Raw genomic sequence first — 576,716 nt, 5'->3', positions numbered from 1 at the left:
AAACTGAGATTGGGACACCATTGTGCTACAGTCCTTGCCTTAAAGAGTTTACACTTTAAATAGATGAGACCAAAAAGAAGAAGACGAAAAGAAAAGCATTATTATTCACATTTTCCAGATGGGAAAATGAGGCACAAAGTGATAAAATGACTTGAGTGAAGTCTGGGAATTAAATCCACTGTCATTTCTCAATTTGGGTGGCTTCCCTTGTCATCTGTTAAATGCTGAACTGTTAATGACTCTGTAGTTGATTAATAGCTTTTCCTTGGTTGCTTAGATTGGTGTAACTGGATGAAAATGCTGTCTAATTGGTGCTTCTGTCCTCAGACAACTAAGATTTCCCAGCAATCCTGCATGTATGGTAAGAAAGTGCTACCTTTTGATATAAGAATAAGTTGGGTTGTTCAGACTTAACCAACTATGCACTGGCCACATGAGTAAATGAAATCTGAGTCCAGACTGCTCTGGGCTGCAGAAATTAAGTTTTACTTTAGTAGTCTGTTGCTAAATTGTGGATTCTTCCTGTGCTTTGCTGACATTCATATAACATCGATAAACTTCAGTTCTTGGTAGGTTCCCTTGCTTCCTATGGAGTTGGTAATGGCAAAATTTGCAGTGAGGTTTGAGATAATTTTGCATATTCATTAGGCGGCAGCAGATTAATGTGTCAGCAGAGCTGAGCCCTACACCTGAAAGTAGTCCCAGAATGTGTAGCACTTGTATCATGGGATTGTGATGCCCGATCCTGATCAATGTCTCCATTAAATCCTTCCCTATGGATGGGGGCATGGGCAAGCACCTATCTGGCTCACTGTAGGACATCTGATGTATATCCAATCTCCTTGCATATTCACATTGTACTTTTATCAACCAACACTCCCATTGAGAGTTACAATAAAGCCAGAGAGACTGGATTTTTTAGTCCAGTACAAAATAAGGTTAACATTACATGGAGACAAATGAACTAAATCACATGAGTACATATACTTAACAAATTTGTTTAATTCTAATCTTTAATACATCCTCTGTTTGGTCGGTGTGTTCTTTATTGATAGGTTAATGATCTAGATGATGTAATTGGACTTTTCCTTTTCTGATTTAAGAGAATTCATTTTAATACTTTCTACCCTATTGTCCATGCAAGTTCCCACTAATTTTCAGTGTCCCTTGAGGACTGTATACCTCCACACAGCCCAACTGTTCAAGCTTCTGAAGACTATAATACATTGGACTTGAAGACAAAGAGGGCGATGCAGGCTGGATAGTACCATTAGAGTGGTCAGGTAGTGTTATAAAGGCAGGGGATCTATAGTCAGCTTTGAAAAGACAAGATACGCTGTCAGTTTCGCTAAACAGCTTCTTTGGTACCAGCCCTTTCTCTGATTGTTTTGCTAACAGCAGCAGACAGGTTGATAAGAGAAGCACTAATAAGTCTCCTTGGGACTTATTGTGACATTCCAACCACCTGACCAGCCTCAAACATCTGCCATTTAAAAAAAAAATCTTGTCTGCCTCCCAAGTGCAGGATTCCCCTTTACAAGCTTCTCCCATGAAAAAAATAAACAAAATAAAATGAGCCCTGTTTAGGGCCAGGATGGGGAAGATTCCGTCCTGCACCAGTAACATCTTTTCTATACACACGCATATCTAAATTTCAAAGTCCGATACCACATGCCCTGCAGGACTAGAAATTAGGGCTTTTACTACTGAAGAGGGGAAGTGAAACGTCCATGCAGTCTACAGTGCCTAAGGTGTTAGGTGAGTTTTCTGAATGTCTTAAGGTTTCTCTGTCATAAGTTTCCTTGAGTAACAATTTTTTTTGCTCTTTAGGAGTGAAGCCTATTGAACTTACAGAGAAACTGTTGGCTAGAAAGAAGCACTAGGGCAATAGTAGTACAGTTTGCCCTCTCTACTCCCACCCCCCCCTCCCCGCCAACCTCTTTGCTATGGTGTCTCTGCTGGCTGAAATACCATTATCAGGGGGCATCATTCTATCCTCATTTATAGAGTCAGTCAGTATCTACCAAGTCACCTCACTGCTGGATTCCTGCATCATGGCTTCAGAGGTTAGTATTTTTGTTCTTGATGTAGACCTTTTTACTCCCTTAAAAGCTTTTGTTTGTTGTCTTTTGGTTTATAGAGGCTAATTTGCTTCAAAGATTTCTAAACTGAGTAAAAATAATATCTTTTAACATACTATGTACAGTGCATCTTTTGATGAGTGCATGCTTGATTTAGAATTTCTTTAAAATCTCATTTTCACTTGATGATGTGACCAGGTCATCAGCCACACCTCCCTCCCCGCTCTTTTGATTGCTCGTCCCTTACTCCAAGGGGAAACAATCTGCTTCCCCATACCACATGCAGATTACTTCATCTCTCCTTCCCTCATGCTCGTTCAGCTCACTGACTGAGTTTGGATGGGTGAGTGGAGTCAACACAACACTCTCCACCTACTCATTGCCCATCTGCATGGGGAAAAGTAGTGGCCTAGCAAAACCTGCTCTCTCCCCTCATGCAGAGTAATGGTTTGAGGAAGCCATGCAAGAGTGTGTGTGTGTCTTATTCCCCTTCCATCCCTTCACTGCTGCAGAAGGCAGAGCCACAAAATGGTCCTGAGAGAAAGAGGACATGACATGGTGCAGACAGGTGATAGGAGGGTGATGGAGAGATGGCTATTCTCTCAGTTGGCATATTGAGTGTCTGATTCAGTTTGTGTATAGCAGCTCTCTGAGGAAACAACTAGCAATTCTCTCTAGTATGTGCAACCAAAAGAATGTCATGATTGATGGGGCTCTTGTATGATTTGTCAGCTTTTCAGTCCACCTGGGAAGTTATACATTGCTGCTGCTTTTTTTTTCTTCTTTTTTTTTTTTTACCAGCTGGTTTTCCTGGGGCTCATCCTCATTAATGTTTATTTTCAATTGTTCAGAATGATGCAGAAGGGTATCCTAGACTAAAGTACCAGCAGGAACCATGGAACTGGCTAGAACTGAGTTCTTGTTTCATTGTAAAGCTGTAAAATACAGCTAAGAACGACCTTCCAACTGCATTTCAAATCATATTGCCACATTCTGCCCTCAAATGCCCATTGACTTCAATGTCAGATAGGCACCCATATCCAGAGAAGCAATGTAGTTAACAAGGTGGACAATACTCTCTCTTGTAAAAATAAATCAATTCTCTTTCTGCAATCACCAGCGCAGTATGGGTTTCTCTCTAGAAGGTTCTGTAGTGGGCTAACCTGAAAACAGGAGAACACTTGTTTCTTCCTTTTTGTTGTTTTCATTCTTCAGGATCAGAAAGTGAGAGCAAAGTATGGTGCGGTGATTGGGGCAATAGCCTAGGACTCTGGTTCAATTGCCTGCTCCACCAGAGGCTTCCTGTAGGACCATAGGCAATTCACTTAGCCTCTCTGTGCCTCAGTTCCCCATCTGTAAAGTGGGGATAACAATACTTCCCTGCCTCACAGGTGTGGGGTGAGGATAAATACATTCAAGATTGAAGTGCTTAGATACTATGGTGATTGGGCCATAGAAGTAGCTAAGATGGATAGAAGTGTTCCATGAACTATGCATTGGTAATATCATTGAAATGCAACCACTTCTGGTATGCCATACTCACCACACTGAACAACAGTCAAGAGATGGGAAATTTGTCTAAGGCACCACACAACCCCTTCATATAACAGTTCCATGGGATCGTTAACAAATTCATCTGCAGTTCCCTTGCAACAGTAATCTGCAGGGTATTCAATGGGCTCTGATCCTGCAGTGCTGAAGTTCTCCTGGGAGCTGCTGACCCATTTCAAATCCTTTTGAAGGCAATGGGGAGTGACTGGGCTTAATACAGCTGGTCGAAATTTTTCTGATAGAACTTTTTTCCATCGGAAAATGCTGATTTGGCAAAATGGAAATGTTCTGCTGAAAAGTATTGATTTTGTTGAAATTTCCAATGAAAAATTATTGAAATGTTCCATTACAGTAAAAAAAAAATTGAAAAACATATCAACATAAAACTAAAATTAAACATATGAAAATATTCTAAAAGTGAAAATGTTTCTGCTACCACGTAATGTAATAATATGAAATACTTTGAGAAGGTTGAAATGAAATTTCATGTTAACTTTTCCATACAAACATTTCAGAATTTCATTTGGAAAATTTTGATTTTTTTCATTCCAATTCTGAATGAAAAAATACAAGTTTCAGAATTTCTCACAGAATGAAAATGTTAGGGTACCATCCAGCTCCCAAGAGAAGCTCCCTTTAATCTATCAACCTTTTGTTTCAAATACATTTTAAAATTGCACCTGGCAGAGTCCTTACAAAAAAGGAAAAAATAACTTTTTATTTTATTTTACAGTTCTCTGTAGTTGGACTTTTTTTCTACTACATAGTCTACATTTATCATTTTGTTCTTGTTGTGGAGATGATTGATCAGTTTCATAAGGAATTTTTCTTCATGTATTTCTAGATCCAGTTTTATCTCCCCTAAGAATCAGGTAAAAAATGCAGTGCAAAACTACAAGACCAAGTAGCTGTGTAATATGGTATGGTATGCACTGATGCATCTCTTTGTGACATGCTCATCAGTGTAATATGTGAGGTACTTGTGTTATGGTAACTTTGTAAATGCCCTGTGCATCCTGAGAATAAGACTCCCTAAAATGCAAGACATGATTCCTAGATAAACTAAAATCAGGGTTATAATAGGATCTCTCTTAAATAAATAAAATATCCTTCAGCTTGAAATTCAGTATGAATGAGCTCCCTCTTAAAAACTCCCCATAACATCTTAAACGGTTGGGTTGGCTTTTTTCCTTGTTTAGGGGCAAGTCTTTCTCCTTTGATTTCAGTTCAAATAATGTGTTTTATTGATTGAAGTAGATATCAAGAAATATAAAAACCTAGCGAGTGATTTTTCTAGTTAAAAGTAGGGGTGGTCAAATTTTTCTGTTGAAACTGCTTTTTGACCAAAAATTGGGTTTTTGAATAAATGAAATTTTTCACAAACATTTTCTCATTTGGAAATGTAATACAACTAGGCAGCCTGATCTGCAAAGGAGAATGGGAGTGTGAGGCACTGCAGCCATAATTTGGAATAGAAATATTTCAGTTTTCATTTTTTTTTTTTCTGAAAAAGTGACAGGGAGAAAAAAAACATTTTCTGACCTGTTCTAGTGAAAACTATTTTCGGTGCAATACAAAGTCTGTGTACCATGTGAATGGAACAATGGTTTGTGTTAATCAATGTGAAATACAGCAGACTGAAGCAAACATTTTTATGTCACATAGGGCTCACTGTTTGCGTGGGATAATTTTATTCCTCTTGTTGATAAAGTGCATTTGTCTTCTCCAGGTTCACAAAACACTAGACCCTTGTGTGATGATGTTACAACTTTGCTGCTCCAGTGTAAACAGAACATTGGTGAGGATCTCTCATCATAAATACATTCTCTTTGGTAGAATTTCTGTTCAGCAGAGTGGTTCCAATTTGATAACTCTATGTTCTGTTCTATTAGTATGGGCCAGCTTAGGGTTTGCCTTCAGCTAATGAGCTAGCAGGCAGCACCTCCCACACAGAAAGCAACTGTGAAGTGACTACCTGCACTCCACAAATACAGGGCAGGGAGTGGCTGCCTGTGCTCACCCCCCTGAGAGGACGCATGTCTGAGCTGGAAGGCTACAGTGGATGTAGCTGCACCTGCCAGTGAACACATCCCCACACAAGTCTCTGGCTGTTCCTGGCTACCAGGAGTACTGTCTGCTGCTTAGGTGGTGCCCATCTTTTCCTTTGCTCACTCTGTCTCTTTAGCTATAATAGAGCCCTACAGTGGTGGGAAACACAATGAATGTTGTCTGCATTGGACCCTTGCTTACTTTTCCTTGATATCTTCATTCTTATTTATTTATTTATTTATTATTGAGGATTAAAATGCTTTATGTGAATCAGGAATGAGATTAGGAACGGAAATGTGGATTTCCCAAAACCCAGCAATGTCCACCCTAATATATAGGCCAGTGATACTCCGACATCAGTGGTTCAGGAGCCAAACTAGTGATCAACATTACCCAAAAGAACCACAGTAGTGTGAATTGATTGTTTCATTTACTACAGTACTATTCATATTTAAACTGTATAATGGGAAATATTGTGTGTGTGTGTGTATTATTCCCACAGCAAATAAGTTAATAACTTAGTGCACATTGGTAACTTCACTGGGTAATAACATACTAAAAGCATCCTGATTGGTTAATAACTTAGATTGCTTAATAATTAAATATCACAGTGTTTTAATATCATGTGCTGCAAAGAGCTGCAGGAGACACATTAAAGAGCCACTTGAAAGCCGCCATCGGAGTATCGCTGCTGTAGGCCCTTTAAAGCAGCCACCATGTCTTACCAGATGAAATACTGATGGAAGTGATACTTTTGGAAATGTGTGAAATGGGTAGGCCACAGAAAAAATTACAGCCTATGCTCCAGCCTCTGAAATATAACCCTGTATTTTGCGGTGTCCATTTTTCAATCCAGCCAACCTCATTCAAACCAGCATAACTAAATCAGTTACTGAACTCTTCATCTGTCTTTAATTTTCAGTCTGAAAAGCAGAATGCGGCCTGGTTTGTGTTTTTTCTTAATGAGAAATTCCCCATTGGTTTCTGGCAGCTGGCAGATACTGTGTTTATGGTGGCCTACTCCTATCTTGGAAGGTTGCTCCTGCCCATTTAGCAGCATGACATGTTCCTTTCAGACGTTGCTCTAGCATTTCCTGGGAACTGGTGAGATGAAAACCATGTCCTCTCTGTGCGAGTCCAACCAGTTCTTTGAAGTTTGTTGTTATGGAACTTTTTGCATGATCGTGGCAACGTTGTGGTCTGGAATGGTAAGTATTTTATGTTTTAAAAGTGAACTTTTCTGAAAAGCACTAGACAGCCACTTAAGGTTAAACTTTTCTCTGATTTTTCACTCTGGTTTTGCACTCATTAATAGTTGCAGTATGCTATTTTTTACAGTATCATTTAAACTATCCAAAAATAATTCACTAGAGGTGAGCTGAAGAGGCAGGATTGGGATCCAGACTCTATCAGACCAAACAACCAAACCAAGAAAAGACACTATCCACTTGCTTAAAACCCTGAAATGTTAAGGTATATGATTGATGAATTTATATAAGTATTACATTTCTGTAGTTTAATAAATAAAAGGGATCTCTTAATTATTTTTTCAAATCTATCTTCCTCTGGAAAGCAGTTTCATAAATCCCCTCTCTTCAGTTGAGTCCAGCTCTTTTTTAATCTTCCGGTTAGAAATATACCAACCTTTCAGTGTTAAGATAACTATTGAAAGGTTGGGAAGAGGAAATATATCTGAAAATTGTCATTTTTTGAATATTAGAATTTAGAACATGGTTGCAAGAAAACATGTTTGAAGTAGAAGATTTAAAATTGATATTTTGTTGTGGAAATAATCTTTTAAAATCGATTCATATTTTGATTAAGAGTTCGAGCTTCCAGTTTGGCTGGGTTGGTACAAGGGCCTAAGAGGAATCTCAACCCATAGGTACATTGAGCATTCATTTATGCTTTGTTTCTCTTCGCCAGTTGAAGGGGGTACTCATCATTTTTGCACAAGATGCAAAGAAATCCTTTCAAAATTAGCTCTTGGTGACATTGAGGGAAGTCACTGTCTACACTTAGGGAAGATGTTGTCCTTCATTGGTCAACAGAAGCAAAAATCAGCTGATGGCAACTCTGTGCAGCCTGGCAGTGTAAGTAAATCTAATACTGTGAACTTCTCATTCCAAAACTCCAGGTATCTCAAAAGCCCTATATTAATTATAAAGAGGCCAAATTCTTTGCAAGTATAAGTTAGGAGAGTTACGCTAGCAAAGAATTTGACCCAAGATCTTTCTCCTTACCATTTCTTCATCCTCCATCTGTGTTTATGCAGCAGAAACACAAAAATACTATGTGATAGCAGTATGCTGTGATAGACATCATCATCAGAGTTAACAGATCAAGTTTAATAGGATGCTACTGAAGCTATTAGGAAAAAACTCAGTTACAACATCTCAGCTACATTTTCCAGTACATACGATATAGCATCTATGTAAAATTTGATGCTTCACTGTAATAAAAAGTGAAGCTTAGTGTGACAGGTTTTCCCCCCAGGGTACCACCTGGAACTAGGGTACCACTGAGCCCCCCCGACTCGCCAGCCTGGGCTCTCTCTTTTACTGTACTGCTATGACAAGCTGTGAAGCTCTCTTCAGGCTCCAGCCTACACTTTTACCAGCACACATACCGGTAGAGAGACACCCATCTGCAGTTACATGCAGATGCTCTGATCAGCTACTGCATGGGAAGGCCTCCGCTAGGGTACTTCCCAGCGACTCCGGGACACCCTCCCCCTGGAGTGTAACCCCAAAATGATACTGTCTTGCGCTGCCCAGGGAACTGTACAGCCTAAGCTCATGACATTCACCCCCTCCCTCAATGTGGAGAGGAATATACCACAGCTTTCTGCCCTGAGTTATGACTCCCCCACACACTTGTTTTTGGTTTATCTAAAACCAGTATTAACTACAAAAGATAGATTTAAAATGACTATAAGGGATAGCACACAGATCAAAGCAGATTACCTAGCAAATAAAAAGCACAAACTAAGCTTAATATACTACATAGATCGGATATGAGTAGCAAATTCTCACCCTAAGTGATGATACAATCAGGCTGCAGATTCTTAGGGGACAAGCTGCACTTGCTTACAGTTTGGAATCCCCAAGAGTTCCATTCAAAGGCTAAAAATCCCTTTAGCCTGGGTCCAACACTTCCCCCAGTTCAGTTTTTGTTCCTCAGGTGTTTCCCAGGAGTCTGGGTGGGGAGTCAGTGAAGAACCTGGATGATGTCACTCCCCTGCCTTATATAGATTTGCATATGGCAGGAACCCTTTGTTTCAAAGCTTGGCACCCAAGACAGTCAGTGGAAAAATACTGACATCCCAAGATGGAGTCCATCACCAGGTGATCTGATCGCATGTCCCTGTAATGTCACAGCAGCCATTATTCGGAGGATGTCTGTAGCATCCTCAGGAAGGCTCCCTAGGTGGGAGATAAGTTTCTCCTATGGCCTATTGTTTCTTCCTAGTGGCTTATTAACCTGAATGCGCCATTCGTAGTCAGCCATCTAGACCAGGGATCTCAAACTCAAATCACCAGGAGGGCCACATGAGGACTAGTACATTGGCCTGAGGGCCGCATCACTGAAACCTTCCATGAGGCCCTGCTTCTGCCCCGCCTCTTCCCACCCCTTCCCCAAAGTCCCTGCCCCAACTCCACCCCCTCCCTGCCCCTATTCTAACCCCTTCCCCAAATCCTGGCCCCGGCCCCACCTTTTCTCCGCCTCCTCCCCTGAGCGTGCCGCATCCCCGCTCCTCCCCTTCCCTCCTGGAAAGTCCTAAGCGCTGCTAAACAGCTGTTTGGTGGCAGGAAACCACTGGGAGGTAGGTGGAGGAGCTGGGACGCGGCACCACTGAGGGGGAGGGGAGCTTGGCGGGCTGCAGGAAATAACTCCGGTTGGGGGGGAAAAGTGGTGCAGGGGAGCTTGGTGGGCTGCAGGAAATAACTCTCCAGGCCCCTGATTTAGACTGAGAGCCTTTTGCCTAGTTGGCGTTGCCCAGGAATAACTACATGTGAAATAGATACATAGTCAATATTCATCACTTGGGATAAAAAATGATACATGCATACAAATAGGATAATCATATTCAGAAAATCATAACCTTTCCAATGACATCTCACGTGACTTATCTTGCATAAAATACATCATAACTATGTCAAAATCATATCCTAATAATCACTGTGAAAAATATGGGGTGCAGTGTCACACTCAGATAGCTGTCTCAGCTGCCACAGTGCAGCAAATGTTGGTAGATATGGACTTCTAAATGGTGGCCATTTGGTTTCTTTGCTTTTCCCTTCAGAATTTCTATCTGGAAGAGTTTGAAAATCTGATCGATGAGCTACTGTTCAGACTTAATTCATTTCTCCTCCAACAGCCTTCACCGCTCCTTCCCTGCCAACCCCCCCCACACACACACATTTACAAAGAGGAGGGGGGATGAGGAGCATCAATCTGATTACTACTATAGCCAGGCATCGGAGGTAGGCCAAAGGCAGTCTGAATTTAGGTTACTCAATTGAACACATTGAAATTGAGATGAGTCACTTAACATATTGGATAATTCTCCCCAAGGAAAGTACTCTGGGAAGTGAAATCCTTAATGTTCACAGTCCAGCTGTCAAGTGTGTGCACCCTTGTTTGCACAAAGCTATTTTTAAAGTAACACTGTGGCTAAACATTAATCAGTTGGCCCCTGGAATCAATTTAGAGCAACCCAAAGCTCCTCTAATTTATGCCTGGCTGGTTATGGCCCAGACATTTCAGCAACTGAAAATCAGCAAGATGCAGCGGCATCCTGAGTATATTTCCTCTCCTTTAGTTATGTCCTCTCTGCCAGGGCCAGGGATAACTACACAAGAGGAATTCTCCATTGTCCAGATTCATTGGGCTTACAGCCGCTTTGCCTCCGGGAGCTGATGCCAAATGGTTGCAGTGCAGCCACGCATCTCCCCTTTTCCAGGGGTTAGTGTGTGTAATGTTGCAGCTGATGACCTCCACCATAGAAGTGTGTGAAGGGTTTGGTCTCTAAGCTCCAGTTAGTGCATGGGTTTACAGGCCAGGATATAGAGGTTTATTCAGAAAAGTGAAGTTCCTGGCCCATAACTGAACTGCTAATTAGCAATTTTCTCTTTATGTCTACATTTTAAAGGATCTGCCACTTGATGAAGATCACAGAATACGGAAAGCTGCTAAGGTTGACAGGAACTGTTCAGAAATCCCTGATCTGTTTCAAGGAGGGCAAGATTCTCTACTGAACAAAGACTACAGAACTATGAAACTGCTGAGGTAAAACACACAACACTGCTCCTGACCTCTTCTGAGTAGTTAAGCATGAAGCTAGGCCTGCCTCATCAGTTCTGAATCATCTCTTAACAAAGAAGTTGTAACTACCCAAGTATGCCTATGGTGATTTAATCAATAACATAAACTGTTAAAATATGATTTAAGCTTGACACACAACTAACACAAGCAACAAAATCTAGTATTTCAGCTGTGTGCATGTCCTAGGTCACCCCACTGTATTTTGTCACCATTTCTGCTGTAGGGTAAGTTCACACAGGCCCTGATTCAGGAAAACACATATTTAAGTCACTTGAAATGAACAGGATTTAAGCATGTACATGATTTCAAGGGACTTAAATATGTGCTTAAGTGCTTTCTTGAATTGGGGCACAAGATTTGAGAACTGAAATTGTCCCCTGTTGGAAAAATCTTTTAGAACTTAACAAGAATGAAATCAACAGGGCTTAATAGAAATTCCTTTACAGCAGGGGTGACCAACCTGAGCCCGAGAAGGAGCTAGAATTTACCAATGTATGTTGCCAAAGAACCACAGTAATACGAAAGCAGTCCCTCACCAGCTCCCCAGCTCCCAACGCCTCCTGCCCATCAGCAGCCCCACCTGTCAGCGCCTCCCGCTCCCTCCCTGCACCTCCCGATCACCTGTTTCGTGGCATGCAGGAGGCTCTGGGGGGGGGGAGGAGTGAGGGCACAGCAGGCTCAGGGGAGGGGGCAGGGCCTGTGGCAGAGTCAGGGGTTGAGCAGTGAGCACCCCCCGACACATTGGAAAGTTGGTGCCTGTAGTTCCAGCCCCGGAGTTGGTGCCTATACAAGGAGCCGCATATTAACTTCTGAAGAGCCGCATGTGGCTCCAGAACCATAGGTTGGCCACCCCTGCTTTACAGCCATTAGAATTCCATTGAACTTTGTTCTTATTTGGTAGCATTTCACACCCACTTTGCATAGCTGTAAAGGGTGCAAGGCACATAGGGTGCAAAAATCAGTGGCAAATCAAACAGGAGAAAATTGAATTATTCTTAGTACATTTGCTTTTCGCTCACGCATATTGCAAAACTGGTTCAAACTTGTATATTACAGCAAAGACAAGGAAAGTGTGCTTTGTGGAGTGAATGCAATGAATTATTTTAAATGTGTACATTTGTTTATTATGGGACAAGCAGTGGCCCATTGAAGTCAGTGGCAAAACACCCATCAATTAAAATGGGATTAAGTTTTACTTTACCAAGTAAATACTAAGGTGTTTTATAAGCTTTTGACTCCAGCTGGACTCTCTCTTAATTCTCAGAAAGCGCTCTTGCATGGTATTATAGATAAAAGTTTTGTGAGGGTACATGTTTGTATATGTAATTGCAGGAAAAACACTTATTAAAGAAAATATTGACTAATAACAAGATTAAATGACTCCAAAGCATGAATCAGTCACCATTTCCAGCACTGTCTGTAGGCTCACTCACAGGAATACCAACTTCCAGGATTGTGTTTCCTGGAATTTATGCAAAAAACACAGTGGCTGTAGACAAGGAGTAGCCTTATTACATAACCCAGCTGTCCTAATCAATAACTGTCATGCTTCAGGACATAAAATGACAAGCAGCTAGTCTGAGGGAATTTTCCACCCTGGTACCACATATTGTTACACATTTATTTCATTATGCAGCGTGTACTCCTTCTACTGAAGTATCCAGCATTGGTCAATATCAGATACAGGCTATTGCACTAAATACCATTTCATGGATTTAGATGAACCTGTAAGTCTGTTCTGAACATGGCAATTCTTATTAGCATCCTCTGGTCCTGATAGTGGTCTCAGGTACTCCAATGTAAATCCATCTATTTGTGTAAATATATCTATTTTTTGCAGTTCCCTTTCAAACAGTCCAAGAACTTGTGAGGTTTTGCTAGTTAATTTAGTGGTATGTCTAGCACATACTATTTTGATAGCCACAATATCAGGTAATGCTTGAATGAAAACAATTAGGTATGAGAGTGCAGGATAAACTTGCAACATAGAAACTTAGCAAAAAGAGGAAAAATTCTTTGTTTCCTGAATGGTATGTGAATCAGTTTATTAGCTGTTCAGCCATTTTCAGTACTAATAGCATGACAATTGCTTGGTCATTTCTAATTTAATAGGCTTTTATCTACATCTTGCCTTCGCCTTGAAACAGTCCAACAATGTCAGCTACAATGTAAAGGTAGCTCACAAGGGGATTCATTCCGGGTTTCTGAGGAATACAGTTCAAATTGGTAACCATCAACCAGTAATGTCTGCCCATCAGACCATAACCATGAAGCATCCCACTTCAGCAAGAGAGGATTTCAAGTGGAGCTTTTCTGTAGAGCAACTCAAGCAAAAGTGTCAGTGACCTCCATGTCAGATGCCATTAGAGTGTCACAACAGAACTCATGGAATCAAGGAGACGTGAATCCAGATTGCTATCACCTGACAAAAATGAGAGACACTTTGCCTCTTGCGTTATCTGGGACTCGATATCCAAAAAAGCAATCTTCATGGGTCTGGTGCATGGAGAGTGGAATGACCAGCCAGCCTTCTTGTGCACCGGCTAGTGCATCTGCTAAAAGTTGCAAGCTGCTCAGACATTCCTAAACCACAGTCACTGAGCCTTTGGAGACCACTAATGCAGGGCTGCGCTCTAAAGCTGACCTCTAACTCTGTGCTTGAGAGCCTGAAAACTGCTAAGGGACCAGCATCTCAGTAAGTCAAAAGTATAAATCAAGTGTCAAATTCTACACGTTGAGACAAGGTCAAGAGAAATCAAAGGGAAGGTAAGTGTGTTGGAGGAGAAACCAGGGAAAACGGAGGGACCGAAAAGAAAAGAAAAAAATGGCTCAGAAATTTCCATGCTGCCCAGTGGAGAAAGTGTGCCACATCAGTCAAAGTCATTGAGAACAATGGGAGTAGTTGGGTGCCCTGATTTTTTTTTTGACCCCCTACCATATAGTCATGAGAAATAAAAATAAACACATGTTCATAACTGGTGAATGGTGCTGAATTTAATAGCCTTGACAGACAACAATTCTCTATCTATTCGTGGAACAGGCAATCCTCCCAGCACTCCCCCATCAATGTGTCTCAGTTATCACCTACTCCAATCTTCTTATCAATAGCATTTTTTTTTCTAGTAACGGTGCCAATTAATGCCTGTTGTGCTGAAAGTTTCTATGATCTGGATGTCTTTCACTGGGAATTGGACTGAGATCACGAACTCCATTCACAATGGCCACTGAATAATCACTAGATTATAACTATTGTTTTCTACCAACCTTATTTCAATTAGGACAGCTCACACTGATGTAAAAAGTTTGACATTGCATGGGGGGCTAATGTTTAGTCCATTTCTTAAATTGTTGTTTATCTTTCTTGACTTCATTGTTACAATCTCATTGTCCATCTTGTCTAGCAAAATTAAACAATCTAAAATAAGCAGATTAAATTAACTCTCCTTTTTAAATAATTACTCTTGGTTAGTATGATAGAAATCAACTAAATGCAATAACCTGGGCCTTAAGAGACCTGTATTTTATTGAATTTGTGTTTTTAAAGAAAGTCTCCCAACCACAGTGATTCTGTTTTGTTCAGTGAATAACCTGCACTCGTTTTCATTAGTATCCACTTTTATTATGCTTCTTGAACATGGATTTGTTAACCCTTTGGAGACTGCTGACCTACATACCTTCCTAAGTGCTCATTCAGCCTGGAGAATGCCAGTATCCTCAGGTTTACAATAACAAATCAAAAGGAATTTACTTTAAGTGTCTGTTTGATTAAAAAGCAAAAGATCACAAAATACTGAGTTGCTGTATGATACTGGAGTCTTGAAAGATAATCCTACAGATAGTGTTTTATTGCAAGTTATTCTTACAGTTCATAAGTCTAGCATAGTTTGGCTTTTTCTCTCAAGACTTATAGGATGAGACATTCTATAAGATTCCAGGTTGCTCTGCTTTGATGTGAGTTTTTTATGGAGTTTCTAAGGCATTGTGATTTGTTTTTTAAATGAATTGAAAGATATTCTGTTTAACTTAATCAGTGACTTCTCTGTATTTATGAACATCTAATAAAAATAAGTTTAATTGAAACATGATATTGTAATCTAGAAGACTGAGCACAAGACCGGGTGCCAGAACACAGCTGGGTTCTATCGCTTAGTCTGCTTGATGACCTTGGGTAAGTAACTTGCACTCCTGATTTGCTGGTTCTCTATCTGTAAGATGGGCATAGTTGTATTTACCCATTGTTGTAAAGCACTGTATAAGTGCTTGTTATTATTATGAGTCACACTATAGCAGGTACTCTGCATAGAACAGTGGTGTCCAAATTTTTGTGGTCATGCTCCCCCTTTCCAGTAACGTCTGCACCCCTTCTCTATTACTGCACAGTTGGCTCAGCATGGGAGCTGGGGACAGAACTGGAGCTGCCAGGCTGAGAGGGAATGAAGGCAGAGCTGGCCTGGGGGCAGACCAGGGAACGGAGCTGTGACAGGGGCTGGAGTGGGGGCTGGGGCCAGGAGTGAAGCCAGGGGTAGGTTCCGAGCTGGGGCCGGGGATGGAGTGGGACTGGGTGGCGCTCCCTCCCCAGGCCCTGCTGCCCTCCCAAACATTCTTCTGTGCCCTCCTAGGGCATGCCCCACAGTTTGGGTATCACTGGCATAGAAACACCTCCACTATATAGATGGCAAGTGTCTTTGCTCTGCCAAGGGCCCAATAACAAAAATAACAAAATAACAAAATGGATATACTATATCCATGTAGTATACTGTATAGTACACTATATAGATGGCAAGTGTCTTTGCTCTGCCAAGGGCCCAATCCATTTCAAACTCTTTCTAGCACATAGATCCTTTTTTACGGAGAAAGTTAGTATGTAATCAGACAGAGCCCAATATTCAAAATGTGGCCTTGATCTGTGTATATGCACAAAAACTAGTTTGGGCACTTTCCAAGCACTCATCAAAATGCTATACATTGATATCAAATTCTACACTGTATATTTTGTGACAGTGTGATCATAAGCTAAATCACAGTAGCAAATTAACAGTGTGCACTCTTTATGACAAGCAATGGGACATAAATGTATGTCAGCCTACTCAGAGTTTTGGTTAAATCAGGTATATTTTAAAGGCTTTATTTATATTCAGATTGTTGTACAGTAATTACAAGTACCTGAAAGTCTGATGGTCAATATTTAAGGTCCAGATAGCTCAAGGTCACTTTTAGGCATTGGCTTTTGTTTGTTTATTAATCTTGCTTTGAAGGTGCTCCCCACATTGGCCCTGAGAGGGTTGAATTAGGCCAGGTGCGCCCAGTCAGCCAATTAAGCTGCAAAGGGGGAGATGTAGGCTGAGTGGAGGTGCTAATTAGGAGGAAGCTCACCTGTGAGGGAATAGGCAGAGCTTCTATAAAGCTAGATGGCTGGCAACAGGGTGGGAGGTAGTTTGCAGTGTCTCTCCCAGAGGTAAGGGAGAAGAAAGGGGTGATAGAAATACCTCAAGAGGATTTTCTTAGTAGGCTAGAGAGAGAAGGGTCTGACTAGGAAGACTGGGGGGAAAAGAAGCTTAAGAAAGCATGGTAGGAAATAGTTCAAGGAAGAGAGCGATAAGGGTGATGAAGTCCCAGAATGTAACTGCTCACTGTAGGTCCCTGAACTGGAACCCCAAGTAGAGAGCAGATGTGGGTTCCCCTGTCATCCATTGCAGAGTGGTATTGCTATGGGCAGTGAATTGGAAGACAGCCTGTGTCATTGTGAGAGTGATATAGTCAGGGCAGGACTGCCTGACGTTGCTTGTGCAAAGGGCCTTGGAAGGACTTCACCAAAAGAGGGAATCAGAGTGAACCCTCCAGAGGGCTGAGTCATAAAACAGCCATACTGCAACTCTGTGAGAGGGAGGAGAGCTGCAATGGTGGAGAAGAAGAAAGTGGATGCTAGGTGGACTTAGTCAGACCCCTTTCTGGCAACTAAGTGGTAAGTAAAGCAACCTGAGACACTTACCAGACTTTCTCAGTTCTTCTTAGAGTCCTGAGCATCCCTCCTTTTTTTTCCTACTTACTCTCACAGACTGGGCATCATAGTGACCCATGAGGTTGGCTACTTCATAAAGAGCTTTTCACTGCTGTAATAGCAAAAGGGTCTTCCACTACAGGGATCAGAGTTTGGCTTTCAGTCTCCTAGGGCAGCTGGTGCTGTAGAGGGAGCAGCTTGTAGAGGAGCAGAACAGGGGTTCCCATGATGGGATGCTGGGAGTTTTGAGGGCAAGGGGGACTAACTGGAAAAGGGATGGGAGATTTCTTGACTACCTCAGAAGAAAATAACGAATTCTCAGACATTGGCAATAACAAAACCAGAGTGATGACAGGCTTGCTGGCCCAGCCAGCTCCTTAGTTTTAGTTCAGCCATAATCAAGAGAGAGGTAAACTTCTTCTTTTAAAATCAAAGAGTTTCATGTCAGCTCTTTTTTCCCCAAGGAAATCTTTGGAGCTGAAAAGTGCCCCCACTCCTGTGAATGGTGTTGGATGCTGAGCACATTTACCTGTGGTACATGTTGTGTTGTGGTGGTCCTCCATTAAAGAAGTTAAAATGAGGCTTTGTTGTGTTTTGTAAACAGATTTAAAGAACCAAACAACTCCTATTTTTCCAGAACTGGCTGCATCAGTGGTGCTTTTGTGGTGGTCTTCCTGCATGTGCCCCCCCCCCCGCAGCAGCTGCTTCGCTTAATGTACAATTTATAGTGACTTTTCACAGTGATTAGTCTTGTCACTGATTCCCAAGAGTGCAGAATTGTTAGCTTCCCCAGACACGTAACATGTGTCCTCTGTGTAATTATGGGAAACCTGAAAGCATGGCAATCTCATTACTGAATAACATCAGCACTCAGAAATCCAGGGAGAAAAGTAGAACCAAATACTCTGTGTTCTCCAACTCATGGGAGGTATTATTCCCAGAAGCTTTGTGTCTTCTGAGCTGAAAAGGAGTTTTTTTTAAACACTCTTTCATTTTGTGCTATCATGTAAAATATTTAAATTCCCTTCCCTGCTGTCTGTACTTCAGCACAGACTTTGCTTGAGTTGCTCTTTCTTTCTCTTTGTGGTGAAAATAAATTCCTATGTAGTGTCTTTTTAAGGAAAATATCAAGTATTATTTAGTATTTTCATAGTTCCAGCAATAGATTGATAATGCTTTGTTTAGGGGAGTGGCATGGTCACCATTTTAAGATGGGTGGACGGGGGAATAAAACACAAAAAATGCTAATTGATTTGCCTGAGTTCACAGGGTGTGAGAGTGGCAGAATAGGAGCTAGAATTTAAGTATTTTGTCACTGTGCGATTAGAGAAGGGCCCAACCTACCTTAAAGCATGGGAATATATTAAGATCCATCTCTAATTTAAAGTTTCAACCTCCCATTGAATTTCTCTTTGATTTAACTTGTTGCTGAAAATTTTGTTTGGCATTTAAAAAAATACAATTCCCTCCTACTTTGGGACATGTAAAACATCACCCTCAGGCAGGTCCCAAGGATAGATGCTTTCAGAATGTGACTATTTCATGAAGTTGACTTGCTTCGCATTTTACCATCAACTGCTATCTAAGGTACTTGTCTGATAGTGCATTACCATATTATGTGAGCACCACACGATCTTTAATATATTCTCATGGCATCCCATCAGGTAAGACGCTATAATTATCCCCATTTAACAGATGAGGATTGAGGTACAAAGGGACTAAGGATAGGATCCATAAAGGGACTTAAGCATTGTAGTACTGAGCATTATGATACATACATCTAGACACCTAGAAAATCTCAGGATCCATGCTGATCCACAAAGCTTGAATTAGGTGCCAAGGCTCTGATGCCATGAATGGGGAGAGATAGGAGCCTTGGAGGATGCTTCACAAAGGCAGCATGCTGGATTGGGAACTGCCTATGCTAAACAGTGTGAGATGTGGATGACAGGGGTATGTCCAAAGCCCCACCCCTCTCTTGGAGCTAGGTGGAAGATAGGTACTCCTCTACCTAAGGGGTGGGTGAGGCCCAAAATAAAACAGCAGGGTGGAGGGGAACTCCCTTTCCACCTTTAGAGCAGTGGATGTGGGAGACCCCCAGTTCAAGTCTTCCCTCCACCTGATGAGAAGGGATTTGACCAGTGATATGCCACCTCTCAGGTAAGTGCTCTAACCACTAGGCCATAGGATAGTCTGAGGTAGATCTCCCTCCGTCTCTCCTGTTGAAATTGTTCCACTTTAATTCTGTCCTGATCTGCTTATATTAGGTTAATTAATCTATAGGCTCAAAATTAAGACACTCACCTCAGAGGTGGCCCTGAGTATAAATCCTTTCTCTCTTTGTCACAAGGAGGAGAGACTTGAACTAGGGGTCTCCTACACCCTGGGTGACTTCCTTATCCAGTAAGCTAAAGGCTATAAGGGAGGTGCTCACCCTCCCTGCCCATTTCATGTCAATTTACCTGAGGGGCCCAGTTCTGAGCATGCCTACTGGATTGGGCTCTGCATGTCAGGTAGGTGGCTGAATGCCTGTCTTCCTCAGGATTGTGAATCGCTCTGGGGCTTAGGAGCAGAGCACACATGCATGAGAGAGAGTAGAGGGGGGCAACAGTGCACATGCCCAGAGGTGCTTAGGGAACTTTTACTGCAAACACTTACTCAATGAGTTGGACAGCAGCTGAGCAGGAGTTTGTGGATCACAGAGGTGCCTAAAAATGGGACTTAGTACCTAAGTGGATCATACCCTAAATTACTTGCCCAAATTCCTCAGAACATCTGTAAAGGCTACTGACCTCACTATTGGACCAGCCTTCTTGTCTATTTGCTAGGGAAGGAAGTGACTTCTAGACAGAAACAATAATTTAGATGAGCAGTTGTTCTGTTTATAGAGGTGGGTCACTGGCCCAATGCCTGGGATAGGGTAGGTTTTCTGGAAGGTGGCTCAACTGTTTCATGAAAGTGCATAAAATAAGATTGGGAAGGTGTAATATGTTACACTTTCTTCTGGCTCCTGAACATGTCAGTTACACTATGTTAGACTCAGACTCCTTTATACATTGCTAACATACAGCCCTTTATATATCACCTCTGATTCTGAGCCATCCACACTAGCTGTGCTCAGAACTTAGAAAAAGTGAAGGTAAAATAAGTAAGGTTAGAGACTACTTATCTCATAACCTCCTGGAAGTTGATTTTCTTGTTATGTCCCTCTCAGTAATGTCACATCGATTTAGATCCCTTATTCCCACTTATCAATATCTCATTTACATATCTCCTCTGAATTTGGCTCTATGATTTCTGCTCCTGAGTCTATAATTAAGTTGGACAGTCTTCCTCCCCTGGAGCACCAAGTCACAGTGAACACCAGCTGTGGCTTCAGTTTTTGTATACAGTAGAATTACTCTTTCTGCCTTAGCTTCTATTGACTGCTTATAACAGCACCCTGCTGGGATGGATGGTATCTGCTGGCATTGACTTTAAGTAGCTTGTCTCTGGTTCAGGCTGGGCACCGGAATATACTTCTGTTTCTCCATTGGGTAAAGCAGCGTGTACATATAGGGCAAATGAACTACCGTATTTTCCGGCGTATAAGACTACTTTCTATACTAAAAAACAACCCCCTAAAATCGGGGGTTGTCTTATACGCCGGGTATAAACAGCGGACAGCCCAGAGCCCTCTGACTCCCTGCCGCGGCTGGGATTTAAAAGGCTCTGGGCTCCCCGCTGCAGCAGGCAGCCCAGAGCCCTCTGACTCCCCGCCGTGGCTGGGATTTAAAAGGCTCTGGGCTCCCCGCTGCAGTGGGCAGCCCAGAGCCCTCTGATTCCCAGCCGCGGCTGGGATTTAAAAGGCTCTGGGCTCCCCTCCTCGGAAGGGGGGGGTCGTCTTATAGGGCGAGTATAGGCCAAAACCTATGTGTTATCTGTAAAATTAGGGGGTCGTCTTATACGCCCAGTCGCCTTATACGCCGGAAAATACGGTACACTTAGGGCTATTCCCTTTAAGTGGGAACTCTAGCTTCTATGTTCAACGTGAGCTGAGCTGCAACCCCCTGCATCAGTCAACTAACTAATTAATCTAGAGCGGTAGTAAGTGCTGTACAAATATAATGGAGTCCTGGATCATGACTAGAGCTCCTACGGTGATGCTGATAATAATAATAATAATAAAAAAATGAAGGGAATGCTTTGGAGGAGTTTTAGGAACACAACATGCTGTAGTGCTTGTGAGATTAGGAGAGAAGAAGAGGTAAGCACCATTCGTTCCTTGTTTGTATCACTCAAACATGCATGTACTAGAAAGGGCTCCCTACAGCAGAAGTAGTAAGACAGAAAAACTTCAATGTCAATGGAAAACCTGCAAGATCTTGGAAAGGAAAATGGAATAGATCTTTTAGAGATCACAGAAACAAAACAACAGGTCACAAGAAATCCCATTCTCAGCAGTATAAATTCATAGGTTCTTTTTTTAGGCCAGACAACCTACTTTGGCCTGCTGTTTAACACAGGCCATTGAAACACACTGAGGGATTCCTGCATCAAGCCCATAATTTCTGCTCTGAGTTATAGCATCTTTGAGAAAGATCCAGTTTTGAACTGAATTCCTTGAAAACTACCTCCCTTCCCTGTCCCCCATCACAGGCTAAAGCAGAAATAAAACCCCATATTTACTGCACAATCTATAACATGGCAAACAGAGAAAATATATAGATCGGGGTCGGCAACCTAGGGCACACAAGCCAATTTTGAGTGGCACGCTGCCGCGGTCCCAGCTCCCAGCTGCAGGATCCGCTTCTTCCCCCAGTGTGGTGCTTTCCTGCCCCTCCCCCTCTCCATCCCTGCGCCAATCAGCTGATGTCCCTGTGGAGGGGGAGGAGGAAGAGCGGCAGTGTGCTCGCAGCACCATAGAGGCAGAGAGAGGTAGGGACGGAACCTGGGGAAGGGGGTGGAACAGGGCATATCCCTTCCAGCCCCCTGCCATGAGCCGCTCAGGGCAGGGGGCTGGGAGCACCCCTACGAGCTGAGCACCCCAGCCCTCTGCCCTGACCCCTGAACCTCCCCATCCCCCCACTGCCCTCTGTCCTGCCCCGTGACCCACCCCACACCCCCAGCCGGCTGTCCTACACCCCCACTGCCCTCTGCCTTGACCCCTTAGCCCCCCCCCACACCCAGCCTTCTGCCCTGAATCCCCACCCTCACCCCCAGCCCTCTTCCCTGACCCCTGAATCCCCCTCCCACCCAGGTCTGGGGTCCCAGCCGCAGGACCCGCTCAGCCCACTGCCAGCCTAGGCAAACAGAACCCCAGGCTGGTAGTGATCCAGGGCCGCCCAGGGGGGGCAAGTGGGGCAATTTGCCTGGGGCCCTGCAGGGGCCCCCATGAGAGTTTTTTGGGGGCCCTGGAGCAGGGTCCTTCACCCGCTCCAGGGGCCCCGGAAAACTCTTGTGGGGCCTGGGCCCCAGGAGCTTTTTCCGCTCCGGGTCTTCGGCGGCGGGGGGTCCTCCTGCCCTGGGCGGAAGGACCCCCCCCGCCACCGAATTACTGCTGAAGACCCAGCACTTCGGCGGCGGGTCCCACTTCAGCGGTAATTCGGCAGCGGGTCCCGGAGCGGAAGGACCCCCCTCTGCCAAATTACCACCGAAGCGGTATTGTTTACTTTACATACAACAATAGTTTAGTTATATAATATAGACTTATAGAAAGAGCCCTTCTAAAAATGTTAAAATGTATTACAGGCATGCAAAACCTTAAATTAGAGTGAATAAATGAAGACTCAGCACACCACGTCTGAAAGGTTGCCGACCCCTGATATAGAGGTTAGTTGGTGTCACAATTGAAGTATATCTATTCTGTATAGGGGGAAGTTTACTGTCTCATTTACAATGATGTAAATCAAAGGTAATGCCGTTGAAGCCAGTGGAGTTACATCTGTGTAAATTCAGGGTAATGGAGGTCAGAAGCTGGCCAATAATCTACAGTATGGTGATAATTGAGTTTCACTGTGATGTGCAGTTCTTCTTATTCTTTCATTAGCTGCACTACCTATGAGCCTAACCACACTGGAACATTTATGCTACTGAAATTAAGTTACTTGTTCTTTTTTCCCCCATTTAAATATTTCCTGTTTCCATGGGGAAATTAAATATCCTCATTCATTTATCTTCATTATATAAAAACTAATTACTGGGTGGTGGATTGTTTTGTTTTGAACGGTGTTAGCAAATTACCTAGTGAAGCAGAAATGGCTTGTATGTTCAGTTCAAGGTTTAGGCACTAGTTTTATGCTGCTGCTTTGTTCATCCAGATGGGTGTGTCTTTTCTTGAAATGTACACGGTCTTTGAAGCAAGTGGCAATTCCGATGGGAATGGTAACCTGTGCACAGTGCTTTCCTGGTTATGAGTCTTTGTTTAGGCTCTCCTTTATTGCTAGTCTGTTTTCTTTTCCTATATAGTTTTCCAGTGCCCTATACCAGGAACAAGTAGTCAGAAACATCCATCTACTGATCACTTAGACATTTTAACAAACATTGTACAGGGTCAATCAAATGAGATACTTGGTCTATTAAGGGCAATTCTAACAAATATGCAATCCATAAAGAGTTCAGTAGTAATAGTCCTGTATTCTCTTCAAGCAGAGAAAGAATAGTGACCATTTCCCTGAAAACTCAGCACATTGATGGTACTTAAGATGGTTTTGTCCCTGTGTTTGAAGACTGCTACAGACTGGCTGCAACTGGTTGTTGGTTACACTAAAGGCTTTTCAGGTAGATCTGGCAGTGTGATGATACCTTTAAAGTCAATGTAAATGGCCCCCTTGTGCAGAGGGCCTTGCTGGTCAGAGCAAACCGGATGTAATGATTCTGCACTGACCCTGCTCCAACCCCATGGTATAGGGGGTGAGTTAGGGGTTGTGACCCAAGTGTATTGCACTATTGTCCGCTTCCCAGGGACCATAGGGAGCTCTGCAGGTAGGAGGAATCAGTAGCTGTTGGTGACTTTGCACATTTTTAAGCTGCCTTGAGATGGGATCATAATGTCTTGTGTGTCTTTATCACTTTATCGTACACTCAGCTAATGTTGTCTATCATCAAAATTTCTGTCATCCATGATATGTATTTTCCTCTCTCCCTTGCAACAGACTCTGTTCTTCATTAGGCATAGGCAAATTACTGTAAACTTTACAGGCCACAGATGAGAGTAGTAAACCTCTTCAGAATAATGACAGGTTTCAGAGTAGCAGCCGTGTTAGTCTGTATCCGCAAAAAGAACAGGAGTACTTGTGGCACCTTAGAGACCAACACCTTAGATGCATCCGAAGAAGTGAGCTGTAGCTCACGAAAGCTCATGCTGAAATAAATTTGTTAGTCTCTAAGGTGCCACAAGTTCTCCTGTTCTCTTCAGAATACTATCCTGCCCATGAGTCTGTATACAGCATCAGTATATTTTGCAAAACAATCTGTTCTGTCTTTTGGTACTGTTTTCACTGCAGTAGCATGGAAAGTAGAGAGAAGTGAAAATTTTCCAATGGAACCTTTTTCTGTAGGAAAATGTGGATTTGAACATGTTGGTTTTATTAAAATTTATGTAGGGGAAAAAACTAAATGAAGCATTTTGACCTTATCAGAATATTGATTTTTCATTTTGAAATTACATTTACTATACCATTACAATAGTAATTGCCTGTGAGCAAACAAGGTGTCAATTACCAAACCAATAGCCATTTACAATACCAACTGTTAGCAGTTACCAATTATATTTTAGAATGTAACAATTAAAATAAAATATCTAAAGCATGGGTCTCCAGCCTCCTTTCTTCTTTAGGATTCAGAAATAGTGGTAATAAAATCACTTGCTTCTGAAGTCCAAGGGCAGTTCCTTTCCGACCCCTGCTACCAGTTGTAAGAAGAAATCTACCTCCTGCCTCAAATCTCTTGAGTAGTCCCTAGAAAGAGACACAAACTGCATGGGAAACCTCTTATGATCTGAAGGACCCACTGGTCCTAGGTAATCCCAGGCCAAGCTTCTTGAAAATAGGTGGTTACCAAAGGGGGAGAGGGTAAAATAGATCTTGTGGTGGTACAAGCAGGCTCCCAGTGATGGCATTAGACCTGCTGCCCATTCAAAGCCCCAGACTTTAGGGCAGCTGAGTAGGAGCCAATGGGTTGCCACCAATAAAATCTCTGCCTCTTCCTTGGAGGCTCAGGCAATCATGGAGATTGGCGATAATACTGCATTGAGAAACACTTCCTGAGCTATGTCTGTTGCTTGCATTGCTTTCTTTTAGGGCAGTGGTTCTCAACTGGGGTACATGTACTTGCCTCGTTTTACAATAGGCTACATAAAAAGCACTAGCGAAGTCAGTACAAACTAACATTTCATACAGACAGTGATGTTATGCTGCTGTATATACTATACACTGAAATGGAAGTACAATATTTATATCTCAACTGATTTATTTGATAACAAATGGTAAAAATGAGTGAACAATTTTTCAGTAACAGTGTGCTGTGACACTTTTGTATTTTTATGTCCGATATTGTAAGCAAGTAGTATTTAAGAGAAGTGAAATCAGACTCCTGAAAGGGGTACAGTAGTCTGGAAATTTTGAGAGCCACTGCCTTTTATATTATGATATATACGCTTATCTTAAGATACAGACTTTAGAGTAGGCATCTCACATTTTAAGCAATAAAGATGTAATGTTTAGTACTACTATGTGGTTGCCATTCAAACCAAGTATGCACATCTGTATTTACAGTACCAAACCAATTTCAGATTATCCTGCTTCTTCAGATATCTTAAATGTATTGCTTATGTAGATGAAGCATTTTAAAACCTGGAAGTAAGCTTCATTTCTTCCCACATAGTAATCCTTTGATTTAAAAGGCACAATATTTGTCACAGCTGTTCAAAGATTTCAGGAAAATAGCGATTTCAACTATGGTGTCTGAGACATCCATACAACCACCCAAGAATGATTGTCTTAGCAGGAATGAAAATAATGAAGTTACAATCTGGTTTTGAATGGCCATTACATCATTTCCAAACAATTCCAGCAATCTCTTTTAATGTAATTTCAACAGCATAAATTGGATGGAAAGTTATAGGACTGTACTGCCCTTTTGCATCTGGTTTCTGTTACTGCCAAGCTGACAAACACCACTTACTCAGACCGTTTTCAGAGAAATAACTTTTTTTTAATGCAACCTCTTGCTTTCACAGCACAATGTCAAAATAGCATGATGCATATGTCATTTCCATAGGGAAATATGATGATTGTAGTTGAGTAGTTTAAAACTTTTCTGCATTCTCTTACATACTTGACACATACGCAAGATGGGCTTATGAGAGATCAAACTGTTTTTGTTTCAAATATTTGTTGCAAATTAAGAGCCAGATCCAAAATTCATGTAAATCAATGGAGACTCCCACTTCAGTGGACTTTGGATCAGGCCCTCAGCCCCCTTTTTTTTAATTTGTTTTGTGAATGGGTCCTGATTTCTCTTAATGTATCAGCCATTAGTAGACATTAACCAAATAGTTCAGTGAATAATTTTCTGCCTGTGCTTTTGTCCCTAGAAGGCACAGCTTAATTCAGGTCAAAACATACTTCAGCTCAAAACAACTGTCTTCTATCATAGTTCTTTTTATGGCCTCTACTTTCTTACCTGCAATGTCTTAACTGTCTTCCCTTCTTTTGGAAATCAGGCCACCTTTAAGCTATCTCACTTTGGACACTCAAAAATGGAGGCACCCAAAATTACTAGTCAATTTTTTGAAAATTTTGACCTAGAAATTTTCTGAACAACGTGCTAGAGATGTTCACTTCATCAAAATAAGATAACCAAGACTTTATTATCTTAAGACTTCAACATTGATCCAGATAACACTTCTGCTAGAAGGCTTTGGGCCATTGTCAGATTCAGGCCTGCAGTAGGTAATACTGTTTTTGCTACAGACATAGCCAGGTATACGCTAGACGTTTGGAGTGGATGGGGCAATTTAACCTCTTTCCCTCCCCCCCCCCACCCCCACACCTTGGGCTTCCTTCTTTGTCTATCTTGGACTAAATATTACAATTTACCACCTGTAAACAGAGGTAAGAGCCTGGTGCCCAAATGCAGTGACAGTCCCCACAAACTCATGGGTCCAGTTAAGTTTGAGAACAGATTCAGAGAGAACAACATCCACTCAATGGGCTATAGAGTGGATATGCTGAAACATCAGGATCATGCAGTGAGCACAGCTGTAAACATAGTGGCACCAACTCACTACCACCACTACCCCCACTGACAAAAATACAAAGCAGAAGGTGATAAGCCTCGAAGAATTTAATACAATCCTACTTAAGAGTTGAGGTAAGAGGGGGGAGTGGGAAATCATTTTTCACCTCAGCCATTGTAACTGTTATATCATGACCAGCAGAACATTTCAGGACAGTGAATCATATCATCAGCTCAAGCTACTTCAAACCAGTCTGGAAGCCAGTATCACATGCTGTGAAGACTTGTTATAGAGAAGACCATTTAAATCTAGATGATGTCTCCAGATAACATGATCCATACACTGATTTCAGGACCAGAAACATTCCTCACCCTTTTTCAGTCTTCAGCCCACTTACACAAGAGACACTTGAGGCAATGTGAGAAATCAAACCAACACAGATAACTCAGACCCATGCTCCTGGTAGACAGTGAGACAGCTGGAATGACCTAAATCTCCTCCCAATACAGATAGCTGAAGTTACTGCTAAAACATGGAAACCTACCACTCTAAAAGGTTCAGCCAGTACTCAAGAAGCCAATGTTAGGCCCTATGGATCTATTAAATTACCATCTAATATCCAACTTTAGAAAACCAATTGAAAGGCTAGTAGAAATCCATCTTCAGACAGACATATCCATGGCCAAGTCCCCAGACCTCTCCCAATCACTTCTAGGCAAGACATGGACCAGAAACAGCATGAGTTCTACTGATAGACTAGCTCCTCTTGTGTATTAACAGGGGAAGGATGTCTGTTTTCATATTTGTAAATCTTTCAGCAATAACGGATACTCTTCACCACAGTGTACTAATATCCCACTTTTAAAGAAGGAATCAAGGTAATGGGAAGGAGATTACTTAGATGGGATCCTTCCTTTTAGGTTGTATTCAGAATGATGAGTGATTACTTCTGAGTGACACCACAACTCATTAGGTTATCACTCATCTGATCTAACATACAGTTTTTGGAGATGCGTGGGCATGGATACCTAAAAATTGTCCATGGAGATTGCTCTATTTATTATTTTATTTAGTATTTGTGGATGGGGCTGGGTTGAATAGGCTTGAAGACTGAAGATCCTCTGCTTATCCACAGAGCTGATGAGAGCAGGCAGTTACCGGTAGCTTGTAGTTCTCTCCACCGAACAGTCACACCATAAGTGATGCCAGTGGTTCTCAGCCTGCGAGCTGCTTGTGGCCCAATCAGCACATAGTTGCAGCCCATGTGACATCCTTAGGGTTATACAGGTAGAGTGTGTGTTATATATAAAAAATGTGTGGGCTACATCCACACAACACACACAAAGCTGCATATGTGGTCCACGGTGGTAAATAGGTTGAGAACCATTGGGCGATGGTAAAGCAAGCTTCCCCTAAATGCTGCACCATTGTGCTTCAAACATAACCCGGAAGGACCATCTACTTCAGAGGCCATGTCTTGCCTTTTCGGCTGCAACTGCCTATAATGTCAATTGTAACAGTAATTCTTCTGCAGCGGTTTTGTATCCATTAGGATCTGAACTTTCCTAATATAGTTAAAGATTATAAGCAGCCTGACCACTTAGGGTGAGAACTATAGAAACCCATTCCAGGCAGGAGGAATGCTAGTCAAAGAAATACAGCACTGCTTCTGTGGCTTCTAGGGCAAATTAAGAGAGGAATCAGTAAGGTGGAGATAAGTAAAATTGGCTTTTATTAAATTAGGGAAATTATTTTAAAATAGTTAGCAACCGCACCCGCTTCTGTTCTCTAAGAGCAGCAGGAATGGCCAAAACACACCAGTTGCTAAAACAGTTACATAGCTAGACATAGTACTGCAATACACTATCCCCTGATCAGCAACGTGTACTGCTGACCATTGGCAATACAACTGGTATCTCAAAAAAGATGTATTGAAATTGGAGAAAGCATAGAAAAGGGCAACAAAACTTATTAGGGGTATGAAATAGCTTCTGTTTAAGGAGAGAGGGGGCAGGGGAAAACAAGACTGGGACCATTCAGCTTGGAAAAGAGGAGACTGAGGGGGAATCTGATAGAAGTTTATAAAATCATGAAATGTGTGGAGAAATAGAATAAGGAACTATTATTTAGCTATTGATAGAGGTGATGGAAGAGAAGATCTGAGACTTGGTTCAGTTTCAAAGGGAGTTCGAGCAGATGATGGAGCAAAGGCAAGAAGAGGCTGAAAGCAAAAGTCCAGACTTGCAGATGCAAGCTGGACTGAAGAACTTGGACGAAAGACTGCTGGGTGAGGACAGTGGTCAGTGGAAGCATGTGACTACGAGGCAGAAGAAAAGACAAGCTAGTGAAGGAGAAATAGAGTTCATGAGAAGGTTTGCTGAGCTGGAAAATGAGGAAGGGGCAGAGCAGGCTGCAACTGAAGGAGCGAGGGCAAGGAAGAAGAGAAGAGCAGCTAGTCTTGTAAGACGAGTAAAAGAGCCAATGGAAATACCCAGAGTTCAGAGCCCCAGGGGGATACAGGATAACTTGCAGAAGATTGCAAAAGACAATGAAAGACAAATGGACTTGCAGCCAGAAAGAACAGGAGGAAGGCCAGAGAATCGCACCATCACTAGGAAAAGGCAGGTCTATGCGATAGGGAATCCCTAATAAAAACAGACGTCCCTATCACCAGAGCTGATCCGGAGAACAGAAGGGTGTGCTGTGTGCCAGGAGCTAAGATATGGGAAGTGGACTTGAGGCTGAAGAGGATCCTAATGGAAGCAGGGAAAAAAATCCACTGATTATCCTTTGTGTGGGAACAAATAATCCAGTGAGAATCTATCTGGAACATATCAACAAAGACTATGCCAGGCTGGGGACGACACTTAAGGAACTGCAGGCTCATCTGATCTTTAGTGGGATTCTGTCTGTCCCTAGAAGAGGAGAATGAAGGCAAAACAAGATTATGATGATCAACAGATGGCCCTGGCAGTGGTGCCATAAAGAGGGTTTGGGGATGGTTGACCACTGAGAGGCAGTCATGGACAGACAGTTCTCCTGGGATGGACTCCACCTGAGAAGAGAGGGAAATAGACATCTGGGATGGAGGTTGACACAACTCATTAAAAGAGATTTGAACTAGGAACTCAGGGGAAATACTTGGGAGATGCTCATGTAATCTCCACACCTGATTTTAACACTGAGAGGGAGGAAAATTAAGTAAGAATGGAGAAAGGAACAGCAGTGGGTAGGAGAATGGACATTAAGAGGAAGGATAGTGCTAATACCAATTAGATAGGTGACACTGGCAGTAGATGTCTGTACCCAATCAGGCAAGGAATCAAGCAGCAACAGTCAAGATGTGTGCTTTGGTGTACAGGGAGCCTGGGTAACAAAAGGGAGGAACTAGAACTACTGGTGCAGGAAGTGAAACCAGATATTATACAGATAACAAACACGGTGGAATTGTAGTCATGACTGGTGTACAGGTATTGAAGGCAAATAAAGGTGGTGGAGTAGCATTGAATATTAATGAGGTAGACTGTAAAGAAATTAGAAGTGATAGAATGGATGAGTTCTGTTTGGGTCAAAATCACTCTTGGGAAGAAAGCTACTTGATACAGTGCTTGGGGTGTGTTACAGACCACCAGGATCCAATTTGGATATGGATAGAGATCTCTTTAATGTTTTTAATAAAATAAATACTAATGGGAATTGTGTGATTATGGGAGACTTTATCTTCCCTGATATAGATTGGAGGACAAGTGCTACTACTAACAGTAGGGCCCAGATTTTCTTGCATGTGATAGCTGACCGATTTCTTCACCAAATAGCTGCTGAATCAACAAGAGGTGGTGCTATTTTAGATTTGGTTTTGGTAAGTAGTAAGGACTTCATAGAAGAACTGGTTGTAGAGGACACCCTTGGTTCAAATGATCATGAGTTAACCCAGTTTAAACTAAATGGAAGGATAAACAAACATAGATTTGCAACAAGAGTCCTTGATTTCAAAAAAGTTAACTTTAATAAATTAAGGGAATGTAAGCAAATCAACTGGACCGAAGATCTCAAGGATCTAAATGTGGAGGAGGCTTGGAATTACTTTAAGTAAAAGTTTCAGAATCTATCTGAAGCCTGCATCCCAAGCAAGGTGGGGGGCAGGAATCATAGGGAAGAGTTGCAGACCAAGCTGGATGAGCAAGCATCTGAAACGGATAATTAAAAGAAAGCAGAAAGCCTACAAGGCATGGAAGATGGGAGGGATCAGCGTGAAAATGTACCTTCTTGGAGGTCAGACAGTGTAGGGATAGAGTGAGAACTGTGAAAAGCCAAGCAGAGTTGGACATTGAAAAGGGAATTAAAACCAATAATAAAAGGTTCCACAAACGTATAAATAATAAAAGAAGTGGGACTGCTAAGCACTGAGGATGGGGTGGAGATTAAAGATTACCTAGGCATGGCCCAACACCTAAACAAATACTTTGCCTCAGTTTTAATGAGGCTAATGAAAAGCTTAGGAGTAGTGGCAGGGTGGCTAATAACAAGGATATGGAGGTAGAAATTACCACTTCCAAGGCGGAAATCAAACTCAAACTGCTTAATGGGACAAAATCGGGGGGGGGGAGGGGGAATGTATAATCTCCTTCCAAGGAACTGGCACATGAAATTATAAGACCAGTAGCAAGGATTTTTAATGAATCTGTTAACTCAGGTCATACTGTATGACTGGAGAATTGCTATTTTTAAGAAAGAAGAATAAAAGTGATCCAGGAAACTACAGACCTGTTAGTTTGACCTCAATTGTATGAAAGGTCTGGGAACAAATTTTAAAAGGGAAAGTAGTTAAGGACATAGAAGTAAATGGTAATTGGGATAAAAGACAACATGGTTTTACAAAATGTAGATCATGCCAGACCAACCTGATCACCTTCTTTGAGAAGATAACTTATTTTTTTAAACAAAGGAAATGCAGTAGATCTAATCTACCTGGATTTCAGTAAGGCATTTGATACAGTTCCACATGGGAAATTATTAGTTAAATTGGAGAAGATGGGGAATAATGTGAGAATTGAAAGGTGGATAAGGAACTGGTTAAAGGAGAGACTACAGTGGGTCATACTGAAACGTGAACTGTCATGCTGGAGGGAGCTCCTAGTGGAGTTCATCCGTGATCGGGCTTGGGACCACTCTTCTTTAATATTACTGACTTTAGCACAAAAAGTGGAAGTGGCCCTGGCCAATGTTGGAAGACAGGATGCTGGGCTAGATGGACAATTGGTCTGTCCCAATATGGCCATTCTTATGGTTTCTCTTTGCAAACAAACTCTTGCAGAAGATTGATTTAGGAAATAAAATAGCATTGATACAACATGGCACCAGCTCTTAGGCAGAAAGTCCTTTTCTAATTTGGTTTAATACAGGAAAATCTGCGCTTCTTGTTAAATAAAGAGAACAAGTTACTTTATCATAGTCTTGTTTGAATTACACTTCCTCTCCCAGAACTTTGCTACTCGCTTAAGAACCATCATGCAACTAGACCAGTTTGGGCTGCCATGATCTCACTAGCTCTAATAGCCCCGGTAATGATAGGCCTGCTATTATTTGGTTTGGAGACTTCCAAGGAAAATATAGGGTGTTGAAGGGGGTGGTATTTATGGTTTCAGTGTGTGACCACCTTCTGCATCTGTATTACAAGAATGTCCCAGCATGGGGCTAGAGGTGTCATCCTGTAAATGAGATGTAAAACTGAAGATTCCCACAACACGTTTTGTAAGAGAGTTATCAACTCTGGTGTCTTGGCCAACATTCCAAAGGGTCTTTTAAATTCAGATGACAGTATTTGACCTGTATTCTGGAGATCCTTATATGAAGAGTTTTGCTTTTTTAGTATCTGAGATCATGGGTGATGGGTGAAACTTCCCCTAGGGGTGGCTAGCTCCTTGTCCCATCTCTTCTGTCCACAGTCCTGCCCACACTCCACCCCTGCTCTGCCCCAGGCCCTGTCCCCGCCCACTGCTGACTCGCCGCTCACCTTTCCCCCCCAAGTCTCCTTCTCTGCTCACCTCCTCCCCCGCCTGCTGCTTGCCCACCTGCTGCTTGCCTCCTCACCCTCCCGCCACAAGACACCCCCCCACACCCACACCTGCTGTGCAGCTGGCTCACCCTTGCCTCCTCACCCTGCTGCTGCCCCCCGCCCCCTTTCAGCTTAAAGCTATAATAACATTCCCCAAGGGAACTGAACAGGCAACAGCTGTAGATCAATTGCCAGATGGATTCTCCTCTGAGTGGCAGGGTGTATACTGTATAGAGCTGGTGTAGACAACCTATGGCACACATGCCAAAGGCGGCACGCAAGCTGATTTTCAATGGCACTCACACTGCCCGGGTCCTGGCCACCAGTCTGGGGGGCTCTGCATTTTAATTTAATTTTAAATGAAGCTTCTTAAACTTTTAAAAACCTTATTTACTTTACATGCAACAATAGTTTAGTTATATATTATAGACTTATAGAAAGAGACCTTCTAAAAATGTTAAAATGTATTGCTGGCATGCGATACCTTAAATTAGAATGAATAAATGAGGACTTGGCACATCACTTCTGAAAGGTTACTGACCCCTGGTATAGAGAGACATAGGTACCGACTCTGTGGGTGCTCCAGGGCTGGAGCACCCAGGGGGAAAAATTGGTGGGTGCTCTGCACCCACCGGCAGCTCCTTGCCCCCCCCTCACCTCAGTTCACCTCTGGCTCCGCATCCTGCTTCTCCCCCCAAGCGCTGGGAGGGAGGGGGGAGGAATGCGGCACGCTCGGGGAAGAGGCGGGGCCGGGGAGGGATTTGGGGAGGGATCCAATTGGAATAGGGAGGGGGCAGGGGTGCGAGCACCCACTGGCGCCAAGGAAAATTGGCACCTGTGGAAAGAGATGAAAAGCCAGGCTACCTGTGCCAAACTGAAGCCTAATCTCTCCTTTTTGAAAAAGTGTTTGTCATGGACAGCCAGCATTAAGGCAGTAGTTTAATAACCTTTTTTACACAGAATTCCCTGCCAGACTCATTTACTTAAACTGGGTTAGAATAAAATGACTAGATCAAGAAATAAATTTACAGTCTATGTCAGCTTCTCCTTGAGCCTGGTTAGCAGTTACTTCTGCTGGGTACAGAGAATATAACTGACAGGTCATTTGGAAACTGTCTTTAACCCCTTAACACATTTTCCTATAATATAAAAGCCAGCTGAATGTGGCCAAAGGCTTCCTGGGCATTGGCAAATGCCTGTTAAAGAGCTTCATTACCACTTTAATGGCCCTTTAACAGTTTCTCTGATATGCTACTAGGTCTCTGGAATTTAAGGCTTTTTCACTTGTGTAAAGTTACTCAGGGAAGCCTTGTCCTCACCCCCCCTCCTGCCACTGGCTCCCTGCTTGCATTCTCTCTCTCTCTCTCTCACACACACACACACACACACACACACACACACACACACACACACACACACACACACACACGTTGCTTGTGCCCCATGGGGATGGGAGGCAAGGAGGGACTTGGCCAGCAGCTGCAGGGACCTTCAAAGGGGGTAGGGGGTGGAGTGGAGAAGAGGAGGAAGATTTACCAGGCAGCAGCAGCAGGTTCTCGGAGCCTCCAGGAAGGGTCAGAGCATGGAGGGGAAGAGGCGGGTGGGCGGCACCAAGGCCCAGGTGTCGGGCAACAGGGATGGCTGCACTAGAGGAGGTAAAGCCTCCCCTTACCTATTATACCCGCCACCCATGTGTGTGATGTATACGTGGCTCAACTTCATGAAGCTCTATCTCAGTTCTATAATCAATTGGCCAGTGATGTAGCTGCTCTGATGTAATTGTTTGAGATCAATCAATGGAACATTTACTTTGGATCAAAGGTGCTATATAGATAAAAATGTAGCCTTTATCTATGCAAAATGTATTTTTAAAATCTTTTTACAAAACTATGGAAATTCCAAGACCAAAAAAAAAAGTGTCTAAAGATTATGAAAAGATGTTAGTAACTTTGGCTAATTATTTAATAGTCGGAAAGTAGTTTGAAGATAAAATGCACTATACTGCATAAGTGCTAGGTATCATTACTTCAGCTGTGACAGTGACTTCCATGAGTAAGTAAGAGTCCGATCCTTCAAGATGCCAAGATCGCTTAGGGTGCTCAACATCATGAAGGACAGTCTGCAAGGTGGTTGTGACTCTGTCCATTGTAAATCCAATTTCTCATTGAAGATTCTATATCATCAGATTCTTTCCATCTGAAGTTCTGCAGAGGAGAATGAATTTGTTTCTAAAATTTTGAGGTCAATGGACAAGTTATTTTGATGACATGGATATTTGAAATATAAGCTGTACAGTAGAACCTCAGAATTACAAACAGCTCAGGAATGGAGCTTGTTCACTACTCTGAAATGTTTGTAACTCTGAACAAAATGTTGTGGTTGTTTGTTTTTTCAAAAGCTTACAACTGAACATTGACATAATACAGTTTTGAAACATTACTATGCAAAAGAAAAATTCTGCTTTCCCTTAGTTTTTTAGTAGTTTATGTTTAACACAGTACTGTACTTTACTGGGGTTTTTTTTCTTTCTTTCTTTCTTTTTTTTTTTTTTAACTCTGTTGCTGCCTGATTGTGTACTCCCAGTTGCAAAAGAAGTGTGTGGTTGACTGCTCAGTTCGTAACTCTGGTGTTCATAACTCTAGGGTTCTACTGTGTATAAATTTTGCAAAGTGCTAACTATTGTTTTTAAAGGCCTATCTCAAAGATATCTTTTCCTTGGAACTTTAGGTTTAATTATTGAGACAATAAGATGAAGTGAGTATAGTGAAATATTTTGGAAGTTTGGGTGTTAATTTTAGTAGTTTATATACTATATCAGGTCTCAGCAGACTTAATAAAGTCTTCAAAGGCCTGAAGTTTTTAAACTTTAGTAAAGGTCTTTCAGTGTTTAACTCTACCAGCAGAATTAGTTTGATTTTGAAGAACCTTAAAAAATGTCAGCACCTATGAAGCCTCTAAACTCTCATCAAGAGTTGAACTTTCTAACATTTGGGGTGTCTGAAACCAGGATTTAGTTAGGGCTCATCTCTATTATTTTTATTATTAAACATTTACAGTCTGATAGTGCCAATAGGCCCCAGTGAGAATTAGGGACTACTTGAATATCTCCTTTGAGGTGCATATCGTTAAGAGAGCATGCATGTATGCTACCATCTAATTCAACATACTGAATTCTGCTTTCTGAGAAGGGGGGGCAGAGATTCTGAGAGGGCCAAAATGAAGTCAAGAACTCTGGATCTCTTCTGGATGTGAATTTTGTACATTTACAGCTTTGGAAAATTTTAGTATTTGTTTCACTAAACGTTTTGTTCAGCCATTAACCTATCATAAACACCATAAATCTCTTATTATAGTAAGCTCTTTAATTGTTGGTACTTTTTTAGAAAAACAGAATTAATTTGCTCTAGCTCTCTAACCTTCATCTGTTTTGCACAGCAAATATTAGTTGAAAACACTCTGACACAGAGTGGTGATTTGGGGGTTGTCTTTTTTTTTTTTTTTTTTTTAACAAAGTTGGTGCCAAGACCAAATCAACTGATGTCACGTTCAGTGGAAATTTTCCACACTGACAGCACCATCCTTCTTGTCCAGGGTAAAGGTGCTAGCTGTTGTCAGTGCCACTAGAGGGAGTTCCCGACTCATCACTGAGGTTTCACACACTAGTAACTTCCATGTAACTTGCAGTCTCCCCTTCCTTCTTGCTCTCCCCCCTCCACCCCAATAGCTTGAAGGAATCTAGAAAAAGTGAGGGATTTATGCGTTTTTTCTGTTTTTTTTTAATTGTGCCTAGAGTTAACTTTTTTAACTTTTTTGGTTGGAAGCTTCATGAGCCCAGTGACAGCAATTAATTTCCCATGTGCCTTCGATATGAAACCAGGGATTTGTCAAATTGTTGCAACAACTGTTCCAGAGCAAAGCACCATCACTAACAAGTCTTCCATCCTAGCAAGCATTTGAAGTTTATTTTCTGACGGCAATTCAGTGTGACAGGCCTCTGAAAGGAAACCAGTAGAGAAATTCCTTTATGCTTGGGAAGCAGGGGGTCTAAGATAAACTTGTCCAGTGGTCCACAAATGTTAAATTAAAAACCAGGTGGCTACAGATAGCACTCTACCTGGCTGAGCAAATCATGGGATGGGGGGAAGCATTGACCATAACACCAAATGAAGCAATGAACATTAATAATTTGAAAAAGGGGCCTTTTTGCAGACATTAGTACACCCCACACACAACAATCCAATATTTTGAATTTACATCTCCCCTCCTTTCCCTTCCAGGGCCTCAACATAGACAAAATTCTTGGAGAGAAGATCAAATGAGAAGAGATGATTTGTACATGGTTTTTAAAATAACATCAGTGGGACTAAAATCCCATGCTGTCTTGTTAGTGGAGGGAAAGCACTCTGCAGTCCTGTCTTCTGGTGCTCTATTAATTGGCAAGCAATGTCTCCTTCTGGATTATAAATATCCAATGACCAGTGAATTCTGGCTGCAGTTATCACCTAGCTTGTCACCATAAGGAGGAAGAAGCACATTCTTTCTTCCATGCGGCATCACAGTTCCATAGTTTTATGTCCTCCTCTGTTAACTTGTGTTAGTTAGCGATCGTGTTAACTCAGATTGTGAATTCACGATGCATATTTGTTCTTATTTATGCTAACTTTTGTGTTGGGGCAATTCAGCTTTGTGTTAGAGCTGGATGGAAAAGGGCATTTCTGTCCCCAGGAAAATTGTGTGGTTTTAGAAAAAAATCATCTCAATGCAGGACAAAAAGTGAAAATCTTGACACTTTTCATAGGGCAGAATTTCCAAAAATTTCTTTTTTGGGAGAACTGAAATGTAAATTTTAGCTTGCCAGCTGCCCATGTGCAGTGCTCTTGTCAATTTTCCTTTTCCCTTGCAGCCAACAAATGAAATTCCCAGTCTTCCCAGTGGGCTCAGGGAGGAGTAGTGACCTGGCTTTCCAGGTCTCTGCTTCTCTACCTCTTCCAAGCCCAGTTGCTCAGTGACCCTCGTGCACTCCTGCTGGGCTGTGGGTCTCCATTGGTTTCCTGGCAGGGAGAAAGTGAAATGGAATGGCCCTCCCTGCCCTCCTGCATATTCCCTCCAACATAGGCTCAAAGTTGGGGTGTGTGGGTAGGGGGAAATTCAAGTATTGTCAACTCTCATGATTTTTATCACAACTTTCACAATATTTGGAGTTTTTCTTACAGCTTCAGTTCTTGAAACCATGTTTTATGAGAATCTCAGCTTTCATTTACACAGAAATTAAGTTTCCAGCCCTCCTTGTTTGGGGAGAAAAGCTTGAAAGTGTGACACAAGGGCACACTAATGGCTCACAAACTAGAAGGCAAAGAGACCACGCTCAATATTTATTACTGTCTCAAAAATCTCCTGATTTTTTTTTAAGCCAATCTTATGATTTTGGGGGACTGAATCATATTTCTTGAATGTGCTGGTGTGGCAATACTGGAAATATTTTTTTTTCACACAAACCCTTCCTGAAAGCTTAGGAAGGAATAATACAGTAGGATAGGAATAGAAAAGAGGGGAGGGGGAGTGTTTTAATATAAGTGACTCTTTTTAATTCTTTTAAAATTACAGATTGAATTATTTGTTACCTAATCAGACACTGACAACACGTGCATTAAAAATCTGCCCTACAACATATGCATTAAAAATCTAAATATTTCAAATATGTTTTGTTCTCTGAAATAATGTTTGATATAGTTAGCATTGCAGTAAAACACTCGAAGATGTGGCCTAGACAGAGATATTTCCACACTTCAAGTAGCAGCAACACTTCATCTTCAGCTTTTCATATAACATGCAAGAGGAATGGTGACTCCACATACTCTCTGCCATTCCTTATAGCTTCATTTTATTTTATACCCCAGGCTGCATTCACTGGTCTTTTGTTCCTTTGACAGCAGACTGAACCAAAGCTGCTAACTATGTGTCTCGGTTTCTCAGATGGCAGCAATCTTCTTCCTCTACTGTCTGGCTTCCACATCTGGTGAACCAAACTCAAGGGCATTTTAGCCTTGGCAGTGCTATAATTTTACATGACCTTTAATGCCCTGATGTCATAATTAATTAGGCTATTGCCAGCCTTTTATAATTCTGAAAGTTAATGCTTGTTTTCCTGCCCACCTAATTAAATCCATCTTTTAAGAGTTGCAAGGAAAATTGGCATTTCAACTTTAAAGCTGGTGGCTAAAATGTTGGATAGTGTCATATGGGTGGAAGTGCTCAGGACACACAGTGGCATGTGGATGGATCAGGAATTCTGGGATCATGAGATATTTGTCAAAATGCAAAGTGAAATGAAAGCCATCTTGGAAAACAGTTTCTATGATGCACATTTCCTCTTATGGTTGTAAAGCATAGTAGGTGTGAATACATCAGCGTGTTTGTTTCTCATGCAGTGTTGGCTTGTGGAAGCACACTGTTGGTTTTGAAAACTGTTCTTTAAGTAGCTAAGTGGGGCGGAGCTAAACACAGCTGCAAGTTGCCATAGAGATGGCGCCATACACTGTGCTTTTACAAGAGGCTGATATAAGTGTCACAAACTGGGGTGTGGGGAGTCAGGCCGGGTGGTAAGAGACTGAATCCAAGGCCAGGGACAGCACCGAAGGTCAGAGCGGCATCAGGAACCAAGAGTCACAGCCAAGGTTCAGCAACGGAGCAGTGTTGGCACAGAAATGACTGCAACTTCAGGCATAAGCACTGAGCAGCCACTGGCCTTGTGCTGCTGCTGGGTTTAAAAGCAGGTCTGGTGACACATCTCAATTGTCTGAATTGGTCAATCAGTGTGTTCAACCAGCTAGCTGGTCTCAGGTTCAGCTGTGGGTCCTGATTCTTGACAAGAAGCATCACTGGTTTCTCATGTGTTCTGCAGGAAATTCTCAGTATACAAGATGGAAACTATTTCCCACTCAGATTATTATTCTAATAATTTACTTGTATTACCAAGGCACTTAGGAGCCTTAGTCATGGTCTAGGACCTCCTGGTGCTAAGTGCTGCAGAAATTCAAAACAGAAAGCTGCCCCCCTGCTCCAAAGAGCTTATTATAGCGTCCAGCCTTCCACCAGATTTTGACTACATATTTTATTTTAAATTATGAAAGGAGTCAGTCCCTCCTTTTTGCTTTTCACCTAAGGGCAGAGCGAACAGACAAGATTCTTAGATTCCAAGGCCAGAAGGGACAATCATGATATGTAGTCTGATCTCTTGTATAACACAGGCCACAGAACTTCCCAAACATCATTCCTAGAGCAGTTCTTCTAGCATAAACATCCAATCGTGATTTAAAAATTGTCAGTGATGGAGGTAGCACCATTACCCTTGGTAAATTGTTTCAATGGTTAATTATTCTCATGGTTAAGAATGTACACCTTATTGCCAGGTTCTACTGGATCATGTTATTCCTTTCTCTGCTAAATTTGTTCCTCATTTAAATATAGACACTAATCAGCTTACTCCTTAACCATCTCTTTGCTAAACTAAATAGATTCAGCTCCTTGAGTCTATCACTATAAGCCATGTTGGCTAATCCTTCAATGGTTCTCATGGCTCTTCTCTGAACCATCTCCAATTTATCAACATTCTTCTTGAATTGTGAGCACCAGAACAGACACATCATTCCAGCAGTGGTCGCACCAGTGCCAAATAGCAGTAAAATTCAAACCACTGGAAGGGAAAATACTCTATGCAGTAAATAGTGAAGCTATGGAATTCACTGCCATAGCTTATTGAGTCAAACACTGTGACTGGATTTTAAAAAGGGCTGGTTTAATTTTATTATTATTATTATTATTATTATTATTATCTGAAGCTTTGCTAAGGGCCAGATTCTATTTCCCCGCCCTCCTCCCACCAGGAGGCATGCTGGAAGAAAGAGAAGGAAGACGTAGTATGCAGGTGAAGATGACTTGAGGCATTCTGCCTGGGTAGAGTAAGGCAGGCAGAATGTAGTGACCCCTGAGTCAAAGTACATGCTACATATCCTAGTACTTGTTACTTCCCTGAGTAAATGCAGCATATGCTTCCTCCTGTGCAGGTGCCAGGTTTTAGCAGGCATGTGAGGGTGCAGGGCTCTGACCACACTCCAACACAGCTTTTTGGGTGTGTTTTGTTATAGTGTTATAGTCTGTTAAAATATGTATATATGAAATCCAATATGTAGTTTGTAAGTATATTGCAGCAATCCAAGATGGAGTTTGAACTGCCATCTTGTGACCACCATCTTGTTGTTTACTGGTATCATGGCCCAGTCATAACTGGATCCAACTGTTTTTTCCTGCCACTGGCAACTCCAAAGACAATTTTACCTCAGACCATTTTCCGCCTTTGCTGGAACTGTACCATATTTTCCCACTACTAAAGGCATAAAGGGACTGAACTCACTGACAAGTGGCGCAGTGCATCCCAGTGACCATGCATGCGTGGTTCAGGCCTTCACAGCACCAGTGCATCGTTGAAGGGCACCACTGTTCCTGAGGTGAAGAGAAAGTGAAGAAGACATTCCATCTTACCTGCTCCTGTTCCTGGATACAACATCACCAGAGCGTTTCGGTCCACTTTTTCCACCCTGAGACATCAAGAGACTCTCCAGTGCTCTAATAATAATAATAGATATACCAATCTCCTAGAACTGGAAGGGACCTTGAAAGGTCATCAAGTCCAGCCCCCTGCCTTCACTAGCAGGACCAATTTTTGCCCCAGATCCCTAAGTGGCCCCCTCAAGGATTGAACTCACAACCTTGGGTTTAGCAGGCCAATGCTCAAACCACTGAGCTATCCCTCCCTCTGTCGCTGCAGCTTCCAATTACCCAACAAGTGTAGGTCCTGGACTTCGCCGCTGCCGCCGCCACAGACATGCTGACTCCATAGTGAGATAAATAGGGTTTTCTCAGTTGGGGGAGTTATGTGTTATTGCCAGGGTGATTTGTATTTTGGGCCTGAGCTTCATGCTCCTGTTTTAAAGCTGCGGTTTCACTGTTTTGTATTGTGTATCTAGTTTCTGTTTATTCACAATTACCCCTTCCCTGATTTGTAAATTTATCCCCCCATACACTTACTTGTTGTTTTTACCTTTATCTATTGCCAGTTTTAATTATTTGCACTACACATAGGGAAGAGGGAGGGAGACATGCATACCAATCCACCGGTGACAGACATGGCAGAGGGTGGGTCTGCTCTTCTGAGTAAAAGGGGCTTGTTTTACATCTCGATACCTACATCAATATACATTTAGAGTTACCTTGGCTCCCGTTTGCGGTAACAAGCTAGTCATGAGCTCTTGGAGCTGTGGCTTCCTCGGTACTCAGGGAGTAGCATTCTGCCTCAGATCAGTATGGCTGCACAAGCAACAGTGGGGTGAGTTGGCAAAAAGATTGAGTTCTGTGTGCTGGCTTTATCCTCCACTACCCAATAAACATAGACAATATGAGCAAGGATTGAGCTCTGTGATAGGATGACCAGTCAAAGTCTATGCTTCTGGGAGTAAGATGACTGCCTGCCAGGTCAGGAAGGAATTCCCCTGATGCAAGAACAGACAATAAAATATGGCCCAACTGGCTACATTGGCAGAGTAAAATGAGGGTTACCTTTCTCTGCAGCCTCCATAACTAGACTAGACTAGATGGAGAGACCTACTGTACAGCAATTTAGTAATTGTATCGGGCAGCAATTTCTGCCTGAATCTTGTATTTGATGTTATTGATCAATAAGTAATATTTGAAGTAATATCAGCAATACTTGTGCTTTGCATCCTGGGCTGGATTTGAGCCAGCAATTGAATGGTGAAGGCTTTATGTCCAATTACCATCAAGTTCCCTCTAAAGTAGACAGGGGTATCAAAAGCTGGTAACCCACCATGAAAAGAAGTTTGGTATCATTGCTTTTAAAGGTCAATTCTTAGTTTAATTGTTCTTTATAACCTGGAATGAAGCAGATGGTTCTTCCACTTAGGCAAAGATGGAAAACTTTCAGCTTTTATTATACCTGTGAATCAAATCTGGGGGATTTATTCTCAGGATAATAATTCCCACCAGGGGAAAGTCAGCAAAAAGTTTCAAGAGTCTCTTTGTATCCAGAAGAACAGTGGCACCAACCTCCTCAGATAATGCAACTTACTTCCCTTGGATTTCCTTGTCCTCCTGTGAGGAGAGTGGGTAAGAAAGTCTCTTTCTCCTCTGTATCTGAGAAACAAACCATTAGATCATAGAGCTCATTCCAATGCCTAGTTACTAGTTGATGTCCTGTAGGATTCAAGATGGAGGTTCACCTCTGTCTTTCACTGATGAGTTCAGCTTTCAGGGAGATCTACTCCCAGTTCATCATATCCAGCCTCAGCAAAATCACACACCTCCCATAAGGTTAAACTTGATTTAAAAAAAAAATTGTTGAGGAATTTACAGGGGAGAACTGTGGTGTATTAAAAGTGCAATCTAACACTTTACATTTCAGTGTGGGGAGAGGTTTTCTGGTCCTGCTTGCGGGCTATAGGGCCTGTCAGAAAGTGTGTGATCTGAACCTAGCAGCATTCATTCTACAGACACAGTCTAGAGTATTGTGAGATGAGTTGTGCCTCTTAGTTTTAAGGAGCTGTGACATTCCCCTGGTGTTATCTGGACCGGTGAGCTGCTAGGTCGCTCCAATCCTCGACTCTGGGAGCCAGCCTTACCCTGCTCTGCTGAGGGGAACTCCCACTCCCGGGCTGTTCACGCACAGCCTCTAACATATAAACTGTTCCCAACTACAAGAGTGAGCACTTTTGGCCAGCCACTGCTTGGATTGTGCAACTGAATGACACTAGCCAATATCTCCGGTCCCAGACACAACCCTCGGAACCTCCATTTCGCAATGTACAGTTATGCCCACTGTACGCTGCAAGTTTATAAGAGTTTGTCAGTTTAACAAAGAAATTGATATGTACCAGGCTTGTTATCTCAAGGGGAGCCTCTGACACGCTTCAAACCAAACGCACTGCTTCTGGTAGAATAAACAAACGAATTTATTAACTAAAAAGATAGATTTTAAGTGATTTTAAGTCAAAGCACAAGAAGTCAGATTTGGTCAAATGAAATAAAAACAAAACACATTCTAAGCTGATCTTAACACTTTCAATGCCCTTACAAACTTAGATGCTTCTCACAACAGGCTGGCTGATTCCCCTTCAGACAGGCTTTCCCCTTTGATCAGCGCCTTAGTCAGTTGATGGTGGTGTCTGTAGATGGAGGTTGAATAGAGAGAGCATGGCAAATGTCTCTCCCTTTTATCATGTACCTTTTCCCTCTTGGCTTTGTCTCCCCCCCATTTAGAGTCAGGTGAGCAGTACCTCAGTGTAGTTCCAAACTGACCAAGGGAAGGGGGGAGATTCACCTGAGAGTCCAACAGATCCTTTGTGGCTGCCAGTGTCCTTTGTTCCTGTGAGGCTGGGCTGGGTTTGTCCCCTACATGCCCTGATGAGGTGTGAACTGCGCCTCTGCTCCTGGAGAGTTTTTATGTGGGCTTGTTTTAAGCCATGAGGACACATTTTCAGCCTCATAACTATATACATGAAATTACAACCTATAACATTACTATAACAACAATGCTCAGTGGATCATGAGCCTTCCGAAGACTCCCGACATAACAAACTTTGCATTGGATACCACACAATCATATTATAAAGATGAACATGAGGGTGCAGGGTGTTCCCCTGAGGTACAGCGCATCACAGGAGCAGTCTGCTTTGTCTCTGTTTTGGGGTTCTTGTGTGTTCTCATTCTGAATTCTAAGAAATAAAGCAGTGTTACATTACCACTTTCTAGCAAGAGTATTTATTTTGTCTAACTACTCTGTGTATATACTCTGAGAATCACAATGTGATCTTAATTTCCAAGACTGTCTATTGAATTGGCTCTGGGTATTTCAAAGAATGAAAATCTCTGGAATAACTGCCTACCTCTGCAGCTCCGTTCCTCAGGATGATGCTTGTGGAATCAGAAGATAGGGCTTTTATAACAGGGTCAAGACTTTGGAACTGCTTACTACAGGTGATAAGAGTGACCACGCAGCTCACTACCTGCAGAATGAAATGTAAATCTCTATTTCCCTCTGCTTTTTCAGAACTGTAATTAAAGTGAGCACAGGAGGAGGAAAAAGAGATGAAGTCAAGGAGGTGGTGCAGGGGAAGGAGTGGTAGGAAAGGAGTGAGAAGAAAGTGAGAAAACTCAAATATAAAAATGTTTTTACTTGCTGATTGCCTCAGGGGAAGTAAGTAACAAAAATATGTCTTGGGCCATTTGTGGATGGTTTTTTAACTCTAAGAGTGGTGGTTGTATAAACTGATAGAACTGATGCTTACTCCCCATGTGCTGGTGATATATTTTGCAATCTCTAAGCACCCTTTTTACCTCCCCAGATGTAATTGTCCACTTATCACTCTAAAGCTGCCTTTGCCAGCTCAGTGACTCTGGTATTTAGCCATCTTCCTGTGTGGAAATGGAAGAGGTCATTATTACAGCAGACCTACAAAAGTGAAAAGGTTCAGGGCCCCTTTTGCATATTCTTATTGAAATAGATCTCTTTAAAAAAGCATGATCCCTAATCAGCTGGTGTGATAACTGAAGGGGGTGGGGGTAGCTCCCTTATGGACACTCAGCCAGCCAGTTAGCTGTAAAATTCCTGTTGGTGTCTGTTCTCTGCTTGATTTACCTGTAAAGGGTTAAGCCCACAGGTAAAAGAAAAGGAGTGGGCACCTGACCAAAAGAGCTAAGGGGAAGGTAGAACTTATTTAAATTGGAAAAGAAACTTTCCCTTTGTTGTTCTCTGGAGGGACATGGAGCAGCAATGCTATAAGCAGGAATGCTGTGTAAGGCTTGAACCAGGTATGAAAAAGTATCTTCCATACCTAGAAGAAATTATTTGGAGAGGGAAAGTTTAGTTAGTCACAATCAGGTTTTTTTACTTTATTTGGCTTGTGGACTCCTCTGTGCTAACCCCAGATGCTTTTGTCTGCTTGTAACCTTTAAACTGAACCCCCAAGAAAGCTATTTTGGGTGCTTAATTTTTGGAATTGCTCTTTTAAAATCTAGCAAAAGCCTAAGTTCCACATGTATTTTCTCCTTTTTTGTTTTTTAAAAAATGTACCTTTTTTTAGAACAGGATTGGATTTTTGGTATCCTAAGAGGTTGTTGGATTAGCTGGTAGCAACAGCTAATTTTCTTTGTTTTCTATATCAGCTCTTCCCCAGAGTTGTGGGGATGAAAGGGCTTGAGGGTACCTCACAGGGAGGAATTCCCAAATGATCCTTCCTGGGTCCAAAGGGGTTTTTTTGCATTTGGGTGGTGGCAGCATTTACCAAGCCAAGGTCAGAGAAAAGCTGTAACCTTGGCAGTTTAATAGAAGCCTGGAGTGGCAAGTATTAATTTTTAAAATACTTGTGGGCCCCCACCTTCTGCACTCAAAGTGACAGAGTGGAGATTCAGTCCTGACAGCTGGCCTCTTTTTGTGAGGACAGTGGGTGGATGGAGGGAGTAAACAATGGTCAGTCTAGGCTGATCATTTCTCTTCAGCATTGACCTATACTGGATTTTTCCAAGGAAGGTGGCTCTCCCACAATAACCTACTCTCCCTTGAGAGTTGCTCCTGACCAGGCATACAGTACTGTTCCATGGAGGAAAAAGTGTATGCTGACCTTATGCTCTAAAGCTGGGAGCTGATCTTCCTTGCGATGTTTTCCCCTCAGATAATAGCTAGTGTAAGTGCAAATGGTTTTTTATTTATATGCATCTTTGCTAAGCTATTTGCTTCCCTGGACTCTGCTGCTCCTTTTCCTTCTTGCAGTAACTACTGCCAGCCAGCACCAATCAGCAGAGCAGCTTTGAGGAAAAAATGGAGTGGACTCCAGGGTTCCCCATAAAGAAGAGATCAACCACTTACGCTGCTTCCCACAGGAAATAAAGGATGCCCCATGTGAATGATGAACCTACATAAAATGTAACCATCACATGGTGGCAGAACTATGTGATGTGTTGGGCACAGTGGGGCCACAACTATGAGTGAGCCAAGTAATTTAAAATAAGGCCATGCAAGCACTTTATGCCTGAGTGCTCATGGAGGTAACCTTATTGGGTGCACACAGTGCATAACAGAACACTTGTAATTGAAAAGCTTTCAGAGTTAATACAAACAGTGTTGTATTGGCAGCAGATTGTCCCTGGAATAACATCCTTCCCTTTTCTGGCTGTGTTTTCTCTCAAAATCCAAATCCATGCTGTTTGTTCTGTGCCTCCAGAAAGGCTTTGCAAACTGCAGAGTCAAGTGGAAGTGACAAAGCAGGATGTTTTCTTTGCAAGAAGGTATCCTATGTACACAGCCCATCATCACCATTCAACTTTCAAAACAGAGGTGACGTGGCGGGAGAGCTGCCAGTGAAAGGTCCAGGCATCATCATCCCTCCTGTCTCAACTGACAGCTGGAGAAAAACAAGATAGACACAACCTGTGCAGAAACTCTGAGTTGTTGATGCTTCTAGCTAACTTGGTGGGTGACTTGGGGTGTCTTGGTTGCCAGCCAAAGCCTTTCTTTGGTGATGCTACACAGACAGAACCTGGACTGATAAGCAATCTCCTACTTCAGAACATTATTTTATCCTTAACATCTAATTTTCTCTTTCAATTGTTGATTTATTAGGTACCTTGCTTTATTCATAAATTGGGTCAAATTCATCCATGTTGTAACTCCACCAAAGTCAATTCTATTGAAATAACTCCATAGTCAATGAAGATAAACCAGAGGTGAATCCAGAACTTGCCTGGAATGGAGAGGGAGTGCTCTATATGGGGAGAAGAGGGAGACAGGGGCAGCAGGGCAGAGGAGGAAGTTTGGGGTGTCAGGGAAAGAAGCGGGAATGGGGTGGATGCTCTGAATGGGGAATGAGATGAGCTACTGAGACTTGGGAGGGGAGGGGCACGCAGAGGTTTATGTGGGCCCTGAGCAAAATCTGAAACTGAGGCCCCCACCTTTCCAAAATATTACCATGGAGACAAAAAAAATACAATCAATTGTCTTTAAAGTTTTTAATAGTAACAAAAGACAAATCACATCCTTGCTTTTTTTAAAACAAAAGCATTTATGATACTATCAGAATAAGATCACGCTCTGTTGACGCCATCCCTAAGGCCAACATACAATTTTGACCCATGGCAGATCAAAGACAGCATTTTATTGAGGCTAACTTGCTAAAGAAGTGCTCTTCTTGGGAAAATGAAACTGATATTGAGATGAAATTCTTTAGTGACATAGGTCTGCGGGAAAACATACTGCAGTCCTTTTTTATAAATCTTATTTAACAACTTAAGTCACTTTTCCAAATAGAGTCTCTCTCTCTCTCAGCTTGTTTAAAAGTCAATTTTTTTCAACAAAATCCTCTTTGATCAAGTCTCTCGAGTAGCATTTTGATCTTGAGCTTTTGTGATACTGGAATTGGAATAATTTGGTCTGGTTCCAAATAAATTACTTTTTTTCCCCGGACCTTCTTGTAATGTCATGGACAAGCATGTCTAGAGCAACATAAAAATGTCAACTTGAACTTAGTTTCTGGTTTTCATAGCCCTACATGGTGACCTGTCTTCATCATGGAATGTTTTCCTCTCTGAATCTTTTCTTCTTGAAAGTTTGTTCAAGGCCCAGGCCAGTTGCTACAAGTTTTGATTCATCGAGAATCAGAGGACAAGATTCTTGAGGGTGCTATGGTTCATGTAGAAATGATTTTATCAGCCTTGATTCCTCATCAAGCATATGCTCAGAGTCTTGAAGTAAATGACTTACATTGTCAATGGCTTGTAGAGGTTTTTAACCAGAAAGTGGCCAGTAAAATGAATTCAAAATATTTTAGACAGTCTGCTTCATTGCATAAGTCCACAGGCAAGTAGAGTTCTTCCTTCAGTTTCACAAAAGCTTGTAGGATTTCCATCAGTCTCTTCACTAGCGGTTTCATTGCTTCAGTTCTTGCACTCTGAATCTGCTGAATATTATGCAATGAAATGTTTGCAGCTCTCTGTAGAATTTTCTGTTGGGCAGGACTATAACTGAACAAGATGTAGAAGTTTTTGAATGTTTCCAGAGAAACTCTTTACTTCCATACTAGACTCTGCTGCGTTCCCACGAGAAAGATTCAGACTGTGTGCACTATACCAGTGAATAGAGTGAGGAATCTTCTGTACAATTATAGCTTGCACTCCTAAATCCCAGCTATGTTTTACTATGTATCCTTGGGCCTGACAGTTTTGGAAGTCAATACCATTTTCTAATTACCTCTGCAACTTTCTTTCCAGATTTTTTCCATCAAAGTAGAGCAAAAAATAGATGGTTATGCTCATGGCTTTTAACCTGATCATACAGCTTCTTTCAGTTGTCTCTGAATCCAGCATCCAATCCACCAAGCATTTACTTCTTGCTCTTGCTCACTACATCCATCAAAAAGACAACAAAGAAAGCAGAACAGTCTTTCAATAGATTGATTTTGGTGTGGTAGCCGTGTTAGTCTATCACCAAAAAGAACGAGGAGTACTTGTGGCACCTTAGAGAATAACAAATTTATTTGGGCATAAGCTTTTGTGGGCTAAAACCCACTTCATCAGATGCATGCAGTGGAAAATACAGGAGGAAGATATACATACACACACACACACACAGAGATCATGAAAACATGGGTGTTTCCATACTAACTATAATGAGACTAATCAATTAAGGTGGGCTATTATCAGCAGGACAAAAAAAAGTGTGGGTAACAGTAGGGGAAAAATACTTTTTTACTTTGTGTAATGACCCATCCACTCCCAGTCTTTATTCAAGCCTAATTTAATGGTGTCCAGTTTGCAAATGAATTCCAATTCTGCAGTTTCTCATTGGAGTCTGTTTTTTGAAGTTTTTTTGTTGGAGAATTGCGACTTTTACGTCTGTAATTGAGTGACCAGGGAGGTTGAAGTGTTCTCCTACTAGTTTTTGAATGTTATAATTCTTGATGTCTGATTTGTGTCCATTTATTCTTTTGCATAGAGACTGTTCGGTTTGGCCAATGTACATGGCAGAGGGTCATTGTTGGCACATGATGGCATACATCACATTGGTAGATGTGCAGGTGAACAAGCCTCTGATGGTGTGGGTGATGTGATTAGGTCCTATGATGTCCCTTGAATAGATATGTGGACAGAGCTGGCAACAGGCTTTGTTGCAAGGATAGGTTCCTGGATTAGTGTTTTTGTTTTGTGGTGTGTGGTTGCTGGTGAGTATTTGCTTCAGGTTGGGGGGCTGTCTGTAAGCGAGGACTAGCCTGTCTCCCAAGATCTGTGAAAGTGGGGGATTGTCCTTCAGGATAGGTTGTGGATCCTTGCTGATGCTCTGGAGAGGTTTTAGTTGGGGGCTGAAGGTGACATTACTGTTCTGTTACTTTCTTTATTGGGCCTGTCCTGGAGTAGGTGACTTCTGGGTATTCTTCTGGCTCTGTCAATCTGTTTCTTCACTTCAGCAGGTGGGTATTGTAGTTTTAAGAATGCTTGATAGAGATCTTGTAGGTATTTGTCTCTTTCTGAGGGATTGGAGCAAATACGGTTGTATCTTACAGCTTGGCTGTAGACAATGGATTGTGTGATGTGGTCCACTCCCTGGACACTACTGTGCTAATAAGCGATGGTCACATAACCACCACCCTATACTGGAAACCTACTGACCGCTATACTTACCTATATGCCTCCAGCTTTCATCTTGAATCTTCTACTTCATTTATGTCATCATTGTTCTCAATCCAGATAATAATTTTTTCCTTGTGAGATCCTCCTTTATCTCTTGGGTGATGACATACACCTTTTGGCATTTTTTCTCCACTCCCCAGCCACCCAACCCTAAAGTTCACTTCCTCTTTACTTCATATTCGAGTTGTATTTTCTTTTTGCTTTCATTTAATTGCTCCTGGCACATAGTGCTGTATTCTTTACTAGCTGAGGGTCCTGCTCAGAAAGGCTTCACACAGTAACAACTAAAACAGGGCTACTCAAAATGTGGCTTGCATGATTTTCAAAACTATGTTTTAAATAAAAAGACACAAAATAAATATGTAAGAGAAAACATGGGCAATGAATTGTGTATTTATAAATAACCCTCTGCATGCACCATGTCTTTGCACAACAACAATTATACTGAACACACCAATGCAGGTCCAGGATGTTGCAAGGCACAGATCAGCACAAGACACTGAGAAACACAATGCAATCACTCAGCATACATGATGCTTTTTTTATTGCATAGAGCAAAAAGAAAGAAGGATTCCAATGCCGATGACTTGACATTTCATGTGTTTGTTTTCAACCAATAAGAAGGGCAAGAATCAAGATTCTTGATGTTGAAAGATGGTGATGGCTTGTAGGGGTTTTAAATCAGAAAGTGGCTAGTAAGATGAGTTCAAAAGATTTTAACCATTTAGACAAACAGTACACTTCATCGCATAAGTATGCAGGCAAGTCACATTCCTCCTCCAGTTTCACCAAAATGTGTAGGGTTTCCCTCGGCCTCTTTATTGGTGCTTTCATTTCTTCAGTCCTTGCACTCCACTGAGTCTGTGACATACTATGCTGCTAAATGTTTGTGGTTTTCTGTAGAATTTTCTGTTGGGCAGGACTGGAACTGAACAAGTCCACTGATGGCCTGGTCACAGAGACAAATCGCTTTGTGCCTTTTCTAATTCTATTTGTATGTAACTTCCCCTTTAATCTTATTTCCTGTTTGTTTATATTTAGAATTCTAGCACACACACACACACCCCTTTAGTAAAACAGCAAGAGTTTTATTTAATCTGGAAAATCTTCAAGATTCATCTTTATAGCGCTCAATAATAAAGATTCACACTATTCAAGGACTGTGACAGTCTTGTGAACAATCCACAAGAAAGTAATGCAGCAGGCCCTTCCATGTTTACGTGGAATCCATCACAGTAGTATAAGCATCTTCTGTCTTCATATATCTGCAGGTGCTGTGGAGGGCTATTTCAAGTGGGAGGGTCACACTGCCTCCCCCCACCAGCTGTGCAGCAGCTGCCCCTCCCGCCTCCCCTTCATCTCTCAGGCATTCCCCACCAGCAGCCTGACACCTCCACCCCCCAGGCTTATGCGCCCCTATACCCACCTCCTCCCAGGAGCCTCTGCCTCCCCCTCCCTCCTTATTTTACCACTCCCTGCTGGTGACCCTTTCCCTCAGGTAATAGGGCTGTCCCACTCCCCAGCCAATTCCCCTTCTTATCAGCTTTCAGATCAGTTTTTACTTTCTCAAATCTGGGGCTAAAGTATCAGCAGTTTATGATGATCAGATGGCCTCAGGAGATGTAAAATTAGATCCATTTAATGGTTTTGGATCACTCAGAATAACCCTAGCAAAATGAAAACTCATTTGGAAGCTTATGCTGATTTGAGAAATAGTGAAGCCAAAATTTTCAAACTAAGGGGCCAAATTTGGGCATCTAAATTCATATTCTGGCACCTACCACGATAAAATAATAGCTTGATTCTCAAAGGGGTAGGTCACTTACAGGCCTCAATAACCTCAGTGTGAGGTGGGAAAAATCAGGCCACGGGTATTTAGAAGTCTGAAATATTGGTTTAGGAACCTGATTTCAGGCCCTTGGGCTTAAAAATCCTGTCCCTAATCTCCCTCTGCTGGAAGGGTATTTCCCTAGTGTCTGATTCAAAGGGGGGCTTTACATGTGAGCACAGTAAAGAGATGCTCCCTGTGCTCTTCTTACTTCGATTGGTCTGTAGAAAATAGCAAGGACTTTAGTTAGTTATTTAGACCCCACAGATTCTACACTCAGGTCTTTAAAAATGTATAGCTCTACTGTCTCAGCAGCTGTTTGTGTCCTATATTTTTCATTTCTTGCAATTGCTTTTCCCGTTGAGATGTATTGGCTCCAGAGTAGATTACACCCAGCCATCCTTTCTCCCTAGGTCAGTCACAGTGCACTGGAATGGAAGTAATTTAAGAAACCAGCAGAGCTGCTCACGCTACAGTATTAGCCAAAATGCAGGCAAAAAAAGGGCTGAGATCTTGGAGCCTGTTAATTATTGAAGTTCTCAGTAATGAACTCAGATCCTTAGCAGGGTGTAGCTGCTGGCAGTTAGAACAGGATGCTTAGTATGTCTCTGCTGTAAGTGTATTGGAATAAAAGGCGCTTGTATGTAAAATGACCACCTAGTTTAGAATAATAGTAAATGGACCCAGCTTCAGTCACTTCTCACAGACAAATGGAAAGTGACATTCTTTAAATGTCAAGGTCCCCGTGCTGTGCGGAACTTGTCATATCTGATAAGCTGGGACACACAGGAAACTTGGCAGTTTCATATGTTTCAGCACAGTTTCTTCACTAGCTTATTTTTTTTCAAAAGTCAAAAGAGGGGCGAGGGTAAACTGTTGGAGGTTGTGGTAGGAATGGAAAGGCACAAAATTCTTCCTGTCTACGCCATTTCCTTTCTCTGTATCTTGCACAGAGTCCTGTGAGCAAAGCCAAATCCTAATGGCTGATTTTACAGTGAAATTGCAGTCAGTAGTTAAAATACATAAGGGCCCAATCCTGGGGGCGGTGTTGATGGAGCTCAGTCTGGGATTGTTCAGATCTGGGCCTTTGATTCTGGTCCCTCTCACACAGTTTTCCTATTAGCTCCACCACTGTTCAGTCTCTCTGCATAAATGTGAACAGCACTAGTTCCCCTCTCTGTGGGAGGTGGCATTTTCTATGGTGTTTGGTAGATAGGCTTGTTGGTCAATAGTTTTTTATTTATTTTGCATGATACAGTTGTGCTAAGTGAGCACATGAGAGTGCCATGAAGACAAGGTAACCTCTGAATTCAAACACTGACACGAAGGCCCATATCCTTAAAGGTATTTAGATGCCTAAGGCTAGGTCTACACTTGGGGGGGGGGGGGTTTGACCTAAGATACGCTATTCGCGTAGCTGAAGTTGCGTAGCTGAAGTCAGAGTATCTTAAGTTGATTTACCTGGCCGTGAGGATGGTGGCCAATTGATCACTGCTGCTCCCCCGTCGACTCCGCTTCCGCTTCTCGCCGCGGTGGAGTTCCGGAGTCGACGGCAGAGTGATCGGGGATCGATTTTATTGCGTCTACACTAGACATGATAAATCAATCGCTATCTACCCATCCAGTGGGTAGTGTAGACGTACCCTAAGTCCCTTTGAACTCAAGTACCACTGAAGTCAGTGGGAGTTAGATGTAAAAATACCTTTGAGGATCAGGGCCCTGGGTTAGTCACTTAACCTTTTATTCTTTTAATTAGAATGGAAAATATTATATATGCCATCATAAAGTCTAATAGCTCAGCATGGTACCATTTATCTGTATCATGGTCATGTCTAGAGATTCTGGCCATTAATCAGGGCCTTGTTCTGATAGGCACTACACAAACACATAACAAAGAAATCATCCCTGCCTCATTTTTGCTATTTGTAAATATTACAGGTAAAAATAATATTGACCTCTCTCACAGGGCTGTTGTGAGGCTGATGTAGATGAAAGTGTAAGGACTAATTTTTAGGCAGTGGATTAAGACACAGGCCAGTGCAGATCACCATTGAAAAGAGGAAGGAAAACAGATTTTTAAATTTGTTTTGATACAGTAGGTTTTCTTTTTTTGGTTCATGTATCAGTGGTTTTTAATCACTGTTGAATTAACCCATTTAAAAATACCATTAAGAAAAATTGAAAACTTTCTGCCATTCATTCCTATAATAAACTTAATTTCCTGCACACTAATCTGCACCATAACACTATCATGAATGGTGCTTTTCTATTTGATTGTTAGTTCTTCTTTTATACTTAGGGACATTTTGAATTTTAGGCCCTAATCCTGCAAACCTTTTCACAGGTGCTTAAAGCCTTCTAATCATGTGAGTAGACACTCAGACTGAAATTTTCAAAGTCAACTAAAGGATTTGGATATGACATTCCTAATCATTTTAATGGGAACTGAGCTTCCAAATCCCAAATTTGGATGCTCAATTCCCATTAAAATGAATAGGGAGCATTGGAAATCGTAATCATTGGCTTCAATAGGACTTGTGTGCTTAAAATTAAGCATCTTCATATGCAGAATCAGGGCCCCAGTGATTTCCATTCCTTTGTAATATATCACATCACATTTGAAGTAACTGTTTTTATAACACTATTTTTTCCTGCATACTGTGTTTGAAATAGCAGTTGTGTATTTTGAAATGCAAAGGGCAGAGAGAAGTTCCAATCAACATAGATTGTAAGCTCTTTGGGGGCAGGGACTGCTATTTTGTAATGTTTGTACAATGCCTAGCATAAGTGGCCCTGATTGCTGATTGGGCACTTACCCATATGCAAATAGTAATAAGTTACCATAGTCTGGAATTAGACTTTTACATGGTATCTGTGATATTTTCTATTTTAAGTATAAGAAATACCACAAATACTGTGGTTAAAATTAACTGAGTCGAGCTGGAGAAATAAGATCCGCTTTCAGGAGGAAATATATATTGCTTCAGAAGAAGAGGCTCAGGAATGTAAACTTGGGGTTTGCTTTGGGGTGTGGCCCAGAACAAAACAGCAGTGGCATCATAATACGTCTGATAAATCTGTGCTGCTTACAACTCTGTCTCCTTGCTTCATTGCATTTTGCTAATGAGTCGCACAGGAGTTCAGTAAAAGTATTGTTCCAAGAGGCGAACGCTATACTACTTTTTTCTTCCATTTTTCTTCCCATAATCCATTTCTTGTTGTTCAGTTAACTCCAACTGACTCTCAAACATTTGTTATGACATTTGTTGCAGGAAAGGTCCTCTAATGGATCAGTAATAGGGTAAAAGATAGGAACCAAAGGTGAGGAATACAAGATGAGTATTCACAGTGGAAATGAAATAGCAGCATCACCTAGGGATCTGTACTGGGTCCTGTACTGCTCAACATATTTATAAATGATCTGGAAAAGGGGGTAAACAGTGAGATGGCAAAGTTTGCAGACAATACAAAATTGCTTAAAATAGTCAAGGCCAAAGCAGACTGTGAAGAGTTACAAAGGGATCTCACAAAACTGAGTGACTGGGCAGCAAAATGGCAGATGAAATTCAAGGTTGATAAGTGCAAGTAATGCAGCGTGTAAAACAACCCAGCTGATGGGGTCTAATTTAGTTGTTACCACTCAAGAAAGAGATCTTGGGGTCATCATGGATAGTTCTTTGAAAACCACTCAATGTGCAGCAGCAGTCAAAAAACCTAAATGTTAGGAATCATTAGGAAAGTGAGTGAAATTAAGGAAGTAAATATCATAATGTCACTATATAAATCTATGGTACACCCACACCTTAAATACTGTCTGCAGTTCTGGTTGCTCAGTCTCAAAAAAGATGTATTAGAATTGGAAAAAATACAGAGAAGGGCAACAAAAATTATTAGGGGTATATAACAGCTTCCATATGAGGAGAGGTTAAAAAGACTGGGACTGTTCAGGTTGGAGAAAAGAAGACTGAAGGGGCACATGATAGAGGGCTATAAAATCATGAATGATGTGGAGAACGCGAACACATGAACAACAGGTCACCCTATTAAATTAATAAGCAGCTGGTTTAAAATAAACATAAGGAAGTACTTTTTTACACAATGCAGAGTCAATCTGTGGAACTTACCATGGATGTGAAGGCCAAAAGTATAAGTGGGTTCAAAAGAGAATTAGATACGTTTATAGAGGTTAGATCCATCAATGACTAATAGCTGAGATGGTCAGGGAGACAACCCCATGTTCTGGGTGTCCCTAAACCTCTGACTGATAGAACATGGGACTGGATGACAGGATGGACCACTTGATAAATTGCCCTGTTCTGTTTACTCCATTAGAAGCAGCAGCCACTGTCAAAAGATGGGGCTAGATAGACCTTTGGTGTGACCTGCTATGGCCATTCATATGTTCTTAGCCTCTATGTATCTCTTGCTATCCCTTGCATGTGCAATTACATCTCACAAGACATGCAGGTTAGGCTGAGGTATGACGCACCCTACGTCAAAATTACTATTCTATGTTGTTGGGTGTACATCATGTTTAGTTTTATGAAGGTTTCTTTTTTTAAAGGTCTAAACTAAATTTGGTGGGGATGAAATGGTAGTAATTTATTCAAGCTCGGTCCTTAGTACCAAACTCCTTCCACAATCCCAGAGTAGCTACATATTTCTACTGATGTGATAAACAGTGAAATAGTTAATGATGATTTTAAAATTGTTGTTATGGTTTTAGCCTGAATCAGAGCATTCATCAAAAGCCTAAGTAAATGGATTTTGACCCAAGGATCCAAAGAGGAATGGGTAAAAAGGAATCTTCTCCATCACAGTTTGGTGCAGAATGGCAGCATAATTATTCTATTGCAATCCACAAGCTTCTGTAGCAGCTGAAATCTCCGTACATGAAGGGAACAAGGTTAGACCTGGAGTGGATGTAGTGACCATGCCTCCATTCTATTTATTTTTAACGTAACATTTGTTTCAAAAACAGGAGGAGCAACTACACTCAGTGCATTGCTTCTTGGTATGTGTATAAATTAGATTGAATTATGCTACTAAAGGAGGGAAACATTTCAGTATTTTTATTATTTTTCTAATTCCAGTTTAATTTTAAAAGTCCTGAACAGCTTACTGGTGGATGGCGGGAGTTTGATAGGACAGGCAACTCAGTTAATTGTTAAGATTAGTAAGTGTGTAGGTCCCATCTGGCTTTTAATATTAACATACACTAATAGTACATAGATATTTAAGCCCTGCCTACACAAGAGCTCATAGAGCTATGTTTAAATGCTGTTCTTGCTAGCAGCATTGCTATTCTTTTTGGGTTGCTGGGGGTGTCGATTATGGCAAATAAATAGCAATCCTGCATCGAGACCTCAGGTGCTACACCCAGGGGCGGCTCTATGTATTTTGCCGCCTCAATCACGGCAGTCAGGCGGCTTTCGGCAGCGTTTCTGCAGGAGGTCCGCCGGTAATGCAGATTCAGAGTACCCGCTGCCGAATTACCACCAAAACCGCGGGACCGGCGGACCTCCCGCAGGCATGCCACTGAAGGCAGCCTAACTGCCGCCCTCACAGCAACCAGCAGGCCGCCCCCCACGGCTTGCTGCCCCAGGCACACGCTTGGTGCGCTGGTGCCTGGAGCCGCCCCTGGCTACACCCAGGACTTTGCAATTACCAATTATGGTTACAGCATGCAAGCAAGAGTGACTAAAAATAGCAAAGATGGATAATAGGGTAGACAATATGTCCCAACTCCTGCAATAAGCGCTGTGCAGGCACAGGGATCCAGTCACATAGAGCTCATTATAGGATCAGGGCCTATATTCACACACAAAAATAGCTTTGACTAACCAAAGAAAGCAGCCAGGGACTCTATTGTTCCTTCCTCCTAAGTGGCTAATTGTAATTATAAAGGCCAGAGTTCTACCATTGACTTGTGTGATCTTCAGCAAGTCACTTCATTTCTCTCTGCCTCTGTTTCCCCTCCCACCTTGTCTGCCTTGTTTATGTAGATCATAAACTCTTGAGGGTAGGGCGCATCTCTCACTATGTGCGTATGTACAGAGCCTAGCACAGTGGGCTCCCAATTATGGTTGAGCCCTTTTATATCCAGTTCCTGCTCCTTATTAGTACAATTCCACCATAAGGAAGGGGTGTCTTCTAGATATTATACCTGTAAATAAGTTTTGATTTGTAAACCGGCAAGGGCCACCTATCTTGTACTCTAGGCTCACCAGATAAAAGCCAACCAACAGCAAGCCCCCAAAACTTTACAGCACAAATAAAATACAGTCCCCAACCTCCCTAAACCTCACCCCTCAAACAGCATTTCCCTCCTTGAAAGCTCCCTTAAAAAGATGACCCTTGTAGCATGCCCTCAAATTCAACCAGGCTGGGCTATTTTGGATCAAGGGGGGATAGCACAGTCCAAAGGGGAAGCATGGAAAGCACCCTGCCAGCATCTCCCTGTTTATAGTTAGAGGGATTCACCTTTCAGTTGCGGCAGCAAGGCATCGGGGAGCCGGAGAGAGACTGTCTCTGAGATATGGTCCTCCTGGTGAACAGAGGAGCCAGAAACAGATCCGTTTTAAATAAGAACAAATAATAAAGATAGACAGACAAAGGTGGGTAGAAAGATTACAGGCTGGGACAAAGTATATGTCCTTGAATGTATTTTTAAGCAACAGCCTGATCCTGTTCCTATTGAAATCAGTGGGAATTTTACCACTGACAACAAAGAGTCTGCAGGAGTTTTCTATAAAAGCAAAACTTGGTCATGCTTCCTAATTTAGACAAAATAACCGAGGGTTTGTGTGAATGTTCAATCACACCAGATGGTCTCTAAAAGGGAATGTTTTACATTCTTGATGTAAAATTAAAAGATCAGTCACAGTTCAATGGTTTTAGTCAAATCTAGGAATTGCTGGGGTGGGGGAAGAAGCAAAATTGCATCTAACAGCTCAACTACACTTTGTAGGTGCTTGATCCCAGTTGTGGGTGTTTGATCCCAGTTTTGTATGTGGTCCCTATCCTCATATGGGGCTGAATAGCAATCACAGAACCTGGCACCATTTAACCCTGTGGCATCTGAAAGCATTTCCTGGATAGGAATTTTAGAATCTGAGCCTTTCTCTACCAAGAAGTGTTATGGGGCACTCAGTCTTGCACAGTTAAACGGCCCACCTGGATAATACAGATTAAAAGCAAATCCATTATTCCAGGGACTATCTATGTTTCCCTTTCTACAATGTACCTCCCCTCTATCTGGACTGCTTTTACTACTCCTGTCCCAGTTTGTGTTCCATTCTAGTGATTCCACAGCAGAATGGGGATAAATTAAGGCTAAATGGGAGTCAGAAATGTGCCAGACTCTGCTGATAAAACTCTCTCTCCCTTTCCCCTGCGACTATCCAGCTAACCACCTTTTCCCTTAACACTAATGGATCTTAACCTTCCATGTCTATTTCTCTCTGACTTCAGTCATGATCTTTGAAATGACCCTTTCTCAGTGACACCTCTCAAGGAATACAAAAATCACTGAGCTGTGAGCAGCCATGCAACTGCTAATCCCAAACAAGTATCCCATGTGCCAACAGCAGATGGTAATTTCCAACAGGCTGAAGGTTACTGTTTGTTGTTTTTCTCTTCTCCATGTGTGCAGCTGTTTCCCTCATTACTCAAAGAGAAAAAGTCCTCTCCCCTACCCTCCCCCTTTTTTTTTCTTTTTTTGCCATTGGGACACAGATATGTGTAAACTTGTCTTCACTAACCTCCAAGCATGTTCAAATTGTATGTCAGACTAGTACCACTCCCTGGCTCTTTTAAAAAGCTACTGCTGGCTACTGCATTTTCTGTGTTCTAGTGAGAGACATGTAATAAGCCTTTTTTGATATCTTTAAGATACTAATGACTGGTAACCTACTCAACTCAATATTAAATCCCATCCTAATTGGTGGCAGTCTTCAATTCCCTGAAGTTTTAATGCACTTAATATAATTTTATATAATCTTATTGAAAGACTTGATTTTGCTCATGGAGCTGTGGTTGGTAGAATCTGATTTTGTGCAGAGGCCCTGATCCTGCACATTCAAGGAAAAGTCTCAATTGAGTAAGCTAACATGAGTTCAATGGAGGTTTTGTCTGGGTAAGCACTATGCCTACACAAGTGCAGCCACTGGTTAAGCAAGATATTGTGATGCTCACCTCCTGGTGGAAGAGCTGGGTTGTTCCCTAGAATAGAGAAGCAAAGCCTTTATCACTTGGGAATTACATGTACATCATGGCTTAGGGTGGGATTTCAAAAACTCTCACCATTGACCTAACTCTCCCCCCATTAAAGTCAATGAGAGTTTTACCACTGACTTCAGTAGAAACAGGCCAGTGCTGAAAATTGTTGAAAATATCACTAAAAAGAGTAGCTGGATACAGTGTCCAGAAAAAACACCAGCTATTTCTCTCTCAAATTTACTCAGTTTAACAGTCAAAAGATTTTTCTAAGTACCAGCACTGCAACCTGGTACATCAAAATCAAGCAGTGTTCTTTGATGAACACACACATCTTCTACAGAACACATATATCTTCCTTTGCAATTACTGCTTTCTCCTAATTCTCGACAGTGCAGGATTGTCCAAAGTCACTTCAACAAAGATCCTGGAGTAAGAACTGAGGGGGTAGCTTGTTTTTGATACCATGCCCAGCAGAATAAAATGAAATGTGCTCTTGCACTATGTTTGCTTGGCAGTATTAACACCTGGGAAAACATTTGTATCAATAAACAAAGCAGATGTGACTTGATATGTATACAGATTGTGATAGACGTGAGTAACCCACTGGTGGATGTTGGTTACATGTCTCTATCTGTTTTTATGCTGTGCCTTTAGGGGTGTGCAGTGAATTTCAGTATTGTACTCAGGAAAGGAGCTCCATCACTAGCTCTGAGTGGAGATTGAATCCAGTGAACAGATACAGCAAGGACAGTAGCAGTTTAAGCTTCCCTGCCCTGCCAACATATTTCAGCCCTGCTCTAGTAAGGCCAACTCTAGATCTCAGGTGGAAATTCATTTTTCATGTCTATTCAATTCTTTGCCCCTCTGTTGGAATTGACAATACATAATTAGTGCAATATGGAATGCTATGCGATAAGGACAGCTGTCTGCTGGGAACTGAACAGAGATCTCTCCCAACTCATTTCACATAGACCACTGAAAAAATCTCGAGGTGACTTTCGGTCCAACCTTGTTGAGACTGGGACTCATGTCCTAAGCTGAATGATTGCACAAGACCAGAGTCTCAATCTCTCTGAGCTATTTAGATCTCCCATAATGTTGCATAAACACACATAAAAAAGAACCTGTGTTTTATGAGCAGTCTGCTACATGGCAAAACAAAAACCTTGAATAGTGTGCAGACCTTCTCTTTGACTGCACTGTAACTTCTTGGAAATATGAATGTGCCAGCAGTTTACAGCAGGAATGGAAAGATAACTCATAGGAGTACTAGAAAGACAAGGTGGGTGAGGGAATATCTTTTATTGGACCAAATTCTGTTGGTGAAAGAGAAAACTTTTGAACTACAGAGATCATCTTCAGGTCTGGAAAATGTACTCATTGTGTTTTGAAACAATCTGTTCCACCTTGTATTTGGTTGTGACACTCTGAGTACATTTCCCAGACATGAAGACGATCTCTGTGTAAGCTCAATTCTCTCACCAGCAAAAGTTGGTCCAATAAAATTACCTCACCTACTTTGTCTCCTGGAACCAACACTGCATACAATCAAAGGACTGCTGTCCTATAATGGGGGCTACAGAACACACACATCTTTCTTTGCAATTGCCGCTTTCTCCTAGTTCTCTTCAGTGCAGGATTGTTCTCTTATAAGCCCTTTTCTCCTGCATGCTTTTCTGGGATTAGCCTAGGGTTTCCAGGTGTCCAGTTTTTGACTGGAACTCCCAGTTGAAAAGGGACGCTGGCAGCTCCAGTCGGCACCACCGACTGGGGCATTAAAAGTCCGGTCGGCGGTGCAGTGGGGGCCTGGGGCTAAGGTAGGCTCCCTGCTTGCTGTAGCTTCCCACAGCTTCTGGAAGTGGCCGCCAGGTCATCAGAGCCCCTAGACACTTGGGTGGCGAGGGAGACTTTGTGTGCTACCCCTACCCCAAAGGCCGGCTCTGCAGCTCCCATTGACCAGGAACCGTGACCAACGGGAGCTGACGGGGTGGTGCCTGTGGGTGCAAGGGCAGAATGTGGAGCCTTCATGGCCGCCCATCCATCTAGGGGTTGCAGGGACCTGGCAGCCACTTCCTGGAAGCTGTGGTAAGCACCTCTGGAACCCTGCACCCCGAACCTTCTCCTGTACCCGAACCCCCTATCCCAGCCCAGAGCTATCTCCTTCACTCTGAACCTCTCATCCCTGGCCCCACCTCAGAGTGTGGACCCACAGCTGGAGCCCTCACCCCCCTCTCACACCTCAATCCCCTGCCTCAGCCCAGTGAAAGTGAGTGAGGGTGGGGGAGAGAGTGCGACAGAGGGAGGGGAGATGGAGCAAGCTGAGACGGGGCCTCAGAGAAGGGGCAGGGCAGACGATGGGGTGGGGGTGTTCGGTTTTGTGTAATTAGAAAGGTGGCAACCCTAGGTTAGCCCTTTAAATTTGGCAGACTCAAGCAGCTGTAAACCTAAAGAGGCCATTTTGCAACTGGCTAGTGCTTGCTTCAAACTCCTTCCTTACTAGCTAGTAGGTGTTGTTATCTACTGTTATGTTTACCTCTTATTCCTAAAGATATGAAATATGTTTTTTCTAGTCACTGTTCCACCACTGTTAAACCACATCTTTGGTTTGGTAAGTCAAGAAAAGTCTAGAAAGTATTTGTACTAGTCCTCAAAAATATTCTTAGCTCTGGTAGCTCCTGGGATTTTGAGCCTTAAAATCACAACAGGGCTTTAGCTGTGGACAAGACTGCTTCTTTTGTTAAAATGTTTAGTCCTTATCCTGTATTTGTTTGTATATGGTTGTATGAACGGCCAAATTTACTACAATCTCTGTCTGAATAGGAGAAGCATTTTAAGGGATGGCTCTTGAAGAAAATTATGTGATGAATCTGATTAGGATGAGTTACAAAGAATCCTGTGGCAGCTTAAAGACTAATAGATGTATTGGAGCATAAGCTTTCGTGGGTGAATACCCACTTCGTCAGACGCATATCTAACAGGCTATCCCTCTGATACTAGGATGAGTTAGGGTTTGTAGATATTGTATTTATTCTAGGAGCAGAGGTAAGGTTGCATAAGTACTGGTGACTGAGACTGTTCCAGTTGAATGGTCTCTATGTGAATGTACATACTCTCCAGTGTAAAAAACACAGAAGTGAAAGGACATCAACTTGACCGATGTCTTGGTTTTGCTTTTAGATTCCCCTCTTCTTGATGCATGAAATAAACCAATAATTCATTTTAGTAGGAAACAAACCACTTAATTTAAAGTGTAGAATTTAAAGCCTGGTGTTCTGCTACTCCCAAGTAGAAAGGAGAATTTATTGCATTCTGGGTGTAGCAAATGGGACTTCAAGTAATGTAAAATTGTTCTTCATTTTCCTGAGTTATAATACCATATGTAGAATGAACACATTGGGCTTTCATTTCCTCTTAATAGGAAGAGCTTTAAAAAGGCTTTAAGGGTGTTTAGATCTTAAAAGTTTCAACTCTCATAAAACTGGGAAATTACAGTTTAAAAGCCATCTCTTCTTGGGTGGGACATTCTATTTGCAGAACATTATACTTTTAAAGTGCTTGATTGCTGGCATCGGTGTGACTATGTGTTTACCTCAGTAAAGATTTTCAGGAAGAAACCTTAAATCCAGGACAATATATGGGGTCCAATCCTTGCTCCTTTGAAGTCAATGAGAGTTTTGCCATTGTCATCAGTGGAAGCAGGGTCAAGCCCACAGTGCAGATCCTGCACTTTGCCTTCCAGTGCAGATAGGATGCAGGAGTTCCATAAATGTGCCCCAAGCAGACTGATATGGCTGTTATGTGAAATAATCCTTCAAAGAGCAAGGTTCTTGTTTTAAGCGTGGTGTTTATATATGTTATATAATATAAATTGCTGCAACAGTAGTTTTAAATAATAAGCAGAGCAGTGAAAAATACAACACATTTTATGTGTTGAAAAAGTTGTGTTTCCAGAGACTGGCAGTGCTCTTCATTTAGCTGGTCATTTCTGTATAGTTAAAGTGGATAGTATTTTTCCTTGATCTTCAATTTACATTTTTTAAACCTCTGTTTTCTAAAGAGAAGTTAATTTTAGACTTGAGTTTAGCTAATGTCTGTTTGACATTAAAGTCAGAATGCAGCTAATACAAATATTCATGGGTGTTAATATAAACACTCACCACTGTAATGGAGATGTCCATCTGAGGAGCAACAGACTGAACTCTCACTTTGTGGCAGTATCTTACTACATGGAGTAGTGCCTTACTAATGCTTGCTTTAGTGAGACCCCCTGTGAGGTAAGAGATTGCTCAGTGGGAAAGAGAGTGACAGAATTGGGGCCCTTTATGTCAAATGCTGGATTTACAAAGGCATTTAGGTGCCTAAGGATGCAATTAGGTACCTACTGGGATTTTTTTCCCTAAAATATCTAGGTAGGTTAAGTGCCTAATTCCCACTGAAGTCAATGGAAGTTAGGCCCCTAACACACTTAGGTGCTTGTGTAATGCCTATGGAGGTGCCTATATGCACCTTTAAGCACCTAAATTCCTTTGAAATTCTGACCCCAAATTCCTACAATTTAAAAATTAGGGTCTGATTATTGTTATTTAGAGTGGCAGAGCCATAAGTGGAGCTAGATAACCTCCACAAAGTTTACAGTGAGTTCAAGGATTTGTTGCAAGGCCCTGGAAGACCCACTGCTGGTCAAAATAATATACTTAAGACTTCTGTAGGAAAACTCCAAGCTAGGCAAGAAAATGCTTTTCAGTGCTGCTGCTGCTGGCCTCTCCCAAGAAGTGACATCAGTTAGTACATGTGGCGCGTATGCTGCTGGGCTCTATGCAAGAGCATTATGCTGTCTTTACTGTATCCAATGTTTTTCTGCTGCTACAGGATTATTGGCAGAATTTTGTAAAAGGAAACACTTGTATAACTAATCATGCAAATAAAGCTGCATATATACACACACTGCATTTGTCAACTGCCAAACTGAAGTCCCATAATCCCACACCAAAAACTAACAGAAGCTCTCTTATTTCCAAGTTGGAAAGCAAATACAGGCAATAAGATTTCTTTTATTCAGCGAAAATAATGGAAACATATAGACTTCAGCTCCTTTCCCAAGGGACCCGATGTATGCCATCCCTACCCCAACACTGTCCCCACACCTTTGTCAACCTACACTGTACCTTGCAGTGTTCATGAACTCAAGTAGCGACATCCATGTGGGCAAGATTTAGTGCTGCTAGCTGGGATGCTAAACTGCTGAGATGAGAGCGTGTGTCGTTCCTTTGCTGAATGGATGTTCAGCTATGTGTTGGAAACGCATGTTGACATCTGAAATGCCCTGTGGAGTCTCTTGGGTCAGAGAGCCAACCAATCCCTAGACAGGAAGGATTAGGGGGTGGGGTGGGGAGGGGGGGTTGACATCACATTGTTAGCTAGCAGAAGGTGAATCCACTGCTTAATATCACACAGAATGGATTAGGGCATTTCACTAGAACGGGGGACTTTTCTTGAGCCCACAAAGTCTGGGCTGCACCTCCTGCCTGGGTGGGGTGGGGTTGGGGTGGGGTGGGGTGGGGGGGCAGCCAAAATGCGAGGTGTTAGTTTTCACTGCTGTAGGAAGACCAGCAACAAAAAACAGCTGGAATGTTCTCTGCCTTTGCTGGAGCACAATCCTAAACAGGTACAATGAAAAGATTCCTTCTCAGCCTCGTCTGCATGATTGTTTTCTTAATGTAGCAAAAGTTGTGGCTTAAGGGTTCGGGCTCTTTTTTTAACAGCAACAAATCATTAGCTCTTGGAAGCTTATTGAACTTATTTTGTTGGAGTCCAGCCGTGTGGGTTTCCCTTCACCCCCTTTGAATTATATATGCTGTAATAATCTCTCTCTTGCTTATATCACATCACACATAACCAGATCTTGCAATCTTGCATGCCTAGAGGGAATGATGTGGGCTCCTGCTGTCTATAACAGAGTGACCACTGAATGGAAGATTTTATTCATTTTGTTTTTCTTATGCCAAGAACAGCATTGGGTGTGCAAAATGGGAAAGGGGCTGTGTTTTGCTTTCAGCTAGTAACTGTTTTCTTAGAAGGCAATGTGTCTTGTTAGCAGGATTTTATTGAGAGATTAATGCTGGAGCAGCACTTGAAATCAAGGTACTCATGGAAAGGGCAATTTTACAGGCTGTTTGGATTTGAATTAGTAAATAAGCATTATAGCATACAGAGTCCCAGTAACAATCTGTGTCTTTTATACTGCTTTCTATTCCTGAGGAGAGAATTCAAGAACTGTTACTGGGGTAAAATCTTGGACCAACTTGCTTGCATATTTTTAAGGTATCATGTTTAACAGCCATTGCTGTAATTCATTTACAGCAGTTGTTACAATTACTGCTAATGCAAGAAATTCACTAATGCTGAAAGAAAAGGCTGCAATAATGATCACATACTGAATATATTCTGTGTGTGAATATATTTGTGTGTATGTATGTATATATGTGTGTGTGTATATGCGTATGTATATATATGTCTCTCATAAATATACATACACACAATCTCTTTATATGAAAGAGCATTTCATGTTCTCTGTATGTATAAATATCTCCTGTCTGTGTGTTCCATTCTATGCATCCGAAGAAGTGAGCTGTAGCTCACGAAAGCTCATGCTAAAATAAATTTGTTAGTGTTTAAGGTGCCACAAGTACTCCTGTTTTTTGCGGATACAGACTAACACGGCTGCTACTCTGAAACTCAGAGTAAGTTATCTTTACCTATTGTTAGGATTATGGTGTACTAGATTGATATTCCATCCTTAATTCACAACATTGGGGGAATCAATTGTCATATAGTAGTTCTTCTGTATCTTGTTTCCTTGTTCTTAATTTTTAAGGGTGAAAAATTATACAATATATTCGGGTCACTTAAAATACTGTACATATTTTTTTTTCAGAGCTTATGTTGAATACCCATTAGACTGTACTGGAAACTTAGAAGTCATTATTGCTAAGAATAAGTTTACAGTATTTGAAGTGTTTTAAAATCTCTCATAGCAATACAAACCTAGGGTGTATATGTAGTATCATGAGTTTTAGAAATGTTTTTATTTATGTAAAATAATACTTTTGCACAGCAGCTGCTTCTCAACTCTAATAACTTCACAGTTTAATGTAATGGTTAAAACAAATACAAATACGTGATTAAAATATAATATGGAATTTTCATTTGACTCACTTTGGTTTTGAAGTGGAAGCTAGTTTTGAGTTAGAAGAGCTCCCTAAACATGTGCACCTAGCATCACATCTGTGGCTTTTTTATGTGTACTAATGTGATTTTTGTTTAATTGCCTCACCTGCTGAGACTTTGAAAGCAAAGATTCTGCTCAGAGTGGGTTTTTGCAGTCTATTTAAATGCAACTTATCCATAGCTAACTTATATCTAGCTCAAACTTATCTGCACCTACAGTCAAGATATATGATGGTAATATGTATTGTTTGGCTGAGTTACTTTAACATTTAACTCCAGTGAATACATACAATCACAGGTAATATGAGAAAAATCAGGTATCTAACACATTTCCCACCTTTGAGTCTGGTGCTATATCAAAAGTATTCTTTCAAATAGGTAAGCTCTTGTGTCTTCCAAGGAGTAATACACAGGTATATGCCAAACTTGTGAAAACAGCTCTGGGGATGTAAAAAATGGCATTTGTGGGTTGAGGTAACTCTGTAAGATGATAGTAGTAGTAATATAACTGTAATGCTATATTATGGTACCTAGAAGCCAGACGAGAGTTTAAAAAATAATCTCAGCTTTTCATTTTTAAAATATATAAATTTCTTCAACCAATTAACAAAACACTATGATAAAACAAGTAATAAATCACCATCATAATAGAAATAATCCCATTGTATGAAGAAGAGGAAAAAACACCCTGTGGAATGACAGCAGCTGATGATGTACAGTAACTTTACCTTATTTAAAAATCACACACCAGTCTAATCAGGTTGTACATGGCATCTCAAATATCCTATATGATGTCTGATCTACCACCTTTATCCATTAGATGAAGGAAGGGTGTGGTCTAATGGTCTAGAGCACAGGAAGGGGAGCCAGGAACTACTGGGTTTGAATTTTAACACTGACATTGGCTCCTTGGGTGAAATCCATGCCCCACTGAAACCAGTGGGAGTTCGGCCATTCACTTAAATGGGGGCGGGGTCAGGATTTTACCCCTCCTATTGCCTGGATAAGTCACTTAATCTTTCTGTACCAATTTCCCCTTCTGGGAAATGGGGCTAATATTACAAACCTAAGGGTGTATTTAAAGGGCTAATATTTGTAAAGCAATAGTGAGCTTCTTAAGAATTTCCTACGTTCCATTTAAAGTATGTCTGTGTCTAGAACTTTCCAGTTCCTGAAAACAGTATCCATTCTCTGTCCCAAACCCTTGATGTGTTACTTAAATTGGGACAGGGATTACTCTCTTTGTTCTGTGTTTGTACAGCACCTCGCATGATGGAGCCCTGGTCCATGTTCAACATATTCATAAATGGTCAGGAAAAGAAGGTGAACAGTGAGGTGACAAAATTTGCAGATGATACAAAATTACTCAAGATAGTTAAGTCCAAAACTGTCAGCGAAGAGTTACAAGGAGATCTCACTAAACTGGGTGACTAGGTAACAAAATGGCAGGTGAAATTGAATGTCGATAAATGCAAAGTAATAGTTTTCTGAAAACATCTCAATGTACAGTGGCAGTCAAAAAAGCTAATAGAGTGTTAGGAACCATTTGGAAAGGGATAGATAATAAGACAGAAAATATCATAATGCCACTATATAAATGCATGGTAAGCCCATATTTTGAACACTACATGCAGTTCTGATTGCCCCATCTCGAAAAAGGTATATTAACTTGGAAAATGTACAGAGAAGGACAACAGAAATAGCTTTCATTCGTGGAGAGATTAAAAAGACTTGGACTGTTCATCCAAGAAAAGTGATGATAAAGGTGGGAGATACATTAGGCGTATAAAATCGTAAATGGTGAGGAGAAAGTGAATAGGGAAGTGTTATTTACCCCTTCACATAACACAAGAACAAGGGGTCACCCAATGAAATGAATAGGCAGCAGGTTTAAAACAAACATAAGGAAGTACCACTTTACACAATGCACAGTCAACCTGTGGAACTTGTTGCCATAGGATGTTGTGAAGGCCAAAATATAACTGGGTTAAAAAATAATTACATAAATTCATGGACGATAGGCCCATCAATGGCTAAGAGGCAAGATGGTCAGGGATGCAACCCGATGCTCTAGGTGTCCTTAAACCGCTGACTGCCTGAAGCTGAGATTGGAAAACAAGGGTTGGATCACTTGAAAGTGCCCCACTGTGTTCATTCCCTCTGAAGCATCTGGCACTGGCCACTGTCGGAAACAGGATGCTGGGCTAGATGGACCATTGGTCTGACCCAATATGGCTGTTCTTATGCCTTAAGGCTCCTAGGTGCTACGATAATAAAAATAATAAATAATTATCACCTCTGCATGCAAATAAAAAGGATGTTGCACTGACAATTGACTGCAGAAGTTTGAAGTAGAGACCATATCTTTCTGAGTGTTTGTACGCAGTTAACCTGGTACTGACTGTAACCTTTGAGTGCTAACACAACAGATCTAATAAATTGGCATCACTAATAATAGTAATAATGACTAATTTTATTTTTGAGTCCTTATGGTATTTGCCCCCCTAATTGCACTGTAAATGCCTTTTGGTTCAATTATATTTAAGTTCTGTAAATTTCTAAACAGCTAAATAGAGCCGTGTGAATGGATTTGTTGGTTTGCTGGCAGTTGCAAAAAAGACAGAAAAAAAATTGTTTCAGATTCAGTTAAAGGATTTGTTCAAACTGAAACTAAACATTTTATTTTGATTTCAAGCATTTTAATGTGTAACATTTTTGTAATACATTTGATGCAAATTTCAAAGTGAAAAGTCACTTTTTACTGAAATCTAAATGAAAATGTCAAAACGAAATAATTACTCTCTCAGATTTTTAGTTTTTCAACATGAGAAATTCAGCAAAACTGACATGTATTCACAAAAAATCTTGCTGACAGTGAATCTATATTTGTGACACCCCCCTCCCCCTCAAAAAAGGTTTTTGTCTGAAAACTTTCATCCGTATGGTTAAGGAGAGAGCAAGCTAAAATCCTAAAATGTAATAATGGTTAAACAAAAGGCTGAATTCCCCCGACCCCAAACCTAAAGCAAAGCTGCTCTACAGCACCACTGTACTATGAGACAGATACCTTAGGCTCAAACATCCAGAGCTTTTCCCACTCAATTTTTATTATTTATTTATTTAGCTTAATTAACTAGGAGACAACTGACCGCTCAGGATTTAATGAGTTATCACTTATATAGCATTTGTTTCATTCATGAAGTAAAATATCATAACACCAAACTGCCATGCATTCTTTGGGTATCCTATCTCTTATACGTCCATACTGCATAAATGGGTGCATACATACTGAGACATCACAAACCACAATTTTGGATTTTTATTCCAAGATCGAAGTATCTTGAATATAATTACATGAAGAGGCCTGAATAAGAAAAATAGATAACAATGTATTCTTATTGAGGGTATTGGGCGAAATTTTGCCACTCTTATGGCACTACTGCCACTTGTTCAGTCCAACAAAGCTGCATAGGTAAAAGTGCAACAGTGAGTTTATTTTGTAGGAATATTTTTTGTAGTTTTAAACACTACCAAAATAATTTTCTTGCAGTGTGTGAGGTAAGGGACAAAACTGTTTTGAGGCTCCTTATTTTTCTTTATTTAGCAGAGTGTACACTACAGTACATTCTAACTTGTCAGAGCACAACTGTTCCAGCAGGGGCTGGTGCCAGCTGAAAGTAGGTAGGTAGAATGGATATGTAAAGATGCATGCAGGGACAATTTACAACAGTAGCTAAATATCCTAATGTGTCTGATTCAAAACAGCATGGGCACAGCCTACCTAGAGGAGTCTTCACTTGGAAGTCTGTTCACCCTCACTCAGAGATTAACAAGGTTTATAATGCTGTTCTATTCTGAAAAGCAGTTTAAAATGGCCAACACAATTCAGAAAGTGTGAGCTGGATTCTGTTCCTTCTTTAGCGTCCTCAACAGAATCACTTCTCAAGGTTCAACCAGCTACACAAGTGCAAACCTATTGATCATGGGACTGGCTTTACTGAGGATGCAATTAGGCCTGCAGAACCTGTTACTGGTGGTGATACACAAAATGGTAGAGAACTTTGCTTTTCTGTTAGCCCCATGTTGAATTTGCAAGGCTGGCTGTTAAGAAACATCTTTTTTTACTTGTAAACTGAGCACATTTGATCTGGAAGCAGAGACCATAAACATGGAACTCCACAGCAATGTTTTCACAGAATTGATTTTCTGAGTTGAACTGCACTGCAGACAAGTCTCCCCTAATCTAGGCTCATGAGTTCTCTTTACCCTTTTGTTTCACCTCTGCTGCCACTCTTGAATTAGTCCCATTAGTCCTATTTAGTTTTAGGATCTAGGGAGGCAATATTAAAACCAGGATATTCTATAGTGTTACAAATATAGTATATTAGATTCCATTCTCAGATTACAGGTTCCTACATAGCTATGTCCCGTTGGGTTTTGTACTAGTGTTGATTTATTGCCTGGTATTAAACAAGCTTGTTAGGAGCTGGTCTAAGGAGGCTTCTTCTTAACTTGTTCCAAATGCAATGCCTTATTAAGGCCATAAAGAGAGAGCAGTGGGAGGCATAACTTATTTTCATTAGGGCATTCAGACAGCCACACAATGGTGAGTCTTTAATAATCCAGATTTTCAAGCTACAAGTAAAGAGATTTTAACGCCACATTCGCCTCATGGGTGAAATTCACTTTGTGCACAAGTCCCTCTGAATTGTGCCCTCATAATAGATCTGAAATGTGACTGAAATAGCCTTGTACTCACTTGTTTCACAGACCTGAATTTCACTTGGGGCCAGACAGCTTGCTCTTTAATGAAAATAACCATAATTAATATTAATAGAGCCTTAATTGGATGCTGCCATCAAATCAAAATGGACAGTTAATTTCTCAATAAAACAAATGACACTATGATGGGAGGGTCATTTCATTTCCCTCTCAGACAGACAATCTGTACCCCATTTATATCTTTGAATAAATACAACAGTTTTCCTCTCCCATTTCAGTGCCTGTTGCTGTTTAAAACCTCATCTATATCCTTTATAAAACTAAAGTTTCTTCCTATACCTCCTCTTCCCCAGGGTTGATTCCATAGTTAGACTTGTGATATTTGTTTTCTGGAATCCTCTGGCTTTGTGAATAATTAGTGTTAAGTTTTATTTTTTTAACAAAGTAATTTTCTAGCCCTCAGGGTTGTGGAGAAAATCTTGAAAATAAGCCTCAGTAACCTGAAGGCAAAAAAAAAAGAACCCTCAGTTTTTGTAACTCATCATTTTTAAGCCAGTCCCATGATTTCTGGGGTCTTGATTTGTTATTTTGGAACAGGGCCGGTGCAAGGATATTTCGTGCCCTAGGCAAAACTTCCACCTTGCGCCCCTCCTCCAGCCCGGGGATCCAGGGCCGTCCCTAGCTATTTTGGTGCCCTACACAGCTCCCCAGCCTCCACAGGGGGAGGGGGAGCTAGCCCCAGGCCTCTGCGGGGGGGCTGTGTGGGGCCCTGCCCCAGGCCTTCACGGGGTGGGGGGGGGTGTGACCCAAGACCTACATGGGAGACGGGAGGGGGACAGGCCACTTCCTGTGGGAAGTAGACTGACCTGGCCCCAGCCTGCTCTGCTCCCCTGGCTCCCAGGCTTGGGGGAGCGCAGCTGGAAGTCAGGGGAGCGGAAGGCTGGGGCCGGGTCACTTACCATGCGGTGAGTGCAGGGTCAGGCCTGGCTGCAGTCTTCAGGGAAGTGGGGGCGGGGCTGGGGCAGAGCAGGGGTGGGAAGAGGTGGGGAAGAGGCGAGGCGGGGCTGGGGCCATGGGGAAGGGCCGGGAAGCCCCCCTTTGGCAGCTCCCTGACCCCCCTCCGCCGAGGCAGCCCCCCCTGTGGCAGCTCCCCACTCCAGCTCACCTCTGCTCCATCTTCTCCTCTGAGCACGCCATCGCCGCTCCACTTCTCCTGCCTCTCAGGCTTCCAGTGCCAATCAGCTGTTTGGCGCAGCAAGCCTGGGAGGGGAGGAGAATTAGAGTGGGGGCGGCGTGCTCAGAGGAGAAGATGGAGCGGAGGTGAGCTGGGGTGGGGAGCGGTCCCCCCCGCTTGCTCCCCCCAGTTACATGCTGTGGGCTGGGGCAGCCCTCCCCGCGCCCCCCTGTCCCAGCTCACCTCCACTCCACCGCCTCCCCTAAGTGCACTTTTTGGCGCCCTCGACCACTTAGCGCCCTAGGCGGCCGCCTAGTTCGCCTAGTGGCTGCACCGGCCCTCTTTTGGAGTGCTTAAGGTTGGCAGTACTGGTTCCCAGTATTATCTATCCCACTTTTTATAGACAGTTTAACACTAAATCTTTCTCAGTCTTCTCCTTCTAAGGTATCTGCTTTTCTCCTCAATTGTGCACTTCAGTGTTTCTTGGCTCATTCCACATGCATGATAATGAACTGTTCTGTGCAACTCAGCACTGATGCTGATAAAATAAACTTTCCTCTAGGGATTGGCAGGAAAGCCAGAAACATGGTGGGATGAAAATCTAAGCATCTTTCAAAGTAACCCCTGTTAACATGGAGGGGGATACAACTGTGGGAATAAAAATTAAGATTTAAGGAGGTGAAGGACAATGTTGGGGGTAAAGATCAAGGTTTCAGTGGGACAAAGAACAAATGAGTTTTAAGAAGGGATTTGAAAGTGGAAAGGGAGCCAGCTTGGCTGGCAAGAAGAGAGGCTGATATGGGATAATCTCTTTGCCCAGGGGACCTGCATTGTTGCCTTGTAAAATGGAGCACCCTGGAGCATTCCAATTATCAATGAATTACAGATGAGAGTCAGTGGCAAGATAACCGAATAATGTTAATTATGCCACTGAGCCATGAGAGCAGGCTTGAATCTGACAGTCAAGCTATCAGATGTCAGGGTGTGTGGTGAAAATGATGTAATGATTTATTCAGTCTTTAGGCACAGGCGTGACAGTTTAGAAAATGGCTAATATTGCAAGATAAGTGTAGTCCTGTGGTCTGAGCAGAAATCTATGAGCAAAGGAGTTCCTGAATTCTAATCGTGCCTGTCACAGGGAATATTTCTGGCCCAAGCTATCCTCTCTTGTAGAGAAAACAATGGACAGGGACTCAGAGAAAAAGTCACTATGAAGATTCCCTTGCACCCCCACCACATTAACCTGATAAGGAAGCTGCCTCCCTCCCCCTGCCAAAAAATATCTGTCCCTTGCAAAATGGCAGAATGCTAGTATCTTCAGGAGGACAGGCTATCTGCATGGAGGGTTCTATGCCTCTGCTCTGGCCCTCAGCAAGGTCCCTCTAGCTGCCTAACAGTGCAGTTAACAGGGTAATTCTTCCCACTGGAGATTTCCTCCCTCTTGAGTCCCTGCCTGCTGGTTTCTGAGCCTCTGCCTCAGTTACCCTGTCTGTAAAACAGGTATAAGGAGTGCTATAAAAGTTACATAATATTTGTAAAAGTCTTGAACAATAAAGTGTTATAAATGCTAATTACAGTTACTCATCTGTGTTTACTACAAGAGTAATACAAGATAATTCTGATGCATCAAAACATGGAATAAATGGTCTGCTAACTTTCCACCGAAAGATCTGGAGAAGTAAGGAAAAAAGGTAGAAAAGGGTAATAGTGAGAGAAACGTTTGAAAAGGAAGGCTAGGACACTATTTGTGCTGTTAGCTCAAGCCACCATGTGGGTCAGTATGAAGGCCCAGGTTTTCCGAGTATCCTGAGTTAAATGCATAATCCTGTAGTATTTAATGTCTATTGATAAATTAATCATTCATTCTGAAGAGTCCCAGAACAGCATATAGATCAGTGGGAGCAAGGGAAAACGATAGGGTGACCAGATGTCCCGACTTTATAGGGACAGTCCCAATATTTGGGGCTTTGTCTTATCTAGGCGCCTATTACCCCCCCACCCCCGGTCCCAGTTTTTCATACTTGTTGTCTGGTCAGCCTAGAAAATTATAGTATATTTAAACAAGGTTTTTAATTTATTAATCCTGTAGCATGACTCTACGAGGGGGCATATAGTACCCAATGAGAATTAGAACCTTTAAAGGAATAAAATCCATGGCAGCTGATAACAGTCCTTGGACCTTATAAGTGTTGTAAAGAATTGGAGAGGATGATTTAGGGACACAAGCCATCCCCTCTTTGAAAATTCGTGTCCTCTTTCATGGTTCCACATTTGAAATCCCTGCAGTGTCTTTCTGACTGAGTGCCATACGCCTTCCTAGCAGGGCCGGCTCCAGACCCCAGCGCGCCAAGCGCACGCTTGGGGCGGCATTTTGCTGGCAGGGCGGCAGCCGGCTCCGGCGGACCTTCCGCAGTCATGCCTGCGGGAGGTCCACTGGAGCCGCGGGACCAGTGGACCTCCCGCAGGCATGACTGCGGAGGGTCCGCTGGTACCGCGGCTTCGGTGGACCTCCCGCAGGCATGACTGCGGAGGGTTCGCTGGTCCCGCGGTTCGGGTGGACCTCCCGCAGTCATGCCAGCGGATGCTCCGCCGGAGCCGCGGGACCAGCGGAACCTCCGCAGGCATGTCTGCAAGAGGTCCCCTGGAGCCGCGGGACCGGCGACCGCCAGAGCGCGCCCCGCAGCGCACCGCCCTGCTTGGGGCAGCGGGATTCCTAGAGCCGCCCCTGCTTCCTAGAACTAGTGGGGTTATTTAAGGGTTAATACTTCTATTAGTCAAAGTACAATTTCCAATAATTGTCTGTAATTTGTATGAATCCATTTATTTGGACTTGTTCAATGAATTCTTTGAGCAAATATCATTTATTTCATCAGATTTGACAGTAATAAAAAACACCTACACAAAACTTGTGTGTGCCTGGATGATAATTAGACATACAGTATCCTACCAGCAGCCTTATTACTAATATGCAGATAAACTAACTCTACCAGCCAGCAGCCTTAAATAACCAAATGGAGACAACAATTTACCTCAGGCAGCTAACAATAAAAATGTGAGCACTCCAGAAAATCCTCTCACCCCCAAATCATCCTTATTCTTCACCATCACCACCTGCCCCATGCTCTATCAAACTGCTTTTACAGCATGACCTGAAGGTCATCATATGAAGGCTATTTTGAGCCAAGAAAAGGAGTAAGTTTTGGAATCTTGGAGCTTTCCTAGAGAATAGCTGAGTGGCAGCTCCCTCTCTTATTAAGTTAGGGAATCCATCTTGAGTTTCTTCACTGACCCCAACTGTAGTAGTGTTTCTTCTTACAGATTTCTCTGAACTGCTTGCTTTGAGCATTCAGTCAATCATTCAATATTCAGAATTGAATTAATTAACTAGTGTCTTTCCCCTTTGCCAGGAGAAAGAGGTTTATGCTTTGGCTGCATATAGGGAACCCAGTTTTTAAGAGACCCTGGACTCTCCCTGAATGAGAAAGAGACAGAGTTATTAACCACTGAAAGTAAGATGTCCTGGAAGTTAGATTTTAAGGGTTGTTTGTTGTTGTTGCATTCAGACAAAGTCTTTCCACATGAATGTGTATAAGTTCCTAGTTGGGAATGCTGTAGCCAGGTTCTTATTTGGCTTATTTCATTGGATGTGTAGCAGGACTCTTACCAGAGGTGAAATTGGGCTTCACAATCTCTGCAGCAAAACTCCTCTTGACTTCAAGGAGCCAGGAATTCCACCGCAGGAGTTTTGTGCTGTATTACTTGTTAGATTAACTGCTGTTAAGTGCCAGGGTTCTGCAGTGGGCTTTCAGGAACACTGTCCACTACTGTTAAGTGTCCCATATGCAATAATGTTTCTCATATCATACTGGTGTCCATATTTGGGCGCTGTTCCTCACCATCACTGCTTTCCCCCACTTAGGGTGACCAGATGTCCCAATTTTATAGAGAGAGTCCCGATTTTGGGGTCTTTTTCTTATATAGGCTCCTATTACCCCCTGCCCCATCCCAATTTTTCACACTTGCTGTCTGGTCACCCTACCCCCACTCCAAATGTTCATGTGAATAGAAAACACTTGTACAACACAAACTTACTTAAATCGAACACAGAGTAAGGCATCAACTATGTTTTCATAGAGAATTTGTAGCACTATTCATTTACCTCTACTCTTCACTATGTGAGATTCTTTCAGTAGAGACCTTAAAAACCAAGGTACTATATGTTCTTCATGGACATTAGAGTAAGGGCTTAGCCATTGTAGGTCATACTATTTCAGCCCCTGCTGCTGTTTCACACTGGGTATGTCTACGCTGCACATTAAGCCTGGGTTCTGACTCAGGTTTGAGCCCAGCCCAGCTCCTCTCCCCTTCTTCCATCCATGAACAAAACAGTCAGGTCAGCAAGCACTCAGGACCCAGGTGCTGTAGGGGAGGTCAGTCAGAGCCAGAGTTCCACTGGGACTCCGGTCCAAGCCCTGTCATTTTGCAGCATGGATGCTGGTTAACGTGCAGACCCAAGTCGGAAGGTCTCTGTGGTGCAATATGGACGTGTTAGCATGGCTGTGAGTCGGGTACAGCAATTGTAAATTCAGGTTTGCAATGCAGTGTAGATGCTCAAACATGGGTTTGGAAACACCAAGCCCAGAAGCCTGGGTCCCAGGTACCTGGACCTAGCGTGCAGTGTTGACATATCCCCTGTGGTATGAAAGCGCCGGCCTTTCAGCAGTAGAGCATATGAAGAAGTGGGTTTTTTACCCACGAAAGCTTATGCCCAATTAAATCTGTTAGTCTTTAAGGTGCCACTGGACTTCTTGTTGTTTTTGTTATACTGCCCTAAATAGTTGCCATGACAATGATGTGTGCCCAAGCAAAGGCCAGCCTCCAAAAACAGATGCTTCTGCTGGCTTGAAAATGTGAAGAGCATTTGGGATATAATACTAGGTAATAATTATCAAATTTTAATGTGATGATACTAAATTGTCATTCTAGTTTCATAATTCATTTTTAGGGCTGAGTACTTATAGTTCTGGAACAGGGCAGCAAACTGACAAGCATGTAATTTAAAAAATGGTCTTTCTCTGTGTATTGCTTTTTTTTTTAAATTTCATTTTGACTGAAGGAAAACTGAACTAAATAGGGGTAAAATGAGAGACTGCCATGGTTTCTTTTTCTTGTTAATTCTCTGGGAGCCAGTTGGTGCACTTGGTGATGTGAGATGGCACTTTGCTAGTCAATCTGGCTTCCCTCTTCATGCCAGAACCTGGTGATCCTAATAATGGGAAAAGTAATGGGAAACTTAGGGCATCTCAAAGCGAGGGGCTATGTATGAGATGAGGGGCTGAGGGCAAGTGATGGAGAAATTCAGTATACCATTTTTTCTTTTGTACATGAAAAACAGGAATCTTTTAAAATTATTCCTGAAACTAGAGGAGGGTCCAATCCAAACCTAGATCCAGTGTCATGGTCTGACTCAAAATCTTGGGTGCAAACTCTCTTAAAATTGGTGGATTAATCTCCGGTTAGTGCCACAGGCCTGTGTGAAGCATCTAGTGCTGGTGAACAATGTAGTGATTTTACTACTATCATCACCGGCTGCCAGCTAGCCTTGTTTAGGTGAAGAGGAGGCTGAGTAATATAGCCTTTCCACAGGCTGCAGTACTGAGCGGTACTAACTGATCACTGGTCCTTGCATGCCCAGGCAAATTCTGCAAAGGATCTTGGAGTAGCATGAGGCCACAGAGGTGTAGTGAACAGGCCTACAGGTATGTGGAACACAACCTGGTGCTCACTAACCCATGCCCCTATCTATCAGGTAGGTTGCAAAGTTCTTAATGGTTTCTATGGTGGATGAGAATGTTATACTCTACAATGGCATAGCGAGCAGAAGCAAGCATAGTGGTTGGCTACTACTATAGAAGGCACACAGAATGATTCCACATTGATAGTCATAGACAGCACCCTATGCCATGACAGGCATCTTGTGAATGCATGCCATTGGAGCACAGGTGAAGGGTGAGAGAGTGTGGATGGTGCGATGCAAGAGATGATCACTGAAAACAATCCATGCAATGTGTTCTGATGATGGAGGAAAGTTTTACAGTGATGGGCAAATGGCAAAGCAACAGGTATGGTGGTGCTGGGAGTTGTAGTCTCAGATCTGCATGTAGGTAGCTCACAACATCAATCACAGATTGTAATGCCTTCTTTGGTATTGAGCTCCTTATGCTCTTCATGCAGAAAGGACTGCCACTCAAGCATCATTTATTTTTTTTAGCACAACCATACTCCCAAGATGTTAAACGGTCAGCGTCATCTTTGGTCATGAAGGACAACAACAACAGCAATCTCCAGATCCAAGTCCAGATATTGAAGTTTTCATGATATTCAGTTTAGGCTGAAAATAGAGGCCCTGATTCAGGAAAGCATGTAGGCATGTATCAATTTTAAGCATAGACTGAATTGGGATCCTTTCCTGAATTGAGGCCAAAGAGAGGGTCAAGCTACAAATTCACATCACAACCCAGATTTGGGTGCAAGGTTTTGGTTTAGGTCTAAATCTACCAGAATCTAAATATGTACTGTGGTTTACAAACTGTTATAATAGTAACAGGTAAATAACAAGATTTTAAGAGGGGTAGCCGTGTTAGTCTGAATCTGTAAAAGCAGCAAAGAGTCCTGTGGCACCTTATAGACTAACAGACATATTGGAGCATGAGCTTTTGTGGGTGAATACAAAACGGACATGCATCCGACGAAGTGGGTATTCACCCACAAAAGCTCATGCTCCAATACGTCTGTTAGTCTATAAGGTGCCACAGGACTCTTTGCTGCTTTTATAAAATTTGAGTGTTTCAATTTAGGCTCCTAAATCTTTTACCTGATTGTCCGAAGTGCTGGGCACCGAGATTTTAATGCGAACTGTTGAGTTCCCAGCAATTTTGAAAATCAGGCCACTTAAGCCTTCTCTACATGAGGAAGTTGCACTGGTTTAACAAATTTGTTTTTAAACCAAGTTAGTAAAATTGATGCAAAAGTTGACCCTTTTTAATTTTGGTTTAAAGAAGGTTGACTTTAGTTTAATTTAAGTGGATTAAGAATCAATTTAAACTGAATGTAGTAAACTTGGTGTAAACCAAAATAAGAGCTTCCACTCAACCTTTTGCTAAATCAGTTTAACTAAACAGTTTCAAAACTAATTTATGTTTACATCAGGGCAAGGTTTTTCTGTAGAAAAGGCCTTACGTAGGCATATAAACATGAATTTAGGAGCCTAATTTTCAGCTTCTCTTTTTGGAAAAACTTGGTTTTTTTAAAATAATTTGAGTAAGATTTGTGTTCTGTATGTGCTGTCACTTTGAGTGACAGAAGCAGGAGATTGGTTGTAACTGCTGAACACCTACACCACACATATGTGAACACACACATACAAATCACAAATCAAAGTAAAAAATGAAGTGGTTTTTTAAAAAATGCTGGGCCTCTCTCCCGCCCTTGGCGTCAGCCCTGAAATCTCCTGGGCTGTTCATTGTGGGGACAATTTGTTGAGACAGGTGGTATTGCCCCAGGATGACTGATTCCCTTTGGTAATTACAGATGCAATTCATCTTTTCTAGTTCACTTCTCCCTCTCTCCTCAGGGGGATAATCAGAGTCTAATTAATACAGGTTGGGGAAAAGGCAGAGCTTCAAAAAACCACAGGATGAACACTCAGACATTCTTTTCTTTCAAGGCATTAATGATCTGGCTTTCAAGTACAGATGAGCAGATCCCTGCAACATCATGCTCTTTCAGGTTTGTGACTAGTGTATGCAGAAGTATTTGTACCTATGGAGCAAGACTGATAACTCCCAGTCACCCTGTAATAAATGCATAGTGGAAGACCATTGTACAGCTTTTGGAGGTCGCAAAGGTGGAAACTCTTTCCACTGATACAGATGCTAAAGATGCTCTGTTGTACCTTAAATTACATCTCAAATAGTTGATCAATTTTTTTCTTCGTGGGTAATAAATATCAATCCAGTTTTGGGACCCGATCTTGAAATTACAAATTTAGCTTTGTGGTTTGGGAAACAAGAACTGATTTTCTTTGAATGTGGTTAGTGGATGGGATTCTGCACTTTGCCTCTACGAAGCACAGTACAGAACCTGCAACCCAGCTGAAAGGGAGCTCAGGTGGCTTTAAGATAGTTTTTGTGCCATCACAATTGTGGGCTACTCCAGAGGCTGGAGAGACCTCTGGGTAACTTTAAAAGTCCTGGGGTCCTGTCTAAGTTATGGACACTTCCCCAGCTTGTCCTATGCCCTGCAGTGCTATCTGGAATCTCAGCAGTGGTGTATGTTGTGACCAGTGATGAGCTGCCAAAATTTTAACAACTGGTTCCCTATAAAAAGTTCTGATTTAAGGGGGGGGAGCAGGGGAGGAGCCAGGGCAGGCGGAGACATACTTGTGGGGCCAGAGGCTCCTGCAGGGCCTGGGGCAAATTGCCGCACTTGCCCCCCCAGCAGCCCTAGAGCTTGCAGCCCTCTCCCCCCTTACCTTGCTGGCAGCTCAAAGCAACTCCAGAGCTCAGCTGAGCTGCCCAGCTGCAGCTGGGGGGAAGCGGGGGAAGGGCTGGGGGAGCCTCAGCCTCCCCAGCTGGGAATCCTGGGAGCAACAGGATGGTCCGGCCTGCGGACCGGAGTTCTTTGCCCACCCCCTGGCCCTTTAACAATCGGTTCTCCATGGAGGTCTAATTTTAGCAACCGGTTCTTGGGAACCTGTGGGAACCTGCTCCAGCTCACCACTGGTTGTGACTCTGCCCTGACATGCCTCTCCCACCCCAGCACACCCTCCATGCCAGGGCTAATGGGTATTTGGAAGGCAGCCTTACATCTGTTTTCTGCAGTGCCTGCACTGGGGGACATCTTCCCCTAGCCAGAATTCTGTATTTTAGGGCCCCTTAACCCAGCATGACTGGGCCAGTAGCTCACCTGTTGCATATAACTGTGTTTTGGCCAGTTTACACAAATAATTTTCAGCCCTTGGGTTGATTATGAGTGGTTTGCTTCAGCTATTCAGTATTTACTGTTAGTTATTTATGTTTTGTGATTGGTTGCCTAAATCACATGGTAGTGCTCCTGCCTGGATGTCTGTGAAATGGTTTAAACAGGAGAATTAGTAAATACCGAATAACATGCTTCCAGAGTCAGTGTTTAGAGAAATAATCATTGTGCTAAAATTCAAAAAAAGTTCCAGATTTCCAAACATTTTCAGAAATATTTGATTGTGCAAATATCCATGAATAATGGAAAATGTGTTTTTATTTCAGCTTATCTTCTGCCTGCTGTAAGCCCTAGGCACCTCGCATCACTTAAAACATACAGCTACAGCATGAAAAATACAGTTACAATAATTCAGTTCTTCAAGATGACCCTTAAAACATAGTATGATGAAATCAGCACTTGTATTGATTTTTATTTATATATCTATAATTTGACGAGGTCTAGTCACAAATAACATCTACTGAATTTAGATTCCATAAAAAGAATATTGGACACTAGCACAATTGCTATAAATTTCAGATTGTTATTAAAATATTTCTCAAGGTTTAACTACTCTGAAAAAACCACATACATTAATCACAGTAGCAATGTTTTAGTCTCCAATCCTACATTGATAGCATACATGTCTATATCCATCAAAGTTAATAGGACTCTGCAAAAGCTCAGAGGGTCTACATTTATAGATCTCTGGCAGGATCATGGTTGTAGGTGTTGAAGCATTTTTATTGTAAATGCTTATAATGTACTGAAAAAGAGTCCCCTTTTGCCCTGAAATAAAGTTTGAAAGCAGATTTTTTTAAAAAAAGTTTATGTTGTAGTTTTTAAATTTTGATTACTTTTAATGTATCTGAGTAGGGGTGGGCAATGGGGATGTGGTATAAGTGTCAGGGCTCTGTAGGAAAGGACTCTGGACAGAGATCTAATTTTGTTGGGGCAGAGATGGAGGGAATAGTGAGATGGAGGTAGGAAATTACTGAAAATACTGTCATGTTGACCCTCAACATTCGAAGGGAAGTGTTGAAATTAACACCAGATAATATACATGCAATTCTTTGTCATAGTCTAAGGACAAAGTTATATTTGCTGTGGGATTCATAACCTGAATTTCCTAACTTCAGTGCCTTTTAAATGTCATGATGCATGTTAATATAATCTGTGCATGAAATATGTAATTACCGTCTGTATCATCTGCGCATGGACGCTTTCTAGCTTCACATGCAAAGAACCATGTATCCTAAATCTTTAATGTTGTGGATTCATAACATACTCTTAATATGTAGAGAACAGCACACAACTGTGAATTACGAGCCAATAATTTAATGAAGCGTTTCAGGTGACTTCATGGAATAAATCGCGAGAGCAGTGCGTATATTGTTTCTGTAGTCACCAGAAACCTCAGGAAGAGATTGTAGAACTTAATTTAAAAAATGTCACTTGATTTTTTTTATTTTAATTGAGGGCTATAAGTTCTGGATCCATGCCCTATACAGTCTCCTGGTGTCCCAAAGCACTAGCTGCTGTCTTCCCCCTTTCCTTGCTTCTCCTCCCTGCTCCCCAGTTCTCTCTAATGATGGCTTTTCTGTAACCATGTGGCCTTGCCCACTGCTTCAGTGGCCTGACTGTTGTCACTGCCAGAATGTCTCTCTTAAGTATTCAGTGATTGGTCAATTTTCCTTAATTGATTGGCACAAAAGCATACCCAAGGTTATGACCGGTGGCATTTCATTCAGTACAGTGATGAATTCAGACCCATCAATTACAATTTTTTTTTCTTTAGAATAATATCTTGTACTTTGATGGCACCTTCCATCTCAAAGCATTTCACAAATGCTTGTGATTCAACCGTTTCAATACCCATGCTTTCAACACTGCCATCCATGTGCTATATACCTTGTGTGGTCTACATTTCTATACCTAGACTGTGGCTTTAAACGGCTGCTTGTGTTGGGTTTGGAGTCCATGGAAGAAATACACAGTGGCAGCAGCTTGTGGAGGGACTGGGCCTGCGGCAGACACAATGCCTCAGGGAGCGATAAGGAAGTACTCACACCAGCAGCATCTGTTAGACCCTTTTAAAGGATCATTATGTGCTCCCCTGTGCCAGCCCAACTCTGCTGGCTTGTCAGCTGCTCTTCCTCTCACCCTGTGAGGTTTCTGTGGCTGCTGTTGACTCAATCCTTGCGTGCTGGGAGTGCAAGGACAAAGGTTATGCCTGGCCTATGCACAGCATTTAAAGGAGAGAGAGAGGGGAAGCTCTTCTACATCTCCCCTCTTTGCTTCTTCCACTTTTCGGCCCACTGCTGTCCAGATCTATTTCTTCCACCACTCCTGCTGCCCCTACTTCCTTTCTCCTCCTCTCTCTGGTGATGTCTCACCATCCTCTTTTTCTACCCTTGCATTGTGCACTAGGCTGCTTCTTTTTTTCACCAAAGTGACTCCTTCTCCTAACTCCATAATCTCAGTCCTTCCCTGTTGTCCAGCTACGATATCTCACCCTTGCATTAAGATTTCTTTGCACAGGCCTAAGTGTGTTCATACATGTATTCTGTATAACAAATTAGTATTTACCTGGTATAGCTAGAGCAGAGCAAAACTTCCTGATTTCTGGTCACATTTTCTTTGGCTTTGTACTTTTTCTTTCATCCCCCTTGAGATTTGATTTGAGGAGATGTTGAACAAAAGCAAAGTGAAAGCAAAATATAAATGGAGCCTGTCCAGCATTATGAAGGTTTTCTTGCAGATGGTTTCACAAAACTTTGGCAAAATTTGATTCAGCCTTTATGGACAAGACTACAGAATTTAGTAGGACTGGAACCAATAAAATTGTATAAAAATTAGGCAATGAAGAGAGAGGGATGTCTCTTCTATCATACTTTTAAACCATTCTGTAGAATTTGATAGCAGGGATTAAATTCTCTATTATATTCTACAGCATGGTTCATAAAATCCGCAGAAAGATATAACTATATTAAATTCTAGTTCTTGCATAAGGGAGAACTGGTTATCCCAAGATTTATAACAAAACCAGCTGAAATCATGAACCCTAGTTTGCTTACCCCAAAGTTTCAGTGCTTCAGATTAGAGAGGGTACAACAGGTGCTTTTATTGTTTAAAATTTCTGCCTCTGGACTCGAAAGTCATTGATCATATATTGTTTGATGACCAATTGATTAAACATAGCAACCTCAGTGCTGTCATTCAATTCTTTTTTTAAAGTGTGCAGTGGAGAATGGATTATCAGCAGCCCAGCAGAATTTAGAATTTCTTTATCATTTCATCTCATTACCTTTTATTCCATCTCCCTGTCTGTCTGTCTGTCTGTCTCCACATGTCTTTGATCTTATTCTTAGACTGTAAACCCTTCAGGGTGGGACATTTGTATTTTATGTGTGTACTGTGCTTAACACAATGGGGCTCTGAATGCTGATTGGAGCTTCTGAGATGCTATTGCAATACCAATGATGAATATCACTAATTCATCGATTGATACTTAAGAGAGCAGAGAATCTCTTTGGGGGTATATTTGTGTGCTTTAATCTATTGAGACTTTATATTGTACAGTAAAGAAAGTGCTGGCTAATTTTTATTCAACATGTTACATTTGTTTTGAAACTCATTAGGACCTTGGACCATATGTGGGAACAGGTGGGATGTAGCAGACACAATTTGACAGCATTTAACAACCTTCAATTCACAACCCCTCTGGATACATTGAGATGGAAAGCTCAATTATCTCTCGAAGTGTGGGTTAGGATGCAATGGTGCAGCACCAGGAGGAGGGACAGCATGGGATGATAATTCCATATCCATTGTGAGATCTCATGCTGAGTAGGGTAATCCTCCACCACCACCCAAACTTTAGTTCTGTTGTGCATAGTGACTTGTGCTCATATTCCTAGAATGCAGCAAGATCTTAGAATTAGCTCAGCCCATGTCTCTACTGTGTTTTCAACCATGATGTTAAGAAGACTAGTGGTAAACAGAATGCTTTGCTTTGCAAAGTTAGGATGCCTGAGGGCATTAACAGTAGGCTTGCAACTCACCCCTTCCTCACCCTGCCATGTAAAATGTGTTGTACTCAGCCCCCTAAGGGTGCAAATTCTAGAAGAAAGTTATGTATCCAAACAGATCAGCAGCATGTATTTCTATGGCAGCACATTTGTTCCCATGAGGAAAGAAACCATGTTTACTCTGCTGCCACATTAAGGATTTCTTTCGGGGTGAAACGTGACCTGCACATATGTTCATGGTGACAGAAGGCCAAAAGGAGGACACCAGTTTGTTAAATTTCTAGGAAACTTCCTCAGATGTGCTGCTCTTAGTAAGTAACTGAGCCGCCATTACTGAAAATAATTTATAAAGAGACATGGAAATACAATCTCCAAGGAAAATTTGTCCTTTGTGATGATCCGAAACTGAAACAACTACATCCTACAGTCAATTCCCAATACCTCAGAATAGAACACCCCAGATCTTGGGATGTTCAGAATCTGGATCTGAACTCAAGAGTTATGTAAATGACTGCTAAAGATGCTGGGCAATGAGGAATCAGGCAGAGTTGGCCAAACTAATTATGATGAAACTTCTTTCCATCAAAAAAAAAAAAAAGCCAGTTTGTCAAAACCTAAATGTTTCATGGAAACATTATTTTTGACAAAAATTTAGTAGGTAACTTTTTCAGGTCAATAAAGGAATTTCTGATCACAGTGAGTCCCCAGAATGTCCTCTGAATCAGGCAGAGCAGGGACTTGAACTTGGGTTTCCTACATCACAGGTGAGAGCCTGAACCACAGGGATATTGGCTATTGTGGGGTGGTGATTCCTCTCTCGTGTTTTTTCATTAAAAATTTCAAAAGGTCTCATTTTCATTCATTCCACACTGGAATGAAAACAAATATTGTAACTGAGAATTTTTTTGCTAACTAGAAAGCTAATTTTTCAGCAGGTCCTTACGTGCACCCCATTAGCTTAATCATCACTAAATGCTGAAGACCTCTTCAACGTAAACAGAGAAACATCCCTCAGCAGAGATGCAAGTTAGAGAAATCATGTTCTACTACTACTTGTTTTTGATTTGTGATTTTAGTTCTGCACACTACAAAGATGGAACAGTCAACAGAGTTCAGCTCTGGATCAGAATCCAGACTTGCCAGAGTTTGGGATATTCAGACACAGGTTTTGGAGAGGACATATCTCTGATGTAATACCTCCGAAATGATGACTTTCTTGTTTTAAAATACTTTAGAAATACTATGAAAAGTGCTGAGTTGACAATCCTAGAGTTTTCTGTTTGTCCACGGAATGGTTATGTTGCAGACAGTGGGAATGCAACTTCTCATACAATGCCTTGCTGATGTTCCTTGGTGCTATTCTGAAGCAACAGTTTCTTTAGATGAGAGAATACAGTATTGCATTCTTCATGCCAATTCAGTCCCTAGCCTCTCTGTTAAGAGTGCCAACAAACGTACTAATCAGTGCCAGTTTTGTGAGGTGAACTCTTATTTATTAGGTATGGGACAGATAACACCAAACAGTCTTCAGATGGCAATATGTTTTGATCACCACTCACTTAGAAAAATCCACCTGGAGGTAGATGTTTCCATATTCTATTACTACCCCCTGAAGCTAACCACTTTTACTCACCCTTTTCCCATGTTTTCTAATTAGCAAAGCTGTTTGTGTTTGAACCTGTGGTTGCTACCTCATGATCTACCCTTCCTCTCCTGTTTGATCTTGCTGTTAAGTCACTGAGCCAAATTTTCCTCTGTAAAAGCAGCAAAGAATCCTGTGGCACTTTATAGACTAACAGACGTTTTGGAGCATGAGCTTTCGTGGGTGAATACCCACTTTGTCGGATGCAATTTTCCTCTGTTACACATCAATGGAATTAGACCAGAATAGCTAAGAGAAGAATTTGGCCCATAATGCTACATAATGTCTGTGGCTATAGGCTGTGATGTCATAAATGCAGGAGTTTGATTTCACTGCGGTGTGAGGAAAGAAAAATTGGGCTGGGTGGGGAAAGATTTAATTACTGTAAAGGGCACACCAGAAATAACTGCCATGCGCAGTTCTTTTGATATTAGGTTATTTCCTTCCAAATTTAGTCCAGTATGAAAGTCTCCATATACCTTTATAAGGGAAAACAAAGGAAAAATGTGTTTCTCGGAGTTTCCTAATGTCTTTAAATACTGTGTAATGCAGGGAATACTCTCACCCAAAACATCTGCTGTATCTGTCTTTGTTTCAGTACCTGGTTTCTCAGCACAGGCTAGGATTAAAGTCCTTGCTACGAAGGTTTGAACTGCATGCCAAAAAGGAAAGGAAAAGACACATAATGTACAGAATTTTTTTTCTCTCTCTCTGTTTATCATGACTAAAATTGTCTGGAATATTATTTATCCTCTAAGTAGCCATACACTATGGGAGTAGAATAATAGCACGTTAATATATGGCAACATCTGACCAATAAATATATGCCCAGTCCTTTGGAGAATGTCGTTTTTTTCTGCTGGCTGCTAACATAAACAGGTATAGTTTATGCTCCTCAGTTTTCCCCAAAGGTCACATGTAATGTCTCTAAGACATAAATTACAGGCCCCAGCTAATAAAGAGACTGTTTAGTTAAGGCAAAGTTTCAGCTTTTAGGGTTGAAAAATGCTTCCAGTTTCAAGGATTCCATTTAACATGAAAGTAATTTTTGGGATGTGGAGAGCCAGAGAAAGGTGGACAGTGACAGGGGTATATGGCAGAGAACACAGGAAGTGTTTGTATTTGGGAAGGGAAAATGAACTACTGGGGAAAAAAATGATCTCCTCATCTGCCTGTATCAAAATAGGTGAGGTGACACTGGGTCCCTCTGAATTAAGGACTAAGTCCCTGTCCTGCTCCTGTGAAAGTCAGTGGGAGTTGGATTGGGCCCTTATAAAGAACAATATTGCTGAAGATCTTGATTTGCAGTGTGAATGTGGTGGGAGAAATTAAAAGGACTTAATGTTGTCACCTCAGGCTATTTTTTAACTAGGTAGTCAATGCTAGAGCTGGAAAGGGAGGGAAAATGAGGTTTATGTAGAAACAAAGGACCTACTGAAGTTAATGGGAGTTTTGCCATCGACTTTGCTTGGGCCAGGAGTTCACCCAAGATTACCTATGATAGTGTTTGCTGTATCCAACAAGGCCTGGCCAATCATACAAGGAAAATAGGATTTGCTGCATTTTTATCAGATCCTTAGTCCACCTAATTCAGCATGTTGATTCCAGCAGAGTCTAATTTTCACTGTTACAGAAGAAGGAAAAAGCACCTAAAAAACTACCTAGTTTCTTCCTGATGCTTTCAAGTCATTAGAATGGGACTAACTTTATGAGGTCTGACCTAGTTGCTCTCATTGAATGAAAAACTCCCACTGACATAAGTTTGGGATCAGACTCAGGTTATGTCTACACTGTGATAAAATACCTGTGGCTGGTCCAGGTCAGCTAACTCAGGCTTGTGGGGCTCGGGCTGCGTGCTATAAAATTGCAGTATACTTTCATGCTTGAGCTGGAGTCTGATCTCTGAGAGCCCACAAAGGCTGGAGCTCAAGGGTGAACATCTAAATTGCAATTTTTAGCCCTGCAGCCGGAGTCCCACGAGCCTGAGTCAGCTGACTCAGGCTCTGAGACTTGGTATCATGGGTTTTTAATCACAGTGTGTCCCAATTCCAGCAAGCAGAAACAGCCACCAGTGTACAAACTTTTAATGTAGACAAGCAAAGCCTCTGCACATGCTAAAAAACCGGGTAGTGTTGCCTAGGTACAAATCATGTCTCATAGCAGTCTATGCTAGAGGGTTTGCACGGGTGCAGCTATACTGGTGGCTGGCCACCAACAGCTGAAATCGGAGCAAATCTCTAGCATATACAAGTCCATAGCTTGCATAGCTACAGATATTATTAATATCTTAGAAAAGTTGTTTGAAATAGTTTCACACCAAAACACCTCTAAAGGTCATTGATTTGTTGCTTTGAGGTGGTGTACTCGCATAATAAATGTATGAAATTTCCAAATATTTAATTTCATAATTTAAATACAAAATATTTAGTCCAAAGCTCTTTTTTTATGATAAGTCAAGGGAGGAGGGAAATCCTCATGGTTCACAGCCCATTTGACTTACAGTTCTTTTCTCTATTGAGTTAAAACAAACCAAATTGTTATGCAACCTGAAAAGTATCACGTTTTACTGAGAGTCTGGAGCTCTGGAAATGTTACCAAGCCATGGGGCTTTAAAGGGATTTAAATGCTGCTTAAGTATCTCCTTTTATGGAGATCAGGCAGCACAGGCTGTAGCAAAATTAAAAACTCTGCAAAGACCTGGTATCATAAACTTAGAGCAACAAATTCCATTCTTTGCACCCAGAGCTGGCTTACTTTTGCTACTTTCAGGTTGTTATAACCATTGCAGTAGCTGAGGTATGAATCAGCATGCATGATCTCATCATAGAAACTGTGTAAATACAGTGCAGTCTAAAAGATTCAGCTCTTATATTTAAAGATGCAACTGCAGGCAAAAATATCAGAAAACTGGAAATAAACTAAGCCACTAACGTGCCAAGGGAAATAAACTTTTATACACACCACCCTGATTTTAAACATGACATGTTGAGTCCCACTACTGGCTGACCTACAATGTTTGCAAATTTTCCCCCTTAGACCAAATGCGGTGTTCTAGATTGCTAAGAGCTGAGCCTCGCTTCAATCTTACACATTTATTTTTCAATTTGACCCACCTCAACGTCTCCCAAAAGAAACCAATCCTCCCCCGGATTTCACAGGGTGCACCTCATCCATGGACAGCGGGAATAACAGGCCAGGGGAAGCTCTGCTGCAGGACCCCAGTTACGGGTTTGGCGTATTATGCCCCATGCAGGTGCCGGAGCAGCTGAGGAAGCGCTATGTGCTATTCAGCTTCCTGGGTTCATTAGTAACCTCCCTGGACTCCAGGGAGATTACTGATGAACCTGGGATGCTGTCCAAGTAACACATACTGCTTTCTCGGCCGTCCCGGAACCTGCATGGGGCATAGAAAAGCTCAGGTTCTTTTTCCAGAAGAGAGAAGATGAGAAGTGCTTTTGAATTTTTGCAGGGCGGCTTGAGATCTGCGGAGGGGAGGCACGGCTGCGGGGTATCTGGCCACCCCAGACTCCTCTGAGCAGGTTGGGGGGACTCAGGGCTCCAGCTGCCCCGGGGTTTAGGCTGTGGAGGGGTGAGGGAGTCTTGGACTGCAAGGGGAGCAGGAGGTCTTGGGGCTCTGGCTGTGGAGGGGGGCTCAGACTGTGAGAGGAGGAAGGAGGTCTCTGGCTCCGGCCACGGGGGGGAGGTCCATGGGATCTCAGGGCTCTGGCCACGGAAGGAGGGGTAGGGGGTCTTGGTCTGTGAGAGGAACTTGGGCTGCGGCGGGTAGGAGGTCTTGGGGCTCAGAGTTTGGGCTGTGGAGGGGCAGCTGGGAGCTAGAGATCTGCACTGGCAGTGCAACCACAGGGCGGCCCACAGGTTGCGAAGGCCCTGTTAGGGTCTCTAGACACCAGAGGTGGATTGAGTGTGTTGAAAGTCAGAACTTCACACACTCTAGTTGCTGTGTTTGGGCGTATTATAATATCCCTGAGCCATTAATCCAACAGAATAACAGACCTCAAAAATCCAGCCCAACTCCATAGCCTCCAATAGGTGAAAAGCACAAAAGGGACTGCTTGACAAAAACACCAAGCAAGAGATCCATCGTCAACCTCATTGGACAATGACATCAGTCCCTCCACAAGACCCCATCATCATCAATACAGATGAAGTGAAAGAGAGTTTAGCTGCAATAAAGAAAGCAAAGGTGGCCAGCAGAGACAGTATCCCCACAGAATTTCATTAACTAGGGACTCCAATGGCTGGTGAAACTTTACACCAAAATCATGGAATCTGAATGCAACCCAAAAGCCTGGCAGGAGGTGATAGTAATTTCCATGCTCAAACTGGACAATCAGACTGACAGCCCAGGAAGTTATAGGCCAATATCACTCCTGTGCATTACATACAAACTTCTGGACTGTATCATTCTCAGGAGAATAATAGGAGATCTATCTATCTCTTAGAACTGGCCCACCTTGAAAGGTCATCAAGTCCAGCCCCCTTCCTTCACTAGTAGGACCAAGTACTGATTTTTGCCCCAGATTCTTAAGTGGCCCCCTCAAGGATTGAACTCATAATCCTGGGTTTAGCAGGTCAATGCTCAAACCGCTGAGCTATCCCTCCCCCTAGTTAGGCCTCTTCTTGAGTCAGTCATCCTTGAAGAACAAGCGGGATTTGGGCCTCAACACAGTTTTGTGACCAAGTTTTGGCCCTTGTAATGCACAGAGAGGCTGAATTCCAGAGGAAATTTAAGAGTGCCACAGCCTTTGTAGACCCATCATTGGTCTAGGATACAGACTGGATTAAAGGCTTAATGCTGAAGCTCTGAAGGATCATCCCCTGCCGCAAAACACTTCGCCTGCTATGCTGAAGAGTAGGTGGCTTTGTGTCCACTTGGGCAACTAAATTTGCCCAAGTTCCTCAACAACAGACTACCACAAAACTCAGTATTCACGCCAATACTTTTCAATGTTTACACACGCAACATGGCTCCAAGAAAGTCATACAAATTTGTATATATAGATGATCTTGCCCTGGCAACGCAGGAAGCCTCCTTCAGTGACATTGAGTCCACCGTAAACAGGGACCTAAACACACTGGAGGATTATTTCTGGAAATGGAGGCTCAAGCCAAATCCTCACAAAACAATAGTCACTGCATTCCATCTTGATAACAGGAACGCTAAGCGCACCCTGAAAGTGACCTTCTGCAACAACACTGTGTGACATGATCCCACTCCAACCTATCTCAGAGTGAAGCTGGATCACATGCTAACCTTTCATGACCATCTGAAGAAGGTAGCCACCAAGACCAAGACAAGGGTCAACCTGGTCCAGGAACTGGCAAGCACAAGCTGGGGAGCAAAAGCATCAGTGTTATGGACATCAGTGGTGGCCCCTATGTACTCTATAGCCAAGTAGTGTATGCCAGTATGGACCAAAAGTAGCTATACTCAACTTATTGCTGTCCAACTGAACATTGCAATGTGGTGCATCACTCAAACCCTCAAGTTCAACCCCAACACCTTGGCTGCCACGCTGTCGCACATTGCTCCCCCATCTATTCGCTGCAATGCCGCAACCTTTTGGGAATTCCAGAGGATTGTGGGAAATGAACGTCTTCTCATCCACCAGGACTGTAACAACATCCCTCACCACCACTTGAAGTTGTGTAAGCCTTTTTCGACCCACGCATTGAACCTTCAACAATGCAACTTCAACTTTGATGAAGTTTGGAGAGCCAAAATGGAGTTCACAAGAAGTCACAAATAAACACCTTATGAAAGACTCAATGCAGAAGATCCCTGGCTTCGATCTCCCACAAAGCTCCTGGGCAACCCTAAACCGTATCCACACAGTCCATTGCAGAAGCAGATACTTGCAGCACAAATGGAAAATTAAAGACTTTCCAGTGTGTGATTGTGGTCACCCAGAGCATACCATGGAACATATAACAACTCAGTGCCCGATTCACAAATACAAAGAAGGCATCACAGCAATACACTCTGCTACTCCAGATGCAATTATCTGGCCTAACCATCTAAATGGTTAGACCATGTAGCACCCTAACCTGATTTAAACCTATAATGCTTATTTCAAAAAACAGAGAAATTCTCAAGCAAAAAAATTTGTTTAAAAAGAGTGACCTGTTTGCAGTCATCTCATGAGCAAAATAAAAAATACAAAAATGAATCAAAACAATCTAGCATTTATGCATCTCTAGAATTTGGAAAGTAGTGCTAGTGTTTATGTAAGGAAGGTGTCAGTGAAAACTTTTCCTTTTCAGTTATGTTTCAGCCATTAATTTTTGTAATGAACAACATACATACTAAATAAATTATTTTGAGGTATGTGCATGACATAGGAATAAACCCACAGCTATTGCGTTGAATGATCATCTGACCTCTCTCCATCTAAATATCTCTTCACTGTGGAAGCACTGAATCTGTTGTCTCAAGAAGTCTACTCGTGGCACGCTCTGTGGTTATGTTGTTAGTAGCTGCATACCATTTCACTGGGAACATAGAGGCATATGGCTTATTGCTATAGGGGTCATAGTGTTGTAATTTTTCTTCCCATGTGCCAGATATCCCTAGGCCACTGAAACAGATAATATTAAGGGGCATTACACCCATAACATGGACAGGAGCATATATCACTTCCTGTATTAATGGCATTGTCAAAGGCGGTGACTTTGAAGTGTATATTTTAAACCTGATTAATCTCTAATTTCTGCTAGAATTCATTTGCTCATAGTGGGGCTACAAGGTCAATGTTATTATTTTACACCGTATGTAAAAGTTATGGCAGCTGTACTAAGGGACCGTGCTAAAGTTTTAAACGCAAAAAGGAATTTGCCCCTTTTGTTGAGTTTTTTCAAAAAAGAGGAGCAAATCCACTTCTGTTAATGTAGTTTTCCAAACACTGGCCATAAATGAAAGAAACTTTATTTTTAATATATGGAGAGGTATAAAGATTAGGAGGCTGATAATTTTAAAGAATGGTCAGAAGCTTGTAAACTAGGATGAATATCAAGAATTTTAAATAATAAATGATCATTTATCTTGAATGAGCTTTGTAAACATAAATGTAGAACTTCAAAAGTGTCAGGAAAATTATTAAAACAGTGATTAAGAGATGGATTCAAGAAACTTGAGTTATATTTGTTAACATATCTAATTACTTACTCTCCTTAAATATTTGAAGAGAATTAAGAATTAAGAAATCAAGCTGACTTCAGACTTGCACACTTTCAAAGATCTGCCAAACCAGAAACCCTCCTAGAATATCATATTAATTCTGGAGAATCTAAATAACTTTAAAATTCCACCCACAGTCTTAATATAGTCTTTGCAATCTAGGCGGATTTATGTGGAACGGCTAGGAATGGATTTAGCCACTGTCTGGTCTCCTGTTGTTCAAAGAGGGCATTCTTATTAATGGACCTGTGTCTTGCTGTGCATTCCTGCTTTCTCCATCTCCAGTATGCTTGATTAGTCCTGCCACTTATTAGTTACTGCTGCCTTATCTCTGAGAATGGGATAATCTCCATCATAATTAGCTACTTCAGTGTCTTGTCTTAAATGATCCCCTGCAGTGTTTTATCATCTGAAATTGGCAAAACGCTTTAGATCATCAGAAGAAAAGGAAACTGACACAGAGGAGTCTCAATCTGTCAGTGCAAGGGCAGCCAGGGCAATCTTCTGCACTGCATGACAGGACCCTAGAGCATTTTTCCTACAGACATGACACTTCTCCATGGAGAGAAGGCTTTTGTGTATGTGTGCTGGATTTTTTTCCACATACCTGTATTTAAAAAACCCAGATCCTATTTGTTTAAGCTCCAGGTAACAGAGCAAACATAGATATTGAAATCTGTTCTATCTAAGGAAATTGACTTGTTGTTTTTCCTGGGATACCTGGTGTTCAATTATCCTATTAGTTGCTTCTGTAATCATAGCAAATTACCTCTGATCTTTATTGTGATAAACACAGAAGAATTGTCCTGACTTGAATAAGACAACTACTAGAACTGTAGGGGTGTCTGATAGCTGTGATGCCTTTAAGGGCAAGAAGATACAAGATAAATGTTAATTGCTGTAGGGTTGATATTTGAATCTAGCCAAGAGACCAGAATTTACAGAAAATGCAAACAGAGGGGCTATCTTTGCAGATTCCTGTGTGCCCTCAACTGGCTTGAGTGAGAGTTGAGGTTACGCTGCACCTCCCAAAGGACACTCAGCTATATCCCTTGTACAGATCACAACACTTTCTAATAATCATACTATTCCAAAACAAGGTGCTTTGTTTTTAAATGGAGCTTTTCTCATAAGTATTTGTAGGGTATGTTGTATCACCCCCTTCTCAAATCCTTCCATTGCCTACGTGTATGTTACAACATCAAAATCACTTTTATGTACCTTTTCCTCATTCTCAAAAGCGCACAGAATCTTACCCCCATCTAAAAATCCATCTCATGTTTCTTCTGTACCTCCTCTTGGTCCCTAGACTCCTCCCAGTCATCCTCCCTTACTGTTGCCTTGATCTCCTTTGGCCACTGTATGCTTCATGCTTTAATCCATGCTTGGGCCCTTATGCTTGGAAGAGTCTCCCACCTTTCTCTGCCAAGCACTATGGTGTTCAGTGATCATGTGGGCCCAGACCCTAAAAGATGTCTGTCATTCATTTCAATGAGAGATAAGAGCCTAAATACCATTAAGGATCTGGACATCAGCACTAAAGGTGCTTCCGAGAGCTCTGTCTTATTCATTGTCTGGTTCCAACTGGGTGGGCAAAACCAGAGCTTCACAGCGCCCCTCCAAAGCTCTTTGTCTGGGGAGCTCAGCCCTTAAAGGCACAGTCCCCAATAACACACCTCTTCAGATCTCTCATCAAGACTCCAATGTGCTAGGCGCTGTACAAATACCCAACAAAAAATACAGTTCTTTGACACAGGGACTATCTTGACATTCTTTCCTTTTTCATAGAACCACAAATTCTCATGGTGTTTTAAATGCAAAAGATGCCGTTCCTTATTATTCATCAGTTTGTTTAGAAAGCACCATGTTTATCAGTGTGGCTAAATAAACTTACATATGAGTAATCCTATTTTTGTCCAAATATTCTTAGCACTAAAGAATGAATGGAAAGAAATTATTTTTTTGGTATATAATCATATGTTTGTAGTGAAGGTTCTAGATTTCTGGTAGTTTTTTCTTACCAACATCCTCCATTTTAAACACCCTTTGGCTATTTGGCTGTCTCCAGATTTAATCTTTTTTTAATTCACAGATTTTTATCGAGACTTTCCTCAGAGCATTTAGTCCCATTAACTAGTAGTGTAATTTTAAACTTTGCAGGGGGTAGGAGCTTATACTTGCTGCCTTTTTAAAAGTTTGGTGAATTGTTAAAGGCTAATTTCTATCCTGGGCTTTCGAGCTGTGTTTTGGACATAGTAAACATTGTTACCATTTGCTGCAGTGAGGACAAGTTTGGAGGGTTTTTTTTTTTAAACTGTTCTTTCAGTTATGGAACCATGTCTCTCTTTTCTCTTACCCAACACCTTAGTAGTCTTGGCATTAAAACAGTTTTGCATTGCTGGAATGGAAGAATTTGGCAGGCTCCCTGGATGTGTCTCAAGTACTTATTTAGTCATAGGCCTAGGCAGACTCTTCGAAATCAATCTGCTTTATACAAAGGATTTGTCAGCATCTGTACTTCCAAATTGGGTAATAGACCTTCCAAGCACATGACTGGGTTTTTTGAAGAGAGACAGCAACTATAACCAAAACGTAATAGAAAGTATTTGCTTAAGTAACTTCAAGACAGGGGATGTTTGCAACAGCCAAATGACACCTGCCAAAATTGATAGTTCCTTTCATGAAGCCCTTTGCATTTTATATAAGTACAGTGAACTCAGTATTAAAGGCTATCTTTAATTAACCATCACATGTCCTAAACAACCACCATTAGCTATCCCCAAGCATTTTACAATGCTGTACTAAGTGACTACACCTTCAGCACTTCACAAAATTAGTCCTGCTTTATAGCAGCAACTTCTCCTAGGGACGAGCTGAATAGTTTTGGATTTCAGTACACACAAAAGGCATACTCTGCCTACACAAAAGGCTCAATTCTGCAAGTGCGCACTACCTGTCCAGCCCCTTTTAAGTCATTACGGCTACTCAAAGTAGTAAATGCTATATATGATTGGTAGTAATACGCATTTATTGCTCCAAGCCCAAAGTCTGTGCACAGTAGATGCCTCACTTTTCTTGATTCTGTGTATTGTTTTATATGGTTACATGGAAAAACCAGTCAGCAGTTAAGCATCTCATACTTCACACTTTTGTTTCCTTTATACATAGGGTAACTAACAGACAAATGTTTTAACTACAAGTGGAACCATAAGGTGGCATCCAAACTTTTATTTTCCAATAGCTTCTTTTCAGTTGTGTTATAATTTTGTCAGACATTCACCTTTCAGAAAGAAATCTGATAGATCTTGTCTCAGCCTAAGGTGAATTCTTTTTGAAGTCTGAACTAAAAGGGGCTTGCTGTTTTTTGAGAATGAAAGTAATGGGGGAAAATATTTATCCATTATAAATCTCAACCTTTTCTGAACAGCTCTAAAATGCAAAAAAGAGGGGATAGTAAATTGAAATTTGGCATGGATGTAGTCCAAGGTTGGATATGTGCCTTTCAATAGTCCAATGGAAATCTGTTTGATTTGTCTGGATTATGAAAATCTAAACATTGTACCTTCTACAGTTACTCTGATTTTTGAATAAGAAAGGATTTTTGGCAGCTGTCTCCTTCCTTCTACAGATGCTGTGTCAAACTCTGTAGAATTTTAAATCCTTTTAAAAATGTGGAAACTGTCTCATTTCATGTGCAAGTGGTATAATAAAATACGATATTTTAAGGTGCATATGGACTGTGACAGATCTCCAGAAGAGACCTGTCATATTTCATATGATGGTTGAAGTTACATACAATATGGATCGAGGCAGGGTGCCTTGCCTTGTTTTATACAGTCTTTTACTGCCGAATATTTTCTGTCTTCCTCATATATTAGATGGGAAGAAAAGGCTGAGGGATTAATCTGAACTTGGTTTTGTGGCATCCTGGGATGTTTCACTCAGCACTGGGTTGAGTGTCTTTGGTTTAAAAGGTCTCCCTTCTGCAGTGGAGTCATAGTTATGGAGTTCAATTATATATATAAAATCTTGATTAGGACATTTATTTTTCCAGTTCATGCAACTCTTTCTGAGAGAGGAAACAATCATTACCAGTCAAGTCCAGCATAGCATGTGACCCTCTTCCTGCTATAAGTATATTACTTATGAGTGATAAGAAATGGCACCTCACAGCCTGCAATATCCATTATATATTATAGAGATTATTTTGACTGAGTGACCTGACAGGAACTTGCATAATGCAACCAGACAGAAAATATAATAATTGTGCAAAGGCACCAAATGGTGAGAACAAGCTGTTGTTCAGAGAGAGTCTGAGAGAAACCCTTGGAAAAAAAGCTGTTTTGAGTGTAATTTGGTTTGATATAACTTCAGTTAAATCTTAATATTGTTGAAAATGTAGAATATTTGGCTTGAGAACTCAAGATGTGCTGCTCATGTGGGAATCATTTTGATCCATTTCTGACCTACACTAACAGACAGTTCACCTGTTTTGCTGTGGGTACATTTTGTCCGGAAAGTGATAATTGAACAATTAAGTAGAGAGATTTTTTGCAGATGGACGGTCCTTTAAAACATCTAAAAGTCATGCTGTTGCTACTACTGCTAGGTGTTATTCTGCCCATCTCCAACCATGCTAAACACTACCTTATCTCAGTTCATCCGAATGTTCTGTTTCCATCGAATTTGATGCAGTGTCATGGGAGAAAGGAACCCTGACAGAGCCAGCAGTACAAATAGAATATACAAGCAGTAGTGGTATCCACTGTCCTGGCAAACTGCCACACCAGTGTGGCTCACCACTTGAAGCTATATTTAATGCTTAAGCAGAGAATAGACACGGTGCCTATTGACATTAAAATATAACAGAGAGGTAGGATTTTTAACAGCATTCAGCACTGGCCTACCTCTACGCTCATTGAAATCAATGGTAAAACTCCCATTGACTGCATTTGGGATTGGAGTTAGCCAGCACTGAGGGGTTGTTTTTTTTAAATCTTCCATAAAACTGGAGTTAATAAAAAAAAAGATGAAATCATGATACTTTGAGGACACGTTTTTATTGCAAGAAGCTTAGTAGTTCAGTGGTTTTGCTGAAGCATTAACTAGTGTACATGGAAAAACTCATTGATTTAAAGTTGCAGGAGACTGGTGAAATTTTCACTCTTTTTTAACTCCATCATTTGCTTTGCAAACACAAATGGAAAATCTCAGGGCTAAATTTGGGCAATCTGGCAAATTAGAAGGTTTTATTAAATCCGAGCAATAAAACTTGCTAGATTGGGGGTGAACCTAATGCTGAATCCTCTCTTTTTATATCTCTCTGTGAAACCAAGAGACTGCAAAAATGACTCTTTAATATGCAGTCCAGCCACGGAACTTGATTCATATGAGAGAATGAGGTCACTAGGCATCTGTGCTACAACTCATATTAGTGAATGCACCACCTAATGGAAAGGCAGTTTAATAATAGACTGAATTATGTTTGATTTTGAGTCAGATCAATGAACAGAAATATTTTGAATCAACCTGCACCTATTTTTTTTTCAGGATGATGGAAAATAAAAAAAATAAAAATAAAAAAAAATTGAGCAAAATCAAAATTTCCCTCCCCCCCCCCCCGAAAATTTCAATTTTGTGGAAACTGCGTTTCCTGTCAAAGAATCATTCAGATGAAAAACTACCAACCAGCTCTAGTTCTAGTGATCGTGTCCCTAGCCATGTGTATAATCTTATTTTATTATGCTGTGAAGCTGGTTACTCACAAGGAAGTTTTGCAACTACTCAAAGAACAGTTTTTAAATGATGCTTAACACAACAGAGACCCACGGTTTATAGGTATCAAAATCAGAGGGGTAGCCGTAGTCTGTTAGTTTGGATCTATAAAAAGCGACAAAGAGTCCTGTGGCACCTTATATACTAACAGAAGTATTATTATACCTGCCTCTGGAAATTTCCACCACATGTGTCTGATGAAGTGGGTATTGTGCTCCAATGCTTCTGTTAGTCTATAAGGTGCCACAGGACTCGTTGTTGCTTTTTAGGTATCAAAATAAATTCCATTTGAATCAGGACTGTTGCCCAATAACAATTGTTATAGATAATATAGATAATTGGGATAGATAATAAGACAGAAAATATCATATTGCCGCTATATAAATCCATGGTACACCCACACTTTGAATACTGCGTGCAGATGTGGTTGCCCCATCTCAAAAAAGATATATTGGAACTGGAAAAGGTTCAGAAAAGGGCAACAAAAATGATTAGGGGTATAGAATGGCTTCCATATGAGGAGAGATTAATAAGACTGGGACTTTTCAGCTTCGAAAAGATTAGGGGAGATTTGATAGAGTGGTATAGAGAAAGTAAATCATGAGTGGTATAGAGAAAGTAAATAAGGAAGTGTTATTTACTCCCTCTCATAATACAAGTACAAGAGGCCACCAAATGAAATTAATAGGTAGCAGGTTTAAAACAAACACAACAAAGTATTTTTTCATGCAACGCACTGTCAACCTCTGGAACTCCCTGCCAGAGGGTGTTGTGAAGGCCAATACTATAATGGGGTTCAAAAGGGAGCTAGATAGATTCATAGAGGATAGGTCCATCAATGGCTATTAGCCAGGATGCACAGGGATGGTGTCCCTAGCCCCTGTTTGCCAGAAGCTGAGATTGGGTGACAGGACATGGATCACTTGATGATAACCTGTCTGTTCATTCCCTTTGGGGCACCTGCCATTTGCCACTGTCAGAAGACAGGATACTGGGCTTGATGGACCTTTGGTCTGACCCAGTATGGCCATTCTGATTTTCTTATAGCCAATCAGAACTCTTTGGTGTTCCCTCCGACTCCAGTTTTCAAATAGGCACATTTAACCACTGCTGGGATCTTTGCCAAAGTTTGGGAGGCCTGGTCCCTGAAGACCATGTTTTCTCCTAATGTGTGACAGATGGCACGACTACAAAGCTTTACACATCTGTCATAGACACCACTGTTTGTACAATAAATACAGAAAACAGGATGTGGAAGCTTAGACTTCCCTGACTCCTTATGGCTGAGCTTTAACCTCTAAGTAGCATATGTTTTTACAGGTTTCTGAATAATACAACATTTCTTAGCTTATATAGTAGGAAAATAAAAACTGTGTTTATGATTGAGATTATATAACTGGGGGCGGGCTTCAGTTACAATCAACGTATAAAAGGATACAGGAGATTAACATTTATGATGGTGTTTTTGCCTTAATTTTATCTTTGACTTCAGTGGGATTACTCAGATGAGCAAAGTGAGCAGGATCTGATCCTGTTTCCATTGCACTCAGAGATGGTTTATAACTTACATCAATGGATAGGTCCTTAGTCCTTTTAATCTTCTTGTATGGAAGCCTAAACTGGTTTTTGATCATTTTTAATTATCCCTTTCTTAATTAGCTTTAATTTTCCTACTATTTATTTATTTTTGAAGAAACTACTCTGATTTTTTCAAGTTTTTATCTGTAGTCTGGATGGGTGGCTTTGCTTGTTGGTGTTTGGTTGTGTGTGTGTGTGTGTGTTTAAAGCAGAAGTGTTGAGAAAACCAGCCTGATGCTAATTTGCCATTGTCTTCTCATTAAGCAACAGATTGTCATAGGGGTTGTGACTGAGATTGTCTCAGTGTAGCAGATATGTCAGAAAGACCTTTAGTTTGAGTTGTGGAAGAGAAATGTCTCAGACTGCATGGTACTTAGTACCTTACACTTCCTGAAATCATTCCTTTTTTCAGACAGCTAGATGAAAGACTCTGGCTATACTTACTAACTAAAATTACCAAGATCCCTAATGAAGTTTGCAAGTCTTGTGATAGATAAGCAATATCAAAATTGTTTAATCTTTCAGTGGGTTAAAACCAAGACAATACAGCAATGAATGTTTCAGTAATAAAATCAGTACTCATTTACTGGTTGGATCAAACCAATCTATTTGACATAAACATTTAAATATGTTACTGAGAATATTAACTTTTAAATATAAAAAGCCCACGGTCTGATTCTGCTGTCAGTTTAATCTTTGTAAATCCAGAGTGACTCCATTAAAATCAATTGGATTTATTTCAGATGTATGCCAGTGTCAGAAAACAGTTTGGTCCAGAGTACCCATTACAAATATATATGAGCCTGGGCAAATTTCCAGGGACGATTACATGGCAATAATCTTGTAATAATATCTATGTAGATTCTATTATTATTTATTTGTTTTGTTTTTTGTTGTAATAGGGCATAGAGGCTCCCGTCAAGAATCAGAGACTCACTATGCTAGGTTCTGTATACACACAACAAAAAAAGCCCCTGCTCCAAAGAGTTTACAGTATAACTTCTAATAACAATTAATTGAAAAAATGAGTGATTTGATGGCAAGTCACTTAGCCTCTCTGTGACTCAGCTCCCTATCTGTAAAATTGGGATAATAGCACTGCTTTACCTCACAGGGATATATTGAGGATAAATGCATTGAAGCGTGTGAAGCACTCAAATACTACAGTGATGGAGGCTGTACAAGTACCACAGATAGCTAGAAAGATAATGTTACCCTCAAGTAGATGGTCCACAGTAAGGAAATGGGACTAACTACTAACTAGTAACTAAGGTGCTCTCTTGTAGCTCAAGTGGCAGCAGAGGCCTGCATTTTTGGACCTGGAGGAAAAAGGTTCTAGTCTTCTGCATCCTGGTGTGTTTGCATAGCTGTGGGAACTAGGCATGCAGGGGTGCTGCAGCACCCCCAGGTTTTACATGGGGCTTTGCTCCTGGCCCCGCACGCGGGGTCCTGGCTGCTGGCACTGTGCCCGGGACTCCATACATGCTCCCAGCTGTGGCCCCAGCCTCAGCCCCCTTGGCCCTTACCCTTGTCCATGTCCCCCGCTCCCAGAGCCACGGCTTTGCTCCCGGCCCCAGTTCTAAGGGGCGGGTGGGGAGGGTGTGGACAGACATAAGGGGGGGGACGAGGTAAAAAGTTTGGGGTCCACTGCTGTACAGTTTCTCTGGCTTTCAGCACCCCCACTATAAAAAGTGTTCCAACACCACTGTGTGTATGACAGTCTGCAGCATATGAATTTGTTGCATCTTTAAATTTGTGAACTAGGCTGAAAATTGAGTAAACCAGAATGTGTGACAGAAACAACCTTAATCATTAAATGAGATTCTGTGTTATCTTTGGACTTGTCTATACTACACAGCACAGCAATGGCACTGTAGCTATTGCGCCATAGTATAGGAAGGAGTTTTTCCATCACTGCACGTAATCTGCTTCCCTGGGGTCAACAGAAATATTTGTCCACCGAGTCATGTCTACACCGGGGGTTAGGTCAGCACAGCTATATAGCTATGCCAATCTACATTTTAAATGTCGATCAGGCCTTTGATTGTGTTAGCATTAAAGCATAGCTATCAAACACTGCCTCCTAAATACCTTGGTTCAGGCAATATCAGAAGGTAGTTTTTGGAAGTTTAGACTTGAAGTTAGATCAAGTTTTCTAACCATTAGAGGAGTAAAGTTCTGGAACAGCCTTCCAAGGGGAGTAGTGGGGGCAAAAGACATATCTGGCTTCAAGACTAAGCTTGATAAGTTTATGGAGGGGATGGTATGATGGGATAGCCTAATTTTGGCAATTAATTTATCTTTGATTATTAGCAGGTAAATATGCCCAATGGTCTGTGATGGGATGTTAGATGGGATGGGATCTGAGTTACGACAGAGAATTCTTTCCTGGCTGCTGGCTGGTGAGTCTTGCCCACATGCTCAGGGTTTAACTGATCACCATATTTGGGGTAGGAAGGAATTTTCCTCCAGGGAAGATTGGCAGAGGCCCTGGAGGTTTTTCGCCTTCCTCTGCAGCATAGGGCACAAGTTACTTGCTGGAGGAGTCGCTGCACCTTGAGGTCTTTAAACCACGATTTGTGGACTTCAATAACTCAGACATAGGTTAGGGGTTTGTTAAGGAGTGGGTGGGTGAGATTCTGTGGCCTGCCTTGTGCAGAGTAGATTATCATAATGGTCTCTTCTGACCTTAAGTCTATGAGTCTATGAATAATGAAATATATTTTGAAGTGTATTTTAATGTATTTGTTTAGTTACGCCAGTGCATATTTTTTGGTTATTTTCAAGTGGTAATTTCCAGGTGTTTGCCACAATTGATAGTGTGAATATAAGGCTTAATAGAAAGGATTATTGTCTTCCTGGTTATATAGATATTTATTTTTTTCCTGTTAAAAACCCATTTAACTGATCTCATTCATCTTACAATATCCCTCTGTCCTGTAATGTTTTCCACAGGCAATAACAAATCATAAAAATGGAGGCTACCAGCTATACTGACTTGCTGCCTCTTCAGTGACTTGGCTGGTTCCTAGATCATGAGCTTGTTTTGAGGTTTCTAGATTGGTTGGATTATTTTTCATTATAATAATACCTTGCAGAAAAGTCAGATCTTAAAGGGCAAAGTACATGAGTACAATAGCAGCGGGGAAAGGGGCACATAGGTTTGCCTGTCTGGCTAACTCAGTGTAAAATCCTAGTGGAGACAAGGCATAGGTATATTCTTAACCTCAACCCTATACTTCTTACCTGAGAATCACATTGGCTAGCTAGGTTACAGTAAAAACTGTAGTGCCTTATCTCCACTAGGATTTTATATTGAGATAGCTGTCTTGGTGTAAAATCTGTCTTGATGTGATGAAGTGAAGACATAACCTGACTGAAGACTTAAAGAAACCCCCCAGAAACAAAAAAAACCCAACCCTCTAATGAAGACAAGAACAGGTAACGGGGTGAGTGTAACAATAATAAATTAATGTGGTTACAATGGCTCATCTGATTACTCTAGATAATTTAAATATATAGTGGTGGTTTTTTTAAATGTTGGTTTATTTATATTAACATAGCACCTAGGAGCCCTAGTCATGGACCAAGACCCCATAGTGCTAGGTGTTGTACAAACACAGAACAAAAAAATGCTCCCTGCCCCAAGGAACTTACAATCTAAGTATAAGAGACAACATAAGCAGACAGACAGACAGGAGTACAAGGAAACAATGAGATGTCATTAGTCAGCTTGAGGGGCAATTGGTGTCGAGTTTGTTGTAGGCATTGCGGCAAAGTAGAGTTTTAAGGAGGATAATGAGGTAACTTTGGAAGTTTATGGGAAGCTCCTGCCAAGCATGAGAAACAGTATGAGAGAAAGCATGAAGGTGCTTGTTTGAGAATTTAACAATTGGGTGATTGAGGCTGGCGTCACTTGCTGATCAGAGATGGCAGATGACATCTCAATAGTAAATGAGAAATGACGGGTAGGGTTGGGATAAGTTGTGAAGTGCCTTGAAAATGATGACAAGCAGCTTTTGCTTGATGTGTTAGAGATGGGGGTGCCAGCTGAGGGACTGAAACAGAGGTGTGACATGGTCAGAGCAACAGACTAGGAAAATGATTTGCAGCTGCATTCAGAAAGGATATGAGTGGGGCAACCTTGCATTTGTCAAGACCAGAGAGAAGGATGTTGCAGCAATTGAGACACAAGATGATGAGAACCTAGACAAAGTTTTAGCTGTGTGGATGGATAGGAAAGGCCATATCTTAAAGATGTTATGCAAAAAATTATCTGCAAGATATAGACATTGCCTGGATGTGAGGACCTAGAGAGAGTTCTGAATTGAAGATGACTTCGAGGTTATGAGCCTGAGTGATGGGCAGGATGGTGGTGCTGTCCAGTGATTGAGAAAGGAGGTAGCAAAAGGGGGTTGCAGGTTGGAAGAGATGAAATGTTCTGTTTCAACCATGATGAGCTAAACCAGTAGAACTATTTCCCTACGCAACCTCACCATTATTAGTTGGGTGATTTCTTGTAGGCATCCTAGCGTCAATAGCAATGGATACAGCAGAAGAATATGTGTAAAGGAGTATTTTTTTAAAGAGGCATTTACTCTATTGCTTGAATTTTATTAAATGATTCCTTTGTGTCCTTTTCTTGTGTGAAATAGGGCCTAACCCTGTGGAATGCTGAGCAATCTCAATCCCTAATGACATCAGTGGGAGCTCAGGGCACTCATCATTTTGCAGAAATCAAAAAGGCATTTGAGGGATGGGGCTGTATCCCACTGCCATAAAGGAATTTTAAAATGTAATTTTCTCTTTTGGTTACAGTTCAAAGAAATCCTTTAGTAACCTAAGTTGATTCCCAAGATCTTTTCTTGCTACAGAGAACTGATGAAAGATCCTGACTAAAATTGCCTAGATCACTGAATATAACAGGGGTGATCTATGTGCACAACTCTTGCTTATTTCTTTTTTTCCCATTCCCTTTCTTGTACCAGAGCATTAGAGATGGCAAAATAGACTTGAGTTACTGACTGCTGATTATGGGGATGGAAAAACACCATTCTTCTTCCATTATCCCCCATAAAATATTTGCCAGGGAATCTTTATTTTTAAATATGAGCCACTGTGTTCAGTAATGCTTCTGATCCCATTTGAACACCCAAGGTCCCAGATCATTGACTGAGAGGGTTAATATTACTTTCAGACGTGTATGTGTCTTGCATTTTGTTCAAAAGAAGAATGTCTTTTGAAATGCAAGCTTTTCAAGAAAAGACGCAATCAAGCAAAACTACTAAAAGGCACAAAAGTATTATTTAACATAATTTTATTTTTTACATAACAGGATCAGATCTTCTATGCCATAGAGGCGATACAGATTGGAAAACAGTCTGTTTTAAAATGTTTAAAAGTTGAGTAAAGGTATTACATTTCCTGTTACAAACCTATTTTATCTGCTTTAATTTATCTGAGTATTTCTCTCTCTCTCTCTCTAGGTGTGTGTGTGCGTGTGCCCTCACACACACACTACCACCAATATCATGTATATTTCCTTTGCATATATTTTATGTATATATGGTTATAGGACAAATGTAAGTTGAATACATTATATTGTATTCCCATCATTTGTCCTGTGTGTACACACATATTGTATATTCCTCATCTAAAATGTGACATTAGGAAAGAATTACCCCCTGCAGCATGTGCTTCACCAACATTACAATGGTATCAAGACTTTTTCAAGAATTTTATGGTGTGAGAGGAGGACTGCACAGACTCTGTCTATTAAAGCAACTATGTGGAAGATTCATGCTTATATAGCATACGTTTTGCAAGAGCACCACAGGTACTGTCAGCTACTAATATTTTCTTTGGGGGAAAAATGCATGAAAATGTGAATTCCAAGTTCAACTTCAGGGGGAAAAATCAAAGGGGGGCGGAAGGAAGCAAAATTGAAATAACCTATCCGGGGCAGGGAAATTGCCTTTATTTTGGGGTATAGGACTGCACTGAGTGAACAAATAATGGTCCCGGTTATCTCCCCTCACAGCAGACAGGGAAGAAATCATTTGATTGGGATTCATTGTTTAGCTTTTTCTCCTGCCAACCGGGTGGAAAAAGCCACAGACATGGCAGATTTCCTGATAACTCTCTGCATCTGGTTGGTTGCACCGCTACATTGGAGCCATGCTGTGAAGGGTTCCATCTTGCTACAGCTGCCCCACGATGGCTCAGTGAAAGATATAAGACAATATTTTCTCCTGTATACATGCTTTCTTCTGGCTCATCCAGTCTTCATCCTTTCCCCCAGAATGGACCCCAAACTTTGCAGAGAGGCAGTGGCCTCTGTAGGAAAAAGCAGCAAAGAGTAGACTAACAGACATATTGGAGCATGAGCTTTCGTGGGTGGGTATTCACCCACGAAAGCTCATGCTTCAATACGTCTGTTAGTCTATAAGGTGCCACAGGACTCTTTGCTGTATCATGTCTTGAATTTCTGCTTCCTTGTTTTGCTCAGGAGGTTAGAAATTGCTTAGCCTAACTCCTTCTTGAAAAGAGGAGCAGCTGCTTATAAACATGAAGTGCTACCTCAGTCTTACAAAAAACCCTCAAGGCATCCAAAAGGGAACAATGGACTTTCCTAGCACAGGAAAATGCTTCAATTTGATGACCATTTTTCTAATATATCATGTTCATATTACGGTACACATTCTCTTGTTGCTTCCGTTGAGATATGATCTTGCGAAACTTTTATTTAGATAGACACAAATATGGCATTTATTGGTAAAACTTCATGCTGTTCAGCATTAAGCCTTTGGGATATCTGCTCTTTTGCCTATTGAAAAGGCAGAAGTGACAACTTTGGCTGAAGGGTCCTGAAGAGGATAGCTGTACTGTGTTTCATGGGGCTCTAAGGTATTCCTGCTAAAGTACGTCATTGTATTGTGAATCTTTTACAATGACCACCACCATCACACTTCAGCATGTGAATCTTGCTGTGCAAATTCTTGTCATTTTAGCCCTGGGGGGGGAGGGGAGTTCTCTATGCTGGCACTCTATGTGTGTGGTCTGGAGTTTGTATCTCTACATCTACGCTCCCATGTGTATACTGCACAACACAAAATGTCTGCAGCTAAATGTCATTGACAGTACCATTGCAACATAAGTTTGACATGTCCACATAACCCCCTCAACACTCTCTCGCCCCCGTGAGTTCTCCCTGTGACCTGCACAAAGAGCTTACAACAAAAGGACAGGTCCCTCTCCTGGCCAATGGGGTATACTGTTCCCAGAGCAGAAATGCCACCATATTAGATCTCTTCAAGTGCTGGTGGTTGGCTTTGCTCCTGCCACTTTTATCTGCTTTTGTCTTTATTATTTGTCTTGGAATTAAATTCACCCCTGTGCAGAAAGCCAGCGAGGCTTATTATTAATGGTTATTATTATTTGTTTGGCAGAAGCCCTAGCCAATGGTTGAAGCTCCTGGGTGCTAGACACCATATATGCTTATAACAAAAAGTCCCTGTCCGCAAGAGTTTACAATCTAAGTTCATGTATGTAAAGTGCTGGGTTTTCCCCAGTCCAGGAAGGACTCACTGCCACATCCACAGTCTCTTTCCAGGCGCAGTTTTATTTTCCAAAGATAGGCAAAACACAAATTTGGTTCCTCAGCACACCCTAGGCTACAACTCCCAGGGGATTTTCCCAGTTGCCTCTCTCCTGCTTCAGGGCCTCCTGCAGGATTCTTCCATGCTATTAACTGAGCATCGCCTCCCAGTCTTTCTCTCAGGAGGCCCTTTTCCCCCAGCAGTTTCCCACTGCCTCCCTTCCCAGAGTACTGTGGTAGCCTCTCCCAGGGAACTCGCTGTTGCTCTTGCTCCCTGCAGCCTCTGCCATCTCTTCCTTACTGACAGCTCAGCTTTTTCTAGGGAACAGCTGTCCCCTCCTCAACTGCACCTAAAGGGTCAGACCATCCTGTTACAATGTCACAAAAGGCCCCAGTGAAGCTTCAGTAGTATATATGCCTTATGCTGGCCCTCTGCATGGGGTCGAATGCCTCTCTCAATCCCTTTCTTGCTTTTACATGGAATAAAACTACCCTGTATCTGTGTGCGTACACTCTCTCTGTCTCCCTCCCTCACCTCATGTCATCTTCTATCTGTGCCCTAGGTTTTGTGTTTGTCTTCCTCTTGATGTCCTTGCTTGATATTGGTGTCATAATACTGTACACAGTATCTCCTTCAAACAACAAAATATACTCAGTTATGCATCAGAATGTAGCATGTATTCTTACCACCAGCATGCCTCCGGTCTCTCTCTCTCTCTCTCTCTCTCTTTCTTTTCATTCTTAAACTGTGGAGGCATGGAAGCCCAGCAAATTGTAACAGTTATTAAGAATAGTTTCCAGCAAGAGGATTGGGATGAGAATCCATCAGTGAGGCATCACTTGCCCGCCGAAGGAGAATCCAGATGTTGAGGTATTCTGATGATAGCATGCATGTATGCTGGAAACTGAGCTGCTATTACTTAAGTGCCATATAATTCACAAGGACTCCCAGTCATACCAAAGCTATAAACAAGCTGGAAATATTTCATGTCCATTTTTATCATGTTTTAACTGATGCTGCCTGGGGGAAGTGGGAGAATTGGGGTGATGCCAGTCTTGTGCAGGACAGAATGGCTCAGTGAGCTGGGGAGAGGGAATGCTCCTAGTAGCCCACCTTACCACTGTTCCCCAGAGGAGCACCATGAGTGCTTCATTAGCACGTGCTGACAACTGCAGCATGTGCAAAGACCACCACACAGTGGCAGACAGACCACACACTCTTAGGGCTATGGAGCATGGCTAACCATGCTTGCCAGGCTCCACGGGACAGAGCTCAACGGAATGCTAGGAAGAGATTCTGCCTTTCTGCTTTGGGCCCCGCTCTGGAGTAGGTCATGTGCGTAACGTTACATACGTCTGTGTTAGCAAGACTGGAGCCTTCATGTGGTAGGAGTGAAGTGAGCCTTTGAACTTTCTTTACCTCCCCTCCCTCCAGCTCAATCAGGCAAACAGGACTCCTTCCATGGTTAGAGAGTGCTTCAGGATCCACGGGGATGGAAGATCTTAGATGGATTGGAGAGAATCAATATCTTGCACTTCTGTTATACGTCTCATGTGAGGATTTCAAAACGCTGTACAAACATTCATTAATTAAACTTCACAGCCCTCACACTGTGCTAGGTACACGAGTGTTATGTCAACTTCAAAAGGGGGGGAAACAGGAGCAGACAGGTTAAGGCCAGTATGGGGGGGCCTAAAATTAGGCACCTAAGTGGCCCAATTTTCAGAGGTGCTGAGGATCTGCTGCTCCTGCTGAAGTCAACAATTCTCATCTCTGAAAATTTAGATCACTTATTTAGTTGCCTATGTATGGATTTAAGTGACGATCTCCAACTACCCACATCTGAAAATTCTGGCCATAGTAACTTGCCCTAGTGTGAGGGGGAGTCAATGGCAGTGCTAAGAATTGTGAAATACTCACTGCAAAGACACTTGTGCCTTGCTTCCTCCCTATTACAAAGCAACGTGGGCCACAAGCTGCTTTGATATAAGATGGTTAGAATTATGAGAGGTGTCTGGAACGCATTCTGGTTTCTCATGTCTCAGCTCTTCTGCAGTAGGATAATACAGCTAACCACCGACACAGATTCAACAAGTATTTAAATGCTTGTCCCTAAGTTTTCATAACTCATATTTCAATCCTTAGAATACTTTTTTCCAAAGCTACATTTTCAGAGAATACTGTGAACGGTGAATAACACGAGCTGCTAGATTATTACACACAATAGTTTTTATTTTACCATATTATCTACTCCTTTTTTAAAATAACTCCTAAATACAGACAAGTGAAATTGCAAGCAGAAAAAACAGTCTGTTTTAGAAACTGGAATGAATGTAAGTCTTAGGAGGTTGACCCCAATCTATCTTCAGTGACAACTGAACAAAGCATTACAAACTCACTCCCATATGGTGCTTACTATTTGCACTCAGCCGGATATCCAAACACTGAGACCTGATCACTCAGCATTGCAGGAAAACTTCAGTGAGAGTTCTGAGGGCACAAGGAATGCAGGATTGGACTCCCTAATGTGAAGCTTTCAATGTGACCAAAGAAAAAATAAATTGCATAAGGAATGCATTATGTATGGAGGAGGCTATGTAGATCTATCTATCTATCTATCTATCTAATCTTATTCTGACCTGTTACAAAGTCATAAATATGCACTGGCTCCTTCAGTGGAATTACTCCAAATTTATACATTATAACAGATAAAAATCTGGCCCATTTTATATATCTACATTTTTGGATCTGTCTTATATATCCATATCTGTCATATATTCAGCCTTGCAAAATTGTAAATGCCCTTTCACCTGGGTTGAGTGACATTTATTTCCAGGAGAGTAGAATATCTTTAGTTTCAATATGATCAATCACCATGATAAATGGCAAGCAAGAATGTTTTCTGGCTGGACTGGGGAATTTCATGGAAAATTTTACAAGGGTGTGGGTGTGTGTGTGTGTGTATATATATATATAATATAAATAACACACACATAATAGTTTCACAAGTTAGAACTATCAGAAATATATTAAAATGGACTTTGTGGAGAAATCTTTTGGTCAATTCTTACAAATGAGGCATTAACGTACACAATTGTCTCCTCCACCTGATCAAAAGCTGTCAAGCTTTTATTTTATTTATTTATTTTTGCTCTAAAGCCCCAACCCAGTAAGCACTTTATGTAAAGGGCTGGTGAGAGAAACATCAATGGAACTACATTATGTTGGACTATGTGGTTCCATTACAATCAAAACACATGAAATCGAGTCAATTTTGCTGGAATTTTGTTTTGAAAAATGGGGACTAAAATAATGTTGAAATGTTCTGTTTTGACATTTTCTAATGAAATATTTTGATTTTTCATTTTAAAAAAACTGTTGTTTTTTGTTTTTAATTTGACACTATCTTATAATGCAAAATAGAAAAAGGTGGCATTGAAATGAAACATTTTGATTTCAAAACAAAATGTTTTGAATGACCTGAAACAATTTTTTCCCCATAATTTTCCTTCACTAAGAATTTCAAAACTTTTGGTTTTCTGTTTCGATTTGGAATGAAGCCAAATTGTGAAGTCTCAAAATCCTTCATGAAACAGAATTTCTATCATACTGCCTAACTTTAAACATGTGAATAGTTAATTCTAATAGGGCCACTCATATGCTTATAGTTGAGCATGTATCAAAGTGCTTTGCTAGCTCAAAGACTTAGTGCGTAGAATCAAGATTTACTAAATATCAATCTTCTGTTTACAAAAATCCTGAAAATGTGACACAATAGACAGGACCAAATAGTTCAGGATCATGTTGGAGGTGTTCTTGTGGCAATGGCAATTAAATGCACCAGGCTGCAATCCCACACTCGGGTCTGCACTAGCAGATTCAGTTGCAGGATGAGGGCCATGGAGTGTGTTCTGGGTATGTTTCAAGGTCTCACAATTTGGTGTGGGAGGAGGAAACCTTGGAAAATGAGGCAAAGTATGACTATCATTTTCCCCATTTCTGCAAAACTTGGTCATGTACATATTGCTGCAAATAAAGTGTAAACAAACTAAAAAAAAATTAAATTACATGAATTGTTTTCGGGCCCAGCTTTTCTGATCTTACTCTAGTATGCTGGATCTCCTGTGTTACCAGAGAATCAGCTGGTGGCCAGTTTTGGGGGTCTGAAAGGGATTTTCCTCACTATGGCAAAACTGGCAAACTGCTGTGTGGGCTTTCTCATCTGGCACTTAACATCCAGGAGGTCTGTTTTGGAGGGAATTTAAGTCACTTTCATGGGTTCTTGTAGGGTTGGTAGATTAGGAAGGTCCAGCTGAGAACCCTAAACACAGGGAGTTTCTTGGGCATTGGTCCTGAGTGTTGGTTTCAGTGTAACTGCACCTCTGAGTCCACCCTCCATGGTCTGCTCAAGGTCCAAGGCCTCTAGGCATCACGTTTCTCTAGGCAGACACCCACGTCCCAGTGCCTGCTGATCAAGATTTTAGGCTGCAGTCCCCTTGATCTGACTATGGTGATTCTTTCTTCTCGCACATGTCTGACAAACCCAGCCCTGTGCTCTTTAGTTTCCCTCCAAGGACAATGACAGTGTTCTTACCAGTGACCAGACAGCCTTCCTAAACAAAGTACCTTTATTCAGGGATAAAAAAGCAGACAGAAAATATATAAAAACAATAAAAGGATCTGCATGTGTAGTAAATGTACCAGAAGTCACCCATCATTCCTATGGGGACCCTGGCAGATTCCAGTGTTTCCAAGCCTTCAATGGGTTGGCCTCTCCTTGGACAAAAGTCATGTCTGTTTGTTGAATCAAAATGAAGGGCCCCAAATCTATTTAAATCCGGACTTTATATACTTTTTTCTCCCAGTCTCCTGAAAATAGATTAAACCAATCCCTCTCCTATCCCCTCCCCAGGTGTTTAGGCGTCAAAGGCTGGTATTTGCATAGCTAACCTTGGGATTTTGCATTAATCACACAAATACACATCACCAATATTGGTACAAAGGGTGATGACTATTCTGTGACTCAGACCATCTGGCCTATCTCAAAATAATGACTTTTTGTGGTTCTCATGATTTTAGCATAGAATATAATAATCTCAGGGTAGGCCTGTGTTCATCATGTCTGCCACACTGAGCATGGCAGGTGAGGAGGTGTGCCTCTGGATCTGCTGGAGATATGACGTGTATCTGGTGCAGTTCACCCCACTCCTCGAGACTTGCCCCTTCTGCAAAATGAGGAAGAGCTTGGCCCGCATCTACCTCAAGTATGCCAGGTTGCTCCTCCAGAACCTTCTACTGCATTTCTCCCTGTACCTTCTGCACACCATATCTGTGGCCCCACAAAGTCATCCCCTCCTGGCTTTGGCCAAGGTGGCTGTCCACCACACCAGGAGGTGGATACTGGATGGGGAGGTGCTCTGCGACTGTGGGGGTCTATTTTCACTCCTCACTCAAATCATGTGACCCTCACTCCCATTCCTGTGTTATCATTTGTTGTCCCCCGTATTTACTTGGGATCTGGGTTCAGTAACTCCTCCCCTTAAGGCTGGGAGGACAGACCTTCAGATATGGGCAGGCTTGCACCCGCCCATCCCGAATTCTCAATAGATGGTACAGATATGGCTCTCTTCATCTCAACTCTCCTTCCTCTGGTGAGGAGGGGAGAGGAGGTCAGACTTGGCCACTAGTCAGGATCCCTTTGCAGCCTTGAAGGTGCAGCCATGGCATAGCCTTCACTGTTAGGCTCTCTTAGGCTTTTTAATGTCATGTACTCATCACCCATAGCTCCCCCATGCGTGAGGGTACTATGCAGCAAGGAAGCCTCATTTCCAGTGCCTCCTACTGGCTTGCTGCCTGTTGTGAGATTTGTCCCTCTGGCCCTACAGTCCCTGTCTGCAAAAAAATTCTTCCTGTTCCTACCCAGCTGGGCTTCATCATCAGTTAAGCCTGGCTCCCCAGCCTGGTATGTTGTCCTCTCAGGCCTACACTAGCCCATTCAAGGTCTGTGTGGGGAACACACCCCATCACAGGCTTATAGTACTTCAAGAGCCTTGGTTCAGACTGCATTGAGACAGTCTTGGGTGGTTTACCTCAGTTAGGTATTAATTGTTTAATTAAGTTGCAGCCTCCAGATTTAATCAAATTCTGGCATTTGCCTCTGATTGCTTCCATGACCATATCAAGCATCCAGTCACATAAACCTTAATCCTGCAAAAGACACACACACGTGTGACTTCGCTAACATTAGTAGTCTCACTTGAAGGCTATTCCTGAGAACATCTTTGCATATAGCATGAGTGTTTTTAGATTAGGGGCCCATATCATAACATGTGGACTTGTTTCTTGATTCCATGTGTGGCAACTTCTCTGTGCAGTGTTTTGTCTCTTCTCTCCACTGTCTAAGGCTGTACATATTCCCTAAGATTTGGTAACCATATTGGTGGTTTGCTTTATATGGTATGAGGATCCCTGAATTTTTGTCATTCACAAGATAATGGGGCCCATAAAGACTTCAACCCTTGAAAGCCCAATAAAGTGCCTTCATTGAAAAGTAGGGTGAGGGATCCTCCACAGGGCTTGACAATGATTTAAAGCAGGAAATGCTTCTGAAAAAGGGATGTTTTTAATCATCTTTTTAGCAGTGGGAAGGATGGGGTGAGGGATCAGAAAGAGGTTGTATGTGGTAGTGTTTCTTCTGTGGAGTTTATTGCATTCTCTGAGTGTGCAGCTCCTATAGACTGTTTCTCATTTGCCCCTGCAGACCAATTATTTGCACATCTCTTTCTGAAGGCAAGCTACAGAGACCCGCCAAGTTTGGTGGTGAGTAATGCAGACCTGGCAAAGATGAAAACTGAGTCACCTGCAAGTATTTGGAATGCTGAGAGCACAGTGGGGCTGCTTAACAGTTCAAAATCTCTAGCGCCTGTCAAATGAAAATGTTACAGCAGCTGGGGACCATTTCCTGGTATTTCATTGCTGTTTTTTTGCAGTGGGGGAAAGATGCCTGGAAAATATTAAATGGATCCCTGAGGGCATATTGGAAAAAAATCAGCAGTTTTGCAGACAATAGTCAGCTATTGAGTGGCTGTATATTTTTATTGGAAATCCACCATGGTTATGTAATGTTTTCTTTCTTTCTTTCTTTGGATTTAAGGTATTTCAAGAGGCATGTTTTCTGATGAATCCTTTCATCCTTATAACACGGTAATTTTTAGGTGTTTGTTCTTACTCTTTGTGAGTGGCTAAAATGATATTAAATCAAACAAACTAGTAAAGATCTAGGTTTACATATGCAGTTTGCTTTGCCCTTTCATGACTGAGTCCCACTTTAAGGTTGCCACAAATACAGGGTATGATTGTGAGTTTGTGTATTTTGATGGGGTTTGTGTGTGTGTCTGTCTTGGGGTATGAGAAGTACTCATACAAAGCAGTAATGAGGGCATAATTAGAAGTGGGGAGTAGTGAGTTTGAATTTTAAGAGAGCCTCTTTCCCTTCTAACCTTTCCATGCACGTTCACAGGGATTATAAAACACGTGTTTCTCTATGTCTGTTCATTTTGTTTTCCAGATGCAGCAAGACTGCCAAATTGGCCACATCTGGCTGTCCTTTCACGACCTCCCACATTTTCAGCCATGAGAAAGAGAATAGCACCCTTTTGTACAGCACAAGGGACTGTCTATAAATACATAGCAGTTTAGGGACACTATGACTAGAACTGGGCAAATAGATTTTTGGTTCTCTGGCAATTGCAAAAAAAATAGTTAGATGTTTGGGTTTTTTTTCTAACTTAAACAATTTGGCAAAATCAGCACAAGTTCACATGCTATCTGTGTTGCCAAATCTGCGCTTTTCACCAAAAAATAAGTTTTGATTAAAAAAATTCACATAGTTGTAACTGTGACTGTTTATCTTGCTAAAATAATGAGAAATCAGCCCCTTCGGAAAAAACTCAGGGCTGATAGTTAAGGCTTGTTTGGTGCAGGGGGAGAGGTTAAGAGAGGTGGTGGAGGGAGAGAAAAATCGGTCTGTGTTGAGGTTCCTCTTGAAGTTTAAAGTTTGTCTAACTCCATCTCCAAGCTAACCTGAAGAGATTGGGTTATGTCCTTTCCTTGGGTTCAGTTTGTGAACCAAATGCTGCAGGATTGCTATGATCCTGGCTAGGTGCAGTACTTAGCTCTGGGTTGGGTTGGTTGCTTTAGCTTCCCCCTTCTAGATGGAGATCAGCATGGTTTTGATAAGAACTTCCATGATGAGAGGGATGATCTGTGTTACTCCAGATATGAGTGGGAGAGGGGAGGCACATAATGAGTATTTGGGATGATTTCCTGTCTTCTTCTTCATCTTAAACAAAGAAGGAAAAGGGGAGGAATCAGTTGTATTTTCCACCCTATCCCCTGCTTGCTTTGTATATAGAACACCCCTGAGTAATATGTGTGAAAGTGTTGCTTGCTTGGGTGCCTGTGGAAAGGCAGGCTTAGAAAGAAAAAACAGGCCCAAATAAATGAGGAGTAAAAGTGTAATGACATCAGTGGAGATACACCAGTATAAAATTAGTGCAAGTGAGATTGGAATCAGACCTGCTGTACTGAGGTTGGAATACAGTTGGAGAAGATTGTGTGTAACAAACACTGTTGAGACAAAGTGGATATAATTTACCTGAGCTTCTGGAAAAGTATCAACACCAATACTGACCCTACACAGATGGTCAGTAAATATGATACATTTATTGGAGTGATTGCAGAAAATTTGTCGCTAGTTTATCTCCAACTGAAGTTATTGGGAACAGATAGGGCTCAGCATATCCAAGCCGGTGTTTAGCACCTTGAAGGATAGAGCTGTTGGTTTCTTCATTTGCCTTGCTACTTACCTCAATGGGGCTGAGATGTGGGTTAACTAATGTTTGTACTGGCTGTTGAAAAATGTGAACTGTGTTGAGCATTGCTGGTATTTCTGTCTAGTTAGTAGCTCTAACCATTACAGCCAATAATGCCCCATGCAAAACACTTTTGACTGAGCTTTGTTGGCTCATAATAAATCATAGCTTTATTTCTCACATTTAAGGTTCATTTTCTTCTGTGCCCTGCCAGAATGAATGACGTGCCATTCTTTTCCTCAAAAGGAGTAATTTCCCTCATGTTCAAAGAATTTGTAAAATAAAAAACAGCCTCAAATATTTATTGCTATGGTTAGTTGGCGTCTTTTGGCAACAGGACAGTAGAATAACAAGACTGCTTGATGCTGAGGGGAGTTCGGTAGATGAGGAACAGAAGGCTGAGAGTGGCACAACTCTGAGAAAATGTGAGGAATTTAGGACTTGTTCCTGCTCCCAGTGAAGGCAATGGCAAAAATTCCATTGGCTTCAATGAGAGCAGTAGGAAGCCATAAAAGAATTCTGAATTGCTGCCGTGCCACCCATTTTTCTCTCTAGATGCTCCAGCACAGAAGCAGGGCTATTAAATACATTTCATTCTTGAGATGCTTGGTAAGAATAATGGTACCGCAAAGGAAAAGTTTATTTTGTTGAATAATCTCTCCCCCACCAAACGATTTACTATAATTTCATTAACGACTCCAGTCCAGTGCATTTCCTGGAGAGTTAATGGCAGGCTCAGTGCTAATGACTCTCTGCTTTGCCTCAAGCCATTAGCTCTCTCAGCTGGTCATTATTCTTCAGGAAGTGACCTGGGCCTCGACCACAATTACTTAGTTAATTTGAATTCATTGTGCATTAGAGCTTTGGTGTTTAGTGTCTGACTTCCCCCACCCTCATTCTGTTTTTGGTAAGGACAAAGTTGGAACCCTTCCTAAACTGTATCAGCATTGGAGGAATATTGAATAGTTAAGTAAATGCATGAAAGCAAGAAACTCTGAACAGTTTTTTTTAAAGAAGCAACTCATCAGCAACATTGTCCAGCTGTCATATAAATATAAGTACTTTTGACTAATAATATTTCCTTTAAAATTTACACACCTGGCTACCTAGTTATAAGACCACGAGCCTGACACTGTACCCATGCTGAGCAACCTGAACTCCTGCTTTACAGGAGTTGAGGGCCTGCAGCGTCTCACAAGAGAGGCTCAGCACCTTGTAGGAGTGGGACCTAAATCTAGATCTCCTGCACTCTGTGTGCTTTGCTTTTTACATAATCATCTGTCTATATTTGGGCCCAGATGCCATAATTGTTCGCTGAGCTGCACACACAAGCCAGAGAGGGTAGAACTCACGTTTGCTGGCTCCTGAAACAACCTTTGTTGTTATCTCTGTTAGCTTCTGTTAGTTGTAGGAAGGCTTAAATGGCCTCTTTTTAGGGTATATGTTGGAAGGTGAGTTGCTCACAAACATTTGGGGAGTTTCCATCTAGCAAAGGGCAACTGTAGTATGTGGACATGTCAGTCAGTACTTTATAGCTATAGCTACGTGTAAGCAAGTGAAACCCATGCTTACACCTCATTGGTCTCTGTCCAACTTTAATGGCTGGAGTACGTAGGGGTTTATAAATCTGATAGTGCTTTGAGCTAAGATGAATGGCTCTTTTAGCACAGACAACAGAAGCTCATGGTTTTAGATCTGTGGGTTTCAGGTTTAATCCTTGCTGCAGACAGGGATGTGACATTATATTCAAGTGATGTCTGAAACTTTGGCATGGGTCACTGAGGTTTGCTAACCATTTGGCAAAGCTAAGCCATCTTTGGTTGGTGGCTGGGCCAATTTGTAGTGTTGCCAAAGTGGTAAAAAAAATGGAAGTGAAAACTTAATTGAAATAAGATGGTAGAAATTACTTCAGAGCGGGTCAGTACTACTTTAGCTGCACTATAAACCACATATCATTAGTTACTGGGTAGGGAATTTAAATTGCTACATTGTCAAACTAATTTTACTGAGTTTGATTCTTCTCTCACACAAGCTTCCCCCCACCCTTGTTCTTCTAACATATTAGGGCAGAGGTGGGCAAGCTCCGGCCCGCAGGACCCTCCTGCCTGGCGCCTGAGCTCCTGGTCCAGGAGGCTAGCCCTGGACCCTCCCCTGTTGCTCCCCGTCCCCCACAGCCTCAGCTCACTATGACACCAGCACAATGCTCTGGGCAGAGGGGCTGCAGAGCCCGGCCTGACCCAGTGCTCTGAGCTGTGCAGTGGCTTGACTGGCTCTGGGTGGGTGGTGCGGCTGTAGCACCGCCAGCCACTGGCGCTCCAGGCAGCATGGTAAGGGGGCAGGAGAAGGGGGGGTTGGATAGAGGACAGGGGAGTTTGGTGTGGTGGTCAGAGGGTGGGGGTGTGGATAGGGGTCGGAGCGGTCATAGGGTGGGTAACGGGGGGTTGAATGGAGATAGGGGTTCTGGGGGAAGTCAGAAATGGGGGGTGGGATGACGCAGCGGGGGGGAAGTCGAGGCAGGGGTTTAAGGGGCAATCAGGGGACAGGGAGAAGGGGTGGTTGGATAGGGTGGAGTCCCGGGGGGGCAGTCAGGAATGAGAGGATGGGAAAGTGGGGGGCAGTCAGGGTGGGGGTTCCAGGGACACAGAGTATCGGGGGTTGGATGAGGCAGGAGTCCGGGGAGGGGGCATCAGGGGGCGAGAAGGGGAAGGGAGCTGGGCCACTCCTGGCTGTTTGAGGAAGCACAGCCTCCCCTAACCAGCCCTCCATACAATTTCCTAAACCTGATGCGGCCCTCAGGCCAAAAAGTTTGCCTGCCCCTGCATTAGAGCCTTCTTCATTTATGGTAAATGAGACTGGATGTTCTTTGTCAGAATCCCAGCTGAATTGACTCCAGCTGACTTGATTGGACAGCTCAACAATTAGTTGAGGGGGTTGACTTGGAGTATCATATAAAAATGACCTCCACATATATATTCCTATAATTGCATTTCAATCAATTTGAGGATAAGGTTAACTAAAGATTTTTTGGGCCTAAAGAAGTTTCACAAGAAGTAATTTCATTACTATGGTACCATACAAGCAAGCGCCCCATGATCTGGGTCTTCCCATGGCTCAGTGTTCATGTCACACTCCCCGTCAGTACCCAGGATGGGCCAGGGAAACTAATGATCCAACCAGCAGACCAAATTCGGTGATGAGTCCTAGTCCCGTGCCACCTGAGGGGTGTTTCACATATGCTAAGAAAGAAGCGCTTACACAATAATATTTTTTTCCATATTCCTAGATTTGAATAATACTTTTACTTAAAAAAAAATTCCAAAAACAAACAGAAAAACAATCCACCCTTTTTGACCTTGCCTCCTTCAATCTATTCTTTGTCTGGTACTAATCCCCTTGGGGGATTCAGTCTGTGTGACCAGAACATGCAAGTTACAACAAGGGAGACTTTGAGCACCTATTTTCACTGTGTAAGTCATCACAGAAACTGCCCCAGTGTACTTTGCAACCCTCACCTTGACAAACAGTCAACACATAAATGAGTTCCGACATCAGGTGGAAAGTCAAAATTGCTGTTAGAAGGTTTCAAAGGGGCCCAAGTGCCCAACACATACAGTCATATTTATTTCTGTGGGGATGCTGGACTCACTTAAGCAGAACACATGACATTCAGAGAATGTCTAGGCAATTATATTATGCCTGGAGTCATTTTATGAGGTGTGAGGCTGAGTGACTTGAGCTACCTTACAGAAGCATACAGTGCCTAGGACAATGGAGCTCAGAACTCAGGGCTTCTAGGCACTATTGCAAGCCAAATAAATAGTAATCGTGATACAAAGCTGTTGAATAGGATTTTTTTAATGAATAAATGAAAGAAAAGTTATTTTGAGTTGAGCCCTTAAATGAAAAATTTCAGTTCAATTAAAATGTTTATAAATGATTAATTTATAACCTTTTCTGACAGAGGGCATTGTGGGAAGGGACGAAACTAATGGCCTGTTTTAAGACGGTGTTGTTTTGACATAGAGTCAAACATTATTAGTTTGGGAAATATATCACAAAGTCCCACCACCATTTAGTTACAATCATCTTTATGGTATCGGAATGTCTCAAAACTTGAATTAAACTTCACAACGCTCCAGAGAGGTGGGGAAGTATTGTATTGTATATTATCCTTATTTTACAGAGGAGGAAGCTGAGATACAGAGAGACTACAGACCAGATTTTCAAAATAACTTAATCAAGTTTGAGTGCTCAGTTTTAGACACCTATGTCCTGATTGATTTCAGTGGCAGCTGCCAGCACTCAGTGCCTCTGAAAATAGGCTTTGTTTTCTAAATCTAGGGATCCAAAAAATTAAGACCTCCAAAATTGCATTCCCTTTTGAAAATTTGATTGGCACATGATCATGCTTGTCTTTGGCAGAAATGGAAATCAAAGCCCTTTCTCTGGGCTCCCAGTACTTTGCCTGAACCACATGACTATCCTTCCTCCCCATTAGCAGCTAGAATCATTTTGCAGGCAGGAAAAGTAAGTTATGTTAAAAGCCAAGGGGAATTAATTAATGTACACAGGCAGAGAGACTACACAAAGAAGCAGGAAATTCCTCCCTTTCTAAAATTGTGCTTTCAAGGTCCTTCTTAGTGTCGACTTTAAATAACCATTATTTGCTCTCGAGTTACTTTGGTATTATCAGCTTGCCTTAGTGACAGATTGCTGGATAGCTCTCTTTTCTTCTTTCCAAAAGGAGCACACCCTTCAAAACAGACTGTTTTCCAAGTTATTAGTTTCCCTGTTATTGTATCCATACCATTCAGTGATCCAAAAACCCTCCCACCAGGATAGGAAAGGCTAAGTTTCCCCAGCTGGAGACACAGCTTTAGACACTAGCACTCCTATTTGTTGTCCCAGCCTCCGAGGGGGCACAATGTGGCCAGCACGGGATTCTGATAAGAAAAGGGAAAAGGCAGAAAGGCAAGGACTTTGAGAACAGCAGAACCGGTGAGGGCAAAAGGGCTTCAGCTTGCCTCAGCTCCAAGAAGCAAAAGGTCAAGTACAGGCAGATTTTGGCTCACATTTGATGTTGACTCTCAGCAAAGGGTCGCAGGCTCAAAGCAAATTTGGGGCTGCTTCTTTAGAAAGAGAGCAGAGAAGTGGAGTTGATGGGTCCCATTCACTGAACTGGATTAAAGAGGCTGAGGCTGCAGGTATATCAGGTGCCAACAGTGCCTGATGGGCTGTAGAGTAAGTGTGGCTTGCCTGGGGAATGAATTTTGCACAGTACCACTGGATCATCATTTGATACAAGACGAGGCCGAGATCATGATTCAGGTATGTAGAATCTGTATATAAATCCGAAGAATTAATATAGCCGAGGCTGGGGGTTGAGGGGAGAGAACAGGAGACTGCCAGATTACTTTGTGCTCCCAGCACGGTTTAAAGCTGCAATTGTCCTTTATTTCTAACTCAGAGATCCTATAGTCTGCACATGATTTATTATTATGTGGTTCTGTACAACAAGGTTGGGTGTGTGCAGCAAAAGTGTTTTAATTAAAGAAAACAGAGAAGTCCTGCTAAAGTCTGAGGTGCTGAAATCTATCCCGTTCCCTCCATTATGTCTGCACATAAAGAAAAAAAATCCATTTTAGTATCCAGTAGTCAGGGTCCAAACTCAAATACAAAATCTACAAGAGAACTTTTTTAATCCACAGTAACCACAGGAAGACACATTGTGGGTTACCAAATTCTGTGGTTTAGTGAGCAAACAAAAAGGCAATTAAAAGACCTCCAGGAATATTGCATAAAGCAACTGTACTGTTATACAAAGCAATACATTAATGAAACCATTGTATCTGTGACTGTGGTAACTTGAGCATTATGTGGTAGCATGTCATTCATTGTAACTATATGATCACCTACAAGGCAAAAGTTGCAAGCAGCAAATATGTGTATTCAGTTTGGCTGTGGGCCAGTTGCCTAGTTACGGAAAACAGCTTGTCAGTTGGCTGATGTATGAACACTAGAGAATATGTGGATAACAACCGTCATTTAATTTGTTCATAACATTTAATAAAGCAAAAGGTTTGGGCATGCTTGTGGGTCCTTTGATTTCTTTTCTGTGTGCTTTGTGACTATTATTGATGAATTCTTAGCATTGTAGAATAAAGCTGACATGGCTTCTAACTGAAGATGAAAGTTTCCTTCTAACTGATTTGTGGTCTGACCCACTTCAAAGCTTGAGTGTTCCATTCAGCAATAATAATGTTAATACATGTATATTATTCTCCTATTTACCATAATGTGCTGGTTTGAACGATACTTGTCATACTTTTTACAAGGCCTGATTCATCTACGCATCATGGTTTCACCAGTGCATCTGCCAGTTTCAGTGGAGTTCCACTGGCATAAAACTGAACCCAGTGGTACATTTGGCCCACTCTCTCTTCAGTTATTCAACATTATATTTTTTAATGAAATATGCATTTGAATTGCAATAGATTTGTGTGGAAACTATGGCAAGGATAACTGTAAATACAAATGGGTGGATCATTTTGGATTACATGACTTCACTTCACTTCAAACTTTTTTTGTGAAAAAGTTTGTTCAGCTTTTTTAAAAAAAAATAATTTTTGTGCTCCCCTTGACTTTCTGGATCTCGACAGGACTGGAAGGGAAAGCACCAATATTTCAGGAGACAGGGTTATTTCTTAGTAGTTCAGGCACAATCAGGTGCTGGAAATACCAGGAGTCTTAGTAGAAATCTTGTTCTTAGGAGAGTTTCAGCCCAACTTTGCAGATTCTAGAGGTTCAGAGAGCAAACCATATTTTTGGTTTGCTAACCACACTAACACTCTGAACCTTTGAGGATTGCAGAGTAGCAAATCTTCGTGTCTTCTTCCATGTCACTCTAGAGGGTATGTCTGCAGTGCAAGTGAAAGGTGTGATGGTAGCATGGGTTGGCATACCTGTGCAAGCTTTATTCTATCTAGCATGGATAACAATGGCAGTGTAGATATGGTGGATGGGCTGGTAACCAGGGGATATACCCAAGGTCCCTGGAGGTCTCTACGTCTCTCCTGTTAAAGCTGTGCTACGGTGTATAAATAATCAAATAGTCATTGGAGCAGGGACTTGAACTTTAGCCTGTCACTTCCTAGGTGAGTGCCCTAACCACTAGGTGATAGTCTTTCTCATTTGCTTTCCTTAGCCCAATGATCATTCATTGTCATTATGATTTGCCCCTATGAAAGATAATGAATAGTTTATTGAGCCAGGGAAAGAGCATTCTTGAGGCCAGGAAGGAATTTCCCTCCAGGTGGTATAACATTGGACAAATGACCATGTGTAGTATGGGCTGATTCTTCACATCAGCCCATGTCATAGGAGCTCTCTCATGTCATAGGAGCCGTCACCTGAAAATCACACTTTGATGCAATAGGAAAAAAATGAGACTAGGAAAAATTATGTTAAATATTTTTTACACATGAAATTATGTAAAAGGGGCTTTGTAACACAGGGGCTAAAATATCTCCAACAAGTCAGGACAGAATTTAGATGCCATGCCTTGAGATGGTTTCATCATAGTATCATGACATTTAGATCTCTTGCATGACACAATTGCTGCACTTGGGCTTCAGAGAACCCAATCTACTCCACCTAGACAGGAGGCAGAGCTGAACTCTAGCATGATCCAGTCTACTTTAATCCTTGTGGTCCTGAGCATATACTAAGTGTTTACTGTATGTTTAAAAATTTACAAATCTTCTGGTTGCACCTGCTCAGTAGTGACTTATGACTATGAGAGTTTATCAGCCAAGATTTACAAAGATTAGATCTGGACTGAGCATGCTTCATCCCCTCAACTCCTACTTGTGCCTGGACTGGTCATGTGACATCCCCATAAAACAACTGAGCATGCTCCATTGTGGAGCTGCAAGGACAGAGCAGGACTCCACCACACTAAAGAATCATTTAGACTTAAACAATTTATTAAGTTGTATGAAAAACTGGGCTTGATTCTCTTTTCATTTAGACCAGTATAAATCAAGAGTGACTTCACTGAAGTGAAATTACATAAGAGACAGGAATATCAGGGCCAATAATTCTTAAAATATTTGTTATAATATGAGTTTGAAGGAGGGAACAGTCTATGTAGCTCACAAAGGCTCCAACGCATACTGCTATTATGCAATGAAAAACGCACGAGTCAATGTGTTAACCTCATTAGCTTTTGTTCTATCCAAAAGACTAAAAAGAATGGATCAAAATGCAGAAAGTAAATATTTTTTAAGATTCTGTATTTGTGTAACGTATCAGAGGGGTAGCCGTGTTAGTCTGGATCTGCATATTTATACCTGCCTCTGGAAATTTCCATTACATGTGTCTGACGAAGCGGGTATTCACCCACGAAAGCTTATGCTCCAATACGTCTGTTAGTCTATAAAGTGCCACAGGACTCTTTGTATTTGTGTATTGATTTTAATCCTTCTCTTCCAACAGGATGATGTTCAATTAAATGACTACCTGAATTGACGCTACTTCTGGCCAACCTTATAAACATTCCAGTTATGACTGTAACTAATTAACATCACTACACTATTTGCAGTACACTTTAGGTATTTCCTATATGACTGTACAGAAGTGCCATGACTATTGCTGTAGCAGTATCTGATGGCAAAGTCACGATTTTAAAGTTTTGGGTTTTTTTAAGAATGGCCCGGTATTGTATATCAATTATGTATTGCCCAAGACTCTCCATGGTGGTTCTAGGTTCAACTTTGGCCACATTGTATGCTGGGCAAAGCCTTTTGATGTCTTTGTAGTTCAAGATGAATACCACTCATAGCAACTCAAGGGAGAAATTGTCTGATTGAAAAAAGCCTCAGAAACCTTCTAGTCTGCTCGTCACAGCTGAGCTGAAGTCAAAATTTGAGCTGCAAGGAGGTTACAAAGGTTTGTATTCAGCAGATATTGCCCTTGGCCCATGCACATGAGGTTGATAGTTATGACAGCCACAGGTCCTGGTACATGCTATTACTTACCTGTAAAATGTCATTGGAAAAATTCTGACTGGTGTTCAGGACCATAATGTTTAGTGAAACAGAACCATGCTACGGACCACTTGAATTCCATTTAATTAATATGCCCCTCACTTGCATGTTCAGATATAGGAGACTAATGGAACTATTTATTAAAACTTTTTTAAAGCAATTTCTTCTAAATCATTTTCCTTTCGTTTATGCATAGCTTTATTTCCTTCTATTGCTCTTGTCCATCTCACTTTCATTCCTTTTCTTCACAGTTCAGACAATATCAATATTAGCCATTTACATCCTTGTCTCAGAAAATGGTGAGAAAATGAGCCAGAAGCTAAGGAAGAAAAAATGTAGACTTGGCTTTAATGAAGAATTTTTAATACTGGGTCTGATTTTGATATTTTATAGTGTCTATTTAAGTCAGTGGAATTACACTGGTATAAAATCAGCTTGAATTAGATCAGGTTCAATATGAGATATTAGTTGGATTAAAGTAGTAGGTGCTGGTTGACAGTTTTCTGACAGAATATTTTTCAACTGGAAAATGCCAGTTCATTTAAAGCATAATGTTTTGCAGAAATGTTTCTGTTTTGACTAAAAATTTCCTTGAAAAATGGAAAAAATGTGTTACAGTAAGATCAAAATGTTCAGTTTTGACTTTTTTTAATTGAATGTTTTTCCCCATTTTGAAACAACTTTTCATTTCTTTTTTTTCTTCAAATTTTATATAATATAAAATAAAGTCCAAATCAGAATGAAACTTCTCAATTTAATCAAACTGGAACATTCTGATTAACTCAAAATGAGATCTTTCTTTCTTTTTCTTGAATAACATTTAATAGGACATTTTGAATTTTTCTTTTTATTCTATTTGAAACAGAATTTAAAAAAAATCACCGGTATTATGTGACGTAAAAGACCTGGTTTTCACCCAGCTCTAGAAGTAATAATAATGAATATTTTCAGTACATTTCACCCAGAGCTCTCCAAGTACTGTACCGAGGTGGAAGAGTATTGTTATGGCAGGACTCACCAGATGGCATTGTTTCATGTCTTTATAGGTTCTTTTTCTGAGCATGCAGACACAGTACAGTTCTTGAAGAAATTATGTATTTTAGAGATTTTTGTGTGATCCAGGTTCTTTTAAGGGAGTTGCGGCAAACAGCTACATCTCTCTCACTGGAGTCAATTCTTGGGGCAGAGCTGCTTCCTGGGAACTGGGCATTGGTGTTTGGACTGAGTTACTTGAAAGAGGGCTTTGCCTGCATGAAGTTTGTGAGCACGTAGTTTAAGCACTGGTGTGTATCGTGTTTTTTAAAAAAAAAAAAAGTTACAGTAAGAACATGCTCAGAGGCCATGTCACTGATTTTTTTTTTTTCCTCCAATGGCAAACTGACCTGCATGGTCCTAACATCTGCCATCAGTCAGCATAGGGTTGACAACATTATTCTAGTGTTATAGATGTGGAAACTGAAATGCAAAGAATGGTAGTTGGTGGTAGAAAAAGGAATAGAATCCAGGTTACCTAGCCCTAAGTCCAGTGCCTTCCAAAGTAATGGGTAGTCCTGCAAAATGTGGAGAAAGGGGTCAAGTTAGGGGTAGCCCATATCATTCACTTTACTGGGCCTGTTAATGTTGAGTATGGGCTCAGGCAGATTCATATTCAGCAAATGCAGTTATGTCTTATTGACTTCAATGGGACTTGAATATGAGTTTAAAACTGAGTACCTGCTTAAGTGCTTTGCTGAATTAGGGCCTTAGCGCAAGAGGTCCAGAGTTTAATCCCCACTGATGACCCACAGTGAGTGGTCGTCACACAAATACCCTCCTAATTAGCTCCCATTATAACTTCCTACTACTAGAAAAATACCTGATATTTCCCTTAGCTGCATTTCTGCCTCAGATACCCTAGTTGGGCAGCATTCCAACCTGCTGTGGCATCTCTTCTCACTGGTTTGATTTAATGACTCCCATAACGCCCATGTGTGAAATTGTACCTGTGATTTTTTGTTTTACATGAGTTCACTTGTGTTTAAACCTTCAGCCCATGACTTGATAAATAGATAAAGTTCTTTTACTTTACTCTTGTGCCCTTTACACTTCTCTTTTTTTTCTTTATCCTTGCAACTGTTAGGACACTTGTAGTCATCTTTCTTTTCCTTATGCTTCTCTGTCCCACTCAGCAATGTTTTTCTTGGTCTACATTCTCCAAACTGACAAATGATTTGGGGAGCCTAGGTTGATACATTTTGCAGTGGCCTTAGGCATTTGGGTGCTTAGCACTTACTGAAAACCAAGCCCCTTTTAAGGTTTGGGTGTAAGAGACCTACATTTTCATGAGCATTTGCACTTGCTGTGTTGAGAAGTGCAGGATCAATTTCCATAGAGGCAAAACTTTCACCTGCAAGATCACAGGATCAAACCCTCATTAGAAAATCTGCAAACCCAATTGTGGCATTAGAATAGAGGTGCTGGTTTCTGTGTAAAACTCACATTTATCTAAGAAAGGCCCAGTGCTCATTTGTAGCTCAATACAATGCAATACCGGGTGATAATGACTTTCCAAGTTGCAGGAGGTCTGAAGTGGGAGCTTCAGGATGATGATACTCTTATTCTGCTTCATAAATTCAGAAGCCCTGCAGAGAGCTGGACCTGTGCTCTAGTTTTGCTTTTCATATTTAGCAAGAGACTGTAGTTCACAACATGCTTGGTGGTCACCGCCCTATATGTAAATGGTTTTGGTTTTTTTTTTAAGTTTGAAGCCAGTTCAAAAGTATCCAAGAGATTGTGGGAGCCAGTGTGATGCCCTCTCTCTATTTATTTATTTGAATTTTTATTATCCAGGCTTGACAGTTGGTAGAGAGGAAGACTTGCTGTACAGTGAATCGGAACTACTTAATGACAAGCCTGAACCCCCACTGGCTGTAGGCTTGAACTGCCTTTATGTAATGAATTCATTTTTGTGACCTGTGACTTTCTGTAATTTATAACTTGTAGGAAAAAGCTTTCCCTGCCAAGTGAACAAAAAAAAATTGTTAAATGGGTTTTTCTAAAGACTGCTAAAGTGTAGCATCGTGTCTTGATTCCTGTCTCTTTCCTTCCTCTGCCCTGCCCCCCTTTTTAATGCAAAAAGCCAAAATAAACAGGATTAGATTTTCCCCAGTCTTTGTTAGACATTATTGTGCATTCCAGCTGTGTTTGCTCAGGTTACAGTGGTGAAAAGGAAGCATGAGCCTGCTAATGTGAAGTGTGTGCGGGACTGCGCTCAGTGTTTGCAAAGGGTAGGGATTCCCTTTGTCTTGCATTATGTATGGCTGTCCCTCATAGCTCCAAGGAAAGTGGCATGCGCTAGCAACCTCAAGAGATACCCAGAGTCCCCAATGAAAATTGTATTTTGGTTGCTACCCCGTGATGCTGTGTCTTCACTGCTATTGTTACCCATGTTAGCTAGATTAAAGCTAGCATGGGTATGCCTGCTTTGCTGTGAACACACCTTTTCTTGCAATGTAGACATACTTTATGAAGTGGCATTTGGAAGTTTATCCATTTTCAGCTTTAAGAGAAGGGCTTTTACACTAAAGCAAATTTAAATATTATAAGAATTCATTATCCATAGTCTCTGTTCTGTTATTTCAGATACTTCTGCTCAGATCAGAATTTTATTTCGCTCCCCCTCCTGACACACACACAATTTGTTTCTCCTTAATCCTGCAGACAAATCATTGTGATAGTATTTTGTGATACCACATGTATCATGATTTCACAGCTGCAGGATCAAGTAGTAAGAAAAGACTGGTTGAGAAGGTGCAAGTGTAAATACTTTCACTAGAGCAAGTGCAGCAAGAATAATTATGAAAAACAAGTCAAAAGCACCTGGGCTTGTTTATTCTTTGTCTGATAGGTTAAAAAACTTGCTGTGGCATGAAAGTCCTTCTTTGAAATCAACACCAACAATAATTAGTAATAGTTAATACTTTACACTACTGCATCTGAAATTAAACGTCACATCTGAAAGTCACAGCTGAATGCTTTTTATATAATGGACCAAACACTAATTGGATGTGAACACACTAAAAACTTTGGGGCCTTTGTCAGCATTCAGATTTTGCGATTTAGCCCTTTTCTTTACTGTGCTACAACTTTGCGGCTTTTCATCAAGCTGCCAACACTGAAAAAGTGCATTACAAAGGTGAGTAATTATTAATATTCCTTTTTTACAGATGAGGAATCTGTAGCACATAAATGTGAGTTGTCCAAAGACACAAGTCAGTGGTGCAGTCAGGAATTAAAATGCAGTTCTTCCAACTTCACTGTTCCCTGCTTTAACCGTCAGACTACTCTGCCTTGCAGGGTAATGCATGCCTGAATATTTGTTTTGACTCTTAGGACATGCATCCTGTTAAAAAAAGAGTATTGCCTTAGACTCGTAGACATTGACTTAGACACCAGAAGGGACCATTGTGATCATCTAGTCTGACCTCCTGCATATTGCAGGCCACAGAACCTCACCCACCCATACCTGTAATAGACCTCAAACCTCTGGCTGAGTTACTGAAGTCCTCAAATCAGTCTTTGTACTGTATCTGTCTGGATTAAGAGACACTAAGTCTCTGGCGGGCTTTCTGCCAAAGTGAGCTAAACTAATTCGAGGAAGAAGGTGCTATAAATATCTGCCTAGCCAGCTTCTGTTTTTAACCACAAAATGAAGTCCTCAGAGCGAAATGATAAAGTCAAGTTCACTTAGCCTCTCAAGACTCGCACTTCTGACTAGGCATCCAACACTTTCATGTAAGGACTCTTATCGAACTGACAAAGCTTGCCACAGGGCATCAGGAGCACTGGAAACAGTTCCTTTCAAGTTGTGGCCATTTCCGATGGTAAGCTGTGAATATTTTTTTTTAATTTTCTTTGGTCCTGGGCTCTGAAGGTAAAATTTTAAGACCTTCTAAGTCACTTAGGAGCCTAAGCCCCATGGAATGTCACCAGGCCTTAAGCTGCTAAGTCACATAGGTGATTTATTGCAGAGTAGCAGCCGTGTTAGTCTGTATCAGCAAAAACAATGAGGAGTCCTTGTGGCACCTGAGAGACTAACAAATTTATTTGGGCATAAGCTTTCATGGGCTATAACCCACTTCATTGGATGCATGGGGTGAAAAAACCAGTAGGAAGATATATATATATATATATATAAATAAACACAGAGAACATGAAAAAATGGGTGTTGCCATACCAACTATAACAAGACTAATCAATTAAGATGGGCTATTATTAGCTATTATAATAGCCCACCTTAATTGATTAGTCTCCTTATAGTTGGTATGGTGACACCCATTTTTTCATGTTCTCTGTGTGTGTGTGTGTGTGTGTGTGTATGTATGTATATATATGTATGTATATATATGTATGTATATATATGTATGTATATATATGTATGTATATATATCTTCCTACTGTTTTTTCCACTCCATGCATCCGATGAAGTGGGTTTTAGCCCACGAAAGCTTATGCCCGAATAAATGTTAGTCTCTCAGGTGCCACAAGAACTCCTCATTCTTTTTTATAGGTGATTTAGGAAATTTTGCCCCTAACTAGATCTCAGTCATGGGCATAGTAATAATATTCACTTTGAACCTTCACTCCCTAATTGTGACTATAAAAACACTTTTTAAAAAAATAGAGGAGAACGTTTGTCTTTTAAAAAGTGTGTCTGTGTCTCTGCCTGTGGTCATCTTAGGGGTCTTTCTACTGTGTCTTATACTCACTGCCTTGCATAGGGAGTAGTGTGCAACTGCACCATTCTAGCAGAAGCTCCAGGAAGTATTGGGTCAAATTTACCCATGTCCCAGTGCAGAGCCCAGCATAGCGATGGTGAGGAGGCAGTTTGTGCTTCCGCAGCCCTGGAGCTACCAGGATCCACTTAGCCCCTGGTGCTGGAGCTGCCCTAACTTCTGCCTAGCTGCTCAGGGTGCTTAAGTGCCTTGAGAAGTGAGCAATATTTGGGGTGTAGGACCACTCCAGAACAATCCTTCCTACCCCCAGAGGGTCCAAATATGAGGGGGATTGGTGGTGGGGCTGCAGAGCAATTGTAAATTGGATTCACTGTGCCTAAAGAAGGTACTTTGTCTCCAGGAGCTCTGTGTTGCATGGGAAAAGTGACTGTTCTGCCCTTTAAGGAGAGTACAGTGTGTGCTCTTTTCTGTGACCAAAGATTGTGAATTTTGCCTGGCCCCTGCCCAGGGGGCAGGGCTCTTTATTCCATCACAGGGAAAAGACACAAACTAACTCAGGAGAGGGCAAATTGGCTAGAACCCTGGCAATGTAGCAATATTCCATAATCTTCTTCCTCTTTTTTAAATGTTTCAGCACTGCCAGTAATGCATCAGAGCATGGTGCCATTAACAGCTTTTTGTTTATCACAAACTGTTCCAAGGGGGGGAAATACTGTTCAGGGTCTTGTTTCTATTGTTCCCCATCCTCTGTTGTCAAAGTACCAAACTCTAATGGAAATCCTACTCTTCATGCTTTTTGTCAGTCATCCAAGCAATCAGAGCAGCACAAAATGATTTTTAAAAGCGATTAAAGACTCACAGAAGCAGTGCAAGTTTGGTGCTCGAAAGAGCAAAAGGTTTTCATTATATTTTAAGGGAAATGTCAACTATAAACCCTTTTTCATGTCCATATAAACCCAACGGGCATGGAATGTCTGCTTCCTGCCAAATCTGGTATTAACTCTGGCTGTCACTTAAAGGGAAATTAAAACCATTTGAGCTTTCATCCTTGAAAGCTCTCCCCGGTGCAGGGGCGGCTCTAGAAATCAGGCTGCCCCAAGCAGCGCGGTGCGCTGCGCCGCCCTTCCCCGGTCCCGCGGCGGGTCCCCTCTTCCCGCGGCTCCGGTTGAGCTCCCGCCGGCATGCCTGTGGCAGGTCCACCGGAGCCCGGGACGAGCGGACCTGCCGCAGGCATGACTGCGGGAGCTCAACCGGAGCCGCGGGAACAGGGGACCCGCCGCAGTCATGCCTGCGGCAGATCCGCTAGTCCCGGGCTCCGGTGGACCTGCCGCCGGCACGCCTGCGGGAGCTCAACCGGAGCCAAATGCCGCCCCCCCGGGAAAGGGCCGCCTCACGCGCCTGCTTGGCGCGCTGGGGTCTAGAGCCGCCCCTGCCCCAGTGTTACAGTTTACTGTGTTGTCAGTTTATGGTGACTTGGTGCAACTGAGCATACATAGACCTTGATTCAGCAAGATATTAAGAACATAGCTAAGTTTAAGAATGAGTCATCCCATTGCCTTTAATAAAATTTAAGCATGTGCTAAAGTTTGTTGCTGAATTGGGGCCTATATCCGTTTTTTATATGGAGATATCAAAGATTGAGCTCAAGGTGTGGAATTTGAATCTGGATTTCAGGCACTATAAAGTTCAGTGGTGTTTCAATACATGGGTTTCCCTTTGAGCACATCTTGAAAAAAATTGAGCTTGATTGCTCCTGACCTCTACATGACCAGGGAAGGGGCACCTCATGCTGTTCACATGTGCTGGGCACAACAGCAATACTTGTGCTCCTTTGAGAGCAAGAACTGCAAGTATAACATTCACTAGATTTTGCTAGTGACATGACCCACCTCGCTGTACCAAGCAGAGGAATTGGTCCATGTGGAGGGGAGTATAAGAAGATCTGCTAGCTGTGTGCACTACTGTTGTATCCTCTTTGAAAGGGAGGAGAGGAGGTTCCACCGTTCTCCAATGGTAAAATGTAGGCAGTTCTATGAAGGGTTCATAAGATATTTAATATATGGCCTTTTGCTGATCTAGGACTGATAATTCCCATTGCACCTTCAAAGAGCTTAATTTTATAGAGATTAATTTTACTTTCTCTGTAAAATTAATCTCTTTGGAGGTGGAAAGGGAATGTTTGGGGCAAAGAAAAAAACACTGAATCATAGTAACAAGAACTCCCTGCTTTTATTCACACTAGTCACTTTTTTCAGTCTTCCGTCAGATATGAATCAGGGACCTAGGTATAGAAAGCATTACAGCTGTTCACCATTGAACCACTTCAAGATTGTATGTGGCTCATTTTCCCTGGAGCAGTTCTCACTATGGCTCTAATTCAGAAAAGCATCCTTATTTGGGACAGACCTTAAACCATGTGCTTAAGTACTTTCTTGAGTTGCATCTCAAAGCAGCAAGGTAGGCTGACAGAATAGTCAAACAAGCATTAAATATCATTGCCAACACTAAGCCATTACATTGTGCCATTTAACAGTTTTTCAAAGAAAAACAAATGTATTCTTCATGTATTTATGAGCAATGGATTGTGCCTCTAAAAGGAGCAATACCATTATTGCAACCCACACACTCCAAATACAAAGGATATTTGTTTTACTCTAATCTTGTTCTCCATTTGTAATCTGTCTGTCACAGGGAAAGAGGCCACTTGCACCAAATATTCATAAGCAATGTGGAATTCATCAGCCAGAACTAAAGCGGCCCGTTTTCACTGAAAACTACCTCCCATCTTGACAAGTACCAGAAATTCTTCTCAAATGACTAGAGTTCAGTTCTGGGTGGGCTATTATTCCACAGTGGCTTGTGAGCATATGTCTCAGTGCTTCATGTATTTGCTTTACATTTGATAGTTCTATGGAAGCTTTTAGTGTCGATATGAAAATTCCAAGATGTGGTTCTAAAGTCTTGAAAATCGAAACCAACCCTGATTTCAGCACTAGTATTGGAGGGCTTTAGATGAAAAGTGGAATAACTGGTGTAGCTCACTAGAGGACAGTCTTTCTACTTCAGATTTATTTAAATTCTTTCAGCTCCAACTCAAAGCAGTGCCAACTGCTTATACAAACAGAAAGACTGTTACACAAGACTGGAAAAGAAACATTAAATTTTCTGGGACCGTCCTATAGAATTTAATAGGAAATTTAATATCTCTGCTGTAGGATGGTTTACAAAACCCTTAAAAAGGATATTGTTCATTATTAAATTCTATGAGATTTTAGAGTAATTTCTGTAGGACCCTATTAAATTTCTGTGGAACCCTTTTTGTTTCATCTCTGATATATTCTATAGGACTCTTCCATAAGGGAAGTTCTCTATTAAACTTGATTACAAACAAATACAAATGCTACCTCTGTCTGGCTTTTTCAGAGTTGTCTATATGACCACTGATGTAGTATCAAAGCATTTCTCAGGGAAATTACAATGGCATAGCATTCTACTGCAGTGGTTACAAATGTTACATCTTATAATAACGATAAATGCAGTATCTTATGCAATGACTGCAGTCATTTTTAAATAAATGAAGACAGCTGTCAATTGAATTCCTGTCTTACCTCCTTTGTATCTCTAACATGGGTACAACCCTAACCAAGGATATGAACCCATCCAAACAGAACGGGGCAAATATCCAAATCAGCACTTACTCAAAAGTTTGAATGTTCAGATTGAGGAGAAAAATATGAAGTGGGAATTTTCAAGGCTTCAATATATGAAGCCAGAACTTTGATTTGGGCCTGTCCATAGTATTTAGAAGTTAGCGAGATAGTATCCAAGTCATGCATCGCTGTTCAGTCCTTTCTCTACTTGTCACGTCTGGCATGAAGGAGGGTGGTAGAAGTCAGCTTGTGCATCAAAAACAGAATTAGGAGTTGGAAAAAACTGGGGGGTGTCAACAAAAATCAGAAAGATTTTGACAAAAAAAGCATTTTTGAAGGATAGGGGGATTTCCATTTAGTTGAAAAGCTATTATCCGTTATGTTGTCTGTCTTTCTTTATGGGTAGCCTGTGGCCCTGAGTTCCTGCAGATCCCTTGGGGGCAAAACCACTGCTTGGTCCATGGTTGAGTGGGAGAGGCAAACCTTGCTTTTGTGTGAATAATTCAGAGAAAACTCTTCAGAAAACATTCTTCCCCTCAAATCATTTTCTGTGGGAAGGGGCAATATGGGCCATTGTTTTTAAGATGGGAGGCAAGATAAATAGTGAAACCTTGCCAACAAATTTTACAGGTAGAAAGCTGAAAAATATTACTCATGTCATTTTAAAGCTTGCCCAATTAATTATTTTCATATTGAAGCCTAAAGCTCTGTGAAAGCACAGAACACCCAGTTCATCTTAAACAGCTTAAAGTTGTGGCTAAGGCTGTGGATTCATACTCTGTAGGATCCTGAATAAACTTGTAAAAGCAGCAAAGAGTCCTGTGGCACCTTATAGACTAACAGACGTATTGGAGAATGAGCTTTCGTGGGTGAATACTCACTTCATCGGATGTATTTGGGTAAAAAAAATTTAAAAAATCAAATTTCCATTATGTATTTTTATCTCCTGTGTGTTTGTTTAACTGAAGGCAGAATTTGACTATGAAACTCAGATGATTTTTTTAAATTATAATTTAATCACTCTAGTATCCTTTAATGTTGTTTTGCATGTGTGTGTTGGGTTTTGCTTAAAATTAGTTTTTAAAAAAACCTCTATATTTGAAAAATAACTTGGATTATTAATAATTCTAATTGTGTTTTTAAAAGTTGTCTTTCAAAGCCATTTTTCTCCACATAAATTACTTTTGGTTGCTCCATACAAGCTGCTTTTGCATTTATGCCCTTTTCTTCATGATGAAATGTTTATCTAATGGACTACAGCTGCAGTAATGTTTCATATATGGAGCAGGACATGTTGCCACCACTCACTCCATCATGATCCTGTTGAACATGTGAATTGTATTTAATTACACACAACAAGTAAGTGAAAAAGTCCTCTGGGGAAAAGTTCATTAGTTTTGGAGCTTGCAAAACATGAGTTAGAATTTCTTTTCTTTTCATCAAAGTCTAAATAAATACAATAAAAATATTGTCATTCCGCAAGTGTGTATGGGGAGAAACAGGGAATGACCCAGTAACATTATAACAAGTAAGAGAAAGACACAGACTGTGTGGGCCTGTTTCAGGCTTAAACTGTGCCTTTTTCCCATGCTGCGTGGGAGTTGTAGAGAAAAGATGGCTTGGCTAATACACATGACTTATTGCTGCCTGGTAATGACAAATATGGGGCTCAGCAGTCCATCCAGAAGGACACTGCATGGGTGATTTAGATTTTATCTATAGATTTCTCAAGTCCTGCCCACATCTCCCAGTATAAGTGTGTATTGTAGTTTTGCTGCTGCTGCTATCACAATCTAACGAGTATCCTGAATAATTCCATGACCTTTTTGCTGAGCTATGGGCTGTGCCCTGTGCAGTCCATTCTAACTCTATTATGCCAAGAACTGCTGGAAGACAAAGCACTGTAGAAGACAAGGCTTCTTCTGCATCTTGGCAGGGGGTTAGACTTCACTGGATGACCCTTGTGGTTTCTTCTAACCCTATTTCATGACAGAATGGCCTGAGATGAAAGTCTAAACTACAAAAGACCCTCCACAGATGATTTCTTTGGTTTAGTAGAGGAGATTTTTATGCTCCCTTATTTAATAAACCTGTTATTTCCTGATGTGTATTAGTAAATGCAAATACATTATATCTCTATGTGTGTGTATATCTAATTACTAGGTACCAGAATTATGAATCTGAGTTACCCCCTCATGCAAAGATTTGGAGATGGTTGAATATCTGGACCTGAACTTTATGATCCCTCAGATCATAATCTACCACTGAACTTTGTTGGATGGTGGTAGGGAAATGTCTGAAATCTGAATACACCTGTAGTTTGTGGCTGAATTATATGTTAAAAAATATGTTTGGTCCCTTTAACTGGCCCATCTATCCCTCTTCTACCCCCTCCAAGAGAAAAATCCTTCTTGTAGTTACTGTAACTAGAATCACATCCCGCAGATCTTTGGCTACAGTCTCTATAGTGAACATTTCAGATATACTACACAGGGTCTCAGTATCAATTTAATAACTGAGATGCCCTCTACATACAGATTGCATCCTGCCCATTCGGGGGATGGAAATCACCTAGTGTAATGATTCTTGGCTTAATGCATGTCTGGCATTGGCAAGAGGCTTCTGTAGCATCCGCTGATCTGAGTGGAGCTTTTTGGATTCTGCCAAGGTTCTACCACACCTTTCCTCCCTCCCAGAAGCCAGAGCCGGGATGAGGAAGTAATAGAAAATGTATTGTAGGGAACAGAGTTGCTGAGACCACAGATAATTATGGTACTGTGTGTTCTGGATTTATACCACAATATCAGCATTGTAACATTGAATCAGGGTGCAACTTCATGATGTGATTGTTGTTATGCAGTCAGGGAGGTTTCTGCTCCCTGATTATTTGGCGGCTCTCCCAAGCTGACTTCCATTGATCTAAGTGTTCCTTATCTTCAACTGTTGTGATGCCCAGTAAAAACCTGCAGAAGGGAAGCAGATGTCTATGGGAGAGGGACAAGTTCTAAGCAGTAGTTTCATGTGGGATGAACAGGCAGCATTGTTGTTGTTGGTTTTTTTTTAATTGGCTATGAAAATGATTTGTTACAGGCCACACAGAGCCGGCTCCAGGCACCAGCTGAGCAAGCTCGTGCTTGGGGTGGCAGATTCTACGGGGCGGCTTCCGCTCAAACCTAGGGCGGCACAGACGCTTTTTTTTTTGTTCGCTGCTCTGGCTGCCCTGTAGGGGGCGGCGGCGGCACGGAGGAGGGGAGCGGAGCCATCCCGGCTGGCTGCGCGGCGGTCGGGGCCGCATGGTGAGTTCCCTGCTGAAGCACTGGCCACTCCCCTTCTCTTTCCCCCCCGCTCCCTCTCCTTCCCCCCATTAGACCGGGTGCGCACTCTGCAGCACAGGGAGTCCTCTGGCTCTGGCCGCCCTGTAGGGTTTTTTGTGTTGTTTTTCCCCTGCTTTGCCAGCTGCGCCGTTGTTTCTCCCCCTACCCACTCCCGCTTTGCTGCTCCAGCTGCGCCGTTTTTGTGTTGTTCCCGAGCCCCCGGCTTTGCCGCACCAGCCGTGTGGTGTTCCACACCCCCCCCCCGCTTTGCCGTTTTTTTCCCCGTTTTGCTGCTCTGGTGGCCCCGCCCCTCTTTTTTTTTTTTTTTTTTGCACTTGGGGCAGCAAAAAAGCCAGAGCCGGCCCTGAGGCCACAGAATCATTGTTAACCAGGTTCCCATCATTAAATGCAATGACTACATGGGAAAACGGAAAGCCTGCTTCAAATGGAGGTTTCTTTTGAGCCAGATGGATGACATTTGAGACCTCAGATTAAAGTGCCAAAGGGAAAAAAGGGTGATAATTACAGCATCAGCCATAATGTGAATTTAGAGAAAACAAATGAAATTGTAGGCCATAAATGCTGGTGGCAAAGTGCACCCAGCAGTCACCCCAAAGGACACATTTTCTTCCTATTCAAACAGTGGGATGCTAACCAGATTTGCCTGGAGTGCTTTCTCCACCCCCATCAGCAGGAAACAAGTTGAGGCTTTTTGAGGCCCAATACAGTGCCGTTGATTGATAGTAAAAGCTACACTGTACCTTGCTTTTCTGACAGATTTCAGAAAAACCCCACGTAGCAGTTTTAGATTGTCAACGATGCTGGTTTTACTGCACTCACTGCATCCTCCTTGAGAAACCATCCCTAGGAGTTTAGCAGTCAGAGTGTTAGAGAGAGATGTTCTGGTTAGTGGCTGCTGAGTTTCTGCTTGTGTGCATTTCACACAAATCCTGATATCCTGAGAGACAAGTCCTTTTGCAGGTGAAAAAACAGCTTTCGGGAGGTGAGGACTGTTTTATCTTTAGATCTTGTCAGAGCTACTGGGTGGATACTCCCTTGGGGTGAAATCCTGTCTCCTGAAGTTAATGGCAAAACTTCTGTTGACTTCAGTGGGGACAGAATTTATAAAACTTAAAGCCCCTGGCCCTTCTGATGAGGATTTTGCTCTTCAGGCAAGTGCTGACATAGTAGGATTAGAATTAATGAAAAGACCTTCAGTCATGCCTTTTGAGCTAGAATGGGTCAGAAAAAACATTCTCGCTGTGGTGGTCCAGCAGTCTCTACAGAAATTAAAGTTGGGAGGTTTCAAAGGGGCCTTATGGCCAGACTTTCAAAGGTCTTTAGGCATCTAAACATGCAGATAGGCACCTACTGGGAAATTTCAAAAGCAGGTTAGGCTCCTAACACCCAATATGATGAAATGATGAAGTAATGAAATATGATTGAAATGATGAAGTAATCAGCCACAGAAGTAGAAACACAGTCTTCTACACATTTCAAACAGGCCTGGCCAGCTAGCAGATGGACATGGATGTTTCATGAAGAACAACAAAACAGAACAATCCTCGCCACCTCCCACGCCCCTCCCCTCACATTTTTTCATAGGGATATTTGTTGTGATTTACTGATGAGTTGCTATGGGAAGTTAGAAAAATATACCTTCAAAAATATTAGAGAGAAGTTATGAGAAGTACTGATAGAAGTTATGCCCAAACTCTTGCCATTTACCCCAGAGCTTGCAGTTCCCATTTTAGAACAGGCAATGCAATACTATCTATTTCACAAAGGACTCTGAATCTACAGCATAGTCACAAACAAAAAGGAAAAAGCTGTCCATGTTCCCACTTTTTATTGATTTTGAGCCTCTCATTGGTATAGTCTTTTAAAAACATCCCTATCCTGCTGGCTTGAAATGTCCTAGTAGATAGAAACGATTTAATCATTTCCTTCTTTTTCTCAGCTGCTTTAACCACACCCTGAGTTAGACCAGGAAGATAATTTTACTGCAAGGTGACAGTGGTTGCACTCAGGAGCCATATGCACATTTTGATTATTGATCCCTGTAGCCGTATCTGGATTATACAAGCTTTGTTTATAGATCTAAATATGCTGGGTAGGGTGTCTGTCTTTATGTGCAATGCCTGATCCCCAAAAACAAGGACAGGGAACAAGTCTAGTACACAGAGAAATACAGAGTCTGTTGTATTGTATCTGCCTCAGGAGCAGTGGTGGATAACCTGTCAATGGTGAGAGGTGTGGGCGTCTTGTTCTTCATTAATCAATAGACTGGTTGGTAAGAGTAGTAGGTGTACAGATGGGAAAAGTCTATGAAATCAATTTTTTGTTTTATCCTAAACCTCTCCATTTTCACTTGCCTTGCTATGGGGAAGATTCTGCCAGGAAGCAAATCCATTATGCAAAGTGTTAACAAAAAGAAGGCATTTGTTGAAGTTACACAACTGTAACACAGTTATCGTTAGCTGTTTGCACAGTGCCTAGCACAATGGTGTCCTGGTACTTGGCAGGAGCGTCTCAGCACTATCGTATTAAAAATAATAATAAATAATACTGACTGAGGGGCTAGCAAGGCTGATAAATGAGCAGGGCCATCATTGCCGTGAGGCAGTAAGCAGCATTATCTCCCTACTTCTCACAGCCTCCTCAGATGGCTGGTCCTGGCTCCACCCTGAGAATCTTCAGTTATTTGGTTGTCACTTCTAGGATTTGAGCTTCAATGGATGCTGCCTCTATACAGTCTGAAGCTGCTGCTGCTTCTATACTTGTCTGCTTCTTCCTACCACCTCTGTGCAGAGATGCAGCTGCCTCATATTCACCTCTCACATGTTTAACCCTCCAGTGATTGGGGGAAAGGAGTGAAGGACAAGGAAGGAGTTTCAAGTGGCTAGAGGGGCAAGAGGAGCCAAGGAGGGGATCCCAGGGGATGGGAAGCTATGAAAAAATGAGGGATAGGTGAGTTGCCCTAAAGGGATCTCAGAGGAAGCTTTTAGGAGAGGGAGTGAAAGACACCCCCACTTACCCTACAGAGATAGGACTGTGGGGAGGAGAAGAAGAAATGTCAGAGGAGGACGGTTGGAGAGAGAGAGAGAGAGACTGGTTGGAAAAGGGGGACAGAAAAATGGAAAGACTTGAGGAAGTGGAGCGACGGTGTTGAGGGATCTGTGGATGGTAGGAAGGAGAGATGGTTAGTTGAGTGTGCAGGGGAAGGGAGATAATCCAGGCAGGAAGGGAAAGATGTGAAGTCTGGGTAAGAAGAGAAAGGGAAAAGTCGGCAGAGAGAAAGGGTAAAAGATTGGGGAGGAGCAGGAGATATCACTCCAGGTGTCAGGGAAATGATCTGAGTGAGTAGTAAATGCTTTGCTCTGATCCTTGTGGTAATAGAAACTTGTCATTCATTATCAGTTAATCCACTGATGCACTCAGGAGAGAAATATCTTTGAGTTTTTGTTCCAAGTATTGGCAACTTAAGATCCAAAAAACAAAATAGAATGAACTGCTCTGGGTGTAAACTTTGCTGCTGACCTGGGTTAATGATTACTTTCCCCACAAGAGGGCAGCACAATCTACCAATTTTGCAGGCATTTATGAATTAGCTATGTTGACATACATAATGAAGATATAGATAAATATTCTATACAAAAAGTAGCATCTGAATTTGAAAGGGACACTGTCCATCACTTTTGAAAACAGAAGAACAAAATTAAAACTAGGTTCATTCATTTCTTTTTGTGCCTATTTTTCTGTCTTTCTGGAAGAGTAAAGAATTCAATAAAAATTATAGACTACAGGTTTATTGAACTACCCTTTAGAGTTGAATTTGGAATTATAATATCCTTGTTACAGAATTCTATAGGATGGCTCAAAAATCCTTATAGAGCATAACAGAATGAAAACCTTTCTATAAGTTTTGAGAGTAATTCCTATAGAACCCCATTGGTTTCAATCCCTATTATGTTTTATAGGAATATTCTAAAACAAATGCTATAATCTTCAACTATTCTGGAGGATGTGCATGTGTACTCTCCTGACTGACACATGTCAGTGAAAATACATGCAACATATGCAGCGCTGTGCTGATGATCACTGTCGAAATATTTAGGATAGATGGTATGTCATGCCATAAAGGGAGGAGAAAAACTCACTAAGGAAACATTTAGATGTCAATTTTTATACATTTACAGTGAAATCTGTATATAGCAGAAGTTTATTGATCTGCCTTCTGTCTTAAGAGACCATCCCAAGTGTAATCTTCAGTTTTATTTGAAGACCACTTCTGTTAACCTGATTATGTTTGTTGGTCTCTTGAGTAGTCACTTAAGATGGGCTTCAATATATTAAAAAGAGAAGCATAAAAATGTATTTTAAATATTGTGGAAAAATACCATCAGTTTCCTTTTATTAAGATGGCTTGTACACATGTTCCACTGCGATAGAGAAATATAGGGGATTGCATCTTGTTTGAAAAAAGGATATCTTGTGAAAGTGACTTTCTTCTTTATTTCTGAAATGTGCTCTTGGCTCTGACCATCACTTCTGGGAAGGGTTTGAAGTTTCGAGATGAAGTGTTAAAAACTAACTTCTGCTTATTTGGAACAGACAAAACCCAAACGGCATTTCATCTATTCAGCTCATTTCACATTCCCTACTGCTGGTTTATTTGGCTGAAAGGTGGTTACTATGAAAGATTTGTAACTTTGCCTCCTTCCACTACTATCTGTCCCTGCAGTCCTCCTCCATTAACCCCCTACCTACTCCTCTTCCCACACTTACTCTATTGCTTTTTTAACCACTTATTTTTTTACAAATATGTCTTGTTTTACTAACTATTGCAGCAGAAAGAAAAAATAAAAGCATAATCCAATCCTGTGCAAAATGGCTGTGTTAAAGAATAAGGATGCAGTGTGGTGTATAGAAAAGTCAGGAACTGGCAATGTTAAGGTTGCACCTGTAAAGACCTTTCTTTAAAAAATCCTTGGAACTTTCACTAATAAATGTTTTTCACTAAATCACCAAAAGGCACATTTGTGATCTATGGACTGCTTCTGATAGATTTCAAACTTCCAAGGTGCTACAGCTATTATGAAGAAAGTCATAACTGGGAAAATGTATATTTATTTAATTCACTTATTTCTCAAAAACTGGGTGGAGAGGGATGGGTTCTCGGCTATGTATAAATCTACCAAATTATAGCCTTTTTTTTTAAGGCTGCAAGCAATTGAAAATAGCCCTAGGAATCAAAACACTTGTATTAGCTGTAGTTGTAGCTATGGACTCCGCTCTTGGTTTAGTGAGCATCTCTCTTACATGCAGTACTCATTCATAAGAGGCAGGTTGAAAACTGACTTCAGTAGGAAGCGAGGGCTCATGGTGTCAGGCCCTATTTCCATAAAGTGCTTCTAACGCATCATAGCATACTGGATTGATGATTAAAAAGTCTTAACAGTTGGACGTGGCTTGGATTGTGAGCTCCTCCAGCACAACGATCTATTGTATGATATTCCTATTTTGTTATTGCTTTCATCTGGTTTCCCTCATTTCTGACTCTGTGAACCCGGGATCACGCTTGAGTGGGATGGTGTCAGGTGTCAAGCATTACTCATTGCATATTTAGTACTGCATTACACAAGCTTCCAGTCTGCAGCCTGAGAGAGCCCCAGCTTGCTGGCATTACTCCCAAGGTTATCTCTACCATCTCTACTTCCCCTGTGTTACCAGGGCCAGCATTTAACCCCTGAACTGTGTGGGCTCCATTTGACACAGCAGGAAACAAAGGACTCAGAGGCTTCTCTACTCTGCTGTGCCTACTACTGAAAATCCCTTTCCCAAGTCAGCAAATTTACATGGTGCTATACAAACCTAGAATAAGAAGCCTCCCCTGTCCTAATGCTATAGAATTTCTAAGTGAGCACGTGCCTCAGTGGCATATAGACTCTCTTTGCCTCAAGTGCCAGAGCATCACTATAACCCAGAGACACTAGGTAAGACATAAGAGCTTCTTTCCTCTAGATGGCATGTGAGTTGATGCTTGGCTCAGCAAAAGCAAAAAAGGGTCAGCAAGGATTTCCTTCAAAGGTGAATGTTTATAACCAGAAATCAAAATAACGAAAAAGGGAGAAAGAGAAACTTTCCCCAGCAGAGGGTTCCGTCCTATGACCCTGTCTGCCTTGTCACAGATATTTTCCCTTCTCTGTCCCCCAAGCAGCCAATTTATAATTTCTCCCCCTGAGGAAGGAGGGGAGGGAGGAGCAGACTGAATTAAACCTTTTGTTTGTCCAGGGGCCAGGTGGTTCCCTGTACCCTGACACTGCACTGTTCCTTGAGTGTTGCAGGAGTGCCAGTGTTGTAGCTCAGGCAGCAAGGGACACACTTGAGCTCCTGTCCAACAAGTACATCATCTTTCCTGCTCTAGATGTCCTGTCCTAGATTCCCTTCTGTGTGGCTTGGACCGTGGGGAGGGTGATGAGGTGAATGCACTTGAGTTAGGGAAGAAGGAAGAGAGGTGAGTGATTATATTTTTTAAAAGTACAAAAAACAAAAGCCAAGAGTGTGTATCACCAGCCTGGAAGGCCACCAACACCTGCTTTCTTGTAGCTCGTATTGTCTTCCCTACAAGGATTGTTACGGTAAATCCCTTCATGATCAGCAGTGTTTCACATCAACATTTTGCTATGAACTGCTAGCTTGTCCCAGCACTATACAGGTGTGCCTTTTATAGTAAACTGCATTATGTCAGAGAATAAAAGAATGGCTGCAGCCAAAGCTGAGTCTGAATGCTCCGGCTGCTCTGCATGGGACGGTTTGTAACAGGCACATTAACAAACTTCAAACAAGTCAGGTGCCACTGAGCAGAATTTTAAAGAATGGATAACTGTCAATTCAACAGATTTGTGGCCTGTTTTCATAATGAATAACCATCCCTTGGTGATAAACGTATTCTAGCTTGGATGCCCTTAATGCAGGAAAAATGCTTTTTGGATCTTTGTCTTATTTTCAGAGTAAAAGCTTAGCTGCTTTGAAGGTCCCTTTAATTCTCTTATTCCCCACATGCTTTTCCCCCTCCCTTCATTCTCTCCTAGATGGGAATATGTCACAGAAAGTTTCTAGTCTGCTGCCAAAACTTATTGTCTCTTGCCTAGGCCTGGAAAGTGTCCTGTTTCTCTGCTAGGGTATTCCTGATGCAGGTAAGAAGAGCCATAGTCTATGTTTGTGCTGCATTCCACAGTGGATATGGGTGAAGAGAAAAATCAAGAAAAACTTACCTGGCATCCCATGCCCCACTTAATTTACCATGGGTTCAGTCATGTGGATATAGAGGGCAGCACAAACCTTGACTGTTTTAGGCCCAAGGTTTAATAACTCTCTCTCCCACTATGCACTAATTTATCATTTAGGTTGTCTCTAGTCAATGGCAAGATCTTCTTGCTTATGGGGCACTGTGGTGGGGTGATGACTCACCACTGCAGCACCTCCTGTTGGTCATCTCAGCACTTAGCTCTTTCCAGCCCACAGCACCCTCTGTAGGCCGGGGTCTCGCCGGCCGCTGGCCCTGTGTCCCTCCCGCACTCCAGTGTCCCTCTGTGTCAGGGTTCTGCCCTGGCAGAAACCCACACTCTGAGTCTTCCCACCCAGGGGAGCCCCCAACCCTCTATCCCCACCTGGCCTCAGTGGCTACTGCCGGTCACCATCTAAGCCCCCCACTCCCTGGGGCAGACTGCAGTCTATAAACCATTCATCATCAGCAAGGGGGTTTGGACCAGCTGCCTCTGCCTATCTCTGCGCTGCCTCTCTGCAGCCCCAGTACCCCTTTGTGGGCCCTTAACTAGGCCTGCAGCCTGGGGCTGGATCTCCCCAGCTCCCTCTGCCCTTCCTCAGCACTGTGCCACCTCAGGTACCCTGCTCAGCTCCCAGGCAGCCAGGTCCTCCTCTCTCAAAAGGCTAGAGAGAGAGTCCTCTTTCTGGCCCATAGCCCTCTTATAAGGGCCAGCTGGGCCCCGATTAAGCTGACCACCACTGTGGCTGCTTCTCCAATCAGCCTAGCTTTCCCCAAGACAGCCCTCTTCAGGGCTGCTTTATCTCCTTCAGGCGGGAGCGGGGTGACTACCCCGCTACAGGTACCATCTATAGACCAGCTTTCCTGATGACTGCCAACCCTCCCCCAGCTTTCTTTAAATATTAGTGTGAAATCTTTGTCCTGTAGAGGCCAGTCCCCACTTCATCATTGTCTTTTGACTATTATGGTTATTTCTGGCAGATAAGCTGCTTTTCCTGGGCCACTGGGACCAGTTTTGTTTTAATTCTTTGTAGTTTGTGCTAGTGTCCCACATACTTTGGAGCTATCAGGAGGAATCACTAAATAATGGAATAGATCACAGTGGCAGTTACTGAATTTCTGATGTTTTTCTTGCTACTATTTTATTTATAAAGCACTGGCAATATACTCCACAGTGTACACAACCCAAATAAGCACTATCCTAGAGAAGGCTTTACCCTAAGGAGCTTACAGGTTAGAACATAGACAAGACTTGAGGCCCTGGCAAGTGTTTTTTCCCCATTTATATGTAGGGGAGGAGAAGGCAGTTGACTGATAGGGTCTGGTGTTTGTGGACCATGCAGGAGTTTAAAATTTGTCAGGTCAAAATGTATAGCTCGGCTTTGCAGCTCTAGGATGATTTGAATAAGCATCCAAGCTGTCATTCTTCGTGTTTTGATTTGGCAAAGGAAAAAATAAAACACTTCATTCAGAGAGATTCTTCTCTCATGTCCGGGCAGTAATTATCTATATTTCCAGTGTACAGAATGCAGCTGTTGATTCTGTCTGATATCGCAGCCATGGGTCGTTTATCAGTGGTTTTTCCATTGAATTAACTGGGAAGTAGCTAGTATGGGTAACACCATATCACAGATGTTTCCAGGAGCTGGGACCATGTTACAAGTGGGCTTTTTTTTCTTCCTGGTTTTCCCAAGAGAGAAAAGTTTTTCCTTCTACTTTGCTGTGTTTAAGTAGAGTGAGATAACTGGTTATTAAGCAGCATTATCCTCTTGAGGGATCTTTAACTCAGGTTTTTTTCTCTTGTTTTCCTTTCTCTTACACATATCTGTGTTTCATTTGTGTTACTATGTGCCCAAGGCCCTCACGTGCTAGGCACTGTACACACATGTCCTGCCCTTTGAAGGGGCTGGAAAGTGTGTGTGTTGGGGGAATAGACAAATATGGTACATGGCCAAAGATGCAGCTTAGAGCAAATTCATGGAAACATTATAAAAAAGAATTAGGAAAGAATTTTTAACTTGATTCAAAAATGGAGAAGAAGGTGTCACAGGATATGTAATGGCAATGTGTGCCCAGTCTGAGGTGAGGCTATAGTCTATCTGCCATGGACCCTGAAGTCAAAAGAATAGGGGTATAAGAAGATAATTAAAGATGGAAGTGCAGTCATTCTGAAGGTAAACGATTAAGCCACAGAGAAGGACTTCAGCGGAAGAAAGGTCAGGTGAAAAATGAATTCTGGTATAACTCTGGAGATGGTGCTTTCTCTTCGTGGTAATTTGGGGTTCAAGGATGACTCTCCAGTTTCTGGCTTTTGGAACAAAGTAAAGGCTTGAGCTAAGGGGGTTTGGGGTAGTGACAGCAGAATAAGAGAGAGGATAGGAGTCATTCCAAAAGGAAGATTTCGGTCTCTGAAGTATCTAATAGAAGATATTATGATGCAGTCAGAAGCTGACAGTCAAGGCAAGTGCTACAGCCAGATGGATCAGAGAGTGACAGGGTGATGTAGAGGCAAGTGTCCGTCACATAGCTGATGGTCATTACTGAAGATAAGAGGGAGATGTCCCTGGGGAAGATAGCATAGTGGATGTAGATGAAACCAGGGATGGTAAGATATGGGTCTGTTATGATTAATATTATTATGGCAGGAAATACATTGAATGGAGTTGTGAGACCAGTCCATTATATTATTGGTCTTTTTATTGATGATAATGTGTATTTTTAATTATTGCGACAGCCCACAAAGCAATGGATGGGTGCTCTAATTATAAGCGGAAAGAAAGAATAAATTATTTCATTCCACCTCAAAGCACTGGCATTGTGATCAAATGCTTTCATTCTGAGTTCTAATGCAGCCTGGGATTGGTAGCAAACATGGTTGTTATATCAATACCATTCGCCAATCTGAAATTAGCTGTGGTCTTAGTTTCTCCTGAACAGGTGTCTCGGTCACAAACCCCAACTCAAATGGCCCTAATTTAGCACTTTCAGTAGAAAGGGCAAGCCGCTAAGTTTCTCCCTTCTCTCATCTACAGATAGCTCCCACTGAGAAGGGTTGAGACACCTGGGTAAGGCAGTGTGGGGAAGCTCGCGTTGCCATTGCCCATGCTCTATCTGGACCATAACCTTCCTTCCGACAAGAGAATTTCTTTACTTGGCTTCAGCTATATCATGACAAAATAATGTGCACGAGACCACATTGTTTCTTCATTCCGGTACATGTAAAGTGCAGAGCAGTGGTTAGCAGAACTCCTCAGGGTACAAGAATGGAGGTTGCAAGGAGTGGAAACAAGGGGTTTTCTTGGCCACAGTTGCAAACAATAATGCTTTGTATTGTTTTCCTTTGGGGTCACTTTTTTGCAATCTTGCTTAACAGTTCTGGATTGAATTTCTCTGTTAAGGCAGAAATATGAATGAATCATTAAAGGGCAAAAGCTGCCCTGCTGTAATTTACTGCATAAGCAACAGTGAGGTCCTACCTTGATGTGCCAAAAAGCTGTGATTTTTAGATGTGTTAGCTCAGTCAAGGTATCTGAACATGACTGAAAACCCCTCTAAACACTTATTATGATTTTGCACCTCTGAAGTCAATGGGAGTTTTACTTTTTACTTCAGTGGGTGCAAGGATTGAACCCTTAAGTCACATGATATATTTTCTGCTTCCTGACTGGATGACTGAATATTTTTTAAATTGAAGGTAACATCATCACAATGAATTAATTAACTAACTAACAGACATATAGGGATTACTCTTGTTTGCACACACACATTGAATTGCATGTGAATACCGGTTTAGTCAAAGAACAACCATTCCTCATTCATTCCTTCTAAACAAAAACCCATTCACAAGAGTGCTCATTACAGCAAAGCAGGTCAAACCAAATGACCATTTGGCATTTGAACACGTGAATGGGAATAATACTTTTTCAGCATCCAACCAGTTGTAGGTACTGATAAAACACCTAAGGGAGCTACCTGGCTTTGAATGTGAGCACATGTTTAAGTGCTTTGCTTGATGGGTGTCCTGATAATGATCCTGTGATTTCACAGCACATTGCATAGGACTAGATGCATTTCAAATTGCTTGAGTTTCAGTACCTAAGATTTCACTAACTTTTCCTACTCAAGACAAAAACCTGTGCAATATTAAGAGAGTTAAGGTAATCCTAAATGCAACTCATGGTATTAGCAACTCATGGTTTTATTCTGAGTCTCACCATAGTTAATGTTTTTTATGAAGCCCGATCTCCAAGAGTTAGATAAATGATATCAGTTTTCATTTAAATAAACAGCAAGTTTTTAGCTTTCACAGTTGTGCAGAAAAGCTTTAAAATATGACCTTTCCAGGCTCAGGCACTAGAAGACAAAGAAAATGAAATCAAAATTTATATTAAGAAACATGATTTGGGGGGGGCTGGCTCATGATTAGGGCCCTGCTAAATTCACGGCTGTGAAAAATGCATCACGAATCATAGAATCTGGTCTCCCCTGTGAAATTTGGTCTTTTGTGGACTTTTATATTATACTACAGGGTAAAAGTATATATAAAAGTACACAGCATTTCTCAAACTGGGGTTCCCAATCCAAAAGAGGGTCTCAGGGCTATTGTAGGGGGGGTCACAGTATTGCCACCCTTACTTCTGTGCTGCTTCTGGTGGTGGCATTGCCTTCAAAGCTGGGCACCCAGCCAGCACCCACTGCTCCCCAGTCACCGAGCTCTGAAGGCAATGCAGAAGTAAGGGTGGCAACCCCCCTACAATAGCCTTATGACTCCCTCTTGGGTTGGATCCCCCAATTTGAGAAACACTGAGTCTCAAGGGCTTTCTATGTTTATATTTTGCCATTTTTAAATATGTATTCATGTTTTGTTACAATACCATGAAATTTAAGATTTAAATATCTGAAACCGTGAAATTCAAGATTTTTAAAATGCTGTGGCTGTGAAATTTATGAAAATGGACCATGAATTTGGTAGGACCCTACTCATGATTTTGAATACATAAGGATGGAATGCTGGACTAGCTAGCATGTGTTAGCTAAGCCTGACCTAAGATCATCCATTCTTTCTGCTCAAGACAAAACCTGTGCAATGCAGAGAGTTGACATAACCCTAAAAGGCAGCTAGTTTGTTCCCCCTAAATCTTCTGAACAAATGAACATTACAATACTAAATGTGATACTGGGGAATATGACTTGGAAAAAAGAAAACCACAAATGTCTGAATCGTATAGTTAGCCCAGCATCGTACATCTGCCTGTAATGTCTGTAAGCAGAGGAACATCCAAAATAGCAACAAGCCCAGTATCTGAAATATTAAATACTTACTTTATAGCTCAAGGGATCTGAGAGTGGGTTAACTTCCCTACTTTTGGGGCCTTGATTCTGCCACCCTTACTCTCACAGAAAAGCACCTTACTATTCTGGTAATCCCATTGCTTTCAACAGGGCTAGTCATGGAGTAAGGTAATAATGTGAAGAGGGTAGCAGGCTCAGATCTTTTACAAGTTTTGATGTGCGTCAGCTGTGCTGTGTGGATTTTGCTACCAGGCAAACAGGACTGAACCACAATGACTTTTAGCTTTTGCTGTATTTTTGATGCCCTAGGCCAGTGGTTTTCAACCTGTGGTCTGTGGAGCCCTGGGGACCTGCAGACTATGTCTATGGGATCTGTGAAAGATTATCATTACTATAGAACAGTGGTTTTCAACCTGTGGTCCGTGGATCCCTCGGAGGTCTGTAGACCAAGTCTAAGTTTTCCAAAGGAAAAGGAATTTTTTTATGGTTCTGCAAATGAAAAAAGTTTGAAAACCACTGCCCTAGGCAACCATTTGCTGTGAGTAAGAAAAGTGGGTGAGTATTGGTTGGGTTTGCAGTGGTGCCAGCTCTTGTGATTTTACCATGAGTCTCACAATATTCAGTGTTTGTCATAAAGCCCCAGCTCCATGAGTTAAGTAAATACACAAAAACCTCAGCTGTCATTTAATTAAAAATTAAATTTCTAGCCTTCGTGGTTGTGGAGAAAAGCCTGAAAGTGTGACCAACCCGGGTTCCGAAACCAAAGGGCAAAGAAAAGGAACTCCAAATACATTTTAAAAACCTCTCATGATTGTTGACTCAATCGCGTTACTCTGTGGGGTTTGGCTCATGGTTTAGAAGCGTTGGGGATGGAGTGCTGGACTAGTTAGCATGTGTTAGCAAAGCCTAATCTAAACTCAATTACTTTTCCTCTACTACTGTGTAGTAGATCCAGGTTTGAACCATGGTCTGTCAACCTTTATGGCCTAGTGCATGGTCTATCTATCTCTTTTCTCAGGTGTTTATCCTGGCTGAGGCTAGCTGCAGGATGGGGTACGTCAGTTGCTTCAGAGGAGTCTTTCCTTTAGTTGGCTTTGTTCGTGACAAGTATATATTTTTAAACAAAATACGGTGCCTGCACCCTGTGATTCAGTAATTGTTCCCATTCTATAAATTAAAAGGCACGTGTGCCATATGTGCATAATATGCCATGTGCATATAGGGCAAGACTATGGGGTGGTGTAAGGCACTCCCTTCTAGCCCTGCATTGTCAGTTGCAGGTTGGGGGGGAACAGCACAGTCCTTGGGGCCCCTACTCTCCCCAGCACAGCTGAGCAAGGAATGGGCAGAGATGAGCAGGGAATGGGTGGAGCCAAGACTCCTCCCTCACCTCCAATTCACCAGCTCAGCACAGCTGAGTCAATGCAGAAGGGAGAGTAATTGGCATCTGTGATGATGGGCCTACCTGGAGCAATGGAGAAACCAGGGAAGGTATGGTGACTCTGAATTACGATTCTCTTCTCTGGGCTGCTCCTCGGGTGACACAGCTCCGCACCACCCCAGTTTGTGTATATATACCATTGAAGTTGGTGGAGCTGATTTACACGAGGTGAGAATCTGGCTCCAAGTCTCAATTCAACCCATAATGCGCAAGGGCAAGTTTTGTGTTAGATGCCACCATGCGTCCTCATTTTGAGCAGTAACTTAGCCCCACTGATATATCAGTGTGAGTGAGAAGCTAGCCCTCAGAGACAGCAAGCAGCAGAGCAGTATGTTAGAGCCTCCTGGTGGGGAATAATTAATCAGCGAGAAGAGAGTCTTTTCCCCCCTCCATTTAAATGCATTAATTAAGCTAGTTTTTGTGTAAGAAAAGTTATAGTAAAGTGACGTTAGAATGCTCCCTCCCCTAGCAGTAGAGAGAAAAATCTTTGTTTCTCTCTATAGATTCTGCTTGGCATGTTTCCCTCTATGAATTCAGTGGCATTATTGTATGCTGACTAAAACTCTTCCTTGTCATTTAAATCTTTCCTGGTTTTGGTTTGCCTTACAGATCTCTTTTGCAGGATCAAATAGCAGCCATGAAAAGACAGCACCATCATTGTTTTCTCCCTTGTTCATACGCACTTATGTTGTTCCTCTGTCCAGTTTTCTTACAGTTAATTGGTTTAGGGAATTTCCTGGCATTAAAAATATGAGGCCAAATTCCATCTTTTGTTATGCTGTTGTAACCCCACTGAAGTCACTGGGGTTGCAGCAGTGTAGTTGAGAACAGAATTCAGCCCCACAGAGTTGAGGGTAGTGTGGGCCTAGAGAAAAAAATGCTGGGGCGGGGAGGGATGGGAGGAAATATTTGATTTAGAAACTTTGATGCTCATAGGTGACAGAGAAGAAAACATTTCTGATTTTTCTCTGCATCAGCGTCGGTTCCTGAGCCCTGGAGGCTGACATGTGTCAACCAACAGGAAGAGATTTTGAAGTTCCTAACAATAAAAATAGTTTTAAAAAGGTCTTGCTGGATTTCCCTCTCATAATGTAGATTTAGAGGTTGGGCTTTCCCCTGAATCATGTCATCATGAATCAGAGCATAGACATCAGCTCCCCTGAGGAGAGAAACTACTAGCCCTGTAATCCAAATGAATGATAGATGAGGTCATCAGATCCTGAGCATCCTGGTACAATTTACACCGAAATGAAAACAGATAGTAAAAATAAATACCCTGTACAACTATGGAACAACGGGAGTATGATATAGACTCTTTGGGGCAGACACTATGGATCTATTCCTTCTGGAGAGCTCAGCACACAGTGATTTCACAAATAATATCTATCTAAAGCTAATAATACACCACAGATCAAACGGATTCTTCATTTATAGTATATAAATGCTGTGACCTTATTTAAAGGTTTTCATTTTATCTATCTATCTATCTATCTATCTATCTATCTATCTATCTATCTATCTATCTATCTATCTATCCTTTCTGGGCCAAGCAGGTTAAAAAACAAACACTCCCCTGGTTTTGCTCCTTCCGATGAATGTGATTAGGTTTGGCAGAATTTGATTTTTATTTTTTACCATTTCTATGGACAATATTGATGTTTATTTTAAGCATTTTTTCTATTTTTATTAATTTTCACAGTTGTACAAAATTATGAGGGGATCAGACAATTATTTAATGACACATTGACATTCAAAAATAATTAAAGCTTTTTAACTCAGGTTCTGAAGCAGAATTCTTCTTTGTCTATCTGTAAATTTCTATTATTATCAATGGGAAAAAATAATTTGTTTGTGTTTGCAGTGAAAACTACATTGAGTGACATTTTAACAATAAAAATCTGATCCTTCCAAGCGTAAAAATGATAGTATAGTACAGGGGTTGGCAACCTATGGCATGCGTGCCAAAGATGACACGTGAGCCGATTTTTAATGGCACGCTGCTGTCTGCCAGAGCAGTGTCCCATTAAAAATCCTGCTCAGCCTGGCCCAACCTTCTCTTCTCCGCTCCCCCCCCCCGCCCCGCGGGGTCAGGGGGCAGAAGCATAGGCGTGCGCACGGGGTGTGCCGGATGTGCCCAGGCACACCCTAATGCAGGGGTGGGCAAATGGCCCCACTCTCCCGGTGCAGCAAGACATCGGCCCCTCCCCGGCCTTCCCCTCTTCCCTGGAGCCATGTCACCGTGTGTGCAGCGCTCTGGGAGCCGGGGCTGCACGCTCCCTCAGGGCAGCGTTTGGCTCTGCGGGAAGGCAGACACGCTCCCCCGTTCCTTGGATCCATGCCAGTGCTCGCGCAGCGCTCTGAAGGGCGGGACTGCCCGCTCCCGTGGGGCAGCCTGTCTGGCTCTGCGTGGAGCAGAACATGCTGCTAGGAGCCTCATGGTAAAGGGTCCGGGGCCAGGAGGGCTGGATAAGGGGGGGCAGTCAGGGGACAGGGAGCAGGGTGAGTTGGATAGGGGGTGGGATCCCAAGCGGTGTGGTTAGGGGCGGGGGATGGGGATGGATGGGGCATGGGAGTCCCGGGGTCTGCAGAGAAGAAGCGGGGGCAGGGCCTTGGGGAAGAGGTGGGTGTGTGGAATAGGGGCATATCTCCTCCAGCCTCTGCCCTGAGCCCCCCTCACACACACCCAGCCCTCTGCCCTGAGCCCTGACTCCCCCCACCACACACACAGGCCTGTGCCCTGAGCCCTGTGCCCTGACTCTTGCACCCCCCACACACCTCATGCACCCCCCACATCCTGACTCTTGCACCCCCCACATCCCCACCCCCACCCTGAGCACCAAACGGGAGCTCCTGCAAGCTCCCCCACCACATTCCCACCTACACCCCTCGCACCAAATGGAAGCTGCCCAGCCCCAACCCTGAGCCCCTTCCCTCATTCTAGCTCCTGGCCAGACCCTTCACCCCCAGCCCTGTGCTCAGTGCACTCCCACCCTCAGCTCAGTGCAGAGAGAGGAAGAGAATGGGCCAGAACCAGGGAGAAGGTAGGTACCCGCTGTATGTGGGCAAGGCGGGGACCTCAGACTGGCAGCGGGCTGAGCAGATCCAGCAGCCGGGATCCTGGCTGGCAGGAGCCGGCAGATGGAACCCCTGAGCGACAACGGGCTGAGCGGGTCCAGCAGCCGTTCTGGGGTCCCAACTGCTGGCCCCGCACAGCCTGCTGACGCTCTGAGGTTCTGGCTGCCGGACCTTTGCCAGCCAGGGTCCCAGCCGCAGACCCTGCTCAGCCTGCAGGCCCCGCTCAGCCCGCTGCCACAGGCCCCGCTCAGCCCGCTGCCGGCTGAGGAGGCCGCGGAGTAAGATCAACATTTTAATTTAATTTTAAATGAAGCTTCTTAGACATTTTGAAAACCTTGTTTATTTTACAATACTAGTTGTTATATAATAACTAGTTTAGTTATATAGACTTAGAGAGCGAGACCTTCTAAAAAACATTAAAATGTATTAGTGGCACCCGAAACCTTAAATTAAAGTGAATAAATGAAGACTCGGCACACCACTTCTGAAAGGTTGCCGACACCTGGTATAGGATATAAAACAGTGGTATACTAAAGCTGACTAGTATCTGGATTTTTATTCTTCCTGGTCTTGATTCTCCCTTGCCTCGTACCTTGTGCAGCCATCTGTACCTGTTCAAAGTGAGTGTAAAACACTGCCAAATTGGAATGGTAGGTTTTTTTTACACTAATGTTGCACTGGTGTATGATGACAAGAAATGCAGAGGAGTGATGAATGTCGCTCCTTGAGTGCTGAGATCGTCTGGAATCATTCTGTGTATGGAGCTCCAGCTGAAGTCCTGTAGGAAACTCTCAGGATCTAGCCCAAATCTGGGAATGGGTGGTTAAGTTTGCACTCCTTTATACTTTTCTTTTAATTCTCCACCATCTCCTCCAGCCAGTCTCCTCACCAAGTCACTATATCCATTTGACTCATCCACTACTGCTAAACCACTGCTGAAAAAGCACTTGGGGAGGTGGGGGTTGTTAGCACTTGCCTTGTTTCTACGCTCGTCCGTGCCTCGGAGGCGAGTGGGCAGCTTTTAATTTTTAACTTTTAGTTTAACTTGGCAGGCGATTCCAAATTCCCCTATTTCCCAATGTACCTTTTTTTCTTTTTAATGTTGCTTTTACTGCATTCAAGATAAACAAAAAGAGGAATAGTTGCAGAGAGCTGAAGAGTACTAAAGTGTTTTCTAGATGACCGTAAACTGTATTGTATGGTACTAACAATTGTATTACACAAATACTTAGTTTTGTGTTTCTCCTTACAAATTAATAACTAACATTGTAAATTAAAAACCAGGAATAATAAACTTGCCCTCACATCCAAATAATCTTCATGATGAATTTAAATACGAAATAGTACTGAGAAACATTGATTGTCTTGAAGAAATTGCAGGGATATTGAAGGTGATAGTAGACAGATTTATCATCCTTGAAGGTCCCAAGATATTTATATGTACACCTAATGGTCTAGAGAATTTTCTTTTGCACTTTGCCAGTTGGTCATTTTTGGTAGGTTTTGATTTCATATTGCTGCATCCATAATTTGGTTTTGTTGATAGTCAGTGGATTTAATAAAAATAGACATTGGGTTCTGTATGATTAAGTTAATGCCAGAACATTGGTCTTGCGGGTAATTCCCAGAACGTATAATACAGAGATAAACACCAAATCAGTTACTAGTTTGGAACATATGAAATGATGGATTAATGCCCAAAACGGCATAGGCAATAGCAGCTCTGTAAACAGTGCAGGAGTGCAGTTGATTGATTATCACGTACTGTATGTGATATCATAAATGAGGATGTGGAGTCACTTTCTTCAAAACTGAAGAAAAAGCATAGAATCAGAGCAATGTAGGACTGACCTGGAGAGGGAATGTAGTTCAGCCCTGATAGCTGTTTATCTAACCTGCTCTTAAAACCCTCCAGTGATGAGGATTCCACAACCTCCCTTGGAAGCCTGTTCCAGAGCTTTACTCTCTTTAGAGTCAGAAAGTTTTTCATAGAATCTAACCTAAATCTCCCTTGCTGCAGATTAGGCCCATTAGTGGTTGTGCATCTCCTGCCAGATAAGGGGCTAACCATAGGGCCCATAATCCTTTATCCCACCCTGCACTAGGAGTGATTCTCTCCAAAATCAATAGGACCGTGTCAGGGTCCATTTTACAGAGTCCCAGATCCCCTGCAACTTCCATTCTGCCTAATGGGACTTGCCACATTTTGTAACAACTGATACTGTACCTGGATCGACTCCTTCATGAACTCCTGAAACAGTCACTATTGGTCCACCTGCCAGCCCAGTATAGTTTGTTGTTTGGTTTGCTAAGAGTGCCTTCAATGTCCTCTCTATCTCTCTCTGTTGGTCTACCAGCCACCACATTAGCTCCTCCATCTTTTCCAGATTCAGCCTGTTCTCTTACAGGCCACCTCTCAAGCCTTCTTGGTTCTGGCTGACAAATGGATCCCAGATAAGTCCACACTCATGAACGAGCTCTCCCCTTTTGCTCCAAGTTTTCCAAACCAAATAGATGCACCTTTTTTTCATCCTTTCCCCTCCTACCCCTTCACACACTTTTTTTTTTAAACCAGGAAAATTAAAGATAAAAACAACTTCATAATGCAAAATTTAGACTGAAATATTCAAATGTTACTTAATTTCTTTTTTGGCTTTCCTTGTTAAAGGGACACCACCAAGTTGAAATCTAGCCCAATGAGGGTGTGTGTGGAGGCAGTTAAAAGTAATTTTTTTTTAAGAAGCAACCCTAGTTTTTTAATTTCCTGATACTTGCTTATTTGAAGAATTATGCAGAAATTAACAAAAATGAACACTAGCTTTTTTGCATTTTCTGTATAAAAATGTGTATTTTGGTGGTGATATTTGCATATATGTAGTACTGCCAACCTCAAACATTCAAAAATCACGAGTCAGGCCCCTGCAAATCATTAGATTGACTTAAAATCATGAAATTTTTAAGAATAATAGATTTTGTGTTGCTTTATTTGCCTTCTGTTTTTTGTTCGAGTCCTTAGGGTTCATGTTTTCCAGCTTTTCTTTGCAATTGGGAGGTCTAGAAACTAACATTTTGGTTTTTTTAAATGAAAATCAAAATTCTCTCAATCATATGCTTCCAGGACTGTGTTAGAGTCAGCACCATCCTGAAGTGGCTGGTTGTGCCTCTGCATTGCTAATCAAAAGATTGATCCCATTCCCAGAGCGTCTTGGCTGATTTGAGGCTCTTCTGTGTTACTTAGGCCTAGTCCGTGTTGTGGGGTCTGACTGAACTGCACCATTCCAGAAGGAGCTGTAAGAGAAACTGTACACAATCTCCTAGAGCTCTGAGGTGCCCATGGGAGTATATATGCTACTCAGGGCCAGCACTAGCGCAGCAAGCAGGTGCTTAGGGATGGCCAATGGATAGGGGTGGCGCGTCCGGCTCTTCGGCGGCGGGTCCCTCAGTCCCTCTTGGAGGAAAGGACCTGCTGCCGAATTGCCGCCGTAGAATGAAGCGGTGGCGGTAGAGCTGCCGCCGAAGTACTGCCAATCGTAGCACTTTTTTTTTCCCCCGACGCTTGGGGCAGCAAAAACGCTGGAGCAGGCCCTGATACTACTACATCACTGAAGTGGTTGTAATATGTTATTTTCCTTCTCTTGGTGGAGAGAAGGGATAGAACAGGATGAACACAGTAATTGATTGTGTCTAGAGTCTGCACATGATGGGGCTCATTTGTACCTGTCCCTCCAGATCACCAACACAAAGGCCAGCTGCTGTCTTGCCCTTGTAAAATACAATCCTACAGTGTGTCAGGTGAGGTATTTCCAGTAGAGATAAAGATATATTAATGCCACCATATAAGACCCTGATAAGACCACATCTGGAATATTGACTACAGTTCTGGTCATCCATGTTCAAGAAAGATTAATTCAAACTGGAACAGGTGCAGAGAAGGGCTACTGGGATGACCAGGGCAATGTGAGGGCCTGTTTTAGGAGAGAGGGGATATAATTGCTCTCTATAAATACTTAAGAGGGGTAAACACTAGCGAGGGAGAAGAGTTTTCTAACTTAGAGGACAATGCTGGCACAAGAACAAATCGGTATAACAGGATTCAAAAAAGAACTAAGTAAGTTCATGGAGGATAGGTCCATCGATGGCTATTAGCCAGGATGGGCAGGGATGGTGTCCCCAGCCTCTGTTTGCCAGAAGCTGGAAATGGGTGACAGGGGAAAGATCACTTAATGATTACCTGTTCTGTTCATTCCCTCTGGGGCACCTGGTATTGGCCACTGTTGGAAGACAGGATACTGGGCTAGATGGACCTTTGGTCTGACCCAGTATGGCCGTTCTTATGTTCTTAAACTTGCCATGAATAAATTTAGGCTGGAAGTTAGAAGAAAGTTTCTAACCATCAGAGGAGTGACGTTCTGGAACAGCTTCCGAACAGAAGCAGTGGGGGCAAACAACCTAACTAGTTTAAAGGTGGAGCTTAATACATTTATGAATATGATTATAGGATGCTACAGCAATGGACTCAATGACCCAGAAGGCCATTCAAGTTTTATGTTCCTATGTGAATGTGACGACAATGTTCTTGGGACTCTATCTCCCTCCTTGTTGGTCTAGTACAAAACACACTGACATGTCTCGGGGTTTTCCATTCACTCGTCATAGCACCCATTTCCACATATCTGAGTTCATAATTCATATATATTATGGGTAAAATTTCAAAAGCACTAGAGCAATTTAGAAGCCTACGTTCCACTGAAAGTCTTTGGGACTGAGGATGCTAAATGACTCAGGTGCTTTTGAAAATGGCACATTTGCACTTTTGAAAATATTACCCGTTCTGTATAACAGTAGTAGTAGTTAATGAATGCAACAAGAACTAAAGCAACAAGAAACCAGGGAACACCTACAGTGCCTTTAATCCTGTCCTCTTCTATGGAATATTAAAATACATTCCACAGGTTTCCTTGGATATACAGAATTTGCGTTTACTAATGTGTGGTGTCCTCTAACCAAGTGCATAATGAAAGATAATATAATGTTAAGGAGAGAGTTTATCAGGAGCCGTCAAGGAAAGATTCAGGTAATAACTTAAAGAACTAACAACGTCACTTTGCAGTTTGTCTGATTTATGACATGCTTGTTTGCCTGTGTTATCTGGAGTGGCCCCTGTACTGGGAAAGCAATCAGAGAGGCCTAGGGGTGGGGTGGTGAGACCAGAGATTGTAACAGCTTCCTAGAGGGGGCTGCAGCTGCTGGATAGAAGTGCCATGCGATCAGAGCAAAGCCAGAGGGATTGTCTGATTGTGCCGTTGCTGCTTTCAGAATCAGACTTTTCCTAAAGACAATTGGAAAGTTATCGGAACTCTGTCCCAACCCCTGTTCCCTCTCAACTTTGCTTTGGAAAATCTGGAGATCCTTTCCCCACAGAGAGACTGTAGAAGATTTTTTTTTTAAGTTGGGTTTAATTCTGCTGGATTTCTTCTTCCTTTTGCCGAGTTGCTTTCCTGTAGCTGGTGTGCTTGGTGGATGAGGAAGCAGCGTGCATATTTGGGAGCTGTGCAGAAAGGTAAAATTCAGCAATACAGCTACTCCTGATTTGAAAACATTACTCTTGTTTAATGTGATAGCATTGTAGGTGGATATTGCACAGGGCTTTACTTATGGCTGGGCTTGTTGTAGGTAAAGTTGTGATCTCAGTGTTTTGAGAGTGATCTGTAGAACAATGCACTTTGAAATCTAATAGTTTTCATGCCTTCTCTGTCAACTCAAGACATTCGGCTGATTTACTCATGCAGTTGAACAATGTTTTTAAGAAGAGAAATCTTTTGTGGTCATGGGATTCAGCTTTCACATGTGCAGTAAGAGGGTCAGTCCCTTTTCTAGAGGATTAAGATAGTCCACCCCCCCACTTACCCTGCCTTTCAACTCCCCCTTTCCAGTGTAGTCATTAATACATTGACATAAGCATGGAGTGTGTTTATGTGTATGTGTGGGTTTTATATTCTAAATACCAAAGGTTAAGTCAGGGTTAAATCTTTTTTTTTTCCTGGCATTTCATCTGTTTTTATATGTTTGAGTCAACTTAAATCACAGTAAATCTACCCTCAAAAGGTGTGAGGAAATAAAAAAATGCATAGTCCAGAAGGATTTAATTGTAATCAGGACTAATAGTGCTCTTTCACTCTTTAAAGCAGTGGTTCTCAACCAGGGGTACGTGTATCCCTGGGGATATGCGGAGGTCTTCCAGGGAGTACAGCAACTCATCTAGATATTTGCTTAGTTTTACAACAGGCTAAATAAAAAGCACCAGCCAAGTCAGTACAAACTAACATTTCATATAGACAATGACTTGTTTATACTGCTCTATATACTATACACTGAAATGTAAGTACAATATTTATATTCCAGTTGATTTATTTTATAATTATATGGTAAAAATAAGTAAGCAATTGTTCAGTAACAGTGTGCTGTGACACTTTTGTATTTTATGTCTGATTTTGTAAGCAAGACATTTTCAAGAGAGGTGAAATCTGGTGGTAAGCAAGACAAATCAGACTCCTGAAAGGGGTATGATAGTCTGGAAAGGTTGAGAGCCACACTTTGAAGCATTTCTTATGAGCCAAGGCTTTACTTTTTCCTGCACATGTAGATCACTGGGAAAGGGGAGTACACAATGAATTTCAATGAAGTTAGGAGCCAGGGGATTATGATGAATGGCATAAGGTTCCCCTTATGAAGCACCTACTGATGAGATTTTGCTATACCGTTTTCCCTGCAATGGGAAAAAAAATAAGTTTGAGAAATAAACATGCTAGCTGCTGCTGTTTTATGTGAAAATCCAAGGTTTGTGGTTTTGTTTTGTTCTGTTTTGTGGGAGGGTGAGAGGAGGAGGGAACTTCCTTTAACATAATGGAAAATATTCAGTGGCTTCTATATGTGAACACAACCCTAGTGAAGTCAATGAAATTGTACAGGTGTAATAAAGGACAGACTTTGGTCCATGACATATTTTAAATATACATTGCTAACAATGCTGCTGGGTTGGGCAAATGAGATTTGACCCAGTCCATATTCAGGCTTCTATCAGGACAAACTTATGCATTTTGCATAAGAATGTATTCTCCAGGGGATAGCAACATATCAATTGAGGGAAATATGATTTTTGTTCCCCAGTTTCATTAATTTCAATGTGTATGTTGGTTAAGGAGAAAAATCAGCTTTCAAACAATTCATTCCCAGACTTCATAAATTGTGACGAAACTTTCGGTTTTGCTTTTCAAATGTTCAAACTGTAAATGAGTCTGCAATCTGTTAAACAGTTATGTGATACTTTATGCACTGTACTAAGCTATTGTTCTGTGTGGACACAGTTATAACTTATCGGTTGTCCAGTGCTTCACAGAAGTCACTGGGAGTCTTTGCCCATGAGCACTACAGGATCAGGCCCAGAATCTCTTTTCTGCCTCTTGAAAACTATCTAAAATGACAGACAGCTTTCAAAATATATGTTAAGCAAGAATGTACCTTAGACAGCCTTGGCTCTAGAGGAAGGATCTCTAGTTAACTGGAGTTTGTTTTGAGCTGTGAGAAATCATGACTCAACTCAAATATTTTATTTCAAAACCTAGGATCAGGTGATAATTACAGCGTTTTGTACCATTCAAAATACTTTTGTTTTTTTTAATACTGTTTATATGTTACGCAGTCTGTGATTTTTCTACTTTGAGCAGTGCCTGGAAGTGATCATTACATTGTAAAAGCTGTGTTTAGATTTTATATGGTATGAATTTTGAAACAAGAAGAGGTAAAAGAACTGTATATAAGGAAGCATACTTTACGTATTTATTTGAAATTTGGTAGGCTACTTCTGCATATTGCTAAATACTCAGTTGTCTATGTTTGTTATATTAAAAAAAAAAAGCTGTTGCTAGAAATTAATCATAGTTATTGTGTACGTCAATCTAACAGAGGGCCCATCCTGCTTCCATTGAAACCAATGAGTTTTTGCCATTGATTTCAACTAGAGCAGTAATAATCCCAGAATGTGGAGTCATAGAATATAGGAGTATTGGTAATTGTGTTTCTTAATATTACACAGCCAGAAAGGGGTTGTTTGTTTCAAACAGAATTAATTAAATTTAATAGCTAACGCTTAGTGGAATGTTTATTAACTCCTTGATAGCTTAGGAACAAGTGCTCAAGAATCAACATCTCATTTCCAAGGATTTCCCATAGGTCAAATTCTAGCACATTCAAGTTTCCTAATACACATGCATATGCCCCAAAGAACAATTATTTAAACATAGTGGCCTCAAAAATTTAGCCATTACAGTTTCCAAATTAATCTGAACTACCTACATGCAGTTCATACATTTCCTGTTATCTTTCACGACTAAATGTTAGGGATTTTTTTTTTTTTACTCAGAAGGTGGGTACTTGTAACGGACCTATTTTTTCGGTCATTTTGGTGAGGTGTATTGTTAGGACATGTATGAAACTCAAAGTTCTGGGTTCTTTTTCTGATGCTGTTTTACATGCTTGCTGGGTGATTTTGGGCAGTTCTTCAACCCTTGGGCTTTATATCATAATTGAATGCCTCTCTGAAAGATCTGCTCTAGTTCAGCCAACAGCGGTTGGGCTATGCAGCTATCACTTTGAGATTCTGTATTATGCAGGAGAATCATAATGGTCTCTCCTGGTTTTAAACATCTACGAAAGTCCCTTCATCTCTTTGTGTTCGAGTTTCCTCACCTGTAAAATGGGGCTAATAATAACCACCTCACAAGGTTGTTGTGAGATATTCATTATTATAGAATTCTTCTAAGATCATTGAATTTGCCAATGTATTTCTTTGTGGTTTTGAATCATAAACGCATACATGCTCTTTTAAAAACAAAAACAGTGACAATAACCAAATTGGTGAGCAATCCTACAATTATTTTTAAAAGTCTCAAAAAATGTATTAAAAGTTGAAAAACATATAATTGTATCCTTTTAAAGACTTTTACACAGATAGAGCTGGTGCTTTGTTTCAGGGCTCAGTAATCTATTTCTTACTCAGTCAAAACTGCTTTTGACTTCAGTGGGAGTTTTGCCCGAGCAACAATTGCAGAATCAAGATGTCAATCGACTGTGGGCTTGAAGAATCCTTTCATCCCCATTTACAGCCTTGAAAAGAGGGATGGGCCTGAACCAAAACATTTGGTCCATGCACTAGGATGTTAGGTGGACAGATGGAGACAGATCTTGATTTTATTGATTGCTCCATCTCTACTGGAGATTCTTGGAGTAGATCCCATCTTAAAGGTGATTGCAGGTGAGAGGATGAAGTAATTGACCACCTCAGCTTTGCAAATTCTACAGAAAATTTGGTATTGTTATTTGGAATCAGGACTGACACAGCTTCAGTATTGCTATTTTGGAGAATACCAGCTTTCCCTGTTCTGATGATGTGAAGAGTGTGATGTACTCCAGGGACAAGTTTTACATAGACGTAGCTTTGGTACATTTTTCCCCCCAAAGAGGAAGTAGACCTAAATCGTTATAGCAGTTGACTGGAATTCAGGGCCACTAGTTTCTGTCCCTAATTCTCACATTGACTCACAGGGTAACCTGGGGCAGGGCACTCTTACCCTTTCTGTGTAACTGTAAAATAACCTGTTAAGTGAGTATGATAATACTTACCTACCTCACAGGCAGGGCCGGCTCCAGACCCCAGCGCGCCAAGCGCGCGCTTGGGGTGGCATGCCGCGGGAGGGCGGCAGGCGGCTTTGGTGGACCTCCCGCAGGCGTGCCTGCGGAAGGTCCGTTGGTCCTGTGGCTTCGGTAGAGCATCCGCAGGCGTGCCTGCGGGAGGTCCACCGGAGCCGCGGGACCAGCAGACCCTCCACAGGCACATCTGCAGGAGGTCCACCGGAGCCGTGGGACCGGCGACCGCCAGAGCGCCCCCTGCGGCATGCCGCCCTGCTTGGGCCGGCGCACTTCCTAGAGCCGCCCCTGCTCACAGGGCTGCTGTGAGAATTAATTAACATTTATGAAGTGCTCTAAGATCCTTGGATGGCACTGTGATCCCACCCCTTTCACTTTGGGAACATCAGGCCTAAATGGCACTGGGGCCAATTGGCCTGAATGAAGGAATGAATAAGGCCTGCTTGGCAGCCGAGGAGGGAGGGCAAGAAGAGAGGAGCCTATACAAGTGAAGTTGCACCCTGCTCATATCACCCTGGAGTGTGTGTTATCCACTGTTCCAACAGCCCTGTGGAGGGAAGGGCACATGGTGCCCACAGTCTCTATTCTGTTGCCTATTGAGGGTCAGTTTATCTTCCTCAGAATTTGCCTTCATACAGCCTGTTGCGCTCAGGGATTAGGATTTGCTTTTAAGTAAATGCAGATGTTTAACAGTAAACTATTTTATTGAAGAAAGCAAGCACTGTGTCTTGGCCGTGTCGAGACTGTTAAAGAAAGCTTTGGCCAGCAGCCTTCCCTAAGTGAGGCCTGCACTTTGCTAAAAGAGTGAAAAGAGTTGCAAAAAGGCAGCCTGGAGGATGATTGTTCACAGCTGAGAATGAAGGACCTCATGCCCTGCTCCCTCTACCATTCCCCAGGAACACGCCAGGTGTGTACTTTACCTGTATCCATTTTGGCCTTTAAAATCTTTTAGTCTCTCTAGCGTGTGGACTTCCAAGGTAAACACAATGTCTTATGCTTGTTGAAGAAGGCTAAGTATGCTCAGATTATCTTTATGGCAGATTAGGAGAGTCCAAAATGATAGTAAGTGACATGGTAATGGATTTATATGTCTAAAGTGCATTTTCTTCCTGCTTGCTAATCCATCGCCTTTGTTTATATATTTCATAATGTAATTATGCTCTCAAGGTTGCTAATTTTGTGCATAGTTTAAAAATATGATCATAGCTGGGCTGGAACACTCAGGACTCTGGGTTTAGTGGTAGAGGCTTGCTTCTCTGTTCTTCATATAGTAAGACAGAATTTCCATAGCCTGCAGTGTCTACTGTAGTGATCTCTTGTTGATATGAAATTAGCATTGCCTTTCCTCACAGGGACCGTGTCTTCACCATTCTTTTCTGACCCTGCTGCTATCTGATTACCCATAGGGTACAGACCTATGTGATAACAGGACTGAGGTAATGAATTGCTTGAGGCTTGAGGTGACAGATTGATTTGCAGTGATAATCTAAAAGACAGGTGTGTTGACGCAGCCTGTTTCCAGTCCACCTCCACTGGAAAAGATCTGAGGAATTAAGTAGCATCAGAGACAGAGGAAGGGAGGATGCTATTAAGTTTGAGTGTTTGTCTTTCTAGTTCTTTAAGCTACATGGACACTCTGTTAGCTTGGGGGCAGCAGAAAGCGGAAGTGTAATCCATTTAGGAATGTATTTCTCTGCAGTCTTGGGGGCTTGCGCGGGGGAGCGAGAGAGAAACCAATATTGTTTGGAGAGCAGAACATTGCAGTGGGATCTCATTCTGGATACTTACTCTATGGCTCTGCCTTGCTGTTTAACCCATCATTGCTGCATTCAGATACTGGCAGACAAAGATGGGTGTGGTGCCCACTAACCCATGCTGAGGAAACCAAAAGAAGGAGTGTGATTGAGCATACGTTCTTTGCCACACCTGTTGAATGGATCTTGCATAATGAAAATGGAGGGAGTGGGACTTCCATAAAAACATGCCTGCAGGGTCATTTGGTTTTATTTTAATGTTAAAGGTTTGATTTTGTTTTGAGTGTGGTTTTAATTTGGATAAACAGTTCAGTCTGTAAATCACATGTTGGACCATTGATATAATGGAGCATTTAGCTCTTGCCACTCTTCTCTTGTATATGAAACGCCTTAAACTGTGTGTTAAATGTCCATCCGACACACCCCCAGGATATTTAAGCCTGTATGTTCGATGCACTAAAATTTTGTTGGCTGTACCCATGAGATAGTCCCACAGATTCGTGAAAGAGCAGTATTTGCAAATATATTGTTTGGGAAGATAAATTGTTTTGTTTTCCTCTCCCCTGCATCTTTTCACCCTACTCCATCCCAGCCAAATATAATAAAATACCTTAAAAAGTTAAAGTTAAATGTTCTGGCCAGATTCCAGTTTGGGTAATTATGTTCTCTGCACCAAGACACCCCCTGCAGTTTCTGTTGGATATGGTGGTATCCTCTTCCTGTCGTAAACTGTTGCACAGTATTGCTCTGTCCAATACTGTGTTTAAAAAAAACAAAAAAAAAAGCCAAATTTCACCCCAGAAGTGGCTGCCATTTCAGCTGTGCGCAAAGGCCGAGATCTTCAAAAGTATTTAGGCAACTAACAGCTTAACTCGACTTTGAAGATCTGGGCCAAAGTGACTACTGGGTCCAAACTTAGAGTCTTTATTCAACTCCTGTTGACTTAATTGGAAATTTTACCTAAATAAGGGCTGCTGGGTGAGTCCATAAAAATGTAGTCTGAAATATAATTTGTCATTACTTTGGATGAAATGTATTAGACAGATGGAACATCAATAATAAGAATAATAAATACATCCATAGAACCTTTAAATTGAAGGTATTAAATAATTTTGGTAAAAAGTATTGGTGTTCCATTTTACAGAGGGGGTACACAGCGATTAAGATCTTTGTAAAAGATCACACAGCAGGTCACTGGCAATCAAATCCAGCCATAAAACCTGGAAGTTGTGGCTCCATGTGCTCTATTGATTAGTCCAGGGAACATATCATTCAAATTCAGTTACGTTTGCAATCTCCAACACTATTATCACAATAAAATATTTTTGTTTAAATAGGGCGGGAAAATTACCGCTGTAGGCAAAACTCTGAGTATCATTATTGTCATTTCAGTAAATACCACACTAATTACAGTGCAATATTTTAAATAAAAATGTTATATTGAAAGATGGAAAGCCTTCCTTACTACAACAGTAAAACATGCAGCCGCATGTTGTTCCCTGTTGTGGTCCAAAAAGGTGAGGTTTACATGTCTTATGGGACTTCTTATTCATCAGTTGCAAAACCTCATTAAAAGATAACAACAATTTGATGTTGTCTACAGATGGACACCAGACATAGAAGTTGGTCTACATTCAGTACTTTCATAAATTCTAGGGCTAGGAGGCAGTATCATGATCACCTCTTCTGACCTCCTTCATGACATAGGCCATTGAAAATCACCCAGTAATTTCTGTATTAAGCCCATAATTTCTATAGCATATCTTTTAGAAAAATATCCCATCTCGATGTAAAGAATAATTATGGACCTAATCCAGTAAGGCACTCTTAAGTGTGCATGTAATTTTAAGAATGCAAGTAATTCTGCTGAAGTGGGAAATTTTTGTGCTTAAAAAATTTCATAAGTGCATAAGTATCATGCTGAATTGGGCCCATATTTATTTACAGGAAAGGGGCAATTTCTAGTAATATATTTAAAAACAAATTTGGGGGGGTTATGTTATAAATATACAGCAAACATGCTTGGTTGCAGAAAATTGTGAAAATTCCACTTATCTGCCCACTGCTTGAATATTTTCAGATCCCTTAAAGGTGCTCAGATTTGTTATTTGAGCACAGAACTTTATTGCTAGTTTTTTACTTGAATTATTTTTAACTATAATGAAACTATAATGTTTAGCAGGTGGAAAAAATCACTGGCTAGGCAGATGGCCAACAAGGATTACAAACACTAATGTTACTATTTATTTATGCTGCAATTTATACATAATATAAAGATTGGGAAATTTACTAAATGTCCCTGTTACTGCCACCTTCCTTTTCCCTCCCCTGTTCCCTCCATTGCTTTTATTTTTCGCTTGTTGCACTCGTTTGTAACTAGATCATAAGATTTTCCAGGAAGAAACTCTCTCCTGCTGTGTGTTTGTATAGAACTCTGTGTAAAGGGGACCCAATCTGGAGGATGCTACCATAATACTAATAACATAATGAATAATTTCTCACTGTGCTGGGTGCTGTACAAACGTAAAGAGCTAGACAGTTTGCAGCCCTTGCCTGGCCATGGAGGACTGGATGAGAAGCTTCCTATACATGCTTGCCTAAGGGTGATCAGCAGTAACAGATGCTGTGCTTTGCTACCCCTTGGCTGAAGGGGGCAGGAGGGTAGAAGCTGGTGGTGCAACTGATGGAGCAGAGTGTCAAGAGGGTTTGTGCCTACTAGAGAGAGAAACTCTTCAGTTGCCTTTTTTAGGGTTGTGCAGCTCTGCACTGTCCATATACAAGGCTGAACCTAAAAGCCACAGTCTAGCCCAAAGCAAGAAACAGTCTCCCCTTCTTCCCCGCCCCCCCCCCAAGATCTTAAAAACTAGATTATAAAGTGCAAAGCTGTGCATAATAACATAAGGTTAAATTCACCCCGATACAGAGGGACAACACGGGCTTATGCAGCAATTTAAATTCTCAAAATAGAGCATAAGTGTGAGTTAAGAGGCTGGGGCCTAGGCCGTATGCTTGTACCTGGATTTGAATCTCACCCTGGTAGCAGAGGCTGTTTGAGGGCAACACAAGGTTACAATAATCAGCTGTGTGTGTCCAGGTTACTGGTATGTTTCACACCCTTAAATAAACAATTAGGGGATAGCAGCGGTTTGTTACAGGACATTTACTTGATAGTTAAGATGCTGAATAGCTAATGAGAGCCCAAACCATATCTCAAACAGTGTGGGTACTGAACACCTACAACCATTGGGAACACAATTCCCGCCCCCCCCACACACTCACTCACATTATTTTTAATTTAACTGATACATCTCAGCCTCCCCAGGACTTCTGCAATCCCAATATAATTTGTTTCAAATTGTTGGCTTTTTTTGCCTGGTGTGAGTATGTTGCTCTACACTATCACATAATACAAGGCCACTATAGAACAGCTTCTGCCTAAACTTCAGTAACAGACTGTTCCTTTTGGGTTTGAAGAATGAGATGTTATCTAATTTTAATATATAAACACAAATCCAGATGCTATGGATAGGAAGTGTGACCTGGCTAGCTCCACAGTTATGTTTGTTGATTAATTGATTGATCAACAAACAAAAACCTGTTTGCTTGAAAAAACCTCCCAAAATGCTTCCTTTTAACACGAGTTACTTGCAGCTACTATTTTAAATGTAAGTATTTCATAGTATTTTAGGGCCACTTATGTGCATGTTATTTCTTCCTGGTAATTTTGTGAATTGTCATAGATCCTGTGCCTTCAGAATTGTTTTAATTTTCCTGATCATGTGACTTTACTGTGATTTGAGAAACCAAAGTTCAGGTGACTTCTGGCCTGATTCTGCAATCCTTACTTTGGCCAATCTCCCATTGACTCCAGTGGGAGTTTTGGCTGAGTAAGAACTGCAAGATCAAACTTTTGGGTCTTAAATAATAGACCAACATACTTTCAAGTAGTAGAGTTAGATTAGTATAAATAAATCAAAGCACTGAGACTGGAAAGCTTGAGTAGCTATGTGTGTGTCATTGAATTAGATTGCTATTTTTTAAGGCCCTGCTCTGCTCACTTCTTTCTTACTCAAGAAAAACTCTGAATAAATACTTCTAAAATTAGAAGCATGTAAACTTTGCTGATCTCGCTGAGCTGTTATTGCTTTTGATTGTGATCCCTGGAAACGTAATGCCATGTCTTTCAGGTGTTGATGACACACCTATTTATTATCTATACATGCTGCCTCCATCCCTAAATAAAACAGGTGAGCAAATATTGACAGATCACCCACACCCTCTGGGCACGCTATGCCTGTTGAAAGAAATGTCTGACTTTAATAAACACTATGATGTTCATTTTAAAAAGCTCTCTATTCTGTATTTGTTATAGGGCTGCAGGTGTTCCTTTTCAGCAGAAAATCCAGTGGCATCACTCCAGCCTTGTATCCAGCTGTTTCGCTTTAGTCTGAAGGCCCTCCTGTCTTCTATAATATTTCTACTGAAACTAATATCCCTCTTTTGTGTTAGGTCTTTTTCTCTCTCTCCTGTCTGTACCATAACTATTAAAATATTGCTGTGCAACCTTTCTTTCACTTCTTTGTGTATATGTTGTCTACCTGAAGCCTGATGGTGTGACAGCGTTTACTTGCATGATCTCACTCTTAGATTTAGATTAGTCTTTCTTGATTAAATGACACTTGCTGTTCAAAATACTTTTCAGTGGGAAACAATGGAATAGTTTGACTACTGAGCTTTCCAAGCCTTTGACATTTGTGATAGAAATTTAACTTCCAGCCTTTCTGAATGTTAATGTATTAACAAAGGCTGATTTTTAGAGGTGGAGGGGTACGGACTATACCACAGAAATACCATGAGTCCTAGGCGGTATTTATATTAGAGAATTGAACTGGTGGGATTGCGGTCGTGAAGGCTCCAACTGTGCAGTGTGCCCATACTAGTCATCCTGTTTCTTTGGGTCGCAGTTTTGCCCACACCCTTACTTGCACTGTAGAACATCATTACAGTTGCACCTTTATCAGACTGCCTTATCTTGCAGTTCCTATCAGTGCTCCTTGAAGCAGTGGCTTGTGGGAGATTTTGAAAGACCTTCTGGGAGCCCAGTTGAATTGTGTATGTGAAGAGATCAAGCTCATTAATTCCATGGGAAACTCTGATGGGTCCCCTATGGCCATTTACGCACAATTATCAGAAAACCTCAGACCCCTCACCCTCTCCCCAAACCTTCCCTGTAGGGTTACCAGATAGCAACTGTGAAAAATTCGAATGGGGGTGGGGGTGTAATTGGTGCCTATATAAGAAAAAGTCCTAAAAAATGGGATTGTCCCTTTAAAAATGGGACATCTAGTCACCCTACCTTCCCTGCAACATTCTGACAATGTATTTTCTCCAGAGTTCTCAAGTCACAGGAGCTTCAAGCACATTTATAAGCTTTGTAGCCATTTTAATTTTTTTTCCCCCAGTGGAGGCAGAGGCTCAACAAGTGGGCTGATGCCTTATTAGGGTCCCAAAATTCCCAAATGTAATGTGCTACTTGTGGAGTAATAACATTGCCTCCCCATGTGAGAATGCAATGCCTTCAGGAGCTGTTGAATTTTTGTCATTTCATATGCTGGAGTTGGGTAGAGTGGGTGTGAAGCGTGGCGAGCAGTGATTGCTGAAATACAGGCCCAGATTCTCAATCCTGCTGTCGTGCAAAAGCCTCAGGAGACTGGAGAGGACATGAACATGCCAGAAACCACATGGAGACTGGGAAAACCATAGAAGACTAGAGAGATGCTGGGAGCTAGCACATTGAGGGTCAGAGTAGCTGCAGATCTACAAGCAAGGTAAGGTTGGGAAAGTTTTGGGAGGCTGGAGAGAGAACATGGGCGATGGAGGCAGCAGTAAAGGCTAAAGAAGCCATGTAGACTAGCAGATGAACTGAGTTTGGAAAAGGATCAGAAGACTGGAGAAAAGCTAAGGCCAGAAGTGGATAAGACGATTTCTGATGAGGATAGCATAAAATGAGGGAGGCTATCAATTTAGTTTCAATGGTGCTAGATTAAGCAGGGATTTACAGAGCCATAGATTGTTGGTGGGAAAGATCGGTAACAGAAAACCGTGATTTTGGTTGTTGTTTTTCCCCAGGCTGCTTGAAACTCATAAGGAACCACATTTTCTGATGTGTCTTTATCCTGCAGTTCTGATAATAGTGTGATGTAACATGTCATTTTCTTGGGGAAAAACCTTTTAAAATGAACACCCTGCTTTTTGTAACAAGCTCTCTGAGGAGCAGAGAGCAGAATTCTGAGTGTATGAGCATGTTTGGCATCTTGGGAACACGCAGAAAGAGGAAAAACCTAAATGTGCTGATGGGCCTTATTTCTGTGAATCAGGATAATTCCGCTGAAGGCAAATGGAGTTATACTGGTGCAAAACTAATGCAAATGAGATCAGGAACAGCCCATAGTGGTATGTTTTTTTTCTACTTACTGATGAGGGTAAGAGTTCAAGGGCAAACTTGCTTGTTTAAAGATAACTGCATTTGGAAAAAGTTTGGATGCTGGAGTTTTGAGTCTTGTAGATTATTTTTCTTGGTGATGTGAGCAGGCATGATTATCAACCATTTATGGTCTGAAAATATCCTGAGGTTATAAATTATTTGATGATAGTTTGTGTAATATATATTAACTTTTACTTGTATCTGGCTTGCCTGTTCTGCAGATAGCTTTTCTACTACTCAGTTACCCTCTTCCCTGAACTTTAGCATTGATGCATGCCTGGTATCTGCTGCAGTTTTCCACATGAGATCATTTAGTTTTGCCTCTGTTTTGGTTATTACACCTGTGTCTCTTCAGTGCCATCCCTGCTGGACTGCTTCATTATCACTGTGTGTATGAAAACCATGTAAGTCCTCTGATAAGCTGAATGCTTCAAACGCTTCGTTCCACCCACCCGATTTATGCAGGGCCTTGGCACTACTACAGCCCTGCAGAGATGGCAGATTGTAGGTCACACACGGATTGCTTTTCCTGCAGCCCTTGCCCATTTGAGAACATGAGGCACAAAAGTAAGAGAAAGGAGGAGTGTTTCAGTGGAAATGGAGAGAAGGGTGAGAAGAGAAGCTACGTTCTCCCATTAAGAGAAAGAGAGAAACCAGAGTTCACCCTGTTTCCCAGAAGCAGGAGAGGGGCTTCTTTCCTTTCAGGTTTGAGACCAGCAAGTCATCCCTGTGAATCCTGCTGCTTGAATCCCTCGATTTCCTTCACCCTGCAACAGACTTCAAACACGTTATGCTCCTGCCAAGCCTCTGCCCAGCACAGCTGCTCATGCTGTCAACGTAGTCATCTGCAACTAAACACACGCCTCTGCTGTACTATTTGCCAACTCTAAATGAACCCTGTGACAAATCATTTCCTCCAAAAATGTGAAATATGTTGAATAAATTATGCATTTCATATTATTATCAAACGTTGATTTGCCGTATTGTCTAGAGGTGTTAGCTAGGTCTTGGCTCCATTGTGCAGTATCAATGTAGTAAATGACAGTCCCAGCACTAAATCTTACCATCTAAAAGACCAGAGTTTTTATGTCCAGTAATGACCTCTGGAGACTGTAAGTACTGAGCATTGGTTCCGAATGAAAATAGCTGAGATGTCTGTTCAGGTTCAAGTTTCAGATAATGGTTTGGAAGTAGTATGTGATATGAAGCTAAAGAAACACATTACCAGAAGGAAATAGCAGATAGTAGAAGGCATTTATGATTGTTGGCTTTGAATGGTTCATGCTTTCCTGGGGAATCATAACATTTCATATAAATGTTCAGGGGATTTATGTAACACTCGAAGCATACACTTCTAATGAAATTCTGTATTCCCACTGATGCAGGAATTTCTCAAGGTGTAATTATCCTGCTTGTTAGACACCTTTGTTAAATTAAGCTAATAGAACCTATATAGAGTGTGTTCTCTCAATGACCATACTTTCTTTTAAAGGATTGTAGTAGATTTTTAAAAGAAACTGTTGTAAAGCATATGTTTTTAATCCAATGTTTGAGGCAGTGTTAACTAGTGCTCAGAGCACAGGCCTGAAAGTCAAGAGAACTAGATTTTCTTCTTATTGATTCTGTATGTAACTATGAGCAAACCATTTAGATTCTCCATGCCTCAGTATTCCCTCTAGTAATATCCATCTTTGTAAAATGATTTCAGAAATTCAGATGAGAACAACACATTTTTGCAAATTATTTTATTATTGTATGATGTAGTATTTCATTATATTCCTATACATCCTGGAATACATTTATTTTCCTTAGCTGTCTCATTACTTCTTCAGTTACAGGTACTTTTCTCAATTATTTGCACAGGAGGGCTCTGCCTGATTAGCATTTAGAGTATAGTAGGTTTATTCTTCAGACATTAAACTCACTTTCTTTGTCTTTGACTCATTCATGTGGGTACCGTTACAGTTGTTTGAAGCAAATCCCTGATGACTAGCTGGTGTGTTGACCTGTACAGCTGCAGAAGAAAGAACTTTTAGAAAGAAATGATACTGTTTAAGCAGATAGAATGTCTTGCTTCATTGTACTTCAGCGGTAGGAGAAATGAAGGGCATGTGCTGAGCAAATCATGGTTTTCCTTTGTACTGTAAGTAGCGCTGACAACTCTCAGGGCAAAAGTAATGAAAGACTGAAACATTTGTTCCTTAATATTGTGATTTTTTTGTAGCACCTCTTTTTTTTTTAATTACATTAGTTACAGAATTTGAATCCAGATTTCATACACCCTAAAGTTCAGGTATTCAGATGTGAAGTTTTAATTCAGGCCTAACTCTAGTTGATATGTGCTTGTCCAAAATGTTCTTCTTCTGTGTGGTAGTTCTTCCATACTGCTGTGACTCCCATTGGGGATGGAGTAAAGTGGGAAAACTCCCTCACTCACTTGAATGAATTATCTGAACCCTCAGAGAACGCTTTAGTGGCCTAAAGGTGCAGAGAGTTTCCAGGTTGCTTTAACTATGTTTGAACAGCTTGCAGCAGGAGAAAAGGTATTCACTGGAAAAAAAATAGGAGAGGAAAAGTGAAAATACTAATTGACAAAAGCAACATAGAAGTTCTATGGAATCTGAGTGAAGGAAGGAGCGTGAACTTTTTTGTAATACTTTCAACCTGTATGAGAGCTTGAATATAAAATTCCAGGCAAATGTAGGTGTTGAGGCCCTTTGGGATCGTAGAACATCATGATGACTGCCTGTACTGCTGTGTTTGTGTTTCTTGGAGATTAAAAGTTGGCAAATATGAACATCATCTTTTTACGAGCATTTTATTTTGTGAGACCCCATCTTCCCTGAAGGGAAGCAAGCTTTTCTTACTTGTTTTAAATGTTTGCAAGTATTTTGCTTATTCCTATGTATAGAGATGGGTGAACTGTTTGTAAGAAGCTGTTTTGGTTGGGTCCTCATTAGTGAGGCTACTCTAAGAGTAAAGTGCTAATCAATGAGCATAAGAATATTTGGCTGATGATGACATTTTACCGTTAGTGACATAGGTACTGCTGAACTGGTCATGGTTTTCTTAAATATATTTGTTGTTCCTTATTTGTAATAAAAGATGATATTTGGATAGTAACACAGGCTGTTCCTGTGAGTCATTCCTTCTTACCTGGAACAAGTACAGCAGATTCCACTTAATAGCAACCCAGATATTAACAACTTCTGGTTAATAGCAACATTTATCTGGGAACCAATCCCGTCCCATTGATTTTAATGTTAATGGGATTTGGATATTGGCAACAGCATGCTGGTTATTAGCAATAATTTTTGGAAGAAAGGCTCTACCTGAGGGCAGGTTTGCAAGGCTGCAGCCCTAGAAGAAAGTGGCGAGACGTGCTGAGCACCCCGTGCAAGCAGGTTTGCGGGGCTGCACCCAGGGAAGAAAGTGCTGGGACCTGTTTGGTGTATGACCAAGTGCAGCCCTGCAAACCTGCCTGCAGCTGGTGGTCAGCCCATACCAGTGCTTCCTTCTGGGGCTGCAGCCCGGCAAACTGGCCTGTATGCAGGGACTGCACAGGAGGTAAGGGGTGGTGAGATGGGAGGGGAGGCTGTGGGCTGAGCAGTAGTGGGACAGGGGTAGGGGGAACTGCAGCCCAGATGCTGGAACTGCACCGTACCTCTTCTTGCGCTCTCTGGATTGTGCCCTCTCAGAGGACTGCACACAGGAAAGGAGCACTGGGATGTGCTGAGCCCTAATGCTTGGAGAGGGTAACGTGAGCCCCCAGCGCCCCTGCTCCCAGTGGCATCCAGGCTGCATCCTCCCTGCAGGCAGATTTGCAAGGCTGTAGCCAGGGAAGGCACGTCCCAGCACTTCCTTCCCTATGTGCTGCCTCTCAAACCTGCCTTCCTCGTACTAGCAACAGCCAGATAATAGCAACTTTTTGCTGGCAGCCGAGCTGAGGGGCTGCTAATAAGCAGAATCCACTGTAAACAGTCTATTACTTTTTTTTTACAACATTCAGATGTTTTAGATCTCGTGTGCTTCTTATTTTAACGTTTAGATCTAACTCTGATGTTTATGAATTATTCTGAATTATGGAACATACGACTCTGAAATGGACATAAAGCCCAAGTCATTACCATCTAATAGCTCTTCAGTGGCCTATGTGAAAGAAGTTCATGGCCTCCATCCAGTTCCTAATAAACTTTTGTCCCTCTTGCCAAAAGCTCTATGAAAATAGGCTCTAACTACTGCTCTTGATGGTGTTATCATATCAATATAAACAAAAGGCGATATCAGGGTTTAGTGGGGGAGGTTGGCACTCCTGCTATGGATGCGTTACCTGTATTGTGAACAAATAAAGGTCTCCAGAGTTGTTTAATTTGATGCCAAACATAGCAATTCTAAAATGGAATGATGATGATTGAAATAGTGTTTATCCTGAGCACTGTTGTTTTTAAGAATTTTATTTATTTACTGGGGGGGGGAGGGAAGGGGAAGGGAGGAAGGAAGAAATACTGGAAATGTAATAAGAGAACCTGAAAAGCCACAGTTTTTTGCAGTTCCTTCCAATTTTTCAAAATTAGTCCAATTGTATCAAAATTGTGTGACGTTTAGCCTATTTTCACTCAAAAATAAGCCAGTTGTTGAAACATAAAATTTTTTGAAAGCGGAAATATATTTTGGATAAGGATCAATTCATTTTTTAAAAAACCCTTGCATTTTAGTTGGTACAGTGCAGACCACATTGGGGGCCCAATCTCAGTTTGATCTCTGGACACTACTGTTACACAAATTATTATTATTAGTAGTAAAGATCATAAACAGAAGAAGACATTTCTCTCCTATGCAGTTCTCAGACTCTCAGTAGCATGCTGACACTGAAAGTAGAAGGGGTGCTGCTGCTGCTGCTGGCTCGCCACTGGTCTTAATGGTGAGTCATCACAGTGGCTGCCCTTAGTGTCAACATTTGGGGGATCCAAATCTTGATATTTTTGTTTTGTTTTGTTCATTTGCTTGTGCCTTTTGGGTGGGGAGGGAGCACCGAAAACTTTTTCCATCCCGGATTGGATAGTTTTGGCTGGACATATTCCTGGAGGTTTCATTGCATGACATAATCTTTAATTAAAGATTAATCTTTAATTTCTGGAGACTCCAGGACAATCCAGGAGGGCTGGCAACCCTAGTCCTGGAGACAAAACACCTAGGACTGGCCCTGTCATCACTAGTTACTAAAATGTATATTATGGGTTTTGTTCCTGCTTCAGTGCGAGGAGAATTGGGCAGTTTGTGGGAACAGTAAAAACTTGCCTACGCCTATTTTGAAGACTATTGCTTTTGGTCTATGGTTTAAAAGAACGGATACATCTTTCCAAGCCCCCTCCAAATCATAATTATTATTATATTATTTTCAGCTTGGCCACTGGGTGTGAAGTCCACCCCATTTGCAGAGAAAGCAGTGCAAGGCTTGTGCAACATTCTGGTTCTACTTAAACCCTCAACATGGAGCTTCAATGGTGTATACGTTTTAACCTGGTCTTCTCTGACCTGGAGTAAATTTCTCACTGACCATAGATATTAAGTCTACACATCATACTGGCTGGCTATTTTTTCTTTTTACCTCCTACATTTTTGCCCTCATCAAATTCACTCATTTTATTTACGTCTGTAAAAAGGATTCCATGTTTTGCATTTTGTGTTTTAAAGGTTGCAATACATTTTACTTGTCCATCTTCTCTGCACTCTGGAAGAATTTTCAAGTTGCAACCAGAGTGTGATCTGTCCTATGATGAAGAAAGCCTTTCTATCAAGGAAATGCCATTCCCAACAGAAACTTGCAATGAATCTTTTTCTGACAAAACATGGCTTCATGATTGATAGACAATAAATATGAAATCAGCTCTCTGCTGCATTGTGTGTTTGGGGATTGTGGGGGAGAAAAAACATATTATTTTACAGAAAGAAGAGGGTGTGGTGTATTAGGGAATATCATATTTGTATAAAAAAGCTGGGACATTCTTTGAGCTTGGCTTTCTGCTCTTGGGGGTGGGGGGGAACACAGTGAGAGAAAAACATTCCTGGAGGGGATTAATTTTGAGGTGACTCAAATAGACACTTTGATCCCTTCCATCTGCAGGTGGCATGTTTTAACTTGTTAATATATGGATAGCAAATTCCCTTTTGCCTTTTATGTTTGGAAAATTGCTCATAGCCCACACATGGCTATGTAATTGGGCAAGATTGTTCATTCTTGCCTGCAGGAAGACGTTTCTCTGTCTGCTGAGCTTGAGTTCCAAAGCAGAGAGGAAAATGCTGTCAGAGAAAGATCAGCAGAATTCCTGATCTGGCCATGGGTTCGCTATAAAATGGCCATTGAAAGATGTTCATTGCATTCAGAGTGCTATGTATTCTGTGGTATACTGTGGGACACTGATTCTGCAGTAAGCCCCTCCCCTCTAGCTCCCTATTGATACTGGCGCAGAATTCTGTCATTTTGAAAGCTTTGAGTAAATTCAGAAAGGCGTTTTTTCAATGAATTATATGCACGGAAAATAAAATTATTTACACCTTGTGTTATTTAGCTTGGTTTTAAACTCAGTGCGAATCTCAGTTTTGGAGTGTTTTTACTGCAGTACAAGTAATTAATCATGAGAATACATATTGCATTGAAAAGTGATGTAAGATTGCATGGGAGTTCCTGTGAGTTGCTTTGAAGTCACTGAATGCTAAGCATCTCTGAGAATCAGTCATTTTATTTAGATGCCTAACGTTAGGTACTTACATTTGAAATATTTAGCTTAAATCCACCTGTGTCTCAGTTTTTTCATCTACCTTTTTAAGGGTTTTGAAATTTGTGGATGACAAGCATATTATATTCCTCTTCCCCTAAATGGTTCATGTGTTAAGCAGGTGTTTGAACCAGAATTGACTAAAATTATCTGATGAAACAGGTAGAGCGCCTTGTATGCTGGAATTTCTTGGCTATGGAATTTACCACAGAGTTGTGCTTCAGAATTACTAGCTATCAGGTACTGCAGATTTTGATTCATATTTTTCCTTAGTGGTTCCTTCAGAAAGACATAGCTGTGTGCATTATTTTCTATACTTTGAAATACTGTTCATGTACAACATGCCACAATGGAAAATTGGTAAGCCTGTTTATTTACTGTATGTTAAGTTGTGGGCATTTGACGCTGAAGAATTAAATAGCAGAATTTAAAGACTGGCACTCCACATTTCTGTTACCCTAACTGATTCCAGAACAGGTTTATAAGCTTTCTTTTACTGTGGTCTCAGTTGAATAATTTCTGTGTTGCTTATAAATTTCAGCTGTAGTAGTTGAGGGGCTTTTGTTTTGAATGTTGTTGAACTATGTCTTTGGGTATTAAAGGTCCTTTAGAACTTTTAATGAGCATTGCTGTTCTAGGCCAAGTATCCTGGCCATATTCCAACATGAGTAATTGCATTCTATCTATCTCAACACCCCCTGTAATTTTAGTTAGATATGGCACTGTGCCCTTCCCCCTCTACTAAGAGCAGTTGTGTAGAGTTGCTGGCTCAATATGGCTGCCAGATTTGCACTTCATGCTATACATCTGTGGGTGGGATGAACTGATTTCTGTACAGCATTGGCTTTATTTGTGAAGAAAAAGAAGATAATGGTGCCAGGGCATGGTGCAAATGGGCACAAGGAAACATCCATCCTCCAAGCCATTTTAAGAGAGAGATTCACTACAGATGTTTAACCCATGCTACCACAGTGTGGCTCTTTGTCACCCTCTAGTGGCTGAACCTCTGATAGAGGTTTATAAGTCAGCTATTGCTTCTAAATATTAGACCTGGTTCTTTGACTCAAGTACTAGAGGCTCATGCTTTTAAATCTTGAGACGCTGGGTCATTCCCCACAGATGGCTTGCCATCATTATAAAATGTTGGGAACCACTGGTTTAATGAGTTACAAGGGATAATTATTATTTATTAAACTTGCATTAGTATGTTCTGTGGGGCTTGGTAATTGCTGCCCTGTACTCACACACGTGTTGACAGCTGAAGAAAGTCCAATGGGCTAAGAGAAGTCACACACACATTGCTTAACTATTCTATAAAATAGTTACCGACTGATATCAAGCTGAAATACAACTGTGTATTTTCAGCTTTTGTGGGGTTTTTTTAAAGGACACGTATAGGCTTTATTACATTCTTTGCAGGGAAAAGGACTTAGGTCCCAAAATTTCCCTTTCAGTGATGCTTGGGCTGCTGAAGATTCATATGAAGCAATTATTAAAAACAATAACAACAAAACCCTATTAGAGGGCTAGCTTATCAGCTGCTCCCTTTCAACTTGTGTCTGCAAAAATGCCTGTTTTCTCATACATGTTCTGCAGATTTTTAAAAGTACTTAGGCATTGCTGGGTTCAACATAGCAGCATCCTAAGTGAGTTAGGATCCTAAGTCTTATTTTCAAAAGTGGCATAGACATTTAGGAGCCTAAATCCCATTGACTGTCAAAATATGGGCCGTAATCACTTATATCTACAAAAGTGGGGTTCGTGAGAACAAATTTACAACTGATGTAAATATATGACCCTTATAATGCAAAGCCAAATACACATCCTCCTGAGATGACATATGTATGAGACTTACCTTTTCTTAGAAAAAGTAAATTGTTGGATTTAAACAGGTTGAGATTGTAGAAAATAAGAACATTAGGTTAGATAAGTAAACCTTGCCATAGGTTATACAACAAGATGCTGGCTGTAAAATTAGTTTTTAAAGGCATCCAGATATAGCATAAACTGTGGCTACAATAAATAACAGGAAATAGAAAGCCAGGAGCAAATTATAGGGTAATGTTTATAAAAGGAATAGTTCAGCTAAGGTGTAATTTCAGTGAAAAATTCATAAGGTATCTTGCTCACATAGGATCAGAAGTACTGAAGAAGATGGGTTCCAAGAGTCAAAGCCTTGTTCACATAAATAGTTCCATTGTAGTCAGTGGGACATCTTGTGTAAGAAAAATGAGCAGGATCTGACCCATTGCCATTTAAAAGACTCATAATTTCTGACCAAAGATATGGGTCAGATAAATACAGGCATGAGCTGATAAAGAGCAGAGTAAGGGTAATAGCAAATACCTCTTAATTCTCTGTAAGCTCCTTATTTAGGAATGATTGGTTTATATTGACTATGAGCCATGGTATGTCATAATGACACTTTAGCTTAATCTTAAAACAAGCCAAGAAGTGTTTGCACATGCACATGCAATGAGGATGAATATGCATGCAGAGCTTCAGTGCCTATGTTTGTAAATTTGGCTGTAAAGGGCATATGTAATATATGTTTGTAGAGTTGTAACCATGTTGGTTCCAGGATATTAGAGAGACAAAGTGGGGGAGGTAATATTTTTTTTATTGGACAAACTTCTGTTGGTGAGAGAGACAAGCATTCGGTCTAACACGGAGGTCTTCTCCAATGTGTAAGGATGTAGATGATTACATACAGGGTAGGAACAATTAATGAAACTGTAATAAAAACAGTATGAGGTTTCCAAAAAACCTCTTGTGTTTATTGCATTGCTCTGAAGCAACCCATTTTTGATCAAATGTATGAGGTCAAAATTTCTGTATAAATAAACCTGTATAAACACACCAAAATAAATCTGTAAAGAAAGAATTTTCTAGGAAGTTACACTTTGGTAAAGGAGCCCAAAATACAAATAAAAATAGAAACTGAAAACTGTAATTAATAATATCTGCAAGAAGCCTTTCTGATGCAGCAATGATTTTTCCACAGCACGGTAGCCAGCATTGTGAGAGACAGTTGGGAGAGACTGCATGGGCCTTACTAAAGGTATACCTATATGGCTGTCAAGGGGTTAAATATTATTTCTTAAATGCTGTGTAGTAATGAATAGAAGGAAAGCTTTCCTAATTGTAGTGAAGTATTTTTGGAATTTGCCCCATCAGTTGGTAATATTTCACTAATTAAAGCAACCCTTTGTTTGAACCAGGCTGACAAGAGTTCGTCTGGAGGATTGGCTGTTGGACAAGCTGAGGTATGTTCATTCTTCAGCAAATCAACCCATTTTATGAAATGACCTTTCTGAAGTAATGCTTTTAACTTAAAAGAAGGTAATCACATCTGTGAATTCATTATGGTTTCTGTGCTGCTGTGGGTTGCAGGCTGTAAAATGTTTCACTCTGTTTTAATGCCTGAGTTCTGTGTGTAATGAAAATGAACCAAATAAAAGAAATATATTATAGGCACAAGTATGACTGGAAGGCACGTAGAGTGATTGGATAACAAAATGCATGGATTGTAAATGTTTGCAGAGGGAATGTTTGCAAGTTAGATAGGCAGGGCATGTACTGGTTTCCTACTGAGACCAAAATTAATATGGCCATCTGGAACACTCGCGTGTACTGTATTGCTGTGGTTTGGCGACCAAAGGTCACCCCATGCCAGACTAGCTCCATGCTTGAGAACTGTGGATCTGTTCTGAGAGAGGGAACTACATTCATTTGGAGAGATAGTTTGAGGCAATGTAAATAAAATTAAAAATTGTAAAAGCCTTATACCCCTGATTAATGGTAATGTACAGAATTAAAGGCTGTTATATATTAATGCTATTTTCTAAACTTTAGATATAAAAATGCTTGAAGAAATACATGCAATACCATATATACCATTGATACAGTGTAGTATATTTGTTGAATTCAGTTGTTTACTTTGTTCAGTGGGTTCCTGCTTGTGAAGAATACCAGTTTGCAAGATCAAGGAAAGACTAAAACTGCTGACTGATTTCTCAGTTCTGTCTAAAATACTTTGTATACTTTTTTCCTGCCAATGCATACAGCTGACTCAGTGTTTCTCTTAACTTATTAGGCCATGACTTAGAAGCTTTCTTTTGAGGCCTTTTTTCTTCATTACAGACATAGGGTCAAGTATTGGAAAGGCTTTTTTTTTTATGGCCAGTAACAGCATTTTAACACTTATATATCAGTTTCCATCTCCAAAACATTTTTAAAATATCAGTTAATTAATCCTCAGCAGCCTTATGAGATGAGGAAGTACACTGGACACATTTCAAAAGTTCATTCTTGTTTTAGAGGTATTACTGATTCCAGCGATATTCCTGAGGTTTAACAAGGAATGCTGCGAGCAGGGCCGGTGCAACCATTTAGGCGACCTAGGCAGTCGCCTAGGGCACTAGGATTTGGGGGCGCCATTGTCTTCGGCAGCGACTGCGGTGGCTGGATCTCTGGCTGCCCCCGGCATTTAGGCGGAGGGAGCTGGGGCAGGGGTGCGTGGGGAGGGCTGCCTGCAGCAAGTAATGGGGGGGCGGCACGCAGGGGAACACCCCGCACCAGATCACTCCTGCCCTGCCTCCTCCCCGAGCACGCCGTGACTGCTTCACTTCTCCCACCTCCCAGTCTTGTGGTGCCTAAGCTGAGGCGGGGGGGGGGGGGGTGCCAAAGGGCGGAGGGTGGGGAGCTGCCGCGGGGGGGCTCCTCAGGGCGGAGGTGGGGGGCGGAGGGCACAAGATGGACGTTTCGCCTAGGGCGCGAAACATCCTTGCACCGGCCCTGGCTGCTAGAACAGTGACACCTCTGAAACTGATATGAAATTTGGAGTGCACCCATTCTAAGCGCATCAATGTTGCCAACTTTCGTGATTTTATTGTGACTCTCACATTATGTCCTTCTTTCTTTTTTCTTTCTTTTTTGAAGTAAGTTTCTAGCCTCAGGGTCATGACTCTTAACGATTCAAACCCAGAATGCAAATAAAAAGAACCCAAAGTGTAGCATTAGACTTGCTGGGGTCTGGGGCCAAAGCCTGAGCCCCAGGGCTGAAGCCAAAGCCCGAGCCCCACCACCTGGGGCAGCAGGACTCCGGTGGACTCTGGCTTCAGTCCCCCTTCCTGGGACTGTGTAGTAGTTTTTGTTGTTAGACAGGGGTCACGGTGCAATGAAGTTTGAGAACCCCTGCATTAGATTAAACCAGGCATTTAATCATTTAAGAAACTATTTGATTTGCAGCAATTTTGTTGCAAGTGTTTTGGGCTTCCTTCGAGTCAGAGAGGAGGCAATTATGCTGGGTTATCTTTGGCTTGAGAGAACCACAGAGCAAGTGAAATATGAATACAGATGCTACTCAATGCCCAAGAGGAAGAGTTCCAGAGCTGAGACCCTCTGTTTTCATACTGTGACCCCATCAAAGCCACCTACCTTTGATGAGGGAGAACAAGCAACAGTCTATGGAGCATGTTGGTAGGTATCATGAAAAAGTTGGCTTATCAAGTGGGGGGAGGGATAGCTCAGTGATTTGAGCATTGGCCTGCTAAACCCAGAGTTGTGAGTTCAATCCTTGAGGGGACCAGTTAGGGATCTCAGACAAAAATCAGTACTTGGTCCTGCTAGTGAAGGCAGGGGGCTGGACTCAATGACCTTTTGAGGTCTCTTCCAGTTCTAGGAGATTGGTATATCTCCAATTATTATTATTTAAGAGTTTTTTGGGGTTGAAAAAAGATGGAATTGGGGATCCTGTAGGAGAAGTACTGGTGTGTTGCACACAGAGGAGGAGCTGGAAGTCCAAGGAGTGAAAGGATGAAGTGAGGGGAAAACAGAAGGATCTGGTTGTGTTGGGAAGGAGGAAGGTGAGAGGAAGAAAGAGAAAGCAAAGAGACCTTGAACTTCCATAGTCCTATTGATCCTAGAATTTCAGTACTTAACAAACATTTATTCACCCTCACAGCAGTCCCTGTGAAGTAGCTAAGTATGATTATTCATTTGACAGAAGGGGAAACTGAGACAGTTTTAGGTTTTTTTTTTCCTTTTTAATGATCTGAAATAAAAGTTGCATTTCATGTTTGTGGCTTGATGTTTTTCACACCAAATATGTGCTCAATTGGTAAATGCATGGGTTTTGCCAGCCCTTTCAGATCCTGCCTTTCAGATCACAGGTAGAATCTGAAGTAAGATTTCAGGACAAAACCCTCAGAGATTTTCTTTCTGACTTGCTCATTATCACCAGCAAGCTGGGTGCAGCTGAGGTGTATGATAACTATAGTTAGAATGCAGTTAAGTTACACTACTCTGTAACCTGAGTTAAACCCATTGCATTTGAAAATGTGCAGCAAATATTGATCTGTTTCTTCAGTGTTGAGTTTAATGAAAAAACGAGGAGTACTTATGACACCTTAGAAATGAACATATTTATTTGGGCATAAGCTTTCGTGAGCTAAAACCTACTTCATCAGATGAATGGAGTGGAAAAAACAGTAGGCAGGTATATATACACAGTACATGAAAATATGGGGGGTCAGTGCTAATGAGACAATTCAATTATAGTGGAAGTGGGCTAGTCTTAACAGTAGAATACCAAGGGAGGAAAAATCACCTTTGTAGTGGTAATGAGGCCAGTGTAAACAGGGTGGCCCATTTCAAACAATTGACAAGAAGGTGTGAGTAACAGTATGGGGAAATTAGTTTTTGTAGTGACCCATCCACTCCCAGTCTTTATTCAGTCCTAATTTGATGGTGTCCCATTTGCAAATTAATTCCAGTTCCTCAGTTTCTTGTTGGAGTCTGTTTTTGAAGTTTTTTTGTTGAAGAATTGCCACTTTTAAGTCTGTTATTGAGTGACCGGGGAGGTTGAAGTGTTCTCCAACTGGTTTTTGAATGTTATAATTCTTGACGTCTGATTTGTGTCCATTTATTCTTTTGCGTAAAGACAGTCCAGTTTGACCCATGTACATGGCAGAGGGGCATTGCGGCACATGATGGCATATATCACATTTAATTAAGTTACTCTAGATTTACACTCATGGGAAGTGTGTGAACCGCTGGCTGGGGGAGGCTAGCTCTCAGTCTGGCCCCTTTGGCCCGAAGTACTGCTCTCCCCACTGGAGCCCAGAGCCCTTCCACCGCGGCCGCTGGCCCCCGCCCCAAGCTAGCACTCCTAGCCCCGGAGTCCAGAACAGAATCCAGCTCTCCTGTTGCTGTGTTGGCTTCATAGGATAATAGGAGCTAATTACGTATTTAAAATAATATTTTTTGTCATGAAGAGAGCAGGTGTGGTTGGCAACAAGCAGGGAGTAATTGGTTGAGTAAGAAGGTGCCATATTTATGTGATCTCTTTTCTGAAAATAATCACAGTTTAACACACTTGCCCAGGTCATACAGCAAAGCTTTGACAGAGCAAGGGATGTATAATCATTTTATAAATGTGTCCATCATATCTAATTTCTCTTTCTATAAATGCATTAGACTCTTAGCTTAAGTCTCTTGCGTTATCCTGGCTCATTCAGATAGCTGGCAGGGGAGGACTCAAGTGTGTAGGCCTCAGGCTAGTAGAAGCTGTTGCTTTCCTGGATGAGTTGGGGCAGACAGCCCCAATTATCAGCATTCTCTGCTAGTCAGCCAGAGAACAGATTTCATGTCATCTGTGAAGACAGCTGTTTTTCTGCCTCCTCTGCTAGAGAAAAGGGGCTGGAAGGGAGTGGCTAATAATAAGAGAGGTGGAGTTCATTAAGAGAGAAGAGGCATTATCCCATCTCCCCAATATACTTAGTGACTTTTGTAAATGGATATCGTTAAGGGTGGCAAGGAGGCAGCTGAGTTGTGATTCAAAACAACCTGTTTCAAACAATCCAAGGGCTTTGGCTATAAAAAGTTGTTGACGAATAGAAGTAAATACAATTTGATGGCTGTCCTGATGCAGACATGTTGTTTACTATAACTCGGCATGCTTCACCAATCAATTATCTAATCCCCTGGGAGTACAGAGAAGGGATTAGATCATACACTTCAGCTGAACATTATCTAATGCATTAAATTTAGTATGAGAGCCCTCTGCAGCTTGAAGGCAGAGGCTGAATTCTCGCATGACCAGAGCTCAGCCTTGCTCATGCTTCACTATAGTAATGTTCCACTGAAACAGCTTGGGCTACACTGCTCTGCCATGTGGATGCCACTGCCAGGGCCTGAACAGCTTGTGCGGTATAGCACTAATTCTGCCAGAGCTTAAACGGCAGGGATGCTAGACCTACTAATTTGAGAAAAGGAAGGAACGCGGAGCTCAGAATAAGAGGCTTAGTTTCCTGGTTGTTGCAGTGCCTGGCAAGTCCGCTTCCACCAAGCTAATACTGATGCCCTGTGAACATTTTAAAAATTGATGCAAGTTGTTGTAGCAATTTTGTTGGACAAACAATATTTTGAACCATAAACACTTGGTTTTGTTGTTTTGTTTGTTTATGGATTTCAGTAGAAACGTAACACGACCTGGTGCCCAGCTCCACCGTCCTTGCTTGTTCAAAATTCTCATCGATGTCACTGGGAGTGTTTTGTATAGCAAGGATTGTATAGCATGGAATTCGGTCCCTGGTTAATAACAGCAGGAGAACACAAATATGTATGTATGAATCCTCCCTGCTCCAATAAACCATGTCACTATTTAATAAATGCTTTGTGGTATATGTCCTCAGGGTGGAGGGATGGCTAATCTCATAATATGAGAGAAAAAGGAATAGGTGATACATTAAAAAAATTGTTGTTGGCAAAGTAAAATGTTATTCATCAACATGCTCTCACAGGTTCATTTTAAAAGACCACATAGAAAAAACGGGAAAAAATACAAAGATACCACAAATCCTCCAATGACCAGTGAGAAGAATGTAATTGTATTCTAGGATAGAATTGGTAACTCTGCACTTCAGAATTCAGAAGTAGCACTAAAGTTAACTTCTAAAGGAGACATGAATATATGATCTAAAGAATTTGTTTGTGGTAGTTAATGAAATAGTTTTGTTTAACCTGATTTATCTATAATGATTGTGGCTTGAAGTGACATTTGCAAGGGAGTAACAATGAAAACCCAGTTGCTAAATACACAATTTCTTGCTAGTGTATTATGAGATTAGAGATTTTTTGAGCCAAAATACAGCTTCATTTTCTCAGTGTAGAAAAAAATGCACACAATACAATATTTTTAATTGCCTAGTTTTTCCCAGTTAGTCTCGAAATAAACATTTAAATAGAGAATAATCCTGAGTACCCCTGTTTAGTGAGATTCAGTAAAGGAATTTAATTTATATCAATTAAAATAAAAAATATAGTAATACATTAGTTAAGGTTGCTTCCATTAGTATATGTCATAAAATACAAAACTTCAGAAACAAGGAAGTAAATAAGTTTAAGAACATATACTTCCTATCATATATTAATGCTGTAAAATTTCAGTCACACATTTTTCAATATAGTTTCATATGCAAATCACTATCACTAACAGCCTCCTAATCCATACAAAGAATGCACATTTAACTATAGCGGCTTATGTAGTGAATTCCATGCTTTTGAGGTGTAATATCTTTTTAACTCATATTTCTTCCAATCCCAGCCATACACAGGGGACTGGACTGGCAGAGAGACCAGCATGGTGAACAAGTTCAGATGGGACTTCTTGGGTCGCAGACATTGGTAGTCCTGAATTTATCTCTAGAAAGGAAGGACTTGTCTCTCTGATATAGACTATAGTTCACTTCCTAAATACAAAGGGGCAAACATTTAAAACACATTATTGTCCCCTTCAGATTACAATTCAGCCCCACCTCTGCGATTTCTGATAAAGAAGTCCTGTTCTCCACTATTTCTGTTGTGGATCACATGAAGGCATAGAAGTGTCACTGTCAGGTAGTATATCACTACTTCCATGGATTTTTAAAAGATCGACTGTTGCTCTCAAGAGAGATGAGGGAAAAGAGCCATCCAATGATTTGTATTGTCTTTGATGAGCTTTGAAAAGGACAAAATATTTTGTGAACCAAATTTAGAATCTAACATGCATCTCTTCACCATTGCTTTATCAGGGATACTAATGAACAACCTATTTCTATGGCAACCTTAGATTCACCATTTTCATTCAGCTGGTCACACACAAGTTTAAAAAGTCTGTAATATGTTCAGATTTAGTTATTTTCCCTCTCTTCCTTTGCAGAAGAATTGGAAGGTTTCTTTCTGTTCACTGAGACTATCCCAATGTAGGTCATATTACACTTTCTGATTAATTGATTTCTCTGCTATGTTTAGCTAGTTGTAAATATGATCACACAGGCTCTGAAAATGAAGAAAATCAAAGTTTTATTTTTATTTCCTTAAGAACAAAAGTGATCTGTATTTTTTATTGTCTCTCCTACCCTTGTAATGAAGCTCTGTTTAATGGAATGTTTTTTATCTTTAAAGAAAAAAAGTGGTCTTTGATCCTATAGGGTGGTGTTAGCTTCCTAGAACCGCCTTTAGGGAACGTTAACCCGGCAGACCCAGAGGATAAAAAGCTTTAACAAGCATGTAAAAAGCATTTTTAAACTGGGCCTATTCTGCAAGGGAGATGTACTTAAAGTATTTTGATGGCTTGATTAGTTTTGAAATTGACCAAAGATTTGCAGAAGCTTTTCAAGGTCATCCAGGAAGAAAAATAAAATCCTTTATCTACTGTTTGTGACTCAAAGAATATGTGAACAGTTTTGGTGAGGCTGTTAGCTAGGCCCTGGTCTACACAAGAATTAGGTTGACATAAAGCAGTTTATGTTGACCTAACTCTGCAAGTGTCTACACTAAAATGTCGCTCCTGCCGATATAACTCACCCACTACATGAAATTAATAACTCTACCTCCATGAGAGGTGTAGAGTTGACGTCTATGTAGTTAGGTCAACATAGTGTCAGTGTAGACACTGTGTTGTTTACATCGACTGTTGTTGCCTTCCAGAAGCAATCCCACAATAGCCACATTGACAGTTAAGTCTGTGCAAGTGCTCCTGGTGAGGATAAACACGGCCCACACGAGGAGCGTAATGTGGACATGCAAAAGTGATTTAATTCTGCAGCGGCTTTACGTTGATGTAACTTGGGTTGACATAATTTTGTACTGTAGACATACTCTAGGAATGTAGCATTTCCATGCAGGATACTTTTTGGCTACATATTTTGTCTAGTGGGCTTGAGCCCAGAGGCTGTAAGACTAATAATGGGAACTACCTGTGAATGTTGAAAGGAAAATCTTTCATTCCTCTTATAATGACTTTGGTGATTCTTTTCTCCAGTAAAATAGATTTCAGCAGGTTTGTGTGGAAGTCAAGTAGTAAAATGTTGCTAATCTAATAAAGTGGAACTTGGGAGCTAAAAACTTAGTTATATGAGAAATCAATGGGCTATCACATGAGTAAGGTGCAGTAACAGAATTAGAGCTGAAGGAATGCAATGTTTACTTGTTGGTTAAATTCTCAATTGTAGGAAGGGATCCCCAAACCAAACCAGGGATTTAATATCTATGAACCTTAGATACAATTTACATGTAATGTAAAATCTCAGGATTCAGGGTATAAACTAACCCACTAACTGATTTCTTTTGTGGAAAGATTATTTCCCCCTTTTTTTCTTAACACTTTCCTGTTAAGCCTCTGTATACTGGAATAGATGGACCATTGCTCTGAAGTAGTATGGCAATTTTTACATAAAAATCCTGTGGTGCACATTAAATTTTGGTGGTTAGCTAGAAGAACCAAACTCTTATGAATCAGTTAATTTGAAAGACAGGTAAGTTTGTTGTGGAAGTATGATATTAATCTTTTAAAAATAACAATCTACCTTTCCCATAATTGTTCGCTATTGAATCTTTAGCACCATACTCTATAATGTGCTGTAACAATATAGCTCTAGAAGCTTATAATGGTTTATTTTCACACATTTTTTAGTCTTGCAGTGTATAAATTATGAAGAAAATAAACTGTACATTCCCAGGAAACTCTAATGATTTCAATGTAATTATAGTTACAAAGAATAATGCTAATTTAAAAAGAGCTAACTCAGCCCATTGGAGAAGAAAGGTTCATGTTATTTCCCCTTAAAATCGAAGTGATTAATATTGTGAACTTTAGTTTAGATGATGAATCAAAATTCTCAGAAATACAGGACTATTTTAACACACACATGTCTTGATTACTGCTCTTAGCAGCAGCTGTTATGTAAGGTGAGATAAGGATAATGAAATATTCTTCAGGGCAGAAGCAGATTGCAGGCAGGTAAGAGGGGGAAATTTTCCCTTCTGTACTGCACTGAATAATTGGCTAGGTGAATTTTAGATTTCAGTTAGGTCCTTTTGACGCACCAGGCAGTGGCCCATATTGTAGATAGAATATCAGACGTGAAGAACGGATAGCACAACCTGCCACGAAACATGCTATATTGTTGTCATGTTTGTTTTTTCCACCAGGTTTTACTGCTAAACAGCTCTAACTCATACTGTTATTGAATACTGATGGTTTATGATTTTTCCAATTTATCAGTATAATTTTTACACTATTGAAATTAGATGACCATTTTTTCTTGTAAGCATCATGTTTGCATTTATAATTTAGGGAGAAAGAAGGGGCTAAGAATAACATCCAGTGTACAGATAGTTACTTCATAAAAGAACATAGTACCTGATTCTGCTTGACTAAAGCCTACAAAAGCTTTGCCATTGATTTCAGTGAAGCAGAATGTATGCTCACAAGCTCAGGGTCTAACTGATGGCCATATGTGGGATTGGGATAGGGTGACCAGATGTCCCAATTTTACAGGGACAGTCATGATTTTTGGATCTTTTCTTATATTGGGTCTTTTTCTTATCTATTACCCCCACCCCCCACCCCCTGTCCTGATTTTTCACATTTGCCGTCTGGTCACCCTAGATTGGGAAGGAAATATTTCCCTAGGTCAGATTGGCAGAGACCTGGGGGGATTATTCACCTTCCCCTGCACTTGCTGGGATTATCTGGGTATATCTCACTAACTCACTTCATCATTTCCCTGCCATTGCAGGGTCCTTGAGCACTGGTGCACTGTGGTCCTCGCTATTCTCTGGCACATAAGAGTCTAGTCTCCTTTGGTCTCATTTCATTTTTTGGGATAAATGTATAGACACTGAGTGGTGGTGGTGGCCTGTGATATATGGGAGGTCAGATTAGATCAGTGATATTTAGACTTCAGTGGTTCAGGAACCAAATTAGCAATCAACATTACCCAAAAGAGCCACAGTCATGAATTCATTGTTTCATTTACTACAGTACTATATATTCCTATTTAAACAGTATGATGGGGAAATATTTAGTTTATTCTCAAAGCAAAATGACTGTCCAACTATTATTATTTTATCAACACAATTGGTTAATAACAGTAAAAGCATCCTGATTGGTTAATAACTTAGGCTGGTTAATCATTAAATCACGCAGGGTTTCAATATCATGTGCTGCAAGGAGACACATTAAAGAGCCACTTGCGACTCTCAAGCCTCAGTATGAGTATCACTGAATTAGATGGTCTTGTGGTCCCTTCTGGCTTTAAACTCCATGAGAATGGGGCCTTACATTTGTAACTAGAAACTATAAAGCCTAGCCTGCCTGTCCCACACCCACAGAGGTACCTAGCTTTTAACTCACTGAAAGAGATGTGCAAGTGCAATTTTTTTAAAATACATTTAATAAGGTGAAATTAACAGACCATGTGCTTAACTTCATTCTTCAGTTGCACTGCCTTATATCACTGAACTTCCCCCATTTCATGCCATTACTTTGTACACTTCCTAGCCTGTAAGTTCTCTGTCTCTGTCTGCACAGCACCTAGCTGGTGAGCTACAAGCTGTTAACTAATAATAATTGCCCAGAGCCAGGAGCGACAGAAGCTCCCTAAAAGTGTGTGTGTGTGGGGGGGGCACTGGCACCTAAACCATGGCCCCACCCATTGCACTGCCCCTTCTCCCTGAGGCCCCACCCTAGCACCACCCCTGAGCCTCCACCCCCTGCCACCCCTTCTCCCTGAGACCCCCGCCCCCACACCACCCTTTCCCCGAGACCCTGCTCCTTAACAGTAAAGAATTCAGATATGGGGGCATCAAGAAAATAGGAAAATATTACCTAAAAATTGTTATCCTCCCAATACACTCAGACATTCTTTTTTATTTTACACAGACCTCACGGACTCAACTAACACCAAACTCACTGGAAATCACAGTTTTCAGAAAAAACAAAAAGACCTTAAACGATTTATATCCACCACAGTTGAAGTTCACCAGCACAAATTCTATGCACTGTCTCAAAGTAGAACTCAATGCATAGGTAGAGCTGCCAACTTTCTAATTCCAGAAAACCGAACATTATGGTCTCTGGAGTGATCACTTAAGACAGGTTTTCACTGGATAGGAAAAGCACTGAGAAAGTAGCATCTGATTCAAGGCAAATATTTCCATGATTTATGAACTTTCAATGTGTACTTTTCATTAGTCATAGAGCTGATGGGTGCACTTCCTGTACAGAGCACAGGACAACAGAGCAAATGCTATTTACTAAGCTTTTATGCCTATGCATTTTTTATATTTCTCCTCTATTTCATCCTTGGGGGGGAATGAGGCGAAAAGGTGGACTCAGAGAAACAAGATAGTAATAGTCAGAACCTCCTCCACAAACTTGTCCCAGAAAAATTAGTTTCATATGTAGTAAACATAGTGTGCTACATCTGTCCCAAGGAGGAATGCTGGATTGAATATGACTCCAGTTGTGAAAGCTGGGTGTTCCTGACCACCCTCCCCCCTTCCTTTTTCTTGTCTGGGTGTGTGGCTTAATATAAGAGGCATCCATTGGTGGCTTTGTTGTATTGAGCCACCTGAGTCGCTGCACAGGGTCATGGGAGCACAGAAGAGAAAGTTGGGCTGGAAGGTTTCTGTATGATCCTGACCCACCCCTGGCATCCCTGTCCCCCCACATTAGCTGCTTCCATGAGCAACTTCATTAAGGACTATCAATGGTTGAGGGAGGAAATATGCATGGATCTAAATACGGCCAGAGAAGCACATGCTTTGCCTGTTTGGTGTTTTAATGCAGCTGTGAGAATAAACCTACAGTGGTCAGAGGTGGATTAAAGATTCTGGATGCAGAAGGATTATAATAAAAGAAATTCTGACCATTTAAAGCGTAATTGTGTGTGCGTATGTGGATTTTGGCTTTCCAATGTTTATGTCAATACTTTTCTTAGAAAATTAAATTAAAGATGAAACTCACTCAGCTGTAATCAGACTCAATCTCATTTTTCCAATATTCAAAGGACCAAATTTTGTTATTTGGATGGGTGTATAGCATCTCACTAACTTTAAAAAAAATTAGTTTACTTCTTATACATGCAGGATTTCAGCCTTTGAGATGACAAAGCCAGTTCATTAAACAAAGAAATGGCAGCTTGTGACAACGAGTTTTGACTCTTTTCAGGCACTTCTTGTGCATCTGACTCACACAGAACAAGTGCTAGTTTGCCAATGGGATGATGATGAGATAGAGACAGAGAGATTTTTCCAATATCTGGAATTTTTTAATACAAGCCCATGTATTTTTTAAAACATGAGGATTTGTAGAATGAAAATCTGAAACAAAAGCTGTGGCCTAAAATATGAACAGCCAATAGTATTTGAGATTGACAAAGGGAAAAGTGAAACATATGAGACTATTCACTCATGCTAGCTTGGGGAAGAATAAATTACATCCCTCTGAGTCAGCTGTTTCCTGGGGGAGCTTCATCTCAAGTACAGAAGATGGTCCCTTATGACTTGGAAAGGGAGAGCAACTTGAATTTCCACAGAGGCACAAGGGGTTGCCCAGGGAATGCTCAAATCAACATGAATCTGGCTGTCCTGCTCACTGCCTCTGCTCAGACAATGCCACACCACCCACCCATATGTAGGGCAACCAGCTTTCATGGGAAGAAGGATTTGAAACTGGCTCAGGGTCCAGGAAGCCAGGGATAACTTAGATTATCATATGTGCTACATTTAAAACTCACTGTGTCCAAGCCTTTTCTGGTTGGAGATCAAAGTTTTTCACTCCCTTGTAAAAGAAGGCATTATTTCGGATACTGGAAAACAGAAAAGAGCACAAACTCTGGCAAATCAAGTGTAAAAGTCTAATTTAGGCAGGCCAAAAAAGAATTTGAAGAGCAACTTGCAACAGACACAAAAACTACGTACATCTGGACAATTGAGGGGCTAAAGGAGCACTCAAGGAAGACAAGCCATTGCAGAGAAGCTAAATGAATGGTAGGCATCAGCCTGCACCACAGATATGAAGGAAATTCCCAAAGATGAGCCATTCTTTTTAGGTGACAAATCAGAGGAACTGTCCCAGATTGAGGTGTCAGTAGAGAAAGCTTTGAAACAAACTGATACATTAAACAGTAATAAGTCACTAGGACCAGATGGTATTCACCCGAGTTCTGAAAGAACTCAAATATAAAATTGCAGAACTACTAACTGCTATGTAACTTATCCGATGAAATGAATAGACAGCAAGTTTAAAACAAAGAAAAAGAAATATTTCTTCACATAATGCATAGTCAGTATGTGGAACTCATTGCCAGGGGATGTTGTGAAGGCTAAAAGTATAACTGGGTTCAAAAAAGAATTATTTAAAAAAATAAAAATGCATCTTTTGAAAGATAAAAAGGCATCTTCACTGAGAAGTCTGAAGGAATGCCTAACATAGTGAATGCTTATGGGAAGGGGGTAGGTTTAGAAGACAAAATAAAAAAAGAACAAGTTAAAAATCACTTAGAAAAGTTAGATGCCTGCAAGTCACCGGGGCCTGATTAAATGCATCCTAGAATACTCAAGGAGCTAATAGAGGAGGTATCTGAGCCTCTAGCTATTATCTTTGGAAAATCATGGGAGATGGGAGAGATTCCAGAAGACTGGAAAAAGGCAAATACAGTGCCCATCTATAAAAAGGGAAATAAAAACAACCCAGGAAACTACAGACCAGTTAGTTTAACTTCTGTGCCAGGGAAGATAACGGAGCAAGTAATTAAGGAAATCATCTGCAAACACTTGGAAAGTGGTAAGGTGATAGGGAATAGCCAGCATGGATTTGTAAAGAACAAATCATGTCAAACCAATCTGATAGCTTTCTTTGATGGGATAACGAGTCTTGTGGATAAGGGAGAAGCGGTGGATGTGGTATACCTAGACTTTAGTAAGGCATTTGATACGGTCTCACATGATATTCTTATAGATAAACTAGGCAAATACAATTTAGATGGGGCTACTATAAGGTGGGTGCATAACTGGCTGGATAACTGTACTCAGAGAGTAGTTATTAATGGTTCCCAATCCTGCTGGAAAGGTATAACAAGTGGGGTTCCGCAGGGGTCTGTTTTGGGACCAGCTCTGTTCAATATCTTCATCAACGACTTAGACGCTGGCATAGGAAGTACACTTATTAAGTATGCAGATTATACCAAACTGGGAGAGATTGCAACTGCTTTGGAGGACAGGGTCATAATTCAAAATGATCTGGACAAATTGGAGAAATGGTCTGAGGTAAACCGGATGAAGTTTAATAAAGACAAATGCAAAGTGCTCCACTTAGGAAGGGACAATCAGTTTCACACATACAGAATGGGAAGAGACTGTCTAGGAAGGAGTACGGCAGAAAGGGATCTAGAGGTTATAGTGGACCACAAGCTAAATATGAGTCAACAGTGTGATGCTGTTGCAAAAAAAAGCAAACATGATTTTGGGATGCATTAACAGGTGTGTTGTGAGCAAGACACGAGAAGTCATTCTTCCACTCTACTCTGCGCTGGTTAGGCCTCAATTGGAGTATTGTGTCCAGTTCTGGGCATCGCATTTCAAGAAAGATGTGGAGAAATTGGAGAGGGTCCAGAGAAGAGCAACAAGAATGATTAAAGGTCTTGAGAACATGACCTATGAAGGAAGGCTGAAAGAATTGGGTTTGTTTAGTTTGGAAAAGAGAAGACTGAGAGGGGACATGAGAGCAGTTTTCAGGTATCTAAAACGGTGTCATCAGGAGGAGGGAGAAAACTTGTTCACCTTAGCCTCTAATGATAGAACAAGAAGCAATGGACTTAAACCGCAGCAAGGGAGATTTAGGTTGGACATTAGGAAAAAGTTCCTAACTGTCAGTGTGGTTAAACACTGGAATAAATTGCCTTGTGGAATCTCCATCTCTGGCGATATTTAAGAGTAGGTTAGATAAATGTCTATCCGGGATGGTCTAGACAGTATTTGGTCCTGCCATGAGGGCAGGGGCCTGGACTCGATGACCTCTCGAGGTCCCTTCCAGTCCTAGAGTCTATGAACCTATGAATCTATGAATCTTTTCAAAAGTGGAAGTCAAATCCTAGTGAGGTAAATAGAAAGGAGCATAAACAGTGCCAAATTAAGTGTAAAAATATAATAAGAAAAGCCAAAAAGGAGTTTGAAGAACAGCTAGCCAAAAACTCAGAAGGTAATAAAATGTTTTTAAGTGCATCAGAAGCAGGAAGCCTGCTAAACAACCAGTGGGGCCCCTGGACTATCAAAATACAAAAGGAGCACTTAAAGTCATTGCGAAGAAACTAAATGAATGCTTTGCTTCAGTCTTCACGGCTGAGGATGTTAGGGAGATTCCCAAACCTGAGCCGTCCTTTGTAGGTGACAAATCTGAGGAATTGTCACAGATTGAAGTGTCACTAGAGGAGGTTTTGGAATTAATTGATAAACTTAACAGTAACAAGTCACCAGGACCAGATGACATTCACCCAAGAGTTCTGAAAGAACTCAAATGTGAAATTGCGGAACTATTAACTATGGTTTGTAACCTGTCCTTTAAATCAGCTTCTGTACCCAATGACTGGAAGATAGCTAATGTAACGCCAATATTTAAAAAGGGCAATAGAGATGATCCTGGCAATTACAGACCAGTAAGTCTAACATCAGTACCAGGCAAATTAGTTGAAACAATAGTAAAGAATAAAATTTTCAGACACATAGAAGAACATAACTTGTTGGGCAAAAGTCAACATGGTTTCTGTAAAGGGAAATCATGTCTTACTAATCTATTAGAGTTCTTTGAAGAGGTCAAGAAACATGTGGACAAAGGGGAATCCAGTGGACATAGTGTACTTAGATTTCCAGAAAGCCTTTGACAAGGTCACTCCCCAAAGGCTCTTACGTAAATTTAAGTTGTCATGGGATAAGAGGGAAGATCCTTTCATGGATTGAGAACTGGTTAAAAGACAGGGAACAAAGGGTAGGAATAAATAGTAAATTTTCAGAATGGGGAGGGATAACTAGTGGTGTTCCCCAAGGGTCAATCCTATTCAACTTATTCATAAATGATCTGGAGAAAGGGGTAAACAGTGAGGTGGCAAAGTTTGCAGACTGTGAAGAACTTCAAAAAGATCTCACAATACTAAGTGATTGGGCAACAAAATGGCAAATGAAATGCACATTGGAAAAAATAACCCCAACTATACATAAAATATGACGGGGGCTAATTCTATGAATCATAGAATCATAGAAGATTAGGGTTGGAAGGGACCTCAGGAGGTCATCTAGTCCAATCCCCTGCTCAAAGCAGGACCAACACTAACTAAATCGTCTCAGCCAAGGCTTTGTCAAGCCAGACCTTAAAAACCTCTAAGGATGGAGATTCCACCACCTCCCTAGGTAACCCATTCCAGTGCTTCACCACCCTCCTAGTGAAATAGTGTTTCCTAATATCCAACCTAGACCTCCCCCACTGCAACTTGAGACCATTACTTCTTAGAGATCTTGGAGTCATCGTGGATAGTTTTCTGAAGATGTCCATGCAATGTGCAGCAGCAGTCAAAAAAGCAAACAGGATGTTAGGAATAATTCAAAAACGGATAGATAATAAGACGGAGAATATCTTATTGCCCTTATATAAATCCATGGTATGCCCACATCTTGAATACTGGGTACAGATGTGGTCTCCTCAGCTCAAAAAAGATATATTGGCATTAGAAAAGGTTCAGAGAATGGCAACTAAAATTATTAGGGGTTTGGAATGTGTCCCATATGAGGAGAGATTAAAGAAGCTAGGACTTTTCAGCTTGGAAAAGAGGATACTAAGGGGAGATATGATAGAGGTATATAAAATCATGAGTGGTGTGGAGAAAGTGAATAAGGAAAAGTTATTTACTTTTTCCCATAATATAAGAACTAGGGGCCGCCAAATGAAATTAATGGGCAGCAGGGTTAAAACAAATAAAAGGAAGTTCTTCACACAGCGCACAGTCAACCTGTGGAACTCCTTGCCTGAGGAGGTTGTGAAGGCTAGAACTATAACAGGGTTTAAAAGAGAACTAGATACATTCCTGGAGGTTAAATCCATTAATGGCTATTAGCCAGGATGGGTAAGGAATGATATCCTTAGCCTCTGTTTGTCAGAGGGTGGAGATAGATGGCAGGATAGAGAATACTTGCTCATTACCTGTTAGATTTACTCCCTCTGGGACACCTGGCATTCATCACTGTCGCTAGTCAGGATACTGGGCTGGAGGGACCTTTGGTCTGACCCAGTATGGCCATTCTTATAAGGTCATGGAGGATAGATCCATTATTGACTATTAGCTAAGATGGTCAGGGATGCAACCCCATGCTCTGGGTGTCCCTAAACCTCTGACTGCCAGATGCTGGGACTGGATGACAGGATGAATCACTTGATAAGTTGACCTCTTCTGTTCATTCCCTCTGAAGAATCTGGCCACTATCAGAAGATAGGATAGTGGGCTAGATGGACCATTAGTCTGACTCAGTATGGCCAACTCCTAAACTGTTAAGTAGACTTATTTGTAAGTTTCCAGAACATTTCAGCTTAGAGTAGTTTGGTGAGGATACACATTGGCTTTCATGCTCAACAAAGGGATTTAATTCTTAGTATAATTGAAAAGCTCAGTGTCAACCATAACACTTCAATTGGGAGGTAATGTATTTTCGTGAATAGGGTATTGGACTGGAAGTCAGGTGACCTGGGTTCTGTTCGTGGTTTGAGCAATGACCCGCCAATGTCTTTTCTACTTAGATTGTAAGCTCTTTCTGGCAGGGACTTTTTTGTTCTGTGTTTTGTACAGCACCCAGCATAGTGGGGTCTTGGTCCTTGACTAGGGCTCCTAGGTGTCATTGAAATAATTAATAATAATAATAATTAATAATAAAGAATGCTGATCCTCTATTATTTTTTTAAAAATTAAGATGTTTTCTCATGCTGTTTAAACAATAGCTTGTAAAAGCAACTTTTCACGGGACATACTTGCCTTTGTTTTTCCTTTTCTTTGCCTCCTTTGTTCTGTTGATGTCACCCAGTAGTATAGCTCCAACTTAAAATATCTTACAATTAGGGCTGTCAAGCGATTAAAAAAATTAATTGTGATTAATTGTGTTGGTAAACAATAATGGAATACCATTTATTTAAATATTTTTGGATGTTTTCTACATTTTCAAATATATTGATTTCAATTATAACACAGAATACAAAGTGTATAGTGCTCACTTTATATTTATTTCTTATTACAAATATTTGCACTGTAAAAAAACGTTTTTTCCAAATCACCTTATACAAGTACTGTAGTGCAATCTCTTTATCATGAAAATTGAATTTAAAAATGTAGAATTATGTAAGAAAAATAACTGCAATGAAAAATAAAACAATGTAAAACTTTAGATCCTACAAGTCCACTCAGTCCTACTTCAGCCAATCAGGCAAACAAACAAGTTTGGTTACAATTTGCAGGAGATAATGCTCCCACTTCTTGTTTACAATGTCACCTGAAAGTGAGAACAGGTATTTGCATGACACTGTTGTAGCCAGCGTTGCAAGATATTTACATGCCAGATGCGTTAAAGATTCATATGTCCCGTTATCTTCAACCACCATTGCATAGGACGTGTGTCCATGCTGGTGATGGGTTCTGCTAGAGAACGATCCAAAGCAGAGTGGACCAATGCATGTTCATTTTCATCATCTGCGTAGGATGCCACAAGCAGAAGGTTGATTTTCTTTTTTGGTGGTTCAGATTCTGTAGTTTCTGCATCGGAGTGTTGCTCTTTTAAGACTTCTGAAAGCATGCTCCAAACCTCATCCTTCTCAGATTTTGGAAGGCACTTCAGATTCTTAAACCTTGGATCAAGTGCTGTAGCTATTTTTATAAATCTCACATTGGTATCTTCTTTGCGTTTGGTCAAATTTGCTGTGAAAGTGTTCTTAAAACAAATGTGTGCTGGGTCATCATTCAAGACTGCTATAACATGAAATTTATAGCAGAATGTGTTTAAAACAGAGCCAAAGACATACAGTTCTTCCCCAGGGAGTTCAGTCACAAATTTAATGAATGCATTATTTTTTAACGAGCATCATCAGCATGGAAGCATATTCTCTGGAATGGTGGCTGAAGCATGAAGGGGCATACGAATGTTTAGCATATCTGGCACATAAATACGTTGCAACACTGGCTATAAAAGTGCCATGTGAATGCCTGTTCTCACTTTCAGGTGACGTTAATAAGAAGCAGGTGGCAGCATCTCCTGTAAATGTAAACAAATTTGTTTGTCTTAGCAATTGGCTAAACAAGTAGGACTGAGCGGACTTGTAGGCTCTAAAGTTTTATAGTGTATTGTTTTTGAGTACAGTTAAGTAACAAAAAAAATCTACATTTGTAAGTTGCACTTTCATGATAAACAGATTGCACTACAATACATAGATGAGTGAATTGAAAAATACAATTTTTTTATCATTTTTACAGTACAAACATTTGTAATAAAAATAATATAAAGTGATCACTGTACACTTTATATTCTGTGGTGTAATAGAAATCAATATATTTGAAAATGTAGAAAAATATCTGAATATATTTAATAAATTTCAATTGGTATTCAATTTTTTAACAGTTCGATTAATCGCAATTAATTTTTGAGTTAATCATGTGAGTTAAGTGTGATTAATTGACAGCCCTGCTTACAATGAGTGGCTTGCAAGCATAAAGGCTAAGCACACCTGCTGTTGTTTCAGTGGGATAGTGATTTCCCTTTGGCTCACCTGGTGGAGCAGCTCAAAATACTACACATGTCCCAGCCTGAGTCACAGACATCACAGTGGGGGAGCCACAGTATTCTGGCCACTAACTGGGAGCCAGCTGAGCTGGGTTCTGTTCCCAGCTCAGGCATTGACATGCAGTGTGACTTTCAGCCAAGTCTTTTCCCCATCTCAGATCACCTAGCTGCCATTGTAAAGTGCTTTTGTGGTTTATGGATATTAAGTGGTAAGTATTTACCATCCATCTTTCCAAAGTTAATTTGTAATAGTAGGCAACAATGATAAGTTATCAGCCAGTTACATCACAATTTATATTTATTTCACTGTTGAGATATATATTCCATACCAGTAGCTATGGGAATAATCAATGACACTAAGAAAGGGACTACCTTGACTTAAGTACACATAAAATTCTCTGGATTTCTATGCTGACTGCTATTATAGCAGGAGCAACTTCTGTCATATAGTGAGATTTACTCAGATTTATATATTTACTCATGTATGTATATACTTGGACATGCCTACCACCACGCTACATTAAAAAGGAAGTCAGTGAGATCAAATACTATATATAGTTTCAAATGTATGAGTCAGTAGCACATTTTCTAGCAGATTAGTCACATTAATATCATCATAAAAGAACTGCATGCTTGTAGGCATTTTTGGTGTGTTTGCTGTTTTTGGAAAATGCTTCCTAGTTTATTCACTCTATTTTGTTGTGAAGTGGTATTTTTGAGTAAGAATCTTGGTACAGTCACTCCATCCAGCTATTAAAAATGCCAGTCAAACCAGCTGCTGTTCTAAAAGCGATTTTAGATTATAGATAGATAATATTCCATTACTTGGCCTCTGTACAGAGGGTAATGTTAAGCAGTTTTCTGATCATGAAACCTGACACGAAGATGGTGTGCTGATTTAGAAAGCAAAATGTTGAAAACATTGTTTACGATTGGGGGAAAACTATCTGAAGTAGTTCAAGGCAGGAATAAAAGCAACTCTGATGCTTTGGGTTTGGCGGAGTAATTTCCAGTCATGGCTATACCAACATTTGGAAATTCCAGTCGGATAGAGCAAAAAGCACCTCGATTTTCTTCTTCCATGATTGTTTTGCTGTGGTTGTAAGTAACTGGCTGCTGTATGGAACTTTACGGCACAAAATTTAAATAATAGATACTGGGGTGGGAAATGGAAGGAAAGTGTCAAAAGCAAGCATGAATAGTTCATATCAGGCGAGGTGGTGGTGGTGGGAATATATTCTCTTGCATTTCCCTTGACTACTTTTTTCCCCTTAGCTGTTTGGTTTATTTGGTTGCCATCCCACAGAAATAGATATGTGGCTGCACTCTGCAAAGGTTTTGTAACCAGGAGCTCATCATAAAGAGCTCTTTCAGTCATCACTTAATTGAACTTTTCTTTTGGGCTTCCCATAAGAAGAGGTCAAAGTAGGGCATTTCCTTAGCCCATAAAAAAATAACTTGAAAGGGGGTCTGTGCTTCTGGAGCCATAATTACCAAGATTTTCAGTCTCTCCCACCTGACGGGTTGCTGCTGCAGCAGCAGGAGTGTGTGTGTGTGTGTGTACGTGTGTGCGTGCAGCGTGGGAGCAGCAACTTGAGAAACCCATTGCTCTTAGCTTCTTTTTTTCCAGTATTAAAAAAGAAAAAGAGAAATTCTTGCATTGGATAGTGGATTTAGAACTACCTTGGACAGTACAAGAATGATCAGGCAGAACCGCAGGAAACTGCAGGATTGGTCGGTAAGTTCTTTAAAGAAAACAGGGAGAGGGATTATATTTGCCTGACTTTAGGCAAGAAGTGAGCAAAAAAGTATCTTGGATTGATATGGTTCTATTGCTGTGCTAAGAGGTTTTCACTGTGCATGTAAAATTCAGTATAGGTCTGAATGGTTTGAAGTGCAGAATTTCTTACGGCACTATAGACCCCCTGCTTATAGTTTTCTATTAACTGGGAGCTATCCAGTGGATTGTTTTGTGGGGTAGCACTTGGATAGTCCTTATCCCAAAAGAGGAAAAAATAAAAATCATCTAATAGTTTGATACAAAATGTTGATTCTATAAACACACATGGATACATTTTCTTTACATCTTCCTAGGAATACTATAGAGTCATATAGCATCAGATTTACGCTATTGGGGTAGAGTGGGGAAAAATAATCAATTTAGAAGTAACATATGGCTTAGTTATATTCAAGCTAGATTGCATGTACGTGTGTGTGTGTATACACATTTATAACTAACATATATATATATATATTACTAAAATTTTGAAATTTTAGACTTTTTAGGATTTTGTCTTCAAGAAGATAATTATCTGTACTGAATTTTTTGAAAGTGTTTACTTAAATCCTTGATGCAAAGATCTAAAGCCCGTTGTACCCTTCAAAAAACACATGCTATATCACTGTTGCAGTTTGATAGTGGGAACATATTGTTACAATTAAAATGTACACAAGCTGTTTGGTTCTGTCCTTTAGTAAATAATGACGGTTACTCCCTGGCCTGGTATTTGAGTCTGTCTAGGTGATGTAATTGTCCATAGATGTAATTGTAATCATCCAGTTTAAGCCTCTGCCAAGGCTGAAATGCGGTGTCAGTGCTGCTGTCAACCAAGTCAGATACCCTGACTGGTTTGGTCCTCTCTTCTCAACTTAACTGAAATTACAGAGTGTTTCTTGTACTTGGATATAGCTATAAACTACTAAGATTTTAGGATTGAGATTCATAGACTCCAATGCCAGAAGTGCCCATTTTGAACATCTAGTCTGATCTCCTGTAATCAAGTCACCCCTCAGCCATCTGTTTAAGCTAAATAGATTTAGCTCCTTCATGCTATCACTATAAAGCATGTTTTTTATTCCTTTAATTATTCTTATGGCTCTTCTCAGAACCCTCTTCAATTTATGAGCATCCTTCCTGAATTGTGGGCACTAAAACTGGACACAATATTTTGACAGTCCTTGCACCAGTTCCAAACACAGGGCCGCCCAGAGGGTGGAGCAAGAGGGGCAATTTGCCCCGGGCCCCACAGGGGCCCCCACGAGAGTTTTTTCGGGGCCCCTGGAGCGAGGCCCTTCACTCGCTCCGGGGGGCCTGGAAAACTCTCGCAGGGCAGGGCGCAGGAGCTTCTTCCACTCCTGGTTTTCGCCGGCGGGGGGTCCTTCCGCTCCGGGGCGGAAGGACCCCCCACTGGCGAATTACCGCCGAAGCGGGACCCGCTGCCGACGTGCAGCCCGGTCTTCGGTGGTAATTCGGCGGCGGGGGGCCCTTCCGTTCCGGGACCCGCCGGCGAAGTGCCCCAAAGACCTGCGGCGGGGGGCCCCCCCCGCCGCTGAATTACCGCTGAAGAATGAGCTGAAATTCGGCGGCGGGTCCCGCTTTGGCGGTAATTCGGCGGCGGGGGGGGGCCCCGCCGCGGGTCTTCAGGGCACTTCGGCGGCAGGTCCCGGAACGGAAGGGCCCCCCCTGCTGCCGAAGACCCCAGGCCCCCGGAATCCTCTGGGCGGCCCTGTCCAAACATAGAGGTGAAATAATCTCTCTACTCCTACTCTGTTTATACATCCCAGGATCACATTAGCTCTTTGGGTCACAGCATCACATCAGAAGCTCATGTTCACCTGATTATCCATCCCCAATCCCAAATCTTTTTCAGATTCTTGCTTCCCAGAATAGAGTCTCCCATCCTGTAAGTATAGTCTACATTCTTTGCTCCTAAATGTATACCTTTACATATTGTTTGCTTATGCACAGTTTATCAAGTGATCCAGATTGCCCTGAATCAGTGACCTGTCTTCTTCATTATTTACCACTCCCCCGTTGTTTGTCATTTGCAAACTTTATCCATTATTATTTTATGCTTTCTTCCAGGTCATTGATAAAAATCTTACATAGCATAGGGCCAGGAACCATTTCCTATGGGGGAAGCCATTGGAAACACACCCACTCAGTGACAATTCTCCATTTACAATTACATTTTGAGACCTATTAGTTAACCAGTTTTTAATTCACTTAATATATGCCATGTTAATTTGATTTTGTGCTAGTTTTTTAAATCAAAATGTTGTTTAGTACCAAGTCAAATGCCTTAGAAAAGTCGAGGTATGTTATATCAATATGATTACCTTATCAACCTTGTCATCTCATTTTAAAAAATCAAGTTAGTTTGACAAGATTGATTTTCTATGTTGATTTGCATTAATTACATTACCCTCATTTAATTCTTTATTAATCCAGTCCCATCTCAGCCATTCCATTATTTTGCCCAAGATTGATATATATATATATTCTCTGCACCTTTTCCAATTCTGATATATATCAGAATTGGAAAAGGTGCAGAGAAGGGCAACAAAAATGGTTAGGGGTATGGCACAGCTTCCATATGAGAAGAGATTAAAAAGACTGGACTGTTCAGATTAGAAAAGAGATGACTAAGGGAGTATATGAGAGGTTAACAGAATCGTGAATGGAATAAGGAAGAGTTAATTACCCCTTCACATAACACAAGAACTAGGGGTCACCCACAGAAATGAATAGGCAGCAGGTTTAAAACAAACCAAATGATGTACTACTTCACACAATGAACAGTCAACCTCTGGAACTCCTTGCCAGGGGATGCAGTAAAGGCTAACAGTATAACTGGGTTCAAAAAAGACTTATAAGTTCATGGAGGATAGGTCTGTCAATGGCTATTAGCCAAGGTCAAGGACACAACCCCATGCTCTGGTTGTCCCTAAACCTCCAACTGCCACAAATATGTGGCACTGGCCATGGTCAGAGAGACACTACTGGGCAGAGAGACCCAGGATGGCCATTATTATATTCTTAGGATTGGCCTATAATTATCCTGGTCTTTCCATTTTTTAAAAATTGGCACACTAGCTTTTTTTCCAGTCTTCTGAAATTCTTTCATTGTTCAACATTTACTGAACATCGACATTAATGGTCCAGTGAGCCTTTCAGCCAGCTCTTTTTAAAGTCTTGGATGCAAGTTTTCTGGACACGTAGATTTTTCACATGTCTAATTTTAATAGTTTCTGTTTAACATTCTCCAGAGATATTACTGCAATGGAAAGAGTGTTATCACCATTTGATGAGACTATATTATCTATTTTCCCCAAATACAGAACAGAAATATTTATTGAACTCTTTTGCCTTTTCTACATTATTATTGATAATTTTACCATTTCCATCTAGTAATGGATCAGGATTATTTTTGTTCTTAATATATTTTAAAAACACCTCCTTATTGTCTTTAACTCTGCGGGCCATAGACTTCTCCTTTTGTGTCTTTGTTTCCTTTATCAATTTTCAACAGTTTCTCACTTCTGATTTATATTCATCACTATCAACTTCCCCTTTCTTCCATTTGTTATATCTATTTTTTCATAGCTGCTGCCTTCACTTCTGCTCTAAAGTAGGTTGTTATTTTAACCAGCACAGCCTTCTTCCTCAGTTGTGGGATTGTGGCTTTTGGGGCATCTGGAAAGTGTTCTTAAATTATTCCCAATTATCGTTCACATTTTTTGGATTAAATTCTCCCCCCCCATGATAATTTCATATGTCCCCAAAATCCCCTGGGCTGTTATTTGAATACTGATGTAAATTTACATCTGATGGCAGTATAGCTGTTTGTGCTGTCACTACATAGTAAAAATGGTGAGCTGTGAGGAATATTTGAAGTCAGCATAGCTGAGGATTCACTTCTGAATTTCCACACTGAGGCCCAGATTCTGCTCTCAGTTATTCTGGTGCAAATCTAGAATAACTCCACTGTGGCTCTGTTGGATTCATCACCCAGACTATTTCCTTGTGTGGTTTAAACAGAGAAAAAGAGAGAGAGAGAGAGAGAGAGAGAGATTGTTTTTTGAAAAAGAGAACTTGCATAATGCCAGCAATCAAGACCAGCACTAATTACAGCCTGTCCCTCAGGCAGGTAATCAGTCTGTAACCTGTGGTGCTGCACTCTCTCTTCCAATTTTGGCTCCTAACAATTAAATGCAATTTAGATTCCATCCCTGAACCTTATGAAAGTGGGAGTATTGTTGTTGCCTCCCCGTGTTTCCCTCTTGGCACCATCCCTATTTGAGAACTGAGAAAGCCATTCCAGGTGATAACAAAGGAAGCCTGATCCAGGCTCCCTCGCATTTCACAATGGAAGTGTTATGTACTGATAATGCATGGGTAAATATTATTACTCCAGCCGCTAAGTGAATTATTACATGAATTCCTTGGAGAGCTAACTGTAGAATAGGTATAAAATTGATCAGCAAAAGAAACAAATGAAAAAAAAAGTTGTGTGCCCTTCCATTACTTGATTAATAATACTGACCAAAAACTATCCTCAAACATCCTCTGCCACAAAAAAAAATTGATTTTTACATGACAAATAAAATATAATTGGTTAGTTAATGGATCAAGCCCTAGCCATGTTAAAGACTGAATTTTGCTCTGAAAACAACAGCAATATCTGTACTCCTCTGGGAAATGCAGATCACCACGCCCAGAGTAAAGCGCATGGGGATAAAACATTCTTGGTGGAGGGGATCTGGCTGTAGAGTAAACTTCCAGGAAGACCCGGCAAATCCACAGCCTGACTGTCTTTAGGAAATCTTACAAAAACGTCCTCTTCGAGAAGGCCTTTCAACCATAGGAATGACATTGACATGCTAACAACGCCTTCTACCTGTAAACGTCAACCAACCTCAAAAAAAGAGAAAATTAATAAAATCTAAAAAACCCCAAGCCAATAATACCTCCCCAACCAGAATTCTTGCCTGGAAAAGGGAGACTCCACAAAGTCCACTAGGAATTTTGTTTTTGCTATGGTGATTTTATGTGGAAGTTGCTTACACACTATGGTGATGTGCAACACTGTAGAACCCTAACATAGAACATCAGCTCTAAAATTCAATGGCCCCAATGCTCCCTCCATAACCGCACTGTGAATTAGAGGTAACTCCACTGAAATCAGTGAAGTTACAGTGATGTAACTGGGACTTATGCTCTTTAGGCCTTTTGAAAAGCTCCCTCCATATTTCTGATATTAAAAAAGGAAGCAGAGAAAAGATCTTTGAGCAGAAACTTGGTGTTATCATTTGTGCCAGTTCCTGTATCATGTAAGAATGGAAAAGGGCACAAATGCACTTATGTTCTTTACAGTTCATCTTTAATATGCATCATAACTATGGTCATGATTTTCAGCTAAAGGTAAAGTAGCCCTAAGCAAACATATACAAGGTGATTAGAAATACCTCAGACATATAGGAAGTTTTGTGACTCCAGCTTTTATAGGAATACACTTAGCAATCAGTCTGAATAATTAATAAGGCGTAATAATAATGCAATACAACTTTATTCACGACTGTTTTGTCTAGTATTAAATATTCCAAAGGAATAGGATCTTCCACCATTTCCCTAGGAAGAGTATTCCCACAGTTTAATACATCTCACTATCAGATGTTTTTTCCTGAAGTTCAGCCTAAATTTTATTTCTTCACTTCAGATAATTCCTTTTGGATATGTATAGTAATATTAGGAGTTGGCACTTTTGATCTCGAGATCCCACAGCATTTTGCAAAGTCAGGTTAATATCATGATCCCCATTTTACAGATGGGGAAAACAAGGCACAATGTCACACAATGAATAAACCATTTCAGAGCCATAAACAGAACCCAAATCTTGTCCATTGCAACATGCTGTCTCTCACATTTGAAAGTTTGCACCCTTCAGGGGTATGTAAATTGTTCTCATGAGCTCCTAGCTATACTTACAAGTTAGGTTATCTGTTATGGAGGGACAAGTTTCCAACTAGGGATTCTAGACAGCAGTAGTGCAGTGCAATTGCTCAAAAGTAAACATGTCCACTGTATTCTAATAGCTAAGGAGAGTGATTTGTGCGTGCATGAAGGAGGAGCTTATAGAAACTCTATTGAGATTTTCATTGTCCAAGGCATTGTTCCTTTTTTAAATACATACCAAATTTTGTTTCCCATTTCTAAAGTAGGACTTCAGCCAGCAACCATGCTATTTTGCAGCCAACATGGCATTATTGCTGCTTTGCCTTTCTGCAGTAGACATGCTTTGTCTAGTGATGAGAGAGGGGCGGAATTTTTACCTGCTAGTTCGTGGTGCAGTCTTTCTTGGTTTCTGAAAATATCCAGTATTGCAGAAGAAGAGACAGAAATAATTTTCCATTATTAAATTTTAAAAGGGGTTTAAGATAATTAAGAGATGCTTCCTAAAAGTTTGCTAATGGATTTGAATGTTAGGCTTTTGGAGAGGAACTGGGAGTTGTCTCTCTCTCTCTTTGCGTCTTGGGGTTTCAATAGCTTTCACTATTGTATTATCTATGCACTTCCCAGTCTGCATATTGAAGTTCCCAGTGGACTTCATGGATTGTCTACTCTTTTCCCTTCCCTGATTATTTATGTGTTTGTTTATTTGTTTAAATAAATTATTTCAGTAATTGTGGGACCAATCCAAGGAAAAACATGAAGGTCTTGCCTACACAAGAAAGTTGCACTCATTTAATTTAAGTGTGATTTTAAATGGATATAGTTAAACTGGTACAAAAGACAGAGTAGACACTTTTGATTTAAACCAAGCATACTTCAATTTAGCTAGTGAAAGAAGAATGTCCAAACATCTTTTGGCACCAATGAGTTAAATAGCCAATATGGCATTACTTACATTACATAAATTGACTTAAAACCAATTTAAGTTAAACCAGTGGAACTGTCTTGGGTAGAGAAGCATTAGGTTAGTAGACAGATGCTTAATCTCACTTAAATTACCTTTAGTGGCCCCTAATTCTTTAGTGTAATAAAGAATTCTACAGTAATTATTCAAAATACTACACCATAATGCAGCATTTGGGGAGATTGAGTGAGTACTGTTGAATAATGTAATAAGTGGCGGTTGTTTTGGCTATTTATAAATTTCATTTGTTTTGTTACATTTAAAGAGTAACATTCAAAAGTTGACAAGAGCTCTGACATTTTCTCCTCTATTCCAGCCTGAAAACCACGCTTCGAGTTCTCACACTTTCAAAAACAAGACCTTTAAAAAACCCAAAGACTGTAGTATCTGCAAACAAGCCATTGACAGCCAAGGCATTTCCTGCAGAGGTGAGTAATATGTTGTGGCCTATTTATTGTCTTGCTATTTAAAACACAGCATTTTAGACTAGTGCTGAAGAGCTAGGAATCAATAATTTTGGAATTCCCCCTGTGCTAAATGTCTATAGACTCTAACTTGTTTGCTCTGTGTGTTCAGCATTAGACTTAATTTTTATTTGGACTTGTATAGATATGTGCCTTTATTAGCTATGCTATTCAGGCAGGTTCCAGAATAAGACTGTCTGTGCAAGCTCTGTTAGGAGCATGTGTGTGTGAATGAGTGAGTTGATAGATGCCTATGGAATTTAGCCTGCAAATGAGGAAGTGACCCTGAGCTCACTGAGGCATGAAAGCTTTCTCTGCATGAATTCTTTCCTGAAATTCAGAAGAGCTGCCATTTTTTTTTTTACAGTTGCTTTATGGTCTTGTATTTCAAGCCTGTGATTCAGCCTAATCGTTCTCACAGACACTGAGGGGTCTCGTTCCACTGCTTCCACATGCAATGGAGAGGGGAGTCAGCCGCCTCTGACACTGTTTTCCCCCTCTCTCCTCTCCATTGTACAGAGGACCCTCCGTGGGTCCAGAGATCCTCCCGTGGGGAAAATGCAGGAAATGTAGCAGGGAGGGGAATGAAAGAAAGAGACCTTTTCCCCTTTCTGTATACAAGCAGTAAATATATTCAAAATGTGGATTCATGAGGCTTCATTCATTTATTCACAGTGCTCTGTCGGCACAGAGAATCATGCCTGAGGGAAGGTAGTTATTGGGACATCTGTCAGCCAAACAGGAGAGTAAAAGCACAGGGCCTTTTGCATAAAAGACCTTGAGATCTGCCTGGATCCCCGAGATCCACAAGTGCTACCTTCCTTCTGCCATGAAACAATTTGGGGAAAGCTCAAGATTTGCTTCCTTCTAGGGCCTCTCCCACAGGTTTCCCTATGAGCGGATTTGATCCCTCCATTGATTTCAGCTGGTTAATGTTTAACAATGTCTTGTTACTCCACCTTAATAAATCTGTCTCTCTAACAAATGCACATATAATCCACCCATTTAATATAAGCAAATGCTTCTTGCCCCTCACTTTAAATATACACAATAATTTCATTTTATGAAGTATCTGCTTGGTGCTAGTGGCATTTTTCTAATGAAATGGAGATTTCGTTCTTCCTTTCTTTCACCAAGAGGCCCAGCCTCTGTGTTCCTTGCACTTGCAAAACTCTCATTAGGGGTTAATGGGAGATTTGGGTATGTAAAGAATGCAGGATTAAGTGGTGTGCGTGTGTGTCTGTGTGTACGTACGTGCGTTCTTGAAAAGTATAAACATCACAAATGGACAGTTACATGAATAATATCCCATTTGTTCAGCATTAGTTCAAAGGCATTTTGTTATAATTGCAGGAATGTCAGAAAATGTACAAATAATATAGCTGCCGTCAGCTTTGAAGAGGTTTAATCCCTAATGAGGCATTCCCTAGAATTTCATTGTTTTCATTTCTGGAAAAAAAAAAGTAGAGGATTCTCCCTCTTGGGATCCAGCAGCATAAAAGAACCATGGATCTGGTTAGGGAACAGTTCCTCAAGCAGGAACTGAATAAGACAGCCACAGGCTATCTTACAAAGCCCACTCCATAAGCTCTAGTACAGGGACCAGTGGCTGGAGGGGGAATGCCAGTAGGGTTGTAGAGGACCATGGACAGTTTGGGTTGGGTGGTTGTAGCTTAGGCACTGTTTCAGCCCCTGTGGCAGCCCAGACTCAGGCCTAGTCTACACTAGGGGGCGGGGGTCGATGAGAGATACGCAACTTTAGCTACAGGAATAGCGTCGCTGAAGTCGAAGTATCTTATTCCGACTTACATCCCGTCCTCACGGCGCGGGATCGACGGCCACAGCTCCCCCTGTCGACACCACTACCACCGCTCGCCTTGGTGGTGTTCCGGAGTCGACGGGCGTGCGTTTGGGGATCGATAGATCGCGTCTAGATGAGATGCGATCTATCGAGCCCTGATAAACCGATCGCTACTCGCTGATCCAGCCAGTAGTGTAGACCTACCCTCAGAAAGGCACAATTGTGGTTACCGCCACCTTACCTTACCTCTCCTCTCCCTAGGTAGCAAGTGTTTTGTTGTACCTCCTTCAGGCCGATCACAAAATTACGCCTGATTATGTTTAAATAAAATTTCCTCCCACCTCCATATCATTAAGGCTACATCTACACTTCACACGTCTTGCAGCAGCATGTAGGGTATGTGTAGCTACATGTTGCAGTGAAAAGCAGGCTGTGTCCACACTGTGAACACAGTGAAAGGCTCTGGCAGGGGAGAGTCAGTGGGGAAAGGATCAGCAGCAGGGAGAGCCTTTCCCCACTGCTGGAGTCATTCCCTGTGCAGGGAAAGGCTCCAGCCATGTTGGGTACATACCCACAGCGTTCACGTGTGGTTTTTGCTCTACTTACCTAAGCAATGACTCATCATGTATACTGTTGGGGGCAGGGGTGGCGAGTTATATGAGTCCATGGTGCCTGGGATCCAGCAATATTCAGGGCCCCGGCTCCACCAGTGTTCGGGGCTGGGTCTCTCCCCTGGCCCTGCCTGCCATCCCTGCATGCCACCCCCCCAGAGCATCCCCTGGCCCCACCTGCTGCCCCCACACAGCTCCCTCGAGCATCCCTGCCTGCCCTGGGCAGTGGGTGGCTGCCTTCTCCAGCTCCGCACTGCGCTCCCTCACTAGCTGCTGCCGGCTACAAGGGAGCGGAGCCGGGGGCAGGCTGAGGTGGCTGCTGTGCCTGCGGAGGGAGGAGGGGAGGAGGTGCATGGCAGCCTCCCCCCTGCCCCCGGCAGACGACTCTGAGTCAACTCGGGGGGGGGGGGGGCTTATCTTGGCTGGACCTCCTGAGGAGCAGCCTGTGGGGGCTTGGGTGAGTGTCGTGCTGGGGGGGGGCACGTGTGGAGGGGTCCTCCCCTCCCCAGGAGCTTGCTGCTGCCATCAGGGAGAGGGCTGGGGCAAGTTCTCCTCTCTGGCCCCCAGCCCCGGGGTAGCCTGCCTGCTGCACCCCAAACTCCTCATCCCCGGCCAGCCTCATGCCCCGCAACCCCTCCTGCACCCCAACCCCGTCCCAGCCCAGAGCCCGCACCCCAACTCTCTCCCAGAGCCTGTACCCCAACTTCCTCCCAGAGCCCATACCCCCTCCTGAACCCCAACCCTCTGCCCCAGCCCAGATCCTGCACCAGCATCCAAACTTCATCCCAGACCCCACACCCAAACGTCCTCCTAGAGCCTTAGGCAGGTGTGCTTGTGTGTGTTGGGGGGGGACCGGGACCTGTTCTGGGCACCACCAAAAATTATACAAACCTGCTGCCCCTGGTTGAGAGAGGGGGGAATGTCAGTCATTTACTCTACATCAGGGGTTCCCAAACTTGGTTCATGGGTAAGCCCCTGGCAGGCCATGAGATGCTTTGTTTGCCTCAGTGTCCACAGGTATGGCCGCTCGCAGCTCCCAGTGGCTGCGGTTCGCCGTTCCCGGCCAGTGGGAGCTGCGAGCAGCCATACCTGTGGATGCTCAGGTAAACAGAGTGTCTCACAGCCTCCCAGGGGCTTACCCTGAACAAGCCGGGCACCAAGTTTGGGAACCCCTGCTCTACACGGTGCTTGTCCCATAATTAAGGTTCCACGAAAGGTGGAATTACCACACCAACCCTTGGGCACATTGCTGGGTGGCAGCATAGTCCCTCCCACCGCTATTATTCCACTATTGCCAAGCCCCGAATGCAAAAATCATAAATCAGACCCAAAACATTCATGAGATTGGTCCAATATCATGAGAGCTTAAAATAATGCTGTGTTTTGAGCTGTCTTCTGATTTTTGAACTCCCCCTACCCAACTTACAGATTGTCCATGACAAATAGTGTTGCCAATGCATAGTGACAAATATGATTCTGGCCACCTTACCCCTGCATCATCATTATTCTTATTCTTAGTGTGTCAATTAATTTTGTGCTCCAGCCTCTACTTCAACAGCATTGCCAACTCTCTAAATTTCTTTGCCAGGAAGGCTATTTTGGCTGGGGCTGCAGCTACTCTGGGTGCCAGAAGCTTGAGCCCTCTCTTAAATTTCAGTCCTGACTGGGGGGGAACCCTCTGATTGTTTGTCTTCCCCAATTCCCCATCTCCTGGGGAAGAGCAGCCAATCAAGGCTGCTGTAGGAGAACGACAGAGCTCTGCCCCCTCCCCTCAGTAGCCAAAGAGAGTTTTGGGGTAGAGTAGGCAGGAGAAGGAGCCCAGCAGTTCAGGGTATCCCTGCCTCCTCCACCCCACTCCCTTCCTTTGAACAGTGGGTTAGTCTGATGTCTGCCTATCTTTCTCCCTGCAACACCATACTGGGAAGAAGGAGAGGGGGTTGAAGAAGCCCTGGAGCTGCAGGAGAGGAGCAGTGGGGCTGGGGAAAATTGGCAGGATTGATGGCACTGGGGTCTGGCAGATGTGGAGACTCGGGGGGGGGGATGTCACAGAATTGATCTGGAGGCTGTGGGGGAGAGACAGAATTTATTAATTAGAATGTTGAGGTCTTGGGGAGAAGCTGGAAACTCCACCCCATTAGGCAACCAGTGAGAACTCTGGCAACAGGGGCCAAAATCATCTTGCTCCATAAATCTGGGAGCGTTGGGAACACTAATTGTCACACACACTGGGAGTGTGACCAAAAAACACAATTCATTGGGTTTTGGGTGCCAAGCTCATGAATTTTGAACTTTGGGGGTCGGCAGTGTTGCTTCAACTCTGCATCCTCAGGCCCCAATCAATTAATGTCCTGGCTTCCAGCCCCACATTTACTCCTCCTGAAGTTATGCAGGTTTTTCAACCCTCCAAGGTAGGGCAGCTCCAAGGGGTCCTCTCCTTCTTCCCAGGCCTGGTGTTGCAGAGTTAGAAATAGCCCGAGGGCGAGAGGAGCAGAGAAGAGCTGACCTGTTATTCACAGGAGGGGTGTGGGGAGCAGAGCAGCCCTGGTCTGCTGCTCCCTCATGGAAATGAAGATTTGAAGAGAGTCAATTTTTCTCTCAATTTATAATATGGAATTTATAAAACAGATAGATGCTTAGAATTATAGGTTAAACCAGCCATTCCCTCCTGACAAGTTAACTCAGAGATAGTGAAACTCCATTAATGGTGAAGTAAAAAAGAAAATCGGGGCCAAATCCTGGGTTTCTGACTCAGATCGGTTCCCTGTGAACTCACTAAGTAAAGGTGAACGAGGCCTCTTGTGAAGCTGGTGTGGGGGAAAAGCAATGGCTTCACTTATAAGATGGTGGCTTTGTGGATTGATGAGAAAATCTTACTTTCTTACTGTTTGTCTTGAGAAAATAATAGCTCTTTGTACAGATTGTAAGTTCTTTCCCGCCTGTAATATCTTATCAGCTGCAAGAAAGCTACGTGTCTGAAAAATGAGGGCAGGGGGAAAGCTCCAGATTGACTTGTGTGTAGTTTATTGTGCTTATCTAGCAATGAATCATCTGTTCTTTGTATGGAAACAGCCATAATTGGGTATTGTAATGATCAGATAACTTTTTCTTTGGTGCAAGGCACACTGCTTGCCAGGGTGCGTTTTTTGTCTTTTCTTAAAGGCACTGTGTCCTTCATTCGGATCCAGCTCTGAATGGAGTGTCTAAAAATTCTCTCTGAAAAGTGAATGATTGACTCACAAAGGGGCACATGAGTGATGATGTCACCTTGTCCTAGTAAACTTTAGCCCTCCTCAGACAAGCATGTTCAGTTCCAGTGATTTTAATGGCCTCTATTGAAAAAGTAATACAAAAGGAAGGAGGATCTGGGGCAATGGGGGAGTTAGATAACTAAGCTACTGTGTATTTGCATACCTGGTAAACTGAATCATGGCTCAAATATTTCTTTGATACCATATTTCAACATGAAGGAGCAATCAAGCTTTGAATTTTACAGTCATTGTACATTTCTTCAAAAAGCAGGGTGCTATTTTTTTCTCCTAGTCATAACAGAGGGGTCTCAAAGCTTGCAAATAATGGTTCTGCAATATGCAAGTCAGCCTTGTGAGTTCAGGTTTGAAACTTAAACCTTTCCCCCAAGATTCTTCAGTTTACTTCATTTCAAATCAGAGATCAGAGTCATTTAACCATTTATACTTTCTTAGGTACCAAAAGATCTGCCTAACTATGATCCATATGTCAAGCTGTCTGGAGTGGCTAATGACTATGAGTGCCTGCCTCAGGGCAGACTGTCAAAAACAGAGCAGATACCTCAAAATGGTGATATGTTCTATAATTAGATTTTACCACACCAGTAACAAATGTGAACTTGGTTTACCAGATTGTCAGCTGGAAATATCAAATATCAAAGGAATTTGGGCCTTGCCAGGGTCAGTGGCATTATAGTGATTTTCTCCAATAGTGATCTATTAATTTGAAGTCTTTCAGGGCAGATGCAGGAGGCAGCCACTGGGAATCTCTGGCTTCAGTTAGGTGTCTGTGGCCTTGTGAGAGTTCAGACAGCAAAGAGATGAAAAATCTTCACATCAGCTATTTTTATTTCCTTCTTCCAGCATTCAGAACGATGGGATGAGGCGTTCCGCACATACTTCTCCATGGGCACATGGGGCAATTAACAAAGCTTTTGTCTTATAATGGCCCACTTAAATTTTGACAGTTCTCCTGGGTGGGCCAGGGAGGATGATTCCCATGCCCGGGTTCACAAGTTCAGAGCGAACGTTTTCAAAGTTATTAAGCAAAACTTACATATTTTCTTATAGCATGGAATATAGACATTACAAGTGACATTAATGTCTGCAGCAAATAACAAGCATTTCATAGAGTCTAAACACCAAATACGATCTTATGAGACTAGTACCTGTTTTGCACAAAACTAACATACAGGTGAACAGGTCTAGTCTCCAGCTATGAGTTTGTCAGTTCTTAGCTAATGCCTGCAGACTGGGCAAGAGGTGGCATCTGGTCTGCCAGTGTCACACCCTCATCATAAAGTCAGTTCTATTTCTGTCTCTTTTTAAATTGTGTTTTTTATCTTTCTGGTGGCTGATTTTCATATTACTGAAAAGGCACATTAATTGTTTTTCCTTTGTAAATCAGTTACTACAGCCAGGTAGGTTTTTTAAAAACAATTATTGTTTGCTTTGGCTGTTATATTGTGGTCTTAATCTTTCATCAGTCAAATGATTGATTGCTGTAGAACAATACACCAAGGCACATTATATATTCTGATTTTTTCCAGCTGCTGCAAATTACTTCTATTGCAGATGCAAATCAAATTGGAGGCACTTTGGGAAGGCATGAATTTTTCTAAGCAATACTTAAAGCCATCCATTTTCAGCTCTTACATTTTTACTGAAAAATTCCTGGAATTTACAAAAGCTGCTATTTGTTTTTTTACTGATTTTTCACATAAAATTTAGATCACTCTAGTACATGAAAATACTGATTAAGTTAAGAAAACTTATGTATGTTACATTACATAGTGTGCTTATGTTAATCTAAGTGTAAATGCAAAGCCCTGTCTGTTTAAACTAAGGCAACACTGTGAAAGAAACACACACATGCAAGTGCACACATATATGTACTGTTAATGTATAGTTCATGAAATAAACCATAGCATTAAACTCCTTTTACTTTTAATATTCTTACATTTCTCCATTTGTTGCTTTGTTTCTATCCTCATGTCCCCAGTCTTAACCCCAATATTTTATCCAGAATATTGTGAAGTTAAATTTTGGCACCGGTTTTCATCCTTTTTTAAAAAAAATTGTTATAAAAACTGATAAATTCCTGGGAAATTTTAAACAAAATAATAGAAACAAAGGTCCGTAGTTTTACTGTGTTAATTCTCGTATATAGAGTATGGGTGTGTAAAGTAGTGGTTAACCAAGAATTCAAATCTCTTTTATTATTTGAAAAAAATGTTCTAAACTATTGAAAAATTAGTTTAAATTTACATTGTATGTACTTTGGATGCAAGAACTGTCATTTTCCATATGTTTGTACAGCACCTAGCACAAAGAAGCCCGGCCTGACTGGTGCCTCCAGGTGCTATTATGTTATAAATTGATTATTGTGGTGATGATTTATTATTACGTCAGTCTTCAATACACCAAATACCCGAAGCAAGACTGTTCTTACTGTATGACCATTAAAAAAATCTGGTTGTGTGAGATTTCCAGACCAAGGCAATTAATAACAGTTTAGATGAGCATAAAAATTGTGGTTCAAACCAAGCCAAACCTCCCTTTGTTAATCTAAATCAGTCATGAATACACCTGTACAAATAGACAAAAGTGCTCCATCTTATATTGGGCCAAATTCTGTGAGATGTACAACCTAAGTGACCCACTGGTGTTGCACCTGACTTGCAGTGTGCATTTAGGGTAGTATATGACCAGGACACGGTTAAGCATGGTAGGCCCCAATCTCATTTATCTGCTAAAAGTTGCATTTTGACTTTCCACATACCCTCAGGCAAAGGCAACCGGGCCTCCAAAGTAAGGGCTGCAGGTATTTTAAAATCCCTGTCTTAGACTGGGTGACCACAATGGAACAACCCAGGACTATCTCCTCTGGGCATAGGCGCCAACTTTTCCCGGCGCCGGTGGGTGCTTGTGCCCCCCCGCCCCCGGCCCTGCCCGGACTCCACCCCTGCCCGCCCCCATTCCAACCACTTCCCCAAAGTCCCTGCCCCAGCTCCGCTCCCTCTCTGCCCCTATTGGACCCTTCCCCAAATCCCCGCCCAGGCCCCGCCTCTTCCCCTGAGTGCGCCACGTTCCCCTTCCCTCCCAGTGCTTGCCACTGCAAAACAGCTGTTTCTCAGCACAAGCGCTGGGAGCCAGGGGAAAAAAGTGGGCACGTGGCACGCTCAGGGAGGAGGCAGAGCAGAAGTGGAGGTGAGCTGGGGCAGGGGAGCAGGGCAGGGAGCTACCGGTGGGTACAGAGCACCCACCAATTTTTCCCCGTGGGTGCCTATGCTTCTGGGTCTAGGGAACTATTAGAAGGTGGACTCAAGGGGACTATTAGACTACTAGAAAGTGCACCTCAAGTGCAAGTCTAGATCATAATGAATCCAGAGCCTTTGACCAATGAGACCACAAGATGGGATTTTTAAAACAACTGCTTTGTGTTCTAGAAGCCAGATAGTCTCTCTGTGAAATTCCTCTCTATGCCCAGAGCCTGCGCAAATCCTGTGATCCACTCTAGCCCTCTTTTATGAGTTTAAGTCAAACATCTATAGTGCATGGAGCTCTGTACGCAGTGATGAATTTTAGCCTTTGTTAGTAGCAAGCTAAAATGTATTTTTATAGTGGGTCTGATCTGGACTTGGCAAACTGTCGCTAGTGCTTTTTAAGAATACTATGTAATATAGTCGAATAGCAAGGGGTTTCAAATACTTTTATAGCTAAATTCCAGTGATATTAGCCTGGCATATAATCTGAAAAGCATGCTTGTGTCTGCTTTTGGATTTAGCAGGCGAGCACAGATTGTCAGCTGGAAATATCAAAGGAATTTAGGCCTTGCCAGGGACAGTGGCATTATAGTGATTTTTTTGTTGAATCTGAATGGTGAGCATGTGGTGTGTGAGTGTGTATGTTCATGAATATATAAATAAAAATTGTTGTAAATGAACATACTGTACATTTATCCTAATTTGTGAGCAAAAAGGGGTATAGGGCAGATCCAGAGTCTTTTAGAGACAATGGAAAAACTAACATTGACTTCAATGGACTTTTGGTCAGGCTCATAGTTATTACTTCCACTTCCACATGATATTTTATTCTCTCTCTCTCTCTCTCAAGCTCTGAACCAGCAAATCTCATTGACTTCAATAGCACTACTCAAATGCTTAAAGATAAGCATGTGGATAAGTGTTTTCAGGTTCTGGGTTTAATGGTGTTTACCAATGGCATAGCCGGACATGGCTCAGTTGCTGTTTTGCTGGTCTAAAGAACGCAAACGCTGATTACTGTTTAGATCACTCTTATAAACAAATACAGGGAAGTTGCTAATCAAATCCAGTTGGGAGTTCGGAAGGCTTGCGAGGGTATGGCTGGTGATTGCCCACTGCCCATGTTATACATTTTTGATTACCCATTGTTAATAAACATTTAATGATACTATAAACTATAGTTATGATGAAAGCAACTGCAGATACATATAGACCAAATGTACACATAATCAACATTGATTTCCACAGGTTTAATAAAAAGGCAACTAATTAGCACGACCATACAGATGACATAGTCCCTTTCTCAGAAATCCAACAAAGTTTATTTAAACTAATTAATCATCTGAGCAGTAATGTTTCAATCCAAAACTTGGCTTACAGAGTACTGCATACCTATGCATAATTAAAGGGGAGATGGAAAATGGAAAACTGAGCAAAGAATCACCAGAATGTACAGAGACCCACAAAGAGCCACTATGATTAGTAGAACAAAATAATAATGTTTTATATTTACCCTGCATACCTTTTCATACCAAAGGACCGCAGAGCACTTCACAAATGATATACAAACTTCAGCACTAAAGTGCAACCCTCTCTGGGGTTGAGGATAACAGAGGAGTAACCTTCACACAGCACTTTGGGAGGGAGGCAAGAAGGAGAGTTTTGGCCAGGCATACAGGGATACTTTCCTGTTCTTAAACATCCTATTAAATGTTTTTGAACATTCATATCAACCAACACAAACCTCAGATTTTATGATCACTTCAGAAAAGCTTCCAGGTGGTAAACACCATAAAACTCAAATTCATTTAACTCAGAATGGTAAGAGCTGAATCAGTCATGCCAGGATTTGTGCTTGTGATTATAAAGCGTGTAGGTATTTGCAAGCTGAAGTTCAGACCATTAAGATCTCTCCCTTAAGGTAATAGCCTCTGTTCTTTACTAATAACAAGTTCAGAAATGTAGGTAAAATGCACAATCTTCAGGTGTGAATGGACCCAAAATGCACAATCTTCAGGTGTGACTCATATGGGAAATAGGTGAACTCAGTGTAATCCTAAAGTATGCATTCACTGCATATTGTAGTACCTTGTATGACCAATGTGACACACCACTCTAGGTACCACATGTGAGAGAGAGACACAAAACAGGCTTCAGATGTCTTTGGTTAAAAGCCACATTTGCTTTTACAGATGGCTTTTAAAACAAAAATAGAAAGGGGCAATTTGTGGGAGAAAACAATAACCCAGAGGAAACAAAGCATAACAAAATGAACCTCCCAAAGCTCAAATAAGAGGTGTCACGTGAGAAAGCCTCCTGGAAGTGATGCTGCAGGGTCCATACCACACATCCCTGGGGGCTGAATGAAGCTTCAGAGACTAGGTTGAAACCACAAACTCAATTTCACTTATGACCCACACAGGATCTGAATTCAGGTTTAAAGAGGTGAAAGACTAGGGTGCTAGCTTAGCCTCTTGACATTGCAAATGACATTAAATAAGAGGGTTCTTGAAACATGGTCCAGATACCACATACCTCAGTAGGTCTTTGGAGGATCACGTTGTTTGCAACCTTTGCTTGGCTTACAAGGTTTTGTCCTTCTCAAAGAGAGTCCTGTATGTCACTAGTATGTTTGAAGAGCTAAAGGAGAAACTTACCTGAAACTGGACAAACTCACTTTATAGCAACATCAGGCCTGCTGAATTAGAGGAACAATATTTAAAAATAGCCCCCAGTTCTATGCTGGATTAAGATTGAATCGCCTCACACAAGACTGAAGTCATCACATCACAACCATTTCATATTTTTTATATTCAGCAGTTCTTATATTCAACCATACAATGAGAACATCATCATAATTCCAAAAAAAACCCACCAAACCCTAATATTCTGTTAAATCAACACCCAGAGGGAATACAAAATAAAACTGAATTTTCAAAGGAGCCTAAGGGAATTAAGTGCCCAAATCCCATTGCAAATTTAAAAAGAGGTGGAGCAGGGAAGAGGTTGCTAAGGGTATGTCTACACTATGAAATTAGGTCAAATTTATGGAAGTAGGTTTTTTAGAAATTGTTTTTATACAGTCAATTGTGCGTGTCCCCACACAAAATACTCTAAGTGCATTAAGTCGGCGGACTGCATCCACAGTACCGAGGCTAGCATTGACTTCTGGAGCGTTGAATTGTGGGTAGCTATCCCACAGTTCCTGCAGTCTCCACTGCCCATTGGAATTCTGGGTTGAGATCCCAATGCCTGATGGGGCAAAAACAGTGTAGTGGGTGGTTCTGGGTACATGTCAGGCCCCCCTCGCCTTCCTTCCCTCTCTCCCTCCATGAAAGCAACGGCAGACAATGGTTTCACACCTTTTTTCCTGAGTTACCTGAGCAGATGCCATACCACTGCAAGCATGGAGCCCGCTCATCTCACCGTCACTGTACGTCTCCTGGGTGCTGGCAGACGTGGGACTGCATTGCTACACAGCAGCAGCTCATTGCCTTTTGGCAGCAGACAGTGCATTACGATTGGTAGCCATCGTCGTCATATTCCTGGGTGCTCTTTTAGCCGACCTCGGTGAGAACGGTCAGGGGCGCCTGGGCAGACATGGGAGTGACTCAGCCAGGTCATTCCTATCTTCTGCCGAGCACCCAGGAGATGATGATGGCTAGCACTCATACTGCATCATCTTCTGGCAAGCAGCCAGGAGATGATGATGGCTACCAATTGTAATGCAGCATCTTCTGCCGAGCACCCAGGAGATGACGATGGCTAGCAGTCGTACTGCACCATCTGCTGCCAGCCTAAGATGTAAAAGATAGATGGATCAAAACAAGAAATTGACCCGATTTGTTTTGTGAAATCAACGGCCTGCTAAACCTAGGGTTATGAGTTCAGTCCTTGAGGGGGCCATTCTGTGTGACAGTTGTTTGTGTTTCTCCTTGATGCAAAGCCACTCCTTTTGTTGATTTTAATTCCCTGTAAGCCATGTCATCAGTCGCCCCTCCCTCCATCAGAACAATGGCAGACAAAACCAGGTGAGGAGGTGACGGCAGCTCGGTGACGAGAGTGATGAGGACATAGACATGGACATAGACTTCTCACAAAGTACGGGCTGGGCAATGTGCCCCGGCAATGTGCAAATCATGCTGATGAGCTCTGCATGGTCACCTGTGCTGATCAGCTTCCCACGCTGGCCAAACAGGAAATGAAATTCAAAAGTTCACGGGCCTTTTCCTGTCTACCTGGCCAGTGCATCTGAATTGAGAGTGCTGTCCAGAGCGGTCATAATGGAGCACTCTGGGATAGCTCCCAGAGGCCAATACCATCGAGTTGCATCCACACTACCCCAAATTCGACCCGGCAAGGCCGATTTCTGTGCTAATCCCCTCGTCTGAGGTGAAGTAAAGAAATCGATTTAAAGAGCCCTTTAAGTCAAAAAAAAGGGCTTCGTTGTGTGGATGGTTCCAGGCTTAAATTGAAGTAACGCTGCTAAATTCAACCTAAAATTGTAGTGTAGACCAGGCCTAAAACCTTTGGGCTCATTTGAAAGTCAATGCCTAAAACTCTACAAGCACTTTGTTCCCCTCACAGGAAGCAAGTGGATCTAGATGAGGAGAACAGATCTCTGCCCTTGCAATAATAATGTCACAATATTTTACTCTGAATTTAATTTTCTGAATGCTGTAGATATGGGGACACAGTTCTTACGTTTACCACAGTAGTAGCAAATAAAAAAATTACGCTAGCATCAAAGTCTACCCACAATAAAGCACAAATACTCTGTTATGGATGGAGTGCAGTGTTATGGACGGAGTGTCACGGGTGTGTGTTGGGAGGATAAAATCTACCCCCAACACAAGTCCAAGTTGCAGGGTAGCTGCATGGTCTCCCCACAGCTGCTATTCCAGAATGTGGGTTGAAATAGTGCCTATAGCCTCTCCACATCTTGTTATGGGATCACTGGATCATGGAAATGGTCCCTCTCTCCCTAGCAGCTCCCAAAGCGGCCTTCAGCACTTGCCAGCAGAGATCTGAATGGGATATACAGGCACTCCTGTCTGAGTGCTCTGTTAGAGCACCTCTCTACCCATTGTACTAGTCTTAAGTGTTGTGCAGGGCCTTATGCTGGCCCTGTGCATCTTGTTCAATAGTGTGTGATCCATCAAATACTATCTTTGTTTTTAAATTGGAGTTTAAAAATAGAAAGAGGTCTTGTGCTAAATGAAAAACAAAAAAACAAACAAAAATGATCTAGGGAGGCAGTTCTGGGGCACAGGAAATGAACAAGCTGATGTTGCTATTATAGTGGCTGTTGGTATTGCAACATCATCAGCATATGACTGATAATTTCTTAAAAATAGAATCCTCGTTTTCTGCTACCAAGGTCAAACTTCTGCTCTCTTTCATCACGAGGGGACTCTCTCTCATTTTAGACTCAAACATGCCTCTGGCGCACCCAAACTCATTTATCATCTTACTCTTATTGTAAATTATCGTTGTATGGTTCCTGCACAGTTATTTTTCGTGTCTTTCATTGTTGATCTTTATCTCATGTCACTGCTGCTGTTTAGTTGTAGAGCTGGTTGAAAAAACTCAACAAAATGAGAAAAACATGTTTTCTGATCATCTAGACAGAAGAAAAAGAAAAGGGAAAAAACACCCACACAAACTGTGCAGGGCTCCCCAGGCCCAGCCCCTTGCTTTAACCCCCTCCACCCCTCCATGTTAAATAAGTTTGTTTATCCTTGTGCCCAGGGGTTACAGTAGGCTAGAATCCATCAGAAATCATTTCTGCCTTCTACAATAACTGAGCAGGTACATTAGCTTTCCAGTAACTTAGGCCTTGGGAAGTGCAGCATATTGTCTCTGTGCCTCATGACACAAACGTGATGCAAAAATCATTACACTGGCACACTGACTTTATGGAGCTTCCTGCCCCCATTGACGTCAATGGCAAAAATCAGTGGAATCAGAATTAGGCTCTTGTATATCATGGAGTTGCTTTAAATCCTACCTGTGCTGAAATATTGCCAAAAGGTGTGTGTGCCTTTTGAGTTTATCTTGACAGTGGGGAGAAAAATTGTCACACATTCAGCTGGAAAAATAGTCAACTGGATTTTGTAAGTCCCATTTCTGCATTTGAAAGCTATAAATAGGGACATATGTAGGGAAAAACAGGGATACTCTTTTTTAACTCAGTTGAAGTGCTTGTGACTAAGAGAGGAACAGAGTGGAAAATGGACATATAAGGTGGATAGAATCATCGGGCTCAACGGGTGGTGATCAATGGCTCCATGTCTAGTTGGCAGCTGATATCAAGTGGCGTGCCCCAAGGGTCAGACCTGGGGCCAGTTTTGTTCAATATTTTCATTAGCAATCTGGAGGATGGCATGGACTGCACCTCAGCAAGTTTGCAGATGACACTAAACTGGGAGGAGTGGTAGATACGCTGGAAGGTAGGGATAGGATACAGAGGGACCTAGACAAATTAAAGAATTGGGCCAAAAGAAATCTGATGAGATTCAACAAGGACAAGTGTAGAGTCCTGCACTTAGGATGGAAGAATCCCATGCACTGCTACAGACTAGGGACCGAGTGGCTAGGCAGCAGTTCTGCAGAAAAGGACCTAGGGGTTCCAGTGGATGAGAAGCTGGATATGAGTCAACAGTGTGCCCTTGTTGCTAAGAAGGCTAATGGCATTTTGGGCTGTATAAGTAGGAGCATTGCCAGCTGATCGAAGGATGTGATCATTCCCCTCTATTCGGCATTGGTGAGGCCTCATCTGGAGTACTGTGTCCAGTTTTGGGCTCCACACTACAAGAAGGATGTGGAAAAATTGGACAGAGTCCAGCGAAGGGCAACAAAAATGATTAGGGGGCTGGAACACATGATTTATGAGGAGAGGCTGAGGGAACTGGGATTATTTAGTCTGCAGAAGAAAAGAATGAGGGAGGATTTGATAGCTGCTTTCAATTATCTGACAGGGGGTTCCAAAGAGGATGGATCTAGACTGTTCTCAGTGGTACCAGATGACAGAATAAGGAGTAATGGTCTCAAGTTGCAGTGGGGGAGGTTTAGGTTGGATATTAAGAAAAAAACTTTTTCACTAGGAGGGTGGTGAAGCACTGGAATGGGTTACCTAGGGAGGTGATGGAATCTCCTTTCTTAGGTCTGGCTTGACAAAGCCCTGGCTGGGATGATTTAGTTGGGGATTGGTCCTCCTTTGAGCAGGGGTTTGGACTAGATGACCTGCTGAGGTCCCTTCCAACCCTGATATTCTATGATTCTGTGACATATATATCCACCACAGCCTTATGTAACTCGACATATATCTTGTTGGCACTCAGACTTACTAGTTACTTATTTGGTTTTTTAGAGCTTGTCTTCCTGAAAGTCAGTGGGAAGTGGAAAGATTCAAAATTGTTTCATGTCCTTTTAGTCCATCTGTAGCTGAAAAGACTCTTTTAGTTGTTGTTTTGTTTTTGAATGGGAAATAACTGGGAAAACTTTTGTTTTTTCTGAAAGACCTACTTTGTTCTAGTTTCTAATTGCAGGCTTTATTTGCCTGTATGAATGCTTTAAGATTTAGCAATACATATATGCACGAATAAATTTTCATTGTGCTTTACAATCAATTTAAAACTAGCAATAACTCTCCAGTAATATTGAGTGGTATAACAGATAGTGCCATAAAATCATTCTAAACACAGTCCTGCTTTATAAGAACATAAGAATGGTTTGAGCCAGTACAGCCAATGGTCCATCTAGCCCAGTAGCCTGTCTCCTGGTAGTGGCTGGTGCCAGATGTCCTGATTTTACAGGGACAGTCTCGATATTCAGGGTTTTGTCTTATAGAGGCACCTCTTACCCCTCACACTTATCCTGATTTTTCACACTTGCTATCTGGTCACCCTACTTCAGAGGGAATGTACAGAACAGGACAGTTTTGTATGATTCATCCCCTGCTGTCCAGTCTTAGCTTCTGGCATTTGGAGATTTAGGGACACCCGGAGTATGGTGTTGCATCCCTGATCGTCTTGCTACTAGTCATAGATGGACCAATCCTCCATGAACTTACCTAATTCTTTTTAACCCTATTTTGAATTCTTATTTATTTATGTCCAAATAAATCCTGCAAAGGCTGACTGCTCATTGTGTGAAGAAGCACTTCCTTATGTTTGTTTTAAACTTGCTGTCTATTAATTTCAGTGGGTGACCCTTAGTTCATGTGTTATGTGAAAGGGTAAATAACACTTGTCTGTTCACTTTCTCCACACCATTCATGATTTTATAGACTTCTATTATTCCCCTCCCTCAGTTGTCTCTTTTCAAAGCTGAATAGTCCCAGTCTTTTAAACCTCTCCTGATATGGAAGCTGTTCCATACCCTTAACCATTTTTGTTGCCCTTCTCTATGCATTTTCCAATTCTAATATATCTTTTTTGAGATGGGCCAATCAGAATTGCACTCAGTATTCAAGGTGTGGGTGTACCATCAATGTATAGATTAGCATTGTGATATTATTTGTCTTATTATCTATCCCTTTCCTAATGGTTCCTATCATTCTGTTGGCTTTTCTGAGTGCTACTGCACACTGAGTGGATGATTTAAGAGAACTATCCACAATGACACTAAAATCTTTCTTGAGTGGTAACAGCTAATTTAGGCACCATCATTTTGTATATATGGTTGGGATTATGTTTTCCAATATGCATTACTTTGCATTTATCAACACTGAATTTCATCTGCCCTTTTGTTGCCCAGTCACCCAGTTTTGAGAGTAATTCAAAATAGTCCTCAGTGTCCCAGATGCGAGGTCCATCATAGTAAATCCCATAGTTCGTACCCATCTCCATCTCCATTGTTGTCCATAGAGACTTTATTCTGCTCATTAGAAGCACAGCCTTCTTGCTCAGGTTTTCTTTCTCTGTCCGTGTGCACACTGTTCTGAGAGGGAAGGCAGCATATATACTATCCTCCTCCTGAAAGCTTCCCCTGATTGGCTGGGAGAGAGTGAGGCTCTGCTCCACTCTACGCTACAGAACTCCCGATCCTGGACCCTTAAAGTGACAATGTCCTGAGATCTTCCCATGCCACTGCCAACTCCCTGGAACCACCTTCTCTCTTCCAGTTTCAGCCATTTTCTGACACCAATATCCTGTGCTCACATCAACATTCTTGGAATAGACTCTTGCGTGCCCCCCTCCCAGGCTTAATGGGCCAGTACACCCTGTTACAGGTGCCATCATACCCCATCTCTCTGGACTCCACAGATGGTACTCTGCACATCTAGGATCCACCCAGATCGATGGGGTGGAGACTGAGCAGGTCAGGAGAGTTCTCAGCCATTTTGACTTTACAAATTATACCCATGTGACAGCAAGGCATCTTTCCATGCCTAGAGTACTAGACCATTGTGATATCAAAAATAACATAGAGACTGCACAAATTCTCAATCACTTGGCCACTTGCTACCCACATGCCCACAACAACATGACAAACACACAGAGTAACCCCAAACACATGTAGCTCCCTCAGAACAGCATACTCCCTTCATGTGCCAGCCACAACTCCACACAACTCTCCCAGTACATAAAGTAACACTAAACACACACACATCCACTCACAGCAACACACAGCTCTCATTTGCCACACACACAGAGCAAGCAAAATCTACCAGCACAACACACACACACACACACACACACACACACACTCGCCTACCCTCGCTGGTAATTATCATAAAACCATAAACTGTCACATTGACTTTACAAATTACACCTGTTTGACACATGGGCTTTCAGTTTCTAATGTGTTGTAAATGACCGAGCTTTTGTTTAATAAGATTTATTGTTAGATTTTTTTTCATGACTTTTCCAAACTTTTATCATAAAGGTTTATACTGACTAAGCCTCATCGCAAAGTCCTCACTGTGGCAACACTCCTGTTAACTTCCAAAAAACACGTACCTGAACTGGGCCAAAAGAAATGTGATTGTATAGATTAGATGCTCAGAGCTATTGTTTAGGAGATTTTTTTGAAGTATAGTTACTAGACTAAATATGGCATGCCCTACACTTCAGTGTCAGCCAGCTAGAGACAATTGTTCTTGGAACTGATGCCAAAATTCTTAAATACAAATTTGGAAAGGCCTGTATTTGACAACAGAGCTGATGTGTGGAATGCAGACCTTCAGCTGTTGAGCTGAGGAACCAAAGCAGCCTTGCTGAGTGTGACATTGATTAAATCTGCTGGACTGCTTCAAACTGATTCATTCCTGCTGACAATTATCAACTGTGATAATACAAGGAAACAGACAGACCATAGTCTAGAGACGAGTTGGCTGGTATATCACCTGTAATTGGTTCTGAAGAATGTCATGGTTTGATAAAAACTGCTCGTTGAGTTCTTTTCACTGTAAGTCATGTAATGTTTTTTACTGTAAATCACAGTCATTTTTGTTTCCTTAACAGCTCATATGCTATGAATATGTTGTATTTGTCAAAGATTTTTTCATGTTTGTTGACCCCTTTACTGTGAGGCATTATTGGCTTTTTGCCACTGAAGTTGTCTAAAAGAAATACCCTCTAGGATTAAGTGGCTACTATAAAGTTAATGGAAAGTCGAGAGATGATTCATGTTATCTGATTGTCTGGTTTCTGAGGTATTCATTCTCTTGAAAAGTACTATATGTATCAGCTAGAACTGCATTGTGCATCTTTCTGTACAGATACTCAGAGGGTGTACGCATCAAGGAAAGGGGAATTCTAGAGGGTGCTGCAAAGGAAGGATCACTAAGCATGATGGGATGAAATTAAGAAAAGGATAATTTAGGATGAATATTAGGAAAGTGAAAGCGTCTTTTGGCTTGGGTTAGTCTCCCAAGGGCAGTGGTAGAACCCCCTATTGTTTATGGTGTTTATAGCCAGACTGGACAAAACACTGGAATTGCTTCATAAGGAACAATCTTGCCTTGTCTGGGAGATGGACTGGATAATGTTACAGATGTGGAGGAGGCGGGAGCAAATTGGTTTCCTCGCTGTCCCTGGCTTCTCCTACAGGTGCCAGGTCACAAAGTAACTGATTAGAGGCAGCACCCCATCACCCTGTGCTTCACATAGCCACCTACAACAAGGCTTTAAAGCCTCCAGCTCTCCCAGGAGTTTCCGCAGAGTTGCAGCAGCAAAAGAGGCAACACTCCCTCCTGTTTCAGAGCCCGCATTTATCCAAATCAGAGCCTGCATTTATCCAACTTTTTGATTCTGCCAGCTACAGTTTTTGTACGCTGTGTGGCTACAAACTCATGTTTACCTGTTCTACCCCCTGTTCTACCTCTACTCCCTCCCATTCCCCATTCCCCAGGCTTATGCTTTGTGTTCCAGTCCTTTTTCCTGTCTCATCACTAGCCCCCACTCCTAATGTTCCATGGCCCTTCACCCCCATAACAACAACAGAAACCTAAAAATAAACATCTTTGTTTTAGATTTTTGTTCTTTCCTTCTTTTTTTTTTTAGTTGAAAAAAATCACACCTTTTTTTTAACAAAGGAAAAATTTCCAAGAAAATTATTTATTTTGGAAAACGGCCATTTTTCATTGAATGCATTTTGAGCAAAATATTTTGACCAGCTCTACAACTTTTTTTTTTTTTTACTCTTGAGTTTATTTTTTTATGGTCTTCTTAAAATAGCAATTGAAATATTGGCATGAGGCACTTTCTTGGGTTGATAACTGGCTGTGAGTTTACAGTTCAAGGTGCAGTTTCTCCCAGCTATTTGCTAATTCCCAGGAAATGTCCCATGTGTGGAGCCGCCTTAGTTTTTTTTATACCTGCTCCAGCAAGTCTGTCAGCTCTGCACTGCTGGCAAAATGTTTGTGTTTTAGCAGAATACTTCCCCGGTGTATGAAATACTAATCTGTACAAGCGGCAATGTCAGCAGCATCAGAGAAATGCATAACGTGGTTGTGTGGCCAAGTGGTTAGCACACACGGCAGGTCCTATTCTAATCTCTTCTATTTATTCTTCTTCTACAAGTCCCTAAGTATCTTTGTGCTTCAGTTTATCCATCTGTAAAATGCATGTTGTGATTACCATATTACTTCACAAGGACGTAACTGTTTGGGGTTCCTTGAATGAACATTGCTATAGAAGTGTAGATGGTGGTTATTGTTCTTAGAGATGCCCTTAAACCATAAAATCCAGATCCGAATTTTGAATATTCCCAACTGTGTGTGTGTGAATTAAAAGCTTTTAGTCTCCCAGGGAATTAAATTCCAATTATGGATCTGGTTTGGAAATCTGGATCTTCAAAGGCTATGTGGTGTTTATATCTGCCCTTTTGCTGTGGGGTGTATATGTGCTACTATTACTGGGTCTTTCTGATATGCCATTTAGCACTGATATGTGCAACAGACATTTTGACTTTCATCCCAGAATGAAACAGAAAGCCTCCTTTCTACCTCAGAACACAAAGGAATGCTTGTTTTGCTCACAGCATCTGGACAGACAGTGATCTCATTCTCAATGTGTTTATTTTTATCTAGCTTTATTATTATTATTAGTGATATTATAGAGTGAGTAAGAGAAAGTAATGAATTACCTTGGGTCTACTGCTTAGCAGTACGGCAGTTCAGGTGGGAATGAGAGCATTTATGGACTCTGAGGAAAATGAAGCTGTCAGGGAAGCTAGACTAATACTTTACCGTGTTGTACATGTAGAATCCCAGTGTTTTACCAGTAAAATATGTGAAAAAAGAATCGAATGAATTTGAACTAAAAGGCTCCACTTGATTTGTAACATTTGCAAGTTACTTTGGATTGTTTATTCCCTGTTCTTAGTAAATCACATACTCATAGAGATAACAGTGATTTATCATGAAATCTTGACCTGTGTTCTGTGCAGAGTTGGAATGTTACTGGAATTATTCAGTTTGATGCAATGTTTGTCATAAGCATTTCTGATAGTGATGATGCAAGGCTCAGCCCTGCAGTCTTTACTCAAACTAAACTCCCAATTCACTTCAGTGGATGTTTATCCTTAGGCGTGGCTGAATTCTGTTTTTCGTTTATTGTTAATTTTGACAGATAATATCAGCGTTTATATTTAAACATTTTTCTTGATGTTTATTTAATTTTTCACAGTTGTGGGAAATTGTGGATGGTCAGATGGCAGGAGGGGAACAATTATTTAATGACAGTAGATATTGAGATTCAAAAAGTTAAAGCTTTATAAGTGTTCAGACATAAACTGTCAACACTGTACATGGAGATATACCTATCTCATAGTGCTGGAAGGGACCTTGAAAGATCATGGAGTCCAGTCCCCTGCCTTCACTAACAGGACCAAGTACTGTCCCTGATCGTTTCTTTTTTCCCTCCCCCAGCTAACTCCCTCAAGGATTGAACTCATAACCCTGAGTTTATCAGGCTAGCGTTCAAACCACTGAGCCTCAGTAAAAACTTTAGCGTTAAATCAAACTCTAATAAGTTCTCAAACAGCATTGTGCTTACTTTGTTTATCTGTAAATGTTGATGATCATCAATGGAAATATTTTTTGCTGGTTTGTGCTTGGTGAAATTGACATTTATCGATAAAAATCTAATCCTTCCAAGTCTATTTATCTTGCATAAGAACTGCAGGTTGTGCCCACAGCCATATATATTGCATGCTATGTAACCTTTGTAATTCGGTAGCACATGAACCAGCTGTGAAACAATTGTAATCATCCTAGAATGAAATATAATTTCATTCTTTACATTTCAAAATACCTTCCACCACTCGTGCTTATTCACAAGCAAAGCAGACAAATAGGCCTTTCTTTGTAACAGCAGGGTTTCCCGGTAGCTTTTTTTCCCTATTTAGTGTTTGTAATGATCATTTAATGATTGCAGACTTGCAGAGCCAGGGTATTGTTTGTATAACTGTGCCATATTTGATACTTCTCTCATTGAATGTCTTCAAATGGATTTTAAAAAGGACTGGATAATTTAGGGGAAAACAACTATGACTTTTAACCCCTTACAGTATCAACGGCATCAAAAGACTCCAAAATTTTAATTCTCGCAAATATTTATTCCTCGTACATGGAATTCAAGCTAATCAGTTTAGTCATCCCCAGTGTTAGCAGGCAAGAAAATCAAATTTCCCCTTGTCAAAATTCATCCTCCATTTGTTTTAGGACTGAATCATTTTTAATTACTCATATCATTATGTTTGCTCCCATACAAGTGTTGCTGGTAGTCAGGACTGTATATTTCTATGGCCTCTACCAAGAGAATAAAAGGTCTCACCTCTTGGGAATGAGGTGGGCACTTAGGCATCTGACAAGATCAGATAAGATAACGGATGATTAAGCCTCATACTACTGAATTTAATGAGATTGATTGATTGATTTATGACCTTGACAACCATTCAGTGTTGAGGGCATCCTGACAGAATTAGAAGATGGCTGACCATGTAAGGACCAGTCAAGATTTGGCACTGTATGTATTCTGAACTGATGGAAAATACAAGAGCAAGTGAAAACTGTAGAACCTCACTGACTTGCACTTACTAATGCCCATTTGTGATTAAAAACCTTTGGTGCTCAATTTAGGAAGTTTGTTTTTATACTACTGTGAAGGTAGGGGCAGGAGACACTAAGTAATTGGGTGCAGACTGCAGCAAACTGTATTACTCTGGGTGTATTACTCCTTCTGGCTGGATTTGCTGGGAAAGCAACATTAGCCTCAGAGTTAAGAAATGCAAGATTCTTGAACATTGACTTACTCTGTCTTGACAGTTATTGCAAATGGAACTGTGAGGTATTCAACAACATATTTAATTTACAAAGATATTCTTTTTTTAAAATTCAGTTGCAGCTTTCTCAAAGACTCTCAGTAAACAAAAGGCTGGACATATGAAAATAAATCAAAACTAAACAGTAAATGAAAAGGTACACACAATGCAAACCTCATTATCAGGCTATATCAGTGAATATTTCTGGATGCAATATTATTGCCTTTCAGTTATTTCAGTGTCTGTCTGGATGCTCTTCCAATTGTCCTTTAAGAAAAATAGTATTTTTATAAATCCCAAACCCACTGTTTTATCACCCAAGTCATCCTGATCTCATCTAGTCTAGTAATTTAAAGAGCTGTAAACTTTAACTTCTTACTTGGATGCACTTTTCATAGGATTGTGCAAAGGACTTTCAATTTTGGATTGTGAAACATATGATCTTACCCTGACTCTCAAGTGACCATGACTGGAAAGTTCTGACTCATTTTGTTCTCTAGACTTGCTGAAGTGATTCACAGATCTTGTAGTGCTTCAGACAATTCGTTAGAAACAAATTAGCATCATTATCCTTGCCGTTTATACCTACTATTTTCATAACACCTCTGGTGTGTGGAGAGCTGTAAAGGCAAGTATCAAGATGATTGGACCCTAACATTATACTAAACATATATAATTAAAATAAAAGGACAGAATACATGAAGGGTGCTAGGGGATTACTACAGTTAATCTTTCAGGGCAGGCTGCATAGTTGCACATAAGGATAAACAGACTAAAGCCTGGTGGCACTGTTGATACCTGGTTAGCAGTTTATTTGTTATTTGTTTATTGGAATTTTTATTGTAAAGAAATGAAGAACATGTTGGTGGAGAAACTGGGCTTTAACAGGCTGTGTGGTAGAAGGCAGCTTTAAAGAGATGTTGAGGGTGGAGGAATAACTGAGTATTTTGCTTATGTATTTTCTTTGCTTTTATTTTAGTTTGCAAGTATGCCTGCCACAAGAAATGTGAAGCAAAGGTAAGCACCTTCCAGATATTCATTTCTCTGCTTGATAATAGTCTCCATTTATTTGAACGTTGGTAGATACTAAGACTATATCAGCTAATCAAAATAAGAGGATTGCTTAACCAGATGCTCAGCTGTTAAGAAATAGTTAATCGCTTTCACTTCTAAAAATTCCTTCCTGTTATTTTGTCTTGTATTTGTTGCTTAACAGCTTGATCCCACACCACTGAAATTAGGAATTTTACCTTTGACCTCAATGGGAACAGGATAGTGATCTCACTTCATACATCTCCATTTAATTGTAGATGAACTTACATAATATCTTATGGTAGCTTTAGTTTGATCAGAGAGAGATCTTATTAATAATTCTTCTGCTGAAGCCAATGAGTGTTTTGCCATTTACTTCAATAGGGTACAGCATCTCATCCTTTACAGTCAAAGCGTCAGTGGTTTCAGTACCTTACTCCTCCCACAAGAGGGCATGGTTCAAGTAGAAAACTGCTTTCTAACCTGATTGATTATAAGCTACAGAGGAGGAAACATGCCCAGTAAACCAGTACATTCTGCTGTTCTGTGTCAAAATGCAGAAGTGATGGGTGCTTTAGAAATGTCAAAGATAGAAATACAGATGAAGAGACAAATAGAAGTTCCATTGGCAGCACAAAGATTTGAGTGTAGGAACAGTAATGAAGATGTTAAGCCCTAGTTTCCCCCCACCCCCAAGTCAAGTGGCAATATCCTGTTTCCATCACTGCCACTTAGTTTATCTCCAAATATACAATGTCACTAGCTTTAATTTTTCTTTCTGGCTTTAATCCTGTGCTCACCTTGAAGAGGGTTGTTGTTGTTTTTTTGTTAATTATTGGATTAAACTAAATATATTCACCCACACTGATGTTTCCAAAGCCCAGAGTGAGCTTTTTGTTTCATTGTTAAATCTGGCACTAAAAGCAGATGGTGAACGTCAACAGAACATCAAGACAGCATAATCCAACATGGTTGAAAAAGGGCTGTTTTTCATTTGTTTTGGATGGCAGGGGACTAATCTATTACATGTTGAGAAAATCTAACTTTGAAGGGCAAAAAGGGAAAAGAAAAAATGCACACCAAGGTGCCACATACTTACATAATCCTAAAATGTCTTTGTATGAGGAGCAAATTAATAATCAACACATTCACCCTTTGGGTTTTCATACAGAGAACACCTGTAAAGATCAAAAACATTATTATTATATTATTATTACTATGATTGTAGTATAAGGATTTTATGTGTACATAATTATACCTTTGCTCAAAAGTGTTTTTTTTTTTTTTACAATTTTGCTAAGGGCTAATACTTGGCATATTGTAAAGTACTATTAAGATTGTAAGAAACTGACATCTGGAAGGAAATTCAAATTTAAGGATGACACTCAGAACTTTCCTCCCCTTCCCCTCCCCCCCCCACCCCTCCATTCTTAAGTACATAGCAGGAAAAATTAGATTAAAAACCAAGGTGTTACACCATTCTATGTTATGTTCTGTCTTGATGTTTGTAAACAAGGATATTATTGAACATATAAAATGTGCTCCGCTATTTAGACAGGTCAACATAAGTGACAGATGAAGTTGCCATTTACTTATATTAATTTGGTTTAACATTACAGTACTTAAACTTTATAATTTTTTTATTATTTCATTGCTGAAGGATTTATGTCATATTAATGTAGTGTTTTCCTGAAGATGATTATTATTAATGAGAAGTGAATGAAACATCAAACATTTGACTTATTTCCCCTACAGCATGATTCTTAATATGAACTTCCATTTTGCACTTCTCTTTTGCTGCCTTTTTTTTTTTTGGCGTGATCTGGTTAGTTTTACGGAGTAAAATAATTCTGCAAATTAGCCCTGTTAAGGCATTTTCACATTTGCAGAGATGTCCTGTAAAATTAATTGCCATAAGGAAATACAAGATGTACTAAACCACAATTGAGTTAGTGTGATCCCATCAGATTAAGCTGAGGAGGGCTGGGTTAAGTTAGTGCTCGGATAGTAGACTTTCACGGAATTACAGTAAGTAGTAACAATGATTCAGTAGGTGGCATGTTCTCTTCTGAGTGCTGTGCTGCTGGAGGTGTCATCTTTCAAATGACATAGAAAATTGATGTTCTGAATATTAGGCATTTTTCAGATTAATAGGGGAAGTTTTCAAAGTTAGGTGCCCAGCTCCCATAGACTTTCAAAGGCCATTAGGTGTCCAACTGTTATTTGTGCCTTTGGAAATCTCTGCCAGTGTCACACATCACAGAAGTGCAAAGTGTGATTCCTGCTGCTGCTATTTCAAATGAAATAGAAAAGTACAAAAAATCAGTATTAATATAAGTCTGCAACTAAAGTATTATTTCTGAGCAACTACACTTGGTAACCTCAGAAGTAGTTGGGTTTCAGTGATGGATAAATGGATCCTTGTGTATAGCCTCTGATCCTGCAGATCCTTCCTCCTGAAGACCTCTGTAGGATTCCATTGACTTCAGTGGGATTCTGCATGAACGTAAGCTTTCACCCGTGAAGATATGATTACATGATCAGGGTAATAGCCTAGATGTCTGGGTTAAAATATATTATATAATGGTAATGGGCTTCGTAAATGCTGATGGATATGTAACTCCCTTGATGCTACCTTAGGTTATATGTTTTGGGAGTACCTCTCTAGCAACCTTCTTTTCAATAGAGAAACATGCCACAAGATTTAAAACATCAGCAATTAATCAGCTGTAAATTGCATGGGAAAGGAGTGCATGCGGGCAGACCCAGTTGTATTTTTGTTATGATTGAATCTGTTTTGAAGACAATAATGTATTCACACACCAAGGGCCTGATCCAAAGCCATTGAAGACAATGGAACCTGTGCGAAGTTACTGTTATAAATGGCTCAAGCTACACAGCATCTTACTGAACCAAATAATGTTTGGGAAAAAAAATCACTTAAAAACAACAGCACAAAGCATTCACCAGTAAATTAATGAAAATTGACATTGTGATGTTGTCTGAGAATTTCATTTCAATAGTGATATTTTTGGTATCTGAACAGTCAGAATCATCCCTTGAAGTGGAGTAGATGTAGTTGTGCCATACAGCCCACATTTGCTCAGACTGTAACTATCTGAGGAAAGGAGTAAGTGCCCAATCCTGATTCCACTTACATTACCCGCAGTTTTGACATTAGCTTCATTAGAAATATGATCTGGCTCTATCATTTTACCAAGGAGAGCGTAAAGTATAGGTGACAGGAAGGCACAGAAAATACCTTGGTATGGAAAACTAAGGTTTGAGAGCAACATTTTGGAATGGAACGTCTGGACTAGTCTCTTAGGTTGGGAGATCTCTCATTGAAGATCCATCTCCCATTGAAGACTTTGTGCAGATCATCAGCTGTTATAAATTGTCATAACTCTATGGAAATCAATGGTGTGATGACAGTTTACACTGTCCCCTCTACCCACTGCCCCTCTCCCCTCATAGACCAATGTCACTCTAAGTTGAGTTGCAATTTTTGCATGGTACAAAGTGTTGAACTTATGTGGGGCTTTAGTTTCACTATATCCAAATTAACTCTAAACAAGTTCCACAGTAGCTATAAAGTTATTAAGTACACAACACTGAGGACAAAATAACAAATGCAAGTAAGCACTGAAAAAAACGTACTAGAACATAAAGGACCAACTGAAGTAAATGACCCTGAAACTGCAAAAGATGTAAGTGAGCTGTGATTAGATTATCGTAATTTTAGCCTACCACATTCAGTGCATCTTACTTCATTCAAAAATAGATATTGTAACACATGAAATGATACACAATAAGGCAAGCACATGATGCTGATCTCAGTACTAAAATGTCTGAGCTGTAAATGCCAAGCTAAAAAAAATTCTTCTCTGTTTAATGTAGCAAAGAAAAACAAATGTAGGAGGGAGTTTAATGGCTGTCTGTATATAAAATCTTAAGTGATATATGCATATCTGTCAAGTTACTATTTTCAGTTCAGCTCTGAAGATAGGAGAGGAGGGCATTAATGGAAATTAAGTATCCACAAATTCAGAACAGATGTCAGGAAGCACTTTTTCATACAGAAAGCAGCAAATATGTGGATTGATCTCCCAGACAAGTTTGTTAAGACAAAAACCAGTGTGGTTACTCAGGACTCAAGCAATTTAATACTATCCTGGGGGGAAACGGAGCACCAAAAAGGACTCCTCCATGACTAGTCAAGTGGCTTGTTTTCAAAAATCGCATATGTTCCTGAAGTTACCCTTGTGGAAATCTATTATAACCTGTCGGTTTAGGGAAAAAAATTCTCTGCTATCTCTCCACAAATAGAGCATCTTTCAGCTGCAGATCTCAAAGTGAACACAGGCATGTGGGAACACTTGGCTTTAGACATAATACAGCTTGATTTGATAGGTCATATTGGTTCAGATCTTAGAGACCATTCTGATTGTCTCTTTAAATGAGTCTGCACAAGTGACCCACAAGGTATGTACAGCTTGGCCAACAAAACACATGGGAACAAGAATGCCCCTCTGTAGTACTCCTCAGGGACAGCAGTGCACACCAGTCACATAGCCAGCAAGATGTGGAACTGGTTTACAAGAAAGAAGGTGGTTCAAGGGAAGATCCATCTACATGGCATACTCTTGCCCTAGGATGCACGTTTGCACAAAAGTTAATGGTGCATGGGCGTTAGGCGAGAAAAGCTTAAAGCTTCCTCCGGCACCTTTAACTCAGACAATATAAGACATGGCCCATGGAGTTTGTACCATTATTGATTACATGTGCTGCAGCAGCTGTGATGGCTGCATGACATCTACTTGCATATCACTCAGGACATGCTGATTTTCCTCCTCCGGCCATTATTGTTCATTTGTGCTTTCGCCACTGCTCAGCTGGGTACTTGTGCTTTCGATCAAACTGTTTCTCTTTCCCATTTTCCTTACTACCAAGCAAGGAGGATCTGGTGAAAATCCTTTGCTACCTTAGAAACTTTTTGAATGGGGTTAGAGGGATGAGTTGGCTGACAAACAATGGTAGCACCATTTCTGATCAGCCCATGTACACATATGTGTGAAGTTACTTATGGCTCATCTCATGTAGAATTTAACATTCAGTTGTCTGCAACAGGATGTTTTTAGAACTAACCACAGCCTCCTAACTTGTTATTTTATCCTATAGTTTAACACTCTATTTTTTTTTTAATGAGAATAGCTCCTGCTATTTATATACTTTTAGGTATTTTCATGGGATTGGGTTATTTTTTGAGAGGGGGAGATGAGGGAAAGAATTAGCTCTATGAAGGAGTATCCACTACCAATATACATATACTGTGTATTAAAGCTGGCTCTATCAAAGTCCCTTTATTGTGTACAGTCTGAAAAAGAGCCTCATATTCAGTTCTTATCCAGAGAACATATTCTGCTGCTTTTACTGTACACATCCTGTTTAATTAGGATAATTAGATTCTTGTATTGCCTCAGTCTATACATGTTTAACTTGGAAGTGGTTCCAGATGGCTATCTATTCAGATATACATAGTGAATTAGTTTGCTGCAGATGCAGACGCTAGGCTCAGTAGTGTCCCCAAACTCTATTCTGGGTTTTTATTTTCAGTTCTTTGTTTCTCTTCAGTGTTGTATTGTTGGGAGCGTTTCTTCTCTCTGGCAGAGATATAGGAATATTCAGGGGCGGCTCCAGACCTCAGCACGCCAAGCGCGTGCTTGGGGCAACATGCCGCGGGGGGCGCTCTGACGGTCGCCGGGAGGGTGGCAGGTGGCTCCGGTGGACCTCCTGCAGGCTTCGGTGGAGCCGCGGGACCAGTGGACCCTCCGCAGGCACGCCAGCGGGAGGTCCACCGGAGCCGCGGGACCGGCAACCTGCAGAGCACCTCCCACGGCATGCCACCCTGCTTGGGGCAGCAAAATGTCTAGAGCCGCCCCTGGCATTATTTATCTGTCCCAGTGAGGTCAGGAGCCTTTCACCCAACCCTCCATTCTGGGACACCATTTTCTTTTCTCCCTCACACTCTCACTTGTGCATATATATGGTACAGAGCTGCAGATACTTGAAAGGCCTCATCTAGTAGCACTGAGTAGACAACCCTGTACCCTTTGGAGACAAAAAAATCTGTTTTCCAACTTCTGTTGTCCTATAAGTCGGAACTCCAAAATAACCATGAACCGTAGAAGGTGTGTTTGGTCCTGATTCGCTTAAGCATGTGTTTAAATCTCATTTACATGAATGGAACTTAAGTACTTGCATAAAGTTAAGCTCACACTCAAGTGCTCTGCTGAATCAGGGTCTTAGTAGTGTGTACTACAAGCCAACTTTCAGGTGAACACTTGAACTCTCTTGGAAAGCCACGCCTATGTCCTTCAGTAAAAGCTGGAAGATTTGTCCAAAAGACCTTTTCATTTTTGGTTCTTTGCCAGTTCCACATTATGTTTCAATGACACAAACATTATACACATGCAGATGGTTTTATAGCTTCTCAAATACTTTGTTGTAGATTAGTTTATTTTAATTGTACAGGGATTCAACTGTACGTGCCTTCCTTTTTTTCCCAATTCAGGAAGCCATCTACACATCTCAGTGGAGTGCAGATTAAATCAAAGCTCTGGGATTTGGTATTAATGACCTAAGATCCTTGTTCAGACTAATTTCCTGAGCTGTAGCAAGCCACTTTACCATAGCCAAAGCCAGACCAAACAATATATTACTCCAAACCTTTTGGTTTATTTTTCCTTTCCTTTCCAGAAATGTTAAATCTATACTGTGAGTCTACTGACTCCTTCTGAAACAGGCCATCAAAAAATCATAAAAGTTAAACATTCAGAATCCCACTTGACACTCTTGTCATTTTTGTCAAAGGTCGCATTTTTGTAATAGTTTTTTTTCAGGGTTATGTATTTCGGAAAACATTATTCTTCCTTTGACGCTTCCTTTCCTTTCCTTTTTCTCTGTTTATGCTGGTGACTAAAGGGAGTTGGAAGAAGGCCTTGTTTTCTGCCCCTGATCCCTAGGGACCTTATGTTCTGTTTTCACTTGATAAACCCTTTAATGACCCAGCAAAGACACAGGGTTTTTTTGTTTGTTTGGGGGTAGCGGTTTGAGAGAAAAAAAATTATGGAAATAGACACACAAAAAATAATATGTAGCATGAATTAAAATAAAACCAGCACAAACAACACAATGCAGGGAAAAGAAAGCAGTACAAATAGTAAAATAAAGATTTTTATTTTATTACACCCTGCTGTACCCCAGAATAGCAATCCAAAAAGTCACTCAAAAAAGAGAGAGAAAAAAGAAAAATGATGCATGACACGCAGTTAAGTTGTCAATCAAAACATGCAATAACCATGAACTGGTTAGGTCAGCAGCAGTGTGCATAAACCGTGATAATAGTACGAATAGCAGATATATAGCAGCAGGCCCTGATTAGTTGCCCACACCCAGCAGTGTGTACACACATATGCACATGCAGCCTTGAACAGGAACACTGAGTCCAGGGAGCAGGAACCAGGAAACAAAACAGGAACAGGGAGGAGGAAGGCAACGCACACACCAGTCATCACATTGTGTTGGATCTGCTGTTGTAAATTCAAAATTGCTTTACTATTGCAAATAAAGAATTGCATAAAATAAAGCTAGAAGAATATGGGTGGGATTTTTCTAAAGAGTGCGAGTGATTTAGGAGTACAAATCCCATTGATTGTCATTGACTTTCAAAGGGACTTGTGGTCCTAAATCACTTAGGTAGGGGGGCTTGTGGTAGTTATTGCCCCTTCCTGGAACTTTTTGGAGCCAGATGGAAAGATCCTGCTTTACTGCTTGTGCAGGGATCAAGGGCGGCTCTAGGAATTGCGCCGCCCCAAGCAGGGCGGTCGCTCTGGCGGTCGCTGGTCCCGCAGCTCCGGTGGACCTCCCGCAGGCACGCCTGCGGATGCTCCACCGAAGCCGCGGGACCAGCGGACCCTCCGCAGGCATGTCTACGGGAAGTCCACCGGAGCCGCCTGCCGCCCTCCTGCGGCACGCCGCCCCACGCGCACGCTTGCTGCGCTGGGGTCTGGAGCCAGCCCTGGCAGGGATGAGGTGGCTCCTGATTCTCTCTTTTCCCCTACCATCCGTGTCAGATAATCCCTTAGATTATCTTCATGAAATTACATAAAAATACCAAAGTAAGCTTAAATAGTTCCTAGCATGTGACTGGTAGATCATCTCTATCTGCCTGTAATGTATTTATATACATACACAAACACTGGAACTCTCTTTTATGATGAAGTCATTGTTTCATAATGACTTCTCTCTAAACAAAAGTTTGCTATAATGCACTATAATTCACTGTACCCACTATAGCCACTATAATTCTTTGAAGAGTTTGAATCTTCAATTTATCTTAACCATAACGAATTAACTGTAAGCATGTTCCACAGCATAATTTGCACAGACTAGGTAACTATCAAGAATAAACTGGATTCTTACTGTTCTAATATTAACATTAGTTTTATTTAACTTGTAGTTGTTTGTGTATTTGCAGGTCTTTTCTCCCAACTAACAAAAAACTATAAATAGAAATATGTTGTATACAAGTATCTTATTTTTGTCATCTTTTGCCTTCAGAAATATGAATCTGTATTTCTTTTTCTTCATACTGTTAAGCCTTCTGTTTCAACCCACAGTCTGGATTAAATCCTGCTCTCAGATGCGCACATTTGGCTCCAATTGACTTCAATAGAACCTTTGCATATGCAATTATCTTCTCCTGGTAGACTTCGTCCTTTATATCTGCTCTGTGCAACAATCCAGGGATGGTGCTTATAGTTGTTCTGCGTTTTCATGAATTTCTCAAACAGAAAGTAGTCAGTTTTCAGCTCTATCGGACACTATCTATCCCAGGTAACATATTATCTAGCTATGGTATATTATATATCCCAGGTGACTATAATACTTATTTGTTCATTGGTGAAGCACACAATGGGGGAACAACTCTCTAGCCTTCAATTATGGTTGTGATGAAAGGTTTTTTTACTTTGGCAATATTGCCTAAAGAAGGGGATTGGAAAAATAAATTAAGCTTAATCCATCTCTTGTTAATATACTAGGTTACCTCAGGAAGGAAAAATTAAGGGAAAAAGTTATTAACAGTAGGTACAATTGAGCTATGGGCTAGACTGCCAAAAGAGAGGTGGTTGAGGCACCTTACACTTCAGATACTCAAGAAGAGATAAGATCAGATCTAATGGGATCATGGTCTGGGTTTCAGAGATGATCCTAAATTCACTGGATAGATGGATACCTTTGGAAGATTATATTAGTTTTGTCTGTGTTCAGATTGTTTTCGGTGATCTGGGAAACCACATCCATTTTCCTTACATGTATCACATGTAGTCTTCTGGAGTTGTGGGCTTGTAAGCAGTGGCAGAATTTGGCCCAGTATGTTCCTGTGGGCAGTACATTATTTGGAAATGGAAATAAGTGTTGTGTCTTGAATGCCACTGTGTTGATAAATTTTGACTTTTTAATAGTGAGTGCAGAGTACATTTTCCCTTTATATATGTGTACTGCTCCTGTCAATGTTAATGGCAGTCATAGTATGTATGCGGAAAAAGAAGAGTATAGTTCTTTCTTGGATGTTTAAACAAATATAAAGGCAGGATAGACTCTGGTATAGAAGCTTTTATGCTCAAATGACACCATATGTTGCTTCTCAGAAAGAAGGCCACTACTGTGATGACAATAGAATCAAATGCCAGTTTTAACTAAAAGCTTTCTACCTTTGTTTCACAGTTTATATTTAGTAGCATTTCCCAATTTAGAGTTCTTCCCACATCAAATTTCAGGTAATTGTGCTGAGCACAACAAAGATGATTATTTTCTGGAAGAGACATTTTAAAACACCAGTAATTTGAACTTGAAGATTCAAACTAGACAATCCTTTCAATATACCCTCACTGAGTTTTAACTAGAAAAGCAGCAAAGAATCCTGTGGCACCTTATAGACTAACAGACATTTTGCAGCATGAGCTTTCGTGGGTGAATACCCACTTCTTCAGATGCAAGTCATCCTGAGTTTTAACTGTCATTAATTTATTATTGTTTTAAAATAACTTTTCTTTAAGAGCTGGTTAAACTGAAAATAAATTTGGTTTAGCCTGATTTGGAATGTACAGATGGTCAGTGTTTTCATTTACTCCATATATGCAATTGTTATCAGGTCAGATTAAAGCTATTAACAGCAGAATTGTGTGAAACATGGAGGTTTTGCGTTTCAAAGACTTGTGTGACATTTTCCTTTGTTTTCAATACTCAGGGGTTCAGCCCCTTCTTTCGCCTATGCTACACTTTTTAGGTTTGGGATTAGAATGAATCCAAAACTCAGATGAAGGCTTGCCCAAAGCTGTTAAGTGAAAGCCACATGAAACTCTGACTTTTGAATGGTCTCAACAGGATTCCATCAATCAGAACAAATTCAATGAGGTTTACAAACTTTAAGGGCTTTTACCCTGTGGTTTGGAGTTTATTACAAATATAAAACCAGGTTAGTATTTAAAATTTTGGGATTGAGTGAGAAATTATGTTTATTTCTTATTGGGCATAAACTCAGAGGATTACAAAATTTTACTCCAGCTGTAAATGGTCTTTGGATTTTGCAGGGCTGCCCCTAGAAGTGATTCTGAAAGGTAATACTAGATTCCACTATCTGCAAAATGTTTTGTCCTCCATTAGATTTAATGTCATTCTAATGAACTGTTCTGGCTGACCACAAACTGTCGGCAATAGAGTGACATAATGATTTGAAAAAGCTTTCTATGGGCATAAAGACTGTATTGTTAAATGAGCAGATATGCCATGCTGGGGTTGTACATTGGACAGTCGGTTGCTGTGCTTTCCTCAGATTGAAAAAAACATTTTAAAGCAGATTATGGTTAGATAAAAAATAAGTTTTAATCTCACTTTTTAAGACAGTAGATGGCTGTTTTGTGTAACCAGTAAGTGTACAATTTCTTGGCTTTTTATCAGCAAAACAACACCACCTTCCTAAATCCCATAGCTGGGGAGAAAAGAGTCTTAACTGCATGGTTTCTTTTTTCTTCATGTAAATTTAAGTGTATTACTTGAATTTTCTTTTCTCCAACATGAAGGATCTGTCGTCAACACCTACACATTTTCTCTGTCTGAAAACTGCTTTGTTTTTGGTGAATTAGGGGAGGATCTCCTCCTTGACCCTTCTGTTTTCTGTCCTACTCTAATCCACTCTGTATAGACACGGGAGACCTAACACAAGCTTCCCTCATGAAGCAGGAATCCTTTATCACAGGGGAAAAAAGAATTTGTCAGTCTTATAAAGGGCATCACGTGGGATCAAAGAAGGCAGGAATTATGTGTTTCACACTGATGTTGCCTAGAACAATCACTTAGGGTGTGTTATAACCCATGTCACATTTGAATCCTGGTTTCTAGCGATGAATACTTTGGAGCTCTCTGCCAGCCATTCCTTTTGCTATTTTTTTTTAAGAGTGGCTTGCTCTTACAGTACACTTATACTCATAGCTTTACTCATGAGTTTTTATTACCATTCTTAAGGCCTCAGCTTCTTGAAGAGCAATGGTGACAGTAATTGGGCAATTGCCCTTGTGAAAATCATCCTATAGTTATCTACAGCAATAGACCCTATCCTATGGTAAGCTGTAGCATTTGGACCATTACTGTGTTATATTGTAGACTTTTTTTTTTAATGAAGGTGAACATAACAAGCTACTGGGGGACTCCATCACAACCTGGACAATATTCTGGACAGGGCATGAGTTTGAGGGCTGAGGGACTTGAAACACTCAAACAGTCCAAATAACTTTCAGAATTATATTGTGTGGGAATGTCTTACCACTTTCATGAAAGGGAATCAAAGCAGTACTCTAAAGAAAACATGAGTAATAACATTGTTGGAAAGTACTGGCAGACAAAGAATACTGCATGTGTATGAAGCTATAAATACACATGCAGTGATTTCAATAAACACCATGAGAGTTACAGCTTGTAAGATTTCCATTATCAGAAGCCTGAGCTGTACATTTAGCCTTATCAGTGTTTACTTGTACTCTTCTGTATCGTAACACAGGATTTTAATAATAATTTTATATACTTTTTACTATTTTTTTCTAAAGGGCTGCTCCCCTTATCCTCCCATAGTGTTTCACAAAAATGTTTCAAGTGTTTCACAAAAATGTAAAAATATAGTACAGTTAAAACATGCGAACACAATGAAAACAAACAATGTTTATGGAGAAAACCATTAAAAAAATACATATCCATAACCCTCTGTCCCAAACCCTCCTATGTCTCTTTTTTTGTGACAGTCACATTCTTTTGAAAAGCTTGGGGAGTTAAAAACTGACACATTTAAACATATAAAACTTAATGCCAAGACTTTCATGGGATGCAGCATTGTTGGATGCTGAGATTATGACACTGGAAATGACTGAATTAACCGACAAACTTCTGCCATTTTTATATTATAATCCTGATGTCACACCATTTTTCAGCCATATTACTTTGGGCTGTGAACTCATTTCATAAAATGAGCAACACCTGAATCAGGATACTCCAGGGAGTTTGAGAGAGTGGTGTTGGTAACTTAGTACAGGATATGCTTCCTTCTGAGCCCACTAGTGCTGCAGCATGAGGTTAAGGGCACCATGCTGTGGGAGATCATTGGGATGAGATGTAAAACATTAGAAATGGGGCCTGATTGCACATAGTCATTAGTCCTCCCATAGCGTTCTTCTCAAGAGAAGCAACGTTAGCACTGGTGTCCATACATAGAGTGAACAACTATTTTTATTTCCTACTAATGCCTCGTTCAGTTTCAACTGAATAATTATTCTTTGCTTCCTTTCTTAAACTGATATGTAGTACTGTTAATCAGCGATTGCATTCTACCCCAGAGATGGCTGCTTTTCAATGATGGGAGATTTTAGTCCTCAATCCTGCAAGCTGGTCTGTGCTTTGGACCACCCAAAGAAATGAGAAGTTCTGTAAAAATATAAGGCTTTATGATGTATTTTACTGGATATGGTATTTTCAATGGCATTGAATTGAATGACATTCAATGAAATTTTCATTTAATTCGATTGGGGACATTAACACAGGTACTGTGTACATAACATTACATCTCAACAAAAAGGACAAGTCAGAGATCTATAGAGTCCCTTATACAGATGCTGTGTTGTAATAGGAATATTGTAATAATATTTAGTTTTTTATGGAAGGAATAAAATAATAAATAAAGGTGAAAAGACTCATAGCTCAATGTAAGCCTGAACTTTTAACTTGTGGCCTGCAACAGAGGATGAAAGCTGTCTCTGTAAATACCATTTAGAGTTTGCTTAAACACATATTTCTTTTCCTCTCATCTGGAATGATCAATTCTGTCATATATCAGATTTGGTCATTTAAACCACTGCTTCATAACAGGTGGACCCAGGACAGTTCTAAGTTCATCCCCAGTACATAATAAATATTTATTTGCTCCATCAAATCAGTTGTACATTATTTTATAGTGATGAGAGTAGGCAAAACATTTTAGGACTATATTTTCAGCAGGCCTCTAAAAATGCCTCTTCACAATTTCTTGGGGCACATGTGCACTCACACAAAAGCCCAGTATTTCTGTGATCACACCAGGAAATTTTATGTGCAAAGGCTGATCTGCAAATTAAAAGAATATGCTTAGAATTTTTCTGTGTCTATTTTTGTAAGTCCTATGTAAAGGTGACCTTTTAATAACTATAGAAACCAATGATGGAAGAACTTGAGCTTTGGCAGTGCAGTCGGGGGAAGCACCCTGTGTTTCAAAGCCCTGATCCAATTCCAGGTGGAAGACAATGGCAGTCTCTTCTCCTGTTCTCTTGTGCAAGCTGACATATAACTAGATAGGAAGGGCAAGAAAAGCTCCTTCACATGTTCTGTGGAAGATGAAGGAGAGAACTACCATGGAACAGACTGGGCATCCTTCCTTGCATTGTTGGATGGGAAGATCAGAAGAGTTTTCTTTGTTGATGAGCATTCCTGCATCAGAGTAGATGGAAGAGAGTAGATGAAGGGATCTGCTGCTACCAGCTCAGAATGGAGGTACTTTTTTGTGCCTCTGTTGTAACTGTGAGTTCAGCAGGTGCATACTCTATAAGTGAGAATTTTGCTCCAACTCTTTCAAGTATAGAAATAATAGGTTTTACCTAAAGATATCAAGCTGGGCATTCATTTGCCTTTTCTGGCTCCAGTTCAACAAGGCACTTAAGCACATGCCCAACATGTCAGTGGGACCTCTTGCCTTGTTTGAAGTGTGACATGCATTTAAGTATGTTGCTGAATCAAGGCTTCTCATTCTATGCCATTTTTTGTTACGTTGTTGGCAGAAATCCTATAGCAGTAATTTTAGGAGAGTAAAATAATTTAACCATGTCAATGCCACTGAATGCACTGCACAGGTAGGGGCAAACACAGTTCCAGTCTTGTCCAACCTACTTGGTACATCAACGGTTTGGAATAAAAGAATCATAGAAATGTAGGGTTGCATGGGACCTCAAGAGGTCATCAAGTCCAACCCTCTGCAACTGAGGAAGGATCAAACAAACCTAGAAGAATGCTGACGTTCTAGGGCAACATGGTGATTGTAACAGAGCCCAGCAAAAGTGATTAATTTAGAAATGATGCCAACAATATTATTCAGTCAATGCTTCAGTTCTTCTGCTCGGCATTATTTTTCTGTATCCCACACTCCTCCCTTAAAGATTGCATTTGAAACAGAGTTACCTGACTATAATGAGATTTAAAATGTGCCCCAATTTCCTGAGGTAAATATTGATCCAAGGTAAAAGTGTAGGACCAGTGTCACTCAGTGCTCTACTCACCGCTAAGGGTGCCTCCATCTGGCTACGTCTGGGGATTAGCTATGCCAGTCCGACAACCCTCCTGCAGTTGTTCACTCTGTCACTCTCCCCATCTCGCTTGCTTGTGACTCGACTGCTCCCGCTTCATGGCTTGGACCTCCGGCCAGGTCAGAGTAGTCCTTCCCTTCTGGCATGTCAAAGTCTCTCAGGACTCACCGTCCCAGGCAGTCAGTCCTCTCACTGCCCCTTAATGGTGCCACTGCCCAGTGACTGGTAGTGGATATGCCAGATATGCACATAGAGGAGTGCTCCATGCACAGATTGTTGTTGTTTGTATTAGAAAAGCCCTTAGAGGCCAGTATCATGCTTGGGGGCCCCATGGTGCTAAGTGCTATGTGAACACATACTGAGACATAGCTCCTGCCCCAGAGTTTATAATCTGAGAGACAGAGTGGAAGGGGGAACAGAGCCACAGAGAGGTGAAGTGACAAACAACAGGTCGGTGGCAGAGTTACCAGTAGAACTAAGGTCTCCTTAATCTCAATACAATGTTCTATCCATCAGACCATGGTGTCTTCCCTTCCCTATGTGAAGCAGGGGAGTGGCTCAGTCACCTTCTTGGCATCGACCCCCCAACTTGGGTTTGATGGAGATTCTCTGTGAGGTTCAAGGTGGGAAGGGCCAGGGGATGCATATCATCTCTCCACCATCTGTGTAGGCCTTACCTGGAAAGGAACTATATCCTTAGGCTGTGTTGTATTCCCTTTTCTGCATAACCCAAGGAGAGGCCCTGAGCAGCCACAGCTGGAACCATGTCACCAAGGAAACTGGATGTGGGGCAGGCTGCATCTTTTTCTGAATGGGGTAAATCCTGTTCCCTTATTGAATAGTGGGGGGAACTTCCACAAGGAGATCCTCACAGGGATTTTTCTCCCCAGAGCATCCCATCTTCCTTAGATTTCTACTCTGGAGAAGTAGCTTTTAAAGGTAAATCTTTTCATATAGTAAACAGATTGTGTCATCAAAGGCACAAACCCCCTTTTTACTGCCATTCTCTTCACAATAAAAATGTAGGAATGGGGAAGTGTGGAGTTGGATGATATAAGTGAAAACAAAACAAAATTTCATCTCTGAAAGTGTTTTGTAAATTGGAAGCACCGTGTTGTGGATCTGATGGTGAACAGACTACATCTGGTGTATATTATGAGGAAGGGTGTTTTAACAGATTATTTATGTGGCCAATATTGAAGTGCTATTTATCCCCCACCTGCTTTAAAGTATTTCTATACCGTGCCAATGGAAGAGACTTAAATGACAGCACCCCTTTGATGTTGTCCATGAGGACTGAACCCAGGATTTCTGGGTCTTAATGTATGTTCTACTGCCCGACATAAAGAACCGAAGATCGATAGCTCATAGGTTGCAGCAGACTCATATATACGGTATTTAGAACTAGCCACTAGAGGCGGTGGGGGAAGCAACCCTGTGTAAGGTTGGGTTACAACTGCAAAATAGTGATGAATGTACTTGGAAGACAAGCATAAGACTTCTGTCAACAAGGGGAGTACAGCATACCTGCCTATGATGGGAAATTGAAAAGCATAGCATTTTCCGTTTGGCTTGAGTTCTTCTATCTCCTCTCTGGTTTCCCTCTCCCATTAGAAGTACAATTAATCATTTTATATTTTTAACATATCAAATCAGGAAAATAATCTGTTACTGATTTTAAGTGAGTTATGAGACAAGTGAGGGTCCAGGTTCCAAAAACTATTTTCACTGCAGTCTATCATGGCAGGACTGATTCCTCCTCAAATTCTTTTGATGCCACTTTCATAGTTGTGCCCACTGCAGCAATGGCAGTTATGGCACTGATGTCCCTCACTGATATTGTAGCAACAAAAGTACTGAGATTTTGGAAGCAGACCAGAGAGCCTGGGAAATCTCCCCAAAGTCTGAGTGTCAGTCTAAAATCCTGAGATAAGACAGGTCTGATGTACATCTGGTTTGTTTTCTCTCAAGAAAATTCAGTGTGTACTTGTATTTTATTCCCTTGAGGGAGGAAAACTTCCATGGAGCCATTTCCCTCCTTCTTTCCAGAGCCCCTTCTGGTAGTGTGTAAGATCTGTTTGACTTTGTAAATGAAGCATGTTTTCTCATGGGGATTATACCAAAATAAATAGGTCTGTAATCCTAAAAGGATAACAGAGTTCACTGTGGAATGTGTATCTAATTAAGCTTTAAGAGGTCAGACCTGATACAAAGGAAGCAGAAGTAGAGGCTCTCAATAAAAGTAAATACAATTGACAAAAAAGTGGATTTGGTTTTTTGTTTTCACTCTTTTGAAGAAAAAAATCCAACAAAACCCAAGATATTCCGAATAAAAATTTGCATGTATATAACATGTTTTGCCCAAGCATCTCAAACCTTTACAAATCTTGCATTAATTAAGCCTCCCAAAGCCCTTTTTGGGTGTAATAGTAGTATACCCCTCGCTCAGATGGGCAAACTAAGTCACAGATAGGATTAGTCTCTTGCCTCAGGTCACACAGGTTAGTGGGAGAGTCAAGAAAAATATAAGGGTCCTGGACCCTGTCACTGGCTCTAATCACTGTATGCTCTCCCAAGACTCCATTTTAGGTTCTTGTAAATATTTCTTTGCCTCTGGACTCTTTTGGGGCATAGCCAATTATCTGAGTTCGAGAGCTAGCCGACATAGAAAATGCTGATCTGTCATTACCTGTCTCTGATTAACTGGAGAGCTCCTCCATTACTGCATCCAGGAATCCCTATAGGTTTTGGTAGCTCTGAAGAGTTCCTTCTCTTTTGTTCTTTTCAAATGCACCATATGGAGCTAGGTACCAAATGTCTCCCCCTGTGTATGCCCCTTGAGAGAATTGTAGGTGGACTTTGATTTATGAAACAAGAAACTTTTTTTCTTTCCTTTTGCAAGCTGACATATTCACAGTTTTCTTTTTGGGGTTTCTCAATATAGGTCAAGTGTGTGACCTTGCCAAATCAAACAAGACACTGTGGAGAGAAAAACCAAGCTTCCAGGTGGCAAAGAAATGTGAACAATACGTTTTTATTTCTTAGAATAGACACATTCCAGGTTGTTAGTGAGGGTTTCTCTTCCAACAGTTCCAATGATTTAATATTAAACAATTCTTTCTATTGCCTCATGGGTGTTTTGTGCACAGGAGTTTGTGTGTATTTAAATGCAATGAAGTATAAAATGTCTTCTGAAGGAATGTAACTTTCCTTTTAAGGTGCTAACCTAGGGCGCTGCTCTGTAATCCCAAATGAGGCAACAAGGAGTTTTACTTGTGTCAGGAATGTAGGAACTGGCTCATGGCTTAGACATCATAATGCTCAGTGTCTATATGTGGCAGTGCTTTCTACTTTCAAAGAGTTCTGCAAACATTAACTAATCCTTCATGACACCTCTCTGAGGTAGGTAAGCGTAGTATTATCCTCATTTTATCAGACAGAAAACTCTGAAGCAGAGAATGTAATAAGGCAACAGAAAAAGTCTCTGTCAGAGCTGGGTTTAGAACTCAAGAGTTTCTGGCTGTATTTCCTCAATCTTTCCTTTAGCAAATTTACTATAGAATTAGGCATCACAAAATGCAATGTATGAGACTGCATTTATTTGAAGGCCATTCTAATATGTTTTGGTTTCTAATTGCTCTTTGAAGGAGCTGTAGAATGATTTTTGCTGGTTTTTACAGACACAGTCATGAACCCAGAGGTGTTAAATCTGTTTTAGCCTAATTTTAATTTTATAAAATTCAATTTAATTTTTAAAATTTCCATACACTAATTTGGTCTGGAAAATTCCCTTTAAAAATTATAATTTGCTGAGGAGAATTTTCATAGGAAGTGACAAATAGCTGAAGTGACCATAGGTCCAGATTGTACTGGGACAGGCTTTTTTTTGCATATGATCTCCTAGTAACTCCTTTGGGGACTTCTGAAATGTCTCAATTTTTATTTATTTCATCAATCAAAATGGTTGGGTTTATATATGTGTGAGTGTCAATTAATCGCAGTTAACTTAAGTGATTAACTCAACAAAATTGTGATTTAAAAAATTGTCATTAATCACACTGTTAAACAATAGAATACCAACTGAAATGTATTAAATATGTGTGGATGTTTTTCTACATTTTAAAATATATTGATTTCCATTAAAACACAGAATACAAAAGTGTACAGTGCTTACTTTATATTATTATTTTTATTACAAATATTTGCACGGTAAAAGTTATGAACAAAAGAAATAGTATTTTTCAATTCACCTCATACAAGTACTGTAGTGCAATCTCTTTATCGTGAAAGTGTAACTCACAAATGTAGGGTTTTTTTGTTATATAACTGCACTCAAAAAAAAAAAAGCTTTATAGCCTACAAGTACACTGAGTCTTACTTCTTGTTCAGCCAATCGCTAAGACAAACAAGTTTGTTTACATTTACGGAAGATAATGTTGCCTGCTTCTTATTTACAATGTCACCTCAAAGTGAGGACAGGCATTCGCATGGCACTTTTGTAGCTGGTATTGCAAGGTATTTACGTGCCAGATATACTAAACATTCATATGCCCCTTCAAACTTTGGCCACCATTCCAGAGGATATGCTTCCATGCTGATGATGCTCGTTAAAAAATAATGCATTAATTAAATTTGTGACTGAACTCCTTGGGGGAGAATTGTATGTCTCTGCTCTGTTTTAACCACATTCTGCTATATATTTCATGTTATAGGCAGTCTCAGATGATGACCCTGCACACGTTAATTTTAAGAACACTTCCACAGCAGATTTGACAAAATGCAAAGAAGGTACTATGTGAGATTTCTAAAAATAGCCACAGCACTCGATTTGAGGTTTAAGAATCTGAAGCACTGTTTAAAATCTGAGTGGGACAAGGTGTGGAGTATGCTTTCAGAAGTCTTAAAAGAGCAACATTCCGATACGGAAACTACAGAACCCAAACCACCAAAAAAGAAAGTCAGTCTTCTGCTGGTGGCATCTGACTCAGATGATGAAAATGAACATGCATTGTTGCACTCTGCTTTGGATCATGTCCTCTGGAACATGTCCCCTGGAATGGTGGTTGAAGCATGAAGGGACATATGAATCTTTACCTCATCTGGCATGTAAATATCTTGCAACACCGGCTACAACAGTGCCATGTGAACGCCTGTTCTACTTTCAGGTGACATTGTAAACAAGAAGCAGGAAGCATTATCTCCTGCAAATTGTAACCAAACTTGTTTGACTGAGCAATTGGCTGAAGTAGGACTGAGCCTCTAACGTTTTACATTGTTTTATTTTTGAATGAAATTATTTTGTTCTACACAATTGTACATATGTAAGTTCAACTTTCATGATAAAGAGATTGCACTACAGTACTTATATTAGATGAATTGAAAAATATAATTTCTTTTGCTTTTTACAGTGCAAATATTTGTAATAAAAATTTAATATAAAGTGAGCACTGTACACTTTGTATTCAGTGTTGTAATTGAAATCAATATGTTCAAAAATATAGGAAGAATCCAAAAATATTTAAATAAATGGTATTCTATTGTTTAACAGGGCAATTAAAAAAATTAATCGTGCTCAATCACGTGATTAATCATGATTATTTTTTAATTGCTTGACAGCCCATATATATAAACTAGAAATTGTTTGTTCAGTATTTCTATACTGACTATAATGACTAGCATTTGCTATGTGTACCAGGAATAAACAGTCCAGTAGAATGAGTGTTAAGTGTGAAGTATTTGGAGGGAAAAGTTGAATGTGTGTAGAATAGCTCTGATAGTATCTATTGGCCATTGTGAATTCTAATAGCACTTGTTCAGTGTTTCCTGGTAAACTCATTTAGAACACTAAGCTACTAAAATAAAGCCTCCATTCTGAGAAATATGGATGTGTTTGAGTTAGAAGTTGGTAGTAGTACACATTTATTACAAGATGTACTTTTGTTGTTTTATGCTTATTTAGAGATCCTAAAAATGGCACCACAAAATGTCCTGGTTTTGAAAATGTAGTCACTGACAAATAGCAGTATTTTAGCAGACGGTACCGTTATTTTCAGACACTGAAGTGAAATCACACAGCCTTTCGGTCATTTTATCAAAGTGCTTTTTTCAAGGAATTCGAGTCAATAATAAACTCCAAGCAAAGAAAGTTAATGTGTATCTGGAGCTGTTAATAAATAAATAAAGGTTCTAAAACAATTCCATTAACTCTCGCCAAATCTAGTCTTTGTTTGCTGTCGTTTCAGCAAAAAGTCATCAGTCTCTCCTTACATCACTGTAATTCTGTAAGCTTTGCTAGACATAGCACTATCAGAGCCCTATATTTTTCATTCCTTTCACTCTATCTACCATCCTTTAAAAACAATTACTAATGTACTGAAACATACTGCCTCTTAGCAGGTCAAAGTGCTTTACTTGAACGAGAAATTTTGTCTATATTGTGCATGGACTTTTATATACAATGAATAGGACCCTGTTGCAGTCATATCCCACATCTACTGTAAAATTTTATAGGTTATATCTATAATTTACTTGGGTGGTAGCTGTTGTTCAGAGTGAATGCTGCAATATAACTAAACAAATAAGGTGTGCAGATTTTCAAGGAGAGCATTGACTGATATTGGAGCTTGAAGCTTTGAAACCAAGCTCTGGAGCTGTCTGGCTCACTCTTTGTTTGTCTTAGAAGGCTTGTAGAGGAGGCACAGCCACAAATTTTAAAAAGATCAAAATTGAGTACAGGTGGAATGGTGCACTGTATAAAAGGTAGTGGTAGAATGCAAACATCAGATGTCCAAGCAAGTGATGCTGTAATACGACAGAGGGGGGCACTATAGTACAGCTCTTAAAGCAAGCGGTAATGTACTTTTTCCTTTGTATGTACACTGTTAGAAAGCCAACAAATAACGAGTTATCAGCTTTTTAAAGTTAATATATTTGTCATCTCAGGTGATGGCTGGTTACTGATTGCACACTGTTACATGGCTCTGAGATAAAGAAACACTTACCCAAGGTTTCTCAGGAAATGTAAATAATTATTGGAGACAGAATTTGTTGTTAAATTAATTCTTTGTTAAATATATTGTCGGCATCAATGCAAGACTTCTCAAAACTAAGGCCGTAGCTCAAGAAGACATTATTTCTTGGGGAAAGCACTTAAATATGTGCTTAACTTTAAGCACATGCTTAAATTCCATTGAAGTCAATAATATTTAAGTCAATAAATTAAAGCTGTTAAACTTTTCCTTAATTTTGGGGCCTGTTGTATCCACAGTATATGTGCACTTGCACAAGCAGAGAATTGTGCCTACAAACTGTGCATTCTGCATGCAAAAACATGTAGTTTACACACAATTTTTTGCATGTGCAATTTGTATATGTTGTGGGTGTGGTTATATGTCTAGGTGCACGTGCATGTATTTTGCAGGCACAGAGCAGGTGCCTAGTTTTGAAAAGTTAACCTAAGCATTTTTATAATATTGTTGCATAAGAATTAGTGTTAAATGTATAGATATCGAAAAACATTTTGTAAATATTTAAATATGATATTTTATAAATGATTATGTAATGTACTTTTTAGTAGAATAAACATACTAGAAGAAGTAGACAAGTGAGTGACTCTAACTTGCCAGGGTATATTACTAGGCAGCCTTATAGCTACCAGTAAATGTAAGTTCTGGAGTGGTCAGGAAAATTATTTTAGGGTTATATCCACTTACACTAGAGAATATAATAGGGGGTGAGTAATGTATAAAACAGTTGAATATGGTAGTGATCCTGCAGTTGCCAGCACTGCAGTAATATTAGATTTGAATAAACTGACCCTGCAACTTTGCTTTCTAGCACTATAGTTGGGAAAAATTGAGTTATGTGTCTAGTGAAGAGAATAAAACCTGTCTGTGTTCTTCTGTAGATAGGTATCATTTTGTAAAGTCATAGACAAGCTTTAAGCAAGCACTCTCTTTGTAAATGTGTCACTCAATGGAAAATTTAACACTTTTTAATTGGGAAGACACATACATTCTTTATCCTGTATGAAGTTATTTCTCTATTTGGAAATATGAAATTACAACACAGTCTGTACTATAAAAATAATCTTAACATAGCACTTTTCATCCATAGATCTCTAAGTATTTTACAAAGGAGATCAGTACCATTATCCCCATTTTACAGATGGGGAAGCTGAAGTACAGGGAGGTCACCTGGCAAACCAATGGTTGAGCTGGAAATTGAACTCAGGTTTTGTGAGTCCCCCACCCTATCCACCAGCCCACATTGGCTCCCTAACTAATATAACATTAATCAAGATACTGAGAGAGTTTTTCAGACTGATATTTTGAGCATTGAAGTGGTTTGAAAAATAAAGCATTTAATAATAGAGATTAAGGGGACACCGCCAACTTGAGTAAATTTGGTCCATTTTAAATATGTTAGTTAAAACTAGTTTCAGGTACGACACCTAAGCCTGGTCTACACTAGGCGTTTAAACCAGTTTTACAAGCGTAAAACCGATTTAACGCCACACCCGTCCACACTAAGAGGCCCTTTATATCGGTATAAAGGGCTCTTTAAACCGGTTTCTGTACTCCTCCCTAACGAGAGGAGTAGCGCTAATATCGGTATTACCATATCGGATTGGGGTTAGTGTGGCCGCAGATCGACCGTATTGGCCTCCGGGCGGTATCCCACAGTGCACCACTGACCGCTCTGGACAGCAATCTGAACTCGGATGCAGTGGCCAGGTAGACTGGAAAAGCCCCGCGAACTTTTGAATATTTCCTGTTTGCCTAGCGTGGAGCTCAGATCAGCACGTGTGGCGATGCAGTTAAAAATCAAAATAAAGAAAGAGCTCCCGCATGGACCATGCGGATGTGATCGCTGTAAGGGCAGGCAAATCTGTTCTATCAGCGCTCCGTTACAGAAGACGAAATTCAAAATCATTTTTAAAAAATCTCCAGACAGACGCCATAGCAGGGGCTCAGCACACTGCTGCGTGACAAACGTAACGGAAAGCCCAAGAATCAAATGGATGCTCATGGACTGGAGGACTCAAGCTATCCCACAGTTCCTGCAGTCTCCGAAAAGTATTTGCATTCTTGGCTGAGCTCCAAATGCTTCTAGGGTCAAACACAGTGGCCGCGGTGGGTCAGGGCATAGCTCGGCAATTTACGCATCCCCCCCCACCCACCCCCAGAAGTGAAAGGGAAAACAATCCTCTCTTGACTCTTTAACATGTCACCCTATCTTTACTGAATGCTGCAGATAGACCCGATGCTGCAGCACTCAATACCAACATCCTTGCTCCCCTCCGCCATGGGTGGCTGATGGTGCAATACGACTGGTATCCGTCCTCGTCATCAGCCTATTGGCACATGGGGCAGTGCAAAAGGACTGGTAACCATGCAGACTACCATCCGTTAGGTCGATCAAGGGTGCCTGGTCCTAATTTTTCATGGTAGATGGTACAGTATGGCTGATAACCATCATCGTCATAGCAACAGGGGGCTGAGCTCTGTCAGCCCCCACCCTTCATGTGTAAAAAAAAGATTCAATTGCCCCTGGACTAGCAGAGGGATGCTGGGCTCCTCTGCTCCACACTCCTTACTGTCCTGTCTGGACTATCATAGCAGCTGGAGGCTGCCTTCCACTCATTTCTCACTAACAAGTCAGTGTGTCTTATTCCTGCATTCTTTATTACTTCATCACACAAGTGGGGGGACAATGCTACGGTAGCCCAGGAAGGCTGGGGGAAGAACGGAAACAACAGGTGGGGTTGTTGCAGGAGCACCCCCTGTGAATAGCATACAGCTCATCATTCCTGCAGGATCTGACACAGAGCAGCTGTGCTCTCTGATACAGTGGTTCTCTAGTACACTTGCCCATATTCTAGGCAGGACTGATTCTATTTTTAGATACCATAAAGGAGGGATTGACTCTGGGAGTCATTCCCAATTTTGGCTTTTGCGCCCCTGGCTAAGAGCAGCCAGGGGCACTTATGACAGCAGCAAATGGTGCAAAACGACTGGTAGCCATGCTCATCTTTTTACCAATTTATGGATTGGTAGATGGTACAGTATGGCTGATAACCATCTCTGCTGTCATGCAAAAGCATGCTGCTGTGTAGCGCTGCTGAATCGCCTCTGTCAGCGGCATCTAGTACACATACGGTGACAGTCACAAAAGGCAAAACAGGCTCCATGATTGCCATGCTATGGCATCTGCCAGGGCAATCCAGGGAAAAAAGGCGCGAAATGCTTGTCTGCCGTTGCTTTCCCAGAGGAAGGAGTGACTGACGACATTTACCCAGAACCACCCGCAACAATGATTTTTGCCCCATCAGGCACTGGGATCTCAACCCGGAAATTCCAAGGGGCGGGGGAGGCTGCGGGAACTATGGGATAGCTATGGAATAGCTACCCACAGTGCAACGCTCCAGAAGTCGATGCTAGCCTCGGACCGTGGACGCACACCACCGATTTAATGTGTTTAGTGTGGCCGCACGCACTCGATTTTATACAATCTGTTTTACAAAACCGGTTTATGCAAATTCGGAATAGTCCCGTAGTGTAGACATACCCCTACTTCTAAGTCCTCCTGCAAATTTGTGTGCTTTTACAATCACATATTCCTGTTTTTCATTCCCCTGCTGTGCCTTGAAAGACCCACATAACGGGCAAGGGAAACAAACTCTCTATAAAGTGCTGTGAAGTGGGCAAAGTAGACAAACTGGGGGGAAAAAGGGGGTTTTCCCCTATTTTCTTTTAAAGTATAACCTTTACTATAATTGCTAAAGCACAAATGTAGGTAGAAGTCTGATTTTTTATTGAGAGTGTCCCTTTAAAATTGCAAGCTCACAGGAGCCTAGAAAAAATGGGCATGCTTTGGACCAAATTTTGGCTGCTGTAGCACAACTGCGCAAGGGAATGAGAGGGGAAAACAATACAGGGAGCCCCTTCCCCACCTTTGCTCCAACATAGATGGCAGCCATAATACAGTCTCCTGCTCTCCAGACATGCGGGTAGACTCTGTTAGTTCTTTTAAGAGGGGTCAGTTCCTTACAGGTGGGGTCCCACCCCTTGTGTGCCACTTGGTGGCTTGAGGGTTGATTGGGGACAGGTGGGAGGGGCATGGATCCCCTAGACAGGATTCCCAGGGAGTTCATTTTCTCCAGCACACTTGGAGGCAATATGACAGCTCCTGGAGTCTGCAGGGAAAGGCTTCCAGCCATCATCACTCATGCAATGCAACTATTCACTTCACCCCAGTGCAGCTGTGGCTGTAAAAGAAGTGATTAAGCCCTTTAACTTTTGTAGAGCTCCGGCTGCCTTGAATGAAGGTGTTACATACAATTTTATGTGCCTATGTCAGGCAGAAGGTCAGGGAGGCAGGAAAGCTGTCTTCACCGCAAACAACTGGAATCTTAATCACGACAGTTTATTAACATCTTCCACCTGTTTAATACGCTTGCTCAGTTGGACAGAGAGGACTAGCAAAAGTCAGCAGCAGCCATGATGAAATCTGCAGCGAAAAATATGTGTCTGCATATCACTTAGTCCATAGACTGTCAAACTCAGAGGTCACAGAAAGGCTTCAGGTGGTGAAAGCCAGCGTTCATTTCCTTGGAGTTAGCTTGGGAGAGTTGAGGATGGTGGGCAGGGTGGTCCTGAGATTTTTCAGCTTTAAAGGGGGTTCCTGGTACGGAAAAGTTTGAGAACCACTCTTTCCCAAGCAAAGGCTCAGCTATCCAGGCAAACGCCATTTCCACACTGAGGGAGAAAAAAATATTCTAGAATGGAAGCTTTACAGGAGTTAAGAGACCTGAGTGGGTTTTGTTTGATATAGTCAACTCTGCTTCTTTCTACCTATGTTGTTCACCATCCAGTGTGCATAGGACTTGACAACCTCTTCATTTCTGCTGGTTACAATGTTGCATAAATTGAGTCTTGCTTTTTAAAAGATTGTAATGAATACGGCTGTGCAGTGCTGTGGTACACTAGACCGCTTATGGGACTCAGCAGGGCGCCAGCTGTCTCACGACTCAGAGGCAAATGGTGTAGGTGCTTCAGCTGCAAGGCCCTAGCAGTGCTAGCACAGATAGATCCCAGTGAGCACTAAGTTACATGGCTAAGTGCAAGGGTATTTTACTAGAGCTGGCAAAGTAAATGTTCTAGGTATGGAGGCTTCAAGGTGCAACACTTCAGGTGAAACACAGCTGTTCCTAGCATGGCCACTGGGGGCACTCCAGTAGAGAGTTCGGGCTCCTCAGAATGGACCTTAATATTATACAAGAAGATCTGGACGACCTTGAAAACTGGAGAAATGGGATGACATTTAATAGTGCAAAGTGCAGGGTCATGCACTTAGGGACTAGCAACAAGATTTTTTTCTATAAGTTGGGGATGTATCACTTGGAAGTGACAGAGGAGGAGAAAGACCGGGGTGTATTTGTTGATCACAGGATGACTATGAGCTGCCAATGTGATACAGCCATGAAAAAGGTTAATGCAGTCCTAAGATGCATCAGGTGAGGTATTTCCAGTAGAGACAGGGAAGTGTTAGTATTATACATGGCACTGGTGAGACCTCATCTGGAATACTGTGTGCAATTCTGGTTTCTCATGTTGAGAAAGATTAATTCAAACTGGAACAGGTGCGGAGAAGGGCTAGTAAGATGATCTGGGGAATGGAAAACCTACCTGATGAGAGGAAACTCAAAGAGCTTGGCTTGTGTAGCCTAACCAAACAAAGGTTGAAGGGAGATATGATTACTCTCTAAATACATCAGAGGGATAAATACCAGGGAGGGAGAGGAATTATTTAAGTTAAGCGTCAATGTTGACATAGGAACAAATGGATATAAACTGGCCATCAACAAGTTTAGGCTTGAAATTAGAAGAAGCTTTCTAACAATCAGAGGAGCGAAGTTCTGGAACAGCCTTCCAAAGGGAGCAGTAGGGCAAAAAATCTAATTGACTTCAGGACTGTACATGGTAAGTTTAAGTAGGGGATGATATGATGAGACTGCCTACGATGGCATGTAGCTGATCTGCAAATGCTAGTAGCAAATATCCCCAATGGCCGGTGATGGGACACTAGATGGGGAGGGCTCTGAATTAATACTTAGAATTCTTTCCCAGGTGTCTGGCTGCTGGGTCTTGCCATAATGCTCAAGGTTCGACTTCCTGACCCCAAATATGATGGTCAGGAATTTTCCTCTGAGTCAGGTTGGCAGAGACCCTTGGGATTTTTGCTTTTTCCTGCAGCATAGAATATGGGTCACTTGGAAGTTTAAACTAGTGTAAATGGTGGATTCTCTGTGACTTGATGCCTTTAAATCATGATTTGATGACTTCAGTAACTCAACCAGAGATTATGGGTCTATTACAGGAGTGGGTGGGCAAAGTTTTGTTACCTGCAGTGTGCAGGAGTTCAGACTAGATGATCATGAATGGTCCCTTCTGGCCTGAAAGTCTGAGAGTCTATTAAAGGCAAATAAGTAACTCACAGATTTCCAGGCCAGGATCAATATATCGTGTGTCTCATTGAGTGCCCCTCTGCATAGTCTCTTTGCTGCTTCAGCAGCAGGGGCGGTGAGTTATATGGGCCTGTGGTGCCCATGCTCCAGGAATATTCAGAGCCTGGGGGCCCGGCTCCACTAATGTTCAGGGCCGGGTCTCTCCCCTGTGCAGCAGTACTTCCTGAACAGCTCCTGATAGCATGTGGCTCCAGATAGGTGTAAGGTCCCCTGCAGTCTCTGCCTGTATATAATTGTTATTTACAAGGATAACAGACCCAAAAGAAAGGGCTAACACCTGGATGGAACATACTGACCACTCCCCCAGTGACTCTGGTTCTTTGTCTGCAGTAACCTTCTTCTGGTTTCTGTTCTTTTAAGATACTGAACTAGCTGCTGAGTTCTCTTCAGGCTCCTCTATACTCTGTCGCTTGCTGCTTCCTGCATAGACCTGAATCCAGATGTAATGTTTGCTACGCACAGCCTGCTCTGCAACTTTTCCTCCCTTGGTAGGGTTCCCACTCTGCATGCAGCTCCTCAGCTTCTTTCCAACCTGCTTCCCTGCTCTGCCCTTCGCTCACCGTGCAGACAAGCCCATGTGGCTCCTACCTCACGATGCAGCTCTTCCATCAGCTCTCCAGCTCCCCTGCTCTGTTCTCAGCTTGTGTCACAGCCTCTGCAGCTCATCTTGCTCAGACCTCACAGGAATCAGGTATACTGTTGTGAAATTATAAACCCAGAATTAAAAGCAGAGCTGTCTGTGTACATTTGTTATTCAGGAAATAATGTAATACTCATCTGCCTCTAGAGCTCTGGCCTGTGCTGTGCCACAAGGATCCATCCTCTCCCCCATTTTGTTCAGCATCTATGAAAGCCACAACAAGAGAGTGTGAAAGTGCATGGACTAAAATGCCAGCGAATGCGGGAATTGGAAGACTGGATCGGAACTGTGTGCCATTTAGTCCAGTATTCTGTTTCCAACAGTAGCCAGCATAAGATGAACCCAGCTCTATATCAGCTCCACATCAGATGCAGGCAACACCGTCTCTCACTTATCTAGGGCCTTGGCTGACATCAGAAAGTTGGAGGATGATCAGGAATAATGTGTCGTAGATTCATAGATTCTAGGACTGGACAGGACCTCGAGAGGTCATCGAGTCCAGTCCCCTCCCTCATGGCAGGACCAAATACTGTCTAGACCATCCCGGATAGACATTTATCTAACCTATTCTTAAATATCTCCAGAGATGGAGATTCTACAACCTCCCTAGGCAATTTATTCCAGTGTTTAACCACCCTAACAATTAGGAACTTTTTCCTAATGTCCAACCTAAACCGCTCTTGCTGCAGTTTAAGCCCATTGCTTCTTGTTCTATCCTTAGAGGCTAAGGTGAACAAGTTTTCTCCCTCCTCCTTATGACACCCTTTTAGATACGTGAAAACTGCTATCGTGTCCCCTCTCAGTCTTCTCTTTTTCAAACTAAATAAACACAATTCTTTCAGCCTTCCTTCGTAGGTCATGTTCTCAAAACCTTTAATCATTCTTCTTGTTCTTCTCTGGACCCTCTCCAATTTCTCCACATCTTTCTTGAAATGCAGTGCCCAGAAATGGACACAATACTCCAGTTGAGGCCTAACCAGCGCAGAGTAGAGCGGAAGAATGACTTCTTGTGTCTTGCTCACAACACACCTATTAATGCATCCCAGAATCGTGTTTGCTTTTTTTGAAACAGCATCACACTGTTGACTCATATTTAGCTTGTGGTCCACTATAACCCCTATACCCCTTTCTGCCGTACTCCTTCCTAGACAGTCTCTTCCCATTCTGTATGTGTGAAACTGATTGTATCTTCCTTAGTGGAGCACTTTGCATTTGTCTTTGTTAAACTTCATCCTATTTACCTCAGACCATTTCTCCAATTTGTCCAGATCATTTTGAATTATGACCCTGTCCTCCAAAGCAGTTGCAGTCCCTCCCAGCTTGGTATCATCTGCAAACTTAATAAGCGTACTTTCTATGCCAATATCTAAGTCGTTGATGAAGATATTGAACAGAGACGGTCCCAAAACAGACCCCTGCGGAACCCCACTTGTTATACCTTTCCAGAAGGATTGGGAACCATTAATAACTACTACTACTTTAGTAGCCCCATCTAAGTTTTGTTTGCCTAGTTTATTGATAAGAATATCATGCAAGACCGTATTAAATGCCTTACTAAAGTCTAGGTATATCACATCCACCGCTTCTCCCTTACCCATAAGACTCGTTTTCCTATCGAAGAAAGCTATCAGATTGATTTGACATGATTTGTTCTTTACAAATCCATGCTGGCTATTCCCTATCACCTTACCACCTTCTCCAAGTGTTTGCAGATGATTTCCTTAATTACTTGCTCCATTATCTTTCCTGGCACAGAAGTTAAACTAATTGGTCTGTAGTTTCCATAAAGCTTCCTATTTGTGTCCTCTCAAATAGAAGCTTTATGGCATAAGTAATAGAAGTAGCCTTTATATAGCTATAGAAAGCCACTAAAAATTGTTTCTCATGACTGATAGTATAGTCTGATGTGGTCACACTGTTCCTGGTTTTCCATCCATTTTGGTATTTAAATTATTGAACAAGTCTTGTGTAACACATATAGGCCATAGAATCCTTAATCTGAAGTGTTTAAACTTCAGTATAAGTGGAGCTGATGTACCAATTCAGGTCAAGCTGACTTTCTGGTTTTGAACACTGTGGCAGATCCAAACCTAGATCTCTTTTCTTTGCAATTAAGGAGAGTGTAATTTGTGTTTCCTGCCTTTGGCTGAGTCAGGCCGTATATGAAAATTTACCTATAAATAAGATTCCTTGTTCTGGGCCTGATTTGGTGAGAACTTTCAACTTGCACTGCATTCAGTTGGATTTGAGGCCACTCAAAAGCTCATGGGATTGGGCCCTCAAAGACAGAGATATCTTATTTCTTTATTTTATTCTTTTTATTCCAGGTGGTGAAACCCTGCTTCCTGCCAATCAACTACGAACTGGTAAGTGAATCTGACAGTACTGATATCAATCAGGGGAGAGTGCAATTAAAAGACCAGCAGAAGTATTCATACCCACCCACACCTTACAATCATCTACCACTGTCCTGCTGCGTAAGGTTGGGCAAATCACTTCTCACTTCTGTGCTTCAATTTAACCCTCTGTAATGTGCTGATAATGATATTTACCCCTAATTGGGTAAAAGGCATTGTAGAAGTGCTGCTTCATTATTCATTATTATTTCATTATAGTCAAATGGTTAAAGACTGAATTGGTGATTCATTGGGTCAGTTACCAAAGGCATTAATAAAAATTGAGTGAGGACTCTAGATTTGGCCCAATAATTTTATTTATGAGCTAATCCCCTGCTATGGTGTTGGGACTCTGCACAACATTGCTATAAAAATCTATAAAAGTATTGCAATAAAAAAGCAGCCCCTTCCTACCTTACATCTATAGCTTACAATATTAGTCTTATTGAACATCTGTCATGATACCCACCATCATAAGACTATCTTTTAGTTGCTAGAATGCAGAATCTGGATGCTATTTTCTTTTGTGTTTTTATGCATAATTGGAAAATTTGAAGGGAAAAAATCCCTTGTTGCTGTGTGTGTTAAAAATGTGACGTGAATTGGAGTTACTTCTGAACTACCATCTGTATAATGGATTACCAATCACGAGCATCAGTGGGCTGACTGCTCTTGGGGATGTAGGTTTACATGAGAAGTCAGTTTCTGTATGTCAGTCTGTGAGAGTGTGGATGTGCTTCTTATCTATTCGTATATTTTGTTCTCCGAGCCTTTCTCAAATTGCTGAGCAAACCTGAAGGGTTGAGAGCCAAAACATGAATACTGTAGCATGCTCCTAAATCTCGTACAGGCATAAGATTCAGGGATCCCCGGCTGTGCAGTTGGGGATCAAGAATCTCTCTGAATGCCTGGCTTTCCATTGATTTTTGTGTGTGCCTCATGCAGCAGCAGTTTAACATTTACTAGTGATGGCATGAGGGGCTCTTTAATCCGTGGTGGTACCGCTAAAAGGTGCCATGCCATCTTTAGGAAGTCCATTTCTCTGTAGTCCCTGGCCTAATGTAAGGCCTGTTGAAATCAATAAAAATTCTAAGCACAGTCTTTTGTGTGTCAGATTGATGGGACTTGGAAGAAAGAGACTAAATGTGAGCTGGCGCCCCTTGTTTACACAGTAAAGTGTTAACAGAAGTGATTTTTTTTCCTCCTCATAGTGGGCCTGGCTCATTATGCCATCCCATCTGAGGTGGCACTGTCATCCGAAACTCTCCTGGTCCAGGCAAATGAGACTAACCGCAGTTTCTTCAATTTGTTCTGGTTCTTAGCAATATTCCTGATCATTTTGGGGTATGTTACCACTGACTTGCAAATTGGGCTTGCTCTACTAGATTCTCCCGATCCATATAGGTACAGGTATGGCCTATATTAACTCATTCTCATCCTTGTTTTCTCTATGAAAGGGTGAGGGTATTGGGAAGCAGGGGACAGAACTCTTTAAGTCTGTTGGTTTGTATGAAATAATTCATTAGGACAAATTTTTCCTCAAAGCAAGTCCCTGAAAGGATTTTGGAAACACCCCTCATAATTTATAGTCTCTCTGAACATTAAGGCAAGTGACATACAAGCAGTTACTTCTCTGTTACCTCTCTATATAACTGTCATACCGGCTCAGCCTGCTTCTGTTTCAAGTAGACACAAAAGTGCAGTCTTGGAACAAAGGTAACTGTTACTGGTATTAGGCAGGTAGAAGATTCCGATTTTATTTGGATTAGGGGAGGTGAACACTCAGTGGGATTATTTAGACTGTAGACTCTTCAGGTCAGATACTTTCTTTTAATCTGTACAGCACCCAGCATGATGGGGCTCTAGGTGCTACCATAATACAAATAAGTAACGGACAACTTCTAAGACAATTCTCCAGTTCGTGGTACAAACATGAAACTGAACTCAGTGAAAAATAAAGATAGTTACAACACATACCTTGCAGCACAAGATCTTATCCAGTAATTTAGAAGTGATAAGATCTGCATCTTGCACTTGGAATGGAAAGTGGTGAAGTCTATGATGGTTCTTAGATCCTGCAGGATTTTGCAGCACAATTTCAGACTTTTATAGTTCTGTTTCCTACACAAACAAGTTTTACCAATGCAGTAAACAATTCTGTTGTTTAGGAGGAGCAGAGCTGTCTACTTTATGTACTGATCCCAAGCTTTACGTGATTTTTTTTTTTAGGCATCCCATTTTCAGAGCACTTGGCAGAGATCCTAAACTTGAGATGTAATGAGTGAAAGGATGTAGTAGCCCATGTTTTGCCAATTTATGATTTGCCACTTAAACACAAACTTATCTGTATTTATTCCAAAATATGCAGTTTTTAGTAACACCATTTACTCCTGGGGGAATTCTGTGCCAAAAAATTAAAAATTCTGGGTACAATATTTTAAAATTCTGCATAATTCTGCAAATGTTGTCAAAATAACACTATATAATCACCCCAGTTTCAATTATTTTGGTAATTTATTTTAAAATACCTATCAGCAACTATGTCTAACAATACAGACACACACAAAAATTCCCCTTGGGGTAGAGAGTTAAAGAAATCCCTATGACAACCCAGTTCCTGTTTTTCTGACCCCCCCCTCCACCAGAGTCCAGCTGGGTTACTGGAAACTCATATCCCTTCTCCCCCACCACAGAGCCCCTACCTGCAGGGGCCCCCAGCACAGACACTCACACCACCTACCCTCCAGACCCCACTCACACCCCAGAGACCAGCTGGGTCCCAGACTAGCACAGAGTTCCCTGCATGCTGCCACCTCCTCCTTCCTTCTTCAGGGCATTCTGGGAACTGCAGCTGCTGGGAACCTGCCTTGTCTTCTATTTGTGAGCTGGACTCTGACGGGTCCAGCAGCCCCTAGTGGCAGCCAACATCTCTGCAACCCATTTCAGTGGGGAAAAAAGGAAATTGTGTGTGACCAACATTAATTTCTGCAAAATTCTGCATTGCGGAGTGGCGCAGAATTCCCCCAGGATTAACCATTTGGTTCCTACATAGAGGTAATTAATTCATGGCTATAGTATAAATTATTAAATCCATCTAACCTAACATAGTTGTTGCCAGCATAATCCTCCTGGTGGTTTATACTGAGTACTGAAATTCAATTCTCAGTGGCGTATTGGCTGGTAGATTGTTGAAGCCAATGAAATTTACGTACATTTTGTTTCTTCCGAATGTGGATTTTATTGAGTATTTTCATCTTGAATGTTTGTTTCCAAAGAAGCTCTTTCTCCCCGTTTCTCATAAACCAGGCATCTTGAAGCTTAGCAATGACATCAGGGCCCTCAACTCGCTGCAGCTGTTCAGAGTTTCAGGAGCTGAAATATAAGCCAGCTGTTGTTAGATGTTCACATACTACTTGCTTTACATTGTCATTTCAGTTACTCTGATTTGAAAAGAGAGATTTTACTATAGCTCTTATAATCCAAGTCAAATGAAAATAATAACTGTTCTTTTATGCGCTTTATTTAATTGGATTAGATTTGACACAATTGATTTTGCTTACATTTTTTAGAGACATTATATAATGGATGGTAGGAATTAAAATTGATCTTGAGTGGTCTCATTGTATTTATTTGTTTATTTTGAAAATTAAATGTAGTTGAATTTTATAAAAAAAAAAAGATTTAAAATTAAAAAAGAATCAGAAGGATGCATGGCCATATACATTATGGGTGAGAACCTTGCCCTTATTCTGGCCCATTTATATTGGGGGAAAGGAGCAGAGTAAAGGGACCCTTAAATCCCTAGTTGTAGCCAGGGGAGGATTCCCCAGCATAGGCACTGACTTGTAAGAACCCCGTGGCGATCCCCAGCATATAGACAAGAATGGGATTAGGAGGCATGTGTTGGGGATGGGTCCACAGCATGTAGCATTGCAGAGGTTCTGTGCAGTGCTGCGACCTACAAGGCAGCCATAATTTAGATAGGCCACCAGCCTCTCCATCCTTGGGAGCAGCTCAGGATTGGGATGGTACCAAGGTGGCATAAAGCCACCGTAGCTCCCCCTTTCCCTGTGCTGTGAGTTCTGTTCTTCAGTACCTCTTAGAGCCTTTTAGCGCAGCATTTCGCCCAATGCAAGGATTCTGAACCAGTCTTTGGAGGGCAATTTGGCACACACATATGCAAGGGATCTGAAAATCCTACCTGAGCTGTGCTGGTGCACTGGTACAATCTTATCTGAGTGTAATGTCTCAGTGGTTAAGCTGTTACGTAGAAGTTTTGTTCAGTTGCTTTTAGGAAAGAGCATTGTTATGGGGAGTAATTGGCTTAAAGATTATGGACAAAGAATATTGATCAGGGAAGAAACGAGAAAAGAATAGAGAGCGAAAGATGCCAATGAAAAGAAAATAAATTAAAAATCAAAATGATACCAAGGAATAAGATGGTCTTCTGTGCTGCCTTTGAGAAGAGCTTGTGTTTAGTATAAAGGGAAATCAGCAGTGTAACCAAATGAACTGCTTTGACACAACAGTCAGTGGAATATATATTGAGCTACAGAATTATTGTATGTTCTTGTGTATGTCCAGGTCTAGGAATTGGTATCCTGTCTGGCTGTGAAGGTTCTTGGGGTACTCAGGACTGAAAGTCACCTTTTCCCCCCTGCCTCCAGCAAGAGGGAGACTCGCTGGTGCTTAATTGGGTGCTAGCTCCCTGATACCTCCAGCCTGTTAGCCACCCAAACAATCTCCTTTGGGATCTGCCAGCCCTTCCTTTGACTTGCAGGTTAACAGTAGGTGTATCTCAGCCCCTGAGCCCCTTTGAAGGTTTCCCACTGTAGTATTCAGCCCCTTATCCTCTGAACACCCATAGTAATAGCAGGTCTGCTATTGCCAGGGGTAGTGTACACACCAGCTTGTTTGAGTCAGCCTAGGATCCACTTCTTGAACAATACCGTAGCACTGAGTTATATTTATAGTGAAAACAAGCATAAGTTTATTATCAAAAATTGAGATTGTGAGCAAGGATAGTGGAAACAGGTTACATATAAAACAAAATCATAACATGATTTCTAGAGACTCAACTTAACTTTAACAGGGATAAGCATCTAAGCTAAGTTCTCACCCCAAATGTCCTTTGCAGTGTTTCCAACCAAGGCATAGCTGGGATCCCATTTTCATGAATATAAACATGCTATCTGTTTACCTACTTGGTGCAGAATAACAGGTTTTCTTTTTGTCTTCCCTTTACATTCCCCAAAAGTTCATTGTCTGCCTCCAGAGACAGGGCAGCTCTCTGTGGTTTCCTCTCCAGTATCTGGTCTCCCCCTTGGCCAGGGCCGGCTCCAGGCACCAACGGAGGAAGCATGTGCCTGGGGCGGCACATGCTAAGGGGCAGCATTCTTGGGGCAGCACAGTCCGAGCAGCTTTTTTTTTTTTTTGCTTTTTTTTGCTTGGAGCGGCAAAAATGGTAGAGCCAGCCCTACCCTTGGCTTCCCATCCCCCTGTTCACTTCACATGTCAGTGGAGCTTCCATAGAACTAGCTTACAATGCTTAATCTGCATGTGAACGGAGATAGGTGAATTTTTCTGGCAGAAAACTGTTTATCAACTTTGCCTTAATACAGACTATAAAAACACATTTCCGGTATATGTACACAACTCCTTGCATAGTTTCGGTACATACATTTTACAACACTATTCATAACCAGTTTGACACGGCTTTCATTTAAAACCTCATATGATATTCTTTATGAATAAATATTATGAAAGTGGTGTGCTAGGTGTAGTGAGTTTTTCAGGCCTGTTAGGAGTTGCTGTTACAGAACAGTGAACCATATGCCAGCTGGCACGAAAGGGCGTCTGGGTCACACTGGTCATTAATAGCCATCTTGTCAGCTTGCTTGAAGGAAATCTTAGAATCTTCAGAAGGAAGTTACTGAACAGTTGATGAACACTGAGGGTGGAATTTAGACTCCAGTGGTGTCCATATCACTCTGAATTAAGAAAGCATTTATGTTCAGGTGGGGTTAGTTTGATATGTGTGTTACCTGCTCGGAGGAGATGTACAGGGCTATTCTGGAGTTTACAGCAAAGTTGATTCTGTCTAGGAATTCATTTCAGAATGGGGTTATTACCATTCCATAGCACAGCTCCTTCCCATGTACATCAGCGAGCCTCAGCCACAAACAGAGATGATGCGTGGGGGCAGGGGGCATGCAGGGTCACATGCCCCCCCCCAGATTTGCTGCTTGGCTACTGAGCATGTTCACATGCACTGAGCGTGCTCAGTAACACTGCTGAATCCAGCTGACCTCACTCTGCCCCACCACTATCGCCAGGCACTGGTCATCTCTGGCTGTGAGGGCTCTCTCTAGCCGACATCAGTGTCCAGAAAGTCTTGTTCTCAGAAGAAAGGGGAGTATCTGTGTACACTGTATAAATCCATCCATCAGCAAGGGACAGTGGGCTCAGTTAGGATCTCCCCTCTGCCCCGCCTATAAGTGACAGCATAGCCCCTTAGCACTTTCCCAACCATCCTACCCTCTAAGAGAAGTTCTCTTTCCCCTGCCCTTGCCCTGCACAGTGTGGTAAAGGGTCTTTGATGCCTGTAGCTTGTCTGAGCTTCTAGAGGGAGAAGAGGGCCCTCAGGGAGCTTTTGGCATGAGCCACTCGCCATCTCAAGGGGCTCTGGCCGTGTCCTGAGCACAGAGCTGCTCTCTGCTCCCTTGACCCAGCCCAGACATCCCCAGAATAGGTCAGTCTGGTCTGGAGCCCAAATACATGGGCATACTGCCTAATATGGCCTGTAGTGCAACAGAAAAGAAAGGGAAATTTTGGCCCTGAAACATTCTGTGGTTTTACTTGAAGCTCCAAGGATTGTTCAGTTCACCCATTGCTAAGAAAATAAAGAAATCAAATGAATGATTTTATTTCCAGATCACTTCTGGATTCTAGGAGGTATTTTAAAATAATCAAAGATGCACTGAGAACGTTAATTTTCATCCTTCCCCTGCAGTGGTTCTGTTGTCCTTTTGCTAACAGCTTGCCAGGGTACTGTATCTTTAAAAAAAAAAAATCAAAACTTGATACCTCTGAGGCCCCTCAGACATCCTGTTGCATGTCTTGCATTAACTAAATGTGACTTAAAGCTTGAACCTTGAGGCGCACATCCGCTCACATCTTAAAATGACTCCATCAGTTAAATGGGCTCTATCACTGTTTGGCTTGTCAGGTTTAAGGCACAGTTAACCAGTGATGTTTACCAGGAAAATCGTGACTTGACTTTTGCACCCTTCATCTTTTTTTCAGCTAGTTGCCAAAACATTCTACATACCTCGCAGTGTTGCCATTTTGACATCACTGTAATAAATAGCTGTTGTAACAGTGGAAGCTGAGAGTGCACTGACCCAGCTATGCATGCTTTATTATAACCTATCCACAGACGGAACTTTATTTTTTGTATGGAAGTTAACTCTTTTGGTGCCTTCTCTTTCTGTTTTCTCCCGATTTTCTCACTTAAGTAGTTCTTTATCTGTGCTGCCAGTTTGGCCATCTTTGAAGGGTGGCACCTTCAAATTTCAGGCTTACTTACCAAAATAATCGCCCCCATTTGGACGGTGAGCAGAACCTGGGCTCTGGTCTCATCCCAAAAGGATTGGGGAAGTAAGCGGGAAAGAATGGGACAGAGAAAGGAAAGGAGAAGGCACAGAACATGAAAGATAAATATAATTGGGGGAGAAGAGCCATATGAGAACAGAAAATGTCTTGAAGAGAGACAGAGAGAGAGAAACTAAAGTGAAACATTTAAAAACGGTGACAAAACCAGCTCAAGTTACTCTGAGTGAAAACGCTGTTCTGATATAGGAGTTAAAATAGAGACTAGGAAGGGGAAAAAAAGAAAGGGGGAGAAACCCAAGGGAGAATTTTATTTTGTGTCTGTGGTTTAAGGGAAGCTTGGCTGTTTCTACCAAGAACTTCTTAACTCAGCTTTCAATGTGGTTATGTGAATATTTGCCTCCCCAAACTGTTGACTGATTGTAGATCACCTGCATTTCCCCTTTTTGAACAGCTATGACTGTCAGGCTTTTTATCCTCATTCCATTTCATTTACTTTAAATTATCTCTTCCCATGAAAAATACAGAAGCATTTCCACGTTCCGATAGACTGCAGTCTGTCCATTTTTAATACGACCCTGAAACAGATTTTCTTCGTACGTTTTGACTGAAGCACTATTTGTTGTATGGTGATAGCCTCAGATTACAGCTAAAGCATTGGCCTCTCCGATTTCATTCTAAGTGGGATCTGAGTACTGGAAGATGTGGGATCATTAACTTTCTTTAATCGGGTGTGACCTTCAAATCCTCTGGAGTATGATGATAGTGACCAAGCTGCACTTAAAACTGAAAATGAGCAGCTATTCATCTCTGCCAGATGTGATGCTGGATTCCAGCTGAAATCAGTAAATATGTCACTGGAAAATTGTATCAAATTCTTTTGATTGAACTGAATTTGAAGCAGCTATGGCTTGTTCGTTCCTTCAATGCTATAGTTGTTTTCTTTTTCTTTTTTTCTGTAAGAGAATTTTAGAGCCATGAAAAACCTAGGCACAGAGAACTAAAGAGCGGTCTAACTAACCATATTGTTGATAGGGAAGTATTGTATTCCAACCCCCTTCCAGGTACTAGGCTCCGTGCCCTTGTAAGTGGCCATAACCCTCATAGGACAGTTGAAACTCCATGTGTTTGCACTTGCAGGTTCATTCTGATTCTTTTGTTTCCTCCATTTCCACCCTCAAAAAAATTGAGGGGTTCCACTACTTGAGTTTGTGGATTCCCTGAGATGATCAGAGATTTTAGGTAATCCATTAGAGGCAGAGGGCATCCATGCAAAGGTACCTTACTTCTGCACAGGTACCCAGCCTTTGTCTTCTTGTTCTGCAAGAGAGCACCAGTCTCTCCAGAGCCATGTTGCCAAGGAGTCCCTCAACATGTTGCTGACCCTGGAATCCCTTACCAGGAGCGGGTCTACAGCATGGAAAGGGAAACAGCAGTAATGTTGCTGCGTTCTGTGGTTTGATTGAAGGGTTTGGGGAGTGGGAATGGGGATAAGGATATCTGACAGAGTTTAGATTTGCCTCTCCAGTGCCTACCTTGTCATCATCAATTCCCTACTGCCAAAACTTCCATGGAAGGCTTTCTTTGGTGTTCGGAGTGCATGTCACAGAGGGGTCATATTCCCCTTTGATGTAGCTCCAAGCATGGGGCTCACTGTATTTTATCTGAGGTGGTAACATTTTTGTGTTTATTGATCAGTATTATTATGTTATTGACTATTGTAAGTGTGGAAGTGAATGTGATTCAGACTATCTCACACATACATAAAAGTCAACATAAAAAAACAAATTGAGCAATATAAAGATGTGATGAGCAGAAAACCAGACATACTAGATGTTCAAATTAAATGACACAGTTAAAGTGTGGTCGCTCTTTTGGGATGCACATATCTACATACAGTAGTTATGAATTAAGGAGGGAACAGAGATAGCAGTACTTTTGACTTGATCATTTAACCTTTTTCTAACAATCTTTCCCCCCCCTAGATTTCCCATTTCTGTATGTGGAACTATTTCAGTAAGGCATTTGATGCAGTTCCACATGGGGAATTATTAGCTAAATTGGAAAAGATGGGGATCAATATGAAAATTGAAAAGTAGATAAGGAATTGGTTAAAGGGAGACTACAACGGGTCATACTGAAAGGTAAATTGTCAGGCTGGAGGGAGGTTACTAGTGGAGTTCCTCAGGGATCGGTTTTGGGACCAATCTTATTTAATCTTTTTATTACTGACCTTGGCACAAGAAGTGGGAATGTGCTAATAAAGTTTGCGGATGACACAAAGCTGGGAGGTATTGCCTATACAGAGAAGGACCGGGATATCATATAGGAAGATCTGGATGACCTTGTAAAACTGGAGTAATAGTAATAGGATGAAATTTAATAGTGAAAAGTGCAAGGTCATGCATTTAGGGCTTAATAACAATAATTTTAGTTATAAATTGGAGACACATCAGTTGGAAGTAACAGAGGAGGAGAAGGATCTCGGAGTATTGATTGATCGCAGGATGACTATGAGCCTATGAAAAAAGCTAATGCGGTCTTGGGATGCATCAGACGAGGTATTTCCAGTAGAGATAAGGAGGTATTAGTACCATTATACAAGGCACTGGTGAGACCTCATCTGGAATACTGTGTGCAGTTCTGGTCTCCCATGTTTAAGAAGGATGAATTCAAACTGGAACAGGTTCAGAGAAGGGCTGCTAGGATGATCTGAGGAACAGAAAACCTGTCATATGAAAGGAGACTCAAAGAGCTTGGCGTGTTTAGCCTAACCAAAAGAAGGCTGAGGGAAGATATGATTGCTCTCTATAAATATATCAGAGGGATAAATACCACTAATGTGGACACAAGAACAAATGGCTATAAACTGGCCATCAGGAAGTTTTGACTTGAAATTAGACAAAGGTTTCTAACCATTAGAGGAGTGAAGTTCTGGAACAGCCTTCCAAGGGGAGTAGTGGGGGCAAAAGACATATATGGCTTCAAGACTAAGCTTGATAAGTTTATGGAGGGGATGGTATAATGGGATAGCCTAATCTAAGCAATTAATTCGTCTTTGACTACTAGCGGTAAATATGCCCAATGGCCTGTGATGGGATGGGATATGAGTTACTACAGAGAATTCTTTCCTGGGTGTCTGGCTGGTGAGTCTTGCCCACATGCTCAGGGTTTAGCTGATCGCCATATTTGGGGTCGGGAAGGAATTTTCCTCCAGGGCAGATTGGCAGAAGCCCTGAGGGTTTTTCGCCTTCCTCTGCAGTGTGGAGCACTGGTCACTTGCTGGAAGATTCTCCGCACTTTGAAGTCTTTAAACCATGATTTGAGGACTTCAATGGCTCAGACACAGGTTTGATACAGGAGTGAGTGGGTGAGATTCTGTGGCCTGCATTGTGCAGGAGGTCAGACTAGATGATCATAATGGTCCCTTCTGACCTTAAAGTCTATGGCTTTTTTTCTCCCCTATCTGAAACCACACTCTTTGTACATTACAATGATGTGTGTTTAATAAATGTAATGCCACACCCCAGGTACGTTGTTGGGAGCAGGCATTGAACTCTTGATCTAAAAACATGAGATTCTACTACCTGAGCTAAAAGAGCTCTTCAGTCTCCTAGCCTGAAGCCACTCTTAAATTTCTGTTGGTCTATAAATAAAAACCCAATAAGATTTCGGTGTATTGCCTTTGAAAGATGTCATACAGTCTATATCCACTAGAGACATGTATTCCTTGGCCACCAGAGGGAGTCAATATTGTTCCATGAAAGCTATAGAAATATATGGAGAATTGCAAAGAGAATTTAATAAAAAAATGAAAGGTAGCAGCTATAAAGTCCCATGTGTTCATGTCCTAATGCATCCTATTCAAGATTCCAGTGTGCATCCAAAATGCAATGAAAATCAGACTCAGTATGTGTGCTTTGTTCTTCAACAACTATAACAACAAAAAAGGAATTTTCCTAAACTTCAGTTAAAGTGTCTGCACAAAAATTACATCTAAAAAAAGTTTTTATATTTGATATTGGCATGAATAGAACTATATTGAACCACAGAAGAATAAAGTTGCAGTGCTTGTCAGGGTAGTTTCCCAGGTCCACCATAAAAATTGTTCCTGTTCAGATAATGATTGTACTCTTTTTGTAAGTTGGCTTCAAGTTCCTATCATGACTCAGTTTGTAATATGACTGTTGTAGTACTAGAAGAAAGTTGATGCCTTTCTGTAATGCTACAATGTAGATAATTAAGGGAGCAATAACAAAAACCTAAATCCAGCAATATGATGCATTCATTAGACACAAAGAGTCCTGTGGCACCTTATAGACTAACGGATGTATTGGAGCATGAGCTTTCATGGGTGAATACCCACTTCGTCAGATGCATGTAATGGAAATTTCCAGAGGCAGGTATAAATATGCAGGCAAGAATCAGTCTAGAGATAACGAGGTTAGTTCAATCAGGGAGGATGAGGCCCTCTTCTAGCAGTTGAGGTGAGAACACCAAGGGAGAAGAAACTGCTTTTGTAGTTGGCTAGCCATTCACAGTCTTTGTTAAAGATTGTGTCACTAGACACAGTGCATGTCCTCCCCCTTTTCCGTTTTCATGGTAACATTTGGGGTGTGAAGTATTTTTATGCATGAAACAATAACTTGTTTCAGACTGTTTAGTGGCATTCATATTCTTTTGCCACAGGAAACTTTCATGTACATTTGCCTTTAATGGGCATGCAAATAGAGTTACATGCTCTCTGGTTTGCTGTCCATGGACCATTCAGAATGAAAAGAAGCATGTGTGATCCAGGCAAAATTCTTCATTCTGCTTTTACAGCATATTTTCCAATCAGTCCATGTGCAGAGGTTCCCTTTCTGGCAATGACAGTTCTGTGTACAGAAAAAGAGCAGAACTGCAACATCGATTGGAGGATTTAGCTTTTTAAGCATATTTTTTGCCCTCCTTTTAAAGTACTTTCAGCATCCAAAGTATGGGGAGGAAAAGCTGTCTCTAAGCCTATCAGTTTCCCAATAAAATCTGTAAAATATACATCAGCCATACTCTGTGTTGTGGCTTTTTTTTTTAACTTCAGCAAAATATACTCTCATAGATACTCAGTAAATACAGAGTTAAACATTACAGTGCCGAGGAGGGCTGCTACTTGTCTTTCAATAAAGAAAACCAACCTCTGTAGCATTAATTTTGGAGGCAAGTCTTGTTCTAGTTTAAATTTGTTTAATAAACATAGATGTTTGTTAGCAAAACATTTCCTAACCTTCTACTTGGGGGAGCTAAGAATGGATTAATATTTTAACTTCAGATTAAATATTGACTAGCTAGGCTCAGCGATGACTTCTTTATTGTATAACTGGTGACTCTGTTTTACTCGGTGTTATCATAAAATGATTCCCTCAATCAATGCCACCTTATTCCACTTTCTCTGCCCTCAGTCAGTGTCTTGATAGCAGTCACATGCTGATTTAACTTGTCAGACTTTTTTTTTTCAGAGAGCCCAGGGATAGCTCAGTGGTTTGAGCATTGGCCAGCTAAATCCAGGGTTGTGAGTTCAATCCCTAAGGGGACCACTTAGAGATCTGGGGAAAAAATCAGTAATTGGTCTTGCTAGTGAAGGCAGGGGGCTGGACTCAATGAAGGTCCCTTCCACTTCTAGGAGATAGGTAGATCTCCAATTATTCTTTTTTTTTTAACCTTGGGTAGGATCTCTAGTTGACTTCTCTACACTTATAAATCTTGTTCTGTCCTTCTGGCTAGTTTCTAAGGAGACGATTGCATACAAGTAAACTTTACTAACATGGAGTGTGTACATGAGGGGGGAGAGTTGGACTAGTGGGTCTCCTTTAACTGTCTTTGCTCCAGTTCATCACATGCTGATCAGACAAAGATTGAATCTCATGTTCATTTCCTGAAAAGGATCATAGTATTAAAAGTTACGGTTAACCATGTAGTGATGGAGAATGCTGTATTTCCCTGACTTTCCAGGTGTCTTTAAAGCAGTAGTCAAATAAAAGGAAATGCAAAGTTAATCCTATTGATCATCTAAATATTAACAAAGGTGAGGGAACTTTCTATTTGTTCAAATGAACAAAGAGGACAGGAGATCTCCTACTATATTCACTTGAAAGTGGATGCGCATTCCTTGGTCTTATCTTCTCTTTTGTTGTAATTTTTTGTGTCTTTGATTGTGGTTAAGTCAACTTGATCCATTCTTTTGATTTCATTAGCCAGTTTCCTTTAGGACTGGAACTTTTTTTTTTTTGTTGGTCTTTTCTAAGCATTGTTGACAGGAAGCAACAGATGGCTTTTTTAATAGGGAGTTGAAATGTTACTCTTGAACAAGTCTCTGCCTTGTAAACATTTCTGTTCATCCCACACTTCACATAACAAAGCTCTGCTTAATCTTGTACTGAATATGAATCTAACCATCCTTTGAATCTACTTTGTACAGGAAAAAAGTGATGGATTGGGTTTGCTGCTCCTGAAATGCTATTATTGGTGATGAGCATGTCACGGGTGCACATGAATACAGATAATGCATTATAGGAAGAATGTACAAATATTGTACTTTTGGTGTGTGTGATTACAAGGATTAAGTTAGAGTGAACTAAGACCACTTTATTCCTGAGTGAGAGCAAACATATGGGGGTTTAACATGCTTTAATTTATGTGCGTTGACTTGACACCTTTAGTTTGCCTTAACTCGCCTGAGTGTCTCGTGTAGATAAGCCCTTGGTGTCTCTGTGCCTCAGTTCCCCAACTGTAAAACGGGGGTAACAGCACATCCCTACCTCACGAATATATTAAAGATTTTGAGGTGTTCACATATTATGGTGATGGAGGCCATATAAATACCTGGGGTATATAAAAATAATCTGAACCAATTGGATTGCATTGAGCAAATTCTGGATCCCTTTTGTGCAGTTCCTCTACCCATCACCTAATTCCATCCTCTAAGTTTCTAACAACTTCCCTCCCTCCCTTGAATTCTTAGTAGATCTGACTGAAAATATTCCATCAAAACCATTTTTTATGGAACATGATGTATTTTTATTTTTTAATTCTGAGTTTTTATTTGAATATCTTAATTTTTCTAAAGACCAACCCAAACCCCCCAAATATTCAGTCAAATATTGTTAAACATTTTTGGTTTTAGAGAAAAATGGGAAGGTTTTAGGTTTTGGTTTCATTTTTTTTGCAGAAAAAATGAAAAAAATTAACATGAATTTAAAAAAAAAATAATTCCCATCTCCCCTAAATTTCCCACAAAGAAACTGGCATTTTTCTGCCATCTCTTCTTGTTAGGCTTCCTCCCTCATCCACAAACACCCATCAGCTCACCTCAAACTTCTGGTTTGCTCCTGAAAATCCTTCACTAACATCCTCTTTCCACACACCACCTTCCTTGCTTCAGCCTTCTGGTTCAGTTCACGTCTCCACAGGGGCGGCTCTAGGCACCAGCAAAACAAACTGGTGCCTAGGGCGGCAACGTCTAGGGGGCGTCCCCTGCGGCCGCGGGGGGCAGTGGGCTGGGCCGGCGGTCCTGCCGCAGTCATGCCTGCAGGAGGTCCACCGGAGCCCCGAGACGACTGGACCTGCCGCAGGCATGACTGCGGAGGGGACGCTCGTCCCGCGGCTCGGCTGGACCTCCCGCAGGCATGACTGCGGCAGCTCAAGCGGAGCCGCCGGACCCGCGAGCCACACGGGACCAGCAGTCATGCCCGCGGGAGGTCCGCTGCTCCCGCGGCTCCGGGGCGCCTCCCGCGCATGACTGCTTGGGGCGGCCAAAAAGCTAGAGCCGCCCCTGCGTCTCCATGTTCTGGCTTCTGCAGACATGATCATAGCTACTTATCCTTATGACAACCCTTCTTTTCCTTGACCTCCTCTTAGACTGTAGATAAGGTGGCTTCCCCTTAAGGAGGACTACTGATCCCGTGGCCAACGGATTCATATCTGACAAGGTCTCTGTCTCAGGGCTGGCCACTAATGCCTCATTCTTTTCAAGTCTGGGGCTTCCACGTGGACGACTCCAGAATTTGACTGTTTGCATATGAGATGTGACTGGAATAATATTAGGATCAGCAGAGAGATTCAGAAGCACTGGCAGAAGAAAGCTCCTCATGACAGGGTTAGCAATGCTAGTGAGGTCTAAGACAGGAGTCAGAGTGTGAGAGGAGGTGATGAAAGTCTGGTGTCTGAAGGTGGGGGAATTGCATCAAAGAGAAACTACGGGAAAAGCACCAAGGCTTGGTGCTATTGTGGGCATTGAGAAGGAGTGAACTGAGACCCAAATCAAAACCTAACCCCGCTGTTCACCCACCCAATGGCAAACCTGAACTCCCGCTGTGAGGCCCTCAGCATGCCCCTGTTGTCTACACCACTGGATCTGGCCAGAACCTATTTACTATCTGAGAAGTAACCTATTTAATATTCTTAGAAAGGACAACACTGGCATATATTTGAGATGTCAAATTAGCTATTCACTGAGACATTTGTATTACCCTATCGAGGTATTGAATTGTTTAGTTCTATAAATATGACTGGCCTATTACAGCAAGAGGGGCAATTCTCTTTTAACATCTGATAGTAGCCAGAACTGTCATTATCTACTGCATAAAGCTTAAGGCCAAAATTTTCAAAAGTGAATAGCGATTTTAGAGGCCTTGCTTTTGGGTGTGAATTTTAAGACAAAGGGGACTGATTTTCAGATGCTCAGAATTTCTTAAGGTATCTAAAGTTGGGCATCCAAAATCATTAGCTCTTTTTGAAAATCTTGGTTTAAATTCCTAGGGTGAAATCCTAGCTCTGTTGAAGTCAATGGCAAAACTCCCGTTGATTTTAATGGAGCCAAGCTATCCCCCTTTGTCGGTCTGTGTGAAGCAGGTCTCTCTAATTTGCATGATGTTGATGACTACTGGATGACAGATACCAGAGTCTGATTGCTACCACTTGAAGCTATGGCAATGTATCTCCTTTGGCAGTGGCAATGTATCTCCTTTCCTCTCATTCTTCTTTGAGCCTTATATCTGGCTCTGTTCTGCTAATTATCTTCCCCATTGCTCTCTCCAGTGCTACATTGTCTCTTTAACCTTGTTCCTCTGTTCTTGTCACTCTGTCCTCTATTTGCTGTCCCTTATATTCCATTGCCTCGTTCTTCATCACTTCCTCTATTGTTCCTAAGGTCTCTCTTCCACCACTCTGGTTCCCACGGTCGCCTTTTCCATCTCACATCCTGCAGTCCTTTCTCTACTCTCTCCCCATTAAACCAGGAGGTTTAGAGGGAATGATTCTGATGCTGCCATCTGAAGCAGATAGTCCAGGAAGTTGCTCACACCCTTTGTTGGCTTCTCTGCTCCCTCTCTGCAATGCAACGCACAGAGAGAGAGGGAGAGAGAGAGAGTGCAATGAGTAAGGATGCTCAAAAGCTGGCTGCTCAAAAGCTTAGAAGCAGACAAAACATTAAAAATCCCCTCTGACAGTTGGCTCGGAAGCCATGAATGTCATGCTTACTATGTGGGAGCACTGGCCAAACAGCAAGGCCTTCCCATGAACTGTCAGATATTTGGCAAGTCTGACTTTTGGCCTTGTTTCACATATGACAACACACACACACAAAGACATCTTCTTTATTATGAGAGGGTCAGTACTGACTTTGGTATGGGTATCATTCTTGTGATGGGAAGAGCAAAACAGATGGTGGAATTCCCCAAACACTTGACTAGTGGCATATGTCATGTAAATACAAAACTGTAAAGATGGGATCTGGAAAAAAGAAGTGTGAGCACAAAAATTGCTTATTCACATTCCTAAAACCTTGACGTGTGCCTGTTTATCTCTGCAGATCAACATAAATTTCCATCTCCCTACTGTCTCTTTCTGAATGAGCATTTTAGCTAGGGTGTACATCAACAGATATGGTTAAGGTTGCTGTATGTCTCTTTTCTAAATGTCCTTTTTCATTTGCTTATAAGGACATCAAACTTCCATAATTGCTGCATGGTGTCCAGTGCTGAATTATTAATGGCATGATGGCTGCAAGTAGATTTCTTTGACACATAAGTCTGTGCTGGCATGTTTCCAGAGTAAGAGAATCTCGGACAAATTGTGCCCAATCGTTTTTCAACACAGTATCTAAAGGAACAGATTCCATGACACGGTCTGACCCTTTGGAACTGAGCTGGGAGCACAAAGACGCTGTGAATAATCCAGAGCACTCCCCAGCTGGGGATTCCTCCAGAGTTTGGTAGCTGGCACAGCTGGCTCTCCCTGCTCCTGGAGGATCCAACACAGAGATCATGCAAGGGGTGTTCTGGAGAAACACGGGTGTGGCCAGAGGGCTACTGCACCATTCTCAGCTAGTATATGGTCTGTAGGGGACCATAGGCAGACAGCATACTTTAGGACATGCTTAGTTTACGAGAGACGACTTTGCTTTTAGTTTCATGTTTCTAAGGAAGAATTGTAAAAAAATAGAATTTTAAAACCAATGAAAAGACACCCTTGCTGTTACAGCTGCTCTGCCCCACCTATCTCCTGTATATAAAAAGCTTCTGTCGCTGCTGTTGTGCATCAGTTCCTATTCATATTAGCCACCATTATGCTGAAAGTGGAGGGGCAGGGGGCTTTTAGGCATTTATACAGAGAATTATTTCCACATGACTTTTCAGTACAATGACTGCTCTGTTAGGGATTTAATTTTTTAATACTAATTCAGATAATTATTTAATCATAATGATTCTGGTTATCCTTGTTGCTACCAGTGTATCAAAGTGTTCCTTGTTAATCTTTATCGAGCTGTGAGAGGGGTTATGGCTTAGTGCAGGATGTATGTGCTGTCAAATTCTATGCAGGCACATTAAGTGGGTACTGCTAATAAGTGTATTTTACGTACTTCAGGCATTAAACTGCATTTGAAGTTAAGATAAAATCTGAACTTCCAGCAGGATTATATTTCCTCTTTCCTGAAGATGGTAGAAACTCTTCTTCTAATGAGAGAAGACTCTGATCTCCGGTGACTGCCCAGCAAACAGAACAGAAAATAATAAAACTGCACCTTCCAGGTCACAGCTGCTCTCATTTGCCAATCCGTGGAGTCAGATTTGCAATTCTCTCACATTCTGATTCTCTTATGACTTGGTCGAGTGGCACAAGTTCCTGGTCATGCGAGTATATTGGAGCAGTTCTAATCTCTCTTGGGCAGTGGCTGGTACTCCTAGCCTTGTGCAAACATTGTGTTCGTGTGTTTACATTTTGCAAAGTCTTTATAGTTAACATTGATCAAGTTGCAAACTTGTTCAAAGCCTTGAAGTTGCAGGTTAAACTCACCCTAGTCAGCAAGGTGATTCAACAGAAGGAATCACATTTTCTTTTTCTTCTTACTGTGCCTGTGCCATTTTAAACTGGGTTGAGTGTTTTCCCAGCATCAGGAACTGGTCTTCAGTGGAGATGTGATTGAGCAATGAAACCACCTTTTTTCTTGGAGAGCTCTTTTCAGATTAAGTAAGTGTCTCAAGACTGAATTCTCTTTACTCAACACTGAGTTAGTGCATGGCTCAGTGTCCGCAAGTGCTATGACGGTGAGAAGAAGGGTTGTGCTGTCTACTTTCATCTCCTCATTCCCTATCCCTTTAGTCTGTACTTTAATTGGAGAGGATAAAACTGAACTTGCAATTGGATATTTTATTGTTTTGCATTTCTTGTCCTAAGGTCTTGTGTAGTGTTGCTGAGTGCTGTTTAATAGCTGCCATATTTTACCCCAGATGTGACAGCATTTCAGTGATGGATGAAGTGATCCCTATTCTGTATAGCATTTGCATATCAGGTTTACAGTTTAGAAAGTGATTTTGGATCCCTTAGGACAGAAGGCACAGATGAATATAAACTATGATTATAACACTCTTATTACAAAAGCAAAATATCTACCTTCACCTTTTCTTTGAGCTCTTCTCTGCCAGATGTCTAAAATTGACTTTGCAGATTTTACGCAGAATCCAGCCTTTCCAGGGTGTAAAGCTTGACTGCTGTTTTATGCATGATGGGCTCTTTGTACATAGGCATTATTAGTTTAGTTTAAAAGTTGGTAAATTTCTCTCTCTAATATGTGAAGGCTGCTTGGCTCTAGTAATTCTGCTGTGTGTTTAGCAAAATAAAATGTTTCTGCTGCCATCCTATTGTAACCTCATATTGCAAAGTCGTTAAACAATGTATCTTCTCACCTGAGAGGCTAAATTCTGCCCTGAATGCAATCCTTTGCAAACACATTGTAGTCATTGGGTCTGATCACCACTACATTACCCTAGTTGCAGACTAGTGTAACTCTATTGATTATTACAGTGGCATAAGTCTGGAGTAATGCGTGTAGTCAGTCAAGCCCACTGAGTCAAGGCAGAATTTTGTCCATATTGATTAATAGGCTAGCTTTAATTTTTATTTTAAATAAAAAGAATAAAAATGTTGCTAATTGAGTTTATTTCTAAACTAAAATAGATATGAATCTCTACATTTTCAAAGCTGTGTGTGGGATTTAGCACCACGAACACCTAAAGGGTAACACCTAACTTCCCTCCTTAGTACGCACGTATAAATGTGTTTTGCATCTGGTAGCAAAGAATGAGAAGGTGAAAGGGTAAAATGGGAGTTGCACAGCTAAATCACGCATACCACAATGGAAATTCACTCTTTGACATTGTTATTCTGTCTCCAACATGTTAGTCCTCTCTTATTGTACAAGTAACTGTATGCCAGAACTTTGGAATACGAGAGCCCCTGTAGTTAGTAGAACTCAGAAGCTCGCACAACGTAAGATTAATTTCCATTTGTGTGTCTGTCTCAGTGACATTTGCTTGTTGATAACACTGCTAATCATTTCTGTGCCTGAATGATTTATTTTGTTCGGTGGGAGAGGTATGAGGGAAGCTTTTTTTAAACATGAATTTTAAAAAATATTGGAAAAGATTAAATTGATTTTAATCATTTATTTTTATTCTTAACAGCCCGATAACGCTGAGACCTTTATGAGTCATGTAACCAGAACTGTAAGTAATCCATTTTGATTGGTCTTTTTGATTTGCTTAACTTGATTTATATTTCAGTCTGTGGTTGCACATTTTTATTACATCTTCACAGAACTATTACTGCTAGTTGTTCTTCAAAGCACAGGCAATTAGCATATTTAAGGAAAGCAGGTTTGGGTTAAGATAACTGGTGGTAATGCCAAAGGGTTTTTTTTGCAATTTTTCCAGGAACTTTTGCAGTGGACTTGGGCCTTTCTTGCCTTCTATCACACAAAAGCTTTCCAGGGAAGAGAAGAAAAAACACACATGCTCACATTTTTATTTTGAAAAGGAAATCAAAGATCCTATGGCACTTTTTCAGGAGTAAGAGTGCTTGTTAATCCTTGAGTTCTTGGCAATGCACAATTCATATCTTTGTCTCTTTATATATATCTGTGGTTGGCAAAGTATCTTGGGATAAAAGTGCTATATACATGAAAGATATCGTGGGCATCAAATAAGATGTATGCATATTACTCATGAAGACTTGTGATTGTTTTGTACTGAAGCACTCTTTCAGCTTTGGTTCAAGTGCAGTTAGAAGATGAGGAGATGCTGCTCTTTGGTAAATGCTGTGGAAAAATATGTGAACTGAATAATATTGTATGTATCAATACTGGCATACCTTGTAAGTGCACCCTCCTTCCCCATTTATCCTTTAGCATGAGTCCAGGTTCAGATGAAATAACTAAACCTGGAGTACTAAGGAAAACATACCCAACACAAATTGGGTCAGAATTGGAGGCCATTTTAACCCCTTTTTGCTTTGTCTTTCAATGAGACAATGAAGTGAGCTAGCATCTTTAAAGGGTTTCACTTTGTGTTGTCTAAGAGCATTGATAAGAATTCTAGGTATAGCAATTATTGGAACACTAAGAAGCAGCTAAATTATCCGGTGACAAGACATTTCAGTGAATTAAAATATTTAATGTTCCTCCCAGACTTTCCCCCTCCCCCATTCTTAGTTGGACAGATTACCTAACATAAGAAAAAACGCCCGAAATAGCCCTCTTGTCAAATTCATATACTTGAATGAACAATTTCACAGCTCTCCCCTAATATAACTAATATGAAACAAAATCACAAGATAAACTGTGTAAAAATAATTACAGAGTACTTTCTATTGTTAGAACTAGCTGGTAACTTCAGAGGGTTTTTATGTTTGCACTAGTTGCTTATTAGATGAGCCAAGGTCAACCTCCTTTGTATGTATGGTAACTCATGCACAGCCAGCTATTTTTGAGCATAATTAAAGTGGCAGGCCACACTATTTCAAACTGAATCTTTTGGTGTATTCACCTTCACATAGAATAGTATCTTGTTTCAAGAAATTGCCCATTAGTTCACTGCATGAAAAAGTCCCCCGTTACCATCCATGGGACTATACCTACTAGCCAGAGATTGACATGGAAGATGAAAAGGGGTCTGACCACCAGACAGTTCTGGCTGTATCACTATTGCATAAACTCTAACCCTCTGTGCAGATTTTAGAAAGGGGAAAGATGGTGGGATAGATACCAGTGTGCTATCCCTAGACCCTGTGTTGGTATGAGTCTTTTACATGATCGTCTAACTAGTACATGTACGATAAACTGTGTTGGAATGGTATAAATTCTCTTTTTATTTTCCTCACCTTCTTTCAGTGCCTCCTAACTCTTAGGAAGGGAAAGGGTCTGTTTCTCTTGTTTAGCATCCTGACTGCTGAGTGAATATCTTCAGTAGCAGCCTCTGCAGCTTCATGGGAAAGCTATGAACAGCAGCTAAGAAAACGTGGCCTGATTCATGACAGTGTCACTTCTGCTCACAAGGTTCTGAATGACACCTGTGAAGCTGACCAGAGTCTGGTTAATTTCCTTCAGCTGTTGTTTGGGAAAGTTATGAGCAGCTGATGAGAAACTTGTGACATTTGCCTGCAACCTCAGGAAGACAGCACTGCATTTTCTTACATATAAAAGGTATCTTCACAACCATATGGATTAGAACCTTGATTTTTTAACATGAAAGTTTGAATGCTGGAGAAATTGTTGAATCAGGCTTCTTGCGTACAGGAAAAGTTTTACCTGCTAGTTCAGTTTTTCAAGTCCTGCCTTGGTGTGCATACTCCTTTATCATAAAATAGGTGGGATGCAAATGTTTGACTTAAAAGCAATTTCAAGCCATGATAGCAAGTGTTTTCCTATTCGCAGTTTATGTGCCATCACTTCATTGGCAATAAAACTCTCAATCACGTGCTATCTATTTATTGATATTATGAAGGATCCCACAATATTCTACAAACATTAATGACTTAAGCCTCAGAGCATGTCTGTGAATTTAGGCACTTTTAAAAGATCAGGCCCAAGGTCACATAACAGATCTGTGATTGAACCAGGAGCAAAGCTCAAGAGATCTGACTTCCAGTCCTCTGTTCAAACCGTCAAATATTGCTTCTTTCCATTGTATTGGACAATATGAATGTATTTTTTCAAAAGTAATAATCACTGTAGGACCCAAGGAATGTGCTTATACACCACTGATTCACATAGGGTGACCAGACAGCAAGTGTGAAAAATTGGGACGGGAGGTGGGGGGTAATAGGAGCCTCTATAAGAAAAAGACCCAAAAATCGGGACTGTCCGTATAAAATCGGGACATCTGGTCACCCTAGATTCACACCTTCTGTGTAGTGGTTGTGTTAACAGTCTCATCCTTAAACCACACCAATTTTGAATTAATGCAGCAGAGTTTATACCCTGTCATGTCTCTTGTGATGAATTAGGTTGCCTGTGGATAGTAAGTATTCAGGAAGCTGCCTATAACCTCTGGAGTAATAACAAGAACTCTACAACAACTGGAGCCTCAGATAGCACTGTTTAATTCACCCTGATAATGTGTTTGGTTTCAAATAGCTGACTAGCTTGATAACTCCTAACATGCTACTTAACATGATCACATCTAAATCCAGTAGCAGCATTTTGTGCTCAGATTTGCTCTGCGACTCTGCTCTCTACACTTGTGCAGAACTTCCACGAACATCAGTGCAGATCTGAGAGCAGAATTGTTTACTAGCAAAAGTTTAGTCTTTTGGCCAGAGGGTATAAGAGGGCTGGATTCTGCTTGTGCAGTGCAAAGTGTATTTAAACCAGCCAGAGAGCTCCCGTCATGAATTTTTCCTGTGCAGGGGAATTTCTGGCCAGAGTAAGGCTGGCAGAGGCAGCTATGCCACCTCCTGTGCCAGCTCCACCACCACTGTGCAAGGCTCTCAACTGGCATGATGTCACTGAGGGACCTTCCACAAGTGGCATAAATGAAAGTTGCCCCTTTAAAGCAGCAGCTTTCACTTACGCTGAGGCTTGGTGGCTAAGAATTGGGGAGCCTGTCAGCACTTTCCTTGGCTGCCATGGAGAGCCAAGTGCAGAGTGTTTTTAAAATGATATTGTCAGCGTTTATAGAAGAGTTTGCCTGAATTTACCCCCTATTGGTGCAGGAATGGCTCTTTCCTGCACCATAGAGTCCCACTGTGCCTGTGAGGAAGGATTCCATGGAAGCCAATGGGAATGTGCTGAATCAGCACTTGCCACCCCAGCTATGGTCACTTTTGGAGTATTCCTGACACTTCTCAGGCCTCAAGTGAGGGAGAGATTCTGGGAACCCTGATAACGGAAGCCAGCATAGACCCAATGTTTGGTCTGCCTTGGGATAGCAAATTGTCCATGTGACTGTTGGTTTTCTTCTCAAGAGCTTTGGAGATTGCAGCTTGTGCTTGTCTAGTTCCCCCAGCAATCATCTGGCAATACTGTGGTGCCGGAGAATCTTGTTGCAGTTTTGTTTTATGTCTGGATTGAATCTCCTGGTATCTTAGTTATTCTCTTTGTAGTCTGTCTTCCTGTGATGTGGGTTGAGACAAGTGGCTGAGTGTATCTTCACATTGTTTGGTGAATATTTGCACTTCTCTTTTGTTGGACTGAGTTGTAGTGGGGATTTAGACTGTATATTTATATGGGTTCTCTGGTTTTGCATGGATGTTGTGTAGTAAGGGGAGATGCACATTCCTTCCTGGCAAATAATCAAAGACTCTCTTTAGGACCTTTGTCATTGTCAGTCTCTGCTCAGGAGAAGCCTAAGGACTGGTCCTGCAAGTTACGATGGAAGTACATTAGGAATGTTGACTGAGCACATTGCTTGCATACGCTATACTTGTCTGTGAACAGTTCCTTTTGTATGCATGAGCTCAAAAATTAACAAAGAATTAAAACAAAAAATGCTGGGAGCACAGGGAAATGACATCCCCTCTACCTGGGACGAGGATGCTACACAGACAGAAGGAAAGAGGGACAGGTTAACAATGTCTCTCAAAACTGAACTTCACCAATGTAGTCTGGACTAACTCCTAAGGGAGCGAATCCTATCCAGGTCTCCTTGGCCAAAATACATGTGAGAGTGTGTGTGAGAATGAAGCAGGGGGGTTGAGAAGGCCTCATGTTTGAAAACTAGATGACAGAATAATGTTGAATTCTTCCAGGGCTCCCCAAAACAATGCACTAAACATGAAAACCAGCTGCACATATTGTAAAAGACACTGACCTGCCTAACAAGTAATTGAAATTGGGATGTGCAAGGTGGCTGACATTACTATGAGGATTGTGGGTAACTTTCCACTTTCTGACTTCTAATTTTTATTTTGAATGTACAGCTGTTATGAGCAAAATCTTTAAAGGGGCCTCAACCTGGCCTCTATAGTCGCACCTGTAACCTGGGAGTTGAACCTATAAATACTGCTGTTTACATTCACAATTGCTTGTAGTTGGTTGCAGGCCTACAAATCAAAGCCTTTTAAAAATCTATGGCCCATAATGCAACATGAGATTAGAGTTTTTTAATTTAATTTCTTGTACAAAAAAAAGCAGATTTTTTGCTGTGTAGACCCATGAAAATATCCAGGTTTGGTATTGTGGAATTATGCAACTCAACAGCAATAACACAGGCAATAGTGTAACAATGTTTTTAATTCTTGTGCACAAAAGACCATTTTAATGTCTTGACTTTATTTTAAAATATTTTTTTCAAATATGACCATAAAGTTCAGCTGCTTTGAGTTATTTTTGCATTCTGCAGAAATTCTTAACATGTTTTTAAAAATTGGACACATCACAATTATGGCTTTTTGTCTTACTCACCTGACAGCTATGGCTGAATAAGTTTTATTCAAACTTTAAAACCCTCAACTGAAACAGAAATTAAATTGGCAGTAATGAGTGTGCAGAAATAAGTATTGGGGAACTGGTAGTGAAAATGGACTTGCAACTTTTCCGATAGCATTCACGAGAAAATACAGTAGTTGATGACATTGTCAGGTTCTCCCTTTAAGTAAAGAGATTGGCAGCAGTAGTGACTAAATCTCTTAATTAGGGACCCAGGCTAGATTTTCAGAAGAGCTCATCTTTCATTTAGGCACCTTTCATTTAGGTAATTTTCAAAAGTCCTAGGCACACTGCAGTTCCCATTTAACAACAATAGGGGCTGCTGGGTGCTGAGCCCGTCTGAAATTCAGACCGCTTCATTTTGGTGCCTAAAGGGGAGCTGAGCACTTTGAAAATTTGACTGCATATCACTTGCAGTGACTCCCCAGTTGTGACTTTTTAAACTTCCCCTTGCTATTTCTGCTGTTGATTAGTGTCTGAGCAGCTGCCAGACCCTGCTGTAGCAGGAGACACATGAGTGCAGCTATCTCTTGTTGAAGCAACTTACCCAGGGCTGGTGCAAGGATATTTCGCGCCCTAGGCGAAACTTCCACCTTGCGCCCCCTCCTCTGGCCCGGGGATCCAGGGCCGTCCCTAGCTATTTTGGTGCCCTTCACAGCCCCCCTGTGGGGGCTGGCCTCAGGCCTCCACGGGGAGGCTGTGTGGGGCCCTGCCCCAGGCCTCCATGGGATGGGGAGTGACCCAAGACCTCCGTGGGGAACAGGGGGGAGGGGGACAGGCCACTTCCTGTGGGAAGTGGAGTGACCCGGCCCCAGCCTGCTCCACTCCCCTGGCTTCCAGCCACGCTGCCGGCGAGTGCGGGGAGGTGGTTCCCCCCTCACCCCAAGCCTGGGAGCTAGGGGAGCAGAGCAGGCTGTGGCTGGGTCACTCCACTTCCTGCAGGAAGTAGCCACCCCCCTGTCCCCCCACGGAGGCCTGGAGCCAGCCCCCCCCAATCCCCCTCGTGGAGGCCTGGGGCCCCAGCCTGCTCTGCTCCTCTGGCTCCCAGGCTTGGGGAGAGGAGGGAGCGGGGAACAGCCCCCCAACACTCGCCGGCAGCGCAGCTGGGAGCCAGGGGAGCGGACCAGGCTGGGGCCGGTTCGCTCCACTTACCATGTGGTGAGTGCAGGGTCGGGCCTGGCTGCAGTCTTCAGGGGAGTGGGGGCGGGGCTGGGGCGGAGCAGGGGCAGGAAGAGGCGGAGTGCGGCAGAGCAGGGGTGGGGGCCATAGGGAAGAGGCAGGGAGCCCCCCCTGCGGCAGCTCCCAGCCCTGCGGCGCCTCTCCCTGTGGCAGCTCCCCACCCCAGCTCACCTCCGCTCCGCCTTCTCCCCTGAGCACGCTGGTCCCGCTCCACTTCTCCCACCTCCCAGGCTTGTGGCGCCAATTAGCCATTTGGCGCAGCAAGCCTGGGAGGGGAGGAGAATTAGAGCGCACGCCCCCCCGTTACTTGCTGCAGGCAGTCCTCCCCTCACCCCCCTGCGCCTCAGCTCACCTCCACTCCACCGCCTCCCCTGAGCGTGCTTTTTGGCACCCCCAACCACTTGGCGCCCTAGGCGGCCACCTAGTTTGCCTAGTGGTTGCACCGGCCCTGAACTTACCTCATATCAATGGCTATTATAGCAAGCACCTAAGTCTGGCCAGCCATCCAGATTACTTGATTGTCTGAATGTTGTAACACTTGTTTTTATAAAAAAAGGAGATGCCATTTCATTTCTGTAGGCTAGATGTGTTACGGTGAAACTTCTTGATTTTGTTTTATTTAATTTTTTTAAATCTTGTTGTGATTGAATATGTATTTTAGGTCTGTGTTTTTTATATCATGCTTTCAAGGTACTTTCACTAGTTGTTAGGACAATATCAAAAACTGTTCCGTTCACCTGTGGTTCTTAGAGCTTGTTACCTCCCTGTCAGCTTACAAGAGAGGAGCACTTTATAATAATAATATTGAAATAATAAGAACTACCAAAAAAAGCAAGGGGCAGGCATGGGACCTTTATTTGTCCTGTCACTATTGTACTTGCAAATCTATCAAGGTACTTAGATGGCCTACATCGCTGTAATACCTGAACACCTCGCTCATGAATAGATTTTATCTTTAGAATCACCCCTATGAGGTAGGGACATACTATCCTCATTTAACAGATGGGGAACTGAGGCATGGGGTAGGTTAAGGGTCTTAAACAAAGTCCCACAGACAGGCTGTGGTTGAGCTGAGAACTGACCCCAGGTCTCCCTAGCGCCCTAACCACTAGACCAACGGTTCTCAAACTGTGGGTGAGAACCCCCAAGTAGGTCATGAACCCGTTTTAATGGGGTCACCAAGGCTAGTGTTAGACTTGCTGGGGCTGAAGCCCTTGGGTTTTGACTTTGGCCCTCCAGCCTGGAGTGGTGAGACTTGGACTTGGGCTTTGGCCTCTCCACCCAGGGCGGCAGGGCTAAGGCAGGCTCAGGCTTCTGCTCCCACTCCTGGGATCATGTAGTAATTTTTGTTATCAGAAGGGGGCCGTGGTGCAATGAAGTTTGAGAACCTTACACTAGACCATCCTTCCTGCCCAACTACTTCCCAGTAACCTTAGAAGAATACAAAGACCAGAGCATTTTGTATTAAATGTTTTATTTTGAAATTGCAAACTTGCCATTTGCCCAATTATGCCTGCCCTCTACAATATTAATAGACATGGTTTGACTACCATCCTCAAAAGTAGCCTCCCCTGGAAATGCATTTGCTGTTTAAAATAAATGTTTGCTTGTTCCTATAAATGGGAAACATTATTCAAAACTCTATGTACATTTTTCTATTTTTGTGAATCAAATTAAATAAACCTTTCAATGTAACTATTTGTTAAGTTTGGCAACTTAGTGATTCTAAAGACCATAACATATCTGTTCTAGAGATGTGGTGATGAGAAATATATAAAAGAAAATTTCATTTTGCATGTAAGGAATTCAGCTTTGAAGAACCAAACTCAGTATGTTCCCTGGGGTCTCAGCCTGCTCTTATTCACTGGCAAAACTGAGTCTCATCTGAATCCTAGACTACTCACTAAGGGCCTGATCCTGCAAAACTCACTGATTTCGCTGTGAGTTTTCTGCACTGAGACATTGCAGAATCAAGCTTTGAGAATATGCATTGTATTGTAAATAGTACAGAAAATTCATGGCTGTAAAATAATCATGAAATAAAAATCACCCGTGGCTCATCCTTCTTATTTAAACATGGACTTTGGATGTTTCTGCTTTCGGTTGTCATAGCTGTCGAGGCCCCTGATAGCAGCAAAAGCTTGCTGCTTACCTTTTTGTTGTTGTTTTTAAATTCCTGACAGAAAGTGCTTCAGCTCCAGTGCACTTTATGGATAGAAGACCTAACTGTACTGGGAACACTTACTGTTACAGTGAATGAGAAAACAAGACTTTTTTTTTTTACAGTTTTGTACAGAACCAAAATAAAAATGTACAGCCAAAGCAATAACTTGCTACTTACAGAAGAAATAGCTATAAATTCATGTTCTCCAGGAAGCCAGCTCCCAAAGAGTCATGTTAAGTGGTTTAAAAAAAAATTATTGCAGGAATAGATACAAAATTGACAGTGTTATCATGTATCTAGTAAGCAGAAAACTCTCCTTTTTTTCATTAGGGATAATTCTGAAACGAGGGAGACCAGAAGATTATTCAAAGTTTAGTCCTGACACAAGACATTTGAACATGTGTTGCTCTGTAGCTTCTGAAAGCCGCTGCTAACATAGAAAGTCACCATAATGGAACAGACTAGTAGTCATTGTAATTCATTGTCCTGTCTTACTCAGTAGCCTCCAGCGGTATGTACAAGCTACAGTATGATGTCATAGAAAGAGATAGAGAATTTCTTCCTGACCACGGTGATCAGCGTGGGCTTGGAAATACAAAGATTGTGACAATCTTTAGAATATTTTTTCTAACTAGTTCTATGACAGACTCTGTTCATATTCATATAAATGTCTAGTCAATTGTGGAGTTGTTTTTTGTTTGTTTTTTTGCCTCATAAAATCATGTGGCGGTGAATTCCATAGGTTAGTTATAAATTGTGTAAAATATCTTTAATTTTATATTTATTACCTTAAATGTGTTTTTTTTAAAGTATCTAGTCAGAATTCTAGGTGTTTATACCACCATTAAAAATATACAGAATTAAAGTATTTTTATCCAAAAATAGAAAGACCTTCCTTAATATGACCTAATTTCTCAAACATTGCTTATCTAATTAACCTCTCATACAAGAATAGTTTCCCCTCATTAAATTATTCCATATCCCTCATAGCACATCCCTTCAGCCAAAGTCCAGGAAAATAGTTGAGCCCTTTGACATGCCCTGAAGGTTAAGAGATCCAAGGTAGGTACAATCTTAGGGAGAGAATGCTGGAGTTAAGGACCCTTAACCAACACTGTCTAAGCCAGGCACAGTTCATGAATGTTCTATGCAAGCTTACTCATACAGTGCTCTCCAGACAGCTCAGTACTCGTCATTTTTGAATGCTAAGCTGCTTTTCAGCAGACATTTCTACACTGTGTGAGAGTTTAGTGCCAGAGCCTGCTGGGATGGGATGAGACCACCAAACTGTTTTTCATTTATGATCCAGTCTCCAGTGTTGCAAGCCTGGTGCATTAACACGTCTCACCCTAATTCATGTTTCTGACTTTGCGTGTTGCCCTAATGCTTAGTTTTACTTGGTCATCAGAAGCCATTAGACCAGCTCTTAATTGCACACTGGGCTTGATTTGTCAACTCTGTAGAGCCCTGCAACTGTGGATATATAATTTAAATCTGTGGAGATCTGCATCTGTGGACCATGTTTGCAGATCGCAGATGTGGATCCAAATTTTATTTCTAGAGCCCTGCAAATCTGCAGATATCTGCTTTGTAGCTGCGGACCATGTTTGTGGATTGCAGATCGGATAGAGACAAATTTTGTATCTGTGCAGGGCTCTACTTTAAAGGTTGGTGAAATGATTCAGATGAATTCACCCAGGGCAAAATTGATCCCTAAGAAAACTTTGTGGACTCGCATGGAGCTTCAGGACCGTTGAATGTGGCCTCTGAGGTAAGTAAGCATGCTAGAGGTGTAATTTGGATGGTGGTTCAATTCACTGCTACTGTAACTGTCATTCAAAACATCTGCTGGAGGCTGAGCAGAGTGGAGGCTGACGACAGGAAATAGGGCATGGTTTATTCAACTATAAGCCTTGATTGTTACTAGCCCAAGGCAGCTATAGAAAGAAAGTGCAGAAGACTAAGGGGCCCACTTACATTCTTGTATAGTCTACCTGTACCACAGACTGTAGTGTCAATGGGAAGCAGGCTCAACAAAGCCACCATTTCACAACACTCAGGTGTTGCCACAGAGTATTGACTCCATCTCTCTAACACACTAGCCATCATAGCTGTGCAAGCATACCATATGGCATACACTGCACTGGGTATGCACCCAGCACAGTTTACTTCTTCCAGAAAACTGCTGGGAGACACACTGTGACTCAGAGCTCCACAGTGCTTCCTGGGCTGTTCCTGGGACAGCACAAGTATGTGCTGCCTGTTGCTCACAGCAGGTCATAACGTGACAATCTAACCCACCCTCCCTGGCAGTTTTACCTTTTTGGGTAGCCTTATTCTCTGCTATTTTTCCCTCATGTTTTGTAAACTACTAGGCTGTGCTCTCCTGTGCTGCTGAATTAGACATATAGCCTGATTCTTTTCCTGAATAAAAAGAAGAATCTCCACAACAATGTAAGCCAGAAGTAACTTCAGTCAATACAAAACCATAGAGTAGAACTGTGTGCCTAATCTGAAAATGGAGAGAGGTATCTTTCATAAATTCTGTAGCTCCAGCAGCACCAACAGATTCACCTGGCTGGAACATAGCCGTGATGGCATATAGAATAGACTTCCATCTTCAGTGGGCCTGTGCATGTTTTCTTCCATTGGCAGGAGTCAGTATGAGAAGATTTAGGCTTCTTAAATACTTCAAAATTGCATCTTCCAAGCTCACTGTTTCCTTCAACTTCCACTCTGTAAACCTTCTTGAAAAGCGTACCGTCTTCTGTATGTATGACATGACTCCACTGTTGCAGTCATCTGAACTGGTGCAAGATTTCTGCTTGCTAGGATTGTCTGAGTATCAACTTATTTATGACAAAATCAAACCAAAGGATGTTAATAATATGCTGTAACTTTTGACATTGAAAACTGTTTCAGAAATCACAAGCAATGGATATATATCAAAGGCCAGATTCTTCTCAGCTTCAGTGTTTTCCATTTCAAATATGCAAGGAAATAACTTATTTAGGTGTTAAAATTTGTCCTAATCTTCCAAAAATTGCTTCTATGAATATGGACTATATATTAAAAGACATTTCCAAGGATGTGGAGAGGTGGCATCTCCTCCCTCTGTCATTTCTAGGGAGAATAGAAATAGCCAAAATTAACATCTACCCAAGAATGACCTACCCAATAGCCAAAATTAACATCTACCCAATAGCCTATTGCTTTTAAAGTTCTCTCCCTTGCTCTTTGCTAGAATAAATAGGCTTATCGTACGATTTTATGGGATAAAAAACAGTTTCGCTTGTCACACAAGATCCTTACAAATAGGGTTGCCAGATTTGTATTTATATTATCTAGCATTCCAAATGTGTCCTAATTTAAGATGGTTAAGAACATAAGAACGGCTGTACCGGGTCAGACCAGAGGTCCATCTAGCCCAGTATCCTGTCTACCGACAGTGGCCAATGCCGGGTGCCCCAGAGGGAGTGAACCTAACAGGCAATGATCAAGTGATCTTTCTCCTGCCATCCATCTCCATCCTCTGACAAACAGAGACTAGGGACACCATTCTTACCCATCCTAGCTAATAGCCATTTATGGACTTAACCACCATGAATTTATCCAGTTCTCTTTTATCAGTTCTCAAACTTTTGTAGTGGTGACCCCTTTCACTTAGCAAGCCTCTGAGTGTGACCCCCCCCTTATAAATTAAAAACACTTTTTTATATATTTAACATCATTATAAATGCTGCAGGCAAAGCAGGGTTTGGGGTGGAGGCTGACAGCTCGCGACTCCTCATGTAATAACCTTGCGACCCTTTGATGGGTCCCAACGCCCAGTTAGAGAACCCTTGACTTAGACCAATATCCTAGGCTCTGGGAACCTCCTGAATGATGGTGCACAGTCAGATTTCATAATAAGGCTACAGAGCATTTTCCTTTGTCTGTCCCAGCAGTGTTAACGTATCCCATTGTTTGCATTCAATGTCCAATGAAAATAGACTTACTGGTGGTCAGTCAAGCTCTGCACCTGTGGATTTGTCGGAGCCCTAACATTTACTGGGTGCTTTGTTGGTTTGATACTTTCCCACTGTGCAATGCTGAAGAAAATGGTTCTCCTCCAGTAGCTCTGTATACACACTGGCCTGGTTTGAGATAGAAACAAACTTTTCTAAACCATTTGGTTCCCTCTTTTCTGTTATATACCTTAAGAGGCTACCCACACCCTTAAGGAAAAAATCCAATCTTTGTACCTACAAGATGAAATACATTAAGATGATTATAGCTACTGATCTTACTAATTCTCTTCTTCAGGGGTGGCTCTAGGAATTTTGCCGGCCCAAGCACGGCAGGCAGGCTGCCTTCCGCGGCTTGCCTGCGGGAGGTCTGCCGAAGCCGCGGGACCAGCGGACCCTCCGCAGTCAAGCCGCCGCAAGCGGCCTGCCTGCCACCCTCGCGGCACCGGCAGAGCGCCCCCCGCGGCTTGCCGCCCCAAGCACGCCCTTGGCATGCTGGGGCCTGGAGCCGCCCCTGCTCTTCTTGTACCCCTATGTACCTGTGCATCAAGATCAAGGCAAACACCACATTTAAGACAGAAAAAGGATTAACAAAAATTAAAGATATAATATAAGATTATAGACTGGCCTCCCTCGATTACATGTGCAACAAATATCAGTTACTGCAGTCTCTCAGTTCCTTTTTTCAGAAGCTATGCTCAAGAATTCATGCAAGGGTAGGAAACAATTGGTCTGTTTCAACTCTCTCACCTCTAGAAGAACATATTAAGAAATATGGAAACAAAAGTCACTTTGTAGGAATTATTTATAGGTGGCTTAATACTTTGCATTACCCTCCCAATCTGAATCTCAGACAAAAATGGGAAAGAGAAGTTAACCTTACTATCACAACAGAAGCCTGGGAGGATATCTGACTTAATGTGAAAGATGCTTCAAGTTCTTTATCCTTGTGATTCTTCCAGAACAAGATAATAAACAGGTATTACTGGACTCCAGCATATTAAGGCTAGATTAGCAACACACAGTGAATGCTGGAAATGCAAACAGCCCTATGCCAACCTTTCACACATCCTCTATACGTGTCAAAAAATGCATGTGTTCTGGAATACCATATTCAGTGCTCTCTCAAAAACGTTCTGTTGCTATTTTTCCTTCTCCAACCTTGTGTATGTTGGTGATGCTGAATGAGTTGGTATTACCAGTTAACATTCAGAAATGGATTGCAGTAACTAATTTAGTGCACAGAAGTTATTTTGAGAAAATCTACAATTTCTCCCTCATACACAGATTGGCTTAGTGAACTCTCTACTACTGTATTAATGGAATCAATGACCTAGTCTAATAGAAATGCTTGGAAAAAATATGAAGATGTCTGTCATATATGAAACTCTTGCATAAGTTTGCAGTTTAGTGTATATATTAGTCCCCAGTACTCATAGGTTATGTTCTCACTTATTTATCTGTTTAGTCACTTCAACAATTGATGCCCTGCATGACCTTTATGGGTTCAGGTTTGTTTGTTCGTTTTTGGTTTGGTTTTTTTCCAGGTTTAACAAATAATAAACACTGAATTTTGTTATTTATAGGGTATTTCCATCTTAAGCATGTATTTATATAGGTTTTGTTTCATTGTGTTTATATTTTATATACAAACAATAAAAAGAAAGATTTTTTAAAAAGAAAGAAATCTGTTTAATAAGTTCAAGTGCTTTGTTTAATTGGCTGCTCAGTCCAGATTTGGTCAGAGGGTATAGTACAGCAGTGCTGGTTTTGCAGAACATCTGTTGTCAAGAAATCAGATTAGTAAGACATCCTTATCTACTTGGTGTCAGATTGTGTGGTCCATATTCCTACAAAACTTGACAAATCTGTGCATTTCATCAGTGTCTGAGCACAATAGCACATTTTCCAAGATGTATGCTTTGCCTGCCATACCATTTGATAAATATCTTGCCCTCGTGGTATTTTGAAATTCAGGATAGCTCTTGAGGTTCTGTATTACAGAGATTAATTTGTGAAATCCCAGGAAATAAGGTAGCCACAAAAATGTCTCAGAGTTGTGGAACAATGTATGCAGTGTGTCATAATATATTTAGCATATCAGACCGTAGGAAAAATAGAAACGTGAGGGAAAGGTTCATTGCTTGGCTCAGAAATGATTGTATCAGGGAATAATGCTGGAGGAAAAGATACGTTACAGGGCGTATAGGGATGTGGGGGTATTTCCCTGGCTCCTTGCCATCTTCAAACAAATCATTGACTATAAAGAGTCAACATGTAATGTACATGGTGACCTTGACATTGTAAATGGATAAGAGCAATTTATCACATGCTGTCCACCATATTAAAATGATGGAAAGTTTCACATGGTGAACTGAAATCTCTTTTGGAATCTCTGCCTGACAATTCAGGGGAATGTGGGGAGTTTTCACAATTTCTTATGTTTATGTATCCACCATGACAGCTTATACGGTATCACAATTCCTTATATTGTGCAATAAAACATGATACCCAGACCAAATTTAAGGACTTTAAAAGCTTTTGCTTTAAACAGAGAGTCAGTCAGATTAAAAAAAAATAAACTACATTATAGGTACTTGGAGAGAATTTTGCAAACTGCACTGAAAATGTACATATTAAGCAATTCCAGCTGTTAAATTATGGAAATTGGCACAAACTGCCAATACGGTGCATGCTGCAGAAAGGAATAAACTGCTTTTCAGCTTGATAGCATGCATGCAATTAAGTACAGATGTCCCTAATGGGATTTTTTGTTTGTTTGTTTGTTTTATTGTGAGAGCTATCTTAATGTCCAGTTTATATGCTACAAATAAGTGGAATAAAGTTTCATTGTATCACTTCCTTCTTAGCAAAGGAAACCCCATACAGAGAAATGAAACCATAACTAACTGACCATTCATATTTAAGTGAGACTAGCTATTACATTTACCAAAATTGGCAGAAACACTCAGTAAGGTGCTCAGTGTACATTCAGCTAATGTCTCCTCTACTTGAAAGACTGATTGCGGGCAGGGATTCTATTATTATGATTATTTATCATTTCCATATGGCAGCAGCCACTGTGTACTAGGCACTTTCAAAACACTCATTAATTGAGAATATCTGTGTTAAAAGGTCGATTCTGAAAGGGATTGAGAGCGGCCTGCAGTGCGCTAAACTGTCTCAGCTCTCACCACTGAAGATAGTGGAAAGTGTGAATGTTCAGTACATCACAGGTTGCATTCAGCATCTCAGAGAATCAGGTCCCAAGTGTCAATGTGTATGAGAGATACACAGTACGCTACTATTCAGACTTGTTTAAAATTCTTCAAAGCAGCTCATCACTAGGAATTCTGGAAAAGACACATGCCAGTTATGTATATTTGGGTGTGTGTTGGAAGTTACCTGCTTTTGTTATGTGATGCACTTGAACTGAGGAATGGTGTCTCAAAACTCTTTCTTTGTCTTTTTCTTCTATAAAAGATCCTACAGCCACAAACCCATCCTAGCATAAATCAATCTATTCACGAGTACTGGGCATACAAAAGTTATATTGGCTCAGGTGATCTGAATTCCCGTCTGTATCCTGACTCACAGGTTTATAGTGCACTCTTCTGTACTATACATGCAAATCAAAGGCAGGAGATCGGTGAGAAACCCCTGCTTTGTACATATTTATTAGTGATTCATATACTTTATCCCAAGCTCACATGCATATAAGGGCAGGACAAAGTCTGAACTGTTCCATATATTCTTATTTCATAATTATTGTATGTTAACAAATAATTTTTAACTTAGAAGTATAATTTGACACTTTAGTACCTAGTCAGTATAACTATTATATTATTACAAATGAAGGGGCCATCTCTCAAGGTGTGGATTTTCCTGCAAAGCAAATTTGATTAAGACCACTTTATTTTAAATTAATTTATACATATTACATGTATGTAACAATTATAAGGGAGTTATTCATAACATATTCCTCTTGCTCATATCATCCCTTCCATGAAACAATTGATAACAAGGAAATATCTTTGCAATCAATGGGCTCGTACCAAAACTGTGGCTCTAGCACCCCAGAAATAGAAATCCAAACTTCAAGTCTTTAAACTCCTCTAATCTTTCTGCAACAATTTAAGCCCTACCAGAGATTCTGAATGTGTAAGGCAAACAAGCCTTCATTTTCAGAGGGGAGCAACTTGTGTGAAGTAATAAGGGTTTGTGTAAGGATTATGACATGCCCTGGTAATGTTTAGTACATAGTACATTTCCGTTATGTTTGAAATTATGGTCAAAACAGGCTTCAAATCATATTATGACATATTTTGGCAATGGACTAGAAAGCGGGGTGGGGGGGGCAGCATTGTTTGATCCCATTATTACTGTAGTTTATCATTCTGGTGATGGAGGAGTATTGTGTGAATTTGTGGTTGGGTTGTCCAGGCAGATCTCTAAAGATAGATGCATTAACACTATGCAGCTCTTATGATTTAAATTCACCTTCCTCTGTGACTGTCATTGAGCACCATGTTCTGTAATGAAAATAAAGGCATCCAAAACAGGAATAAATTCATTTTGCTTCTATAGAAGGAAGATGTATTGGGAGTCCTCTTGTAAATCATTGCTGGGAAAGTAGGAGGAGCATGGTGATGCTGTACCATTTTTGAGGGCCTCATAATAGTTTAAGTATCATTTTGGTTGAAGCCATACAAGATGCACTTAGCCCTTTGTGCTGGGATTTTCAAAGGATCATAAGGCGACTAAGCACCTGAATTCCAATTTCGAATTTCAATGGGATTTCCCATTTGCAAGTGAGATTTGTTTATTACAAAAGAATTTTCTTATTTTTTTCATAGCGGGAAACTTCATTTTGTGAAATTAAAAAGTAGCCATGTTGATTTTGTTGTACCACGGAAATTACTGAGCTGATCACTCTGTTGGTTTGTTTGTTTCAGACTTCCGGCAGTTTTTCAAAAAGCTCATCTTTCTGTTGTGACAAAGTATCACAGTAAGTATTTCTTTAATGGTTTTGCTGTATTATCGCACAAAACTGTTGTGCTGTTTTTAATTGCTCCTATGCATTGCATCTTTGGCAGGTTAAAGTCATATTTAAAGACATTCCAGTTGTTGCCTATGAAAGGCATAGGCCATAACATTTTCTTGTTAAGATTGTAGAGTGATCTTTTACTGGACATATGCAAAATACCAGATACGCTGAGTATTTTCCTACAGGTAAAACTACCACAAGTCACCTTAAGCACCGTATTGTTCTCATTTATCTTTCATGCTGCTTCTTCAATACAACTTTAATTACACAGATCTAAAGGCAGATTGTTTTCTTTAAGGGTAAAATTCACCCTTTACAGAGGGCCCAAGTGGGAGTTAAGTTCTGCATAGACTTTGTCCTGGGCCTTTGCACAGGGATGTCTTTCACCAAAAGTAAAGTTGACAGACTGACAGCACAGAATTTGTTTATCCAGACCAGGTTACTCACAGGTCTGCAGTCCAAGATTATATCCCACTCTGCTAGTGTGCCTCAATCCAATCCAGTAAAGGCACCCACCCTAAGGCCAGCAAATACTCAGCCTAGTATTTGCATCACAGTAGCATTTAAAATGTGCTAGGCACTTTACAGACTTAGGAAGAGCTGTCCCAGAAAGCTTATTGACTGAAATGCTGCCAAGAAAAATAAATAAATATATAATTGGAGACATACCAATCTCCTAGAACTGGAAGGGACTTTGAAAGGTCATCAAGTCCAGTCTCCTGCCTTCACTAGCAGGACCAATTTTTGGCCTAGAGCTCTAAGTGGCCCCCTTAAGGATTGAACTCATAACCCTGGGTTTAGCAGGCCAATGCTCAAACCACTGAGCTATCCCTCCCCCCAAGAAGGGTGCCCTTTTGTGGTGGTAGGTTTGATAGTGTGGGCACCTGTTCGCTTGGGCTGAATACTGGTAGGGAGCTAGGAACTCCTGACTTCTAGTCCTCCTTCTTCCCCCTGACTTGCAGTGTGGCCTTGAGCAAGTCTATAGGTAAAAGAGGGTTAATGATATTCATCTCTGTTCTTCACGAGCATGTGAAGAGGATTAATGTGTTGAAGATGTAAATCTCTAAACAAGTCCTAAGTATCATTTAGCTGCAGCTGCTAACTAGTCATTATATGGCAACAACCCTTTTCATGATTAACCTGGGCCAAAGCAGTGAGGAGAAGGAAAGGCTATTTTAACCGTTTTACATACTCTTTACTATGGTTCTTTCTGGTCCATGTTCAAAGTAAACAAATGGCAAGAACAAAACAACTGTAACTCCAGTGCTTTTTCTGTAGCCTGTTTGGACATGGCATTCAAAAAGGGTGCCTCTAACTCTATTCATTAGAAACATGTGGATCGTTTCCTATGAGTGGTTTATGACAGTGAAGAAGTACTTGTAGGCCAAACTACTGGAGAGACGAAACCTAATTCTGACTTCATTTACTCTCTCGAAGTTAAAGCAGTTTCTAAACTCATATCTGTATAACTTAGGGCAGATTTAATCATGTTGTATACATGAGTGATTTTAGAGACCACTTAAAGACAGTGTTTGTGATGCCCCAAAGAAAGAGCGAGAGATTATTGCAGCCATGAGTCTCTGTATGTCTGTAACACCTGGATTTTCTCCTGTTGGAGATAGAATAAATTCAATTGTATTCATTCTTCTACCTTTCCATAACACTGCATATATATGCCTGGGATTTTATAGGTGACACAGTAATGAACTCTCTTTTGGCCAGCTGCCAGTTGCTTAAAGACCTGAATAAATTTTGTTTTATAAGCTGTTTATGAACCGCAATTTCTATGAAAATATCAGGAACTATAAATACTGACTGATTCCCTAGTATGAGTCCAGGATAAAATTTCTGCTAATTAACTTTCTATTTTCTTGTCACACTCACCCTTCTCCCCTGCTCCTCAAACTGCCACATTGGATTCTTCGCAGAAGTGCAGACTTTGATCACATTATGGAGGAGGGCTATGAACTTGACCTGACTTACATCACTGAGCGGATCATTGCTGTATCCTTCCCTGCCAGCTGTTCAGAGGAAACATATGTGCACAACCTGCAAGATGTAACCCGAATGCTCAAATCCAAACATGGAGATAATTACCTGGTAAGTGCAGATTAATCCTGTTTGGATATGCTATGTGTAATTCAGTTTTACCCCTATTTGCTGTACAATGGCTGATCTGATATCCTTAATAACAGAGCCCAATATAGGCTCACTTACACCAATGTAAATTGGATGTAACTCCACCAAAGCCTATCTAGTTCACATTTACACCAGTGCAAGTGACAGCTGCCCAGCATTCTACATTCAGTCAGACAAGGAAACAGATGCAAGCCACCTTCTTGTTGACGGCAAGGCAGTATACTCATTGAGCATCATGTTCATTTGCAACAGAAAGAGTGTAGGGATAGTTCTCACTGAGTAAAACTCATTCTTACAGGATCCAGATGCCTCACTATGGAATGCATTTTTCTAGCAGCTGCAACTTGGGTTCTGATGATCTCTGACCCCTCCCCCTGCCCCTTTTGACTGGCTCCACTATTGATTGTGAAACAGCACATAAAGGTTGCTGTTAGTGTGTTTTGTCTCTTTCATTGACTTGATTTAGATGCATTTTTTCCCCATTACTTATTTTCTATTAAAAAATATAAGGTCCCGGACAAACCTCTAATGGGTTCCACATGCATGATCTTTTATGATGACCAAAACTGTTATTCTCTCATGCTGTGTGTGTTTTCTGCTTAGCACATTTAAACCCTGTGGTATCACTGTCTCTCTCTTTGTGCTTATAAATCAGGGCCAAAATCTCTGCTGTTAATTGAAGTTATTTTTAGTTGACATGTGTAAACTATTAGAATAAATCCACAACTTCAGGAGGGTAAAATTACTGCAGCAGCTAGCTTTCATTGTTAGTCCATCCCAAGAACGCCAGCCCTCTGCATTCATTCACTCACACCACATTTATTTATCCCAACTGCATTGTATAGCAATGATTGGACTCAGGCTGTGCTTGCAGTACTACCAATTCTGAACCTTTGGTCACATCAACTTTCCTGTAAGACAACCAGGGGTCTCTCTGACACAAAATTGTAATGCTTTGAAAAGCATTTCACCTAAGTCAATGTTTCAAAGTCAGCCCAGATCAACTGTCATTGTCATGTGATGCTGTATTTTGATATATGTGAAATAGGCTGGTGGTCTTGGTCCAGCTATCTAACTCTTATTAGATGTGTTCACATCACAAAAAAAATCCCACTGTTACATTTATACTAATTCCATTTTGTGTTAGGAAAGGGCCATAACCTCTCCATAGCTAAGGTTGCCAACAATTACCCATTGGTTTAGGCTTACTATAACTTTGGCTTGGGAAATGTATTGGTTTGGTTGGAAAATTGCCAGATTTCCTCTGGAAATAAAGGAAAATGTATTTGCAAAGTCTGAAGAAAATTTGGCAACCCATTTTGCAGTTATAGTCCATTATAAAATTACCACTTTTGTCTAAGGTTTCTTTGTCTCCCTCTGTTTCGAAAATGGCTTTTTTGAACCCCTTCAAATTTTCTATATTGTTTAATATCCTTGAAAATTTGCATTCAAGCTATGGCACCAATCCAGCAAAACACTTAAGTGTGTGAATAGTCCCAGTGAAGTCATGGAGGGCACTAATGTGCTTAAAGTTAAACACATGCGTAAGCACATTCTTGTATCATAGAATCATAGAGTTAAAAGGGACCACAAACGTCATCTAATCTACCCCCCCGCCAAGATGCAGGATTTGTTGTGTCTAAACCATCCAAGACAGATGGTAACAGAGCCTGTATGCATAGAAATGTAAGCAAAGTAGTTTTGAGCCCAGTCTTCCTCCCTTTTATTTCTTTATGAGTTATTGGCTCCATTCTGCTGTCATTAGTGCCAATGGGAATTTTTGGCCATTAATGTCAATGGGGGCCAGGATGGAGTATTGTATGTTTGCATGAGCAAGTTGTCCTCTATTCAGTTGTTGCATATTGGAAAGAATAGGGAAGGTCCTTCTATAGTTAACAGTTACAGCCCTCTTTCTTTAGCTCAAGTAGCAGAGACTTGTGTCTTGGAGATCAAAGACCGGGGTTTTAGTCCCAGCTCTGCACATCTGTAATTATTATGGTGAGCTGATAGCGTCTCCTTAGCTAAGGCTGATTTGGCCCCTACTTTGTATCCATAAAATTTGTTCCAAAATGGTTAAAAAAATAAAGTACTTTTTTAAAATTAAAAGAGTTCAAAAATGGCACTTTTAAAATTTCTGTGAAGTGTCTTTTTGTGTGCCCCCCTTTGTCAGCTCAATGAAATCACCTGATATCACAAAATTCCAAACATAAGTAGATTTTCGTAACTATCCCCCAGCAACCTCAATGATATTTTCAAATTCACGTACAGTGGTCTGGTACAGTCCCATGACAATACGTTTTTATAAACACTAATAGATTTGACAGGTTGATGCAACAAGGATGTTTCAAAGGCAGAAATAATAAAATGTGTAAGAAATTGCCATTATTTGAAAACTAGACATGAATCAGGAATCACTGGATCTAGGGAGAAAAGAAAGAACCAATAGAAAGGGTGTCTTATATTGACAGCCTTGTCAGCAATGAATCTTCTCAGTGACCAAAGAAACAATATTGGGCTGATGTATTGCTTGTACATAGTGCAATTACACTGACAATTTCTTTCCACAACAAGTACTTATCTATCACATCCTTAAAATACCCAAGCTCTTAAAAGCCAGGAAAATGAATAGTTAAGGGATCATAAATCTTATACTTCCTACAAAATAAAAAAAATCATATCAAGTACAAAGAAATGCAGATTTCATCATAACAAAAGAACCACAGTCCTGACCCTAAATAAGTGCTATTTTTCATCAGTAATTTCAAAATATAAATACAACACACAATCCTTCAGAAGAAAAGAACATTATATATGTATCATTAGTGACACATTCATTAATGCACATGCATACATTATTTCATAGTATATAAGCAAAGTTTTACACTTATTCTATTAAAGTGCACATTGTTATTAATAGTTTTATTATTTATGTATGTTATACTCCCTAAAAAGTGCTAGGCACTGTACCAACACATAGGAACAGCATAATTCTCAAGAAAACAACGATTTTAGGTTCTTAATCACTATCAACTGGTACATAAATTGAACTAGTTTTAAACTTAACAGTTTCTCTTACGTGAAAATATTTTGATATTGAAATAAAGGTAAGAAAAATATATGGCCAAGATTTCCACTTACTTTAATGAGATCTCTTTGGGTGCTCAGTATTTTTGAAAGTCAAGGCACTTAAGTGCCTAAAAATGGACTTAGGAAACTGTCTTTAGGCACCCATTTTTTTTAAAATCTTGGTCAATTCTTTAAGACCAACCAATCAAACAAACAAAAAAATAACCCACAATGTAGGAATCAGAGAAACTCTTGTAGTATAATAAGATTGCTAAGCATAAGGCCTAATACTATATATAATTTTACAGTATATATAATGACTATAATAAATTTAAAAATTTTAATTGTTACATATTGTAGGCATTTCCTCACCATATGTAGTTTCCCATTATACTTTCCTGAATTTACTATGGGAAATACCCCAAATACTGCAAATGCTAAACCTATCTAACTTCAGCTAATAATTTGGTTATCTTAAGTGACTGAAAAATCTGAAGGCCCTCCCCTGTCATTTAACTTTCTTATAACATATTTTGGATACAGTGATTTACCACAAAAGAAATTAAACATCAAGATCTCATACTTTTTTTTTTCTTCTTGAACAGGTGTTAAACATTTCTGAAAAAAGATATGACCTTACCAAGCTTAACCCAAAGGTACTGGTTTTGATCATAACATACCTCACTTGCTAGACTTAATTACATGAGCTTTCAAACTATACAAGCTTTGATGTACACAATGAAATGACAATTTTAGGAAGAGTTTAGAAAACCAAAGACTCCTCCCCTTTAATTTTGAGTGTTGTGACTTCTTGCATGTCAGGGCTATGCTTTACAAAGTTGGTTCCATTGTTTTCTTTGGCTTTGCACATAAGACCTTGATCCAAAGTCCATTGAAGTCAATGAAAAGATTCCCATTGATTTCTGTGGTTTTAATGTCAGGTCTACATTATGTGTGTGCCCATGGAATATTTATGGCCACATAATGCTCCTTTGCTATGTAAACCTTAATGTACTGAAAATGATGAACTCACAGTTCAACATAACCTCATGTTTTGTGGATTTGCCTTCCTCTCTTCACAATTGCATCTGTGAACAATGGCAATGTGGAGAACAAACGTTGTTGGCATTTTCTTTGTTCTTCCTCATAGCCCCTCACCCCCCATTTTTATCCTCATTTGTTATGACATTTTCTTTGGAGTGAGATGGTAGGTGTAAGGGGTTGACTATATGTCTGAGACTTGAGCTCATTCCCATGTTTAAGAACTATGGCAGGTTCAACAGCCAAACTTTCAACTTTCAACAGCCACCCTTGGCCCATACCATCACAGACCTACAGTCACAGCAGCAACATTGTTTGGACCTAGCAGGGGTTCAGATTACTGCTGAGAAAACATAGTTAAGACATTTGAAGTCTGATCTTTTAACACACAGGCAGTTTTTATCACATGTTAATGAATGCGTAGGATTTAGTTGGCTTACTATTTTTGGAATTTGAACAAGATAAATACACAGATAATGATGAGAAGTTGACCAAAAGAAAACTAGTTCCTTTAAAGGCAGGAAATACAGGTTATTAATAGAGCTGGGAAGGAAACAGTTTTCCTATCCCAGGAAATTTTAAGATTTTGAAATTTTTTCCTATCCCAAATCAAGATGAAAAGTCTGACACTTTCACAAACCAACCCCCTCCTCCTCACCCCTCCACCACCAAAAAAAAAAGTTTGGATTAATCAAAACATTTTGTTTCAATAATTTCTAAAGACTTCTATTTTGACCTTTTATTTTATTTTATTTTTACTATGAACGTGAATTTCCAAATGAAAACTAATTTTGAACCAAAAAAACTCCAGAACTTTTGTTTAGAAAATGTTGAAGTGGGACATTTTGACAATTGTTTTATTTTTTTCAATGGGAAATTTCACAAAGCCAACCCTTTCCTACACAGAGTTTGTTTTGATTAATCAAAATATATTTTGGAAAAAAAATCTCAGTCAGCTGTAGTGTTGAATAAAATTTGTTAATACTTGCATGGAAAGCTCATGTATGCTAATAATAATAATTATTACTATTATTTATCTCTCCTCCCCCTGCTGTTTTGGGAGGTCTGTAAAGATGTTTTGCTTATATGACAAAAAGACATTTTAAATAATAAAATATCACCATGGTTCTGTGAAGCACAGATTTTTCTGTTAGAAAATAGAAGGAACCTTTACCATCATAGCACATTTTGGCATAGGATTGTATATGGTAATAATTTAAAGAGTACCTTGTAAATGGAAAATGAAGTGGTTTTGCTTGATTCCAGATTATGGATGTGGGTTGGCCTGACCTTCATGCACCTCCCCTTGATAAGATGTGCACCATCTGCAAGGCTATGGAATCATGGTTGAACAGCGACCCTCAGCATGTGGTGGTGATCCATTGCAGAGTAAGAGTGTATTTATGACGTTCAATTTTTTATACTTTATCATAACAAGAAAAGTTATAATTAACAGTTTTGCAGCCATTTTAATATTGAAAACATAATGAGCTAGATGCTTAGCTGATATAAAGGGACCTAAAGCCATTAACTATGCTGAGTTAGACCAGCCACTGCTCTGGCCTGATAAATCCAGGCTTGTGTGCTTAGAAGTAATATATAGTGAGGTATATACATCAAAGCGGAACACCACTGCTGAGTGTATTTAGTCCATCTCCTTGTCAAACTTTTGAGGATCCTCTTATAATATATGACATTCATTTACTTTAGTGGACTCTGAGGACACACAGCACCTCAGAGAATCACCATTAATCAATTGAATCAAGGCACTAAGAGAACAAACATTAGATATCCAAATCTCTACGTAGTTGCCTAAAGTGGGCATTTGATCACCTAAATGCACATCTGACTCTCCATCTCTGGGATTTAGGGACCTAGTTTAGATGCCCAAGTTGAAAAGCGGGCACTTTGTTGTTGAATATATCATACAGCAATTACAACGGATAACATTATTCATTCCATTTGGACTAGAATAATATTGTATAGACATGTGGATATATTCACAAAAGGATTTAGGCACCTAACTGCCACTTTAGGTGCCTAAATCCCAGAATCAGGCCCCACTGACATTCACAAAACTTCACTTAGCTTCTGCTGAAAGGTGAACTAAACTTGCTCGGTGCCTAGATTTGTGCTCACCCAGAGAAAGTTCACAGCTAAGAATCCCAGGAAGAAGGAGGCATCTGCCTGCAGCCTGGATTTTGGCACGGAACTCCCTGAGGGGCCAGGGCTTAGCACACACCCCTCTTGTCGGCATCTCTCATTGGCTAATTTAGGCTGAGAACTGCCCAGCATGTTGGCTTCTGTGAATCCCATTGATTTTCTGGGCTCCTAAAAGTTAGATGTCTTGACACTCAGTATCTCAACACTTAAATTTTGTTGTGAATCTATCCCATACTGCCATTGTAGCCAGTGAAAAATTAGGGCACTCAGGACTGACCGGGCTCTGACAGGTCCTAACTAACTGCATAATTGTAATACTCTAATGTGCTATTACTGTTGTGTAATGTTTTCCCTTCTCAGTATTTGTTCACTGAGAAGAGAAATAAAGATAAAGTAAATAATCCTGAGATCAGAAGTGAGTTGGGAAGTTTGTTGATGGCACTCGAGGCAAATACATCTAGAGTCTTACTGGCTTTGCAGTGCTGGTATTCATTGACAGTAAATTAATCAGATATGGAACCTGATCTTGCTTCAATTGAAATCATTGGAAAACTCCCACTGATATTTCCTCCCAGTCCCATAGTTGATAGCATATGGGCAAACTTTGTGCCTGTGTGGAGTCCCATTGATTTCCTGTCATTTGCAGGAATGGAGCCTTAAATGGGGCCTGTAACAGGGTGGGTTGCTCCAGTAAATGAAGTAGGTCTAGCTCCCCTGTGCCAAGACAAGTGCTCCCATTTGGCCAAGAAAGAGGACGGGGCAGTACCTGGGGCCTATGAAGGACCAGAATCTGAGAGCGTGAGATGTGATGAATTGAGGCTGCTAGGGAGGCAGAGATTGGCAGGAGATGAGAGCTGCCAGAGCCTGAAGGTGCTTCCTAGGGGAAGGCTAAAGGCAGGAGAGCAAGAGTGGTTTAACAGCTGTCTGCTCCAAGCCAGCAAGCCAGGGCTGGAGGACTGAAGGAAGTGGTGGCAACAGCGGCAGAGGAGGATTGCCTACTGGCTTGAACAGCGATCGGGATGGGGAATAGAGTGATGCTCCCCTGGTGAGGGTGATCTCTCAGAAGAGAGGCTGTGGGGGTTCCTGCTGTGATGATTGGGGTTAAACTCCAGCTCAGAGGGCTGGGGTGGCTGTCCTGGCAGAGGATCTGAAGAGGACTGATGAGGAGCCTAGCTGTGGTATGGAGAGAATCATGTCATGAGATTTTAAGGACTATATGCACTGGGGTGATAAATAGACTGTTTTGGATTATTTGCACAATGTTTTTGTAGTAAACCAGCCCCAAAGAAGGATATTATTGAGGCAAGAGAGCTTTATGGGGAGTCCTTGGGTTACCTGAAAGGGAAACCGAGGCAGGCACATGTCGTGCTGCAGCCTGCTGCAGAAGGGTGCTACAGACAGGGCTGTCTGATGACAGCACCATAGTGAGGAAGAGACACAGGAAATGATATCTTCACTACACTGGACTCATTTTTACATAGATACTTTTCTGAACACAGCTACACCAGAAGTAAAAAGCAAAATGTCCCAATGAGTATTTGTTATAAATTCCTCTAAAATAACTGTTGATGAATTTCTTCCCTGGGATCTTAAAAGCTTCCCACCACCATCCTTCCTGGATATAGCCAAAATGTGTTGGCTGAATAATCTGGAAGCATGTTAAAACTAGCCAGAATGACTGATCAGTAATTTGTACTGTACATATGTCATGTAAACTATTTAATAAGATTTCGAAACACTATGAAAATACTCCATAAAGACTAAGCGGTAGTTATTATAAATCACAGGTGTCAGAAAAAAATTGCTGATACTTGTCAGAATTCATAGTTTATAGCACATTATGCCAGAAATTTCAAAGTTGCCTAGGCTTGTCTTGGATGAGCCCAAAACAAAAAGTGATAGAATGTTATTGCTGCTGTTCATAGTTTTCTTTATTTTAATTTATAGCTTTGTCCTGGTATACACGCCAAATACCATCTATAACAAATGCATTCTATGTAAGAGGTAGTAAAAAAAGAAAGGGAAATAAAACAACTGATTCGTGAGCTTTAGTTCAGGAATCTTTTTTTTAGAGTAAAACTGGAAAAAAAATGAATCCACTAATTTCTGATTTCAAAGTAAATATAAAAAATCCTGAATTTCAAAAAAAATAAAAATAAAAAAGTCCTGCTTGGCTGGCCCACGGCTTATCTGGGCTCTCTGCTCTTAACATGCTACTGGTCAATCAGGAGCTGAGTGGGACTTTTAAAGAGCACCAGAGCAGTTTGGGTACCAATGCTTACTGAGTTTCAGTAGGAGTGGGGTACCCAACACCCAAGTCTCACTCGGTATCTTCAATGTGGCAAGTCAACCAGCTTGCAACTAAAAGGTCTTTAAAAGCCACTGACCATCATTATCCTCCACCACTGCAACAAAGGACAGACCTGAGCTCCTATAGTCACCAGAACTGCCAAAGTAATATGCAAATATTGTTGTTTGCAACTTAGCATAGGACCTGAGTGAAGCAGCATTCCATCATGTGCACAATGGATGGTACTGATGTTTTTTTTTTCTTTCAGCAAAGTCCCACATATGGTGCTATGTAAATATTAAATAATGGAAACTATGGTTTCTTTTTTTTCCTACAGGGTGGAAAAGGAAGGATAGGAGTAGTGATATCATCCTATATGCACTTCACCAATGTTTCTGCCAGGTAAGAGATGAACAATGCAAATGAATTACTGTGTTTATATATCTTTAAAGGCTGGGGGAAAACCATAAAAGTTTCCCCTTCATTTCAGTAACCAATGGTTGCCCGATTGTCACCCATGTCACTTTCAATCAGATGGTGCTGAAGTGTCTCAAAATTATTCATGATGGATGAGAGTCTGTTACAAGCCTTCCTTCTATAAATTCTAAAAAAATTAATGGCATTTCTTTGGACTAGGACCAGATTCTTCCACTTTTACTCATTTAACTAGTACCTTACTCCATGAGTAATCCCCATTTGAATCTGCCTATCCATATTATGGACTTACATGGCTACCATTACTGTAATATCTAAGCATCTCACAGTCTTTAATGGTCTTATCATCGCATCAACTCTGTGAGGTAGGGAAGTGCTATTATCCCTATTTTACAGATAGGAGACTGAGGCACAGAGAGACTAAGTGACTTTCCCCGGGGTCACACAGAATGTTTGTGGTAACGCAGGATTCTCACAGGCCCGGCTAGTGTTCTAACCACTGGACTACCTTTCCTCTTACTGGAGTTACTTCTGGAATAGGTGCTACTCACTATGAATAAAGTTATCAGAACCTGGACCTAATATTCACACCAGAGCAGGGATCCCCAAACTCTTCCAAAGTGCAGAGCACATCTTAATAAAGAGGTTATCTCAAGAACCACATCTCATCACCTCTCATTAAGAAGGAACATGCATCTACCAGAGCAAAGGACTAGGAGTCAAGAATCCTAGGTTCTGTTCCTGGTTCTGCCAGTGATTTGCAGTGTGAGCTTGGTATTTGTGAAATTCTGGTTGTCTGTTTAAAAAAAAATGAAATTTGGTAAATACTATCTAAAGAATAGAACACACACATTTTCTACTTCTGCCTTTCAATCAAAATTGGCCAGATTCTTGTCTTTAAATTTGTAAAAGTAATTCACAGGGACCATAACTCGAGCAGCATTTCAGTGGCACAATTTTGGATTTAAATCAGTCTGGCAAAGATTAGAATCTAGCCCCAGCACTGCAAGTTATCTGTTCAATTTGTGGAAAATGGATGAAATCCCGACTCCACTGAAGTCAATGGAAAAACTCGCATTGGCTCCACTGGAGCCATGATTTGACCTAATATATTTCCCATTAACCTGGTCCACAGATAAATAACCCAGTATGACTAGGAAATGCCACTACTTACATTGTGTACAATGGTATACTTTAGAAAATGAAGTAATACAGTTGTTTCTGGAGTAACTAATCTTCAGAACAAGGATTACCAACACTTCACCTATCTTAATCCTGTGAGACAAAAGAGTTGTCATGAGGATACTGCAGTGCTGTGTTCTGATCTCTGTGTTGTGATATTACACCAAATTATTATGGCATCTCCTCAAGAAACCACAAAGTAGTGTCCTGACACAACAACACGGCATCTTGATGCAATGGTGTGATGTCCTGGCGTAACAGTTGATGTTGCTTTCTCCCCAAAGTAAATTCAGGATTCTTCCAACTCGGTTGCAGGATCTGAGACTGCAAACTTTCCTATGAATTTTAGGATACATGGCAACTCCCACACAAATCTTGCTTCTTGTATATTTAATTAGGGGGAGGGAAAGAGCTCTAGGAAGTCCCTAGTCATCTCTAGGTTGTCAATATTGTACATATGTCAACAGGTCCAAGCTGTGTGAGAAATCCTTAGCACTGGTGACAAATGGCATATTTGGGGGAATGTTTTTTTGGGGGCTTCCTCATTTTTTTTTAATTTTGTTCTGATTTTACTCATAAAACAAATATGCTAGTTTCTTATTGCTCTACTCACTTGGTCTCTTTACTGCTATACAATAGTAATTTGATGCTGTTGATATTGGGGGTGACAATTTAGCGTTCTTTACTCTTTAAATGGTGTTTCAGGAAACAAATTAGAGCAGTGGTTCTCAGCAGGGGGGCCGTGGGGCCCCACGGCTAAAACTCAAAGCCTGAGCCACAGCATCTCCCACGGGGCTGAAGCCAGGATCTGTGGGGTTGTAGCCCCGAGCCCCAGTGCTCTCCATGGGGCAGAAGCACTGAGTCCATGGGCAGAGTTTGGAGGCACGAGGATGTTGTCCGCCCCCTCCTCCCCACTGAAAACTACACTGCAAGAACATGGCAGTCCTGGGGCAACTCCACACACCTTGACCCCTTCCACCTCCTTCTCTCCCTGCCCCCTGGCCCGGTCAGAGGTGGGAAGCCAGAGCCGGGCAGTACAGGACAGCTGCTGCTCTGGCTGGTGCCATGGAGCAGGCAGTAGTGGCGTTCCCTCATCTCCTGCTGGTGCAGGGGGTTGAAGCTGCTTCTCTGCTCCCAGCCCCCTTTGCTCCCACAGCTGGTAAAAGCTGCCTGGGTGGGGGGCCTTTGCCTCATGGCTGGCAGAGCCCTCGGGGAACAGGGACCACAGGGGAGCCCTCTTGGCACACAGCCCCTAGCTACCTCTCTCCCTGCATCCTGAGCTACCCCCCTCCCTGCACTGAGCTATCCTCTCCCTGCATCCTGAGCTACCCCCCTCCCTGCACTGAGCTATCCTCTCCCTGCATCCTGAGCTACCCCCTCCCTGCACTGAGCTATCCTCTCCCTGCATCCTGAGCTACCCCCTCCCTGCACTGAGCTATCCTCTCCCTGCATCCTGAGCTACCCCCCTGCCCGCACACAGCCTCAGCTACCTCCTCCCTGCACCCTGAGCTGTTTTCAAACTTTGTGAGCTGAGTCCCCCACCTTTGAGTTATAATTTTTGGTTGCATACACACCTGCATACAACCAGACAGGCGGGTGGCATGCTGAGGTGAGTTGGGGGATGGAGGTGGCACTCCCTCCATGGACCCCACCATGCAGAGCTGGCTCAAGCCCTGCTGGCCCCTGCCCACCCAAAATAGAAGTCAAATTACATCTATGACCGAGTCCCCTCACCACCACCACGACCCTGGCCCAGACCCCAGAATATGCCTCAGCTAGGGGAAGAAACATTATCCATAATTTTCCTGAAGTGTTTGTCTAAGTGAAAACAAAAAAAAGTTCTGTGACAACATTTGTATGGTTGCCATGCCTTTGTTGTCTGGGTCATGAATGCCCAGTTTTCTAATTCAAGAAAGATTACATGCAGCCATATTTAATTGGGGTAAACCATGCTCTCTTTAATAGATGTTAAGCTTTGTTCTTCCAGATAAGGATAAATAATCCTTTGCAAAATGAGAGTTTGATGCTCATATCCCTGGTGGCATGACTAGTGAGGATGTATAATGCAAAACACACTGAACATCTGTCTTGCCAATTAAGATGAATTTGAAATGTGAAGGACAATTGCATTTGTATTTATCTATCACTTTAAATAAGTAGCACGTAGTGGGGAGAACACAGCAACTAGTCATTTTTTTAAATGATCATGTATGTGATTCAGCAGTAGATAGCCATGGAAGGAACAGATTTCTTCCACAAGCCTCTAAATCACTTAGTCCGTATTGTACCATCAGTTTTTAAGCAGATCTCCCTAATGAAAGGAATAGAAATTTTACATAAAATTTGATGGAACAATATGTACAGCCTTTTTAACAAAGAATAAAAAGAGAGTTCAGTGTTATTCAGGTTGTCTTATAATATGCCATAAAATTTGGCCTTGTTAACACTGGTTCTCCACTTGTAAGGTAACTCCCTTCTCTTCATGTGTCATTATATTTATGCCTGTATCTTTATTTCACTCTATGCATCTGAAGAACTGAGGTTTTTTACCCACGAAAGCTTATGCCCAAATAAATCTGTTAGTCTTTAAGGTGCCACTGGACTCCTCATTGTTTTTATGCCATAAATGGTGATTTGTGTGTGTGTGTGTATGCACATTAATATAATGTCATTTAATACCTCTTACCCCAAAGCATTTGACACTATGCACATAGAGCAGCAATGAAATGCAATCACCTCCTTGGTGGAGGGCAACAAATCAACTAGTACCCAGTGGCAGGGAGTAGGGAAGGAGGTGAAAATGTTGTGTAGTCCTGCCATGGGATCTTTAATATCAATGAAGAGAAGACAGAACCTGATCCAACATTCATTGAAGGCAATTGGGGGTTCCTTAGTTTTTAAAGTCTTCTATGACAGGGCTAAGCCAACTCTGATGGGATTTTAACTTGTGGTTCCATGGGGTCTAGTCATTTCAGACCTTATACATGGATGTTAATTAGCATCAGTTACCAGATCCATTTACTCTCATATGATGATTATGCTTTTGTCCCATATACAGCAAAAGGATCACAACTTGATACTTGGGATCAAATAATTAGGAACGGTCTCCCTCATTTGGGGGCTGGGATCGTCATGGCTTTCTGTCTGATACTTGAGGACCCCATTTTTTCTGTGCTCTTCTGCCTTCTCTTCCCATATGTCCAATATCCACATTAGAGCCACTCTCATCTTAAACAAAAATAAAACCAAACTCCTTTCACAGCCTACCATTGTTGCTCCATAATCATCTACGGGGGTTCATGGTTGACTGGCACAACGCACTTCTTTCCCAAGGCCTGATTGTTCTGCTTCTGTAGCACACCCTCCTCTGGTAAACCAGATAGCAAGAAACCAGGACTGAGTAAATCTTTAGAGTAATTTCATGTCCGTTAGTTCAGTCAGAACTCTGTTGTTTTGTTTTTCTTTTTCTCTCTTCAGTATTATCTGTTGTAGGTTTTGGGACATAATATTAAAGAGGGAATACAGGTACCCTCCTATGCAGCCCACAGAGAAAGCTGTATTGATGGGGCTAAAAGCAAATTGTGGCAAGTTGTTCATTGCGGGCGTGGCTAAATCTATTGCATTGTGAATGTTGCATATTCATGTAAGAAATGCAAAATCCTGATAATTAAACATGAGAAGTAGGTGCTTTGTCTCAGGGAGGAAACTGCCTTTGGAGTGGAATTAAAAGGTGGCAGTGGAAAAACTATCCCAACTTGACCTGTGAGCAGGTGGATTGGCAATTACTGAAGTCATTTTGTAGTAGTTTGGCACATTTCAAGCAGTAAACCGCTGCATTTCCAAGATAATCCTTTGATGAAGTGGGGATTGTTGGCAATGATTTTTATGATTCTTATGTGTGCCTCAGATTTCCCTGTATATTGCATTATTACCCTGTGGGTGGAAAATGAGTGTTTGCTCTCAGGGCAGGCTAAGAGTATGAATGTCACCTAGCTGTCTGAGCTTGAAGGAGTCATTGGAAAAGGACTGGCTGAGGCTGACCCCGTATCAGTGGAGAATCCAAAAAGACAATGGCAAATCCAATCACCAGCATATTGACTCCTAGCAACCAGTGGCCCAGAGGGAGATGGATTTCTCCATCTCTCAGCAGGGAAGCTCAGCACAATTCCCCAGCTTGAGAACGGACTGGAGAGGTGGGAGGATAAGAGTTGGCTGCTGGAAGAAGTCAGGGATCTCACCTGGATTCTGAGGAAGGAGGTCAGACCAAAAGATGGACAGAGCTTGAACAATGAGGTTCACTACAGCTTGGCTGGGCTCTGGGCTAACCAGAATGGACTTGAGGCTATGCCTTAACCTTCAGTTCTCTATGCTAAACTAAGGACTTCCTATATTGTGCTGTGGTTGACTAATAAACCCTCCTGTTTTGACAACACTGTTTGACTGCAAATGTTCGGTGAGGTGTATTAATCCCTGAGGAGCATACAAGTCTCTACCAGGAGTCCATCCCAGGTGTGAAGTAGGAGAGCAGGATCCCCTGAGGGTCAGTCTAAAGAGGTGATGAGTCCACATGGCCGACCCTGGAGGAAGAATGAGGCTCCTTTTGGGTCTGGCACACTGAAGGGGTTTCTCCAAGAGACTGTTCCAAAGGTGGGGCATAGCACTCATCCTGTGGATCCACGACCAACCCCAAATGGAATAACATGGTATCTACTTCTTTGTTTTGATAGCGCTGATCAGGCTCTAGACAGATTTGCTATGAAGAAATTCTTCGATGATAAAGTTTCAACTTTAATGCAGCCATCCCAAAAAAGGTATTTAACTTGTATCTAATTTATATTACTAAATAAGCAAATGCCTTGGTTTCTCCTCACTATACAGTGGAGGACATTTCCCTGAGGTTCTCCCACTTCAACACTCTACTTTGTAGCAATCTTCCTTGAAGGAGATCTCTCTCTCTCTCTCTCTGTTTGGGTGTATTTATATACACTTAGATAATATTTTGGTATGGTACAAAAGTTTTATCTATATGTGTTTGTACTGCATTATGTCTAGACAACAAAGCAGTCCCAAAACACTTTAAAACCTCTGGAAAAGAAATGTAAACTAGTTTTTCTGTCTCATATGACATTTTAGTGAGTACATGATAATGTGGTGTGATATCAAGGTTTTATTGACATTGTTTTGGATGGTCATCTGAGTCATGACAATAAAATCTTTATATCACACTACACTGTTATATACTCTATTCTATAAGTGAGGGTGAGACATTACTTAGAGCAGATAGTTGATGTTTTGGGATGTGAAATGGTCTTGAGGTATATGTGTGGACTTCTGTGCAATTTAGGATTAAACTAGTGGATGTTTCAGTACCAGAAAAGAAGGGAGCAGCTGGAAAATGCCTACTAGGTAATTGTTATACTCTCATGTACCAATCTTCATTTGGATGTGTAAAATATCTACACAGGGACTTGATTTGGTATCACTGATTACCCTTCCCTTTCATCAACAGATATGTAAGAATTTTAGCACTTTGTTAAAGAAAAAAAGGCTTCCTCAGTAACTAAAAAAAACAAAGTCATATAGTAATAATGAAGGTCAGGAAATTAGCTCTGTTTCTGATTGGGGAAAGGCTTTCCCAGTGCCTTGATGGACCTATCCAGTGACCTACCCAGCTGTTGTTGACATGAAAAATAAAAGTCCCATGAGTCTTTAAATAAACTTTTAAAAAAATGTAGCCTGGGGAGCTTGTTATCCATTCGGCTCCATGTCTGCAAATAAACCTTGCATTATTAAAATGTGACACTTGTAAATGGCACCTGCAGGACACAGAGGCATGCACCGTGGGAGCAAAAGGAATGAGACAGTCTCAATGCTCCCATCAGGATGCCTTCTGCAGTATAAACAGCTCTGACTTGTAAGTCTCTCCCTTCTGCAAATAAGTTTCCATGAGAACCAACAGGCCTCACAACAGAATCTGTGACCTGTGCCTCATGGCAGTTATTACAGCCATGCTGACAGGAAGTTTCAGTAGCTGCTGGCTTGCATGTACAGTGTGCGAGCCCTAAAGCCAAAATAAAATACCTGTATGATGCAGGGTTTGGTCTGACATGCTCTTCTGCAATATTTGTTTAGTTTCTCCAAGGGCCTCTGGGAGGCACTAATTCACCTCCTGGGTGGTGGAATTAGCTTCTTTGGTTTTTTCTACTGATTTGTACAACACTGAAGTACTCAAAAAGAACAGGAGTAATTGTGGCACCTTAGAGACTAACACATTTATTTGAGCATAAGCTACAGCCCACTTCAAGACTAAGAAATGTATTTGAGCCCACGAAAGCTTATGCTCAAATAAATGTGCTAGTCTCTAAGGTGCCACCAGTACTCCTGTTCTTTTTGCGGATACAGACTAACATGGCTGCCACTCTGAAACCTGTCAGATTGCAGTACTCAGTCTGCCTCTTGCCCACAGAACATACAAATGTAGGATATGCCATAATCCAAATCTGGCCTCTTGTGCCTCCAGCAATGGCCAATGCTTGTTATTGCAGAGGAAAGTGAAACAACTCCATAATGCCCCTGGCTAATTTTACAATCCTACTTGATCCTAGCTGATCCTCTAAAGTATGTAATTAAATAACCCCATTTTAGCTTTCATATCTACTAATATTATTACTGGACATTCAGGTGTCCAGATCCTTACTGACATTCAATTGATTATGAATATATAATCTAGGTGAATCTTAAAATATGAAAATACACACTCACTTTCTACCTGCCACATGGCTCAAAAATCTGAGAAATCTCACGTTGGATTCCAGTCCTGCAGGACTTGGGCAAAATTCTCAGTGGCTTCAACTGAAGTTTTGCCTGGATAGGAACTGCAGATTTGAGCCCTCTATATGTGAAAGTTGAATTGTGTGTGTGTGTTTTAAGCTTCATTGTTTAATCGCCTCAAAAATATCAAGTAAACAGCTGAATAATCAGCTATAAACGCAGTAATGAATGCATTGGCTGGAAAAAAACAGGACTTAAATTAGAGAAGGGGATAAACTTTTGGAGTCATTAAGGAGACAACGGGTACGTCTGTACTCTAGTCGCAGGTGTCATTCCAGCTCAGGGTAGGCACGGCTGCGTTACCTTTAATCTAGCTAGTGCGGCTAAAATGAAGTGAAGACACAGTGGTTTGGGCTTTGGCATAGGTTGTACAGGCCATAGGTTGGGCTAGCTAGATTAAAACTAACATGGTTATGCCTACCCAGGCTGCAATCACACCTGCGGTTACAGTGTAGACATACCCCTGGTGGGAGAAAGAAAAAGTGTAAAAATTTGTGCCATCAGTGCAGTAACGTCTTACTCCAGTTCTTGCAGCCAGGCAGCTATAATAACCTGTACTTGTGCTGCAGACTGAACGAATACTGCCAGAGAGCCTGCAGGGGGAAAACAAGAAGCAACATTGACCTTTTCTAAGGTCATGTGTTAAAGCAACCCTTGCTACTTGTATTTAAAACAAATCTAATAAAGAAATAACCCCAACAACTCCAGACTCAGGGCAGTAGAACTATCACTGTCAGGGGGAATCACTACAGCTGTGATATTGCCCATCTTGCTGCCGCTTAATTTGCAGCATGGGGTGTGTTCGTTGTTTTTTTAATGATATATATTTTATTTTTAAGAGCAATATTAAACTAATTTAATACCACTTGGGGCGAAAAGGAGAGTTTGAAATCAGGGAAATCAGTAGCAAAATGAAAAGGGAAGAATGTATCTTGCCCCTCCTGGTCTTTTGTACAAGAGGGACTATTATTTTTTAATCTTATTCCACTTATGGGATGTGTATATTTTATTTCTTACAAATGGGGCTGATCTTGGGGAAATTAGCTGGGTATTTAAAAGAAGGGAAGGGATATAGGATACAGAATGAAAAACTTATGTGGGGAAGAAATGCAATTATAAATTAAAACTTCCCTAAGTGGGAAAGGCAAATACAGAGCAAATAACCCTAAGTCTCATTGACCTTTGCTTTCCTGTGAGGAGGTTCATATCACCACAAGGATAAATTGTTCAGGAACAATTCCTCCAGTGTTCTAAGCACAAACTGGCTTTACTTGAATGTCAGATGTTAGTCCTGCCAGCCATTTGTGTGTTTGTGCAAGAGGCATAGGAAAGCTATCTTAGGGTGTTTAGGGGAATGAAACAACTTGTGATGTGTGCACACACTTACAAAAAGGGCACCTACTCTAGTGGCTTTATTGATATGCAAACCAGTTCACTAGGAATTGAGCTGGACTCATTTCACTCTCACTACCAGAATGCTGTTGACTGGTAGCAACTTGAGTCACGGTTAATATGTACTGGGCTGAAAGTGACCTTTACCAGCCTCCTGAGTCACCCATGCATCTCCTTTTCAAAGCTGTTAGGTGGACTAGGCTCTAATAAATATTTGTAGTACAAATATTACCCATTAGAGCAACATCCTTGCCAATAATTGAAAAACTTGATAAACAGAAACTTCTCTTCATATTTTGATGCAGATTATTCTATTCCACTTAAACTCTAAGACTAAATGAAGCAATTATATGCCCCCTTGTATTGGTTATATTTATAATTACAAGAAGATCATTTTCCCTAGGATTATGAAAACAATCTTTTCCTTCTTGGCTAATTGTGGTCCATTATCTTTTCAGATATGTGCACTTCTTAAGTGGCCTTCTATCTGGATCTGTGAAAATGAACACGACCCCACTCTTCCTGCACTTTGTCATTCTTCATGGCATCCCAAGCTTTGATGCTGGAGGAGGTACATTATTTCACTTGCCATTTTCAAGCCTTGCTCTTTTTGTTTCACTGCACTCTTATCAGGATGGGCAAACCTGTACAGTTCAGAGGAGAACTCCCTAAAACTTCCCCTCAATCTCAAAACAATCTCAGACCTTTCTTGAGGTTTGGAGAATTTCCACTAAGGAACAACTCCTTGCCTCAACTATTCCTGCAAACCAAGGGATGAGAAAACATCTAGGCAAGGGCTAGTGTCAGAGTGAGAGTGGAGGAGCACAACTCTGTAGTTCTTCTAAATGCAGAGATAGCACCTCCTTCTTACCTTCCTTCCAGTGGGCTGAGGGACTTCCTGTGCAAGTCCTGCCATCATCTCCCTGACATCCAAACAGCTATGTTCCCCTTACATGGGAGTCTCAGTCCTGCTATCCCACTCCAGTGTAAGGGTTACCTCTGGCTATTTAGAGTGGTCTTCTTCCTCATACTCCACTATTGGGCCTCCTGAGGAGGTGGCCTGAAAGCCTGTTTCTACAGTCCGCTCAGATCTGCTGTTCTGGGCGGTGACATGGGGCCAGCAAGAGCATTTTGCTGAATCTGCTGTTCTAAATCTTAAAAAGCACTCTAGAGCTTACACTCCAGCAAGAAGGCTCAGGAGAAAAAGTAGCAGGCCACTGACATTACTACATAGAATCATAGAACTAGAAGGGATCTCGAGAGGTCATCTAGTCCAGTCCCCTGCACTTGTTGCAGGACTAATTATCTAAACCATTCCTGACAGATGTTTGTCTAACCTGCTCTTAAAAATCTTCAATGATGGAGATTCCACAATCTCCCTAGGCAATTTATTCCAGTGCTTAGGCACCCGGACAGCTAGGAGGTTTTTCCTAATGTCCAACCTAAACCTTCCTTGCTGCAATTTAAGGCCTTTGCTTCTTGTCCTATCCTCAGAGGTTAAGGAGAACAATTTTTCTTCCTCCTCTTTTACATAGTTGAAAACTGTTATCATGTCCCTTCTCCGGCTTCTCTTTTCCAGACTATACAAACCCATTTTTTCCAATCTTCCCTCATAGGTCATATTTTCTAGACTTTTAATCATTTACACAAGATACACTAGTGGGTGATACTTAAATCTGCACTTAAGTAAGTGCAGCTTCATTGACTTCATTGCCCTTTAGACTGGCCACAATGTTTTGTTTTTTATTATGAGTTTTGCAAAAATATGATTAAAAAGTAAATGATTGTTAATTTCAATCAAATTTTCAGGAACTTTTTCAATGGAAGAAAAATCCAAAACAAAATGTTTCATTTAAATTTATTTTTGCTTTCTCTTTTGGTCATTCCCCACTTTCTCCTATTTATTCATTCCCCCCCCCCCCCCAGTAGGAGATAGGGGGTTAGAATTTAAAAAGTGAGCAAAGTGCTACTTTCTCTCATTTTCAAACTTTCTCCCCACTTTCTCCTCTCCTGGCTATTTTTCCATTGGAAAAAAAAGGTGGAAAGATTGAAAAAACAAGAGAGACTTTTTTCAGAATGAAATAGGTTGGGTTTTTTTGTTCCATTTTGAAAAATGGCCTTGAAAACTTTCAACAGAATTAAAATGTCACATCTATCAAAAATCCATTTTTCCTTAATTATTTTTTCAATAAAATGTCAACCATCTCTAGCCTTTGCATCCACCTATACCAGGTCTGAATGTGGTCCAGTGTGTCTGTTGTATGTTCAGGAAACTCACTAAATGTGTATTTTTAAAAAAATTATAGAGAATTAACAAAGAATACATGACTCTCTTGGCTATTTTTGCAGTTTGTCGGCCCTTTCTAAAGATCTACCAGGCTATGCAGCCAGTTCATACATCAGGAATATAGTAAGTCTTAGTTATTTTCATCTCTCGTGAATGTAGTTCTCCATCCTTTCAGTTACAAAAGTTAAACCTTTTTTTTTTCATGAGTTTAGTGTTTAAAAGCACAACTATTATTTAACCATCTCCCCTTTTCTTCTCTTTCCTGTTAAGCAGTGTAGGGCCAGAAAATCAAAGCAGAATCTGCATTGCTATTGAGCCAGCCCAGCTATTGAAGGGAGATATTATGGTAAGTAATTAATTCTGATTCCACATAATTAATTGTGCCTTCTAGATGATGATTTAAAAATAAAGACAATCATACATTTTTGCACTCTTGTAGAAAGAGAATGAGAAAATTGTCACTGAGGCATGAGTGGGTAGGTAATTAAATTAGTTTTACTCAGCCTCTTGGGTTTTTATGTTAAGCAAGAGTTTGCTTCAAGCAATTACCATTTCATGGAGACAAAACAAACCATTACTACCAACTTTCCCCTGTCATTATAGTGATATTCAGTATGGCTATGTTTATAATAGTATTTCCATTATAAAACACATTCTGGAAAGTTTTTTCACTCAGCCTTAACATTTTCTTTGGCTTGTAATTTAGCAGCAAGGAACTACTTCTTTCATTTTACTTTCAAAGAGTGGTTTGATCAGTGTTCTGTTGTATTTTGGGGTAAGGGAGTGAAGAAGGGTACTGGATAAAAAGCCTTTGGTTTCTGCAGGCATACAATATAGAACACCCGCTACATACAATATATACTGTATGTATACTAAGTATAATTATAGTAAATGTTGCAAAAAAACCATTCTTCACTTACTCACAACTTTCTAAAAATGAGGCAGTTATGCTGAAAAATGGAGGAAAACAAAAGAAAAGAAAACAAGAAAAAACGGTTGTCATCTCTTCCAAACTTGTTTCATTGTACCTACATGGTGGCAGTGTGTGTGTGTCATAACCAAGTATAATTCTCCCACTGTAAATTCGCCCCAGGCCCCCAGCACTACTAGTGTATTTCAGGAATGTTTTCAATTTTCAATGAAATGTTTGAAATGAGATGAACATTTTTTGTTTGTTTTTTTTTCTATTTCTCACTTTTTTTAAGTCTTCCCCTCCGCCACTTTTTTTTCCAACAGAAAATATATATATTTTTAGTCTTATACTAAAGTGCCTCCCACATTCTAGGTACTGGAAGAGTTTCAGATTTAGCAGTAGTACTACTTACCATATGAACCTCAATGCCTGGACATAAGCCACTGGGTTATACAGAGAATAACCAACTTCGTTCTGAATTTCCCGGTGTATTGGCTTGTGACACAAACCAGTAACACATTATGTGCACAAGTTTGAGAAATGTTAATCATACTGGAAGCCACTTTATTAGGAAGTCAATGCTTTATTCCAAATAGTACTATTTCCTAAACAAGGCAAGAACTCAAGGTCTGAATGTTTAGATTTGACTGAGCAAAACCATCAGTGGTTTCAGAAAATGAAATCCATGAGGCTCAGCATCTCTAAGTGTAAGGATTTAAAAAACCAATGGCCCATGAAGTAACTGATTTATTGTGTTAGTGGTTTTTACAGAAGATAAAGCTGCAAGATTATACAATGTACTCTGTATATGTTCTCAAATCAAAGGCTAAGGGTTTGTCTATCTGGGGAGTTATTCATTATTAACTCTCTGTATGGACACTCTAATGGTGAAATTAAATCCCTTATTCCAAATTATCTTAATCCACTTTGGAAGTGGTTTAAAATAAACTATAATGAGGTACTCTTATTTGGTAATAAGAGCATCCATACAGGGAGTTAATCAGAGACAGCTGATCCACTTTACAGTAACACCCTATTTTATGCCAGATTATACATGTAAAAAAGCCCCAAATCATATATATGATGTTGCTAATCACAGCTGCCAGTTCGACATACACAGTCACTTTAATGCATGTTTAATTTATCTCTAAGCCCTTTGGGATATCTTGAGTTAGAAAGATGGATTATACAACCATATAGTACTCTATCCCAGTCTATAAAATCTATATGTTAGCAATAGGATGGGCGACCTTTATTAGGTCCTCTGTTCAGCATCCATCTAGCCAAGACAAGATTTACTTCATAGCATATGATCAACTGTTTTGTGACCCAAAGAATACATCTTCCACCTTTTCCCTTGAGAGACTATTCCAGTCTAAAAGATCTGTGTGTCTCCTGATATTTAGTCTAACTTTCCCTTGGCTGAGTTTCATTCCTGTATGAAAAGATGGATATAAATGGATTCTTTGCTAGCTCTTGGCACAATTGCATATGGAGAAAGCTGGGTTTGAGTTGAGAGACTAGATTTAGGAGGTCAGACTAGATGATCTAACAGTGCTTTCTGGCTTTAAAATCTAATACATGAACCTAGGAATTTTGTACTTGAGGAAAGAATTTTGATCTTCAAGAATCCCTTCATTCTGCCTTCTGGCTGCTGTCCTTACACTTAAATGCTCGCAGATATGGGTTTATGACACACATTCATATCTGGATTTAGAATGCCCCATAGTTTGGGCCTGTTCAGATTTGGGTTTTGGGTCTATAGCAACAAGTGATGGTGGATCTGCAGATGGTCACAATGAATTGGGAAAGGGCAGGAGGATGAACATAACAATGAGAGCAATATTATGCATACCTGAGAAACCAAGAATAGGAGGGTTTGGTTTTTTTCCTCCATAATCCAGGCCCCAATCCTTCAGTGAGCCCCCTGAGAATCCTCTCAAGAGGAGCTCATTGCAAGTGCAGTGCCCAAGTGTCCAACATAATGGATTATCTGTGTAATTTCCCTCTTAGGACACATTAACACAAATCAGCAGCTACTTCATTAAGATGTGTCTTACTGTGATTTTAATAGAAGATTGAAAAATAATAAGGGACAAAAGGTGATTTTGTCCATGTCAACCTAGAATCTAGTGAAGAAAAAAAAAAGTTAAAAGTAGTTTTAGGTAATACATGTGCCCCTCCACTTCCCTGTCAACTGTTATGGTTTTTACAAACATGTTTCTTCTTTTTTTTTTTAAAAAAAATCCTTTTTCTGTCACCACTTTCTGGAGTAGGACCCACAAACAGGGGGATGCGATCTGGGGTTCCAGCTCAGTAAAGTATTTAAATATGCTTAGCTATAAACGTATGAGTAATCTCATTGACTTCAGTGTGGTTACCCCCATGCATAAGGTTGTGTATATGCTTAACTTTCTTCCTAAAAATGCATGGTAGTGTTCTGATCTCAACTACATAGCGATGAATTGGAGTAACTCCACTGAAGTCAACATATACTCCAAATTTGAACCTCTGTATCTGTGACCAGAATGTAGCCTATAGTACCTTTATAAGTAGGCAAAATATTCCGATTTACTGGTGATACAAGGTTTTGGATTTCCATCCAATGGAATGAATATTCTGGTCAGAATTATGACCACAGAAAATGAAGAACTTGGAAATATGTAAGTGATTTCTGGGAGGGGAACAAAAAAAAATTGTAAAGGTGTTGATATTATTGAAAATGGGTTTTCTCTCTCCAGTGGTCAGTTAGGTGAGGAGGGTTCTGTCTGTGTGCAAAGTCAGACTTCTCAAGGTCTGGAGAATGTCTTGTGCTTTGCAAGTCTTTAACTTTCTGCATCTGCAGAAAGTCTCACCCATGATTCTTTCATGAAAATGATGTGCCATTTAAAATATTTTCAAGAGCAGGAAAGCCAGTGTCTTCACCTCTAACTCTTTCAGTATTAATGATCCCCTAAAGTTTAATCCAAAATGAGTTGTATAGTCTCTGCAGGTCTTTTTTTCCCTCACAAAGCAAAATTGAATGGAATGATAGTTACAGCTCCAGTCTGACCTTAAACTTGGAGCAAGTCGTTTCTGTCTTTTGCATACACTCTCTTGTCAACCTTTCATCATTTTTTACTATGCTGGGCCAAATCTTGAAGTTCTTCCTTAGGCAAATTACTGTCATGTGTGATGGCAGGCTGCCTGAGTAAGGATTACTGGATTTGGCATATAACGAGCAGGCTGTTTATTCCTGAGTTCAAGCATCCTGATGGCAATCCTGCCTTATGTTTTGTAAAATCAGAGGACTAGCTGATGGTGCTAGTTTGAGTAAATTATCGCCAGCCACAGACAGGGCCGGCTTCAGGCACCAGCTGAGCAAGCTCATGCTTGGGGCGGCAGATTCTAGGGGGCGGCATCCCGCCCAATCCTAGGGCGGCACAGCCGCTTTTTTATTTATTTATTTATTTGTTTGTTCACTGCTCCGGCCGCCCTGGAGGGGGCGGCGGCACAGAGGAGGGGAGCGCCCTGCAGCCAACTCGGCAGGGCAGCCCCTGTCCTTCCCTCCCCGCCGACCGGAGCGGCGCGGAGCCCTCCCAGCAGGCAGCGCGGCAGTTGGGGCCGTGGGGTGAGTGCCTCGCTGAAGCACTGGCCGCCCCCTTCTCTCTCTCCCTCCCTCTCCCCCCCCCCGCCACTAGACCGGGTGCGCACTCTGCAGCACAGGGAGTGCCCCTGGCTCCTGTCACCCTGCAGGGTTTTTTGTTTTGTTTTTCCCCCGCTTTGCCGGCCGCACCTTTTTTGTTTGTTTCCCCCCCCCCCCCCGCCCCGCTTTGCTGCTCCAGCCGCGAAGTGTTTTGTTTTGTTTTCCTCCCTGCTTTGCCACTCTGGCTGCCCCTCCCCCCTCTTTTTTTTTTTTTGGCTTGGGGCAACAAAAAAGCCAGAGCTGGCCCTGGCCACAGATTGTCTGAGAGTTAAAAGAAGTGTAATAAAGGAACCTCTTGACTGAAAAGGAGTTTGTGTCCTATGGCCCAGTATTCAAGTTGTTAAGTAAAATAAAATAAACATCTTTCCTAGTCTTTTTAATGTGTTCTGGGGAACTTTCTTCTTCTTAGTTTCCTTTTCTCTTTTTATTTTTTTTCTTTCTAACATAAACATATTTAGCTCTGTTCTCTGAGAGTCTCAATGCTCTTCACAAAGATGCATATTTGTGACCTTAAGAGCCTCTCAATGTCCACTGGCAGAGGGCCCACTATACGATAATTCCTATCAGGCCTGACACACATTCACTGCCCCCAATACACTGTCATAATATGTATTTAAAGGGTGTCATGGAAGGTATTATATGTAAACTGGCCCCAAAAATCTTTGTGTGATGTATGTACAAGTTGGGTGCAAAGAGTTATATATGTGTGCTGGAAATATGTTCTTAAAATGTGTTTGGGAGGTAGTGAATACATTGACTCTGCCCTAGACAAAGGAATGTGGAGTTCCCTTTCTGGCTGGCTTGATTATAAGTACAGGACAGTGAAAGTACATATACATATAAGGTAAACAAAACAATCACGCTAACAAGTGGCAGCTTAATGGGCATGCTGGTGAAGTCTGCACCCCAAGAATCTTTCCTGGCTCTTGAGCAAAAAGACAATTTAGTTATCCATCACTTTGGGCAGTGATTCTCAACCAAGGGTATGAGTACCCCGGGGCTATGCAAGGTGTTCCACGGGGTACATCATCTCATCCATGGTCACACAGGGAGTCTGGCTGAGCCAGGAATTGAATCCAGGTCTCTTTAAGTCCCAGTCCAGTATCCTGTGATCAGTTTGAGCTATGTGGCTTTTGTCTGGTGTAAAGGGAAATAGATTTAATGGAAAATAAGGAAAAGTATTTTAAAAAATTACTGAAAAATGATTGAGATTTTTGTCCACTTTGGGGTTATTGACAGGTGTTCATTAATTCTTTCATGTGACTTTTCTTGTGATTTGGAGTTTTATAAGATGACTTGCTTTCAGGTATTTGCACTCTGATTGCTGTATAAGAAAAATGGATTAGTTGAGAGAATAATTTTAGGACTGTCTGTGTTCATTCCCTCTTTCTCTTACATAATAAACACATTCAGCCTTCCTCATCTCTGGGTACGTTTACACTTACCGGGACGGTCGACGCGGCGAATTCGACTGCTCGGAGTTTGAACTATCGCGTCTGATCTAGACGCGATAGTTTGAACCCCGGAAGCGCTAGTTCGAACTCCGGTACTCCACCGCGGCAGGAGGAGTTGCCGGAGTCGACCTTGGAGCCGCGGAGTTCGCTTCCGCGGCGTCTGGACGGTAAGTAAGTCGAACTAGGGTAGTTCGAATTCAGCTACGTTATTCACGTAGCTGAATTCGCGTACCCTAGTTCGACCCCCAAGCTTAGTGTAGACCAGGGCTCTGTATAGATTTGAGAGATACATCATCAGACTGTTACAGTACAAACTGCTCCTATAACGTCACTCCCAGAGAAGGGTGTCCTTGTGCAATTCAACAATAATGCCAATGAAGAAATAGGAGCATAATGGTGTAAAATCAGTGTGAGTGGGAGGAGACTCAGACCCAGTATGTTCATTAGATGCTTTTGAGTTTCATTCATTCAAAAATATACTTAGTTAAACTCTAACAAATATCCCTCACTGGTGTAAAGTGAGCTAAAGCTCACGCTTAGCTCACGAAAGCTCATGCTACAATAAATTTGTTAGTCTTAAGGTGCTACTCTGAAACCTCACTGGTGTGACTCCATGTCTCAGTAGGGGCCTGACCCAAAGCCCATGGATTTCAGTGGGCTTTGGAATTGGTTCATCTTGGCAATTCAGACCTATCTGCCTTTGAAAATCAAAGAGACAAGGTGAGTGCAGTAATATCTTTTATTGGACCAGCTTCTGTTAGCGAAAGAGGCAAACTTTCAAACTCTACAGAGCTCTTCCGGTCTAGGTGAAGAAGAAAGAAGAGCTCTGTGGATCTCAAAAGCTTGTATCTTTCACTAACAGAAATTGGTCCAATGAAAGATATTACTACTCCCACCCATTACTGCACCAAATATCCTGGGACCAACAGCTACACAGTATTTGAAAATCAAGACATAATAATGCAGAGAGACCAAGCTTATCAGTTTTGATGCATCATTATTTTCATCCTCCACCTTCTTCCGACATCTAAATAAAATAAAAATAGTTTTAGGTGGATGACTAATCTCCTTAAATGAGAGAGGAGGTAACGGGACTGAAGTTTAGACTGTTTTGCAGGATGGCCCCTGGGGCAGTTGCTTGAAGGCACACAGTACTAATGCATGAATAATAAGGAAAGAATGTGCCATTGGTTCAAATAAGTCTTTAAGGGCTATTATCTTTGCTTTTCATCTTTGGAAGGGCATGAGTCTTCAGATTCAAGAAAGGAAAAACAATAACAAAGCCTTGTAGTTCACATAGGGGATCTGATTGCTAAATCTGTGTTTGGAAATATGCTATGGGGTGTTTAAACAATTATCTGCTTCCATCCTACCAAACATAGTAGGTCTTCACTAGCAACATTCACTAGCATTGCGGCAGTGCTTTAATGTGGCTGTGTAGTCATGGCACCACCTCCACAAGGGGAGTAGCTCCCAGCACTGGGAGTGCAGCTCCCAGCACTGGTGCACTGTCTACACTGCCATTTTACAGTGCTGAAACTTGCAATGCTCAGAGGAGAGGGGTGTTTTTTCACACCCTCGAGCAAGAAAGTTGCAGCACTGTAAAATGGCAGTGTAGAAAAGGCCTTAATCTAACCGTGAAAGGATAACAATGGAGATGGTGTACAAACAGGGGCGGCTCCAGGCCCCAGCATGCCAAGCACGTGCTTGGGGCGGCATGCCGCAGGGGGCGCTCTGCTGGTCGCCGGGAAGGTGGCAGGTAGGCTGCCTTCGGCGGCATGCCTGCGGAGGGTCCGCTGGTCCCGCTGCTCCACCGAAGCTGTGAGACCTGCAAGAGGTCCACGCCTGCAGGAGGGCACGCCTGCAGGAGGTCCACCGGAGCCGCAGGACCAGCGAGCGGCAGAGCGCCCCCCGTGGCATGACGCCGTGCTTGGGGCGGCAAAATGTCTAGAGCCGCCCCTGTGTACAAAAAGATAAAAAATCCTCCTTTGTTTAAGAAACAAAGGTGAGTGACAGCATTTAATAGCTGTGCTCTGTCATGAGCTACTGTACCAACAAGTTGGCTCAACTTGTGTTTCTTTCCTGCATTACCCTGTCCTCCGCACCAATCCATCAGCCAAACATGGTCAGTGGTTTTTTTTTACAGGAGAACATGTACAGTAGGCTGTGACTGTGGACACCTTCCTCTCCATGGACTAACCCAGAAGGCAGTTTTGCTATAACTCTGTTTCCTTCCCTGTGCTTTTTGGCAGATGTACTTACATACACAATCTTCACGCACCTTGCTTTGAAGTTCATTTTTAATGCTGTTCCCTGTACACCCAAATTCTGGCAACTGTACTCCTTAGCTCAAAGGAAGCTCCTGCCCTTGGTAGAATGACTATGAAGATTTTAAAAATAATCATCGCTTTCATCCTGGCAGATTCCAAAGGGACATGGCCTCCTTGCAGATAGGATTACAATGGTCTAACTTTAGGTTACCAGAAACAGTTTAGTCAGCTCACTATCTTACTGCTGAAGTAAAGAAAGTCTCTGTGTGTTGTTCTTCAGTTGCTTTAGACCCGTGCTTTATTTTAAGATGCATTTTGGTGCCTTGCAAAAATACTGATGTAAGCCAGCCTACAAATCTGCCTCTGAGTTATATAAAATGATGACTGATGGTGATAAAAGAGTAATTAATGACTTTTTTTTAACTGATCCGTTTTTTAAAAAGTAACTTGCTCTGGGCTTGTATAATTTCATAATGATTGAGTAAGCTACTTTCCTTGTTTCAGTGTTGGTGGAATCCGCAGTAAATTGCATCACTGTTGGTTTTGTTCAAAGAGCAATATATAAACACTGACAATAGTAAGAATGGACTTATTGGGGGTGTTTCTCTCTTTCTTGTCTGTTCAGCTGAAGTGTTATCACAAAAAATATCGATCGGCCACCCGGGATGTCGTTTTCCGCCTGCAGTTTCACACAGGTGCCGTTCAGGGCTATGGTCTGGTATTTGGCAAAGAGGACTTGGACAATGCTAACAAAGGTAGGCTTCCTTCTGTGGAGGATGTAGTGGGGTGAGGAGGGGATTCATTATTGTGTATACTGGGATATATGTTTGTGTGTGTCTGTTAATGTGTGTTTGTGTTCAAAGTCGGTGTCTTCAACAACGCCTAGTGATATCAGATGCCTCCATTTTGGAAGCTTAATTGGACATTCTACAGGTGCTCATTCACTAGGAAGAAAGGTGTATTCTTAGCTTGTGTGTAGGTGATCAGCATTTCCTGAAAACCAGGCCTTTGTATATCCAAAAATTCAGGGACAAAATCACTAGGCACTTTTAAAAATCCTGGCCTAGGTATTGTACTGCTGCTTCCCAAAGTGTTACTTTTGTTTTATCTATCTATCTATCTATCTATCTATCTATCTATCTATCTATCTATACTTGTTTAGTGGTCAAGGATTCTTGTTTTGCTGTTTTTTTGGGGGGAGGGGTTGGTGTTGTTGGGTTTTTTTAGCTATGAAACCAATGCAAATAGAGCACTAGAGCTAGGGGGTTTTTTGTTTGGTTTTTTTTGAGGTTTTTGTTGTTGTTATTTGTTGTTTCTTTTCTGTGTGCTTGACTGTTCTGGGAAGTAAACCAAACTTTGACTTCCGCTTTTGTGGTCTTTTACTGAGAATATGAGGGGAGAGGAGAATCTTGCTGTTTTAGAAGGCAGTTGGGGAAAGAGCAAATATACACATTGTATTTATTCTACTGTAAAATCTTGATTTGTGACTTCTTTTGCTACTATTCCCTGGGAAATAAACTTGCTGAGATATTTTGTTATGTTTTCAGATGACCGCTTCCCTGATTATGGGAAAATTGAATTGGTTTTTTCAGGAACCCCAGAGAAAATCCAAGGTAAGCATTCAATATGTAGAATGATCTCTGTTTATTTTGGAAGCTGACAGAATTGAAGTGCAGATAGAAAATTAAATTTCATCCCAGAAGGCTGTAGTGCAGAAACTGTGGAATGTAGTTTACCTTGGTATACAAGAATTTAATAAAATTATTCTGAATTTACACTAGTGTAACTGTGATCAGAATTTGACTACAAAAGTATATTGGAGTGGTTGCTGATAACTATTAGATAACATATATAGTATACTATTCTACAGATACCTATGGCATATGTAGATTAAGTGACCACAGTGCTCTAAAATTACATACTGCCAAGTATTTAAAATAACACCATTTGAAGAGAAGTAAGTCCTTCAAAACCCTAATCTAAGCAGTGGTCTATATAAAATGCTACGGGTATTATTCATTGTTATCCCAGGTGCCATACATGAACTCATTTAAACAAGTGACAAACTTTGGACCAATTTCAGACCTGTAACCAAACAGAACTTCATTGTCAGTAGAGCTACTTATATTTATACCTGGTCTGAAGTTGGCTCGCAAGTTATACCCTGTACTCTTCCTCAAATACATTATAATCTAGGATTGTGGCGATAATAATATGGAACTTCCCATATCCAAAATGAAAAAAATATATCATAGAGTTTGTGAACAATTTGTTCCTACTATGTATTTATTGCTTTTCCAAAGGTAAATATTGATTCTGTCTGAGATGATGAAAAAAAGTTTTTCAAAATATAGTTCTTTCCATGTGCCATGAATAATCTTTTCTATAGTGTTACATATACTGTGTCCTGGAAATCTCTCCCTTGCATTTTTCACCAGTCTAATTACTTGGAGACTAGGAGTAGTAGCAGCCAGTAAAAAGCTGGCTTCTATCCAGTCGAGCGCATGGTTCTACTTTTGCCTGCTGAGAATCCTTATAAGAAAATTCAATTTTAATAGCTTCTCAAGCTTAATCTATGCTTTTCCTGGATGGTAAAGTTCCTGGTTTGCGTGAAGAGTAGCCAGTCTGTCAGTCTGAAAAAGGATCAAAATCTGTTCATTATTACTTCTGTTTTTTCTGGTATCCTAGAGGATGATTCTGATTTGTATTTTCAGCAGGTGCTCAGAGTTGGAACTTATTTCACAGCTTAGTTATCTGAGTGCAAAAAGGGATAGGGGAAAAAGTCTCATTGCTCCATTTTTGAAGAGACTAATTTTACAGTTTCTCAGTATTTGAGAAATTATTTTTAAAATGGAAAATTCCAGCCCTTGCTACAGTTTAATAGTATAAGACCCACTTGTCAAACTCACATGGCAAACATTAAAAACCTAAATCTGCATGTGGGCACCTAAATATCTGTGTAGGCACCTAAAGCCCCAATCATGTGTTGTGAGAACGTGGCTGGACTGTGGCACTCAACACAGAGCCCTGCTGTTTATTGTGCCCTCAGGATCAGGACCTAAATCAGTACTTACGTGTCTTTAAATAGTTACTTAGGTGCATAAATGCAGACTTTTAGTCTCCTAGCTTTAGATACCTGTTTGAAAAGTGGGCCTAATAATAGCACTTATATAACACTTTGAATCTGTAAAGCATTTTACAAATATTAATTAAATGCCCCTTGGAATGCCACTGTAGTGTAGGTACATAAGGATTGTCCTCCCCTATTCCAGGTGGGAAACTGAGGTAGCAAGTTGACTTGCTTATTGTCATAGATTAAGTCAGCGTAAGAGCCCAGATTGAAGTCAGGAGTTCTTGATGCTCCTGTCTTGTGTTCATGACACTGGACCACAGCTAAATCCCTCATTGCTATAATTTTCAAATGTTAAGGGTGAAACAAACGTGTGAGTTAACTCCTTGGTTACTGCTGAAAATTCCATATATGTCTGGCAGAGCACACTTTCGGTGAGGCCAAATGCACCAGGCAAATCTTTCATTCCACTGATTTCAGTGTAATGTTAGTGTACGGGAATAGCAGCACATATGCTATCCTGGAGAAAAACAGCCAAAAGTTTTTAAGACTGAGAAGTCAACTTTGCCTTTGAGCTGTTACCTTGTTTTCATTGGAGCACTGTTGTCATTTACATACACCATTTGTATTTAATAAAACTACTAAATAAACTTTCTCTGATATCAGAATGATAGTGACCCCAACAATAAACATGACCTTACATCGTTTCTTCTTTGCGCAATAGTTGAACTGCTAACTGACAGTGGAGATGCTTGTGGTATTCTGAGACGTCATTTCAGCTTTGGTCATACATGGCTACCGAATGTTGCATACTCTCTCATTCAGGAGGGTGGGGTGTGTGTGTGTGGATGTGCTATTAAGGAAGGGCTACTCTATAGTCAGAGGCTCCAGTTCAACTTTCTGTTTGTTCCTACTGTATTGAAACATTAATATAATCTTAGTTTCCATAGTCCATTTCAGTGTGGCTGTTGATCTGTCTTTCCCTGTCATTTCTTCCCACACTTCTGAAGATGGGGTTAATGCATTCACTAAAGCAGCACATTGTCAGTGATGGATGTATGTGTAGATACAGATGAAAGCAGGACTACTCCTCCACTTTGTCTCTGACCAAGACTTTACTTTTTCAGGATGCGAACACCTGAAGAATGACCACGGAGTGATAGTTGACTACAATACCTCAGATCCACTGATCCGCTGGGATTCCTATGAAAACATGAGCCCTGATGGTGAAGGTGAGGAGAGCAAGCTTGTCCCCAGGCTTCTATCATAACAGACCAATATTAAACTGTTAGCAACTATAAAATACTTACTAAGGGGAGGAAGTAGATCTCCCTTACATGAACCAGTGTAATTATACCATTGAGGGAGTTGTTGACTGTTATATCCCTCTCTATCTAGCCACAGTGGCAGCGTGGCTTTAGAGGGAAGAAAGATCTAATGGTTATAGAAGTGGATAGGATTCTTGCTTTGTGAGGAGTGGCACATTTGGGTGTGAGAGAGCTAGTTGGTATGAATTAGATGCTGGGTAGATGTGGGCTAGAAAGGGTTTTTGTATTAATTGTTGTATAGAAGTACTACTCACCTGCTAGGCCTGGGGGTGGCAGGGTTGCTGTTGACTCAGTTTCCCTCTCTTGAGCTCCCTAATACTTTCAACATAGGCTTTCATGTGTTGAGAAACACCCCTTCTTGGGGTCAAAGTTCACAAAGAACCACACAAACTCCCACCCAGCCTTCAAGCTGGCCTACAACTCTTGGTACATCTCTGAGGGCTTGTCTACACTACCCGCCGGATCGGCGGGCAGTGATAGATCCAGTGGAGGTCGATTTATCGCGTCTAGTATAGACGCGATAAATCAACCGCTGAGTGCTCTCCCGTCAACTCTGGTACTCCACCAGAATGAGAAGTGCAAGCAGAGTCGACGGGAGAGCATCAGCTGTCGATTTACCACAGTGAAGACACTGCGGTAAGTAGATCTAAGTATGTTGACTTCAGCTACACTATTCACGTAGCTGAAGTTGCGTATCTTCGATTGACCCCACGCGGTAGTGTAGACGAGCCCTTAGTCCTGTCCCTGCTGAGGCTTTCCTCTAGCAGACTTGATCTCCACACCCCAGCTTTCCTAGCTGGCTCCTGCTATCTGTAGGCTTTTGGTTTAATTTTCATCCCAAAAGGCCTGATTTCGCCACATGATCTGCCTGTCATGTGAAAGTGCTCATTTTTAATAATCTGAGTGTGTCACAATTGGATCTATCTCCCCTTTTAAGATCAAGTCTGCTAGAGGAAAGCCTCAAGATGTAGTGACTATAGGTATATATCGAGATTGAAAGTGCCAAAACTTTCAATCTCGATATATACCTATAGTCACTACATCTTGTGGCAAATTCACAGATTTCAGTTAAAGCACTAATGCTACATTGCCTGTAACTCTGCAGAAGATGTGCAAGACTATAAAGCAAGGGGTGCCCAAGTCAATGGAATACAGACAGGCATTTCCCTTGGTACAATTATGTCTTTAAATTGCCAGTCACCCTCTATTCCATAAGTTATCCTTCCTTCCTTCCTATTGGTATTGACAGTGAAGTGTGGTCTGGGTGAAAGTAGTGTAAAAGCAGCCATCATAGTCTCGTTCCCGTTTGCATGGTTCCCTGACATTGCCTCAGTACATGGCAAAAGAAGTAATTGTTCTTGATTTGTGTATTTCTCATGTGAAAGCTCAGAATGTCACATCTGCATGTGCACACACACAAGCCTGACTCTGTTGCAAGTAAAAACATGAGGGGAGCAGATAAGGCCTGAATGAATGCCAACATTTCTGTTTTCACAAAGCTCCCAGAAGAAACAAGGAAGGAGTAAAGTTAGAGCACTATCAGCCATGATCTGATTCAGCTTGCATCTTTTTTTAATCCTTAAGAATCAGTATTGAGTATAGATTGAGAGAAGCGTGTGTGTGTGTGTGTGTGTGTGTGTGTGTGTGTGTGTGTATGGAGGGGTAAGAGAGATGAGGGGATACAAGAAACTTCAGTTTTCTATACCACAACAGAGTTGCACAAGGGCACCTCATGATAGTAAGAACTGTTGACTGCTGCTTTCCCATGGGGAACAAGCCAGCAAAAAGGTTGAAAGGCTGAAGCGAGGCCATCGCCTCCCCCTCTCCTCTGTATGGTTCCACCAAGCAGGGTGAGTGGAGGCACTGCAGGCAGCCATCTGCTTCATGAGAATGGATGAAGCACACTGTGTGTGTACATGCACGCGCATACTCCACTTGTGTGCAATGAGCAGCATCAGAAAAGATTGTGCTTTAGCTGAGGCAAAATCTCCTCTTTGGGTGGTCCAGCACTATGTTGCTCCCTACATCAGGCCATAGTATAAATGCCATGACCTAGCCCCAAGCAAGCAGTTGAACTGATTCTGTAAATGACTTTCAGTGTTGCGATCAATAAATAAAAACTCATTCATTCCATTATACTGCTAGAGATACCTATACAGGAAGTTACAGAAAAGCAAAGAAACATTGGAGGGGAAGTAGTTCTGATGTAAAGTGTATGATACTCATGTCTATATAAGCCTTGTGGGTGGGATATGATCAAGTGGAATAGAATCTGACGTCATGCTATTTGCTGCTGTTAGAAATGCCTTCCACTACTGAATATATTTAGTGTGTAATATGTACTTAAGAGACTTAGGAAGAGTTCTGCTGCTTTTGTGACAGCAGCTTTCTTTAAAGTCTCTTACATCTGATGTGGTTACAGGTAGCTTTCTTCAGCTAAATTCTTCAATTCAAACTGTTTAGGGCATGGGCTTTTGCCTGCACACATAATTCCCATTGAAATCAACAGGCGCAACGTACGTGGCTAGATGGCAGTAGATGACCTATATATAGTATGCACACTAATGCCTCCTTGCTTTTTTGTGCATATTAAGAACTGGGGAGTAATGAATTATGATATCAAACCTGCATGGCCATTCACAGATACCGCAAGCTTCGTGAAACTGACAGACTTCGTAACTTTTCAGGTTGCCTTTTAAAAAAAAATGAATAATTTGAGATTGAAAGAGACGCGTTTTGTGCTTGTTGACACTTTATGCACAGAGGGATTGCACTCCATAGCACCGTATTGTGACTGAAGGTACAAAACTAAGAAAGAGGTGATAAAAAGGAAAACCCGGTATGGTAAAATGGTACCCAGTTTTTCTGAATCTCCCATATTGGTTTGAAATAGCTAGATGCAGGGAGCTCACGACCTGTTGCAGAGAGAGAATTGCCTCCTAAGTGTTCCTGACCTCCTGGGTGATTAGCAGGGATTCAAGAAATCTGTTTGCCATGTAAAAACGCAGAAAAATGCAGAATTTGCATTTTTCCAGAGACTCTTTTACATGCTGTGAACAAATGAAAACACATACAGTAGGCCGTTGTTTATCTGACCCTCCATTATCCAGCTCTCCGTATTAACCAAACCAGCAGCCACCTGTGGCTGACAGCATCTGGGGTTTGGACAATCAGCCCTGGGTGGCTGGGGCTCAGGCAGTCAGCCCTGAGAGGCCGGTGGGTCAATTAATATGGAGAGCCGGAGAATAGATGCTCAGATAAATGGGGTTCTACTGTATATCAATAAATCATTGTGTTCAACTGATACCTATGAGTGGAGGGATAGATCAGTGGTTTGAGCATTGACCCACTAAACCCAGGGTTGTGAGTTCAATTGAGGGGGCTATTTGGGGCTGTTGTTTAGGATTGGTCCTGCTTTGAGCAGGGGGTTGGACTAGATGACCTCCTGAGGTCCCTTCCAACCCTGCTATTCTATATTTTGACTAGGGAAACTAGCATTTCATTTTAATTGTGGAAAAACTCAGATTTTTATGGGTTTTTTTTAATCAGAGAATTTTCAAGGGGTTTTTACAGAAAACTAGTATCCCTGGTGATTAGTGGAACAGTGTTTACATATGTCTACAATAGGAGTCGTCTGCAGACAGCTAGTTCCCCATGGCTGTAGTTCCCTTTCCTTTCTCCTTAAAGGTCTAGAATTTTTAGGTAGTTGGGGAAGGAAAAAGTGATTGAAAAAACATTGTGAATTTCTTCATCTAAGAGCCCCCAATGAGCAACTTTATATGCTATATCATGTTAACACACTTCCTCCCTAATGGATATACTATTTTAGAAACAGCTTCCTCGTCCCTGATTTTGAGTCAGAATCACATTCCCCCATAACTGGGCAGTACCTTTCCTTGGAGTCTTCTACTATAATGGTTCAAAATATGTGACTGAGAACAGTATTTGGGACTGTAATTCTTGAAGTTGTTTGTGCTGTCGTTAGACTGGTAGAGATGGTATCATCTACTGTAAGTTCCCCATTTTGTTCCTGTGGTCTCTACAGCGTTGGGTGATTATCTTTTCAAACCACATTTGTTAGAGGAGGAAGGGACCAGCAATGATGATATTGTTAATCATGATTGCTGTTTTTCAGTTTGAGGACAGCAGCATAGTACAGTAGAGATACTGTTTGTAGATAGCAGTGAGATGCCCAAAATGTACTCATTTCCAGAAAAGAGAGCAAAATGTCTATGACAGGTTTGCTACTGTACATTGTATAATACCCACCAGATTGTAGTGTATTCCATTACCTCTGGTTATTTTAATGTTCCCACTCCAGGTGAGTACCATGGCAATTCAGTAACTTGCTCCTTCTCAGGCATCTTTTGCAGTTTACTTATCAGTGTTACCCTCATCCACTCTTTCTCTTCTGATTCCTAAGACTTGTTAAACCCACTTGTGTCTTCTCTCATGCTTAGAGTGCTCTTTAGGGAAAGGGACCATCTTTTATGCTGTGTTTAAACAGTGCATAGCACAATGGGGCCCGAATGGAGCTTGTAGATGCTACTATAATAGAAGATAATAATATTATAATTAATAATAACAACAAACCATGATTTGGGATTCCTGGACTGTCACCCAGCTTTTTGCCCCTTGAAGCCTGCTCTGCAGATTCTTTAGTTCTCGTCTGTCTCCACAACAGCTGTTCTTACAAAAGCAATTTGGGAAATGGTAAGTATTTTCAGCTAAAAAGAAATACACTTTTCTTTCTTTCAAAAACCATTAATGGAAACGTGTCATGCTTTTGAAAAATATTAACCTCCACTTTTTTCAGTTTTTCATCAAAAATCAGTGAGGAAAATCGTGTTATGAAAAAGGCCATTTTCCATTTTTAAAAAGTTTAGACAGATTATTATATTATTTATTTTTTCAACTCTTTATAGTATGCAGGATTATTATATGACACAATATGCATCAGTGCTAACCAGGAGCGTCCAACTTATGCACTGCAAAGGAGCAAATGTTTCTCTTGCTAGTGAATGTAGATAACTCTGAGGACAGCCTGGCTGTCAGTTACATATTAGGGTTGTTCCGGAGTGTGCTTTAGTTTGAACAGAGTGACAGTCATTCTTGGTTGTATGCTGAGATTGTTCCAGGGATAGAATCACTACAACAAGTTGTGAATGATCAGGTCTGTCATCCGAAGAAGACTGCATGATGCACAGCAAGAGTGCCCAGTACGCTACCTGCACACACACTGTTTAGTTTAGTAGGCAGCAACGCTAGATAGAAAAAAACCATCATGCCCAGCATCAAAGATCATAATAATGGGTCAAATTAATGCCTGGTACAACTTGGTTGAAAGTGGACTTACAGAAGGGATGAATTTAGTCCATTCTTGTTAAATATTTTATCACTTTTAGTGTTTCATTTATTTAGTAACCTCTAAATCCCTCCACAAGCTGACAGTTAGCTAGCAAAAACCTGTGGGAGAGAAAGAACACACATTTACACTGTAAATTATCTTAAAATGACATTTGAAAATGCAAGTGTTTCAGCTGATCTGCAGTGTTAGAATCCCTTAAATGTTTTTCCATCTGATCCCCATTGTTTGCTTCATAGTAAGTGAACTGTGATGTTTGCCAGCGGTGCCTGAAAATTGGGGAAAGTCTGGCTCACAAAAGAAGTGGCTTGGGAGGCAAAGGGATGTGTATATTCAAGCCAAACTCCTGTAGGGCACAATTAGTCCAAATTGCCATATCTATCCCAAGAATAGTCAAATAGTCAAATATTTAGAAATAGCCAAAAAGTTTACAAACTTGCTTGTTACTTCCTTTTCTTTTTTCTGAAGAAAAACATCTGAGAAGTGTTTCCAGGTAAGCAATAACTGGCTTTCTGGAATGCACCCATGTGACATGATTTGATGGGGGTGTTTGACTTTTATTTGAAATTTTTTCTCCTGTTCAACCCAAAGTAAATAGCTGCTGAATGGGGAGCTGCCCTCTCTCGTAGTTAAACACTTGTTTTCCCAGAGGGCCCCTTCAGTATTGCAAAACTCAAGGGCTGAGACAAAACTGCTTGGCTTTGGTGCCTCGAAAGGAATGCAAATGCCTACCAACAAAAACAGTGGGGTCGGTGCCATTTCTGGTAAGTGAAACTGAAGTATAAATTGGTCATGATCAAATGAACTCCAACTTTGATTCTTGAACTATATACCAAGTTGTTTAAAAGACAGAGAGCGAGAGATTTGGCAGGCAAGAAAAAAAAAGTTTATTTACCTTTGAAAAATGATGTACTACAACAATTCCCCTCCATCCCTGTTTGGCAATGATAATAGAAACACGGAATGATTGGATTTATCAAACAAAACACTGCCAATGTGGAGCAGTGTCTTTATATCTGCCTTCATTTGTGCCTCTTTCAGAGGAGACTTTTCTCTTCTAGTGTCATGTGTGGATTTTTTTTATTATTATTATGATTGAACAGGAGATTATCATTAAGTTGAAGATAAGTAAATGGAAGTTGGTTTATTTTGGTCTTCAGTAATGTTGAATATGAAGATATGGTTAAGTGTCTTATTTCCACATGTGTTGTGATGGGCAGACTTTGATCCCCATTTCCCCTTCCCCCTTCAACAGTGTCCATCCGTATAATGATAGAAACTTGTGGCTTAAATACGCCTGACACTGTTGTGTATCTATGCATTGTGGAAAGTGTACAAGTTCAGGCTGGCGTATCTTAGATTTGTATTTGGATAGTTAGACTGAGATTGTTCCAGTCTGTAATCTGCATGTTCCTTGTGATGACTCTCCTTAGAAAAAGAAAGGTTAGTCTCATGGCTCTGTCACAGACATACTGTATCACCCTGGGCCAAGTCAATTAGAGCCAGATTTTTAAGTGCTTAGCACCCACAACTGGGGCCAGATTTTCAGAACTCCTGAACTCCTAATGCTTTTGGCTTGATTTTCAAATGGGTACAATAACATTTTCTGTCTTCTTCCCTTTGTCTGTTTGTCTATTTAGATTATTAAGTTTGTCTATTACCATGCATACCTTTTACACTTAGCACAATGAGACCCTGATCTTGGTTGGGGCATCTAATTGCTGTCCGACTTAACAATTTATCAGGAAGAGGAAAACTACAAGTGGAGAATTAAAAAAAAGAATTAAAAGATAATGAATAAGAAAAAATAATGCTTTTGGAATACCTTTTATGAGTAGAAATACATGGATTCAGCACTACTATGGAAAAAAAAAGTTGTTTGGTTTTAAAAGCATTTGTTTGCTTTGGATTTTTTCCCCCACCCCTAAGTCACCAATTGAAATCAGTCCCTGGCTGGTAATAGGCAAAAGATGTTGTTTTCCAAACGGTGTATTCACACCTTCTCCACACCCGCAGAGGAATGTTTTCATTAACTAGAGCTAGGCAAAATTTTTCAGCTAAAACCTTGTAGGTGAAAAATGCAGAATCAGCAACACTGAACCATTTAACAAATTTGTGTCTGTTTTGCTGAATTGTTCATTTTAAAAAAAAACCAAAATGTCAAAACATTTTGTTTCAGTCTTTCCTAAATGAAATGTTTTGATTTTTTTTCTTGTGGTTTGAAACAACTTTTCATTTAGAAATTTCCTGCAATTTTATTAAACAGTTAAAAAAAATGTTGAAAATGTAACCATTACATGGGACCCACCATGTTTAGTTTTTCCTTTTCGGTTAGCTGAAAATGTGGTAAAAGTTTGGTTTTGTTTTGACCCCAACCATTTTTTTTAATTGCCAGCAAACAGAAAAATCTGTTATTCGTTACTTTTAACAGCATCAATTTAGAGATCGATGTCCACATTAACATCTCCCACCTAGGGACAGGAGAATGCCATAGAGCAGGGATAGGCAACCTATGGCACGTGTGCCAAAGATGGCATGCAAGCTGATTTTCAGTGGCACTCACGCTGCCCGGGTTCTGGCCACAGATCCAGGGGGCTCTGCATTTTAATTTAATTTTAAATGAAGCTTCTTAAACATTTTAAAAACCTTATTTACTTTACATACAACAATCGTTTAGTTATATATTATAGACTTATAGAAAGAGACCTTCTAAAACCGTTAAAATGTATGACTGGCACACGAAACCTTAAATTAGAATGAATAAATGAAGACTCGGCACCCCACTTCTGAAAGGCTGCCGACCCCTGCCAAAGAGAGAGGCTCTTCTTTATCCCATTACATTAAAAACAGTGGGGGCCAAACTCTCCGGAGCGACCCCCGTGCAGCTTCCATGGGGTTCTTGGAGGGAGAGGCAATGATATGTGCCTTTTCCCCATTAGGAGCTATCTGAGCAGCTTTCCCGCTGCTTGTTGTTTGTTGTGGAAGTGGACAGAACAATCCAACCTAGGTTTGCTTCAGCAGAATATTTAAAACCAAGTAGAAGGAGCAACCGAGTTGAATAGATGCTTGATTGTGCCATATACTTTGGACACACTGCTCAACAGCAGATCACTTGCATAACAGTATTACTGCTGTAACAGTGCCAGATCTTGAACATGTAAGTATGGATTGTGCAGATTAAAACGGTCTTGTGGGTGCTTGATCTTTGGCACCAAAACTTTGGTTTTCTATAAATTTCAAAGAAATGGTGGGGAAAGGCCAAGGAAGAGAAGTAATCAGCTCGTTTCATTTTCTCTCTTTCTCCATCCCTCTCTGAATGTATGCACTGTGCTCTCCTTTGCATACTGCTTCTTAGTGTGCTCACCACTTCTAGAAGTGGTGCTGGTGGGAAGAAAGAATATCCTCAATCATGAGGGAATGTCAACAAGAGAAACTGGTTACAACACTTCTTAGATGAAATTACATGACAATCCCAGAAACACTAGTACACGCAGGGTTAAAATTAGGGAAGGTTTAAACAGTTAGTTTAAAAAAATACTCCACAAAATCAGAACACATCTGGCCCAAATGTCTTTATCCCAACTAACTGAATCTTTAAGGGATAAGCTCGGTTTGACTGAGTATCCCTATTTTAGAGCTACTACTGCCCAGTCCCCATCACAAACCAGCCTTGCTATTTATGTTTTCCATTGTGCTCATTTCCCCTCATCTCTGTCCATCTCCATAACTCCCAAAGAGCCTTCCCAACTTTTGATCTCACTATAGGGCTTTGACTAGTTTCTTCACTGAGCCCCAAGCTGCGACTCCATTTATATTGTTATGGCGGGAGTCCCCAGGTGGTGCTGTTAGACATAGAATTACACATTCTTTTCTCTTAGTGTGCAAGAAGGTTTTGATGGTTGGCAGGACATGCTGAGGAATTAGTTTTGGGTTTCTTGTGCTTAACTGCAGGGGAGAAGGGAGCTGTTGGGGTTGTAGAAGTTTGCTGTCTGTCTTGGACACTGATTAGTGTCCATTCTTGAGGCACAGCCTCTCCCTGGGATCTGGGCACTGATGCTGGCTGAGATTGCTGGAAGACTAGATTGCCCTGCATGCGTTTTGGCGATCTCATTTCAGGACTGTGAATGAAGCAGGTTCCATATCACTGATTTCTCTTCTCCTGGGAAACCAATCTAAAAATCCCAGGACATCTGCTACTGCACAGCAGAGGGGCAATACTAGTGTAAAAACAGGACCATGGTGTCATCAGTGGGGTCAACAATATTTTCCATGTTTGCATGTTTCCATCCTTGCAAGTGATGTGTAATGCAGTTACCTCTGACTGGCAAACCTCAGATCATGTGAGATTTATAACAGAGCAACCTGCCCACTTGATCCCAGCAGAGAAACAATATGAAGAACTCTTAAATATTCTTTTATACACAAAAGGTACAAGGCCTTACAAACAGATATATTTTTTTTAAAAAAAGGAAAATTGCATAACAGTTTGGGCCTACAACTATCCTGATAGTGTCCTGTCTAATAAATAGAATTGTGAATCTGAGTTCAGTTATTTTTCATCTTTAACAAAGTGACTCACACATGGCCCAATTGCACCGCGGAATGGAAACACAGGAAGCAGGCACTAAGAAATAGAAGGCTCTTCTTGAAAGGCTGTCTGTGGCAAGCGTCTACTCCCAGCACCAATTCTCTTTAGAGAACTGTAGAAAGTAATAAAGATTTTTTCCCACTTCACTTGCATGAATTTACTAAGCCCTGCTAATAATAGAGTAGGATATATTAATAACCCTCCTGAGTGCCACAACTCAGACTTCAGTGTCTTATTTTTTAAGACAGACCCATTACTAGATAATTAGTCCTGCCACGAGTGCAGGGGACTGGACTAGATGACCTCTCGAAGTCCCTTCCAGTTCTATGATTCTATGATTACACTGGACAGTCTATACAGAATACATCCTAGAGATACATGAATGCCTCATATTAACACTCTATGTTACAACCATTTCTAGGATTAAGGATTATTTAAAGTAAACACCTGTAGAGCATCAGATTTTAAGGTCCTTATAGCTATCCACAGTGGAAAAATGTCCATATTAATACTATTAGCCCTATCTGCAGCCTTTGGGCTAATCAACCATGGGATACTGTTTGTTTGTCAATGAGGCCTTGCTTTGGCAAGTGGAATGGCACTAAACTGAGTCCATTCAATTGTCATGGATAAATCCAAAAGGGTCATCATGGGCTCCTCCACCTTCACCCTCACTCCAACAGCTCTCACTTGTGGAGTCCTAAATGTGCTCCATCCTGTTTGGGAGCTGATGAAAAGCTCTTTGAAGTCAATGGAAAGACTCCTATTGATTTCAGTGGGCTTTGGACGAGGCCATTAATGAATCTACTTAACCACCATGAGAGATCATGAGATGGTACTGGCTTCAGTTCTAACAATTTGCTTATGATACCTAGCTCCTCATGTTGTTTTCATCAAACACAGACAATGCAGTCCCTTAGACATGCTTGTGCCCCCCACAAAGCAACCTGTTCAAGTTCAGTCTGGCTTAAACAGAGGTGATGCTGCCTTGTCACCTCCAATAAGAAGAGGGAAGTACTTTGTAGATCTGGCAAGAACTCTGACCTCCACTCTCATTGTAGGCATCTTCTCTGTGGTTGCCAAGGCAACATGCAGTCTTGGGGTTCTCCTGGGTTATTTGCTGTTTCCAGACACCCAAACAGCAGCAATTGTTAGAAATATCTTTTGGCTGGTTAGGGACTGCACCCTTTCCTGGTAGACACTTGCCCACTGAGATCCATGCGTTCATCATTTGATCCTACTGATAGAATAAAGTAATGCATTTTAGCTGCGATGCCTATGGAATCTTCAGATGGTCCAGTGCATAGCAGCCCACCTATTAGGTATTGCAGACAAACTAGAGCATGTCACACTAGTTCTTCATACTCTTTATTGGTTCCCCAGCCTATTTCAGATCATCTTCAAGGTCCTATTAATTTCGAAGGTTTGTCCCTCACTCTGGTATCCATCTTGATTTTTTTTCCCCTAACATGGGACACTCCATGTGGCAGAACACAGAGTAAAATATTCAGGACCTTGCAGCTGAGTGTTCTTGGTGATAGAAACATGAGTCCCACACTTGTGTTCCTAAATCACTTTTGAAAATCTCACACAATGACCATAAGCCCCCAGGTTAAATATTTAATCAGTGTAGTACCCGTTTGTATTCCAGAAGATGTATTCAAGCAAATTGAGAACATCTTCAAGGATTTTCTATAGGATGGTAATGCCATCTTTGAATACATTTTCACACTTCACACTCAAAAGAAAGACTAAGCTTATGAAATTGCCCTTTTGTATACCAATTAGCCTTGAACTGTACATTTGTATGAGCAGCAGCATCATGTTGTCTGTGTGGGTTTAGTTCCTTCCATTGCTTCACGATTATAATTATAACTAATATTGCAATCAGTCTAAATGTCTAACGAGAGAGGCACCAAGCACCCAATCAAAGATGAAGATGCTGCTGTAGCAACCATGGGAAAAAAAATGCATTCCTAATCTTGGTATTAGGAATAAACAACAGCCAGATTTGTGGGGGTATTTCCAGAGATTGGCTTTGCTTTTGAAACAGACAAAAGGAAGAGGCTGAAATGAATTCATGATTTCACAGTACATTTAATAGTTGGATGCTTTGCCTAGTGCATTACCATTGCAGTTCTATTCCTTATTTTACTGTTGTGTTGCTAGTTATTCAAACACAATTAAGTCAAATTAAATCCATACTTGAACCACAAAGAAAAGTTTGCAGCAGAATTGGAATCATCATGACACAATAGAAACTAGCAACTGGATAGGAAGTTGCATTCATTAATGTAATTGAATCTTTGCTTGTTTTTGATCACTGGGATAATGTCATGAGATCCAAATCTTATTTTCATGTGAGTCCTAGGAGGACAACAGTTATCCAATATTACAACAGCATGTCTCAGTACACTATGAATAAGACCCTTCATTTTCAGTTTAGACCAATTTTTACCGAAAAATTCCTGGGTTTTACATAAAGTAGAATTCATTTTTTTTCTGATTTTCACCCTACTTTTGTATCATTCAAATATATAAAAAATAGGGCTGTCAATTGCAGTTAACTCATGCAATTAACTCAAAAATTAATCTCGATTAATCACACATAAAATATTATACAATAAAATACTAATTGAAATGTATTACATATTTTGGATGTTATCCTACATTTTCAATATTGATTTCAGTTACAACACAGAATACCAAGTGCACAGTGCTCACTTTATATTATTATTTTTTATTACAAACATATGTACTGTAAAAATGATAAACAAAAATAGTATTTTTCAATTCACCTCATACAAGTACTGAAGTGCAATCTCTTTATTGTGAAAGTGTAACTTACAAATGCAAATTTTTTTTGGTTACATAACTGCACTCAAAAACAAAACAGTGTAAAACTTTAGAGCCTACAAGTCCACTCAGTCCTACTTCTTATTCTGCCAATTGCTAAGACAAACACGTTTGTTTTCATTGATGGGAGATATTGCTGCTGCTTATTTACAATGTCACCTGAAAGTGAGAACAGGTGTCCGCATGATACTTTTATAGCCTGCGTTGCAAGGTATTTACATGCCAGATATGCTAAACTTTCGTATGCCCCTTCATGCTTCGGCCTCCATTCCAGAGGACATGCTTCCATGCTGATGATGCTTGTTAAAAAAATAATGTGTCAATTAAATTTGTGACTGTACTCTTTACGGGGAGAATTGTATATCTCCTGCTCTGTTTTACCCACATTCTGCATATATTTCATGTTATATCAGTCTCGGATGATGACCCAGCACATGTTGTTTGTTTTAAGAACACTTTCACAGCAGATTTGACTAAATGCAAAGAAGGTATCGATGTGAGATTTCTAAAAATAGCTATAGCACTTGACCCGAGGTTTAAGAATCTGAAGTGCTGTCCAAAATCTAAGAGGGATGAGATGTAGAGCATGCTTTTAGAAGTCTTAAAAGAGCAACACTCAGATGATGAAAATGAACATATGTCAGTCCACACTGCTTTGGATTGTTATTAAGCAGAACCCAGCATCAGCATGGAAGCATGTCCTCTGGAATGGTCGTTGAAGTGTGAAGGGATATATGAATCTTTAGTACATCTGGCATGTAAATATCTTGCAATGCCAGCTACAACAGTGCCATGCAAACACCTGTTTTCACTTGCAGGTGACATTGTAGACAAGAAGCAGGCAGCTTATCTCCTACAAATTGTAACCATCCTTGTTTGTCTGAGTGATTGGCTGACCAAGAAGTAGGACTGAGTGGACTTGCAGGCTCTAAAGTTTTACATTGTTTTATTTTTGAATGCAGTTTTTTTGTACATAATTCTACATTTGTAAGTTCAACTTTCATGATAAAGAGATTACACTACAGTACTTATATGAGGTGAATTGAAAAATACAATTTTTGTTTTTTACAGTACAAATATTTGTAATAAAAATAAATATAAGGTGAGCACTGTACATTTTCTATTCAGTGTGTAATTCAAATTAATATATTTGAAAATGTAGTAAGCATCCAAAAATATTTAAAATAAATGTTATTCTATTGTTGTTTAACAGTGCCATTAATCATGATTAATTTTTATAATCGCTTGACAGCCCTAATAAAAATAATTTGTTTTATTAGGAAAATACAGTACATTGCATGAGATACATGATAATACATTAGTCATTAGTGTACATATACAAAGCTGCCTGTTGAAGTAAGACTGTGTGTTAGTCTAGAAGATACACACAATAAACAGACATGCATGCAGGCTCTGAAGTGTGTGCGCATCGGAATGTACTGATGAATCTCATGCCCAGTACACTTTTAAGCTGTTAGCAGATAACAGTGAAAGATTTGACACACTAAAATGGGAAGAAAACAAAATTCTGTATTAGAATACGTTTCAGAACACAAGGAAGTATTCAAAAGTTTAACAGCAAAAACAAAAACAGGAGGAAAGGATGAAGTTGAAAGTATGTGCAGCAAATGGTGTGGCCCAATTAAATGTAAATATGTGTAGGCTAGTACCTGTAAGTCTGCAACAGTAAACTTTATTTGAATACAATTTTTGGAGGGGAGGGGATTAGAGAAATATTGTTTTCTGAAACTCAGAGGTGGCATTGTGTTTTGAGTTCTGTTTTAGTTCTGCAGGAAACCACATTGAAAAGATTCAGGTTTGTGGATCTAGCTGTATATGGGGCTCCTGCTTTCTTGGATTTTGCTATGCATAAAACCAGTTGTTTTATCTTCAAATCATTCATTATTTGCACATTTTCATTATTACAATATGCAATTGATTCAGACTTTCAATAGCTTCTCCAAAGTTTTGTGATAAAGGCTGAGGAACTTTGGAAACATACGGAAAATATTTATTGTGTGATACCAGTCAGCTAACATGAGTTGGGGTTACAGAGATACTAATAAGACCAGGATTTTCATCAATAGATCTTAAAGCACTTTGAAAAGGAGGTCAACATCATTATCTTCATTTAGAGATGGAGAAACTGAGGCTCAGAGAGGGGAAATTACTTGCTTGAGGTCACCTAGCAGGACAATGGGTGAAGCAAGATTAGAACTGCTATTGCCTGAATCCTAGTCTATGGCTTCAGCCCCTTGGCTAGTCTTCTTCTGCCAAAAGTTATACCCACCATTTGGCAGAGATCAACATTCACTGACTTCAGCAGCTACTGTTACAGCTTCCCTTTGGGAAAAACAAATAAATAAAATAAATAAAAAAATAAAACCAGCCACAAAAAAGCCCTCAAACTAATACACCCAATTAATAAAATGTAGGCTAAAGGTCTGACCCCTCCTGACATCCTGTCTCTTGTTAGATAGATTTAACCATTACTATTTCTGAATGTTCATAGCTTTCTGATCACATAGCAACACAGAACCATTCTTTCTCCAGTGACCAGTTAAGACAATGTGGTGGGCCTTCTGTGTGCTTTTCTGGGCATTTTTTCAGATGGGTGTTACTTCTATCGTCCCACAAGGTCTGTCAACAGCATTCTGGATGTTCTTAAGAAAAAGAGAGCCAGTTCTCCTGGCCCCATCAAAGTAGGGCTAAGTAGAAGAGACCTGAAGGCAGAATGCTGCTCTAAAATACAACATCCAATCCCAATGGAATCATCTTCTCCTGGAGCATTTTTTCTTATTGTCAGGATCCTGCACCCCCATACCATCATTGTCTGAAAAAGATACTAAAAGAAAAGGCTGACTCCACTTAATGTACAATCTTTTACTAATCCATAAATACTACATCAAGTAAACAGATGTACATCATTTATTTTTACTATAGGGTTGAACTTAAAACTCTTATTGTCTTGTAAACAGCTGGTGGGTAGTTTTGTTTTTAACATTATACATATTGTGGGTAAGTGAGACCCATTTTTATTCTCTCTCCCACTGAGACTGATGAAGTGGTGACAGGCTCTGAAGCAGAAAATGAATGCTCTCTAATGGTATGGCTATTTGGTAGTGATGCATAGGCATTTGCACATTGTTTGTCATACAGTTTAGAGTAAAGGTTTGTGGGCTGCAGTGTGGTGAGATGCAGCTGTTATTAAAAGAGTAAAGACTTCAAGGAGCCAAGGGTGGTTCTTTGCAGGCTGACTCCACCTAATTTGAGCTGATTCACTCCAGAGATGAAGGAGGGGTCAGTGCTTGCTGGGATTTTGGGGCGGGGGGGAGTCTTGACAGCAGCAGCCGCTAGATAAAAATAAGCGTGATTAATGCTGCAGAATCCTGGGCGCACTCCCCCCCCCCGCCAGCACAAAAGTTGTATTGAAATCATGAGGGGGTGGGGAGAAAGGGTTGAGTGGGGAAGCAACAGTAACTATTTGTGGGCTGTTTGCTTTAGGAAAAAAAACTTCAAATACAGAAAAGAAACGTGTCGTTAAATGATCTAGGAATTGCAGCTCGCTCAGCTTCAGTTCAGATGAGTAGAATTCACACTGCGGGCAGGGAACGGGACCACAATGGAAAAAACTAGCATGTAGACTGAATTACCTCTTCAAACAACACATTTCCACTCCTCCCTGGTTCCAGGAGTTCAAATTTCATTGATTGTGCCCTTAGGCTCCTCCCTTGTGTTTACATTTTTACTGGCCTTTTTTTGGCTGAATCAAAGTCTCATGCTTTTCCAGCAAGACCAACTACCTTCAGCAGCAGCTGTAGCAGCAGGAACAGTGAAGTCGTGTGTCCCTGTGAGCTGGCGGCTTGCAATGCCTCTTCCTTTCCTCTTTTGTAGCATTTAGCTAGGGAAATATTAGCTGATTTTCATAAAGCCAATGACTACTGCAGAAATTTCCTGAAATTGTCAAGTGAAAGGTAAGAGATTCTTTTTTTTTTTTATGGCTGAGAGCTGGAAATACAACCCACCTGCCTTTCTGTTTGTATTATATGTATGGGAAGAGCTTGCAAGGAGTGGGGCTTTGTACTTAGAAGAGAAAGGAAAAGACAAGCATGCACACAGGCAAAAAAGGACGTTTAACCTTGCAAGGAATGCAGCTCTGGACTTGTCCAGATTTGCCTGAGGGAAGAAATATTTATATGTAAGGTTGAAAAAGAATCCTGCTCTCTTACAATGCTTCCTGCTGTAAAGGGATCAATAGTACCCTGTGTATGAGTTTGTATTTGTAACCTTTTTCCTTTTGGTCAGGTGGACTGGGTCAGAACTGTTGTTGCTGGGTCTGTGCTACATGTGTTTACCTAGCTGGCTTGCATCTGTGTGTGTTTTCACAAGCGGTGAAGGACTGGAAAGGGGATAGCTGTGGGGACTGGTCAAAAGACCGAAATGCTTTTTACTCAGAAGCCTGCCTTCAGGTGTTTGGATTTCAAGAAAGGAAGTGCCAGGAAACGCAGACTTGGAGGGGAGCTGAATTCATATGTGTTAGTGTTTCAGCTTCCACTTTTTATGTATGTTGCTCTTTGTACATTAGTTATAGACAGGAAAATACCTTCCAGTCTGAGGCTTTCAATTAGAAGAAAGTGTCTGATACCAGTCTATAGTTCAGGGTCGGTGTTGGCAGTTTGCCAGGTTTTAGCATTGGCAGTTGAAGAAGAGCCAGACTAGTTCTTATGATGGGAGGTCATACCCTCTAGTTTGGGTAACTGAATTCCCCTTGTTTTTTGACAGCACTCTGTAAAATACTGGCGAAACAGAGCTGCTTCCTTGGAAAAAATGAGAGCATGGCTGAGCTTTGCACTGAAATGAGGTATTCCATACAGCCAGCTTTTGTGATGCCAGCTCTCAGCAAGGTGTATTTATCTTTGCTTTGGTAGTGTATCTGCTAGTTTCCCTTTGCTGAAAAGAAACTTTTTTCTTTCTCTCTCTGTATACGTATTTACTTTTGTAACAGGAGCTGGGTATCATTTTTCTTTTATGGATCTAAAGAAGTGGGGAATTAAAAAAAAATGTCAAGACTGAAATATTGCGAATCCTTAAAGTCTTCATGCAGAGCTATTCCAAGAAAGCCTTTTAAGGGAGAAAAAAAAATCTAGTGGTTAAGTAGTGTAGGGGCAGTATGCCAAAGCTTTGTTTTTTTCAAGCTCATGGGATTGTAACAGTTCATCTCCTTATTTCTGTTTTAGAAAAAATAGCCAAGATTTCGTTCATCCTAGTTCATATGTCAAAATTATCTGAATTCTGCACTTCCTGAGAGGCATGAAGTGTTCTCAACTCCCATCACAGTCAGGGTATGCAGAAGCTGCCTGGATTCCCTGTGTGTACACTGTACACACTGGATCCCCTTGGTCTCCACTAGGAACATACGTCAGTATAACTACATCGCTCATGGGTGTAGAAAAACCACACCCCGAGTGACTGAGTTATACAGACTTAGTGCTGTCTACAGGGGGGGTTATGTTGACGTGAGTATCCGCATAGCTGCTGCCTCTCAGGGAAAAGCTCACTGATCGGTATAGGTGGTATCTTCACTATATCCACGACTACTCAGCCATGATAAAGCGCTGCTGCGGCAGTGCTTTAAAGTTGCTAGTGAAGACACACCCTAAGCGTAGACAAGCCCTCAGTTAAAAAGAAATAGCTTCAGAGTAACCTTTAGATTCCCAGGATTCACCAATATCATTCTATTGCCTCATTTTCCATGGACCAGTATGTAATTTGGGTAAAACAAATGATTGGCTATCGTGTGTGGTCTGTAAATGCTGGCTATTCCAACAGACTGTGGTACAGTACAGTTCATTCCTCAGTAGCGTTGGCATACTGTAGAATAGAAAGATGCTTCTGCTCAGTGTGGTGTGCAATGTTCTTCTGAAACTCACTTTATAGTACTCCTGTTTTTTTTGCGGATACAGACTAACACGGCTGCTACTCTGAAACCTCACTTTATAGGGATACTGCAAGCAGAGATGACGTTGGACTTGGCCAAGTTTTGGGCGTTATGTGGGGTTTAGATAGAGAAATATATTTAATGGGACTAGAATGAAACCAAGACCTTAATGCGGTTAGCCATAATGGGCCATGTGGGGAAGATTTTCAAAGGTAAGCACCTAACTCCCGTTCCCTTTCAGTGGGAGTTGGGGGGCCTAACTGCCATTTGTGCCTATGAAATCTCCCTCTGCGCGAATTAAGATTATTAAAACTCTTACTATAAATGTCACCTAGAGCTACACAGATTAATTTACGAGATTGTAACATCTAAGATGAACCTTTAAAACAAAAAAGGGAGAGGTTTTATTTAAAGAGGAAATGGGTTTCAGAGATTTTTAACTTTCACATCCATTAAGTGAATTAAATTGCAATCCGTTTCCTACCAATTATTCATTGACTTTCAACAAGTACCTCTAGTGAGAATTTTTATATATGCAAGAAGATGGCACATCTATGGATAATTGTGAGAATTCAAAATTTATAACTAGAACTAACTATTCAAATTGAAAAATAGATAACGAGTACATCCATTGTTATTTCCCCAACTAAAAAGGAGCTGCAGTTATAATCTCTCTTCAGTGATGAGCACACACACTATTTCTGAACTACATTATCTAGTGTATCTACCATAACATGACACGTGTGCCAGAGCTGCAAAGTTTGGATCTGCATCCAACCTTTGCTACAGTTAGGGGATATGGGTAGGATCTGGATTTTGGTTCAGGCCCATCTCTGATGATCTCTCACTTATCTATACAATACAGTGACACCTTTCTTAAGTGATCATAGAATCATAGAAGATTAGAGTTGGAAGAGACCTCAGGAGGTCATCTAGTCCAGTGGTTTCCAAACTGGGGTTCGTGAAATGTTACTGAGGGTTCTCTGGAAAAAAATTCCTAATGGCGGACAGAGCTGTCCCTAGGGACCCCCCGGGCAGCACGGGGCCAGCAGCCTGGAGCTCCTGGACTTCCAAGAGCTAAGTAGATCAAAGCAAGCATATCTATCACACTGAGGAGATTTAAACTTCAAGACTCCGTATAAGAAATGGAAAGGGAAGTGGATATTTTTTGCTGTTTTTAAAATTAAATAGGCAGCTAGTATTGTTTTTAAAATTATTATGAAGAACATGTCTAAACTTTGTTGTAACATGCGTTGTTTGCCTAGACTGCTCAAGACCTGAATGCTTGTGTAGGAGGAACTCTTTGAGTTGGCTTCTTAAATACCCTCATGCTGTTTCACATCTGATACTCCTTGATGAAACATAAACTTGTCTTATAACAGGCTTATTCAGAGTGATAAAAGCTAAGAAAGTGAGATCTTGGAAGAGTGTTGCCATTTTCATAATGTAATAAAAATACTGTAATGATAAATAATAATTAATAATAAATACTGTGTAATAAGCATGTCATAAAAAACAAATTTTATATTTCCAAGATCACTGTTTTTATAATTTATGCTCAGGTAAAGGAGAAAATCCCTGGAAATATTCATTTTTAGGAGGGGGTTCGTGAGACTTGACATTTTAGTGAAAGGGGTTCATAGGTTGTTAAAGTTTGGGAACTACTGATCTAGTCCAACCCCCTGCTCAAAGCAGGACCAATCCCAACTAAATCATCCCAGCCTAGGTTTTGTCAAGCCGGGCCTTAAAAATCTCTAAGGATGGAGATTCCATCACATCCCAAAATCATCTAAGGGAACAGTCAGCTGCTTAGTAGAAAGAGAGAGTTGAGCTGTACATGGAATGAAAGTGCTCAGATTTATCTATTGATCACAGGTGTTTATATATGGAGTTTATCACTGTGATATCTTTAAACCACATACAGTACCGATGCTTTGAAGTGATCACTTAAAAAAGAGCTTGACCATGGGATTTTGGAGTTGGTCCATAATTAAAATTTGACAGTGGGGCAAAAGGAGGTACCTAGGTGGGAGATCCAGATCCCATATTTCTTGAGACATGCTAATACCTGTTTTACATGGCTAAACAGTGGTTTAAATTACCACTACAGGTTCAGGAGCTCTGTTTAGCTGTCCACTCAGGAAAATTAAACCCTATACACTTTCTTATTCAGAAAAAAATAAATTAACAGGTACAGAATACATGTACAGTGTATTAAACTATTTGAGCTGCTTATCTCTAATCTTTTCTTTGTAGAATTCTTCTTAACAAGTGAATTAGCTAGGCAGTCCAGTCACGCTGATGCTAAATAAGATAGAGTTCACACTGTCTGCAGCTGTTCAGGGATTCTAGCCCGCTTACTCTTCTAGTGCTGGCAGTTTGGGGGTTGTGGAGTGAAACAGTAAATGCCAGGAAACTGAGTTGCCTGTTTTACAATGGTAGAACAAGTCACAAAGATACCAATGTTGAAACATCATCCTGTCTGTCATGATGCAAACCCTGACAGAGGTCTGAGGTTGAATAGCAACTTATGGGGGTGGGATTGCTCAGTGGTTTGAGCATTGGCCTGCTAAACCCAGGGTTTGAGTTCAAGCATTGAGGGGTGCATTTAGGGATCTGGGGAAAAAATCTGTCTGGGGATTGGTCCTGCTTTGAAGAGAGGGTTGGACTAGATGACCTCCTGAAGTCTCTTCCAGCCTGACATTCTGTGGTAGCTGATCCCTCTGCAAGAGAGACTAAATATCACAAGTACTCCTGTTCTTTTTACTAAATATCCTGCAACTCTCAGCTTCTTATACTGTGTGACTGTACTGTGTAAAGAAAGGAATTATAAGTTACTGTATTGAAGTTCTGCTTAGAAACTTGACTATAAAGAAAAAATATTGTTGTCTCTCACTGATTGCAGATTAGATTTGCTCAGTTTACAGGTAAACTGCCAGGACTGGAAACAGCCTGAGATCTGAAGATTAGTGCATTGTTACCAGCAATAAAATTTTTGCACGCCAATTTCTGCTCTCTCCTACCTTATACCTGTGCAACCACCAAGAGCAGAATTTACCCCTGCATCTAGAAATTAGCACTCAAAACCCATTGAATTAAATGAGAGGTTTTTTCCATGGGTTTTGGATCATTTCTTTATTTATCATTCTGTTGATGCTCGAGCTAGAATACAATAGCTCATCCTCTCTCCCTGTGTTAGCACTAACCTAGCAGGTTTCACTCCCTATAAATAAATACAGATAGGAGAGTTGGAGCCTGATGATCCAAACCCCACTGAAAGACTCAATAGTTTCCAATGGACTGCCGCCTTTGAGTAAAAAGGTGTCATTCTTCAACAGAGTGATTTGTCTGAGTAGAACTGTACTTTAAAATTGAAAAGCTCTAAGTACAAAAGGCAGAACAAGTTTTCATTCATCTGCATGACAGTCAGAGGAGGGATTTTTCTTGCAGAATTTATTCTTCATCTGATTTCATCTAAAACATTCCTGGAGCTACACCCTTCCCTGGTGCTTATTAGTTAATGTTGGCCATTCAAAGAAACCTGAAACTTGTCCAGCTTCTTAGTCCTCACTTCAGGCTGAAGGTCTGATGAGAACCAGGATTTGAATAGCCATTAATTAAGTGTCTTAGCCAAGAAATAGGATCTTTTCAGAGTTTGAAACCACTCCTTTCACTTACACACTCATAACAAAAGGATGTTTTTAACTTACTTAAATGAGTGGGGACACTCATTTTACCCCCAAGTAGTTTAAGCTGCAACTCTATAATTTTGCATAACCCAATCTGAATAGAAACATTGTAATTCTTTTAATTAAGTGAAAAATGATTTTTTTTCGTAAAACAACCCTGAGAAGTATTGGAAAACCAAACAGTACTGTTCTTTTATTGCCTGCTCCAAAGCACTATGAAGAAAGTGAAACTGAGCAATGTAGTTTCAATGCCTGAAGTGCAGCACACAAACAAAGAGCACAAATAGTGAAAAGTAAATGAGATTTAAAGTCCTTTTCATTTTAATAATCTAAGGTGCTAATTAGTAACAGAAATGAAATATATTGAAGAACAATATTGTACCCCAACTTTTCTAAAAATTGAGTTAGATCTAGTCATCTTTGTGGTTTTGTTTTCTTGCTGTATGTGGCTATGTAAAAATATATCCAGTTTTCTAATAATAGGACCAAACAGCATTTTTTCTCTTTCAAATGAAAACAACTCCCCACCCCCCAACTCCCCCGCCCCCCACGGCCACCTCGATTTTTGCGTTTAGCTTATGAGATTTGAAAATATCAAAATGCAGGACCAAATGATTGTGTTTTTTTCTTTTCACTACTGAACCTGTGGTGTAAGTGGTTAGGACAAAATCCTCTTACTCATTACTCATGTAGGGTCTTTGGCACAGGGGATCTCTCATACTATGTGTTTGTACAGTGCCTAGCACAATGAGGTCCCTAACAGATTGTGGTCGCAAGGCATTATTATAAATGATTAATAATAATGCAAGCAATGTTGGCCATGAGACGGCCAGTCTCACGTAAGTACAGAATGTCTCAGGAAGAAACAGGGTGAATATTCTCTGCGGAGCACAAAGGTGCTAGCCTTGCCCCCAAACCAGCAGTCCATGACCTGTTGGCAGAGTAGGAAGCACATTTGCTGTAACAGCTGCCTAGCACTCCAGTGACCATGAGTAACGTGCTATGCTGGTGATGCAAATGCAGGAAAGGTTACCTGCATTATTTACCCTCCTAGAACAACCACCCACATTGGGCAGGATTTTGTCTTTAACATCTTATAAGAAGCACCAAATCTATGTGCTGGAATGTTTCATCGAGGTGTGTGTATTTGTGCCTTACTTGCATGTTTTGAAGGTTTTACAGTAGTGGTAATTTACCTAATAGGGTATTATGTTCAGTTTTGGAAAACAGAGAAAAGTAAGTCAGGAAGAGTTCTTTTTTATCAGTAAAAGAATATTAGTTTTACACCTTCCTCCCCATGAGTTCTTCCCCAGCTCCTGAATCTGTTTAGATCATGGGGTTGTGATATCCAACCATACTAATCAAAGCAGTATTTTAAGTTTGCCTGTTGTTGTTTTTTTAATATGTATACTGGAAACTAGCCACAAGGAAATGATTGCCGGACAGAAAATAATTTTCCCACAGTTGCATTTTAAAAAACAAAACACTTTGATTTCTTTTAGCAACAAAACATTAAATTGAACTGTAGTTACAATAGTAAAGAATCCCATATGACAATCTCTCCACCCTTTGATCAACAGGCACCAATAGCAACTTAGGATATCTATCAGCAATGAGGACTGCTGACAGAGCATGGCGTCCAAGAGGTTGAGAAACCATCAATCAGTGATTTTTCCTATAACAAAGCTCTCTAAGCCATATGTATTGTACTTGAGTATCTGTATAGAGTACAGTGAGAGAGACAATGTGGGTGAGGTATGGGACCAATAAATACCTGAAGAAAAGCTCTGCATAGCTCAAAAAAGCTTGTCTCTTTCACTAACAGGAGATAGTCAAATAAAATATATTACTTCACACCTCCCTCTCCCTCCCCCTTGTGTCTCATATCCTGGGATGAACAGGGCTACAACAACACTGCAAGCTACAGTACAGTGACACATTCATGTATGTACCTATCAGTGATGCATTCAGCCTGGTGAATAGAAGCCCTTTTCTGTACCAGGGTAAACTTCAGCAGAGTTGTAACAATCAGTACACAGAGAAATGCCTTGGGGAAGGAAATTGTTTGTTCTAGCCCAGTGGGTTTATGCTTTTTGTTGTTCTTTCAGAACCTTATGTTTTGACATTCTGTGCAGTTCTTTTCTTAATAGAAACATACTCGTAATGTCTGGTCTCTTAAAAAATAAATAAAAAAAAATTAGAAAGTTGTCCTTTATTTATTGACTGAAACCTATTAGACCTCTCACATAACATTCAGTATGCTGTGCTCTAACTGGAGGAAATTTGGCAGTGTGCCTTACAAGTAATGTGTTTTCCAACCAAATATTTTTTCCTGCCATTATAAACTGATGAATTCATTATCATCATGGGTATGCTTTATGAATAAGGCCCTTTCTGAAATCACAAAATAGTCAGAAAGACTAACCAATAATTTCAGAAAATTTCATGACCAATGTGTAATTTTAAGCATGCCATGAAAAGATTGTACTTGTTATAGTGCATCCCATCTGTGAGTGTATCAGATCTGTCAGCTGACCTTGCAACGTCAAGTATACAGACTAAATTGTCCATTGCCTTCAAAAAAGATTTGTCTGGACCTAAATTTTAATGCTGTAGTTTCCTCATGATCAAACTACTCTCAAATGTTGGTAACAAATGATTCTTCAGGAATTCCTGCCTAATATAAATTTTCTTGTAAATGAGCCATGAATCCTGCCAAAACGAAACCACATATTTTACTTTCCTGGCTGTGCATACAACAGAAAATTGCACTTTCAAATGGAGAGTTTTGTGAGAGTGCTCTTCAAAGCAAGAGGAGGATTCACTTTCAGTTTGTGAATTAGGTAATAGCTAAGGGACTTAGTCTACCTATGGTTGCACAAGCCCCTTTGAAATCAGTGGAAGCTACATAAACAAACCCAACAGAATTACTCCCTAAACTGTCAGAATATGTACCCACTTAAACATAGTAAGAGCTTCTTTTATTCTCCTTGGCCCAAAATGTCTAGAAGACTATCAAAACCTTCCTTTAGTGAACCCTGACAAACAGGGATGGGAGAAGTGATCTGGATAAAATAAGATGGGGCCAAACAAAACTCTTTTGAGGCTTTAAAATGTTCTCTCTGCTTCTTAGTTTTGTCTATTAACAGAAGTGCTAGTGCTGAAATAACATGGAGGAGGCTATTCTCACACTATTATTTCCAACCCAAACTGATTAGGAAGTCCTCAGAATCTTATGTAAAAATTGGTTCTGACAAATTTTCTCTAGAGTCACTGATGAGACGCTGACAGTCTGTTTGTCATGGCATTTTCAGTCACCTCACTTGTTTGTGTTTTAAAACTATTTCTTTCTTTAGTGGGATTAATAGAGTAATACAGCATGATGCATGTGTAGTGAACACATGTGTAAAATATTCCTGTTTGCAGAATAGTATACTGTATTTGACAAATTATATATGAGATGAAAACTTTATTTTAAGGAATATGCACCAGGGGGCAGTGTTGAGGTTGAGAGCTTAATACTAGCTTTGGAATTCATCTGAGTTCTATTGTATAACTTTTTAAAATAAATGTATTTAAAAATAAACAAATATAGAGAAAACAGTGAAAATTGTTTCTATCATAATGAGGTACAATGACATCAGTGCCAAGAACAATAGCTATTTCAGAATCAAATATACCGTATGCTTTTGAATTATGGCCATGTGTAATAGGCTTTGCAGATTTCTAGACAACATTTTTTGCTTTCCATGTAGTAACATGTCCACAGATGTGAGACCAACCTCCTACTCCAATTATGCTCAATTATTTCATATAGTGAGGATAATTCAGACATTTTGAATTCTGCGGCCTTGGGATGCTCTGGTTTAGGAATAACCTTTGTTAATGAATATTAAAGTGTGGTCTGAGTTTGGAAGCTCCTTTAGAATATGTTGGATTGTGAATGGGATGTGTTTGATATGACATTAGATCTCCTTGTCTTGATTTTTGTAGTTGTTAGTTTGGCATCACTTGCATTCTAGGTAAGTCTCAATATGGATGCTCTCAGTTTGCGTGAGCTTAGTTTACATCCTAGAAAATGAATGGTAGAAAGGTACATCTTATGCATGAAATAAGCAACTTCAGGTATTTATAACATTAAAGCTACAGAGCCAATATTCTTCAAAATTACGAGTATTTTTAAAAAATCTTAACGAACAATATAAAAAACAAGCCAAGTTCAGGATTACAGTTTTAGTCATTTCTGAATTAAACATGTCCAAAAGTTTTTGAGAGAACATGTGGGAAGAGTGGTTTTGTTTAATGTTCAAGTAACTCAAATGAATTGACCAAGTTTGTTGAAACCTTCCAAACAAACAAATAAAACGTTTTATGTTGGGCATGGCCAAATATAGACATTTTGAACACAAAAGGGATTTGGAAACTTGAAATGAAACTTCAGTTGTTGAAGAGGCTACCTGTGTTCTCTCTGATCACAATCCAACAAAGCATTTAGGCATGCACGTAATCTTAAGTATGTGTGCGGTCCCATTGACCGGTCCCTTTAATCTGTTTATATTACGTAGATACTGTAGGTAGAGTACGTTTGCAGGTGTTTGGAGGCATAGTGTGACACCTGGCTCAGAAGTTAGCAGACACTCCTATAAAACCTGATTCACACAGACGCTCATTTACAATGCTGCAACTTCGGTGACATTACAAGGGTTGCACTGGTGTAATCAGGAGCAGAATTTGGTCCATTCCCACACTCTACACTATTAAATTGAGTGGATACATTCTCTTGTATCCCCCCCACCCCAATTGTTGCATATTATAAAATTTCTCAGTTTCTGGTATCAGAGAGGTAGCCGTGTTAGTCTGGATTTGTAAAAGCAGCAAAGAGTCCTGTGGCACCTTATAGACTAACAGACGTTTTGGAAGCATGAGCTTTCGTGGGTGAATACCCACTTCATCGGATGCAACATGCATCCGACGAAGTGGGTATTCACCCACGAAAGCTCATGCTCCAAAACGTCTGTTAGTCTATAAGGTGCCACAGGACTCTTTGCTGCTTATACAATTTCTGCATGTCTGACTAGATATGAACTTCTTAATTAAAGTCTTTTGCAGATCAGAGACAAAATCAAGGATGCTCATACTCCATGACAAATGTTATACAAGTGCAGTAGGTTTCTTTCTTTCTTTCTTTCTTTCTTTCTTTCTTTCTTTCTTTCTTTCTTGTGGAGTTGAGGTTTAGCCTGATTCTCTTTATCCCTGTGTTTCATACTCTGACTTGTGAGAAATAGTTGCCTTGACATTATTAAAATTAAAAAGAAAATACCCACTAAAGGTGCCCTGTATATACAATATGTATCATACAAAGCTAGTTAGATATTGTGTTCATGCCTCTGTTGAGAGATAATGTTTATGTTCTGATACGCTGCACACAGACTCCTGCTCTGATTAAGTACCTGTCATTTCTGTGGGCTACCAAAAAGAAAACAATAGCAGTTGATCAGTGGTAATATGTTTAACATATTTAGTAGGAGCTGGCAGACTGGCAGTTGCAAAACGTGCTAAGAGCACAACTTGAAAGTTCCAGTAACCCTTGTTCAGTCTTAGTGGAATGCATCCCAGTCATGTCTCTCAAATGCCAGATACGTAATAGTGTGGGTCTTCAAACCAGTGGTCTTGTTATTGCAGCGCCATGATTTCACTTCTATGAAAGTATAAAAGTAGAGAACTGTATTTTGCTACAAGGTCATGTACATAACTGTTTTTTTCTCCACCTGTTTCATACAATTGTCTGAAGGGCCCTGCTGTAAATTGAAATGTGGTCCATAAGGCAAGAGAGTGCTTTTGGTTGATGTTTGGTTTCTAAAACGAGCATATGCTTACAAAGAAAATTAACGAGTGTGCTGTCAGCAGTACCTCTGCAATGTAATGTAATGCTGTTCAGCGCTTTTATCTAATACTCTGTCCTTTTCTTTCCCTGACCCTGTTGCTTCTCCTTTCACAGTGCTCCACACCCAGGGTCCTATTGATGGCAGTCTTTATGCTAAAGTGAGGAAGAAGAGCTCTTCAGATACTAGCATCCCCAGTGGAGCCCAGGGGGTTCCTGTGATCAGCAGCCCGGATCACAGTGACCATACTCTCTCTGTCAGCAGTGATTCAGGACACTCCACAACTTCTATAAGGACGGACAAGACCGAGGAGCATCCAGCACCGGGAATCAAACGGGGCCTGAGCCCACAAGAGAAGGCAGAGCTGGACCAGCTACTTAGTGGTTTCGGCCTAGAAAACTCAGTCAGTCCCCTCAAGGATATGACTGATGCCCAAAGCAAGTACAGTGGGACTCGCCACATAGTGCCAGCTCAGGTTCATGTGAACGGACACACCAAACTGAAGGATAGGGAGACGGATATTCTGGATGATGAGATGCCCAGCCATGACCTTCACAGTGTGGACAGCATCGGGACACTGTCCTCCTCTGAAGGGCAGCACTCAGCCCACCTTGGAAACTTCAGCTGCCACAAGAGCAGTCAGAATTCGCTGCTCTCGGATGGCTTTGGAAGCAACCCTGGAGAGGACCACCACAATGCTCTGGCCCCAGACCTGGGAATAGGTGTGGACCCCCTGTATGAGAGATCATTTGGAAGTGGTGAGCCTAAGCAATCCCAGCAGCTGCAAAGGAATCCTCCTGTTTCCACTCAGCCTCAGGCTTATGGCCCTAGTAACTATTCTACCCAGACTTGGGTGCGCCAACAGCAGATGGTCACTGCTCACCAATACACCTACTCCCCCGAGAGTGAAGTAAGGCTTGGCATTCCTAGCACTGTAGAGAATTCAGGCAATGGGCAGAGCCAACCCAGAATCCCTGACACACCTACCCGGGGATCCAGCAGCAGAGACGCTGTGCAGCGGGGGATAGGAACTGTGCCAAGTACCAGTGAAGTAGCAGAACACCCAGTGCCTGAGGCTTTTAAATCCAGATTAGTAGCTGAGAAAGACACAAATGGCCTGGCTTTAGGAGTGAATGTCGAGGACCTGCCATCCTCTCCTACTCTTGATATCGATCAGTCAATTGAGCAGCTGAATCGGCTGATCTTGGAACTGGACCCTACATTTGAACCTATCCCAACCCGCATGAACACAGTCTCCAGGGACACGAGTCAAGTGAATGGCTTCACCAGCCCTGATGGGGATGTGGGAGGGCTCAGCGTGAGCCCTGGGTTCCGTGAGAAAGGAGAGGTCACAAACAGGAATCTTTCCCGGCATGGTAAGTGATTTTAATAATACATGAATGTAATGCTTTTCCCAGCATTTTTTCTTTTGATATCGCACAGCAGGAACAGAAGTCATTGCTTATTACTTTCAGATGATTGCCAGTGTGAGATAGATTATCTCTGGTACCCTCTTTTCATAGTGATCTGTGGAATGAGGGGATGAAACTGAATAATCATTCTTTTTTTTTTTTTATATTTTTTTCCCCCCCAAGATTATAAGTGCCTTAGGAGGCTGCTCTTCTGAGTGTTTGTTTGTTTGTTTTAATGTAATACTCCTGAACAAAACCTAATTGTTCAGTAGAGTTCCGTGGAAGAGCCACAAGAGTGATTGTTGCTGTTCCTCCTGTAAGGGGGAGAATTAAAAAAATGGAAAATCCTATTAATTACAATGTGAGGCAGTTTTGTGGAGTCATCAGCAGTAACACTGGAGTTAAGGTTACATTATAATTTCCACATAAAATGAAATGGAAATTCCTCGGTTTTATGTATTTCTGAATTAATTTCATCTCCAAATGTGGCACAATAACCCTTCATGGCACAACTGACCTTCCTATGAATATTTTCATTAAAATAGCCTAATAACTTCTGCAGATCAAATATTTTAAAATGCTCCCTTTTTTAAATTTTGCTGTTTTTTTTTTCTTTGGGTTTCCAGTAGTTTAACAACCCCATGTATTACCTCTGGTTTTCACCTTAACGTGACCACAAAAACCAGTTACTGAAAGAACAAAATACAACACCATTCTTCCCCATTTATATCACCTGAATAACAGTACTAGAATAAACAACTTTGCAAAATGATAAACACTATCACAGCCTATTTCTTTTTAATAACCAACTAATTCCTTCTGTTAACACAATACTTAAACATGTAATCGTCAATTAAAAATCTACACAATACACACTAACCATCTACTTTAGTTTAAGCCCAGTCTGGTATTCCGAACAATTAGAAAAATGACCACGCGACTCCATGTAGTTGCAGTTCAGTGTTACATGTTTTGTGTGGGCGTGGAGGGCAGAGGAATTTGTTTCTTAGGGGGTGGGTGTTGATGAGGTAATGTGGAGGAGATGAAGTCATGGTTGCACATTACAAGGGCTGGCTGAAGACTAGGGATTTCTTGGCTTTTTTAGGGTTGTGCTGGTGGAAAGTTTACCTGAGCAACTTTAACTAGATTTCAATGCAGAATTTTTGTTCAGGGAATATCTTAGACTGAAATACATTTGTCTATAATTGACTTGAATCTTTAAATGCTTAGTTCAGTGGCAGAAATTAAAAGTGAGATTTGCCCATTAGAAACTATGCTGCCCTTTGACATTGTGGAGCCAGTGAAGGGGAAAAGAGAGTAGCATAAAATAAGCCACCCATTCTTATCCTTTGATTAAACATTTGTGCCTAGAAAGAATTGTTTGGTTTTTACTCATGACTTCTAATACTGTCAAAAAGGAAAAAGGAGTCATCATCACTGCATCACATTTATGAAGCCAGATAAGCGTTTTGCCCACTACAGGTTGTACTTGGTGGAAGTGAAGTCTTTGGTGGGACATGTTCTGGAAGTAGACATGCAATTAACAAAGATGAAAAGTTTAAGCACAATGGTTACTTTAGGTTTATAGAAATCACACTGATAGGTAGTTACAAAGAGGGAAGATGCCTAATAGAATAAGCACAGTGATAGGATTCAGAAAACTCATAATCGTGGCTTTACCACACTAACATGCATGCCTCTAAGCAATTCATTTTTCTCTGCCTTGTCTAAATGAAGAAAGCATTTTTTAAGCTACCTCTCCAGATTTTGTACATCCTCATTAGATGCTTGTATTATACTGTGCTTTGAACATACAGTTATATGTACTGAGGCTGTAATCCACTTCCCAAGCATGCCAATGAAAAGGCTCCCTTCAGTTGATTTAAATGAGAATTTAATCAGTTCCTATAAGACTGTTCTAGTAAGCACAATTTATAAACTAAAAGAAATACATTTAAAGTGCTGCATAAGTGCTAATTGTTATTACAATCCAGCTGTTCTTGGCATTCATTGATTTCCTTCTGTAACCTCAACCTACACCCCAAAAGTAATAATTTTATGCATTCCACCTGAAATATGTGTTCATGTGATCAGACACATTTAAGAGTATCATCTAGCATTTTGTTCACAGTTCTGTTATGTGTTCAACACCTTAGCAAACTGTAAACAGAATAGTCAACTATTGAATAGCTTTGGTGTATCTGTTTTGTTGTTTGTTTCAGGGAGGGAGCATGTTTTGGGGGGAGGGATAGCTCAGTGGTTTGAGCATTGGCCTGCTAAACCCAGGGTTTGTGAGCTGAATCCTTGAGGAGGCCACTTAGGGATATGGGGCAAAAATCTGTTTAGGGATTGGTCCTGCTTTGAGCAGGGGGTTGGACTAGATGACCTCCTGGGTTTCCTTCCAACCCTGAGATTCTATAGTATGGAATTTTTTTCTCTAATTGCACAGGATCAGCTGCACCCACCTTTCACAATTCTTGACTTTCTAATTCTCTTTGATAGGGCCAAAATAAGTGTCATGAATAATTTGGGTGCGTGTCTAGACCTGACCTCTCCTCAAACAGAAACTTGATTTTTCTCCCTCTTCTCCCAGTTTATATCTGTTGTAAATGTAGGGGTAGGTGTACAATACAATAAAAGAATACGTTATCGGAATGCAAACAAAATACCTGCCAAACCCAACTCCCACAAACTCTCTTTAAACAACCATCTCCGCCAAAGCCTGGGTAAATACTCGTTGCAGCATGCCCTGAATGTCAATGAATGCCATTCTTTGGAACAGTAATTTCATTGCCCCCAGTCCTCAGACTAGGGAGCCTCAGCATCAGCATCCCAGCTGATCGCAACTGTTCTGTAGTGCTAGGGTTTCCAACTTTCTGATTTCAGAAAACTGAACACCCTTTCCTCACCCCCTGCCTCGCCCCTTCTCTGAGGGCCACTCCATCCCCCTCCCTCCATTGCTCGCTCTCCCCATCCTTGCTCACTCACTCATTTTCAGCAGGGTGGGTAGGGGGTGGGGGTGCGGGCTCTGGGAGGGAGTTTGGGAGTGGGAGGGGGCTCAGGGCTGAGCAGGGGGTTAGGGTGCAGGATGGCTGCAGGCTCCGGGAGAGAGTTTGGGTGCGAGAGGAGGCTCAGGGGTGGGGTGTGGGGGGTGGGAGAGGTGCAGGCTCTGGGCAGTGCTTACCTCTATAATATTCTACACTTATTGTAGTTTCCAAACGGTCTTCATGTACTCCACCAAGTAGAACATATTGCAGAAATCCAACGTCATGATTACAATACAAAGTACTTTAACAAAACTTATGTATAATTTACTACAGAACTAGTAATACTGAATTTATTTTCTGTGCGATCTAGAATTTTTCTTTTTCATTTGTTCATATTTAAAAGAACAGGAAATGAGACTTTAAAGTTGAGAGGTCTAATTCTGAAACTTCTGTCAAGGTTTCAGAGAGAATTCATCCTCAAGTTCTCATAGTTCAGCATCAATAGCTGCTCAAATCTTCCTTTACAGAGAGTTAGAAAAGACTTTCAAAATACCCTTTGGAACTGGGACTTACCTGAAACATTATCATTTTTAATTATGTTGGGTCTCAGAGTTCATCACTCTTCTGGATTCGTTGGCAAAGTTGGGACCGGGTGATACTATCTTTTTTTTGTTGTGGGTTCAGATTTTGGATCAATGAGTGATTTTCTGATCATCACTTAGTGTTATTTAAATGGGTTGTTCTGTTGGAAATGCAGCAAGAGGGATAGCTCAGTGGTTTGAGCATTGGCCTGCTAAACCCAGGGTTGTGAGTTCAATCCTTGAGGGGACCACTTAGGGATCTGGGGCAAAAAATTGGTCCTGCTAGTGAAGGCAGGGGGCTGGACTCGATGACCTTTTGAGGTCCCTTCCAGTTCTAGGAGATTGGTATATCTCCAATTGTTACCTATTACCTAAGCAGGAGAGGGACTGGATGGCTCAGGAGACTGCTAATGGCCAGAGACTTTCTATCTCATTGACCTAAATTCGGCCCAGATATGTAGTGAGTGAAAGATGTTAACATCTTCTTCCTTTAACTCTGTGAAATGAGTTGGCTACTTTAGCACACTTTATCTCCAGTACATAAACACATTCAAAATCATCACTAATTCACAGCAAAACTGGATGGCAAAAAGGCCAAATATTTGTTGGCCAGTGAATGAGACTGAACTGCTGTTTAGATCTTCATTCCCTTAATTTGGAAGACTCCCATTGACTATAGGCTTTGAGTCACCATGTGTGGGTCAGGAGACTTGAATATCTGGGTGATAAAAAGGGTTAATAGTCACGCCTCTGCCTTCAAGACTAGACATACAAATTTGGACCCAGATGTAGACCTTGTCTGTACTACAGTTTCTGCAAGCATGGCAACATCACCGAGGAGAGTGAAAAATTCACACACCCCAGGGCGACATACCTATCCCTATGCAGGCAAAGCCCCCTAGTATAGCTGCAACGAAGCCAAAAGAAGAATTTTTCTGTTATGCTGTCTGGCCCGTAAGGAGAGCACCACTCACTATACTTTAGCAGAACAAGCTGCATGGGCCCCAGGTCTCTGATTATTTCTGATTCCCACTAGCGAGGCTCATGGTGAGGATTGAAGATCAGTGATTTTTCCAGGATCACAGTACACTGAGGCAGGCCTATTCCTTAATTGCTGTCATCTTGTCTGAGTCCAGGTTCAGTACTGCTGTTGTACCCAGCCCCCTTCCAGGCTCCAATATTTCCCTCTAAAGACCTAGAAGACAAATCTGGAGAGACAGGAGGAGAGGAAATAGAAGCGATTGTTTTGGGATGGAGAGAACTGACAAGTCAGGACTGACTGGTGACTGAGTGAGGTTGACTGGACATCTGGAAGGATGACTCACTGAGAATATGCAGTGACTCAACAAGTGCAGGGGTGAATGGGGTAGAGCCGGGCTTTGTGTGACTGAGTTGGGTGGGGGGGTGAAGAGTAAGTGAGGGGTGCGTCTGGCATATGTATGAGAAGCAGGTGTGAAGTGTGCATGAAAAAGAGAATGTGCATGTCAAAAAGCACGTGAGGGTGATCTTGGATGTGGGGGCTGACCACACACACACACACACACACACTCATGGACTGAGACACACTCACACTTTCACTTATTTATCCTGGGGTACTTTCTTTCTCATACATGTACCCCTGGACGCATGTACTCTCTTTTGCGCACATACAAACTGCTTTACAGACATTTAAGTTCTTTGTTCACTAGCTTTATTCAGCCAAATTAAAAGCAAACTCTTGCTCGCCTCTTACTTGACTCACTCCATATCTCTTTTGTAAGGTGTTATGGTTTCTTCTACTTCAAAAATGATTTAAGAATTAACTGACAGTCAGCTTCCAGGGAAAAGAATGCAATAGCTGGGTTTGATCACCATGATTGAGAGAGATTTCTGTGCCTGTCACCATGTGTAGGCAGGTATGAACTAAAAACAAGTATACTGCACTCCCTTTTAAGGGTGGATGTTATAGAGCAGCTGTCAATGTAGTTATAACAGTTTTCCCCATATATGGGTTATTGCTTTCTCTGAGCATATTTCCTGGAGTCGGCCTTGACTGATCAGTGTGGTCCTGCCATGTGTAACTAGTGGAGGAGTATGACTTCTTGCTCTCCCAGGGAACTTTTACTTAGCTTGGTTCTGCAAAGGTCAGAATTTAAAGAAGCCCTAGAGAGGTGAGGCAGCTAATTAAATAGAAAATGAAGTTTAAACTAAAGAAAACAATGGGTGGTGACAGCAGAGACAAGCATGGCGTACTATTGGATTGTCTGAACAGATACTCCCCATAAAAACAAAAACATAGATCGGGGTAGGTAACCGATGGCACGTGTGCTGAAGGCAGCATGCAAGTTGATTTTCAGTGGCACTCACACTGCCTGGGTCCTGGCCACCAGTCTGGAGGGCTCTGCATTTTAATTTAATTTTAAATGAAGCTTCTTAAACATTTTAAAAACATTATTTACTTTATATACAATGATAGTTTAGTTATATATTATCGACTTAGAGAAAGAGACCTTCTAAAAATGTTACAATGTATTACTGGTACGCAAAACCTTAAATTAGAGTGAATAAATGAAGACTCGGCACACCACTTCTGAAAGGTTGCCGATCCCTGACCTAGATGCAAACTGAATAATAATGAAGTAGCTAATCATCTGATTACCTGTGTCTGGAACATCTTCAGAGGCCTTTGGATAATGGAAAAACATAGCTTTGAAGGTAATCCAAATCTTTGTGTCATAAATCCTGCTACAGTGTATTTATTACAGTAGAGAGAGAGAAATCCTTTCACATATCTGTATTTTAAATAACGTTTTGAGCTATTCCAAATGTTTCCTTCTTACTCTGTTATGTGTAATGGAAAAGCAGCTTGGCCCATCTGAAAGGCTTTTCAAAGTGACAGGAGAATGTGGCAATGTCCAAATATGATATCTAAGGCTTTCTGTATGAGTGTGGATGTTACCGTACAAATGCTGAGATACTATACATCCCATAGACCAGGGGTCGGCAACCTTTCAGAAGTGGTGTGCCGAATCTTCATTTATTCACTCTAATTTAAAGTTTTGCATGCCGGTAATACATTTTAACATTTTTAGAAGGTCTCTTTCTATAAGTCTATAATATATAACTAAACTATTGTTGTATGTAAAGTAAATAAGGTTTCAAAATGTTTACACGTTTCATTTAAAATTAAATTAAAATGCAGAGCCCTCTGGACTGGTGGCCAAGGCCTGGGCAGTGTGAGTGCCACTGAAAGTCAGCTCGCGTGCTGCCTTCGGCACACGTGCCATAGGTTGCCTATCCCTGCCATTAACTAATGTTGGTGCCTGATTCTGACCTACATTACAATGGTTGAACTCCACTGACTTCAACTGAGTTACTATAGATTTACATTTGGTGTAAGTATGCAAATATTGGTCATTGATTTACTCCTTAAAGATCAACACAACTAAATAAGACTGCACATTAACTTTAGTAAGGTAAAGAGATTTTAGAGATTGCAGTAGTTATAATTTACTATTAGTACATGCTGATTTTTATCTTTTTTTAACACAGTGCTATCTGTGTTATCCCATTTATTTCCTTTTCTAGATACAGGAAAGTAGAATCCATTTGTACTATTTAATATACTATCATAATTGTGGTGTCTTGCATATGACTGTGCTAACTGATTATAAATGTTGACTTAAATGGCAACCACTGTACAGTCTGTTATAGGTGGATAGGCATTCCTCTGATTAAACTTGTTAGTAACACACAAATTCCAGTACTGTATATCTGTTTACTAGCCACTGTGACATATCCTGCCTGTCCATAAAATTGGTCCTGGTACATTTCAGATTAGTGAATTACTGGGAGTTAAATCCTTGTCTACAGAGTCCTGGTGTAGAATAAGAAAGAATAGTTTGACTTGCAAATCATTATGAACTGTGTTAAAGGTATTTTTATAAGTGCAAACAGAAAAAAATAGATTTCTGGCTATGGCATAAACTGTTCAGTTTTAGAAAGATTATCACAAACCTATATACATATTTCACAGACACAGTGCAATGTGCACTTCTACAGAGTCAGTCCTGATTAATCCATGCTTGAGATGTTATTTCTCTGTGACTGTGTGAATCTGGAGATTTCAGTGTTTAAGCAATGTATATATTAATGGCTTGATCCTTTCAATCTTATCTGAAATGAAGAGATCTGTTCTCTTTCAGTATGCATGAGTAACTCCCATTCATCTCAATGATGAGTTGCTGTGGCTGCACGGATAGATGATGGAATAGACTCCTAATGTCTAAAGACGATAGTGAAGTCTTCAGACTTTGGGAATCTATTCCAGGTTAATAATGGACTATTATATTTTGGCACAAGCAAGGGTGTGCAGGGCCATACACTGTAGAAAGAGCACTGTGGAAGAAGGTTGATGTGGAGGCAGTTACTGCAACCTCTCCTTCTCCAGGTGTGTGGAGCAGCAGCTGCCTGGCAGCACAGCTCTTTTGCCAACAACGGTAAATCTACTCCCACAGCAGAAAACCTCAAAATTAGATCTCAAAAGTAGCGGTCTGCAGGGACGTGCTGGCCGCCACTTCCTGCAGCTCCCATTGGCCGGGAACAGCGAACCGTGGCCAATGGGCGCTCTGGACAGCCATGTAAATGTAAACATACTGTTTGGCAGTCCACCAGCAAATTACCCTGATGGGCCGCAGGTTACCCACCACTGATGGACTGGAAAAGAGAGACAAGTTTTCCTGCTTTGTCAACTTCCAGTCGATTTCTCAACTTTGAATTAGTCCAAATGAAGAAAATACTCTTTCCGTGCATGCAGAAGAGGCTATTGCTGTCAAAAGCTGGCTTAGCACTTCAACAGGTTCTGGTTCCAGGTGTTCAGCTAGTGACTTCCACCAGTTCAGTGGTGACTTTCTGTAAAATATCATCATTAAACATGTACTGCTTGAATGGTTCACCCCCAGCCCTGAAATTTGTTATGGTTGGCATTATTGATGGGTAATTCTTAGATGCATAGCATCTTGTCATAGCAGCATCTTCTTCTTCAGCAGTGAGGCATCTACTTTGGCTTGAGAATATTGGCAGGGAAATTAGGTGGAATAAGGACTTGATCCATCCACTTCTTTATTGCCTGCAATTTAACTTTGTCGTTCAATATTTCTTTCTTCAATGGCTTTTCATGTTCTTTCCAAATTTCAACAGCAGCAGTAGTACAGCTGCAATCCTTCTGCAGGGTGTCCAAGGCGAGGGAAATAGGTTTCGGTATAATCAGCAGATCTTCTACATTTCTCTTTAGTCCCATGTTGACTACTTTGGCTGTGATCATTCCATCTATTCTGTCACTATTTTCTTCACAAGTTATCATCAGAATAGGCCTGTTCTCAGTATGTAGCTCAAAACAGTCAACCCCTGAATTCCATTGTACATCATGGGGGAGAAATCCTCTTGTTCTCTTTTGTGAATTTGAAGCAAAGTGGTTGTATTCTGAAGTATTTTGCACTATCAACAACAATTCCTTTATTCCTGCAGTTGTATTTAAGTCTTTGGCTAAAAGTTACATCAGATGAGCACTGTACACATATAAGTTTCAAGTTCCCTTCATTATCATCATCTTCTCACTGTTGTTATATTTGCAGGATTATCTGTTACAAAGCTACACACTTGACACTTGAATTTTTGTTCACAGGTTGTTATAACCTTTACTGCTACTTTTAAGTATTCTGCTGTGTGGGCATTTCTTGATGTATCAATTGTTACTGTAAGATAGACAACCCCATCTTCTGTTGTCACACAAGTACACATTACTGAATCATTGTGTACATTGCTCCAGCTATCAAGACTCAGATTAACTAATTTCCCATTAATGTTTTTTGCACGTTTGTTCCATTTCCTTCTCATAAACTGTATCTAGCAACCTGCTGGTAATGTCTGCTCAGCCTGCTAAAGCGTAGCCTGGTCATAATGAACTAACCATGTCAATCAAACGTTTGTTCTGAACAAGACAAAGGGGAAAATTTGTTGCATAAATGAACCAAAATTTCTTTTAATCTATGGAGTTTTGATGGAATTTGCTGGTCCTGGTTATGAACTCATCCATGGTTTTACTGGATGATGAAGAAACTCTTTTTTTGTTTGTTTGTTTTGTTTTAAAGTAGTTCATTGTCTATTGTATGTTTAGTTGCCGCACTACTGTGGTACCGGCAGCTGACAGATGTAAGTGTTGAGATGATGGATGTCATCATCCCTTGTGGCTATGCTGGCCTCTGAAACAAAATGGAAAAAAAAATCACTCTCTCACTAAATATTACTCATTGCACTGCTTTAGAAAAGGGAGACTGTAAATGAAAGGTTCCTCTTACTGTATCCGTTTGTACTACAGTTTAAAGGATATAATTTATTCCAAACCCAGCTTTATAGGGGAAATAATTAAATAAATCACAAGGGTTATTGATCTAAATATATTTAAACCATTATTTCTAGCAACATACCAAACAGCTTGGGAGGGAAAATGGCATTTTTTTAAATGGTTAAAATTCATAAATGCCTAATCAAACTTTACTTTGGAACATGAAATCTTCACCTAGGTCGTGTGATTATACTGAGTAATAAAAAATCACTCAGAAGTCCAGCAGTACCAGCAAAAATTTAATTGTTAAATGCTGCCACAACAAACTAACATGCACATTATATTTTGAAATTCAGAAGTAATCCACACAAAACACAAATGTAGGACAATAATCTAAGGCTTTGGCTACACTTGCATTTCGCTGCAGCTGCCGCCGCAGCAGCCAGCCGCGCCAGCGCTGAGCAAGCTAGCGCAAAGCCCAGCGAGCCCCAGCTCCCTCCCAGCGCTGTCCGTACTCCAGCCCTGGGGAATAGCAGGACAGCGCTGGGCAGCGCTCGCAGCGCTGGGGCGCTGACTACACTGGCGCGAAGGCGCCCATGCATTGCAGCGCTGCAGAGGGTGTGTTTTCACACCCTGCTGCAGCGCTGCAAATTTGCAAGTGTAGCCAAGCCCTTAGTGATCATTTACTCGTTTAGTAGGCAGTCCGTAACAATGATAGAAAAATAAGTTTACTGACTGATCCACACATGTCCACATGATCTTAAGTCATTGCCTTCTGAGGAGCATTTTTCATACTGTTGGTTCATTCTGACACCCTGGCCTTGCATCTCTTTTGGTGCACTGTTTACATTTTGCACATGTACCTCTTTTACCCAGGGGCACCGGAATTTCTTGAAAACATTCCCAAAGAGGGTCTTTTTTACAACCTGCAGCCCTGGCAGGTTTTTTCCCCATTTCCCAGGTGTTGAAATCAACGCTAGAGGCAGCATGATGCACTCTGAAGAATGTTGTCCCTTCTTCACACAGCTTCTTGCTTGAAACCACGGAGTCAAAAAACCTTGCAACACCCAGCCATAGAGTCTGAACACACTGGCTCAATGAGTAACAAAGCCTTTCCTTCAAACTTGTCCCAGGAAAACCTGGAGTTCAGAAGTCAGAAGAGTTCAATGAGAGATTTCATTGCCTTTTGGTTCAGTGATTAAGTTAATAAATTGGGGGGTTGGGGATAATTAACCAAAGACATAGTCAGATATTCCATCCATCTCCTGTGAGCCCAGATAAACCTGGCACAGAGCAGAGAAACAGAGAATTCCAGTTAAACAATATCTTTCATTCATTCATTCATTCATGCCCGTCACCCCAACCGGGGTATGGGCCGCCAACCACAGATCTCCATAGTCTTCTATCCTGGGCCATTCGCTCTACCTATTAGTAAAAGCCCTTCGTTAGACTGACCCCACCCCAAAGTCTGGTAGTGGCCCCAGCATACTTTAGATTGTTCTGTGGGCCTAAGTTATGGCATCCTTTCTGAACAGCCTTATAGCCTGGAATTTCTGCAGTAGCCATGCCCCCTAACATGATCTTTCTGCCCACATAATCCCTCTATGCCAGAGCTTGTGAGGGGTTCTCAGAAGGCAGCCACAGGGCTGTCCTCCATGCTTCCTGTGCAGAGAGGCTCCTATGCCGCTTTATACTTTTTGGCCCTTTTACTCAGTATATAGGTGCTGGAATGGGGGTAAGGGTGTCATCCAAAATGTGTGTGTTTGAACTTGAGGGCACATGGTAAACTGATATTTATCTACAAGCAGCCACATCTTAGGTTTTTGATATACTACCTCCTGTGAGAAGTTCTGTTGCTTGATTGTAGTCAAACAGATGTCAAGATAAATTTTCATTTGTGTTTCACTATTGCCAAAAAAAAATATTAATTGTTAGACATTACCACTGTCTGTTGTGAAAGGACAGTGTTAAAATTATTTAAAATTTCCAGAGAGACTTATTTTTGGAATACTGCTTGAGAAATAAAAGTAATGTACTGAGTGAACCCATTGTTAAAACAGTGGACAAGGCTTCCTGAGCTCCATCAGAAAGGAGTTATCAGTTTTAACTTTTATTAATCCTAGTTTGCTATATTTAAACTCCAAAATCCATCTATCACCTTGACATTTTAATAATACAGCCCTTCACACTTTTGTCCAACAGGGCAGACAGCAAATGATTTTTATGTGCTGAATGAGTATCTTGTCCAAAGAAGTAATCAGTTACATCCCATTTGTGCCTGGGACCATGGACTTGATATATTTATTCTTTTGATTTAGAATAAACCAGCACCACATGTACATAAGCTCTGTTCACCTTGCCATTTACTTTAAAATTACAGTAACTCCTCACTTAAAGTTGTCCCGGTTAATGTTGTTACTTTGCTGATCAGTTAGGGAACACGCTCATTTACAGTTGTGCTATGCTCCACTCTTATGTTTGGCTACCTGCTTTCTCCACAGCTGGTTGCCTCCCTAAGCCCTCGTCCCCATCCCCACAGCGCCTTCCGCCCACCGGCAGACCCCACGGATCAGCACCTTCCCCCTCCGCCTCCTGCCCGTGGCAATCATCTGGCTTGCAGCGTTCAGAAGGGAGGGGAGGGAGTGGGGAGGAGCGAGGACGCAGTGTGCGAAGTAAAGGGGGAGGGGGGAGAAGAAGAGGTGGTTCAAGGGTAGGCGCTTGGGGGAAGGGGTGGAGTGGATGGGCCGAGGGTTGAGCCCCCTGCCCTTGGCAAAGTCAGTGCCTGTGCTTGCAAGAACAGCAAGAGGAGCAGCTGGACAATCCATCCTCTTCCACTCTCCAACTCCACCACCTCAGCCAAGCTTCATACTCAATAGTGATGATTGTAGTATTAAATTATTTCTTTAAAATTTTTTAAAACTTATACCTGTATTAAATTGCTTGTTTTAAATGTATATAATGGCATTTGTCTGGCAAAAAAAAATTTCCCTGGAACCTAGCTCCCCCCCCCAATTTACATTAATTCTTATGCGGAAATTGGATTCGCTTAACACTGTTTCACTTAAAGTCACATTTTTCAGGAACATAACTACAACGTTAAGTGAGGAGTTACTGTACACAAAAATACTTTTCTATCAAGCAGCAGCACATAATGAAGTGCTAATACCTCCTCATATTGGCCTATAGCACAGTCCACCTATATATGTTTCTAGCATTGTAATTTGACATAATAACCGTTGTGGTTTTTTCATTAAGGATTGAAACCGATGTAAAGCTGCCTTCTGTTTAGAATTACTATTGAGAATAAATGTGTTAGCTCTTACAGTTTGGAAGTGAAAGCTTTACCTTCATGGTTCCACTGTAAGTTCTTACTGCTCTTATAAGCCTGCTAATGTCGTTTAGCTTTGTAACAACTGATTTGCTATTGGCTAAAGGCCAGATCTGAAAATTGAACTGCTTTCATCTCTGCATTTCAAACAGTAGGTATAACTTTGTGTTAAGCAAAAGCAGAACGTCTAGTAAATACTGTATGTTGCACAGATCACAGCTTAAATACTAAAACACCTTGCTTTTTCTAGCAGCTGTTCATTATAAGATAAATCACGTGGACACTGAAATTAATTTTAGGATTAAGTAATTATGTGTTAGAAAATGCAGTTTAAAACTCCAAATTTTGGCTATGGAAGTAGAACACAGTCTGTTTTAACCAATTTAATTTCTTTTTCATACATCTGATACAGCCTTCTTATTTTGTTCCTGCATAATGGGAATCCCATACAAAAAGAAAAGCCAGGTTGGGAGTCCTCTAAACGTCAGGTTTACAGTACATGTGTCAGTCTGGACTCTTTTCTAACGTGTGATGCACATTGCACAGATTTGTCCAGACTTTTCACTAACACAGATTCTGGGATCTCTTGATATTTAGTCTACAGGTCAAGATTCCTTTCCTCTGTATCACAAGTTTGGTGTGTTCTATCTCTGTCTTGCTACCTTTCTGGGTAGGTGTGGATGTGATTGGTGATTTCATGGGATATAGCAGCCTCTTTTGTGAAAAAGTGGTTTTCTCTTAATTTAAACTCTAACAAGCATACCCAGTTTCATATTTACTGATTTTCCCTGAAAGATTCAGGGTTTTGAAAAAGCCAGTGTTTAGATTCTACCAATTTTTATTCACCCAAATTTTGGCTTTTAGGACCCAGGAATTTTTCCCAGGGGAAGTAGATGAGGCTGTGCTGGAGGACCAGGATCAGCAGGCCAGTAGCAGTAGCTAGGGTCCTCACCTGGGTTGTAGGACAACACCTAGCACAAGCGCGCCCCCCCCGGACTGAGAAGGGATTTGGACATGGATCTGCTGCCTCTCAGATGAGTGCCCTAACCACTGGGCTGTGGAATATGCTGCTGTGAGGTTCCTTCAGTCTCCCTTGTTGAAGCTGTTGCATTGTAGATAAATGATTTTTTTTTTTAAATAGAGCAAGGGGAGTGGATCCTGGGTCTCCCACTGCCCAGGTGAGTGCAGAGACATTTTCATGTTTGCTCTTACACCTTCACTCTGGTCCAGTCGTTCTTTCATTAATTTATTCACAGTGGAACAGCTTCAGCACTGGGCCAAAGAGAGAGCAAGCAGCTGAGAATGTAGGCTTATCTCTGGGTCTTAGCACACACTCCTCATGTTGGCATCTCTCATTGGCTAGCTAGCATAGGCAAGGCACTGCCATGCATGCTGGCTTTTGTGAATCCCTTCTGAGGCACCCGTCTCTCTCCCCACATTCATCGTATGCAGAACCTAGTGACAAACTGAGGCTTTGTGAATCCCAGTGATTTTCTAGGTTCCTAAGTTTCTTTGTAATTCTAGCCTTGGGAAACTTTGGACTAGATTCTGCTTTCATTTAGAGTAGTTTTACACCAGTGTAATGCCATTAATTTCAGTGGGGTAACTCTTGGTTACTGCTTGTGTCAGTGAGACCAGTCTCAGACCCATAATATCATGCCCACTCTGATAACGGAAATGTTATTTAAGGGGTCACATAAACACAGTTAGGGATGCTCAGTAATGATTCTAGATGATGACTAGGGGCAAAGGAGCTTCAAAGAAGAAAGGCTTTTACAAGGTTTTGGGGCTACAGTAGGCTTGAAAAGTCCTTTTTTGCTTGCTTGCTTTCTTGCTTGCTTTCTATAGAGAAATGTAATAATTTGTATGCTGGTTATTTATCTCTAAACAGTGCCTGGTTTTATTTATTGTGCTATATATAAATATATATATATATATATATGGTAAAAATCCGTTTATTGACATTAAAAATCATTGCATATTCTTAGGGCGTTGCTTGGAGGTTGGGGGAGGGGAGGGGTTGTTTGAAGGCCAGAAGAGGAAGTTAAGGAAACATTTATTTCAGGTTGGGTCCCTATGGGTATAGGTTGTAGTTGTTTGATTATACCTTGTATGTGTTCCAGTGTGGGGTGGTAGATGTCAACGGGGTGTGCGGTCGGAGAGGGTTTTATTTCTATATTGAAGCAGGTTCTCCAGAGGATTTGGGTGGCCCATTCCATGGTGTGATCTACTTCTCTGGTGGAGTGTCCTTGTTTGGTGAAGGTGGTTTTGAGTGTGTTGAGGTATATATTCCAAACTTTCTCCTCAGAGTATATTCTGTGATAGCTGAGTGTCTGGCCATAGATAAGATTTCTTGGTGCGTTTGGGGTAGTTACTGGGTCTATGAAGGTAGGTGGGGTGATCCTTGGGTTTATTGTAAATAGTTGTCTGTAGGATTCCATTGCGGAAGCTGATCATGGTGTCCAGGAAGTTGATGGTAGTGTGGGAGTGTTCCAGTGAGAGTTTAATGGATGGGTGGTGATTGTTAATGTTGTGGTGGAGATCTATCAGGGAGTTTAAATCATCTGTCCAAAGGATGAAAATGTCATTGATGTATCAGGTATATAATTGGCTTCATAATGCATTTGTCCAGAAATTCTTCTTCAAGGTGTCCAATGAAGAAGTTATCATATTGGGGAACCATCTAGTACCCATGGCTGCTCCCATGGTTTGAACAAAGTGTTTGTTGTTGAATGTAAAATTGTTATTGATGAGGATGGAATATCTGAGGGCTGTCCATTGTCTTGTAAATATTTGAGATAGGCAGCTATACCATAATTATGAGAGATGTTGGTATATGGGGAAGTGAAATCCACGGTGGGAAGGATGGTGTTCTGAGGGAGGTTGGTAATGTGGAGTTTGTTGAGGAAGTCGGGTGTGTCCTGGAGGAAGATGGCCCTTTGTGCAGTGAGTGGTTTGAGAATGGTTTTTATGAGTCCCGATATTCCTTCAGTAAGAGTGCTGTGACCAGATATGATGGGTCTGCCTAGGTTCCATTATTTGTGTATTTTGGGAAGCATGTAGAACGTCCCTGGGATGGGTTCTTGGGGAATAAGAGTTTCTCTTATTTGTTGTAGAGTTTCTCTTGAAGCTGTTTGGAGAAGGATTTGATGATATCCTTAAATTCCTCAGTAAATTGTGGTGTTGGGGTCTTCTTTGAATTCTTTATAGTAGGTGGTGTTGGAGAGTTGTCAGTTGGCCTCCTATAATAGCAATAATAGGCATTCAGATCTTTCCAATTGTCTATGGGTATGTATATAGTCCGTTGTGGGAATAGGGCTCCATGGATTATTTCCTTTCAGTGAGTGGAAGGTTAGATTACTAAGGATAATAACTTTACAAAAAAGTGACTAAACTTCTGAAATGTAAGGCTCAGACCATGGTATTTTCATGTCACTGGCTATATTTCCATAGCTTGAGGCTCAATGCTTTTAGTATTGTCAAAACATGGTATTTGTCATTTAGCAACATAAGATTTAAATATCTTCAGAGAATAAGATGACATTATTCAACTGTGGAATTATTACCCTGGAAACTGCATTTTGTCGGATTAGATGAAGAAGTATAAATAGGCAGTTGTAGAGCAGAGCATGTTCTTAATAATATTTGGATTTCTCAATTAAATTAACCTTCATATGCAAACACCACCAAGTTCCCGGTATTGTATTACAATTCATGCTATATGTCAGATCTCCTCCACAGTAGCATCACATACCTAAAAAAGGATTTGAACCAAAAATTGCCACGTACAGTAGTTATGGAAGAGGAAGTACTGGAAGTAAGTCTCCATTGGAAATGTAAGTGCTTTAGTATTGGAAGTAAGTCTCCGTTTACACCATTCAGGAATTTCATTTAGGCAGTGAGTTACAGTGTCCGGAGAGAAGGTCTCTCGTGTCTGTGCAAAAAGCACTAATGTTGATTTTTTTCTTCGCCTTGTCAATTCTAGCTTAAGCCTGTAATTTTTTATAATCAACGATATTTTATTGTGTCAAGAAAGACTTAATGCACTCCAGCTGTGCAAAACACAGGCTGAAAGGTGCTAATGAAGAAACCACTCTAAACACACATTTGTTAAATACATAAACCACATATGCTGAATTATATGGCATAGGAGCACTTAAAAATTATGGCAGAGTTTAAAACTTTGAACCAAATACAGCTTTGTTTCCTTGAGATGACTTTAAATTTAAAGACAGTTGACAACTTTAATGGCTAAGTATAAATCAACAAAATTAATCCATACTGTAAAAACTTGATTTGTGATTGTTTGTTTATTTGTGACTAGATTAAAAAAGCAAGATTAAGGGAGTTTCCTGCATTATTTCTGTGTGTTTAATTTGACCTATAGCTTCATTCCACAGTGGTGACCACTAAAAGATTTTATAATTTGGGAGAAAGATTCTGAACCCCCTTCTTCCTGCTCAGTAACCTTTGGTAAAAATTTATCAAGGAAAATAACCTCAGTGTAACCTCTCTATTGTAATTTGCTTTGTAAAAATAAACTATAAATTAAAGACAGTTTTACAGTTGAATTTGGAAATGAAGTTGGTAGTATTTTTATTTTTACATATATATTTTATAAGCAATAATTTAACGTAGATGTATGTCCTTAACTGGAAAACTACAGTGTGTGTGTGTCACTGTCTGTATTTGTGTGTGGTATGTGTACACAAGTGGGAGGGGAAACCCTGTCATCTGATTAAAGGTGCTGAATTGGAATATAGCACAAAGGGGTCCTATTCCATGGGGTCTACAGAGGGGAAAATTCTATATAACGGCTAAAAATTATTGTCATTTATTTGTAGTGGCAACCCGGGGAAAGTGAACATTAAGCGATTTTCAACAAAAGAAATGCTGTTATGCCATTGATTCTCGTGTGAGTGGTTTGGTTCCAAACATACTGAAAACAGTTGTTCAAAGTGCCCTTTATCAGGTGTAATTAGCTTTCCTTTGATAAATTGCTCTTGTTAAAAGATTTTTAGAAAGGGAAAAGTGATACTTAGTAATACTTAGTAATGTAATGCTTAGTGTCCAAGAGGGAAATTATCCCCTGTGCAGGGGGGTGGCACAAGGCCTATGTGCCACTCACATCCCATTTAAATCCTCAAAATAGGGCTTAAAAGGGGTACAGACCCCTCTGCAGAGATGAATTTCGCCCCCAAATGAATAAAAATTTGTTTTTTCACCCAGCTTTGTTCTTTTTAATGATTCGTTCCAAAAATCCAGTTTCAGAACAAAGAAGATGAATTTATACAGTTGCACAAAGCCCACTGAAGTTAAGGACTCCTCTTAACTTTTCTGGGCTTTAGGTCAGGCTGTTGGTTAACTGTTTTCATAAACAGGAGAAAGCTTTTAAAAGTTGGTGGTGTCTGGCAGAACTAAATTTTCTCTACCTTGATGCTCTGTGCCGCTGAGCTGTACCACTGCCAGCTACAGTGGTCACTAATAAAAAGTCATCCACAGTTAGTTCCTGTTGTAACTATAAGGACAATTTGGACCTCGTGATTATCTTCCCCTGCCTCCCAATGGAAAACCTAAGGGAGAAAAAATCATTGCAAGGGTCTTCCTGAAGAATGTCCTCCTGAACTGGTCCATCCAAAGGTGATAGTATTGTCTTCCTTGCACCCCTGTACAGAACTATCTTTGGGGCTCGCCCACAGACCCTGTGGATCAAGGGGAAACAAACAGGCTCTGTCTTATCTCAGTTGTCGCTGTGGTACAGTGGAGTGGCATCTTACACGGGAGTTAAGTTCTAAAGTCAGTGCAAGTGCGTAAGGCGAAAATCACGTATAGTCAAAATTACCCTTGAAAATCCCTTAAATCGCCCATAAAGTACAGAGTACTGTACATGGTTTTGTGTATACAACCCTGTACAGTAATATGTATAATGCATACAGTAATGTACAGTATATAATAAAGAGTACATATGCAATATATAATTTTACAGTACTGCATTTTTAATTACAGGGGATAATTACAGGGGGTCGTCAGGGCTTATGTCAATCCAGGAGACGGAGGTGACGGAGAGCTTGGGTGATGGAGAGCGAGTCGTAGACGAAGTGGTTGGCTCTGGTTCAGCTCGAGAAGTTGATTGCGTAGGCTCATCTGCTGCTGGTTGTTTTTCCTTGAAAAACATGGTGATCGGCAACTGTCGCTGTTGTCTCTTGAGCTGCTCAAACATTTCTTGATATGTCTCAAATCGTCCGTAATACTACGTGTGATTTTGAGGCTTTGTTCCATAGAGGGATTGTATTCAGAAATTACATTATTCAAGTGTTTTGCTGCTTGGGACACTTCAGCAAATGTATGAAGATTCCAACTTGCTGGCTCTTCCTGTTTGTCCTTATCATCTTTGTCTTCTATAGACGATTTTATCGGTTCCTCTAACTCTTCGTTAGTCAATGTTTCTCTGTGGCTCTCAATTAATTCTTCAATTTCTTCCTCAAGGATGTTGATGAAGCCATCACCACTCACTTGCCAGGCCACCTGAACAATGCGTTTCACTTCTTTGTCAATGGTCAGGAAACCCTTAAAATCATTCACACATTCTTTCCATAGGTTTAGCCAACATGCATTGACTGTTTCAGGCTTGATTGCATCCATTGCCTGTTTAATATAAGTGATGCAATCAGCAATGTTGAAGGACTTCCAACACTCCATCACATTAAGATTGGGATCAGCATCCATAGTGCTACGTATCCGTGAGAACGTAAGCCTCGTGTACATGGCCTTGAAGCAGCGAATCACGCCTTGGTCGAGAGGTTGGAGGATGGAGGTGGTATTGGCGAGAGAAAGATGACTTCAGCGTCATTATGTGCAAACCGGAGTGCCACAGGGCGGCCAGGAGCATTGTCTACAATCAGCAACACTTTAAAGTCAAGTCCTTTCTCTTCGAGGTACCGCTTGACCTCCAGAATGAAACACTTGTGGAACCAATCCAGAAATAATGCTGCCATCACCCAAGCCTTTTTATTTGACTGCCAGAACATAGGCAGGAGATTTTTGTTCTTGCCTTTTAGGGCACTGGGATATGCAGCCCTCTAGAGCAAGCCCGGCTTTATTAAATATCCAGCCACATTGCCACAAAACAACACAGTGACATGGTCTTTAGCTGCTTTGAAACCAGGGGCTTGTCTTTCTGATTTCGAAATGTAAGTGCAGTTGGACATTTTTTTTCCAGAAGAGCCCAGTCTCGTCAGCATTAAAAACTTGTTCCAGAAGATAGCCCTTTTCTTCTATTATTTTCTTTAATTGTTCGGGGCAGGCTTTTGCTGCCTCTTCATTGGCAGATGCAGCTTCACCAGTAGTCTGCACATTTTTTGAGGTTGAAGCGGTTCCTAAAACTGTTAAGCCAACCTTGGCTGGCTTTAAATTCCTTCTCATCAGAAGGCCGTCCCTCTTCGGCGGGAGGTTTGAACAGCGCTTAGAGGCTAAGAGCCTTTTCTCGCAACGTGTTGCCATTGATAGGCACAAGTTTACGGTTCACGTCTTCCAGCCATAAGTTTAATGCCTTTTCAGTCTTCACTGAAGTCTTATCACGCACCTGGCTCATCACCTTAGCAGTTATTGGAGCACTTGATGCCACAGCTTGACGAATTTCTCTCTCTCAAATCTTGATGGCACGGATGCTAGATTCATTGCTGCCATATTTACGTGCCACATTGGAGACCGACATATCATCTCTCAATAAGTCCAGCAGAGCCAGTTTTTCCTCCAGCGCTGGAACAGATCGCTGTTTCTTCGGTTGAGCACCAGATGAAGTAGTTGGCTTGCGTTTAGGGGCCATGTTGTATGAAAAATACATATCTTTAAACACTAGAATCACACTCAGCGTGGCGAGATGCTCACACTGAGAGGCATGCGGGAACTGAGACCAACTGAGGGAACAGCAGATTCATGTCTCCCATCTCATGCTCACTCAGGGGCATACACTCATTGGGTGGAATCACCCGCACTATTGATAGGTATCTTGTTGTTTTTCTTTTTTTTGCCAAGTGCATATAGTTGAATTCGCATAAGTTAAAAGCGCGTATGTTGTGACTCACCTGTAATTGACAGTAAATGTTGACTTTTTAATGGTGATAATTGTACATGGGATAAAACAGAAACCTAGCTTAGTACTATGGAATGAATACAGTTCTTGTAGTTTAGCCCGGATAACTACTAATGCATCAAGTAAAGCAATGCTGTTCACCAGCCTTTCAGACAGTTTTTTTAAATGACCATAATGCCATTTGGTAGTGCTCCAAGAAAGCTAAGCAGTTAAAATACCACAGATAAATTTTTAACCCCCAGCCGTCCTACTGTTAGATGTATCCTTAGCAAAATGATAACCATCTAGCACTGGTCTGGTGCCAGTTCCGAGGTACACGATTATTTGTTCTTTACAAAGATAAATAATATCTGCATCTAACTGTGTGTGTGGTGGGGGGTGGGAGACAAACGGTATACAAAAAGCACTCTCAAAAATAAACACACACTCCTGGGATAGGTCTGAAGCTCTGCCAAGATTTTAAGACAAATTATAAGGAAGAACAGTAAATGAGGTGACCAAAGGAAGAATTATTCCAGCAGCTCTTGACTCTGAGCATTTTACACTATGTTAATTGAAGAATTCAATTTTTTTTAAACAGATAATCATAAATAAACAAATGCCTGATGCCTTAAATGGGGCAGCTTTCGAAAAGCTTCATAATACTGTTCAGGACAGGTCATCTTCCTGCTGCACGCTCTGCTCACATTGCTCCTGTAAATTCCTTCAATGGCTTTTCCTTTCTTTCATCATTAAATTCAAGATCCATGCTAGCTCCCATTGCATTCTACTCCCCATCTCTCTCCATTTGTCCCTCTGGTCTAATTTAAATAAAGTTTTGTTAATATCAGTCATAACATTAAATCACTTTTAATCAAAAATAGCAAACATTTCCATGTAGAATTTTTCCTCATGTTCCACAAGGTGGAGTCCTGGAGTTTACCTACCTAGTTCCAGAACTTTCACAGTTCTGGACACACGTGGTAGAGAAGACTAAAAATGGGTCTTTTTTTCAATAGTTTTCACAGAACAACTCTGGATTCTCACTGCAATCTTTTCTTCTTCTTTTTAAACCCATAGCTCTGCCAGAAGGTTAAGACCTATAAGCTATATGTCAGACGAAGAGCTTGTAACCGCTGTGATTGGATATTCTGGGGAAGTTTATAATGTATGGGTTTTATGACACTCACAAGCTCTGCAGGTTATGCTGACAAAATGTCTAACTTCTATGAAGTCTCTGTTCTTATCAGATATGCACAGGTGACCCTCTGCAAACCACATTTATGGCTTTGTAGAAGTTACCTTATTAATCTCATGGAAAGTCCCTGATGAAATACAGCTCTTGTTAAGGTTATAAGCAAAATCCATTCAGCCGTTTTGAGGTGAAATGAACATAAACCACCCTTTATTCAACTTTTAAAACAAAACAAGGAAATTTCCAGTGCAAAAAATATGTTCAGATTCTAGAGTGACGTTAGTAACTCCTTAACTAATTAGTTGATGGCTGGAATAGAGAAGGGGCACCATGCAGCATAAATGCTCAGTAGTATCACTGTAGGAATGACAATGACTTATTTGGTGAAGAGTCTGATCCTACAAAATGCTGAGCACCCCTATAGTTTCAGTCAGGACTGGTGCTAGCCCATTGGGGTCCCTAAGCAGGAATATTTTGCCATCCCACCTCCAATACTAAAACAGGCAAATTCTTATAATAAAAAGCGAATAGGGGGGGCCCTTGACCTGCTCAGGGCCTTAACTAGTTGCTTAGTCTGTTTATGCCTAGCCCTGGCTCTGGTTCCAGTAGAAATTTTGGACACGTTGGGATCTTTCAGAGGGCACTTAGCATCACTCAAGATTAGTCTGCAAAGTGGTTATAATTCCCTGTCTGTGAAGTTGTAGATTTTCAAAGGCACAAAGGGAAATTAGGTGCCTTGGAAAGTCAATGAGAATTGGGCACCTTCTGCCTTTGAGTAAATGATAAGGGGAAATTGGGCCTGTAGAGGGAGATTTTCAAAAAATATTTTTTTTCTGCAATTATACAGTCATGGATTCTAGCTCGAGGAGAGCAAGTTTGTTTCTAAAATGTTGAGTTTAATGGATACATTCTTTTTGTGACGTGGATCTTTAAAATGTGAGCAGTATTTCCATTTTTTTAAAAAGTCTTAACTATTTTTTAAAGTTGAATTTAAAAAACAGCTTGTTGTAGAATCTTCAGATTTAAATAGATGAGATGAAGCTGTGTGTGTTAGAATGTTTTGGGTAAGCCTGGCTGCTAATTTTAGAAGTTATATGGTATGGGTAGGATTTTTCAAAAGTGGTCAGCATTGACCTAATTACTGTCACTGAAGTCAATGGCAAAACATTCATTGATTTCCATGGGAGCAGAGTTGGGCAACGCTAAGCCCTTGTGCAAATCTCCCGGTATAATTTATGGGAGACATTCTGCCTTCGATTATCAGCCTCCAGTTTCCAGTGATGTCAGCAGGAGCTGCACGTGTATATTTAAGCAGAAACTGACTCTTAATTCCTTATGTATTGCACTGGGAGCCCAGTCAATGTTTTAATGTTGCGTAAAATATTCTTTTCCTGTGTTTGTGATATCAGGCATGGTTGGCTTTTTTTTTTTTTTTTGAAATGTGTATGGATGCACTGTGGTCACGCCTTGCTACCCTAATGAAAGTTAAGATATGCTGTAGTTCAAACTTTTCTGCTGTCTGCTGGATCTCATTCTTCTGTTATTGCCAGCAATTTCAGACTAGAAAATGGATGTGTCCATAAAGTGCATTCTGTTTGGAGAATGCATATTCCAGATCCAACTGCTCATTTAGATGTAATGCACTGTGTCAAATCCCAGTGTGAGTCTGGCACTGCTCACTGCTTAGGATGTCTTTTAGAAGTCCTTTCTTGCCCCAAGCAATTAGATTAAAGTTGGAAACTATCACAGAAAAGCTTAATCTCAAATGATGCAAAACAATCAAAATAGGCTCCCTTGGAAATTCAGAAATGTTTTATGAAGTATTTTAAGAGACATCTTTAGACTTTTTAGGAGTATATGCCATTTCAGTCGCAGCACTCAGTAGTATCTCAAGTACTGCATTAGACATTTATACTTTTTGTGCTGACTAATCAGCAACAACTCCTGCAGCATCCTTTTGGTGTCTTGAATTCCCACAATAATGATGAAATAGGGATTGCTTCCAATAGCCACTTTCAGAATTTTTTTTTTTTTAAAACAGATGCTATTCCTCCCTCACCCCCTATTATCATTTTACTGTCTTGGTTTATTCTGCAATGTTCCATTCCTCAATCGTCAGAAGGATGTGACTTTTCTTTGCTACATACATAATAGGGTAGCTATTGTGAATATTTTTAGTACAAAAACTGTAAATGCACCATATTTGATTATATACATAAGAGCTAGATTCACCCTTGGTATCAGCAGGGCACGGGGCCTCTAGTGGCTTATCTGGGAGATCACAGCCCTGGGCAGCAGCTATGACTTCACCTCCAAAACCTGGTTAGCATGTCCAGAAGGTGTTGCTGTTGGATACCCTAAACAACCTCTACTGGTGGGATTCCATCCACAGATAAAACTGACCTCTCCCAGCTTAATCTTTCTAGAAAGGGCAGCAGTGGAAATACTGCCCAGCCTTCTAGAACTCAGAGCACCTTGAAACTACAATATGTAGCAACCTGCGCCAGCGAGGCTGAATCTAATCAAGCATCTTCCTCTGTGGTTATAGGCAAGTAACTGGGAAACCTCACGGGTGACTGAAGACTGTCAATCACTATTGTTAAAGATATTGTGGTAAATTACTTGACTGGCACCATTTAGCAGGCCTAATGAAACTAAGATGTTGTGTATTTATTTATTTATTGTTGTATTTATTTATTATTTATAATAATAATTTATTTATTTGCTGCAACAGGTTCACCAGGAGATGAGTCAGGGGGAAGAATAAGGAAGTTAAGTCTTGGACAGTATGACAATGACGTTCCAGGGCAGCCATCATATACCAGGTGTGGCTGGATGAAATCTACTGCTATAGACCAAGCTGTAAATCCAGGATCACTAATTGCTGTAGGGGAGACCAAAGAGGTAAATAAGAAAGAATTATTCAAGATGGGGTGAATGATTGGCCAGCATAGAATCCCAAATTCAGGAGCACAGTCGGATTACAAATTCCCACATTGATAAGCGGAAGTTGAGCATATTATGAGGTTTTGTGCATGATGTGCCATCCCTGACAGTCACTGGATGTAAGAAGAACAGAACAGTCATATTCATCAGAAAAAGGCTTTAACATAGACTTGCACGTGTGTGTGTGTGTCCGTCCTGAGATCTCTCCATTGTAAAAGTGGATCAGATGATATGAAAACTTGTATAATCTGATGAAAAATGGCCCACTGTACTGCAGAGACTTGATGGGGTTTACCACACACTCATTTTGCTGCTTTTTGCCTCTTCTAGATGGATGTGGCACGTTACCAGGAAGACCTAGATGAAGTAGACAGGGGAATCTTCTCACCAACCAAAAATGAGAATGAAGCTGTTCCACCAACCCCAGCTTTTCCAGTGTCACCAGAGACACCATATGGTGAGGAAACGTCTTCATCATTTACTTTTAATGAATGTGTTATTTTAGCATCTCAAATTTATAGAAAAGGGTTATTTGTTTTTCTTTCTCTTCCAGTGAAATGCCCCCCACATTACCGCCAAATGAGTCCATCTGGCCAACAGATCAGTAGCCCGCCTGAGATGTACAGAACTGGGCATGGTAAGAACCATACTTCTGCTTTTCCTTTAGAAGACTCCCAAAGGCCCAATGTGCCTCATGTGGCCTTGTGCAGATCATCTGCAGAGAGAGATAAAGTTCACCCTCGTTAAGTACCTCTGTGCGGTGCCAGAGCAAGCAATTGATAATGCACAGTCATCATTGTGCCTGCACAATAATAGAGAATTTACTAATCTATCAAAATAGCATTATCAGATTTTGGATATGATTTTTACAATTTATTTAGGCACTGGCTGCATGTGAGGAGAGCACCATAATTGTCATTCCTCTGTCAAGTGATGCAAAGGATGGCTTTGCTCAAGTCAAATCGCATCCTAGTCAGTTCAAGGATATTATTATGAGTTTGTTGTTGCAGTATAATATAGATGTTAAATAAACAATTTTCATATTGCATGGTTGTTTCCAATAGATGATTGCATAGGGAAAGGGGGAGGGTCTGTCTAGTGTGATCTTGTTATAAATGACCAGAAGAGAATCCTCTTGGTTGGTGTAATAGAAGAGGTAGGGCCGTGGGGGCTCAGGGGGCCAGGCAGCCAGGCCTCCTCCTACGGCCTATCAGTCTCCGGGTTTCTGAAGTTTTGGGGTTCTGCCCCTCAAGCACAGCCTAGCTCAGGCCAAGCACTAGCTCAGCACACCTCAGGCACAGCTCAACACACAGTCAGGCAGGCAGCAGGGCAAAGCCACTAGCAAGCAGTTCAGCAAAGCACAGCAGCAGGCAGGCAGGCAGCAACACAGTCACTAGTTCAAGCCAGCAGCTCACAGCAGCAGGGGCAGCAACACTCCAACACAGGCAGCTCAGCTCCTCACAGCAGGGCAGCAAGCCAATCTAGCTCAGTCAGCAGCCAGGTCAGGTCAGAGCAACAGCCAACCCCAGGGTCCCAGAAGCAGGATGGCTCACAACAGCAACAATAACAGGCTCAGGAGGGCCCCAGGCCCAGGCCAGGCATCACAATAGCCCACATCACAAGGCTCAGCAGGTCCCAGCTCAAGGAGACACACAGTTCCACAGTCAGGGGCTCAGGTCCAGTAGCAGGAGACATGAGGTCCTCAAATAGAGCACCAGCCCCAGTAAAGTCCAGAGCAGGTCAGCAACCCAGTGTCAGGTCAGCCAGCAGTAGTCAATAGGAGGTCGTCCCAGCATGGCAGGAGCCCAGGGAGGGGCAATAAGCCAGGTGGGTGCTCAGTCAGTGCTCCCAGGAGCTCAGCAGCGCAGCAGAGCAGAGCAGCAGAGGCCAGTCAAGTCAGTCAGGGCACAGCAGCAGCAGGCAACCAGGGCCTCAGGGCAGGGCAGCATAGCTCAAGGCACAGGGGCAGGCTGGCAAAGTGCAGGCTTCTGGCAGCCTGCTGCAGGGCTGGCTCAGAGGGGAGGCTGCCACCCGTGAGTGGGGTGGGTGGGGGGGCCCACCCACCCACCTCCTCAGTGTGCCCCTGGCCTAACTAACAGCGGCCGGATCCGCTGCAGCTGCAGGCAGTGGGGATCAGTCGCGCGACATGGGGCACATGGGTGCCATGCGTGCACAGGTTCGGCTACCCCGGGCTGCATTCCATCTCCCCTCTCTCGGTACCTGCTCTCGCGCTGGGCTGGGGCGCGGTCGCGGCGGGTCCCATACCATGGGCTCCTCGCGGAAGTGTGAGCGTGGGCTGCTCCTTGGGTCTCTGGACAGAGGGCGGCTCGCTCTCGGGCTCGGGGTGGGCCGGGGGCAGGCAGGCGCCAGTCCACCACCTCGGTACCTGGGGGAGAGGAGTCTGTCGTCTGTCCGGTACCTTGCTTGCTGAGAGGAGCTTGGTCGCGTCCGGTCTTGCCCTTGCCTGGCAGGGCGTCGCAGGTCAGAGCCTGAACAGTCCCGTCCGCCCCTCCCGCTGGGCTGGCTCTAAACTTGGGGGGCTTTCTTACTTCTTCTTCTCCTCCCCGCGCTGACGGGGGGGGGACGGGCGGGGCGGCGGTCCCTCCGAGCACCTCCAGCCCACTGAGGTGGCTGTTCTGGTTCCTCTCTCTCAGAGGCCGTCGGGAGCCAGGCCGCCTCACTACAGTTGGCCATAAATCTTTGCTAATGTAAACCTGCTGTAAGCTGCTCCTGTAAGAGGTGTCCCCATCTTCCCTGGCACAGGAGTAATTTCAGGGGCACAGCAGGGAAGAGCTGTGCCAGGCCTCCACTGTCATAAGGTCTCTTAGGGCTAGTCTACACTTACCAGCCGGGTCGACGCGGTGAGTTCGATTTCTCGGAGTTCGAACTATCGCGTCTAATCTGGACGCGATAGTTGGAACTCCGGAAGCGCCGGGGTCGACTCCGGAACTCCACCACTGCAAAAGGCGGTGGCGGAGTCGACCTTGGAGCCGCGGACTTCGATTCCGCGGCGTCTGGACGGGTGAGTAGTTCGAACTAGGCTACTTCGAATTCAGCTACGCTATTCACGTAGCTGAACTTGCGTACCCTAGTTCGACCCCCGCTCTTAGTGTAGACCTGCCCTTATTTAAGGTTGTTTTGGGGCCTTACCGGTGCATTTTTATATCTTTCTATATTTGGATTTCTTTTAAGTTCAGCCTAACATCTGAATTTTCCCAAGTTACAACACCTGTAACCTTTTTGTTACCCTTAACTTACTGATGTATACTCTCAACCTGAACTCCAACTTAATGCAGTGTTTTGTCTGAGACCAAACAGAACTTCCTATGTCATTACCATTATATTTTGTATGACTTCAGCCTTTCAGAATGTTTTTTCTTACACATGCATAAAAATGTAAAGAGATTAGTTAAACTAACAAAATATTTTTTTTGTTGTTTGGCTGATTTCCTACCAATGTACATAAAGGAGCTGAGCAGACACATGGTGCTGTGACTTTGACCTAACCTACACAAGTTAATTTCTGTATGTTTCATAGGGAAAAAGTGATGTGATATAGTCACGTAGGGTCAGATGATACTCTTGGTTACATTTATGCACCTATTGCAGTCAGTTGTCCATGTAAACAAGATGCAAACTAGAGAAAATGTAATAGCTTTTAGTGTAAACAAGCAGCATTGTTCTTCATCCAGTTACTGTGCCAGGAACCAAGGATTCTTTGAGATTAGTCTCCTGGAGCCTTCCTTACACATAACCAACTGGACCTGAAGAAGAGCTCTGTGTAGCTGAAAAGCTAGTCCCTTTTGCCAACAGAAGTTGGTCCATCCACCTTGTCTTTCAGCATCCTTTTATGAATTCTTTCCTTATTAGCTGTATAAGTTGGGTGGACCACAAAAGTGTAAGAAGTTTGGTTTCATTCAGATAAGCACGGAAAAGATTTGGCTGTTTATCTGATGCTTATAGAGAACTATCCACTTTGGAAGTCAGGCTAGAAATAGTATTACTTGTAAGATTTCCAGCATCTCCTTGTTTTGGCTAAGTTGGGAATAATGCAAGCAAAACCTATGTGTTTTGGTGTTTCTGTTTTGGGTCATGTAAGGAACATGGGGTTCAGAGAATCTGTCAAAAACTAAAAATCAAACAGATGCTACTTCTTGAAAGCTCAAAATAAGTTGGGTCTGGTTAGGTTTAAGTATGTTCCTTCAAGAAAAGAAATAAGGATTAAGCGGTCATCTTCAGAGATGGTTATCGCAAACATCTCCCACTAGCCCCAGGTGCTCAACACTTGTGAAAATCAAGCTGAAAATACATTGAACTCTGCATCCTTATTACATTACTTGTTACTTAGGATGATCAAAATGGGTTAATAGAAAATAAGGCCTGATCAAAACCTTTATCCTACTTCAGTCTGAACCTTTATTGAGATTTGAAATATTTTGGTTGATTTATTTTTTTACATTTCCTGATGTCCGCGGGGTCCGGAAGTGGAAGTACCGCAGTATTAAGAGGAACCAATAAAAATCTCATGAGATAATCTGTCATCATGAGATTTCCAGCCTAACTTTGCATACAACAGTTTGTAGGTCAGGTAGTTTGGATGATGGTGTAGGATTGCATAAACTTGGTTTTGCTTCTCTTTATCAAACCTCTAGTGTTCTCTGAACAGTAGGAGTTACACCAACAAGATAGCATATTTGACTAAGTGTGTTTCTTCATACAATGCATCCACCATTATCAGAAGTTCAGTTATCCAGAACCCCACAGTCATGTTCCCAATCTGGTGTCAGATAACAGGGCTTTCATAAATGGACGTCACTTGTCCAGTGCTGTTTCGTCAAGATAGGGAGCCCAGAGAGTAGAGAGATTTGGTGACTGAAACCTTTATGCGCTTGAGATCATTAGCCAACTTAGTCCCCCACAAACACACACAATTTAATGCACAGCAGCTTTTAAATTGAAGCGCTTAGGTCAGCTCAGATCTCCACCACCTCAATTCCTTCTCTTTTCCTCAGTCTTCCTATTTGTAAGTCAGGTGGCATTGGGTAAATTGGACAGTTTCCTGCATGATAGGACTTCTTGGCTGCGCACTCATAAATCGAACCTGCAAAGGCTGCAGGTAAACAAACTGATCCGGCCCGCCAGGGTGCTTACCCTGACGAGCCGTGTGCCAGAGGTTGCCGACCCCTGGTATAGACACTGAAAACATCCATAGTTGCATTAGGTAGGCAATGGGGGGGAAAAAAGTAGGGCTATGACGCCTCATGTTTTAGGGCCTAAGACCTCTGAAGCTTCTGGTATTAGTCACTGTCAGAAACAGAATAACAGATTACATGAACCACTGCTCTAATCCAGTACGCTAGTTCCTATATTGCTGTGTAACAACAGCTGAAACTATTTGAGCAGTCGTATTGTGTCCTTTACCTTTTGTAAGGTATTCGGGACTTTCTATGTTGCCTAGTTAATATTTAAGTAGTAGCAAACAATAACAACAACACACTGTCGGAGAAAAAATCCCCTTCAAATCCTTATTAATTCTTTCCCTGCTTCCACAACACGCTATAATAATATCTACAGTAATAAAGCAATTCTGCTACAGGGTGCAAGATTCCTATTTATGATTCAGATGCAGTGGCTTTGCCCTTTACTCAGTTAACTCTTAAATAGTTTCAGAGGAATCCAGTCCAAGGTAAATATACTCCCGGGGTCAGCTTCTGCAAATGAATTACAGTTTATTTACCTTGTCTTCGTCTACTGAATGCTTTTTAAAAGGGCCATGTTTAGGATTCACCTTGGCATACTTGTTCATTTTGCTTGTGTGTTCTACCCTTTCCCCACGCCTGTGTCTGTCTTGTCTATTTTCGACTGTAAACTCTTGAGAACAGGGACTGTCTCTTGCTCTGTGTTTATACAGTCCCTAGCAAAATGGGGCCTCTTTCTTGTTGGTCCATAGACACTACTGTAATAAATATAACTGATGTGTTAGGCATCCAAAATCCATTGTATGTCATTGGGACACTTATTTGGATACCTAACTCCCTTAGGCTTCCTTTGAAAATCCCAGGGGTAAACTCCTAAAATTGGACGTGAATCTTCACCCAGATCCAGACACATCCCCACAACTCTGTAGAACTTCTGATCCAGGTGTGTACTCCACCCCTAACCCCCCGTATCTAATAAAATCTTTTGGAAAACTAATGGGATATTTTTTGGCTGGCATGAAATAGCTGTGCTCCTGATCCCATTCTGGGCATAGGGAGGAGTAGATAAATCAATCCCATGTGGTTTTGCTGGTAGAGAATCACACCTACACCTTGCCTATGGGGTTCACAGCTGTTTACTGACAGCAAAAGTATCTGGAGACAGAGGAATCCTGGGTTCAGTTTCAGGTTCTGGAAAGGAGTGTATCTGGTGGGAGTCTGCCCTCATCTCCCCATTCTTCTACCTCCACCTAGGCACCTGCCTCTGCCCCCATCCTTCTGCTCCTATACAACTTGGCACTTGGTTCTGTCCTCTACTCAGCTGCCCCAGGCTTCTGCTTCACCAGCTCCTATCTCTCCCGGCCTATCACAGTCCATTCTCCTTCGGTCTGGTCCTCTCTGCCCTCCCTTGATATCGCTGGGCAGGGATGTTCTGAAGTAACACCTGACATTGGTAGGTGGGTCAACTTAAACGATCTCATGCTGTAGTTGTTTTTTATTTCTAATTTCTGAGTGTGTGGTGACTGGTACATGAGGGGCCTGATTGAGGTTTTACTAAAGCGGAGTAAATCTAATATTAGTGAAGTTACTCTAGAGTTTTGCCAATGAACTGAGATCAAGGCCGGACGCAAAGTGTTTATGGAGCAACCCATCTAGCACTGCTCAACTACTTAAAAGTTCACCACGGTAAGACAAACTTGTCACTGGGTAAAGTGGAACTTATTTTTTGTATATGTGGCAGTTCTGCCTTAGGGCCAGATGCAGCCTACTTGCTGCAGCTATACATCGATTGTGACACTGGCAGTGAGACAGCCCAACCTGAACTAATAAGGCTTTCGCCAACAATGGAAATGTTTTATTTTGTAATATTCTGTTTAAATTGTGGTGTGGTTTAGGAGATGGAGCACTGGCCCTGTACTAAAGATACCTGGGTTCTGTACCTAGCTCTGCCAATGGCCTTTCTATCCGTTCCTCAGTTTCCCTCTGTAAAGCGGGTATAATGACACTGACCTCTGTGGTAAAGTTCTTTGGCATCTACCGATGAAAAGCACTATATGTAAGAGCTAAGTATTATTACGGTATCACAACTCTTGAACCATTTTTAAGCCAGTTGGAAGCATTCTCTTGCAGCAGACTTGCACAATGACAGTGTCCCCATGAGATCGCATGTAGCAGGTTCAGCAATGTCAAATGCTAAAGCTAAAGACAAAAAAGAAATAAATACACATTTGATAATGCTTTTGAACTTGTGAAATTTGCTGCTATTTGGCTAAATAAACGAAGTTTCCTTTAAAAATGGTTCTGCTCCAAAAAGGGATTCTTTAGAAATGGCTTTGTGGGACTCCAAGTGTATTGGCTTTCATTGACTCACATCAAATGTACTCTCATTTTATTGACTGCCAATAAGCAAATAGCTCAGAAAGTCAAATTCTGTCCTCTCCTTCTTGCGCACCATAGCTAACAATCCAGGTTCTGCTGGCAAAAATAGGCCTTCAGTGTTGCTGTAAAGGGTTTTGCAGAGGCATCACTGATTGGAACTTAGTAAAAATTCTATTGAATGTGCCAAAGGAGGAATCTCCCCCGACTCACTCTCTTTCTCCCTCCCCCAATACTTTTCTGTGGCTCTGCAGGGCTAACGAATGAAAAGCAGAACTATTAAGTAAGAAAGTACCATTTTTACAGTCACTTTTCAGAATAGAACCACACTTTAAATTGCTGCATCGTTCATTGTTGTGCAAGGGCCACTGTCAAGTTTGAACTGCATCAGTTTCCCCATCTATAAAATAGAGGTAATCATGTTTACTTTTCCTTGTAAAGTACATCGAGATCCTCAGAAAAAAGGTGGTGTGTGAGTGTAAGATTTTAAAATTATTATTTAAAGAGAAGACCCAATTCAAAGACCCCTGAACTCGGGAAAAATTTACTTCCAGATCTCAACTTTGCTTCTTAGGCCCACCTCTAATTTTTTATTAGCTGTGATGCAGGATTTCCCATAGTTCATGTTACTCAGCATGTCTGTAGCTGTCTGATTTGTTTCTTTCAGTATTATTTCTTTTCTTCCTTCCTTATTGAGAAAAACACGCTGGAAAGACTGCCGTCAGTGCACGTAATGTCAGTGCAGAATAACACACTGGACTATTTGTATATTTAGAAACAAAAATCTGTTGTCCTATAGGCAATGAGGAAGAGAGTCAATGCAGTGGCATAAGGAGCTATGGCAGAAGCAAATAATTCTTTAAATGTCTGTTTAGTCTAAGCAGAATTTGATTTTTATTTTTTTATAATTTCAACGGATAATATCAATGTAGATTTTTAAGCAATTTTTTCCATTTTTATCTATTCAAATTTTCACAGTTGAAGAAAATTCTGGGGGGCTCATAACTATTTAATGACAGTGGACATTCAGATTAAAAAAATGTAAAGCTTTATAATCATTGAAACATAAATTGTTAACATCACATGTCAAAATATACAAAGTAGATATCCTTAAATCAAACTCTAATAGATTCTCAAGCAGCATTTTTCTTACTTTGCATATCTGTAAATCATCAATGGAAGTACTTTTTCATTCATTTGTGTGTATGCAGTGCAATTGATGTTTACTGACATTTACCCTTAAAAATCTAATCCTTACAACCCTAGCTATGTCTCATAGATCTTATGTCCAGAAGGGACCATTATGCTTATCTAGTCTGACCTCCTGTATAAGACAGGCAATAGAATTTCACTTAGTAATTGTAGCATCAGGCCCAATAACTTGTGGTTGAACTAAAAAATATATTTTAGAAAGACATCCAGTCATGTTTTAAACACTTCAAGTGATGGTGACTCCACTAAAGCTCTTTGTAAATTGTTCCAGTGGTTAACTATCCTTACTGTAAAATATATGTGCTTTATTTTCCCTTTGAATTTATCAAGCTTCAACTTCCAGTGATTTGATCTTGTTATTCCTTTGTCTATTATACTAAGAGTCCTCTGCTATTACATATCTTCTGTCCATGTTGTAGGTACTTATAGATCATGACAGGGGTCAGCAACTTTCAGAAGCGGTGTGCCGAGTCTTCATTTATTCACTCTAATTTAAGGTTTCACGTGCCAGTAATACATTTTAATGTTTTTAGAAGGCCTCTTTCTATAAGTCTTTAATATATAACTAAACTATTGTTGTATGTAAAGTAAATAAGGTTTTTAAAATGTTTAAGAAGCTTCATTTAAAATTAAATTAAAATGCAGAGCCCCCTCGACCGGTGGCCAGGACCCGGGCAGTGTGAGTGCCACTGAAAATCAGCTCGCATGCCGCCTTCGGCATGCGTGCCATAGGTTGCCTACCCCTGGATCATGATATAGTCACTTCTTAACTTTCTTTTTGATAAATAGATTGACCTTTTGTAAGTCTCTCACTATGTCATGTTTTCCGGTCCTCATATTATTGTAGCTCTTTCTTTTGAACCTTTTGAATATTTCAGTATCTCTTTTGAAGTGTGAAAACACCAAAAAATGGAACACTATTCCAGTTATGGTGTCACCGGTGCCATATACTGAGGTAATTAACACCTTATTCCTACTTGATATTCCCCTCTTCATCATCATCATACAGACTCTTTTCACTGGCTGTGCCCTAGCTGGTCCTTCTCAGCTTCTGCATGGCTTCCTCTACCTGCCAGCTGTAACAAAGTTCAGAACTGCTTCCAAGTGTGAGACTCTCATTGGATGCCTTATCCTAGCAAGAAAAAAAGAAAGATGCTTATTGGTTTACCCCTCTTCCTGCGGTGTTCAGATCTGCAGTTCCTTGTGCATACCAGTGTTCCAAAGTCATATACTGCTACATGGTGCAGCATATCAGTATCACTTTTCCTCACCTCTCTAGTAAGCAATACAACTTTTAGGCAGTTCATTAAATAAAAATAAAAAACAGTTTGTTTCCTTGATCAAAGAGGATTAACTGAGTTTCCACCCAGAGCAATTTATAAATCGGTCAGATTTATACAAACCTCCCCAAACTGGGGTTTAAATAGTAGGAGCACAGATACAGCCTTCATGGTAGCATGAGAGCCATTATTTATCTAACAGGAGGTTCCTGTACAGCACTGAAGGAACAGAGGTCCTCTCTGTATGGCATTCAGAAGTTTATAAAGGCTCTTTTGTCTCATGCTACATACAGCTAATCGAGGTCCCTCTGTGTAATTTGTTATTCAAGTAACAAATAAAACTGTAGTGAACACTTTGACAGGGATTTGAATTCTGGCTAATAAGCCCCTCCAGGCTCAGGACTGCTTGCCTTATATCCCTCAGATGCTAAGTGAAGACTAGCAGATTTACCCCCACTGTCAACCCTGGCCAAAGAATAATACCGATCTGTTGAAAATAGGACCACACAGCTTTCAAAGAGATTGACACTGCTCCAATGGCAGTAGCCAGAGAGCCTATAGAATAAGGGTCAGATTATCTCCTGCTCTGCACCCATGTATAGGGGTGGAATAGACACAAACAGCCTGTTTTCCTGTCTTCTTCCCTGGATATGATCCATGCAGTGTGGTGTTTGTATATCCCTGAGCACCACAACTGTGAAAAGTTAGTGCCAGTTAGTTGCTGGTGCTGAGCCTCAGAGTGGGTAGGTATGGCTGAGCCCTGCTCCCCTTCCATATTGGCCAGTGAGATGGGCCAAGTACGCAGGCTGCACCTTTTTCAAGGGTGTCACAGTGGCTGTGTTGCCCTGTGCTCCCTTGGAAACCATCCAGGCCCAAAGGGTCCTGGTGCTCCTTGTTGGGTGGGGTGTCCTCTCCTTTCCTTCAGTACAGGACTCTGTATTAAAGACATGATAGTGCCCTGTATGTTTGTCTGAGATCAGGCTGACCAGACAGCAAGTGTGAAAAATCGGGATGGGGGTGGGGAGTAATAGGAGCCTATATAAGAAAAAGACCCCAAAATCGGGACTGTCCCTATAAAATCGAGACATCTGGTCACCCTGTCTGAGATGGAGAAATGGAATTAGCATCATGTAAGTTAAGGATGGGAAAGACAGATTAGATCTTCAAGGCCAGCCCCTGGCCAGTGCAGGGTTCTTCTTGACAGTGCGTTCAAGATGTATTCTGTCTAGTCAAGTGATGTGTATTTCACCACTCTCCATTGATGACAATATCACAATCTAATAGTTTGCCCTGTTACTAAGTTTTTCCTATTATTGATCATTATTTTTCCCTTTTATTAATTATATCCTATTGCTATTTGATGAACCCTCTCTGGTTACAGATTGTATCTTGGGGGGAAATGACTAAGGAAAAGTGCCAAGAGATACTGAATCAGAAGGTGGCAAAGGGGAGAACTATGTGGGGAGAGAACCTGCAACATAACATTGCCGCTGTTGCATTAGAAATGGCAGTTGTTTTTGAGGATGAACAGCAGAATCTCGACAATCTGAAGGATTTAATTTTTTCCTCACCTCCTTCACACAGAAAACGTGTTATATCCAAGGTAAAAAAAAACAACAGTAAGCCATGACAGGCCTGGCACCTTTCTAAACATCTGTGTTTCTTTGCTCTATACATCAGTGCTTCCACTTCAGTGGATGTTTGTCACAGGCTTTGTCTTTGCAAACACAAATGTGATGTGGGGTTTTTGGTTTTTTTTTTCCCCCCAGCAAGTTAACTAATGTGCAATAAAAATCCGAAGAGGAGACAAGGCACTTGTACTGTTTACCACAAGATAGCTAGGTGAAGTCAGCATTATATCTTCTACCCTTGATTGACCTCATCTATGTTTACCTCACTGTAAATCTACACTGCCTTGTCTCCACTGTGTCTTTATAGTTATCCCATGCTAAAAGGTCAGTGAAGAGACAGCCTCAGTAGGTGAGAGGAGGCGGTGAAAATGAGACATTTGCCTCTCACTGTGTCACAGTGACTCCGCCAACATTAATTTAACATCTAAGATGATTCTTTGAAGAGGGGCACAAAGTGCAGAGCAAAACACCATCATAAACAAATGGAGTCAAATTCACCACTCCACTGAAACTAACGGAATAGACCATGACTGTATTGTACCAGATCTCCTCTGCCCTGCACCACATCTGTTAAACTCTGTTCAACTCAATAAAACTAGTCTGGAGATAAACCTTTTACTGCATATATGTCAGAGCTTACTGGGTGTCATGCCAAAACAAGCTCAAACCATCAGTATTTCAGTCACTGCTGGCAGTGACTTACAGAAAAAACTTGCACTTTGCACCTCTGAGTTTAACCAAGATTACACAGCACACTAAGGTACAGACTCAGAACTTTTGGATCCTACCCTGCCTTTTTTACTGGAATTCAGTATTTTTCAATGGAATTCTCCATGCAGAGCAGGAAATACCTTGCAGTATAGGTGGAATATTACAGCTCCATGACTGTGTAAAGATCAACGCAGTGAGCCAAATTCAGCAGTGACCAAAGTGGTAATGTAAGTTGCTCAGAAAGTGACTTTGGTACAGCTTACACTAATTTGTGCCTAATTTGGGGGTGGGGTGGGAGTAAGGGTTGTAACAGAAAAAGCAACTAATAGGAAGGTTTAAGATAAAGCAAGATCTCACCCTTTTGTCCTAAACCCTCCTGCTAATGGTTTTTTTCTGTTCCATGCCCTCCTAATATTCCCTTAATATGTGAGTATTGTTCTTTTTACTGACTGCCAAATTCTTACATCTGATGCTTCTCTGCCACTTACACCTGTCCGCTGATCAGCTTACAATTGTCACTGCTTAATCTATGTCAAGTTTCCATGAGTGCTTCCCTTTCCTTCCCACCCCCCAAAAAACAAGCTGAATTTGACTTTACCTGACAAGGTTTTATTCTCTGTTTTATCATAACTACCCATTGGAGCTAGTGGTGTTGGAACAGATTGAGGTAGCAAGTGGACATATCTGACATTTTTTGCAGCAAGTTACTGTTTTTGTTTAGAGCTACTAAAGATTTATTTCCTGGCAGAGGCTTTCAAAATCTGTACCTACTTTTAGTCACTCAGTTAGGAACGAAAAACTTCATTGAGAAATGCGAGAGGAAAGAAAATAAACTAACCAAACATAAATAGGCCCTCTCCTTAGAATGTATCTTTCAGTATGCAAGGAAATCTGATTGAGCAGCTGCAGGAATGTACAAATGTGCACACACATTAAATAAATAAAAATGGGTGCTGTTCTAATGTCCTGAGAAGCTAAGGCCTATGGAATACTTGTGTCAGATTTTCCAGGAAGGAGCATGCAATGATAGTGAAGAGCAGAGCAGAGCAAAGCAGGTATCAATCAAGTAATCCTCTTTTGTCAGTCTTCAGAGAAATGCACTGAAAGATCTGGAGAATAACTTTCCTGGTATTTCCCTAACAAACTACTGTAAATAGTAGCTTGCAGGCAGAGTTATGAACAGTGCACGGTCGCATACACACACACACACCATATTGATTGGACAAAGCAAACATTGTAGAAATCTTCTCTTATTCCACTAAGTTAATTCTACTTATTGCACTTTCAGTAAGAAAGGAGGTTATCTTAAGCACACTCCAGCCTGAAGTATTGTGCGATATCTGAAAAATAGCTAGATGAAAAAGAAACATAACTTAGGTTCTATCCAATACTATATCTGAGGGCAAAATTGGAGATTGTTACTTGAGCTGCTTTTTACACCATGAGGCTGTTGATCAGGGTTCCGTTGACACATTGATGGCATGGGTCATGCAAAAGCACTTAACAGGGAGGACCATATGGAGGCTGCCCTCTTCAAGTAGCATCCCTATGAGTGCTCCACTTCAGGTGAACATGTACCTCTCAAGCCCTTGATCGGAGATTTCCAGTTAGCAGGGTCTGTTTGGCCTGTGCATGCTCCCTATGAAACCTCGTGCCTGACACTGAGTCTATGTAGAGGTGCGTGGGCAAACCACTCTCAGTTTCTTCTCAACTGCCTCCACCTGAAACAGAGCCCTAGCGTGTCCACCTAGACCATGCCTCAGCTTTTCTGATATTTCTATAGTGGTTGAGATGGTTTTTATAGTTATAGTTGTTAGTTAGCTAAGTAATGAGAGGATTGTTTTACTCCTCTCTTTCACCTCGGGGAGCCTTTTTCTTTTTTTCCTGGCAGGGCATACCTGGCTTGTCAGGTTTCAGATGTTGACACTCTTTCTGAGAGACTATAGCTATGAGCAATGGCCGCTCTAATTGTGTCCATTTTGCTTGGGGGAGTTCCATGTCTCCCAGAAGTGCTACTTCTGCCTGCCCTGCAAGCCTAAGACAAGGAAAAACAGGGAGATTAAACTCAGACAGCTAATAATGGAATGTTCCCTGCGGCAAGCTTCTGAGTCAGGTCAAGAGACCCGACCCCTCCACCCCATACATCCGTGTCCAAACAGATCCAGTGTCCCTTCTACCTCATCTCAGGCTTCCCTTAGGAGAGGGAAAACTTTGGAGGCTTCAGGGAAGGCTTCCAAAAAGAGGAGTGCGAACTCTGATCTTAAAGAGCCAGCTCCAAAAAAGTTTAGGTCCCCAGCGAGATATACGGTCTCCAAACCCTTGACCTCTCAGCTCGGTACCACTGAGTAAAAGGACTTCTCCTCTGGTACGGGTGGGTCCATAAGGTCCCGGAGCTCGAAGGAGAGAGACAGCTCCAATAGGTCCTCAGTACCTTCTACCAGCAAGGAAGGCAAACATAGACACTCAAGACTGGCACCATCAACTTCAGCCCAGCTGTACCGGTGCATCAGTCCATCCATTGGTACCCATGCATGCAACACCTTTGGCAGCAAGCAAGTAATGGCGTCAGATACCATCACCATCTACTTCAGCATGCCCACCATCAGCAGTACCGTCGGCTTCGACGACTGTGGCCTTGACTACCACATGAGTACTAATCCCCTATTTGATACCACAGGAGGTCAGATATAGTAAGGGCCTCTTGATAACAGATGAACCGGTATCCCCACTCCTTGTGGGTACTGAGCTTCTCTCAGTACCAGGACCCTGATCTCTGGACTACCATCCTCCAGTATCACAGTACTCTGCACCATTTTCTGCGGGTGATCCTTTCTTTGGCTGAGATGGAAAAGGATGAAGGAGACTTCCAATCAGTCTCCTATTTCTGCTCAGGGTTCTCCAACAAGAAGTGAACTCTCTCCTTTGACTAGGAACGATGGAACTGGTCCCTTCTCCTAACAGTGGGGACAGATTTTACTTGAATTATTTCCCTGTGCCAAAAAAGGATGGAGACTGATCTTAGATCTAAGACTTCTAAGCACATTAATAAAGTCTCAAAAGTTCAGGATGGTGACTGCTGTAATAGCTTCACTAGAGAAAGGGGGCTTGTTTTCGACCCTCAACCTGCAAGATGTTTATTTCCATATAATGATACACTCACTGCACAGGGAATATCTATGCTTCATTATAGGGCAGGATCATTTTCAACACCAAGTATTTCCCTTTGGCCTTTCCTCAGCACCAAGTGTGTTCTCAAAAGGCCAGACAGTAGTCATTACTGAACTCAGACACGAAGCAGTCTAGTCTTCCCATACCTCCATGACTGGCTGCACAAGAGCTGTTCCTATGAAGCAGTTCTGTCTTTCACTCACACAGCCCCTTGCTCTGTTGCAGGAGTTGAGTCTGCAGCTGAATATAAAAACATCCATGTTAATCTCTGTACAGAAAATACAGTTTATAGGGGCATATTTGGACTTGTTAACAGCCAGTCTCTACTTTCCCTTGTCAGGTCTGATATGAGCAATTCAGGGGAGCCCTCGAACCACAATAAGGAGCTGTCTTCAACTCCTGTGACACATGACAGCTTGCACCTTAGTAACAGATCAAACAAGTCTATGTCTCTGCTGCTTCCAGGGTTGGCTCAGAACGACCTATTCTCCAGTCAGAGACACCTTGGACAGACGGGTGATGGTTCCTCTACAAATCAGAAACTCCTTAGGCTGGTGGACAGATCAACTCAATGTCTGTGCAGTTGTTCCTTTCTGTTGCCAATCCCACCCCATCAGTGACTTTAACAACAGATGTTGGGATGGGAAGCCCACCTCAATCCCCTCACAACTCAGGGCAGATGGACAACCCAAGAAACGAGTCTCCACATCAATCTATTGGAGCTCAGGGCTGTCAGGAACACTTACCTTCAGTTCTTATCCCTCATCTGAGCAAATCAATCAGGGTCATGATGGACAGTGTATCATGCATGTTCTATATCACAAGCAGGGAGGAGCAAGATCCCCCTCCCTGTGCACCAAAGCCAAGACGTTATGGAACTGATGCATAGCCAATCAGATCCAAATTTCAGCAGTCCACCTCCCAGGTATTCAGAATACCACAGCCAATGTCCTCAGCAGATACTTCTCACAGGATTATGAATGGGAGCTTCACGCCTAAATTTTCTCGACAGCATATTCCCAAAGTGGGGATTTCCAGAAGTGGATCTCTTTACCACTTCCAGGAACAGGAAGTGTCCTTTTTTCTGCTCAAGAGGGAGTTGGGTCACCACCCCTTAGGATATGCCTTTCTTTTATCTTGGAAGAAGGGTCTGTTCCATGCATTTCCTTCAATGCCACTGATACTAAGGGTGATGACTGATGAACAAGATCAGAGAGAACAGAGCCAGAGTTACCTTTATAGTGCCTGGCCAATACAAGCCTGGTATACTGAACTACTCATGCTCCCGATCATTCCTCATCTCCTGTCACAGGATGCAGGTCATGTGTTTCATCCCAACCTAGTGGTTCTCTGCCTCAGGGTGTGGTTCATCAGTGGTTCAGGGGGTTAGAATCCTCCTGCTCTATGGAAATACAACAGGTATTACTGAATAGTAGAAAGAGATCTACTTACCTGCAGAAATGGAAGAGATTCTTCTATTGATGGTGTTGTCGCTGCCTCTTGCCTGCTTTGGTGCTACTTTCAGTCATCCTGAATTACCTGTTGGATCTAAAGAAATCAGGATTATCAATTAGTTGGATTAAGGTCCATTTGGTCTCAATATCAGCCTTTCATTCTCCAGTAGAAGGGTTCCCCATATTGACTCAGCCAGTATTGTTTAGGTTTATTAAGTGTTTGGGGAATCTCTATCACCAGATAAGAGACCCTACCTGGGACCTCAGCCTGCTACTTAGTTACTTTATGAGACTTCCATTCAAACCAATGACAATCTGTTCTCTGTCGCATTTGTCTACAAAAGAGGACAGCCATCAGATCAGCCCATGTGGTCTGGGAGATTGGAGCCTGGACGGCAGATCCCCCCTTTATGGTGTTCTTCAAGGACAAAGTCTCTTTACATCGACACCCTAAATTCTTACCTGAGGTTGTATAAGAGTTCTACCATAGTCAACCCATCCATCTACCATTTTGTTCCACATAGTTCTCTACAGAATCCTGTTTACTTACCCAGGATGTTAGAAGAGCATTGGCTTTCTACTTAAAAAAAAATAAATAGGTAATAATTGGAGATATACCAATCTCCTAGAACTGGAAGGGACCTTGAAAGGTCATCTAGTCCAGCCCCCTGCCTTCACTAGCAGGACCAATTTTTGCCCTAGATCCCTAAGTGGCCTCCTCAATGATTGAACTCATAACCCTGGGTTTAGCAGGCCAATGCTCAAACCACTGAGCTATCCCTCCCCCCCTACTTAGATAGGATCAAGCAATTTAGGAAGTCACCTATGCTCTATGTTTCCTTTGTGGCTAGATCCATGGGATCCTCAATCTCTACTCAAACTACTGAGATGGATATATGAATGTATTATCAGTTCTTACAATGCTGCAGGTATTCTCCCCCTCCTCTCTCAAAGAGTGATAGCATGTTCAGCTAGATTACCTATAACAGCTACAGCATGTTGTCAGTAATACAACATTACTGAAGTATGTACCAGTATCTGAAATATGTAGGGTGCCACATGGGCTTCAGTACAAATATTTTCAAAACATTATGCCATAATCCATGCTGTCAGGTCCCACAGAGATGCTACTCAAAGAAGACGGCAAGGGTTATTCACTTTGTGAAGTAACTGCGATTCTTCAAGATGCATGTCTGTATGGGTGCTCCACTACCCGCTTTCTTTCCCCTCTGCTTCGGACTTTTCCTAAGGGGACATTTGAGTGGAAAAGGATCTGAGGGTGGTTTGCCCGTGCACCCCTAAATAGCCTCAGCACAGGGCATGAGGAGACATAGGGTGGATGTATGGGCCAAACGGACACTTCTAACTGAAAATCTCCAATCAAGGACTTGAGAGGTGGATGTGCACCCATAGGAACACACATCTCGAAGAACTGCAGTTACAGCAAAATCAGACACCAATAGTGTGAACCTTATGACAAGTCAAAATGTATTTCACATTAACACATATTTAAGGCTCACTGGACCAAACTTTTGCAGGGTGTGAAGGCAGAATTTGGTGCAAGGTGTGCCATGTAGTGCTGCAAGTTTGGTGAGTGTTTAAGAAATGTCCAATGAAAGTGTGGTGGCTTTCTGTGTTTGCTATCTTACACAATCCAATATAAGTATACATACAATGTATGCATTCCTTGGTTAACCCAGGAAAACCATAAAGAGCTGCAGATAGAAGAAAGGGCTGATCTGGTGTCCCAGACATCACACCTTGATGTATCTAGCCACCAGTCTAGCCACCTTTCTCTCCTTTTCTCTTGCTGCTTCTAGTATCTTATCCATATGGTGTTTATAAATCACAAACCATAAAGGCCTATTAACCATATTTGGATATAATGGAAATCTACTTTAAACTAAGTCTTACTATATATGACTCTATGGGAAGTTTTTTCTTGTCTTCCTGACTTCCACAACAAGCTTCAACTTGCTTAATATTACCAGCTAACAAGTATTTACATTGTTCTTCTCATGTTTATCCTGAATTAATTTTCAGTATAGATGAAAGTAAGAATGGCCATATTGGGTAAGACCAGTAGTCCATCTGGCTCAGTATCCTGTTTTCCAACAGTGGTCAGTGCCAGATTCTTCCATGGGAGTGAACAGAGAAGGACAATTTATCAAGTGATCCATCCCTTGTTGTCTAGTCCCAGCTTCTAGATCTTAGAGATTTATGGACACCCAGACCATGGGGTTGAGTCCCTGACCACCTTGTCTATTAGCCATCTATCCTATATGAACATACCTAATTCATTTTTTAATCCAACATCCCCAGCAACAAGTTCTACAGGTTGACTGTGCGCTGTGTGAAGAAGTTCTTTCTTATGTTTCTTTTAAACCTGCTGCCTATTCATTTCATTGGGTGACCCATGGTTTTTGTGTTATGTGAAGGGGTAAATAACATTTCCTTCTTTAATATCTCCACACCATTCATGATTTTATGGACCTCTATCATATCCCTCCTCAGGGGTATATGCTTGTTTTGTTGTTTAATCCTTTTGAATTAGGGTTATGCACATAAATCAGTGCACATCTAATTGAGAATCTAGCTTTTGGTATGTAACTTAATGTGTATTCTTGCTTTCCATAAAAATAAAATATTGCATGAGTTATTATTTCCTGTTATGCTCAGTAAAACTCATAAAGATTATCCCACTGGCTCTCCCTGGAGATCTTTGCCAGACATGATACCAGGCTCATATTTAAAAACCATATATTTTCACAGAGGAAGTTGGTTAGGTAATTGGATTGGTCTGAGAAGGTCCAATGAAAGCTTTCTATTTAAATATATTTTATGGATACTTAGCATATTGAGAAAATAGATTGTTCAAGAATCTCATTATGAACATTAAGACTCTAGTGTTTCCTTTTGCAGCTGAAGTGATAGTGGAGCTTCCCTGCGTTAACTACAGAAACAATTTGTCTGACCAATGGAAGTACTAAGCTGGCCAATTAAGCATTTCCAGTTTAAGTATGCAGGTAAATGCTGGCTATCTGAACCCTGGTTATCCATTATCCTAAATCAAGACTTTCCAGAGATCAGAAAATTCACCAGAGCCTTGTAGATAGGCAGAGTTAACTTGCATTTATTTGAATTGCAGTCAATTAAGTTTATATGGGATTTCTCTTATTTTGAAATAACTTTAGAATTCCTAAAGGAAGGGGTATGTCGTGTCCTCTTCTTTGCCTTTCCAGCTGATTGAAACTGATAACGCCCTGGTGATCAGAATTTTGAGTTTATTGGACCTTGTTTTATATCTCCTGTTAAATAAAGTAAGCCTGTGGGAAAGGGCTTGGACTAGGTGGTTGGGAGCTTTAGTTTCACCTTCCCAACCAGTGAGCTTGCCTGTCGATATATGGGTGCTTCATTCTAGGTGTCCCTACCATCTCTCTGACTGTACTTGTGGTGTCTAATGCAATTGAGTGTGGAAGCAGGTGTAATACACAAGCCTCATGTTTGTCATGACTCCTCCTATTTCCCCATTAGCTCAAGTAGGAGAAGGTTATGCTTTTGGAACTGGAATTCCTGGATTAAATTCTGACTAATGACTGTGGGGTCTACATGTGTATGTAGCCACAGTTGAATGGTTTTCTTACTCCTGTGGACCTCAGATGCTTGGGTCAGACTTGTTTAACAGTGGAGGCTTGTAATAACTGACCTAGCACTTGTGATCATGACTCCCTCTAGTGGCTGGTCCCAGTGACTGTACTACAACTGTGTCACAGCTTATGGAGTTCTCAAGTAGAAAGATTTTTTTCCTTTGGTGCTCAAGGCCTCAGGTTCATTCAGTAGTCCTCAGGTGGAATTCTGAGGGTGTTTGTGGCTACGATTCATTTACAAAAGCAACACAAGTGGAACTGGCAGCCTAGGTAATGTTGTTTGTTCCAGGGCTCTCCGTAGTTCTGTGGACCATATGTGATGGAAGCACTGTCTTACATCTACAACTTTTGAGTTGCAGGGATTCCTCTTCTTCCTCTCATGCTGGTGTGTGTTAAAGGAGGAAAATGTGAAAAGGGGATTGAAATAGCACAGACTGCTACAAGCAACCACCAGGAAAGGGGAAAGCAGCTACTATGAAAAGAGAAAAGGTGACAGCAAACAGCCAGGAGGAGACAGGCTGAGGAGAGGGAGGACTGCTGTATTCAACAGCAAGGGAAATGATAGAGCAAGAACTGCTAGGAAAAGATAGTATGGCGAGATGAGCCTGAGTAGAATACTCTTTTGCCTTTTTATTTCTGCTTCAACCCCTGTGTAATTATTAAAATAACCCCACTCAGAGAAGAACATCAAGATTAAATACAATTAAGATGAAGATCTATAGCACAAAAATAACAAAATTCAGGAAGTCGATGTCTACATTCCTTCATTACCAGTAGCTCGTGCCTTCATTCATTTTTTGTTTTTCACAGCAGGGTGTGTTAAGGGTGCAAATGTGACCTTAACTGAATTTCCTGGATCTTATTGGTTTGTGTCATGGCCTTAATGTTATTTACAGGGTTTTTTTTTGTTTGTTTGTTTGTTTTGTTTTTTTGTCTGGGAACCTTAAAGAAGAGACAGTAGATAAACCTTAACTGCTTCACTGCTAGACTTCATCACAACCATATGCAGCAGCAGAACATGATAGTACAGGTACCAGCAAGTTCTAAATGCCTGCTAAATTGGATGAAACAAAGATTATAGTATAACAAAAGGAAATGTACAAATGACCTACACAGGAACATAAAAATGGATATTTGCCCTGAAAGGCCTGGTTTCTGATTGTTTCTTTTAGATTAGAAATTCAGGTTTTGTCTACCCTTTTTATCCTTCATGGATGACTCAAGAACTAAATTGGTTTATAGGATCTAAACTAGTACTGGGGGCTTGGCTACACTTGAAAGTTGCAGCGCTGGGAGTTACAGCGCTGGTCGTGCAGCTGTGCAGGAACAGCGCTGGTGTGTGGCCACACTCACAGCTACCAGCGCTGGTGTGTGGCCACATTTGCAGCATTTGCAGCACTGTTGGGAGTGATGCATTATGGGCAGCTATCCCAGCATTCAAGTGGCAGCAACGTGCTTTTCAAAAGAAGGGGGTGGAGTGGGGTCTAGTGTGACAGGGAGCGGGGGGGAGAGAGAGAGAGTGGATTTTTGGAGCCAACACTGTGTGTTACCTTCCTGCCTTGAAAAATCAGAACATGTTCCTGATCATGTTACCCTTAACTCTTAATTGCAAACAGCCTGCATCCAACACGACTCCCCGCTGTTTCACTCTCTCCCTGCCTGCCTCTCATTTGATTGTTTACAGCCAGGTACAGATTGATCACAGCAAACAGGAGCTCTGTTTGTTTTTTAGATAAGCAGCACCGGCAACGGAACTCCGCGCGGAGCTCGGAGTTCACAACAAAACAAAGAGAGTAATTTAGTTAAAAGCATTCTGGGATATCTCCTAATACCCTGGAGGCCAATTAAAGCGCTGGTGTGTGGCCACACTTGACGAGCAGCGCTGGATCACCAGCGCTGCACTCGTTATACCACAACCAGACCAGGTGTACAGCCAGCGCTGCAGCCAGGGAGTTGCAGCGCTGGATGTGCCTTGCAGGTGTGGACAGTTACTAATTGCAGCGCTGGAAAGCCTCCACCAGCGCTGCAGCTTTCAAGTGTAGCCAAGCCCTGAGTGAGTGAAACCTGAGGGGAAGGAATTTTCATTCGGACTGTTTAAAATGCTTTCGGCCAAATTCTACTTTGCCTTATACAGATGCTACTCTCACTGAATCCAGAGAGAGTTTCATACTTGTAAACGACGACAGAATCTAAGCATTTTATTTTTTAATAAAATCTGTGTAGCGGAAACACTTGACTAAACAGTGGGGAATTAAGATCTCTTTAAGGATCCAACAACCTCACCATGTAAAATGTAGTTCCCCAAGAGAAGAGGTGTTGAATATGAAACTAATACCACACTTAATCACAGCAAAACGCTAGCTGAAGTTTATCAAAGTCTTATTGTTCTGGAAACGACTGAAAATCTTTCAAAACTAGCTTTTCTTTTAAGTTTTGCACCACTCAGTGGCTTTGAATGGGTCAGAAGTAACATGAGAGGTTTTTTTTTCTTGTGGTGTTTTGTTATTTCCAGCAGAAACAAAAATTGAAATTAAAAGAAAAGAAATTAACCATATTCTTTTGAACCTTAAAGATTTACTTTGAGTTTTGGGAGCTGATTTTTTTTTTTATCAGTTCTCATTCTGTGCAAACATATTTTGAGACCCTCTTACCAGTTAGGTATACTTAATCTGTGCACTGCAATGAAAATTCAGAGTGACAAAAATGAAGGGGCCCAATCTGCTCTCTTTATTGGGACAAAAGTCCCATTGAAGTTAATGAACATTCTTGCTAGGGTAGTGACCACAGGATGAAGTCCCAAAATCTATATGAAAAATCAAAGCATCATAGTGGAGAAAGAACTTAATTTCTGCCATGTTGAACCTTTTTGAAAATGTGGCCACTTATTTGAATGCCAGAATAACAAATCTAGCAAACTGCTTATCAAATATTCACAATGAAAAGTCCACAATGGTCTGCACACCAGCAGTTATTCTCAGGCATTATTCTGGACTAACAACTGTATTTGGGGGGCTATAGGTCAAATTATTAGCTATAATTTATTAGCTCACGGAGGAAGAAAAGGGAGTCAAAAAAGTCCACTTCATACCTGGTCGCTAGAGGAGACCTGCCAAACAGAGGGTACGTCCAGACTACCCGCCATATCGGCGGGTAGCGATCGATTTATCGGGGATCAATATATCACGTCTCATCTAGACGCGATATATCGATCCCCGAAAGCGCTCCCCGTCGACTCCGGAACTCCACCAGAGCGAGCAGCGGTAGTGGAGTCGACGGGGGAGCCGCAGACGTCGATTCCGCGCCGTGAGGATGGGAGGTAACTCGGAATAAGATACTTCGACTTCAGCTACGGGAATAAAGTTGCGTATCTTACATCGACACCGCCCCTCCACCCCAGTGTAGACCAGGCCAGAGACTTGCCTTGTATTTTGCTAAGAGTGCATCTTGCACATTACTCTGTTAAGCCAGGGATCCATAAGGCAGCAGGTAGAAAGGCAAACAGATGAGCAAAAGAAGGCCAGCCTCGAAGGACTAGTGCTCAGCTTTTCTCAGCTGAAAGTTGTTCATGGTTATCTTGTATACCGGGGGGAAAACACATCAGGGATAGCTTGGTGGGTGTTTTTGCAGTTATTATATACTTCACATAAGCCTCAGACTAAGAGAGACAGACACCAGGATCTTCAAGGGTGCTGAACGCACTAAGTTCCCATTAACTTCATTGGCAGTTGTAGGTGTTCACCTCCTCTAAAAATCATGTGATAAGATAAAGCAGGCAATTTGCAGGTCATAAGTGTCAGAGGATTGCTTTTTATCTAAACAATTTGCTATCTGAAAAGATTTGTATTTTAACGGACATTCCCTTTTGTAGTTCCACATCACAGTCTCAAGAAGAACATGATCCCTCATAGGGGCTTACATTATAGCATGAATTCTGTTGTTGCACTTACACCTGGTGTTGCTGGATGTGAGGAACCACAAATGAGGACCACTGGATAGAGGGGGATAGAATAAAGATGGGATCAAGTCACAAAGCTTGGTTGTGAAGTGACCATAAAACAGACACAAAAAATGAACATTTTTACATAAATCCCTACATTTAGGGTTTATATTCAACAAAAATACATGGAAATCACAGTTTCCTTTGCTGTGGTTTGCAAAGAATGGAGGTTTTCCCTAGATTTTCTGCGAAGAGACTTCTTGCTGTGATGTGACACTTTGAGCAACTCTGTGTCATCTCAGGTAACCATGCAGCCTGAGGGAAAGTTGAAGGAGGAAGAAATTACTGGAAAGACAGTGGGGAAAAACATGCTCTTTAAACAAGTTACTGTTTCAAAAGGATGCTTTCTTTAAATATTAATGTTATTTAGGAAGTTTGCAGTCTGCACAATTCAAGGCTGCATGTGTAATTTTATGGTTAAGTATTAGGTCTGGCTAATGGTGTTGGATTTACAGATCTATCCCTACTTACGTAAGCATGGCCATACTGGGTCAGACCAAAAGTCCATCTAGCCCAGTATCCAGTCTTCCGACAGTGGCCAATGCCAGGTGCCGCAGAGGGAATGAACAGAACAGGTAATTGTCAAGTGATCCAACCCTGTTGCCCATTCCCAGCTTCTGGCAAACAAAGGCTAGGGAGCATCCCTTCCCATCCTAGCTAATAGCCATTGATGGACCTATCCTCCATGAATTTATCTAGTTCTTTTTTAAACCCTGTTATAGTCTTGGCCTTCACAACATCCTCTGGCAAAGAGTTCCACAGGTTAAAATGCTTCGGAGACATAGCTGCATCGCTTCAGTGAAGATGCTACCATGCTGATGGGAGAGCTGCTCTCGTCGGTATAGTTAATCCACCTCTGCGAGAAGTGGTAGCTACGTCAATGAGAGAAGCCCTCCCATCGACATAGCGCCGTCTACACTGGGGGTTAGGTTGGTATAACTGTGTCGCTTAGGGATGTGGATTTTTCACACCTGTGTGGCATAGTTATGCTGATGTAAATTTGTAGTGTAGACATGACTAAAAGTTAAGGTTTTTTTAATTTGCTGAATGCCCTTCTTACTACAATTATTTGTGAGCATTCAGCAACTGATGGTTCTGTCTATTTTTGTTTACTGTTAGAGTACAGCATCAAGGAATTAGAACTCCAGGCTCTGTCACAGTTAACCTGGGTGGCCATGTGAAACTCACATAACCACTCTGCGGCTCCGTTTCCCTGTCTGTAAAATGGGAATAAAAATATTTCCCTCATTGTGAAGCTTTTATTAAGCACATTGAGAACTTTATATGAAAGCTGTATATATAGAGATATATACTAAAAAAAAGTTAATAGAACATTAATACATTTGCAATGTCAAGGACTCAAAAGTTTGCAAATGCCAGAATTAAGGTTGCCTGTACAGCCTTAATTTGCCCTCCTTGTGTGTATGGATTATGGTACAGTCTTTAATTACATGATCCACAGAGGTCCTGTAGGGAAAAAAAAAAGTATGTGATTATGCAAAAAAAAAAAACCAACCTGTATCATAATGCATACACTTTAGTGCGTGAGAGACAGGCTCTCCCTGTGCTCAGTTCCTGTGCCGAGCCCCACTCTGGCGTGAAGCAGCTGGGAGCAGCTGTCACAGGGGAAATTCAGCTTTGCTCCTGTAGCCCTCAACTGGATGTAACATGCTTATTCACTCTGTTGGAGATGATGCATGAACAGTCCAGCCACACACTGGAGCTGTGTGGGGACAGAGCATGCTCAGTGAGGATGAAATCTTCAAAGATTGTAGCTGTTAAAATCAAAGAAGTCTCAAGTAAGCATGTGTGAATTGTAATTTTTCAAATCTTATAACTTTTCCAGATATGGGCATAGCAAAGGGCACGTCCATGATACAAAAGACTCCTCCCTGCAAAATTTCAAGTCCCTTCTCTAAAGCATGGAGTGCTGGAGGAGTTTGAAAGAAAAGACTGCCAACAATTTTTAACATGGTTTCAACAACTTGATTATACTTTTCACTTGATTTGATTATTCCCTAGCTTTGTTCTTGGAAATGGCGGAATCATTTTGACTGAACTTTTCAAACAAACAAACAAAACAAAAACAGTCTGACACTCAGCAAGTTATAGCTGAAAACAAACAAACATACAAACTAAAGTTAATTAGAAAAAGGGTCTTGTAATGGGAAGTGTCGGGCAGCCTTAGTAATAGGCGATGCTAGTAGTGTATGAAATATTTCAGTAATTCTAATATTGTTTTTTAATTTGTTTTACATTTGTCCCTCACCATAAGGACCAACCATTTCTGCACAAATCCAGTCTTTTGGTGGTCTCTCACAAAAATTCAAAACTGATTTCAGTCTAAATTTCACCTTCCATGCATCATTGTATTAAATCTGATGCTTATGATTAGCTGAGTAAGCCGCGTTTCCAAGGATTTTTAAACCTTTCAGAATACTTAAGACTTTTCTAGCACTTGAAAACTAGGAAGGAACCAGTACAGCCAAAGATTCCCTGTGAATACTAAACTTTTCATGCAAAGCCAGGAACATTTTCTACAAAGGAGAAATTTTCATTAATAATTTCTGTTCATAGGAATTTGAAGTGTATTCAGCTACATTAGTCAAGAAATATCCAAAACAAAGAGACATGAAAGTGTCATTAACCAAAGTCATTGATGACATTGTCAGTAATTGCTCAATGATTAACTTGTGCATCCCTCCTCCTCTGTCCCTCACCTTTTTGTTGCATCTGTCTGTCATCCCTCATTTTATACTTAGGCTCTTCATAGCAGGGACTTTGGTTTTGTTATTTGTTTGTATACTTCCAAGCTCTCTGCTGCGGGCCTTTAAACACTAGAACAATACAAGTAATAACAATAATAGCGGCTGTGGGGAAGAACAACAAAAATCATAGGTATTCTTGCAAGAAAATGGTACATTTTAGGTCCATTCCTTTTGCCTTTATGTAGACAAAACTCCCACATATCAAGCCATTTGTGTACTTCTAGACTATCAAAGTTGACTGAAAAGTATGTTGAAAATATGCTGTTCTATACCAGTCAATGCACTTGAGTGATTAATTACAGGAAAGTTTCAAATCCTCATATTTGTTTCTGCCCCATCAAGTCATTTCCTATAGTCATCCTTTCTGAAAATGTCGTGCCCTAGGACACAGAAGAACAATCTAAGGAGGAAGTGTGTTGCCCATTGCAGGGCTGCACTGTTTCCCATTGATCTTCCTGGTCTGTAAATAAAAAGCTGCAGTGAACAATAATAAGGTGACATTAGATGCTAACATGGTAGGATTACACGTGGTGTTTTGTTTGAGAAATCTTGGGAAGTGAGTCAAACATATTCAGAGCTCTTGGTGGTGCTAAATTTATCATTGTCAACTTGGTAATATTTAACAGCTGGGCTTTGATTTTTCTAGTCACTCAGCTGTAGGTGCCAGCTGTATTTTGAAAGTAACCCCTACACTTCCAATGGAGAAACAAAGTTGTGCCTGTCAAGTCAAGTGGGGCAGGGAACCAGGGGTCAATTTAATAAAGAAAAACAACTTAAGGTTTGTGTACAAGGGGCAGTGAAGAAACAGGCAGGGAGCAGTAATCCCAACAGGGCCATCTTGGTCTTTGACCTGCAATGCTGCATGCCGATTGGAGGAAGTAGATTGGGAGGCAGAGGAACAAAGCTATGTGTGTGTCAGCTGGAGAGGGAGGGGGGAGAGATTAAAAAAAAAAAAAAGTCAAATTCAAATGAGGTGGAGTCACCAGAGCATGAATGCACTGAATGGGCAGTCTGGCTGGGACACAAGCAGCAAAGCTAACAGGAACAATCAGTGAATTATTTTCCATCTGGATGGAGTGGACTCTGTCTTGTCTGTCTTCAGCTGAATGACTTGATTTAGATCAACAGCCTGTTTTTTTTCCCCCGATTGGGACTTGGAATCCTCTTTGCCGTAAACGTTATTGCATTGGGAAAAGAAAATGGGAAGGCACTGCTGGGTTGTATGGGGAGTATCTTTGCTGGAGTCTCTGCTTACTCGAGTAGCTAGCCTGCCTGCTGCCCTCTTTTAAAGTGAAGAAAGAATGCAAAGAGATTGGTTCAGCAGAAGGGAGCTCGTTGTTGTTTCTTTCTCCAATAAAGTTTTCCACCGCCCGAATCTCTGTCATGACTGCTTCCATAGGTAGGTTTTTGTTTTCCTCCTCTCCCGCTTGCTTTTCAGTTTGTTCCCTCTGTCCAAAAATGCATTTTGTCCAGCTTCTTCCATTGGCTAAGTTCCTAGAACTGCGCAGCGGGCACTGAAATATGATCTGCATGGTAGTGCGCATATGTATGTATGCGAGTGGGGATGGGGGAAAGAGAGGGCTTTGGCAACTCTGGTTAAGTTATGTATTGTGTGACACTTTGTATGAGTTTCCAGGCATTTGCAAGAGCTTGTGTGGATCGTATGGCGCTTATTACACACAGCATACTTCAAGATCTTTAGCAAACTGCAAGAAACCCCAAACAAACAAAAACAAAACCAGGGGTAGAGTTATGTCTTAAATGTACAGTCCTCTGTGGTGATATCTGGAATCCACTGAGATAGTTGTGAAGTTTCATGACTGAAAATCCTTCGTCAATGTAACAACAGTCCATTAGATCAATGGAGTAGCCCAGGGACTACAAATTAATTTTGTGCAACCAGTTTTTGGTCTAAGCAGAAAAAAACAAGGACTGTTTGGAACAGGGATAATTGCTGAGTACTTACAAAAACTTTGTCCAGACTGATTCCAATCCCTCCCTCGAGGAGTCCCTAGCAAGATTATACTAGTGTTCAATTACTCTTCAAAGAAGTGAAAAGTGAGCTGACTTTTTAAAAAACATGACAAGTGCATAAACATAGGTGTAGATATTTCATCCTCTTTCCTGAATGAGTCATGTTCCTTATTTATTATTCTCTCTCTCTCATCATAAAGAGAAATTTTTTTTGCCCCAACTCTTGATTAAAATGTTGATATAATTTTTCTGACCTCATCCAGCTTTTCAACTACATTTAGAGTTCTGTGTAAAATGTTTTGTGTAACTATTTCCGGGCTTCAAATATCAATTCTTCATCATGACATAGAGAAACCTCGATGTGTTTGGGCATTTGGTGAGCTGCTGGTTGGTTAGTGGCGTGAGGGGCATCACTGAGCAGAATTAGCCAAAACAAAAAAAGGCTTGCTCCTTCAGTCCTAACTCAAGCAAAACTTTTAGTCAGTCAGTGGACGTTTTGCCTGTATAAGGACTGCAGGATCTTACCCAGTGTAAACACAGAAGGAAGGAAAGATTGAATCACAGAATCTCAGACATTAGAAATATGCAAAAAAGATCTGTTAGCTCATCTGGTCCATCTCCTTGCCAATGCAGAATTGTTCCTGTATTGTACAGGGCTGAATGTAAACTGAAATAAGGTATGTTTTTATTGTTTCACCCCTGAATTTTCAAAAGCAGCCACTGAAAATCAGTGCCTCCCCTTTTTAGGAGACCAGCTGCAGAAACCACGGTGATTCATACAGAGCACACCAAAACTGCAGCATGCAAAATCTGTTGCCTCTTTGAAAACGTAGCCCAGAGTAGGCCTGATTCAGTCGTTTGTTTCTACCCAAGGAACCCCCCTGAAGTGAACAGGTTGCATGGGATTGACCTGAGCAGAATTAGCCTGGATATTGTACGGTACTTCACGTGGGCTTGTCGTTCATGCATGAGGAAGGATTCCTAGATTCTTTTTTCCCCCTAAGGCTAGGGCAAGTTAATTCACAACCCTCTGAACACTTGAAGGAGCGTTTCAGTCTTTATGTGGTTCTGGAAGCTCTGAAGCAATGTGGCAACACTCAGCTGGTGATGTGGTTCTATGTGAAGTTCCAATGTAAAATACAAAAGGATAAGAATGGAATGAGCCTTCTTAGGGTAGCTGGCTAGTTTGAGCTGTTGATTGGTAAAGATCTAGTGCAGGCATGTTAATAATTATCGTGTCCAATTTGTTTCTTAATCTCTACTCAAATAGGAATAATCTGCCCTGAATTAAGAACAGTGTGTTACTGATTTTGTTTTTGCACTATAGACTGGCAGCTGCTCAAGTGGCCCTCTCTTAATGAGGAGTGCTATAGTAAACATCACATTTGACATGAAGTAGTGACCGAGGTCCTAGGCAACTCAGGGAGATGCCTTGGCAGCTGACTGCATTCCTAAAACAGCCAGGCTGCACTTAAATTAATAGCTCACAATCTGCAAGCCTCCTTTCAAATGCGTGAGCAAACGGTGTGCAGCTGATTGCTTCAGCCTCTGGGGGAGGACTTTTTGTAATAGAGAGAGAGAGAGTGAGTGAATGTATGTTTGGGCGAAAACTAAAATTAGCGACTTCAGTGAAAGTAAGCTACAGTGCAATGCTTTAAAGATGCTGTGCTTTGGATCATACTCTGCATTTGTATTTATTTTAGTCGACATAATACAGTTCATGGTATTGTGGTATTTTAGTCTAAATCTATAGTACAGTAGGTCCAGTAATTGTGATTTACAAGGAAGTTAAACAATGTAAGTAGTGTATCTTCTGCATTTATCAGTGTTAGGTTTATTTAATCAATGGAAAAATTGGATTGAAAACTGTTCAAGGCGGGACTATTGAGGGGCATGGTTTCATCTTTGTGAGGGTGCTCAAACTAGTGAGGAGGAAGGCAAAGCATTCTCTGATCCTGCGGCCATCGAGGGCCATACAGGTTAGAACAGCTTTAGAGGCTGCTCTAACTTGCTCCTGGCTGGTATCAGCCCAATAGGCCATTACAGCACCCAGGAATAACTGGGGAATAGGAGTGCCCCGACTACACCCACTCTTTCCCTACGCCTGCCCTCCCCATTTCACTAGCGGTTCATGTGGAAGGTGACATAGAACCATTTTATGCTGGCTCTGCACCTGCTGGGGGGGGGGGGAGGGGCTGTGCCAAGACCATTCCTTTGAGGGGCCCTACCGCCCCCTTTGTGGCATAAGACAGAGGTGACTATTCCTCCTGACTTTGTTTGGAACATTCCTAGCACATTTAGGCGCTTCTACACACACACACACGCACACAATAAATAATAACATGAAGTCAAAGATCTTTACTACAGCAGGTCTTGCTAGTGCAGTGTGGTTATTTCGTGGCTATTAAACCTGTGTTTACCACGGTTCTCCTAGTTTTGGTGGCCCTTCTGAGGAGACGGATGTGCATCACACAGGAGTGTTTCATTTCTTGGGGCAGGGCTTGCTGTTAGCTTTAAATCTTTCCTTTCACAAGTAACATTGAAGCTGGCATGAAGAAAAGAAGTACTTGGGAGCTACTTAATTCTGATGCTAATCTTTTATGCAAGGATCAAGAAGAGGTATTGTATCCCTGATCTAGGGTCTGATTGCCCTGCTGACAGGAAAAACATGGTGGAATGGGAAAGTTACTTAAAAACAATCAAACAGAAAAACACAGTGGACATCCTGGGGTGGTGACATATCACCCTCTGTGAAAGTAAGTATGCAGCCATGCAGAAAGATTTGAGAATATGCATGAAAAACACTGGATTCCAGATTAGAGCAATAGAGAAGCTATTCTCCCCCCTCCCTCCAAACAGAGAAAAACAGAAACCTCTCTCCTGGTAGCATAGTTTCAGCTCCTGAAGGTGCATTGCAATCCCCTCCACACATGGTAAATTCTTGTCTGACTAACATTACCTATGCAGCATTTTTCTAATGCGGCCACCATAGCCGCATGCAGCCACCAGGGGCTTTTCTTGCGGCCACAGCCTTGGGGGGGGGGGGGGGGGCAGGCACAAAGTAGTGGCCCCTCCTTCTCCCTGTTGCTCCTGGATGCCTGCCTTGGTGTTGGTTGCTGGGGCGGCCAGCAGGGGTTGGACCCCCCCCCCCCCCTCTGGAGACACCTGGGGCACAATGCTGGAGGAGCAGGCAGCCAGTGAGGTCTCCACCTTCCCAGGGGCGGTGAGGCTCAGGCTTTGGGCATCAGCTCTGGGATGGCAGGCTCTGGCTGTGGGGCTTCGGGCTCCAGCCCCGGACTCCGGCTGCGTGGCTTCAGACTAGCCCCCACTGCCTCCCCTAGCACCTCCTCCCCCCCCCGCCCCCCATCCAGGGCTTAATTTGTCCCCAGGCTTGCCAGGGCTAAGTACGTCTACTGTGAAGTGATACTTGTATGTTTGTTAATATCACATTTCACAGTGGACTTACTAGCTAGCCATAAATAAATTACAACGATTTGGATGTGTATATGTGCATATTTATTTTTCCTAAAGCTAATTAATTATTTTAGGAAAAAGTGTGAGAGCAGCCACCAGCAAGAGTTAAATTTGCTCTGAGAAACCCTGACCTATGGCATCTTACAGCTGTTAAGAGAAGCATGACACAGCAAGCAGCTTCTCACTAAGGCCTTGCATACACTACACAGTTTTATCAACAAAAATCAGCATTCGCCGACAAATCAGCGGAGGTGTACACGCTGAAAAGCTCCTCCGTCGATGTAACTCCCCTGCTGCGCTGATATAAAACCACCTCGACGAGCCTCATAGGGTTTTTTGTGACATAGAGTGAGGCAGCGTCAGCATAGACCAGGGGTTCTTGGGACGCACGGCCCAGTTAGCACACAGCTGCAGTCCAGCGCAGCTGTGTGCTAAAGGCCGCCTGCGTGCCCCGAGTCCTGGGTTCCCAGCTGCCTAGCGCGGGGGTGTCCGAGCTGTCTCGCTGCCAACTCAGAGGGGTCCAGTTGGGCTTTCCCACTGCGCTGGGTGAGCTCTGGGGTCTGGGCAGTGACATGGCTGGGGGCTGGGGCGAGAAGCCGCCTCGCCCCATGTTGCAGAGGTATGGGGCAGCCGCCCAGTCCCACTTGGCAGAGTCTGCAGGGTTCCCACCCAGCTGCCCCACTGCCTGGCATGGAGGGGTTCAGCTGGGCTGCCCTGCTGCCTGGTGGGGTTGGAGCTGCTGGCCCACCCCACGGGGTCCGGGACAAGCAGCCAGCCTGCCCCACATTGCGGGGGTGCAGGGCAGCCGTCTGGCCACACGAGATCCGGGTCTGGGGCAGCTGCATGCCAAGGACCGGGGTGGGCAGCCAGCCACCTGGCACAGCAAGGGTCGGGGCTGCCCCTGCCATGCCACCCAGCACCTGCAGCCCAGGTAACACACTGTGGGCCATGTATGCAGCCCACAATGTGTAATGAGTTGAGAACCACTGGTGTAGATTCTAGGCTTGGTTATGTCACCCTAACTGGCTTCCAGGCCACAATGTCTATCCTGACCACTGGTAAACAGTTTGAACTCCGCTGCCCTGAAGGTACACAGGTATGTGCTCCTCCCCCTTTTAAAGGCCCGGGAATATTTGAAATTCTTATACCTGTTTGCTCGGCCTGGACAGTTCACACAATATCTTCCCAGCTGACTGTGCTGGCTTTCCACAATGAACGTGCTCCTGCATGGAGTCCATCAGAGCTGTTGAATCTGCTGGGTCTCTGAGGAGAGGAGGCTGTCCAGTCCCAGTTTCACTCCAGCCGTAGGAACTTCGATCTTCCAGGCTGATGGCTAGTGGCATGCAGGAGAAGGGGCACAAAAGGGAAACACAGCAGTGCCATGCTAAGATCAAGGAGCGGAGGTTGCCACTTCTACAAAGAACTGCACACCATCCTCGGCAGTAACCCCACCTCCACCACCAAGAGCCCCGTGAATACTTTGGGGGGACTGGAGTCAGCGACCAGCAGACTCAACCCTGAAGGCGAAGTAGTGGAGGAGGAAGTAGAGCTGGAGGATGAAGTGAAGCACACGGCAGAGTCATCCAGTGGCATGGCAAGTCAGGACCTCTTCTCCACTCCGGAGGGGTCTAGCCAGTCCCAGCATTCCACTCTGGCACACATGATGCAAGAGAGGGGTGTGGAAATTGAGCTCTCATTTATTCTGTTGTATGGTAAAGAAGGGATAAGGGACAGAAATTAACAGAGCCTGTACATCTATATAGTGGGGGCCGGCAGAAAATTTTGTTAATGTACATGGGGATATCTTGGGAATTCTCCATATAGATCTTCAGGAAACTCCTGTAGATATTCTGCAATCCTCTGCCAAAGGTTCCTTGGGAAACCTGCCTTCTTTCTCCCCCTCCTGTAAGAAACTTTGTCATGCCACACGGCAATTATTTCTGCAGAGACCAGAGCAGCACACAGGCGAGCAGCATATGAAGCTGGTCTGAAGCCACACGAATGCAGGAGAGGTACTCTTGCATCCCTAGGAGTGAGATATCAGGTTAGATTACCCTAGCCTGTGAAAAATGGTATCAATATGCAGGATAGTCTTCCTAGGCACTTGTAGTAACCCCCTTCGCGAACCACCCAGACCCTTTGTCCCTTCTTGCCAATTTCCTCTCGTCCCCCCGAACTCACCATATTTGGGTCTGACCTGTGTGCTAGCCAAGGGACAGTGAGAAAAAGGTGTGTGTAAATCTTGTGATTCACGACTGTGAGCACACTCAAAATACTGTCTCTGTTCATTGTTTCTTTGGCTTCTGCAGATGTGCCCTTGAGGACCCACTCCTCCACACCGGTGGAGCGCCTCAGTCAGATAAGGTGATGAATCAGGAGTAAGGAGGACATGTTTTGCAAAGTGCTGCAGTCAACGGATACAGCAGATAGAGAAAAAAGAGTATGGAGGGAGACAGTTAATGAAAAACTCAGGGTGGATAGCCTAGAAAAGAGATGGGGCAGGAGTTGATGATAGATAGGCAGGAACAGAAGATAAAGTTAGTGGAGGGCTAGACAGAGATGCTCAAGTCCCTCTTCACGCTGCGGTCAGATCACATGCACACCTGGGTCATCCTGCAGCTAATACAGAAGTCCGTTCCATGCCCCACCGCATTCTGTGCATGTTCCAAGTCCCACACAGAACCCCTTCCACACCACCTCTAGGGTCTGGTTTCACAGTGAAAGCTGCAGTTACACTCAGCTGTGAGAGCCATAACCAAGAGACTGTTCCTCATTTCCATGTCACTTGTTTGACAAAACATTTGTATTATGTCCTGTTGTTAAACTTTATTCTTTGGTAAAAATTGACTCTTTATTTGGGTCATATACACATTAGTTGGTGCTAACATTCAAACACAGTGGCTATAGACAGGAACATTTGCTCACACAATTAAAGCTCAGGAAGCAAGCAGTACAGGAGTCATTCAAGGTGACAAGTAAACGTTGCTTGGCTGGATGCTTAGACACATTACTGGGAATCATTGTCAGAATGCTCCTTCAAAGCCTCCCTGATTCGAATAGCCACCCACTGTGCCCCTCTAATTGCCCTGGTGTACAGCTGCTCAAAATTAGCAGCCAGACGATCAACCACCTCTGGGGAAACTTTTGCCCCTTTGCTTCACAAATATTATGCAGAGCAGAGCAGACCTCAATGACCATGGGAATATTTTCCTCACTGAGGTCTAGCTGGCCAAAAATGCCATGCCAGTGATTGAATAAAAAAATCACAGGCACATTCAATGGTCATTTGGCACCTGCTGAGCTTGTTGTTGAAGTGTTTCTTGATGCTGTCTAGGTTCCTGGTGTAAAAGGCTTCATAAGCCACAGGAGCAAGGGGTAGGCGGGGTCTTCCAGGATCACTATGGGTATTTCAACATCCCCAATTGGAATCTTATGGTCTTATGGTATGGTGTTCCAAAAGATGCATTCATCATGCACCTTCCCTGACCACCTCACATTGCAGGGGGAGGGATAGCTCAGTGGTTTGAGCATTGGCCTGATAAACCCAGCATTGTGAGTTCAATCCTTGAGAGGGCCATTTGGGCATTAGTCCTGCTTTGAGCAGCAGGTTGGATTAGATGATCTCTTGAGGTCCCTTCCAACCCTAATAATATATGATGTCAGTGAAACAGTCCCAGTGATCTGCAAGACCAGGGAGAAGTAACCCTTTTGGTTGATGTACATTGTCACGATGGTCTGGGGCCAAAATTGGGATATGTGTTCCATCTATCGCCATGCCACAGTTAGGGAATCCCATTGTCTCAAAGCCATGAATTATTTCCTGTACATTACTGAAAGTCACATCCTTTGTAGCAGGAGGCGATTAATGGCCCTACATACTTGCATCACTGCAGCCCCCATAGTGGACTTTCCAGCTCCAAACTATTTTGCAACTGACCAGCGGCAGTCTGGAGTTGCCAGATTCCACACAGTGATCTCCACTTGCTTTTCAGCAGTGAGGGCAACTCTCATTCTGCTGTCCTTGCACTGGTGGATTTTTGCATCCAAAAGTTCTGCAGCTACTGCTGGTTATCCCATACATACATCACAATGCAATCCCACCACTCAGTGCTTGTTTCCTGAGCCCAGTGCCAATGGTCCGCCATGTGCAGCTGTTCGGTGAATGCCAGCAGCAATCTTGAATTGTTTGTTTCCATAGCAGACAGCAGGGCATGCACCACTGATTCATTCTCTGTTTCACAGCTCATGAAATATTGCAGGACCAGCCATATTGTGTTCATAACTCTCATCACCAGACTGGTCAGCAGTTCAGGATCTGTGCTTTCAGGAAGAGATGAGGGGCACACAGTTTACAATGGCTGTTGAAAAACAGCACGAAACGAAGTCAGAAGCCCATGGAATGATGGGATGAAAGAACTGCATCATGGGATGGCGAGCACACCCCCATGATGCACCGCGATCCATTTCCAGAGCTCCCAGCAGCAGAGGGTGGCAAGTTGCACAGTGGGATAGTTACACATGATGCAACATGCTCTCTGTCAATGTAAGAGCAATGACTGTGGATGCTCTCCACTGACACAAGGAGCGTTGTGTGGACATGCACAACTGATTTAATTAAAATGGCTTATGATTGTCAACGTAATAGACATGCCCTAAGTATGTTACACTTCCATCCATTATGGCCCCTGAGAATTTATGGGATTTGGCTGGAGGGGTTTCTCATGGATTCAGAGGAAGAGGTAGCATGCTGCAGAGCCACAGTTTCCTCCCCACATCTCTCTGTAAAACTATCCTTCCACAACCTGGAATAAATTAGGCAGTCAATAAAGTTGTTAATTTAGAAATACCGGCCCCTAGTTTAATCCTCAAAGTTTCACTTTTGTTTAAAAATAAAAAATAAAAAAAAATCAGAGTTCAAATCTTCCTGTGAATTAGTAATGTTTACATGTTATTTTTTGGCTAAGCAAAACTAGATCTTACACTGAACTCCATCTCATTTCTCTGTTTTCATTGTCTTTGGCGAGTGATGTGCGAACAGTAAGCAAAGAGAGAGTTACATTTATAGAGTGTTTTACTAGTGAACACGAAACCATTTGTTTAAGGGGGAAAAAACGTGTTTTGTGTTGCTCTTGTAGACCTGATTTTTTTTTCAATTTTTTTTTTTAAATAATAAAATCAGATAAAGGCTGATCTTTCATTTCTGCTGCCCTCATGATTTGAAGTATAAAATATCCGGCTGTCATGTCATAAAATCTGACTTGTGTTTATGAGGTTATTGGGTGCTTGTTTTTCAGCTAGGAATAAATAGTGTGATAAATTCACATATCTCATCATAGCTGCCTCTATCATGAACTTACATACAGTAGGCCAAATACTGAGATGTTTACTCACTTGAATTTTATTCAGACAGTGGCAGCTTCACTGGGAGCTTAGCTCGAGAGAAAACCACGCTAAGGATCTCAAAACTTGACCATCTAAAGGTTGCAGTTTGGTTAGCATCCTGCCAGGTGATTGTTTATAAGCCTTTCAGAAAACATTCAAAAATCAAAATCTCTGGGAAGATGAAGACTAGGGAACAATTAACTTTATTATTGGGGACAATGAGCTGGAAAATGCAGTAGTGTTCAGGTTCACCCATGTCTTTTTTTCCACTGACCACAAGGAGTAAATTAGCTGTTGCATTCAGCAGGAGAGGCTTTTTGCTCAGAGGCTCTTCTGTGTTTATAACGTTTCCAAATAATGCATGAAAGCTGGCTGACAACAGCACTTTAGCCAGACGGGGCTGTTTAGTCCTGAATGAAAGGTGGAAGCCACTTAAATGGGAAAAGGTGACTCTTGAACAACACATGTTATGCTGGAGAGGCTGCTATAAAGCCATTCCCTGACAGCTGGAATTTTAAAAGAAAAGACCTTATGCATCTTTTCTTAGAGCAGATGTGTCACAGTTTTCCATGCTATAAATATAGAAGAGACCAAAGTCAACGGGGCTTACACCAGAGATGAATTTGGCACACTATGTCTTGTTGGGAAATGGAGACAGTCCACAGCTGGTGTAAATTAGCAAATCTGATTACACCAGCTGAGGATCTCACCCATGAATCTGGCACAAACAAGAGATGCTTGCAACGTAGTCCAGTGTGTTCAGATATTTAACATTCTGATATTTGGAGGACAGTAAAGAAGATAAAATAGGAAATGGCTCCAACAGAAGAACTTCAGAATAACAGTATCTGGTAATCTGCTGCCTTGTGAATGATACAGCCAGTCTCTTTTAAGTGGATCTCTCCTTACACACACACAACTTTTCCAACCTCTTTCCATTCATGCTGCAGTCTTAATTCTGGTGTTCCCTGTGAGCTTTCCATGGGTTGCTAAGGAGCTGTTTAGCCTCACAAAAAAACCAAGTCTCGCCAATTTTGTTTTTAGCACTGTATCAGCTTTCAGAAGAACTCTGTTCTGGGAGGCAAAATCCTCTTGTCATTAATTCATTGTTTCGGCTGTTACGCTTCACAACATAGCACAAGCTGGGGGAAGCAGAAATCTTAAATATAGGACTGCCACTACACAGACACTCAGACCTGGTCTTCACTACAGAGTTAGGGTGATGTAAGGCAGCTTACGTTGACCTAATTATGTCCGTGTCTGCACTACAGCCTTGCTCTCAGCCGGGCTGCTATCTGTGCTCCCCGCTCCAAGATGGGCTGCTTAGGGGAGGGATAGCTTGGTGGTTTGAGCGTTGGCCTGCTAAACCCAGGGTTGTGAATTCAGCCCTTGAGGGGGCCACTTAGTGATCTGGGGCAAAAATCAGTAACTTAGTCCTGCTAGTGAAGGCAGGGGGCTGGACTCAATGACCTTTCAAGGACCCTTCTAGTTCTAGGAGATAGGTGTATCTCCAATGATTATATTTATTATGCCACTGGTGGTTCCAGCTCCCGGCTCCAAGCCAGGCTGCTGCCCAGGCTCTCCACTCCCCGCTGGGAGCCCTAATGCCCTGGGCTCCAGGCTCCCTGTTCTCCACTGGGAGCCCAGCTGTACTGAGGCTACCTGCTCCCCACCAGGAGGTCGGGAGGCTGCTGGGCTTCCAGTGGGGAGCCGAGAGCCTGCAGGGCAGCCGTGCTCCTGGCAGAGAGCCAAGAGCCACGCTCCCAATGAGAAGCTGAGAGCCAGCTGAGATCCCAGCGGGGAGCTGCAGGTGGAGCTCAGAGCCCAACCCTCTTAAGTTGGTGGAAGCGCTCCTTGTGAGTAAACACACCACCGACAGAACGAGGGTGGTATTGACACAAACCGCCGCAGTAATGGCTCAAAGTCAGTCTAACATAGGTCGATTTAAGTTTGTAGTGTAGACATGCCCTCGAACAATGTTATTATAGACTTGTTTTCTGCTCACTTCCTTCACTTTGTCCAGTCCGCTTGCCCAAATTGCCACTTCCTAGCTCTTCTCCTACTCTTATCTCCATGATGTGCACACCCAGCACTTGGAATCTTCTTCCTGTCTCACCTCCAACCTCTCCTTAAAGCACAAGTTCTAAAAGGCCTGCAAAAGCTAGTCTTTTCCCTTCACTGAGGCATTAGCAAAATAGATGCTAGACAATTTAAATACCTTATGGAACTGAAACAATGCATGATGAACTTCACTATCCAAACAGCAACAAAGAGTCCTGTGGCACCTTATAGACTAACAGACATATTGGACCATAAGCTTTTGTGGGTGAATACCCACTTTGTCAGACGCAAACACTTTCCTTCTTTTCCCTTTCCCCCAGCCGTTAGCAGTATCTTGTCTAGGTAGGCGTTGGTCTTTCAATGAGATCCATTCAAGCATATCTGCCTCCTCTCTCCTACTATTCCTCTTCTCTTGGTGCAGCCAGCTCCTTCTCATTTCTCTGGTGTAAGTACATCTCCTTCTTTCCCCAGTAGATGTTAAGGCTTAGAGGGACCATTTTGATAATCTGGTTGTGCCTCTTGCATAAAAGGCTTGAGAACCTCACCCAGTAATCGCTGCATCAAACTTTTGTGTGAGCTGTGCCATATCGTTTAGACAGAAATTCAGTCTTGATTTAAAGACTTGCAGTGGTGGAGAATCCACCACATCCTTAGGTAAGTTGTTTAATTGATTAATTACAAACAGCAAATGGAGCTAATGTGCCCTGGCACGTCTGAATCCCTGCTATACATTTCCTCCTCTATTATGGCGTATTAAAAATAATTGGTAAGCATCACACATCAACACTTCAGCTCTGTCAAAGCCTCCCACAAGAAGTTCAGTTAATCCTTTGGAGTAATTTGTTGAATGAAGAATAAAAATAGATCTTGGAGAGGGAATGTGACCATCTGTAACCTTTTGGTCTCCTGGGTAAAGAAAAGTTGTGTCAGCAGAGATATAGGAAACGCTGTCATAGAAATTCCTGACATTCCCAGGTGTGGGAGGGAGACTTGAAACATACCATTTTAAAGTAGTCTCCCCTGCCTCCCCTTGCCTTCCATGATTATCTCCACATGGCAGTTGTGCTCCGCACATTGGCAGTGCCATTTGGGAGCTGGAGCCATCTGGAAAGCAAGCTGCAAAATGATCTGAAGTCTGTGTGCTGAACACTGAGGAGTATTGTGCTCCTTTTTCATACCGTTTCAAAGGGAAAAAGAAAGTCTGAGAATACTTCTTCATTAACAGAAAGAGTATTGGGAGAAAAAAATATCAGCTCATGGAATGTGCCCTTTGTGCTTGGGAAGGCGAGTGTTGTGTGTGTGTGTGTGTGTGGTTTTTTTTTTTAAAGGAACACAAATGTCCAAAAAATAAATGACTTTTACAGGGTACAGGATCTGATCCAACCCAGCTCTTCTGGTACACTCTTTATGTCTTAAATTTATTCTTTGTGCATGAGGGTTTGGCAGGAAATCTATCTAAAAGAATGGATTCATCAGCTTGAATGTGAGTAGTGGAAGAATAAAGCTACAGAACACATTTCTATGTGCTTTTGAATTGAAGCTATTGATATGGGGATATTCTGGGTAAATATCCTCTGACATGGTTTCCTGTGACTCATTTATAAGGCTGTATTTTTGTAATTTTTGTACCATTACCTGATTGGATGGATGAAGGACAGACCAAGAAATGGACTTGACTGCCAAAACTTGCCAATTATCATACAGGGCTTCATGTCCCTGTACAGTCCTTTAAAGCTGGTAGTAGTTTCATTGCTTAGGGTTTTAACCAACTCCCAGGATGCAACTCCCATCCATTCAGCCCTTAGGCTGCGCCAGGGACATTTAGGCCCTCAGCCAGCCCAAGTTCAGGGAAGCAGAAAGGTGGCATGGCTTAGATCCCTTTTCCCCACCACTCGCCTCAGTTGGTCAGATTCTGCACCCATAGTCAGACCGAGTAGTACTGAAACGGACTATTCAAAGAGTTAAAGCGTAAGGAAGGGTGGCAGAATCTGGCTGGGTTTTTCTTTCCCCTGTCATCGTGGGACCCCGTCCTCAAAAAGCTGGAGTAGTAACAGCCCTGCTATTCAAATGCTGCTAGGATCACCACATCTTTGTAACTGATCACTGCGTTGGGTTGAGTCACTATAGGTTGTTTAACAGAGAGGTTTATAAGCAGTGTTGTTGTAGATTGAATGGTTTCAGTTTGAAGTGTGGTTCTACTGTGAAAAGTGATGGTGAAACACAGCACCTTCTTACTCAGTAGATCTCCCTGTGTGTATTCAGAGTCACCTGCTTACACTTGTAACACAAAGAAGCCTACTGCTTTTTGAGTTTTTGGTAGCATTGCAGGGGCAAGGGGTACATGTGCTGAATTCTGTTCTGGCTCACAAAGCAGCATAATTCTTATCTAAGTTCTAAATGTAGAGGTTTTTCTTACGGGTGATGTGTACTAGTTTGGCTCTCAGATCCCAGGATGAGTTTGCAGGACTCGTAATTATGAATACCATCCATTTACTTGTAAGATGTGCAGATTTGACCTGGAGACATTGAGAGACAATAAATATGATTCAATTTTTCAGTGTCATTTTTCTAAGTAGAACTGCACTTTAACTTGTCACTGTGCTAAGAGATATAGTGGCATAGATTCAGCAGGTAGACTTGATTAGAAGCACCAATGTGTTGGGGTGAACAGATGCTATCATGATGTAACCCCAGGAGTATGGGAACCCACAGAATCTACAATACTGTATAGATGTGTGGTTCCTTGTGTTAAAGGGTTAACAGCTGGTGCTGTGAGTGTAGACACTAAATCAGACAATAGAGGACACAGCCAGGATACTCCGCAGGCTTGTTTTTAATTGAATTATAAACAAAGCTGCTTTCATGGGAAGTGCTTAGTTTGCTAGATTGGTATGGGGCAGGAGGGTAGCTGAACAGTGACCTCACTTTAGTCTTTGCGGGCGAGAGTGCCTGGTTTTCTACTGCCTTATGCCCGTATCAAGTGGTTGTAAAATGCTACTTAAATCAGGATGACAGTGCTTTACACCCACCAATATGTCCTCCCTTTGCACGGTGCAAATGACGGCTGAAGCAGCGGCACATCAAGCCCTAATTCATCTCTTTTAATAACACTGTTCTCAGAAAAAATAAAGCTGTGTGTGTGTTGCTTGTAATTTGGATTGGCTCTTATGAATTGAGCTGAGATTCAGTAAAATGCTTTCAACTGTTTGTGAAAGGTAACGCCCCTCTGCACACACACACCCCCCCCGAGATTCATTGTACCTATCTAGTCCTTTTACAGTTAAGGAGCAAACCCGGAAGCAAGGTGAATCTTGTCAGAAATGCAAATAAATAATCATACTGGGTCAATCCTTCGCCTTGCTTCTGGTTTTGTGAAGTTTGCATTAGCCCCAGCCAGTTGTATATGCTGTCTGCAAAATGATCCCAGGGCAGATCACCCCAGAGCTTGAGAAGGACCCACCGGTTCCATGTAGAAATGAGGTATGGCAAGAAGAGGAGAAATTATGTAAATAGGCTACCTAGCCCTGAGTAGCTCTCCAGCATGCATGCCAAGTACCTTCTTAGAGTATTTGCCTTGTGCCAGCCCTGTACAGCCTACAACAGCCTAGGGAAGGGAAGGTGGGTAGCCTCCTTGGTCTAGATTAGACGTTAAAGGTGTGATGTCAGGCTCTAGCTCAAACTAATTAACACTTCTAAATCTCCAATCAAGAAAAAAGCCATTGTACTTTAGCGTGCGCTGAAGGGCTTGAGTCCTTAGGCTTTAACATCATAACCAAAACCTAGTTTAGAGAAGCCCCCATTGATCTTGGCCCAAGTCAGCAGTTGAGGGTTGGTCCTGTGGTATTTTGACATTGCGAGCCTGAGTTTGACCACATTTACACCAATGTGAGCCCAGAATCAGGCCCTGCAACTCTACAGTAGATATAGATTCACATTCTCCAGATTCTCTTTCTAAAATACGTCCTTTCTACAGTATTTCTTAGTTTACTTTGTAGGTCTGGGACAGTAGCCGGAAGTTGATTTTTTTTTCTAATTCTTCCCGCTGCAAGTTAAATTTGTGCGGGTTGACATACTACTCCTCCCTACAGTATGTGTGCTATGTAAGGAATTTGAATAGTCTTCAGTTTAAGCATTGATTTGCCCATGTTGTTATCTCCTGTATTTGTCTTAAAATACTTCACTCACTCCCTCTTCAAACTATATAACTGCCTGGCCTCCTGTGAAGTGTAAAGCAAGGCCTCACTTTAGACTTGTTCTCCAATACAGCTCACTGTTCACAAAATCAGAAATGTTAGATATGGAAAAGACCCATTAGGTCATTTTAGCTATTCCCCAGAGCCAGTGCAGGGTTGTCCCTTACAATCTGCTTTCTTGTGCTTTGTTCAGTCTTCTTTTAAGTGTTTTAACTGAAGGGATAGTAATTACATCACATTTTCATTGTAATCACCTTATTTAGGTTCCAGTCCTGCGAACACTGAGGTCAATGGAACTATTCATGTGCACAAAGTTATTCAAATGCTTAAGTGTTTGCAGGATCAGAGTGTAAGACCTTATCTACATGAGAAAATTGTACAGATTGAACTATGGGCTTGTCTACACACAGTTTTTGTACTGCTTTAAATTATAATGGTTTGCAACTGGCATAGTTAAAGCAGTACTGCGCCCTAGCATGGACACAGTTATACCATAGCTTATTCCTCTCAGAGGAATAAACTGTACCAGTTAAAAGCACTTGTATACCAGTTTAACCACATCCTCATTAGGAGTTGTGCTGATTTTAACTATTTCAGTAACAAATCACCCCGCTAGCTGATATATTTAAAATCAGTACAAAAATGAAGTAGACCATACCCAGTTTAGGAACTGATTTTGGAGTTGGGGGGTTGGGGAGAGGTTTGTGCTGACCTAACTAAACTAGTCCAATCAAGAGGGTTGCAAATTTGCTTGTGTGCATGTCTTATGACGAAGGTCACACCTGAAGTCTGCAGCAGCACCAGCAACTAAGCCCAGATCACCCCAGTCCCACTTGAATGTCTTTTAACCCCAATTTTGTCCTTTCTATTTCCATCTGAACAAATGAACAGCAAGGATAATGATCAGTGCCTAAAATGCCAAAACAACAAGGAGTCCGGTGGCACCTTAAAAACTAACAGATTTATTTGGGCATAAGCTTTCGTGGATAAAAAAAACAACCACTTCTTCAGATGCATGGAGTGAAAGTTACAGATGCAGGCATTATATAAATGCCAAAGTTATAGGAAGCTTAGATATTCAGTGAGTGAAGGAATGGAGAATGGATTTTGTATGTGCTGAATCCAGGTGAAACTTGCTTACACATCTCCCTATCCTGTGTCTTACATCTACCAGGCAGTGAGGAATGAGAGAAAGAATTTTAAATAGTCAATTTTATCTCTTCACATCTTAAGAATTAGAGGACATACCCTGGAGAGTTAATCAATCAACTTGAGTAGTGAAGTTCTGTGCCCTCCGCCCTCTCTCTCGTTTGTTCATTTGCTAGAAACTTACAACAGTCAATGCAGTGTTGTACCTTTAAATTTCATTAAATCAGATCAACGTTTAAATAAAGGTAATAATACTAACGTCTATTGCATGTTAAATGAAGGGGCTAAGGGAACAGTAAATCTGTATGTTATTATGCAGTTTTTTAATGAAATCTGCACCTGAGATATCAAAGAATTTGAGTTTTTAAAATATTTTGTGTTTCATTTCATTTACTACAGAATCTCGAAGTTACACGGAAGGCCTTAACCACTCGGTTGTGATGACTGACAGCACCATGGGCACCAATCCCACTTTGCTGAGGACTGACATGAAGACAGCTCCTTCGTGTCAGCGACCTTTTGTATCTGCATGCGCCCTTTCCAGTAACAGCCCCATCCCAACCGGAGAAAGGTGGGAACTTGCCAGGGCTTTGTCTTCTACCTGGAAGTTTGGTTCATATAAAATCAGTCTCCAGCTGTGTCATTAGGCCTGTGTCCACACTGCAGAATGACCATGTTAGCACATTCAGATTTCAGCTTTTATCCTCTATCAGACCAGCCAACTAGGATAAAGAACTGCCACATTCGAGTAGGAGGTTTTGGGGGATAGATGTGACTCAGGTTAGGGGGAACACTTGAGTAAGAACCCAAGGTAACTTTGCAGTGAAGATAAGTCATTGGAGAGTAATTACCTGATTTTCAGAAATGTTGAGTATGTTCTTTGGTCTATTATGTGCATGTATTGAAGGAATGTGTGCGGCTTTTAAAAATTTTAGAAGTAATTATAGAGATGGTTTATCTACCTGAGAATAATTTTTAGCTATCAAAGTACATAAAGAGATCACAATCTCTTTTAATTCACCGCTTTGCTATCCGTCAGTGCAAGTTTGTACACACTTATCAGAGTGCTAACAGCTCTCGATATTTTTTACTGATTTAGGGAAAATCCCGTAACATTTCATATTGAAAACATATTGGTGCAGAACAAATAAACACTGTTTACAATGTGTATCATTCTATCATTTTAGCAAATATACTTATAATAATTAAGATGTTTGGGGAAAACATTTTTGTGAGGGACAGAGCAAAAACAAGGGTCTACAATTGATTTCCTTTTCAAGTGCGCAGTTGCCTCAGAAACCTCATTATCATTAATTATTTCTTGTTTTGTGGTAGCATCTAAGGCCCAAATCAAGTAGCAGGGTGTCATTGTGCTAGGCATAGTATAAGGACATAAAAGAGCTGATCCCTATCCCAAAGAGCATAGAATTTAAGTATAAAATGAGAGAGAACAGGTGGATACAACAAGCACACAGGGGAGAAGCTACAGCGTAACAATGAGAAGATTATGAACAGCCCCAATAGCAGAGTTCACAGCACTCCAGCTGCCTAGCCATCCCAAATAGGGTTTCCTGTTCCCAGTGGATAGCTACTGTCTTTACCTGCACCCCCATCCCTGCACTGTTTGATTATTATTGATCTCACCTTCCACATCTCTGTGTGTCTAATTACCATCTCTATTCTTGGCTAATTGGCTTCTTTTTCACAGTAGTTTTCAGAACTACCCTTCTGTTAGCTGATGCTAGCTGGCTGAAGTGTCAAGCTCTTAATAAGCATCCTGATGCTTTCGGTTTCTTTTCCCTTCTGCTGGTTTCCTTTAAAACCAGTGCTTAGAGAGAGGATATTTCCAGCCTGAGAAGTTGTGAATCATATTTACAAATCTCCAATAACACATTTTAGAACTGCAGTCTGACAAAATGCGACTTGTCATTATAAATAACCATAAATTGCAAATAGAGAGTTAAGACCTCAGCATCAGGCACTGCTAAGGCTGGTAATGTGAAATCATTAAAAAATCAAATTGTAAGTCCCTCATTTTAAAGTTCATCTTGCAACTTTGTTCCTTTCTTTCTAAGACTGCTCATTTTTTTTCAAAATACCCTGAGCTTTTCAACTTGTTAATTGTCTTCATTTCTTTATTTCCATTCCTTGTGTTATTGTGCAGTTTCTGTGGCATGTGCAGATCTGACGTTCATTTCCACTGTGCCCTTTCAACTAAATTCCTTCTCTATGCTTTTAAGTTTTTAACACAATTTTTTCCCCTTCATTTATACAGTGCAGCCTTGTTCTCCCTTGCCAACCTAGCCCCACCCTTAACCCCCCTCTCTATAACAAGTACTTGTGAATATATTTTTCAGCCATAGCTTCAGTACAGTAGACTTTTAGAAGTGTGTCTTAGTTTCCCTATCTGTCAAATGAGGATAATCACCCATACCTTACATGGCTGTGAGGCTCAATTAATTAAAGTGTCTTGAGACTACGTGTGTGGAAAGTGCTATAGAAGTGTCAGGTTTTGTTGTCTTGGTGAAGATGATTATTTATTGCTATTAAACATTATTGCTAAAGACTGGAATAAAGGCATTGTGCAATGAAATGTTTTTAAGGCATATGGGAATGATTTGATTGTGACATTTTCTTTTTGAACAGCCCTTCTGCAACTGAATGCCACTGGCTAGAAAGCAACGCTAAGTCCACCGCTTCACCCCAGCTCACAGCTGGTCTACAGGGGAACATCAGGCCTACAGGAAATTACCTTGTGTCCTCAGAATTTTCAAGCCCCATTCAGGACGGCTCGCTCTTGTCCCATTTCCAATCCCCAGGATTGCAAGTCATCTCTTTGAACAGCCGAGAGGATTCATCCTTAGACCAGCAACCAGAACCTGCTGCCCATCCCAGTGCCCGGGCCTACCTGAACTATGGTGGGACCAGTGTAAGCAGTAGCCCACCACTGGAGGAGAAACAACCTGTTTTCATGGCCAATACTAGCAGCTCTCCCAAAACTATGAGCTCACCACTGGCAAGTACAGCGGACAATGGCTTTTTGGCCCACAACTTGCTTACAATGGCCTCTGGACACAATAGCCAGAGCAGCACAATTCAACAGCACCATGGAATGAACCTGCACCCACAGCCACCTCTTCCAGAGAAGAAGAGGACTTCTGAGGGAGACCGTTCTTTTGGCTCCATCTCTCCTTCTTCAAGTGGCTTCTCCAGCCCTCATAGTGGGAGCACGATCAGCATTCCATTCCCAAATGTCCTTCCAGACTTTTCAAAAGTTTTAAGCACTTCCCCTTTGCCAGGTAGGTTTTATGCCAGGATGTATTTATAGTTAAACTGACACTTTTATATGAGTGTGGGAGGAGGGTGGGATGTTAGATACTTTATAAAATAGTGGATGTTCAATAGCGAATGAAGTGAATGTTTGTAGTAAGAGGAGACACTTCACTGATTTTAGATGTATTGTTTCTAAAGACAAAACTCCAGAGTGCTTTCTCTGAGCCTTTTTGGGTGTGTCAGTCAAATGCAGCCCTCTCTCTGCTGCCAGCCCACAAGTGGTGACTGGGCCAATTCCTCTTAATAACGGCTGGCTTTGTCCTGCATCCTTGCTAGGCTCATGGCAAGAATACTTTGAATGTGGCTGTTTGTCTTCTGGTCTGTGTTCAGACTTAGCCAGACCTTACTGAGGAGCTAGATGTTTAATATAGCTTTATAACTCTGAGTTTTCATATTTTATAGCTTGTGAGAAATGGAACTTTAAAAGCACTGGTCAAAGTATCATGTGATGTATGTTTTATTTCTCAGAGCAGCTTCAGAACTCCCCCAGACCACTAGTTTAATTATGGGGTTCCTCTCCCCCACCTCCTGTGGTTGAACTCTGAATTCCCAAATTAATCAGCACCTCACTGTCCGAAGTGAGAGCTAACAGCAGGAAATGCCCTTTGCAGTTATGTTGTATATTTATTTTTTTAATTTTCTTTTACCTTTATTTAACAGAAAACCCAGGCGATAAACACGTGACCGTAAAATTTGTCCAAGATACATCCAAGTTCTGGTACAAGCCAGATATTTCAAGAGAACAAGGTATACCAAATATCATCTGCATTGGGGTGTTCAGCTGCAGAAGGGCTGTTCAGGAGTGCTCTGTATAAATTTCTGGTGTCTGGAGTCTAGATTTCTTACATAGAAATGTAAAAATAATTCTGGCCTTAGCAATAGGAGGACTTGAGGCTCTTAGGCAAAACACCCAGTTTAGTAGGAGGACTGAATTTGTAGGCTTGTTAAATAACCCTTGAGAAAGTGACAAAGAACTTTGGTTTTAGTTTGGGCCAGATCTTCAGCCCCTCTGGAATGACCCGCAGGGGTCATAATGGCAGCAGCTGAAGATTTTCCCTAGGGGAATTAAGGACTGGCATATCCAGCCCCTCCAGTCTCTTCTCCCTGGCACTAGGCAGCTTTCCAGGGCATGCTGGAGGAATGCAGAGAGGAGGAAAGTACAATGTGCTCTGGTGATCCTGACTAAGGGGATCATTATTCACCAGTACAAGTTATCCTAAGCCTTCTCTAACTTGCACTGGCAAGACAATTTGACCTCCAGGATTTGGAGAGGCAGGGCAAAAAGCTACCTATACCTGTCATCTCCTCAGGTAACGGAGGGCTCATCTGGCATGGAGTCAGCCCTATGTCTTTTAAGTGTATGTGAATTTAATGCTAACAGTTCAGAGAACTGTTACTGAAAACCAAATATAATACAGATTAAGCTTCTCCCATGCAGATCTACCAAGATACCTCAGCCACTGCCTGCAACTGTTACAGTTGGTTTTCATAGCTAACTGCCAGTTGTCGATGGTTCTGTACTTCCTATGCTCATTCCACAAGTTACAGTTTTTAGTGCCTTAACTGTATCTCTGCTTGTACAATGGGGAGGGGAAATGGAAAGTATTTTCCCTGGGTATCAGCAGGATAGGGACATCTAAAAAATGATAAACTACCCAGAATAAGAAACATCTCTGAAAGTTGGCAGTCTGGAATTCTGCAACTCCTGTCCCAGGTGGCCTGTATTAATCCTTCATATCAATAAACTATAATCCTCTGGGGAGTATTTATATAAATATATATAATTTTTACATGCACATGTATTCCCCAAAAAAACCTGCACCTCACTTATGTCACTCTGAGACATAAGAACAGCCATCCTGGGTCAGACCAATGGTCCATCTAGCCCAGAAGCCTGTCTTCTGACAGTGGCCAGTGCCAGATGCTTCAGAGGAAATGACCAGAAAAGGGCAATTATCAATTGATCCATCTCCTGTTGTCTGGTCATGGCATCTGACAGTCAGAGGCTTCACCTGAGTACATATAGATGCAGCACCCAGAGAATTATAATTTAGTGATGTTTAAGATTAATATAGGTTGCCTCAGACTGTTGCTACAGAATTTCAGGCTGCAGAACTTTGGAGAAGTTTATAATTCTAACAGTTTATTATGTATTTGGATGTCCCTGGTGGTTGTTCCCCAAGGAAAACTCCCATTTCCATTTTACAGGCACACCCAGAGTTAAGGCAATATAATAATACATATATTACTTTCTCTCTTTGCAATAGCACTTACAGTGTGCTGTGTGCTTTAGACAATCCGTGCATACATATAAGTAAATTGTAACATTCAATTAGTATGAGTCCTACTTAATGGAATGTGACAGCTCTATGAACGATCCAGATCAGGACTGCATGTCAGATAGCAAAAATGAGGCTGTCGGAATCAGACATAATTTTTATAGTCAAAGTATAGTCTTCTCTGATTGGAAGGCCTTTAACATTGTCCCACTGAACCACAGTCAACATAGCCTTCAGCTATTGGCAAATGATGAATTGCTTCTGTCTAGTGCATACTTTCTGAGACTGTGAGGTTGTCTGCAGCTTCTTACAGTGCAGCTAAAAGCACAAGCACAGGGGAAAAGAAGATAGTAAAAAACTGAAGATTTATACTTCTTGGGTTTAGGATTTACTAGTCCAGGACCCATTAGTGAATTGAATGTTCAAAGGATGACTCTTGACTTGTTGAGCCCAAAGAGGAAAGGAATAAAACTAACAGGCTGCTGCTTGCACAAGTTAAAAATATGTTTCCCAGCAGTTTAATATTCACATTTGTCCATCCAATATAATCTCTGTTCCCCTTTTAAAAAATACCAACATTATGGGAGGTGTGGGTGTTTTTTTTTCCTTTGCCAGAGGGAGGAATCCTATGACAGATGGAAAAGGTGATCTAGTATGTAGTTAGAAGGATTAGGCAAACACTCTCTTGAATTGCAGTTTTGCATATTCACCACATTAGCCTCAACACATATTAGTGCAGTAATCTATTCGTTTTCTCTCCTCCCCACCCACCTCCATGTTTACATCTTTTTATAGATGAGAAGTACAGTAACTCCTCACTTAACATTATGTTCCTGAAAAATGTGACTTTATGTTCCTGGTTATGTTCCTGAAAAATGTGACTTTAAGCGAAACGATGTTAAGCGAATCCAATTTCCCCATAAGAAATAATATAAATAGGGGAGGTTAGGTTCCAGGGAATTGTTTTTGTTTTTTGCCAGACAAAAGGCATTATATACATTTTAAACAAGCAATTTTATACAGGTATTAAACAGGCTGGCAGCCCCCCATCAGCTCCCCTATGTCCCCTCCCATCCCCCATGCCTCCTGCCCGCCAGCGGACCCTGCAGATCAACACCTTCCTCCACCCTCCACTTGGCTGTCTTGTTGGTGGATGATGACAAATGTGTGCTTGTTGTTGGGGCTGTGTAGAAGAGAAAGCAGCGTTTCCATACTCCCAGTTACGCTTTTTAACAAGCAAACAAAATAGCTTCAGGAATCAACTTTTCCTCTTTGCCTAAAAGCACATGCATGCTGGGATAGAGTGTTGGAGAAGGAAAGTGCTGGCTCTTCTCTGATTACCGGAAATTGTGAACATGTTAGTGCATGTTCAGTCCAGGTACAGTGTTGGCCAATTTGCCAGCCGCTGTTTGCTGAGTTGTCTCCGAATTGGTCTCTCAAAGGCAGAAAGAGAAGATGGTTCTGTCTCTTAAAGGATGTTTTCCTATAAAGCCTTTACCGTTTTTGCAAATAGTATTAATAGTAAGATACTCCTATATCAAGGTTTGAAATCAGTGTTGCCAGCCTGAAAGTGTGCCCCACCCCAAAAAAGAGATCTGTGGTTTTGATTCTGCCTGGTCTCTACTACATAATATTTGGCTGTTTCACATGTATATTATGGGGATTAGTTAATTTATGTGTGTACAGTGCTTTGAACATGTAAAACACTGTGGGTGAGATTGTGAGCCCTTTAGGCTACACATGTAGTAAGGTACTATTCAGTATGAGCAAGGGGTTCACAATCTGGTGCTATCTGCGCATTTTATAGATACCAAAATCATATCCAGAGTTAAGATCCAAGGTTTTGATTCTGTTCCAAGGCAGTGGGGAGGGAGACAAAAGAACCTGGCATTCTTTATTAGTGCTTTAAATGAGGATTTGGAACAGTACCTTTATGTTTATTACTTGAACTGAAACACTTTTCTCAATCTCTGAATCCTTTGCAGCCATTGCCGTTCTGAAGGACAAGGAACCAGGGTCATTCATTGTTCGAGACAGCCATTCTTTCAGGGGAGCCTATGGCCTGGCAATGAAAGTTGCTACACCTCCTCCTTCAGTGCTGCAGTTAAACAAGAAAGGTACTGTATGACTCCCATCTTTACTTTGTCGCATAGAGTATGCAAGACCTAACTACTATATAGAATTCAGAGAAATCCCCTCGTCTCCATAATTAAAATGTCAAGAGGTGCAATTCTGAGTCGATCAAATCGGAAGTCTCAATTTGGATTCCTTGCAGTGTGAATAAGAATCTCTCCCAGTGGGATTGTGGAACATGTTTGTGTCGTGCTTGGTAGTTTCATGCACAGGTTGGTAATTATATACACAGCTTGGATGTGCATGTACTGTACAGTGTTGTCGGAACAGGAATCCAGCACCAACTCACTATCTGAGCCTCCTCGGTTATTAGAAATCTGGTTTTGATCTAAGGCTCAGTGTGATGCCAAATACCACCATGCACAACTTTTGCCTTGATGGAAGATGGAACTTTTTTGGCCTGGGAATTTGTTTTGAGACAACAGTACATCAGAAATAAATCTGAGAAAAATTAGCGTAGCTAAACAAGAAGCAGTGTGGCAGATGTGTTCCCTCAGGCTCCTGTGCTGTAACATATAACTTATATCTGTCAGTCCTGAAGGGGAAAATGAAAAGAGCATATGGAATGCATCAGGCAGTGTATGGAAACTCAGGAGGCAGTCTAAGACAGTGTTCTTGGCTCTGATCATGCCTACTGACCTCCTTGCTGCTACTCTTCTATTTCAGAACCCTTTGTATCTATTGGTAAATGTTGCCCAGTGAGGTAAAGAACTGCAGGAAATTAGATTGACTGAAAAACAGCAGCTGTTAATGTCTGTTTGGAGCGTTTCTGTCCTTTGTTCCTTCTTCCAGTTATTTCAAGTGCACTTTTGGTCTGGCGCTTGGATTTCATTATTCTAGATTTAAAAGGAGCATAGGAACATAGGAATTGCCTCACTGGATCAGACCGAAGGCCTGTATAGTTCAATATCCTGCCTCTGATAATGCCAGTACCAGATGCTTCAGAGCAAGATATAAGAACCCTGGAGTGGAATAGACAGATGTGGGATAATGTTTTTCCCACATTCATGCTAATCTTTAATAATTAGAGATTGGAACATATCCTGAAATATGAGGTTTAATATACCTTCCAAAATTTTATCATTAATATAACTCTGATAAACATATTTTAAAAATCCTTTTTTTTTTTAATCTTTCTAAGTTCATGGCCTCAACAGCTTCCTATGGCAATGAGTCTAATTACATGATGGGTAAAATTTATTTCCTTTTATAAGTTTTGGATTTGCCACATTTTAATTTAATTCAAAGTCGCCTTCTTCTTGTGTTTGAGTCAGGAAGAACAGTAGTTCTTGATCTACCTTCTTGATAGTCTTCAGTATTTTATTCACTTCCATAACATCACCACTTATTCATCTTGTTGCTAAAAGAAACAATCCCAATCTTTTCAGTTTCTCTTCCTAGTAATTTTTCCAGGCCTTTGATCATTCTTGTTACCCTTCTCTGACCCCCTCTAATTCTATAGTATCTGTGAGATGGGGTAATCAGGACTGCACATAGCATTCCAGATGGAGCCACACCATTGATTTATATAGCAACATTATAACATTCTCCGTATTATTCTCTATTCCATTAATTATGTATCCTAATATCTTGTTTGCTTTGGTGACCCCACTGAGCTGCGCACTGAGTAGTGGTCTCCATTGTCTACAATGACACCTAAATCCCTTTCTTGAGTTGATACAGTTACTTTAGAACCCTGTAAGCCATATGGAGTTTCCCTCCAATTTACACTTTCTATTTATTGACATTGAACTCCATTTCCCATCATGTTCCCTGTTCACCTAGCTTGTTTAGTTCCTCAAAGTCCTCTCCAATCCTGACTAACCTAAATAACCTTGTGTCGTCTGAAACCTCACTACTGCTCCTCCCTTCCTAGATCTTTAATAAATATGTGAAACAATACAAGACTTAGTACAGAACCTTGAGGCACCCTCTGCTGTTAACCTTTTGCCTTGAGGAAAATTTACCATTTATTCCTCTTTGTTTTCTGTCACCTCACAGCAGCTTAACAACCACATTAGTCTTGTCTGTGCTAGACAGTGAAGCTCCACTGGTGATTGCAAAACTGAGAACTCTAGTGAAAGCTGGCTGTGGGTATTTTAACCACCATGTTGTCTAACTTGAGCCTGAGAAGGCCTACATGATACGGTAGTTCAAGTACCGGTGGCCACTGGCAACTTGTCTACCCTAGCTAAGTTGCTAACACTGGTTGAGCTGCACCAATGGTAGCAATAGTGGGAAACTTTAAAAAGCCTGTTGTAGACAGAACCAGTGGGTCTGTCTCCTGGATTAACATAAACTGGAGTTGCCAGCTCTTGTCATTAGTGAATACATCAGAATTTCTGACCTTGTTTCTTCCATATTTCCTTTTCATAGCTGCTATTGATTTTTTTGTCTTGACTTGATTTCCAGACCCACCTATTTCTTCCCTTACTTTCAGGAGAAAAAGAAACAACCAGCTGTTTTTTTTTGACCTAGTGGTTCCTATAAAATGTTGGGACACATCCTGGATGTTTTGGACACTGGTACCCATCTAGGTGTCAACTAGAGGCAGAGTTGTTACAGGCCGGAAGTGATTATCTGTAGATAACGTGCTATACGGTGCCTGTTTCATTGTGGATGGTGATACAGCAGTAGAATAGCAAGTGCACTGTCTGAATGCTGTGTATTGAGCATTCACTTGTTCTAAGGAAGGCAGCTATCATAAACACCTTTTAATTTGTGACCCCCCCATCTCTTATTCATTGGCTTACTTCATGTGTTTGTTTTCCTTTTTCCACAGCTGGGGATTTGTCAAATGAGCTTGTCAGGCATTTTCTGATTGAATGCACCCATAAAGGAGTGCGATTGAAAGGATGTCCAAACGAGCCATATTTTGGTAAGTGCTGTACATCAACAGGACATGAAAAATGAGGATATTTTGCATACAGCCAGACTGCTTCATAGCATAGAATGGAATGGAATATGAGAGGAAATGTCACGCAAAGATTGTGAGATGGTTTCTGCAGGAACCTATTCTAGTATTGTCATGATAAGGGCCTTCTATATCAATCTATATGACCACATAGAAAAAAAGCACATTGTAGTAGAGGACATTCCAACTAGAGCAGAGGTGGGCAAACTATGGCCTGTGGGCCACATCCAGCCTGCAGGACCCTCCTGCCCAGCCCCTGAGCTCCTAGCCCGGGAGGCTAGCCCCCGGCCCCATCCCTGCTGTTCCCGCTCCCCGCAGCCTCAGCTCACTGCGCCGCTGGTGCGATGCTCTGGGCGGCAGGGCTGCAGAGCCATGGCCTGACCCGGTGCTCTGTGCTGCATGGTGGTGGGGCTGGCTCCAGCCGGGCAGCACAGCTGCCTGTCCCGGTGCTCTGGGTGGCGCGGCTGTAGTGCCACTAGCCACTGGTGCTCCAGGCAGTGTGGTAAGGGGGCAGGGAGCAGGGGGGGTTGGATAGAGGGCAGGGGTGTGGATAGGGGTCAGGGCGGTCAGAAGGCACGGAAAAGGGGGGTTGAATGGAGGCAGGAGCCCCGGGGGCTGGCGCAGTCAGGAAGGAGATGGGGAGTTGGATAGGGCGGCTGGGGGCAGTTGGGCAGGGGTTCTGGGGGCGGTCAGGGGACAGAGAGGGGTGGATGGAGCAGAGGTCCCGGGGGGGCCATCAGGGGACTGGTGGGTTTGGATGGGGCAGGAGTCCCCGGGGGTCCGTCAGGGAGTGAGAAGCGGAGGGGGGTGGGAGCCGGCCACGCTTGACTGGGAAGACACAGCCTCCCCTAACCGGCCCTCCATACAATTTCAGAAACTGGATGTGGCTCTCAGGCCAAAAAGTTTGCCCGCCTCTGAACTAGGGCATTGTAATGTGATGGAAGCACATCACTTTTGTTGGACTGTCTTTTAGATGTACTAATTGCAGCTTCTCTTTGAAGTAAAGATGACCCCAAAGCAAAAAAAAAAATTAAAAAAAGGATTTGAACTTTGTCACTGTTTGGGGTGGGAGGTATTTCCAACCTGAGGTTTTAGTTCAGTCCTGCCTCTAACTTGAAGCATTTATCCAAGGTACTTGTATGACCCACTACCATAATATCTGAGCACCTCACAGTCATTTAATTGATTTATCCCCACAACACCCCAGTGAGATAGATAAGTCCTGTCACCTCCAGTTTGAAGATGGGGAACTGAGGCACAGAAAGACTAGTTTCTTTTTGACTTGCAATAGGACTTTGGTCCAATGTTCCCTCTAATTTTTTCCATCCATGTGCGGAATTAATTTTGTTATGTGCACCAATATCGAGGTAATGTGCGCTGTGCGGCACCAGTAGAAACAAAAACCTAGATATAATATATATATTTTTAAAAGTTACCATAGGGATAATTACTCCAGCCAGGATAAGTTAGGCATTTTAGAACTCACTACGCAAAGCATTAAATTTAAGAATAACAGAGAAATCAAATTATTAAATGCATAGACCAGTCAAAAAACTAAAATAACAGCACTCTGAAAGAATAAAATTACAGAGAATATATGTGCATTGCAAGAAGTAACAACAATAACACAAGTATGTGCAGGGCCGGCTTTAGGGTGATTCAGCCGATTCCCCGGAATTGGGCCCCGTGCCCCTAAGAGGGCCCGGCAACGTCCCGAAGGAGCTGCCGCCAAAGTCCCACCACGGTCTTCAGCGGCAGCTCAATCGCTGCGGAGGAGGAGGGTCCCTTCACCGAAATGCCACCGAAGGCCCTGGCAGGCGATTGAGCTGCAGCCGAAGTCCCGGCACTGTCGGTGGCAGCAGCTCAATTGTTGCCGCTGTCTTGGGCGGCATTTCAGCGGAGGGACCTTCCTCTGCGGCAGCGATTGAGCTGCCGCCAAAGACAGCGGCAGGACTTCGGCGTCAGCTCCTTCGAATCGGGCCCCGCGGTGCCTAAAGCCGGCCCTGAGTATGTGTTGGGAGGTGTGTGTGAAAGAGACAGAGTGTGTGTGTGAGTGTGAGAGAGAGAGAGAGAGAGAGAATGTGTGTGTGTGTGTGTGCTGGCTGCTGGGGAAGTGTACGAGAGACCGTGTGTTGTCTCTGTAAGCACAGTGGCACTCACCAGTCTAAAGGCTCGTGAACAGCCGCTAGCAGCTCTGTCTAACTCGTCCCTCCTCCCCTGCTCTGCGGAGATGGGCTACATGGGGGGAGGGGGACACCCTGACATCAACGTCCCCCCACATCCCCCCAGTGCCTCCCCACTCTGCACAGCAAGCAGGAAGGTCCCAGGAGCAGCTGGCCAGAGGCTTCAAGGCAGAGGGCAGGAGCAGCGGGGGGAGGGACACCTCAACACAAGTCACCGGATGTGCGCAGTTCTACTAATCAAGTGTGCAGCACTTGGCTGACTCACAGATTAGAGGGAACACTGCTTGGGTCCTAAATCACTTAAGTACTGATGAAAATTTTACTTTAACTGACTTTCTCGACATCAGTCAGGAAGTCTGTGCTAAGGCAAGGAATTGAACCCAGATTTCCCAAGTCCCTGGCTAAAGACTAGCCACTGGACTATCCGTCTACAGTGCTCCTCTTATTTACTAAATGATGTGGCAGTTTGTGCTAGTGTTTTGCATAGGCTGTGTTGCAGCATCCTTACCTTCATTCAGTATTTCTCCCATCAGAATCTACACTGCAGAAGTGTTATGTGTTAACAAGGAACATCACTATTTAGGATGCACTGGTATCTAAGCACAGTCTGGCACCTATTGACCTGTACTAATGCACCCTGGTATACTTCATTGTAAATTTCTTGGCTTTGATTATGTTGACAGAAACGTATAAGTCTATAATTTTCTCCAGAACTGAAATATGGTTGGGTTATTTGTTAATATTTTTCAGTGTCTGGAATTAAAGGCAACTTCCTTTTGCACTAATAGACTGGCCAATCACTCCTCCAAATATAGAGTGTAAAATGTGCATTGACATTTTAATGGGAACAGAGGGTCCAGATCCCTTAGGTGAAACTGAGAATCTCTGCCTTGCTATATAGTTACAGCAAATGGTGTCTCGGGGCACTAATTAGAAGGAGGCATGATTTAACGTGGGATACCATGCAGATGGCCTCACCTCTGGAGGTGGGAAATTCCTCTGGCTGTTCTTTTTACCAGTAAAACACAAATTGACTTGACTGCCTAGTGGTTAAAGCAGGGGACCAGCAGTTAGGACTCTTGAGTTATTTTCCCACCTTTTCCACTGCCTCATGGTGTGACGTTGGGCAGATTGCTTAGCTTGTCTGTTCTCACCTGCCTCTTATGAGTGTTGAGACTTAATAAGGTAATATTTGTAAAGCACATTATCATTGTCATCTTTCTCTTTAAAGTAAACTAGTATTTAATAAGGGGCGGGGGGGGGGGGGTGGACTGCAGTTCATGTAAAAGGAGTTAGACACAAGAAATGATGAAAAGATGGATTTTTTAAAAATTACCAAAAAAGGTAGTTGTTAAAGTGTCTTAGGAGCCAAGGAGAAAAAATGTTTTAAGGGTTATCTTTAGCCTGTAAACTATTGAAAAGCAAACATACCTCGTAAGCATTCTTTTTGTGCACAAAAAGTAATCTTGCCTGTCTTGTTCTTTTAACCACAGGGAGTTTGACAGCTTTGGTGTATCAACATTCCATTACTCCTCTGGCATTACCCTGCAAACTACTCATCCCAGACAGAGGTATGCTAGTCAAAATACAAAATAAAAGTGATACGCAACCAGAGATCCACTTCAAAATAGCTATATCTGAAGGCAGGTGAACATGTCAAGGTAAAGATCTGAACAAGAATGCATAGGAAAGAATGTCAGACCGTTGTTGCCAAGCAGCTTTTGTCCAAGATGCAGTTCAGAACTGATTAGTACTGTGATGCCTTGGTAATAAACATATATATCTCATGGCGATTAGCACTGCAATCCAATATTTTTAAAAAAATGTATTTTGCAGATTTGACATCACACCCAGGTATAGTTAGATTCAACCAATCTTTACTCAAGCATAGGTAGCAAGAGTTCTCTAAGGGGGAAAAGTTGGATTTTAAAAAAAGCAGATACTTTAGGGTGTAGTTGAGGGAAAGAAACAGCACTTTATGCAAGTCTAAATATTGCAATAAATAAATATTAAAAAGCACATGGATTATCGGAATATAATTCTATTTTGGCTTGTGGTGACTCCATAAACTTCTCTAATACATCAACAAAAAGCTTCTGTGTATTTTTGGCCCATAATTCAGTTGTCTGTTTATTCTCCCCAATAAAGCAAACACCAGATGTATTACTGAACTGTTAAACATTCTTGCGGTTTTCCATTGAACTCTTAAACTTTTCTACTCCTAAAGGCTGTATGTCTGTACTCCAACATAACATTTGAAATATGTAACTCCATGAAATATCTGAATGGAGACACTGAAGCACAATAACATACCATGGAAGAATGTGGATCAGAGATCTGTCTTTAGATATATGGATAGAAAAACCACTGTGATGGGGGCACTCGTGCCACCTTTCCTTATCAAATAAAATTGGAAGTTCCTTTGGTTCTAGCAAAAAGTTCAGGGTTGAAACATCTGTCTTTTTACCCTGCACGAACCTACTGTAGTGAAATGAATGGATCTAGTCTGATACAATCAAGCCTTTTAATGTAAAGATGGAGTTAAAGCATGAACTGTCTGTGGTTTCTTATTCTGGTCCTGATTCATACAGCACTAAACATGTACTTAACTGTAAGCTTGTGAGTAGTCTGAGGGTAAGCAGTGAATCAGGGCCTCTGTTTTTCTTGATCATATTGAAAGAGAAACTATGTCGTACCCACATACAGCCTCAAATATAGGTTCTATACAAACTTTTACAAGACTGAAAAATCAAAATGTGTCTGAGTTGTTTTTTTTTTTTTAATTCTGGCGGAAAGATTCTAAAACAAACCTTCCAGTGCTGTATTTACAGCCTACACATTGCACCATTTGGTGGTGCCATGAGTACTTGCAAATGTAGATTCAGAAGCTGACACAAGAAAAATGAAATTGACTAGATCAATTTTACTGATCAAGTTGCAATGTGTTATGCTAAAGTGATTAGTATAAATGATAGTTCTTTAAGTTAATTTGAAAATTATAAGAGGATTTTTTTGTAACATGAGTGAGGAAATAGGTTAATTACAAAAGCATTTTGACATGATGATGTCTCTTTCAGCAGTAATACATAACTATCTGTGATCAGCATGAAACCACAGGGTTATAAGTGCTCTGCTACTAGCACCCAAAAAAATTGTGCAGCACAGTAATCACACATCATGGATGGTCTTGCGCACCGCAGGATTTTTTAATGTTTCTGGTGAAGAGTCCGATATATGAGGTCATAATTTCAAGACCTCGACTCCTATTTGAGACTGACCTCTCAATCCAAGTCACAATAAAAATGTGTGTGATGGTTCATATTTGCAGATCCCTTGGAGGAGATTGCAGAAACAGCTCCACAGACTGCTGCAAACTCGGCAGCAGAGCTCCTAAAGCAGGGTGCAGGTTAGTACATTTCTCTTCCATTTGATGAAATTACAGTTGTTACCGAATGTACATTACAAGCAGGAGGAAAAAAACAGGAGGCTGAGGATGAAAAAAGGAATTGGGTAAATTAAAATGCCATTGAGAAGTATGTAATGTACCGGATCTGTTCATGTGAGTGAGGGTGCAATGTTGCCCTATAGAGCCTGGCCCACAGAGTGAAGGATGTGCTATTACTGCTAGTGAAGTGATGGAGACCTGTGCTGAAGGACCAGGTTTTAGTCCTGTGTCTGCGTGTGTGTGTGACTGTCTGCAGCACATAGATTTGGAAAATTAGTAGCCAAACCTAAAAATGCTCATTCTTCACTGGAGACAATATGATTCAAAGAAATGAAGTATCTGATTCTTTGGTCCTCCTGTTTTATTGTTAAGGGCCCTTATTCTTCGCTGTGATGCAGCAGCTCCCTGCCACCCTAGCAAAATAAAAGCACCTCTTAGGGTCAGCTTAGGTGACAGAGAGGATTCCTTAGCATGCAGCAGTCCCTGGATGCACAGAGCTGCCATAGTGACTCACTGCACTACCCCACCCTCTCAGCCCCAAGTACAGTGGCCATGCTCTGGGGAAAGGAACCAGATCACTCCTACATCTCAGTGACCCCTGGCTGCTAGAATGGCCTTCAGGCTGCTCTAAGTTGTACCACGGGATCAGATTGGCATCTGGTAGCCCAACAGTTAAGGGAGGCAGTGCTATATTTACCACCACCTCCCTGACCTTCATCAGATGAAGAAGCCACAGACCAAAAGATCTTGACCAAGTGTTTTTTAGTCTTCAGCTGTCAGAGCGCTGTACAGTTGCTCTGATACACTATAGAGCATGTAGCAAAGGGCAGTGCTATTCCAAGCAGCTATGGAGTGAGAGTGTTGTCCTGTGATTATGCAGCTATGTGTTTTGTTTTGACTTTTAAAAGTGAAGTGGCACTTTAAATGATATAATTGAGCAGGAATGTGTGGCTGAGGCAATGGTCAGTCTTGGCTAGGCTATGTTGGAAGCAAGCACGCATTGGCATTTCTGTTTGCCATTACCACTGCAGCGGGTGTGGTGGCCACTAGACTTGGAGCCAAGGAGGAAGAATTTAAGAGGAAAAGTTCTATAAATAGATTCAGCATAATAGGCACACATTTCCTCTTAAGATCTAGCTGGGTTCTCATTATCCAGGACATGTAACCTTCCTAGGGAAAAAGAAATAATAGCTGGGGTTTTTTATTCATCTGGGGACTAGTTGTCAGGCAGCTGCATCTGGGGAATGTCACATCAGAGATAATTTGACTGAATGGAAATTTAATAATCATCTTGGTATACCTAATTTTGAAACAGGGGCTTAGGACTTGAATAGGAAAGTTGGAAGGGACATGACATTTTTGCCCTACCACTTGGAGTGTCTTGTCCCAGAGTTGGTAGCCTGTGACACTTCACATTGACTTTGTTTAGTTCAAACATTTTTCTCTCCTATCACACAAACATTCTCTAGATGGAGTTCAGCATGAAAGCCCAGACTCTAAACAGATATTCAAGCAACCAAGCTTTTATTTAAACAACTATGGTTTGATTAAAGCAAACGCGATCCCCGACTACTGCCCTAACCCAAACCAAACAAAAATACGGGCTTCTAGGTTAACCATTTCTACAGCTAAATGAGAAGAGCGATGCCGTCCGTTATCCCAGTACAAAATCTAAGTGCCAAATCTTTTGCTTCTCAAATAGTTTCGAGGCTTCCATCGTGTGCCTGCTGTATCTCATTATCTCCACATGGGGGGCAGGCCCTGTGGCAGTGCAGATATGAGACTAGGGAACCCCCACAAGTCTGGAGGTCTGGAATCTATAGAAGCCACTTACAGAGATCTCTGGCTTTCCCCATGGGCAGCTCCTTATTCCATTAGCCTCCCAGCCTTCCTCTGTGCTTGGTAGCACTGTCTCCTGCTCGGCATGTTTCCCAATCTACATGCATTTTCCTTCCAAAGTATATTACAACCATTGTGGGAATGTCAATTCCAAATGGCACTGAATGACCATACCAGGAGTAGCATAAGTTACAATAAAGTTCAAGAATGTGCCATACTGAGTAGCTCTCTTCCCAAGCTCAACTAGGTGCGACTCCAAAGTAGCAACTATAGAATATAGCAGGGGTCGGCAACCTTTCAGAAGTGGTGTGCCGAGTCTTCATTTAGTCACTCTAATTTAAGATTTCACGTGCCGGTAATACATTTTAACATTTTTAGAAGGTCTCTTTTTATAAGTCTGTAATATATAACTAAACTATCGTTGTATGTAAAGTAAATAAGGTTTTTAAAATATTTAAGAAGCTTCATTTAAAATTAAATTAAAATGCAGAGCCCCCCGGACCAGCGGCCAGGATCCGGGCAGTGTGAGTGCCACTGAAATCAGCTCACGTGCCGCCTTCGGCACATGTGCCATAGGTTGCCTACCCTTGGAATATAGAGAGGACAACTACATTGTAGGGAGAATGCTATCACATAACCATCTGTTTTTTCAACTTGCTCCCAACGCAGTTTCTATGGGATTACTACCGTTGATTCCCCTTTGTGCCACATATCAGATAAGAGCACATATTATGCACCAAAATTAGGGATTCCTTCCAGTCTGTTCCCACAAAAAGCAGTATTAATTATAAGGATACACCACTATCTTTAATTTTACATTCCTTTTGGTGCTTCCCAAAATGTATAGGAAGTGGATGATATATTATTTATTCTGTCTAGAGAAAGTAAATGAGGACAGACTTTAGAGCAAGGCAGTAAAATCCCATTGGAGAGTTATCCACAGCAAAAAGGTTAGCTGTTTTGTTTAGGAACAAAAGCATATGAGGCTGTTAGCACCAATGGAATGTCTGCTGCAAAAGACAGGGAATCTCTCCATGCGAACATCACAAGTGATTAGAAATGCGACCATGAATCCAGGCTAGTTTCCTGTGAGGAAAAGCTGTTGATTGGTTCAAATCTATAGTTTTGCAAACATTTAGACTAACTATGTGAAAGACAGAGGGTTTGTAACATGGAGTGATATTTAGAATTCTGGAAAGATAAAATTATAGAGAGGAATTCATTAATTAATGTTCCTTCAAACTCTCCCTCCCTCATTTCCCTGAAATTTCTCTTTCAGTGAAATAAATTATAATTAATTCAAACAAAGATGATTGAGGCTAAAGCAGCAATATGGTTTACGATTTTTTTTCATTCGTGATAAGGAAATTTGTTTCTGGCTGTCAGAAGTTGAACCAAGTGGAATTTAAATTCAGATAATTGGCTCACATCACTGTATTTTCTCATCCTTTTCATCTTTTAACTTGGAATGTCCACCTTTGGGCCAAATTCTTCATTAACTTACATCCCAAGTTAAAGTGAGTGGGTTGCAAATATGCAGAAAATTTGCTTGATAGTCCTGCTGGAATCACAAGCTTGTTCAGTCTATATAAAAAGTTTGTAGTTTGAAAGAGCCATGTATTCTCATTGGAAAACATGTAGAAGACTTTGCCTGAATAACAGGGCAGTAGTATGAAAAGAGAAGTTGTTGGATATAATTTATTTTTTTGCTCTCCTAATCATGTAGGTATGGTATGACATTTGACTGTTCAGTAGTGTTTAATCCATACTACTCAACACGTGTTAACTAACTTTAAATTCTAGCATGACGGCTGCATGATGTTTGTGTCAGGACACAAATTTTATTAGTATTTGTGTGAAACCAGCACTGATTGCACTGAAGAGTAGGACTAAACATGCTTTACGGTTCCACAAAGGTTCTTACTTGGTTGTAAGAAATTATTCTGGATTATCTAATCCTTTGTCTCTTAGGTCCCGATTCAGCAAGGTACCTAAGCATGCACCTAACTTTAAGCATGTGTATACAGTAGAATCTCAGAGTTACAAACATCAGAATGGCCATACTGGGTCAGACCAAAGGTCCATCTAGTCCAGTATCCTGTCTTCTGACAGTGGCCAATGCCAGGTGCCCCAAGCAAAGGTAATGAACAGAGCAGGTAATCAGCAAGTGATCCATTCCTGCAGCCTTTCCCAGCTTCTGGCAAACAGAGGCTAGGGACACCATCCCTGCACATCCTGGCTCATAGCCATTGATGGAGCTATCCTCCATAAATTTATCTAGTTATTTTTTGACCTCTGTTATAGTCTTGGCCTTCACAACATCAGAGTTACTGATCAGTCAACCACACACCTGATTTGGGATCAGAAGTACACAATCAGGCAGCCATGGGGAGCGGGTGGGGGGACGCGACAGCAAATACAGTATAGTACTGCATTAAATTTAAACTATTAAAAAAATAAAGGGAAAATTTAAAAAAAGATTTGACAAGATAAGGGAACTCTGTGCTTGTGTCATTTAAATTAAGATGGTTAAAAGCAGCATTTTTCTTCTGCATAATAAAGTTTCAAAGCTGTATTAAGTCAGTGTTCAGTTGTAAACTTCTGAAAGAACAACCATAACATTTTGTTCAGAGTTACGAACATTTCAGAGTTACGAAAAACCTCCATTCTGAGGTGCTCGTAACTCTGAAATTCTACTGTAGTTCTCTTACACAGCATGCTGAATCAGGGCTTGAATGCCCATTACCGTTTTTGTACAAGAGGTCAGGTATCATGTACACTGAGATATTGCTCCGTGAACTGTAGAGCAATTATTGGAAGATGTCAAATTCTATGAACCACTGACCATACGGAAACACTGAAACTAATAGCAATAGGCTTTGAAACACTGTGGGATGGTAGATTAGATTTTTACCTATGGTTTCATAGAATTATAGATATTGCTTTAGAACTCAAGTTGGTTTCTCAATAGTTGGCACACCCTAAGTAGAGCCAGTTTTTTAAATTTTGGATCCAAAAGATATGAAATAATAATTTTTATTTTTCTTAAAGTTGCTTTGAACTGAAATTATAACACATGCAAAAACCCCTTTGAAAGTACAGAGAAGTAGAATTACACAAAATTGTCATTTTTATGTGGAGAGAAGACATTCTTGTTGTTTTGCCAAACAAGTGAATAGTTTCATTTGCGTGCAATTTAAACACTGTTTGAAAGTGTGAACACCTGTGAACTGACCCTGCAAACGTGGATCCTGGAGTTTCCGTGTTAACTGCAGTCACTGAGTTTTAAGGCCAAGGTATTCCGTTCCTCCTCCCTTAGCTGAATGGTTGCTGTGATCATTCCCAGGAGTGCCATCTCTCAATGCTGTGATTTGTGTTTTATCAATTTGTATTCATGATTTGGATTTCAGAAGTACCTAAAGGCTCCAATGAGGGATCATTGGGCTAGATACTCTAAATTAAGCAAATTGTCTCTAAATGTAAGCAAAAAGATTGAGAGCGTCTGCCCCCCAAAATTTACAATCTTGTGTTAAGGCACAACCATGGGACAAGACAAACAGAAGGGGAAGATGACAATGGGACACTGGAACAAGAACATTTTATTAGTTAGTAATTGTTCTTCACCACCAGCCTGATTGTTGGCAAAGGTGGAAAATTGTGAAGTTCATTACACAAAAAGAATCAAACAAGACTCAACTAAGCAAAACCAAACCTAGCTCTTGAATCCTATCCTCTGTTCTTTACAGCATGCAATGTTTGGTATCTGAACTCTGTGGAAATGGAGTCCCTCACAGGCTATCAGGCAGTGCAGAAAGCCCTGAGCGTAACACTGATGCAAGATCCGCCTCCCATCTCTACTGTTGTCCATTTCAAGGTGTCTGCTCAGGGGATCACACTGACAGATAATCAAAGAAAGTAAGTGAAGTGGGGTATTGATCTCCGGCCAGACACTGCTGTTAGGGCGACCAGACAGCAAGTGTGAAAAATCAGGACGGGGGTGGGGGGTAGTAGGTGCCAATATAAGACAAAGCCCTAGATATTGTGACTATCCATGTAAAATTGGGACTTGTGGTCACCCTAACTGCTGTACACTAATAAAACTGCTGTGGAATTGTTCTTCCTAATCCCTTTCCACATTCTCCATATGGCTCATATAGTAATAACACAGTTTCTTTGATCTAAATAAGTAGAGTCCAGTCCCACATCAGATTGGGCTCGATGTGATACTGAGCTATTAACACTTCATCCAAACGGCACTTCTACATCCTGATGTTCTGTAGGTTGAATTTAATGATCTCATATAACATTTTCTAACAGAATACAGGGTAATTCCAATGCCCCGTCCAGCACTCCCCACCCATCCTGCTCACTGAAACAGACTGTAATGTCCAATGTACACTGTTGCAGAGCAGTGTTGGCTTAATTGGACACTGCACCATCGGTACTCAAGACATTGCTTTGGTGTGCTTAGTGCATGGAAACTGTTGTATTAAAAATTATGTTCACTTGCTGAATACTACTAGGGTAGCTGCACAGTCTTTGAATTTTTCCAAATATTTGAAAACTGCTCAATAAGGGGGGAAAGATAGTTTAAAATTACAGGCCAAACTTGGACGCCCTGATTTCAATGGAGCTGCAGTCATTTGTACTAGGTCTGAATTTGGAAAGCCAAACCATAAGCCACAATTTTCAAATGTGAGTTGATAACTTTAGATACCTAACATAGCCTGATTTTCAGGGGTGCTGTGTTCTCGCATTTCCTGTTCAAGTCACCTCTGTTTAGGTATCCAATTTCAGACACACAGGTTTGAGAATTCTGGCACCAAGTCGAACACTGGAAGGGAGTTTTCTGGCCTGTCTCTCATGGGCCATTATCTTTATATTATCAGTCTAAGCTATTGGGAAAACAAGCATGGGTTTATTCTTTTCGTGTGGTGGGATGCTTCCTCGTCTCTTAACCTGTTGCTCTGGCAGAAGATTGATTTCTGCTAATATGTAGAAGCCAAAAAGGAAAGAATAAGCTACTAAACTTAAAAATATGTGGTTATTAAGTTCCATCCTTATGTTACTGATCCTTTCATTACTGAGACATTTAAATGAGCCAGTGGTTGAACAGTGGTATGCTTTATAAATAGAACCATAACCATGAGTCTTATTTCTGCACTGAGGGTTCAATCTTCCAAGCTGCTGAGTGCTTCCTGAAAGGTACTGCTACCTTCAACAGCTGTACCATACATGTTGAAGGCACTCAACAGCACTGAGTACCTGGAAGGATTAACGCTTAAGATTGACTCTTGTGTAACATATGCGGACATATTTTCCAAAGCCCTCAACACCCAGCAACTCCTATTGTGACAGAGTCCTGGGTGCTGAACACTTTTGAAAATCTGGCTACTTATTTTGATATCTAAATGGGAGCTGAGATTTTGGCAATCTGGCCCAGGGAGTTTAGTCTATTCCTTGAGTCATAAAGTTGCTTAAAATTTCTTTTATTCTCTTCTGTCAGACTCTTTTTCCGAAGACATTATCCAGTGAACACTGTTATCTTCTGTGCTTTGGATCCACAGGACAGAAAGTAAGGACGATGAATACTGTTTCTAATAGATGTTGTTGATGATGATGACCTATAACAAACTAATGCTTTTTTTCCTTTTTATTTCTCACCTCTTGTTACTCCCCTCCTTTATGCAACAAGATGGATGAAAGAGGGACCTTCTGCAAAGTAAGTTGATAGTGGTCCTAGTCTGTGTATTTACGTGGTTATATTGAATCTCAACTAAAGAATGGCTTCTTAGCCTAGGAAACTACTTCAGACTTGAAGATGTGCTTCAAGTTTTCTCTGAAGTTTCCAGATCCTATTTTAATCCTTAACCAAATGTATTTAAAGTGTTGAACTATTGGAGACCTAGAGAATAAAACACAGTAAGGTGGAAATAATATACCCTGTGTTGGATAGGGTATTGTGTTGAGGGAGAGTAGCTCCAAAAGTTTCTTGATTCCTACTTTGAATAGTTTAGTGAATTTTAAGTTAAAAATAATTGCTATAGCAATGGTTTCCAAACTTGTTCTGCCGCTTGTGCAGGGAAAGCCCCTGGTGGGCCGGGCTGGTTTGTTTACCTACCGCGTCCGCAGATTCGGCCGATCGCGGCTCCCAGTGGCTGCAGTTCGCTGCTCCAAGCCAATGGGAGCTGCTCAAAGCAGCGCGGACTGAGGGAGCTTCTGGGGGAGGTGCCTGAAGCAACAGCAACACACGCTCCTGCGCTTCTCTTCCTTCATGTTCGTTCCGCTTCCCAGAGCAGCACGGGGGCAGGCGGGCAGGCAGGGAGCCTGCCCTGCCCCCTGTGCGTGCCGGGCCAGAGCCCACCCCCCCCCAGCCCCTCCTGCACCCCAACCCACTGTCCTGAGCCCCCTGCTGCACCCTGCACCCCAACCCCCTTCCCTGAGCTGCCTGCCGCACCCTGACCCCCTGCCCTGAACCCCCTGCTGCACCCCACACCCCTCCTGCACCCCAACCCCCTTCCCTGCACCTGACCCCCTGCCCTGAACCCACTGCCACACCCTGCACCCCTCCTGCACCCCAACCCACTGCCCTGAGCCCCCTGCCACACCCCTCCTGCACCCCAACCCCCTGCGCTGACCCCCTGCCGCTCCCCTCATCCCTCCTGCATCCCACACCCCAGCTCCCTGCCCTGAGCCCCTGACACACCCCACACCCCTCCTGCACCCCCTGGAAGGAGTGGGAAGAGGCGGGGCAGGGGCGGGGCCTCATGGAAGGGGTGGAGTGGGGGCGGGGCCGAGGGCGGCAGAGGGGAGGTGTCAGTAATGCGGCCCTCGGGCCAATGTAGTAGTCCTCATGTGGCCCTCGTGGTCATTTGAGTGTGAGACCCCTGCTCTAAACTGGTATGACAAAAGTAGTTGCATTTACTGAAACCCTGCAGCAAAGTACTTTCTTTTTCAAAAAAATAATGTTTGGTGGAGGAAAGTAAACCTTTTGCTTTTTGAAATAAGATGCCATCTGTTCTGTAACATGTTTTTGTTTTTGCCTCCTGCAGAGTGTTTGGATTTGTTGCAAGGAAGCAAGGCAGCGCCACAGATAACGTGTGCCACCTGTTTGCAGAGCATGATCCAGAGCAACCTGCCAGTGCCATTGTGAACTTTGTATCAAAGGTCATGATTGGTTCCCAAAAGAAAATCTGAATCCTTCCTAGCCTTTGGTTCAGAGCTCTTCACTGACTTGAGGGAAAGCAGCGTGGGAGAAAAAGCATTCTTGGGAGTTTGCAGCTACATTATCCAAACCTAACCGTTCCCAAGAAGGAAAGCAGAGGATGTTCCATCTGCATAACGTTACAAAGAGTGTGATCCTTTCTTTGAAGATGCCTCTGACCTATCAAAGCATTGTGTTTTTACATCAAAGGGCAAATTGTGAGTGAATGCAGATGGATGCCATCAAAACCTGCATAATCCATATCTGAATTAAACAGAGAAGACAGGCTTTATAGTGCAGGGTTTTAATTATATTTTCACGCACCATTTTCCATCTTGTATCAGAAAAGGAAGAATTTGCCAACTCATTAGATCATGCCTTTTTTTTTTTTTTCTGTAGGAAAATTTATTAGAACCACATGCATTCTCTTACTTAGACACTTGCCACAGTTGCATCAGTGGTAGCTATAGCCCTGGCAAACCGATGCTCTTAAGAGAGTGGTGGTTTGTGAAGGACCATTTGCTCTTCCCTTCATCTTTATATGATAATGGTGGGAGTTGACTGAGAAGGGGGAAGATGTATGTTAGGGAAGGTTAGTGCAGGTTGATTTCTTTTAAGAAGGGTGCAGAGACATGGATTTTTCAGGGAGATTACTCCATGTTTAGTATAAAGAAGGCTGAGTTTATTTCGCTTGTATAATTTTAAATGGGAGAGGGATAACTAAAATGAGTCGTGTGGAGAAAGATTGATGTATTCTGTTAATGGTGTTTTTGTTATTATTTTTATATGAAGAGTTAAGCAGGAAAGATGCTGTATTTTAATAATCACAGGATAAAAATGAGGGAAAAGCAAAGAAGAAAATGATTTTATATAATTTATATTTTTGCCTCTGCCAAATTATTTATAGTAGATATCAAATCTTGATATATTATATGAGTGTTCTTATAGTAAAGCCATTTATGATCTTTGCCTTCTTAGTTTTATTTTGCATAAGTATAGTATGTCGCATGTGCCTTTCTATAGAATAGAGTTTCGTATTTAGGCTCTTGTTTTACAGTATTAAACCACTTCCCAGCTCATGTGTCTCTGAAATAATGCTTTGACTATGAAATCGGTCCTCCCGCCTCAAAGTTTCTTACATACATAGGTTCTTTTCGACAGTTTTTTTTTTAATGAAAGGTGGGGTTTTGTTTTTTGTTATTCAATTTGTATGAATTGGTGTTACATTTTATAGGTGAATTTTTAAAATCATTTCTTGAGTCAAGAAATCCAAAAGGGAAAACAATATTTTTTGTTACTCTTACCCATGTCCAAGACAATCTGTCACACGTGTCCTTCATATGACCAAGTAAGCCAACATAGTGGCATCTGTATTTTATAAAACTAAATGTTATTCTGTAGTTAGTTTTATAACATAAATATACAGACACCTCTACCCCGATATAACACTGTCCTCAGGAGCCAAAAAATCTTACTGTGTTATAGGTGAAACCATGTTATATGGAATTTTCCTTGATACGCTGGAGTGCGCAGCGCCCCCCACCCCCCGAGCACGCGTTATATCCAAATTCGTGTTATATCGGGCCGCGTTATATCGGGGTAGAGGTGTACTGTATAGTAGGGTAGGTGACTTGTAGTAATTTTCTGTGAGAGCGGAGGGCCCATTTGAAGTCTATTGCAAAATTCCCATTCACCCAAAGGGAACAGGATCAGGCCCAGAAACAGGAATTGGAAGTTACAGACAACTGAAATTCCCAATTGTTTGACATGACAAACATTTCTGTTCCTTCGGTTTGAGGGCTAAATCTACACATCAGTGATCTGATGTATAAAATGGTGCAGTGTTCTGTGCACACAGTCACAAGACACAGTGGGCTGAGTGGTAACTATCCCCATTTTGAGACTTAAATTGCTTCAGTCTCTTTTTACCAGACGATAGTTAGGCGGGATAGGAAAAATTATAGAGTTGGCTTAAATAACAAATTCCCACCTATCCTGATCCAAAACCCATTTGTGTGTGTTTCTGTAGTTAGTTTTATAACATAAATATACATACACCTCTACCCCGATATAACACTGTCCTCAGGAGCCAAAAAATCTTACCGCGTTATAGGTGAAACCGTGTTATATGGAATTTTCCTTGATACGCAGGAGTGCGCAGCCCCCCCCCCCCCCCCCCCACACACACAGGTTGTTCTAACTTTTATTAACAGCCTCCTTTTTTTAGAATTAGAAGAACCACAGGCACCTTATGCAGGGGCCAAGGACAAAATTTGATACCAAATAATTTGTATAACCATGAATTCAGTGTAAATAATTGTATACTTTTGTATGGGGGCTTTGGGCAAAATTACAAGTGGCTTACATTAGTAACAGTGAGAATTGTATGTATATAGAAAGGTTAGGCAGTTCAAAGTAAAGCTACCATTGAAGCAACAATGGCAAGTGCCTCTGATTTGTACCAAATACTTTCATTCTTCCATCAAACAGGTTGATTAATCAAACAATGTTTTCATACCATCTAAAAAGAATTCAGTGAGATTGTTTATTTGGTAACCTTGATTTCTTTCAAAAACATTGTGACCAGTGGCCCAAGTAGGAATTCTGGTGGGTTCCATTACAATAAACAAATTGGTCTCTGTTGGTCTCTTTTGGTTTCATTTCCATATCCTCAGGAACCAGAAGGCTAATAGATCCATTACTCGATTTTGAAACCTAGCTGGCCAGCTGGAACTTACTGAATATTCTCAACTGAAATTTCTCCTACGTTCCAGCTGGAGGTTCTTCATTGGGGACATGAGTGGAGTCACACCCGCACTCAGTCTAACCCATTGTGTGAATTATGGCTCTCAGATTCTGTGTGAGATAAATTAAGTTTCACTGTGTCTCCATAAAAGCTGGTGTCAACCGCTGCGCAGTCTTTGGCCCCAGTCTGCTGAGGATGGAAAGTTTGATTTCCAGTAAACAGGCTTTGCAATTGTGGGCCTTATTCTGCATTCCTTGTGAATTCTGAATGCCTATTGAATTTGGTGGGCTTTTAGGAGCACTAGGAATTCAGATCTGGGCTCTTCAAGGTGCTTACCTGGGAACTTAGGTTGTGCTGAGTAATGGGAAGGAGGAAATTGCCATAGTTACTAAGAGACCCTTTCTAATGTGTGTTCCTTTTTATGGTATATTATCACATGCTTTGTTTTCATATGGAATATATTTAAAAACACAAAGCAAAATAGTACAGTAAATATAATTGTGTAGTATATACATAAACACATTCATAAAACTTTGGTTCATGGTGAATACATGACTAAATAGTATAGCACTTTCCTTCTAAGGATTTTGATAGATGTGTATATGCAGTCTCATAAGTAATGCCAGCAAGTTGCCACATGTATTTAGCCACGCTCCTATTAACCTGCTTGTTAAATGTGCTACTATAATCTTACAGTGTTAAACTACAAAAATGCCGAAAGCCATGTTTTTAAAGGCTTTTAATTAAATGGTTCCCATGTATCCAACAGTATCATTAAAATTTTAATGTTTCCTTCTCTGCCTTACCTATTAGTGAACTACTCCATGAACATTCTTGAAACTGTAAAAAACAAAAAGTATCCAGTATGTAAATGAATGTTCTATAAATTCTTTGTATAGTCATTTTCTCTGCTCTTTAAATATCACCTCTATTCAGATTATAATAAAATTATAAATTTGAAATCTCACAGCACGGTGTGAAAATGGTCCATTTTGAAGTGATTGAATAACCTTCCTTGGATGATACGCTTCATGCTATTCACTCTGACTAGGGGCATTTTGAGCCAAGGTTTAGTGTCCTCTGTCACAATAAGCCCCAATCAAGGCTGTCACTATGACATAGGACCTGTGCCAAAGAGAATTGTAGCCTAATTGAGACTATCGTTCACCCACCTAACACAGTGGAATAGGATTTTCAAACCATTCAGTGCTGGCCCAGTACCGCACCTACTGAAATCAGTGGGAGTTCTACCATTTACTTCAATGGGAGCAGTGAGGCCAATGCCGTTCTTGTCAAAATCCCACCCCTAGTTTCCCACTCTATGGCCTTCTGTACTACAGATGGCACTATAATAATGAGAGTGTATTGGAACACACAAATTAGAATCACTATGTCTGGGGGTGACTTGTACATTAAGTAAAGATTTTTGTCTACTATTTTTCTCACATCAGATATATGCTGGGGATGGGGAAATGAATGTGACAGGGATTTCTTTGGAACCTCCACCCTCCCCCTAAAATAAACCAAAGATAAACATGAAAGAGAGAACAACAAAACACCAGGAGAGCTGAACACAGTTGCTTCATTAAAAGTACAGTTTGGAGTAGCCCTTTTCTTTATAATCAACAAAGACTCCTGTATTTCAGGAAGACTCCAATTAGCACAATGTAGTGTCAGGGCAGTTGTTAATTTGTTGGCTCTCGCTATACATTACATTTTCATTAGGGTTTAGGAATTGCTCTTTATAAGGTAATCAGTATCTGAACTATACTGTACTCAGTAACTTAAGCTACCAGCTGACCTTCTGGGAAATATAGCTATGTATTTATTTGATACTTGTCATATAATTTAATAATCCAGTAAGTAGAAGCTCTAGTTCCATATTTCTGAGGCAATGAGAAAAAGTGTTGATAATGCCCTTTCTATGGGGAAGAGAATGGAGGGAATTTTTCATTCAATGCAGATGACTGTCGTTCAGGACAGATGTGAAGTGTAGGCATAAGGGCTTTGGGAACTGATCATGAAAGGTCTTTGTCAGCGTTAACCAGACTACTCCATGGACAATAGCTTGACCTGAATAATTTTTGTCTTTGAAAGCAGACTCAAAAGAAATTCAAAACCTTTCTTTGTCAAGGCAGTTCAATGCAATGCCCTAAAGTGAATGGCTGGATTATTAAGAAGATCACAGGCTGCTTCTGTGTGAGCTAGAGAGAATTTGGATTAGAGCAGTGGTTCTCAAACTGTGGGTTGGGACCCCGAAGTGGGTTGCGACCCTGTTTTAATGGGGTCACCAAGGCCGGCGTTAGACTTGCTGGGGCCCAGGGCCAAAACCCAAGCACCACCGCCCAGGGCTGAACACCAAACCCCACTGCCTGGGGCTGAAGCTAGAGCCCAAGGGCTTCAGCCCAGGCTGGCAGGGCTCAGGTTACAGGCCCCTGGCCTGGGGCTGAAGCCCTTGGACTTCGGCTTTGGCCACCCCTCCTGGGGCAGTGGGGCTCGGGCAGGCTTAGGTTTTGGTCCCCCATCCTGGGGTCGTGTAGTAATATCTGTTGTCAGAAGCGGGTCGCGATGCAATCAAGTTTGAGAACCCCTGGATTAGAGAACTGTTGTGTGGGGCATGCTAAGCCCCCCTGGACAGACTGAACCTAGCTTGTTGCTGCCATTGACACCTGGCAGAAGGTGACATAAGTTAGAGTAGGCTATAACTACATAAAGGAAATGAGGACTAGAGCTAAAACAGAATTTGAAGGTATAATGCAAATAGCAAGAAATGCTTAAAGTATATCAGAAACACAAAGTGGGTGAGCTGGACACAAGGGAGTGATTAAGAAGTATAAGGACCTTGCTGAGGAGCTAAATGAATAGTCTGTATCACTTCTCAACAGAAAGGGTATTGCAGAGATACTTAACTGGATCTAGAGGTTTTTATCTTTTTCCTTTTTTTTTTTTTTCTTCCCTAGTCATAAAGATCAGTCATAGACTCACAGAAATGTAGGGCTGCACTGAGGCAGGACTAAGTAAACCTAGATCATCCCTGACAGGTGTTTGTCCAACCTGGTCTTAAAAACCTTCAATGATGGAGATTCCACAACCTCCCTTGAAAGCCAATTCCAGTGTTTAACTGTCCTCCTAGTTGGAAAGTTATTCCTTACATCTAACCTAAATCTCCCTTGCTGCAAATTAAGATGCTTAGTTCTTGTCCTACCTTCTGTGGACATGGGGAACAAATGATCACCATACTCCCTCTAACACCCCTTACATTTGAAGACTGTTATCAGATCCCCACTTAGTCTTCTGGTCTCAAGATTAAACATATACAAGGAAAGGTTAAAAAAAACTGCAAGTCAGGTTTTCTCAGTTTTGTTGCTCTCCTCTGGACTCTCCAGTTTATCCCCATCTTTCTTAAAGTATGACACTCAGAACTAGAACAATATCTCAGCTGAGGCCTCACCAGTGTTGAGCGGAGTGTCTTACATACAACAGTTCTGATAATATAGCCCAGAATGCCATCGGCCTTTTTGAAACTGCATCACATTGTTGACATTCAATTTGTGATCCACTATAACCCCAGATCCTTTTCAGCAATACTACTGCCTAGCCAGTTATCCCCCATTTTGTAATCATGCATTTGATTTTTTCCTTCCTAAGTGTAGTACTTTGCACTTATTCGTATTGAATGTCATCTTGTTGATTTCAGAGCAATTAGCCAAGTTGTTATGGTCATTTTGAATTCTAATCTTATCTGCCAAAGTGTTTGCAATGCCTCCCAGGTTGGTGTGAGCCACAAATTTTATCAGCATACTTGCCACTCTATTATCCAAATTATTGACTACTACTGGACCCAGGACAAACCTCTGTGGAATCCCACTGGACATATCTTCCCAGTTTGACAGCAAACCATTGATAACTACTCTTTGAGTATGGTCTTTCAACCAGTTTTGCACTCACCTTATAGTAATTCTAGATCACATTTCCCTAGTTTGCTTTCAGAATGTCGTGGGACTACGTCGAAAGCTTTACTAAAATCAAGATACATCACTTCTACTGCTCCCCCCATCCACTTGGCCAGTAACCCCGTCAAAGAAGGAAATTTGGTTGGTTTGGCATGATTTGTTTTTTTCTTGACAAATTCATATTGCTATTACTTATCAACATATTACCCTCTAGGTACTTACAAACTGATTGTCTAATAATTTCTTCCAGTATCGTTCCATGTTTTGAAGTTAAGTTGATGGTCTATACTTCCCCAGGTCCTCTATAGTCTCCTTTTTAATATAGATACTATGTTTGCCCTTCTTCAGTCATCTGGGACATCACCCATCCTCCATGAGTTCTCAAAGATAATTGTTAATGGTCTGAAATTGCTACAGATAGGTGTTAAATACTCTAGGGGGAATTTCATCAGGCCTTGCTGGCCTGAATACATCTAATTTATCTGAACATTAGTCTGTTCTTTCCTTATTTGGGGGTTGCTTTTCTTCCCCCCTTGTTGTTAATATTGTGTTAAGTATCTGGTCAGAGACTGATGTAAAAAGGAGACATTCAATGAAACTGAGGGCTTGGCTACACTTACAAGTTGCAGCGCTGGTAGTTACAGCGCTGGTCATGCAGCTGTGTAGGGCCAGCGCTGCAGTGTGGCCACACTTGCAGCACTTTCCAGCGCTGTATTGAGAGGTGCATTGTGGGCAGCTATCCCACAGAGCACCTCGTCCCATTTTGGCGCTGAGTATTGTGGGAAGGGGAAGGAAGTGTGCGGGTCATTCCGCTTCCTGTGTGCCAACGCCCCGTGGTGCATCGCTTCACATCCCAGCATTCACTCTTTCCGGCAACGTTTGGCACCATTGTGAGTGTCTTTCTGTTTTACTCTCTGTGTGAATCGTGATTTCTGTGGCAAATGGAGCCCGAGCTGCTGAGGACTCTGCTGATGAGTGTCGCCAGCACAACACGTTTGGCAGTCGAGCTATTCCTTCAGCTCCAAAGTGACAGTGAGGAGTCTGACGATGATATCGATATCGATTCTCCTGCCGCGTGTGACACTAAAGTGCTTGTGGCATTCACGGAAATGCTCAGCACCGTTGAACGCCGCTTTTGGGCTCGGGAAACCAGCACTGAGTGGTGGGATCACATCGTCATGGAAGTCTGGGATGACGAGCAGTGGCTGCAGAACTTTCGTATGAGAAAAGCCACTTTCATGGGACTGTGTGCTGAGCTCGCCCCCACTCTGCGGCGCAAGGACACAAGATTGAGAGCTGCCCTGACGGTGGAAAAGCGGGTGGCTATTGCAATCTGGAAGCTGGCAACTCCAGACAGCTACCGGTCGGTCGGGAACCAGTTTGGAGTGGGAAAGTCGACCGTTGGAATCGTTTTGATGCAAGTTTGCAAGGCAATTAATCGCATCCTGCTAAGAAAGACCGTGACTCTGGGGAGCGTGCAGGACATTGTGGATGGCTTTGCACAAATGGGTTTCCCTAACTGTGGAGGGGCGATAGATGGGACGCATATTCCTATTCTGGCCCCCCGCCCCTGACCTGGCATCAGAGTACATTAATCGTAAGGGGTATTTCTCTATGGTTCTCCAGGCGCTTGTGGATCACCGCGGGCGTTTCATTGACATTTACACAGGCTGGCCTGGAAAGGTGCATGATGCACGCATCTTTCGGAACAGTGGCCTGTTCAGGAAGATGCAGGCAGGGACTTTTTTCCCAGACAGGAAGATCACAGTAGGGGACGTCGAAATGCCCATTGTGATCCTTGGAGACCCCGCTTACCCGTTACTGCCTTGGCTCATGAAACCCTATACAGGGAAGCTTGACAGGAGCAAGGACCGGTTCAACTACAGGCTGAGCCGGTGCCGAATGACTGTGGAGTGTGCTTTTGGCCGTTTAAAAGCTCGCTGGAGATCTCTGTATGGGAAGCTAGACTTGGGGGAAAGCAGCATCCCCGCGGTTATATCCGCTTGCTGTACCCTCCATAATATTTGTGAAGGGAAGGGTGAAACATTCAGTCAGGCATGGACCACCGAGGTTCAAGTCCTGGAGGCTGAATTTGCACAGCCAGAGAGCAGGGCTAATAGAGAAGCCCAGCACAGGGCTACAAGGATTAGGGATGCCTTGAGGGAAGAATTTGAGGCTGAAAGCCAACAGTAATGTTTGCTGCCTTGCATGGGAGTGAATTGCACTGTTTACACTGTTATTCTATTACCCCTAAAATGATTTGCAGTGCCTCTTTCTTTACTGGGCTAAGGTATCTTTCACTATCTGCTATAATAAAGACTGTTTGTTTTCAAAGCCAAGAATTGTTTTATTGAAAATAAAATAACTTCCTTGACAGACAGACACACAACATTTCATGAACACAAGAGGGCAGGGGTGTGGGTTGGTGAACTGTACAGTCACAAGTTTGCATATGTCCTGTCTGGAGTGCTGTTTACAGGTGTTGGAGGCAGGTGGTGGTGGTAAGAACCTGAATGCTGGGGAAAGGTGGTTTGAGCTGACATTGGGGCACAAGGCAAAAAGCTTTGGGACGGGGGGGTGGGGGAGTAGCACGGTAGTGCTCTGCTTGCATGGCAACGAGTGACTCGATAGAGTCCGCTTGGCGCGACAGGATGCTTAGCAGCCGCTCTGTGCTTTTCCTCTTGGCCACTGCATTTCTCTTGCGGATCCTGCTTTCCTTCTCTCTCCACTCCTTCAATTCCTTACTCTCTCTAGCAGAGTGATGAAGAACAGTTTTCAGCATGTCCTCTTTGCTCTTTCGGGGTTTTTTTCTCAAATTTTGAAGCCTCTGTGCTGTGGAACATCTGCTCAGTCCAGTAGTCAAGGTCACTGTAGAAACCCAGAAATGACAACATTTAACAGGGGCAGCATTGTATCCACTATCTCCAGACATGAATTGTTACACTGAGGGAGTTCTCACTTTAGCATTCTTTTACCACACGCATAACACGACAGAAGCCACGAAATGGTGAGTGAGGGGTGCTTATAGAGGGAGAAGTGGGGCTTGATTGATAGAGGGGAGCTGGTTGCTTCGGGTAATCTGCAGTGATAGAGGGGTTGAGTGAAGATGCAGCTGCAGGGGTGATCTTCACTATCTCCCTATCTCTTCACTAAAGAGTCTCCCAACATTTTTCACAGGAGTTAATCCTGGAAGATGTCTCCTTGCTGCGAGTCACTAGGGAACAGCGGGAGGCTCTTTTAGAGCAATGTGGATTCCGCCCGGGACCCTATACGGCTTGCCTGTGTTCAGAAATGGTCCCCCCACCACTCGCAGCACAGTGGCGCGGACGCGTCAGCGTGACTGGGACAAGGAACACAGTGGCTCTGCCTATAAACCTGCGCAGGCATATTGCCCACGCTCTGGATGAAACTTTTGCTGAGATAACTGAAGCAGATTACTGCGACGTGATAGACCACATCAACGGGCTATTCCACATCTAGTCTGGCATGCACGCAGCCATAACCCCTCTTCCTCTCCAGAAACATTTCCACCCAGAAAATAAAAGCCGCTTACCGGTAACCCGCTCCTCTGCTTGTCCTTCTGCAACTGCTGGCTGCTGCGATTGGGTACTTTCCTCCTGGCTTGAGAAGAGCTCCTGGCTGCATGCCCACTCTGGGGTGTCTTCCCCTATCCCAGGAGCTTCACTCGCGGTTTCCTCCCCCCCTGCCTCCGCCTCCGCCTCCGCCTCCTCCTCCTCCTGTCCCCCAGCCTGCTCAGAAGTGTCCATCGTTGTCCTGGGATTGGCAGTGGGGTCACCCCCAAATAGCGCGTCCATCGTCCTGTAAAAACGGCAGGTCGTGGGGGCAGCTCCGGATCGGCGATTGCCCTCGCGGGCTTTGTAATAGGCACTCCGCAGCTCTTTAACTTTCACCCTGCATTGTAGTGCGTCCCGATCATGGCCCCTATCCAGCATGGACCTTGATACCTGCTCAAAGATATCGTAATTCCTACGGCTGGAGCGCAGCTGTGCCTGCACAGATTCCTCCCCCCAAACACTGATGAGGTCCATCAGCTCGCCATTGCTCCATGCTGGGGCTCGTTTGCCGCGTGGAGGCATGGTCACCTGGAAAGATTAACTGATTGCACTCCACACACACCTGGCTGCAGCAAACAGGAAGGAGATTTTTAAAATTCCCGGGCATTTAAAGGGCGGGTCACCTGAGGCAAGAGCAGTAGAGTGCAAACTGATGAGCAGAGTGGCTGAACAGGAATTCTGGGATAACTCCTTATTCCCTGGAGGACAATTAAAGCGCTGGTGAGTGTCCACACCTGCTGAGCAGCGCTGGATCACCAGCGCTGCACTCCTTATACCCCTGCCGGGATGGGTTTTCAGCCAGCGCTGCAACCAGGGAGTTGCAGCGCTGGTTGTGCCCTGCAAGTGTGGACGGGGTGTAATTGCAGCGCTGGAAAGCCTCCACCAGCGCTGCAACTTGTAAGTGTAGCCAAGCCCTGAAAGGTGGCAATTTCAAAATGTACAAGGAAATGCCTTTTCACACAACAAATGATTAATATGTGGAACTCACTGTCACAAGATCACATGAAGCCAACAGCCTAGACATATTATATAAAAAAAATACCCTGGGCATCATATTTATAACAAGAACGTCCATATTTATAATAGTGAATATTTAAAAAACCCATACACACAAATTTTGAAAGGGATATAAATCCTCATGCTTCTGGGTACAAGTCTATCTCTAATTATTGAGATCAGAAGAAAAATTTCCCTGGAGGTAGATTATCCCATTATTACTACTGCAGGGTTTGATGCTCCTTTCTCTGAACAGCTGCTATTAACCACTGTTGGAGACAGAATACTGGATTAGATGGACCACTGCTATGATCCAGCCTGGCAATCCTATGTGTTAGAGGATTACAGAATTAGTGGATTTGCAGTGATGTAGCCATGTTGGTCCTATGATATTAGAGAGAAAAGGTGGGTGAGGTAATAGCTGTTATTAGACTTCAATGTCCACAACCCATCCATCAAACACGCTCTAGAACACTCTCACGCCAGCATAAACTTTCTGAACATCATGATGAGCTTTAACAATGGAACCCCCCGGACAACTATATACAAGAAACCACAGATCACAGACCCTTACCTTCACAGAGCCAGTAACCACCACAAACACACCAAGGAATCTACCTATTGCCACGCACTCAGATACCAAAAATATGCTCAGAAGAGAAAATCCAGGATACACACCTTAGAACATGTAAAACTGCCTTCACCAAACAAGGACACTCCACTAGAGAAGTAGATCACATCATGGAATGGGGCACTCAAATATCCCAAGAGAACTGTTTCAATATGGAAAAAACCACCTCTAACCACACACCCCTAGTTGTCATGTATCAACCCATACTCAATGGGGAACCACATCCTGAAAGAAATCTTTTATGAACCCCCCTCTTCTGGCCTTCAAACAATCCCCAGCTACACCAAGCTCATCATCAAAAGCAAACTCCGCTGGGACCTGGACACATTCACTTACAGGGGCACCGGACTCTGCCATAACACCAGATGCAAAACCTCTAAACACAGCTCCACTGCTCCAACTTCACAACACACCTTTCAAGATCCATGGATCCTACACACTCCTATCACAACATGTGGTATATTTCATCCAGTGCAGTGAATGCCCCAATAACAACTATGTGGGTGAAATCAGACAATCACTACACTCTCGAATGAACTCACAGGAAAATGGTAAAAGACAAAAACACCTGTGGGTGAACACTTTTCACAAAGCAATCAGTCTATATCTGACTCATCAGTCCTCAATCTCAAAGGAAACCTGCACAACACTTTCAAAAGGCGAGCCTGGGAGCTTAAATTTATAACTTTGCTATAGACTAAATATGTTTTTTATAAAGACATTGGATTTATGGCTAATTAAAACAATCTGTAACCCACTACGCTCCCTTCCCCTTTGACCTATGACTGCAGAAGTGTTATTGGCCACTTCACCTTGAATGGTCTCTTACAATATGTGTTAACTACGTATGCTAAACGATTAGTTCAACCTTGCATTTAGCTGTGACATTCTGAGTACCTTTCCCAGACCTGAAGAAGAGCTCTGTGCCCCTTGCAAGCTTGTCTCTTTCACCAACAGAAGCTGATCCAATAAGAAATATTACCTCACTCACCTTGTCTCTCTGAAATTAGTGGATGCAGCAGTGCAGTAGAAGTAATACATTTGTTTTTAAGCAGAACTGCCCTTCAATCCCCTAGAGAGTTATATTTAAAAAGAAGATGGCTGCTGGATTTTGGTAAATCTTGTAATACTGTGGCTCATAAAATCTTATTGGAAAAAATAATTCATGTTGGCCTTGGATTAAAGGACTCTCATGCAAACAGAAAATTGCCTACCGATAGTATCAGGTATCAAATCAGGTGGGGGGACTGCACGGAGTGCTTTTAGGCTTGAGGTATAGGTGGTTCCCAATTGATCCCTAAGCTGCCCACCTAGCTCCCTTTTGAATCTCAGATCACATCACATATGTTAATTATTGATGTCAGAACAAGCTTGTAAGAAATACTAGAAACAGGGCTACCTAATGGTTAGCGCAGGGCCCTGGCGACAGGAGTTTGGGGGCCCAGCTTTGGCTATGCTGCTGACTCACTCTGTGGCTTTGGTTTTCCCATCTGTTAAATCAGTTTAATAATTTCGTCCCTCACCCACTCTCAATAAAGTGCCTTGCTCCCCCATGGTGGGCCACTGAGCTGGACCATATCAGCCTGTTCCAGTCTCTGGCAGAGCTCTCTTGGCTCAGGCTGAAGAACACTCCCCAGAAAACATTCCAACCGCCACTGTAAGCACAGAGAGGAGAGCGAGGCTGCTGGCTAACAAATGATGAGTGTTTTTAAAATGCCCCTCATTGCTCTTGCATTGTGCTCTCTTTTTCTCTCTCATTGGCAGTTATCCCAGTCCCGCTCCCTTCCCTTATGATTCTCTCTGACTCCCACTTTCCTATCTCCTACACTGACTGGAAACTGCACCCACCTAAATGTACCTGACTGACTGCCCTTTTTTCCCGCCAGTCCGCAACTTTTGGTGTAGGTGAAGCCACATCCACGTCTGACAGAACTGCAAACTCTATTCCCAGCTTCCCCTCACGTAAAAGTTTCCTGTGCAGAGTGGAGCGTGTGGCGAAACATTTGTGGGCCTGGTTCTCAAGTGCCTTACACAATTCCTACAGCATGAAGGGGCTACATGCCTGGGGTACAGTGGCACCACCTCAAAGCACTTCAGTTTTTAATCGTTTAATACATTTTTGCAGTTTAATTTTGGGGTGCTATTCTTATGTTTCGAACTTTAGATTCCTAGAAAAAAGCAAAATGAGCTCTGTATGTGTTTTCCAATAATAACATTGTAAGATTATTTTAGGGGCATAACTGTTCATCCTCAAATGGTTTTAATTAGCAGCTGCTTATAGCTTTGAAAAAACTGCCTCGTTAAATCTAAATTATGGGCTGACTCCTGTGATCACTTGCATGGTACGAGAGTGCTGAGTTACTCATAATTCACATGACAGGTGTGCTGCGGAGAGAAATTATATGCAAATAATATTATTCTTGTTAGACAAGATGCATTTTGGGCAGGGATTGTAAAATGGGGTAGAATTAGTCCACCTAAACATTTATTCTCAGAAGAATAACCCAGCAATATGAATTAAAACCATAGCAGCACAATGCTTTTGTTTCATACATTTGAAAGCTAGTTCCCAACCTTTTCATACCAGCTTAGAGAAAAGAGAGTCCTATCCAAGAAGCCATATGCATGAAGCACTTCTACTGAAGTCATGAGAGTTGTGCACCTAGTAGAGTAAGGAGATCAGGCCCTAAGACCTGAGCTGGAACTTTCTCCAGAATCCAACAGCTGTGATGCTGCCCACGGTTGTGAGGGACCTTGCTACCACCTGCCCTTAGCATGAGAAAGTCTTGTCTCTGCCTTCCAGCGGTCAGAGCCACCAGCTATAGGCAACACAAGCTTTTCCCTATGGGCCACCTATGTCACTCTAATGGTTAGTGATAGACACATGCCAACCCTCAAGCCCTCTGAGCATTTACCTGGAGTGTCCAGCTCCCGGTCCACCGGACACAGGCAGTATTCACTGATCTGCTGCTTCCAAAGAAACACTGCATTCCAGTTTGTCAGTTCCACCTCAGCTCACCACTCTGCTTAACACACAGTGCTTAGTTTTGTACATAGTGAAATCAAGTATAAGTTTATTTAACAAAGCACAGAGCTTCAAGTAGGAGCAAGTATTGGAACCAATTGGAACCATAGGAAATGAAATCATAAGGGGCATTCTAGAGCATAGACTTAATTAGTGGGATACATTCATTCCTATTAGTGTATTACCATAGGCGGTAATACACAGGGTGATTCTTGCATTTGGGCAGGTTGGGCACAAGCGCCGAAAGTGCCCTAGAAGTGGTGGGGGCCACTGGCACCCAGACTGTGGCTTTGCCCCCGCTCCGCCCTGAAGCCCCGCTTGGCCTCCTTCCCCTAAGGCCCTGCATGTGCTTCACCCCTGCCCCACCTTGAGGCACTACTCCTGCTCAACCTCTTCCTCTGAAGCTCCGCCCCACTCTGCCTCTTCTCCCAAGCCCCCCCACCTACTGCTTGCTCCTTTCCACCTCCTCCCACAAGGCCACCTTGCCTGCCACTCACTCCTCTCTGCCCCCATCACTTTTTTCCCGCCTTAAGGGCAAGTGACAAGGGGGAGGGAGTGGAGAGGCACACACAGCAGGAAGAGGCGGCGAAAGGGTAGGGCCTTGGGGGAAGAGGAGCAGCGTGGGCCGGGCCTTGGGGGAAGAGGCCAAGTGGAAGTGGGGCCTTGGGGTGGAGCATGGGCAGGACGACCTCCTGCCCCCCCCCCAACTTCTTGAGAGCTTCTGGTGGCGGTACTCCAAAGGGGGCTGGCTGGTGCACCTCCAAAGGGAGATGCGCCACATCTGGTATTGTTTGCCCCGTTTGAGCAAGCCATCCATGTGCATTGCACACCCAGGCTGGCTGTGACCCTTCTTTCATGAGACGTGAACACTGTCAGTTTACCTCCTAAGTGAAGGATTCTATGTGTCCTCCTGCACTCCAAGATATACCAGACATATTCTTTGTCTTTAGTGAAAACAGGACAGCCCCTGCTGTTTGCCTCATCATGTAGATGTCCTTTCTTGTAGATTTGGCAATCTCTCTGTTAGCACTTGGCTTAGTATGGAAATAGGCATATACCGTGAGGCATACAATACACAGTACATATATGGCCAGACAGGAAGATAGGTGTCAGTTACCTCCTGCCTGAAAGGAACATCTCTGAAGTCTGTCACCACCTGGTAACCTGTCTTAACTCCATGGCCTGAAGAGCACAATTTTCAGTATAGATACATAACTTCTTAAATATTATCCATACAGACAGTTCACAATGATTATGACGACCAGTGGGCTGCTCTCACATGTAATCCTTTGGGGAACTATTATGCAGATATCCTATCCAGGGACCCCTGTACACCCACGTGCTGCCAGTTGGCACCAAAAGGAATCCGGGTCTCACACCCTACCTCTAGAAATATTTAATATGCATTCAAATAATTCAGGTTTATGGCAAATACTCGGCTCCATAGTTACTAGAATACTCCTCCTCCTCAGAGACATTGAGAGAACGTGGGCCAAATTCTCAAGCCAAAACCAGCCCTGGTAGCTGAGCTGAGCCTGGGGAGATGGGTAGTAGATAAGGGCTGGAGGAATTTGAGACTATTAACTGAACTAGCTTCTGCATGAGCTGGAGGATTCATTTAAGGCACTGCTGAGGAATATGTTCCAGCAGTTCTGAAAAGGAAAAACTTGGTGCTTTGGAATCCACTTCCCACGAGCATCTCTGAGGCAGAACCTCAGTGCAGTTCTTCATATGCAGCTCACAGACCTCCTTGTCTCAGTCTCTGGCCTCACCCCTGAATTAGGACCCCCTTGTAACTCCTAATCCTGTGCATTAGGAGTCCATATTACAGACCGAGCTATTTGACTGTTTGTTTTGGTTTGGCTTAAATCTGATGCTGCAAATGGAAGAGAGAAGGGGCAGGCCCAAACTGAGATCCCAGAAGACAGCTTGGTATTTGCCCAGGGAGCCAGTCCATTTAAGGGTGGGGCCAAAGTGTAGTGTAAATCAGGAGTTCTGATTTCACCCCTGTTGGTGTCACTAGGCATGACTCTAGGTAACTCAGGAGGGTGGAAAACCATAAGTGTCAATAAAGCCTTTTGTAGTAGGCCTGAATGAACTAAAGTCACTCCATGTCTGACCAAAGTGCTTCCATGTTTATGTCTGAACTTTAATTGACCTAACAGGCCGGCAACAAAGAATGGTTATCAGTTACAACACCTGCACCAGAAGGTAATAACAAGGCCTGCTATAATGAGCCTGCTTGCTCAAAGAGGGAGTAAAACAAGATAACTGTTCACAGAAGAGTTACTAACGAGCTAAAGTGGTTTTTGCCAAGTATGATTTAACTTGTTTAGTGTAATTGCTATTGCAAAGTGTATTTGGTACATGGGAATAGACGGGAGGGGCAAGAAGGGGGGTAAAGGGGGATGAGGAGTGTGGGGGGAATGGAAATGCTTAGCTGAAATCATGTATAACGAGAGAGAGCTGTTTGTATCTGTGTGCAGGATTTGAGATTGCTATGTCTCCCTTGCACCTTATTTGGGCTCAAATAAACTTGGTATTGCTTCTCCACCCTGGTGTGTTAATTAGTGCGGCGCACACCGGGCAATGAACCCCCCCTGTTGCTGTCCTCGGCCCTCTTTGCCGGCAACACCCCCACTACTGCTCTTTTTTTTTGTGACAGAAAATATGTGGCCTTATGTTCTACTGCCCAGTGGTAGGAAGGAATGTGGGAGACCCCATAGTCTAGTCCCTATTCTGCCTCATTCAGAGTGATCTGGGACAGAGAACTTTGCTCAGAATCAGGAGCATCAGGGACTTGAACCTGGGTTTCCCACATCCCCAACTAGTTGCCTAACTACAAGGCTGCATGCAAGTACAGGCCCCAATCAAAGCATTCAGCTTTCACTCTGAAAATTGACATTTTGACAGTAATGCTTATGTGAAAATGTTTGAAAGGTTTTGGTTTCATTCCAGGGCAGAATGAAAACAAATGTCACAATCTCATCAGTTGCTATGAAATGAAATTGTTGCTCTCTGGTGGCTGGGGTACCAGTGGGCCAGAGAGAATGGGGCAGTGGCATGCTATGTGTGTATGAGAGAGCATGGGAGACTGAAGGGGAAATGTGAGTACATTGAAATAAAAAACAAGTGAAGCCCTTTTAACTGTTATATTAGAATCTCCTCAGCTTCCCAGTCACCACTGTTAGCATTTTTCAGGGGTATTTTCCAGCAAAGACTTTTCTGGCACCTGGCCCTTTAAATCTGGGAGAGCCAAGCATTTTGTGGTTGGGCCTTTAAATCTCAGAGACACAAGCTTTTGCAACCCTAAGGAGGCCATTTTTTGGCAGAGTACTGCAAGCTGCCCCTTCCTTCCTTTAGTCAGTAAGTATTTTGCTTCCAGTTATGTTTTCTCTTGGCATCAGAAGGTGGTATACCTGCCTATATGGGGGAGGATGCTGGAGCAAGAAAAACCTCTGGGTAAAAAGCTCAGTGTCTGAAGTGCCTTAGCATAAATAACTCTTTTAAGGACTCTTATTGATATTGTTGTCCAATAAGATCTGCCTACTGTCAATTTATAGTAGGTTCAAAGTGTGTGATACTGAAGTAGGTGCAAATCTTGCCACCTTTGGCTTCAAATGTGGCAGCTTTCACAATCCAAGGGGGGGCTTAGAATGAAAACCAAAGTGCTAGAAGAACGGATAGTGGTGGCTTTATGTGTCGCGTCAGTGTTACATAATGCTGTCTGGCTGAGGAAACTTTGCATGCTGGAGGTTCCCATGTTCAAATAAGACGTGAAGCTGAGATCTTTACTGTGGATGGTCATTAAAGTAGTCATGGCACTTCTGCAAAAATCAGGTGTTATCCCTGGCCAAACTTCAGTTTGGGTGATTGTTCTCACCACCTAACTTCTTCTGACTGTGGTATCAGTTTTGGAAAGGTAGTCTTCCCCACTGCTGCTTTGTGACACTGCCATATTCTTATCAAAAGCTGCCATGTTTCTGCTCAGTGGCTGTTGTGTTTCTCTGATGGGTGAGGTGATAAAAGGCACTATTATCATCCAAAGCTGTTAAAGTATGTTCATTCCTTGGGCATCATCCCATGACTGGTAATGAGTGTGAAGTCCACTGTGCTTGAGCTTCACCTGTCTGATTACTGTGTAGCCCCTGAGCTGATTTCCCCACAAAATGGCAGTTTTGGGTTCTATCAAATGCAGTTTAATCCACCTAAGGGTAAGAGGGGGTTTGCTTTATTCATAGGGACACTTAATTGAATTTAAAGGCAACACATTTAAAACATACAAAAGGGCACTCCCTTTTTAGATTATACTTAATTAACCCATGGAACCCCCCCGTGCAGGATATTATTTAAGTGAACAACGCAGCAATCTTCAAAAAATGATTGCAGTAGAGTTTGTTTTCATATGAAATGTGCATTGCTCTAGTAGCCAGGATAACATTACAGGTGTTATCAGTTCTCAAGCGTCAGGGCAAAATCCGATCTATCTACTTGGGGCCAGTGAGAAATATCCTCTGTGGTACAAAATTTGATAATTCAGGTGTGTTGCAGGGATTTTTACACCCTCTATTGGTTGCTTATGAAGAAAGAATACCAGTGTAGGAGGACCATAAGTTAGCCTGTTCTTAAGTTCCTGTTGTAGGATAAAAAAATTAGATTTTTGAAAAAAATTATTTACTTTGCTACACACATTCTGATATTTTATTTCCCAATGGTAAATTCTCTGGGGCGATCTATGACTTTTAGTTTGTATAGTGCCTAGCACAGTGGGTTTTGGTTGGAGTCTGGGCACTATTGTAATAAAGATCAATGTGATTAATAACACAAATATATTCTTATGAATTGTCACTAAAGCTAACATTTTCAAAAGTGCCTATGGAGTCCCTCAAATTTTGGATCCCAACTTTTGACACCTGTTGCCTGAGGTACAGAAAGTGCTGGGTAACTACAATATCAACTGAAGTCAGTAGGGGATTTGGGGGCTATGTACTCTTGGAAATCAGGCCCAAGATGTGTCTGTGTCTCTCCTCAAAACTGGGCCACCTAAAATCAGAAGCGATTCTTGAAAATGTTGAGAGTAATGACTAGCCAGCAGCATGTGTGCTCAGGGATTAACAGTAGTGCATTATGCATTTGTTCATGCCCCATTCTGGGTGTGTTTGAACTTGAATTTTCTAATTAACTAGTCAACATCTGGTTTTGTTTTTATTGTTGTTTCTTGGAAGAAGTACCCACATGTGTTTCACAGAAAAAGGTGGGGGGTAGGGGGAGAAGTATGGTTTATGTCCCCTGAAATTAATAATAATGTACAGCCCTTTTCTATAACAAACTCTGTGCTAGAGTCACACACTTTATCTTGGTAGAATGACATGTTGAAAGGAGCAGAATTCTGCTTACAGATATATTTGGCTAGCACGTTAGACATATGATGCTCCCTGATGCTAAGCCCTGATCTAGGAAACTTTTTTCATGTGCATAAATTTATTCATGTGAGTTGCTCCATTGACTTAAAAGGACTACTCAGTAAGTACAGTTACGCATTAATTATAGTGTTTGTAGGCTTGAGGTGTAAGTCATCACAGAGTGAGATGTAATATGGAATTTTTGGGAAGGGGTTGGGAGAAAGGACACGTATTCCAAATGGATTCTATGCTACAGTGCAGTTCAGTTGTGAAAGCTCACAATACTTGCTATATTTGAACTAGCAAAGTTTCCTTAGAGAAGAAGGCGGATCATGTTGTTAACCCACTAGACTGGAACTCAGAAGATTTGAGCTCAATGTCTGGCTCTTTCACAAGTTAAATTTCCTGCATGACCTTGGGCATGTCACTTAGGCCGATATTTTTGAATGTATTTAGACATTGTTCTTCTCAGCATTGCAAGCTGTAACTGATGTAGGCACCTAAGTCTCATTGAAAGTCCGTGGTACTTAGGTTCCCACATCTGTTAGGTGTGGTAACACTGAGCAGAGCAATGCCTAAATATCACTAAAAATCTGATCATAACTTAGGCCCTGATCCTGAAAATGTTTATGTTCAATGCTTAACTTTACTACCAGGAGTAACCCCACTGATTTCAATTGCAGTAGTCAAGTTAAGTCAACTTATTTGCAGGCCTAGGGTCTCAGTCTACCTGTCTCTTTCCCATCTGTAAAATAGTGATAACACTACCATCCTGCTTCACAGAGGTGTAATGAGGATACATTCATTAATATTTATAAGTTGCTAATATAGTATAGAAAGCAGCACGACACAAAAAAAAGCCTATAAATCCATTTTAAAATTACTATCATGGATATGAATATAAACAGGAAACTGAACAAAACAGAAAAGATGTTGATTGTTCACAACTGTTGTGATTTGTTATACTTTGTCTTCATGCGGTACTGCCAACCCCAAGCATTCAAAAATCATGAGTCAGGCCTCAGAAAATAATGAGACTGTCTTAAAAATCAGGAGATTAAAATACAAAATGTCTTTTTATTTATCTTGTGGTTTTTGAGTATTTGTTGTGGAGAACAGCTTGAAAATATGAATCTTAATGTGGATTATAAAGGTTAAGGGTCTCTTATTTTAAATGAAAGCTGAGTTTCTCATGTAATCACCTGACTTCAGGAGCTGGGGCTTGAACAGAAAACAAAAAACACTGTGAGAGCTGTGATAAATTTGTGAATGTTGGTAACATTGCTTATGGGACTGTATGCAAGACACCTTCACTGGCCTCTTGAACTGAGGCTTATGTTAAACTTTCATGTGCTTTTAAACTCTTAACTAAACCTGGGTGTAGGGCTATCATGTGATTTGGGAATTAACCCTTGGTACTGAGGCCTTGGTCATGTGAAATAGTTTCCATTTCTGGTCTGCATAGTATTGGATCAAACTTCTATTACAGTCTGCAAAACATAATACAATAATTGTTAATGTTTGCATTCCTCTCTTCCTGTAATTTACTCCTCTTGCTTTGACCTATATTACCTTGTCATCTGCTGGGGGCGGAAAAAGGTGTAGCTAGAGATCTGCAGACTGCAGAACAAGGAAAACAAAAGATTTAAGTGTCATCATCTTAGGCCTGGGGGCGGGGGAGGGGGGAGAAATCGACCTAAGATACCCAACTTCAGCTACAAGAATAGTGTAGATGAAGTCAACGTATCTTAGGTCAACTTACCTCCTGTCCTCACAGCATGGGGTCGACTGCCACTGCTCCCCCGCCAACCCCGCTTCTGCCTCCCGCCACGCTGGAGTACAGGAGTCGACGGCAGAGCAATTGGGGATTGATTTATCGCGTCTACACTAGACGTGATAAATCGATCTCCGATAGATTGATCACTACCGGCCGATCCGGCGGGTAGTGTAGACGTACCCTTATTCTGTATCTTTGAGCCAGACCTTTCTCCCCCAGGAGTCAATGAAAAAGGAGCAGAAAGAGGGGTCAAAGTGAAATGTCTGAAATACCTCCTTACTTAGTCCCATCAGGAGCTCTGGGGCAACTTCCTTTAAAGTCAATGGAGTATTGCCGCAGTCAAAGACTGATAAATAGAACCTGTTCAGGACTGGCTGAATTAATGAAAGTTGACAGTGTATGAATAAGGGATTGTGGTGCTAGCTGTTCACTGCAAACTAGCTGTTGATGTATGTGTATGCGTTGAACTCTATTTGCATTGAACTAAACATGTTTAGTGTATGTAACAGGAAAAATAATATGTGGAATTTTGCTTTATAAAGATTGATTGTTTCAATGCTCCTTCTGTCCCACTTGTTATGAATTTAACTGTGTGGGGTTACTGAGAGCAGCCAAGTGTTTGGGTGGCTTCCTGTGTGACATTTTTCACAGATGAGAGAGTCAGATACCTCTTCCCCACAGCACTCAGCAGCGGGAGCAGATGTGGGTGAGAGGCAGGAGTCTCTCTCTGACAGTACTTTCCAGAAACATATGGTGGGAGGACCTCTTTAAATACACAGCCAGGGACCTAGAGTGATGTGTGGTGACTTTCCTTAGCTCTCTCTACTGAAGTGAATTCCATTGGAAGGGAATGTGTGAATGAATAAACACTGCCACGTGGTGGTGAAATTGTATTTTAGCATTTTAGCAGGCTAAATATTCAGGTACATCCCCTCTTACACATCCGAAGGCAAGTAGACAGACCTTGGGCAGCAGACACTGGTTTATTTTCAATGGCATGCTTTACTAAACAGTTGTAAAAGCAACTGAAAACTCAACATTACACAGCAAAGCACTGTATTATCCAAAGTTTGCACTGAATACCAAAAACATATCAACATGATACACACCCTGTGACAATTGAACACAACGCTGTTTCACAGAAAAGTACCAAGGTGGCCAGCTCTCATTGGTTTATTGTGAGTTTCTTGTAATTTGGGAGTTTCCTTAAAGGTCCTGGATTTATTACCTGAGAATCTCAGTTTTAATTGTTAATAAAGTAAGTTCTAGCCAACAGGGATGTAGACGAAAGCTTGAAAATGTGAACCCGAAATGTCCCACCACCAGAAGGTAAATAAAAATTAACCCCAAATCATGATTTTAAAAATGTCACGGCTTTTAAGTCAATCTCATTATTTTTTGTGGCCAGACTCATGCTTTTTGAATGCTGGATGTCAGCAATACTGAATTGCAAGGGAAAAAAAAGGAACAATGTAACTAAAGTCCACAAAAGATGTCATCCCAAATCTAACTGCTACATGAACAATAAAGTTAGTACGTTTCTTTTGTTGTTTAAAGGCTTCTCTAGCTATGTTCAAATACCATGGTGATGGAGACTGATGCTGTCCATTCCATCTACCTGCCACATAGACCTATCCATCTCTTAACCCCATGTAATGACATAGCATGACTGCAGATTTCTCAGTATCACATCCATTTGTATATATTACTGGCTGAACAGTGGAAAAAGTGTTTCCTTGGGTAATCATGATAGCTGTATTTCCACATGAGATTTAAAAAAAAAATACATTTTGGTTTCTTTGTCTTTGCCTTCCTTTTTTTTTTTTTTTTGAACCTTTAAGGATCACACTTTCAAGTTTTTCTCCAAAAAGATAAAAGGCTAGAAACTTACTTAAAAATGAAAGCATTGATTCTCACATAATCACATGACTCCAGGAGCTGGGGCTTTAAGAAACATACCAAATATCACAAGATTCACAATGAAATCATGAGCTGGTAACACTCTGGTGTGTGCTTAATTGCTTTGCTGAACAGACCTAGGATTATGTGTGTGTTTAAATACTTTGGTGAATGGAAGTCTGAATTAGAGAAAAGAAACAACACGTTGTGACTTGTGACCAGTCGCAATTTCCAGTGATAAAAGCATATCTCCTGGCACAAGGCTATATTTAAAAGTTACTCCTTGGTAGGACAGTGTTCTTTATTGTGGACTTATAACCTTTGGTCTTTTCAGGGGGCATGCTATCTATATATGCTATGCATGTATTACATGCTCCAGAATTACAGTGTCCTCCAAATGGCGGCCCGTGAGACAATTCTGTCTGGCCCCGTGAGTGTGCATGGAGGATGCCATTTTGTTCTGTAGCACAGCACATGGAGGATGCTATTTAATCACGAAAAGATATGTTCAGTTCTACACCTGCATGCAAGGTTTTAATGGGGACTTGCTATTATGTAAGTCAGTGTTTCCCAAACTTGGGACATTGCTTGTGTAGGGAAAGCACCTGGCGGGCTGGGCCGGTTTGTTTACCCGCCGCGTCTGCAGATCTGGCTGATCGCGGCTCCCACTGGCCATGGTTTGCCGCTCCAGGCCAATGGGAGCTGCTGGAAGCAGCGACCAGTATGTCCCTCGGCCCGCGCTGCTTCCTGCAGCCCCCATTGGCCTGGAGCAGTGAACCGCGGCCATTGGGAACCGCGATCGGCCGGATCTGCGGACGCAGCAGGTAAACAAACCGGCTCAGCCCACTAGGGGATTTCCCTACACAAGTGGCGTCCCAAGTTTGGGAAACACTGATGTAAGTAAAGACAGGAACACCTCTGTGTGTGCAACTCAATGATTGAATCATTATTAAAATGAGGCATTGTGTACATTTCTGGCAGATGATTAAAATAAGTGCCTATAAATGTTTAACATAGTTCCTTGAGGTTTGCCTTCTGATACCCCGCATCTACTAAAACTTCATACGTGCAGACAAAATAAATTAGATTATAGCTATAGGGCAGTGGTGCTCAAACTCTTCCAGTGGTGCCCCCCTCACCAATAATGGAATCTGTCTGCATCCCCCCGCCATTATTACACAGCCAAGGTTTCCTCAACAGTGGAGCTTGAGCTGAAGATGGAGCTGCAGGCAGAATTGGGAAGGAGCTGGGACTAGAGGCATAGGCGCCAACTCTGTGGCTGCTCCAGGGCACCCATGGTAAAAAGATAGTAGGTGCTCAGCACCCACTGGTGGGCCCCACCAATCAGTTTCTCTGTCTTCTCTCACCCTCCCCCCCCCCCAGTGCCTCCTGCCCACTGCTGATCAGCTGTTTAGCAGTGGGCAGGAGGTGCTGGGGCAGAGGAGAAGGAGCAGGGGCAGGAAGAGACAGGGTGGGGCTTTGAGAGAAGGGATGGAGGGGGGTGTGTGGCCTGGGGAGGAGCAAGGGTCGAGCACCCCCAGGGAAATCAGAAAGTTGGTGCCTATGGCGAAAGGTGGAGCTGGTCTGGGGATGGAAAGGGAATGAGGGCACAACTGGGTTGGGGCTGGAGCAGGAGGTGGAGTGGAGCTGCAGCTGGGGCTGGGCTGGGGGCGCAGCAGGAGGCGGAAAGGGAGTGAGGGCAGAGCTGGGCCTGGAGGCAGAGCAGGACAGGGGACGGGGCTGATCAGGGTTGGAGGAGGAACTGGTCTGGGGTGGAGTGGGACTGCATGCCTCCTCTAATTTCTTCCATACCACCCTAGGGGAGCGCACCCCACAGTTTGGGGACCACTACTATATGGAAACATTAACTCAATTCAGTAATCTAGTGCATTTTTGTAAGGAGGACTAAAAAAGCATGCAAGTGTAGAATTGAATACACAAGGCATGGAAGTGTAGAACTGAATTGTCCATGGTATAACAGAGCTAGCAGTGTGAACTCTTCATCAGGGTAGAGTCTAAAAAGTTGTGGCCTGCCTTACTGAAGTTGTCACCTTGTGCTTCTTCTATAGAAATCTTTGTGCCTTGATTATATATATGTGATGCCCAACTTATTTTTATTTAATACTGTTGTTCTGATGCATTGGGCAATAATTGCTTCTGTTTGGAAGCTTTGTGTTAAAATTTCAGTAATACAAATAATCCAGTGACTGCAGAATATACCTTATGGTATACTATTATTAGTTTTAGCTCCAGATATTAGTGTTTTCCCCCCTCTATCTAGAAAGGTTGCACATAAACGCTATTTCAACTCACTTTGCTCCGCATATGGAATTTTTATGGATTATTACAGGTTAATCCTTTTATCTCTTGTGGCCCATAAATTTGTTCTTTGGCCTGTGTTATTCAGGCGATCAGACAAGATGATCACATTTTATATACAGGGCACAGTTCACTATTTTTCTTCTGTATGTTTGAATATCTGTGGCATATTTCACAGTAGAATGTGTTTTGAAAGTTCTATCGTTATTTTGTTAGGCATCTTCCAAATAGTATATTTTTCTGAGATTTGAGGAAGCAAGTTCATTTTCTGGTTGCATTATGTTCCCTATATGGAAGTGCCTTCTTTGGGTAAAACTTTAATATTAGAATTTAAAGAGTCTCACTTCCCTTGGATGTCCTAGAGCATTAACAGTCCTCATCAGCCTGGCAGGCCCAGCAGCGGCTCCAGGCACCAGCGCTCCAAGTGCGTGCCTGAGGCGGCAAGCTGTGGGGGGGTGCCCTGCCGGTCCCTGCGAGGGCGGCAGTCAGGCAGCCTATGGCGGCTTGCCTGTGGGAGGTCCACCGGTCCCACGGATTCAGCGGTAATTCAGCGGTGGGTATGCCGAATCCGCGTGCCGCCAAATGCAGCCTGCCTGCCGTGCTTGGGGTGGCAAAAAAGCTAGAGCCACCCCAGGGCAGGCACAATCCTCACGTTGATTAAGAGGCTCTCTCAAACTCCACTGAGAGCTAGATCAAATAAAGTTATAGGAGCAGTTTGGTTGGCTGAAAAAGTATTTGATAGATGAGGAGTACTTGTGGCACCTTAGAGACTAACACATTTATTTCAGCATAAGCTTTCGTGGGCTACAGCTCACTTCTTCGGATGCATAGATGTCATTCTGGCCCTTGCTCTGGCTGCACAAAATTGCTGGAAAGTCCATGTAACTGGCTACCTGGGAATTCTGCACTGCCCTCTCTTTCACTGAAATTTTTGGGTGGAGGAGACCCCTATACAGCCACATAATTTTATTTATTTATTCGGGGGAGGGGTATTATTTATTTGTGCTATGGTAGTGCCTTGCAACTCCAGCCAAGATCATGGCCCAAATGCACTAGGTGTTCTATGTATACTTCCATACTATATGCACAGCGTGAGAGAGTCCCTTGCTCAGAGTTCCCAGTCTGCATAGACAGGAAAGACAACCAGTGGAAGGGGAAACCAAGGCACAGAGAGGCAAAGTGACTTGCACATGGTCACACAGAAGGCCAGTGGCCAAACCAGGAATAGAACTCAAGTCTCCTGTGTCCAGTGTCTGATCTGCTGGACAACATTGTCTCTCTGTGAGCTTTGATTCCCTCCCCCCACCGCCAAGACACAGGGTTTTGGGGAGATGGAGGTTACATCATATTTAGGGGCAAAAGCAGAGAGAAGGCCAGGTCAGGAATGGGGCGGGGGAGGGGGCAGACAGAAGAAAGAAGAGATGAGGTGGAAGAACAACATAAGGAAACCTGGATCAAAGAGATGGGGGTAGAATAAAATAGTCATGAGGAAGAGAAGCTTAGAGAGGAGGAGGGCAGGGAGAATGGGTTAGAAGAGAAGAGGGAAGGGAGGCGTGGAGGAGGGTGGAAAAGCAGATCTCAGAAGAAGAAAAACGGGGAGAGGAGTGGACAGAGAAAAGGGGCGTAAGGACTGATTAGTGCCTTCATTCTCAAAGACAAGTAGGGAACAGCAAATGGAGAAATAAACAAAACCCCAAGATAGGGAAGATGAGGGGAGGGGGAATAGGCTGAGCTGTGGGAAGGTTGAGCTGCTGCCTCTGAATGGCCAGACCCTGTAAATCAGGGTGTGGTCCTGTGTCAAGAAGTTGTAAAGATAAACAAATCTTTAGCCTGTCTGGCAGAGATAAGGCTCCAGGCACTTGCTGACTAGCAGGTAATGAAGATCCAGTAAACAGACTTAGATAACAGTGAGGCAGAGTTAAGACAGTACTAATAACCAGTGAATAGCCACTGAAAAGTCAGAGACACAAAAGGTATATTAGTAGATGGAGACTTGGGAGATGTGGGTTCTATTTCCATCTTAGCACAAGGCACTCTGGACAATTCCTTTACAGAACCTCAGTGTCACCTCTAGGCGGCAAGAAGAAGCTTCAAACATAGCCAGTACCTATCTCATGTCATCCAGCAATTCAGACCCCTGGTTTTGACATTCCATACCTCTGTGGGCAAAGCTCAGTCATATGGAGAGTGAGCAGATGTGTTGCAAATGATTGTAAGTGGGGCCTTCATGATTCTCCCCCCCCCAGGGGACTATACCAGTATAACTGTATAGTGGTTCAGTGGTTATCAGCCTATTTACCATTGTGGGCAGCATCCAATACTACCTGTATGGCCCTGAGGATGTTGCCTGGGCTGCAGCTTGGTGCTGATTGGACCACAAGTGGCCTGCGGCCGCAGGTTGATAACCACTGATCTAACTATACCCATATAACTACTAAAACTTCCCCTCAGCCTTCAAATCCCCTTCTCCCAAGCAGCCGCACAGGATGAGGACTTGAGAACATCATAGACTCAGTTGCCTCATGCCAGCATTCTGTAGGCTATATGTGCCTTAGGTACATTTGGTATTTCCTATTACCAGCTGCACGTACCTGTGTCTTGCGTGAGGGACAACATATGCCCCTTAAAGAGCGTTTGTGTGGTGAGGTATGCGGAAGTGGATGTTGCAGTTATTTTAGCATGTGGCTTGTTTGACTTCATTAACAGAAAATGCATTTGACCAACCTAAACCTGAAGCTAACAAAGGTGTTTTTTAAATTTGTGGGAGAATATATATAATAAGCAGCAAACAATTTCCAGGTAAGACAGCATTTCTATGGGTACTTCAACAATATTGTCACATTATTTAAACTTTGATCTTAAATAAGCATATTCCTCTTTTAAACTCATTAGGCTGTGGGTGTGCTGCCTATTTCTGCTATTCACATGGAGAGAAGTGCCAGCTCCCATTCAAAACTGCACGTAGGCAGATGGACCTAATTGCTGCAATCATTAGCTGACTAGGCTTTAACAATCCCATGATAATGTGTTAATCAGTGTTTAACCATTTTTTTTGAGTGACAATGACCAAAAATTATCCATTCATCCATCCTTTGTTAAAATCTGAGCAGCGCTGGGGTAGAAAAAGAATAAGAAAAGATCAGAAAAAGCTATTCTGAGAAAGTGATCATGCAAAATGGCTGCAAAAAGGGAGACAAGTTGTTAAGATGTTTTGCTCATGAGAAGCCTTTCATGCGGTTGAGAGATCAGATCAAACATTGCTAAGGTGGTTGTAGTACAACTCAGCTCTTTTCCATTTTTTTTAATATAACTTTCTTATTTATCAGAAGTTTCACAATACATTTTTGAGAGAATTTGTGCTCTTATGGTAGGAATGCTGTAGTATACTCCGATATTTAGCTAAGGTACTACGAATTTACTAATGTAATCTCAATTTGTTTACATTTGAAATTTTAAACAGTCGAATTTGTGTATCCCAATCTAATAAATTAGAAATTACTCATCCATACAATTCAGAAGGACTTCACACAGTCCCAATGTGTCCGTTTCCCCCACTGAATGCACACAGTTCCCCCATGAATGCTTGGGCAATGTGGAATCCATCATGGAATTTGGGGCCGCCCTCTAAATCATTGAACGCGTCCAAAATCCGTCTCCCTTCCTTCCCGAAACAGGTCTGAAATCTGTTCGCGCTCCGAGCACTGCGAGGCGCGCTGATGGCGCAGCCAGCTGAGCATGCGCCCGCTCAGCGACTCATTCGCCCGCCTGCGCCCACCTCTTCTTCTGATGGACCTTGCACAGATTCAGGGCAGCACGGGCAGCGCGGTGGCGCAGGTCAGAGGAGAGCGAGCCTGCCAGAGCGGGGAGGAGCAGAGGTGAGGAGAGTGTGGCTCTCGAGTCAGTGTGGGGTGGAGGTCAAGCTGGGAGGTGGGCAAGTTGGATGGGTGGGAAAGCAGCACTGACTGCTGGGACTGCACAGTGCTGGTGGGTGCGCACAGTGTGGTGGGGGTGAAACTTGGAGGCTGGGTGGGAACACACTGTGGCTGACACTTTGCTGCTGCTCCCCTGCCCTGGCACAGCTGACTGCAGCCCTGCAGCCTGCTGTGCTGTAGCAGAACGCGGGCTGCAGCCCAGCCAGCCTGGCGTCAGACCACGCCCAGCAGTAGGCCACCACTTGCCATACGCCTGCAGTACTGACACCAAGTACCACACCCAATTAGGCAGCGTTGAACGTCTAGTCGGTCGTTGCAACCCGGGGGTGGGTCCAGGGTCATTCTCATCATGCATCGATTTGCTGCACCGTCGATGGGAGGCAGATGGGACTAGATGGCTCATCATGGACACTGGCCCCAGCCTGCCAATGCCCACCCAAGCCACATTTTTACATTAACATGGTTTACCTGGTAGTGATGGACTGACCTGAACCAGGTGGGCACCAACATCTGGTTTACCAACATCTGGAGGGGCGCAAGGCCAGTCCTTTAACTCTGGTCTGTTGTAGGGGAACTGCTCATCCAGGCAGGCACCAGGTTCCCGGACCACCCGGGAACACAAAATAACCTGCAGGACCAGGATCCCTCTACACCCGACCTACCCGTGCCTAATGCCCTGCTCAGGGCCCCTATACAGCGAAGCACTGAAAAGGAACTCTCCTCCTTCGCTGGCCTGCTTAAGTGTGGGGCTGGTGTGTGTGTTCGGACAGCAGCGGCAAGATGGTGGAGGATGGGGACTCGCTTGGACCTGACGGGAAGCGAAAATCCCCCGGACATCACTGTGCTTGCTGTTGCTGTGAGACAATCTCTGTGAGAGGGCTGCCACTTTGGGCGGGAGCCTTTGGCCGCTTTGAGAGTTGATGCCTGGCTGCTGTTACGATCAGCGAGGCACTGAGAGAAGATCCCAGCGAGCTGAGCGAAAATGTCAGCAGGGCTTTGAAGCTTTTGAGTCTCGCAGAGCAGACTTCAACTCATCACAGGTAACCTGTGACTGGATCATATGCATATTAAGCCTTTTCCCAACCTCGTTTTAAAACTGCTAACGTTTTTACTTGTTTTATAATCTGTGACTAAAATATTCATTTTTTTTTTTCCTTCATTAACAATTTTTTTTTTGGGAAGGTGTGCTGGCTGTGTTGGTGTTAATGGGTTGAGCAGTGGGCATTGAGGGTGTTGGGGAGGGAGTGGGAGTTGGGGGGGGGGGGGATGACGGGGGTGGGTGGGGTGTGTTGGAGGGAAGGGGTGAGGGGTGAGGTGAGTGGAAGGGTGATGATGCATGTCTATTTGGGGGGGGGAGGGGGGGGGAGGATCGTGACAACGCATGTGGGAAGCCTGCCTTTACTGCCTGGGGATACGGGGCACAGGACCCTGCACAAGCACACAACCAAAGGAAAAAAAGACACTGCCTCGCATACACCCACAGACTGTGCCCTGTGACTGCAGTCTGTGTGCAAGTGTGTGCCCTGCAGGCACCCCTACAGCCAACACAGCAGCAGCACTAGCATGGCACTGGTGACACAGCCCCTCCCCCCCAACAAACAAGAAAGTCGAAAACACAGCAGCACGTGAAACAACAGTCGTGAAACACAAACCGCTTTTAAATAATGTAAACAACAGGGGTTTGTCTGAACTGAGAGTTTGAACTGATGTTGTAAAGAAAGTACTGCTGTAAATTTTGTGCGACAGTTAACAGTTCAGGGGGACAGTGCCCTCTGCTGTGCAGGGTGCGCGCCTTTCAGGACCCTCCTCCAGACGTCTTGTCACTTGGGGTTGGGGACAGATGCACTGGGGGGGGGAGCGGCCTGCTGCAGCACTGCCGCCTCCTGCTCCTCCTCTCCTTCTGTCTTGAAGAACATCTACAAGGCGCCGGGGCTGCTCCCCGCTTGCTCCTCGCTAGACCTCTCAGTCCTGGTCTTCCTCTTGTCGCCCTCCTCCTCCCTATCCTCTCCGTCTCCCCGCTCTCTGTGCTGCGCTCTCTCCTCTCTCTCTGCCTCTGTCTCTGCTCTGCCGCCGCGCCTCTGAGGCTTTGGTCATCTCCTCCTTGTCTTCTTCTCTGCTTCTTTTTTCTCTCCAGCAGCTCTGAAGCCAGGGGTGAGGATGGGGGGGGGAAGGAGTGATTGTGTGTGAAAAAAAGTTTGATGTGGTGAAGTGAACACATTACAAGTTACACAAACAACAACACAGTCAGTCCAGTGAAAGTGAACAAGACCAGAGAACCCAAGTAAGAGACTCAGATCTCTAGTCAGAGAGAACAGATTCGCTTGGAGTGGCGCCGCTGGAGAGCAAGAAGCTTGCAAGCGATGAAAGACGCCTGCATCCCTCTTGCCTTGCCAGCTGTCCCTGCAGCAAGTTAGAGTGTGAGTGCTTTAGTTGCTAGCTGTGCTCTCCTGCTGGAGCGCAATGGAGGCAAGCAGAGAAAAGATGAGCGTGCATCTCTGCGCCTCTGAGGCCTGCCACCCTGTACCCTTTTGCCTTCTTCTGTCCACTTGCAAACAAAAAAAGCTGAAGCTTAGGGTCATTCTAGTAAAAAGTAAAACTCGAGTAAGCGGTCCATTCTAAAACAAATAAAAAGAAACTCAATTCTGTCAAGTAAAAAAAAAATAAAACTCAACATTCTGCACAATAGTAAATCAACACTAATATGCACCATGTAATGCATCACTTCCACACACTTTCCACTAATTAGATCACATGACACCACATCACCACGTGTCAGGCGCACACAGCAGGAGCACAGAGACAGAGACCTGCAGCATGCTGTATGCAGCTCAGGCCCCTGTACTGGGAGGCGATGGTCCCCACCCCCTATGGTGCGAGGATGGGGAAGGCGGAATGCTTCAACGGAGCAAGAAAAAGCAGCTCCTCTCCTTTCTCTTTGCTGAGAGCTTTCTTGCTGCTCTCTGAGCTAGAGCTTTATCCCTCTCCCTCTATTTGTGTACTTCCTCCTGTTTAGTATTGTATAGTATTTTGTATTTTTTATTTTTAAATATTTATTTTTTATATTTCCATTTTATTTATATATTTTATTTTGTTTATAATAAAAATTCTGTTTTAGCTTTTATCCTTCCCCTGATTCCCTTTCCTCTTGATCGGTCGGGGCGGTTGGGGGCGATGTCTGGGAGGGTGATGAGATGATGAGGAGATGAAGGTGAGAAAGCTGGGTGGAAAGCAGTCGCCTTCCTCTGCGCCTTCGCCTTCCTCCCCTTCCCCATTCCCATTCCCAGCACTCACGGAGGAGGAACTATTCCTCTCGGAGTCCACCGTCACTGCTGGTCCACCGTCACTGCTGGTGGGGCACGTGCTGGGCCACTCCAGTAATGCTGCATGCAGTGCCTCTGCAGCGGCATGTCTGGGGTTGGCCCGGAGTCCGCTTGTTGACTCTCTGACTTTTACACCCTCGTCTCACACTTTTCACCTTCACGCATCTTGGCTTTCTCATGGCTCTCTTTTCCTTCTCCTTCTTCTTTGTCTTCTCTTCGCTCGCTGCTGGAGCCTTCAGGCGCAGCCACAGCCTCGCTCACACAGCACATCCCATCTGGACTTCCCGGTCAGTCCATGCTGTCCCCTCTTTCTATTCTGGGATCTCCTCTGCTGGAGCTCTCTGGCTCTGCATCTGTGCTGGTGCAGGTGTGCTGGTGCCCGATGTGCAACCAGAACGATCATCAGAACCCACCACAAAAAACAGAAAAAAAATTAAAAATTTCATTTGTGTGTCGTGTGGCTGGCCAGAAGCTCCCCAGCGACTGCTGTCCAGAGCAACAAACAGAGTGGTGGTGGGTGCTGAGCTGAGCTGCTGTTCGAGCATTAGCATCCAAGCCTCCACAGCGAGCGCAGAAGTGAATTTAGCGTTACTCCACCTGCCGGGTGGAGTACACCAAATCGAACTAAAGCCTCTAGTAGTTCGAATTAAATGGCTTCCTGGTGTGGACGGTTGAGCGGTTAGTTCGAATTAACGCTGATAAATTCGAATTAAAGTCCTAGTGTAGACCAGGCCTAAGCTATGATTTTTCAGATGTGCTGAGCATCCACAACTCCAAAGGAAGCACTTTGAAGCTGCAGGTGCTCATCTTTGAAAATTAGACCCTTAGTGTTTCACCTGATAGACTGCAATTTTGCTACACACAGAACTCAACTGGAGAATTTGAGAGGCCAAGATGTCAGAATAGGGCTGGCTATAAAAAAATTGTGCTTAGCTTTTCTATAGTACTTTTCATCTCTATTTCAAAGCTTGTTATGAAGATGCTGTAATCATTATTATTCCCATTTTATAACTGAGGCACAGAGAGGTTATATGCCATGTTGTTGTAGACATGTTGGTCCCAGGATATTAGAGAAAACAAGGTGGGTGAGGTAGTATCTTTTATTGGATCTGTCCAGTTGAGTTGATGTGAGAGCCAGGAATAGAGCCCAGATTTCAGGAGGCCCAATCTCTACAATCTCTGTCTATGGGACTGCATTCCCTTACAAATACTGACCATATTACAAAATTAATTGATCATCAGTGTCAGAAACAGACAGAAAACAGGTCCTAATGGTCCCCATAATTCTGTCATTGTAGCAAAGAACACAGAATATCTTTCAACATGTGATGCCCAAATGAATAGACCATCTCTGTTTAGGCTGGAGAAATTCAAAACATTTGGTGATTTAACCTTGAGTGTTCATGGTTTTTGTTATGTCAGAAGGCAGCTTTCCCCAGGAATGACCTCTCATTTTCATACAGACCTATTTCTGATGTCTCTGTTCCCAGACATGTTTTCAGAAATGTCATGTTTTATTGAATTCTCTATTTCAGTTTGTACTTCTCGGTAGGATATTTTCCCAGGGGTTGTGGTGGAATCTCCATCACAGACAATTTCAAAGTCAAATTATTTTTCTAAAAAATCTGCTATAGGAATTATTTTTAGTGTGTTGGCCTGGATTATGCAGGAGGTCACATTAGATATTCAGAATGGTCCCTTCTGGCCTTAATCTATACATCTATGAACAGTTGTAATCTGTGTTGGACTGATTTCCTCCAGGGTTACTGTTCATTGATCTGAGCTTTTAATGTATTAGCCTCTTAGCAACTGGATGTCCAGAGAACTGGGTGAAAATTTTCAATTGAAACTTTTTTGGTGGAAAAAGTCAGATTTGGAGGCACCAAAATGTTTTGTGAATTCAATTTGGTTTCATCTAATTCTTTAGAAACAAAACAAAATTCTGAATAATCAAAATGTTTTACTCAAAATTGAACTGGAACATTTTATTTCAGTTTGAACAAAACATTTTGTTTGATCCAAAACAATTTCTTCTGACTTTTCAAAATTTTCACTGAACTGAAAAATTCCTTATTTTGTCTAATTGTCAGACTTGTCTCTTTCAAATGCCCTATTTAATTGCATTACTCATAAAGCTATTCAAACGGACAGGGTGGGAATCCTCCTCTTTGGTGTTTTTGCAGCGGAATGATACTTTTCACCAACCTTTTCATACCATGATGGACCACACATTACAAATGTGTCCAGTGGTTAGCATATTTTCCCATATTGTCTGATCCAAATGAAAGTAGAAAATGTGAGCACATGGGTGAATTGTCCATCTTTAGTAGGTGTATACCACATAGCAGTAATATCAGAAGGAAAACACACAGGAAAGTGAAAGAATGGGGTAAAGTAATAGTTGTGCATGTGGGACATCATATGTATATGTAGTGCATTCACTAGTGTGAAAGACACTGCATCATGCACATTGGATTATGTGTTATACTGCACAATGTATGAAATACATTTAAATATCTCAGACACAGAGGGATCAATTGTTCTGTCCATTTCTGTGTGTGGAGGGGTGACAGACAGACAGATTAACATCTTCGTTCTAGTCCGACTCTGTCTATTCTGGCTTTTCTACTAGCCTGCTGGGTGACTTTGAGCAAATTACTTCACCCCTCTGTACATCAGTTTCCCCATCTGTAAAATGGGGATAATGATACTGACCTCCTTTATAAGTGGTTTGAGATCTGCTGAAATAAAGCACTAAGAGTTGGGTATTTGTTGTTGTTATTATTTATTTTATTTTATTTTATTTTATTTATTATGGCACTAGCTCCATGGTTTTACATTACACTTTTCTGGCTAATGTCTTTCGAACAAAAACGTTGTTTTTATAAGGAACACCAAAGCTTACTATATCTGAGAGCCTAGCGACAAAAATGATTCATTTTTTATTTCAGTTTTTTTTTTCACATTTAACAGCACTTTGTGCATAGTCATATTCACTATTTTTTACTTTTACAGGCATCTGCCAGTTTCACTTGTTTGGGTATCTTTTACCCAACAACACAAATAAGAGAGACTTTAAATAAATTAAAAAAAAAAAAAAGCCATAATTGTACAACCCTAAGAACTGGTAGGGGGATCTAGAAGCCAAAACTACTTTAAACTCCTTTTAAAAAAGTGACTTGCTATCAAATAGATACCATTGCCTTAAAGTTATTTGCTAATATTTTAAAGTTTATTCTTCTTTTCCAGCAGATGGCAGAAATGTATTGGCCCTGATGCCTAGTTTGAAAATGTACAAAGTACAGTTCTTTATATAATAATTGGATCTTGTCATTTTCCCAGTTTCTTTAATCCTTTGACCTAATTGGTTAACCTCAGATACTGTAAACATGCCTATTTTTTCGAGTCTAGTTATAGAAGGAATTTCCTGACACTCTTTCTTTAACTCCTCAGTTGAATACTCTGTATTAGTACTTAATCTATCTATGTGATATCCTTGAATTACTTTGTTGTTTATGTATGGAAAAAATAGATGAGTTCACTTAGCAAAAAGTATTGCAGTGTATTGGCTATAAAGTAATAAGAGCAGAGAAATTCAAATTAAAGGCTCCTCCAACAATTACGCAAAGTAGGGCCTGCCTGTAATTACTTCCTTGATGAGCCCTCATTTGTTATATCTTGACTGCGTCTCCGTCTAAATTTTAGTTGAAAGCTTTGAATTTCCTTTGTGTTTCTCCAGCTGTCCTTTTTCTTTTGTCTTTAAAATTAACATTCGTATGATGTTGCTATTTGCATATGCCAATACTGCCTGGCTCTTGTTACAACAACATTGAGAGTTGTTACAGAAATGTGTTAGAAGTGTATGGAGCTGGTAGTCCATGGAAGCAAGGACAGCCTCAAAACATATTTCTCCTTTTTAACATTAGTAGCTATGTGCAGGGCCAGGCATCAGACAGAGAATAGTCTCTCATTGGCTCAAGATCCTCAATGTTTAATTTGGAATTTAAAAACCTGATGCAGAAATATTGCTTGTGGTTTGTGTATGTTCCCTCTTCTCTCTCCTTCCATATGTGTACATATATACATGTTTCTGGTTGTGGAGAAGTGCTATAAATGAAAAGTTTTGTTATTTGGTCCTATCTTTAAAATGCATAAAGAAGGGTGGATTTAATAGATGTGGGTGCCACTTAGTTCAAACTAGTGAAGTTTGTCAGAGTTGTTGGAGTTGCATAAAAGTTTCCAATATGTGCCAAAGCCAAACATGACAGTAAAATGGTGTATTTGTGTCTCTTAAGGACTGGACTAATATTTATGAAAATCCCCAACATTTTTTCTGATTTGGCTAAATGTAGCTCAAAATGTAACCCCCCAAACTATTTTTATTTTCACTTTGTTGCATCTTTGTAAGAGCTTCTCATTACCAAATTCTTATATTATATATACATTAGGACTAAGGTTGCCAACTTCCTAATTGCACAAAAACCGAACACCCTAGCCTTTCCCCTTCCCTGAGGCCGCGCCCCTTCCCCACCTCTTCCCCTGGGCCCTGCCCCTCGCTCACTACGTTCCTCCTCCCTCAGTGGCTTGCTCTTCCCCACCCTCACTTGCTTTTATTGGGGCGGGGGAAGGGGGTGAGGGCTCCAGTTGGGGGTGTAGGCCCTGGGGTGGGGCCAGGAATGAGGGTTTGGGGATGCAGTAGGGGGCTCCGGGCTGGGGTAGGGAGTTGGGGTGTGGGAAGGGGTATGAGCTCTGGGCTGACAGTGTGGGCTGAGGGGTTCAGGGGATGGGAGGGGGCTCTGGGTTGAGGCAGGGGGTTGGGTGCAGGCGGGAGAGAGGGCTCTAGCTGCGGCTGCAGGCTCTGGGGTGTAGCTGGGGATGAGGGGCTTAGGGTGCAGGAGGGGGCTTACCTCGGGTGGCTCCTGGTCAGCAGTGCAGTGGGGTGAAGTCAGGCTCCCTGCCTTTCCTGGCTCTGTGCTGTACCCCGGAAGTGGCCAGCAGGTCTGATTCCTAGGCCTGGGGGGGAGGAGGCTCTGTGCGCTGCTCTCACCCACAGGCACCTCCCTCACAGAAAGCAGAGCCGGTGTTTGGGGCGGGGGCAGTGCACAGAGCCCTGTGCCCCCCATGCCCCTCCCGGGCGAGCCGGATCTGCTGGCATCTTCCGGGTCACAGCGTGGAGCCAGGACAGTCAGGGACTAGGCTGCCTTAGATCCACAGCACCACCTCCCAGACTTTTAACAGACCGGTTGGCGCTGCGGACCGGAACCACCAGGATCCCTTTCTGACCGGGTGTTCTGGTAAAAAACCGGACACCTAGCAACCCTATGTGTGGGGCTAGTCAGAGTCTAGCCCTACCAGAAATAAAAAAACAAAACAAAACCATTTAACTAAAATAGCCAACACAGAGTACATTTGATAATTTTCCTGTCATTTGTTTACATCACAGTTTAATGTTTCATGCTCATATTTACTGCAGTCAGTAAAGCTGAAATATATTCTGTGTATCTCCACCGCAACGCCTTGTTCTTGCCTACAGAAAGAGAGCATAGCAACAAGTGTTAGGATCCAGAAGGTCATTTGGCATGTTGCCCTCTAAGGTTTTAGCCCTATGTCGATATTTCCCACAGAACTGGATCTAATTGCTTCCTGAATAACCCCATTGTTTTGATCTCAACACACTTGGCTTGTGGACTATGAAGTACATATACTGTATGTTTCTCTGACAACCAGGCCAAGCAGTTTCTTATACTGGAGGTACTCCAGCTTTCTCCATTTTGTATGGCTAAAGCCACTTTTCACAAACTGCTTTCCAGCTATGACTCCATTGGAAAGATTCCAGTTGACTTCAATAGGCTTTGGATGAGGCTTTCAAGAATATCTGTTTGCTGTGATATAGTGATCTGTGTGCCAACCTGGGAGCTAAATTTTCTAATATCATTGCTGACCCTGCTTCCCCCGTAGCCTCCGGCAAATTAAATAAACCTTCTGCCTTAATTTACCTTTCTGTAAAATAGTAGTGATAATACTTACCTCAGTCAGGCTTTCTAAGAATGAACAATTGTGAAGACAGAGCAAAGTATAACTATTGGACCTACTTATTAGCTTTCTGTTTATGAAGTGTCCACAAACAAATCAATTTTCTTAAATATACTTGTTTGAAATAATTTGTCAAATAACTTTGTCTTTAGATTGTTGGTGAGCAATTCTTAGTGAGGGCTTGATATTTAAAATAAAAAAATATAAGCTGTGATGGTTACTTTGGATTGGATCCAGAGGATGCATGGTATGTTTCAGTTCGTTGACTAGATAGGTGTAATACTTTCAAATCAGGTTTCCATTTGTGTTCAAAATTAGTTTTCTGTGAATAGTCTCTAATATTTTCTTGAAACTTGCTGAGCATTCTTGCTAGTAAACTCATTGGTGACAATATTCACAAAAGGTGCATGGACCCAGTCAAAGTAAATTCAGATGTTTTATTTGGGAATTTTTTCTGGAAACTGAGGTATTTGCTTATCCCATTTAGTCATGTGTATAGTATGTATAGCACATTAATAAAGGAAATTCTGGAAAAAAACTTGGTCAGACCTACTAAGGTTCCATTTATATATGTGGTATATCCATTGTTAATACATGCTTAACAGATCTTATAAACAAGACACTACACTGATAAAAACAGCAGTGTAGCTATGGGCTGCACTGTTTGGATGTGTAGAGAGCTGTGTAGGGTATATGCCCTAGGGTTCAGGCATGTAGGGCTCTCTAGTCTACTCTGCTCACCTAAGCTGTGTCTCACGGTCTACACTGCTATTCATACCTGTGCTAGCAAGGCATGCGATGTCTGTACACATCACCGTAAGTGTAAACATACCTTAAAGTGAAGCAGAGAAGGAGATGGAATGCCTTATTATTAAATTATAGTATTTAGTGATAAAGTTTTCCTTATTTGATCAATGTCAGGAGTATGTGACTCTTTTTTTTTTTTTTTTTAAACTATCACTACATAACACTCTGGTGCATAGGCGCTGAATCCGTGGGTGCTCTGGGGCTGGAGCACCCACAGGGAAAATATGGTGGTACTGAGCACCCACCGGCAGCCCCTCATCAGCACTTCCCCCTTCACACAACGCCTTCTGCCCCCCCCCGGCGGGCCCTGCTGATCAGCACCTCCTCCTTCCCTCCCTGCGCCTCCTGTCAGCCGCAATCAGCTGTTTCATGGGATGCAGGAGCCTGGGGTAGTAGTGAGGACGTGGCACGCTCTGGGGAGAGAGAACAACGAGGTGGGACGAGGCGGGGTGGGAAGAGGTGGGGCATGGCAGGGGTGTGGCATTGAAGAAAGGGATGGGGCCTGGGGGAGAGCACCCCCAGACACAATGGAAAGTGGGTGCCTGGGCTCTGGTGAGAGAAGAAAGTCAGGCCTTTATTTCTAGATCTGTCTAATAAAGGAAATATAAATACAGTAATAAAACAATACAAGAATAAATTTTGAGTAAATCCAGAAAAACGCAAACATATTTACAGAGCCTAATGAAGACTCACTAGTAACTGTAATGTTGGAAGTACATTTTCTTCATGTAGGGCCTGGCTCCTGCCAGTCTCTGCAACATATGAGAGTGAGAGAGAAAGAGAGTCTCTCTCTCTCTCTCTCTCTCTCTCTCCCTCTCTCCATACCCTGGTGGTTAGGACACCTACCTAGGGAAGAAGGAGACCTAGGTTCCACTCCTTGCTCCAACGAATATCTAAGTATTTAATAAAAAGTGAAACAAGATAGTGAGGCTAGGTCTAGGGGTGTGATATCCCTACTTGTATACACGTATTTGCACTAGCACAAGAATAAATAGGACTGTAGCCGGGGTAGCACTGGTAGGGGCAGTGGAGCAATGGCTGAGCCGTGGCAGGGGAGGCACAACTGAGCTGTGCCAAGTACATGCCCACCAGTTTCAGACAAGTACGTAATCAGCACTGTCAGCTGTGCCTCCGCTAGTGCTATCATGGCTAGCATGAGATGTGTACGTGAGCAGAGGACTCACACCCTTAGCTGGCAGTGCAGACATAGCCCAAGAGAAATCTGTTCCAGAATATGCCCTAGCCCATGGATAGGGAACTTTCCTGGGAGGCAGGAGACATGGGTTCAGTACCACCACCACCACCTTTGGGTTCATCTTGAGAAAGTGCTGAGCTAACTCCAGTAGACATAGGCGCCTCCCTCTGACCTGGACTTAGGGGCTTAAGTCCCTTAGAGGGGCAGGGCTTAAACTAATAGGCCTATTGGTTAATTTAGGCAGCTTTCCTGCTTAACTTGCTGGCTTTAGTGAATCCCATTGTTAGGTGCCTAACTCTCCTGGGCATTGTATAGGGAGCCTAGGCACCTAACTCAGGGTTGTGGATTCTGTTAGCTAACAGGGGGCCTAAAGTTAGGCTTTGCAATGCTGAGGGGAGTCCTCTTTGTGAATCTAGCCCCAGAACATTTATTCTGATCTATTTTTGTTATTAAATGAAATACAAACTGAACAATACTGGCTCAGAGCAAAGTACTTATTACACAATAAAGACAAATATTGAGTACATATGGCGCTAGGCATTGGTTGCTTCTTTCCAAGGTTAAGTGGGAACAACTGTCAGTGCATCAATTTGATGAATATGTATCTCATCAGAAATGAGTACGATGGGGTTCTGGTCCATGACTGGGCTCTATCACAGAGTGCCTAGCCAACTCTGAGTACACAATGAAACGTACTTTGAGAGAGTTCAGGGTGATTGCCCTCTAAAGAGTCGCAGTGAAGGGGTGGGGTGGGGGGTTTGAATGCTCAGCGATTAAAGACTGCTAGGAGTGAGCAGGCTCTAGCAGAGAGTCCTGAGCATTAGGGCTGAGAATCCAGGGAGGTAGAGCCTGGGAGTGGCCAGACACAGGGGGAAAGGCCCCAGGCAGGAAGGTCTGGATGGAGGAAGAGAAACATTGGTTTTGTGACTTTTGGATGGACTTGAAAACTTTATTGTGAATGTTTGTTGTTTTATTAAAGCAGATCCCAAAAAGGGATAGGAAAGGACAAAAGTGTTTTTGAGTTTATTGAACAATCCGAGAGGGGAAACTGAGGCAGGCTGCTTTTAGCATGTTCCAAGACCACAAAGTGCCTCATAGGATGCGGCGGGCCAAGTTACAGTCTCTATGGTAATAGAGATTAATAATAGTAATGATGGTACAGTCTGCTTGGTTCTGTCATTTTATGGTAAATTAAACATCAGAAAGGGAACGTTTAATTCTTTTCCATTGTAATTCCTGATCACAGAGTATGAATTTTGACAATTTGTCACTCTGTTGGCACTCCTAATAAGGTAGTGATGTGATTTCATCCACATCCCCCCTTTGTCTTGTTTGCACAGTGCAGGAATGGAACTGCATACATCCATACAGACCTGGCATCACTTGATGTTTACTTCAACTTCATAATTAAAGATGGATGTTAAGTGTATGTCTTGAGTGTGATAGATTGATTGAAAATTCTGGAGCCTGGAAAAAACTAATATGTTCCATAAATAAGAGATTTGGAAAGTACTATCCACTATGTCCTGAGAAAGATTTAAACTTTTTGTTAACTGTATGTTGAAACTTTTCTGGCAAAGTCTACACGAGCATGTCATTTATAATAATATTTTGGAGATAATTATCAGAAGCAATAGAAAAATAAACATATTCAGGGTGGAGATTTGTGAGCAGCTTTCAAAATACTTAAAACATTGAAAAAAGGGATTTGAGAATTTAAATTCACACAAAACAGGGTTTTTTTTTTGTTTTTTTTTAAATAGTACCAGGACACAAGCTATTTTGTTAATACATTACATAACATATGGAAACTCTGGGCCTTACATTACAGTAAATGGAAAAATGACCCTGAACTTCAAGGGGTTTGGGATCAGACTCTATCCCAAATATATGGAAGCCGTTTAAAGGTAAGCATGAATTAATGATGTATATAGTTAGGCATTGCTTTAACTACATAAAAAGGGTATCAGTAAAAGATTCAGAATCTGTGTTTAAAGGAAAGCTAGACAGAAATACCATAATGCCCAATGGCTAAATGTATCCTCAAGAAGACCATAAATTGTGTCCTGTGGCTGACATATTTCAAAGGGATGTACTCTCTATGTTTAGCTGTCAGTCCTGAATGGATGACACTTCTGTGAACGTTCAGTAGATGAACGTCTGAATATTAGGTATCATTTTCTGCATGATCACAGTAATCTCTCCATAGTTAAGGTTAATGTGTAGGCCCAATCTTTTAACCCATGATGGCCTAAAATTAGGCTCTTAAATCTACATTTAGATTCGATGATAAGAAATGCTGAGCACCTGCAGCTGTCACTGACCTCAGTGTATTTAGTGCATGCTCAGCACACTTGAAAATCAGGATATTTTATTTAGGTTCCTAACTATAAATTTAGGAGCCTGCCTTCATGCAACCAGCATTTAATAAATTTGGTCTGCATTTTCATTTGGGACCCCTTTAGCTTTACACTAACCCTTAATTTTCACACATGATATTTTCCCCCGGGGAAGGTATTTCTGGAAAGTTTGAACTTAACTGGGCAAAGCATTTGAGAAGGATGAGAGTGTAAAAATGAGGATTATTTACTTTTCCAGAAGTTTCCTAGTTTTTCCCTTCACCTCATATCTCAAAAACAGTTTGGCCCAGAAATTTTACTCTTGTTTATAAGGAAGGGTTAGCTATAATTCTGATATTATTCTGCTTCTGTGAAGCATGGCGCTCAACCATCTTGGAAAAGTGTGATTGTAAGTTTTTGGAGTAATTTGACACAGGTGGTGTATCAACCAAGCAAGGTACTAACGACTTCAACAGGACTTTATTTTTACAGTGGAAACCTCTGTACCAAGCTGCTGCTGCACTCTCTGTAACTTGCACTCAGCCTCCTCAGACTTCCAGCAGCCTTTCAGACTCCCAGCAGCCAGTGCTCCCAGTTCTAATAATTACAAGCACATCTAAACAACACAGTAGGGATGTCCTGGATCATCAAGTCCAGGCAGTGCCATCATATAATCCTTTTAATAAATTTATCAGGCTCCACCTTAAAACTAGTTAAAACCCCCACTACTCTAATTGGAAGGTTTTTTCCATTCCTCTGATGGCTAGAAATTGTCTAATTTCCAGCTTACATTTATTCATGGCAGTACAGATCCATTTACTATTGTGCCAACATCAAGCTTTAGCTCAAATAGTTCTTCTCCCTTTCTGGTGCTTACCCCCAATGTAGTTGTATAGAGCATTCATATCACTTCTCAGCCTTCGTATTGCTAGGCTGACCAGGTCAAGCTTTTTTAGTCTCCTCATGTCACATAGGCACTTCATTCCTCTGACCATCCTAATAGCCCCTTCTCAGCATCTGTTCCAGTTTCAATTATTCTTTCTTGAAGACACCTTTTCTCCATAGTTGTGAACTCTGTCAAGCTGTGAGTTTGTAAAGTTTGCAAATAGTCATGCATGGATTACAGGAAGCCAAGTTCATACTGGAGCCAGGTCAAAATATGTTTAAAGATGTCCACAGCTGAAGGCTTTAAGAAGGACTAAGGACAACCAGTACTCGGGAATATCCATGTGAGGGACAATAACAGGATCTCTTTCAATACTAGCAAACTCCACTGGAAAGCCTGTATAACCTATATGCTTTGTAGTGCACAGTGGCTCTGGAACATTTAGTAGTGAAAGACAGCCCCCTTACCCTGTCTGCCTCCCACCCCAAAGCTGATGCTGGGAGCAGGGCTGTGTTTCCAGGAGGTGGGGAACCCAGACAGGGGTAAGGGGGATAAGGCTGTGGCCAGAGCTGGGGGTGGGCGTGGGGCCAGGGGCGGAGCCCTGAGCAGGGGACAGGAGCTGGGACCCCACATATGAGGCCAGGAGTAGAGCCTCGGCTGTGGGGCCAGGCACGGGCCTCCGGGAGTGGAGCCCTGAGAGCGGGGGGCTGGGCATGGGGCACTGGGAGCGGAGGCCTGGGAGCGGGAAGTGGGGTCAGTGGCCAGGGCCCCAGGAGCAGAGACTCGGGCCTGGAGTGGGGCCCTAGGCGTGGGCCCCAGGCACCAGGGCTGCCCGGGGGGGGGGCAAGTGGGGCAATTGCCCTGGGTCCCACAGGGGCCCCCACGAGAATATAGTATTCCATAGTATTGCAACTTTTTTTTATGGAAGGGGCCCCCAAAATTGTTTTGCCCCAGGCCCCCTGAATCCTCTGGGTGGCCCTGCTGGGCACGGGGCAAGGGAGTGGAGCTGGCGGCTGGGACCCAAGCCCTGCATGTAGGGTTGGGGAGTGGAGTGCAGGGCGTGGGGCCAGCATCTGGGGAACGGGGCTTGTGGTCAGGACCTGAGCCCCGGGTGCAGGGACGGGGAGCGGAGTCCTGGGCGGAGAGTTGGGAGCAAGGCCCCGGGCGCAGAGCCAGCGGCTGGGGAGCGGGGCGCAGGACCCGAGCTAGGGAGTGGAGCCCTGGGTGCAGGGCCAGTGGCCCCGCATAAAATTTGGGGGTGCTGCAGCATCCCCTGCACCACTACTTCCCACGCCTATGATAGTGCAGCATTTGACTTTCAGAGAAGCAGAGGGGAGGAGACGTGAATATTAGTTGGATAATCCATACCTTTGCATAAGTGCAGAGAGCAGGGCTGCTGGGCAGGGCAACTTCCAGAACAGGGTGTGGTAGTTACCAGAGACACTCAGTAGTATAGGAGGTTTTCATTGTGGGCAGCATACCTGAAAGGTCAAACAATAGTCACCCTCTGAGAGCTCAGCCAATCATAGAGGAGTTAAAAACAGCCCTTTGGACCAAAAATTGTGTGTACTGTGTGGGCTCTGCCCTGCTCCTTGTACCACCTTGGATACAAGTGAGTGCTACTCCAGGTTTATTTACTAGGGAAGCTCTTTACGATTTATGATTAAGTTTGATCGATGGGCGGGGGGAAACATTTATCACCCTTAGAGGCTACAGAGCCTGTGGAACTTACATTTGGCCGTCAGCTAACTGCTCTCCACTGGGATTCTCCTGCAATTAAAGAAAGAATGAGGCAGAGTTCAGTGAAGTGAGGGTTTGTGAATTTTTGTCTGAATTAGCTGCGCTTATGGGGACACGGTGGTGCCCTAGGGGTTCTCAGGACCAATTTTTTGGTGGCTGCTCACACACTTTTTCCTAAAATACTTTATTACCTTTAGGAAAACCAAATAAATATGCACATTTACACGTCCAAATCATTGTAATTTAATTGCTAGCTAGTACGACTGCTGTGAAAAGTGATATTAATAAACATGCAAGTATCACTTTTCACAGCCGACTTACTCAGCCCTGGCAAGCCTGGGGACAAATTACGCCCTGGATGGAGGGTTGGAGGAAGCAGCAGGGGGCTAGAGCCTGAAGCCCAGCACCCATAGCACAAAGCTTTGCGGCCAGAGGACAGGGCCCAGGGCTGGAGCCTGAAGCCCTGTGGCCAGAGCCTGCCATCCTGCCACCCCAGGGCTGAAGCCCAAAGCCTGAGCCCCACCGCCCCTGGGAAGGTGGGGACCTCACCATCTGCCTGCACCTACAGCCTGGTGCTCCAGGTGTCTCCAGAGCTGGGCAGGGCCCAACCCCTGCTGGTGGCCCCAGTAATCAACACCAAGGTTGTGTGTCCAGGAGCAACAGGGAGGGAGAAGAGGTGCTACTTTGTCGTTCCCCCCGCCCCCCAATCACAGCTCAGGAGACTGCTGCAAGAAAAGCCCCTATTGGCCGCATGCAGCCACAGTAGCCACATTTGAGAAATGCTAAAAGCCTTATAGCGGCCCATATACTGATTCCAATCCCTGTGCCTCTTTAGATACAAGCTACAGACTTTGGTTTCACCAGCAACTGATGCCTAGTCAGCCATTAACCTGAGAGCTGGAAAGCTGCTAGCTGTGGAGAGTCCCCAGGCTATTTGCTCATAGGGTTCTGAAGTATTTGAAAGGACTGAGATGATGACATTTCTCAAGCTCTGAAGAGTACAGGTGACACTTAGTATATATTAGGTCACACTATAAAGACTGAGAAATCACCTCTGAGAGAAGATCAGAGGGGAATGTGTTTTGATGTGTGTGCTGAAGTATAGAAAATGTTATGTTGAAACCTTACACTGAATGTTTGTAACAAAAATGAAATGGGAAAATGTGTATAAGGAACTTGGGTAGATTCATTGTTTAATAGCTTGTGTTTAATAGATATTCAGAGTTTTCCAAACACTATTTACAATGTTGTATGCAATTTACAATGTGTTTTGTGTGCATTAAATGTTTGCTTTACTAAGAAAGCATATGATATTCTTAGAGTCTCATGAAATTCTTCTTTTATATCTGTTTTTTGTTTGGGAAATTTGTGTTTTCATTTTATCCCTCTAAAATGTTTTATTTTTATTATATTTACATTAATGAAATATCTCAAATGACCATATATAAATAAAACCGGTATAAACTCCAGTTTCTCTGTAATACTTTTTTAAATTAAGCATTATGCACTGGTACTAAAAGCTTTCTGGAACGAAAAAACAAGCTTAAAACAGTACTCTACACTTTTTTGGTTTCTCTGTTGCATACAATCAATGTATGTTTCAGAGGAAAAAAAAGTTCAGAATCTACACTAATCATTAGCTACCTGGGCCATGAAATAACAGCAACATACATCCCCTCATGCTCAGATTCATTGCTATGACATTTAATTGTAACAGGTGACTTAGGCATTTTAAAACCATGCGTCTCTAGTGGCAAGCTGAATTTCCACGAGGTATTGAACCACTCACACTATAAATACATTTGCATAGGTGCAAACCTGCCTTGAGATTATCATCAATCCCCACCACAGTTAGCCACCCCAAAATACCCTGGACAGCTTCTTAGGTTCCCACGTTGAAATGTAAACACTGTTGTAGCCCTCAAAAAAAACCCTGTTTGCCATTCAGTGACACAATGGATATTCCCAATCCCTACTACTTCATTTTCCAGCACCCCCACCAATCCTCCTCTCTATATCCCCATGGACCCCTTCCCAGGCACCACCTCTTATACATTCCTCCTCTGCCATTGAACCTCCCATTAGTCCCAGGGACCACTCTCCTATCCCGCTTATATTCTCCCTCCCCTGCTTGCCTCCTTCATGGGCTCTCCTGTTCCCTCAGGCCTGGTGAGAGGCTGAAGCTGCACCCCACTCTGGGGGGAGCTGCCCCTTTTGGGGCAGAGAGCTGGCTGCTGCTGCTTGGCTGCCCAGGGATCAGAGAGGAGAGGATGCTTCACTGGTCCCAGCTTCACCTCAGTCTTCAGGTGGCAGCTCTGAGTGGCAGAGTCAGTGCCCATCTATCTCGCTTGTTATCTGTGTCCCCTTTGCCTGGCCACTGGAGCCAGAGCCACCACTGCCACCCACACACTTCTGTGAGCTCCCACACGCTTCTGCCTCTCAGTCCTATCACTCCACACACTGAACACATCCCCACGCTCCTCGCAGATGAGAAGGGCCGGGGTGGGGGCAATAGAAAGGGAAGAAGAGTTTTTTTGCTTTATTTTGTGTTGTTTTGCATTTGCTCTAGGTATTCTCTTCAAAATTGGCTGGGAACAGTTAATGTGCATCTGTCAGAGTTTTGCGTACAATAGCCTTGACGGGTAGCTCTGGGATGCTCTACGCTGAAAACATACATGCCCATAGCTACGTCTCTTGGGGATGTAAAAAAAAATCCCACCCTCGAGAAACATAGCTAAGCTGCCCTAACCACTGGTATAGACTGCTTTAGGTTGACGGAAGATTTCTTCCGTTGACCTAGTTACCACCTTCCGGGGAGGTGAATGAACTACAATGGCAGGAGAACCCCTCCCATCGCTGTAGTGCGTGTCCACACTGAAGTGCTACAGAGGCATGGCATAACTTCTATGTAACGCTTTTTGAAAAGTCCTGAAAAGAGAACTCTGGCCTGTGCTTTAGCAAAGAGTTAAGCTGAGGTGTGGAAAGAAGGGGAGTGTAATAGATTTATACAGACTATGTTGTCTGAGCATCCCTTTTCCCCTGAATGGCTTGCAGCAGTACAAACTCTGGTGGCTCAATGCGCAGACTTTCACAAATCTTGCAGCTACCACAGGAACTCTCACAGAGCATATGTACTCTGAAATAAATCTCATGTAATTTAGACATTCTACAGGGAGTTTATAAGATTTGCAGTAGCTGCAAACCCATGTTTTCTCTGTTCCAAATTAGTGACTCCATCAACATCTAGTTTTCACACTTCAAGGGCATAAGAGGTTCCAGAAACAATGGTAACTCAGGCTCTCACCCATAACCCCAACCATCCTCTACTAATGTAAAATATTATGGTTGAAATTTTCAAAGTGAACCAAGAGATTTAGTTACACAACTCCTACTGGAAAATAATTAAATGCCTTAGTTGCTTTGAATATCTCAGCATGCATCGGTATTCCTAATATCACATAATATATTACCCCAATAACTCCTCCTTGGCACTCATGGGCTTTATCTAAATAGCTGTATATCCTGACTCTAATATACCATTTAAATGTAAAAACTACTCTTCTACTGTAGGAGGGACCAATTCAACCACAGCCCCTCTTCCAATTTACCATCCTCTTGCGTATCGGCACATTTTAGCCAATACATGGTCCACAAATACTACTTACCATTCCACTGTGATAAGCCACACAGTCAAACATCAAAATCTAGGCAGCAGAACAAAATACTTACCCTTCTCTGTAACCACTCTAATTAATTAGCACATTCGCTCTCCCCTCTCCCCTGATGTGTTCCTAAGGGCTAGTCTACCCTGGCAATGTAAAAGTGCTGCCACAGCAGTGCTTGAACATGGCTTGTGTAGTCGCGGCACAGCACTGGGAGAGAGCAGTCCCAGTGCTCTAAAAAACCCACCTCCACAAGGGACGTAGCTACCAGCACTGGGAGCCCACTGTCTACACTGGTACTTTACAGCGCTGAAACTTGCTGCACGCAGGGGGGAGTCTGTGGCAGAAGTGGGGATCAACCTCTGGTCTCATTTGACCCAGGCTAGGTTGGTGAGTGCACTAGCCACCACGTTATATCCACTTTGGAGCTGCTTGACTTTACCCACTAGCCAAATAAGCAACTTTGCAGCCATCTTCCCCACCTCCAGAATGTCCTAATCTATGATCATATGAAAAGGATTTTGAGCTGCTCTATTTTGTTTCTTAAGCACAGCATTGAAAGTCATTGCTTTGCCACTATTAACTGAAAATAAAGGGAAAACCAAAATAAAATTAATTAAATTGGGAAGGGACGGGAGGGTAGCAGCAGTAGACCTTAACATTACGATGCATAAGTTAACAATTAAGTTATATATTAAAGAAATGAGGTGGTGGATTATAGTTTAAAAGTCTCATAATTGTAAATGGGCGTACAATGTTGGCATACAGCCAAGGACAATGAATTGGCAGTTGAAGCAAGTTAGCCTATGGCTGGTATGTTGCTGGGCAGGGTGTGAACAGTGGTCAGGTAAAGGTCACTCCAAAACTGCAGGGAGGGGTCAGTCAGGCATACTCAATCCAAAACTAGGTAAGGATCACTAGCCCATAATAGTCAACATTCCATAATGCTAAGACTTGTATAACAGCTTTGATTGACAGACAGATTTAGTAGTTGTGATTGGTCTATAAGTAAGGACTAATCAGAGAGGGTCTGAAGGTTAGAAGATAGATATGCCAATGCTAGGATTGAAAAACAAGCCAATCAAAATAGGCAAAAACCTGTATATAAGGCAGAGAGCCAGCAGGCAAAAGTCAGTCAAGTCAGGAGCAGGAGAAGGAGAACCAGAAGAAGCCTAAAAGAGCAAAGAAGTAGCAGCAAAACCCGCAGCAGTAGTGGGGCTGCTGGCACAGAGCAGAAAGACCCTGGCAGAACAGAGGGAGAGAAGCTGACGGAGAGTAAGCATGCCAGCCATAGTATAGACTATAGAATAGAAATAGGGTTAATGAATGTGTATGCTTGGGTTAATAAAGATGTGTGTTCGTGTAATGGATCTTTCATTGTTCTGTATGTATAAACTTTAGGGTTTATTAAGATTTGCTGTCCGTGTCCTGTGTATGACTGATCACCATGTGCAGAGCATAATCACTTAAGCCATTCCAACTGTATGACATTACGGTCTTGGGTACTTTAAGCTTGTATCCTTGTGCTAAGGGATTTGTGTTTGTTTTAATTTAGGTTTAGAATAATTGTATTAGGAAAGGTTGGTTACGCTAAATAAAGAAAACACTTTGTTTTGGAAAAGTGCTGCCTGGGTATTACTCCTTTGAGTGGAGGGCTGTATAAGGATGAACAGATCTAGTCTGTTTTGGGGAGTTTCCTGAAGGGCATAGGGAGATCCTTGTAAACCTTGGCAATTCAACTAGGGCAGGCCCCCTCCTTTCACCTTGTAGGAACAGATTAACAGGTCAACATCTTGGGAACACGGAAGTAAACAATAGGAGGGCTCTTCTAAGATCCCTGAGTCTCTTCTTGGGGGAACAATGACACCCCCAGTCAACCAAGCTGTGAACGGCATGAACTTTGGGCAAGTTTGGCTCTAGATCTGAACTTTATGGTTCACGTTCAATCCTGCTTCTGACAAGTTAGTTTTGCCCTCCAGTAATGGAATAGTCACGAAAACATTAAATCTCTTTTTAAAGGTTCCTTTTTATTTGTCTTGGATATGGAAATTAATTGTAAGAAAGAGGAAATTAGTGAATAACTATAAAAATTCCATAAAAATCCAGCACTGTTTGTATTCTTTGACCACAATAGCTCAATTTTTAAGGGCAGCAGTACCACCTAGTGGATAAGAAGGAAAAGAAACCTAACATGCTTTTGAAAAGCGCTATCAAGGAGAATATTAGATTCTTTTTTCATCAAAATACTAATGAAGGTGACTGATTCATCTTGAAGAAAGATGTCTTTAATAAAATAGTGTAAAAATAAATAGCTATGCCTGATAACTCTTCTTCTTGAAGTTGTATGCAGGTATGTAGGAACATAAAAATTGCCGTATCAGATCAGAGTAGTCATCCATCTGGTCAAGTGTCCTTCCACTGTTGCTGGCCAGTAACAGATGCTTCAGATCAGGGCTGGCCTTACCATGAGGCAAACTGAGGCAGCTGCCTCAGGTGCCAGACTGTGTGTGTGGGGGTGCCACTAGGACCCAGAGTGTAGAAAATTGTGTTTGCTGCTGGTGCATATGTAATCTCTCTCTGCTCTAGATGCACAGAGATGGTGGAGTGCCGTGCTGGAGGAAGGAGGGCACAAGAGACATAACAGGCAGGCAGGAGAAAAGGTGAGAGGGAATAACAGAAAGCAGCAGGAGCTGCAGGGAGAGAGGAGGAGGAGCCTCTTATGTACCTCTCTAGCACCCCCAGTAGCCTGGACTGATTAACACCAGCTTCTCAGGGAGCTTCCTGTTTCCTACTGCTTCCCTGAACCCCCTTGAGGAGAACAGGAAGTCAACTGAAGTAGTAGGAGCCAGTGAGGCCCTTAAGACGCTGATGCCATCCCTCACTCAGGCCCTGTAACCAGTCTGCTTATTTGTCCCCTTCAATTGAGTGTTGAGCCACTATAGCTGGCACAGAACAGCAGTCATGAGTGAAAGAAGAAAACGCCCCTCTGGGGCAGCATTCAGAAAAAGAAAGAGAGCAAAGGAAGCTTTCCTGTCTAAGCAGGAAGGAGTTCTCTTGAGATACATAGACACAAATGTTCACAGTGAGCCTTCCGGCCCCAGCAAGGATGTGAGTGATGAGGAGATTCCTGATCTTCCAGTTAGTTGGAGTGGCAGCTACTGCAGCATCCATATCTCCATCTCAAATGGATGTAACCCTGCACATTCCTGAAGAAAAGTGTAGATCAGAGAAGGGTGTGGTGGAGGCACAAGAAACAGCTGCTGCTGAGTTTAGTTCGTTAAGTCTGGATGATCCAGGACTGTGGACCCACTTGAGTAGTAGCCTGAGGGACTTCCTTGTACTGCATGGGACACAGCATGTGAAAAATGTCATGTTCTCCAAAGACAATGAAAATAATCCAACATATTACTGGCATGAAATCCCCAGTGGTGACAAAGTGGAGAGGCCATGACTTATGTACTGAAAAACCCAGAATGCTGTATACTGTTTTTGTTGCAAACTGTTCCAGTCTAATGTTTCAGCCAGGAACAAAAGACTGGAAAAATCTGGCTAGAAATCTGGCATGCCATGGGAAGGCAGCAAATCACCAGAGCGCATTCCATAGGTGGAAAGAGTTTGAGATGAGACTACGGTTAAAGGCCACCATAGATGATCAGCATCAAGGGAAGATTGCATCAGAGTCCCTTTACTGGCAAAATGTTCTAAAAAGGCTCATTGCCATTGTGAGAATGCTTGCTATCCAAAACCTAGAACTGCGTAACATTTCAGATCAGATGTATGTACCAAACAATGGAAACTTCCTTAAAATTGTGGAGCTGATAACGGAGTTTGATGCCGTACTCCAGGAGCATCTAAGAAGAATCACCACCCAAGAAATGTACACACACCACTACCTTGGAAAAACAATTCAAAATGAGATCATACAGTTACTAGCAACAAAAGTCAAACAGAAGATTGTGGCAGATCTGAAGTCAGCATGATATTACTCTTTTATTCTGGACTGTACACCTGACATCAGCCGTATGGAGCAAATGACTTTAATGGTGTGTTTTGTAACAACAACAGAACCTAGTGAAAATTTATTGACATTAGTATTACTACAGGAACTGGTATGACGAATATGCTTTTTAAAAAGCTGGAAGATACGGGAATTGCGATAGCTGACATGAGAGGTCAGGGCTACGATAATGGTGCCAACATGACAGGAAAGAACAGAGGAGTGCAGACATGGATCCGAGAGTTAAACCCTCGAGCTTTTTTTTGTCCTGTGCAGTTCTTATTCATTGAACTTGGTGGTCAGTGATGCAGCATCAGCTTCTAGTGAGGCTGATGAATTTTTTAATGTCATTCAAAGCATCTATGTATTTTTCTCTGCATCAACTCATCAATGGCAAATTTTGAAGCAACATCTGGGAGCATCCTCTCTGACACTGAAACCATTGAGTGCCACACGATGGGAAAGTCGAGTGGAGGCGATAAAGCCTATCAAACACCAAATAGGGAAGATAGATGATGCCATAGTTGCCATTATGAAGGATAATGCTATGACAGGAACTGTTCGTGGGAGAACAGTGGCAGTGGGAAATGGAATCACCAGAAACATACATAACTTCAAATTTCTTGTGGCTTAGTGTTGTGGCATGACGTAGTGTTTGAAATAAATGTTGTAAGCAAGAGACTCCAAGGTGTTGACCTTGATATATTTGGAGCAATGGAACAACTGGACAAAGCAAAGTCATACCTACAGTCTTACCGGTCAGATGAGGGATTTCAAAACGTTCTGAAGAGTGCACAAAAGTTGGCAGAGGAACTTCATACTGAAGCTATTTTCCCACCCTTCAAGAATACAAGAGTCACCAATGAAGAAGACATTTTGATTACGAGGCACGGGATAATCCCATAAGAGACCCCAAACAACAATTCAAAAAGTTGAATTCTTTAACCAGGTGCTAGATTGTGCAATACAATCACTTGAAAGTATCAGAGGGGTAGCTGTGTTAGTCTGGATCTGTAAAAGCAGCAAAGAGTCTTGTGGCACCTTATAGACTAACAGACGTTTTGGAGCATGAGCTTTCGTGGGTGAATACCCACTTGGTTGGATGCAACCGACGAAGTGGGTATTCACCCACGGAAGCTCATGCTCCAAAACATCTGTTAGTCTATAAGGTGCCACAAGACTCTTTGCTGCAATCACTTGAAAGTTTCATGCAGCTCAAGAATCACAGGAGTATATTTGAGATATCCTCACTATACCTGAAAAAGACCTACACTAGCAATGCAGGGCACTAGAGACATTGTTGACACATGATGACATGCATGATATTGATGCGAGTGATTTAGGTGATAATCTGAAAGCCCTTTCAAGATGCATTTCAGCAGGATCAACTCCAAAGGCTGTTCTGGAATATATGTGCACAAATAAGATGACCACCCTCTTTCCAAATGCTTTTGTTGCTCTGCGTATGCTTCTAACACTTCCTGTAACATTTGCCAGTGGAGAACGCAGCTTCTCCAAGCTGAAGTTAATAGAAACACATCTACGCTCCACAATGACACAGGAGAGGCTGGTCGGCCTTGCAACCATCTCAATAGAGCATGAACTGGCCCAGACTGTGGATCTTCAGCAGGAAGAAGTTCAAATCTTTGCAACCAAGAAGGCACGGAAAGTACCACTTTGATTATTCCAACAGCTAAAAATGCCAATGTTTACTATGCAGACAAGAAAGGTGACATTTGCTGTTCAGGCGTTTGAAAGTTAAGTTAAAATTTTTGAACAAGGCATTTTAAGTTGTTCTCCTTTATTGGGGTAGGTAGTAGAGCAGTACTATGAGAGGAGTAGAACAGGAAGAAGGCAGAATTGAGACCTTTCAAAATTTTGGTCCAAGCAAGAGGGCACAGGGGCCTCATTTGAGCTCCCTGCCTCAGGTGCCAAAATGTTGTGGGCTGGCCGTGCTTCAGAGAAAGGTGGGAAGGAGCCTGACTGTAGACATTTATAGGATAGGAAACGTTTCTTCCTAACACCTCAGAGCAAGTGGTTGGCTTGTGCCTTGGAGCAGGAGAGTGTTTAAGTACCTTCCAAAAAATATTATCCTACCTAATGTGAATGTAGATAGTCTCATTGTCCATATAAATGTCTAATCCTATAACAGGTAATTCAAGGACAGTTAAAGGCATTCACCCTTTGCCTTAATTCCTCTCAATGCACCCAAAATGCAGGATCCTGGAGATATAACATGTTATTGTGTTACTCATTATTTACTAATGCCTCATTAGTTATAAGTGCTTACATCCTGGCATAGGCTTACACAATATCTGGAATCCTAGGCTATATGGAGTATATCATTTGCACTGCACTGTCTATGGGAAAAATACATGCCTGCTCTTGAGGTTTCTGTGTGTGTCCGACATTCAGTGGTGCAATTTATAGATCTATAGACCACAAACACAGAGCGGGGGCATGTTAAAAACTCCTTCCAGTTTTAGAGGTTTAGGGATATTCCCTGCACTGAAAATGTAGAATACCCTTAGAACAAGTAATATCTCTACAAATGGAAAGGACTTGATTGTACTCGCTGTGTATAGACCATCATTGGTGTTGGAAAATCATAGTGCTAATGAAGCCTTTCTGTATTAGGCCTGAGTAAACCAAAGTTATGTTATGCTTGTCCAAACTGTGTTGGAAAGCTTACAGAACTCATTAGACTGAAGGCCGTGTATCTACCTAAGTCAGCTATTTCGCTTATCAGTTTTGTTTGGCTCCCCAAGTATATGTTAGCTCCCCAAGTGTATGCAGCTGCGTTCACATGTATGCATCCAAAGTATCTAGTACAAAGGGTCAACGGATGTATCTTGTGTCCCCTTCAGAATGACAAATGTATCCTCAACAGATGTATCTTGTAGCCCCCACAAAATGATATATGTATCCTGCGTATCCAATTATCCCCTAATAGATGCATGTACAGGTTCTACAGGTCAACCAAATGACGTAGACAAACGTAGGCTAAGTTGTTTGTTTCGGGGTATAAAGGTAGACCCATCTGGCCATGTAAGGTGTGTCTCTTTCTCTGGCACTAGCCGAGAGGAACACCCGCTCAGCTGATCGATCAATAAAGGGTGTGGTACTTGTCTTCCTGTCTCCGTGCCTCCTTGGTGTAATTAGGTAAGCTCCGGGGGGAAAACGAGCCCTTTTGGCTAACATTGGTGTGCCTGCTACTTTACAGAGTCCTGATCCAAGGATCTTACAGTCTGCATTAGACAAACACCACCACAAGTGGGCAATACACCAGGCTGAAGAGGCAAGTCAGGAAACCTGGTGTATGTGGCCGAGAGAAGACAAGTCAAGGATAAAAACTAAGGTCCAGATTAGGAGTTAGGCATCTAGGTTCTTTTGAATATCCCAGTAAGTGTTTATCTGCATCTTTAGGTACCTAAATACTTTTTGAAAAAATCTGTCTCGAACTCTCTTTTGTGAGCATTGTTCTTTACCTTGTAATCTTCTCAGGATAGGGGCCATTTCTTTTTCCGTGCCTTGCAAAGGGACATGTCTGCTCTCAGAACTTAAAAATAATAATTAATAGTTATTGTTTGAAGAATGGCTTGCTGCTGCAAATACAGCAGAAAACTAATTAAAATCTCCCCCCCCCCCCCCAAGAACAAACTGAAGTTAGAATTGTTTAAATGGTGAAGATTATCAAGGACAACTATGCTTTTCAATTGGTAGAGCATTTCAACTGACATTTCTGCCAATCTGTGGCACCTCGTCAGACCATAGAATTGGTGACCCTGAATTTTGTAACACGTTTGCTTCTGAGAGAAGGGGATAACTGCAAAAATGGTATGCACTGTGCCTTGTTACAACATGGCTCAGTCTGTGCATGCAAATCGAGCCCATTTTGTTGATACTTAAGCATCCACATGGCTCAGAGGAGGGCTGAGACAGAGAGTCTATAGCTTTGCTACAAGCTTATTAGTTTTAATGAACATTTCTGGTATTTCACAATTTTCACAGCAATATGTTAAACAGATGTTTCTAAGATGCTGTGACTGGGTTCCTGGAGGGGCCACACTGAGAATGTGTATCCAGGGCAAACTGCAAAGAATAGGGCAGACAGTCCCCCACACTGGTGGTTTATTCTATCATTAGATTCACCAAGCCAATAACCAAACAGCTTCTGTAATAGCACACTGGTTACTAAGAAGGCAAATACAGTCCTCTTTAAGCATCCCAGCCCTTGAGTCCCATCTAGACAGCTAAGTCTAATATAGTGAGTGGTTACTGAAAACCAGATGCGCCGCATGGCGCTGGGGCTGGGAGCTGTGGTGGGCGTGCTCTGGGCTCCTGCAGGGGGAGGGGACGGGGCCTTGGGTACAAGGGGAGGGAACGGGGGCTATTCTCCCTCAATGGCCAGGTCACCAGCTGCCCATGATTTAAAGGTTCACATTTTGTGACAAAAGCTACCTCAAACAATGCAAACAACCAGGGTATACATTTTAACATCAACTGAAAATATTTAAGTGATGCTTGAAAGTATTTTCAGTATCTTGCAATGCCAGTAGCTGTGGTTTGTGGATGCAAGATGTGCATATGAAAAATGGATATTGCTAAATTTTCCCTGCGAGTAGAATGTTTTTAAAAATTACTAAGGACAGTTACAAGCATGGGAGTGACTATGCTAATGAGATGATGCAAAGTTACTCATGGGAGTGACTGCATTAATATCTGCTTAACCTCTGGCTATAACCTAGTTTTGTCCAAAAGGCTCTGTTGGGCTGTCTGCTTGTGCAGGTAATAAAAGTGCTGTACCATCTCTTCAGCCAACCTACCCTCCTTCGTGATTACTAAACATTATATCCTATCAGAATTTATTCTGAACCAAAGATGGTGCATGTACTCCCTATGTGTCTGGTGGATTTAAAAGAAAATTGGCATCAATTTAAGCAATAATTTGAATTTTCCTCGATGCAAATTTCCAGGGAGAGCACCTAAAGACAAGCAAAGTTTATCTACTTGGCAGCCCCAGCAGTATTGGAGGCATTCAATGCATACATAGTATGGTAAAGATAAAACAGATTTGGCCCACATTTTATGGATACCTTTGGGGTACTATAGCCTCTGAAAATAGTCCGAATTTTGAAAGAGAGTTGCTTTTTCTTCACTATCAAATATTATGTGAACCAGTTAGTGCATATGTAACCAACTTCCTGCTCAAATGTAAATTTATGGATCTATAGTATTATAAACTGACTTGTCAATAAAGTAGGCTTCTATGTGGAACAGAGTGGCTATATGAGGTGTAAATTGCTGTGGGGAAACAGATTTACTCTTACTTTGAGTTATAGAAATTTAAGGAGCCAGCAAAAGTAGGGAAATTCAGATTCAGGTTCCAAGGCCCTGATTCTGCAAAGAACTTTGCGAAGACAGACCCCACGGCCTTTCCAAGTGCCACTGAAGTCTGTGAGCTCACTGCAGGAGTGGAACCATAGAGCCAGTGCAGAATGAGGAGTTAGTTCATGTGGCATCTTTTTCTAAATGAACAAACTGGAAATGAAGGAAATCAAAATAATAAAATGGTTTAAAAGGAGGTGGAAGAGGAGGGTTTTCTGACAGGAAAAAATCCTCAGGCACTGCATGTGGTCAAGAACATGAGCCAAAGTATTTTCCAGTATTTGGTGAAATGTGCCCTAGGCACAAATGGAATAATGTTTCCCAATTCAGCTGCAAGCATCCATAGCCTGGAGAACAGTAAGACAATGACACCGATCTCCTTGTTTGTAGAATGACTACTGCACAAAAATTAAATGAATGGCAAATACAATCAATGTCAGGTGTCCTTCAAATTGGAGAACAAAGCAGTGTTCACTGAAGAAAAGGCTAATCATCTTGATTCAGATTGGCAGAGCCCCTGGGAGTTATGTGTGTTTTTTTGTTTTTTTGTTTTTTTTGGGGGGGAGGGGGGTTTGCCTTCCTTTGAAGCATGGTATATGGGTCATTTGCAGGTTTAAACTAGTTGTAAATGATAGCTTCTCAGTAACTTGAAGTCTTAAAATCATGATTTGAGGACTTCAGTAACTCAGCCAGAGGGGTCTATTACAGGAGTAAGTGGGTGAGGTTCTGTGGCCTGCAATGTGCAGGTCAGATTAGATGATCATGATGGTCCTTTCTGACCTTAAAGTCTACGAATCTGATATATAAACCTACAGTAACCCTTGATTAATATTTCAATCAAAATATCAAAATAATTGTGTTCACAGCATACACACAGAGAAGTTAGATAAAAACATAAAACACTCTTGCTGAAAGCAGCGTATCACTACTTTTTGCTTAAAATCCAGAAAGGTAACAAACAATAACCAAAAAGAGAGAGCGACAAAGCAGGCTGCTCCCTAAAGCACATAGGCACAATTTACCTCAACTTGTTCTAGGCTGGGTCTTTCCAGAATGACTCTGAGTTGCACACTGCCCTACAGAGCTCCCTAGGCAGCAAGCAGGGCCAGGACTAGCTATTAGAATTTATTTTAAAACCCCTCAACCTTCCATAAAACCCTGCCAAATAAATGGCTTTTGCACCAGCCAAAATGTGTTCTGATAAGGCCAAACATTTGAAAGTGAAGAAATGTACTGAGTACATCATGTAACTCAAACAGTCTTCGTCTCTACTTTCAGGAGACTATATATACAACATTTCATGCAAAAAATGACCTTTATATTAAGAATTTGTGGGAAGTTGGGCAAAATCAGCATTCCACTGGAAAATACAACTTTAGCTGTGGAGTTGCTAATACAACTCCAGAATTGTTCTCAAGTGTGCAACCTACAGTCACGCTATTCTATTATTCATAAGGTGGATTTTTAAAAAGATAAGTTGTTTAGAATCTGGATGACATAGTTAGCTTGATTATTATCTGATGGCAGGTAAAATATATTGCTGGCTTCTGACAGCTATTATTTAGGTCACTAAGATTTGGTAATAAAATAAATAGTTCACAGCTTTACTGTGTACATGCTATCCTGCCATATGGAACTGACGCCCAGATCCTGCACCAAGTTATGCTCAGCACACATCAGTGGGGCAATTTATCTATCCCTTTAGCTCTTATCACAGCAGTATCTGAGCATCCCACAATCGCTAACAGTTTTTATCTTCAGAATGCCCTACTGAAATAGAGAAGTTGTATCCTCATTGGGCAGGTGGGGAACTGAGACAGATGATGGATTAATTGACTCACACAGAACCATGCATGTAGAGTGTGACAGACCCAGGAATTGAACCTAGGTCTCTTGAGTCCTAGTGAAGAGCATCCTTCCTCCCATGTGCATGCAGGGTCTGTGCCCATGGAGTTCATTATAGCAGCAGGGCCTAAAACCCTCAAAGTCCTGTCCCAGCAAGTGCTCATTCTTGTGTAAAACTCCATCCCAGTTTTGAGGGACTGTCTCTCCTTCAGTTATGCCAAAGATCTAAGGCTTGTCTACATGGTGCTGCAACGATGTGTAATTTCTAAAGCATGCCAACATGTTGCACACTATGTCCTGAGTACACCCTGCTGGCAAAAATTAAAAGTTCTCTAGTGCTCATTAACGTAGTGCTGTTTCAAACTAGAATATGGGAAGGGCTCTTTCCAGGATATTACTAATATGTCTGAGAATAAAAAAAGTGCTGAGTCCTTCCCCAAGATAAAAAACTGCATTCTTAAAAAATCATTTAGTAATTTGCTGAAAATATTTTTCCATGGTACATATTTTTGCCAGCTGTGCTCCTCCCTCTCCACCCCCACTTTCTGGCAGCTAGTGGTGTGAAGCATTTAAGAAAGCAGAAATTTCCCTACAGACAATCCCCCACCAATAGCTCTTATAAAAATATTTTGAAAATAACAAAACTTTTTAAAAGAAACCACACTTTAAAGTTAAACAAAATTCCTGCCTAATACTCCCTCTTGATTCTGCCAGCTGCAGAGATGGAGACCAACTGAAACAGCTATCATGAGAGATGGAAATACATACACGAGAAAAAACGAGGAGGAGTCCTTGTGGCACCTTAAAGACTAACAAATTTATTTAGGCATAAGCTTTTGTGGGCTAGAACCCACTTCACCAGATGCACGAAGTGGAAAATACAGGAGCAGGTATAAATACATGAAAGGATGGGAGTTGCCTTACCAAGTGTGAGGTCAGTCTAAGGAGACAATTCACTTAACAGCAGGATACCAAGGGAGGAAAGATAACTTTTGAAGTGATAATGAGAATGGTCCATTTCAGACAGTTGACAAGAAGGTGTGAATAACAGTAGGGGGAAATTAGTATTGGGGAAAATAGGTTTAGGTTTTGTAATAAACCAGATAAATTTGTTAGTCTCTAAGGTGCCACAAGGGCTCCTCGTTGTTTTTGCTGACACAGACTAACATGGCTACCACACCGAAACCTGTCATGATACACAAGAGAAGAGCTTTTGAGATAGAGGAAACTCTTATAAAGGTTCTGTTTGATGAACACTAGGCTGTCATTTGGCTCTGTGCTCCCTTTGTTGTGAGTGTGGGATTTGCTGACAGAGAGAAGGCAGTTTGGAAAGAAGAGGGGTTTTGTATTGACTTCTGAAAGTTGCCGATAAAGTTTGTAGGAGTGGGTTTGAAAGGAGCAGGTAATGTATGAGCAAACACCCTTGAGTTCAATATATTTAAGTGGATTGTGTCTAATCTCCGTGACACTGACTACATTTTATTTAATAATTTTTGAATTACAAGTGTGGAAGTGTAAAACAGGAAAGTATTCAGCTATCTGTCGGGGTAGGTACAGTCTATCCAAATTAGGAGAACACGTTGTATTGGGGGTTTGATCTCTGTAGGTTTGTCATTACGTTCTTGGCCTGATGGCAGATTGATCCATAGCTTAATGCAATCTCTGCTTTCTTTCTACTTTGTTCAAAGGTTAGGCACTAATTTTTGCCTGATTTGCTTAATGGATGGTTTTGCATGTTCTTCTCCTACTCACTTTTCTTTATGTAGTTACACAGATTTGCTGTTGCACATTAGGCAGCAAAATACACGTTACGCTCCGTTTCATCTTACCTCTGAAGAATGCTTTGTTCTAACATGGTACAGAGGTAATTTTAGAGAAGTTTTTGTTTATCTAAAATCTTGTTTCCAATTTCTCATTAACAGTGGCAGATCTTCAAGTGTTCCCAAGTTGTGCTCAGTGTACATGGACATGGTTGCTTTCTGCCGCCTTTCCCTCACTCAGTCCTCGAGGCAGATGGGAGCAAGTTCGAAACCTAGCAAAAGTTAGAGCAGCTTTTGTTGTGTTTTCTTACATTGTCAGGCAGCCAAAAAGTGTGTTACTTGTGAGTATGCTGCAGCCTTTGTACTTCAGGAGCTCATTGTGAGACCAGGCATATAACAAGGACACTCTGTTAGTTACATGACAAGATTACTCCTACAGAGTCTGAGCATGCAGACCCTGAGTGTGCCTGCATGACATGAGAGACGCATCACAGTGGAAGGCTCTCTGGTGGAAGGCCCATTTTGGAGAGACAGTACCACAATACACTACAGTTTTGACGGCACATTTCTACCCAAGAACGTCTGCTTTGGGAGGTCAGAAGCATGAAATAGTTAAATTATGTCACTTTGAGTATTCCCTAGACTTGGCTACTTAATTTTGTCCCCTTTGTGCTATGGTTGAACCAAGAGGACAGAGGGGAGGCCAGGTTCTGTCCCAAGTATTGTAAAATATTATGTCTATAAACACAATAGCCTCTCAGCTATAAGTGGTAACTGGAAGGATGATCTTGTAGTTAAGACACTAAACTGCAACTCAGGAAATCTGGGTTCAGTTGCCAGTTCTGCCATGAACTTCCTATGTGCCCCTGTGCAAGTTCTCTCTGCATCTTGGTTTCCCATATGTAAAATGGGGTTCATAATTGTTCTCTACTTTACGAAAGCATTGTGGAAAATAAAGTCATTAAATGGTTTGGTGTCATTTGGATACCATATCCAGTAAGTAGACAGATGGATTTTGAATGGGTGCTCTCTCGGTTCAATTTAACGAAGATTTAATCAACAACAATTTCCTTTGGCTCTTCAGAATATGGCTAAAAAGGACCAAGAATGCTGAATGGAGGAATCATAGGCAAGCCTTCCTTTCAGTGGGATCAGATTCACTTTGAATTACCGAACCCACCAAAGAATTACATCCTAACCTTGCGTGGCAATGCTGATGAGATATGAAGGGATTACAAATATTTCTCAATCTTTCTCTTCATTTTTTCTTGTACCTTTTTATCTTGTCATTACTGAATAGCTAATTTTCCCAAAATTTAGCGAAATATCAGCCTTTTGTAGTGGTGACTTATTGACACAAAGAGGTATCATAAACAGGGAGTCATCTCCTGGAACTAGAGCGTGTCAGAGGGCAGACAAGCAAGGCTGCTTTTCAATGGGCAGTTATGGTTGATGCCAGTCATAAAAATGATTTACTAAGTGGGAGAACAGACTGGATCTAACTATGCACAGCTTTAAAAAACCTCAGAAGTGCAGTCTGTGCTGTGAGCATATGTGAAGAAATGTAGCCCCCAGCAGTCATGGTTTCAGTATGGTATATAACGTGAATATTATTCCTGGAATAGTGACTGAAGTTCCTAGAAAGCTGTGGTTTTGGGCATACTTTCCCCCCACAAATAATGTGCTATATTACATCTGGCTATAGATTGGTCACTGATTTAATGCCTTGCCCTAAAACACAAGGGGCAGGGGAAAAAATAGATGATTGCTTCAAAACCCTCTATTGAAAAACATGATTACAGAAAAGGAGCAGGCATCTGACGCATGTGGGATAATAAGGAAAAATAACACCTCGTGATAAATATCAGATTGAGTCCGAGTCAGTAATGTATTGCAAAATATTGGTGGGATCTGGGCAATACTGATTGGCAGCTACTTGGTTTTGATGCAAGTCTAAGGTGATACCTTATGTTGACGGGTCAGCAGCTTCAAGTCTGACAATGACTGATCTAGTTTTGGGATAGGTCCCTGATAACTTCATCCACATTGGCTAGCACAGTAGGTGCCAACAGGCCACTTGTGAAATTCTAGGCAAGTCATTTGGAATGTGGGAAGAACCAATGGAAAAGGAGTCTTCGTCTTCCTGAAACACGCTGAGAAAGAACAGACTAATGTATTTTCCATCTCTAATTTGTAGTACCCTAGGCACCAAAAGAACAAAGCAAAAACATTTACTGTGGTAGAGTATAAATACCTCAGCACAATTTCCATTCTAAATATAGGAAATGCCATAATAAAGTCAATGTAGATGCTGTAAGTCTTCCAGCCTACACCGTTGTCAGTGCAGAATGATTTATTACTATTCATTTTTCTAGTGCTTCAGAGTTTCTACTGCTTTCCTTCTTTATGCTACGAATTAAGAGATCTCAGCTGTCAAAGCCCCCCTACCCCACCAATAGTTAACCTAAATCTTCTGGTTCTTCCTTAGCTGAGCCGTATAGTGAGACTATTTCCTTCCTGCTGTTTCACATGATATCTCTATATACGGTCCATAATTATAAGGGTCATTTATTGCTTGTGTATTACATTTCATATTATGTCATGCTCCTAACCTTCCGACACTTCTTTGTTTAATCTCTTAGTTGTGTTCTGTCTGACAGCTGGAATGTAAATTCTCTGGGGTAGGGATTGGTGCCTTTATTACTTATCTAAGGGGAGATATCACGGCAGTCTATAAAACCTTTACTGGTGTGGAGAAAGTGAATAAGGAAATATTATTTACTCCTTCACATAACACAAGAACTAGGGATCACCCAATGAAATTAATAGGCAGCAGGCTAAAACAAACAAAAATGGAATTACTTCAAATAATGCACAGTCAACCTGTGGGACTTTTTGTCATGGGATGTTAGGAAGGCCAAAACTATAACAGAGTTAAAAAAAACAAAAACAAAAACAACTAGATAAGTGCCTGGAGGATAGGTCCATCAATGGCTAATAGCCAGGATAGGCACGAATGCAACACCATACTCTGAGGGTATGTGTACACTACGAAATTAGGTCGATTTTATAAAAGTCGATCTTTAGAAATCGATTTTATACAGTCGATTGCGTACATCCCCACTAAGTGCATTAAGTTCACTGAGTACGTCCTCAATACCGTGGCTAGCATCGACTCACGGAGTGGTGCACTGTGGGTAGCTATCTCACAGTTCCCGCAGTCTGTGCTGCCCATTGTCGTGGGTGGTTTTGGGTACATGTCATCATTCTCTCTTCCCTCCCTCCATGAAAGCAATGGCAGACAATCGTTTTGCACCTATTTTCCTGGGTTACCCATGCAGACGCCATAGCATGGCAAGCATGGAGCCCACTCAGCTCACCGCTGCTGTTGTGAGTATTGTAAACACCTCATGCATTATCCTGCAGTATGTGCAGAACCTGGCTAAGAGAAGCCAGCATGAAGACGATTGTGAGGAGGACATGGACACAGACATTCCTGAAAGTACAGACTGTGGCAATTGGAACATCATGGTGGCAGTGGCGCTGGTTGATACAGTGGAACACCGATTCCGGGCCCAGAAAACAAGCACAGACTAGTGGGACTGCATTGTGTTGCAGGTATGGGATGATTCCCAGTGGCTGCGAAACTTTCACATGCATAAGGCCACTTTCTTGGACTTAGTGAGTTGCTTTCTTCTGCCCTAAAGCGCAGGAATACCAAGTTGAGAACTGCCTTGACAGTTGAAAAGCAAGTGGTGATAGCCCCGTGGAAACTTGCAATGCCTGACTACTACCGGTCAGCTGGGAATCAATTTGGAGTGGGCAAATCTACTGTGGAGACTGCTATGATCCAAGTAGCCAATGCAATCACTGATGTTCTGTTATCAAGGACAGTGACTCTGGGAAATGTGCAGGTCATACTGGATGGCTTTGCTGCAATGGGGTTCCCTAACTGTGGTGGGGCAATAAACGGAACGCATATCCCTATCTTGGCACCGGACCACCTTGCCAACCAGTACGTAAACTGCAAGGGGTACATCTCAATGGTGCTGCAAGCACTGGTGGATCACAAGGGTGATTTCACCGACATCAACGTGGCATGGCCAGGAAAGGTGCATGACACTTGCATCTTTAGGAACTCTGGGCTGTTCGAGCAGCTGCAAGAAGGGACTTTCTTTCCAGACCAGAAAATTACCGATGGGGATGTTAAAATGCCAATAGTTATCCTTGGGGACCCAGCCTACCCCTTGCTTCCATGGCTCATGAAGCCATACATAGGCAGCCTGGACAGTAGTAAGGCACAGTTCAACTATAGGCTGAGCAAGTGCAGAATGCTGGTAGAATGTGCCTTTGGAAGTTTAAAAGCTCACTGGCGCTGTTTGCTGACTAGGTTAGACCTTGGCGCAACCAACATTCCCATTGTTATTGCTGCTTGCTGTGTACTCCATAATATCTGTGAGAGTAAGTGGGAGACGTTTATGGTGGGGTGGGAGGTTGAGGCAAATCACCTGGTGGCCGATTTTGAGCAGCCACACAGTAGGGCGATTAGAAGAGCACAGCTAGGCATGCTGCACATTGGAGAGGCTTTGAAAACTATTTTCATGACTGGCCAGGCTTCAGTGTGACAGTTGTGTGTGTTTCTCCTGGATGCAAACCCACCCCCTTTGTTGCTTTTAATTCCCTGTAAGCCAACCACCATTCAATCATAGCTGGGAAAGGAAATAAAGTAACTATTGTTTTGAAACCATTCATTCTTTATTAATTAAAAAAAAAAAGTAACACAACTGACAAGGTAGCCTGGGTGGGATGGGGGAGGAGAGAAGGACAAGGCAACATTGTTTGTTGTAGCCACACTACAAATCAAAACTGTTTGAATGACAGCCTTCTGTTGCTTGGGCCATCCTCTGGTGCTGAGTGGCTGGGTGCCCGGACCCTCCCCTTCTCCTCCCCGCGTTCTTGGGCATCTGGTTGAGGATGATATGCAGGGCCGGCTCCAGACCCCAGTGCGCCAAGCGTGTGCTTGAGGTGGCATGCCGCGGGGGGCGCTCTGCCTGTCGCCGGGAGGGCGGCAGGCGGCTCCGGTGGACCTCCCGCAGGCGTGCCTGCGGAGGGTCCGCTGGTCCCGCGTCTCCGGTGGAGCATCTGCAGGCACATCTGCAGGAGGTCCACTGGAGCCGCGGGACGGCGACCGCCAGAGCGCCCCCCGCGGTGTGCCGCCGTGCTTTGGGCGGCGAAATTACTAGAGCCGCCCCATACGATATGGAACTTGGGGAGGAGGGCAGATGGTTATACAGTAGATGCAGGGGGAGTCCTTGGTCTTGTTGGCTTTCCTGCAGCTCCACCAGATGCCTCATCATGTCCGTTTGCTCCCCCATTAGCCTCAGCATCTCCTCCTGCCTCTGCTAATCGTGCTCACTTAATGCTTTCCTGGCCTCTGCCACTGAATGTCTCCATGCATTAAGCTGTGCCATATCAGTGCTGGAGGATTGCATAAGCTTGGAAAACATGTCATTGCGAGTGTTTTTTTTTTTTGCCTTCTAATCTGCAATAACCTCAGGGACGGAGATGATAGGGGGAGCATAGAAACATTTGCACCTGCGGGGGGTGGGATAAAAAGGGAGATTAAAATTTAAGATATGTTCTTGAGAACAAAAGGGAGACTCTTTCATAGTGAATCAAGCAATTCACAGCAGACTGCACATGTGTTTTAGGTACAAGGTCACATTTTGCCTTTTATATTGAGTGCCTGTTGGTATGGTGACACATCACACATGGCTGGGCAACAGAATTTGGTTTCCAGTCAGCCATGGTAAGCCACAGGGTATACGGGATTGGCTTCTAACACCTTCATAACATGTGGGAATGGTTTCAAACTGCAGCACCCTCCTTTCCCATAGCAAGCCATGCTGGTTGGGTTTCACATTTAAAAGGAGGGGCTGCGGTTTTCAGGTGGATGTGCAGCACACACTTCCCCCTCACTCTTCCACGTGGCTATTCTCCGGGATGATCCCTTTTAGCCAAGTGCAAACAGCCCAGCATAAGTGGGGTCCTTTTACTGTTCTCTTACAAAAATTCCCCTATTTCAACCATGAATGATATCACTCTCCTGAGGCTAACACGGAAAGATACAGACCGAATGCTGCTTGAATGCAACCAAAACCCAGGGCCATTCACTACCATGCTTTGTGCTGCAATGATTCCAGACCACTTGCTACTGGCTTGGCATGGTAAAGTGTCCTACCATGAAGGACAAAATAAGGCAGCCCTCCCCATAAACCTTCTGCAAAGGCTTTCAGAGTACCCCTAGGAGAGTTTCATGGGGATGTCCCTGGAGGATTCCCGCTCATCCCCAGACACATTAACAGACTTTTCCAGTAGCTTTACTGACCGCGAATGCATCCCAATTCTTCAGGGCAAAACAAACATTGAACACTATTGCTTTTAAACCCTGTACTATAGTTACAAATGTGCACTCACCAGAGGTGCCTTCTCCGGCTTCAGGGTTGGGGATCCCACCTTGGGAGGCCATTGGCTCCAGGGTGATGAAAAGGTCCTGGCTGCTGGGGAGAATGGATTCACCACTTGCCTGCTGTGTATTCTCCTCCTCCTCCTTCTCCTGTTCCTCATCCACAAAATCCTCCTCCCTGTTGCATGAGGCTCCCCCTTGCAGGTGTCCATGGGCAGTGGTGGGGTAGTCTCCCCCTAGAATGCCATGCAGCTGATCATAGAAGAGGCATGTATGGGGCTCTGACCCGGAGCCGCCATTTGCCTCCTTTGTCTTTTGGTAGGTTTGCCTGAGCTCCTTAATTTTCACGTGGCACTGCTGTGTGTCCCTGTTGTAGCCTCTGTCCAACATGCCCTGTGCGATTTTGGCATATATATTAGCATTTCTTCTTTTTGATTGGAGTTTGTCCTGCACAGATTCTTCTCCCCATACAGCAATCAGATCCAGTGTCTCCCTTTTGGTCCATGCTGGAGCTCGTTTGTGATTCTGGGACTGCATGGTCACCTGTGCTGCTGAGCTCGCCAAGCTGACCAAACAGGAAATGAAATTCAAACTTTCCCAGGGCTTTTCCTGTGTACCTGGCTAGTGCATCAGAGTTCAAAGTGCTGACCGGAGTGGTCACATTGGAGCACTCTGGGATAGCTCCCAGAGGCCAATATCATCGAATTGTGTCTGCACTACCCCAAATTTGACCTAGCAAGGTTGATTTTAGTGCTAGTCCCCTCGCCGGGGAGGAGTACAGAAGTTGATGTTAAGAGCCTTTTAGGTCAACAGAACAGGGTTCGTTATATAGATGCATTCATTTTAAAATCGACCTAATGCGGCTAAATTTGACCAAACACCATAGTGTAAACCAGGGCTGAGTGTCCCTAGCCTCTGTTTGCCAGGAGCTAGGAGTGGACAAAAGGGGTTGGATCAATTGGTGATTGCCTGTTCTGTTCATTCCCTGTGAAGCTTCTGACATTGGCCACTGTCGGAAGACAGAATGCTGGGCTAGACTGACCTTTAGTCTGACCCAATATGGCCATTCTTATGTTATGCCCTTATCTGTACAGTGCCTAGCACATGAGAATCTTGATTGGAGTTCCAAGGTGCTACTGTTTATATAAACAAGTCCAAACTCTTTTGGAGGGGCTTCCCCTTTCCCAGGTTTCTTCTACCTAATGACTATTTTTATCAGATGACTTTCCCCTAGATTTTCCTCTATATTAGCTTATCTTTTTTCCCTAATTTTATTATTTTCTACCCATATTTTCAACTTCCATTGTATAAATTGTCTCTCTTTACAACATATCCCAGTTTGTGTCATCAGCAAAATTATTTAATGTGACCACTTCCTGATCATTAGTGAAGATGTTAAATAAAGCTAGCTGGTACCCAATCACCTTCCTATCTAATATATCGCTTCTCATTATCTGTGAACATGACTTTCCCTGTCCATCCCCTTCCTTTAGAAAACAGGATTGCTTGCACTGCCCTCAACGTGCTCTTCATACTTGCAGCTTTGATGTGACTGGTAGCATGAAGACATGACTGTAATCAAATCTCATGCTCCGGGGCTTCACTCAGTCACCTGCAGTGGGTAGGAAGGATTTTTTTTTTCTCCCATGCATGATTGGCTGGATGTATTTTTTTTTTTCTGCTTTCCTCTGAAACATGAGAAATTGGCCACTGCTGGAGATGGGACACTGGATAGAATGGACCAGTGCTCAGAGGCAATACAGAGATCCTCTTTTTAGATGCCTGGCTGGTGTGTCTTGCTCAGTCAAACTAAGCACCAATCTGGGGCTCAGGAGGGAATTTTTCCCATGTCAGATTGACAGAGACATGGGAGTGGGGTTGCGTATATCTAAGGCATACTTCACCTCATCTATTCTTGCCTATGCAAGAACCTCGGGCATTGGTAGCGTCTTGGTCTCTGCTGTTCTCTGCCTGTGGCACACAATAGTTTAGTCTCCTGAGGACTAAAATTCTTTAGTCTAACTAGCCTTAATGGGTTCAATATAGGGGTATCTGGGTGAAATTAAGTAGCCTGTGATATGCTAGAGGTCAAACTAGATGATCTAATGGTTCCTTCTGGTGTTAAACTCTGAAATCTATTAAATTATCATTTAGTTAGTTTTCAGTATAGTCAGTGTCGTATCCAAGCCAATCTGAATTAGAGTTGCAAATTAAATTTTGTGTGACACTGTTTCAAATGTTATAAAGTCATGTATTTCATATTATACCTAGTGTGCTCCTTTAATCCACTAGATGTGTAAATTCTTGTTGCCTATTGATCACCATTCTGTTAGCCTCCAGGTAAGTGAACTCCCCAGAACAGGGACTTTAGGCTAAATCCAGCTTTCAGCTACACTGGTGTTAATCTAAAGCAACTCCATTAACATCCGATGACTTATTCCAGTTTTACACCATGTAACTGAGAGCTGAATTGCCCTCTTTGTCTATCTGCTTGTTTGTGAAGCCCCTAGCAAACTTTGGGTACAATATAAATTATCATAAGAGTGATTTTTCTCTTAATATTTGTTCCATGATTTTATGGAGGATTCTGGTCAGACTTACTGGGTGCTAATTGCCAGGTTCAATCTTCTTTCTTATTTTGAAGATCTGTACCACATTTTACTTTTTCCATTTCTTTGGTAGATTTCATTATTTTGGTATCTTCACAGTATTCCCTTAAAAAAAAACACAATGGTCAGTTATTTAGTTATTCTTTTGGCAAACTAGAATTCATGTCCACCAGATCTGCTGACATTTGTGTGTTATAGTTTTTCAATGATTTGCTCCTGGTTTTTTTTTTGTTTGTTTTTATCGGTAACTATTTATCTTTAGAAATCTCAATATATTTTTCGAGGGAAGATGGAGCATGGACTCTTTGGTCTAGTTCATCTGAGACAATACAGATCAGAATGAGACTACAATCTAAGTTTTTGTTCACTCAGGAGAAATTTGTGTCTCTAATGGTGTACTGGCCCTTTACGTTAGTGTGACCAGAAGGAGCCTTGCAGATTGGGAAGGACAAGGCTCCCCACTCCCTGGGCCAGCGTGGATAGGTGTTGGGGTTATTAGATCCATCTTGGAAAGATTAAGGGAGCATTCAGGTGTCTGGGTGGGTGACTCAAAAGGCAGCTGCATTCTCAAGCCCAATATGGAGAGCCATTGGGAGAAAGGCTTTCAGGGCTGTCGATGCTTAAAGCATCATCCACTTCTCTTGTTTTGGGTTGGTCTGTAATTGTGTAGGAGTTGCTGAGGCTCAAATAGGGAAGTTAGGTGTGGAAATATCGAGAGGAACAAGCAGACCATCTCTGCATCCAGGAGATCCTTGAAGTTTTCCATTGCTTAGTTGGTGAGAGATGGGTAGGGCCAGCATGAAGAGTTCTGGAGGAAGGACCATCTATTATTGTCAGGAGAGAAAAAGCAGTAAAAGTCAAGGTAAGGTTACTATAGGGAAGCTTATATGACAGCTTTCTGTGTCTGAGGAGCTGCAAAAACCCTTAAAAGACTACCGGTAGTTGAATCACCCAAACATGAAAATAATATGGCTTTTTTTCCTGGTGTTTAAAAAAAGACACAAATAAATTTATTATGAAGTAGTAAAAATTAATATGCAAAAGCAGGGAAGTTCAGAAATTGCATGCTTACTTTTAGCCATTTTAAACTCTCTGAAAAAAGAACTAAATAAGTTCATGGAGACTAGGTCCATCAATGGCTATTAGCCAGGATGGGCAGGGATGGTGTCCCTAGCCTCTATTTGCCAGAACCTGGGAATGGGTGATAGGGGATGGATCACTTGATGATTACCTGTTCTGTTCATTCCCTCTGGGGCACCTGGCATTGGCAACTGTCGGAAGACAGGATACTGGGCTAGATGTACCTTTGGTCTGACCAGTATGGCTGTTCTTAAGTTCTGAAAAAACCCAAAAGGCTATGTTGCAAAACAGCGAATGTGACTAATTACCATATGGATATAAATGTTATTAAAACAAGCCATTTGTGGAGCAGTAGACTGTAGTTTGGGGAATAAAGATCCACTTTTCTACAAGGAGGTTTTAAAGAACTTCAAAGTTGTGCAGTGCAAAGTAGATGTCATCAATACTCAGTAAGCTGTGTGCATTTTCCATAAGGTTCTGCTAATTAAAGAAGCAGCGGCTAGGGATTCAGGACACCAACTTTCCCTCTTACAGTATTTTTGTGGTGGTTTGCTTGAACAAGAAGTTAGTATGTACACTTCATGGCTTTGAAATCTGAGTGTGATATGCTATAGAGCTTTACTCTATTTCTGTTTTGTCTGTCATGCTTTTTATAACCCTTAGCATTCAGATAGGGTTTGATCCTCTTACTAGATTTTCTTTGGTCCAGTTTTACTTCAGTGGAATTACTAATGATTGAATGGATGTAAATGTCAGAGCATTTATCTGAATAGTTTGAAATTATTGTCTGAAAGAAGTATTGGGGCATGGGTTTGATTATTTGCCTCAGAAAGAAGGGGTGTGTGTGTGTGTGTGTGTGTGTGGGGCGGGGTGGACACCTGCTCCTGCCTGGGAGGGCTGGAAAGCAGCCCTGGAGAGGGCTGCAGCTCTAAAAGCTGGGCTGATTGGGGAAGCAGCCGTAGCTGGGCCACACCCCAATCAGGCCACAGCTGGCTGTATAAAAAGGCTGTTAGCCAGGAGCCCAAACAGTCTCCCTCTGCAGGGAGAAGGGCCTGGCTGCAGGGAGCTAGAGACAGGGTACCTGAGTGGAGCAGGGCTGGGGAAAGGTAGAGAAGCTGGGGAGCTCCAGCCTGGAAAGCCCCAGGCTGCGGCCTAGTATAAGGCCAACAGGTACTGGGGGTTGCAGAGGGCAGCCCAGGGGTAGGCAAAGGCAGCAGGTCCAACCCAACCTTGCCAGTGATGAGTAGGCTGATACTGCAGTCTACCCCAGGGTGTGGGGCTAGACGATGAATGGCAGTAGCCTTATACTGAGGTAAGGTGGGGATAGTGGGTGGGGGTTCCCCAGGGAGGGGAGACCCTGAGAGCAAGGGGTTACTGCCAGGGGGCAGCATGCCAGCTAACAGGGTACTGGAGTCTAGAGAGGGACACGAGGGGCCGAGTGGTAGTGGATCACCAGCCTGCAGAGGGTGCTCTGGGCTGGAAATCGACCTAATTCCCTGAGAGACCAGCAGGAGGTGCCACAGGGTGAGTTTGCACGCTTACAATGTGTTTATAATTTTTCTGGAAAAATATATTGAGGCATTTAATAAAAGTTTGTTTGCCAAGAGGCTCGACCTCCTTTTTACTTATAAACAAGAACATTTTTATTTAAATAGAGAAAACATTTCTCCGTCTCTCACCTTCCTTTTTATTAGAACATGCACCCTAGGTATGAAATTTATCACAGGCTAAGTAGCACATTTTTGCGGGGAGCCCCTTGATAAAGCATCAGTAGCATATCTTTAGATAACACCCAGGTTATGATAGGACTTTTTGAGATATCTAGAAATGCTAGAGAACATAATTGTCTGTCTATTGTACTCAGCCGTTAAATAACTTTTAACTGTACAGAATGATTAAAAAATGTTAAGAGACACACAGCTACATTTTATATGCAATAATTAGTTATTGCATTTTTTGAGGCAGCCAAAGACCTAATAGGTGTCCGATGAGAAGAGACCACAGATACCTCATGATTCTCAAGAAATGGATTTAAAATGAAATCTTTGGTCTCAAGTGAGAACCTTCAATGTACAAAAGGAAGATGGGGATGTTGGGTCGATGAGGAAGAGGGTGGAAGAAAGACATAAAGATCATTGCTGGCTGTGCGGCCAAAGCTAGGAACAACAACTGTGAGAAAACTATGCCAAGGCCCATGTGTTGGCATCTTCACTTGGCGCTGTGGTAGCTAAGATTAAGCTAATCAAAATTCATTGCAATGTCAGGCAAACATTTTAATCTTAATGATTAACTAATTGATTTGAACCATTCCCCACTCTTATTATAGATTTTCCAACTCCCCTGCTTCCAGGAATCTTTACATAATTCCATTTGCTGTTCTCTTTGCAGACTATACCACAAGAAGTTTGAACAAAATTTTAATGCTGGAACCAGTTGATTTATGATAATGACCTTCTTGCATATTAAAGTTGAAAGCCTATTCTTGGAACATTGTTGTGCTCACCAAGCTATTGAAGATGGTGTTGGATTAGCAAAATTTAGATACAGTAAATTTGCATGGAGCCATGAAGAAAATACCATGTTACAGCAAAACCCAGTGAAATTTTGCTCTTTCCCTTCATTCAAAGGTAAATCCCAGCCTTTTTGTTTTGCTGATGGTAGTGCACTTGTTTTTATCATAAGTGGAAATGAAACTGAAGCATAATGCTACCAAGGAGGTGGGGGACAAGGGAATGCAGAATGCTCAAGGGGAAATCTCAGTTACTGAACTCATTTTCATGAGTATCACATACATGAGCAGTTGGGTTCTTTACAATCAGAGAATTTAGAGGAAGGCCAAGGGACTCATTAAATACACAAGACAAATAGGAGCATCTTACACTTAACAACCCTAGGACTTCACTCATTCTTGTGCTGCCCATAATATAACAGGGTGTCACAATTTAGGGCAACTGCAACTATATTTCCCCTTGGTGGTCCAGCAAGGGCACCTATTTTCAGGTGTCCAGGTCCTCAATTGTTGCCTCTCTTGGGTGGAGACATGCCTCCCTCTCCCTTATGACTGGAGCAGTTTCAGGCTGCACGGTTCATTGCCAAACTGTGTTTTCCCCAACAAAGATAGGCTGCCCATGCCAAATCTGTTTGCTTTCTCCTTAGAGATAATTAACATGTGTAATTCCTACAGTTATGAGGTACCACACAGCACTTCCTGTGAAAGCCTACTTTATTCTTGCGGTAAAAAACATTACAGAGAAAACATATTCAAAACAATAAAAGAACCTACATGAATGCTAATAAGCTTACTGGAATTAACCCCAACCCTAACATTGGCTTTGGCAGGAGCAGTCCTTCAAATCTCCACCCTAAGGGAAGTTCATCACAACTTCAGCTCAGAACAAGCACCGAGTCTTTTGGGGTCTTAAGCCCAGTCCTTCCAACTTTACCCTCAGGATTGGGGCCCTCCATGGACCAGGGATCCTGCCCATTTGCTGGATTAGGAAGAAGTCTCTGAGCCTTTTTAAAATGGCTCTTCAAAAACCCTTTTGTTGTTGGTCTCTGGAGAACTGAATTTGAACTAGTATATGCAGACTTCACAAGGGGGCAGCTTCTTTCAAAACATTACAGCCCAAGTGAATTTGCCTATTCATCCCCTCTTGTTCTCCTATTGATCCTTCCCGTGGAAGGAGACATACAATTCCGCAATAACACACACATAGTTGCATTTTTAATACAATGTATCCCAAAGGTATTAACCTTAATTCAATAGGGTATTACTTAATTCAGTAAACTTTATCTCAGTTCCATAAGATATGGTTCAAGATATAACAGAAAATTGTCAGCCTGTCAGACAGGTTCCCATAAAAATTCTTTCTTCCCCTCCCCATCCCTTAACCTATAATACATTCCGCATACATGTCACAGGGCGTATGTGCATGTGCTCACATGACTCGGTTCAGCAAAACACTTAAGCCCTTGTTCAAATCCCTTGGACTTTACATGCTTAAGTATAGTGCTGAATCAGGATCCATGGGGTGGGACACAAGAATCTATTAACTTGTTCTCCCCCTTAAATAAAAATGTTTTCCCATAACCAACACCATTTTGGCAAACAAATTTAGATTGGAAAAGCCTATACTTTGTAACTAAAAATATGCGAAGTATATTTATAATTTAGCTGTGTTAAATTTATGTAATTTTATATGGAGGAAGGAATGGGAACAGAGGACCTATTAGTACATCGGAGAGGTTCTTTGGGGTTTTTGGACACTTTCTGTACTCAGTATTATTCCTTAGCTAAAAAATGGACTCTCAGAAACATTTTTTATGAGCCTCTGAGGGCTAGCATGTTTTTTAGGATCATTTAACAGTATTCAGAGAAGAGGATGAACTCTTCATTCAGAGAAGACAGAATTTATGTCTGCCTCTCCTCTTGCCACCTCAGGTGCATCACTAACTTGACTGGAGTGCTTGTGAAGGCTCAGCACCGACTGCAGTGAGAAATACAGGGCCTGAGTGCGTGCCTTGCTAATCATGATGGAGCTGAGATACAAATAGCTTTATACTGACAATGAGAATGTTCACTGGCTAACATCATGCAACATTTTGAGACTAAAAATGAGGTGGCATTGGCTTTGTCAGGCTAAGTCCAAAGAAGATCTTGCTGAGGTGAGAACAGCTAATAAATTATAGGTCATAATTAGGCAGGGTGAATTGAGTGGAGAATAAAGAACATAATGTTATTTCAAATTTAACTTCCTGTTATTAATATAGGGCATGATTTTTTAAAAGCACACAATGTTGGCCTAACTCTGCTTCCAAAGAAGTCAATGAGTGTTTTATCATTAGCTTCAAAGGGAACAAATCTTTTGAATTTTCTTTTGAATATCATACCTAGTTTGAATTGTGCATGGTACTTAAAACCAAGTTTATATAGTAGTTTCATCTTTAAAACATACTTAAATATGAAATATGCATGGCTTCTGCAGTTCCTATTGAAATCACAGGCTATTAGTAGTGATAAGCCCAGCTGTCTGTGGGGGAGTGAAAGTTATTGGTATTCCCAGGGGCGGCTCTAGACACCAGCGCGCCAAGCAGGCACTTGGGGCGGCCGTTTCCCGGGGGGGCGGCATTTGGCTCCGGTTGAGCACCCGCCGGCATCACTGTGGCAGGTCCACCGGAGCCCGGGACGAGCGGACCTGCCGCAGGCATGACTGCGGCGGGTCCCCTCTTCCCGCGGCTCCGGTTGAGCTCCCGCAGGCATGACTGCGGCAGGTCCGCTCGTCCCGGGCTCCGGTCGACCTGCCGCAGGTATGCCGGCAGGAGCTCAACCGGAGCCGCGGGAAGAGGGGACCCGCCGCGGGACCGGGGAAGGGCGGCGCAGCGCTCCGCGCTGCTTGGGGCAGCCTACTTTCTAGAGCCGCCCCTGGGTATTCCACACTTATCAAGATCACAACATTCACTGGAGCATGTATTTGTTATCCCTGTTTTTATTAATAGGAAAACAGAGGCAGAATGCTTCAGTGTTCTGGCCACGGTTGCAGACCCAGGACTAGGTAGTTTCTGAGTCTTGAGCTCAGACTATGCCTTTTTGTCAAATAACTAAACTAATATTAGTTAATTTTCAAAAGCAGACTTTTTTTTTCCTGTGGGGGACACCTCAGCTGGTCCCTTAACAGAACTTAAATTGCCATCTGCCTGTTGACCTTTTTGCCCTGTTGACTGTGGGTTGCTCCTCACCCACTCAGAAATGCACCATGCACACAGCAGCATAAAATCTGCCATGAGATCCACGTAACACCGCTGTTGTAGCTTTTCCAGTGTGTGATTTGAATAGTCTCATGGTTCCCCTCAAAAAAAGATTGTTTTTTGGACTGATTAGATTTTGTTTCTTCTATTTTTGTAACTTCTTCTTGGGCCTACTTAATTTTCTTTGCTGCACATAGGATATTTCTTTTATTTTTCCATTGGCAGTCAGTTTGGCCTTCTCTGGACATATTTAAATTTGTTCACACACCCAATGGAGGTGAAGGGAAGATGAAAAATGTTGTTTGATTTGTAAATGTTTGTCTTTTTTTTTGCTTAAAATTCCTGTTGGTATCTTGCCTTTGTAAATAGAGCAGTTATTTTCAGTCCCAAACTACTCTTTACGACGATCATGCTGCCCTGAATGTGAGAAACTAGAAGAGGTGCGTCTCTCTGAGGAAATTCACAGTTGAGACCAGAAGGGACCATTCGATCATCCAGTCTGACCACCTGTATAACATAGGCCATAGAAATTCACCCAGTTATTGAAACCAATAACTTATGTTTGACAAAAGCATATCTTAAATTAAGAAGCATAACTGTAAATGAAAGAGTTTGGAAGGAATTGTTGCATCCTCTGTTGTGGCATTCTGATGCCTGCAGTAGCTATTGGTGAAGAAGATTCCAGGTAAACTAATGATCGTCTACTCTAATGCATTTAATGCCCTGATTGTATGATGGGATGAAGGGGGCATAGTACAAAGAAGCTAGAAACCTCATCAGCTTCTTCTGCCACCATTTTAAATAAAAACATAAATAATATAACTCCAGCCCTGGTATAACTTTGATTTTAATAATAAAGTAGTAATAATAATAATAAATAATGGATACATAAAATTAATACCTCACTTTTACATAGCACTTTTTATCCATAGATCTTAAAACACATTTCAAAAGAATAAGTAGCATCATCCCCATTTTACAGATGAGGAAACAGAGCCACAGGAAGGTGAAGTGACTTGCCCAGGGACACCCAGCATATCAGTGGCAGAGCTCTGAATTGAGCCCAGGTCTCCTGAGTTCTAATTCAGTGTCCCATCTTCTATATGCAACATTATGGTTTAAGGAAAGGGGGAAGAGATTTAAATTTGTGAAATGTCAAAAGAATTATATTAATTTTCATGAAGTTTTCCTCAGCACTCTTCTTATTTTGACACTTGTCTTTATTTTTTATTTTGCTTTAAGAAAAAAAATTGTGTGATTAAGGACCAAGATAATGCTCAAGGTGGCCAACTAGTTCTTATTTGGTATGAAGAACATTTTTGTGATTAAGCACTGGTTTGGGACTAGGGAGACCTAGGTTCTGTCTTCTTCTTGGCCGCAACTTACTGTGTGACCTTAAGCAAGTCATGTAGTCGATCTGTGTCCCTGTTCCACATCTTTAAATTGGAACCAGAATAAAACTTCCTTTCTTCTACCCTTTGGCTGTCATGGCTGTATAGAAGTCTTCAGGGCAGACACTCTGTTACTATGTCTAGCTACGCTTAGGACAATGGGGCCCTGATCTTACATGAGCCCTGTAAATACTACTGTTCTTATTTAACAAAACCCAGCTCAGTCTTCTAACAAAATCTATGCCATTCTATACAATTAGAGTATGACCCATCCCAGGCACTGTTCAGAACCTGCTGCCCGCACTCTCTGCCCCACCACTGAAATTGACTGGCTTGACCCATTAGGCAGTGAGCAGGAGGATGCTGGAGGGGAGCTCTTCCCCTGAAAGCCAGAATCTTTTTGTGACTCAGGACTCTGACGATGGCCAGCTGGAAAGCCAGCCCTCTTCCTGCTCTGCAACAATGGAGTCTGATTCCTGTCCTGCATCAGCTAAGCCCAAGTCGCAGTCAAAAACTCAGGCCAAGACTGAAGAGTCAGATCCTCTGGAGTGAACTTTGGCATGTAAATAACTGTCTTAATAATGTATTATTAATAGAACGGCCATACTGGGTTAGACCAATTACCAGGTGCCCACACCATAGTGGCATCTCTAGCGCATAAACCAAACCAGCTAACACCTTCCGTACATGCAGACCACTTACCATTTCTGAGGTTATCTGTGCGAATAGGCATCTCAAGGAGGTAAATGCACATACACATAGTTTTTAAGGTGTGTTTTTTTTCTTCTATCACGACTTATCTGATTTGTGAACAGTAAATGACTGTTCTTTCCTCTACTCCCACAGTCACAGTATTTGCAACAGCCAGACCATCAAGGACAGGGTCTCTGTACTGCTGACAGGTTGGCCAACCTGAGGGGCAGAAAAAAGAAGACTTGGGATGAGACGTTTGCAGAACTCATGACAGAGTCCCTGTGGAAAACCAGGCTGGCTGAGAGGCTGGCTATGAGGACCCAGAGGGAGAAAGAAAAGCAGCTCAGGGAAGTGGCCAAGGACAGGGTCACAGTGGCCAGAGAAAGTGTGGCGGTGGCCAACAACAGCATCACCATGACAAAGGAGAGCATGGAAAAAGACAGAGATGTGAAGGCAACTCATGAACACTGTCCTGAGCCAAAATGCCCTCCTGCAAAATATTACTTACTAGGTCAGCAGGACCTGCAGTCCCATAATTTGTTTGTTAAATGTATTTCCAGATACAAAGATATTTTTCCACTGGTTTCATTAAAACTTTATTGGGTTTTTATTGCTCTCTCATAATAAATCTATTTATAACACGTCCATTGTGGGTCATCATGGCATTTAACACAGAAAATCCTTTAAATAAAGCTGAAATAATTCATAGAGTTTTACAGTTGCACATAGGGAACATTAAACTTTAACCAGCTACACACCATACCTCTGTGCTCATAATACTCTCTCTACCAAGTTCAGGCATGGAACTCAATATATGAACAATAAGCATCCCTGATAGCATTCTCCCTCATATTTGTGCTCTGAACGGGATGCCTTACTGGCTGCTTGAACCTCCGAGCAAGGCTTTTCAGCCTCCTACCCATCAGTGAGGCTTTCCCCTTTGCTCTCACAGACATTTTAAAAAACACATGCAGTTATAATGCCTGAAATGTTTTTTTTTTCTTCTGGCACTTCCAACCTAGTCCATAAACAGTGCCAGTCACCTTTCAAACAGCCAAATGCACACTTGACTACCGTTCTGCAACTACTGAGGTGACAGTTAACATGTTAAGAACATAAGTAATGGCTATGCAGGATAAGACAAATGGCCTATCTAGCCCTGGATCCTGTCTCTCAACAGTGGCTAATGCCAGAGGCTTCAAAGGGAATGAACAGAACAGGGCAATTGTCAAATTATCCATCCTTTGTTGTCTAGTCCCAGCTTCTGGCTGTCAGATGTTTAGGGAGACCTTGAGCATGTGACAAAGTACTTTCTATTTTCCTCAGTAGAATTTGACTTCCAATTTTTAAAGGATGTCTTTTTGCCTCTCTCTTCCTCTTTTACTTAGCTGTTTAGCCATTCTGCATTTTTTTGGTCCTGTGTTGTTTTTTTTTAATTTGGGATACACATTTAGTTTGAGTCTTTATTAGGATGATTTTAAAATATTTCCATGAAGTTTGCAGGCATTTCACTCTTGTAACTTTTCCTTTTCCTTTCCATTTAACTAGCTTTCTTATTTTTGTGTAATTTACTTCTTGGACCAGATCCTGTGCTCCACTTAGGATTAAATCACGCATTGTCTCTGCCTTTTGGGGTTCCAAGATTATCTGCTTCAAGAAGCAGTCATTAACAGCGGCGGCTCCAGGCACCAGTGCTCCAAGTGCGTGCCTGGGGCAGCAAGCTGCGGGGGGCGCCCTGCCGGTCCCTGCAAGGGTGGCAGTCAGGCAGCCTTCAGTGGCTTGCCTGCAGGAGGGCTGCTGGTCCCGTGGATTCGGTGGCAATTCGGTGGCGGGTAGGACGAAGCCGCGGGACCAGCGGACCTCCCGCAGGCAAGTCGCCGAAGGCAGCCTGCCTGCCGTGCTTGGGGCGGCAAAAAAGCTAGCGCCGCCCCTGGTCATTAATGTCTAGAAATTTTATCAGCATCCTATCCTGAGGTGACATATATGTGCAGTCAATATGAGGATAGTTGAAATCCGCCATTATTACTGAGTTTTCTGTTTCTGTAGCCTCTGACGTCCCCCTCAGCATTTCACAGTCACCATCACCATCCTGGTCAGTGATACATTCCTACTGCTATACTCTTGTTATTCAAGCATGGAATTTCTAACCATATTCTATAGCACAGTTTGATTCATTTAAGATTTTTACTATATTTGACTCTATACTTTCTTTCACATATATTGCCACTTCCCCACCAACACAACCTATTTTTCATTCAAATATATATATATTTTGTATTCGGTTATTACTGTGTCCCGCTGCTTATCATTGTTGTTCCAATTTTATGTGATGCCTATTATATCAATATCATAATTTTAATACCAGGCACTCAGGTTCACTCATCTGACTTTTATATAGCTGACCAAAAGTCTGGAGTCTGGGGGCGGGGGGGATTTCTCTTTATATATACTGCAATGAGTAATCTCTTTGTAATGTTGCCTAGTGCGCTTTAACGTAGTACTGTTTCAAACAGCACTATGTTAAAGTGCACTAGGACAGTGGCTCTTCACCTTTCTAGATTACTGTATCCCTTTCAGCAGTCTGATTTATCTTGTGCACCCCAAATTTCACCTCACTTAAAAATGACTTGCTTACAAACTCTGACATAAAAATACAAAAGCCTCACAGCACACTGTTACTGAACAATTGTTTACTTTCTCATTTTTACCATATTATAAAATAAATGAATTTGAAATGCAAGTACAATATTTATATTCCGTGTCCAGTAAGTATATAGAGAGGTATAAACAAGTCATTGTCTGTATGAAATCTTAGTTTGCGCTGACTTTGCTAATGTTTTTTATGTAGCCTGTTGTAAAACTAGGCAAATATCTAGTTGAGTTGATGTACCCCTGGAAGACCTCTGCATACCACAAGGGGAACACATACTCTGGGTGGAGAACCACTGCACTAGGGAATTTTTAGTGCACACCATCTGGTTTGCACAGACCAATTAATGTGCAACATGTTAGTGTGCTTTGGAAATCACATCCCCATAGTCTGTTACTGCTGCGTGAGACAAGCCCTTATATACAAGTAACCATTTCTGGTGGTTTTCTGATGTTTATTGGATAGGCACTAGTTTCACTTTTTTTGTATTGGGGTGTTTCATCTGTGTTTATCAGTTAATTGACTGAGGCATATAGAATTTAAATAGATGGTGTCCCGTATTACTGAAAAACACTGAACGTCCCAGAGGGCATGTGCAAGTTCAGTGAGCATTTCTTGAACAATTTCCTCCCCATTTTTAGACATGGGAATTTTTAAAAATGGAACTTTTGATTTTGAAATTGACAAATTCTGGTTTTGAAATGTTCTGATTGCAAAACTATTCCCTCTTCTCAGTCTCACCATGCAACTAAATTAAATTGGCTGCTAGTTGCTGGGATTGCTGAAGGAAAAGCTTCAAATGTGAGACAGTGCTCAAGGTAGCTGTCTTTGTCTGGCTTTAGCAAATTTGAAACATCGTCCTTTATGACAGACGTTTAAAAGGCATCTTAATACTAAAAGCAAAAAATGATAGTCATTGGCTGTCACGCCCTTTAAGGTTAATCAGGTTCAGCCACCCCTGTGTCATCTCAGCTGCCTCCTCTGGATGATATTGATCAGCTGGGAACTAGCTGGGTTGGGTTCATTTGTGGGCTTTGCTGGGAGGAAGCTGTGTGGATTGTACACAAGTCTGAGAGAGGTTAGGTGGTAAGAGAAGAGCTACAAGGTGCATGTGAGAGGGAAGGGGGACAGGCACAACAGGAGCTTGACTGCCCGCCCACCCACCCTTGGTCTGGAGCTGGAGCTGAGGTAGAGCAGACCCTGAAAGTCGGATGGCTGTGCCTGGTGGGAAGCAGGTGCCCATTGTGTGTTGACTAAGTTTGGACTCTGAGAGAGGAAGAAGCCTGAGAGTCCACAAAAAAAGGACTGAGCATTGAGCCCACTAGTGATGGGAAACTATTTTGGCTTACGCTGAATATGAAGATTGTTTTGTTGGCCTCTTTGCTTACACCTCCATCCCTTCGCCCCTAAACAGGACCGAGTTGAATTTGGCTTGGCCAGAGGGTCAAATCAACAGAACAGTCCACCGGAGCCAAAGAGGGAAACAGAGCAGAGTTGTTGTAATGTCAGGTTTTGCTGGGAGGTGCATTCAGGTGGTGAGTTCCCCCAAGACAGACAGACAGACACACTTATCTTCTCTCTCTTAAATAGTAGAGTTCCTAAATACTTGAGGGGAAAAAATCATGTTTTAACCACCATTCTTGTACATCTTGAAGCACCATGTTGATTCACCATCAATAACGGGGAAAAGCCAGTGTAAAAGAGCTGGGTCCGAAGGACGGAAGGGGGAACAAAATAATCATATCTTCCCCTCACCCCTTGCCCCCTCACTCTCTGTCTGTCTCCTAAGGTCATGTTCCTCAGTAATCTCCATGTTTGCTCTGAATCATGCAGGAAAGGAAGGAATTGACTGGTGGATGTGTATAGTTATGGATCCATTGGCAATACCCTTGCCCTATCCCAAAGTTCCCTTTACTTGCGACTGCAGTTGAACCTTCCTGTGGAGTCTTGCCTTCTTGCTCCATGGAGCTTCTTCCAAGCTCTTCCGTTGCCCTTACTTGAGCTGGAAGATCTGGCTCCAAGTACCTTTGTTGGTGGGAGGAGGGCTGGCAAATGTAAGCTGACCCAATTAAGCAAAGACATTGAGTCCTCGGGCAAGAAATTGGTAAGGAATAAGTTTTAGGGTTCACCACAGCTCTAATTACTGCCACATGGCCAGATTATGTGCAGAACAGCAAAACTAAAAGGAAAAGTAAGTGAAAACAAAACTGCAGCAGTGTGGTGGTGATCTCTGTTGGACCAGGCACTGCGTCAGTGTCACAGCAAGAGCTTTTTTTAGTGCTTCTCTCCCCCCAGTTAGTCTTCAGCTTGTGGTAGAACAGACTGTGAAGGAGACTTTACTAATCACAATTATTATAAAACCAGCAAGCTGACAAAACAGCTTACCTAGAAAATTAACCATCTCTGAAAATTAGAGCTGAATTCTGAAGTAAAGGATGTCTTTGGAAAATGTCCAAACTTGAAATGGCTACAAGACATTAGTGATGCTCAGAGACCCAGCTACAGTGCTTCTCAGCTTGGTGGCTTAAATCCATTAGACATGCTTAGACATCTGCTTGTTTTAATAACCCTTTCACCCTTTTTCATGGGGCTTGAAATCCATTAGTAATGGTCAAAATGAGGATTAAGAAACCCATTCCACATCTGTTATTCCAGACAGCTGAAAAATGAACTTGTGGATAAGTTCTTCACTCTTTCCTAAATAAATCTGTTAAACAAATCAGAATCTGAATGATAAAATGTTTATGGATTGGTGCCCTTTGTCAGTCAGATGAAATATAATTATTTTATGTATATATTTGTCTACATAGTCACTGTACTGCCAATGTCTAACTCATTGGCTTGTAAAAAACACTTGGTCACATTTTTCAAGAATGCACTAAATTAACTGTCATTTCCTCCTCTCTGGATCTCCAAATTCAAATGATCTATATTTTTCATCATTGTGATAATAAAAATTCTGTGGCCCCATGCTCCTTTTAATCTAGCTCAGATGGTGCCTAAAAGTTATCAGGAACTTTGCACTGCCAAATATTGTAATATCTCCTCATTGTCAGATCCAACGTTGTGGAAATGTGTAGTCCAAGTAAACTACCAGAATTAAATGACCATAAGCAATTTAGGTAAGGTTTGGCTGGGAACTGAAAACCTAATTATCCATCCTGATGAGACGCAAAGGTGAAATTAATGGATGTAACTGAGTCAATTAACTTGGAAGGATAAACAAATTAGGTCAGGAATCACAATCTTCTCTGAAGTTGCTACCTTGACTTAACTGCGGCAACAATGAATACTCATACGCTGCAAAGATTCTGTGTTTTTTGGCAATGCAGACATCAACATACAGTTGCAAATGTGGGCACAAGTTCACTTCTATAAATAGAAAACTTAAGCTGTTGAAATATACAAGGTTGAAAGTCTTTCATAATTTGCTGTTAAGTGTGCCAATCTTTCATTAAATACAAAGGATTTACCCAGATACAAATTTAATTAATCCAGATACAAATAGTACGGGTATCAACTACAAAGCGTTCTGTGGCACCTTATAGACTAACAAATATATTAGAGCATGAGCTTTCGTGGGTAAATACCCACTTCATTGGATGCATGTTTTTACCCATGAAAGCTCATACTCCAATACGTTTGTTAGTCTATAAGGTGCCACAGAACTCTTAGTCTGGATCTTTAAAAGCGGCAAACACGGCTACCCCTCTGATACTCAACTACAAAGAGACACTATCCATTATGGTGACGATAGCTAAATTTGAGGTGACTACAATAGGAGACAGAGTTGGATTCTGATCTTCATTGCATCGTCCTGGCACAGATGTAACTCCACTGACTTGAGTGGAATTATTCCTGATTTACAAGAGCAAATGGAAGTGTGAACAGAATCAGGTCCATTTATCATTCTTTTTGGCATCCACTAATACCTTTCTGTGAGAGTGTCATTACATATTTTATTTTATTTCTGTCTCTGCTTTCCTTGTGATCCAGGATTTCTTTGCATTTCCCCATGGCTCTTTCTTTACACTGCTTCTCTCTGTCGAGTTTATTGCTGTAGGATTAATTTTAATCCTAAAAAAGGTAACTAGGCTACTCAGAAGACTTTTCATTACAAGGGAATAGGTTCACTTGATGCTCCTTTTACAGGGAAAGTTATCAAGACTTTCTTTCATGTTCATGTCTAATAGGCTTAGAAGTCATTAATGTATTTCTATCTGACAGTTCCTGGTTTAGATGGGTGCTTTCACATGACTAATCACATAATTGTGAACCCTCCTGCTTGTTCAATAACAAGTCTACTTGAAAAACTCTCAGTAGTAGGATTTAGCTTTTCATATCTATCATCTCCTTACATTATATAGACTCCCTTTTCTGAACTTTCAGGAACTGCTCACTTCAGGAATGCCTCCAGGATGGAAAATGGGTTAATATTTACTCCATAACTTTGCTGTGATGATAATGATCCATTAAGAGTCTGGAACAGTGGAGTGATATGAAATAATTTAGAGAGGTGGTTGACATGTTTTCAAGTAGGTAGTAAATAATAATTTTTCAAAAAGGTGTTAGTGCGTATCCTACAGTAGGTGTGCATGTGATTGGAATATTTTGTACTGCCATATCTGATGGGGCCATGCATATACCCTGTTTCCTTGTGCTCCCATGCCAAGACATAAAGGACAGAGTATCTGGGACTTTCCCTCAGTTCCTTCTTGCACTTCCTTTTGTGGCAGCAAAATGGAGCATGGTGAACATCTGAGCCACTAGTTCTGGCTAAAACTTCATAATTTTTTTCAAAACCTCCAGAACTCTCTTATCCACCGATAGTCCAATTTCATTCATGACAATTCCTTATCTGGACTGAATTTTGACACTCAGATCCCCTGTATATATCCTCCTGTACTGGGCACCTTAACCTGGCAGTTTCTAAATCTGCAGGTTTCAAGCCTGGCCCTTCCTGCAATGGATACCCATATATCAGATAAGTGCTTGATATGCTGGTCGTTTTCATCGAGGATGTGCAAATTACGAGATGCCCAGATGAAACTTCATCTACTGCAGTGATCTAGAAAAGGCCTTCAGATCCGAAGAAGACTGGCATCAGAAGTCAGGAACCAAATAAACTAACTTCTGACTTTGTCAAGCACCCTGACTAGCAGACACTCAGTGCTGAAGACCAATGGAGAAAAGACACACCAACATTTTCACCTCTGGCACTGAAACCAGCAACATCAGCACTAAAATCAATGCTAGTAATGAAGCTTGGCACGGAAAGTAGGTCCCCCACAAACATAAAGGTAGATACTCTAGATGGAGCTCAGTGTCTTCCAGCAGGGACAGAACCCAAACCCTTTGGGCAGGAAACCCACTAAGCCCACATCACACTGCGGCTAGCCTACCACCGTGGCATCTAGTAAAAACTTCATAGCTCTGACCCTGGTATCAGCGAAACATCCTTTGACACTAACATCTGCAATGAACCCAATGCCATCCAGTGTGCCCCTGGCAGAATTGGAAATGGCTTTAGTACTGGGATCCCAGAATGATGGATACCTTGGTGCCTATACAGATCTACTCCTCTCCATCACCGGGGCACACATTCTTGCCTTCCTCTAGCAGAAACCACTCTCCCCCGAGATCCATGGCTGACACTGTAGACAGACCAGCGGGCTCCATAGGGCTCAGCCATTATCACATCAGGAATGGCACTGGACTGGTTAGTATGAGATAAGCCAGCCATATCTATATGTCATGATGGTGTGGCCCTATTGAACTTATTATGGTCTGCCCTCATTGGGCATCCATGTCTACCTGTACCTGGATGACTAGCTATCAGTAAAGCTGGTCGCAGTAGGAGGCTGCAAACGGTCGCAATTAGGACACCTTGTGATCTATGAGAAGTTGCCTATTATACTACCATCTATGATAGTGTTCATAGGAGCCAAGATAGACTCTCAATCAGCAAGATCTTACCTCCCAGAGCACAGCTTCTGATCTCACCAACCAATGACAAACTACCTGCAATCAAAGCCGATGTTGTGAATGTGTGGGGCTACTAGGCATGTGTGTACGTGATACCTCTTGTATAAATGTGACACTACTCGTCAGTCTCCATCTGTAACCTTTATAACTATGGCTGGGGTTGCTGAACTCCCATCCTAATATCACATGAACAAGAGTTGCAGTGCTGCCCCAAGTCCTTTGAGAACTTCCTTTGTGGCTGGTCCCTGAGACTGTGTGAAAGATGCTTCTCTTCTGTGCCTCCTCCTCAGCGGTGACACACATAGCTTAAGGATGGCTTGGGGTGCCCACCTGAACCATCTTTATTTGAAGCTATGTATGAACATCCTGGACCTCACACATCTGTGATGAATTATATAAACAAACAAGGAGATGTTCAGTCATCCTTTCTCTTCTATGAGAGACTTGATGTCATTACCATGCAGCATCCCCCTTTTAGAAGCCAGCAACAACCTGGCAGACTTGTTAAGCAGGCATGCAGCAACCAACCACTGCAAAAGCCCATTAGAGAACCAATATTTTGCCAATGCGTGACTCACAATAGAGCTAGTCACCACAGAAGACAACAAATGTCCAAACTTCTGCTCCAAAGGGTTCTTCATCAGATGCATTTCTATTATAGTGCTTGCTAAGATTTTTATGTGCCTTTCATATGACAGCTCCCTATTGGCCTAGACAATTCTGGTTGTTGGTCCTCTTGCAAATGTCCTTTCAGTTTCCCTGAAACTGTTTTCCTTTCCATCTCCTGATCTGAGTAGACATGATATCTCAGAACCAAAGTCAGATATTGCACTCAGACCTGCAATCATTGCCCCTGACTGCTTGGATGTAGGCTGGTTGAGAGATGCAACCTTGTAGGGTGCGCTTTTAGCTATATGAATAACTCTTTATACACTAAAAAATGTGTAACAGTCTATGGACAGAGGAAGTAGTTTTCCACCCATATTACTGCCCATCAGAGTGACATAATGCCTGATGTATCATTGTTTTCTAACATACAGGGACCAAGATTTGTGAAAGTAGGAGTCTAAAGTTAGGATCCCAAACCCAAAAGTAGGCATGTTAATAAGTGGACTTACTTTTAAAAGTGCTGAGCCCCAGTAATTGCCAATGAAGTCAGTTGCAGCTGCTGATTGCTTAGAACATTTGAGCATTAGGACACTTAAATGCCTAAATATGAGTTTAAGAGCTTAACTTTAGACTCATATTTTAGAAAATCTTTGTCAAGAGCAGAGGTGATGGTGGGGTAGGTTGCAAACTAAGGAAAATCGGTGAAGTTTGTTTCTAGTGGGTATCTGAAAACAAAATAAACATTTACTGTTCATGGCATCAATTAGCAAAGTATGTGCTTAACTTTAAACACATGAGCACTGAATGTGCCTAAGTTTCTTACTAAAAAATCAGAGCCTACTTGCATGATCACTTGTGGTGGATGAACTTCAAAGAGGTTCCAAAAGCTGAGATACTTTTCTGAACCTTATTAGAAGAATTATCTTAACCTCAAGTCTGGAAGAGTTGCCCATACTGAAAGTCTTGTGAGAACAGGATATCTCTTGAAACATCCTGTACTGTACTATTACTTCCAGTCCATTCCAGCTGGAGCCAGGAAGTGCAGAACATGCCAAAAATAAAAATAATAAAAGGGATGGAGAAGTTATCTGAACTCTTTTGAATCCCAAAAGGTTTGATTCAGGTTTTGGATATAAGATCAGGTTGCATCTTACTTTATTTCAGTCAGTTCATACATTTTCTGTTTAGAACAAAATAATAGAGTTTACTGGAAGTGACAGTTAAAGAAAATAAACAATAAAAGCTATTCATTTTCCCTTCTGCCACAATGTTAGTTCCTCATGTTGCAGTGTATACTTGCAAGGAGGGCAGTGGTTTGAATCATTACAGATCAGCCCATATTTCTACATCAAACAATTTCTTTGCCTGGTCAACAGCTAGATCTGGGTCAAAGGTTGAATTAGTTCCTCACTTCCCCCCCCCCCCCCCAAGACAGTGCAACATCATCAGGTAGGGTTGCCAGGCATCCAATTTTCAACTGTAATGTCTGGTCGAAAAAGGACCCTGGCGGGCCATTAAATGTCTGGTTGGTGGTGCAGCAGGGCTAAGGTAGGCCCCCTGCCTGCCTTGGCTCCACATGGCTCCCGGAAGCGGCTGGTATGTCCCTGTGGCCCCTAGATGCCGGGGCAGCCAGGGAGGCTCAGCGCATTGCCCCCGCCCTGAGTGCCGGCTCTGCAGCTCCCATTGGCCGGGACCTGTGGCCAATGGGAGGTGTGGGGGGTGGTGCCTATGGGCAGTGTGCACTGCACAGAGAGTTCCCTAGCAGCCTTTACATCTAGGAGCTGGACCCCTTAACCCCACTGCGGTGCTGATTGGGAGCTGCCTAAGGTAAGTACCACCCAGCTGGAGCCCACACCCCCCCACCCTCTCCCACCCCCGACCCCTGCCCCAGCCTGAGCCCCCTCCTGCACCCAAAAGTGCCTCCCAGAGCCCGCACCCCAACCCCCTGCCCCAGCCCTGAGCCCACTCCCACAATCTGAACCCCTTGGCTCCAGCCCAAAGCCCCCCTCCAGCACCCCAAACCACTCATTCCTTGCTTCATCCCAGAGCCTGCACCCCCAGCTGGAGTCCTCATTCCCTCCCACACTCAGAGCCACTCATTTCTGGCCCCACCTCGAAGCCTGCACCCCCGCAACTGTAGTCCTGACCCCTTCTAGCACCCCAACCCCCACCCCAGCCCAGTGAAACTGAGTGAGGGTGGGGGAGAGCGAGTGATGAAGGGGGTGTGTGAAGTGAGTGGGGGCAGGACCTCAGAGAAGGGGCAGGGCAGGTGTGATGGGGTGGGGGAGCAAGGGTGTTCAGTTTTGTTTGATTAGAAAGTTGGCAACCCTATCAGGCTGAACCCCCACAGACACCACAAACAAACTTGGTCACTCTGTTTTTATTTCATACTGAATGTTGTGCTGATGGCACATTCAGTCTTGTTATACAAGACTGTCCTAAATGTCCATTTCAGTCCATCGGTGACACATCTGTGTAATATCTTTTGGACGGTTTGACTTGTAATATAATTATTTTCAGGGTGCGTATCACTGGTTTTGTATTAGGCAAGCAGCCCTAAGCATCCATTTATCTCTCTCACTTTCCTTCCTGCTCTTTGATAGAGGTAATCAATATCCCTCAAACACACAGGGTGAAATCTTGGCCTCACTGAAGTTAATGGCAAAACTCCTATTGACTACAATGGGGTCAGAATTTTACCCCCAGTTTCTATGTTAAGTAAAAGAAAAATAAGATATCACCATAATTCAAAACTCTTCAATATTCTTTTTCTTTTTGTCTCTACCAGAAGGCATTTAAAAGAAAACAACACTGCAATATAAACAGCACCATCTCAGATTCCTCACGTAGCTATGAAGATGAAACGATTGAAGCTGACCCTCCTCCCCACCCCCGGCAAGACTGAGGTGATACCGTGAGGAGGAGGTAAGTGCCTCGAGGAATATGTCCTTCATAACGTTCTCCACTACTGAGGGCATTTGCCCTCAGATGACACTGGTCTTAAGTCACAATTTTTGGATTTCTCAGCATAGCTGAATTCGGCTTATCTTAGGTTGATTTACTTGGCTGCGAGCAGGGGCGGCTCTAGGCACCAGCGGGCCAAGCGCCCGCTTGGGGCGGCATCCTGGGGAGGGCGTCATTTGGCTCCGGTGGAGCTCCCGCCGGCATGCCTGCGGCAGGTCCACCGGAGCCCGGGACGAGCGGACCTGCCGCAGTCATGCCTGCGGCGGGTCCCGTCTTCCCGCGGCTCCGGTTGAGCTCCCGCAGGCATGACTGCGGCAGGTCCGCTCGTCCCGGGCTCCGGTGGACCTGCCGCAGGCATGCCGGCGGGAGCTCCACCGGAGCCAAATGCCGCCCTCCCCAGGATGCCGGAGCCGCGGGAAGAGGGGACCCGTCGCGGGACTGGGGAAGGGCGGCGCAGCGCTCCGCGCTGCTTGGGGCAGCCTACTTTGTAGAGCCGCTCCTGGCTGCGAGGACGGCGGTGAGTCGACCGCTGCCACTCCCCTGTTGACTCCGCCTCCGCCTCTCACTGTGGTGGAGTTCCGGAGTCAACGGCAGAGCAGGGATCGATTTTATCATGTCTACACTAGACGTGATAAATCGATCCCTGGTAGATCAATCACTACCCACCAACCAACTGGTAGTGTAGACGTACCCTCAGAGTTAGTGGTGGTTTCGGTCCTCCAATATCATTTGTGACTGGCCAGAAGACTGACCCCTGCTTTTCAGATGCAGTCTGACAGGAGAGACAGTATTTTACTACTATGTGAAGGCAGCTTTCTGATAAAGATAATGTTCTCTCTGGCTTGTATATCCTGAATAAGATTTCTTGTTGTGATTTTTATTTGGTTTAAGTGAAGTAAAGATTTTAAATTTTCTGTTGAGTGCCTTAGCATTAGATTCAAAGAGCTCAGTCTGTTTAGCTGAATGAAGAGAAAGTTAAGGGGTGACGACTGCGGTCTATAAGTATCTATATGGGAAATGAATATTTAATAATGGGCTATTCAGTCTAGCAGAGAGAAATATAACAAGATCTAATGTCAGGAACTTGAAGCTAGACACATTTGGACTGGAAATAAGGTAAACGTTTTTAACGGTGAGAGGAATTAACTATTGGAACAATTTATGAAGGGTACTTTCTCTGTCACTGACAATTTTTAAATCAAGATTGAGTGTTTTTCTAAAAGATGTGCTCTAGGGATTATTTTGGGGAAGTTCTATGGCCTGTATTATACAGGAGGCCAGACTAGATGATCACAATAACCCCTTCTGGCCCTGTAATCTATGAAAATGGGTAGGAAAAGTTTCCCCTGTCTTTATTTTTAGGGTCAGGTAGATGGACAGGTGGATTTAAAAAAATAACTAGTAGTCTATGCACTGTTTTAAAGGTTGAGGATGCTGGTTGACTCTTAATAAAAAATATTTTGTACAATGCTGACGGTCCCTGGCAACTGACTCTTCAACTGATGGGTGGTGATTGAGACATGGTTAGAGAGAAGCATTTTTTGCTAAAGGTTGAGGATCCAAGATGTGAGTTCATAAAAGAAACTGAGACGGTGCACCATACATTTATAAGGATGATGATTATGTTGTGGAGATACAGTAGGAGGCACAGAGGAGGAATCAGTACTCTAAGCCAGAAAAACACTGAGGGTGGTTTTCTGTATGAATCGAATCAGACATATTTGCTCCTTTCTTGGACATTTATGTGATGTTAGTGGTTGTGGTGGCTTTGTAGGTTTGAGGAGTGTCAGTGCTCTTCTCCCAGTGGCATACTTTACTGTTATTTATTAATTATTACATGAAATTCTAAAAGTCCTCTTTGCCATATTTCCTGCAATTTCTTTCTTCTTTTTTTCTACAAATATACAGTAACGTTGCTCGGACTTCTTTGGATTCCTCCATCTTTGGATTCAAAATGTTGCTCTTTTTGATAGGGATAACAGTCTCTTCAGCTGCCTTTGTTGTGAGCCTTACACTCAGCTACTGTATAATAACTTCCTTACTGCCAATACAAGGAATGTTCATAACAGCATAGGTGTTGCTAGGATTATGTTTACGAGACAATCTTTCAGTTGTGATTCTGAAACCATAGCAGTCACACTTGATGTTAGGTGTACATTTATAACTAATATATAAAAGGGTTAATAAATGAGCTCTTCATGTTAACAGTGAGAAAACATGTAAAAGTAAACTGTTGGAATACAGCATTTCGTTTATTGGAAAAAGCAGCATCTCTACTCAATCTCTTGAAAAATACATATGGTTATAAAAGGAATGACCAAGTAACTCAATAGCTTGTCAATCACTGCTCAGTCCATTTTTTTTGGATATCGTAGGGGAAGCAGATTATCTCAAGATGACTTGTCCAAGTGAAGAAAAGACTCTGATTTGGTTTGGTGTAAATGACAGACATTTCAACACTTCTTATCAGAGCTGGAAATCTATTACTTTGCAATATGAAATATTCCACTGGAATATCTGATGAATAGTTTTCCAGGTCTCTAACAGTGCCCCAACACTCTGTATTCTTGTAGGAAACCAAAGCCTAAATGGAAATATCTGAAATCCAGTGGGGTCGGGTTGGAAAATGACAGTAGTAAGCATTTTATGCTGCACAAATGAATCAACTTTAATAAAAAAAAAAATGGAAACTTGAGCTGGTTGGCTGTGGTTTCTCCACATGGTCACTCCATAAGGGAAATTCAGTTTATGATACAACCTCCTCTACTGTTCTCAAACAACCCTCTCTCCATGGAGTGTTTCACTGGATATCATTGCATATCTCCTCCCTCTAAATTAGTGTTTGTTTTTCATGTGTGACCATCCATAGTACATCAGCTGGGAACAGATCTGGTATTTTATTATTTCTGTCTTCCAGAAAGAACTAAGTCAAAATGAATGAAATATTATCTGCTACCAAGAGTTGAGTGAGATTATCCAGGATGTTGCTTTCCTCCTTGCACAACAACATTAAAAAAATAGCAATTGAATAGCCATTATTCACAAATGCATTTCAACTAAGTTACCACAAATGTCTATTAACAAAATTACAAAGCCATTTATCATATTTATGATAACAAAGAGTCTATAACTATTACCTGGGGAAAAACTGTTTTTCACTGAGAGATGACTGAAAAATTCATTTTAAACCTGAAAATACTATTTTTAATGCAATCTCTGGGAATGTAATCCTTATCTTTTAACTTGCTGTAGGTCAGTGAGTAACCGTGAAGTGCCTGGGAATCTGATCAATTCTATATTAAAGGTGAATGTTTATCTGATAAAATAGCTGCTTGATGTGGAATAAGTATTGTCTCCTCAATACTGCTGTAGAGGTTCTCAAATTGTGGTCTATAGACCACTGTTGGTGATCTTTGGAACACTTGCCAGCAGGTCACGTAGTTAGCTCCACCTAAAAAAAACAACAACATTAAAAGACAGTTAAAATGTATTAAATATTTTCCTAATATTACTGTTCCACATAAGCTATTAAAGAGTCATAGATTCTAAGGCCAGAAGAGATCACTGTGATCATTTAGTCTGATATCCTATATAATACAGGCCATAGGATGTCCTAAAAATCGTCAGTGATGGAGAATCCACCATGATCCTTAGTAAATTGTTCCAGTGGGTAATTACTCTCAATGTGTGCTTTATTTCCAGTCTGAATCTCTCTAGCTTTAACTTTCAGCCATTAGATTGTTTTATACCTTTCTCTGCTAGATTGAAGAGAACATTATTAAATATTTGTTCTCCATTATTGACTGTAATCAAATCACCCTTTAACCTTTTCTTTGAAACGCTAAATAGATTGAGCTCCTTGAGTCCCTTACTACAAGGCATGTTTTCTAATCCTTTAATCATTCTCCTTGCTCTTCTCTGAACCCTCTCCAATTTATTAATATCCTTCTTGAATTGTGGACACAATATTCCAGCAGTGATTGCACTATGGCAAAATACAGAGGTAAAATATCCTCTCTACTCCTACTTGAGATTCCCCTGTTTATGCAACCAAGATAATAATTTGTCCTTCCGTGAGTGCAGAGAACTGGATTAGATGACCTCTTGAGGTCCTTTCCACTCCTATGATTATATGATTCTAAGAATAGCCAATAGCCTTTTGGTCACAATATTGCATCAGGAGATCATGTACAGCTGATTGAAAAATACCTGGGGACACTGGTTGATAGTCACCACTTTAAGTATGAAGTCCCTCATCCTATAAATATGGCCTACATTCTTTGTTCTTAGAGATGTACGTTTGTATTTAGCCATATTAAAACACACATTTTATTTGCTTGCACCCAGTTTACCAAGCAATCCAGATCATTCTGTAAAAGTGACCTGTTCTCTGGTATTTACTATTCCTCCATTTTTTTATGTCATCTGCAAACTTTATCAGTGATGATTTTATGTTTTATTCCAGGTCATTGATAACATTGCAGGAATTACCATAGTTGCCACAGGAATTTCATTCAATAATGAATGTGGGTGGGGAGGTGGTCCACGTGATCATGGATAGAGAGAACAGGTGGTCTGTCTGTATTAATTAAAATATTTCCCATACCATGGAATAGTTTGAGAACCCCTGCCAGGAACATGAAATGAGACCAGTGAGAAGAGAAACTACTGTTTTGGAGATTGCCTTTGCGAGTAGAATTTTGTGGTGAACCTGAATCTTACCAAGGATCCTTTTGGTGAACATAGGGGGAGGTTTTGGTCTGGATTTGATGCTATCTTGGGTTTTTTCGGGGGCCAAATTGGGCTCTCTCTCAATTTTCCTCTCTCCATAGGACTCCTTCCAAAATGCTGGGTTCTCCCTAACCTTTTACCCATATTCTGGGGGAAAGAGCCAATGGACTTTTTCTTAGTTCTCCTTCAGTGTCTTTAGGGTGAGTAGAGTGGGCATACTTCTGCTGAATTTGTTGAGAGCGCCTGCTGGTAGGTGCCTTCCTGTCAAGTATCTTTTGTGGGAGAGGGGGAGACCTGTTTAGGGTGACCAGATGTCCCTATAAAATCGGGACAGTCCCTATTTTTGGGCCTTTTTCTTATATAGGCTCTTATTACCCCTCTACCCCGTCCCAATTTTTCACACTTGCTGTCTGGTCACCCTAGACCTGTTGCAGAAAGGGATTGTAGATAAGTTTGATAAACTTGACCAAATAATACAGAACCATTAGACACAACTGCAATGTTAAGGTATAATACCTGGTATAATACAGGGCAACAGAATAGTATGTCCTGCTGAATAAGAATGGGACTCTAATGGAGTTGTACTCAGGTACCACAATGAGATCTGTGTTAGAATATGATCTCCAAATACCAACAATAATAGTAACATTTTGGTTTAGGTAAACATGAGTAATGTTGGGGAGTTGAGTGACACTAAGGGTCCAGACTGCAGCTGTGCATCCTTGTTGGCACTCTGGCTGTCTTTGGCTCTGGAAAGTAAGACCAGGAAGAGCAATTAAAAATATTTCAGATGCAAGGCCCTGTTTCTTCTCTCAACATGTGGTGAGCAAGCACATTATAGAGGAGGAGAGAATAATATCCTGGTTGTTTCATAAATCTGTAGCCCTTCTGGCAGGTGGACCCGGCAGCAACTAGGGCTGGGTTCAATATCTAGGGGTTCCTGTCCATCAATCCAACACAGAACCAGCTTGAGCCCCCACCCAGTAACCTGGGAAATTTACACATCGCCCCGGGCGCCTCTGAGAGTCAATACTTCCCCGCTTGCAAGAACAGAGTCCGGGTGTAGAAAAGAAACTTTTAATAAAAGGAAGGAAGTAACTTGGCATTAATTTGGGAAAACACCACAAACAAGGTTCATAAACATAAACAATAAGTAAAAGGCCTACCCCAAGTAGGTTGGGCAGTGTCTTTTTCTCCTCAGGTTCTTAAGTCCAGCAACCCAAAAGTCCCCTTCACAGGCCAACCCTTCTCTGCACCCCACTCACTGCCCTTGGTCAGTGCAGACCCAGAGTTCAGAGGTGCATCTGCAGAGTTCACCTCCCACCCTGGGTGGGGAAGCAAAGTGGAGGGGTAAGAGGCATCTTACATGCTCATCAGTCTCTCTGCCACTGCCCTGCTGGCCACTTGTCACACCTCTCCACTGGCGCCCTGCTGGCCGCTCATCTCTGGCCACTCCCACTGGCAGCCTGCTCACTGCTTCCGCCGGCGGGATCTTAATGATTTCACCTCTGTACAGAAACACAGTCTCACCACAACTAATTTCAGCTCTCAGTGAGCCATTTAACATCATAAAAGTAGCTCCTAATGAAGCCTATTTAGCTCTGTTCTTTCTGGGTGAGGGTGAATGAAATAGGTTAAACCAGCCTAGGGAGGACCCTTGAGGATGTGCAACCTCCTGGCTGGTATTCCTGCCTCCACCACTCTTCCTTTCATAGGGTTCGGACATTTGAGCCCTTGTTTTACCAAGGTTCTTTCAATTGAAAGTGACTCCCTCCTTTGGGACAGGTTAAGCACATTCCTCCTTTTCTGTTGTCTCACAATAATTACAAACATTGATAACCATAATTTCACTACCCTCACATTCAGTACTAACATAATTTGTGACCCAACACCAGCCAAGTTGAGCAAAATGAGCAAAACACTGCTCCATCAGCTGCATATCAAGCAAATTTAAGCAAAGCAGGAGCAAACTGTATTTACATAAGCACACCCTAGAGTCTCTTTCCCACTCCCAGCTGGCTGTCAGGGAAGCATTCATTCAGACCTTGCTTACAAATCTAAGAGAATCCCACCTTCATCTTGCTTCCCAAGGATGACGAGAGAAGAAGCACCTTCTTCCCATCCATCCTACATTTTTTTCTTTCTCTGTGAGAATTTGTTTACAAAAGGTGGCCTCCATTTCCACCTCTGATTCAGCCAGATAAAATTCAGAATGAAGTGGTATCAGAGAGGGCTGTATTCCACCAGTGGCCCATATTGGAACAATCTAGTCCGTTGTTGTTGTTGTTGTTGTTGTTTTTTAAATACTCTCTCCCCCCCCCCCAAAGAAACCAACAAAAAAAAACAACCCTATAGTTACAGCCCAAAGCAGTGCAACTTTACAAGAATGTTGCTACAGTTTTTTGAGACATTACTTTAGAATAACATAGTACATTTTATGTAACCATGCCTTAGTGGGTCATAACAGAGAATGCCAAATTCAGGATGAACTGCTGAGAAATAGGGCAAACACAACCCAAAAGTGGTGATTATTCTTTTATAAGATATACCAAACCAGACACAAAAATAAACTCCTGTTTCACCACACTGGCTAACAAGAAAACATAAAGGCAGTTTCCTCAGGCATTCTAGTTCTTATATCACCACCAAAAGCACTGGATTCAGAGATGAGTGGTTCTTTACAACCATTCTTATCACATAATACGTTCTTCTGATCCCAAAGGACCAGCCACACACCCAGGTCAATATATAACTTAGATCTTACGCAAAAATCATGCTCGTGCCAATCCTTTAGTACAGGGGTGGACAAACTTTTTGGCCTGAGGGCCACATCTGGCTTTAGAAATTGTATGGCAGGCCTTAAATCTCACGAAATCGGGGTTGGGGGTTGGGACAAGGTGAGGGTTCTGGTTGGGGTGTGGGATCTGGGGTGGGGCCAGAAATGAGGAATTCAGGGTGTGGGAGGGGGCTCTGGGCTGAGGCAGGAGGGGTGGGGTATGGTGGGGGGGTGAGGGCTCCGGCTGGGGTGTGTGGGCTCTGGGTAGGCCTGGGGATGAGGGGTTTGGGGTGTAGGAGGGTGCTCTGGGCTGGGACCAAGGGGTTCAGAGGGTGGGAGGGGGAATCAGGCCTGGGGCAGGGGATTGGAGCATGGCTCAGGGGTGCAGGCTCAAGGCGGTGCTTACCGCAAGTGGCTCCCAGAAGCAGCGGCATGTCCCTTCTCTGGCTCCTACGTGGACACACGGCCAGGCGGCTCTGCTGCATGCTGCCCCATCTGCAGGCGCTGCCCCTGCAGCTCCCTTTGGCCATGGTTCCTGACCAATGGGAGTTGCAGGGGCAGTGCTTGGGGTAGGGGCAGCATGCTGAGTAGAGTCTCCTGGCTGCCACTATGCATAGGAGCCAGAGGGGAGACATGCCACTGCTTCCGGGAGCTGTGCGAAGCAGCCCCTGATCCTGCTCCCCGGCTGGAGCCGCGCAAGTCCCAAATTCCACTCCCGAGAGGAGCTCAAGGGCTGGATTAAAATGGCTGGTGGGCCGGATCTGGCCTGCAGGCCATAGTTTGCCCACCCCTGCTTTAGTATCTAAAATCTAATGGTTTATTTATAAAAAGAAAGAAAGGTGAGAGTTAAAATTGGTTAAAGGAATCAATTACATACAGTAATGGCAAAGTTCTTGGTTCAGGCTTGTAGCAGTGATGGAATAAACTGCTGGCTTAAGTCAAGTCTCTGGAAAACACCCACAGCTTGGATGGGTCATTCAGTCCATTGTTCAGAGCTTCAGTTTGTAGCAAAGGTCCTTCAGATGTAGGAAGCAGGATTGAAGAAGATGTAGCTGCCTTTTATAGTCTTTTTTTTTTTCATGTGGCGTGCATCCCATTGTTCTTACTATGGAAAATTACAGGACCGCCTAGTCATAGCAGGACATTCCATTAAGTGTAGATGGGTGTCTCCCATGGTCCGTTGTCAGTTAAATGTTCTTTTGATGGGCCACTCAATTTGAATAGGCCCTCCAAGATGTGCTGGCTAATTACTTTGTGGGCGTTCACCAAGGGGCAAACATTTGAAATACAGGTATAGAGCCAATACTTATAACTTCACATACAAAAATGACACATGCATACAGATAGTATAATCATAACCAGCAAATCATAACCTTTTCATCAATACCTCAGTTGACAACTCTTTGTACAATATTTGCTGCATATATATAACAATGGTTGCAACAATACTCTATATGGTCATATTGTAGTCAGATAACATTACATTTTATAATGATGTATTGATAATAAGGCCAGGCAAAAACTCCTGAGTCCTGACTCATACGGGTGCTGGAACAATTTTTATAGTGGGGGTGCTGAGAGCCACTGACCCAAACTGTAAACCCTGTGTATAATGGAAACCACATCAAGCCAGGGTGGGGTGAGAGTGCAGCAGCACCCCCAGCTCCCCTATTTCCAGCACCTATATTAACTCAGGCAACACTCTCCTTGAAATCAATGGAAGTGTTGCTTGAGTAAGGACTTCAGAATGCAGTCAGCTTTTCTTAAATGAGGAAATAGCCAATGAGAGGTATGTATAGGGATGTTTAGAGGAATGCAGCATACAGGTAATGCATACCAGTGTCACTTAAATTAGTGTTCACAACTCAACAGCACCATGCCTGACTCTCATGATGTAAGTGAGAGCAGAATTTGGCACAATATATTTTTACTGAAAGAGACTGGAGTTGATCATTGTAATGTAGTCAAAATGAGATTTATATTAAACTGATCATTTATAGATCATATAGCCTAGTTAACATCATAAGGACATCTTTTTTTAAGTTGAGCTTTTTTTTCAAATGGTCATTCATCATTTGTTTATTATAAGTCTTCATGTTGTAAGAAAAGGGTTTTTAGATTATAGTGATAAGGACTACTAGCTTTCATTTAAGAACCTACAAAGTACCCCTTGTTTTGGTAGTTCCCACATGAGGCCAAGAGCCAGGAAAATGAATTTTAATCTTCCACAGTAATTGGTTTATCATAAACAGTTATGCTTGCAAAGGGACATCCTGGTGGATGTAGTTTAATTCAATAATAATGGATCATTAAATTCAGTGCAGAAGAATGTGACGGCACTTGTTCGTTCAGAACCTTGAGAATGGAAACCAAGGTGTATATTACATAGGTGGATTGCATTCTGTTTTTATGAGTATCATTCCAAGGGCACCAGCCAAAATAGGATCAGTCAAAGATGCTGCATGACTGAGCTGCTTTGGTGCATTACTGACATGCCAAGTTCAGTTTTACTTTCAAGAGACGTCATATTACAATGGGAATAAAATGCTTGACATCATTGATATAGCTGTGAAATTTCTAGAAGGGTTGCAGAAGCACCATATGAGTATTGAAGCTGCAAACCAATGTAAAGACTATCGGTGTATAGCCATAAAACATATATTAGTAAATAAAAATGCAAGCCACAGTGATATATATAGAAAAGTGCAAAAATACATTATTTGGGTGGAAGGTTATGAAAATGTAGACCCGGGGATCAGACAGACTAGGGAAGGGACTTGGAATTAATTGCTGGTTCTAACGCCATTGAAGTAAATGAAGATTACCTCACAGATGAATTTGGTGCCTTATATTGACTGCTTTGGTCTTTGTTTTATAATTTGAATGTTATGTAGTATTAGAGCTGGCTGAAAAAATTAAGATGAAACATTTAAATTGTGAATGGTCTTTGCAGAATGATCTTTGCTGAAATTGTTTGATCTTTGCTGAAATTCTGACAGTGACCAAGAAATGTGCCTGGTTTCCTACCAGCTTGCCTGCTTGGCTCCACAGCAGTTCATGGTTGCCACTGAGGGCTTTGCATATCAGAATTGGCACCTGGCTGCTTGGGACCCCAGAGCTACAAAGGTCCACAGATCCAGGGCAGTCTGCCAGGCAGACTGCCATAGAGTCAGGGAACTTAGGTTACGAGGTCTTCTCTTTTAGGGGAGGGATATTATCGCTCAGTTGTTTGAGCATTGGCCTGCTAAACACAGGGTTGTGAGTTCAATCCTTGAGGGGCCATTTAGGGATCTGGGGCAAAAATCTGTCTGGGGATTGGTCTTGCTTTGAGCAGAGGGTTGGACTAGCTGACTTCCTGAGGTTCCTTCCAACCCTGGTATTCTATGATCACATGGACTACTGTGAAGCCAGGGCTCCATTCCCTTTCTTGGAGAATTTCAAAATGTTGGGGTTTTGTTCCAAATAAGAATGAACCCAAATTCTGAAATATCAAAATCCTCTGTAAAACAGACCTTTCTCTGTCTAGCTATGTAGTATATTGTTCTCTGGACAGAAGAACAAGGAGGGAGGAGACTACAGTAGCCCAAGCTTAGTTGCTTTGTGTAAAGACTTTAATTGTTTTGACTCTGGATTTTGAGGCGGGACATAAATAAATGCTCTGGACACATTGTACCTTTTCAAAGAATTTGGAAAACTGCTACATGTTTGTGATCAGTTTCCCCAGGTGATGGAAGACTCCAAGTAGAGGATTCTCCATTTTCCAAAAGAAACTTATTTTGTCCAGTAGGTGGCATTCCTTACCCAAGAATCCAAAAATTATTATTTTGGAGCTAAACCTCAGATAAAAAGAGACAATATCTAGAGTC

At 41.8% G+C, this 576,716-nt stretch overlaps 1 protein-coding gene and 3 long non-coding RNA genes across 16 annotated transcripts; all 4 read left to right on the top strand.

Moving 5' to 3' along the window:
- The first annotated feature begins 117,706 nt into the window (after positions 1–117,706).
- Positions 117,707–120,145, top strand: LOC120399383. Its single transcript, XR_005595120.1, has 3 exons — positions 117,707–117,856; positions 118,191–118,240; positions 118,605–120,145. It is a non-coding gene; the product is annotated as an uncharacterized LOC120399383 (long non-coding RNA).
- A 4,683-nt stretch (positions 120,146–124,828) lies between these two features.
- On the top strand, positions 124,829–475,637 carry TNS3 (tensin 3). 10 transcript variants are annotated; one of them, XM_039523950.1, is made up of 34 exons: positions 186,452–186,508; positions 186,669–186,713; positions 210,234–210,266; positions 215,596–215,707; positions 240,418–240,455; positions 271,902–271,940; positions 292,577–292,618; positions 310,122–310,174; positions 312,142–312,313; positions 316,024–316,074; positions 317,726–317,848; positions 321,250–321,314; positions 327,257–327,340; positions 331,211–331,323; positions 333,102–333,162; positions 333,310–333,385; positions 341,987–342,116; positions 342,909–342,974; positions 345,559–345,663; positions 374,194–375,453; positions 400,708–400,877; positions 401,250–401,376; positions 401,473–401,556; positions 446,994–447,165; positions 449,241–449,893; positions 450,588–450,674; positions 454,192–454,323; positions 457,122–457,217; positions 460,930–461,007; positions 462,765–462,842; positions 468,467–468,635; positions 470,227–470,295; positions 470,416–470,442; positions 471,773–475,637. In XM_039523950.1, the coding sequence occupies exons 7-34, from the start codon at positions 292,598–292,600 to the stop codon at positions 471,915–471,917; spliced, it is 4,467 nt and encodes a 1,488-aa protein (XP_039379884.1). In that variant the 5' UTR covers positions 186,452–186,508; positions 186,669–186,713; positions 210,234–210,266; positions 215,596–215,707; positions 240,418–240,455; positions 271,902–271,940; positions 292,577–292,597; the 3' UTR covers positions 471,918–475,637. The 10 variants fall into 10 exon arrangements, with proteins under 10 accessions (XP_039379877.1, XP_039379878.1, XP_039379880.1 ...); XM_039523943.1 differs by lacking the exons at positions 186,452–186,508; positions 210,234–210,266 and adding an exon at positions 124,829–125,238; XM_039523946.1 differs by lacking the exons at positions 186,452–186,508; positions 210,234–210,266 and adding an exon at positions 163,953–164,291.
- Positions 173,572–174,717, top strand: LOC120397683. Its single transcript, XR_005593930.1, has 3 exons — positions 173,572–173,852; positions 174,375–174,434; positions 174,560–174,717. It is a non-coding gene; the product is annotated as an uncharacterized LOC120397683 (long non-coding RNA).
- A 14,493-nt stretch (positions 475,638–490,130) lies between the features above and the next one.
- On the top strand, positions 490,131–553,780 carry LOC120398562. 4 transcript variants are annotated; one of them, XR_005594537.1, is made up of 5 exons: positions 490,131–490,216; positions 519,335–519,503; positions 547,695–547,933; positions 549,748–549,971; positions 553,289–553,780. It is a non-coding gene; the product is annotated as an uncharacterized LOC120398562 (long non-coding RNA). The 4 variants fall into 4 exon arrangements; XR_005594536.1 differs by lacking the exon at positions 519,335–519,503 and having other exon boundaries at positions 490,133–490,216; XR_005594539.1 differs by lacking the exons at positions 490,131–490,216; positions 519,335–519,503 and adding an exon at positions 524,766–524,821.
- The last annotated feature ends 22,936 nt before the right edge of the window (positions 553,781–576,716 follow it).

This window comes from Mauremys reevesii, linkage group 2 (genome assembly GCF_016161935.1).
Source record: "Mauremys reevesii isolate NIE-2019 linkage group 2, ASM1616193v1, whole genome shotgun sequence".
Classification (NCBI taxonomy): domain Eukaryota; kingdom Metazoa; phylum Chordata; order Testudines; family Geoemydidae; genus Mauremys; species Mauremys reevesii.
The sequence above is the reverse complement of the archived record's forward strand: the minus strand, read 5'-3'. Positions and strand labels throughout refer to the sequence as shown.

What these genes read in the sequence shown, in the direction of transcription:
- TNS3 (XM_039523943.1), top strand. Translation starts at nt 125,140, where the DNA reads ATGGGCTGTAGAGTAAGTGTGGCTTGCCTGGGGAATGAATTTTGCACA. An exon ending in GCTCCTAAAGCAGGGTGCAG is followed by an intron (nt 462,843 to 468,466) that starts GTTAGTACATTT and finishes TGTTCTTTACAG; the next exon opens with CATGCAATGTTTGGTATCTG. An exon ending in CTGACAGATAATCAAAGAAA is followed by an intron (nt 468,636 to 470,226) that starts GTAAGTGAAGTG and finishes CTCTTCTGTCAG; the next exon opens with ACTCTTTTTCCGAAGACATT.